Raw genomic sequence first — 495,352 nt, forward strand, 5'->3', positions numbered from 1 at the left:
GACAGCCCCCCCTCACCAGGCTTTCCCCTGCCTGGGAAAACACTGAAGGCATTTATTTAACATCTTAAATAAGAGAGCACGCTCTTCCCCCCCGTTTCAGGGTGGGTGCTCCTCGCGTGGAGAGGAGGGAGGAAGGGGGGGAGGCGGAGCACCTCGGGACGATGAAGCAGCCTTCTTCCCGCACTGGCAGCAAAGTCACACACTGTAAACCAGCATAATGACCCTGTCTTCCGAGGCACAAGCCACGCTTCCCCTCAAGCGCAGCCCCTGTGCCGGCCTCAGATATATGTACCCCCAGCCTGCCTGGGGAGGGGGGCTGGCTCAGGGAACCCTGGCTAATCTGGAACACCCGCCCCACGGGGCTTCCCCTCCTGGATCCGTCACCTCCTTCCCACCTTCTTGCTTCCAAAACTGCCCGAGTTACTGATGGTGCTGAGATGCAAGTTCCAGCCCCATCTGTCTCCTGACAGAGCCCTGAGCGGAGAGACAGTGACAGGTCTGCCTCCCTTCCCGAAACAAGAGGCTCCCGCCGAGTCTGCCTCTCTCCCCCTTGCCTCCCAGCCCTCGTGGGTGATATGAGCCTACTACAAGCCTAGCCATCGATTCTCCCAGCCTTTCCTGGGGAGCAGTAGGTAATTCCCACCTGGGCTCAGCCACACCTCATCTTAAACACCCCTTGCCGCCTGGATCCCATCTCCTGGCTGCAGGGGAGGGAGGAGCGGTGGGCACTGCTGTGGCTACTGCCGGGGGCTCACTACTTGACCATACCTCCTTCCCAGGGCAGAGGAGGGAAGGGGCTTCCCTCAGCCACCAGCGCTGATGCAGGTCCTGGGGGCGGTTCTGCTGCTGGTGAGGCTGGGCTGCTGTCGGCAGGAGAATAGTTCTTGGGGAAAGTGCAGCCTCACTGGAGAAACAAGAGCCAGATGCTCGTGGAAAGAGAGACCAGCCTAGGACAGGACACGCTAACGCTGAATCATGGGCTTGGGGCAGACCCGCTCTGGGAGTTGAGAGAGGGCTCATAGAGGCTGTGGCTGATGGACGGTGCTCCTGAACTCAAGGCCGAGACTTGCCCAAGGTCATGAGCAGAGCCAGATCCCGATGTGGGCTTCCCAGACCCCAGCCCAGTGCTGGCTGCCCACTCCTAAGGCTGCTGGTCACCTTGGGGTCTTGCATCCTGCCCTTGGTGCTTGGAAACCAAAGAAATATTACCAAGAAGAACCCGACCCCCTAAAGCAACACGCTAGCCCCTGCTCTGGCCCTGGCCCCAGACCCCCACCCCAGCACCTCCAAGGTGTGTTGGCCTCTGCAAAGTGGGGCTGGAATCACTGCCTCACAAGGCGGATGTAAGGAATTTGCACAGATTAGGAAAAAACAACAACGGCAACCTCAAAAGTGTTTTGCACAAAGTAGATTTGCAAACAAAACATGAACTGTGTCTGATTTTATTGCTCTAACAGCTGGGCTTTGGGGCTATTTCTGAATTACTCTGATTTCTCGGCTCATCCAATGGCCCACTTATTTAAAATGATTTATTTGCAACAGAAGAGTATGGTGTGTGTGGGGGGGGTAGGGGTGTGTGTGTGCATATCTGAGCCCACTCAGTTGAACCTGGGTCTTGGACTGGGTGAGGTTGAAAATTAGGGGAAACTGTAGAAGAGAAGAGTGCAGAGAGGAGACGGCTGAGAGCCCAGGATCAGGTAGGTCTGGAGCAGAGCTTCCAGGGGGCCGGGGCTGTCTCTCTCACACCTGGAGATGGCTCAGCTCTGGCCCAGCTCCAGCCTCAGCCCCGCCCGTCGTCCTCCCCCAGCATCCTGCACAGTGTCTGAGTGCCCACCATGTCACTGTCACTCCTCTGCTTGGCCCTGAACCCTTTCCAGCTTCCCCTGCCGGGTAATAAATTCCTCCGTGACCCTCCCCCAAGTCGCTCCTCCCCCGACAGGCTCTCTTGACGAGGACCTGCTCAATGCAGCCCCTGTTCTGCTTCTGCATGTGCCCCTCACTGCCTGGGACGCCCTGCCCTGCCCTGTCCACCATCTGATGTCCCTCTGATCCTTCAGGTCCAGCTCATGTGGGAGAAGCCTTTCCTGGCACCTCCAGGAAGATCTGGAAGCTTCCATAGCTCTGTGCTGCTCAGACCCTCACCTAGGGCTGGTTTGCTTCCTCTGCAAAGAACTCCTTAAGGCCAGGACGGGTGTGTGTGTGTGTGTGTGTGTGTGTGTGTGTGTGTGTGTGTGTGTGTGTGTGTGTGTGTGTCTCATTGCCTGGTAGGTCTTAGGAACCCGATCAATGTTTGTGGAAGGAGGAAAAGGGGGAGGGGCAGAGAGGGGAGAGAGGGAGGGGCCCTTTGTGAGACGGTGTGGCACGTGAGGGCTTCCTAGAGGGCTGGTGGCACGCTGGCCCCCGCCCCGGGCATGGTGTGCTGGTCTCAAGGGCACGGCACCTCTGCCCCACCTCCCTTTGAGCCTGTTCTGAAGCCCCTCGGCGGCAAAGGAGGGAACGCTGGCATTTCCCACAAAATGAGGGGGAGGCGAGGCAGTCCCCAAGCCTCCCAGCCCTGAAATCTCTTCTATTTATAACGTGAGCCCTGCATCAGCAATTGCTATTCAACTCAGAGGAGGCTGTGAAATGAAATTGTGTAATAGAATTTATTCTCCCCAGTCTGCTTATTAAATCTCACCTCAGAACATGCTCTCTCTGAGTCTGGGGACTTCTCGGTAGCTCCCCGGGGCAGGCTCACCAGGTGCCGGCCCCGGGGAGCTGCCGAGAGCAGCTCAGCAGCCCCCAGCTGCCCAGCGTGGACCCTCGCCCGCACCCGGGAATCCTCGCGGGCAGCTGGGGGTTGCTGGGCCCACGCCCTGGGCCAGGGGCTCACAGGTCCCTGTGGCTTCGTGGGGAGGGGGTGGTCAGGGCAGGAGCTGAGCCGGCTGGAGGTGCTGGCGGCTCCCCCCGTCAGCCCCTTTCCTCACGCTCCACCCCGAGCGTGGGAGCTGCGCCCTCTCTCAGGAGCTCCCTTCCCCCGGGTCCGCAAGTGGTCAACTCCTGGCCTCTCGGAGGCTCAGGCCAAGCCTGGCTTGATCTAAGATGCCCTCCCGGGGCCCCCGCCCCCGCCCCCCCCATACCCTCAGCCTTGCCCCACACCAGCTCACGTGACGCTTCAGGACTGCGTGGGCCTGGCCTCCTGGGGCACCTAGTAGGTTCCGAGCAAATGTCTGTTAGGAGATTGGGTGGATGGAGCAGGCGCCAGAGGCTGCCCCTGAAGCCCAGGGCCTGGTGGAGGAGCCTCATCCAGGCCAGCGCGGGTGCTGGGCCTCTTGCCCTGGGAGAGCACGCCCTCCTCCTTCCCCATCAGGGCGTGCTCCAGGTCTGTGGAGGAGACGGGTGTGTGAGCTGTCGAGGTCTCCGCAAGAGCGCCACGGACCCCCTGGTTAGACGGATGAGCTCTTCTAGCTCTAGCGAGCCCACAAGGCAGCCCCATCTCGCGACCCCTCTCCCCACCCCAAAGCCCCGTCTTCTAGAGAATCTCTCTCTGGAGGGTGCTGGAAGCCCTGCCCAGGCATGAGCTGGAGATTTCCCCATCAGCCCCCGCGTCAAGTCAGTACAGGGCAGCGCTGTGCTTCGCCAGGATGTGGGCTCTGGTTTGTGGCCTCGAGGTTTCCGGTGCCCCCAGCCCCTCCTGCCTGCCCCCAGCCACGCTCCAGCAGGGCCTGCGCTCAGGGCTGGGGTGGGGGCCATCGTGACGATCAGACTTCTGAACTCCCCCTCCCAGACAGCCCTCCCGGGTCCTTGAGCCGTGCCAGCCTTAGATGCAGATGAAGGAGGCAGCCAGCCACCCACACAGCTTGCTAACTTGGTAAGTATTTTTAGAACGACTTCTCCAATATTTCCCTCGATAGGAGAGGGAGCAAGGGGGGCTTGAGAGAGGAATTGGGGTTTGCGGGGGGCCAGACTCTGGGTGAGCCTTCTCAAAGGCAGAGCCCGCCTACCCATTTGTATGGGGATACAGTACACCCAGGGCATGGCTGTATCATCACCCCATTCTCTATACGGGCACACTGAGGTTCAGAGAGGTTCCCTTCCTTCTAAGTGGTTGAGTCAGGATTTGAACCCAGGAGTTTCTGACTCCGAAGCCTCTGTCCTTGGGCTTGTGTGTCTCCAGGGGGTTGGAAAGCCACACTCTCTGGCACTTCGGTTGGGGTTAGAACAAGCCATGCCATATCCACTGTCCCTGTGAACACGGTGTCCCTTCCGTTGCCCTGGAAGGGGAGGCCAGCCTTCAGGGAGGGAGACAGCCAGACAGATGTCCGGAAAGAGCCCCAGCCTTTCAGGACCCTGGACAGGGGCGCGCACGGCCGCATCTTGTAGGGCCTCCCTGGCCCAGTGAGTCTCACCCCCGATTTACAATCACAAGGGAAAGGTTTAGGACAGACCCATCCTCAGGGTCCACCACGGACAGAAACCCCAGAGAGACAGCTAATGCAGTGGTCTTTTTAACTCTATTTTTTAAAAAATTTATTTATTTATTTATTTATTTATGGCTGTGTTGGGTCTTCATTTCTGTGCGAGGGCTTTCTCTAGCTGCGGCAAGCGGGGACCACTCTTCATCGCGGTGCGCGGGCCTCTCACTATCGCGGCCTCTCCTGTTGCAGAGCACAGGCTCCAGACGCGCAGGCTCAGTAGTTGTGGCTCACGGGCCCAGTTGCTCCACAGCATGTGGGATCTTCCCAGACCAGGGCTCGAACCCGTGTTCCCTGCATTGGCAGGCGGATTCTCAACCACTGCGCCACCAGGGAAGCCCTTAACTCTACTTTTATTTACACAAATGATTCACATGTTCAGTCATTCTTAAGGTACAGAACTTGATAAGAATAACAGTAATAACACCGTACAGCACAAGGGCTGAGAACCACCACTGTGGTCTCTCTTGACCCTACCCCCGTCCCTGCCCCTGCGTGTCCTAAAGCCCCTGCGAGCTCCGCTCCCCATTAGAAATGGGCTGGTATCACCTCCCCTTTCCTGAGAGAGAGAAGTGAGGGGCTGCAAGCTGCCCAGGCATGAGTACGGGACAGGTGTCTGAGATGGCTTGGCCCTCACCCCATCCGGCTGTGATGTGGGCAGGTGGTTGCTCCTGGCAGACCACGAGTTCCCTGTCCGTATCCAGGCTGGCTGACCCCCTGATTACTGAGGTGCTGTCCAGCTCTAACAGGGGGTGACTTGTAAGTGGGCTTTGTAACCTGCAGAGTGCCCACAGGGATTGGCCTTCCTCCCCTCCCTCTGGTGGTAGGCCCTTCGCCAACCCTGCAGGTGTTTGCCCAACACTCCAGTCTGCCCAGCAGGGTGGGTCAGGGATCGCATGGAGGGCAAGACACCCGTGTTTCATGGGGAAATGGAGTTGAAGGCCAAGGGGACAGCAGGGGGCGGTGAGGGAGACAAGGGACGGGAAGAGCATGTCCCATGGTGCACTGGGGATCCTTCTGCCGTCAGGATTTCCAAAGTGACACATTTGTCAAAATTATGACCCAATTAGGCACGATAACCGGTGTGTACGGCTGCAACGCGTGTAATCGCTGGTAATATCACTCAGCGATGAGCGGCTGAGTGACGGGGCTCAGCTGTGCGGGGTGGTGGGGGGAGGAGTAAACACTTCTCCATCCTAGGGCTCCTCGGCTGGGGCAGGGGCGGGGAGCCCCGCGTTGGCTTCAAATGACACCTGAGGACCATTTCTTCCCCATTCATGGGTTTGTTTTTAGATTGGTTGGCTGGGCTGATGTCTGATTCCTCCGTCACCCCAGACCCTGCAGGCTCCCCCTGGGGGCTCCCGGCTCTACTCTCCACACCCACGGGTCGGTTCAGTTCCTCCTGGGACCCCCAGACTCTATCTCCGTTCAGGCCCCGCCCCACAGCCCTCATGCCCTTGCGCAGCTCAGCACCCTCCTCTCCTCCCTGAAGCCTTCCCCGACTGCTCTCCCACAGGTAGCTCTCACAGTCCCTGCCATCACAGGATAACTTCCTACTCACTTCACTCACGGGGCTGTGATTTGAGGCTGAGTCCTGGCTATGACCCTGGGGAGGCAGGTGAGGGAGGATCGGCACCTGGATAAGGCCAGGCCCGCTCACTGCTGGACAGGCTTGGACAAGGCATCTGGGCTGGCTGGCTGCACACCTGGCGCAGGCAGGGTTGCCTACCTGGAGGGGGCCAGAGGGAGAGTGTAGAAGCCTGGGCCAGTTCTCTGCGGGCTCCTAGGGAAGAGAGAGAGGAGCTAGCTGTCTGGGGCCCCAGAGACTCCCAGCAAGTTCTGCTGCCTCAATCTGTCCCCTAGAGCAGGGGTCAGCCTGCAGACATTCTCGGTAACCAGCCAGCTAGTAGATGCTTTTGGCTTTGTGGGCCAGTGGTGTCTGCACAGCTACCCCCCTCTCCTATTGTCGCCTGAAAGCAACCGCAGACCATGTGTAAAAATGACTGTGTTCCAGCAGGAGCTCATTTACAGAAGGAGACGTCTGGCTAAATCTGGGCTCCGGGGTGTTTGCCAACACCTGCTCTAAAGAAGAAACCCCTCTCAGCGTCAAGAATGCTCAGCAGATGCTCTCTGCTGCTGTTTCATCCGTGAACTTTTTTCCCAGGTAGTGGCTGGTGCATCTGTTGGCCTCTCTCCTCCCAGATGAAGTGATTCTATTAGACACACCAACCACATTTCTGAGGCCTTCTTGTTATTCTGAACGATTTAAAACTCTATCATCTCCTTGGACAACAAAGCAACCTTGGGGAGGTGTCTGATGAGGTCCTGTTTTCCAGGCTTGCTGAGGGTGGAGTCCGAGCCAGCAGAGGGTCCGGTAGGGATGGGGTCTCCGGCCCTCAGCCCAGAGCCTGGGCCCTGCGGCCTACCCTGTAGGCTGGGTCCTTCCTGAGCCAGATTTTTCTGGCGCCCAAAGACAGACTCAGTGAGGGATGCATCCATTTGCCGTTGTCCAGGTGGTGGAGGGAGGGGGCCAGACGGATGAGCTCTCGGTAGCGTGGGGATCAATTTGCAGGTGTTTGAGAAGAGGAGGTTGTTGACGACCTGGGGGAGATTTGAGCCACACATGCTGGTCTGGAGAGATGCGGTGAGGGATGGAGGGGCAAAGGGGGGACTGATCAGCCTCATGGAACTCAAGGAGATGCCGACCCCGGGCAGGCATTGGCGGGTATCAGCCCTTTCATCCTCAGCTTTCTGGGTGAGACTGTCACGGCCCCATTGTACAGATGAGCACAGTGAGGCTCGCAGGGTCACGGAACTTGACCAAGTGCAGGGGGACCTGACGACCCCCGATGCGCCCTGCCTGGGCCACCCCTCAGTGCAGGGTCCCACCCACGAAGAGGCCGGCAAAGACCACTGGTCTCAGCAGGAAGTCCACCTCCAGGGCTGGGGTCTGTCACTGATGGCCCTGTGACCCTGACGAGCCCCTCTCGTGTGACCTGCATTCAACAAATCCAAGGGCCCTGCTCTGCCTCAGTTTACCCTCTGCACGTGGGAAGAGTAGCAACTGCACCCTCCTCGTGCAGCTCAGACGGGCCACAGGGTACCGAACAGCCTTGCCCAGCCCTCCCAAAGGCGGGGGGGTGGGGGAAACCTGACTGGGTCCTGAGCTGGGTTTGAAGGGTGGACAGGAGTTTCCCAGGTGGAAAGGCAGTGGGGCGGAGGGAACAGCACGCGCGAGGTCCAGAGGGGAGCAGTGGTGAGGAGCTGACGGAGGTGTGGGGTGCTTGGTGGTGATGGGGGTGGGGGCATTCACGGACCCTGGGCTGGGCCTCAGGGGCCTCCCCTCCCACGGCACCCAGACGGCAGGTGGGAGCCAGGGCCTCCCAGTGGCCTGCTGATTCCCTGGGGCCCGCGGGGCTGGCCCGACCCGGAAGAGCTGTCCAGCCTGGCGTGAAAATAAAGATTGATCATCGCAGGAAGGCAGCCGGCTCCCCGAGCCAGCCGGGAGTTGCTAGAATACAGAGCTTCATTATTATTTTAAGTGTTACTCAGCTGCTTTATTGAATTCTCCAAGTCAGGAAAAATTCTGGTGAGATAAGAAGTTGACATTTTCAGAAGTAGCAGCGAGAATGGTGCGGGTGGCGAGGACAGAGCAGCGCCAGCTCCGCATGAGGGCGTCTCAGCCCACGGCCCCGACACCCACAGGTGCGCACGTTCACGCTGATTCAGGGGCCAGGGAGCTTCAGCCAACCCGAGACGGAGGACAGGGTGGCCGGTCGTGTGCAGAGAGAGCCAGGCCGCCGCCTCTCCCACCTCCCCGATTCCTGCCTTCCTTCCTCCTCCCCCTTCTTCCCTCCCTACTCCCTTCCTTCCTTGAGCACCTACTATGTGCCAGGCTGGGGTACACACTGGCTGAGGACACATCCTTTCTCGGGCTTTGCCCCAGTGCAATGGTAGGGACCAGGACACGCATGGCTCACAGGGTCGTGTGTGTGTCTGTGTGGGTGAGCGGAGGCCCAGGTGGGCACGCAGGGAGCCCCGAGGAGGGGCAGCTGTCGGCCCCTGGCTGCCTCGCTCACCTTCGAGGCCTCGGGCCTGGAGCAGAGCCTGGTGTGAAGCAGATGCTCAACAAATCCTGGTTAAATGCAGGCTGAGAAGGCGTGTGGGTGGAGGAATAAGTGGATCTCTCTGGGGACCTGCAACAGGAAGCCTCGGCTCTGGGTCCCCAGGGCAGTGTGGGTTTTCTTGGACCAGAACGTCCAGGAAGGCAATGGCTAGACAAAGTCTCTGGGGGATGGCCCAGCTGGTGACTGCCACTAACTGAAGAGTGGGGTGTGGCTGGAGGGCAGAGGAGGAGGGTGGAGGCTGGAAATAGAGGCTGGAAGGTGGAGGCTGGGAGGTAGAGGCTGGGAGGTGGAGGCTGGGAAGTGGAGACCGGGAAGTGGAGGTTGGGAGGTGAAGGATGGAGGTAGAGGCTGGGAGGTGGAGGCTGGGAGGTGGATGCTGGGAGGTAGAGGCTGGGAGGTGGATGCTGGGAAGTAGAACCTGGGAGGCGGAGGCTGGGAAGTAGAGACCGGGAAGTGGAGGCTGGGAGGTGAAGGATGGAGGTAGAGGCTGGGAGGTGGAGGCTGGGAGGTGGATGCTGGGAGGTAGAGGCTGGGAGGTGGATGCTGGGAAGTAGAGCCTGGGAGGCGGAGGCTGGGAAGTAGAGACCGGGAAGTGGAGGTTGGGAGGTGAAGGATGGAGGTAGAGGCTGGGAGGTGGAGGCTAGAGGTGGAGGATAGGGTTCAGCCACCTCATCAGACCACAGCTGGTGCCCGGCCAGGGTCTTGGACAGAGTGGGTCCTAACTACTTTTTTGAATGAAAGAATGGACGAATGAGCTCGTGAATGGCATGACCCCGAGACTACTAGGACAGCAGCAGAGACAGGGACCCCGCCCCGGGTCATGAGAAACGGACAGATCTCAGGTCTGTCTCATGAGAAACAGCATTTTCAGGAGGCCCAGAATTGTCCTGAGCAAATTCAGACTCTGGATAGCTGTCCTTCGCCTCGGGCCTTCCCCTTCGCCACAGGCGCACTGCAGAGGTGAGGAGACCTGCAGGCGCAGAGACACACTCTCCCTCTGAGTCTCCCAGTGCTTTGCTCACAGCGCTCCCAGAGCCAGCCTGCACTCGGTTGCCCTCTCCCTGAATCCCAGGCCCAGCCCCTCCCTCAAGGGGCTCACAGTCTAACCGTGAGAACAAACACCGTGGCCTGGCCACACCAGCTGGCACCCTTTGTACAGACAGGGGGTCCTGGGGGAGCCTGGGGGCCTGGGGGAGCCTGGGCTCCTAGAGGTGAGTAACTGTTTCTAGCTCTGCTGGCGCCGGGGGCACACCTGGGGGGCAGCAGACTCCCAGCTCTGCCGTCCTGTCCGGGGGTTGGGGGGGAGTGACAATGTGAGTTTCTCCTCATACAAGGTAGAATGATATGCACATCTGTTTAGTGGCAATGACTGTTGTTGTTATTACACCTCTTTCTAAGGGGAACAAATTCATTCCCTTGATAAATATGTATGGAGCACCCCCTGCTCTGCGTCTGAGCGACACAGACTGAGGTCTTTGCAGAGATGGTCCTGGCAAGCTGCCCGCAAGGCTTCAGGCTGGGGCCATCACAGGGGCTCCTCCGCCTGTCCCGAAGGCCGCGCCCTCCACCCTTCCCTCTGGTTATTGGTTTGATGTCTACCTCCCCCCATCAGACCAACTCCACGAGGGCAGGTCCCTTGGCTACCTTGGCCACTGGCCCCAGGTAAGCATTCAGCATGCCAAGTAACTGAATGGATTATTTTTAATGGTCACCACGGTCCCATCGGGGGGCTGTCATTCTCCCCATTTGACAGATGGAAACACTGAGGCCCTACAACCTAGGCCTGCGTGAGTCCAGAGTTGGGGTCTTGATCACTGTGTCCACTACAAGAGGCTGGTGGGAGTAACACGGTCCTTCCCCTTGCTGATCCTGAGGTGACAGGGACAAGCACAGGGGTGGGGGATGGTCGGGTGAGGTGGAGAGGGCTGGGGTCCGGGAGAGACGTGACACTGGAAGCGCGCTTTAGGATCTGGGAGGCATCCAGACAAGTGTGGGAGGCTGGAAGGAGGAGGCACAGCTGATCCAGGAGCCCTGCGTGAAGAAAGGGCAGCCTTCTTCAGGGAATGGGGGTTAGGCAGATCGTAGGGGAGACGCCGTTACTGGGGCCACCGTCATATCATTTTCTGAATCCTTCCTGTGGCCAGGTATGAGGCTGAGAAGGTATCTGCACCTTATTTAGTTAAACCTCACAAAGCCTGAGGGAAGACCTGAGGCTCAGCAGAGGCGAGGAGCTCAGGGGGACCCGGCAGGTGCGGGCTGGACCCTGGGTGGTCCGACCCCTCCTCCTGGGGGTTCAGGGTGGGCAGCTTTCCTGGGGAGGCTGTATGCAGGGAAGGCACGAGACCAGATTTGTCTACATCAGTGGTCCTCAGAGTGTGAGCTGGGAGCTCTGGGGATCCCCAAGATCTCTGCAGGGGACCCCACGGTCTTGGGTTTTTCTTCATTAACTTCAACCAAAGTGACGCATAGCAACAGGCTGGAGGCAGCGCGGAAATGAGCCTCTGGTGGCTTCCATCCATCCGGACACAAAAGAGATTTGCAACCATGTAAGCCCATGCTTCTCTCACTCTTTTTTTCTGGTTTGGGGAAATAAGGTACTTCTTCATCCAAACGTGTTACTTGTGTTAATGTATAATATGGGTTTATAGTTTCAAAAAATGAATTAATATTTTAAAATATGTCATATTTTATTTTTAATGTGGTCATCATCGATAGACACGTACATAAACACGTACGGAAACAAGTGATTTCTGGGGTTTCACTAAGTTTTAAGAGTGTAAAGTGGTCCTTCAACCACAAAAAGTGGGAGAAACGCTGAGTGGCTTGGGGGGGGCGGTGGCCCCGTGAGGCCTGCACCCCCTTCTTTGACGAGGATGAGTCCCTGAGCCCAGTCTCTTCCCCAGAGATGCCTCTGCCAGGCTGGGGGAGAGGGACCAGGCGGGGCGGCAGTAGGCAGGCCCCTCCCTCCCCATAGACTGCCCTGCACAGCCTGGGAGGCCAGGGGGATTGGCCATCATCACTGTGAGCAGGCCAGTCTCCCCACTGGGTCTCCGGACGTGCTTGTCTCCTGGTGGAGCGTGAAGCCTGGGCCTGGGCGCTACAAAGTGAAACTCAAGCCCTGGACCTGCCCCACGTCCCCTTCCCTGTGACCTTGACCGAACCATCCAGCCTTCCCCTGGCGCGAGCCCCATGACAGACAGCCCACTGTGTTACAAGGGCTCAGCACACGGGATCAGGGGTGAGCCAGGCAGACACCCTGGAGTCTGGGAGGGGAGGGTGGAGAGGACAGTTGTACTGAAGTGTGATGAGGTAGGAAGGGCAGGGGTGGGGAGCTCTGGGTGCCCACACCGAGGGGTCATGGGTGGGGGGCCGGGAGGCAAGGGCAGGACTCCTGGTGCCCCTGGGGTCTGAGGGGCGGAAAGATGCTGTCCAGACCAGGGAATTAGAATCGGCAGGACACTGCACCTCGGAAGGCTTAGGAAGGGAGGTGTCGGCCCAGCAGGGCTGAGTGCCCAGGGGAGGGGGAGGCTCATTCCTGCTGCTGATGGCTGCAGAGATAGTCTCCCCCGGATATTGACAACACAGCCTTCAGGGATTTTAATACCATGGCTCTGTGGGGCCACTGTGATGCCTGCTGTCACTAAGCAGCTTGGCATCTGCAGAGGTTGGTGTGGGAGGATCTCCTCAGCCCTCCATCTGCTCGTCCTTAGAGCAGCTCACTCACCCATTCACTGACTCGCCCATTCCAGCCCTTGTATCCACACACCCATTCACTCATTTATTCATTCAACCACCTACCTGTCCCTTCATTTATCCATTCACTCATTTGCCCACCTGTCGGTCCACCTTATCATCCCACAAGATTTAGTAAGCGTCTCCTATGTGTCAGGGCAGGTGTCCAGGGAGACAACGATTTGTACTTGTTATCTGCCTGCAAGGAGATTGAAAGTCCAGTAGAGAAAACAATGATGGTGGTGGTGGTGGTGGTGGTGGTAATGATAATGGTGGTAATGGTGGTGGTGGTGATGGTGATGGTGATAGTGGTGATGGTGATGGTGATGGTGGTGGTGGTGATGGTGGTGGTGGTGGTGATGGTAATGGTGATAGTGGTGGTGATGGTCGTGGTGGTGGTGGTGGTAATGGTGATAGTGGTGGTGACGGTGATGTTGGTGATGGTGGTGATGGTGGTGGTGATGATGGTGGTGGTGGTGATGTTGATAGTGATGATGATGGTGGTGATGATGATGGTGGTAATGGTGATGGCGGTAATGGTGATGGTGGTGGTGGTGATGGTGATGGTGGAGATGGTGGTGGTGGTGATGGTGATGGTGGTGATGATGGTAATGGTGATGGTGGTGGTGGTGATGGTGATGATGGTAATGGTGGTGGTGGTGGTGATGGTGATGGTGGTGATGTGATGGTGGTGATAGTGGTGTTGGTGGTGATGGTGGTGGTGGTGGTGGTGGTGTTGGTGGTGATGATGGTGGTGATGGTGTGGTGGTGGTGGTGATGGTGATGGTGGTGATGGTGGTGGTGATGGTGGTGGTGGTGGTGATGGTGATGGTGGTGGTGGTGATGGTGATGGTGGTGGTGATGGTGGTGGTGGTGGTGGTGACGGTGATGGTGGTGATGGTGGTGGTGGTGATGGTGGTGGTGATGGTGGTGTTGGTGATGGTGGTGTTGGTGGTGATGGTGGTGCTGGTGGTGATGATAGTGATGGTGGTGGTGGTGATGGTGATGGTGGTGGTGGTGATGATGGTGATGGTGGTGGTGGTGATGGTGGTGATGATGATGGTGATGGTGGTGGTGGTGATGGTGATGGTGGTGGTGGTGATGATGGTGGTGATGGTGGTGGTGGTGATGATGGTGATGATGCTGGTAGCAATAGTAATTAACATTTTTTAAGCACGTAGTATCTTCCAGGTAGTATTCTAAGCCCTCTACATATATTAGTTCACTTAATTCTCAAAATAAGTCTATGAGGGAGATACTATTAAGGTCTCATTTTATAGTTAAGGAAACAGAAGCATGGAGAGGTTGAATAATATGCCAAGGTCACAGACACCGAGTGGCTAAGACAATTCCCCCCCCCCTTCCCCGCCCCGGGCTGCTGGAAGAACACCTGGCTGACAGTTACCAACCAGGGCAGCAGGGGTCTTGGTGGTGTGGGCAACCGGCTGGCTCTTACAGAGGTGGAGAGGTCAGCTCTGCCTGGGGCGATCAGGGAAGGCCTCACAGAGGAGGTGGCATTTGGCTGGGTCTTGAAGATCGAATAAGAAATTGGTAGGAAGAGAAGAACAGAAGGAAGGCAGCAGAAGGAAGATAATGCAAAGGGTGTGAAACAGGGGTATTGAGCTAGTGGTTTGGTGGGTGGTGAGTCCAGAGAAAGTTGGGGGAGACTTGAACGTTCAGGAACTGCAAACTTGGTGGACCCTGAGTGTCCTGCTGGGGGCCTTATGAGCAGGGAGTGAGCTGGCACTGGTTGGGGGAGCATCAAGAGAAACCCAGCATCTCAAGCCCCAGAGCAGGGGCCGGGCAAAGCCTCACTTGACCAGCACAATTGGTGGGGAAAGGCTCACACAGAGGTCACTGGCAGAGTGTCCAGCAAGTGCTGGCATCCAAGTAAGCATCAGGGAGGCTGGGGGAGCTCCCTGGAGAGTGGCCAGAGGTGGCCCCAGCTTCCCGGTTGAGACAATGAGGATGCCCGCGAGAGGCCTGGCTGTGGCTGGTGGCCAGCTGGGCTCAGAGCAGGCAGAGCCATGCCCCAAGGTGAAGTGAGGGCCAGTCAGAAGCTGCAGAGGTTATGTATGGGCTGCGGTCAAAGTGCAGGTCCTGTGGGGATGGTGTGGAGAGAGGCGGGGTGGGGGAAGGGACGGTCACCTTCAGACCCTGGATGCAGGTGCACCAGGTCAGCGCTGCCACCTCCGTGGACTAACTGCACTGCCCATTCAGGAGAGATCCGGCGTGAGTAGGGAACGCTGGGTCCTGGCACCTTGGGCCCGTCTGAAGCACACGCTGGCCTTGGCTTTCTCCTCCCAACACAGGGGTTGCCTGGACCCACATTCGGGCCATCTCGGGGCTAAGGGAGGGTCAGGGCCATCGGTCACGTTGTGTGAGTAGCCTCTTCCTTTAGGAGGGGACGAGGCCACCTCGATTTCTTGGGGTGCAGACACACCTGCTTCCTCCTGACCTCACGTGGTCCTCGAGTCTCCCCAGGTCTCAGTTTGCCAGATTGTTAAGTGAGAGGTGTACCCCGGGTCTGGATTCTCTGGGAGACAGACAGAGGAGGAGGTGTGGTCCCCACTGTACAGACAGGCAGAACCCTTGACCCCAGATCCACAAGTAGCCAGGAGAGCTCGGTCTGGAAGGCAGGAGGCCTGAATGTACCCCAGGCTCCCACCACCAGCCACAGAGAGGAGCGCCGAGAAGGTGCATTAAAAAAAGATCTGTGGCTCCCCAGACGGAAGGGAATATTGACACGGTTATTTTTAGCATTATTAAAATAAGTCTGTTTTGCTCTTTTTCTGCGCTCCTCTCCTGGGCTCAATCTTCGTTTCCAGATTGAATGTGTGTATGTGTGTCCAGGCCAAGGTGCCAGGGGAGCGACCACTGCAATCAAAATGTTAATGAGACCCTGACAGTATCTCGGGATGGCTCCATTCCTCTGCCTTCCCCAAATGTGCTGGGTCTTTGTGGAACCCTGGGGAGTGGCACCCGTGCTCCTTGGAAATGAGACCTCAGCTTAATGCTCCATGGAAACAGGCCTCGGGAAGCCTGGAAAACATGGGGATGTGGAGAGATGGGCTTCGCCCAGGAGCCTGGCTTCCTCCTCTCCTGCTGGCCCTCCTCCAGGTCAGATTCAAGCCAGCCTATTGGTTGGGGCAGAACCACGAAACCACTGTCCATGGTGCTGACCTCACCTGACCTGGGACCGGGCTTCCCCAGATACTGAGTGGTCAGAGCTGACCGGGACGGTCACAGCCTCTGGCTCAGGCGGAGGGCGTGGGCCGCAGCGGGAGGGGCGCGTGGTTATGGCGAGGTGACCATGCCCTCAGGAAGACACTGGGTCTAACAGGCTCTGTCACTTTGAGCTGCGTGTTCCGGGGCAAGTTACATGGCCTCTCTGAGTTTCCTTAACTTCCTCTGTGAAATTAGAATGCTGGCATCCTCCCCGCCGCCACCCCCCATCCCCTTGCCACCTCCCGTCAGCAGTTTCATGCTCCCAAGCCCCTTGCTCTTGCGGATGGTCACCCATGATTGCTAGTGTTTTGTTAAAGCCGAATTGTTGCAGACCCCGGACTCTACCCCTGTTGCCTGGAGGGCTGGGCCACTCACCCGACCTCCCTCCTCTCAGCCACCTTCCCCCAGGGGGCCTGGATCTCCCCACAACCCTCCCCCAGCTGAGCCAGCACTGTTATGATGGGCTGGTTCCTGTGCAGTGCCGACTGTCAACACTGTGAAGGTCTCACCCAGACCATGCCCTGGAATTGGCCCGGAGGCAGCCTAGGCTGGTGACGAGCCCTCAGAGCTTCTCCTCTGGGCCCAGGGAGAAACATGAGCCCTGCCCTGGCTCCCAGAGCCGCCCAGGACTGACCTGGAGTCAGCGCCACTGGCTGGCACGAGCAGGGTCTGGCGTCCCTGCTGGGTTCCCCAGGCTTGGGCTCACCCTCTGCTTCACACCAAGAGAATGTAAGTCAGTCTCTCCACCAGCCTGCCCTCCCGTCTCTGTCCCATCAAGTCCAAAACCAGATCTTCCCAAGTCCTGCCCCCTCTGACACCCTCCTGGGCACCCGCTGGCTCCAGGCCGACAGGCCCACGCCGTCCATCCCGGTTCACTTCAGAAGCACTAAGGCTCTCCTCTCCAGGCCATCCTGGACCCTCACACCGCCCTGCCTCCCTCCGGGCCCTTCCTCCTCTCCCTCCGTGGTAACAGGCCCCTTTCTGTCTTCGAACTGCCATCTGGGCACCTCCGAGCTCTCTGAGCCCTGCACTCGGTCCTGCATGCATCCTTTCACCTGCCACCCCTCCCCCGCCCCCGTTGGCCTGAGAGCTGCTGGAGCAGGCGGGTTGGTGGATGAACGCCTTGATCTCCCCACAGCCTCTTCACGGCTCCGAATTTTCTACATGACTGGCCGTCAGGTTTCCATCCTTGGCGTTCAGGACCCGTCGCAGTTTCTCCCCTGCCTTACCTTTCCAGAGCTCCCCACCATCCTCCTGTCTGTGTCCGGCCTCGCAGAGACTCACCCCTTACCCCTGCCGTCCCAGCGCCCACCCACCACTCCTGTTCTGCCTCCTGCTCTGTGCTCCCCCCACCCCCAGACACAGCAAAGCTTCACTTTTCATCCTTTTAACCAGTTAACAAATTTCTCCAGCTGCTGTTGCTGGGGGGTTTGCCATGGTGGGTAAAAGTGGACACAGCCCCAGCCTTCGCGGGGCTCTGGGGAAAAGACACAGGCATCAAAACCCACAGACTCACGCGAAGTTGCCCTGGGACATGTGTGGCAAGGGAGAGACGTGCACTGGGAGAACGCAGATAGGGGGTCGACAGGCTCAGGGATGCAGCCTGAGCTGAGATCTGAAGGGTGAGCGGAGAGAACCCAAAGTGTTCCAGGCAGAGGGAGAGCCCGTGCAAAGGCCCTGGGGTTGGCAGGGAGGGTGGCAGGTAGGAAGCACTAACAGAAGCAAGTGTGCTGGAACTCAGATGGTTAGGGGAGTGCGGGACAGGGGCTGAGGCTGGCCTCGAAGGGCTGGGCAGGTGTGCAGAGTGAGTTGGGGAGACAGGAGGGGATGTGGGGAGACCAGGCAGGACACGTGTAGTCAGCATGGAAGAGGCAGTGGTGGGGGCTCAATGCTGGGGTTGATCGTTGAGAGGGAAGGTGTGGCTGGGGGAGGGGCATACCCTGAACAAACACAGAGTTCACTTCCGTGCCAGGAGGGGACTGCTTCACACAGGGAGCTGCATTCCTGTCCCGCCTAGAAGTCCCTCTGCCTCTACGCTGGGGGGCCCCCACTTAGAAGGTCCCCGAAGGCCAGACCTAGATGCTCAAGAGCCTCGCTCGTAATGGATGCCGTCCACGTCTAATGGGTCTGGAAGCGGCCCCCGGACTTCCGCTGGCCCCCGCCCTGCTCACACATTTGTTCCAGGGTCCTTGGCTCTAGTGACATGTGACTCAGGAGATGGGGGAGGTCAGAGGCCTTACCTGTCTTCCCCCACCCCGTGTCCCTACACTCAGCAGGCCTTAAGAGTCCCCTTTGTCCAGGTGCTCAGGCCAGAGACGCCATCAGCAAAGCCCATGGGCCCCGCTCCCCGCCCCTCGCCTCCAGACCGGACGCCTCCCGGCCTCTGAGCATGGCAGGCTGTGCCCCCTCCGTCCTGGGTCACTTCGCAGCCCCTTCCCCCCACAGTGCCTCCCAGGCACCAGTCCAGCTGGTCCCCCAAACCCTCCAGTGGTTTGCAGTGTCCCTGCGGGTAAAAACTAGATGCAGCGGTCTGGAGCCCAAGGGTCCTCGCGGCGCTGCTCCCCTCCCCTCACCCCGTTCACCTGCTCCGGCCGTTCACTTCCTTGGCACCGCACCTGGCACATAGTAGGTGCTCACTAAATACCTGCTGAGGGCATGGATGCTGGAACGAGGGGCAGAAGGTAGAGGCCGCTCTCGCCTCCTCACCTGGGTGGAGTGCTGAGCTGAGTCACGTGTCACCAGCTCTGGAGACTGGAATAGAGGAAGAAGGGGGGACCCTCAGGCCATCTCTCGAGGTGACTGCGAGTAGTAAAGGGAAGCCGGACCCCCTCCAGGACAGAAACCAACGTTTATGGAGTATGTGATGCAGGCCTGGCAGGGCACTGGAGACTCAGAGAGGGTGAGGGGCCGGCCTGAGGCTGCACAGCCCAGACGAGTCAGAGAACAGGTGAAGCCCGTGCCAGCGCCCACAGCCAGGCTCTGAGTCCCATGGTGTTTCAGATGCTGGCCCTACCCGCTTCTCCCTCCACCTCTGGGCTTGGTCCGCCTCCTGTACAGTGGGAGTCTGGGTACCACCTCTGGGAGCTCCTCTCCAGGGCTGACACATCCCTATTCTAAAAAGGAGCCTTTTCAGCGCCTCCCAGGTGTATTCACCTGGGCCAGGTGTTATCATCAGGTCTGACCCTCGCCATGGGGGACCTTAGGGGTGAGAGGCGCTCTGTGGATGGGCATTAATGTGCTCACATGCCCTCTACTTCAATTCAGCAAGCATCTACTGAGCGCCTATGCAGGCAGGGCTCTGTGGCCAAGCCTGCTGTGCACGAGGCCGTGTGATGCTTTGCAGGCTGAGAGCCTTCCAGGGTGGAGGACAGAGTATTTCCCACCTCCCCAGCCCCAGCCCTGCCCTGAGCACTCTTAGCACCTCGGTGCATAGTAGGGACCCTGTAAATTGCCCTTTAATTGGCTAGAACGGAAAAGAAGCAATCCAGGTTCTCCAAGGCGTTGCCATGGTGACTTCTCCCTCACTGCCCTTTCTCCCAGCCTCCAGGGAACAGGGTCCCCCTGAATGAGCTCTCCAGGTGGCGTGAGGGTCTCTGTTGTCAGTGAGAGGATGTCCCTCACCCTTTGGGGACCTCAACCCACCAAATGAGTGCCTGACTCCAGGTAAACTTGGAAGATTCCCCACAGCCTTGTCCCCAGTGGGACAGGGCCAGGGACCCTGGGGAGCTGCGTCTCTCTGCTCCCTCGGGCTCACGCCTCTTCACAAGGGGGCTTGGAAGCTTGCAGGCGCCTGGGAGGTTGGGAGCAGCTGACAGGGTTCCCAGAGCCACAGACAAGAAAGACAGGAAAGCCAGCCTGGCCTGCAGCCTGGGGGCGACGGTGCATGTGGGCAGGTGCTCACCGCTGAAACAGCACCCTGCTGCGCAAGGCTGGCTGGGGCACGGACCCAGGGCTCTGAGCACGCCTCCTGTAGATCCTTTGACATCTCGCCACAACCAGGAGGCAGGTCCAGGGTCCTCGGTATTACTCCACGACACCACAAGTGAGCGGGCAGGTGTGTGTGTGCGCGCGCGCGTGTGCCTACATGTGCTTTGGGAGTGCAGCTATGACCCTGTTGCTTGGAAACGCTGCTCTTTGGTGAGGTTTGCTGGGCGGGGGCCGTGTCTCGTGGTCTTTAAGGGCTGGTGAACACACAGGTGGAGGAGGGGGCGGGGGGCGGGCCTTCAGTGTCTCGGAGATTCGTGGAGGCCAGGTGTGTGCTGGACACGGGGGCTCCGCCGGCGAGCAGGCAGACGGGGCCGCGCGCAGCAGAGCCCAGGTCTGGGAGGAACAGATGTCGAACCACGAACGTCACACAAGTTACAATCTAATTCCACGGTCATTGGGGGCCCCTGGGTGTGGGTGTCAGAATGGGGGGGAGTGGGGCGGGTGGATCCCTGGGCCTTGAGCCCTGATACCCCGGACACTGGGGGCCGGCTCTGACCTGATCGCTCTCCTGCAACCCGGAACCCCTCCCTGCGCCGCCTGCAGAGCTGTCAGCGAGAGTCCTTGGCCTCAGCGACCGTCACCGTCCTAGCTCCATGAGGAGGTCGTGAAGGCTCTCGGCTTGTGTACCCGCCTGGGCCTGGGGCCTGACCGTGTCCTTTGCTGACGGAGAAGCCGCCTTCCGCCCGCTGCGGCTGTGATGTGTAATGTGTGAGTTTTACACATTAACTTGTAAAAGCCCATCTGTTCTCCGACCGTCGCTTCCTAACTCATCCTGGGATGCAGACGGGTGATTTCTGATAAAGCAGCCCTTTTAGGCCTGAGTCACTGTAACTGCAGATGTGAGGGCAGCCCTCACTGCCCGCCCCGCCAGCAGCCTTCCTGTTTAGAGGACAATTTGTTGCTTTGGTTGTTTGGGTTTTTTTTTTAAAAGAAGTAGCTGAGCTTGGGTTTCCGTCCACCCAGGGGAGCAGCGGCAGGGGGTGGGGAGCTGGTGGCCCCCATGCCCTGTCTTGTGGCAGGAGGGAAGGGCCCCTGACCGGGCGGCAGGGTCCCGGCTCTTTCTCTGTCCCCTGCTGGCCACACAGAGGGCTGCACCCGTGGGCTGCTGGCCAGTCACTGACTCATGCTGGCCACACTGGCCCACTCTGTGCTCAGACCACAGGGGTCTCTGTTCCCGGGGCAGAACGGGCTCAGGTTCTGAGCACACACAGTCGAGGCCTGGGCGTCACGTGCCCACCAGAGCTTCTGAGGTGACCAGGCCTTGGCTTCAGCTTCCCAGCTGGTCCTTCAACTCTCCCTCTGGTTGAAGCCTTTTGTCTGGGGCCCGGACTGTGAATCCACAGACATGTTAAGGCCTTGGGCAAGTCACCTCTTGTATCTGGGCCTCAGTTTCCTGATCTATAAAGTGGGTCCACCTTTGTTTTCCCAGCCCAAACTGCAGGAATGACATGGGGACCCAAGGGGATCTTGTTCTGTGTTTCTAGTTCACAGGTGAGGAGACCAAGGCCCAGGACAACACGTGCACTGACCGCAGAGGTGGACTGGAACCCAGGTGTGGAACCCTTCACCACACCCCTGTTTTGTGGACCTACTAGTCATCAGTGGTACCACTGGGATCTCGGGGCGCCCGGGGTGCTAGGAGCTCCCCACCTCCCAGAGGCGCCCTGGGGAATCCTGACGTGAACATCCTCCTCTCAAGATCAAGTGTAAAGCTGCCCACCTCGGCCTCCCCCACGGCCCTCACCAATCAGGGCACTGCCTCTGAGGCCCTCAGGACATAGCTGTCCTTCCAGACATGCCAGGGCCAGCAGTCTGTCCATCTGCTCCGTTTCTGGGGCCCAGGCCTGGAGAGGAGAGGTAGGGTCAGCTCCGCAGAAGCAGTCCGGCCCAGCTGCTCCCCCGGGCCCACCTGCCGGGACCCTCACCGCTGCTGCCTCCCGATTCCACCGTCTGTCCCAGCCCTGCGCCCCTCCCCCTCTCCACCCCGCCAAGCTTGGCCACTGTGTCCCAGCTCTGCTCACCTGGTGTGCAAACATCGCTGCCCGCTGGCTGTTTCTTCTACGGAGAGGCCGTTTTAGGGGGACAGAAAGGACTCATGCTGTTTGAACCCCTGAAGCTCCTCGCAAGAGGAGTAGGAAGGTAACAGCGCCAGCCGTGGGAACAGCCAGCGCTTCCGAGCTCTTGCTGAGCTGGGGACGTGGACGTGCAGGGCTTTGGTCCACCTGTGTCCGTCACCCTGTGGCCGGACTGCCCTGTGTCTCGTTCCTCATGGGAACAGTGGGGAGGGTGCGGGAAGCAAGCTCGTGGACACCGTGGGGAGGACGGAGCGAGACAGGGCCACGCCTGGCACTTGTCAGAGCCCGGTAGACGCTGGCTCCCACCACTGTTATCAGAGCAAGCACGTCCCTGGCCCCATTTTTGAGTTTCCAAGGCCGAGACCTCAAAGGGAGCGGGTGGCTTGCCCAAGCCCACCAGGAGATTTGGGGCCGGGGCAGCCAGGGGTGCTCTTTCTGCTGCACCCACTGCTGCCTCCTGGTTACTGACGGGGCCACGCAGATGGGACCGGCGGAAGAACTGGGAAGCTGGTGGGACTGGCGGAAGGACCGGGAAGCTGGGGGGACCGGCGGAAGGACCGGGAAGCTGGGGGGAAGGTGGTGGCATGGAACATCAGAGATGGGAGGGTGGCCCCAAGGTGGGCCCCTAAGGGAGGATCACGCTCCCCTGCCCCCTCCCTCCCCTGCACACCCCTCTGTTAGCCACCATCTTGGAACGACCCTACACGCTCCCCCGTATTTTCTGACCCCTCTGTCTCCCAGGCCGGGCCCATCTGGGGACCCCTGTGCTCGTGAGGCCGTGGCAGTGGGGGAAGAGCTGGGTCTTGGGCTGAGCTCCTGCGTTCTAGCCCCTCCTCTCCCAGCTGTGAGGACCCCTCCACCCAACCCAGAGGCGGGCTCGCAGCGGGGAGGGGGGTTTTGTGGTGGGCAGTGAGCAAGGTGTCTGTGCACTGAGGCTTGTCCAGGGGAAGGTCAGGGACTCACACCCGAGACCAGGGTTCCCGCGGCTCAGGCCGGACGCCCCCAGGCAGTGGGCAGGGCCTTCTCCTGCCAGGACAGCCCTCGTGCCAGTGCCCTGCCGGATGCCCAGGCTCTAAACCACACACCTGGTCCTTGTTTTTGCGTCTTCTGCCAGCTCGTCCAACCCGAGGGCCCCAGGCTGGCTGTGTCCGTCATCAAACACGAGGAAGGACTGCACGGCAGTCATGATCTGGGTGCTTCCTCCGAGCGACTGTGAGTCTCTCCACCCACCGAGATGCGCAGAGGTGGCTTCCTGAAGGTCAAACAGGTAATTTGAAAGCGCCTTGGGGTGCACCCTGGCTTAAGCCAATTTTACAGGTGGGGAAGCCGGAGACCAGGGAGGCGAAGTGATTTGCCACCGGGGCTGGTGGGGGGAGGGCTGGGGGCCCCTACGTGTCACCTCAGCGCCTCCTCCTGCGGGCCTCCCCGGCCCCGCCGGCGCAGTACTGCCTCTGGCTCCCAGGGGGCGCTGAGGTCCCGCGGCTGGCTTCCTGCCGCCTGGAGCTGTGTGTGTGTGTTTCCCAATCAATAGAAGATGCTCAGCCCCCGAGATGTCGCTATCAGAGCCTTCACACATCTGCATCGGAAGGAGTCCAAATGAAAAGTCTTTTCCTGTTGGGGGAAAAATTGTAAAAGGAGAAAGGGAGACTTTGCCTGACAGATTAGAAAATTTTCCACTTCCCAGCGTTTGTTTGAACCAAGTATTTGTACTTCTCGTGCCCAATTACCCAGGCTGAAAAAGGAGTGCAGTGTGCGTTTCCCGAGCCCAGCAGAGGCGTCCAGCGTATTGATCCGGCCGGGGAATCTGCAGGGATTCATAGGGGTCGGGGGCAGCAGGTGCCAACCCACAGGCCTGCCACACAGGGGTCCGTTCCACCCAGCCTTGCACTCAGGCTTGACCTTGGAAAAGCCACTGGGCCCTCACGTCTGCATCGCAAGGGTGCCGAGAAGGCCACAGCATTTCATCCGAAACAGGGAGCACCTACAAATAAAACCGATGAGTATTTTTACACTGATTTGCAGTCGTCACAGTGCTTTTGAAGTCTGATTTCCTAATTAGCCCTGGGAAGCGGGGGATGAGCCGTACCCTGGGGCAGAGGCAACAGAAATCAGAGGGTGAGGGAGTGTGAAGGGCCACCTGGGCGCCAGCAGCAGGAAGGGGCCCGGGCAGGGCGGGTCCTTTTCCATCTGAGCTGGGAGGCTGGGAGCCAGCCAGAGGGTGCGTAGGGGCAGAGGAGGCCGGACCTGCCTCGGGCCCGGGGTCCAGGTGAGGACGTTCGTGTGGACAAGACTCATGCGGGGCCAAAGTCTGGTAGGAAAATCCTAGGGACGCTGGTCTGTGGAGTCGTTGAAGTGAATCTGAGGAAACGAGAGGTGATCACCACGGGAGACACGGCTTCCAGGGCCTGGGGGATGGGGTCCCCAGATTTCCTCCAGCCCGGGGATTCGAGAGGGCTGGAGAGAGGGCTGGATTCTGGAAGAGGCCTTTCTCAACTTCATGTGTTCACAGTGGAGCCCTGCTTCCACCTCAAGCCTGTTCCTCCCACGGGTCTCCCCGTCAAGGACTCAGCCCCCAGCCCCTCACTCAGCCAGCAGCTGGGCCATTCTCATCTCCATGGCTCTCCGCATCCATCCAGCTGCCGCCAGGTCCTGCCAGTGCTACTGTAGATCTCTCACTGTGCCCACTTCTCTGTGTCCCAGCTGCTGCCACCCACCCACTGGTCCCCCTGCCTCCACTCTTTGCCTCTACTCATTGCTGTGCAATGGCTGGGGTCATCTTTTAAAAACACAAATCAGAGCGAGTCACTCCCTTATGAAACTGCAAAGCCCATGTCCTGCCTCTAAGCTGGATGAGATGCAGCCCTGCCCACCTCCCAACCCGTCACTGCTGCAGGTGGCCCCAGTCACACCGAGAGCAGCGGCGGGCGGCGCTCCCTGCTTCTCTGTGTACTTGTTCCTGTGCCCTGAGGTGTGCCAGGCCCTGGCGTGGACTAGGTGCTCGTTAATACTTGCTGACTGATGAACGAGCTGGTGCTTGGGGCTGGGGGTGGGGTCTTCAGCCAGGAATTGCTGAATGCAGGACAGGTCGCTGAGATGGAGGAGGAAAGGCTCCATGTGCGTGGAGGACCAAAGGGCAGGGGAGTGGGAGGGTGACACCCGGCCCCTGAGGGTCTTGCACACAGGTTGGGAGCATGGCCCAGTAGCAGGGCCTGGGGATGATGGTCTGAGGGGTTTAATTCCAGAGGGCCCTCTTCCTAGATCAGACTGGACACAGAATGAGTCTCCTGGGGCCGAACCCCTGCTCCGGCTCCCTAGGCGGTGCGGCCACGGGCAAGTCGCCCAGCCTTTGCAATCCTGAACCTCACCCATAAATGGTCGTAATACCCCGCCTGCAGCGGATGTGAGGGAATGGTGGTTGGCCATGCCGGAGCACGGCCTGGCACACGGTGAGCTCCCCTGGTCTGTGTCTCAGAAACCGCCTCGGGAGCCCCAGGGAGGAGAGCGGCTGGAGGCAGGGAGGCCAGGGTGAGGCTGAGTCCATCATCCGAGCAAAGGCTCCGCCAGTCAGCGACTGAGGGGACAGAAGGAAGGGGGTGAATCCCAGAGGTGCTCGGCTCTCCTGGGACGAGGGGTTGTGGGCGGTTCCTTGGATGCCCGTCCCACTCTCCAAGATGGTGACCACGTGGCCTCAGCCTCCGCTCGCCCACCTACATCGGGTGGCACCTGGTCCCAGCAGGCCACGTGGGGAGGGGACCACGTGGGGAGGGTGAGGCCGACAGCAGGCCAGAGCCCTCCACCTGTCCCATCTCAGGCCCCCAGCTCTGCCCCAAGGGTCAGGATTCTCCCAGCTGCAATCTCCCCTACCCAACTCCCACCCCTGGCCCATCACCCCAGCCTGCACTCTGGCAGTCCAGCAGGGCTCAGTCAGTTTCAGGTGGCCAACTTTGCCTCCCAGCACAGAGCCACCTATTAAACCTACCAGGAAGAGGGAGGGGTTTTAAAAGCAACTCATTGTATGGAAGAACCAAGTGAATTTCTAGAGGCTTTCAAGGGAGACGAGAGAGATGAAGCTCATCTGGGAGCATCTTCCCAACCCACAAGCAACCAGGACTCAGGAAACCTCAGCTCTCCATCAGACGAAAAGCAAGGCTCCGGGTGTGTCTTCCAACCTCATGTCTGACACTGGCCGCAGTGCAGGGATTAAGGGCCTTGCTTCCTGCAGCGTCCTTCCCGGCTCTCGCCTGGCCCACTCCCCATTTTCCATCCCTCTGTGCAGGTCCCCCCCTGCTGGTTCCCACGTGTGAGCAAAGGCAAGTCTAGCTCTCCTCTCCCTGCCCAAATCAGCCAGCCCGGGAGTTTGGGGCCCCAGAGTGACCTTGAAGCAGTCGGCTGTCCTCTCCCGCCTCTAGGCTGGGAGGCTGCGACTCTGAGTTGAAATTCCCTCCCCACTCCACCTCCTCTTCCTTCCTCTCCTCTCCCTCTGCTTCCTCCTCCAGCTGGCAGCCTCAGCTCTCCGCCTTTCCTCGGGGAATGACTCACATTAGCCTCCCACCTGCACTGCCAGCTTCCCAAGTCTTCATTCAAAAGGGTCGCAGTGAAGCAGCTTTTCGCATTCAGAGGCACCCGGGATGACGGGCAGCCACGCATGCTCCCTGTGGGCAGCAGTGCTCTCCTGCAGCCTTCGGGGGAGGGAGCCTGGCTTGGCTTGGAGATTTCTGCCTCTCCAGGGCCAACGGACAGAATCCAATCCTGCCTTCTGACCTGGGGCTGGTTCCTTCGCCTTTCTGGGCTCCCTCTCCGCACACACAAGATGCACAAGGCTGAGCAGGGACAACCCTGGTCATTTTCTGTTGTACCCAGAGTATCCTGCTTTCCTACCAGTCTCTTCTGAACTGGATGCCTCCTCTTAGCCTTATTCCTTAGCCTCCCAGGGAACGGGCTGGGCTGGGGAAGACAGCCTGGGGAGGGTGTCGCAGTGAAGCTGGGTTAGACGACTGGGGGGATGCTGGAAAGTCAAGTGAACAGAGGTGCAGTGCTCCTCAGGGGCTCTGGTCAGCGCAGGACTTCACGTTTGGGCCGCCCACCGGCTCTTCTTTTCCCTCCCCCACTCTCGACCTGCGTCATTCAGGGGAAATAAACAGCCCCTCCTGGCACATGTGACCCAGGCCTCAGCCAATCACGGTAGTGCGTTCCCATGGCTGCAGGGATTGGTTGAGGGATGGGCACGTGACCCAGTGAGAGCCAATGAGAGGCAATGAGCTTTGGTTGAGGCTGCAGGGCAGGGATGCTGGGTCCTTCCCCTCTAGAATTTGGGCTGGGAGCTCTGTCCACAGCACTTCCTTGGAGCAGGGACAGTCTCGTCTGACCAACCAAGAAAGCCGGGAAACAGGGCTTTGTTTTTAGCTGCTGTTAGATCAGCATCTAGTGTTGGACAGCTGCAAAGCCTTTGCGTATATTATCTCATTTAAATCTCATAACGACATTGCAGGAAAGGTATTATTACCTTCTTCTACAGGATGAGAAAACGTTCAGGAGGTGATGCCTTCAATAGGCGGTTCAGCCTGGCCCAAGCCTTGTGGTCTCAGCCCGACCCCAGTTGTATTGCCCGCCCACACAGAGCCAGAACTCGCATGTCACGTGAGGGACACGAGGCTGGCCGTGGGACCCCGACCCCCCTCCCCTCTATCCACTTGGACGCACAGCCTCACAGGCCTGGGGACAAATGCAGGCACTTAGAAACGCCACTTGTCACTGCATGGCTGGGGAAGTGCCTTGGGCCAGATTCAGGACATACTTCTGGACTGGGATTAATTCCATGGCAGCTCCTGGATGCCAGCCGGTTTGAAGGAAAACACTCTCTGGTCTGAGATGAGATCTCTCCAGGTGGCTCTTGGTGGCCCCAGAGGCTGCCAGCAGGGCCAGGAGGCTAGTCTTTGGGTTCTAGAGACCTTCCCTGCCTGGGCCTGGCACAGAGGGGAGCAAAAATTGTCCTCCAGGTGTGAGTAAGGCTCCTGCAGCAGAGGACATCTTCCCATCCTCAGCCCAGCGCTTCCCATTTCCTGGAGGAGAAAAGTGAGGCTCAGAGAGGTGGAGTTTCTTTCCTCAGGTCAAATCCCTCCTAAGAACACTGTTGAATGCGCTCCGGTGCCCAGGGGGCTACACTGGTTGCTCTTGCCCTTGGCGACACGCCCGTCTCCCATCTCTTTCAGGGCCCCGAAATCACCCCGCTTTCCCCACCTTTGGCTTTTCTCTCCTTTGCTCCTTCTGGGATGCTCTTCCTTACTACTTCCCAGGCTGACTCCTCCTCCCAGATGTCCCTGCAATGCCCCTTCCTCCAGGAAGCCTACCTGGGTTGCCCCTGCCCCTCCTGCTGTGCAGCCCAGGTGGGTTTGTGCCTTTCTTCACCTGATCAGTGCCTCTGCCACTGACTGGAAGGAAGCTTCTCAGGGACAGAGATTGCATCTGTCTTGCTCACCTCCAGCTTCCCAGCAGCCCACTTAGAGTAGGTGCTCAGTAAGCACGGTTGAACAAATAAGAGTGTGAATGAAAGGGTGGGGCTTAGACCGTGTGACCTCAAGCCTCGTGCAGTCCCGGTGTGTCGCCTCCCCCTGCTTATTGCAGCGGTAACAGGGGATAGAAGGAGCAGATGATGGGGGTGGGAGCAGACCCAAGGGACTGGGTGGAAGTTTGGGGAGGGCTTCAAGTGGAATGTGGGGCAGCAAAGATGATTCAGGGCCAGAGGGGGGGCCCGGCTCCCACCCAGAGCACACTGCCTCTGTTGTCTAGGCAATCCAGGATTCTGAGGGCCCCTCAGAGTGCAGCTGTGCGTACTAAGGCAGCACTGGCTCAAGCACGATGCCCCCGTGGGCACACAGAGGTGACACTTTCTGTTTCGCTGTCCAGCACAGATGGTGCAAGGTGGCCAAGGTCGCGGGTGTGGAGGTGTGGTTCAAGGGCCACAGGGTTTGCCATAGGCCTTTGGAGACAGCGCCTTTCTGCTGAGTTAAGGCACTTTGTTTCAACGCATGACAAGGAGGACAGGGGCCCAAAGACATGGTTCCAGGTCTCTCTCTACCACCAAGTGGCTGTCTGTCCGTGGAAAAGTTGCCCTGGCCTTGGTTTTCTCATCTGTCAGCTCAGGAGGGTGGGCTGGTGCTTTCGAAGCCCTCTGCCACCCTTCTGCACCCTGCTGGGGGCACAGAGCTGAGCATGTCCCCCTGGGGACTGTGGCAGACGCTGGGTGGCCCAGAGCTCTCGTACCACTGCCCAACCCTCCGGGGAAGGCTGGTGGCGGAGGGAGGGCAGCCGCCCCATTCCGGTTGGATTATGTTCCTTTTGCTCAACTCAAACTTCATTACAAAGCCCATGGCTGATCCTCTTACAGCCTCTGCGGAGGGAGTGGGGTTGTGAGGTGAGGGAGGAGAGGACGGTGCTGAGCTGCCCTCCTTGGGGAAGCGGGACACGGAGATTTACATATTTATGAAATCTTTTCCATTTCGCCCAGGCCCCACGTGCACTAGGAAATGTCACATCTCATTTTAAGCTGGGAATCTGTGCTCCGGGAGTGACAGCTCAAGCCGCCACCGAGGCCTCGCAGATATCTGGAGGTAACAAGCAGCCCTGGACGGGGTTCCTATCCCCGATCTGCGGTGACCAGCTGTGCAACTGTGGCAGGGCACTTGACCTCTCTGGGCCTCAGTTTCCCCATGTGTAAAATGAGGGTAGACAATGTCTTTGGGAGGCTGCTTCTGACATGGCCCTGGTGATCGCCCCCACCCCGGTTTCCGTGTATTCGTGTCCTCTCTTCTTGAGTGTGAACTGGGCCCGAGGACTTGCTTCGAACCAATAGGAAACAGCAGAAGTGATGGGTGGGCACGTCCAGGATTAGGTACAGAGATTGTGATGCCATCTGTTCATACCGTCTCTTGCCCTCTCTTGCCATCACCCACTGGGATGAAGCCAGCTGCCACGTGGGGGGGTCTCAGGTCCAAGTCCATGAGGAGCGGCATTGAGCCAACAACCAGGTGGGAGACGGGAGGCAGGCTGAGCACAGCCTCAGCAGCCGTATTGACTGCAGCCTGGGGGAGACCGGGAAAGGATGACCCAGCAAAGGCACAGCCAGACCCTGATCGCTGGATCTGTGGGATAATCAGATGCCGTGATGCTGAATCGCTGTGTTTTGGGCTAAGTTGTTATGCGGTAGTGAGCGACTGGTACAGTGTCCTTTTCAGAGGGTGTGTGACCCTGCAGCTGTGAACAAAGAATGTCACCTGCTGTATCAGCAAACAAAGGATGTTGCAGCCCTCAAGCCAGCAGCCCCTGCAGCTGCCCTCCACTGGGTCCCCCGAGGGGATCCAGGATGGAAAAAAACATAGGCTATCAACCCTAGAAGCTAAGGTGCATATCAAAGAAATGATTTCAATGAGTCCGAACTCCTGCATCTTCCCATGGATAGAAAAGCGCTAAATTCATTAACTTGAGATGGCTGTTTTTTGTAATTAACAGTAATCTTTTGATATTCCAGCTACCTGGTTTTTCTTCCAAAACTCCTATATAGCCTGGCTCTTCCGTTACCTCTTTGGAACAGTCCCTCAGAGCAATCTGATAGGCTGCCTCCCGGGATTGTGTCCTCAGAAAGTCCAAATAAAACATAATTCTCAACTTTTTGGTTGTGCATTTCTTTTCAGTCAAGGCAGAGCACAGCGCTCATGGTCAGAAGAGGTTCTGGGTGGGTCTGTGATCTACGTGAGCACGCAACCGGGTCATCCTTTACCTCCAGACCTCTCCGGGGGGCGGGGGGCAGCACACAGCAGGCACCTGCTCAGTCCCAGGCGTAATGGGTGGCAGACTGTCCACAGACTGTGTCAGCAAAGGCCTGGAAGCACGCCGGACGCTCGGTACCCAGGGGTCTCGCGAGACGGCGGCTTCCTGATGGAGTCCTGGGCCCCAGCCTAAACCCTAGCCCTGTGGCTGCTTCAGTGTCAGGGGCTCTGCTTCCCTTTGTCCTCCCCTCTTCTCAAGGGCCTTCCCTTTTCACTTGTAAAACAAACAGGGGAGGAGAGCCAACCGCCCCCCTCCCCCCACCAAGCCAGCTCCTGACTGCACTTTTAAAAAGCTTCTGGAGGCCATGCCCGGTGTCCCTTTGTTGTATCCTGGCATCTGGTATGGAGCCTGGAACACAGTCTGTGCAGAAGATATTTGGGGTAAGACGACATGAGCAGTTGGTCTAGAATCAGAGTCAAAACCCAGGCACTTTGATCTGAAGGTGGGGAAAGGGTTTCCCCCCAATATTCCCTTTATCCTTTTGGTTCCTGAAATGACTTCCCCTACAGTCTCTTCTGGGTTTAAGATACCGGAATCCCTGCTAAAAGGGCAAATATGTTACCTGTGTTTGGCTGACATATCCCACCCCTCCTGCCCTGAATACCATGGTGAAAGCTGGCTTCTTGGAGGGTGACCTGCTGGAAAGGAAGGCCATTGGCCGCTGAGACATGGGCTTGGGGAGGTTTGCAGAGACCGGGAAATGCCCACGGGGGGCAGGCCAGACTCTGCTCTCCTCCTGCCTGCCCTAGAAGTCCCCAGACTGTGGACAAGCGGCTGGGGCTCGCCCTCAGCCTGGAGGAGGTCTCGGGTCCCGCTTCCACGACAGCTGTCCGACGGAACTTTCTGAGATGGGGAACGCCCTCTCTCTGCGCTGCCTGACACGGCAGGCACCGGCCATCTGAGGCTGTTACACACTTGGAACGTGGAAGGTGTTATGGGAGAATGGAATTTCAGTTTCATTCATTGTTACTTACTTTAAACTTGCCATAAGGAGCCGTGCATGGCTGGTGCTCCCGTGTCGGCCATCTAGACACAGAGCAGGTCTAGACACGGAGCAGCCAGCAAAGTGGGGGCCACTCAGTGTTCAGGTCTGCAGTCGGATCTTTCCAAGAACACTAAAAATAACCCTTAAAAAAAAGAAATAATGCCGAGAGAAGATAGATCTCGCTGGGCTGTGAGGACTCGGGGAGGAGCTGCCAGAGCGTCTAATCCATCAGAGATTTTGCCATCTGTCCAGGGGACTTCGCCTGAGGGGGAAGAAAATTCTTGACTCATCCCTATTTTTAACGATGTTTATCTTCAGATCTGGGAGACGGCAAGGGATAAATCAGCGCTGAGCGTGCCCCTCTGCCCCATGGTTCTGTTTCTGGCGATCTGATGCGGCCCCAGATCTGCCGCAGAGGACCCTTCTGGATGCAGAGAAGATCGGGGGGGTGGGGGGCGTTGGACCATCACCTCCGTGCATTCAGCAGACATCGCAGGGCCTGGCCCCCGAAACACTTGTCCCTGTCACCACGTCACCAGTTTCACCATGGCCAGCAGCTGCCCTGTCACCATGGCCCACGGCTGTAGGCCACCACATCCCAAACAAAAATACCCTCCACGCCCTTCACACCACTGGTGCCACAGCCACCCGTGTCCTCGCCCTTATTAGTGTGGTGTGCTACCACCAGCTCTCAGGTCACTGTAGTCGGCTCGACCACCTTGGTCAGGCACGGGGGGCACACAGAGAGGCCTAGGGGAGCTCCTGGGAGGAATCTGAACACCCGCCTTGGGAGCCCTCTGGAATCGGAGCACATCCCTCGGCTTCCAGTTCTCGTGGGTCAGCCAGGCACCCAGGAGGAAGGTGCCGCTTGGTGGGTTAGTAGGTGGGAAGCAGGGGAGGATGGAAGGTGGTGAGACAACCACTGGTCACTGTCCCCCTTTCCCTGCTCCCCTGCCACGAGCCCACTCCCATGTCTGGCCTCAGTAGGGGCCCAGAAACCCTGCGGGATTCCAGATCGCCTTAGCCGTTGGAGGCCAGGGAATAAGCCAAGCCCCTAGCCCCGCTCTTTCTTGCTCTGTGAAGGGAGAGCCATCCGCCATGACCCTCCACTGCCCCTGCCCCCCGCGGCCGCCCCCGCCGCCAGCAGCTCTGCCAGCCCCACCCCAGTCTCTCCCAGGGCAGGCAATGTTCCAGAAGAATCCCATTGTTAATGGAATTTTAATCCAGGTGTTGCCCCTGCTAGGGCCGGGGTGGGGCGTGTTGGGTGGGGTCTTGATGACCTGTGGGCTGTGGGCGGCCTCTGTGCTCAGATGTGCGGTCGTCAATAGTGTCCCAAGATGGAAGTCAGGGCGTGGAGACCCCCCCCCCCCCCCCCCCCGGCAACTTCAGGACCCCTGGGGCAATCTTTTTGGGTGAAGAGTAATGAGCATTGGTGCCCTGTGCTTCCGGTCCCTGAGCTCTCCCGGTCCAGCCTGGGGCCAGTCCAGAGGTCCAGCTGTGGGTGGAGCACTGCTGGGTGCTGGGTGGCACACAGCAGGCAACGGGCAAGGCTGACGGTCACGTGCACTCAGCGGTACCTGCTGGTGAATGCAAGAACCAGCAGACAAATGACTGAATGAGTGAAAATGAAACCTCAGGTTCTGGACTCACACAGAACTGGTCTGGACCCCCAACTCTGGCCCTTCTCGCTGTGTGATCCCGGGCAAGTTGCTTCACCTCCCTGAGGCTCTGTCTCCGCCTGTGTGGATGGAAGACAATTACAGGTGCACCTGCCAGTATTCTCAGGGGCTGGATGAGACACCTGTGTGCATTTAACCCAGGGCCTGGGACTCAGTAAATGCTTGGCGACCTGTAGCAAAGCAGCAATGGAGGTAGTGGCAGTGGTTAGTATTATTATTAGGGGCTTTACACACATAGCACTTCCTTTAATTTTCAAAATAACCCCATGGAGAGCTCTAATAATCTCCACTTTACACGGACAAAGCAGGCTCCCAGTGGCTGGAGCGCATCGCTCAGGGCCACCTGGCTCGTGAAGGAGGCATTGGGCACGTATCAGGGCGAACGCATGAAAGGCCGGCATGGACTCCAAGCCCAGTGCTCGGCCATTCAGCCTTGGCTTCTAGGGAGGCCTGATCCCGGGGGACCTACCCGCAGGTCTGGAGAGCACAGGGCTGATGGCTAGAGCCTGGCCTTGGAGTTCCAGGCTGAGTGGACCCTGAATCCACCACTGCCCTGTACGAGACCTTCTTGCGCTCTCCTGAGCCTTCCAGCAGGAGACGGCAGGAGGGCCCTGTCATGTGCTCGGCAAGGGCAGCGATGATCTCGAGATAATCCATGTAATGTGACCACACGTGTGGAAACGGTGGGATGACTCCACCAAAGCTGGAGGGCACCTGGGAGTCTGACTCAGAGAAGCCAGGTTCCCCCCCCCCGCCCCAGGCCACACAGCTAGAAGGCAGCAGATGTCCCGGCGGTCTGGGAATTGATGGACAGCTCCCTTCCAGGGCAGGTGGCAGAGACGAGCCCCATGTGCAGAACAGGGATGGGAAGATGGCCAGCCTCCAATCCGACGGCCCGGATTCCACGCCCGGGAGCATGCAGGCTTGGCATCAGCCTTCACCAGGACAATGCGTCACGCCCACGGTGCCCTGAGGGCCAGCGTTCATGAGTGAGTGGCCTCACGCCCTCCCCTGGGTGGTGTGGGACAGGTGCTCCAGAGCTGAAAGGGTCATCCTGTGGGCCTAAGGGGTCTGGGGTCTGCTGGGTCAGGAGGGCCGCTTTTCCACCTGCTGGGGCTTTTCTGAGGAGCTCCCCCCAAGCCCCATTCCCTGCTGTCTGTGATTTAGGGCATGTTTATCCCATGCAGGCGCTACGCTGGGCCCCAACCCTGTGAGCTGCTTCCTTCCTCCCCAACCCGCCACGAGACAGGTGCTTTCACAGCTGTCTCCGACAGATGGGTAAACCGAGGCACAGAGAGGCCAAATGGCTCCATCAGGTCCTGTAACTGGTGTGTGGCGAGTCCTGCTGCCTCTTCTCCCGCTCCTGGTTACTGGTGGCCCGTGTGAGCCCCGTGCTTCCATGGACTGGCTCATTTCACCTGCACGTTGTCTCCCCAACATCTCCCAGAGAGGAAGGTGAGCCCAGAGGACCCAGAGGCCATGGGGGCAAGGATCTCCATGCATGGAGGGCTTGCAAGGCCTGGGGCAGAGGTACCCAGGACCTGACCCTACCCTGGAGTTAGTGTTAGGGTCTGGGTTAGGGTCTGATGGGGAGGCAGAGGTTTCTGCAAATAGCTTCTGTGAGAGCTCCTGCCCTGAAGGGTGGAGAGAGCTGTGGGCCCGAGGAGCGTGCTGCCCGCTGCTGCCGGGGTCCTCGGCCCCGGCTCAGCCCCGACCCAGTGGCCCTGGTGGTGCGCAGAGGCAGCCGCAAGCTGGTCCTGTGAGGGAGGGAGGAGCGAGGGCGCAGGCTCCTCCGCCGGAGCTCCCGCTTCCCCGGTTGCTGTGCTGGGGGTGCTGCTCAGAAATGCACTTCAGCCTCCTCCTCCGGGTTCCAGGAGCCCTGGGCTCTGCCACCTGGGTTTGGGAGAAGCTCACCCGGTGGTTCTCCCTCATTGCCCCTGGGCACTGTCTTTACTCCTCCCAGGGTCCTCACGAGCTCCCTCCTGTCTCCAAAGGGCTGCCCATCACAGCTGCACCCCAGGAATCGTTTGCACATCCACTGCATCCTTTGTCTCAGGTGCAGGTGGACTCCCTGGGGGTGCGTTGGCAGCTGCAGCCACAGCCAGCTTCCTGGGCAAGCGCGCAGCTGCCTCAGATGCGGGGGAGGGGGCAGAACCTGCCGACCCCCGGCCCAGGAGCAGTGATGTGGAGACCGCGCTCCTGAGTGAGTCCTCCGCCACAGTCCCAGTCCCAGAAAGCTGACGCTTTGATGCATAATTGCCGGTTTCCTGCCTGCCGAACAGTCAAAGGAGAAGAGGAAAAGCTTCATTTTATCTTGGGAAGGCAGCAGCCACGCTGGGCTCCCCCATGGGCAGCAGGCTTTTCTGAGATCATACCAACGGGCAGCAATTAGACCCCAGCCTGGGGATCAATCGCAGGTACTAAAGAGCTTGGGGCCATCGGGCTGCTCAGTAGCTAGAGGAAAGCCTCAGGCCTGGTCCTCGCCACAGGCGGCGTCTGCATCTCAGGAGGGCAGGCGAGAGGGCAAGGCTCTCCGCGGAGCAGACCTGGCCTCGGGGTGGGGGGGTGGAGGGAGGGGGGAGGGGGGTGGAGGGAGGGGGGAAGGGGGAGGGGGTAGGGGGTGGAGGGAGGGGTAAAGAGGGGAGGGGGGTGGAGGGAGGGGGGAAGGGGGGGAGGGGGCCTCCAGGCCGGGGCTATGCTCCACCCTCTCTCCCTCCCCAGGCCTCCAGGGGCTTTGAACGCCCCCACGTGTGGCCCCAAATTCACACCCGCAGCCCTCCGCACCTGCTCCTGCCTCCACAGTCCGCTCCGTTTGGACACTGTCCGTGCAGAGTTCCTGACTCGTCGCCCCTCCCAGCCCAGGCTCCTTCCCGGCTGGCCCATCTGCCCATCTGGATGCGCAGCCAGGCACTCAGGCTCAGGATCAGAGCTGGATGTCGTCCTTGGCACCGTGCCTCCTCTCACTCCGTTCCGATCGGCCGCAGTCCCGGCCACCCCTGGGAGACCCACACACCACCTGGGACTTAATGGCCTCATTGCAGGTCTCTGAACCCTCCAGGGGGCCAAATGCACCACGACCCCTCGCTCTGCAGTGCCCATTATGCCCAGCATGGACCCCAGACTCTTGCAGGCTCTGCTCACACCACACCCCGTCCTGTGCCCTTGACCTTCCTCTGTGCTCCAGTTGCCTCAGCCTCTTCCCTGAGCCCACAGGGCTCTCGCCCGTCCGGGGCTTTGGGATACTCTTCCCCTGGATCTCACACAGTGCTTTTCATCCTACAGGGTCTTAGCACAAAGAACACCTTCTCGGGGGCCTTACTGATGCCCTCGTGCCCCACCACTGGCCTATGCCATCTCCCATCTTTCCCTGAATGTCTCCTTTTTACTTACCTCATACCACGAGGGTTTGGAAGATGGGGACCCTTACCTTGTTCCTCGCTGGAGAGAGGTCCCAGCGCATGGAGTGCTCATCCAGGTGTGTGTCTGACCGCGTCAAGCGAGCAGGGGCCACGGGTGTGCTGCGCTCACCTGGCCACCCTGGCATCTGGAGGATCGTCCCCGTGAGGGAAACTGCCCCTTATTTGGGACCCACATTTTCCTTCTGCTCTCAGGGCGAGCCCTCGCGCTCTGGGGTGAGCTGAGGCCTGACTGCCCAGGATTCTGCCCAGGATGCCCACTGGGTGTCCAGGCAAGTGGGTGAAGGGTACTGTTAGAATGACCCCTCCCGGGGGATGGCCAAACACAGGGGGGAGGCGTGCGAGGCTGGCACATTGAGGGGCGTGTGTGACCTGCCATGCTGAGGACGGGCTTGTGCGGGCCGCCGAGTCAGGAAGGGTCTTGTCCCGACAGCCCCTGCTGAGGACTGCCGTGCAGTGTTTCATTAACATCACTTACGAAGCGTCTGCTCTGTGCCGAGGCCATGCTGGGGCCGGAGACCTGGCCATGAATAAGGCAACCCCCTTCCCCACCCCAAGGGAGACTGAAGGAGAGCAGCAGTGGCCCCGGTGTGCACAGTGAACTGAGGACCGGCGGATGACAGACATTGGTCTGGGCTTCCTGGAAGAGGGGATACCCACTCGAGCCTTAAAAGATGGGGTGGGGGTGGGGTTCTGACAGGAGCAAAAGCACAGGCAAGGTGCGGGGATACGTTCAGCTGGTGAAAGGTCATGGGAAGCAGGGAAGGTGGGGTTGAAGGTGGGCAGGGACCAGTCCCCGTGGGCCTCACATGCTGGTTTCCAGGTGGCGGCTAAAGAAATAAGTTAAATCTCTTTTAGGAAAAGAGAGGCAAAACAGTGAACAGAGGTGAAACCATAGGCGTACTGGGCTCGGTTTAAAATCAGGCAGCAGTGGCTGGACGCTCAGTTCCCACAGGTAAATGGCACTAAAAGTCTTCAAGGGACAGCAGGCCCGGACTTGCTTCTGGAATTGGAGCCAGGGCTGCCCCTCCCCACTCCTCCCCACCTGGAAAAGGCAGCAGCAAACAAACAAAACAAGTCCAGCGTGGCCACATGGGCCACGAATGGCCCAGGGAGGCAAGTAAGTGGAAGTATGCACAGAGGGGATTGCAACGGAGCCCAGTCCCGGGGTCTGTGAGGGGCCCTGAGGGGCAGAGGCCCCTCTGCTGTCATGGTTCTGGATGGGAGTATGGAGGGCTGGGAAGAGGTGCCCAGGGATCCAGGTAGAGAGAGAAGAAGAAAGAGAAAAAGAGGAAAGGAAAACAAGACCCCTGCTCCTCTCCATGAGGCTGCAAAGCAAATTCTGAATCATACAAAGAATGTGATGCTCAGAAAGGCTGCTCAGGAACCACAGTGGCTCTGGACAGGTACAGACGGGAGCACTGCCTGCCAGGAAGGAGACAAGGGTGAATGGGACCGGGGAGCAAAGTGGGGGGTTGGAGAGGATTTGGGAGGCTTGGAACTGAGGAGAAATAGGAAGGAGACTGTGGGTGCCTCTGGGTGTCTGGCTGTGACAAGGCAGTGACTGAGGGCCAAGATTGAGTGGGATGATGTAGGTTTGGTTTACACTCTTGAGGGCTGCCTTTCTGCCTCACTCCTGATATTTCCTTTAGGTATAGCTACCTGAATAATATTGAGAAATTTGGAAAATAACTGAGCATGCCCTTTACCTCTCTCTTGGGACTGTTCTCCTTTGCCCTTCCCCACAGTAAGTCTTAGCTGGGTGACCTTGCAGTTGGGAGATCAGCCCCAGCACAGCACTACCTGCAGTGGGGACTTGAGTCTGCTAACTGCTGAGGCAGTGGCCCCATGTGCTCTCAGCAAGCTTCACTCTCCAACTCCACCTCTGTTGGCAATAAAGGCAATAGTTTGGCCTCTGTAAAAAAAAGGAACTAAAAATATCAGCAATGGGAACATGAATTCACACCAGATGAAGTTGATTTTATAGAGCAGTCCAAGGAAGACCTTAAAATAAGCATGTTTAGGTTACTTAAAGAGATTAATGAAGGTACAGTTCTTATTAAGAAAGAATAAGAAATTGGGGGGATAAAAAAAAGAGTCATCAAAAATGACATGCAATAGATGACATAAACTTCAGAAGGGACATGATAAAAGGCAGAAGTAATTAACTGGGTGACTACACTGAATAGTTCACCCATAACATATCAAAGAGAGACAAAAAGATAAACATGAAAGATCAGTCAGGAGAGTTGAGGGAGAGATGGAAATGCTCCACTGGATGAAATAGTAAAGGAGCAATATTTAAAGAGATGACAGCTGAGAATTTTCCAAAAATGAAGAACCACATTAGCCTTCAGATTAGAATTGCCCTCGGAGAACCTGAGGCAAATAAATAAGATGCCCTATTTTTGGCACATCATCATGATAATTAAAAATATAAGGGATTGGCAGGCAATCTTCAAAGATTCCAGAAGATTCTGCTTCCAACAAAGTTGGAATAATGGGGACCAGATTTACTCTCCCACAGGAAACAAACCCCAAGTCACAATGAATATGAAACAATGGTTTTCATTACATTGGGCATCAGGCAGTGAAGATTAGTGACCCCTGAGGTATGGGAAACAAATGAGGAGAGCTCTACAACTCCTCCACTGACAGCCTTGAGAGAGTCTCCAAGCCACACAAGAGGAAGGGAGTTCTCCTAGACCTTGGTGGTCTCCCTGAGTTAAGTAAAGGGACAGAGAACCTGAGGAGAGGTCCCAGAGCAGTGTGCCAGGGAGGAGAAGCTACACAGACAGGGAAGTCTGGAGAGCTGTGGAGGGTTCACATATGTGAGGAAACTAACTGAGGCTGGGGGGAAAGCTAACTGAAAGGGTTAGAAGAAACAGTGCCTGACATTCACATAGGCTAGGTTGGGCAAACCTCACTATTTGTGGGATGTTGGGTGGAATACACAGAGGGTCTTACCTCAAGTGTGGAGGATAATTAGTCATAGACTGAGGGCTTATTTGATCCTGTCCAATAAAATTTAAAAAGCAAGACCTGAAAATATCAAATTGTTTCCAAGTAACTTAACTGCAGCCCAGAGGAAAGATCAAAACAATTTATAGAACAAAACCTATAGCACCCAACAAAATAAAATTCACAATGTCTGACATCCCATAAAAAATTACCAAGCATGAAACAAAGCAAGAAAATACAACCCATAATGAGGAGAAAAAAAAAAATCTGTTGAAATCATTCTAGAACCCAGATGTTAGAATTAGCAGACAGGACATGAATATATATGTTCAAAAAGTTAAGTAGAAATGGAATGAATAAATATAAATATTAATAAAAGGAACAAAAATTTAAGTAGAGACATTGAAAAGAGAAAAATAGGACTCAAATCAAACTTCTAAATATAAAAACTTCAATATGTGAGACAAAATGTACTGGATGGGATTAATGGCAAATTTGAATTGCAGAAGAAAAGATTTGTGAACTTGAAGAGCCAGCAATAAAAACCATCCAAAATGAAAGTAAGAGAGAAAGGAGAATTTTTTAGAATATGGGGAAAAAATCAGTGAGCTGTGGAACAACAAGTGGCCTCATATATATGTAATTGAAGTCCCCAAAAGAAGGGAGCAGTAAAAATGTCTGAAGAAATAATGGTTAAAAAAAAAAAACTAAAGTGATGATATCTACAAACCCAGAACTCCAAGAAGCTCAACCAACGTCAAACACAAAAACATGTAGAAAACTACTCTAAGGTACATCATAATCAAATTGCTTAAAACCCCTGAAAAAGAGAAATTTCAAAAGCAACCAAACAGGGGGAAAGGCAGGCTACAAATGAAGAACAACAATCAGGGTGACGGCTGACTTCTCACTGCAAATAATGGAGATGGGAAGACAATGGAACAATCTCTTTACAGCTTTCGAGAAAACACTGTCATCCTAGAATTCCATACCCAGCCAAAATAGCTTTCAAAAATAAGGGTGAAATAAAGACTTTCTTGGACATTAAAAAATCTGGCAGTATTTATCACCAGCAGATCTGCACTATAAGAAACATTAAACTTTCTCCTTCAGGCAGAAAGTAGGTGACGCATGGTGGACCTGTGAATCCACACGAGTGAATAACTTGGAATAGGCAACTACATGAATAAATATGCAAAAGTCTTTTTCTAATCATTTAAACATCTTTGAAAAAACTGACCATTTAGACAATAATAATAACATCTATGTACACAGATGCATGGCATCTATAACAAATAAACGTGAAATGTATGACAAGACTAGCACAAAGGCTTTAGGGATTGGAAAGGCATCAGGCTGTTATAAGGGTTTTACATTTTATGTGAAGTGGTATAGTATCACTTGAAGGTAGGGCACGGTAAGTTAAAGGTGTAAATGAGAAATCCTAGAGCTACCACCGAAATAACAAAACAAATATTTAGAGCTAGTAAACCAATAAAGGATGTGGAGTAGAATCAGAAAAATTCAATTAATACAAAACAAGGCAGAGAAAAAAGGAATGATGAACAAAAAGGACAACAAGAAAACAAATAGAAAGATGTTAGGTTTAAACTTAACAGTATAAATAATTACATTAAAAGGCAGAAGGTGGGGGCTTCCCTGGTGACGCAGTGGTTGACAGTCCACCTGCTGATGCAGGGGACATGGGTTCGTGCCCCAGTCCAGGAGGATCCCACATGCCACGGAGCGGCTGGGAGTGTGAGCCATGGCCTCTGAGCCTGTGTATCCGGAGCCTGTGCTCCGCAATGGGAGAGGCCACCACAGTGAGAGGCCCGCGTACCACAAAAAAAAAAAAAAAAAAAAAAAGGCAGAAGGAGGGATAAATAGGCAGAACACAGAGGATTTTTAGGGCAGTGAAACTATTCTGGATCATACTGTAGTGATGGTTACAGGGCATATACATTTGTCAAAACCCATAGAGTGTACAATACCAAGAGTGAGTCCTAATGTAAATGATGGGCTTTGGTTAATAATAATATATCAATACTTGATTTTTTTAACATCTTTATTGGAGTATAATTGCTTTACAATGTGTTAGTTTCTGCTGTATAACAAAGTGAATCAGCTACAATATTTGATATTTAACATATTAATTTTATGTAGAATTGTAACAGATGCACCACACTGATGCAAGTTGTTAATAATAGGGGAAAGTGTGTGCAGAGACAGAGGTACCTGGGTGCTCTCTGTCCTCTCTGATCAATTTTTCTGTAAAATTGCTCTATTAATTTAAAAAAATTGAAGTGGCTTTATTAATATAAGGTAAACTAGATTTCAGAGAAAACAATATTACCAGGAACAAATAAAGTCATTTCATAATGATGAAAGGACTGGGTCATCAAGAGGACGTGATCCTAAATATTTATGCACCCAATAATTGAGCTTTAAAATACATGAAGAAAAACCTGATAAGACCTGAAAGAAGGAGTAGAAAAAGTCACAATTATAGCTGGAAATTTTAATATGCCTCTCTCAGTGAGTGACAGAACAAATAGCAAAATACTAAGTATATAGATTTCAGTAGCACTATCAGCCAACTTGACTTGATTGACATTTCTAGAGCCGTCCACACCCAACAGCAAAATCCACATTATTTTCAAGGGCATATGAAACATTTATCAAGACAGACCATGCTCTGGGCCATAAAACAATTCACAATACATTTAAAATGACTCAAGTCATATAAAATGTATACCTGACCACAATGGAATTAAGCTGAAAATCAATAGTGGAAAGATATCTGAAATATTTCCAAATATTAAAAAATTAAATAAGACATTTATAAAGTATGCATGGGCCCAAGGAAAAACTAAAAGGGAAATCAGAAAGTATTTTGAAGCAGATTAACATGAAAATACACCATATGTGAATTTTGGGGATGCCACTACAGCAGTACTTAGGAGGAAATTTATAGCAATAATTGACTACATTAGACAATGAAAGGCCTGAGCTTAATGTCTTTAGCTTTCACCTTAAGAGGCTAGAAAGAGGAAAGTAGATTAAACCCAAAGTAAGTAGAAGAAATGAAATGATAAGCATCAGATTGAAAATCAATGAAATATAAAAACAAAAGAGAAAATCAGCAAAATCAAAAGCTAGTTCTTAGAGATGAATAATGTTTATAAACTTCTAATCAGACTAATTAGAAAAAAATGAGAGAAGACACAAATTACAATATCAGGATCTTAAAAGGTGATTTCACTACAGATCCCACAGGTACTAAGACAATAATAAGGGAATATCATGATCGGATTTTTACCAATAAGTTTGATAACTCGGATGAAATGGACAAATTCCTTAAAAAACACAAATTCATTTAAGAAGAAACATTACCAGAAGAGCCCTATATTTATTAAAGAAATTGAATTTATAGCTAAGAACTTCTCTACAAAGAAACTAGAGTCCTAGGTGCCTTCACTGGTGAATTCTACCAAGCACTTAGGAAAGAAGTAATATCAATTCTATACAAACTCTTCAGGAGATTGAAGAGGAGAGAATACTTTCTACTATGGACTGAATATTTGTTCAAATTCATATATTAAAACCTAATGCCCAAGGTGACAGCATTTGGAGGTGAGGTCTTTAGGAAATGATTATGACATGAGGGTGAAGCCCTCATGAATGGGGTTAGTGCTCTTATAACAGACAGCCCACAGAGAGTCCTTACAGAGACCCCCTTCTGACCTGTGAGGACACAGTGAGAAGGCACCATCTATGAACCAAAAAGCAGGCCATCATTATACACTGAATCAATTGGTACCTTGATTTTGGACTTCCAAGAGAAAGAAATTTTATAGGCCACTCAGTCTCTAGTCTCGACAATTCCCAACTCATTCTATGAGGCCAGCATCACCCTGATACCGAAACTGGACAAAGATATTGCAAAAAAAAAAAAAAAAAAAAACCCCACCAAACTACAGACTAACATCTCTTATGTACATGGATATGTAAGTTTTAAATGTAATTGTATCAAATCAATCCAACAGTGTATAAAAGAGTAATAAATCGTGGACATGTGGAGATTCTCCACCAGGAATGCAAGACGGATTTAACATTTGAAAGTCAGTTAATTTCATTTGCCATATTAACAAGCTAAAAAGGAAAAATTATATGATTGTCCCAATAGTACTTGACAAAAAAAGTATTGGTCAAAATCCAACACCCATTTATGATAAAACTTTCAGCAAGTAAGGAACAGATAAAAAGTATCTATGAACAGCTCACAACGAACATCTTTCTTAGTGATAAAAGACTGAATGTTTTCTCCCAAGATTAGGAACAATACAATGACATTTACTCTCATGACTTCTATTTAACATTGTGGTGGAAGTTGCAATCAGTTCAGTAAAGCATGATAAAGAGATGAGTCATGGAGACTGGAAAGAAAGAAAGAAAATTGTCTTTACTCACAGGCAACATAAATTTTTGGTAGCAGATCTAATGGTATCTACAGAAAAACAAACAAACCCTACTAGCACTAATAACTGAGTTTAGCAATGTTGCTGAGTATAAGATCAATATACAAAATTTTATTTCTATTAAAGAGCAAGAAACAATTGGAAATTGAATTTAAAGATACAGTTTATAACGGCATCAAAATTATGAAATACTTAGGAACAAATCTGGTAAAAGACATGAAAGAGCTGCGCAGTTTGACCCTTGGACAACGTGGGAGTTAAGGGTGATGATCCCCCTCCAGTTGAAAATTGTGTAATAACTTTACAGTCAGCCCTCTGTATCCACGGTTTCCTATCCAGAGATTCAACTAACAGCCGACTGTATTTATTGAAAAAAATCTGCATACCAGTGGACCCTCATAGCTCAAACCTGTGTTGTTCAAGGGTCAACTCTATATTGAAAAACTATAAAACAATGCTGAATGAAATAAAAGATCTAAATAGAGAGATGTGCTCTGTTTATGTGGCAGAAAACTTAATATTGTTAAGGTATTAATTCTCCCAGAATCGATCTGTAGATTCAATGAAATCTCAATCAAAATCTAAGCAGGTTTTTTAAAAAAGAAACTGATCAACCTATTCTAAAATTCTTATGGGAATGTAAAAATCCAAGGGTAACCAAAACTACTTACAAAAAAGAACATTGGATTAATAACATATATGATTTCAAGACTTATTAAAACACTACAGTAACTAAGACAGTGTGGTATTGACACAAAATTAGACAAATATATCACTGTAATGGAATAGACTGTCCAGAAAACAGACCCGTACACATATGGGCTAATGATTTTCAAACAAAGGTACAAAAGCAACTTAGTGGAGAAAGGATGGTCTTTTTAACAAATGGTGCTGGAACACCATATGCCAAAAAGAAAAATAAACTCAGTCTATGCCTTGTATCGTTTATAAAAATTAACTAAAAATTAACCCTAGCCCTAAATGTGAAGCAAAACCATACGACTTCTAAAAGAAAACTTGGGGATAAAAACCTTTGTAATCTTACATTAGGCAAAGATATCTGTCATAACAGCAAAAAGATAATAAAAATACCAAATTGAACTGCATCAAGATTTTAAACCTTTGCTCTTTGAAAGACATTGTAAAAGGAATGAAAACGAAATCCATAGGATGGAAGACATCATTCCTACGTCATATACCTGACAAAGGGCTTTTACCAGAAAATAGGAAGAACTCTCAAAACTCAATAATAAGAACACAAACAACACAGTAAAAAATGGGCAAAATGTTTGAATAGATAGTTCAGCAAAGATAAATGGATGGAAAATAAGCACATGGAAAAATGCTCAATACCATTAGTCATTAAGAAGATGCAAAATACAACTCCAGTGAGATCTACGTACACACCCTCTGGGATGGTTACAATGAAAAAGACCGACCATATCAAGGGTTGGTGAGGACAAAAGGAGCAACTGGAACTCTCGTGCTGCTGGTGGGGATGCAAACTGCTACGACCACTTCATAACAATAGTTTAATATTTCCTAAAAGTTAAACACACACCTACCATGTGATCCAGCCAGTGTCCCCAAGAGAAAAAAAAGACAGTATGTGTCCAAGAATGACATCATGTGAGAGTTCACAGCAGCTTTATTTCTAAAAGCCAAAAACTGAAAACAGCCCAGTTGTCCATCAACATAAGAATGGATACACACATTGTGGTACATCCCATCCATCCGATGGAATACAACTCAGCAATAAGAAGGAATGAACTATTGACACAAGCAACAATATGGATAAATCTCAAAATAATTATACCTTGGGGGAAAAGCCAGATGTAAAGGGAATGCTGAAACTTCCCTACACTGCTTGCTGGTGGTAAGAGATGGTTTCAATGCGTATAATTGACAGAATATTAGTACCTAGAACATAAAGGACATGTTTGCAAGTCGATAAGAAAGACAGAAAAACTTTGTAGAAAAGTGGGTAGGGTTTTAAATAGTTCATGAAAAAGGAAACAAAATGGCGAATAGATATATAAAAAGAGCTCAATCTCACTATTATTCAGCTGAAATGACAATTAATTCAAAGACATCATTTCATAACCAACAGATCGACAAAAGCCAGTCGGCAGCAGCAAGTGATTTGAGAATGTGGGACAAGGGGTCTCCCACCCGCTGCCCATGAAAGGACCTTGGCACCACCGCCCTGGAGAACAAGAAGATCAGTGAAGGTGAAGGTGCTCACGGTCTGCACCCAGCCACACTGCTTCTAGAGACTTCCTCATGGCATGCACAGAGAGAGGTGTACAGGAACGCTCACTGCAGCACCCTGCAGTGAGGCTGCAAACAACCTACCTGCCTGTCCACGGGAAGATGGTACATAGATTGTATGTAGTCAGTAAAGGGCCTGCTGTAGGGCCGTCAACAGTTTGAACTAGAACTCCCTCCTCAATGCTGAGAACTCTCAGAAAGCGCGCTGAGTGAGAACACCCCACTGCAGTGTGGTGCACGGTGCAACACACTGTTTATGTAAAGTTTAAAACCTACAAAAGAACATTATATACCGTTTATGGGAACATAAAAATGCAGTAAAAATAGACAATGCTAGCGAATGATACGCATCCACTTCCTGCCGGTAGTTATCTCTGGAAGGGGATGGAGGGAGATGGGAAGGGGGAGGGTGACAGAGGCCCCTCGAAGGCCACCTCTGCTGTGACAGGTCAGCGCCAGGCATCCCTAGGAGGCCAGATCTCTAGAAAGGGGCCTGGGTACCTCCCGGAGGAGGTGACGGTGGCCTGGGGTCTGGGGTGGAAGATGGATGGGAGCAGGGGGTGGAGAGAATTTCCTGGAGAGAGAGGGCTCCAGGTGCCGTGGGGACGCGGGCAGCGGAGGCTGGATGCCTGGGGAGATTCAAGCCCTTCTGCCTGGGGCAGGCTCCGGGGGCACACGCGGGGGGCACTGAGGCATCGCCTGGGCCTTGGATTTTGTCTGAAGGCTGAAGGAGCCACGTAAGGGCTCTGGAGGAGGAGGGTGTGGGCGCCCAGGCTGGGACATGGCTGAGAGTGCCCGGCCCGGCTGCTGGAGTGTCCCCCTGGCAACTGCAGTTGTCAGCGCACAGGCCTGGCCTCCTCAGCTCCCTCATAAACACGAACCCTGTTCTCAGTTCCCTGGGGGCCCGATGAGCGGCTTCTCCTAATTTACCCAGCTTCCGGGCCCGCCCTGGGTATGACATGAAGGCAGTGCCTGTGCGATGCTTTGCTCTCCGGAGCACCCCCTCCTCTCCCTTCCGTCTTCCCCGCGTGAGACAGGGTCCTGGGTTTGCATCCCGCCTTGGCCAGGCAATCCGCTCACCCATGGGGTGGGCCAGGGCTCCCGTCCTGGGGGCCACCGGAGAGAGACGGGGATTGGAGCGCTCTGAGTCCTCAGACACTGCCCAGGGTGAAGGCCGCCGACCCGGACGCCCCAAGCTCCCCTCCCCCAGGAGCAGGTGCCCTCCCCCTCTTCGCACACCCGGGACCACCTGCCCTACGCAGGCGGCGCCGGGAGACCCGGGATGGCCCCCAGCCCCGCTGCACCCCGACCTCTCAAGGTTCTGGTCTTGGAGACCCTCACGGTGGGCGTGCAGCGGAAGACCAGGCCGCCGTGCTTGTGACAGGAATTATCCCAGCCTGCGTCCTAGACTGTCCTGCGTCCTGGAGGCCACAGACGACACGCCTTCCCTTTGTGTGGCGTCGGAGGAGCCCACTGCTCACCTCTCAGCCGTGTCACCGAGGGCCCCGCCAGGACCCTGCGCGGCCTCCCCTTCCCAGCAGCGCCCCGCTAAGCGCTCCTTGGATCCTGAGTTAACACGGAGCTTCATCGAATGTGGCCTATGGTTAGGGTGACTTCCATCTTAAACCTACCTTATTTTCTGGCTTTTTCCAGAAAAAGGGAGCAGCCCATGCTGTGGCTGGACCCCCTGCTGCAGCTTAGCACTACCATGGTTTTCCCTGGTGCCCAGCCTGCATGGCTGGCAAGGGGCGTTGGGGGCCCCTCTTGGGGGTAGGTTGGAAAGCGCCTGGCTGCTTTGCCGCGTGACCTCAGAGTCCCTCCCTCACTGACTCTGGCTGCGGCTGGCCATGACCTTGTGTGCTGGGGCTCCCTCACCCTGTCCACCTGGATGAAGAGGACAGGCCCAGGCAGTGACTGATGCCAGCAGGAGAATGAGGGGCACTTGGGCCACTGGTCCCAGTGACCCAGCCCAGGCCAAGACGCAGCGGAGCCCAGACACGAGAGCGAGTCGGGCTGGGTCCCCCCGTCCCTCCCACGGCCCTGCATTCTGCTTGCTGTTAGGAGCTTTGAGGGCCAGTGAGTACTGGCCCTGCAGCATTGGCCTGGGGAAGCCGAGCAGTACAAACTCCAGGTCACTGAAGGGCCTCCTCCAGGCCCTCCAGGCCTCTCAGACTCCTGTGAGATTCGTGTCCCAGGAGCTGCACTGGGAGCCCAGCTCCCACGGAGGTGCTGTACCAGCGCAGGCGTCCTGTCGCTCACACCGTGGCCGCCCTTCCTCCCAATGCTGCCGTTCTGCCGGGTGCACGTGGCCCATCTAACCTGTGCTCCTCAGGTACCGACGACCGTGGTCCTGTCTTCACTGCTGTACATGCTGGCTTCAGCCTTTGTTCACTTCAGTCGCCTTAACCCCTGTGTTTTACAGAAGGGGCAGCTCGGGCTCCCTGAGTGACAGGTACGCCCGGGATCCCGGCCGTCAAATGCAGAGCTGGACCAGAGCCCTGAGATCGGGATGCCTGCCCCCCCCCACCCCGCCCACCCCAAGTTCCATGTGTCCTCCTGGAACCGGTGCAACCGCCCAGGCCAGTAGTGCTGAGATGGACCCTCCTGGGCAGCCAAGGAGCCCACAGGGCACGCTGACTCCCCTGGGGCGTCTTTTCTGCTGAGCTGTCACTCAGGGTGTTATCTGCTGCTACAATATATTATTGCCACCGACACCGCATGTTACATCTCAGTGTCAGCAAAACGATCAAGGAAATTCATTTATTATTAACTTAGGATACATGTAAGGCTGATTGCCTTTTAGGCGCTGGGCTCAGGGAGGAGTGTGGCGGCAGCAGCCACTCTTCAAGGCCCCCTCTCCCTCCCTGGCTGCTCAAGGCCGACTGGAAATGATGACCTGAGAGATAGCATCCTGTGTCTCCTCTGGTCGGCCCTGCACATGAATGCCCGTGTCAGAATCTCACGTCCACGGCGAAGCCGTGAGACGGTAACGATAAGCCCACCACCCTGCCAGCGCTCTGCTGCCATCAGGCACCCGCCACGTGCTGGGCGTGCAGCTCACCACTTAGCACATGTGGTTATTTAAGCTTTCAGCAGCCTTGGAAGCGAGTGCTGTCATTATCCCATTTTACAGGTGACGGAGATGGAGGCTGTCCCATGACCCAAGCCTAGGGCCGCGGGCTCCAACTGTACAACCTCGGTGCCCGTGGAAGGGTGACCTTTTCCTCGTCACCCTTCTACTCGTTTCCCAGGTCAGGAGGCTGAGGGCCAGGGACGGGCACGTGAGGAGGCACTGAGAACACATCTCTCTGCTCCTTCTCTCTCCCGCCCTCACCCCAAGCCCCACACCCCTTCAGGCGCATGTAGGCCTTCTGCCTGGCTCCCGAGCCAGCCTCGCATCCCATCCCGCCCCGCTGGACCGGCAACAGTCCGCTCGAGGGCCTGAAAAGTCAGACAGGCCAGAGGATGTCTCCATCCTGGCCATCGGGCTGCAAAGGACAGGACCCGCTGCACCTGCGTGCGTGGCGGGTTGGCTGGTAAGATGCCAGCGGGAGTGTTGAGAGAACCTCTGTCTGCCCAAGGCCACCGCGGCCCCTCCAAGACAGTCTGAGTCCCCTCCGGGGTCTGCGGTCTCCTGGCAGTGCTGTGGAGAGGGAGAGACTGGGGCGGAGCGGGTACAGGGCTGGGGCTACGGTGAGTACAAGGACACACCACTGACAGACACGATCTTTTCATGCTAAGTTTAAAAACATCAAAATCAAGGCAAAGATACCCACACGGGGCAAATTAAAAGTTTTAAATCCAGACAACATCCGACAAGGTGGGAGTGAGGCAGCCGGAGGGTGATGTTAATGCAGGGTGGGGCCCATTCCACGCAGCCAGCTGGGGGGTGGGTGGGGGGGGTGGGGGGGTGACGCTAATGAGGGGTGGGGGGGTGGGGGGTGATGCTAATGCAGGGGGGGTGGGGGGGTGACGCTAATGCAGGGGGGGTGGGGGGGGTGACGCTAATGCAGGGGGGGTGGGGGGGGTGACGCTAATGCAGGGTGGGGCCCATTCCATGCAGCCAGCTGGGGGGTGGGTGGGGTGGGTGGGGGGGTGACGCTAATGCAGGGTGGGGCCCATTCCATGTAAAATGTTCATATTTAGTTCCTTGTGCATATTTTTATTTTTTAAATGTTGTATTAAAAGGTCATTTATGTGGAATTCTGAGTGTTTCACACTTGCCTCACCCTAATCCCGGCTCCGTGGGACCTGATCTTTATTTAAACTTTTGGTATTTTCTTCCCCTTGGATTTTTTGCATTAATAGTTTTAATTGCATTAACATAGTATTTTTATCTTGGTGACTGAGTTTCCTGCCTCACTGCCCACCCCCACCAACCCCGGCCCAGCCCTGAGAGGACAGGTCACCTCAGCTCTCAGCCGCTGAGCTGGCTGGACCGAGCAGACCCAGGACCCGGCGTCACCCTCCAGCCTGCTGGCTGTGTGCCCTGCGCTCCGACCTGCTGCCCCTCAGGCCCACCCCACCCTGGTGGAGGGGGCTGTTCTCTGGCCTCCGTTTTCTCATCTGTACAAGGGGAGTACTCAGCTTCCTTGCTCAGCCCGCTAGTTCCCGGGGATGGTCAAAGGAAGTAAAAGCTACGTTAGAACCCATCAAGGGCTTTCTGCTCGAGGCAAGTTCCATGAGATTTGGGGCAAAAACACTCTTCAATGAGCCATTGTACAAAAACGTGCATTCAAAGGGATGTGCATTTTTGGGAACAAAAAGGTGAGAAAGACATCGTTAGTCCCACCTTTGGCCATTCCCCGGGCCATCGTAACAGGTAGCCCTGAGGTTTGTAAAACTGCAGCTGCATTCTCTGTACCCAGCATGGTTTGCCCACAGCATCCCTGGTTACGGCCTCCAGCGCTGTGGGCACCTGAAGGACCTGCGTGTCAGAGAGGAGCCTGGCGCAGAGAGGAAGCACTGAACACGTGCTGGGTGTCGTCATCATCATCAGTTGTTGCTGTACTCCTTCCCCGCGGGTCCCCTGAGTGCCCGCCCTTCTGCAACCCACTCACGTGGGGCCCCTGCCACTGGCCCCAGGATGCCCTGGCCAGGCCTGCACCCTGGGAGCCCCCCTCCCTCCCCTGTGCTGAGAAGCCAGACCTGCTGCTTTGAATTAAGACCATGTGGATCGTGACCTGTTGAATGAGGGGTCGCCCTCTGCATCCCAGCTCCCACTTTGGGGAAGTGAAACCCCAGGGCCGTTTTGATGGAAGGCATGGTCTCAATACACCCACACGAAGGAAGTAGAGACACAGGATCCCAGAAGCGGGTGGGGAGCAGTGAGGCGGGGAGGGGAGGGCAGACCTCCACCCCAGGTTAGGAGCCCGCAGGAGAGAGCAGGGTAGCAAGCCCCTGTCACTTTTAATAAGGGCGGAGCTGGGGCGGAGTTCACTAACTCCTCACAGGCTTAACTCTAAGTGGTTATTTTGCAAGGGAAAAGCAGAGGAGGATCTTGGGGTGCCTCATAAACTCAGGTCCTCATCTCAGAGGTGACTCTGGTGTGATGTAAAACGCCTAGGCAGCAACTCAGGGAAACAGAAGTTGTTTTTCTATCCCCCCTCCCCCCACCCCCTCCCACCCTTTGCACTTCCTTCCCGATACATTCGTCTCCATAACAGGCCTCACTACAAGCTGACTAGCGTGGCCGATGCGCTTGAGTGTGTCTAACCCTTGTCAAGAGTTTGGAGTTGAATTAAACAGAGCAGGTGAATTAACCAGTAGGCGGGGCAGGGGCTCTATGTGCATCTGAGAAACGGGGAAACTGAGGCTCGCAGCTAGAGGCGGGGGCGGGGCCTTGAGCCCTCGGTCCTGACCCCAGTGTGGGTTCTGCAGAGCCGGCCAGGGTGGGCCCCACCGGCCTCCTGACTTTGAGATGAGACTCAGAAGGGAAGGCGTTAAGCAGCCCAGCTGCCTTCCCCAAAGCAATTAATTACAGAAGTGGAGAGATGGGCCCAGACAATTATGTCCTGGACAAAGGAGACGGAGGTGGGGGCGTAATGACTTCAGAGGCCCTCGGCTGCAAGATTAATAAGCGTGTGGCATTTGGATGGCACTCCGTGGCTCTGCTGTCACCCTGCTCCGTGCTGCCCCCTGGGGAATCCCGGGGCACAGGTTGGTGTTACCATGTCTCCCAGCCATGACCAGCGCACTGGCTGCAGCAGGATGGCCGGGCCCAGGGCACTGACCCTCCTCCCAGCTGACTGACCTCTCCGAGAGGGGTGGGTGGCAGGCTGGGCTGGGGGGCCGGGCTTGCAGAGATCCAGGCCAGACCCCGGCCCCCATCCATCCCGTCTTGTGGAGAAGAGGAAAGCCACTGGGCAGGGGCTGGAGTCTCAGCATTGCCACTTACTGGGGTGACCTGGGACAGACAAGCCTCTCGTCTCCTTCACCAGGTAAGAATAATGACGCAGGGCAGGCGGCCAGGCGGGGTCAAATGAGGGGCGCGGGACAGGCCCACGGCAGGGCGTCTGGTGGGGGCAAAGCCCCCGCACCGGGTCCCTCCTCTTCCTTGCGTCTGCTGCCACCCAAGCAGCCGTGCACCCACCCCTTCACCGCCCACCCCGCGGTCAGTGGAGCCCCTTTCGGCCCGGCCAGCAGATCCCCGGCCCCTCCCACGTTGGCTGACCCTGTGCGGCCGCGTCACAGGGCACCACCCCCTCCTCTCCTGCTTCTCTTCTGGGAGGTTCTTGCCATCCTCGTCATGTCAAACGTCCTTCAAGGTTAAGGGAATTCCTAAGGAGAAGGCAGCCCGGGCTCGGGAGGAAAGAGTCAGGTCAGTTAAGTTCGCTTATTCACGCACTCACGCATTCATCCACCCATCCCTCAGATAGCCGCATGTCCTGGAGCCAGGCGTGTGTGTGCCCTGAGCTGCCCTGATGTCCCGCCTTCGAGCACATACCCCGCCTTCGTGGAACTTACGCTGGAGGTGGGCAGACAACTTGGAGGTTGACAAAACCCAGCAGGGGTGGGGGCCGTGACAGCCGGGAGAGGGCAGGGGAGGTCCCTGCGCAGAGCCAAGTCCGCTGGAGGGAGGGTACGAGGCAAGGACGTGGGCAAGCAGCCTGGTGGGTGTGAGGCTGTGTCGGGGGAGGGATGGGAAGGAGGTGAGGCCAGAGCTGGGCGGTGCCTGGGCAGTCCCGACCTCGCAGGCCACGTGAGTTCCCATTTACCTCTCGGTGCCACGGACGCCTCTGAGTGGCGTGGTCTCTGCTGTGTGAGAAGCGGGGTTGGAGGCAGAGGGACACCCCGTGGGGAGTCAAACTGCCAGGCAAACGGTCCACAGAGTGTTCCAGCCTCAGGCCCCGTCAGGAGCGGTCCCCGTGCAGCAGTGGTCAGGCCCGGTGGTCAGAGGCGGCCTGCGGTCCTGTCCTCCCAGGACGCCCGTGGACCCTTAGCTGCTCCAGAGCACATGGGACACGGACGAAGGGGGTTTCGGCGGATTCCCACAACCGGCTCGGAAGGCGCACCTGTCTGTGGAATCACACATTAGTGCTCGGCCCAGGCCCGAGTCCAGAGCTGCAATAAAACCCCGATCAATACAGATGAGAGGAAAGCCCAGGACGGGTGGGGCCGCCCTCTCGGGAGAGCCCAGACGGCGTGGGAAATGCTAAGACCTCACAGGTGGAAGACTAGCCTCACTGGACCTGCTCAACCCCCAAGGTCGTTCCCACGACCCCCACAAAGGCAGCTTGGCTTTATGGAGAGAGAAAGCCTGGTCTGAGTTCCACCTGCTGGCTTCCTTTCCCTGGGCTCCCATAGGACGGGGATTCAAAGGCACAGGGTGCTCTGGGCTCTTCCCCGCGCAGCCCCTTCCCGCGGGCACGTCTCAGCTTCCTAGGCAGGAGCTGTAGGGTCCCAGCGGTGCCTGCCGTTTCTAGGTCTGGCCTTGGGGTCTGAAGACCCTGCTCAGCCCCAGGCCTGCAAGGGGAACAAGGGCAAGTCCTGTGGTTGGATCTCAGTTTCTCCAGCTGTGAAACGGTAACAACCTCACAGAGCTGCAGGACACCCCAAACAGAGAGCAGGTTGCTGTGTTCTGAAGAACCCTCTCCAAGGGGCTCTCCAAACACACCCTGGTCCTGCAGTGGCATCCAGGCCTGGGCTGCTGAGCCAGAAGGGCCCAAGCTCTCCCCTAGGCCCGGGGGCCCTTCCCCAGACCTCCAGCCTCACCGCTGTCCCCCAGTTTGCACCTGTGGGAGGGGAAAGGCCAGGCACAGAGGAAGTGAAGAGCAGTCACGTCTGCCAAGAGCTTTTCTCTCGCGGTCTCCTGCCTCTGGGCCTCCCAGGCCTTTGAGGAGCCTCCTCGCTTATTTCCTGGAGCTGCCTCCCCCCCTCCCTCCCTCTCACGCACGCTGGGCCGGCAGGCTGGCCGGCGGGGGCAAAATTGCCATTAACTTCGCCGCCCCTATCTCTGGGCAGCAGACGTGCAGGGAAGCTTTTAGACACTAAATGAAAAGCCTGGCGCGGCTAGACCTCCGCAGGCAATGCCTTTAACTCTTCATTTTCTCCCTGCCCCGAGCCCTCGCTGGCCATGCTTCCTGTTTAATTAGGGGAAAGAGAAAATTGTGACATCAACTCAAGGGCATCACCTTCGACACGTGAAAGCAGGGAGTTAATCCCAGGCCCAGTCAGCACGTCGCCCAAGGCACAACTACTTGCAGATTTGCACAGCCGCAGATCAAGGAAGGGGGCGCCGCCTTCCAGAGCTAGACTGGAGGACCAGGGAGCAGGGGATGGTTACACCTGCACGGGAGGCTGGGGGAGGACAAGCAGGAGGTCCCGTGGCACCGCCCCCGCCCTCTCCCCTCCCCCTCCCTCCCCCAAGGCTACACTGCTCTGGGTCTGGGCAGGGCTGGGAGGAAGGAACAGGTTTGCATTCGTGGCTGTATGAGCTGGACACAGGCAGAGGGGCAGGGGCAAATGGGCATCGAGGAGGTGGGCTGGGAAATCTGTTCACTCTCTTGTCCATCCATCCATCCGTCCATCCATCCATCTGACACGTGCTTACCCAAGGCAAGGCAGGCCTCAGTCCCTGTTCTGGGCACAGGGCTCGTCCCTGCCGTCGGCCAGGCCAGGCTCCCAGGGACAGCCCTGCGTGCGGGGCGGGCTGCTCTCCCCGAGCCCCGTTGGCCCTGCTCAGACCGCTCTGCGCTTTGGGCCGGTGACCTGACATCCCGGCAGTTGCCTATTCTCCTGGCTGCTGTGGGGACCCTGGTAGCACCTCTAGCAGGGGTGGGGGTGGGGAGTAGACCGTTAGGGAAAGCTCTGAGGCATGGACGGTGCAGCCGCTGTCATTATCACAGGGGCTGTGAGGGAGCCGTCCTCTCCCCGCCCTCTTCCAGGGTCCCTGGAATTCTCTCCGGAAGCCACTGGAACCACTGTGACCCCCCTCCTTCTCCCCGTCCACTCATCCCACCCGGTGGGCGTTGAGGGGTGGGCCCTGGAATGAACCTCCCCCGCAGGTGGGTGGACGGTACCCACAGAGGGGACACGCAGAGGGCCTGGCCCTTTACACGTATGTCCTCAGCACAGGGAAAGTCCCCTTTTCTCCCGGTACCCCGGAGGCGGGCCTGGCTTCGGTGCTCTGGGGCGCTGTCCTGCCCGCATTGGAGCCTCACCTTGGGAAGTCTCCCTCCTTCCCCTCTTCCCTGCCTTCCTGCGCCTGGATTTATTCGCTCCTGAAACCATCTCTCCAATTGTCAGGCTGTCGGCTTCCTAACCTGCGTCCCCTGACTGCTCATAGGTCCTCACCTCGGGGGCTTAGAGACCAGCCTTTAGGAGGTCACCCTCAGACGCAGGGCTGCGCGAGGGGCAGGGAACACGGGGAGGTGCGGCTGGGGAGAAGACGTCCAGAAGAGACTGGTCTTTCAGCTGGTCTCGGAGCACAAGCGCGGGGACAGGAGCGTGGGGAGTGGGGAAGGCACGTGAGCACCTGCGCGGGTGCGAGAAGGGATGGAGCCTGTACGTCCAGGAGCCACCGTGGGCCGTCCCTACGTGGAAGGCAGGAGCAGGGCCTGGCTCCCGGTGGCAAGGGCGGCGAGGGTCCGCCAGGATTTGCCCTTTCCAGCTCGCGCAGTAGACTTGCAGTGAGGGGCCGGCAAGCTCACGGTCCTTCCCGCCCCAAGGCTGAGGCAGGGCTGAGGATGGAACAGGTGCGGGCTTCAGCCCTTCAATCTGACCCTACTCTGCTCTGCCGGTGCTGTGGCCGGGCAAGGTGGGCCCCTGGCCCCCAGGTTGCTTGCCTGCAAAGGAGTGTCAGGCAGGAGGGTCCGTTCCTGCTGGAACCTTCTGCGCTGGGATGCCCCTGGCCTCACGGGCTGACCGTCCTGCCCCGGGGCCTCCACCCTGCCTCCACCTATCTCTGCCTCGGGGTCCCTGTTCTGGTGTACAGAGGCGTGTCCTGTGTTAATCCTGACTCCGAGGTGTTCAGGTGATCAGTCAACCGTGCAAGTGCTGGTCCTGCTGTCCCTCCAGGTCCTCTCAGGTCCTCCTACACACCCACCCGTACTGCCCCAAGGGTAGCAGCTTAAGAAGACAGACATTCATCCTCTGAGGTGGCTCTGGCTCTGCCTTTGGTGAGGTCAAGATGCAGGGATCGGCTGGGGCCACTGCCGTCCGAAGCCTTGACGAGGGCCAGGCTCGGCTTCCAAGATGCGGCCCGCAGCTGCGTGGGCACAGAGCTCCTTGAGTGTCCACACAAGATGGCGGCTGGCTTTCCCTGGAGCGAGAGACCCGGACAGAGACAGAGAGAAGGAAGCCGCGGTGCCTCTGTTAGGAGCGTCTCCAAATCCAACCTACACTCAAGGGTGTGGGGGGGATGCAGCTCTGTCTCTTGAAGGGAGGGCCGTCAAAAATGTCTGGACGTGTTTTCAAGCAGTCACATCGCCCAGCCTATCTGGGTGGCCCTGCACTACCCTCCCCTCCCCCTCCTCCTGGTTGCTCCCCCTCCCGTCTCCTTTGTGTCCTCCCTTGTCTGTCATCATGTCTCCTCCTCTGTCTCAGGGCTCAGCCTCTGTTGGGTCTGTCTGTCTGTCTGTCTGTCTTCCACTCCGAGTGTATTCCTCACTGGTCACCTTTCCCCTAGTCCCTGCAGAGACAGGCCTATACAGCTCTATTTCCCTATTTCCTGGGGAAACTTCTGTTTGATCTTTGCCCCCTCTTCTCGGCCCCCCCTCCTTCCCCTGGCCTGGGACCCCAGCCTCACTCGGGGTGGGGATGGAGGGACACCCCGCTATTTCCCAGGCCCCACTGTGTGCCCACCACCAGCAGGAGTGCCCTGCGGGGGGAGGGTCGGGCTCTGGCTCCGGAGGTGGCACTGGCCTCTTTGTCAGCTTTTGAGTCCTGACGTCTCATTTTCCTGATTGAAAACCAGCCTCTTCAACCGCTAATTGTTGAAAGGAAAAAAATAAGAAGGGAAAAGGAAAATCAGCTTGCACGGGGAGATGAGGCGTGCCCATCGGGGCCGCTGCCCTTTGCAGTGAAGACCTGAGAGCTTCAGAGCTGCTCATCGCTCAGAAGGGAGCCTGCATCCTCCCCGCCCCAGGCAGGGGCCCCTTCTCCCTCGGCCGCTTCCTGGAGGGGGCGCTCTCCCGGGCTGTGCTTCCTGTTCAGTGCCCCCCTCCCGGGAACCCACACTCCCCCAGGCAGGGGATGGTGGGGACTCGCCTGTGGGGTGGCTGGTCCTCGGTGCCCAAGATGGAGCAGCTGACCGTGGTCCCACCCGCCCTCACCTTGTCCTGGGCCTGGACTCCTTCCCCTGCCCAGCTGAGTGACCTCAGAGGTCGTCCCGGGTGCAGCCAGGTCCCCATCTCCGAGAAGACCTGGGGACCCTCAGGTCTGAAACAGGAGCAGAGATGCCCCTGCCCACCCTGCCCTCCCAAGGGGCCCCAAGCGCTGTGGTCAGGCTTCCCCGAGACGCCCTCCCCTCCGGGTCTCCATCTAAATGCCTCCTCTGCTGAGACCCAGGGCAGCAGGGCCATTGTAATCCCCCACAAGCCCTGGCACCCCAAGGCTTTGGGTCTCTTGGGACCCGGACAACAGAGTCCTGGCCTGCAGGGAGAGGACAAGGTCTCCAGGTAAGATGCAAGGTGCCCTGTTAATTTGAGTTTTAGATACACAACGGCTGCTTTTAAAAGTATGTCCCAAATATTCCATGGGACATATTTATACTAATTCTGAGTCTGAAACTCAGACTTCACTGGGCGTCTTGGGCTTTCATTTGCTGAATCCACATCCCCTAGAGAGAGGTGAAAACACAAGATCCCAGCGGATGTGGTCCTTCGGCACTGTGACCACACTCTCGGACGCCAGCCCCCTGTGCTTTCAACTGTGTCCCTGCCCTCAGGCTCCTGGACCTGCACTGGCTGGCGGTAGGGGAGCCCGACGCCCTTTGGAGGGGTGCAAACACGGGGCTGCTCCGGCCCTGGTGGGGCCCCTGATTCCAGGGCTCCTCCCGTGGGATTGAGCAGAGGCCCCTCCAGGAGAACGGGCTTGTTTCACACCCTACCTTGTCCCTCTCCCTAGACTCCCCCAGTTAGCGCTCCCTGACAGTTTTTCTGGAAACACTTCCTCACACATCACCAGGATCTCAGGGTCTGCTTCTGGAGAACCCAACCCAAGACAAGACAGAGATCAGGCAGGCCCGCGGCACAGCCATGGGACGGTGGGCAGCTGCAGCCTTGCTGTGAGCTGAGGCCCCTGTGCACGACTGGGCAGAGATGGTCTGGATGTCTCTGTGCGTCCTGGGAGGACAGCCCATCACCACAGGGACGTCTGGGGCATTAGAGGAGTGACCGTGCTCCTCACATCCAGGAACTTGGACTTTGCGTGTAACCATGTTCAAGGGTATTCTGAAACATATCTGATGGGCAGTGGAAGGGCTGAGCTGGAAGATGGAGTTGCCGAGCTGAAAGCATCTGTCGGGAGGGAGGGTGCTGGCAACACACCAGATGGGGTGTGGCCTGGGGGTCAAGGGAAGCAAGGTTCCGGGTTGCGGAAGCTCCTCATGAGTGCGGCCCCGGGTGGGGGGAGGACAGACCCAAAGGACAGTCTTGCTGGAAGCACAATACCCTCTGCCGTGAGGCTGAGTGACCATATGTGGGAACTGTGTCAGCAGGGCGGGGCCGCCCCGGGACCAGAAGGGAACCAGACCCAGAGAGAGCGGACGCCCCAGATGTCAGAGACAGCACCCGGCAGCCAGAGCAGGGGCTCAGCCATGTCATCTGTGCCCCCGAGGGTGGCAGCGGCTCAGAGAAGAGCGCGACAGAGGCAGCCCCCACAGGGGGAAGCCCTCCTCCCCTCCCTGTGGAGACTCTCATAGACCCTGGGGGGAGGGGAGGGGAGGGGCGGGGAGGGGAGGTCAGGCCCATGTGGGGAAGGGGTTATTCATTCAGCAGACATAGGGATGAATGCCTGGGGCTCCTCATTTACGGCACCCAGCTAGGCGGGGGGGGGGGGGGGTCTAGAGTGAGGGTCTCAGCGGGAATCCAGATTTGCTGCTGGGCTGCAGCGGCGGAATCACCAGGGAATGTTCTCAGACACAGACCCAGGACCTCCGCAGAGGCTGCTGCCTGGGGCTGGAGGTGAGCCCCACGGGACGGGCAAGTTCAGTTCACACAGATGGGGGTCAGTGGGGAAGCAGAGGGCAGTGGTCCTGTGAGTGTGTGTGATGCGTATATGTGTATGTGAGTGTGTATGTGATCTATGTGTGTGTGTGCATGTGAGTGCGTTTATGTGAATGTACGTGTGTGTATGTGAGTGTGTATGTGATCTATGTATGTGTGTGCATGCGTTTATGTGAGTGTACGTGTGAGTGTGTGTATGTATGTGAATGTGTGCATGTGACTGTGTATGTGAGTGATGTGTGTATATATGTGTATATGAGAGTATGTGTGTGAGGTGTGTATGTGTATATGTGAGTGTGTGTGTACATGAGTTGTGTATGTGAGTGTGTGTGAGTGTATGTGTGTGTGTGAGTTGTGTATGTGTGTCAGTGTGTATGTAAGTGTATGTGGGTATGTGTGTGTACATATATGTGAGTGTATGTGTGTCTGTGAGTTGTGTATGTGTGAGTGTGAATTGTGTATGTGAGTGTATGTATGTGTGTAAGAGTTGTGTATGTGTGTGTATGTGAGTGTGTGTGAGTGTGTGTGTGTGAGTGTGTGTGTGTGTGTGTGTGTGTGTGTGTGTGTGCGAGGCTGTCTCCTTTGCTAGTATTTGCTGAGTGGCTGCTCTGTGCCAGGCCTGCTCTGGGCACTGGGGGACACCGCTGGGGACAAGCGAACATCCCTGCCCACCCACAGCTGACCCTCTAATGGGGAGAAGCAACAAACAAGAATAGATGAAACATACGTTCAAAACTAGATTTCATTTATTTCCTTCTGAGGATTCTCATCTCCGTTTTCTCCAGGTTCTCCCTTTCTTTTTTGGCAGCAGTGCAGGTGGGGTAGGGTGGGGTGTGCATCTCTCTGGGCGCTATGAGGACTGAGGACATATCCCAGGCCCTGATGAGACAAAAAAGCCAACCACGTGGCGGTCTCGGCACCGTAAAGCTTGCTCTGCTCGGTCCTGCTCGATTTTTTATGACCCCAAGTTGTGCCATCAAAGTGAGTGAGCAGAGACAGTTCGACCCGGGTTCTGCTTCCCTTATAAATGCAGGCAATTATCTTTAGTACGCAGGGCGTATATAGTCATGAAGATGTGTTTGACAATCAGAAACGTAGGGAGAAGGTCTCCCAGCTGGCTGCAGATTCTGCCGTAATTGTAGCGAGGTCCTTCCAGTCTTCCCGTTCTGCACGGAGGCTCTGTTCGTGGCACGTCCGCACCCTGTACTTCCCTCTGTGTCATTAAAGAGTCTTCCTAGGTAGAATTTTCGTTGAGTCCTTTTTTATTGTGAGAATTCATCCTCCTTATATAACTTTCCCTCTATGGTCAAACATTCATATTATTTCCAATATTTTCATATAATATAAAATGCCACAATTAACATCCTTGTGTCAAAATTTTTCCTCTCCATTTGAGAGACCATTGTCTCAGATGGATAAATAAAAGGGAAATATTGGTCTTCACCTAAATTTATCTAAAGTTTTGGTCATATATTTCTTCATTGCTTGGAATGGAATATTGGTTTTCATTTCAGTTGGAGTTTATTTATTTATTATTTTTTTATTTTTTTTAAGATGTTGAGGGTAGGAGTTTATTAATAAATTTATTTATTTATTTTTGCTGTGTTGGGTCTTTGTTTCTGTGCGAGGGCTTTCTCTAGTTGCGGCGAGCGGGGGCCACTCTTCCTCGCGGTGCGCGGGCCTCTCACTATCGCGGCCTCTCTTGTTGCGGAGCACAGGCTCCAGACGCGCAGGCTCAGTAGTTGTGGCTCATGGGCCTAGTTGCTCCGCGGCATGTGGGATCTTCCCAGACCAGGGGTTGAACCCATGTCCCCTGCATTGGCAGGCGGGGATTCTCAACCATTGTGCCACCAGGGAAGCCCAGTTGGAGTTTATTTATTTATTTTATTTATTTATTTATTTTTGCAGTACGTGGGCCTCTCACTGTTGTGGCCTCTCCCGCTGCGGAGCACAGGCTCCGGACGCGCAGGCTCAGCGGCCGTGGCTCACAGGCCCAGCCGCTCCGCGGCATGTGGGATCTTCCCGGACCGGGGCATGAACCCGCGTCCCCTGCATCGGCAGGCGGACTCTCAACCACTGCGCCACCAGGGAAGCCCTGGAGTTTATTTTTGACATAATATAATTGTTCACTTTTATGAATCCAGAATACTCAATTTGTCCTTTGCTATGTCTTCGATTACTTCTAACTTTAAAAGCTCCCTTCCTCTCTAGAAGTGGGTACATAGTCAATTTCCATCGTTGATTTTTTCTAATTTTTCTGGGTGTGTAATTTTTCTGGGTGAGGATGGTTGACACCCTTGGGTGTGTGGGTGTTGGGATCAGGGGTGTGTGGGTGTGTCTGGATGAGCTGAGAGCTGGTTCCACCACTGAGGCAAACCCCACCCAAACCCTGCCCAAAGCCCTGCCCCGCCTGCACATCTCCTGCGTTTCTCCATCCTTTGTTCTTCCCATCTTCAAAGGACTGGTGTCCCCCCTTTCCCTGTCCCCCAAACCCCAAGCCCCTCTCCCTGGCCTTGCCTGGTGCTCCTGGAGGGTGACCTCTCTGCCAGGGACACAAGCCCGCCTTCCTCACCCTCCGTCTGCATCTCTCGCCTCCTCTTGGTGCTGGCGCTGGGGGAGGGGCTGCCCCATCTCCCTCCCGAGGTGGTCCTCCACCTGCATGTCCGACCCTCCCCTCCTTCAGAGCCTCACGGTGTCAGTTACGACTTGCTCTTCGTATGTGCAAACTTCACCCGTCCATAGGTACATCCCGTGGCTTTTTAAACACTTGTTCATTCTCTGGTTCATTCATTCATCCAACAACTCCATGTTGGATACTTGCTGGGTGTCGGAGATGCAGCTTTGAGCAGGAACCACCAAGTCCACAGCCTTATGACATGCATGTTCCACAGGAGGAAACAGCCAATGGACAGGCTAAAACCATATTTCAGCTAGAAATTCCGCATGTGTTATGAGCGTGTGAGAATAGAGCCAGCCCGGGAATGAGGGGCAGTGCCCAGGGGCGGTGTCTCTGAGAGGTGGTGCTCGAGCTGAAAGCTGAATGAATAGAGGGGAACAGCCTAGCCGGGTGCCCCTGAAGGGGGAGTTCCTCCCAGAGGGGGTGGGGACAGGCCCCATGGTGGGGTGGAGGGGAAACAGCGAGTGTGGTGGACGCGGGGGCAGGTGGGGTGGGATGCTCCTGGGTGAGGTTGCGGAGCCCTGCCAGACCTGCACCATCCCCTAGCGTAGTCTTGAGCCGCCCGTGGTTCCTTCAACGCAGGTTTAAATGAATTAAAGTGAAATACTGTTTAAAAATCTGGTTCTTCTGTCGCATTGATTGCATTTCAAGTGGTAAATAGCCATGTGGCTTGTGGCCACTGCCTTGGGCAGGTCAGACACAGAATGTTCCAACACCACCGGCGATTCTGTTGGACATGGCGCTCTGGACGATGGTGGGGTGCTGGGAGGCCATGGGGGGCTAAGGCAGGGAAGGGTGGGGTCCGAGTTAGGCTTGATGATGAGGTCTAGGTGCCTGTGGGGTGGAAAGAGAAAGAGAGTATAGCATTTGATCATGGTTTGGATGTGGGAGAGAGAGGGCTGAACGCTGGCCCCCCGGCGTCTAAGCAACAGGGGGAGGAGCAGAGCCGGTAGTGGGAATGGGAAGGCTATAGGGCAGGGTGGAGGGCAGGGACTCAGGCGCTCAGGGTCAGACGTGTCAAGTGGGAGATGTGGGAGAGGCTGCAGTGGAGATGGAGTGGGCAGCTGGATTCAGGGGCCAGCCCCGGAACTGATAGGCTGAGGTCTCCCAGGGCAGGTTTAGCTCACCACGAAGACAGGCTTCCAATCAAGTCGTTTAATAATGCAACACAGTGGGTCTTCTGTCTCTGGAGGTATTCAAGCAGGAGGAAGGGCCACCTGGTAGGGATGCTGTGCAGGGGATATGAGTAACAGATCTTTATTTTTATCAAGGTTATTACAGTGGGTTGAATGGTGTCCCTCCAGATATGTCCATACCCTAACGCCCAGAACCAGTGAACGTGACCTTATTTGGAGAAAGGGCCATTGCAGATGTAGTTGAGTTACGGATCTCGTGATGAGAACACTCTGGAGAGGCCCTCAATCCAACGACAAGTGCTCTTAGAAGAAACACACAGAGGAGAGACAGAGAAGGGAGAGGCTGTGCAGAGACCGAGCAGAGACTGGAGCGATGGGGCCAAGACCCAAGGGACGCCTGGGGCCACCAGAAGCTGGAAGAGGCGGGAAGGATCCTCCCCTGGAGCCTTCAAAGGGGGCGCGGCCCAGCCAGCTCCTTAATTTTGGGTTTCTGGCCTCCAGAACTGGGAGAGAATGGATTTGTGTTGTTCTGAGCCCCCAGTCTGTGGTCAGTTGTGACGGCCGCCCTGGGGCCGTTACGCACATACATGAATGAGCATTAGAGGCGTGTAGCTTGTAGGTTTTGCCAGGCTGGCCATGACTCCCCCCTCAGCCCATCTGCCCCTCCCTGCACTACCAGCTCCGCAGAGGCAAACATCTTCATCTCCTTCCCCTGATAAGCATGATATTTTCCTTCCGTATCTCTGGGTACACACTGCTTCTTGTATTTCCAGTTTGGGACTTTATCAATGGGCTTCCATCTCAGAGGGCGGAGGATCCAGCATTTTCCTGCCTGGCCCCTCCACACGCCTGCCCCCTGCCTGCCCCCCCCCCCCCCAGTACAATAATAACACCCTTTCTGCCAGATCGATATTGTAAACACCTCAAGGCTGAACCCAGAATACATTATTTCTTTCCTTCCCCTGCATCAACATTTTGTTTCCCTGAAGCTAATAATGGTCTTATTTTTCCATTTGCTTAGTTTTCGACACACTTAACACTAATTCCATCTCAAATTCTCCCCCGGTTGTGTAAACACAGCAGGCATCCTAGTTATTCTGTCTGCAGGAACGGCTCTCCCCTGGCCCGGCGGGACCCCAGGGCTCTCTGGCTCTTAGCGTCTCCCGTCAGCCGGGCCCTGGGGTTCTGTGTGGCTCCGCTTCTTCTGTTGACTTAGGGGGTCATTTTGGTGGAGCAAATTCTTCTGCAAAGGGTGTGTGGGAGGCGCCTCTGACCTTCATGCGATGAGCACGTTTATTCCCACCCCACACTAAGTCAGTCGCTCCGCTGGAGGGGGGCTTGGACGGGAACGCGTTTGCTGAGCGTTTAGGCATCCTGCCCTGGTCTTCCGGCCCCAGCCTTGCTGTTGGGGCCACTGACGTTTTGCCTTTTGTTCCTTTGTATGAAGTGTGTTTGTTCCCTGTTTTATTTTCACCCTCCAGAAGCTGTGGTCCAGTGTTGGCTTGGTGGGGGGGTCTCACCTGAGGCTTGTCTGCGGAGGGAACTGCTTCCGGGCTCACCTGGTTGCCGGCAGGATTCAGTTCCTCGTGGGAACCGGGGACCTCAGTTTCGTGCTGGCTGTTGGCCAGAGGGCACCCCCCGTCCCCGGCCATGGGGGCCCCAGCGTGGCCACTTGCTTTATCAGAGGCAGCGGGGGAGGGGCTGCTGGCAAGACCAACGTGACAGTCAAGTGTGACGCAGCCCCATGATGGCATCCTGCCGTCTCTGTCCTCTCCTCTGGGTAAAGCACGTCCCACCCAACTCACGGGCAGGGATTACGTGGAAAGTGGGATTGTCGGGCCCCGTGGGGTCTGTCTGCCACTGCGCTCCAGGTGTCGATAGTGGGATTCAATCAGCAAGGGAGGCTGAGGCAGGCCGGGCTCAGGCTGCAACTGGCCTTGAGAGTGTGAGAACGAGGAGGTCTGGCTGGAGGCCTGGGGAGGGACACTCTAGACTCTGGGGTGAGCGATCTGTTCTCCCCTCCAGCCAGCCCTGAGGGAGGGTGAGTGGGCACAGACTTGGTCAGGGAGAGGCCCTCTGGACGGCAGTCCCAGGATGTGTTGGGCGTGGATCCTTCTGGGAGCTGGAGGGACACCATCGCGGCTGTTGGAAGGTGAGACCCCCAGTGCCAAGGGGCACGACCGTGCAGGGCCTCGCAGGCCACGGAGGATCTGGCCCAGGAAGGGAAGGGACAGACTTGGAATGACATAAGTTAAAGCTGATTCGGGCTGTTTGTGAACAGACGGGAGACGAAGCCAGAACACATGCTGGGGGGCAGCGTCCAGGTGAGGGTCACGGCCACGCTGGGGGGCTGGCTGGAGGCAACTGCAGCGTCCAGGTGGGAGTCACGGCCACGCTGGGGGGCTGGCTGGAGGCGACTGCAGCGTCCAGGTGAGGGTCACGGCCACGCTGGGGGGCTGGCTGGAGGCGACTGCAGCGTCCAGGTGAGGGTCACGGCCACGCTGGGGGGCTGGCTGGAGGCGACTGCAGCGTCCAGGTGAGAGTCACGGCCGTGTGACCAGTGGAGGAGGAGGAAGGATGGCGGGGCTGAGCTGGTGGCATGCCAGGGAGCTGGGGCCACGGAGCCCTGAGATTAGGCTGGGCTGCAGAGGGGACCGCGGTGTCCTGGGGCATCACGTGCATCTCGACCACCTGCTTTAGCTTCGTCCAGATGGAAAGATCACTCGGACTTCTGCACGGTGCAGCCACCAGGTTACAATGTCTGCGTAGGGCTTCAAAGTCAGAAGCTTCTAGACACAAAACTGTCTTTTCACTCACGAGATTCCTTCTGTGTCATCCTTAGGGACGGTGAGGATGGCCGTCTACGGAGGGGGCCGGAGGAGGACTGTGGGGGAGGACCCAGGCCAAGGTCTCTACATGACCAAGAGCGGGATCCCTGCAGGGGCAATGGAGGGATGAGGGGCGGGGAGGGGCCGAGGTGGCGGCTGCTAGCCCTGAGTGCAGGTGGGTGCACCGTCCTGGCCGCACGTCCCCGGGGAAGGACAGGAGCCCTGGGGCCCGCGGTGGAGGGAATCCTCACAGAGGGAGGGGGTCGGCCTGTCAGGGAGATTTGCTGCAAAGGATCCACAGGGTGTGAGCAGGGCCCGTGGCGTGCAGGTGCGCGTGGAGGTCTGTAGCTCCTGTCGGGCCTCCCGCTCCTGGCGAGTGTGATCAACCGCTGTTCTCGATGCTTCCCTTAGCGGCTGTCCTGCCGGCTCCCAGGATTTCTCCCATTTCACTCTGTGAATGGCTGCCTTTTAGCTCCAGTAAATGACTGTGATGTGGGCATGATAACTTGGCCTTCAATGGCATTTAGTTTTCCTCCTGGCCAAATGCTGACATATAAAATTCAATTGCATTTAGAAGAAAGTCAAGCGACTGTGTTTGTTCAGACCCCTTCCAAGGCACTGGAAAGCACCTCCCACTCTGGCCGTCCTCCAGCTCCGCTGACGGAATTCATCGGGGCCACAGGCTGCCTGGAAGTGGGCCTGGGGGGCCCCACCGCGAGGAGCCTGAATTCACAGGAACGGAGGCGTCTGAATTCTGCGGATGCGGTGCTGTCTGCCCCTTAGAGACCTGGGTTAAGACCCTGACAACCTGCTGCGGGAGACCCAGTGCCTCCCCCACTGAGCTTCAGGCTTCCCTCCCTATAGGGCCGTCTCGCCCCGGAGGCGCATCCCCCAGCGTAAGAGCACCGGGCGCCCTTGGCCCCCTTGCAGCTCAGGCCCAGCGCCACTTTGCTCCTCTAGGTACCAGGTCTGTGACCGGCTAATGTCACCTCCTGGGGCCTCCGTTTCCCAACCTGCCCGAGAAAGGAGATGAGATGCCAGCTGTTGGGCTGGTGCCCTAGCGCAGCCCCAGCACAGCAGGGCGCTCCATCACGGGTGCGCTCCGCTCCCTTCCCCTCGGTCAGATTGACTGAGCTACAGCGCCCAGAAGATGCTGGTGCTGCAGGACACACGGGTCTGGGGGCCCAGCAGGTGCCAGGGAGGTGGTGGTGGGCGAGGATGCATGCCCTCATTTTTCAGGTTGCCACCCCCCCACGCACCCCCCAGACTCGCCTCCCTGTCTCAGCGTCTCTACAATCTGCGAGTTTCAGGCTTTTGTAGGGCTTCCCCTGGAGCCGAGGGGATCACTGTCGCTCCGCCCTGCCTGTGCTGAGCTCTTGTGTCTGTGCCCTCTAATGAGGACTTGGGGTGCCCCGCAGAGGAGGGAGTGCACGGCCCCCACCGGCGCCGGGCTTGCCTGCGGGTCGTGGCTGGAAGTGATGCTGGGCCTCCGCCAAGCGGGGTCTCTGGAGGCGCCAGGTGTCTCCTCCGCCCATTTGGTGCCCATGCTCCACCGGAAGGGCACCAGCCCCCTCAGGTGGGGCTCGCTGACCGCGTGCTTGGAGCACACGCCCGCCACTGAGAGCCAGGGAGGCCTTTGTTTGCAGGAAAAGCTGACTAACCGACCCTGCGGGCAGACACGCTCCGCCAAGTGGGAGTTGTGTCGGCCTGGCTCCCGTGCAGCCCCGGTCCTGGAAACACACAGCCACACAAAGTGTGCGTTTGATGGATGAGGGACGAAAGGAACAAAGAGGCCCAGGAAGAAGAAATTACTCTCTGAAGTTGCGCAGATAGTGAGAGATGGATTTTGATGGGATCCAGGTTCCCTCTTCCCAGGGTGCTCTTTCAGCATCGTGCAGAGGTTTTTAGGGAGAGGAGAGCATAATAATTGACCCAGTTCACAGAAGAGCAGTAAAATCAGAAACATTTGCCCCTTCCCTGCCTGCCAGCTACGCTGCTTGCTCTCAGCAGGTGGCCAGGCTTTTGGGGTTCAGGATCCCCCCCAATTCCCTAGATGATGTCTGAAGAGGCCAAGTCCACCCATGGACCCTGCATTCGTTCGGGAGGTGCCGGGGCAGCTTTACTGCAGAAATGGGCTGTCAGGGGCAGTGGGCAATGTTGAGTCCCGCTGCGGGCCTGAGCTGGTGCCGCAAGCTAGGGCGGCAGACCTGTGAGGAAGGCGAGCCCTGCCCCTCACGGCCACCCATGCTGCCATCCTTACGTCCTCCCCTTGGCCGTGGCTTTCACCCACTCACCCCTCTCTTCACTCACTCATATCCGCTCGTTAATCAACCCCCAGTGTCCCCTCTGAGCTCTGACTGTGGCCGGTACTGTTCTAGGTGATGGGCACTCTGTGAGCCGGTCCCCTGGGGTGGGTTCGACAGAGAAGATACAAGAAAGTGCATGAACACGATGGCTTGAATGGCACTGAAGTCTCCACTAAACTGCAAAACACAGAACACGAAGTGACGGGAGTGACGTGGGGGCTGGTTTAGGCATTTGTGATGGGCTGAGTTGTGTCTCTTTCCCTTAAAATTGTACGTTGAATTCCGAACCCCAGGACCTCAGTATGTGATGGGAGGTGCGGTCTTTAAAGAGGTGGTGAAGGTTAAAAGAGGCTGTTGAGGTAGCCCTAACCCAGTATAAATGGGGTCCTTATAAGAAGAGATCAGGACACAGACGCGCACAGAGGGATGACGGCGCGAGGACACGGGAGGAGAGGGCCGTCCACACGCCAAAGACAGAGGCCTTGGGAGGAGCCGGCCCTGCTGACTCCTTGACCTCAGACTTCCAGCCTCCAGGACAGGGAGACCAATAAAAGTGGCTTGTGGTCCTCTGTTTTGGCAGACCGAGCTGACAAATACCACAGGCACCTTTGAGGAGCTGATCTTGGAGCTGAGGTCTGAATAGTGACAAGAGTTTGGGGCTGAGCCTTCCAGGGAGAGGACAGTGAGTGGAGGGGACCCCAGAGGGGCAGAGCAGGGTGGAGATGGGCTAGCGCAGCTGGTGCTGGGCTGTGGCCAGTGCAGGTGGGCCTCTCGGGCCGTGGGTGCTTCTGAACAGGAGGGGACACCTCCCAGGGGCTTCGTTTTGAATATTGACAATAATAAACCCAGATAACCAGAAAGGATTTTCTCACAAACCCTCACGTCCCTGCCACCCCAAGTGAAAAAAAAAAAAACCCTTCCTGGAGGCAACCAAGTGACATAAACTGGAGAGCAACTAGTCCATGTTTTATACCTTTTCTGCACGTGTGTAACATAGACAATATGTCCTATTGTTTTTTGTGTTTAAACATTTACATAAATGGGATTATGGTGTAGGTAATGTTCTGGAATTTCTCTTTTTACTCAACATTTTATTTTTAAGGTCCACCGGTGTCGACAACATAGGTCTATTTCGTATATTTTGAAGCACTACGGTATCCTCCATCACGTGAAAGTATTTCAGTGTATATCCATGCCTGAACTGATGGGCATTTGGCTTGTTTCCAGTGTTTTCGATCACAAATGGTGTCCCGATGAAAATGGTGTCATTTGTCAGGCTTTTACGTGTCATGTGCTGGCCTAGTAATTTTAGTTACATCTATCATGGAATCTGCACAGTGATGTCTGGAGGGGATGGGCCCATTTTGCAGGTAAGAAAACTGAGGCGCAGAGAGGGTGCCCAGCTTGTCTGGGGCTAAACGGCCAGGAGATGTCCCAGCAAGCCCAACCCGGGTTGGACCCTCCACCATGATGCCACACGGCTTCCCATCCTCCATTTCTGCAGGGCTCGTGCATGGACGGGAATGACCTTGGACTCACCCGTTCTCAATTCCACTAGATGCCACCAGTGGTTGTATTTCGAATAGATAGATGTGAAATGCTGTTTCGATGAATACGGGATTAACCATCATGTATTAGTGAGTATGTTTTAAAATATGTTCATGGTTTAGATTTTCCCTTTCGTGAAGTACCTGTTGTAGGCTTTGCTTAGTTCTCGCTTGGGTGTTTTTGCCTTTTTATTGATTTGTAGATTTCTTTATGTATTCTGGGTAGTGATCTGTTACTTGCTGTGTGTTGTGAAGTCTTCTTCTCGGAAAGTCACTTCTCTTTATGTTATGGTCCTTTTTCATACAGAAGTTTTAAATTTTGATAGACCCAGATTAACCATGTTCCCCTTTATGTCTCCATTTTGTCTTCTTTTAGAAATTCTTTACCCTGAGGTCATAGAATATTTTTCTATCCTTTAATCTAATTGTTTTAAAGGTTCGCTGATCACGTTTAGATCTTTAAACCTGGATTTTTATTGTCTTCAATATGTCTAGTCAACTGTCAAGTACTATTTATAGTTCAATGTGAAATTGAACTTTAAGATAGGCAATCCTAGGCATTCTCTTCTCATTCTTCACTCTAATGGAAATGCTTCTAAAGTCTAGTCAAGAAGGATGATACTTCTTATAGGTTAAAGCAGAAATTCTCGGCACCGTCTTCGCTACCACCAATATCATCAAAAAGCTTTCGTGAAGCCGTGAGGGGTCCTCGTGGCCTGGACTCCTAGAGTCCCGGGGAGGGGTCTAGGACCTTGGCAGGTCTTCCTGCGTGAAGCTCACCCAGAGCTGGGAGAGACAGCAGCCAGTCTGAGGGCGTTTGTCCAGAAGGGATGGGTGAGGGGGTCTAGAAGTCAAGGCTAAGCCGTGGGGACCACGGGAGTGGGTGCAGCAGAGAGTGAAGGCCGTCGTCCAGGTTGGGAGGACCAGGGGGAGAGACCCACAGCATCAGCTCACAGTGAGAATGACTTGAGGGTAAATGCAAGTGCTGGGGAGCGTGGGTTTTGGAGATGTTTGGGTCGAGCCTGCCTCCTGCCTCTGCCGCTTACAGATGCCACAGCCACGCACAAGCTATTCAACTGGCTTAGGCCTCAGTTTTCTCACCTGTGATGCGGGCTCGCAGAAGCTCCTTCACAGCACCCTCGGGGCTGAGTTGAGTCATGTGGGCAGAGCGCCTAGTGCACAGCGAGCACAGAGAGGAGAGGATGTTGTCCTGGTGCTGACAGCCTTGCTGGGAATGCAGGTGTCCTGGTGGCCAGACCATCGTCCACACTGCCACTCCCAGGCCAACTCAGCCCGAGGCACTCAGGCCCGGCCACAGGTCCTAGAGGGACAGAGTGCTGGGGAAAGGAGCTGGGAGACCACCACGCAGTGTCCACAGGGGCCTGAGGATGTGGCGCTGTCTCCACATCCCGGGGGACTGTGGATGGGATGAGAGGCATCAGGGCCCCAGGCTGCTGGGTTTAGATTCTGAGTCACCGATCCACCTTTTGCAGAACAATTCCCGCTGGTGGTGAGGACAAAAAGGGCTGGTCACTGACATTGGAGGTAGAGTTGCTGCATAAAATCAGGATGCCCAGCTAAAATTGAATTGCAACTAAATAATAATTTTCTAGTAAAAGTATGTTTCATATAGTGCATGGGATATAGCTAACCAAAAAAAATTATTGTTTATCTAGAATTCAAATTTAACTGGGTGTCCTGTATTTTTTAGTTACCAGATATGCGGACCCTATTGGGGAAAGGTTGTGGACGGGGTCTGAGCAGGGCCTCAGATCTGACCACGAGTGCTGAGGTTGGAAACAGGGCTCCAGGTGGGGAAACCAAGGCAGAACCCAACTAGGAATGGGGAAGGGGGTGGCTGAAGAATTAGTAGTAACTACCAGGCAGGGGGATGTTAAGTGGGGGACTTGGGGACAGTAGCCTGAGTCTGCATCCCACCCCCCAGTTACCTCGGCCCTCGGAAGGTCACTTCTCTATCAGCTTCCGTCTCCTCAGCTGTGAAAAAGGGGTGACAGTGCTAGCTCCCCCCCCAGGCTTACATGCTTCTGCCATCTTGGAAGTTACAGTTTAAAGTGGACCCCTCGAAGGGGACAATGGTCTGTAGCAGGAGGCAGAATTGTAGCTGTGACTGTCCAGACATAGCAGGAGGGGGTGCAGAAGGAGAAGTCAGTCCTGGCAGGCAGGTGGGGAGGGCTTCCTGGAGGAGGTGATGCTGGAGCTGGGCCCTGCAGGCTGAGCCAGAGCCCGCCAGGCAGAAGAACCCTCACGAGCAGAGCTGGAAGGTGTGAGGTCACCCAGTACCACCAGGAACAAGGCTCTCACCCCCACTCCCACAGCAGCTGCTGCAGATGGCTTGTGGGAGGATGGCTTTGGCCTGAGGGTGGTGGCTCGGCCTGACACAGAGTCCCAGTCTCACTGTGGCCGACTCAGCCCCCGGCCCTGAAAATGGCTTCAACAGCATCGAGTGCCCATTCTAGGGCAGGCCCTGGGAGCCTGGCTCACGGCTAGGCTCACCCAAAATGGGTTTATAACCGTCCGCAGCCCTGGCAGGAAAGCAGGCATGCTGGGCCCTCCTGAGCGCCAAGTGCAAACCCTCCTGCCGGAGACACAGCTGTTTGTCCTTAGCGCCAGCGCTCCCCTGCCTTGCACACCTGGCTGCAGCTGTGGTCCAGTGGCCGTGCTTGCGTGCAGGCAGCCAGGTGCCGGGCAGCTGCCTCAAGGATCAGAGGCCCAGCCCCACATGGCAGGAGACGCAGGGCAGCCAGGGCTGTGTGCTCAGAGACCCACCTCTGCAACGGCGTCTTCCTGCTTCTCAATCTGTCCCCTGCTCAGGAGCCAGCCTCCCCTGGGGCGCCTGACCTCCTTCAGGACCAGTCGACAAGGGAAGTGTGCTTTTCAGGACTCTGCTGGCTTCAGGGGATGGAAACCCATTTCCCTGGACTCAGGCCCAGAGGGAAGTCCGGGCGCCCCAGGGCATCTCCGCTCTTCAGCTCGTTCCACCGTCCCTCTGAGACAGCCCCATTCTCTGGCAGGCTGGGCAACTCCAGGCTGAGCTCAGGCACTTTGGCCAGCCTAGGGAGAAGAGACTGGATCTCTCCCAATCCTGCCAGGAGATGCCCCAGGAGGGAGTCTCGCGGTCACCCCAATCCAGAAGGATAGATGATGCCGATTGGCTGGGCTGGGGCCTGCGCTCTCTCCTGGAGCTGGGGGTGGGTGTGTGGTCATGTCCCACACCTCCACGTGCACCGAGAGGTGGGAAGAGGTAGTTCTCTGCTAGGAGGGGAATGGACGCTGGGCAGCAAGTGCCCGAGACCTCTGCACTGGGCTCCCGCTCTGAGCTGCCCTCCTGAAGTCACGGCCGCTTTGAGTGTCCTGCTCTCCTTTGAAAATGGTACTCCTGACAGGTTCCCTCATGCTGCTGTTGCGAAGAACCCAAATGCAGGTGTTTGCACCACAGGCTTGGCAAGCTCTAGCAGGCACACGTGCAATAGAATCATGACAAGCAATGATAGGTGTCCCTGCAGTGAGCCTGAAATTCGAAATTATGTTAACTTGGCAAAGGTAACTGACACCTGGTATAAGACCAGTAGACAGAACACTACTCTCCCATATACGTGGCACACGGTGATCGGGAGGGTAGAGGGGGCGGGAGTAGCCTCCCTTGCCCTGATGTAGAGGAAGAGACAAAGGTTCAGAGAAGCCCTAAGAGGTGGGTCCGAGTCTTCCGACGCACTGCTCCTGCACCAGTGCCTCACGAGCGCCCCGGGCTGAGCACCTGTGGCGCGCAAGGCTCTGTCTTGAGCGTTTTGTATAACGTATGTCATTTAACCCTCATGTCAACCATATCAAGTAGACAGGAATATCAGCCCATTTCACAGAGGGGGAGACTGAGGCCCACCTTGTGTGCTTTTCTGCACCAGCCTCATCCAGAGAGTGACTTCTTCAGGCCCTCTAGCTACACGGCATTCTTTAGGCACCGACTTAAGAGGCTCATAGAATAGGCAGACCTGGGTCTTTACCCGTAAGCTGTGTGACCTTGCCTAAGTTACCTGGCATCTCTGAGCGTTAAGTGTATTTCTCATCAGTACAGGGTGAGCTGCCTTCTCAGGACCCTCGTGATTACTGCTTGGAATAGTGCCAGCGAGGGTCCGCGGTGCACAGACTCATCATGGACTGGGAGGGAAAGACGGGACCCTGATATTCTGTCGGGGGCGGGGTCGAGGGTGGAGAGAGCACCGAGGTAGGTGCGGGCCGTAGTGGCCCCGCTTCATGTGGCTCGAGACGGAGGACCTCTCTCCCCAGGTGGAGAAGGGCATTCCTGCGAGTAGTATCCACACGTGCAAAGGTCCAGAGGCCAGGACACCTGCTGGCGGTGTGGCGGGAGCTGCCTTGGTGTGACTGGGCGTGAGGCCCCGGGAGGGTGTAGGAGATGGGTGGGTCTGGTCACACGGTGGGGAGCCCTGAATGCCAAGACCAGTAGCGGAGCTCTAGCACGTGAGCACCCGAGGGCCTGGAAGGTGTGAGGTCACCCAGTACCGCCAGGAACAAGGCTCTCACCCCCACTCCCACAGCAGGGGGTCCAGCGAGTGTGTGCGGGAGGGTGTAGGTGCCGAGGCAGGGACAACAAACGGGGTGTCTCGGGCAGGGCGACAGAGAGGCTGCTGCAGCAGTCCAGGTGGGACAGGATGGCCAGCGCCGGGGCACAGGCCACGGGGGTGGGGAAGGGACACACAGGGTGTCCTGATGGGAAAGGGCTCTCCACTCTCCCCGCTCTGGCCACGGCCCACTCTGGTTTTGTCAGTGCTGTGAAGGGAGCCAAGGGAGTGCTTGAGTCAGGAGTGTCTGACTGTGGGAGGAGTTGGATCATGGGGTGGGCGTGGGGCATCCCGAGGGGTCAGCTGGAGGGAAAGGGGGTGCTGGAGGAACCTGCACTGGGAACACTGCAGAATCCCCCCTCCCCCAGGGCAGCCCTCAGGGTCACACGGCCCCTGCTCTTCAGGGTCAGTGGCCCCCGAGTGTGTGTGTGGGGGCATCGCCTGGGCAGGGACCCGCCCCACTCAGCTATGCCCTCAGGAGCTCCTTTTCTGAAGAGCCCCCAGGGGCAGGCCAGCTGGCTTCACGGGCAGCTGTGGGACAGGCTGGTGTCTCCTCACTCTGCCCCGCTCACCTTAGGCCCTATTACCCGGGTCCCAATCCCACGGGAGTGAAGAAGGCGGGTGCCGTGGAGACCTGCGTGTCTGTAGCTGCAGCTGCTGATGGCGGAGGGCTTCCCGGCCCGGGGACCACCGGTGCTCTCCTCTCTAGCTGGGGCCCAGGGCCGGGCGGGCCCCAGATCTGTGTATTCCTCCTGCCGGCCCCACTGCCCCCCGTCACCTCCTCCTGGGCGGCGTGGGTGCTCTGCTAGGTTCACAAGGATCCCGAGAAGGGGTCTGATGGCCCATTTCGTGGAGGAAGCTGAGACTCACTCAGCTTGTGAGGGGCCCCCCGCTTGGACTCCAGGGCGCTGTCCCTCCCTGAGCCTGTGATCCACTCTACGGTTGTATGTCGGCGGGGGGGCTGAGACCACACGGCACATGAGCTGTGTTATTACCCCGAGCTCCGCGGAGCCCCCAGGATGGCGGGCGTGCGTGCTGCTGTGTTGGGGCTGCCAGACTCCTGTCCCACCACGCCTACTTCTGCCCTGTTTGTGGTCCTGGGTCCTTGGAACCAATGGTTTCGGGCCAAAGCTCGTTCCGGTGCTGCAGGTGGGGGTCTCCTGGTGCCTCGTGTGGAGGCCCCGGAGGCCGGCTGGGATGGGCACGCATGGGACACTGGTGGGGATGGAGAGCATCCTCCCCACGCGGGGCCCATCTGGACCTGGGGCTGGATGAGGGGCAGATCTGGGACCCCACGACCAATGCCACCAAGCATGAGAGGCAGGGAGGGCGGGCCACGCCCAGGCCTGTGCCCAGACGCACAGGGACCCGCCCGGCTCGCCAAGGGCCGCTCTGCTTGAGTGAGAGCCGCGGGGTCTGCTCTCCCTCTGACCCCCAGATTACGTGATTTCTGCAGCTCACAGATGTTGCAAGTCTGGGTTTTTAACAAGCTCAGATGCTAGGCTCCTGAGACAGTGTCAGAGATTAGATTTACTTATTTTACCCCAAACTTAATCAGAATAAAATTTGAGGTGACTTCTAAGAGTTTAAGCTTCTGAAAGGATGCGTCCATAAAATTCTAACACCCTAAGCTGATTTGGGGGGGGGAGATGTGACGATTCCATGCTTCTGAAAGCCTGTGCTTCTGAGAGTCCCACATTCCCTAATTCTGTGTCTCCGCGGGCTCTGCATGGCCAGGCACGGCTCCCGTGAATGGCGACAATGCCATGGCTGATGGGATGCGCCTGCTAATCTTCCCTTTGAGGGGCTTTGATGAGCTCGAGGCCGGCGCAGCTCCCAGTGCAGCTGCTTCAATCAGGGGGGAATTTTGCTGAGCGCCGGGGATTTGGAGCCTCGGGGGAGAAGCTAAGAGCAGCTGCTTTCTGGAAGGCGATTAGAATCTGCAGGAGGAGAGAGGGGCTTTAATAAAGCGAGGTGTAAGAGCCGGTGAGCAGTCCCAACCCCAGAGAAAGGGGCGAGGGAAAGAGCTCAGCTCTGCCCTCCCCTCGGGATGTGCCTGGGCCACCCCCGTACGAGGCCCTGGAACAGCCCCCAGGACATCTCCCCTGAAACCCCAACGAGCCATCCTTCGGACTGGCAAAGTGGCCCCTTGGGCATGCGCTTGGTCGAGGGGCAGCTGGGGGGGCAGCCTCACCCCACAGCCGCCCTCCCCTCCAGCCCGCCCCTCAGACAGGGCTTTCTGGGGACAGTCCTCTGCGTTATCCTAGTACCGGGAGGCTGCTGCAGGAGTGGCGGCGGGGAGGGGAGGACACGTCAGGCAGCTGCCCCAGGCGTGGCCGAAATGCTTCTCCAGGCTGGGACTTGAATGGGAAGTGTCGGAGCTGGGCCCCTGAACCTCCGTGCTCTTCGTTCATTCATTCACACCTTCATTCAATCGTGTACTCATTTAGCACCAAATCTGGGCCAGGGACTGTGCCAGGATAATGGGATAAAAACGCCAGTGCTAGCATTATTCACAATAACCAAGACTCGGAAACAACCTAAGTTGTCTGGATGAATGGATAAGGAAGCTGTGGTGCATATATACAACGGAGTATATTCAGCCATGAAAAAGGAGGAAACCCTGCCATTTGTGACGACACGGGTGGACCTAGGTGGCATTATGCTAAGGGAAATAAGTCAGACAAAGAAAGACAGATACTCTACGATCTCACCTATATGTGGAATCTAAATAAAATACAAACCAAACTCATAGAAAAAGAGATGAGATCTGTGGTTACCAGAGGTGGCAGGGTGGGTGGAGGGGGAACTGGATGAAGGTGTCAAAAGCTACAACCTTCCAGTTGTAAGATAAATAAGTGCTGGGGATGGACCACGTCATGACTATGGTGAACACTGCTGCAGGAGGCAAAGGAAAGTTAAGAGAGGAGACCGTAAGGGTTCTCATGACACACAAAAAGTACATTTTTCTTTTTCTTTTTTCTTCGTACCCATATTAGATGATGGATGTTAACTAGACCTGTTCACAATACATGTAAGTCAAACCATCATCTGTACATCTTAAACTCATAAGGTGCTCTATGTCAATTATATCTCAATAAAACTGGGAAAAAAGGACTCCAGTGCTAGACTCACTGTACTCAGAACACGTCAGCGTGCGCCAGGTGGGGCTGCAGGTGGAGAGGAGGGGTGTTTCGGTTCTGCCGGCAGGACCCGTGCACCATGCAGCCCTGTGTTGAAGAGAGCTGGGAGGGGAAGGGAGGGGCTGAGGGGAGGAGCCTTTTCACCCAGGATCTCACAGAGAGGAAAGCAGTCAATGGATGCCCTGAGCTCGTCCTCCTGGCCAGGCCCCCCGCCTCTTTGGTCCCTCCTCTTCCCAGGTGGAGTCTCTTGACCTGGGCCTGAGCCTGGACCTGGCCTGAGGCAGGAGGGCTTTAAGGACTTCAGGAGTGTCCTGTGAACTCCCCCAAGGGCAAGGATTGCGTACCATTGGTCTTGGGCTGTAAGCGTCCAGCATTGTCCCAGGCTACAGCACATGTTGGCTGGTGCATGGTGGCCCCTTCCTGCCGAGTGGCCTGAGCCTCACTGCTGGTGGCTGGGCACTGGCCTTGCTCCTCTGACGTGCAGCCTCCTTTCTTTCAACGTGGCCCTGGCCTTGTGAGCCTGAGGGTTTCCCATTGCCTGGTGGCACCCAGGATGTGAGAGTGTCCACCTACTGCAGGCTCTGAGTCCTTGGTCCTACTGACTAGTCTTCCGGAGCCGGGCACCTTGCCCAACCCTGCTGGCCTGGACCCAGCCCACTGTGGGCACCACGTCCCTCGGATACACTGTTCCTTCATCCTCCAGTATCCCAGGCTCAGTGGGACCATTTTCCAGGGTTGGACGGATGGGCAGACTGGATGGCCCAGGACCCTCGTGTCTGAAAAGGTGGAAGGCCACTGGCCCATCACCCCCACCTTATTTGCAGCCCCCATTTCCAGCCAGAGAAAGCAAGGTGCTTCCTTCTCTCTCCTTCTCTGTAGTCCCGTCTGTCTTGAAGTTAAGGGAGAAAGACCAAGGTGCATGGCGGGAAGCTTGCTGGGCCAAGGCGGCTTCCATATGCCCCCGGGCGTGTAGCCACCTGGTTCTTAACCCTGGTGTGGGGAGGCCACCTGCCCTGTCAGAAGGCCGCCAGCCACCTCATTCTGACCTCAGCTGGGCACCAGGAGCTCAGACTGCAGGACTGTCCTTCCCACGGTGGACAGCTTTGACCAGAGGCAGTTCTGGTCACGGCCAGTCCTCCGAGCACCATGCTGTGAAAGGGAAAGTGGAGCACGTTCTGAGGGCCGTGGCGCAGAGGGGAGGGGTCCGCGTACCTGATGCTTGCAAGGGGGGCTGGGGCAGGGGAGACGGCTGGGGTTTGCTGAGGCTGAGGAGGGCCGAGCCTTCATCCCCAGGCCCATCTCACTTCTAGCGCAGGCCGGGAAAACTCGGTGCCACTGCCCCTTCTGGAACAAAGGAGCCCTTCCAAGGAGGCTGAGGGGCCAGTGGACCCCCTCACAGCCAGCTCTACCCTCCGGAGCTGGGCACGCTGACGGCCGTGACTGAGAAGCGGCTGCCTGAGATGCCCCCGCGGCATCCAGGCTCTCACTCCCCCTGCACCTGCTGAGATGGAAGAGCGGGTGTTTCCAATTAAATGGGGGCCTTTCAGTCGCTCCCTGGGCTGTGACTTGGTGTGGCTCCACGCGCATGCGGAGGTTCCCTGGCCGCCTGTGCTGAGGCTGCAGAGTCCTGTTTCAAAGGCCGCTCCCGGCCCCCTTGCAGCCCAGAGTTCACAGTGGACCCACGGTGAGCCAGGAGAGCGCCCACACCTGGTCACTGGGTCTCCCTGAAAGGGCCGAGATGCCAAGGGCTGCTGTGGTGATGGGGAGTCATCTGGCCACTTGGTCCGCGGGCTGCTGCTTTGTGGCTGCACCTGTGCATCTGGCCCGGGAAGGTGGGCTCTGACAGAGGGGAGGTACAGGGAGCGCAAGCCTCGTACAACAACCTGGCTGATTTACATCCCCTGCAGCCTGGGCTGCCTTGCTTAGCTGTCAGGGCCTGTCTGGAAGAGTGAGCACCTTCCAGAGTGGAGGCGGGAGGAGGGGGGCAGAGCAGAGGGCTTCCAGCAGGTGCACCTCCCCTACATCGCCACAGACCATGGCTGCAGACACGGGAGCCCAGGACAAAGTTTATCAGGAGATTTCTTTCGTTTTTTGGAATTTATTTAGCAGCACTGTCCCAGGTACTGAAATAAGGCGATGCCTGCTTCAGGAAGAGAGGGGCAGAGGACTCACCGGGAGCACAAACTCCGGGACCATGGGTGGTTACTGTTGGCCTGTGTCTTGGTGTCAGTATTCGTGTCGTGATGCTCACAGCTGGTCGACAGGGCTCCCATTTTACAGGAGAGAATACCGACCTTTGGGAAATGCCGGCCTCCTCGAGGTCCCGTATCTGAGATGCTGTAAAGTCAGGCCCCAGATGAGGTCAGTACCGAGCCAGGAACGGCTTGGCGACCCCTGCGGGATGGGGGCTCCCACCACACAGCCCCTCTGCAGACAGCAGCACGGCCGCAGCCTCACTCACGCCAATGCGTTCATTCAGCCAGCCGACCACTAATTTACTTACCAAAGGTTTTCTGATCCGGACTACGCATCGGGCACTGTGGCTGGCAGCCGGTGGGAGTGGGGGCGGGGGGGTGGACTTTCCTGTCTCCGCGCCCTCAAGCGGAGGAGGTAGGGAGCGCTGGCTCTGACCTCTGGTGGGGAACGTCCTCCAGTGGGCCTGGTATGCGCCTGGATGACAGAGTGAGGGCAGGCTTCTCAGAGGAGGCAGTGTTTTAATGGGCTCTTGGGGAATGTGTAGGAATCCAAGAGCATCACAAGGAAGGGAAGGGCATTGCTGACAGAGGAACAGCATGTGCAAAGGCCCGGGCCTGAGGAGTATAGGGCGCATGGCACTCAAAGGTCTGAAGACTGGAGGGCGAGGTGGGCAGGGGCCCTGGGGGAGATGAGGTCGGCAGTGGGTGGAGATGGTTCTCTGACCATCGAATGGACCCTGGACCCAGTGGCGTGGAAAGGGTCCGGGTAGGTCTGGGATGTGAGGGCCAGAGCCAGGGAGAGAAAGGGCAGCTCGAACACCCTGTGCTGATGGTTTTCTGGGCGGTTCTTTGACAGTCTTGCCCTGGTCTGCCCACAGCAAGCATTGGCCCTGATGCTAAGGACAGACGTCATTATTTGACATATATCACAGCCATAGGCATGGCCACGCCCGATTCCCTGTCCCGTCCCATCGTCAACAGCATGGCGAGTGGCCACTGTCACCCCATCACCTGGGCGCACGGCACCTGTGCTCCCAGGGATCACGTCTGCCCTGAGCCGTCAGGATGTGGACGTGCCTGGAAGGCCTCACCTGCCCAGGTGACCTGCAGGAGCCCCTCCCCCTCCCCTCACGGCAGCTGCCCCTCAGGAGCCTGTTAGGACAGAGGAGAGCCCCCGAATCTCTGCCTTGTCTCGTCCGCACTCCTGCAGGCCTCCAAGGGGGCCTGTAAAGGGGACAGCCGCAGCGCCGGTTAGCACTGAAGATGGGCAGAGCGGATGTCGTGCTGTTTCTCTTTTTCAATAAAATCAACACTAAAATTTTCAACAAGGCACCAGGAACCCCTGAGAGCAATTAGTAGCGCATCGTGGACCACGTGGGGGCTTTGCAGAGGCAGCGGCCTCGTGCCGCACACCTGCCGCGTCCTCCGTGGTGCAGATACGGTGGGGCTGCCGCTGCCGAGCGCCCAGAGGGGGGCCCCCCACCGCGGGGCCAGCCACAGTCAGCGTGCCGATCTCCCCCCCAGAGCAGCATTCCGTGGCCAAGAACAAGGAGGGCTCAGAATGTGAGCCAGACTCAGGGCGCAGCCCCTGACCAGTGTCAGGAATAAATCTGAGACCGGAGATGGGGGCTCGCTGTGACCAGGAATCAGAGTTCGGTGGGTTCTGAGGACCCAGGCTCGGTCTGTGGCCCGGGGCAGGGCTCCGCGTGACACCAGCGCCAGGGCTCAGCGGGTACCCTCTCAGCTTTACCTCTAACTTCCACACTCACGATGCCCCGGCCTCACTGGCTCCCTTATGGTCCTGAGCTCACCAAGCTTTCCTGACGGGGGGGCCTTCGCATCTTTTGTTCTCTCTGCCTGAAAAAGATTTATTTTCCCAAATTACTGGATCTTTCTCTCTTTTAGTTCTCAGCTCAAACATCAGGTCCTCAGAGAGACGCACCCTCTTTATTTCCCTCAGGACACTCATTACAATCTGATCACAGAAAGTCCTTCAAAACACATGGGCAAATAGCAGAGGAGTGGCGTCCAGACCCTGGGGCTTGGGGTTGGCAGGCATGGGCTGGACAAAGCGGCCCTGGTCTGCTTTACTAGCTCCCCTCTCTCCCCTCCCTCCTCTGGTAGGTACATAACGATGGGCCAGGAGAAGCAGCACGGGCAGGGCCATCTCGCTCATAGGAAACCAGCTTCCTGGGCCGGCCCTGTTCTTGTGTGGGGGCAGGCCATGGGCACAGAAATGGGCACTAGGATTCCTACAGAGCCCGGAGCAGCAGTGAGAAGCCTGCCTGCTCTCATTGGGCCTCCCAGCGGGACCATCTCCTCCCCCTGTGACCACACCCCTTCCCTGGGCTGACATCCCCTACCCAGGGCTCACCCCACCTGTGCTGGGGGACGCAGAGCCCATTGCAGCCAGGCTACTTCAGCAATCCTTGACTGCTTTTAAAAACCGTGGGAAAAAAACACAACAACGTGTGAAGCATTGTTTTTAAAAATAAAGCAAGTGTGAAATATTTCCAATATGTAGGAAAGTACAAACTATAACATAATCGACACTTACGTGACCTCCGCCCAAAGGAGACAGGTGTTTGCAGCTCATCATGTTTGCTGTTATCTTCTCCCAAATGAGACAAGGGAAAGGCCACCTTACAGAGAGAGGAGACGCCCTCAACGGCACCCCCCGACTGCCGCAGAAGATTGCTGTCCCCAAGTCAGAGTGCGCTCATCAACAAAATACGATGTTACTTTATGCATTTAAAATGTACACACAGGTGTCATCCTGCGTGTATCCTTTTGTTACTTGTTTTATTTTTTTTTCTTCTTTTTCACTCAATATTATGTCTTGGAGGTTTATCCATGCTGATGTCTAGAGATCTAATTCACTCATTTTAACTCTTGTTTAGTTGTCATCATATGAATACCCAATGTGCCCCATTTCCCCAACTGGAGACCAGTTTTTGGTTGACAGTTTGCTGTTATAGATGATCCTCCGAGGACAAGCCTTGTGAACAAGTGCAGGGACCCTCCAGGGAGCCGCCTGGGAGTGGCATCACTGGGTCATTTAGGAGCAGAGCACTTTCAGCCTCTGTAGGAATTGCCGAATTGCTTTCCAGAGAGGTTCTAACAATTTGCCCGCCCGCTGGCAATTTACGAGAGTTCCTGTCTCTCCACATTCTTGGCAACGTCTGGTGTTATCAGACTCAGCGGTGTTTGTAGATTGGTGGATGTGAGCTGGTGTGTCATCGTGTCTTTATTTGCTTTTCCCTGATGACCTTTATTGACCAACTGTCGGGTTCCCTCGCCTGTGAACTGCCTATTCCCATGCTTTGTCCATCTTTCTATCGGGTCATTTAGCGTCTTCTGATGTGTGCGTTGATGGTGGTGTCCCCATTAAAATGCAATTAAAACATTCGTTTGTGCTTTTAAAACATGTTGCACAGTTTTGATGTTCACATTGGCATCTCTGATCCATCTGGAATTCATTTTTGTGTGTGCGACGAGGTAGGCGCCTAATTCTATCCTCTTGTTCTTTACTGTAAGTGGCACAGACTGGGACAATGGTTTTCAACCTGGTCCCATGGGCTCTGGTCTTGGTGGGGGGAACTTAAACCCTAAAACTCATGAGACTCATAAGCAGAAGTCTGTGTGTGTCTGCACACGTTTCTGCAGAGTGTCCATCAACCTCATCTGACTCTCCAAGCCGTTGGTGACCCCCACTAATCTGAACAGCCACCGTTCAGTGCCCAGAGCCACTGGACCGTCAGGGGACATGGGGCAAGCCTGTGGATTTTCCTTCCCTGAGGCTCCTTCTTTTGGTATCATCCTCCTTGGGTTCAGTCACCTTTGTAGTTCACGTGAGACCACGTGATAGACCTGACACCTCCTCTAGCCACCTCGTCCTCTGAGAGGCCAGGAAGAAAGTGGGGTGCAAAGGGATGGTCCAGGAGAAGCCAGCACAGGCGAGGCTGGGCTCTCTCATACGATATGGGCTCCCCGGGCTCTGCTCTGGTGGGGGAGGGGACACCATAGGTGCCGGGATGGAAACCAGGAAGCTTGGACCAGCCGTGAGAAGCCTGAATGCTCTGTGCTCAGGTGACCGCTGGAGAGCAGGACAGGGTGGAGAGCTTCCGTCCACTGCCCCCATCTCCATCTTGTACGCTTTGTAAGGAAGTCACCTTGCAGAACCCACGCTTGCCGAACTGGAGGCTCTGCTCCCCCTCCCTGAGGGCAAAGTATTTACATAAATTATTTGCGATTCTTTGGAATAGGAGCTTTGTCTATTCTCCTTCGTTTATTTGTTTACATCATAATTTATTTATATCTATTTGGCCTCATGGATATCAATTTTGTACTTTGGGTTATAATCCAATAGTACATTATTCATTTTGTCGCTGAAGTTGTTCCAGACCCGGCCACCGGGAGCTCTTCCAGTCGGCCTTGACACGCCCCATCGTGACCCTCTTGGTTGGACATTTCCTTACTTCCTGACACAGCAGGTGCTCCAGGCTCACCGTGTGTATGTCCTGCTCCCGTCCTAGAATCAGCCTTTCCTCCACAGAGTCCCGTTCTCCTAACTGGAGAAGCGGGGTTAGAAGCCAAGATCTGGGGGCCGGGGGTGCCCTGCTGCTCTGGGGTGTCACTGTTCCAGGCTCTCAGCTGACAGAACAAGGACACGTATGTGTGTTCACCAAGCCGTGTGCACACAGATCTATAAATATTCTATTTGTACCCGTCTGTGTCTCTATTAAACTAGACGGGAGCTCATCCTGACGTCTCCAGTTCGCACCCATCGCCTCAGGGACCGTCCCAGCTTCCTCCCGTGGCTCATCCGTAACCTCCCCTCCAGCAGAGAGAAACCCGCTCCCACCGCCTGCCGCCCTCTCACATCATTGTTCAACCGGGTCTGCGGGTGCAGCGGGATCAGAGCTGCAGGCCTGCACCCCGTGGGGGACAGCTTTACCCGCTAGAGCACAGGGCTCAGGCCCCCTCGCCTTTAGTCTCGCAGACGCCCCTCATCCCGTTGCTTAGGGCAGCTCCTTCCTCCCACCGCCCTCAGGGACGTGCTGCACTCACCTGTAATACAGTTACATTGTTCGGGCTCAGTTTTCATTCCACCTGGAGATCCTTGAACTTCATTCCAACTGGAGATCCTTGAACTTCTAAATATTTTTTAAAATTGGTGTCTATTATGATTCACTCTTAGCACTATAAAGTTCTGTGGATTTTAACCAAGGTGCAGTATTCGGTAACCACTATATCAGGATCATACAGAATCCTTTCCCCACCCTAAGAAATGCCCTGTGCTTCCCGGATTCAAGCCCCTCCCCAAGCTGCTGCCACCCATAGCCCATCTACTGTCTCCACAGTGTTGCCTTTTCCAGGATGCCGCATAAATGGAATCGTGGATACGTAGCCTTTCAGACTGACTTCTCTCACTTAGTGAGATGCATTTAAGGTTCCTTGATATCTTTGCGTGGCTGGATGGCTCATTCCCTTTTATCACTGGACGGTGTTTCATGTCTGGATGTGCTACAGTTTTCTTATCCCTCCACCTACGAAAGGACAACCTATTTGCTTCCAGTTGGGGGCCATTATAAATAAAGACGCTCTAAACATCTGCACACAGGTCTCTGCGTGGACCTGTTTTTTTATCTCAGTTGGGTAAATACCTCTGGGCACGGTTAACGGGTTCGATGTAAGTCTGCCTTTAACTTTATAAGAAACACAGAGCAGCACGGTCTGCTCGCTTGTCCCCATGGCATCACTGCGTCGCCTGAAGGGGAGGCTCAGGCCACAGCTCTCTTGTCCCTGGTGGGAGCTGCAGGGCAGGGGCCTAGGAGGACACATCGAGAGAACACCATCCCCCTCAGTCCTCCTCTTCCTGCCTTCGGGGGATATGCTGGCCAACGGCTGTCACACTGTTTCCAATCTGCAGACATCGAGCTCACGTCCTAAAGGAAGAGAACGGTCTGGGTCATTTATCCTCAACAGGCCACCCTGTGCCTGGGCCACCATGAGGACCTCGAGGGTGCAAACAACAGAAAGCCCAGGGCAGACCCTCTCTGGCTGTGTCCCACTCAGGAGAGCCTGGTGGGAGGGGAGGAGAGTGTGGCTGGCAGAATTTCAAGACCCCCTCCCCCTCCCGTGTACTCACCCCCTTGAGCATGGGTGGGTATTTAAAGGAAGGGATTAGGTTGTGTCGTGTGGCAAGTGGTGGGGGTCACTTCCGTGATTAAAATGTTATGTGACCCCAGTGCAGCACAGGAGGGAGCCTCTCCTGCCCACCGGAGGAAAGCAGATGGCCTTGTGTGACCTACCACTGGGGTGGGGGGCGCAGGGAACCCCAGGCCTAAAATCACAAGGAACTGCATTCTTCCAACAACATGAAAGAGCTTGAAAGAGGACCTGATCTCAGGATGAGACACTGCCTGGCCGGCACCCCGCCTGCAGCCTGGTGAGACCCTGCGCAGGGCACCTGCCTGCCTCCCTTGACTCCTGACCCACAGGCACTGTGAGACGTCAATCGGTGCTGTGATAAACTGCTGTTTGCGATCATTTGTTCAGCTGCCGTCGATACAGGGGGTCCCAAACCCCCTGTGTGCCCTGTCCTCAGGGACGGCCACCTGGCCATTGTGAATCCACGAGGAGCGCTTCGTTTTCAATGGAGGAAAGAGAGCACTTGAGTTTAACGTAATGCAAAGTTTAGGGGAAAAACGCTAGTAACCTTCCGTAGGCATCAGATTACACCGCATTGTCTAAATGTGCCCAAGGCCAGAGCGGCCGCCTCCAGCATCGGTTCCTCTTTTGCCTCGACAAGCTGTCATTAAATCAGTGATGTATCGATATCTTATAACCTGGCAAGTATGAGTCAAAGCAGTATCCTTTCTGCAATGTGAGAATATACCGTATTCTACAGAATATAAAGCAGCAAACCTTCTCCCTGCAAACCAACGTTGCCCCACACTGACCCGGAGCCCTCTCTCCCCACCTTCCCATTTCCTGGTCGGCACCCCAGGGGGTCTAACCAGCATCAGATAGAAGCTTGGACATTAGCATCTGTGGTCTGGAGAGCAATCGGGAGATGTGGTGAGGCTCCAGGACCATGCGACTCGGGTCCCCATGCGGCCCCATGTTTCCTGAGTCCCCTGCAGCCATCAGGACACAAAAGAACATGTCACGCCGGCCCCACAGCCGCCACATACAGAGACACGGCGTGTCCCCGAGGTAGTTGTGATCCCATAACAGCTGCAATCTAAGCCCCCTTCCCCCATCCCTCATCAAACCAGTAAACCCCCAAGGAGGGGCTACCTGCCCATCTCTGCCTGGGCCCCGTGGAGAGCAGAGCCTGGGACAATGGTGAACAGGCAGGAGGCTCTGTGAGGCGCCGTCTGGGGAACAGGAGTGGGCGACGCTCAGTCAAGGGTGCATAACTGAGCAGGTCACCCGTGTGGGCCCTGGGCTTCATCCAGCTGGGACCACACGAGAGGCCCCCCAGAGCATGCCTCTGAACTGTCCAGTGAAGGGGGGAAGGGGGAAGGTTTACAGGTTCTCACGCCCCCTTGGGCACCCATTGTCCTGTGGGGTGGCAGTGCCCTCATCCTTCCAGTTCACACACCTGTGTGCCTGGCAGGATTCTGCGTGCACCCCCGGCCCAGTGTGTCAGAGTCCCAGGCACCAAAGGGCCGGCAGCTGAAACAACAGAATTTAGTGTCTCACAGTCCTGGAAGCTGGCAGAACCACCAAGTGTGGTTCCTTCCAAGGGCTCTGAATGAGGGCTCTGTTCCTCGGCTTGTCGATGGCCGTCTTCGTGTTCACACGGTGTCCTCCCTGTGTTTGTGTCTGCCCTGAAGCTTCCCCTTTCATAAGGACAGCAGTCACTGGATTAGGGCCGTGAGAAGCACCGGCAGGAGGGACCGGCTGTAAGGGTGAATCTTTTTCACAGCTTGAAACTGCAAAGGCAGCACTACCCCAGCACCCATGGGTGGCCTCCTGCGGGGAAAGTCGTGGTCCCAGGTCTCTCCAGCATTGCCTCTGAGAGTGCTCATTCACCCAAGAAGGAGCTCCCGGCCCCACAGTCCCCTCTCCAGCCTCAGAAAGCAGAGAGATGCAGCCGGAGTCCAGATGCGGGAAGTGGCCCCCAGAGATTCCTTCCCTGCTCAGCCCCCAGCTGGGCCCTTGTCTCGTTCCCTTAATTCCTGGAGCATTTCCTTAAATGCTTGGTGATTTCCAACAAGTAATTATCCTTTGCCATCAGAGGGGATGAAGGGTGGGATATGTGTGTGCGTGCATGTGCTGGGGAGAGAGTGGGAGAGGAGGGGAGCGGGCGGGAAATCTGTTTAAAATTAGTCAACTCTCCAACTCAGTTTCTTAATGAGACAATTAGATACCGTTTGAGGCGGAGAGTTTAGCTTATTTGTGGCTATTAATCCCCTGATGTGCTCTCCCTCCTTCAGGAAGGCTCCAGAATGCTAACATACGGGCTTTCCAGAGGGCGAGTGGGGCCTGTAGCTACACACAGAGCAGCCACTGTCTGTCTCATCACTGGCACCGCCATCACCACCATCATCCCCACCATCATCCCCACCATCCCCGCCATCATCCTCACTGTCATCACCACCATCATCACCGTCATCACCACCATCATCACCTTCATCACCACCGTCATCACCACCATCACCGTCATCACCACCATCATCACCTTCATCACCACCATCGTCACCGTCATCACCACCATCATCACCATCATCACCATCACCACCACCATCACCACCACCATCATCCCCATCATCCTCACCATCATCCCCACCATCCCCACCGTCATCACCACCATCATCACCCCATCACCACCATCATCACCCCATCCCCACCATCCCCACCGTCATCCCCACCATCCCCACCGTCATCCCCACCATCCCCACCGTCATCACCACCATCATCACCCCATCACCACCATCATCACCCCATCACCACCATCCCCACCGTCATCCCCACCATCCCCACCGTCATCACCACCATCATCACCCCATCACCACCATCACCACCGTCATCCCCACCATCCCCACCGTCATCACCACCATCATCACCCCATCACCACCATCATCACCCCATCACCACCATCCCCACCGTCATCCCCACCATCCCCACCGTCATCACCACCATCATCACCCCATCACCACCATCACCACCGTCATCCCCACCATCCCCACCGTCATCACCACCATCATCTCCACCATCACCACCGTCATCACCACCATCATCTCCACCATCACCACCGTCATCACCACCACCATCCCCACCAACAAGCCCACCATCTCCACCACCACCATCCCCACCATCTCCACCAGCACCGTCCCCATCGACAATCTCTCAGACACTCTGTCACAAGATAGGGGTGCAGAGGATGTGCCCCACCTTGGGAATTCTGGAAAGTCACAGGGAGCTGCTAGAGGTGCCATCTGTGTAAACACCCCTCAGCCTTCCAGAGAGGCTGTTGAAAGAGCAGCAATGGTTTGGTGGCTGGAACGAGGGAGGCAGGGTTCCCCCTGGTGGGGCAGCACAAGCAGGGGCCACAGCAGGAAGACAGGGCTCACGAGAGGGCAGTGAGGGTCACGTCCAGGTAGCCAGGGTGCTGCAGGGGCAGACAGGAGGGTGCAGAAAGACAGGGGGATGGGGCACGTTGGCCGGCCTCCAGTTGGGAGGTGAAGTAGCCAGGCTGGTGAAGCCGAGGGCAGAGCTGGGACGGCGGCTCTGGACGTCTTTCCCAGACTTGTTTCCACACGTTATCTGGGACACACAGGCTCCGGGAGATAGCAGGACAGGCAGGAGACTCCACAGAGATTCGGGTGTAAACTGGGCCAGGGAGCCAGAACCTGACACAGAAAAGGCAGGACAGGGTTCCGACTCTGGGCTCACATCTCCCTCTTTCAAATGAAACCAGGCTCCTCGAGGGCAGGACTTCCCAACGTTTTTCATGACATGACATGTTGGGAAACTGTGGTGGTTTTTCTAGCACGTGGAGGTGAAGAGATGAGGCTGCACTCGCTGGAGTCGATTAACCCCAGTGGGGGACTGAGATCTTCCCACACTGGGTCCCCCACATGCCTGCTTCAGGACAAGGACCATGTCTCCACTCTCTGCCCAGGGCCCGGCACAGTGGCCGACACGGAGCCAGTTCCCAGGCAGTGCTGGCTGAGGGAAGGAGGGGGTCTTACACATGCAGTGGCGTTTGCAGGGATGGGAGAGGAAGGTAGAGGTGTTTCAAGCTCTGGAGACCGGCTGCTGAAACTGCTTGGCACCGTTCTCAGAGATCTGAAGCAGAGTCGCTATGGAGGAAAATACAATGGACGCTGTTTTAGTTATTCTGAGCGACACCTGCACGGCATTACGTGGTTGAGAGGAAGATGGGAGGCACAAAGGAAGCTCAGGACTGGACTCGCAGGCCTGACTCTCCTGGGACAGACGGGGTGGGTGATGGCGCCCGGGGTGGGTGAGATCCCCAGGGAGGCAGCGCCCTGGAGCTGGAGCCTGGGGATCTGACCCGAGTAAGAGGCAGGCAGCGGAAATGAAGCTCTCCGCGGGAGGTGGGGCAGGGGAGAAGGTCCCTGGAGGTGAAGGGTGATGGACGGTGCTAAAGCAGCGCGGGTGGGGGGGGTCTGAGGGGGGCGGAGAGCCAAGCTGGCCCTGTGGCAGCTTCAGGAAAGTGCCGAGGACAAGGAACCAGGAGGCCAGAGACGAGGCAGCCTCGTCCCTCCCGAAATCAGTACAAAATGAATTCCTGTAATTGATTCAACCCATAAATGTTCTAAGGAGAAGTGAGTCTTTAAGGGAAGCATAGGGAAATGTCTTCTGTGAATAATGCTGCCCAACCTCCCCAGAACTTTGCAGATGGACTTCCTGCCCCTTCATCAGGGTGTGTGTCCAGAAGAGCTCTGCCAGGAGGCAAGGCAGGCGTTATTATTTCCATTTGGAAAACGAGAAATGTGGCTTCTGGTGAGTTTAAGAGCTGGTCATCCAGGGAAGTTGCCGCTCTTCTGGCTCCTGTACTGTGTCCTGCTTACTCCCAAGTTGTCCACATGTCAGGTGAAGGTGGTCATCTCGCTGGTCTCCTCTTCCCCTTCTGTAAGTTCTATTTTGGAGACCTCATCCCTTCTGGTCTCAAGGGTTCTACGTAAACATGCTTCTTCTCACTAATCTTTGACCCAGACTTCTCTCGAGGGTGCATCCACCAGCCAGAGAGTATCCTCAATAGATGACCCATAGATTTCCCAACTCAGTCAATAGTTGATGTATTTCATGCAAAACAGGCCCCCTATTTGCATAAGTGGTGGAGCTTTTCTCCCAGACCAGCATGCTGGGTATCCGCTCTCTCCAGCCACAGCCACTAGGCACCGTCCTCTCTGGAGTTGAGCCCTCAGCACCTCCATGTCGTGCCCTTGACTGAGAGCAGAGCAGCCCCCGAGCTCTTTCCTGGGCTTCCTGCAACGGGAGTGCTGACTGAATAAAGAGCAGGAACGCCATGAGGTATGAGCCGCGTTTAAGGAGGGCTGTAGCTAGTAGGGGATGAGAAGAGAGATGGAGAACAAGCAGTGAGGACAAAGAAGCGGACGCAGAAATGGGCCAAACACATGAGAGAACAGTGAGCAAATCAGATGACCTTTCCCAGACATGGAGAGTCGCTAATAGGGAAGAAGAAATCAAATTGAGGGCTGGACTCAGGAGAGAGAAGGCTTTGAAGGGTGGAGGCTGTGCTTGGATTTAATAGCAAATAACAATGTCCGTTCTTCATCTTCATTAGACAAGCCGGTGATGAACACAGTCTTTGTTCTCCTGCCGGTTAAACTCGGTTTTGGCCAAAGAAGTTATGAGTAAGTGTGGATGGGGGAGCCAGGCGTGGAGAGGTTGACCCCATCAGAGGGGTACAAGTGGGGATGGCGGTGCTCTTGGCACCTCCAAGGCTGCAGGAGGGGGAAGAAGACTGGCTTGTACATATCACTTTTGTGATATTAGCTGGTAAGTAATGCAGGTGTCGGGATGGCATTTGGCAGCGAGAGATGTATCAGTGCAAAATGTGACAGCCAACAAAGTTAGGAAGACAGGGAAGCACATCTTAGAGGAACAGAGACCCAGGCTCTGCAGTAATTCCCACCCTGCCCAGCCCGATTGCTCCAGAAAGCTGGCATCTCCAGGGAAAATAAAAACAGAACAAAGACCTGGCCACGGCTCTGAGAAAACTGAGCAGTGTTGGTCAGGCCACTTCAGTCTCCCTGGACCTCAACATCCGCCTCGGTGGGATGGAGACATAGGGTACCTTCTTCCCACGGTGATAGTGAGGTCAGATGAAGGTTAAATGTTGTCTCAGTCCATTCACAGAATACCAGCCTGGGAGGCTTATAAGTGATAGAAACATTTCCCACGGTTTTGGAGGCTGGAAGTTCAGGATCAAGTGCAGGCAGATTCGGCGTCCGGTGAGGGGCCCGTTCTGAGCTCACGAATGGCCATCTCGTCCCTGTGTCCTCACCTGGTGGAAGGATGAGAGGGCTCTGGGGTCTCTTTAATAGGCTACTAATCCCATTCACAAGGGCCTCACTCTCATGACCTAATCACCTCCTAAAGGCCCCATCTTCTAACACCGTCCATTGGGGGTTAGAATTTCAATGTATGAATTTTGAGGGGGACACAAACATTCAGTCTATGACAGATGTTTCCTGTAAGCAGCAGGCTGCTTCTAGATGCATGGTGTTCCTCTAACAATTCTGGCAAGAAAATGGTGCAACCCTTGGATTTGAACTTTGGATCTGAGACAAACCCAAACATCTCCTTTCCGTGCTCACCTGGATGGTGGGACATGGGCAGGTAGCCTCAGATGTCCCCCGGGAGAGGGGAGAGGCTTTCCCCAGCGTGGCCACAGCACGTGGGTTCTAAGGAGAACTGAGCGGGTGTCTGGTATGAATGGCCATGGCAGCAACGTCCTCCTGGTTAAGGTGCGTGGAAAGCTTTGGACCATGGTTCTGGCCGCACAGCTCCCTTTACTCCTGCCTATGTCTTGACCTTCCTGGTGATTCTTGAGCCGCCCCCAAATCTGTATAATAAACTCCTTTGGTGCCTGAGTCAGCTGTACCATGCAGACCAGACTCTCAACCAACAGAGTTTCTGTTGAGGCCGCCAGACATCCCCAAGGATGGCACGTGCTCTGAGGTATTCCTCTAGCAGGCAGTGTCACCAGCAGGGTGTCTAGCCACTGGGATTACTACTAAGGAGCGTGGGGTTAGTGATTCAGGGAACACCACCCAAATGGTCTGCAAGTCATGGCCATGAGGTGCTGTGCAGTTAAGGAGGAGGTTGGCACTGACTTCGGGCGTCCCAGTGCCCTGGTCTCCGCAAGCCCCCTCCAGCTGTTGCAGGTGGGTATTATCCTGTCTGGGTTCCCTTGCGCTTCCTGCATTGGCAGTTCTGTCTCTGCCATTAATTTGGGGAAATTCCCACTTGTTATTGCTTCCAATATGTCTTCGGCTCTGTTCTTCTCTTTCTGGTACTCCAGTTACACGTATGTTGCACCTATTTGCTATTGTCCCACAGTTCTTGGCTGTTGTGCTTTTGTTATTTTTGCATTACTTTTTTCTTGGATTTCGGTTTGGAGACTTTCTCTCGACCTATCTTCGGCCTCACTGATTCTTTCCTCTGCTGTGTCCAGTCTACTGATGAGCCCAGTGAGGACATTCTTCGTTTCTGTTCCAGTGTTTGGATTTCTAGACTTGTCTTTTGATTCTCTCTTAGAGTTTCCACCTCGCTGCTTACTTCACCCACCTGTGTTACATGTGGTCTACTTTTTCATAGAGCCCTTAACATATTAATTGTAGTTATTTTAAATTCCCCACCTGATAATTCTAACATCTGTGTCACATCTGAGTCTGGTCCTGATGTCTGCTTTTTCTCTTCAGACTGTGTGTTTCTTGCTTTCTGGCAGACCTTGTAATTTTTTGTTGAAAGCTTGGCATGTTGTATTGGGTACGGGAACTGAAGTAAAGGGGTCTTTAGTGTCAGGATTTATGTTATTCTGGCCAGGTGCTAGGCCTATAACTGAAGGTGCTGGAGCCTTGATGGGTATTGATTTCTTTTCTTAGTCCCTTCTCCTGTCAGACCTCAATAAAAAAAAAATATTCATTCAACAAACATTTACTGAGACCAGGAAGAACTCCAGGCTTGGGATTCAGTGACGATGAGCAAACCACGTCTTGCTCCATCCAAAGGGCTCACAGGCAAATGGAAAAGATGACTTATTGTGCTCCACTGAATACCTGTGAGCTGTGTGGTGGGCTAGATGAGGAAGTGGTCCTCTTCTTGGATGGGAAGAAGGGGCAGGCACAAGTTCTTCAGTGGGCAACCCTTAAATGAGGCATTGCAGGCTGCGTAGGAGTTGTTCCGGGAGAAAAGGGGAGGGAGGGGACTTTTAAGGATTCTATTTAAAGCACTTAAACGTGAAAGGGAAGTGTGATGTGAATCATGAAAACCAGCCCAAATGAGGCTTAATTGGGTTAACGAGAGGCCTTCTTTTTCACCCACAGCACATCTGTTGAGTCAGTAGAACATTGTCCAGTCCCGACCCCACCTCACACCCCCGGCATCCTCGGGGCGTGGCACAGAGCAGAAGCTAAACAAATATCCATGAAGTCACAGAATGGATTTGAATTCGATTGAAATGAAACTGATCACAGTTAAAGAAGCAGAAGAGAGCCTGGGCCGACCCACCTCACACCAGCGGGGCATCCAGAGCGTCAGAGGGTCCCAGCAGGACCACCTGCCGGATGACACAGGTCCGCAGCTTTATTTATTCCTGCCTCCACACTCCTTCCCTTACAGTCCTTTCACCAAGATATTCCTCTCGGGAGAAAAATGCACGCTGCTCACCATCTTTCTACTGGAGTGGACCTGATTCCAAGGCTCTCACTTTACCGATATGCAAGCCTGGCCCAGAGAGGAGAAATTTCTCGCCGTTCAGCCGTGGAGCTGGGCCTCAAGCAGGGCAGCCTGGACGCCAGGTGGATGCTCTCGGCATTACCCCAGGGTCTCGGCCTCCCAGGAGTGTCTGTGGGGGTCACTGATTCAGTGTCCTCAGCCCCTTGCTGTCTGTAGAGCCAGGAGGCCTCTCTTCTGCTTCTGCCCCAAGATCTGGACGAAACACTTTAACTCTTTAGGCCTCTAATTCCTCCCTCATCAGATGGAGATAAAGACCCTCACCCCGAGGCTTCACAAATCAACCACCCAACGATGCCGCCGCCCTGGCCCCTCACTCCAGGGCCATCCTCCTGGGTGGAACCTTGGTGCATCCACACTGACACTGGACTGTTCCAGACAATCAATGCCCTCCGCCGTTGTATCAGTACTGATTGCGTCTGCCAAGACTCCGGACTCGCGTGAGGGATTAAATCAGTTTAACCAGGGTCTGGGCGCGGGTTGCATTTTGAGCAGCTCCAATATGTCTGCCTGCGTTGAGGCTCTCGCTCCCATTACCGATTCATGAAGTGTCTGCTGGAATTAGTAAATCCCTTTCATTTACTTACGTAGGAGAAGATGTTTAATAGCTGCCACATGAAATTTGCAAATTGTGCTCCATCTGAGGCTGATTAATAAAACACCATGGAAAATACATCAGTCATTTCGGGACTTAAATTAGTACCGCGTTTGACTTGAATCATCCTCTTTTCACCAGTGATATGGCTTCGCGTCTCCCTCCCTCCTCTTTCTCCTTCATCCCTATTTTTTCGCTCCCAATCTCTGCAGTTCAGGTGCTCGTTAGGGAAGCCAAGTGGGAGAGCAATGAGGTTGTTTGTAGATGTGGCTTATCTCCCGTAGTCTGTGTGCGCCCAGCGGGAGACTCATTCATCTCCTTGCGCCCAGAGCGCCAGCGCATAGTAGGTGAACGAGAGTTGAAAGGAGAGATGGTGAAATCACCGCCATCTCTATAACAGGGAGTGGCTGTGGCAGGCGAAAATTTGTCAAACAAGCATGTCAAGCACCGTGTGAATCAATTTGCATGCGTTGTTTCATATGATGGTCATGATTGCCCAATGGGAGCCCTTTCATTCTCTCTGTGCTGCAGATGGGGGAAGCGGAAACGTAGGCATGTTAAGTAACCCGCCCAAGGTGACCCAGCAAGAGCTGGGGAAGCAGGAATCTGAACTTTCTAACATGGCAACACTTCCTGAGGGCACATCCTAGTTTACAGATGAGGCACAGAGGAGGCTGCACTCATGGCCACGTGCTGGCCCGGGGTTCTGGGACTGGAATCTGGGCCTCCCACTCCTTGGAGCTCATCACCTGCAGATACTCGTGGAGGCCCTGGGTGCTCCAGGCTCTGTGCTGGGTGTGGAGACGTAAACACCGGCAGAGTCCCCGCCCTCAACAAAGAGGCTAACGTCCAAGGGTCATTAAACAAGCAAGTCCATGGAGGTACACAGTGTGCGGTTAGGAGAAGGGCAGGTCCCCATTCGTGTAACATCTGGATACAGAGAACAGTCACCTGGACCGTCTTGTCCCCCTTTCCGTCTGAGCCTCTGTGGCATCATCCACAACATGGTATAATAATGCCTGGCCTGTGTATATACATAAGAGGGCTTTGTGAGGGTCAGATCTAGAAGAATTCCCCATGGAAGACATTTGGAAGAGTTCAACCCCACACATGCACAACGGGACAATCTACCCAACCCTACAAACCCTGGTGCTTATTAGTCTTTTGGGAAGAATTGCTGGTGGCATAGCACCCAGTCACAGCCCCCCCTTCAGCTGGTAGCTCACCCGGGGTCCTAATTGTTAACAGATTTTACATTATCCCCCAGATTACAAACCCATTAGCAGCAGAGTCTAGTCATGATGGGGGCATTAAGGCATGACATCCCTAAAATAATGGAAATTTGAATCGGGCCCCAGAGGCGGTGGGGGCTGGTTTAATGAGCTGGTGGAAACTCAACCCCTTCCCCCTTTTTGTGTCCCCAACCCCAGCCAAGTTTCCTGTTAGAATCTCCTCAAAATAAGAGAAGGCAACTTTGGCAACCTTCTGGGTAGAGCCACAGTTGATGGGGGAGACTCCTAGGAGAGCCTGGTGGTCCTTGGAGAGTGGGAAGCACCAGAGCAGACAAGAAGTGTGTGAGTGTGGCCTCACTCCCCACGCTGCAGCATGACCTTCCTTCCCCTCGGGGGATTTCTTTAACCCCTTAACTGGATCCTAGCCTCCCTGGGGCAAGTGTCTACTGCGTCCTTCCTCTTTCATATGGGTCACGAGGCTCCCTGGTCCCTGCCTTGCGGTGTTCTCTGTGAAGAGACAGGCTGCACCTGGCACAGCGTTCAGCTCTTAGCAAGTGTTCGGTAAAGGGTTGTTAAATTATTGGATGAACCTTAGTTATAACCTAGGACTTGAACTTACTGCAAACATTGACTGTGCTCATGGTAAGACAAGACAGTAAGATGAGTCACTCAGGGAGCCCCAGCCTTACTGATAGGAGCACAGGAGAGGACCGGGTAACTGGATCCACCACTAGAGGCAGCGACCCCAAGCCCAGGGGACAGAACACTGGACTGGTCAGATGGTTCTCGTAGCTGATGGTTCCTACTGGCATTGGGAGCCTCTCAAATCAGCCCCACACATTCCAGATCCCCCCAAGCATTCCAGAGGCACTCCATTAAAGATCAGGGTCCTCTATCATAATTTTGTCTTTGCAGACTAGTTTTCCTGGTCCCGGGCTCTCATTTCACAAACATTCCCTGTGAACGTCCGCCTTGCAGAATTGGCAGGGTAAACAGGGCTGAATCAGCTGGAGTCCCTGCCCTGGAGGTGCTCACAATTCATTTTGGAAGAAAGTAATGTGCCCAAATAATTAGAGTATAGTGTGATGAATGTGATAATTGGGTAAGAACAAAGCTGTGCCGAAGCACAGAGCAGAAAGTTAAACTACGCCTGTCGAGCTGCCATGAACTTCAAAGATGATTAACTTTGGTGGTGAGTTTTGGTTGTAAGTCAGAGTTCACTCATCATCAACCCAAGGCAACGGAGGGATAAGAGAGCATTCTAGGCAGAAAGGACAATATAGGCAGAACCCCAGAGCCCCAGAAGAGATTTTTGTGGAACAATAATGAATTTCCTGGGACTGGAATCTAAGCTGCTTGAGATAGGGTGTCAGGCACTGTAGCTGGAGAGCCAGGCAGGTCAGACTTTGAAGGGCTTTGAACATCTTACTAAGATTATTTGACTTTATCCTGTGGGCCACGGGGAGCCCTTAGAGGGCTTTACATAAGAGGAGTGACATGATGAAATTTGTGTTTTAGAAAGATACCTCTGGCGGCAGCTTTCCATTATTAATACAAAACTCCCCATCGTGAAAGCTTAGAAGGCAGTCCTGTCTTAAACCAGCTTCCCTACCAGCCCCACCTCTGTCCTCTCATCTTTTGATGAGAGGAAGTATCATGTATAAGACTGGAATTCTGGGACTTCCCTGGTGGCACAGTGATTAAGAATCTGCCTGCCAAGGCAGGGGACCCAGATTCGAGCCCTGGTCAGGGAAGATCGCACATGCTATGCAGTAACCAAGCCCGTGCGCCACAACGACTGAGCCTGTGAGCCACAACTACTGAAGCCCGCATGCCTAGAGCCCGTGCTCCACAAGAGAAGCCACCGCAGTGAGAAGCCCGCACACCACAATGAAGAGTAGCCCCCACTCGCTGCAACTAGAGAAAGCCCGCATGCATCAACGAAGACCCAACACAGCCAAAAATAAAGTAAAAGAAAAATGATTAAAAAAAAGACTGAAATTCTGATCCTAGTCCTGCCTCTGATTCCCTGAGCGGCTCTGGATAAGAATGTGGACCTCTGTTGCCCATCTCTAAAATCAACACTGATTCTGCACATCTCACAGGGCCAGTGTTAGGGTCCGATGGCAAAAAGGATGTGAAGAGTATTTTCAACTGTAATTGGCTTTGTAGACATAAGGGGTCATCATTTTTATTTATGAAAATGGAGCTCTCTATGAAGGCAAAGGTAAAAGGATATTTGAGCAGGGCATAATATATTGGACAGAAATTGAGTTTGACAATCAACCACTCCAACCTCCCTCAACCTACACAGCAGACAAACAAACTTCCCCCTCCCGTATACGTACCCCCAATCGCTTACCATCACACAGGTCAAGACCCCCAAATTAACAATCTACTCTTATGAGCTCTGTCCGAGGTGTTGACCAAGGACCCTTACCCTGGGCTGACTCCCTGGTCGACTGGGGACTCTGTCCATGGTTCTGATCTCCTCGTATTCTTCCCACACATTCAAGAATTTACTCTGAGCACCTTAACCAGAGAAAGCATTACAACCGTCTGTTGCTCTGAACTCACTCTTCCCCAGTAGATTTACAGCTCATAAACGCAGTCATCAGAGCCAGGTGTGTAAAGCCAAGGGCCCGGCACTCCAACATTAACCATGAACCAGTAGGAGGGACTCAGGGACCTTGTATCCTAATTCCAACCCACTTATGAACTTGTTTTTCCCAGTGAGTCATTTACCAGGCCCACTCCCTCTCTCCCTCATTCTCTACTTCTGTTGCAGCTCTCACAAAGGGAGGAAATGAACACTGGTTCAGTGGCTGCAGCTGCTGCCCGGAATCTACAAGAAGAGCCAGTGCACAAGGAAGAGGGAGGAGACACTGGCTTTGATTATGTTGCCATGAGGGTTTAGATTTCCCTTGAGCAAGGACTAGGTGGCCACCATAATTCCTTTCAATTACTAAGATCCTCTGATTCTGTAATCCCCACCACTTGCAGCACTGCAGTCACCCGCCAAGGTGCTCCTGAAGGCTGACTACAATACGCTGCTTTTTTGTGATTCTGGCAATCTTTCCTGTTCCATCCTTCTCTCACCAGGACTTTGCTTCCCTGTGTTTTGCACCTTGAGGACATTCCTGAGGTTTTCCTTTCTTTTCCCAAGATTTCTATCCCCAAAGCATGGCTGGGATGCATTCCAAATTTGAAGATCAGTAGTTCTGAAATTGAGCAAACTTTCTGTATCTCAATTTCCTCTTCGGTAAGATGAGGACATTGATATCCTCCTCCTTGGATATAAATGAGATATTATGTACAAACCATAGTCTCTCATGCCTGAAGTACAGTGGGTGCTCAAGAAATACTGCCTTTTATCTTCTTCTTCCAAATCAATGATTACATGACCCAATCCCTGATCATGTATTAATTTACTAACTCGTCTTTGCATGTTACCCTCGTTCAGTCTTTGTGTTTCTTCCTAAAGGAATCGATTTCTTTAAAGCGAATGCTGGGTCACTGGTGCCTTTTTCAAATCCCAGAAATAACACAATGTAAGGAGCTCATTCTTTTTCCTATGCACAAAATCATGGCAGGACACATAGAACCTTGAAAATAATTCCTTTTCTTCTGGCTGGTGATTTTTTCCAAGCTACGAGAGTATTTCTTCTTCCTTTTTCAACTTCAGAGAGGATGTGAGACTGAGAAAAGCTACCTTCTTCAGATGGAATGGAACTAAGTTGACTCATTTATAAGCCTGGGCTGTTGTCTGGGCTGGAGTTTCTGTCCTTTGAAGATGTCAAACAGTAATGAAGTAAGGTTCCAACAGCCAGCCAACACTAATTATCCCAGTGCTGCTGGGACACAGCAAAACAGTCTGGTTCTTTGCCTGGCAATAGGGAAGAGAAAAGCTCTCTTCATTCAGGCATCAACAGGCAGAGACTCCTAAATGATGTCTTGCAATAGTTCTAGGTTTGACCTTGAGCAAGTCATTTCTTTTACCTGCACCACCCTCTGTCTCCCCACTCTCAATACCCCAATAATCCCCCACTCATGCTGCACATTTTATCTTAATTAGGTCCTATTTATGTCTAGTACTCGTCTCTCCATCAGTCCTGCCACACTTCGTCCCTCACAGCATGGCTACTGCCCAGATTTAGGCCTGGATCATCGCTCACCTGGACTGATCAGCATCTCCCTGGTGGCTTCCATCTGTCCCAGATCTCTCACCTCTAATTCATACAGCACACTACTTCCAGACCAATAATTTATAAAATGCAAATCTGGCCATATCCCTCCACTGCTTCAAATCACTCAGTGACTCCTTTATTCTGCCATTCAAGAACTTTCACAATTTGTCCCACCTCTTTCTATCCAACTTATTTCCGTGCTATTCCTGGTGTTCTGCATTCCAAGGGCCTCGCTACTTGTCTTTTTTCACACCAGCTTTTCACCCCTGCCTTAACACACTCCATTCCCTCTTTGCTCAGCGTTGCTCCAAACTCATCCTCCAAAATTGAGTGGTAGTGTTACCTTCTCTTCAAAGCCTTTCTGCATATTCCAAGACCAGTCTTCACACTCTTTCCAGAGAACTCTTCCCAGCAATAAATGTTCCCATGTGGTCCCCAGAAGTCTGATCCAAGGAACAAAGCCTCTAGTAAGAACAGTCAGTTGGTTGCCTGCCACACCCACAGTGACCTGCCATGCCCAGTGCACCTGGGTCTTCTTACATCTGGAACCACCATGCCTGTATCGACCGGGTATAAAGCCATTTCCTGTCACTGTCAGCACCATGAGGAGAGAGCCGCTCCTTGGCACCAAGTTGCTTTCAGCATATGCTGCTCAGGGTGGTCAACTACATTCTGAAGTTAGCGGATGCTGTGAACAGCTGCGATCATTGACAAGCTGCTCTGAACAAATCACCCTCTCTCCCCTGGGGGATTCCACACCCTGCTCACCTGTCTTCCTGTCTTCTACCTGTGTAACTGTGATGCTCAGTAATGCTGGAAGAATACACCTTATAGAAACCAGAGCTGACCATGCCTTATACCCACCCACTCCCCCCCACCAACACCGACACACACATGCATTATGGAGAGCGTAGAATCCAAGCTCCGCAGCTTGTCCTGCAAACACGGTCCTTCCTGACCTGGTGCCAGCTCCTCAAGCTCCATCTTGAGTCTCTCCCCTGCCTCCCAGGAACCACACAATGCAATCATACCATCCTTCTGGGGAGCCATAGCTAGTAGAAATGCACGATCACACTCTGTACCCTGACACAGCCTCCTGAAAGACAAGCGAATACCTTTTCCCTGCATCTTGGTCCAAAGAATTCCTCCTTATCCTTTGAACCAACTGAAATTTTACTCCATTTTTCAATGCTGTTTTCCAAACCAATATTCAGCATTTAATTTTCTTGTTTTCAGAATAATACATGTGTACAGTTTTACAAGGCTTATAATATAAACCACTGGCTCTAGCCCTGACTGCTCTCAGCTCTTTGTAGTGGGCACACGGGCTCCCCACCTCTCTGGTTTGCAGGAGAAATATTCTTCCCTCAAAGACTCCTGGACCTTATTCCACCCCAAGAAGGTGGAATGAAGTACCTGACTGGTAGCAACACTTCTCCTCTTGGACCAGTGGGAGAGGGTGACCTGGGAAGGGTCTTGCTTTGTGGACTCAAACTCACCCTCTGACAGATTTTTCTAGAGTCTAATCTAGTGAGACAGGTCAGTGAGAAGGAAGTAAACAGACCATTTTTGCTTTCACATCAAATGGCCTGCTCCAACTTAAACTCTGTTAGTAATAAAGGTTTATCCTCCGTCTGCTGGCTCCATTGTCATCTTCTTCAGTTGATTCAGAACTTGACAGAGGAGGAAGATCACGGCTTATCAGCCCCTCAAGATCTTAACCATTTCCATTTTCTCAAAGAAGTCACCCTCCTCACTTACATACCTGTTTCTTCTGCCATTTAACTCCATATTTCTAAATCCCATGATTATGTGCTACTTCTTGGTTTCTCAGTTCTACATAAACTCTATTGACTCCCAACCGTAGGAGGTAAGGACACCTGCACACTTACTTCCCATTCTCCGTCCTTCCGGTAGAGTCTATCAACATTCAAGGTTTAGATTGTTATGATTGTGCAGCTGAGTCATATGTCTATTCTATGTGTTTTTGTTTTTTTCCTGGAGTCAATAATTACCAAATTATTTCATTTATCTATGTGCATACACTAATTTAGCTAGGTGTGCTGGCAGAAGTGAGTTCCTCTCGACGTGTTTGAGCCATGCTGGGTAGTCCATCAGCCTCTTTGCTTTCTTGGAGCCTTTCCTCCTTAGCTCTCCACCCGCTGCTTCCACGTGGAAGGACCACTCTCTAGACAGCGGTCCTGGCCCTCCCCTCCTCCATCTCCCTGGGGATCCTCCACCTGCTTTCTACATGGGGTCCCCTGTTTCCCGAATTCCATGACCTCCTCTTTCATCATTTAAGTTCTCATTCATGGGGAATGTGTTTTTCAGGAGCTTCCTGAGAATCAGTACCAAAAAAAAAAAAAAAAAAAAGAACTTGAGACCTTGAAGAAAGTCTTCATTCCATCATCAGAATGATTTGTAGTTTGGTTGGGTCTATAATTCTCATTTAAAATTCACTTTTCTTTAGATTATTCAGAGATTCTTTGTCTTCTAGCTTCTAGCACTGCTTTTGAGAAGACTGATGCCATTATTATGCCTGATCATTTGTTTTACACCTTTTTTCTTCCCCCAAATTCTTTAGAGTCTTGTATTTATTCCAGACAGTCTGAAATATCACACTGCTGGGGACCCTTTCAACTGGAAGCCAATTTGCTTGACTTATTTCTCAGCAACTTTCTCTTTTCTACAGTTTCTGTTCTCTCTTTCTGGAAGCATCTCTATTTGGGCATTGGACCTCCTGAGCCGATCATTAACTTTCTTTCTCTTTATTATTTTGTTTTGCTTTCTGGAAAATTCCTTTATCTAATTCAATTTTATTGAATTAAACAATTGTTTGTTCTCTAACTTTTAATTAATAGGAGATTTCTTGTTTGTTCTGAATGTTTTTTTTTCACAGGATCTTAGTACTGAAATGAAGGTAATCCATCTTCCATTATTTTGCTGAAGATATGGGTTTAGTGTTGTTTCTGTTGTCATTCCCCCTCCCCCCCATTTATTACTATCTCTGGTTCATTTAGTTCGTTTTGGTTCATTCCTTTTCGTTGGTTTTTATTTCTCTCTTTCACATTAGAAGTTCTCTGCAGGGTTAAGTAGCCGTGGAAATCTGCTCATTTTTGCAAGTAGATGATGAAAAGTTAATTGGATGCTCTGTGTTGGGGCCGGAGGGGGTCCAATGTAGGATGACAAGGAGGCACATGGCATTTTTTATTTGGGGCCCTCAATTGTCAGTGTCTGTGGGTTTTTCCTCTTTGGCCAATTAGTTTACCTGAGGAAGATGCCTCTCACCTGCTTGGGGAGCATAAGACTGGCTTCCAGAGATCTTAGAGTTGAGTGTGGAAGGGGGGATGAGGTCACACTGATTAATTTAAGCCACTTCATTAAAACACTTTGCCCTCATTTTTTTCTATTGTCCAGTCAAGAAGCCATCTAGTGCAACAGCTCCAGAAAGTAAATTTCAAGTCTTCTGCTGGATACGGGAGGTGCTGTTGTCTGATGCTCAGGAGTGAGGAGAAGAAATAGAGAAGTCTATCTCCTTGCCATAAAGACTTTAAAACAATCCTCCTTTTTCTCAACCCCACCTACACTCTCACTGCTCCCTTAGGGATATTTAGGGTCTCTGATTCTTGAGGCCGTCCTTCTGAGGTTCTAAAGAATGGATCACTTTCCCTACAGGCAGACTCTTGAGCTCACCTGACTCCAGTGGGTTAATTCCATCACCTCCTCTCTGTCTCTTTTCCACCTTTGGCAGCTGTGCTGACATTTTGATGTTTTGTACCTGACATTCTCTTTGTGCTTGTGGTTTTATGCCTGTTCACTCCCTTTCCTGTTTTTTTTTTTTTTTTTTCCTTTCCTGTTATTTTAACAGGGCTCTCTGAGCCGGTCGAAGTAGACCTCTGGACTCAAACCACCATGTTTAATCAAAGTCCCTGTCACACGTTTTATGGCCCCATCCATACCTGACAGGTTGCCATTGTTTGCTGAGAAATATCTATTCCACACTTCCCCAATTAAGTCAAGAACTCCTTGGAGGCCAAGTTCGCATCTCTCACTCCATCTCCTTGTTTCCCGTAGCACTTAACAATGTGTCATTAACATGTGTTAAATTAAATTGAACTCTAATTACACCTCACATCTCTTCTGCATGGAGCCAGAAGCCATGGAGACAGACAAATACTCCGACCCATGTCAAGCACCAATATCACAATGATCATGACCTTGGAGTCTCATCCTGGCCTTTTGCAATCCCAGTGGCACAAATTCCCTGACTCTTGGTTTTCATGCCTGCAAAATGGCTATAATGCCTACCTTGTGAATTGTTTTTGATAATTAAATAAGATAATGTCTGTAAGAGGTCTCAGCATATACAGGGGATACAATAAGTGTCGCATTTCTTCCTGTTACCCTCATTCTACGAGACGCGAGCCACCTAGAAATGTCAGGTGTTTTACCAGAAGTGACAATTGGGAAAATGGGAGGAGGGGTGCTGGAGCCCAGCTTTTCCGATGCTTCCTACGGGCCCTCACATGACGACAGATGCCTAGGAGTCAGCTCACTCTAAATGAAAGCCAAGCGGAACACCTTTCCTTCAGAGTAATTTCCTTGGAGATATTTAATACCCACTGGAGAGAGGGGAAAAGTTCAATCTTGAAGACAATCCTGGTTTATAGCTTTACGGCACTGGTGATGGCTGCCCGCTCAGAACAGCATGATTTCCTCTCCATCTTCCCTATTTAAGACCCATCTTCACCGCACTCCATGCAGTGTGCTGGGTCTCACCCTAGAAACGGCCCCACTGCCCAAATCTGTAAGCTCATTAACTTACATTTTCCTCATTAAGAGGAAGGGATGGAAATACCTGTTCAAGCTGAGCGAGCCGGAGGGAAGTTCCGGAGCTGTGCTGGGGTCAGAGGAGGGCACGGCCTTCCTGCAGGAGGAAGCCTGGAGTCACGATAACAACGACAACAATAATAATAACAAGAGTGGTGACCTTGAGGTGTTAGAATGTCCTCCCACTGTTACCTCCTCCAGTTCTCATCAAGGTCCCATAAAGATGGCAGGATGGGTAGCCCCTCAAATCAGAGAAAAGGAGAGTCGGGGGAGGGGATGGAGGGAGAGCTGGGCTGGGATCCCCAAATCTGGGTTTGAGTCCTGGCTGTTCCACAGGAATATGAACTTGAGCCTCAGAAAGGTGAAATGATTTGACATAGGGCTTAGGGTGAAAGACAAGCAGAAGCAGGGCTGGAAGCCACCCTTTCCAATCCCATAGCCTCTGCCATTCCCACCCTGCCATGCTGGCGGCTACCTGGTGGGCAATATGGTGTGATCACTGCAGATCACAAAGCCGGGCTGTCTGAAACACAAACATCATCAAATTATCTCCTTTAAAATTAACCCTCGTGACCAACCTTGTGGGAAGGCAGGGAGGGCGGCTGTAACAGGGTATGTGGTATGGGGCTTACTGTTGAGATGAACTTAGGGAGAGTCAGCAAGGGAACCACCACAGGTGAGATGAAGAAGGGTAAGGATTTAGCCAGTGACCCACGACCGTGGATGGGCAGAGTCAGTGCTATGTGTTCATGGCCCCATTTCCTCTGCTTGGGCCATGGGTGGACTACCTTTCCCATCCTCCCTTGCGGTAGGTACAGCACCATGGACAGAGGCCAGGCCGGTGGGCCTGGCTACAACTATATGTCATGATGATTCAGCCCCCAGTGATGGGGAAGCCCAGAGCCCCAGATGGCAGTTACGTGATGGAAGGAAGGTGCATTTGTTTCTGCGGCATAGTCTAACCTTTCCTGACTAACACACAAGGACATGGATGAAGATATGAAGGAATTGCCCAGGCAGAGAGTCCCCTGTAACTACTCTGCCTGATTCTCTTACCACCTCTTCAGCATCTGACCCCCTCCATCCTCAGGTCACTACGTAAATGTCACGTCCTCAGATATGTCCTCCCTGAGTCTGCCTGTCCCCGCTGTGCACACAGGCACTCAACATCATACATGACGCAAGCTATTTATGTAAATATTGTTCATATACCCGGCTCCAGGATGCGCATGTAAACGTAGTGACGTCAGGACACTGACTGGTTTGCCTGTTGATTCCTGGTGCCCAGCACAGAGCCAGGCACTGACTGAACATTACGATTTCCCTAGCCTAGTGGAATTGGGTTTTAAACCAAACCCACAGAGAATATTATTTGTCATAAATAATTTAAATATGCATGTACACGCTACTTAGGCTAATTGTTAATAAACTGTATATATTTATTCACGTTTGAGGAAGTTTTATTTTTTTCAAAAGTCAATTGTATTGAGGGAAAGATTACATACAACAAAATGTACCCATTTTAAAAGTATCTTTGGATGAATTTGGACAGATTTATACACCTGTGTGACCATCACCACAGTAATGATAGAGAACATTTCCATCAGCCCAGAAAGTTCCCTGGTGCTCTGGTCCAGTCAGTCCTCCCAGCCCCAGCCCTGGGCAACCACTGCTCTGCTCTCTGTCACTATAGATTAGATTTGTTGTTTTAGAGACTCATATAAATGGAATAGTAAAGTGCACACTCTTTTGTGTCAGGATTCTTAAGCTCAGCACTTTTTTTTATGATTCATCCATGTATTTATATATTTCAGTCATTTATCCATTTTTATTGTTGTTATATTTTCATAGTATGAATATACTATAATTTGCTTATTTGTTCATCTTTTTTCCATTTTAATAACAGCTGTATTGGGATATAATTCACATGCCATGAAATTCACTCTTTTAAAATGTACAACTCAGTGGCCTTTAGTATGTTTACAGGACTGTACAACGAGCACCACTACTAATTTCAGAAAATTTTCATTACTCCCGAAGAAAGCCTGTACCATTTGCAGTCACCCACCCCGTTCCTCCATCGCCCCGAACCCCTGTCAGTCACTAATCTACTTCCTGTCTCTATGGAGTGGCCTATGCTGGAGATTTTATATAAATGAAATCACACAGTATGCAGTCTTTCATGCCTGGATGATTTCACTTAGCATCGTGTATTCGAGGTCCATTCATGTTGTAGCCTGTGTCAGTATTTCATTTCTCTTTATGGCAAAAAATAACATTCCCTTGTATGGAGGGACCATGTTTTGTTTATCCATTCACCAGTTGCTGGACATTTGGATTTTTCCATCTTTTGGATTTTATGAATAATGCTGTTATGAACATCTGTGTACAAGTTCTTGCATGAACACATTTTTCCAATTCTCTTGAGGGTATACCCAGAATTAGAACTGTTGAGTCAAATGATAACTCTATGTTTAACTTTCTGAGGAACTGCCAAACTCTTTTCCAAAGTGGCTGCATCATTTTACATTCCCCCCAGCAATGTCTGGGGTTCTAATTTCTCCACACTCAACATTTGCTATTGTCCATTTTGTTGATCATAACCTTCCTAGTGGGTGTGAAGTGATATTTCATCGTGGGTTTAATTTGTGTTTCCCTGATGATTAATGACACAGCATCTTTTCATGTGCTTATTGGATGTGTGTATATCATCTTTTGGAGAAATGTTTGTTCAAATCCTTTGTCCAATTTTTAAATTGGGTTGTTTGTCTTTTTACTGCTGAATTATAGGAGTTCTTTCTATATTCTGATGCTAGACCCTATCATATACATGATTTGAAAAAATTTTCTCATGTTCTGTGGGTTTTTTCATTTTCTTGACAGTGTCCCTTGAAGCACGAACGTTTTAAATTTTGATGAGTCCCAGCTGGTTATTAATGTCATTGCTTTTCTGTGCTTATCCATTCACATCTTGATAGATAATTGGGCTGTTTCCAGTTTTTTGCTATTATGAATAAAGCTTCTATGGACGTTAAGATGTGACCTTTTATGTGGATACCTGTATTCATGTATTTTTGGTAAATACCTGGGAGTGAAATTTCTGGATTGTTTGATAAGTGTATGTTTAACTTTTAAGACGTTGCCGAACTGTTTTCCAAGTGGTTGTAGCAAAGTCCATTCCCATCAGTGATGTGTGAGAGTCCGACCCGCTCTGCGTGCCCGTCAGCACTTCACATTGTCAGTCTCTTTAAATTTAACCACCCTGATGGGCATGTAGGGGTCTCCGCTGTGGTTTAATATGCACGTTCCTGATGCCCAGTAATGCTGAGCATCTTTTCATGTGCTTATTGGCCCTTTGTAGCTCTTGCTTTGCAATGCGTCTCTTCGAATCTTTTGCCCATTTGTACTGGGTCTCTTACCTTCTTCCTCTTAAGCTAAAAAACTTTGTATAATATATCTTGACTACAAGACCTTTGTCAGATATGCGTACTGTGAATATTTTCTCCTACTCTATACCTTGCTCTTTATTTTCTTAACAATGTCTTTCAAATAGCAGAAGATTTTAGTTTTGATGAAGTCCAATTTAACAGTGTTCTCTTTTATAGTTTGTGTTTATCTAGAGCCTACTTAAGAAATCTTTGCTTATCCCAAGACGGTAAATATTTTATACAATGATTTTTGTCTAGAAGTTTTGTAGCTTTAGGTTTTACATTTAGGTTTATGATCCATTTCGAGTAAAATTTTAATGGCCTGAAGTTGGGAGGGTGAAGTTTCATCTTTTTTCCCAAATGTGTATCCAATCGTTCCCACACCATTTGTTAAGAAGGCTATTCTTTCCTCCACTGAATTACCTTGGCAACTGGTGAAAAATCAATTTCCATGACAATCAACAGTAGTTTATTCATTGCCAGGAGGTAGAAGGAAACTTGATATTCGTGTCGTGGCCTCTTGTGTTCCGTGATTTTGCTGAAGACACTGACCAGGATTCTTCTGGATTTTCTCTGCTTACAATCAAGTCATTTACAAATAAAGACAGTTTTGTTTCTTCCTTCCCAACCTCTGTGTTTTTATTGCTGTTTCTTGCCTTCTTACACTGGCTAGAATTTCCACCCTAATACTGGATAGAAATGGTGGGGGTGGGCATCCTTTCCCAACCTTAGGAGATGATGTTATCTGTAGACGTATTCTTTCTTTCTTTTTTTTTCTGCGGTGCGCGGGCCTCTCACTGCTGTGGCCTCTCCCGTTACAGAGCACAGGCTCCGGACGCACAGGCTCAGCGGCCATGGATCACGGGCCCAGCATGCTCCGCGGCATGTGGGATCTTCCCGGACCGGGGCACGAACCTGTGTCCCCTGCATCGGCAGGCGGACTCTCAACCACTGCGCCCCCAGGGAAGCCCCTGTAGACGTATTCTTTATCAGATTGAGGGATTTTATTTCTATATAGTTTATTGAGATTTTTTTATCATAAATTGCTGTTAAATTTCATCAAATGCTTTTTCTGCATCTACTAAGAAAATTGTATTTTTCTGTTTTATTCTTATAATATGGTAAATTAATTGATTATCATGGGTTAACCTTTTTTGAGTATTAACTCGACCTTAGATTCCTGGAATAAACCCTAATCAGTCAGGGTTTATTATCCTTTTTACGCATTGTGATTTGATTTACTAATATTTTCTTCAGGACTAGCACTGTACATACATATTTAGGATTATTATGTCTTCTTGATGAATCTAGCCCCATATTTTTGTGATATGCCTTTTTTCTCTATAATATATATATATTTTTTTCCTGAAGTCTAGTTTTCTGATATTAATATAGCCATTTCAGCTTTCTTTAGAGTTTGGATGGCATAGATATTTACACTTTTAAGTGACATGTATCTTTATATTTTAAGTTGTTTTTTTTCTTTTTTTTGCGGTATGTAGGCCTCTCACCGCTGTGGCCTCTCCCGTCACGGAGCACAGGCTCCGGACGCGCAGGCTCAGCGGCCATGGCTCACGGGCCCAGCCGCTCCACGGCATGCGGGATCTTCCTGGACCAGGGCACAAACCCGTGTCCCCTGCATCGGCAGGCGGACTCTCAACCACTGCGCCACCTGGGAAGCCCTATAATATGTGTTTAATTTATCACGATCTACCTTTAAATACTATTCTACCAGTTCACACTTAATGTAAAAATCCTACAAATGTTATTTCTCCATCCCATCCTTTGAGTTACTATTGTCATACATTTTACTTCTACATATTTGATGACCCCACATTGCATTGTTATTACATTGTGTTGCATTGAATAATGTTTTTTACAAAATTAAAATGTAGAAAAAAGAGATTATTTTTACTCACCTGCTTACAGTTTCCAGCACTCTTCACGTCTGTGCAGAATGATGTTTCCATCTGGTGTCATTTCCTTCTACCTGAAGAATTTCCTTTGGCAATTTTTACAGCGCTGTTCTGTGGGCAATGTGTTTTCTCAGCTTTTGTTTGTCTAAAGAGTTTTATGTTGACTTTGTGAAGGATATTTTCACTGCATATAGAATTCTAGATTGACAGGAATTTTATTTCAGCATTCGAAAGATATCATTCTTGTCTTATGTCTTGCATAAATTATAACAGGAAGCCGGTGATGTTCCTATCTCTGCTCCTTGTTACATTATGTCTTTTCCTCCAGCTAATTTTTGGATTTTTTTCCTTCTATCTTGTATCTTGGTGATGGTGGTGGTGGTGGTTTGTGTGTTTATTCCGCTTGGGGTTTAAAGAGATTCTTGGGTGTGTAAGAATTTAAAAAAAATAAAATTTGGGAAAATAATTTCACCATTATTTCTTCAAACATGTTTTTGGTCTTCCCCCACACCCCACTCCATGTTCTAGGATTGCAATTACCAGATATTAGACCACTTGATATTATCCCACAAGTTGCTGAAGCTTTGTTTATGTACTTAGTCCTTTTATTCCCTGTTTCACTCCAAGTCAAATATATTACTATGTCTTCAAGTTCACTGGTATTTTTTTTGTTTAGCATCTAATCTGTTATTAATTCTGTCAGATGATAATATTTTTTCGGATATTGATTGTATGGTTTATATCCTTGAACATATAAATCAAGTTTTATAACATCTGTTAACGTACTGCCTGATAATTCCATTATTTTTATTATTTCTAGGTCTATTTCACTGAACTGTTTTTCCTTCTAGATATGGATCAAAACTTCCTACTTCTTTGAATGTTTATTCATTTACTTTTTTAAAATTGAATCACACACTGTGAACTTTATGTTCATGAGTGCTGGATTTTGTTGTATTCCTTTAAAGAGACTTGGGCTTTCTTAGCAGCCAGTTCTGTTACCTGGGGATTATTTTGACCCTTTCAGTCCTTGTTTTTTGGGGGTGCTCTTTTGGAATGGGTCTAGAATAGTCTTTAATTTAGAGTTAATTTAACCCCACAGACTGTTTTGGGCTCTGTGCTAAATGTCTTGTGCATTCAGTGAAGTCTCTCCATCACGCTGGAGGGAACTCCAGGCTCTGTGAGCTCTGGGCATTGTTTCATTCACACTCCCTTGCCCTACACATGTGCGTGTTGGTATTTAGTCAAACTCTAAGGGAACCTATGCAATTTCTAGAATTATTTCTCTACACAGCTCGTTTCTATCCATAACTCTGCCCTACTAATTCCAGCTACCTTGGCCTTTCGGGACTCTGCTCTCTGTCCATTCACCTCTGCTTGGTGCACCCCCCACCCCCCATTGCAGTGCTGTGGTCCAGATGTCATCTCCAAGGGAAATCCTGCCGCTTGGCAGTCTCACCTTGTCTGTCTCCCTTCCCTCTGGAATCACATTCCTGCATTGCCCAAGGCTCTATATCCATAAAGAGTTGTTTCATTTTTTTGTGTTATTTTCTGGTTTATTTATTTTTTTAATGACAAGAGGGTAGTTCCAGACCTTATCAACGCTTCATGACTGGAGGTGGACGAGTTTGGTTCTTTGTCACTGATCTTTTATTTTTATCTTCTGAGGACTGGAATGACCATCACACTCTGATCTCGTCAGTGAGAGGCGCCTCCACCAGGTGGACCAATTCGTGCTGGTCAGACTTGGGTTTGAGGGTTTCCAGATTCCATGCCCAAGGCAGCTACTGTTCTGATGGAGTCAACCAGATTGAACACAGATTCCTGAGAAGGACCTATTTCTTTTTTTTTTTTTTTTTTTTTTGACTGCATTGTGCAGCATGAGGGACCTTAGTTTCCCCAAACAGGGATCAAACTTGCATCCCCTGCAGTGGAAGCATGGAGTCTTGACCGCTGGATGGCCAGGGAAGTCCCAGGACCTACTCTTATCCAGAGGTGTTGGCTGTTAACACAAAAGCATGTCGCTCAAGATGAGGTTTACTATGTCATTTGGGATCACTCAGGAAATTGCCTGAGTTATAAGTAACTGGACACTGGAAATAAGACAATTCCAGAGTATGTGTGTGAACCCGACCGGAAGGTGATCTCTTCACCATCTTGGGCTCAAAGCCCCCTGTTTGGTTTCCATGCCCTGTGAACTGTACCTTAGCATGGTACTCAAGGTATCCTCTCTCAGCTGCATCCGCCATCTTCTCCATCCTCTCCAGTTCAGAGAATCTCTTATTCTAGAAAACACTGTTTTTTCATGCCTGCAGAGCCTGCCCCAATCATACTGCCCCCATAAGGCCTATTTCAGAAATTTCTATCAACTCCTGATCCCTGCTCCTCCGTTAAAATCATCATATTCCTCTTTAACAGTTTCGAAAAACTTTTCATCTTCCTCCTTGAGACCATGATACACAAACATTGACTAAGTTCCTACTGTGTGCCCTCAAGCACGGTAGGCACACTCACGTCTGATGGATCATCCAATGTTCACAAAGGCTCTGAGAAGTAGATTCTACTCTAGGCATTTAGCCAATAAAGATGAAAGACTCAGAGGCCAAGTGACTTGTCTTATTCAAATAGCTTTGATACCTATCATTTTCTCTCTGATTTATGGTTACCAGAACGCAGTCTATGGGGAGACAATCCTTAGTCTGTGTGACCTTGGGAAGATTCCTTAAATTCACTGAACTTCAGTTTCTTCTGTTACAAAACACAGCTAATTTTACACGTATCGGTGTGTCACCATGAGGATGAAAAAGGTATGGTGAGTCTGAATGCTGGCGACCTTCCCGACACACAGTAGGTGCACGTGGAGAGTCGGTTCCCTTCCTTCCCGGCCCTTCCCCCTTCCCCCCTAAGCTCCTCCAGGACAGGGACTAGGGATGCCTCGATTATCTGTTCTCATTGCAAACTCTAGTGCTGGCCTGAAACGTAACAAGAGCACAGAAAAACCTGGTGGCAAATTGCCCAGATGCCTTCATCTTAGACAATGAGAAGGCAGTGGTCAGGTCACTCAGGGCCACTGGAGGTCATGCTCCCTCCCTGGGTGTGGGGGGCTAAGAGAGCTGCAGCTGCTGCTGAGAATAGCCTTGCCCGGGCCAGGCCTTGCTGAGTGCCCCAGAGACACTGTCTCCATGGGAGATCCCAGTAACCACATGTAGGAGATTATAGGGTTTCCATTTTAGGGACAAGTCAATGGAAAGTCAGAGTTTCCAGCTGTGTGACCTTGAGGAAGTTATTAAACTTTTCCATGCTTTTGTTTCCCCATCAGTAAAGTGTGGCTTCTCAGAGTTCCTACTGTGTAAGGTTACTGTGAAATTTAGATGGGTTCCTAATACAGGCAGTTCCAGAGAGGAGCACAGAGCGAGCAGCTCCGTGAATGTCAGCTTTGCAGCTACTGCAGCAGGGTTTAGGCTGAGCGATCAGTGGGAAAAAGAGCCTGTGGGGCGGGGCGGGGAGAGAGATTCCTCTGAGCTAGCAGAGCAGTGCGGTTTGTCCGCCAGCTCGCCTCTGTCAGCTCCGGTGGCCCTGGAACCCTTCCTACCTGGTGGAGAACTGGATGCCCCTGGGAGCACAGCCCCTGGTAATTGTCTTTCTATATGTCTGCTTGAGTGGGCCAGAACAGAGCTGCTCTGAATGGCTGAGCCAGTGGGCAGTGGGTGCCGTCCTCTCTCCCTCAGTCTCTGCCTGGGCCATTGCGATCCGGGCCCAGTGATTTCCTGTGGGAGGACAGGGCCAGCGAGTCAACCTGGAGTGACTTCCGAGCCCTGGTGCTGGAGCGGCCCACCCACCCCGATGCTGCTCCCCTCTGGGTTGGGACCCCTCCGTGGGGCTCTGTGGGATTCTGGGTGGGGTACCTCCCCCATGTGAGGGAGTGTCTGGTACAGGGTAAGATGCATAGTGTATTAATTAGCTGTGGCTGTGTAACAAATAAGCACTTATGTAGCAGCTTAAAAGAACACACATGTATTATCACATGGTTTCTGGGGTAGGGAAGGAGTCTGGGCACAGCCTAGCTGGTCCCTCTACTCAGGGTCTCACAGGCTGCAGTGGAGGGGTCGACCAGCTGTATTCTTATCTGGCAGCTCGACCGGGGGAAACCCCACTTCCGAGCTCACTCAGGATGCTGAAGGAGCCCGTATCCTTGTGGTTGTGTGACCCCAGCTTCTTGCGGACTGGAGGCCATCCCACTTCCTTAAGGTAGTTTCTGGAAGATATTGACAGTCCCTGGCCACATGGGCTTTCCCCACATGGCCGCTTACTTCGTCAAGACCGTCTTTGTTATGTAACATAATCATGGGAGTGGCATGCCGTCACTTCCATTATTATAAGGGTTAGAGGCAAGTCACATTTCCACCCACACCCAGGAGAGGGCAGTGCCCCGAAGCACAGGCATCTAGATGCAGAGGTCACTCCCTGCCCTCGGAACGCTGGCAGGCCCGCCATCTCTGGGACAGCCAGACGATGCCCTCAGTTGAGAAGCGCTCCAGATGGTGCCTTGTTCCATACACCTTGCCTGCCAGAGCCCATCCTTCCACACTTTCACCACCTCCAGGAGCCTGTCTGCGAGCCTCCTATCGAAACCATCTCTTCTCCCAGGAATGTACGTGCTCAGGCATAGTGCTCTTCCTTTGACACAGCTCTCGAGGCGAGGTCATCTCTCAATCCCAGCAGTGGGATGGAAGGTGAGATCTGTGATCCCTGCTCTCCTAGGGGGCTGTAAGGAAGGACCAAGTCGACTTGCGAAGATGCCAGTGCTAGGGGAGCTGGGCAGACTTATTATTGGTGATACTTTGTCTCTGTCTGTCTAAACTGTGGCCCGCTTGAAGGGAGAGGTCTTACAATCGTGGGGAAATCACTTAACCAACAGTGATAATAATTGCTAACATTTATGCAGCCCTCCTTATGTGCCAGGTACTGTATGATGTGCTTTGCATTCGTAATTGCATTTTAATCCTCACAACAATGACTAAGAAGAGATTTTAATAAATTCCAGGAGACAGGAAGCACAGGGGTGTGAGCTGACCTATAAAACAGGAGGGAGCTGGAGTCCGGATCCTGGCAGCAGGCTGCAGCTGAGATTCCTCCCACTGGAAGAGCAGGGAGGCCTGGGTCCCAGAGGCGGCAGGTGTGGGCGGGCTGGGGCAAAGAGCCAGGCTGAAAATGGAGGTCGTGGTGAGTTGCACGTGGCGCAAGCCCTCTCAGCAGAACCCCACCCACGGGAGCAGAGCACAGGCAGAGGGACCAGGCTGCAGACACAACCTGACTGCTTGTCACTGCGGCCATGTGATCAGCCCCACAGGGAAAGCCAGAGCTGGTCGGACCCTGGAATGAAGTCCTTTCCATTCTGACACGGAAGTCCAAGCTCCCTCACCTACAGAGAATCTTACAGCTGCCGCATTTCTCCCTGCCCCGCTCCCCCAAAACCCAGAGTCAGAGTTATTATCCGGGAGTGGGGGGAGAGCAGAAAAACAAGTCCTATTAACCAACAGCGGGAGGATGCACCCCAGCCCCCTCACCTGTACCTTCATTGTATGAATAGACAGCCAGCATCACCAGGCCAGGGAGGAAAGCCAGCAGCACGAGAGAGAAGGATGAAGATAAACGCACAGAAAGAACAAAGGCCAGAGGAAACAGAGCAAATTAAGTGAAAAGTATGCTAAAAATACTCCAGTTAGCATACTCAGAGATATTTGAGAGGATATTATAACCATAAAATAAAAAACCAGCATGCTTTGAAAAGGGAACGGTCAGACAACCAAAATAAGAAGTTAGAGTCTAAAATACAACCGCACCCCCTAGAAAACCCATGGAGGATGAGAAGGCAGAGTTAGTGAGTTGCCAAGAACACAGAGCAAACAGACAGAAAGATTGAAATTATGAGCAAATAGATAAAGGATGGAGAAGAGAATCTCCAGGAGGCCAACTGCCTGAAACAAAACCAGAGAAAGTGGAGGGGAGGAAAGAACAAATCAATAGTGCAAGGGAATTGCTGAGCCCTGAGGAAAACAGAACCTCAGCACTCAAAGGGCCTCCTGCAGCACCAGGCAGCAGGAATCACAGGAAAGCAGGTTATCATCAAATCGCAAAACACCTTAGCTAGAAAAATCCTCCGCACTTTCAGAGAGGGAAACAAGTCATCTACAAAGAAACGAAAAATCAATCTATCTGCCCTCTTATCAGCTGTTCCTTACAAAACTGGAGCCAAGCCCCTAACATTGTGACGAAATCCTATTCACAGCCAAACTAGTAATCAAGTGGGAAGGTGGGGTAAAGACATTTCCATACATGCAAAGGTATCTTTCATTTGACTTCTTGAAAGAAGTAACTTGAGGATGTACTCCAGGAAAATGAAAAAGTAAATTAAAAAAAAAAAAGAAAGAAAGGGAAAAAGAGGACCTAGAATCTAACGCAGAGGGAGCAGAGCCAAGGACAAAGGCCAAACAATTTTAGGATGGCAACTTGGAAAGATGAGAAAACTTGGGTCCTTGGTCAAGTGTCTGAATCGCAGAATTAACTCTGGGACGGCTCTGTCTCTTAATATGTGAGATGAAACCCTTACATTTTTCCTGTCATTGACACTTATTCTGAGCCATTATTTTTTATAAATGGTGCAAACTGTCTTGCCAAGGCAGAAAGATATGAACATGTGTTAAAGAAAGGAAAGTTGCAGAACAGAATGTTCTGTGACACACCATCAGGTGTATTGGCCAGGGAAGGTTAACTGCTGTAACAAAAACACCGCAATCTCAGGGGCTTGGCACACTAAGGCTTATTTCTCACTGACGTGAATGTTCATTGTATTTGCTGAGTGTGTTGGGTTCCATGCGGTGGATCCAGGTTCCTTCCATATTGTGGCTCCTCTCTCCTCTGGGCCCCCTCATCCTTGCCATTCAACCAGAGGACAGAGTATGCCTGGCCAGAGGTAACGAGCTTCTGGTGAGGGATTGACGGGCTGGGTCTGCGGGAGGCACGTGTCATCCACTCATACTCCACTGGCCACGTGAGGGAGGCTGCGACGTGTCCTCTAGCTGTGTTCCCAGGAGGAAGAGGAGTGTCTGCCAGTGCCTGCAGCACAGAGAGGCCAGCGCGTGCATCCGTAGGAAGCTGATTCTAGTCCTTGCCTCTGGGGGTCTGCGTGAGCATCTGGGGACCCTTTCTTTACACTTTATTCCCGTCTGCACCGGTTTGCTTTTAATGAGTACATGTCTTAAAGTCAAAACGTAGAGGAAAATGAAAAGGTTCTAACTCGGGGAAGAAAATAGCATTTACTGGGCTCCTCTGTGGCGCTAAACCATAGCTCTCCTATAATCCACATGAAGGGCCCCGCTCCCGTGTCATCATCACTCCCCTTTACAGACACGGACACCATGACCCTGCAGGCAAAGCACCTCTCCCCAAGTGACACGGTGGATCCTGCCCTGGCTACAAGCCCACCCCCTCAGCTGCTGTGTCCTGGAGCCCCTGGTGTAGACCAAATAGTCACAGTTCAACCAATAGCTCGTGGTTTGTCTATAAAGAGGACAACAAATGTGTGCCTTTTCAGGTTTAGATTGACATATAGTAAAAGAATTCTAGGAAAGCGTGTAATAAACCGTAGGGATAATTCTTCCACCTGAAAATGTCAATTGTCCACGTGAGGACGCGGAGCTGGGACAGCTGTCTAGATGCCAAGGAGAGAGGCCTTGGAGGAAACCAGCCCTGCTACATGTGGATCTCAGGCTTCTGGCCTCCAGAACTTGCGAGAAAATGAATTTCCATTGTTTAGGCTGCCCAGTCTGTGCGAATTTGTTGTAGTAAACCAATACACATGGCTTGGAGAATTAAGTGATCCCAGAAATCGCCAGGATTGGGGGAATTAAAAATCCCAGGAAGGTGGGAAAAGAAGTGGGAAGGAAAGTGCATTTTAATGAATGTGTGTTCTGATTTGGATTGTATCTTGAAAATGAAATTTCAAACACGTGTAGGAGGCTTCATGCATTGGAATGCCTGCTTCTTGGCTTTTCCAAAGAGGAGGGATGGGAACTAACCAAATCAAAGTTAGACGGGGAAGTGTTTCGCATAATTTAGGAGACGTTGTAAAGATATATATAAAACTCAGAATTCCCAGAGGTTGGCCAAACCATCGTAGATGTATCCGGCCTGTTGTTTGTTCAGCTGGCCCACCTGGTCTGGTCCATCTCACCCCGAGCTGGTGTCTAGCTAGGACACTAGGGCAAAACTCATCAAGAGACCCACAAAGTATTAGGGGATGTGTGGTCATTACTCAAATGAGAACTGAAACACGATTAAAAACTAACAACAGCTGGGCGACTATTTCACGACCTATGTTTATTCAAAGGGTGAGTGAGTTAACGACCTAAAGTGTCATCATAAATAAACAACAAAAGAGACTTCAAGCAGAGATGGACATAGGGTATGAACCAGAATGTCACAGATGGAAGTGTATGAACGGCCAGTAGGCAAACGTAAGAAGGTTTTCATCATTAATCATGGAATGCCTGTCCATTTGAGCAAGAACACATGAATTTCTACCTAGCAACCTGCAAATATGAAAACATGATTCTGCCCAGTGAGAAGCACAGGATTGGCTCCTGGCCTGCCCAGGAGTAGCAGACGTGCAAACGATGTCAGCATTTCTGGAGGGAAACGGGGTGGTCTCTGCAACAGTCCCTGAGAGTACTCTGACTTGTTCCAGGGATTTCATTCACACATTCATTCATTCACTCCTTCATTCATTCATTCATTCATCCTTCACTCAGAAAATGCAGAGAGAGCTCCCATCAGGAGACAAAAACTGTGCTGAGCCTGAGGTAAGGTGGTAATCAGAGCATCCGGGCCGGGGCTCTGAGGCCAGCGGACACAATGGACCCGTTGCCCCACGGAGACTGCAGAGCTGCCCCGTGGGAGTGCCTGGGGGTACGGTGGCAGCTGGGGAGTGGGGCAAGCCCATTGGAGGGAGGGTGGCTGGTGGGAGTCCTGCAGGAGAGGGAGCCCGTGTGCTGGGAGGGGCGGACCGGAGGCCTCGAGGGCAGGTCGTGCTCAGGCCTGGGCTTCACTGTGGGAGCAACGGGAGGCTGCCGAAGGATGCTGGCGATCTCGTTTCTTCCGGGAGGAGGGTGGGCTGCAGAGGGGCAGTTAGGAGACTTCAGGGTGGAGGGACGAGAGGGGAGGACAGCCTAGACCTGGTGAGAGATGGAGACCAGGGGGGACGGACAGACAGAACGGCTGTGAACGGCAGCAGGAAAGGAGGGGAGCGCGGCTGGTGGAGCAACTGTGCACGCGCACGCACAAGCGCGCATGCGCACGCACAGAAGATGCTGTTTTTGACACATGTGAGAGGAGAGGGAGGTGAGGGAGGCAGCAGGGGAGAAGAAGCCGGTTCCAAAGTGAACAGTGTTTATCTCTGCGCTGTGCAATTATGGGTAATTTTTGCCTTTCCATTGTTTGTTTCCCAAGGGTTCTGCATTGAACAAATATTGACTTAGTCATTAAAAAAAATGTGTTATGAAAAAGATAAAAGCAACTCACAAAGACTCCCCGTCCCCCACTTTGCCAGGTCCAAAAGCCTGGCTGTTTGGACCTCCCCGCGGGTGGTCAGGTGTCACGCCACCTGTCCTCCAGGTGTGCTGACCCCAGCGGGACTCACCTCGGGAGCCTGCTGACAGCTGTGAGCTCTCATGGGCCGTGAGTGCCCAGTAAGGATGAGCCAGGACCACCCAGGGGGAGGCCAGGCCAAGTGGGGCTGTGCCCTGTGGGATCCCAGGGTGGTGGGAGAGGAAGGGGGCCAGGCATCCCGGCTGGGAGAGAGCCTGGGCGGGGCCGGGCGGGGGACCTGGAAAAGGAGGCACGTTTGAGGCCCTGTGAGTGGGACTCTGAGTGGAGAGGGGAGCAGGGGATTGAGACTGGATAGCAGGGGCCTCTGGGTCCCTAGCACAGGGCACTGATGCTTTGAAGCCAAGAACTCCAGCCTCGCAGGGATGGAGAAGGGGATGCCCGGAATAGGGGTGCTGCTTCCTTCCATAACCCTGAAGCCCGCGTGAGGCGCCAAGGGGACCAACCCATCCACGGTGCCGTCCTTGGGAATGGGGGCGTGTCACATGGTGACACAGCGGAGAGAACCCAAAGGAAGCCTCAGCTCCATGCCCCCGACCCCAGGTCTGCAGGGCTCATCATTCGAGAAAAACAAGTGCAGAAGTGGCGAGAGTAGTTTGCTCTCACCTTTGTGAAAGGAAACCCGCGATGTGGCCAATGTGGGCACGACGGCGGGGCTGAGACGTGGAATTTCTCCTTTCTACGTCCGTGCGTGGGCACATGTCACAGAAGCAGTAGTTCCTTCCTAAAGTAAACATTAATAGATTTTTAAAAAACCACGCTGGGGGGCTTCCCTGGTGGCGCAGTGGTTGAGAGTCCGCCTGCCGATGCAGGGGACACGGGTTCGTGCCCCGGTCCGGGAAGATCCCACGTGCCGCGGAGCGGTTGGATCCGTGAGCCATGGCCGCTGAGCCTGCGCGTCTGGAGCCTGTGCTCCGCAACGGGAGAGGCCACAACAGTGAGAGGCCTGCGTAACGCAAAAAAAAAAAAAAACACGCTGGGGACTGAGACCAGAGCCGGAGGACACACTGACCTTCCGTGCAAAGTTGTGTCCAGACAGGACATCCGAGGACGCGTTGCCACTCACCTCCTGTTTTCTCTGGGCAGAAGGGCAATGTTATTGGCTGCAAGTCTCACATGGAAGTTTCTGCGATGTGAACATCGTGTAGGGACTTAAAATCACCACTCTGGGCAGGAGAGAGGGGACGGGAGGAGTGTTGGGAGGGCGCAGGGCTCCATGGACAGCGGCCCAGAAGTGGGCACTCCCCAGGGGACAGGCAGTGGGCGGGGGCAGGCCTGGAGCAGCAGACCATATGGTCGAGTCTAGTTTGGGTTCCCTGGCAGGTGCAATGGGAGGCCAGACAGAAGGAAGGCCGTGGCTGAGGTCAGCTTCAGGTAGGAGTGTGGGCAGAGTCCCAGTGTAGGAGGGCAAGGAAGCAAAGCCAGGGCTGGCAGAGCAGGAGACAGTCGAAGGGTCATGAGACAGGAGGTGCCGTGAGGCCCAACGGCTGGTGCGTGGGAGGGACAAGGCCCGCGGGCTGGCAGCCAGGAGACCAGGGCAGAGGTGGGATTCTGCAGCTGAGGTTTCAGAGAAAGTGACAGTGGCTGCATGGGGGAGGGAGGGGGCAAAAACCATTCCAGGTAAATCCTAAAGTTACACTGAATGATGGCAGGAGGCTCCAGGGAGACAAACCTGTGTGCCAGGTGCGAAGCCCTCCGGGCAGTGAGGCGACAGCGGCAGGGAGGCAGTGTGCGGTCGTCAGGGCAGGAGGGGATTACTCTGCTCTGGGTGACCCCCTGCCTTGCAGGCTGGGAAAAGGACCAGGGCCCATGCAGGGAGGCCTGCCATCCGGAGCAAGAGGTCAAGGTTCAAGGATGCAGGTGATCTCTTTACCACATGGGGATTCCAGGGAGAGGCACAGAGAGGTCTGGGGACGATGTAACCGGGAGGGCCCTGGTGAGGAGGCGCTGACGTTTCAGGTGGTGACCCACCGGCAGTGGCAGGAGGTGTGAGGCTCTGGGGGAAGGGACTGCTGTCTCGGCCCGGCCCCGGGCCCTGGAGGCCTCAAGCATAGGGATTCTAGCACGTGAGCCGCTGGCCTTGAAAGAAGGAGCTGTCCCGATGGAAACCCGGCTGGCCCAGCCTGTGGGAAAAGGCCTCGGAACGCCACGCAGGGAGCGTGGCCCACGCTGTGGAGACCCTGCAGCAACAGTGAAGATGCTGTGCACAGGGGAGTGACGCAAGCAGCCTTCTGTTCCAAGATGCCTGGGTGGTGGGTGGGGACCGTGGGCTGGCGTCGTGAGACTGGCATGGGGGCCGGTGCTGCCGAGGGCCTAGATGGGAGGACAGAGAAAAAGGTGGGCTCCGAGGCTGGGGCCTGGGCTGGCCAGCTGACTGTGAACCCCAAAGGGCTTCTGCGAGCCGGAGTTCAGGAGAGGGTAAATCCATGCAGGAGGTGCATTTGCTTAATGGTAGGTGCAGAGATATTTAACGGCAGACGAGACAATAAAACATGCAATTAGCATATGTACAGGCTGCTGGGGATTACAGTGAAAGGCACTGAAACACTACCACAGTGAGTAGTCAGCTCCTAAGGGGGCTAGTTAGAGGTCCGACATGCTCTGGAGGTGGGAAAGAAAGATCTGGGGGGACGCTGAGCTCTGGAATTAGACACAGGGGGCATGAATCCTGCCCCAGCTTGCGACCAAGGGCCACATGACAGTGCGTTTATTTCATTACCTATAAAATGGGGCTATTGACAATGCACACCGTAGAGGGTGAGGATTGAATGAGATGGAGAAGGTTCAGCATTCAGCACACTGCCTGGCCACGTGCTCAGTCACTGCGGTCATTATTAAAGCCACCAACATTGTCATCGCCATCAGCACCACCATCACCACCATCAGCACCATCACCACCATCACCACCACCATCACCACCATCATCACCACCACCATCAGCACCATCACCACCACCACCACCACCACCATCACCACCATCACCACCATCACCACCATCACCATTACCGCCACCATCACCACCACCATCAGCACCACCATCAGCACCACCATCACCACCATCACCACCACCATCAGCACCACCATCAGCACCATCAGCACCACCATCACCGCCACCATCAGCACCATCACCACCACCATCACCACCACCATCACCACCATCACCACCACCATCACCATCACCATCACCACCACCATCACCACCATCACCATCATCACCACCACCACCATCAGCACCACCATCAGCACCACCATCACCACCACCACCATCATCACCATCACCACCATCACCACCACCATCACCACCACCATCACCACCATCACCACCACCATCACCATCACCACCACCACCACCACCATCACCACCACCATCACCACCATCACCACCGTCACCACCACCATCACCATCACCACCACCACCACCACCATCACCACCACCATCAGCACCATCACCACCACCATCAGCACCACCATCAGCACCATCAGCACCATCAGCACCATCACCATCACCACCACCATCACCACCATCACCACCACCATCAGCACCATCATCAGCACCATCACCACCATCAGCACCATCACCATCACTGCCACCATCACTGCCACCATCAGCACCACCATCAGCACCACCATCAGCACCATCACCACCATCACCATCACTGCCACCATCACCACCACCATCACCACCATCATCACCATTACCACCACCATCACCACCATCACCACCACCATCACCACCACCACCACCATCACCACCATTACTGTCACTATCATCGCCATCATCATCATCCTATTATTGTTATTATTATTGTTGTTTTCAAGACTGGGAATTAGGTGATTCCCCACGTCTTCTAGAAACAACTGTGCACAGAGGCATGCTGCACCGAGCCCTCAATGCACATTCACTTCGTGGTGAGGATAAAGCGAGCTAGAGGAGCGTGTGACTTACCCAGGGTCATGGGGCGTTGGCGTGGCATCAGCTGGAAGTCAAAGGTGGCTCCCTGCCATGGCTCCCCCCAACTCCCCGCCTATTACGTGACCCTATTATGTGCCTCTGTTTCACATAGCAAAGCCAGGAGAGAAACAGATAAGGCCTACAGATCTCCATCTATTCACGACTTGAGCATATCCAGGACAGCACATGCCCTGGATAAAGCAGCGAGGCCACATGTCCCCCAAGGAGACGCTCATGTCGTGACTTCCTGCTTGACCCCAGCCCTGCTGACCTCCCCACCCCCTCCCGGGAGAGTCACCAGGGCTTCAGGGGGTGGGGGAGCCCCACAGCAGGACACCATGCCCTCCTTACCCCCCTCCACGCCTTGGGACGACCCTGGGCTGGCCGCCTTCTCCTGCTCTGTCCCCATTAATCCACAATTAGATATACATCTTTGCTTCCTATCGAGGAGCTGGTGAATTGGGCCATTAGATGGAGAAAAAAGTGTTTTTCAATGATCACCAGGGAGAGGAAACGCTGCCAGCGCCGAGTGCAGAATCAATCTGAGCCGGGAAGGCCCTGCCATCCATCTCCGCTTGCTGGTAATTTAAACCTCAGAGCTGCCCGAGCAGATAGCAGCACTGCAGTGGCTCCCCTGCCGAGGCCGGGCTGAGAGGGGCAGCCTTGCACCCTGGTCGTTATCTCAGGGAGACTGAGAGAGGGGAGGGGGCAGGAAGAAAGGTGGAGCCTGTGGGGAAGAGCAGTATGTCCCCTCCAGACACATTTGGACAAGGTGGGCTGGGTGCCTTGCGATGACCCCCACACAGCCCTTGGTTTATGGATTCGGTTTGTGTCACAGTCCCTGGGCAGCCTTGGGGACAGGATGCTGCTGCCCCCAACCCAAACCACCCTTCCTAAGTCTTGCCCTTGCCCGGGCTGGCCCCTCTGCCAGGAATGATCCTCTCCCTAGCGACTCAGGTCCCCAAATAGAACTGAGCTGGAACGCGAGGGAACAAGTTGGGAGGAGGGGATAGAGACTGTCTGCTGGCACAATCACCCGGCTAGGACTCACAACCTTGGCTTGCGTTGTTAGTGCTTTGCATCCTGACTGGCAGCACCCAGAGAAGGCAGCACAGCCTTCTTTCACAGTAGAGAAGGAGTCTGAGGGTCAGAGTGGCTCAGTGACTTTCTAGGGCTGCTCAGCGCTCAGGCAGGGCTAGGTCAGCCCAAGGAGAGGCACTTCCCTCAGCAGAGCTCTCCCTCCCTCGGTAGCCAGATCTGCAGGGTCACAGACAACTTCCATGGCTACACTGCTCGGGGGGCTATATTATGACCCCACTTTGCAGATGTGGAAACAGAGGCTTGAGGAGAACTAAGCCATTACCCAAGGTCACCCAGCTCCTGAGGCGAGTCTGGAACAGCAGCATTGGGCCAGCTGCCATACTCACACTGTTTCTAGGCTGTGTCCCTGGGAACAACATCTCTGGGATGCAGCACATCCAGCAGATCCTCAAGGCTGTGCTGTGTGAGGTCGGGGAGGGTTCTTGGCCCAGGGTGCCGCAGGCTGCCCCGCCCCTTTGGAGGGCGGGACAGGGGCTTTCTCAGGTGCCATGTCCACATCTCTTCTGCTGCGTCTCGCCCCTCATGCTGGCGCCGGGCAGCCTTCTCTAGCCTGGCTGGATGGGGTCCTGGACCTTGGCCTGCTTTGCTCTCCCCGAGGGACCTAGGACAGGACCCTGCCCCTCTCCAGCCCCGATCCCCACCTGTAGAGGGCTGTGGACCACCCTGTTTCTGTGGGGCACATGCAGCATGAGAGGGGAGCCTGGGGGCAGGTGGGGGGTCACACTTCTGTTGGTCACCATTCCCAGGGGGAGCCCTATGGGGCCAGAGCCCAGGTTCCTGCCCACCACGTGGCCACAGGCCAAGGAAGGCTCTACGGGGGAGGACAGGAGGCCCCCTCTTCTCTGCTTGCCCTGAACCAGAGCAGAAAGGACCTGGGAAGCCACTGCTGGCTGCTCAGCCTGAAGCGGGAGGTTCTCAGTGGAAGTGGCCATGCGCTTCCCTGCCAGGAAGAGGGAAGGAGGACCCATCTCAGGCTGGGTCCAGGGCTCCCCATTCTGGGCCTCTGTCCCTGCAGCTCCCTCCCTGCGGACCCTCTGCCTGGCTTGGGTCAGATGTCACGCCCCTTCCAGATATTTCCTAGGGAGGCTGGCCCCTCGATTCTCTGGGAAGAGGCCCGGGCAAGCCTGAAAGTGTGTCCAATTAGCAGGTGTCAAAATGCAACCACAGGGAAGCCACCACCAGGGCCTGGCAGGCATCGGGTGCTAACAGCTCTTTCTGGAGCTGTGAGGAGATGGTCCCCGGCTGGAGTGAAGAGGGGTCAGCGGTGTTGGATGGGATGGTGGGGTGGGACTGAGTGCCCAGCAGGGGTGAGGTCTGCAGGCAGAGCCAGGGGAAGGGGGAGAAGGGCTCTGACCAAGAGGAGTGAAAGGGGGTGTCCTTCCCAAAGGAAGTAGAAATGAGCTACAATTCCACCCACGGGGAGACCTGTTACGTATCAGATACCCAGGCTCCAATCTCACTGGAACCCTGGCACACGCCTGGAGTCAGCAGTACCTCACCACCTGGTGGGTGAGCCCGCAAGGCAGGCTCCCCTGTGAATCCTGATCCAGTTGGAGCACCAGGGCTCCTCGAGGCCTTTCTGGTCCCGGAGGATGAGCTGGGCCTGAAGCACACCCCGGGGGACAGAGGTGGACAGGTTTGGAGAGAGCCGCCCTCACCAGAGGGCAGCAGCTGGCTGCCAACACGCACAGCCCAGCCGGGGCCCTCCAGGGAGAGGGCGCGCGCTCCCTGCTAGGGACGTGCCTTGTTAATTACCGCACAGCCATCATCGCCACGGAGCTGCAGTAATTGAAAAACCCACCTCCTCCGCAGCGGCGCGGCTGCCTTCAGAACTGCGGGCCCCGTTGGAAGCACTGGGGTCGTTGGAGACCACACTGGATTCAGAAGATGATAGATAGTTGGGCCAGGAAGGCCAATGGGCAGGGCCGGCAGCAGCCGAGCAAGGTCAGGACTGTCCCCAGCAGGAGCAGGGCCCGAATTCCAGCTGGTGTCCGCCTGGAGTTTCTCCCAGCCTGCGGGACCCTGGCCCCACACGGGCTCAAGCTCCCAGCTAGTCAGCTGGGCCCTTTCCTGCCCGGGGCTCAGGCCTTCCTGAGAGTGTAGGGAAGGGCTCTCTACGGGGTCCGAGATCTGGGCTCCCGTCAGCGCTGGCCACTTGGTGACTTTCACGCAGCCCCTCCAAGAAGACAGCCTCAACCCCCCACCCATGGCCAAGGCCAGCCTACAGCTCCTCCCTCACACCCCCAGGCTGGACCCCTCCAGCAGAGGGATGAGCGCCCAGACTATGAGTTCATCTTACCGCCTGGCTGCCTCACCTACGTGGTAAGGACAGGTACCCCAGTGCCTCCTGAAAGAAATGCATACGGTAGGTGCTCAGAGGGGAGCTGACCTAAACAAACGTGTAAAGAATGCAGGCACCAGTGTCTGAGGCTTTGCAGACAGCCCCAGGGACCGGAGGTAGGGAGAACTTTTGTCTGGGTTCACGGAGGAGCCCTGGAAGGGGAGACGTGCCCGACCCTGGGTCTCGAGAGAGGTGGTGGAGTTGGGAAGTCGGTGGGAGCCGCACAGCCAGCAGGCAGATGGTGAGAAGGGACTGGTGAGGAAGGTAAGCGTTTACACGTTTAGCCATGGGGTCTGTGTTTCTGCTTTCACTTATTTACATAATGCGAGACTCCCAGGTACCTGCCAGTAATCAGAACATCAAAGCAAAAGAAACCAGCCCAGGAGACCAGAGGCGTCCGTCAGGCGAGCCAGGCGGGCTGCAATGACCAACGACCCCGTCTCACTGTCACCCTGAGCGTGCCCTGCTTACGCTGCCACCTGGGCCAGGCTGGTGCCTCTCCTACTACCTCAGATGCTGCTGGTGGCCACGCCAGAGGGGAATAGACAGCGGGGAAGACCACAGGCGATACTGTCACCATTGCCCACTGCATTGGCCACAGCAGGTCACGTTAACGACCACCAGAAACATAAGGGGAAAGAATGTTGGGTAAAAAGACGCCAAACACGACTGGCCCAGAAGTGTAGAGGCTAAGTTTCTGACCCGAGCATCCCAGCAATCTAAGCTAGGAACGGGACATGAGTCCAAGTCCTGGAAGGTTCTGATACCAGCTGTTCAATAAAGAACGTCCCCCTGCTGAGCAGGCCCAGGCGGTTCTTGTAAAAGCGACACCATGGGAAGGGCTTGTCGTCGCTGATTCTCACTGCTTCCCCAGGAGACAGGGCCACTGGGTCAAAGATGCCATCAGAGGGTGCGCCCCAAGGGGGAAGCCAGCGTTGCAGAAACGGGCTCCACCTGGGATTTCAGCTTCAGGCAGCTCTAGAGAAAGAAAGGAAGGAGAGGTGGATGGTGTATAAATGAGTGAATAACAGCCCAGGATGGCTGTAGAGACCCCCACAAAGCCCAGGGCTTCAGATGTCTGTCTCCATCACAACTTGTCTGGGAGAAGCTGACCTCCGCTGGCCCCGCTGGCCCGGTGGCTCAGGCTCGTGGCTGGACCTGCTCTCGTGTCTCTGGGCAGCCCCGGCCGCTGTCCTCCTCCTGGGACCTGTGGGCTGAGCACGCATGTCCCTCCCCACCCCACCCCACAAGCCCACACTGAGCTTGAGAATCTAAGGAATAACCATGGCAATGGTCATTTTTCACTGAGGAAGCCTGGAAGGAAGGGGGTCAGGAGGGCCCCGAGCCCAAACAACAGCATCACCTGCCAGGGGCTCTCCAGGCATCTGCTTTCTGACCCTGGAGCCCAGAGAGATGGGCACAAGGTCGCGGTCGCGAGGTGCCTGAGCTGCCGCAGAGCCCTGGACCGCCCCCCATCTGTTCCCTCCCTCCTCCACCTCCTCCCAGCCGACACCCAGTGCTGTCAGCAAGAGGAGGGATGCTCCCCGGAAGGGGCGCCTGCTCTTCAGACACCAGTATCTGCAGACGGGTGACCCTGGAAAGGCCTGCGTTGGTCACTGAGGGTCTCATGAGGGCAGAGCTGGCTGTGCGGTGGAGGGGTTAGAGCATGTGAGCCGGAGAGTCCCGGCGTGTGGAGAGAGGGAGGGAGGGAGGGAGGAAGAGGCATTAAGTGTGTGGCTCAGTGGGGCTGGAGGCCACCTGCCCAGAGCCCGCCCTGCCCCCATCCCCAGGGCGAGGCAGGGGCTGGCTGGGAGGGAGCAGTCTCTCCAGGAACTTGTTTGACCAGAGGGAGCATGTCCGCGATGGGGTGGAGAGGCAGAGGGGACCGGGGGTGAGTCCAGGTGCTGCTTGGGGCACCCCCAGAATCACCCTCCCTGAGGTCAGCCCTGCCAGATGTGCCTCCCGTCACCCCCCAGCCACATGCACGGCCACCAAAGCCTGTGGTTCATCGATAACAAACTCGGACACACGTTCGTGCACGTGGGGGCTTCCTGCCGGCTCGCGGGCGGCCGCCTGTCCTGCCTGTGCTCACACTTGTTAGTGGGGAGAGAACTTTATTTATTTATTTATTTTTAGCATCTTTATTGGAGTATAATTGCTTTACTATGGTGTGTTAGTTTCACGAAGTGAATCAGCTATACACATATACATATATCCCCATATCCCCTCCCTCTTGCGTCTCCCTCCCACCCTCCCCATCCCACCCCTCTAGGTGGTCACAAAGCACCGAGCTGGTCTCCCTGTGCTATGCGGCTGCTTCCCACTAACTATCTGTTTTACATTTGGTAGTGTATATATGTCCATGCCACTCTCTCACTTTGTCCCAGCTTACCCTTGCCCCTCTCCGTGACCTCAAATCCATTCTCTACGTCTGCATCTTTATTACTGTCTTACCCCTAGGTTCTTCAGAAGCTTTTTTTTTTTTTAGATTCCATATACATGTGTTAGCATACGGTATTTGTTTTTCTCTTTCTGACTTACTTCATGCTGCATGACAGATTCTAGGTCCATCCACTTCACTACAAATAACTCAGTTTTGTTTCTTTTTATTGCTGAGTAATATTCCATTGTATATATGTGCCACTGGACAGCTACATATAAAAGAGTGAAATTAGAACATTCCCTAACACCATACACAAAAATAAACTCAAAATGGATGAAAGACCTAAATGGAAGGCCAGACACTATAAAACTCTCAGAGGAAAACATAGGCAGAACACTCTGTGACATAAATCACAGCAAGGTCCTTTTTGACCCACCTCCTAGAGAAATGGAAATAAAAACAAAAATAAACAAATGGGACCTAATGAAACTTCAAAGCTTTTGCACAGCAAAGGAAACCATGAACAAGACGAAAAGACAACCCTCAGAATGGGAGAAAATATTAACGAATGAAGCAACTGACAAAGGATTAATATATATATAATATATATATTAAAATATACAAGCAGCTCATGCAGCTCAATATCAAAAAAACAAACAACCCAATCCCAAAATGGGCAGAAGACCTAAACAGACATTTCTCCAAAGAAGATACACAGACTGCCAACAAACACATGAAAGGATGCTCAACATCACTAACCATTAGAGAAATGGGAATCAAAACTCTAACGAGGTATCACCTCACACCAGTCAGAATGGCCATCATCAAAAATCTAGAAACAGTAAATGCTGGAGAGGGTGTGGAGAAAAGGGAGGAATGTAAATTGATGCAGCCACTATGGAGAACAGTATGGAGGTTCCTAAAAAACTACAAATAGAACAACCATATGACCCAGCAATCCCACTACTGGGCATATACCCTGAGGAAACCAGAATTCAAAAGGACACATGCACCCCAGTGTTCATGGCAGCTCTATTTACAATAACCAGGACATGGAAGCAACCTAAGTGTCCATCGACAGATGAATGGAGAACTTTATTTTTAACAGCCATACACGTCTATTAATAAACATATTAGCCAGTTAAAGAGTCTTTCCCAAAAGGAAAAATATTTCCATGGAGAAACTTCCAGGTCTTGCCAGGAATACAAATGACTCTTGTCCAGTGTTAATTAAGACTCCGGCTCACAGGCTTCCCAGAGACAGGAGGAGCCCTGGGCTCTGGGCTGGGGTGTCAGGCCTAATGGGCTGGCTGGGAGCCCCGAGGACACCCTCGTCTCACCCAACCCTGTTAGGGACGCCGCTCAGGAGGGCCGGGTGGCTCTGGGTGTCTCCTCCGTCCATCAGCAAGGCTCGCTGCTCCCACCTCCAGCTGGCGCACCACTCTGCCCAGATGGCCTGGGGGTTACAGAAAGGACACGGGCAGGGGCCCTGACCCTTAGGGCTCCAACGTCAGGGGCCCGCAGAGGAGGACCCTGACTCAGAATGAGGCAGCATGATGGGCTCAGGACGTGGAAGCTTCTCTTGTGAGCACAGAGGTGGTAGTGACGAGTCCTGACACGCGGCCATTGCCAGCACTGGACATACTGGGTCCTCCCTCGTCCGCCTGCCCCGGGGAGCCCACGGAGCAAGTGCCAGCCCTGCCCCTCACGTGTCTGCTTGCAGGTGTGCTCTCAGCAGCCACCCCTCCGCCTCTCTGGGGACCTGGGGCATGTCAGGCTGAGAGTAACGCCAGCGGTGGTGAGAAGCACCTCCAGCTGTGGGCACCGACCCCTCGCCAGGCCCCGGCTAAGCGCTGTGGGCCTGGGGCCCTCGTGAACCTGCACAGCCGCCTGAGGGCCTGCAGGGACCCAGCAAGCGGGGCTTTGCTCCTGCAAGACTTCGGGGACCTCGTGGACCTCTCGGGTACCTGGAGCTTTCCCTCCCATGCAAGAGCAAGTGATGTGAGCTGGCTTTTTTTTCTAATTTTCTAATAAACTTTTAATTGTAGACCAGTTTTAGGTTTAGAGCATCATTTCCAGAGACTTCCCGTGAACCCACCCTCATTAGAATCTTACGTTAGTGCCACACTTTGACCCCTATTAAGGAGTCAAGGCTGACACGTGACTAATAACTGAAGTCTGTGCTGTGTCCAGGTTCTTACCCATGGCCCCCTGCCCTGTCTTTCCCGGCCGTGACTCTCTGCTCCAGGGTCCCACTCAGGGTACCAAGTTACATTTAGTCCATGTTTTCTACTATTTTCTAGATGAAACAAAGCAAAATCTTAAATGTGCTGCTCTAGGGATGTTTACATCAAGGTGTACCCACAGATCAAGACAGAGATCGTGTCCTGTCCCCCGGGGCTCCCTGGACCCTCCACGCAGAGCTCTCCCTCCCCCAGAGGGTACTGCACTGCCTGTGGGCTGTGCGTCGGGGGACCACACACTTCCCATCTTCTGTGTCTGGTGTCCTTCACTCCCAGTATGTTCATGAGCGGCACCTTCAGTGCTGCTTCAGAGATGGGAAAAGGATTTCACTGAGAAACACAGAGAACGAAACAATGGACGCTTCTGTACACAGCAGCCACACTCTAGCACTTTAATATCTCACCATTTGATCGCATCATGACCTCGCCTGACTCCCTCTCCTCCCATCACCCCCAGAAGCCGCCGACACCCCTCCATGTCCAAGGTTTTATGCTTTCCCTGTTTATCCATAAACAGCTTATATTATTGACTGGAGGATTTTAACCTATACATAAATGGCATCATACGACGTTCACCTGTCTGCTCTCTGCTTTTCCCACCCGACGTTTCATTTTGGAGAATTGTGCGTGTGTTACACGCAGCTCTGCTTCACTCCTTTCAGCTCCCGTGTGGCATGCAGTCGAATGGACGCACCCCAGTTGATCTGCCCATTCTCTTGTTGATAAGTTTTTGGTCTTTTCCATTTTTTTCCTATCACACATTCTGAGACAATGCACAGCCTTGGGTCTTCTCCTTGTGCACGTGTGTGTGAGTTTCTCTGATACTTATCTAGATATGGAATGGCTGGGCTTGGGACTAAATGCACTTTCAACATTACATTTTTTCACACTTGCATGTCTCAGCTTTGGCTGCTATCACAGAATACCACAGACCATAGGCTTAGACAGCAGACATTATTTCTCACAGGAGGCTGGAAGTCCGTGATCAAGGTGCCGGAAGATGTGGTTCTTGGTGAGAGTCTCTGCCTGGTTTGCAGCCACCTTCTCAACGTGTCCCCACATGGCAGAGAGAGAGAGGTCTCTGCATCTTTTCATAGAAGGGCACTAATCTCATTTGTGAGGGCTCCACCCTCATGACCTGATGACCTCCAAAGGCCCTGCCTCTTAATCCATCATATTGGAGGCTAGGACTTCAAAGTGTTAATTTGGTGGGGACACAAGCATTCAGTCCATAGCGTGGCTCTTCACCAAGTTTACATCAGTTTACACTCAGACGACAGCTCAGGAAATTCACCATTTCCCTGCATCCTCACTAGCATTCACTCCCGTGGGATGCTGTGAATCCTGCCTGTCTGTTGGGAATGAAATGGCATCTACTTTTTGTAATTTACATTTCTCAGATTACTTGATGTAGTTTATTGGCCATTTGTGTATCTTTTTTCTGTGAAATCCATACTGATATATTTTTACCTATTTTTTTCTTTGGGATAGTTTGCCTTCTCCTCAAAGCTATATGGGATTTTTTGTATATTATGAGGACTAATATTTTACTGTTTATATGCATTAAAAGGGCTTCCTCCCAGAAGATGGCTTATCATTTTATATTTGTACAGAGGTCTTCTATTTTGTTTTTGTACAATGACCCACTTCATCTGAGCTTTCAAATTTATTGGCAAAAGGTAACTCAAAGTATTTCCTGTTTTGTATTTCTAATACATTTATTTGTATACTCTCTTTCTTTTCTTCATCCAGCTCACCAGAGATTGTTCTATCTTATTATTCTTTACAAAAGAAACAACAACAACAACAAAAACCTTTGATCTGGCTACTTTGTTTTCTGTTTTTAAATATCTACTTTTATCTTTATTATTCTCCTTTTTTTTTTTTTTTGCCATTGTTCTTCTTTTAGCTACTGGAGCTGAAAATTTAACTCACTTTTATTATTTTCTATTGTTTGCTTAAATGCATTTAAAGTTAAGTTTTACTGATATTTGAATGCTTTTATTACCATTTACTTCTAAATATTTTTAAACTCTCCAATGTAAGTTTTTTTAAAACTCACAATAGTTTCATCAAATTTTGGAAGTTTTTAGTCATTATTTCATCAAGTATTTATTTCTGACCCTCTATGTCAGACTGTTTGATATTATGCCACTTATCCTTGAGGCTCTGTTCATTTTTCTTCAGTTGAGACCCCCCTTTGGTCTCAAGGTTGGATTATTTCTGTTGATCTCTTCCCAAATTCACTGACTCTCCTGACATCCCAATCTTCTCTAAAGCCCTTTCAGTTAATTTTTCACTTCAGCAATTGTAACTTTCAGTTCAAAAATTTCCCTTTGTTCTCTTTTATAGTCTCCATTTTCCTGCTGAGATTACCTATCTGTTCACTCACAAGATTATATTTCCTTTAATTCTTTGAAGATTTCTTCCTGCATTAATTTATAATAATTGCTTTAAAGCCTTTATCTGTTGCATCCAGCACCTGGGCTCAAGTTCAGTTTCCACTGACTGATTCATTTTTATTAACCAGGAATCACATTTTTTTACTCTTTTGTTCTGTCTAGTGATTTTGGATTGGATGTTAGCCACTGTGGGTACTTTGTGGTAGAGACTCTAGATTCCATCTTCCTTCTCTGATGAGACTTGGCTCTCATTTGGCAAGCATTCAACTGCAGGCTGTTGACCTGGACTCTGTGGAAGCATGGTTATGTGCATGGTTAGTGCGAATCTGAGGAAGCACATAGTGTATCTCAAACCCCTCCACCTTGGAAGGATACAACCCACAACTGTGAGACTTGTGGCTTTGTCCAGGAGCTTGTTTTATGCTGTGTCTGGTGAGTCTAGAGTAGGGCTTTGTCCTTACCCCAGAGTTGCAGCATCCCTGGGGTCCCCTCTTTACATAGTTCCCCATTCTCTATATCCCTGCCCCACAGATTCCTGCAGCTTCATGTGCCTCACAGGCTGATTTCTGCCCTGTGAACTCAGAGGGACACCTGCGTTCTGCTCAGAACCAGCTCTCCAGGCCATGGTTGGAAATTGTCCCCAGGCAGATTGCTGGGCAATTATGGGCCTCGCCTTGGAAGTCTGCCTCTTGTACATTCCTGCACTACCTGTTGCCCACTGCTGAAAAGAATCATTTCCTTTATTTTGACAGGTTTTATGATTGTTGATGTGAGAGGGATAACCCTGTACCACCTGCTCCATCATGGTTAAATGTATGACTGCAAACCATGAGTTTTCTAGGACAGCATTGATTGGTTTTATTGTAATCACTGAGCTATAAGACATATAAAATAAAATGTAAAAACCTTAAGAGTCCAGTTTGATGAGATTTGACAATTGTATACAATAATTTCTAACAGCTCCAAGTTTCTGTCATACTACTTGGCATTTATTTCTCCTCCACCCTTAGAAGCAACCACTGGTATGATTTCTACTGCCATATATTAGTTGCAGCTGTTCTGGGCTTCATATAAGTGGGGTCATACATTACATGCTCTTGTGTATCTGACTTTTTGTTCAACGTGTTTTGAGGACTCATTATTGTTGTTGAATATATCAATAGTTTGTTTCTCTTTATTGTTGAGTAGCAACAATAGTAGACATCGCATTGTATGAATGTCTCACAACTTTGTTATCTATACTTTAGTTAATGGACATGACAAAATAATATGTTAGATCATAACAAAATAGTAAGAGACAGAGAGGGCAGGAGAGGTGAGAGTTAAGCTGCCGATGACAGGGTAGAGTTGGCTGTGGTTGTGATTTCCCCGAGGTTGCATATGTGCCATGGTGGTGGGTGCAGTGGGCAGGTGAGGGTGGTGGTGGACACAGGGGCCAGGTGAGGGCGGTGGTGGTGGTCTTGGGGGCAGTAATGCCGGTTTGTTGAGCACAGTGATATTAGTGATGAACTGAGCAGTCCCTGCCATCAGGAGAGGCTCTGGTCTCGTGGCCAGTGGACATGGCTGTCCCCTCTGGCCAGGCCCTGGGTGACATCTGAACTGGAGCCCCTGTGAGCGAGGCAGAGAGCAGACAGGAAGAGTTGTCTGGCTCCCACTTATCCAATAAGTGAGATGCTGAGAGCACGATTCAATAAAAGTCCTGTCACTTCAGTTTGGGGCTGTGCAGGAGCTGAAAAATTGATTTCAGGAGCAGACACCTTCTTCAGGGCAGGAGTGACGTCTCTTCCTTGGCAGAGAGAGAATGGGGTTTGCATTGGATTTTGCCTGAAGACATCACACATTGCTGTCCTTGCTGGTTGTCAGTGAGCCTGGGTGCTGAGGTGGAGGAGACAAGAGACACATCTCCCAGGCTGGCCCTGCTCCCCGCTAACCACATGGCAGCACAGAACTGTGCATTCACACTCCACACTTCTCACGGGGTCGTGGAGATACACACACTCTCCCAGGGCAGTGGGGATACTTCTGTCCTGGTCACCACTCACAGACCTGCCCACACCCTCCCAGCGCCTGCAGGGACAGGGAGTACTGCCATGCTTGAGGACATCCGCCAGACCAGCCAGGACTGGGTCCTCCATGTTCAAAGCCAGTGCTTGGATCCTGGTCCAAGACAAGATTGATTCTACAGACAAAGGGGAAGGCACCAGGCTGGGGCAGATTCTCTCCCCTTTGCAAGAGCCCCTGCTCTGGGTCTCATTTCCACCCAAGTGGGCAGCTGGGTTTGTTGACCACTGAGACCCTGAGCCTTTCTCTTATGTCTATTTATATAGAAAGGTGCTTTGCTCTGTTCAAGTGACCAGGTCAGGATCAGGGGCTGCCCTGACCTCCCTAGGCCTTGACTTTCTGCTAGGAAGCAGTGTTGTTTAGTGGTTAAGAGCCAGCCTCAAACGTCTGACAGATGCAGGTTTGTATCTGAGTGTGTCGTTTTCTAGCTGGGACCCTTGGAAAGCCACGTACCTGCTCTGAGCCTCAGTTTCCTCATCTGTAAAATGGGGATTATCAAAGAGAACTATCTACAAATAGCCCTGCAGTCCTGGAGCAGCTGGAAGTGTCCTGCAGGAGGGCTGTGCTGGGCTGTGGCCTCTGTCGATTCCCTTGTTTGGGGATATTCAAGTCTCGGTCCCAGCACCATGATGCCTGTGATCAAGGACAAGCAGTCCATGTGATCTGAGCCCTTGTTATAAAATCAGGAGTAAAGTCAGACCAGAGCCATTCTTTCCAGTACGAATTCATCCCAGGTGTGGAGTGCCCATCATTTATGAATCCCTGCCCAGGTTCTGTAGATGGTACCAAGGTGGGGTGAACCTGGGCCCTCCAGGGGGACATGCAGGTGGTGCTGACATGGGGCAGAGCTGGGAAGGACCAAGAGATCTGAGAGGAGTTGGGATGAAAGGAAGAGTGTGGGGGAATTTCACCGCAAGGAAGCTGCAGGAAACCCAGCCGGGTGGTGAGGGTGCAAACAGTAACAACGGATGGAGCAGAAAGGGTAAAAATTCTAGAGACAGGCCCTGTGTACATGGGGATTCACTGTAACAGGAGGTGTTATCTTAAATAGCAAGGACGGGAGGAGGTATTCAAAAATTTGTCTTTGGATGATTGGCAATGAAGAAAAACATTAAGTTAAATATATACCCCATGTTATACTCAAAAATGAATTCTAGACGAATTAAAAAAAACCCTTATTTTTGAAAAAAGCATAAAGTTCTTAAAATATAAGAGAATAATATGCTTTAAAAATTTGGAGCTCAGGAGAAACCTCCAGGGAACACCTGAACCTGTAAGATATAAAGGAAAATATTGAAATACTTGAGGTCATTAAAAAAAAGAGTTTTCTGTATGGGATAAAAAAAAAGTCACCATAAACAGGGTTAAAAAGACAGTAACAACCTGGAAAAAATATTTGCTAGATCTTTAAATAGAAATGATTAATATCCATAATATATAAAGAGCACCCATGTATCAACAATAAGAGGTAAATTACACAGAGTGTGTATAGTTCAGGGCAGAAGAATCCAAACTCTCAACAGGAGATTAGAGATACTCAACTTCATCAGAAACCAGGGAAATGCAAATTAAAGCAATGGTGAGATTTACTTTTTTTTAATCCAATAGCGTGGGAAATGTAAAAGATTGATCATATCAGGTGCCAGAGAGTGAGCGCACAGGAGGGGCACCTACATAACGCCAGTGAGAACATAAATTAGCACAGCCTCTTGAAAGACAAGCGACAAAATCTATCAAAATGGGATTGACCAGCGATCCCACGTCTAGTGACCTGTCACAAAGAAAAGCATGTGAATATGCATAACATATAAAAGCACCTTTCGTGAAAATCAGAGACCATCAAAATGCTCATCAGTAAGGTGAGGTGATCCTTCCCCATGTCCTGGGGAAATAACCAGGAAAAAGAGGCAGGCAGACCCGTATCAGCTGATACAGCACCACATCAAAATATTTTCAATGATTTGCAAAGAATCCCCTTGAGTGTGTGTGGATTTGTGTGGACAGGCCAGCTCGGCACAGGGGCTGCAGGGAGGGCGGAACGGCTCTCTCTAAGGTGGGCAGGAGGCGGGAGGAGGGTGTTCAAGAGGAACTTTTCTGTTTTGCTCTCTCTCCTCCCATTTAATTTAAATACTTTGCAGCAAGAACCTAGGCGTGGACCCCTTGTCTAGCAGAGACCACAGAAGGAGCACAGACTCCGTGGGAGAGTGAGGGCTGTGCACCTGTGTGGGCCAGGGGACTTGTCCCTTCCCTGTAGGCCTGGTGTCCCCAAAAGGTCTAGCTGCTCCTGGCCACCCCCAACCTACCTGTGCCAGGACCCCGGTCCGCCTCTTTGTGGGGTCGCCAGGCCGGTGCTCAGAAGGTGGTTGGTCTCAGACCGAGGAGGTTGCCCTGAGGCCCAACAGTCTCTGTGCTGGACCCATGCTCAGAACAGTGGGGCTTTCTACAGACATGCAGACATTTGGTTATTGATCTCTGGCTATTTTCCTAGGGCTGCCATAACAAACTGCCACAAACCTGATGGCTTAAAAAATCAAAGAAATCGGGCTTCCCTGGTGGCGCAGTGGCTGAGAGTCCGCCTGCCAGTGCTGGGGGCGCGGGTTCGTGCCCCTGTCCGGGAGGATCCCATGTGCCGCAGAGCGGCTGGGCCCGTGAGCCATGGCCGCTGAGCCTGCGCGTCCGGAGCCTGTGCTCCGCAGTGGGAAAGGCCACAGCAGTGAGAGGCCCGCGTACCGCAAAAAAAAAACAAACAAACAAACAAAAAAAACCAAACAAATGTATTGTCTCCCAGTTCAGATGTCCAAAGTCAAGATGCCAGCAGGCCACACTCCCTCTGGATGTTCCAGAGGAGGAGGCTTCCTGGCTCTTCCAGCTTCTGGGGGCTGCAGGCGCTCCTTGGCTTGTGGTTGCATATTTTGGGGCTGATTTCCCACAGTCTCCTTTCCTCCAAGCTTCCAGCTCTGACAGCCAGGAGCACATCCCACTCGTCCTTCTGTTTCCTGCTCAACCAGCACAGAGCCTGGCACAGGGGGCCTCTTGAAAAGACAAGTGACAGAATCTATCAAGATGGGATTGACCAGCAATGCCACGTCTAGTGACCTGTCACGAAGAAATGTGGCTCACACTGACCAGGAACAAATCAGCATCCTCTCCTCTTGAGCAGACTCTGGATTAAAACGGCGAAGTGCAAACCCCGAAGAGACTGGGGACTCACCCAGGAGGCGTAACATGAGGAAGAAGCAGAAGCCAGGTCCAGTTTGTCCCTCCTCCCTCACCCTGGAAGGTCCTTACCGTGGAGGACGCGCCTGCCTGACCTTCAGAGGCTGGACCGTGTGTCCCGACCGTGGAGGACGCGCCTGCCTGACCTTCAGAGGCTGGACCGTGTGTCCCGACCGTGGAGGACGCGCCTGCCTGACCTTCAGAGGCTGGACCGTGTGTCCCGACCGGGGAGGACGCGCCTGCCTGACCTTCAGAGGCTGGACCGTGTGTCCCGAGATCCTCGGCATCCCTGGGAGCGGGAGGTGCTTCCTCAGCCTTCCCTGTGCCGGTGGCAGCTGCATCCCCTTAATAAGCAGCCCCAGGGCTGAGCGGGGAAATCAGATCGGACAAGACCCTTTCTCACTGGCAGTTCGGTGACGAAAGGGATGTCATGTAGTGGTTCCAGTAAGAGACACCCGGAGGCCCTGGGAGGCTGTTCCCTCATCCAGGGCTCTGGCACAAGACACGCCTCCTTCCAGACAGAGGCCCAGTCTTCAAATGCAGCACTCGAGAGCCTCGGGGGCTGCCCGGAGAAAACGCCTTGGCTCTGACTCCACGCGCCAGGAAGGAACCCGCTAAAGGCTATAGTTAAGCAGACTCCCTGAAGTCTGCTGTACGAGTTCACAGCACTCCCGCAAGCCAGGCCTGGGATACGAGAACTGCCGCAGGGCCGCATAGAGCAGGCCGAGGTCGGGCAGACAGGCTCGGCGGTAAGGAGGCCCGGCCACCCTCGGGCTGGGCTATGGCTCGCGTGGCTGAGCGTGGCAGCCGTCTACAGGATGCCAGTGGGGCCCGTTTATGGGACAGCCACCCCGTGCAGGCATGCGACATGGCCTGGGGCTCAGCCCGCTGTGGGGTGGTGGCTGTCACACACCTACGTGCACATGAGCAGAGTGTCCTTAGGGAGGTTACTGACACACCCACTGCCAGACCGCCAGCAGGGAACAGACCGGGCGTGGGGGCCCAGGCCACACCTTCTGCCCCAGCCAGATGTCCAGGGAGGAGCAGAGAAGCTCCGGGCAGAGGAAGCCCTGCACAGAGGAGGGAGCCTGGAGGCAGAGGCAAGGCTGGGCCTCGCTCTGTGCCATGCGCCTGCGTCCAGGCTGGGCTGGTCAGCGTCCCTCACAGGATCGTGGGTAGAACCCATGGGCCCCAGGGATAGCCCCTGTTCCCAGGAATGCTGGTGCCACTCCCATGGTCCCCCAACACAGCCCTCTACACCACCCTCACACTGGCTCTCCCTGTCCCTGTCCCCGGGGAGGCTGTCCCTCTCCATCCCTTCTCCAAACAGCGGAGGTGGGGAGGGAAGAGGCGAAGTAGGTGGCGAGTCCTAAACCCTTTCTTCAAACAAGACACTTCCTGAACACCCCATGGTGTCATTTCTCCAATCTTTTGATCGTCCCTATTTAGTCACTGCAGCAACTGAGGCCCGGGGAGCAGAAGCGACTTGCCCAGCACAGGCCACCAGCCTCTGCCTCAGGGGGCACTTTGTTCAGCAGTCAGCCCTCTACCTCCAGTTCCTCTCGTCCCCAGCCTGTAAGATGGGCTTAATTGCAGAGTCCCTGCAGTCAAGGCTGGAAGGTGGGGTCCCAAAGATTCCCGCCCTTCCCTGCCCGTGGCCCCGGGAGTCTCCCCCCTTCCCTGGGTTCCCTCGTGTCCCCGCCTGGATGCCCCACGCCTGGCCCAGCTCCGGAGCCGCCCGCGCCTCACAGGAAGCCCGGTGGTGAATGGATTTGTCTGAAGGAACAGCAGAGCGAGACACCAGGCCCACTCTGCTCCCAGGTCCCAGCTCCCAGGGCTGGTGCCAGGTCCTGGCGGACAGGAACCCGCCGGCTGGGCCAGGAGGGAGGCTGGTGATCACTATTATTACAGCCAAATGGGGCGAACAAGGTAAAAAGCCCAGAAGAGAGTGTAAGAACCATGACTGGCAGAATGTCTGCTCGCCCCAGAGGAGGCGCCTGGGGCCTTCCGTGCTCTCTCTCAGTTGTTTTCTCTCGTGCTTCTTGTTTTTACCAGCCTGAGATACACTAATTGGCCAGAAGTGAAAATAGAAAAAAAAAAAGTCTCAGTTCTGCAAAGGAACGCAGCACCTGCACAGGCCCCTCCAATCCCCTCCGAGAAGAGCTGTGTCCCCACCACACAGCCACCCACCCTGCGGGTGGCACCGTACCCTGGGAGGCCAGAGCCTCGGCCTGTACCCAGAGGCGGCCTCCAGCTCTCACCCCTCCCGCAGCCTCCCCTTCAGCCTCCGTGAGCTCAGCTCCAGAGCCTCTGAGGAAGCTCCGGCTGTTCCCGCTGCACTCCCTGTACGGGTGCCTGGCCCGCCCTGTCCTCCCTACCGAGTGTCCACGATGTTCCCCAGCGTGCCCCCCTCCCCCCAGGACACCCGTTCCTTCGTGCCTGGCTCGGTGCCACGGAGAGGACACACCCGCATCCGTGTAATCTCCACCCCAGCAGTCACTTTCATTGGCTCCCTTTCAAGACTGAGGACCCCTGGCCTAGCCAGGTAAGTGTCACCCCCAAGGCCACACGGTTAGGAGGGGGCTCGGCCGGCACTCAGCCCGGCGCCAGCGCTGTTGGCCGCCGCGCAGCACTGCCCTCTGAGATGCCACGTGTCACAGCGTCAGGCGGCAGAGTGGCCCCTCTTTTGTGCCCGGGAGGTCATTCTGCCAGCTGACCTGACCACAAAACACAGAACAGAGCCACCCCCGGACTCCCTGCGTCCATCCAGGGTCTAACATTTCTCCTACACACCCTGAATTTCCTCCCAGGAAATTCAAATGGGGGTCAACAGAGGCCCTTAAGAAATGAGTCTCAGCTGCCTGGAGGGGTCAGGAAGCGGGAAGGAGAGAACCTGGCTCCCGAGGAAAGGGCGTGTGGGCACAGAGAAGGTGCCTGAGGACAGGGGCAGGTTGTCTGGCAGCCTGGGGGCCACTCCTGGGAGGGTGATGGGCGGCTCCCCAGGAATCGGGAGGACCCAGGGGTGGGGGAGCAGCAGACGCTGGTATCTCCTCGGGTGCGTCGGCCCCAGCCCCAGTTTCCTCCTGTGGTTTGGAGCCTTGGGGCCGGCAGGGAGGCCGAGGAGGAGCTGCCAGTCCAGAGCTGCTGTCCCGGATCCGGGCGTGACGCATGCCGCTCGGGCTGTCAAGTTGACATCCTCCATTAACGCTGCAATGCATTTTTAATACATTCCATTTTTCTTTAATTTCAGATCGTATTGGGTCTGGTAGACTCTCTTCATTACTGAGTTGTGCATCGTTAAGCAGTGAGAATGGTTCCCCGGAGCGAGGTGGCCTCCTTCCCTCTTCCAGGGGCCCCTCCCTGGGAATCTACACTTTGTGGTTCAGTTTAAAGGCACAGAGATGTGAAATTGCCTCCTCTAGACCCCAGAGCAGCTGCTGCTCCCATGCTCATTCTCTTCTCTCCCAGGCTGCTCCCACCTCACTCTGTAACCAACTCCCTCCCTGGGGGGACTGGGCTGGGGGATGGAGGGGAACCCTCATCTCCTGGGTGTCACTAGCCTGCTATGGCCCAGGCTCTCGCCACACATCTGACAGGGACTTCAGCGTCTGGGACAGGTCTGACTACTTCTCCTGACCTGCCTCCCAAATCAGAAGGTCATGTTCAAGTTTCCACTGGGGACCCAGCCCTGAGTTGCCCCCTGTGGGAGAAACAAAGGAAGAAAATGCTTTCTGTTGACAGAGGCTGTAGGACTTAGTGGGAAACATGTGTGACCCCTGCACATGAAGCATAGTCACTCCTGAGAGAAGGGTGTGCTGACGGGGCTGAGCAGTCAGGGCAGGCTTCTTGGAGGAGGAGGACCTGTGGGTCTTGCTCCGCTCTGCCGGCCAGATGGTCACCCACGTTGGACATGCAGCTCCCCAACAGTGTACTTCCTTCTCCATGTTTCCTTTGAACAAAGGTAAGAACAAACAAATGTGCAAACACAAGGAAGCAGCAGGGGGAGGGAGGAAATAGAGCACCTAGTTCCCTGCTCTGGAAGCTCCAGGGGTGAACAGGATGAGGGGGACTGGCCTCCATCCCAACAGGGCTTGAGGCCAGCTCCTTGCTGGCCCTGCTGCCTTCAGGCCGTCCTCTCCCTTCAAAATGGCTGCATCCCCGCTGCCACTCACAGAGCTCTCCTCAGCAACACCTGGGTAGGGAGCTTGGTAGAAACGCAGACTCAGGCCTCGCCCACACCTGCAGAACAGGAATCTGCAGGTTACATTTGGGGGAGTTCTGCTCTCAGACACCGACATCTGCCTGTGAGTCTCGAGATTAACGCCCTGTTGTCTCCGTCTCCTCCTGAATGAAGGCCAGTCCCCTTTGCTGAGGACCATAGCCCAGCTGGCCCCTCGGCCTCACCTTTTGACTCGCCAGCTCACGCTGTGGAGTGAGTCACTCGCTGCCTTTCTCGCTGAGTTGCTGCTTCTGCCCAGAGCCCTCCCCAGAGTCCCAGCCTTACCAGCCCTCAAGACCCTCCCCAGTGTTTCCACTGAACCCATCCCTCTCTGGCCACTGCTGTCGGTGCCCATGACCCATTATAGCCCCTCCGCACAAAGACGAGCCCACGTCGGCATCAGGGCTCTGAATCCCCAGCCCTGTCCGTGCCCGGCAAAGAGCAGGTATCCGCTGAAGACGTGCGAAGTAAGTGGGTGAGTATTGTCTGTCCCAAGCAGCCCCTAATCTGATGGCAAGATACAGCCCCCACTCTGGAAACTGTGGAAAGAAAGGGCACAGCCCAGCCTCCTGCAGCCTTAATCTAGTTAAGAATAAACAGCTTTATGCGCGAAAGTGACTTGAGAACAGGGACCGAGAACCATGCGGCCAGTGCCAATGAATGCGGAGCACCCGAGGCTGAAATTAGGGGAAAAAATGTATTAACCTGGTGGCTTAAATTAAATCACAGCCACATCTTTTTTCAAATTAGGTCCCTCATTCATTTTGCTCCTCATCACATTGGAAGAGCTGCTACTACCAGCGGTCCATTTTCCCTGCCTGTGAATTGGGATGTGGCTGGGAAACGAAAGAGGCCGCCGGAGTCCCCAGGAGGCGCTGCAGACAGTGCAGGGCTTCTGCCTCAGAACTGGTGCCTCTTCCTTCAGTTCAGGAGTTTCCATACACCAGTTACTGAAATGAGAAAATTCAAATACGCGCAAGGTTTGCATGGAATAGAAACGGTCCTTTCTCACCTGAAATCCTTGTTTTCAGGACATGCAATGATCCAGACCTCTGCAAAAATGACTCCTCTGATGGTTGGCTAGGTGTGAGGGTCTCTCTGCACACCTGACACCCTCCCTTTGTCTCCCCCTACACTGTCTGTTTGTCCAAGGATTCTGTCCTTGATGTGGCAAGAAAAGGCCCTTCCTGCCCACATGCCCAGCCTTGTCCGCAGCTGCGGTGCCTCATTCTGTCCTCCTGCAGCACCAGCTCTTTGCAGTGACTCATCCCCAGTAGATGCTGCTTCCCGGTCAGCCTCCGCAGTGCTGAGCCTTCTGCCTAGATCCCACACTTTTCTCCCTCTGCCTGGATAATTCCCCTCATCTTTATGACTCAGCTCAAGGACCACGGGCTTCGGAAGCTCTCACTGCTGTTTTGATGTGCTCTAATTACGCTCCCATAACAGTTTCTTCTTAGAATGAGAACCTCTCAAAGGCAGGATCCTATCAATGACCAGCACATGAAAAAGAGACATTCAGTTAATATATTCAGAGTCTCGATGCCTGGTTTTCTTGCTTTCTGGTTCTTTCCGGAGACACTTCAGAGCTATCATGGTCAAGTACTTCATTCATGGGGTCTGAGGTTGTGACTTCAAATCCCAACTCGGCCACTTGCTGTCTCTGTGACCTTGGCCACTCTCCTAGCCTCTCTGTGTTCAGTTTCTCATTCTCAAAAGACGATAAATAGCCGTGCCATCCCATAGGTCACTGGCAGAATGAAATGAGACGCTGTATAGGAAGTGCTCTGTACAGTGACGGACAGGTGCCCACTTATGGAACCAGTGTCAACTGAGGACCTGCAGTGACTGCCACAACCACTCCTGTTACTATCACTACCACTGCTAGTAGTAGCAGCACCAGTACTCCTAGAACATGAGATAGAGGAGTAGGAATAAACAGCTCGCCAGAGAATAGGAGATGGGATGTCAATGGTTTTACCTCTTGGGACCACCACATCAGTAGCCTAAAAATAATGGAGAAAACCTGGTCGTGGGATTCAAAGCACAAAGAGAGAATCAAGATTCAATATGTCAGTCTGAACTGAAATGGGAACTTCCACTCCCATTTCCAACATGTAAGACATTGATTAAAATGCAAGCCCTCCCCCAGTTATAAATATATAGTAAAGCTTAAAACAAAGAGATCATTTTAAAGAGATGCATACTATATAAGAAAGAGGTTGAGGCTTGGAAGATGGAGCGAGGAGGTCCAACACGGTCTAATATGAGTTTCAGAAGGAGACACAGTGAATTGGAGAAGAAATATTCTCAGAGATCATGGCTATGAATATTCTAGAACAGAGAAAGATAAAAGTTTTCAGCTAAGAGAAGTACAATTTATTCCAAGCAGGATAAATGCAAACAAACCCACAACAAGACATATTTTAATGAAATCACACAAAATGTCAAAGAAAAAACCTTAAAGGCTATGAGAGAGAAGAGGTGAAGGCATATTTATGATCAACCAGAAGGGATTCCTGGAACAATATAGTAATTCATTCAAACTGCTGAGGAAAAATAACGTTCAAGCTAGAATTCTATACCCAGCCACCCTACCATCCAAGAGGGACAAAAATCAAGATTTTCCAGATATACAAGGATTGAGAGAGATTCCTGATCCCAGCCCTCACTGAAAGAACTAACAAATGATGTAATTCAGCAAGGAGAAAAACCCAGGGGAAAAGAGCTAAAATTCAGGAAACAAAAAGTGTGCATTGATTGATAACATATGTTTGTAAATATAATTCAGTACTAACCATATTAAAAAAAATCCCACTAACTTTCTATGCTTACAAAAACGAGCCACAATAAATCCTTACAGAATAATTAAAGAGAAGATGAGTTCAATGCTTCAAGCATGGGAAGGTCTTGGTCATGCACAAAAGGAAGATGGATATTCTGAATGTCACTGGAATTTCTGGAATTTTTAAATTTAATTCTGTGTTTATAACTTTAAGTACTCACTAAAATGTTTGAAATATAATTAATCATTACCAAGCCTGCTGAGACATAAAAGAGAAAGATGTCAATCCAACAGACAGCAAAAAAAAGGATGAAAAAAAAAGGAAAACAAAGAATAGTAAAATCAAAATAGGGTGATAGAAGTAAGTACAATATTATAGTAATCAATTATAATAAATGCAAATGTATTCAAAAACAGATTATAAGATTGGAATATAAATGGAATTTATATGAATGTATACATATAGGAAAGCTAAAATAAAAGCATAGAATGCTAATTATAACAAAACTGTTATAGCAATATTAATATCATGTGAAATTCAATTTAAGATGGTTGAACTGGAGAAGCATTTCCATTTAAGCCAAGGATAAGACATGACTGTTGGCAATCAGTGTTGCTATTCAGCATTTCCCTGGATGCTGTAATCTGTGCTGTTAAAAAAAAAAAAAAAAAGATAGACAATGGAAGGAGATAAAATTGTGGTTATTTGCAAATTACACAATTGTCCAGGAATCTGGACAACTGATTAAAGCTTAGAAGAGACATCCTCAGAGTTCCTGGATACAGTGATCAACATGTAAAAACAGAGTAGTTGAATGTAGAACCAACTTTTTTTAAAAAAATTGGTGGCCGCATTGGGTCTTTGTTGCTGTGCACAGGCTTTCTCTAGTTTCGGTGAGCAGGGACTACTCTTCGTTGCAGTGTCTTCTCTTGTTGCAGAGCACAGGCTCTAGGGCACATGCGCTTCAGTAGTTGTGGCACGCGGGCTCAGTAGTTGTGGCTCGCGGGCTCTAGAGTGCAGGCTCAGTAGTTGTAGCGCACGGGATTAGTTGCTCCTCAGCACGTGGGATCTTCCCAGACCAGGGCTTGAACCCATGTCCCCTGCATTGGCAGGCGGATTCTTAAACACTGCACCACCAGGGAAGTCCTAGAACCAACATTTGAAAAACCCATAGCATTCCCATGTGCCATAAAATAGCAAAGAAATGTGATAGAGCAAAAAATCCCGTTCACAATAATGACAAAAACTATGTTACTTAGGAATAAATGTAACAAAAGATGCACAAGAATTTTTATGAAGAAATTACAAAGTTTATTGAAGGACATAATAAAAGAGCTGAATAAATAAAGAGATTTTCATGGATGGGTAGACTTAATATCATAAAAATTACAATTCTCTCCAAATTAATTAATAAATCCAATGGTATCTCAATCAAAATCCCAATAGTATTGTTAGTGAAAATTGACAAACCAATTCCAAAATTCATGTGAGGGAATAAAAGTCCAAGAATAATTTTGAAGCAAGTAAGTTTATGGATGGGGGGCTTGAACACCAGAAGTCAAGAAGTATTATGAAAACATAGAAAATAAAACTGGACTATACTGGTGCAGCAAATTACAAATATCACAAATGGATCAGTAGAACAGCAACAAAAAAGCCCTACAGAATAACCCTGAAACAGGATGATGTATATATGGGAATTTAATGAATTATAGAGGTTGTGTTACAAATCAGTGAAGAATGGGCAGGTGGCTTAATATAGGAACTTTTCATCAGAAAAGAAAATAATTAGATTCCCTCCCTTACTCTATTCAATGTAATGAATTCCACATGATTAAAGACAGAAATGAGAATTTTTTAAAATCCCTAAAACTTCTTAAAAGAATTATAGGATATTTTCATTATGACCTAAGAATAAGAAATAATTTCTTAGACAAGACCCAAAGAAAGTAACACCTAAAGCAAAGATTGATGAAAGTAACTACAACAAATGAAAAACTTTGGTTCCAAATAAATAAATAAGCAAATAAACAACATAATGAAAAGAAATGTGACAGCAGGCATGGAACAATTCACAGCGCATAGAAAAAGCACTAGCGTCCAGATTTGTAAATAACCTGTAGCAATCAATTAGGAATAAAGTTAAATATACAACAGAAAAATGGACGATGGATGTGAACTTCAAGTCACCAAGGAGGATTCCCAGCTAGTCAACAGGAGGGAAAGATGTATAAACTCAGTAGCACTAGGGAAATGTAAATTAAATGACAGATACCACTGCACACATTACAAAAGCAAATCAGCAGTGCGAGGGCTGATGAGGATGCGGACCCTGGGGAGGAGGCCGCTTGCTGTGAGGCAGGAAGTCATTGTTTCAGCACCGTGGACAGCGGCTCGGCAAAACTAGCGAGGGTGAAAACATGGGCGTCCCCTCTCTCCCGGAAATTCCACTTCTATTCCTCCAGACCCAGCAAGCCCTTCTTATTACAAACACTGTATAACAACCCCTTACTATCCTGACATGAAAATCATAGGCACTATAACCTAACCAGCACATATTATTTTTAAAAAATCAATATAATGCCCTATCTATAATATGAAGTAGAAATAAAAGGAGAGGAATTTATAGTGGAACAGTATGTAATTCCATATATTCATGCTCAGGCACAGCGAAGTGAAAGACTCAATGAAGGTGTCAATGCTTTTATTTTCTTAGAATGAGTAAGTTTGTATTTGAAATATTTAGCTGAATATTGTCTACACTTTGCATACAACATTCTGAAATAAGACTAAGTAAAAACACTGGCATGTATGTGTGTGTATGATCGCTGTCAACAGTGATGTAAGTACTCTAGTAGAGCTGCATTGTGTGGGTGCCTAGAAGAGAGGATGATATGCTGCACGATCCATAGGGGGTGATATTTAAAAACCCTCCAATATGGTAGCACTGTTCAAAGACCATCGGTGACATGATCACCTGAAATGGTGAAGGACTCCTGGTAAAGTTCTGAATAAAACACACTTCAATCTAAGCTCTATTTACAAGATAGTTACATTCCTGGAAAATTCAGCATGCATGTTCAGTTTATATTCCATCCATGCAAAAATATTTTTATTCAAATATTAAATTGGGTAAACAGATTCCCCTACATGAATGCTCAGATGGGACATTTGAAAGTTGTGTGAGATGCAAAGCAATTCTTCATGTCCATGCTGACCCACAGATTGTAGGGTGTCTAGCACCCCTAGCCACTAACCCCTCAATGCCATTACTGTGATTCCAAGCACTGTGAAATCACAAAGTGGGTGATGGCAGGGGTGGCAATGCTCACTGAGCACCAGAGGTTGAGATGTCCCTCAGGTGTGTGCACAGGAGGCTGTGAACTTGGCTGTTTAGTGTTTGTGACAGTGAAAATGACTACATGTGATGGACCACTATGGTTAAAATAAGTAAACTCAGAGACATTTGCTTCCAGTAATGATGGGCTCAGTAATTATTACCAGCTTTTCTGCTAAAACTGTATAAAATACTGAAAACAACCTCTTAAAAGGATTGAACAATGGAGCAGAATAGAGAGTCCAGAAATTGACCCATACAAATATAGTCAAGTTGGGTTTTACTAAGTGCAAAAGCATTTGCCTTTGCAATGGAGAATTTCTACAAATGGTGTTGAAACAATGGACATCGATGTGCACAAATTGAATCTTGATGCTTACTTCACGTTACACAAAAATTAACTCAAAATGGATCACAGGCATGAAAGTGAAATGTAAACATACAAAACTTCTAGAAGAAAATATAGGAGAAAATCTTTGTGACCTTGGGTTAGTCTAGGAATCAACCATGGTCCATAAGCCTAACCCAGTCCAAGGACAGTTTTATATAGCCCTTGAGCTAGGAATGGCTTTGCATTTTTAATTGCTTGTAAAAAAAAAACAAAAACAAAAAACAAACTCGCACACCAACCCCCCCCAAACCAAGTATATGTGATTGAGATAAAGATCATGTGTCCACAAAGACTGTAACATTCATTATCTATCCCTTTTCAGAAATAGTTTGCCAACCCCTTAACTTGGCCAAGTTTTCTTTGGCATGACACCAAAAAGCATAAAACAGAAAAGAAAAACATTAAGTTGGATTTTATCAAAACTAAAATTTTTGCTCTGTGAAAGACTATTAAGAGAATGAAAATATATTTCCATGAGAGATATATTTGCATCTGAAAGAAAGTATTTGCAAATCTTCACTTCTGACAAAGAACTTGTATCCAGGATATGTAAAGAACTGTCACAATTTAATAGTAAGAAAACTAATAAACCAATAAAAATGGGCAAGAGATCTAAACAGACATTTTAACTAAGAAAATATACTGGTGACAAATAAGCAGATGAAAATACACTGAATATCATTCACCGACAGAGATATGCAAATTAAAATTACCATAAGTTAACAATACATACCTATTAAAATATGTGTGTGCATACATATTTATCTGACAATACCAAGTCCTGACAAGGATACATAGCACCTGGAACCCTCATTCATCACTGGTGGGAATGCAAATGGTACAGCAGCAACTTTGGAAACACAGTTTGGTATTTTCCTAAGAAGTCAAGTGTGCACTTATAGTATGACCCAGCTATCCGGCTCCTAGGTCTTTTCCCAAGAGAAACAAAAACGTATATTTCCACTAAACCTGTACATGAATGTTTATTGCAATCATCAAAATCTGGAAGCCCCCAAACATCCTCCATCAGGTGGAGGAATAAACATGCTGGGTCCCTCCAAGCTGCAGAGTCCTCCTCAGCAACACGCAGGAACGAGCTGGATGCACATAAGAGCATGGGTGAGTCCCAAAGGCATGATGCTAGTGAAGAAAGCCAAACCCCAAATGCCACCTACTCTGTGATTCCATTTATATTGCATTCTAGAAAAAAGCAAATGTAAATGGATGGAGAAGATGGTGGCTGCTGAGAGGTGGGTGTGGGGCAAGTGTTTGAGCACAGAGAGGCAGGAGCAGGGAATTTCGAGGGTGGTGAGGATACTAAAAGTGGTGAGGATTTTTCAAAACCTGTTCAATTGGACACAAAGTGTGAATGTTACTGTTTGTTAAAAATAAACGTAAGCAAATGAAAATGTAGATGTTCAAATATCTGACTCATCAAATCTACTTAGAGGAATATAGAATCTTAGGGAAATCTGAAAGAGAAGTGTGCTGAGATAAACGTATGGAATTTTCACTGTGGTGTTGCTCAGAGCAGGGAAGGTCAAGCATAAATCCCAATATCAAGGGTCCATTTGAATACATTCTGATACAGCTGCAAGGTGTTATTGAACTATATATGTAATGAATGATGTGGCTAGATTTCAAAGGGATATTTTGAACGAAAAATAAGTTTCAGAATATATACAGCAGGATAGAATGTTAATGATTACAGCTTCATAGTAAACCTTGATTTATAATTCATTCTTATGTGATTTTTTAATAACCCCAAGGCAATAGTGTGCATTCTTCATTGATACATACATCACAGCATTAATATAAAGACAAATGCTGGCAGTTCATCCTCACAGCTGAGAGAGGAATTTTTCTCTGGGCTTGAGGACAGCGAAGGAGACTTCCGCCTGATCAGAATTGTTCATTTCCTTCATATTTTAAATATCTGGAGCAAAAGTGAGGAAATGTTCATTGGGGTGGGTGGATGTGGGTGTTTGTTTTTAACTCACCGCTAAATGAAAAAAAAAAAAAAAGGAAGAGCTATCAACTATCCCCAGTTCCCTTCCTGTCGATGCAGAACTGATTTCCCTGTGTCTCTTGGGCCCAAGCCCATCCTTCCCTACTCTGCTCTGTGCGCCTGGGGCTGGGATCGGCGAGCATAGTCCCCAGCCCCCTGGGCATCTGACTGCTCTTCATTTCTGCCAGTGGTAGACTGGAAGGCACAGTGGGAAGAAGGGATTCCAGAGCTCTTTGCTGGGCCTGTGGGCATCACACCAGCACAGTCAACCACCCACAGAGGCACTGGCAGAGCCAGGGTCTGAGCCCTGGCTGCTTGGAGGCCCTGCACCAGCTCTGCCCCAGGAGATTCCAACACCAGCCCACAGGCACTCCTCTGAGCTCTTCTGAGCTCCACCAGCCTAGAGAACACACTGCCTCTGTAGCTATCGCATCTGAGTCAGCTCACCTCCCTCCCTCTGTCGGCCGCCTCAGCCTCCCAACACCCAGGTAACCACCTCCACACCAGCTTCCCTCTGATTACTGCACCTGGATCCCGCTTATGCCTGGCCGCCACCATCTTCATGCAGGTTCTGACTTTGTTGGTTCCCACACTTTCCACCCTTTCCTTAATATGCCTCTCTGGGCTTCAGGGAGCCCACCCACCTTCTCCACCAACCCAGGTTCAGCTCACCATCTTTCCTCCGCTTCTCCTGAGCCTGACACTCCACAGACCCACACACTGCAATTCCATAAGATCCAGTTTAGCAAAAACGCATTCACCCGGCGTAGCAGGTTAGTGGGGTCTATGGGGGGACCAGAAAGGAATGTGACAGTTCTTACCTCCTGGGAACGTCAGACCCACTGTGAAGACTGGCATGAAAGCAACAGCAAACAGGAATCTATCCTACAATGAGCATGAAATGACAGATGCCTTGTGTAACTGAAGCGTTGTGCTTCTCTGATAGGAAGAAACAAGACTAATCCAGAGTGGGTTTGCTGGGCATCCAAAGCTGAGCCCAGCCCCAAGGTTAGACACATGGAGAGCAGAGGGAGGCCAGGTCAGGGTGTGGGACAGTGTGGGAAAAGGCACAGGGGGCTAACCCAGTGGGACTGGTCCAGGGAACCCTGAGTAGCACCGGCAAACAAGATCGGGGGCTGGGGTGAGCAGTGGCAGGGGCTGGCTGTGGGCGCCCTGAAGAGCACGAACAGGATGACCAGAGGTGATGAAGCTTCAAAGCCCTCTAGGCTGTAAAGTGCTGTGAATGAGAAAGTTATTGTGTCCATAGAGGCTCTTTGTTGCAATCTCTTGGGCTAACAAGTTGCCATCCTGGGAAACAGGGCACTGATCAAAAAGATCAGCTCGTGACACCTCCCCAACTGTCACCCTGACATCCAACCATCACAGACTGTGGAGTTTACACCCTAAATGGTTTTACACTCACACTTCTCCCCATTGTTCCCCTCCACAGCCTGAGTCACCTTTGCCTTTGACCTTGGAAACTGCAGTGGCCTGTGAACTGATCCTACTGTGCCACTCTGTTCCCTCTCCCCCACTGTCCCTGGGATAAAGCTGGACCCCTTACTGTGATCTCTGATGGAGGTACTTTGGCTTCACCTGCCTGTCGAGCTCCCCTCCCTCCACACTCTCCCTTGCTGGCCACCCTCCTGTCCCCTGCATGCCCTGCACTCTCTCCCATCCCAGGGCCCTTCAAGACCCTGAGGACACTCATTAATTGCTGCCCCACCTGCTCCCTTCTGGCCACACCCTCCCCCTCCCTCAGATCCAAGCCCAGGTGTCTTCAAGGCCTCCTTCTATGACCCTAAGGCAGGTCCTTCATTTGCCTTCCCAACAGATGCTGTGCCCTCCTTGGAAGGAACCTGAGTTTTCATTTTAACAAAATTCAACACTCAGTTATGATAAAAATTCTTAGAAAGCTAGGAGTAGAGGGAACCTCCTCAATTTGATAAAGGACCTCTACAAAAAAAAAAAAAATCTACATATAATATCTACATCAGCCAGCATCATAATTAATGGTGAAAGAATGTGTACTATCCCCCTGATATCGGGAACAAGATGAGGATGTCCACTCTCACCACTGCTGGTCAACATGGTAGTAGAGGTCTAGCCAGAGAGATAAGACAAGAAAAGGAAACAGAAGGCCATATGCATCAGAAAGAAAGAAACAAAACTGGATCTATTTGTAGACAACATGAGGGTGTAAATACAGAATCCCAAGGAATCTACTAATTTAAGAAAAAAAATAAGGAGAAGATGATGAAGAAGGAAAAAACTCCTAGAACTAATAGGTGTGTTCAGCAAGGTCATAAGCTACAAGATCAACATATAAAAATAAATGTATTTCTAAATATTAGCAATGAATGTGGAAAGTGATATTAAAAATACAAAACCATTTATAATTGCTCAAAAAAGTGAAATAGGTGTAAATCTAATAAAACATGTAGAAGAACTGTATGCTGAAAGCCACACAATGCTGATGAAGGACATTTTAAAAGATCTAAGTAAATGGAGAGATATACCATGTTCATGGATTGGAAGATTCAACATACTAAAGACATGAATTTTCCCCAAATTGATATTCAAGTTTAACACAATTCCTATCAAAATCACAGGAAGATTTTTTTTGTAGATATAAATAAGATCATTCTCAAATTTATATGTAAATTCAAATAAACTAGAATAACTAAAACAATTTTGAAAAAGAAGGGTGAACCAGAGGAATCAGTCTACCTGATTTCAAGACTTACTGCGCAGCTATGGTAATCAAGGCTGTGTGGTATTGGCAGAAGGAAGGGACACACAGATTAATGGGACAGAGTAGAGAATCCAGAAATAGACCCTCACAAGTATACTCAACTGATTTTTGACAGAAACACAAAAGCAATTCCATGGGGGAAAGACAGTCTCTTCAACAACAGTGCTGGAGCACTTGAATATCCTCAGGCAAAAAGCAAACAAACAAAAAACCCTCAACCTACTCCTCACACCTTCCATAAATATTAAATCAAAAGGGATCACAGATTTAAATGTAAAGTGCCAAACTATGAAACGTTTTGAAGAGCACATAGGAGGAAATCTTCCAGACCTATGGTTTGGTCAACAGTTCTTAGACATGACACAAAAAGCATGATACCTAAAAGAAAAAATTAATAAATTGGACCTCATCAAAATTAAAAACCTGTGCTCTGCAAACCGCTCTGTTAAGGGGATGAAAAGATAAGCTATGGACTGGAGCAAAACCACATATCTAATAAAGGACTCATTTCTAAAGTATATAAGAAGCTCTCAAAATTTAACAGTAAGAAAACCAAAAATTCAATTAGAAAATGGCAAAAAAAAGTGAAGAAACTGTTCCCTAAAGAGGGTATACAGATGGTGAATAAGCACTTAAGGAGATGTTCAACATCACTAGCTGTTGGGGAAATGCAAATTAAGGCTACAACGAGAAATCACTACACACCTATAAGGATAGCTAAAATTATATACACAATGTATGTACACACACAGTACCAAATGCTGGTGAGGATGCAGAGAATCTGCATCTCAGACACTTCTGGCGGGAATGTAAGACAGTACAGACATCCTGGAGTATCGTTCGGCAGTTCCTAAAAAAACCTAATCAGGGCTTCCCTGGGGCGCAGTGGTTGAGAGTCCACCTGCCGATGCAGGGGACGCGGGTTCGTGCCCCGGTCCGGGAAGATCCCACATGCCGCGGAGCGGCTGGGACCGTGAGCCATGGCCGCTGAGCCTGCGCGTCCGGAGCCTGTGCTCCGCAACGGGAGAGGCTGCAGCGGTGAGAGGCTCGCGTACCGCAAAAAAACAAAACAAACAAAAAAAACCTAATCAAACATTGACCATACAACCCAGCAGTTGCACTCTTGGGTATTTATCCCAGAGAACTGAGAACTTGTGTCCATATAGAAACCTGTATATGATTGTTTATAGCAGCTTTGTAATTGCCCCAAACTGGAAACAACCAAAATGACCCTCTGTAAGTGAAGGTTTAAACAGACTCGGGCCCATCCACTCCACGGAACACTGTTCAGGTATAAAAAGACACAAACTGCTGGTGCACGCGACAGCTTGGATGGATCCCAGTGGCGTTATGCTGGGTAAAAGTACGCCAACCTCTAAAGGTCAAATACTACATGAAGAATATAACATTCTCGAAATGACAAAGTCATAGAGATGGAAAGCAGACTAGTGGTTGCCAGGGGTCGGGCAGTGGTCGGGATAGGCACGCGTGTGCTCTAGGGGCGGCAGGGGGGAAGGCTTTGTGACGCTGGAGCCGTCCTGTATCCTGATCGCAGTGGGGGTCACACAGGGGTACACGTGTGATTAATGTTGATTAGATGTTGAAGAGCTCCGTGCATCTGATTTCCAATATCAAGCTTTTGCTTTTGATGGAGTCCTCGTGTCTTCATTATTCCATGTATATAATCGCGTAAGACACGACCATTGGAGTAAACTGAGGCAAGGGGACATGGGACCTCTCTGTACTATCTTTGCAACTTCCTATGAATCTGTAATGATTTCAAAATAAAGCAGTTTTAAAAGAATGTTAATTGTAGAAATATATAGAAAGACATTGAAAAACATTTATTCAGCCCACTGATGTGATGACTGTCCCGTTTTCTTTCCACCCAAACAAAGGAGGTTCTGGAGCCTGAATCTGGGGGGCTTGCGGGGTGTCTGCTTTGCTGGGGGAAGAATCCTGTGTCCGGATCCTGAAGCTTAGGTTTGCTCATTTTCTGGCACCTTCTGGATCTGGCGCTCCGTGTCCTGTCCGCGCAGTGCGGATGGAGATGATGCGAAGATGAAGAGGAATCAAGGCTGTAACACATTTTGCAAATTGCAAGCTCCTGAGTCAATACAGGAGGACGGTTCCTGCATTCCTGGCGTTTCTCCAACAGACCACAGAGCTCCCCGGAGGCAGGACTGTGTTGTCGTGTCCTGCTGGGACCCTCAGGGAAACTGGAGGGAAGTGCCTGGAACTAAGAGCAGGGGTCAGGAGGAGGGACGTGAGGGGTGTCATCTTCCTTCTTCTGGCTGGAGGGCTCCCTGCAGCCAGAAGGCCCAGGGCCCCCACCTCTGTTCCCTGGGCTCCGGAATGGCGGTCATAGGTGGCGTGTGACAGCCACAGCCTTTCAGAGCCGGGAAGGGAGAACAGGAGAGCTGGAGGCCTCCCGCTGAGCAGTTTCATAATTAGAAGCAAAAATCAAAGAAAACCCACTGCAGCGATGGCTTCAAACAGGGCGGTTTTTAAATCAGCCCACGTTAGGGCTTGTCAGCCAGGATGCTGATTAGAAAGAAAGGTGAGTGTGTGTGCGCGAGAGAGTATATGTGTGTGTGTGAGTGTGCGCGCGCGTGCATAAACATCGGCGTCGGTAGTCTTTGAATTTTGCCCTGAATTACTGGCGCTGTCCCAGAGTGTCTCTGAGGAAACCGTCTGCTGAGTGTCATTGACTCGCAGCTTGATACCCGTTAGGCTCTTCCAAGCCGGCCCAGAGCCCGAATCTCAGTGGACGCTCCTGTCACCTCGCAGGACAGCAGGAGCAGCTGGTAGTGAAGGATTCCCTCCTTCCCGGCACGCGGCAGGGGGTGGCTGTTAACTCCATCCATCAAAGTCTGAAGGGCAGAGGACGCGCCTCCAGGGAAGTCCAAGTGCCAGGGTCGCTCAGGGGAAAAAGGTGCTCCTTCTGGAAGGCTCACTCCCAGAAGAGTGGCTTTGAGCTGTGTTGCTGGGGAGTGGGGACAAGCCCCCAACCCCGCCCGCCCTGGTGCAGAGCGGGAAGCAGGAAGACCTTCATTTCCTCCCCTGATGGGGACAAAGCAAAGCGAGCTCTGCAGGGTCCCCAGTGCGATTCAACCTCATCAATCCACCTGCCCCCTCTCCCCTCCTGGGAGCCACGCCAGGCCACCCCACTCCGCCACTGGCTGGCTCAGGAAGCAGCCCAGGCTTCCGGGTGGGCGTCCCTGGGCAGGTCCGGGCAGCGCCTTCCCCAGAGCTGTGCTCTCTCTGAGCCCCGTGAGCGGGCTCAAAGCACAGGCCTGGGTGAGGGCCTCGGTCCCACTGCCAGGAGCCCCTGCTGACAGCCCTCGCCAGCAGCCAAGAGACTGCGGTGGGGCAGGTGTCACCATTCCAAGAAGCGGCCAAGGGGCAAAGCGAATTATCAGGGCCCTCTCGCAGCCCTGGAACTTGCTGGAAACAAGATAAGCAGAGGTGGTCCTGCCAGGCTGAGGGACCCCAGATCCCCGTGGTGCGGGGACCCATGGGTTTCCGCAGGGTTGGGGAGGTAAACTTGATGTCTCTGGGCCTTCAATGCCTCGTGGCTGAGCCCAGAGCCCCAGCCTGCCGTCTGCCAGCAGTGTCAGCGCCACCCTTTAGGAATGAAGCCGCCAGCCAGCAAGGAGAGGGACAGGAGGCCTGAGAGACGTCTGACGGGCTCCCTGCCGAGATCCATCAATTGTCCCAGTATGATTTCTTAATCATTTTGCAAGTAATTAGCTGGTGTCCTCATTAGCACGCGGGCACTCCGTTAAAAGTTTCAGGGAGCAGGCAGCTGCACTGGGGGAAACTCAAATTGGGTGATTTTTAATTACAGACGAACCTGCCAGGGACAGATGCCTTGTCAGTTTTGCCACCTGTTTATTCATTTTTCACCACTTCTTGGAACTGAAAAGAAAAATGCTTGTCACTCACCTTTGCACTTGTCCCGAGAGACAGAAAAGGACAAAGGGAATGGGGACTGTGGGCGGGGCTCGCTGAGTGAGCCAGCACAGCGTGGCTGGTGGTGGGACCCTGGGGAGGAAGCAGGCGTGTTTCCTGGGAAGAGAGGCTACCTGGAGGGATGGTCAGCAGAGCCCCGAAGGCATGGGCTGTGTGTGCACACGTTTGTGCATGTGTGTTCACGTGTGTGGATGTGTGTGCGTGCTGACACCAGGCCACTAGTAACGAGTGTGGTTAGGGAATATCACAAAACCACACAAAGAAACAGGGCTTTATCCTTTCATAATCAGGGAAGCTGGGAAAGACATATTCCTTTAACTGAATGCTCATTACACACACTTAGGTGTCACAGATTAGCAGGCGCCCTGTTAAGTTTCACTTTACGAACCATTTCTGCAGCGTCATTATTAAAACTTGAATTTTACAACAACCTAAACCCCTCAGCAGGCTGGACCACTGGGGAAAGCAGCCTAGGAACCCCCGGGTTATTCTAAACCTACTACGTGTCAGACGCTGCAGACCCAACATCTTATCCAACCCTCCCTGGAGCCCTGAGAAGGGCACGTCCATCTGGTGAGATGGTCATTGGAGGTCAAAGAAGTGGCCTGTGCAGGTCACTGTGCAATGGACAGAATTTCTTCCCAGAACTTCAGATAGACAGCTCTGCACCCCACTACCCCACCCCTAAAGCAGTAGAGGCCAGGAGAGGGAGCCGCCCCACTTTCCTGCCTTTTATCTCCACCCAGCATGAGAGGAGGACAGAACTGTCCCTCAGCTGAGCAGCGAGCAGGGTCTCCAGGGTGGTGGTGAGGGTTCACACCCGCCTTTGCGGGCTCCTGCTTCCTGGTGGAGCGACCTCGCAGCCTGCAGCCACTCTGGCCATATCTCGGCCCGATGTTCCCCAGGGCCTGAGCTGTCCAGCGTGGCAGCCACTAGCCAGACGTGGGACTTAAATTAAAATAATTAAGTTTAGAAGTAATCAAAATTCGGTTCCTTGGGGACACTAAACACATTGCATGTGCCCAGTGGCTCCATGCCGGACAGTGCAGAGAGCTCGCCACCATCCAGGACGTTCTCTGCACAGCACTGCGCTGTGGCAGGGCCACGCAGCCAATATCTAGGCCACACAGGCTGTACAGATGGTCACAACCCCCAGCTCCAGGGGGCAGAAAAAAGCCGTCCTACACAGGACGCCCACAAGTGGGTGTGAAGGAGCGCTGGGGAAGCCTGACTCACAAAACAGGCAATGGACGGTGGTCACTCACAGTATCAGAAAGTGGAAAGTAGAAATGGTTGAAACACACAGATTCTAAATTAACTTTCACTTCCTAGAATATTCAAGTGGTGAAAACCTCTGAAAACGTATCTGCACACACTCTTTCTTGTACTTTTGAGGATGTTCTCCAGTGAAACAAAAGGAATCAAGCGAGACAGAGGGGTCACGGGAAACTGGGGGAGGGGGTCACGCCAGAGAGCGGGTCCCTGGACATCGAACCCCCATGAGCATCCAGGGCAGCTGTCCAGACAGAGCGGGAGGTGGGAAGCCCTGTGAAGCAGGTGTCTGGGAATAAAAAGCGGGCGGGGACTCAACAGAATCCTTTCATGGATGAAGATTTTGAAAATAAAAAGTGATGAAGGTGTGTTAAAGGTAACAGAGAAAAGACAAATAGAAATTCTAGGGAGAACAAAACGCTCTCCATGTGCCCACCCCACGCGATTTCTGAAGACAGTATTTATTTATTTTTATAAATTTATTTATTTCTTAATTTATATTTTTGGCTGTGTTGGGTCTTTGTTGCTGCACGCGGGCATTCTCTAGCTGTGACGAGCGGGGGCTACCCTTCATTGCAGAACACGGGCTCTAGGCGTGCGGGCTTTGGTAGTTGTGGCACGTGGGCTCAGTAGCTGTGGTGCACGGAATTAGTTGCTCCGCGGCATGTGGGATCTTCCAAGACCAGGGTTCAAACCTGTGTCCCCTGCATTGGCAGGCGGATTTTCAACCAGTACGCCACCAGGAAGTCCTGAAGACGATATTTAAATGGCCATAACTGTAGGAGAACTGTTTACTGATTTTCAAGTTTGAGAACCAGGCTGGAGGCAAAGCAGAGGGACTTAATTATAGTCCTACAACCACTTGTGAACTGTGCTACCTTTAACCCTGGCAGAAGTTAGCAGTAGAAAGGGGAGGTGCTCTGAGGGGGGTCGGCGTCATCATTTTCTGGAGCGAGGAGTCGGGCAACGTCCTCTATATTTGGTGGAAAAGACACAAAGCGTCTGTCCATGACGTGAAGTTACAGGAATTAAATATAGATGTCTTGATTGGAGAGTAGGTGAGGTGATGAGCTAAATCCTTACCTACTATCATCAGAGGTCAATTGACAATGCATAAAACTGAAAACAAAAATTATAAATAGTGATAGAAGGATTTTATTTGAAATATGAATACAATTATTAGAAGACTCAGCTGAAAGGATGCAGAGGTTAGCTCAAGGTGGGGAGGGGTTCAAGAGGGGCAGGTCGACGGCAACTATTTTTATTAGAAACTCATCTCTTCCGTTGTTATCTATTTTACAAATGAAGGTATCGTATCGATTAAATTCTAGCTGCTTAATAAGATGAAATGAGCTTCTCTAGCTCGTAGGAGGTGGTGGGGAGATTTAAAGACAGTCTATGCAGCATGCTGGAGGCTGCTGCGGGGCTGGGTGAGGGTGACTGCGGGACCTTCTTTGTCCAGGGGTCTCCACTCGACGCTGTTTTCCTGGCATGTTTGTCAATTGTCCCTGTTTTCTCTCAGAAATGCTCCAGTTTGGACAATAAAATAGATGGTCATCCTATCAAATATATGGCGGTCCGACTGGGTGGGTGGCAAAAACTGAAAGTGGCCGGGGACTGGGAGAAAGTAACTTCAGCAGGGTTTGGACAGGCTGCTTTTGAGATGCCCAGCTTTGACAGCTGGAGAAATCAACTCATTACAGTGAATATGTATTAAATGGCCACCATGTGCCGGCTACTCTTCTGAGTGATCTACATACATTACCTTATTTAACGGTCACAGCCACCCTATAGGGACCGACTCTTAACTTACAGACGAGTAAACTGAGGCACAGAGAGGTTAAGTGACCTAACCAAGGTCACATAGCTAATGAGAGGTGAAATTCCAAGTCGAGTCAGGCAAGTAGGTCCCACAGTCCATCCTGGGTGGTGCCTCTATGCTCTGTGTTCTCTGTTCTGTGCCCCTCCCCCCAGATCTATCTCCACCCCTCTCCACCCACTGTGCCCTGGGAGGATGCCTCTGGGGATGGCATCAGCCAGACACCCTGCCCCACCTCCAGCTTTGGGGTGTGCTTGACGGATGGGATGCTGGGAAGTGGAAACGATGGGGGCTGGGGTGTCGGTTCCTCTCTCTGGCCCTGTTTGTCATGGGGGGTCACGTCCCCCTCCCCAAAAGACTGGCTGTCTCTTGCGTGTCCTGGTCACTCTTCCCTTTCTGGCACCTCCAGGCCCACGGCGGTAATGGCTCCCTCAGGTGTTAATTCTCTTGGTTTCCCATGTAAAGCCCATGCACTTGCGGACAGTCCTGAGTGAGTGCCCCATGAGTAAACCATCTGTCTCCTGGGCGGCACCTGGTCTGCAGCCAACCTCAGGAGAGAGAAGTTTGAGGGTCACCAGAGTAGATGTACCCATAAAGCCACAGGTTTGGAGGAGATTTCCCAAGGAGAGACTGTGGAGAAGGGAGAGTGAGGTGTCCCACCAGGACTTCCTGAACAGGCAGGCCATGGAGCAAAGCCTGGCACAGAAGACAGACAAGGTTCTGGAAAGGATTTACGAGATCCACGGACAGGAGCGTTCTAGGGAGGGAGGGAAGTGGCCTGGAACTGAGCCAGCCACCAGGGAGGGGTGGCTAAGTCTTGCCATAAATCCAGAAACAGAAAATGAAAACTAGATCAGTTAGGATTTAGGACGAGTCTGCTGTGCACAGAGCAGTTTGTGGGCCGGGGGTCTCCAGGTCCACAGCGGAGCTGGAGCCCCAGGCCAGGGTTACGGCGTAGCTTCTAGAGTGAAAATGGGCAGATTGCTTACCCATGATTGGTTATCACAATGGGGCTTCCAGACGGCGGGAAGCTGCTTAACAGTGACAACTCTTCTTCTACCATTTTAGGGAGAGGACTTGAGTTCCTTTTATGATTATCAGAGGCATTTACAAGAAATAACCTAAATTTTGCTTATGCTCATGAAATAGGCTAGATTTAGTTTTGCTCACACAGTGTAAATGGTTTTGTCTGTTTGGGGGATCGTCCAGCCTGGTGTTCATTCTATTTGATTTTGACAGTCTCCAGGGAGCTCGTCCACTCTGAGGCCTGGGGGAGTCAGCCTGAGATGTTGGGGTGGCCTGAGCGGGAAGGGCAGAGAGGGGGCAGAGCTGCAGCAGACAGTGGGCTCACAGGAGCAATGCTGCCTATTCTCCTTGCCCCCTAGGACCCCCTCCGCTCTCCTGCTACCACTTTACGCCCCGGCAGCGGACATTTCGCGGACTGCACCAAAGGATGCCCTTGCCTCTAGCTTCTGGTTGGATGCGGTCCAGAGAGCCACGAGCAGGACACTGGCTGGCGGTTCCCTCAGCTCCTCCCTGCCTGGCCAGCGCTGCTTGGCTTCCTCCCAGACCCAAGGCCACAGGGACTCTCACCCCGCAGCTCCTTCCTGAGGATTAATCCAGCGTGGTGTGGGGCGTTGCGGGGGAGGCTGGGGACAGGAAGGGAGGAGAGGCGGCTGGAGGAAAGAGGTCCTTTAAGGAAGAAGAAGAGTTAGAGAAGATGGGACGTATTGGGCAGAGTGGGAGATTCTGAACCCATGATTCTGGAATTATGGATCTGGGGGTGCAGTGGTTCTGAGGGATGAGGAGGTCCAGGGCATGGGATGGACGGCCATCTAAGAGAGAGGAAATGTGTGAACAAGCACGCTGTGCTCTGTCCGTGGCGGGCCGCGCTCCACGGCTCTGTTGCTCAAGGCTGATGCGCCTGCAAGGAGCAATCATTTTCCAACGAAAACTGGAAATCATTTATTTATTTGTTTGTTTATTCATTTGGCCACACCGTGCAGCTTGTGGGATTTTAGTTCCCCGACCAGGGATTGAGCCTGGGCCTTCAGCAGTGAGAGCACAGAGTCCTAATCACTGGACCGCCAGGGAATTCCCATGAAAATTGGAAAATGTTTAGAACTTGATGAAAATAAAAATACTACGAGGGAAAAATTGTGGGATGCAACTAAAGCGATCCTTAGAAGAAAAAATATGGCCTTAAAAGGTCATATGAAGGTAAAAGAAAGGCTGAAAATTAATGACTTGAGGGTCCATTGTTAGAAGTTAGGGGGAAAAACTAGCCAAATACACCCAACATAGAATAATAGGATGAAGAAATCAATAATAAAGATAAGAAGATAAATACATGAAACAGGAAAGGAACAAGTAAGAGACGGTCAACAAAGTCAACAGCTGGCCTTTTGAAAAATATTAATGAAAATAACAAATCTTTGGTGAGACGGGTCTTGGAAGAGAGACGGCGTGAAGAGGCAGTAAAGGAAGGAACGGTGTAGAGCTGCAGAGGCTGAGCGTGGCGAAGAGAGGATGAGAGACTTCCTCTTCCACCAGGATGGAGTCACAGGAGCGGTCTCACCTGAAAAACAACATAAAAGAGGACCACGTGCACGGAATGAAGGTTTCCAAGATACTGGACATCAGATGGGGACAGGAATGTCTGAGACAGGGAGAAACAAAGTGAGCCTTCCGATTTCTCCAGCTTACTGCCTGGAGGCATGAAAGGGACCCAGGAGAACCCCGAAGACTAGCAGTGGAGGATTGGAGCTGAGAGGGAGACCGAGGTGTCTGGAGCGCACAGCACAGATGACCAGAGAAGAGAGAGCTGCGCGGAGAGAGCCCTGGTCACGTGCAGAGCGGCCCCTCTGCACACTCAGTAGTCAGTGCACGTGCCACGGGAAACTGCCTGAGGCTGGAAAGAAGCCCCAGAAGGGATCAGAGGCTACAGCACCAAGTGCACAGAGAACTGGGAGTAGCTGTTTGCACCAGGCAGACCGGAAAACCTCATGACTCACACACACTGGGGAGAGTACTCAGTACTTGTCTCAGGAGTGGGGAATAATTAGCACTCAATTAAATGGTGCTCTGCTTCTGCCTTAAAAATGTCTTAAAAGGAAGACCTGAAACTGTTTCCACATAACCTGAGTCCCAGCATAAACCTAAGAATATCTATAGAAATACAAGCATCTCTGAGTAGTGAATTTGACCACATACTGTAAGGCATGCAAAGAAGCAGAAAAGTCTGGTCCGTGAGATGCAGAAAACCAAGCAGCTGGTTGACCCGGAACTCACACAGATGTTAGAACCAGCAGATAAAGACATTAAAACAACTATCGTAAGTGTCCAATACGTTCCCAAAGCTAGAGGGAGTATTGAACACATTAAGGTAAGACCAAATATGGAGAGATGTCTACATTTTGGAGAAAATTAGATAATTTTATTGAAGGCCATTAATGAAAATCTAAATAAATAAATAACATTCTATTTTCATGGATTGGGAGATTAAATGTGGAAAAATATCAATTATCCAAAACTTATTTACTGATTTAACGCAATCATACAAATCCTGATGATTTTTTGGTGTGAAATATGATAAACAAATTCTGAAATACATATGAAAATGCAAAGGGCCAGAGATCACTGACATTCCTGAAAGTTAATAGCATAGGTGGACTTGTTCTTTCAGTTAACAAGACTTTTATATGCTAGATTAGGAGGAGTGATTATTGGTCACAAACAGATAACTATGCCAGGAAAACAGAATGGATCCCAGAAACAGAACTACAAATTTATAGACATGTCTGAATATCAAAGTTGTTATTCAAGATGAGAGGGGAAAAACTGAGCTTTTCAAGAAATCATGCTGGGGAAATTGGGTGTCCAGGCAGAAAAGAAATGAAATTGAATCCCTGTCTCATACCATATGCAAAAAATAATTCCACGTGGATTTAAGACTTAGGAAATGCAAAGCTATAATACTATTGGAAAGCATTAAGAGGAAGATTTTAAAAATAAGACGTAAAAGGTACAAACCCAAAGGAAAAGATTTATTAATTTGTTTTCATAGAATTGAAGGACTCTTATTTATTGAATCAAATTAAATTCAAGTTGAATTAAAAAATAAAAGAATAAGCCACAAACTAAGAGAAGAGATTTGCATCATATTTAACAAACCACGTAGCAGTCCCTAACACAAAGAACTCCCCTCAAACAGAATGATTGGGCAGAAGATTTTAAGAGACATCTCACCAAAAAAACCCAAAACCTTATAAATATGAAAATATGTCCGATTTGATTAGTAATCAGGAAAAAGCAAATTAAAAGCGCAAGAAGGGGCTTCCCTGGTGGCGCAGTGGTTGAGAGTCCACCTGCCGATGCAGGGGACGCGGGTTCGTGCCCCGGTCCGGGAGGATCCCACATGCCACGGAGCGGCTGGGCCCGTGAGCCATGGCCGCTGAGCCTGCGCGTCCGGAGCCTGTGCTCCACAACGGGAGAGGCCACAACAGTGAGAGGTCCGCATACCGCAAAAAAAAAAAAAGAATGAGTATGTCATCTTTCGGCATTCTGTCAGAAAAAAATTATACTACCAATGGACAAAGGTAAGGCTGGCCTTGCATTTCTCGTCCTCAGTGATGAATGCGAGTGGGCACTGGAGCTCACTGTGCAGACGCTGGAAGCAAATCTATTTTTTGGTCCAAGGGACATGAATGAAGGGCGAACCCCCAGACAGGTCAGGGGAGATGCTCTGGCCAGAACACACTGGGAATCTGCCTGGAGATTGCGTGTGTGGGTTGGACGCTCCAGGAGCCGAGAAGTGGGAGAGAAGAGAGCCGGGGTCAGCGACCAGCGGGCAGCAGCGTTTCAGGGGATGGGGCGTGAACGAGCCTGCGCTGCAGCCCGAGGGGCGGTGACGGGGGCGGGCAGGGCTCGGGATGGACCCGAGAGGTCAGACTGGGCACTTAGGATGAATGCCAGCAGCCCGGTGGTCTCAGTGGTGTGAAGTGATGTGGCAGTGGGACTGTGTCTGTAGAAGAAACAGAGGAAGCCAGTGGGAGGTCTGGTCTGAGACCAGGGGGCAAGATATCTGGCCAGGACCCCAGCCACTTCCACTCTTGTGTGGTCACAGGTGTGCAAGGGGACCCCATCGGGGAGGCACCTAAGATGTCGGTCCTGTGCCCCTGGGGAGAGCCCTAGCCCTGGCCACTGGACCTGATGCCCCCAGAGCCCCTCAGTGCCACTGGCCTAGGGCTGGGTGAACGGCTGTGGTGCACGTGGCTGCCTTCTCCCTGCTGCGTCCACGTCCAGCTCTGCTAGTGGACAGTGACAGATACTTCCCACGGATCCCCAGCGTGGGTCCTTCCCTGCATAGTGGTCAGGCCGCCGTGCCCAGCTTAACAGGGGGACAGATGACAGCAAGGCCACCGGCCTTCCTGGTCCTCGGCCATAGTCTACTTTGGACCTACACCCTCCACAGTGACTTACGCTGACCAGCTCCAGAATCAGGTCCAGGCCTCCCAGTCTGGGGGCAGGGGGTGGGGGAAGACCCTTCAGAAGTCTTGTCCACCCTCCCTGTGAATTACTGGAGACCAGGTGGCTGGGTGGATCCGAGTGCCCTGAAGAATAAGAAAGTGGCCGTGAGGACAGGAGCCCGGCTGCTCTGGCCAGTGGCCAGCAGGTGCTGGGATGTGCAGGGCGAGGGGGCAGCGTGTGCTGAGATCCTGGGCCGGGTGGAGGGTTCCAGGGAAGGGCACTGGTGGGGGGAGCACGGTGCACAGTGCTTGAGGGGTGAGGTCAGGGGAAGCCAGAGACAGCAGGGCCTGGGGGTCAGAGCAAGGGTGCCCTGGAGAGACAGGAGGACCTGAGTAAGATGACATGAGTGAATGGCCCCCGGGGATGGGAGAGGCAGCGGGGCGGGAAGACAAACAGAACTGAGGATGCTGAGAGTGGGAGGAGGGGTGGGCAGGCTCCAGGGCGCTGGCATGAGCTCCCGGATGGGTGGGGCACCCTCACCGGAGGCGGGGACGCAGGGCCAGCCCGCATGTGGGCGAGGGCCTTGTGGTCGTTCTTGGACTTGGGTTGAGGGTACACTGTACGTCCAGGTGGAGGTGCCGAGTAGAGAGTCGGGTACAGGAGCGGATGCCAGCAGGGGCCCTGGCCTCCATTACTCAGAGGAGACCCAAGCGGTCATCCCACAGCCTGGATGGGACCATCTACGGGGGCAAGAAGCCATTCTGTCCTTGACCCCAGGTCAGAGGAGGCCCCTGACCCCAAACTCCCAGAGCAAGAGGGAGAACTCATCTCATCCCCCAAACCAAGTGCCCCACGAGCGCTGTTTAAGTCACCAGATCGGCACAGTGGTCGCCCGGAAGTGATCGAGGGCATGTTTTATCCCAGCTACACAGGCGCTGGGGCTCGTGCCTGAGGCCCCCTGAGGAACGGGCCGTGCGGATCCGAGGCCCTGGCACACGTGCAAAGCCCAGATGGAGCCTGCACTCTGCTGGTGGTGTGTCTCTCCAGCCTCCCCTGGCTCCCACATTCCCCCGTGGCTCCCCAGGCCCCCGTGGCTCGTGCCTCTGTGGCTGGTTTCCCAGGTGCCCCTTCAGCCTGGCAGCAGCAGACAGACATCGCAGAAGGCTCTGCTCATGGACCACGCAGCTGGCACCGAGTTTACCGCAGCTTGTGTGCACTCGCTTCCGCTCTGTGTAACCAAACACTCCCAACCTTTCCCGGGGACCAGAGGCCACAGCTGAACCAATTAATTTGAACCAGGCCAGTCCACACTCGCTCCTCCCGACCTCCGCACGCCGGGCTCCCCTCGGGGTCAGCAGTCTGTCTTCACTGGGAGCCTGAGGGATTGGCAGCGTTTCATTTTATTTTATCTTATTTTTTGCCTGTGCTCTGCAGGGCGTGAAGTGGGGAGAGGAGTGCCAGTTTCCCCTGGGGGAATAATTAAAGCTCTTTGCTTCTGAGACAGATTTGATGAGGCGAATGGTCTGAGCAGGCCAAGTCTGCCAGCAGGACGAGTGGACAGTGGCGGAGCCCCAGCCACGTCCACCCCCGAGGGCTCCAGGCTCAGCGCCACTCGAAGCTGCTCACGGCCACTGCGAAGGCTGTGGACGCAGGTCCCTCCCCTCCGAGAGCCGTGGTCTGCGACTGTGGCCAGGGGCAATGAGGGACATTTACTGTGTCTGGGGTGGAGGGTGAGACTGGACAGCAGCCCCTCTGCTGATCCTGGCGGCCCAGGGGACAGGCAGAGGTGACCCTCGGTCACTCAGAGAGTTCATCCAAGGATCATTTTTAAGAATTATTATTTATTAACCGAGGGCCGGGCCCACGCCAGCTTGCCCTCTCCTCTGCCCTACCCGTGGAAGGGAGTCAGGACTCGCACGGGGACACGTCCTGTCCTGAGTCTGCCTCTGCTCCCCGGGCCACCCGGGCCCTCTGACAAGGTGACCATCTCAAGATGCTCCCACAAGCAGAGCAAGGGAAGGGTGGTTCAGAAAACTGAGCATCCAGGGATGTAAGTGTTACTCTTGATGTAATACATGCAATAAAATAAAATGACATGCGCAGTACTGTAACATCCTAGTACATAAAAACTGCTATATTTTTAAACCAGACCTAGGGCCATTTGGTGCAGAAAGAAATCATTGTTAGAGATAAAACTTTATATATATATTTTTGCTTATTTCAGCAAACAGAGCCCAGGATTTGCCCTAATTTCTTCCTTCTATAAAACCTTTAAGATGATTAATTAATTTATTCTAAAACTTTATTTAATCTCCTTATACAAATACACACCTCTGCATAATTTTGCACGAGTGCGAGCGCTTGCATTCTCTGGCAGACTTTACTCCTCCTTATGCGACGCTCCCAGGCCCTGCCTCACCCTTACGCTGCGGCCACACGTTCATTGCAGCACTACCCACCGGCATTTATGTGGTGCCCAGGGGTGGGGTGCTTCCCGGTTACACCGGCCTCCACTCTCCAAACTCGTGAGGTACCTATGGGCGCCTGCTGGAGGGCGTGATGGGGCCTCATCTGTGCTCCTTGGAAGGGGAGGGCCGGAGTGTCCCAGCAGGTTCCGGGGGCCCCGGTCTGCAGGCGTCCAGGCTTGAGGCTTCTTGCAGGCATCACTTGAAGCAGAGGGACACGTGAGAATGGCACTAACCTCACAGGGTCCTTTGACCAGCCTCCACGTGCCCTGGAGCAAAAATTTTCATCTCAGCTCCCAGGTTGCCCATCTGTAATGGGGCCGGCGCCAGAGCCAGCTCCCGGTGTGGCTGTGTAGACGGGGTGAGACGGTGGGTGTGGCCCGTGCCCAGTGCTCAGGCAGGGAGCCCCACAGATCCCAGCTCCGAGCTCCCGCTGCTCCTCGGCACCAGGAAAGAAGGACGTGGCCCATTGGTCCTGACTCGCTCACCACACCGGGGTCCGCGCCGTCGAGGCTCCAAGGCACCATTTAACTAAAAACTCAGGTAAAAAGAACGACCAGGTTAGTCAGAGAACTATTTAAGTTTTGCATCTACTGTGGCCTTTTCCTTCTTTTACTGTCATAGCTATTCAATTGCGTGAATTCAGAGACAGGCTGCGCTTTTATCAGCAGAAAGAGGTGCTAAGACGGCACAGAGGCCCCTCCCGGGCCTGTTCCCAGACAGCCCCTCCACCCGGCCCTCCAGCTGCTGCCCCTGCAGCACATCTCCAGCCAGAGTCTATCTTCAGAGAGCCCAGCCAGCGTTATTTCAGTCCATCGTGTTCCGGCCCAAACTCATGGCCTCCCCGTTCTTCACGTGGCAAATGGCACCCCCATCTGAGCTCGGGTTGGAAACCCCAGCATCACCCCCCATCCCACCCCCCCACCCCCGTTTCCTCTCCTCCCACAGCTGCCTTGGGTGCTCGCTACCCAGGACGGCGCCTCTGGTGTCCGTCCAGCCTCCCTGCCCTTGCCTGGCTGTCCCCTCCCCGGCCACGTCCCTCCCCATGCGCTCCGCTGGCTGGCCCCTGGCGTGTCCGGCAGCGCCATCTGCCCACCAGGTAGCGTGCACTGCTATCTGGTGCTGTCCGTCAGTGCACATCTCATCCTGCGCTTCTGCATAAACAACACCCATGCCTGGAAAGCAGGTCACCTCACAGCAGGGCCCCCGTCCACCCCTGCCCCCCACACCAGTTCCTTCCCTCGCCCCGTCCCACCCTGTCCTGCCACACCAACCATCTCCCAGAGCAGAAATGCACCAGCCCTCCTGCCTGAATGCCTTCGCTCTCACACCCTCTGCTCACCCTTCTGTGGCTTCCTCCTGAGGCCCCCGGCCCCCCGGACCTGGGAACAGTGCCCAGCTCTCGGCTCCTGGGGCGCCTCTGGGAAGTGCCCTGTGCTGTCAGAGGGCTCACAGGTTGACGCTGTCCCTGCCTCGTCTGTTGTGTCCACCCATGAGGCCCCATGTCCATCCCAGGCCAGCCAGAGTTAATAATAATAACAAACTTTCAACCAAGTGCTGACTGTTCTACACTTGACATTCATCACTCACTTCTATCCAGTGCGGAAGGGGTTCTCCCCACTTTACAAGGGGAAACTGAGGCACAGAGCATTAAATGACCGCCCCGGCCGCACGTCAGCTAAGGGGCTGAGGCAGGATTTGACTGTAGCTCTCTGTCCGGAGAAATGCCAGCCCCAACTGTAATTAAATATTTTCTAGTAGCTGCATTTAAAAAGGTGAAAAGAAACAGGTGGAATTAATTTTAATACTTTTATTTAACCCAGTATATTCAAAATATTATCATTTCGACATGTAATTAATATAAAAATTGAGACATTTTACACCCTTTATTTTGTGTGTGTTTCACACCCACAGCACATCTCATTTGGGACCAGCCACGTGTCAGGGGTCGATACCCACACTGGGTTTGGGGCCACCACGCTGGACAGTGCAGGTCCAGCCTGTGTGAGCACGAATGCAGGTGTAGAAAGTATGAGAGTGAATGACCGGATGGGCAGTGGAGAATGAAGGTCACTTCTCATCTCCCATGCGGCTTCCTTCCTGGCCTGGGCTCCCTTGGATGCCCGGGCTCTCCCTGGTTTGTCTTCCAGCCCGCAGACTCCATCCAGGCTGCACAGTAGGAGCTCAGAAAGTGGATCGCTGGTGCCGGGCTGCCTCCGCCTCAGGAGGGCCTCGGCCTTGGCTCTAGCGGGCCCCGGGTCCCAGGGCTCGGCGCGTAAGACGGGCAGTCTGCATCGCCCGCGTTTCCTAGGTGCCCTCGGTTTGGCCCCAGAGCCATCCGTTACAGCGCGACCCAGGCCACCTGAGGCAGACACGTCTGTAACATTTAGATTCTTTCCTGGGAAGCTGCGGCTTCCACAATTCAATAAACATCAGAGCAAAGGTTATTTTCAACCCCACACTTAACTCGACGTGGTGATATATTGGTCTGATCACTCCTTTTATGAACTTACCTCTGAAATGTTATGTTTCCAGTCTGCGAGACTCATTCCAGCTCTGTTCGTCCTTGAACTTTATCACCTACTCTGCAGACTGCGTGCACCTGTCCACGCTTCTGGAAGCTTCTCCAGGGCCTCCGACCTGCAGCGCCCCTTTCTGAGCTGAGCTGAGGGGCGGGGCGGTGGAGGCGGCATGGGTTCCCTGAGGACTGGCGTCCCCGCCCTGCAGCGGAGCCCCGGGCCCCTCCACCCCCGCCCCGCTCCTCCGGGTGTTTGTGGAGCAACCAGGCCCGATGCTGCGGGTGTCAGGCCTCCCACGCAGCAGGTTTTCTCCCCAGAGGCAGCTGGCAGCACGTTGGCACCCGAGGATGGTGATGAAAATCGCCCCAGGCTTTCCGGCACTCACCGATGGCGTCGCTGCGGAGAAGTTATAGCTGCTCTGTGTGCGTGTCCCCTGCGGGGGCCTCTAATTAGGGCTCTGCTGACAGCCCCAGAGGTTGGGGAGCTGAGTAGGCCGGGACGGGAGAGGGGAAAGAGCCCAGCCCGGTTCCTCTTCGTGTTGGGGCCCAGCAGGAAGGAGCCAAGATGCCGCCACCCCCCACTTGTCCACAGGGGGTCGCACTCACTTCCAGCCCCTCAGCCCGCCTCCATCCCCACCTCCTGGGGGAACCGGTCCCTGGCCCCTGCATCACAGGAAGGATGAGGGTGGACTCCGTGGGCCTGGCCGTGGGTCTGCACCCCAGGTCCTGCGACAGGTGGTAGGAGCTGGGGCCTGGCTCACCCCCACTGGTTCACAGACGGCTCAGGGTGGGTCGAGCACGCTCCCAGACTGTGTGAGCAGCCAGTCCTCACGAATAAGATTAGGTGACATCACTCCTAGACGTCCATCAACCTCACGTCCAGCACCAGCGTGGTCAGCGCTCTGCAGAGTGTGCTGCTGAAGCTGGATCTTCACAGAGGAAGGCAGACAGCGGAGCAGAGAAGGCTCGGGGGTTCCCGCGGGCCGGCCCTCTCGGGGCCCCTGCCAGCCCGCGTGGCTCTCCACACCCGACCCCCTGTGGGAGCTTCTGCTCATCTTCCTGACCCCATGCCAAGCCCCAGTGTGCCCAGTAGGGCTCAGTTTGTGTCTGGCAAGGATGGCTGAGTGGGTGAAAGGAGACAGTGGACAGAGTCGCCGCAGCTCAGCCACTTGACCTCGGGGTGACCGCCAAGCCTTCCACCTCCCAGAGCCCCGAGCACCCAGCTCTCCAGTGGAGTCCAGCCTCACAGGGCTTCCATGGGAGTTAGGGAGCCATGGGGCAGAGCGCCTGGCACACAGAGAGGGCACAGGAAAGGGGGAGATCCAGGCCTCAAAAAGCACCTGCTGGCCCAGGGAGCTTCCCCCTGCTTCCTCTCCTGTTATCTGTTCTCCCCTCCCCTGGGGGTTCTCACCCTCGACACTATTGACATTTGCGGCCTTCCTGTGCACTGTAGGATGCGGGCAGCATCCCTGGACTCCCGTGAGATGCCTGTAGCACCCACCCCAGGTGTGACAACTGAAAACGTCTCCGGCACCCCCGGGGGCACAGTCGTGCCACTGGGACCCCCCTGGCTTGCCCTCGTCGTTAGAGTGTTGGCAGGTATTCTCTGCCCAGAGTCAGGTGCGTGTGCCCACCTGCACCAGACCCTGTCTTGGGCACTTACATATGTAACCCTCAGGGCCCTCCTGAAAAAGGTGGGGGCTATCCTCATCCCGCTTAAAAAAGCTGACGCACCAGAATTTTAACTGGGTTCTGCAGGCCTCACCCTCAGACATTCTGATTCGTTGAGTCTGGAAGGGCTCCAGGACACCCCACTGCAGTGACCAGAAGCCCCCTCTGAGCCACCTTCGGGGGGTCGGGGAAGGCACAGGGCTCGTTATACTGCGAGGATGAGGTGCCCCATCCCCCCCCCCCCGGGGTTCTGGTCCACCCTTTCCGTCCACAGTTGCTCCAGATTTACCCCCTTTAATAGATATTCCTGAGAGCACGCCACTTCGCGTGCTTTCCCTGCTCCTCGTCGTGTCATCAAAGGGAGGGACAATCTGCCCGCTAATTGTAGGTTCCGCAGACACGGAATGCTAGTGCGGTGCTCCTGAAACCAGCTTATTATCGATCAGAAACGTGACAGGCCCCAGTCCACGGCCAGGCTGTGCCGGAGCCACTGTCACACTGCGCTGCCGTCTCGGTGTTGTTTTTCAGCTGGTAATTCCTTAAAGACCAAGACAATAGTCATTTAATACGGCTTGCTCAAATGAACAGTTCCTCGAGCAAATAATAATAGTAAAATAAAAAGTCCCCGAGAAGCTAATTAGATGCTGCAGCTTGTACCAAGCAACGGCCTTGTTAATACATGCCCTTTTACAAGTGCAGCTGTGCCACCCAGATGAAGAATCAGGCCCGCCTCTCACCGCTGATATGTAAATAAACGCAGGCGACTGCACGCATAACAGCCCTCTTCCATCAGCAGGGATTAGACACCGGATACGAGCACTTCAGATAAAGCGGCAACTTGCGGAAGAGATTTTTCTAAAGAGAATGAGAGGTGGTGGGGGGAGGCAAAAGCAAGAGACCTTCTGGGGTCAAGAAACATGACCAAGCCCCAAGGGAAAGCTCAGCTTCCTACAAGGAAGCAAGTGCTGCCCATCGACTTCTCTTTGTAGAGACGCCAGAGGTCACACCCGGGCTGCGTTTCTGCGGTCACACCATCTCTTCTCTCCAGAGAGTGCATGTAATACACAGGGTTTGCACATAGATCCGGGGTCCAGGGAGCCCCAAGGCAAGACCAGGAGCATTCGGGGATAGAGTTCTCAACCAGGGGTGATTTGTCCCCAGCAGACATGTGACAGCGTCTGGAGGCCTTTGTGGTGTCACACCAGGGAGAAGGGATGTTCCTGGCGTCTCCTGGGTGGAGGCTGGGGCACTGCTCAGCACCCTGCCGTGCCCAGGGGAGCTCTCCCTAAGGAGTGATCCCCTCCAGACGTCCATAGCTGGAGGCTGCGGTGAAAAAGCTCTGCCTCGGGCTGAACCACCCAGAGTGGACCCCGTGGATCCTCCTTCTAACCGCCCTGCATTTGTAGAGGGGAAACTGAGGTCCAGGGTGAGGAAGGGACTTGCCCAGACAGTTGTGGTGGCAAAGACAACCCAGAGTCTACAAGCGACGCATGGGCAGCACCCCGTCCACGCCCCAGCAGGCCCCCCCTGCCCCTTCCTCTGCAGATGTTCCTGGAGCCCTGCCCCTTCCTCTGCAGATGTGCCTGGAGCCCTGCCCCTTCCTCTGCAGATGTGCCTGGAGCCCCAGGTGACTGGTGCTGGGGCTGTGGTTTCAGAACCTCCAGCAAAGGGCTCCCCCCGCAGGCTAGCCTTCACTGGGGCTCGGCCAGTGTTTCCAGAAGCAAAGCAGGGCAGGAACCAGCTGAGGATACAGACATCCCGTGTCAAAAATTAGGGACCTGAGGGCTTCCCTGGTGGCGCAGTGGTTGAGAATCTGCCTGCCGATGCAGGGGACGCGGGTTCGTGCCCCAGTCCGGGAGGATCCCACGTGCCGCAGAGCGGCTGGGCCCGTGAGCCATGGCCGCTGAGCCTGCGCGTCTGGAGCCTGTGCTCCGCAATGGGAGAGGCCACAACAGTGAGAGGCCCGCGTACCGCAAAAAAAAAAAAAAAAAAAAAAAAAAAAATCAGAGACCTGAGACTCCAAGCAGTTGGATGACAAGCCCGGAACACACAGCTCGAAAATCTCCCAACAAAGCTTTGAAGGCAAATCTATCTGATCCCAAAGCTTACAACCAATGGCCCCTGGTTCAGGGACCCCTCTTCCTGATAGGATTCGACACCAGGACAAGTGCACTGAAGGAACACGTGGACGGTTGGGAGTGAATGACGGTTCTCCCTCCCCAGGGAGGGGCCGAGGTTGTGAGTGGAAGGCAGGGTGGAGTCCCAGTCACAGTGGCCCTGGTCCACATGCTCTGTTGCCCACAGGGGCTAAGGCATGGCCCGTGGCGTTTGAGCTCCTGGGTCCATCAGTTCATGGCCCGGCCGAGAGTTTGCTACACGAGTTCTGTGCTCGACCACGGGAGCCCACGCTAGGGCTCCAACTGCATGTCCCACCTCCCCCCGCCTCCAGGCCCTCTGGGTCCCACAGCAGGGAGGTGACAGCTGCGATCATCAAAAGCGGAAGGGGCAGAGGAGAGTGGCCCCCGCGCCTGTGCCCTCCTGGGGCTGTCAGCATCCTCGCGGGTGGGTCATGTCCCCAGGATAAGCCCCGTGCTGCAGCCAGCACCAGCAGAGCCTGCAGGCCAGGACCACACTGGCCCTGTCCCCTGGAGCCGGGAGGAAGGCTCGCCAGACCCCAGGCAGCTGGACTCGTCCGCGTCAGGCCTGGTCCTCAGGCCTAGATGCTGGGAGCAGGTTCCGCGTGGCTCTCCCACCGTCCCTCTGCTCAGCCACCTGCACGGCTGGCTCAGAGAGGCAAGGCGGGAGGAGCTCACGGTGCAGCTGTAGGGGCACGACAGTGGGCCGAGTGCAGAGCAATTAGACAAAATGCTGAGGGGGGTCAGGGATCTCAGGGCCACAGCAGGAGCACCGCTCTCCTGCCCCTCCCCTGTGTGCTGGTGAAGGAGGTGAGCTGAATGGGGTGGGCTGGGCCAGGCTCCGGGGTCTGGTGGGACAGGCTCAGGGGAGGGGGCAGCCTTGCTGACACTTGGCCGTGGGGAGGGCATTCAAAGGGGGAGCAGAGGTCCTTGGCTAATGACCTGTCTCCTGCCTGCCCAGCTCCAGGACTCTCTGTGGTCGGGTCCATCTAGATCCCTCTCTCTGTGGATAGATGGGGAAACCGAGGCCCAGGGGACACAGTGCCTGAGATCACAGAGCCAGACAGGGGCAGGGCCAGTCTAGAGGTCCAACCCTTCCCCATCACCCTGGACTCAATGGGGCATGGCCAGCCTTGGGTTTCAGGAGGCTGGAGCACGTGAGACCATGAGCCCCAGGGAGTGCATCTTGTGGAGGCGCTGACCCTCCCCAAAGGGCTCTGACAGCCCCAGCTAGAAGCAGCCCCAATGCCACGACCTTGAGTCCTGTCCCTTGGCCGACACAGGGGTGAGTCACGTCGCGACGTCTCCTGCTTGGATGCTGGCAGCTCTGACTCCATCACAAGAGGAATGGAGGTCAGAAATCACCTGCGTGTTGGACCACGAGGACACTGAAGGCACACACGTGCACACAAGTGTGCATACATGCACTAAGCACGCGGGCACGCGTGCCTACACAGGGGAGTGACGCACACACATGTATACACGCGCACACACCCCTGCATACGTGCGCACACACACTTCCTCAGATGCGCTTGCTTCCCCCAGGGCCTGGTGTCTTCACCCCACCCAGGGTTCTCCTGACACTGAAACCCAGGCTCATGCTCTGGGCCTCTCCCCTCCCTCCTCTCAAAACCCATTGCCAGCTGCTGAAGCCGGGACCCTCCCATGACCTCGTGCTCCCTGGGGACCTGCTCCCTGAGCTGCCCCTGCAGATCCACCTTCTAGAACAGCAGCAGCAGCTGTGACAGCAGAGCTCAGGTGCTGTGGGCCTCCGTCCATGGTGAGTGGCAGGATCTCGGGGTTTAGAAAGTTCTGGATCGGAGTCCTGGCTCCTCTGCTTCTTCATGTCATCTCTCCTCTTGGAAACAGAGCTGCCATATGGTGTCACAGGGAGAGCAGACGCACGCACACCGCGAGGGGCTGTGCACGGATCAGGGCGCGCAATGGACGCCGCCACCCATCACGTGTCCCTGCCCACCGGGGCCACAGACCCACCCTGCAGGAGCCCCGGAGGAGCCGCGTGGCAGATGGCAGGAGGGGCCGAGCAGCCAGTGAGAGCCCGGGCCTGCCCTGGCTCCCTCTGTCCTCCTGCAGGCATCTTGCCTGACGGCCCCGCATTCAGACATTCGGCCACATCAGCGTTTTGTAAAATGTCAGCTCGAGCCAGGGACCCTCGTGGGCTGCGGTTGCTGCCGACCGTCTGATCTTGACGTATTCCGGACAGTGTGAGTGCGCTGGAGCTTCCTTTGCATGTGGAAGAAGCCAGAGAACACAGGAAGGACGTGCAAAACATCCATTTGGCCCTGATGCTTCTTAGAATTGCACAGGCTGGGGGTGGGGCTTGCGCTCAGGGGCCACCTCGTCCCCTCCTCCCAGCACAGCCAGCTCTCTGTGTCCGCTTCCTGATGAGGGCCAACCCCACTCTGCTGGAATCCCCGCCCCCTGGGAGGCAGGACCCCACTGCCTCTCAGATCAGCGTCAGCGCTAAGAAGTCTTCTGTTCCATCCACATAGGCAGACCTGCCCTTCTGCCACGCCCAGCCAGACAAAATAGGAGGGACAAGGTGTAGGTGGCTCGAGAGGCAGCCCTGGACACCCAAGCGTGGTCAGAAAATGCTTGACCAAGGAAGGGTGGCCTGGCTGGACCGTCATATAGGAGCCCACATAGGTCATGGAGACAAATTTGTATTTCCCTGCTGTATAGGTCACTTGGATGGCTGTAAGTGGCATCTTTCTTGGCGTATTTACGTGATTTTTCTGATGAGTAGTGATATTAAGCATCTGTTGGCGCCCTCATGGCCACTGGGGTCCCTCTGTTCTGTAAATTGCCTCTTCATACCTGGTGCTCAGTTTTGACTGTGTTTCTCATCTGTTGCTTCTTGCTCTCAGGGCATCCTAAAGCATCCTTGTATTGACAACATTGCAGATTTCCTCACCGAGGCTGGGTCTGTGTCTCTGGAGTCCTTCACTTTGGAGAAAAGTTCTTTCTGATGTGACCAAGTCTACCAGTGACTCCCCATCTCATGCTTCTGCTAGTGGGGTCTTGATTAGAAAGCCCTTCCCCCCACCCCAAGGTCACAAAAATATTCTCCTGCATTTTAAAAATCAGCTTTATCATTTACCATTCTCACTGATGTACTGAGTTAATCTGGAGTTAATTTAGTTAATATGGTGGGAAGTGGGAAATCGATTTTATGTTTCTCCATACACTGCCAACACTTCTCATTCTATTTAGTGAGTAATCTACCCTTTCTGCAATTATTTATTACATGTATCAGCTGCACACACACTCAGGGGTTTCTTTCCCAGCCCCCCTGCCCTCCACTCCCCGTCCATGTGCCCCTGACAGTCCCACACCCCTCACTCCTGTGCTGTATCCTGAAGACCAGGAAGTGAGCTTCCCCCAACGCCCAAAACTTTGCTCATCTTTTTCAAAATGTTCTAAGCTATTCATAGAGTTTATTTTTTTAGACATAATTTAGAATTCATTTTTCAAGTTCTAAAAATTGCTATTGAGAGTTTGATCAGATAATGTATTGAATTCATACATTAATTTAGGAGAAGTTGACATCTTTACAATGTTTTATTACCTCGTTCGAGAGCACAGTTGTATCTGTCAGCAACTGCTATCATACTTGTGCATAACAAACAGGCTGAAAACCCAGTAACTCACAACAACAAGCTCGCTAATGAGGGGAGCCTGTGGCTCTGAGCGCTCGTCCCGCCTGGGTGGCCTGGGGTTGGTGGCAGCATGGGTTCAGAGCTGCTGCGTGAGTCAGCTCTTCTCTTTGGACGAGTGGCCAACTCCAGGGCAGGTTCTATTCATGGAGAAGGCGAGAGGAACAATGCCTTGCCTCCGAAACCCTCAGCTCAGCCCCCACACAATTACTCTGCCCACCTTCTGTTGTCAAGGCAGCCAAGCCCAGTATCAGCGGGTGGGGGAGTAATTGGACGACTCTCCCCTCGGCCGAGGGCAGGACCTCTAACACCGTTACAGGGGAGGCAAGACTTGAAAACAGCCATCCTGATTCCCCACAAAGGTAAATCTCCTTATTTATTCAGATCTGTTTTTACATTAATTATGAGAGATGCAAACACTTCTCGGGAAGGTCGGGCCCCTTGGTCAGGTTGACTCCTGCCTTGGGACCCTCCTTGCTGCTGCTTGGATGGTCCCGCTGCAGCAGCTCCCGCCCAGCCAGCCCTCCTCCCTGGCGGCAGGCACCCAGACGGGAACACGAGCTCCTCCACACGAGGGGAAATGAAACCAGGTCCTCTGCATCGCTCCATCAGCTCAGGGGCCTACTTTCAGGAACATGGTATGAACAGATTGGAGTGGAGCTTGGACCCCGGGAAGGAGCTCATTCCTGGAGCCAGGCCACGTCAATTCCAAGGCCGATTCTGCCGCGGATGTGCTGCAGGGCCTGGCGTGTCCCGTGGGAGCCCTGGGCCTCCAGCTCTCCCATGTGTAAAGTGAGGGGACCAGACCTAATGACTCCCAAAGGCCTGTCCCCAGTCTATGGCACTTTAGGAATCTAAAGTGGATCCCATGTTCCAGCCAACTGACAGTCAAACACCCCAACACAGCTTGCCCTGAGGCATCTCCTGGCCTGTGTGCTGCAGGGGGGAGCTTGGGGCACCAGGACAGGAGGAGGAAGGACAGGTGATGGAGGTGAAACCTTTTAATCATTCAATTCAGTACTTGTATCTGGGCTTTTCCTTCTGGCATTGGACTTAAAGGCAGACAAGGATCTCCGTGCCTGGCCACACCTAGAGGAAACCAGGTGTGCTTTCCAGGCGATCAGAGGATTCAACCCCAAGAGATGGAGGTGAGGGAGAGAGGGAGGAGAGAGGCCCTTCCTGCAAGGCCCACGGGCAGAGTGTGCTAAGCCCCCCACCCCAGGATGGTTCCTGTGTCCTGGATGACATCTTGGCCCAAGTCACCCAACTGGAGTGTCTGCCACGTGGGGGTGGGTGGGGACAGGGGTACCTGGCAGGCGCTGATGGAGGACTGAGAGATGTTGGTCCTTCCCAGCATCCTGTGGCTCACGACGCTTTTCTTTGCTCCTTTGCTCCCTGTGCCCACCCATGGGTGAGTGGGTGGGTGAACTAAGCTGGAGGGAGAGTGGCCTTCTTGTAAAGGGCAATCAATAGGGTGGGGTCAGGGGATGGAAGGCCCCACTTGGTTTCAGCATTCAGTGTGTATGGGATCTTCCTTCCACAGCCCAGCGATCAGTGCCCTCAGAGCTCCTTTCACGTTTCCATGGTAACCACATCCCCCAGGAGGACTCATGGGCCTTCTTCTGCCGCTTCCTTCTTTGCATCCCTACATCCCAGCACAGAGGAGGTGCCTATCGAATGCCGTTGCCACGAACAGGTACAGGAATGCAGCTCAGTCCCCTCTGCTGCTGTGTGACCACCTGCCCCACCCTAGCCCCTCTGCCCAGGATGGCTGGGCACAGTCCCTGCCTTCCAGAAATAGACGGTCACGTGAAAGCAATGTGCCAGGGAATTCCTTCGGTGGGATCTGGGAAGGGCATGGCTTAAGAGAGAGAAGGGAAGCATGTGCTGGGCACCGTGTCTGTGCTTTACTATCTCTGTTACGTCTTCTCTATCTCATGACAAGTGTTTGAGGTGGGGGCTACTATTCTCCTGTACGTGATCATAAGCTGGACTCGGAGAAGTGTGGTGATTTTTTTCTGAGCCCCACAGATAAGAACTGGAATTCAAACCCAGACAATTCAGTCTGAATTCCGAACAAGCACCTGATGGCTGTGGAGGATTCTAGAAGGACAGCTCCATCGTGTGATGCCAAGGGCACCTGGGAATCTGTAAGCACATTCAGTCAACTCTGAAGGTGGTGCTATGAGGTGAAAACTTGCTTCTCCTCAAACCCACCTCGTGGAAGTTCCAGCACAGGTAACACCAAAGTTTGGAGAGACCAGGGTGCTTACACACAAAGGACTTTCTTATCTTCCTAGGAAAAATAAATTCACATGAAATAGAACTCAAATAACATTTATTCAAGAAACTCAAGTATTTTTGTGTTGTCTCCACTCCAAAACACTGTCTCGTTTTCTCTGGACTTCGTACGGGCAGCCCAGATAAATACAACCCCAGATGATTTTTACTGAAATTACCCGAGCGATTGCTTCCGTTTTTGGTTTCTACATAAAATTGTGTTTGCTGGCCCCCGAGAGCGTGCTCAGGATGAAGTTAGGTTGCGTGAAATTGAAAATATGGGGAAACAGACCATAGAAGCTTATAGTCTGGTTACGGGGAAAAATCAATTGTATGAAACAGGTGCCCTCTGCCTGTAGAACGTGCTGCGCCAGACCAACACTCCCACAAATCACGGTTATTAAACTTGGATAAAATGCAAGATAAACTGCTGTTTGAAGGCATCAGAGTGTAACTGAGACAGCCAAGATCATGTTCCCAGGAGGAGGGAACAGAGGAGGTAAGGGGACGCTTCCCCCTCTGGGGATGTTTGTCATTTGCTGCTTGGGTCACAGAGCCCAAGCAGAGAGCTGCATCTCATGGGTCTGAAAAGATCAAAGGGAATTCAGGATCATCAAGGCAGTCAGGACTTGAGGGGCCAAGGTCCGTGAGAAAAGAGAATTTCATAGATGGTGATCCCACCATTTTGAACAAATGTTTCCCTTGGGGAATTTGCCAGACCCCAAACCCCACATGGTCGTAGAGCCTAGAAACCATGCACAGAGCAGCTGAGCAACCATGCACAGGGCTCTGAAGCCAAGGAGGGCTTTGGAGTCTTACAGAACTTGGGAGAAACAACTGCAGAAGGCGCCCTCACTCTCTGAGCAGAGGCCCCAACAGTGCAACAGACTGGGAGTAGAGACTGATGGAAATAGAACCACCTTTGGCAAAGCCTGAAACCAGCCTCAGAATGTTCCCATCCCCACCTGGACCAGCATGGTGTCCTGCTCTAACAGCTGGGCCAGGGAAAATTAAGTCCACTCGGGTGGGAGATGACCGCTTCTGGATTCCCCAGTGTTTCTCATACACATTGTCAAACAGTCATTAAAAGTGTGTCAGGCATCCCGTAGAGAAGATGAAAATCTGAGAAGAAGATAAGGCAATAGGAACAGATCCACATGTGATCCAGACACTGGAGTTCTCAGACACAGCCTTTAAAATAACTCTAGCTAGCACAGTCAAGAAAATACATAACCACCTTGAGAATTTTACCAAAGAACAGGTAAGAATAACAATGACCTAGAAATATAGTAACTGAAACCAAGAACTATGTAAGTCAGGGACAAGGCAGGAGACATAAACCACAGATTTGAACAGAGAATTTTTAACATAAAGAATTATTAATTGTTAACAGGGGACTAACTATCAAGATTTAAAGAGCAAGGTGTAAAAGCTGTGGGAGCAGCCGTCCTCTGGGCAGTGAGGGCACTGAGGAGGGGTCCCTGAGCCCAGGATCTGGACCCCACTGCAGAGGGCGTGGCTACTGAGGGGCCACAGGCTAGGACCCATGAGCAGCCCACCACCCACTGAACTGCCAATGAAACTCTCCAGGAAGCTTCCCACCAGGAGTTCTGAATTCAGAAGGGAATGATTTGAAATGGAAGGCTGGTCACATAGGAAGGGAAATAAAAAGCAATGAAAAGGGTAAATATGTGGGTAGTAATAATGAAACTGGAAGGTTTTGTATACACTTAAAGTAAAAATACATGAGGACTTCACAACTTTCCCACATGGCAGAGGAGCTTCTATCAGACTAACTCTCCTACAAATAACAATGATAAATCTTGGAGAAAATAGAAAAGCATCCCTGTTTTATAAAAATAAATATAAATAAAGTCAATACCCCAAAACCAGTTGCATTTCTATACACAAACAGTGCATGATCTGAAAAAGAGATTACAAAAATAATTGCATTTATCAATACAATATAGCACCACAAAGAATGAAATACTTAGGAATTAACATAACCAAGGAAATGAAAGACTGGTACAATGAAAACTGCAAGATATTGCTGAAAGAAAGTAAAGAAGACATAAATAAATGGAAATACATCCATGTTCATGGATTGGAACATTTAATATTAGTAAAATGTCAATATTACCAAAGTGATCTACAGATTCAGTGCAATCTCTATCAAAATCCCAATGATTTTTTTTGCAGAAGTAAAAAAACCCATCCTAAAATTCATGTGGAATTTCAAGGAACCCTGAATAGCCTGAAAAAACAATCCTGAAAAAGAACAAAACTGGAGGAGTCACACTTCCTGACTGCAAAACTAAGTACAAAACTACAGTAATCAAAACGGTGTGGTACTGGCATACAGACAGATGTGTGGACCAATGGAGTAGGTCAATAACAATTATAAATTCTGGAGAAAATATAAAAACAACCGTTGGAAGGCACTGGGGAGGGAGCAAAAGAAGGCAGAAGCTGGAGGAAATGTTACCCCTGAAATAAGGGGGTTAATTTGGGCAAGTTCTCCATCCACCTGGCTTTTCTCCTGAGGGAATGCCCAATCCACAGGGCACAGTCAGATCAGAGCTCAAGAAGAAATCAGCAGTCTTACTGGGCTGGGGAGTCAGACATCAAAGTTTAGAACTGCCAGGGAGGCTGGAAATTGAAGGAGAAAGTCCTGGATTGCAGGAAGTCACCTAGGAAGATACCCCAAACCTGCAACCAAGCTCCCATCTGACTCCTAAACTGTATAGACACAGGGCAAGGCTCTAGGGGCCTCACCGAAAAGAGAGCTGGAAGGCTGAAAGGATGAAGCAGAGAATTCAGCAGCGGCCGGGTGCTAGAGAAAGAGTGTAGAATTCAAATTTCACCAAGTTAGAGGGCCTTGATAAAGACCTTGGGCATTGACTGAAACTCCAGAAGGAGCTTAGGATTAAGGACCACATCTTAAGACTAAGATCTATACCCTAAGACTAAGGGAAATTGAATAGATTTCTCCCACACAACCTATAGGACTATAGGACCAAGAGGATACACCAGTAATTTAATTGCCTTCCAGGACTAACTTGAATACTCTTAGAAAGGATAACAGAATCTAAAGACTTTACAAGTCATCATCCACAATGTCCATTACAAAAACAATAATAACTGTGGAGGGTGGGGAATTGTGGAGATGTTGTTCAAGGGCACACTTGAAACTAGATAATGAGTGAGTCCTGGAGATCTAGTGCACAGCAGAGTGATTATAGTCAACAAGACTGTATTCAATTTGCTAAGAGGCTAGATCTTAATTGTTCCTGCCACAAAAAAGCAATGATAATTATGTGACATGACAGGGGTGTTAGCTAACACTACCATGGTAATCATATTGCAATATATAAATGTATCAAGCCAACATGTTGTATACCTTAAATTATACAATGTTATATGTCAATTATATTTCAAAAAAACAGAAGCAAAAATTATCATACGTGGGATGAGGCAGAAATCTATCATACAACGTCAAAAAGAAAAAAAATAGTTATAAAAACAGATCCAGACATGAAATTAGAAGAAAAAGACTTTAAGGTATCCATGATACCTATGTTAAATGTGTTTATAGGTAAAAATGTATATAATGAGTGAAGAAGTAAGGACTGTTTAGGAGAGCTATCAAAATTCCAAAGCAAGGAGGAAAAATCACGAGGCTCTACAATAGAAGAGATCATTGTACTGGAGGACAGGTTCTTTGAGTCTGAATAAATTAAAGCATGAAGGGAAAAAACTGAGCTCCATTCACCCGTGGAACAATATAAGTGATCTAACATGTATGTAACAGAATAGGAAGGAAAAAGTATTTAAATACATTCTATCTGAAATGTTCTAAATGTGAATAAGACATCAGTCTATCAATCCAAGAAACTCAGTAAAACCAAGCAAAAAAAAAAAAAAAACCACAAAGAAAAATGCAATTAGGCACATCCTAGTCAGACTACTGAATATCACAGCTAAAGGGAGAATCTCCAAGGCGTCGAGAGGGGAAAAAGCAACATTATACACAGAGGCAAGGATAAAAATAAGAGCCGATTTCTCACCAGAAACACTGAGGCAGGAAGACTGTGGAATGCCATCTTTCAATGTCAACCTAGAATTCTATAAGCAGCAAAATGCTTTTGAAGTTGAGGGTCAAATACTTTCATAGAAACAAAAACTGAGAGAATTCATCACCAGTGCTCCCAGGTTGGAACAAAAAGTAAATATTCCTCCCATAAAAGGAAAAAAATGGAGCACTGGAAATGCTAGCACTGGAAATGGCATGTGTATGGGCAAATATGTTGACTTTTCCCTTAAATTCTTGAAAAGCTGGTTCACAAATAATAGTCAAGAGAGATGACAGAATTAGAATATCACCCTCTGCGCCTCCGAATGAGTTAGGAGGGCCAGGCATTAGAAATCTATGGCAGTTCACATGACAAGGAGATATCATCAGAAATTATGTGCCTCCTACTGTCTGGCCAAACACCAAATAGCATTTTCCGAAAGGGATTAAGCTTGAGTCTGACCCGGTCTCTGGACCCAGCAGCCAGTGTGCAGAAAGTATAAAGACAGAGGAACACATGGAGAATGCTATCAGCAAAATGCAGACCGCGGGCAAGTCTACAAGTCAAAGGGACCAGGCTTCCCCACAGATAGTGCGGAGGAGCCGGAAGAAGTAGGAGGGACCTGCAGGATAAAAGAAGCTTAAAAGACATGTCATGGTTTTAAATTGGGCAAGAGTAAGCCGTAGTGTCCAAGGATTCACCTTTGAATGATAAAACTGTTCCTTTAATAAAAAATTTAATTGCCATGAAAATCAGGACAGTGGTACTTGTAGGGGTTTGGAGGGGAACAGAGAGGCTTTGATTGAGATGCAGCTCATGAGCAGGGCTCCTAGGATGGGTGACAAAGTTCTATTTCTTGCACTGGGGGTGGTTATCAGGGTGTTTGCCTAAGAATACATTGTAAACTACACGTGTGATTTTCTGTTTCTGTGTTTTAAAATATAAAAATATTTTAAAGGTAAATTGACACTTTAAAGCAAAAATAATAATTTAATGTGGTAGTTGAAAACGTATGTGGAAGTAAAATGACGGTGCATGCATGCAGTGAGGGAATTGCTGAGCTGCTTGAGGCTGGAGAAAGAAGGACCCCTGAGAATTAAAACAAGTCCTTGGGTTCACGCAGAGCAGCGGGTATTGGGATCATCTCTTGTTCCAGCAGTCAGACAGCAAGACCTCGTGACTCATGGGGCTCGGGTATTCAGGAAGTCTTGCCTCAGGAGTGGGGAATAATTATCCTGAGACTAACCGTGACTCTGATCCAGCCTGATGAAACTTAGAAGAAGACCTGAAAGGGAAGAAATGTTTCCAAGGAACTCAACTATATCCCACAGCAATTCTCAAGAACGTTATTAGAAACACAAAAATACCCAGCACCCAACACAATAAAATGCACAATATTTGCTATCCAGCCAACTTACCAGGTGTGCAAAGAAGCAGGGAAATATGACCCAAGATGATGAGAAGAAGCTTTCAGTAGAAAGTGACAGAGGACTGACATAGATTGTAGCAGTAATAGGCAAGGACGTTAAATAGCTCTTGGAACTATGTTCCACATGTTCAAAAAGGGAAAGATGGAACATACTAAATAACGACACAGAGAATGTGAAAGGACCCAAATTGAACCTCTAGATATACACACGGCTATGTCAAGTGTAGACGGAAAAAAAATAAATACGGAAAAACAACAACGAAAAGATAGGCTGATTAGAAAACAGACATCGAAAACTAGCATTAACCCAAATATCATCAATAATTACTTTAAATTTAAATTTTCTCAACACCCCAATCAGAAGACCGAGATTTTCAGGTTGGATAAAGAAATAAAGACCCAACTTTCTGCTGCCTACAGAAGCCCACTCTAAATATCAAGATACAAATAGGATAAAAGTAAAGTGATGGAGAAGGGTCTATTGTGCTAGCCCTCATGAAAAAAAAGGGGTGTGGGTGGCTGGAGTAGCTACAATAATATCAGACAATGTGGATTTCAGAGCAAAGAATGTTACCAGGGATTTAAAAAATTCATTTTGAGTAATGAAGGGGTCAATTCATCAAGAGAACATCATAATCTTAAATGTTTATTCACCTAGTAACAGAATGCCTGAAGCCAAAACTGATAGAAGCACAGGAAAATAGACAAACCCACAAAAATGGTGAGACCTAAATGCCTGTCTTTCAATAATTGATGGAGTTAAGCACAGCGAATCAGTAAGGACATTAGAAGCCTTGAACAGCACTGTTAACCAATGTGACCTGACTGACGTTTATTAAAGCACATTCTTTTCAAGTGCACGTGGAACATTTACCAAGGCAGACTGTATTCCGGCCATTAAGACAAGATCTCAATACATTAAAAAGGATTCAGGTCGTTCAAAGTATGTTCTGGGACCACAATGGACTTAAATTAGAAATCGACAGGAAAAAGATTTCTGGAAAGTCCCCAAATATTTAGAAACTAAATAATACACTTGTAAGTGACCCATGCATCAACGAAGAAACCCAAAGGGAAATTGAAAGTATTTTGAACTGAAGGAAAATTAAAACAGAGCATGTCAGAATTTGGAAACTGTCCCTAAAACAGTAGGTTGGGGCAAATTTGGAGGGCTAAGGACCAATATTCGAAGAGAAGACAGGTCTCAAATCAAAGCCCTGTGCTTTTAGCTTCAAGAGCCAGAAAAAGCAGAGCAAACCGAACTGAGATTCAGCAGAAGTGAGGGGACACTCAGATGAGAGCAGAGATCAGTGCAGTAGAGGACAGGAGAGCAGCAGAGGAGACCAATGAAGCCAAAAGCTGATTGTTTGGGGAGAATATCATTAAAACTGGTAATTCTCTAACTGGACTGAACAGGAAGAAAGAGAGAAGACATCAGTTATAAGTATCAGAAATGGCAAAGATGACATCACTACAGATTGAACAGATATTAAAAGGATAATGAGGACATATTATGAACCTTATTCCAATAAATTTGATAACTTAGATAAAAGTCACAAATTCTTTAAATATTCAAATAACCAAAGTTCTCTGATCAGCAAGTAACTAACTGGCATGACCCTTCATTTATTTAAAGAAAATGGATTTGTAGCTGAAAACTTTTCCACAAAGAAAACTCTTATGATTTTTGCCACAGTGCCACCACAATATGGTGGGGAACACTAGTCTTTTCAATAAATGATGTGGGGTCAATTGGAATCTATATGGGGAAGAAAAAGAGTTGACTGTCACCTCACATCATTTAAAAGTTGTCTAAAACCACATCAAAACACTAGTTCTGGGTTGGATTTTAGACCTAACTGTGAAAAGTAGAACAAAAGTGGCTAGAAGATGACATAGGCCACCTTCTTGAACTTGAGGTGGTCGCCAACCATGATGGAAAAGATTAACACACTGTATTTGATTAGAATTAAGAATTTACGTCCATCAAAAGACTCAGAATATATTTAAAAGAGAACTTCTATAAATCAACAGGGAAAACACAAAGAACCTAATTTTTTAAAATGATAAATAGCTTGAACAGGAACTTCACGAGGATAACACCGAATTGGGCCATAAACAAGAGTGCCTAATCTCATTAGTCATCAAGAAAACGTACATTAAAATCACATAACAGCAGCACTACTCAAAAGGGCTAAATTTTTAAAGTGCAAATGTCAGCAAAGACGTGAAGTAACTAAAAACACTCATCCAGGGATTTCCCTGGTGGCGCAGTGGTAAAGAGTCTGCCTGCCAATGCAGGGGACACGGGTTCAATCCCTGGTCCGGGAAGATCCCACATGCCGGGGAGCAACTAAGCCCCTGCGCCACAACTACTGAGCGTGTGGTCTAGAGCCTGCGTGCCACAGCTACTGAAGCCCATGCCCCTAGAGCCCGTGCTCTGCAACAAGAAAAAGCCACCACAATGAGAAGCCCGCGCACCACAACGAAGAGTAGACCCCGATTGCTGCAACTAGAGAAAGCCCTCACGCAGCAGAGAAGATCCAATGCAGCCAAAAAATTAAAAAAAAATTAATTAAAAAAAAAAAAACACTCATCCAGCAGGAGTGTAAACTGGTATAACCGCTTTGAAGCAGTGTTCACCAGTATCCAGTGAAGCTGAGTCTACCCCCCTCATCGCATGACCCAACAGAAATGTAGGTATTCATCAAAATATCTGCACACGGAGATTTACACCAGTTCTAACAATAATAACAAAAAAAACTAGTAACGATCATATTGCCCATCGATAGTAAAATCGATAATAAATTTTCATATAGTCATGAATGAGTAATATCGCCATAAATAATGGAATATTGCTACTTGCAACAATATGGAAGACTCACAAACATAATGTTGGAAGAGGCCAGACACAGAAGAGTACATAGTACACGATTCATTCTATATAAAGTTCTAAAGTTCTAATCTAGTGTACAATGCTGGAAGTTAGAGTGGTGGTGGTGGTGGTCTTTGGGGGGTGGTAATGGGAGAGAAGGCTGCCAGTAAGGGTCTATTTCTCGACCTGGCTGGTGGTTACCTGGATGAGTTCACTCTGTAAAGTCTCATCAACCTGTCCACTCACATTTTTCTGAATGAGTATTCTATTTATATAAAATGCCAAATAGGGTTACGAAATAGACAACAATGGAATTCAAACTGTGCGGTGTTGGTGCCGCATGAGGGGCAGCTTACCTACCGCAACAGGGAGATCCAAGTTCAAATCCCAGTTCTACAAGGTCCTAGCCCCAAACCCCACGGAAGCCATTTAAGCTTCCTCACCTTCAATGGCCCCATCTTTCTGCCCCTTTACACTAAGTCCCATACATATGAACAAGTTCCTTCCCGAGAGCACGTTCGTAAGTCCAATTTGTTCATAAGTCCAACAAAGTTAGCCTAGGTACCCAACAAACACAATCAGCTATGCATCAATAGTACTGTACTATAATAGGTTTATAATACTTTTCACACAAATAATAAATAAATACAAACACAAAAAATACTACTGTACAGTACACAAAAGCACAACCACTTGCAGAGGATGCACGCACACGACAACGTTTGCCAGACGCGTGAACTAACTTGTGTGATTGGACATGCGAAAGCACATTCACATCTTTGAAAGTTCGCAACTTGAAGGTTCGTATGTAGCGGACTTACTGTACAGGGTTGTTTGGGGTTTAATAGATGATCTAATTGTGCTCCTAATTTAAGACCTGGTTTATAGCAAACATGCTAAGAATAACAATGGTGTTGGGTATTGGTTATCAATGTGGGCTCTGGAGTCAGACTGCTGGGGTTTGAATCTAACCTCCTCCACTTACTGCTGTCTGACCTTGGGAGAGTTATGTAACACTCCAGTCTTGTTTCCTTATCTGTAGAATGAGGCTAATAAGGAGAGGAATAAATTAGTTAAGACTTAGCACATACAGCGTCCCGTGTATCCATCTGCAATTACTATTACTATTACTATTACTCTTTGATACTGGAGCTTGGAGAAGGAAAATCCTTGCCAGCAGGAGGAAAGATTCCCAGGGAAGGCGGGCTTCAGGTGGCCTTGCCAGGATGAAGGTGCTTTGGAGTATCTTAAGTCAGGTGAATTAGGGCTTTGTGGTTCCCTCCCTTGCCCCACCCCATTACCTGCATAGGATCCCCCATCAAGAGGGTCAAGACAAGTATGAAGTCCAGCCCTAATCAATTCTGTCCCCATTTTCCACAGAAGAAACTGCTGTTCCGAGGGGTGAGGACACTGTTCAGGGTTCCAGGGGTCCTGAGATGGACATGGGTCAGATCTCTCCTTCTCTGCTCCCTAAACACCGGACTCGCTCCCAGGTGCCCAGAGCTGTAGCCTGAGCAGTCCTATTTTCTGGATTGGATGAGAAGGCCTTGTGGGACACACGTTCCTGAGGCTCCCAGATGTGCTGGGCGAGTGCACACGGATGAAAGGATAAATCCCAGCCAGGGAAGCAGGGGACTGTGTCTCCTTCAGATGAAAACACTGATCACCACCGGCCTCCCCCCGGATCCCTCTTTGCCGTCACACTTTTCTGCAACGAGCTAATGGGCTTTTACAGATTTTACATCCAACACACCAATTATAGTTCAAAGAACCACGTGAAGATTTGAGCATTTTTCTTTTACCACGTTTCCTGATCTTTATGAAGAACTAATTAAAAACTTTTTTTTTCTGTTGTTGCTTGTCTGACAGTTTTGCCAACTTGCAGTCTGACACGCGGAGCTAATTAGAAGTGAAGGCCGTCAGCAGACGCCCACGTCTGAGGTGCGGGGGGGCTGGGAGGACGTGCCTCTGAGAGACGTGGTGTATCAGAGAAATCAGCCCTTGGTTCTCCCAAGTCAACATTTGTGGGGCCGTTCTTTGGGGACAAGTAGCCTAGGCTTGTAGCAGAGAATGGGACTGATGTGGTTTGACCGAGGAGCTTAGGTCACGATCTCCGGGAGACATGGACGGGCACGTGCTGTTATGATGGATGTCACCCTGGCCCTCACCATGACTTTTCACAGGGGAAACTGAGGCCCTTGGAAGTAAGGAACCCAGACTGATGACACCCTAACTCCTCACAGCAACCCTGCAGTGTGGTTACTACCATCCTCATCTTACAGATGGAGAGCCAGAGCTCAGCTCAGGGACAGACAGAGCCACCCTGGATGGAGGGAGGATTTGACTCTGTGCCCAGAGAGGAATCCAGTCTCTCTCCGTGATACTGACCACAGAGCTGGGGACCCAGCTGTAGTCCTTTCTCCTCCAAGATACTGTCCTTTCTCTCTATCCAGGATACGCAGGCACACACATCTTATATCTCCTTTTATAAAAGGTTGATTGCAACCACAGCATGAGGAGAAGGAAATATGCGGTCCGGTCCTGTAGTGAGCCTTTCTGCCCTCATCGTAGGCCCCAAACTCACCCTCAGCCACTAGAATCACAGGGCTGCTGGTGAGGATTCAGAGCCCCTCAAAATCCTTCCTCCAACTTCCCCCTGACACCTGACATTCCACCATTCCTCTCATCTACTGGGAAAGGGCCACAGCGACAACATTAATATTCATTCACAGAGTAATTTCTGAGTGAGCTCATCGTCAGCCACCGGAAGAGCTTCTGGAAAGCAAAGGCAGGAAGGCATGGCCTTGACCTCAAAGAGTTTATTCAAGAGAGGAAGCACTTAGACAGACAATGGTGATGGGTTACATTGAATTGGGTTCTGAGACAGGGGAGCATGAGGGAAGGTTCCTGAAGGATGCCTAGGGGTCAGCCAGGTGGAAGCGAGGGGAGGGAAAGAGTTGTTTGGGAATCCTATAAAGGCAAAGAGGCAAGAAAAAGCTTATCATGTCTGGGAGAAGGTCCCTCTGGGGTGGGGTGTGTGTGTGAGAGATGAAGTTGGCAGGTGAGAAAGGCCTGGTTGTCAAGCTCCCTAACTTAGATTTTGTTCTGGAAGCAATGGAAAAAAACAAGGCATTTGAGAGAGTCTGTGGTGCCGTCAGATGTGCAGCTGAAAGGCCTTCCTGCCTTTCCGGAGGGTAATAAAAATGGGGACCAGGGGGAGGGGGTGGCAAAGAGGCTGCCACAGTCACCTGGATGGGGATCCACAGTGGTCTTGCCCAGGGTGGAGTCAGCGGGCTGGAGACAAGGGGACAAACTCCGTAAATTCAGTGGTAGAAGTGATAGAATTGAATGAGGGGTTGACAGGGACATGAGGGAGAAGGAACAGTCCCAGGTTTCTGATTTGGGCAATGACCTGGTTGAGAGTGGACAGGATTGGGAATTCAGGGTGAAGAATGAGGACAAGGAAAACATGAACTGGAATCTCAGAGAGCAGCCCTGGGCCCCCAGGGTGAGGGGCACGTTCATGCATTCATTCCTGCCCCCACTGGGCTGGATTCCTTCCTTCTTTTCCTCTGAATCGAGGCTTAATTTTGTCCTGGGTACTTCCTTCTGGCCTAGTTAAGACAGTCCTCAGGAGTCTCATAAATGCCCTTTTATTTTAGAAAACATCTGGTCCTTTTTGTGATTGGAATTTAGGAAATACAGTTAATGCTGAGTCTCCACCTCTGTGGGTGGTAGGATTTAAGCAAACCTGGTTTGGAAGAGATTGACCTGGATGATATTTGCTGATTTGGGGACCAGGGACCCAAGAGTGTCTGAATCTCACCCAGCCAACCTCCTCCTTGTCCCCTGAAACGAGATTGTCAAGGAAGTTATCATGATGAACTGAGTGAAATCACTGACATTCAACTGTTCTTGACCCACAACAGTGGCAATTTCATGGGGTTCAACCAACACAAACAAGGAGACCCTGCAGGATTCTCTGATAAAAGCGAGTAACATTTTTGTGGGAAAAAGGAAAGGAAGTTATGGACGAGGGCCAAGAGGTCCTTCCCCTTAGAATCACCCAATTATCGATGCCAGATGATGGGGAGGTCCATTTTGCTTACTAGTGGAATGCTTGCACCATAGATGCTGATAGAACCTTAATCTAGAATGAGGTTCCCTCATTGATTGATCAAACTGTGCTGCACGTGCATGCACACACACACACACACAATACCATTGAGTTAGACCTTGATGACAAACACCTCTGGTGTAGAGGCCCCTTTGTAAGTAACTCTACCTGTCTGAGTTGGTTGGCATCCATTGAGAAGCAGATGCCAAGATGGGATTCAATGTGCAGGACATTTATTGGGGGAAACATCTGTGAGGAATCAAGGAGGGAGACTTGAAAAGATGAAGGAAGGTAGACTCTTCAGCTGTTTGGTAGATTTGACATCTGTAAAGAAAAGGGGGAAGTAGGAGGCTTGGATGACTTGATACAAATGTGGTGGTGGATCCAGAAGGGAATCTGTGGGATCCGTCAGTCAGCTGTGGTCCCTGCAGCAGGAGAAGCACATTTTACAGCCACCATTTCATGTACCCTGAAAGGGTTCCACTGATTGTCACAGGATATAAATCACTGTGTTAAAGAAATTTGGTAAGGTGAAAGCTGTTGATGCCACTTAACCTGGAAAGGACTAAGCCTATGTGCAATTTGTGAAAACTTATTCTTTTGAAATGAATTTGACTTACTGCATAAACCTCCTTCCATGTTGCCCATGATCAACACAAGCTGTGCTTCTCCAGGATCTTCAGTCTGGAAGACTGACCATGCCTTTGCCTTGTTCCCTGCTGACTGCAGGGAAGCCATTAAGGAAGGAGATGGGAAAATGATCTGTCCTGTAGGTGGTGGTTAATCACGTAAGTGGACAAGGGCATGTAGGCAGAACTGGATTCAAATACTGACCCTTCCTCTCCCCTTCCCTGTTGTCCACACTTCGACATTCTCTAAACTTTCCTGAGCCACATTGGAAAAAATAACATCCCTAGTACTCCCCTTTCAAGGTGGCCATGAGAATTATGTGACATGACCTATAAACACTGCCTAGCAATGTGCTTGGCATGTCATGGGCTGTGTGTAAAGAACTAGCCTCTCCCATTCTCCCATTCTCCTTTCCTCTGTATTCCACCCTCTCCAGTACAGATAAAATACAATAAATTAAGTGATGTTTATTATTTAATGGATGATAAAATAGCAATTAAATATATTGGCTGATGTGGTTAAAAGCCACACCATAAATCGCGTTTGAACACCTCAGGACACACGAGTGTAGTCTTGGCTGGGAGCAAAGTCTCTTTCAGCACCATGGACAGCCACCCAGGAACTGAGGGAAGCTGCCCGGGCTGGGGCCAGGGCTGAACGAAACTATCTCAGCACGTTCTCTCTCTCTCTCCGGGTCTGTCGACAATATCTTGCCTCCATGTCCTGCGTCATCAAATTTCTCCACTCCACTGAATCATAAAATTCTTCTATAAATATCTTTCATATATATGAAACGTGCATGTATGTAAAATACATATAAATTATCTTTCCTATGCATGTACATGTATGTGAATGTGTGTGTACACATGTAAATTGGCCCTGAATTTCTATGAACTGTGTCCTTTTCTCTCCTCTCATTCATAATATGTCCCCTTCAGCAAATTGTCTCTAATTGTTTCCACTTTTTCTCCTTCCCTGACCCCCTGTAATCCATGAGTTTATTCTTACCATTTAACCAAACAGCACTTGTAATGTCTTCATGTTGCTAAACCCCAATGGTCACCTCTCGTCTCCCATTTCACTCAGCCTGTTGCTAGTATTTGAGGTGCCCCTTCTTCTGCAGCAACCTCTCCACTTCACTTCCAAGACACTGAACAGTCTTGGTCTCCTCCAACCTCACTGGTCACTCTTTCTCAGTGTCCTTCACTGGTTTTCCCAGCAAAGTTCCACACTATCTGAAATACCCACCCATACACACAACGTCTCCACACCATATCCCACCACCCTTTCCATTACCCACTCCTCTCCCACCACAATTCCACCTCAGGCTCTTTTCCCTTGTGGCCCTTCTCTCTAGAGTGTCCTTTCCCTGATACAGTCATGGCTTCCTCTTTGTCTTCAAAGACAATGTTCAAAAGTCACTTGATCAGATGCCTTGCCTGACCACCACACATAAAATAGCACCTTCCACAACCATTCTCTTTACGTTGTAACACCTGTCACCCCTCGACATGTCCCTTATTGTCTGCTTTCCTCACTGGAGTGCAAGCTCCACGAGGGCAGAGTGTCTGCCTTGTTCACTAAGGCATGCTCGGCACTTGAAACAGCACAGGCGTCCTTAACACTTGTTGAAGGAAAGAAAGAAAGGAAGGAAGTGAAGGAGGAAGGAAGGGAGGGAGAAAGAAAGAAAGAAAGAAAGAAAGAAAGAAAGAAAGAAAGAAAGAAAGAAAGAAAGAAAGAAAGAAAGAAAGAAAGAAGGAAGGAAGGAAGGAAGGAAAGAGGAAGAAAGGAAGGAAGGAAGAAAAAGAAAGAAAGAAGGGAGGGAAGAAAGAGGGGGAGAAAGAGAGAAGGGAGGGAGGGGAAGAGGGTGGGAGGGAGGGAGGGAGGAAGAATGAATGAATTTTGGTGCAGGGCATCTCCAATATTGGCTGGTGACCCCTGGATATCAGGGACCAGTTCTGACTCATTTTCACATCCTCTCAGGACTTGCCACATGATACTTGGGAAATGATTGCCCAGTGAGCAGATTATTGAATGAATGACTGAATCACTCAAGCAGCCCAGGATGGGGAGGGGGGTCTAGCTTTTGTTCCACCCAAGATCAAGTAGGTCAGGGAGCACAGCCCAGGGTGATGAACACGTCAAGGGTCCAGATTCCAGCAGAAAAGCATTTATGTCTCAGCGACCCTGAGTCTCACCACACCTCTTCCTGACTGGGACAAGCCTCTGGGGGTGCCTGAGTCAGTGGGCGGCAAGCGACAGGCGTGGCGCTTGGAGGAGGGAGGGAGGAAGATGGGGCTAGTTCCTCCTCCACAGGCAGGGCTTCATTCAGCCTGACGTGGGGGTCTTCTGCTCAGCACGGAAGGAATGTGTGGACCAAAGCGGCCTCCAGCTAATGCCATTTCTCTATGTGTTTTCCAGAGCAGAGTCATGGCGGGGGACACATTATACCCCATCATCGGATTCCTCAAAGTGCAAGCACACGGCGCCCTGGTTTCCGAGCTCTAAGTGCCCATTCATGGCCAATGGGGTGTCATTTATGGAAGTTATTACACAGAAGCCACCGTCCTCAGAAAGGAGATTGCTGCTGGGGTTTCCTGCTGGTCACTGAGTGCCTGGAGAGCTCTAATTTAATTATCAACTCAACAATAACGTGATGGGTGTATTCATTTTATCAGTGTGTATGTACGTGAACACACACACACACATACACGCTCCCTCTAAGTGGTCGTAAATAATGAATAAATCAATACCCTGACACACTGTAATTCAGACCTTGAAATGCAATCAGATATCGGGAATTGCAGCTGCGTCTGAATGAACGCGCAGACGCAGAGGCTGTGGCAGCGCTCAGCGTCCTGCTCAGCCCTCCCTGCGCTTTCCGAAGCCCCGCCGTGGACATGCGCTCCGTCACATTAACTGTGAGCCGTATATTTATGAGTCTGGTTGGTTGTTAACAACTTGGCCCTACAGCAATTAAGATTTATATTTGCCATACATATCACTGCTAATGGACAGCTCACGGGCTCCGGTAACTGGCTCACCACCCCTGCCCTCTTACTGGGTCTTTCCTGACCAGTGGATGCCTCTTTCCCAGGGAGTCTTATAATGGGTTTTTCATGTGTTGGTGATTTTAATTACCTTTTTATTGCTATGCAAATCACCCTCCGTTTAATCTGCCAACTGAAAGAGGGGCCTAGGGCAAAACTGGAGACAGAAGGCTGCAAAGGCTGAGGCTGCTACACAGGTTAGGGCCGAGTGCCGGGGTGTGTGGGAAAGGCAGGCTTGTCCAAGTCCAAATATGGAGGAGGGCCATTCCCCCGTATCAGTTACTCAGGGCATGGCCTTTGGGAGCTCCCGGGGGGGCCTGCAGGCCTGGCAGAGCGGAACACTGGCACCTTGGGAAGCCACTGAAAGAAGGTTCCACTCACTGTGGTTCACTGAGTTCTCGGTATCCAGGAGGGGAAACTGAGGCTCCGAGAAGGACAGCGAGAGGATGCAGCCCGTGTGGCCGGCTTTGCCCCAGACGTGTGTGTTGACAGGACGATGAGGACTTTTCCACGAACCTGCTGCCTTGTCTCCTGTGCTGGAGGGGCCGCTGCTGAGGACGGGGCCGGAGCTCCCCCGTCAGAGCAGGAATCCGGGAGAAGCACCTGGGTCCTGAGTCAGACGCCGAGCTCACCAGGGCTTCTGTTCAGTGTGGTCCGGATGTGGGACAGGAAGGGGGATGGGAGGGCCTCCAGGGGGACACCTTCAGCAGGGAGGGCCGTGGCTGGCTGCTCAGCACGTGCTCAGGCTGGCCTGCCTCAGCCTGGGCTTGCGGCTTCCAGTGTGATGGGACTCTCAGGTGTGGGGCTGGGGATAACGGGTCCTCATTCTGGCCAGCATTTGGACATCATGGGTCATTTCTCCTCCATCACTCCAGCGTGCTCCTTGGGTGCTCACGCGGCAGGTGTGTTTTTCTGACCACTCAGTGCAGCAGAGATAGCTGGCCCCGTCCTCAGGTGTGTCTTCATGCAGGAGAGAAAGAGATGCTCCCAGCAAACTCCCGCAGAGACGAGAGCTAGCAGGGCCCCCGTCTCCGTGGTTATGTTCTGTGCTCATGGGAAGCCTTAAGCCATGGGTAAATCTGGGAGATTTTAAAGTGAGGAAGTCGCAGATTAAACAGAAGCCAGGGGAGACCAGTAAGGGGCAGGCGGGCCTTGGGCCTGGGCACTGGATGGAGCTGGGCTGCACCTCTGAAGGCAGGGTCTCCCAGCCCTGCCCTCCAGCAACCCTGCCACCCCCCAGCTGTGCACCTCGGGCGAAACAACTTCACCCCTCTGCGCCCACTGCTGTCACGTCTAAAATGCCAGGAGGGTTAAAGGAGACAAACTTATGTATTATTGATAAATGGACAATGTTCTAATACAAGGTGACGTGATCATTTAAAAGGTATTACAGCAATTACATCAAACCCATGACTTCACAGATACTATGTGGTAACATGGTATCTTCATACACTTAATTTAAATAAAAATTATGAATAAATTTAAGTAAAAATAAGGTGATAAATGCAGCAAGCTCATTGAGATGACCCAAGTTTAAGAAATGCTGAGATGTCGAATGGGGAAAGAGTCCCCACCCGGGCATCTGGGCTGTCACATCTGCAAGTGAGTGCTCCCCCGCATGCACCCCACACAACCTACGATGAGTCTTCGCTCTTAACTCAGGTAGCTGAGAGCGCCAGCCCCAGGCCTGCGAGCTCAGCCATGAGCGTGATGCAGAGGAACCTCAGGCCGCCACAGCTGCTCCCCTCGCACCCTTTACACAGAGAGCAAAAACTAACAAGGCACATGCACACGCATGCACACGCTCACACACTCACATGCACACTCACACTTCCACTCGGAAGTTAATTAACTCCTCCGGGTGGGTAAACTGTGAGGAAGCATTCAATAACGCCCCTCAATGTTCCATCCGGGCCCCTCAACGGCTCATTAGATGATACAAGGTGTGCGTAATTACCCGGAAAAAATACACCACTTTCCTGCGACGCCTAATTTCCTCTCCTCGCTCTTTAGCTTCCCTTAAGGCAAAGGAGAAAGATTTGCAGCTCCTTGACCAAGCGTGGCATTGCGTGGGTGCGTGTGTGTGTCTGCATGCGCCTGCGGGTGAACTCACTCTGGGATTCGGGGTTCCTGTCTCATGCGCATGGAGGGGCTTCACCGCTTGGGAATAGAGCCAAAGGGGGCAGCTGCCCCTGCAGAAACACGACTGGTGCTGAGGACCCCGCCCAGTGCGCTTTAGTTCCTGTTATCCGGGGAAGAGGGGGCGGGACTTGTCGGGGAGAGGCAGCCACGCCCAGAGCTCCCATGGGGAGGATGGGCTGCCCAGCGGTTTCACCTCTTGGCAAGTCCCAGCGCAGGTGTCAGCTGGAGCCTCTATCCCGGGTGTGGGAGGGTGGGATTTGGGGCAGGCTGAGCAGGCTCCCGGGGCATGAGTTTTCTCGAAGGGTTTCACTCTAGTGTCTCCGTCATGGAGCCGTGGAGAGGTGCCTTGGCCGCCTGGAGAGCAGGCGAGGTTTCTGGGGAGGTGTGTACCGACACCTGCAGCTCCCTGTGGTCACGACTCCCGTTTGGGCTGTGGCTGGCTCCTGCCGTCCTTTTCACGCTGGAGAATCAAGAAGGGCCCCTGTGGTGCAGGCTGGTGCCCTCTGCCGCCACAGCTGTCACTGTCCACTTTCCCATGCCAGGGGCCACGTGAGCCATTCCCCACACTTCCGTCACCAGGGCCCTGGGTTAGAGGCCAGTGCCTGACACACAGTAGGTTTTCAAAAAATAACATTGAATCAATAAATAAAGACGGGGGTCAAGAAAGAGTAGCATCCCCATTTGACAGGTGGGTAAAGGGATGTTCGGGTCCACCGGGTAACTTGCCGGTTGTCCAGCACACCAGGGGTTCAGGGGGATTCAGTCCAGGTCTGACCAGCCCCACTTGGCTTGGAACCAGCCCCACACGGTCCCATCCTCCTGCTGTGGTCCAGTGCTGTGTCCTACTTCTCCGGGGAACCCAAGCCCCCGGTTGCACATGGAAGATGCAGAAGCAGGCAGGACTTCTCTGGGGACTGATGGAGGGAACTGGGGGTGTGGTCGGTGGGGTCCATTCCAGGGCTACCATGGGGCCAGTGGCCTGACAGCCCCCCTCAACTGGACCAGTTGCCAAGAGCGGGCTGGGCTGGATGGGCCTGGGTGCCTTGAAGAGTGTGCGTCCACATGAAGATCTGCAAGCGTCCAAGAGCAGAGCTGCTGGGCCCACCGGCGGGGCTCAGCTATTTGAGTTGAAAGCTCATCTATTTGACCATCCAGCTGGTGTGTGTGTGTGAGACACACATGCGGGCACACGCACACAAGTGTACAAGGCAAGCAAAGGCTCCTTGGGGGAAGCCTCAGGAAAGGGGTGTCCACGGGGGCTGCGTCTGGTGCCGGAGGAGGAGGGCACATGTGCAGAGGGCAGCCTCGCTCTGGTGAAGGCAAGGGACAGGCTTTCTCTCACCATGATGCTCTACTACAGCGCCCGTGGGGCTTCTGCCCTGGAGGCTCCCTGCTGCCCCTGGAGGAGGGGTTTGGGGTGAGGCAGCCCCTCTGAGATGCTCTTGGGCATCTCGCCTGGCCTGCGTGCCTCTGTTCCTCTTCAACAGACCAGAAAGTAACTATTGACTGGGGTCTCTTCTCCGAAACAAGGAAGTAGGAGAGGTGATGCGCAGGGATTGGAAGGTTCTAGACAGAAAGGTAAGAGACTCAGGCCGCCTGGCTCGCTGTGAGCCCAGAGGACAGCATTCATGTCTCCAAGTCCCCGTCGGTCACCTAACATCCCCGTGACGGTCTCCGTCCCAGGATCCCAGGAGCCAGGGGCTGAGGGGGAGACAGACACTCTTTGTCAGGGGCCAGGTGGGGAGACAGACACTGACGGGTGATCACAGGAGCGCCAGCGGGGGAGGGGCTCCGTGTCTCTTCTAAGAGCGAGAACGAAGATTCCTGTCCCCGCAGGGCTGTTGGGAGGCTCACAGGAGACAAGGAGGAGAAGATGCTTTTGGAGGAGAACAAAGCGCCCAGAATTCCAGGCTGCAATTATTAGCGCTGACGACAGTGAGCACAGTTAAGCCGTCAGGTGGGGGTGACGGTGGTGACGGGGCTACTGGGGGGCTATCTGGTTTGAAGAGTCACAGCATCTCAGAGGTCACTGAGTCTGCTTCCCGGTAAACGCACAGCCCCCCGACAGCACGTCCCGCAGCCTTGGCTTGAACCCGGGCGGGGGATGGGGGCTTACCCACTCCTGGCTGTCACCTTGTCACGTTGTCAAGGCAGCCAGATGGTAGGGAAACCTCCGCATGACTCAGACCCCCGTCGTCGCTAGTTCTCTGTTCTGGGAGCCCCTGGTCCGTGGGACTCAGATGCGGTCCTGGGGCTGAGTCCTGGTGACTCAGATAATCACCCCCAGGATGGAGCAAGGGGTTCCTAAAAGGGGCTGTGACAGTGGATTGACAGGCTTTGGGGAACTGGGTCCCTGAGAGCTGGGTGAGAGGACCCATGAGAAGGGATTTGAGAATCCCAGGAGGGCAGACACTTGGGGTGCACTGAACTGAATAGTGTCCTCCCAAAAGTTCATGTCCATCGAACCTCAGAATGTGACCTGATTCAGAAATAGGGTGCTTGAAAAAGTAATGAGCTAAGATGAGGTCATCCTGAAGTAGGGTGGGCCCTGCACCCAGCGACTGGTGTTGCCCACAAAGGCCACGTGGAGACACACTGGGGGAAGGCTATGTGACAACGCAGGCAGAGATCGGAGCCACACGTCCAATGGGCTGAGCAACGCCAAGGGCAGCCCTGCTGCAGCCGGAAGCTGGGAGAGAGGGAGGATGCGGTTCTCCCTCAGAGCCCGGGGAGGAGCCAGCCCTGCTGGCAGGCTGATTTTGGACTTCTGCCGTCCTGAACCATGAGAGAATAAATTTGGGTTACTTAAAGCCCCCCAGTTTGTGGACGTTTGGCTGCCACAGGAAACTAACACAGGAGGCTCAGGGAGGGGGTGGGGCTTTGGGGTTCTCTCTTTTGCCTCCTATTCCAGGCAAAGATTTCAGGCACCTTTGAGGTGAAAAAATATTTGGGGTCTGGAGGAACCTTTCTGGCCACTAAAGCCTGCCCCTCCGCCAAGGTTGGCCATAAGCTCTTACCTGTGGGGTTCAGGGCATCTGTGCAGTGGGCCCCGGTTGCATGAAGCTAGAGGGACAAGCAGGTGAGCCGGGATGCTGGACCCCCTGAGGGCGGGCAGCGCTGGGGGTGGACACCGCTGCAGGTGCGGGGTGGGGGGGGACGGTGGACCATGGCACCCGAAGGACCAGGGCCACCAGCCTGGTCCTGCAATTAGGCAGAGCCTGACGGGGGACAGAGCAGGGAGAGCAGGATATCCGGCAGGTAATGGCACCTGCCGGGGCCTGAGAGGGGCAGTGCAGCCCCTGGGGGTGGGGGAGGGCCTGGGCCCCGGGCACACGCACGCCAGCCAGCCAAGGAGGAGCTGCAGCTGGGCTCATCAGGCCAGGCCTCAAACAGGGGCCTGGGACGCCAGCTCCAAGCGCTCCGGACTTAGAGATGCAAGGTGAAATGCGAGAGGTGTCAGGACAGGCATGTCACAGGGGTGTGGTTCCTAGAGGGAGCAGGTGGCACGAGGGGAAGGCCGCAGGGCACAGCCCCGCCAGGAATCCAGGCAGCTGGGCCCGCCTGCAGCTCTGGGAGCTTTTCTGGGCGTGCCAGAACCCCTGCTGCTTAAAGCCTCCGGGCCCCGGCTCCGTACGTTACATAATGATAATTGTCAGATTTCCTTCCACGTAATGCCATAAAGCGTGAGATCGTGTGCTGAGTGTCTTGTTTGGAACCTGGCCCACAGCAGGGCTCGGGATGGTGGTGGCTTTCTGCCACATGTCCAAGGAGGTGGTGACAAGAGCCACAGAGAAGCAGGGTGCGGCCAGCGTAGACAGATCAGGGACAGGCGCTGTGCACCAGAGCTGGGGTGTTGCGGACGAAGCACGGGCTGGTCCAATGGAACAGCCGAGGCCGACTGAGGGGCGAGGGTGGAACCAGCTGATGGCCAGATGGGCCCAACATCTCCATCGCAGCCTCACCCAGGCCTGTCCAAAGACAGGGGCACCAGGGGGTGGTCTGGCTCCCCACCGCCCATCACTCAGGTCCCGCACAGAGCCGGGGCCCAGGTCTGGGGGCTCCGGGGCAGACTTCCTGCGGGAGACCTCTCTTCTCTGGGTCCCCTCATCTCTCCGTCTGGCTATCTTCACTGTGGTCCCCTGTGGGCTGCCAGCTGGAGCTGGTAATTAGCAATTGTCTTCCTGGGACAGACAGCAGTCTCTGTCACTTCCCAGGAAGTCCCCACATCTCTTCTTCATTAACCACCCATGCACTTGAGTCACAAAAGACAGCCGACAGCAAGACAAAGAATACCGAAGGGCAGCTCTTTACTCTGGGAAGTGGCAGCTGAAAGGCGCTTTGGAGGCATCTGGTCTACCCACCTCCCTAAGCCCAGGCACTTTCTACAAGCCTGAGTCTCTAGATGGAGAGGGTGTTGGAGGATGTTCAGGGCAGCCTTTGTCCAGTTCTTTGGAGTCCACTGAGTCTCGGTTGAACACTCCCAGGCTTTGGGGAGCTCACTCCCTTGCAAAGCTGCCTTTTCACTGTGAATTGCTTTGACTTTTTCTCCACCGAGCTGGGCTGACTTCCTGCACCTTCACCCCATCACTCCTGCTTGTGGAGTTGGAGACCCCACAAGGCATACTGGCTTCATCTGCTGTCAGACTCTCAGAAGTGTTAATACTTCTTTGGAAGCTAATACACTGGAGTATCTATTCCCCGGTCTAATCAATCGAAGGAGTACATGTGAAGAGCTCTGAAACCGGCTGCATTTCACAATCAACAGTGTCTTGGCAGTCTTTTTCCTTTTAGTAATGCCGAAAAAACCGGTGCATTTTAAAATCTGCAGTGTTTTAAATTAAATGAAATACAGCCTGTGTGGGCAGTTGACCTCTAAGTCACTCACAGCTACACACAACCAGTGGAAAAGCACGCCCCTCAGTCAAGAAAGTCCAGGACGTCCTCAAGGTCGCACAGCTAGGAAGTCAGAGACCAGCATTTGAGCTCCAGCCCGTTGGACTAAAGACTGTGCTTCTGACTCAGCCTAGAGCCTCTCCCTGCGTGTCTGACCAGGCCGTCTGGGTGGAATAAAGTTGCTGGCCCGGCCCCCGCCCCCGCCCCCACCCATGGCCCCATACGCCAGCCTGTCCGCTGTGTCCTCAGCCCCCCTGAGCCTTGAGAGGGTGGGCACTGGGCCAGGCTGGCAGCAAGCCCTGGCCTCAGCAGAGGCAGAGAGGCCAGGCCGAGGGCAAGGGGACATGTGCTTGGGCTCTCTCTGTGCTCCTGTCAGCCCTGATTTGTCCCTGTCATATACTCCCGAGTAAGGTTAAATTTGGGAGCAACCGTTCCCATGTTTATTCATCGCTGGGCCGCGGGCTTGCTTGGTCAGTGCCATCCCCTTCCCCAGAGCTGTGGAAGGACATGGCGAGGCACACTGGTGACTCAGGATCACGTGTCCCCTAGACTGCATCATACCCGCCTTGGAGTGGGACCTCGGGCAGGACCTCCATCCTATTTGACAAAGACAGCCCCCCTGCCCCCCTGCCCAGGAGGCTGAGGACCTGGCTGGAGGTCTAGGCTGAATTCCCCTCCAGAGGTCCCATAACGTCTCCCCTTAACAGCGGGTCCTGTAAGCAAGTGACTTCGCCTTCCGCAGCCTGGTCTGCACCTTTGCCAAGTGCGGCTGGGCGCCCACACCCGTCCCACCCACCTCCTGGGCTGTGGGGAGGCAGAAATCGCAGGCCTCTGTGGCAAATGCCGTGAGGACCAGAGGTCCTAAGAGCCCTGTGATCCACCCGAAGCCACGACTCAAGGTCAAGCCAAAATGCCCCCTTGGGGGCAGATGCTGAATGACTGAGAGTCCCTGGATTTCAGGGAGCTAGTCTCCCGCCACATGCCGATCCCTTCCTCTGGGCACATTCTTTGTGCAGCCTCAGGCCACTCCTGAAGGTGTGAGTTGGGGTGGAGGTCGCGGTAGATGCATATGGACACAGTGCACGCCCTTATGAGCTCATGCCCACGGCTGTGTGCGCCCAGCCCGACGTGCACCACGGGTGGATGAAACAGGGAGTGGCCTCCAGAATCCCACCAGCCTGGTCCTAACTCCCACTTTGGACAAGTCGCTGGAACATTCTGAACCAGTTTCCATGTCCAGCTCAAAGGGTGGTGGCGGGATAGGATGAGGAGCACAAGCCAGGATCCTGCCCCTGTGCTTGTTTCTGGGGAATGGGACTGAAGGGTCTAGAGCTACATCTGATGACCTTCATCTCAGACACCAGGTGTATAACACAGGGACAAAGGGACATTGCCCTTGGTTTTTTTTTCTCTAAATAAAGGAGCAGAGAACAGGCATAAGACCTTAGGAACAGTTGTTCATTGAAGGGGTTTTGAGATGAGGCACAGAGAGAACTTTTAAAGAGCTCATATGTTTGAGGGAGAGACAGGAACTGTATAGAACAGGGTGATAGGTACCATGGCAAAGAGGGAAGCCCAAGGAAGGTCAGATGGCACAGACTGGCGCTGGAGCATGTATGCTCAAGAATGTTTCCCAGGGAGAGGGTGACATCTCAGTTGAATCTCAAAGCCAGGGCAGTAATTTATCAGGGTTAGAGGAAGGAGGAAACGTTGGAGGGATGGCATCAAAAGCAGAGGGCACAGGGATTTCCCTGGTGGTCCAGTGGTAAAGAATCTGCCTTCCAATGCAGGGGACGTGGGTTCGATCCCACATGCTGCGGGGCAACTAAGCCCGTGCGCCACAGCTACGGAGCTCTCGTGCCTCAACGAGAGAGCCCACGTGTGGCAAACTACAGAGCCCACACACCCTGAGAGCCTGGGCGCCACAACCAGAGAGAAGTCTGCATGCCACAACGAAGAGCACGCGCTGCAACGAGAAGATCCTCGTGCCTCGTCAAAGACCCTGCGTGCCCCAACTAAGACCCGACGCAGCCAAAAAAGTAAATAAAATAAAAGTAAATAAAATATTTAAAAACTAAAATAAATAAATAAATAAAATAAATATGCTGCTTAAAAAAAAACCCAGAAGGCACAGAATATGCAGAGTCCAGAGGAATGAGACATGATAGCGCCCACGGGGAGCACCAACTCGTTCAGGATAGCAGAAGGTGTGTGGGTCTCATGGTGGAGAGAGGATGCTGGCTTGGTAGGAGGAGAACACCCAACATGCAATTGGCTCTGGGTTGGGGTGGGCATGGCTCAAAGGAGAGGCTAAAACTGCAGGTGAGAATTCTTAACAAATACATTAACTGAGTTCACGGATAAGGTGATGCAAAAACGATGAACATATAGAGAATCAAGGAGAAGGGAGTAAAGAGAAGAGAGGAGAGGAGAGGGGAGGGGGAGGAGAAAGGAGGGGAGGGGAGGGGAAGGGAGAGGGGAGGGGAGGGGAAGACTCAGGATGGCTCTTGTGCTAGACAGCTTTCCCATATCTTGTGCCCAAACCTGCCTTGTTTGGTTCCCGCCCTCTGTCGCTGGATTTATCCTGAAAGGCCTAAGATGCACCTCTTTCCTCTGGCAGGGACTGAGTTCCCCAGGTTGAGAGACAGTGACCGAGTCCCCTGTGAACTCCCTCTTCACGTTGACCACCCCCTGTCCACATTGACCATCCGTAGCCCAGAGCTGTTGACGGCTGGTTGTGGAAAGCCTAGCTGGCTTGGGTGGACCTCACCAGTGGTGACCTTCCCCTGCAGGTCAGAACGCAGAAGGCCAAGCCCCACACCTTTGCTGATGACCTTGGCCGTGAGGTGAGGCTCTTACTGGGACCTGCTGTGGGCTGGCAGGCAGCGCCCAACCCTCTATCCCTTCCAAACGAGGGGGGGTCCTGGGGAGCCAGCCAGGCCACGAGGTGGGTATAAAAGCTGAGGTTGGTTGGGGCCTCACCTAACTGTCCAAGATCCCACAATGAAGGAAACGTGGCTCCCAGCCAGGCTCGATACCAAAACCCCACTCGTTTCATACACTAAGTCCCCTTCTTAATCCAGGGGAGAATTAGGCCACGGCTCCCCTCCTGGTCCGACTGTGTGAATCGTGTGCTATAGAAGCAGAGAGGCAGAAAGGGGGCTCTGCGGGCTGGTGATGGGCCAGGGTCATGACCCATGCATCAACAGGCGGCCACCCTCTACATCCCTCACCCCTCCCGCTCACCCAGCCTGTCATCTGCCCCTCCGCTGGGCGCCGAGCCCAGTGCAGCCCCTCCACCACCAGGGGGCTGTGATGAGAACGTCCAGGAAACAACCAGCTCAGAGCAGGCCTTGGGGGGCAGCTGCCCTCACCCCACCAGTCTCACCCAGAACCTCAGCCAGGGGAGCACAATGCACAGGAGGGCTGGGCCCTCCCACGGATGAGCTGATCTGGCCCCTGGACTAATAGCTCCCTGTCAGGCAGGCCTAAGTGAAGCGGGAGGTCTGCTAACAGGGTCCTGGGACCCCGCACTCCGCTCCGGGCCAGGGGGACGGGGAGGCCCCGGGTGCTCACGATGTCACCATCACCGTGCAGTTGGTTTAGGGAGAGCCCTGAGTGGGGGCAGGTGAGGCCCCACGTGTGGGTCCCAGAGGTGAGCAGGGAGGTGGGTTCACGTTAGGTGCCAGGATAAGGGAACAGAAAGCCTCTCAGAGCCGTTTCAGACGCAAGTCCCAGCACGTCTGCCATCAGCGACGTGTGGGCTGGCTGGGCGGCCAGCTGTGGAAGGACGTGTGGCCTGCCGTCGGCTGGGAGTCTACGAGAGGCAGAAGCTCGGAGCAGCACGGGCTGTTCTCTCCACATGGCTTCTTTCCACTCCAGCTCGATGGCCCAGGAGGAGGGAGGCTGGCCTGAGCCTCCGGCTGGGGCACCGTGTCGGGGCTCCCCACCCATGACCTTGGGTACCTATGGCCAGCCTGCAAGGGGGCTCATCCCCTTTTCACCAGGAGGTTGAGGCCCAGCAAGATGGCGTGACCGGAGCCCAGAGCTCCGGTAGAGAACAAGACGGTCACCAGTAAGTGCCCGGTATGGGGTCGTGCCTGGCTTGGTCAGCCAGGGCCGGGGAGGAGGTTGGAACTGCGGGTCTGGGCCCCTGAGAAGCCAGAACTCCACTGTGGTGCCCCCCAAAATCCGAGCTCACAGAGTCCCTGTGCCTCCTTGCGCCAGCCCCGGAATCCACGAGCTGTCCTCTCTCTGATCCCAGCCCTCTCTCCGCCTGATTTGGGCAGGAACTCCAGGGCCCCCAGCACCACGCTTGAAATAAGGTTCTTCAATGTTTGAAAAGTGTACAAAAAAGAAGTGGCAACTGTGTGATGAGGTGGAGGCGGCGCTCATATTCCTGAAGGGAATCATTTTGCAATTTATAAATGTATCACATCAACACATCGCAAACCTTAAACTCACACAATGTTCTGTCATTTACATCACAATAACCCGAGGAAAATATGTTTGCAGAGTGCAGTTCGACGACATCATTAACTGCACTGACTTAGGACTGGGGGGATAAACGGCTGCTCCGCTCACCGGCCAAGAGTCCCATGGCCGAGGCCGTGGCCTAATCGTCCTCCATCCTGAGAATCACTCCAGGGCCAAGCACAAAGCGGTCCCAGGCTGGAAGGGGTTGGAGGGCAGACCCCGGCTTTATCGACGGTAGTTTGTCCCCACGGAGCCAGGGACGCTGTGTGCTCAGGGCGTGACACCAAAACCCATCAGCGGGTCAGGAGGGAGGGATGGAACCTCTTTGGACTCTGCCTGCTTCTTCCCTCCCCCACCCCATCTCCATCCTGCCTCTTCCCACCGTGCGGGCCAGGCTCACCGCTTTTCCTGTTCTGCCGCCTGGAACACCCTGTGTCCTGTCTCCGGCCGTCAGCACCGGCTCCCCGGCCCCAGGCTCAGGCGGGCCGCTGCCTGCTCCACGAAGCCCCCTGGTAACCCCCCCACCTCAAGCCCCAGCATTCTGCGTCTCTCCTGCAGGACCCTTTCCTGGACATGTCCTGTCATTTCAGCTAGAAACTGCTGCCCTGGTGACAGAGGCCACGTCGCCCAAGTGTCCCTTTCCCCACAGGGCTCGGGAAACGTTTGCTGAAGGATCAGACAGATGCAGGAGCCCGGTTCCAGACTGCTCGTCCCGTTCCCAGCCAAGCGGCCTCCCGCTTGGACTCTCCCAGCTCGCCGGGAGCCAAACACGATTGCTGGCTGGCTTTGCAGAGGAGACATTCAAAAGCCCAGGCAGCCATATGAAATCTCCTCCTGGCTCCTCCTCCGTGATTCTCGGACTAAAAATAAAGTCCCCGGGGACCCCGGTCGCTGCCATTGTTACTGCTATTGAACCATGATGAGCGCCCGATCAAGATTATTATGCGTTGTTGACAGGGAGGTAGCCCAGTGTGCTGATCTCCCAGTGACTTTAAAAATAGAGCCTCTTCATTTGTGCCAGGGCAAAGCAATAATTTAGATAATTGAAACTCTGAAATGAGCTGGAGCCCATTCACTGTGGCTTTGGACCCTTTTATGATACTTTCCTTTGTATACAAAAGAATAGGATCCGAAGACTGTTTCACTCACACAAAGACCCTGCGCAGGACAGATGGAGTCGGCGCGAAAGCCGAGCTGCTCGGAGACCTCGGCTGTGTGACTGGGGATTCTCATTCTCCCGTACGTGCACCGCAGCAGCAGCGCCCAGGAGGCTTCTAGGAGCTGCAGCCTCTTTCTGTCTCTACCGATGGTGGCAGCGGGGATGGGCAGAGTCCCGGGAGGGGTGGAACTCGGGCTGGGTGGAGGAGGATGGTCTCTGGATGAGCCCTTTGCTCCTTCCTTGGGGTGGTTTCTCACCTGGGACTGGAAAGGGACAGGGCTGTGCTGAGATTTAAATCCCACCAGCTGGATGACCCTGGAAACATTAGCGAGGCTTCTTGAATTAAGCTTCCTTGACTATCAATTAGGGACCATGATAATATAGGGGAGGCATAAGGATTAAATTAGTTAATTCATAAAAGCGTCTGGTTCAGAGTAAACAGTCAATAAATCTATCCACCCACTCCCCACCCACCCATCCACCCATCCACCCATCCATCATCCAACCTTCTTCCCTTCCTTCACCCCTTCACCAGGACTATCGGGTCAGACCTATAGACCACTTTGTACCAAGGATTGTGACAAATTTCATTTGGACCAGAATTCAAAACCAAGTCGCCTGATTCCAGCCCCATGCTTTTCCACAGTCCTGACTTGAGACCCAGAGAGGAAAACAGCATGGTGATCATGGCTGAGGGGTCCTGACCGGGCTGGGCTGTCTGCTCTCCGTGACTGTGGTAAATGCTGGTACTCATCATTGGTTCCTGGGTCTCCTCTCCTCCAGGCAGGGAGGCGGCCTGCCCTTCCGGCCCCCCTGTGGCTGGGCGGAGCCCCCACGTGCGTTGTACAGAGGGGCTCGCACCGTGTACTGACAGGAGCGTGTACTTGGCTGGTGTGGGACACCGTCCCCTCCTTGCCCTCGGCCGGAGGCAGGCAGGATATTAGGAGTGGTGGCTGTCAGCCTAGGTCCCCGAGTTGCTGGGGTGAGCAAAGCATCCTGAGACCTACGAGGGTCTGAGAAATAAACAATGGTGGTTTTGAGCTGCAGAGACGTGGCGATTGTTCCAAGGCTCAGCTCAGCCTGTCCGACTGACACGGCTTCCTGGTGGCGTGTCTTCTTACCGTCTGTAGGAGTCTCCTGGTGCCGCCGTGACAAAGCGCCACAAACCGGGTGGCGTAAAACAACGGAAACGTAGTCTCTCATGGGTCTGGAGGCCAAAAGTTTGAAATGAGCGTGTTGACAGGGCCAGTTCCTTCCGGAGGCTCTGGGAGAGAATCTGTTCCGGGCCTCTCCTCCAGCCACTGGTGGTGTCAGCCATCCTTGGAGTCCCTCAGTTTGTAGCTGCATCATCCTATGTCCTCCTCTGTCCTCACGGGGCTGTCTTCCCTCCGTGGGTGTCTCTGTGTCTCGTCTCTTCTTATAAGGATGTCAGTCACTGGATGGAGGGCTGCCCTACTCCATTCTGACCTCATCTGGACCAATGACATTGGAGACGCAAAGATCTCGTCTCCAAATAAGGTCACATTTTGAGATCCCAAGCAGGTGTGAATTTGGGGGACACCATTCAACCCAGCACGTTACCTCACCCTGAGTTTAATTCAGGTTGAGAGATATTTAAAGCAGACTCGCCACGTGCCAGGACTACGGCAGTGATACTGCGAGACAGGGTGGAAGGAGTCCACGGCGGATGGAGCATTGGAGATGACGGGCTTGGACGAGTTCCGAGTCTGACGGCAGAGGAGGGGAGCCCTCGGACGGTCCCTGCAGGGTGTGGAGGTGGGGTGCGGGCGAGTGGAGTGGCTTTGGGCACGCTCCTGGCTGGGGCTGGTCCTCCTGGGCTGCCTGAGCGCTGGTGCCGTGCCCGCCCCTCCACCTTCGGCACCTAGTTCAGGGCTGGTGCCTGGTGGGTGCTCGGTAGCTGTTGGGGATCCATCCCTCCCTCACACTGGTGCCCGCCGTCTCTGCAGTCCTCACTGCTTTCGGGGACCATCTGTGAGGGGTGGCGGGCCAGGCTGGCGTGGCAGCAGCCCAGCTGGAAAGGCCCGTGGTCTGCCCGGAAGGCCCTCCGCAGTGCAAATGGGGCCCATCCATCACGCCAGAGTCCCCGGGCGCGCGTCAGCCCTGATGAGCAGGATGTTGCCCAGACTTCCAGCCTCCTCTGGCTGCAGCCTGACTTGCTGGGTGCGGCCTCAGCTCACGCATAGCTCTGGATGGGTCGGGGGGACAGCGGGCTCTCCTGCTCTCCTCCTCTGGGTGATCATTAAGGACATTGGACGCACCCTCTCCGTAAAGGCTGCTGTTCTCTGGACGTTCACATCCAGGGACCCACCTGGCCTGGCCCCCAGCTCCCCAGGCCCCCGCGTGTGCCGCACGGGCCTGGCGTGTGCCCACCTCCATGCCTCTGCCTGAGGAGCTCGTTCATTCTTCAGGATACTCAGAGGACTCCGCCACGTGGCTTCCACGGCAGGAGCTGCCAGGGCCCATTTGTACCCTGGATTAGTGGCCCGTGGCTGCCCAAACAGGTGACCCCAAGTGGGTGGGCTTAAGACCACAGGGGTGTATTATCTCCCACTTCTGGAGGCCAGCCTCTGAAATCAGGCTGTGGGCAGGGCCTCCCTCTGAGGCCCCGGGGGGGGCCTTCCTGCCTCTCCCAGCTCTGGTGGCTCCTCGTGTCCTGGGCTTGTGGCCGAATTCCTCCCGTCTCTGCCTCTGTCATCATGTGGCCTCTGTGTGTCTCTGTTTCCCTTTATCGCCTCTTCTAAGGACATTCATGTTGAATTTAGGGCCCATCCAGACGCAGAAAGATCTCATCTCAAGATCCTGGACTTCATTACACCTGCAGAGACCCTTTTCCAGATCAGGCTGCATTCGCGGCCCCTGCGTTCCGTCTGATTGGCTGCGTGCCACTGCCCGCTGGTCCAGGTCTGACCCGAGTGGCCCAGAAACCAGACGGGGACAAGGCCTAGAGTGAGACCCTGGCCAGCAATGACCCGGAAACAGGGCTGTGGTCTGCCTGTGACTTAACTGTCCCAGACATTAGGGAACCGACCCACGCGGGGTCTGGTCCGGATAACGTTCCCCAGGGCTCCGTGCCCCTTTGGGCCTCAAAGTTATTAGATCCTCATCAACGGTCAGAGAATAAGTTGCCCCCAAGAGGGACCTCCCGAGGCAACGGTGCCTGGTATTCAAACAGCTGGGACAAGGCCTCGACCCCTTCCTTCGTCAGCTTTTGGGAGTTACTGGACTGAACTGTCCCCTCCATACCCGTCCCCCATCTGAGGCCCCTGGCGGCCAGCCGTCCCCTCCACCTCCACCTCCATCCCGGCGGGTCTGGGGACACACACAGGTCCAGACGGGCCTGGGGCCTCAGGTCGGCATTCCCCACCTTGGTAGCACCAAGCCTGCACCCGGGAGGACAGGATGATTAGGAAGAATGTATGCCGTTGCCTCCCACGAGGAACTCTGTCCAACAGTGTGGATGAGTTTTAGGTTAGAGTTTGCAAAAGATAGGGGGACGTCCTTCAAATAGATCTTTCTTATTATATCCTTCCATAAAAGCCAGGACATAAAGTTCAATCATAGGCCCGGGAAGGAGGCATTTCAGAGGGGAGAGTGGATGATATAAGGCTAGCACATCGTGTTCTGCTGGTTTAACCCAACCCGGGTCACATCATTAACACCTGCTTAATGTCCTGGATCTGGGGACGTAAAAACAACCCGCATTACATCCTAAAACATTTACTAGCAGGTAAGGGGCTTCGACATTCTGTTTGCTGAGTACTTTATTTACTTTACATTGAAATAACAGGGTTTGTTTTTTTTTTTTTCAGATCCAAGCCCTCACTCGGGTACATCCACCACAGTGTGGCCACGCGTGCAGTGACACAGTGCACATGTGTGTGCGGTCACATGCTTCATCCTCAGCGCTGAGCGTGGGGTGCTGGCTGCATTGCTGATGAAAGAAAAACAAAGCCATCCATTCATCCATTTGTCTATCCTTCACTCAATAAATATTTGCTGGATGCTGTGTGGGTGCTCGTGGTACACACTATCCAGGCACGCGGCCTCAACCGCATGGGGAACGTGAACAGTGACCTTGACCGGAACTTTGGAGGACGTGATGGCAGCCGCTACCCTGATAATGTGCCTCCCTGGACCTCGGCGAGTCTGCTCGGCGACAGCCCGAGAGGTGCCCGCACAAGCGGGGAGATGCTCTGTAGTAGACGGTCAGCAACAACTGAAATGCCCAATGCGGGGCCTGGCCTCTCCAGGGGGCCCACAGTGGTTCCCACAGAAAGGGACGAGTCTCAGCCTCTGCTGGGAATGAGCTCAGGACACGGAAGCTGCCCGGTGGTGTGTCCAGTGCCGCTCCCGGAAGTGAACACACAAGTGACACCAGCAGCCCCGGCGCACAGGAAATAGTGACGCTGGAAGGCGAGTGAAGAGCCGGGAGACGGACCACAGCAAACACACTCTCACCTGCCGCCCACGTATCCCCTGATGTCGTCTCTGCTTCTGGCCGCAGCCTGTAGGTGAGTCCCAGAGCAGCTTACGGGAAGGGGCCCCGAGCACAGACATGCCAAGGACACTCCAAGGTCACACGTCGTGCAGGTGACAGAGCTTCCCCCAGGGAGGTACTTGGCCTCTGGCCTACACCCTTTCCTCCGTGCCAAGCTGCCATTGTTTTTCTCTCCCTCTCTGTGTCTCTCTCCCTCTCTCCCTCTCTCTCTCTCTCTCTCTCTCTCTCTCTCTCTCTCTCTCACACACACACACACACACACACACACACAGTGGTGATTTGGACTAAGTACAGGATCCAGGAGGCTTTCACCATCTCATTTCAGGGCTGATACACGTTTGGAGAGCAGAGCAATCTGGACGAACAGTTCGTCTCCACGTGCCCTGGGCTGTCCATCCCTCAAATGCCAAATGTCTCGAGTGGGATTTTGGCAAATGCCGGTCACTGCACTTTGTGGCTGGGCTCCATGCTGGGCGCCTACAGTGTCACCATTCTCGGTGGTTGATTAAAGAGTGTGACGATCTGGGTTAATGATGTAGCAGTTGCCAGAGTGATCTGAATCAGTTAGCAGATATTACAGGAGCTGACCCAATTCTTTCAACTGCGCTAACCACAAACAGCCTTGAGACAAAAGGGGGAAGAGCGAGGACCAGGGCTCATCGAGCCCCTACTACGCGCTGGGCATCTTGTGTGCACTGGCCCTGTTCATTCCCTAAATGAAACTCCACCAACAAGCAACATTTATGGAGCCTGCAGTCTGTACCGGGCCACGTGCCGTTGCCTTGCAGGCCCCCGAGAGCCCAGTGAGACGAGAACCTGTGTTCCAGCTCGTAAGAATCTGAACTTCACAAGGACACAGCAACTTCTCGGCACCAGGGTTACGGTCAAGATGGGGGTAGGAGGAGGGCCGGGCCAACAGACCCCGTGTAGCAGGTGCTGTGGATGCCCAGTCCACCCCCATTCCTTTACTGCTCCGCATGCCCCAGGGCACTCTCTCCCCCACAGCGGCACCCAAGTCTCCATTCTCGAACCTTCTCTCTTCTCAAGCCCAGGGACCCCATGGTGGTCTGACCACGCTGGGCCATTGCAAATGTCTCATGACCTAGAAACATGCAAAAAGAAGCTCGGATTCTCCACCAGCGAAATGAAGGTGCTCTTCCGAGAGCTCCTGATTTCACTATGAAATCCCTGACGCTCAGCACAGGTGAAGATGCGTGAAGAGCGACAGTCCTGTGTGTGCACTGGTAGAAATGTCCTTCCGCGTGACTACCAAGGTGACCGTGCTCGTCAGCTGGGCTGGGCTATAGGGCCCAGGCATTTGGTCCGCACCATTCTCCAGGTGGCTGTGAAGGGATTTCGGAGGTGTAGCAGTGGCTACAATCAGTGGACTTGGAGGAAAGCAAGTGTGGTGGCCTTGTGACATCAGCTGAAGTTCTTAAGAGCAAACCGGACGTCTCCTGGAGGAAAGAGAATTCAGCCTCGACGGGAGTCCTGCCTGAGCTTCCAGCCTGCTGGCCTGCCCTGCAGAGCTCAGACTCACCAGCCCCATGACCAAAGGAGCCCGTGACCCGGCGACAGGTATTGTTAGCCCTAGCATCCCGCGCCTGGCATCCCGGTTCCGTGTCCTGCAGTCCCTCTGTGCAAGAGCAGGGACGGTGGAAGCCTTGTGGGCAGAGGTGTTTGTCACCGCAGAGTCCATGGAAGTGAACTCCTGGAAACAAGGCAAGGTCTAGCAGTTGGGGGAGGGGAAGCAGACTGAGGGCCCTCCCCAGAGGGACATGAGCATCTCACAGTGAGGCCAGCAAGCAGCCAGCAGCGGTGTGGACAGGAGTTTCCACATTTATAAAGATACAGAGATGTGCGCATATGGCGTCTATATGATGTTGGGGCTGGAGAGTCTGGAAGAAACGAGCACAGCCCACACGGCGTCTTCCTGGAAGCTGCAAACAGCCACCCCCGGGCCTCCCAGCCCCACCCAGGCGGGTGCAGCCCCTGTCAGGTCACATGGCTGGTGAGCAGACCACAGGCTGAAGCTGCCTCTTCTCCCAGCCCCTCTGTGCAGTGAACAGCACGCAGCCATACAGGGCAGCCCTGACGGTGACTCTGACGGAGGACTGGGATTGTGAGTCATTGCCGTGTTGTTACTTATGCTTTTCAACAGTTTCTGAGATGTATGCCCTGAGTTTTCCCTAATTTCTTATCAGAGGAAAGTAAGCACTGAAAGCAAACCAGGACTCCTAGGTCTACCCTGCGCCCGGTGGCAGGCAGAAGAGGCCCAGGACAGCACCCGCCTGGCCTGTGAATGACACGTGCCCCTCTGCGCCCCTCGCCTTCTTCCCCCCAGGCCTCAGCAGCCCCTCGAAGCCAGAGATTCTAGTGCCCTGAGCTCCCGACCCTTCACAGAGACGTAAGGCTCAGACGCAGCAGCCCCAGGAGAAGAACGACCTGTGGTGACGCCACCTCTAACCTCCAGCTCAGTGTGTAGGGAGCTGTCCCCTCCCCCTGGCCTCCCACTGAGGAAGCCCCCCTGGACACACCCCCAGGCCCTTCCCCGCTCTGTGGGCTTGGCTGTTAGCCCCCAGCAGCTGTCTCACACACACACACACACACACACACACACACGCACGCACGCACACACACACACATCATGGGTCTGACTCCACTGACCATGGCTTTGGGGCTCATTTCTTAGGAAGCTCTTCTCTGACTGTGACACAACTGCCCCACACATGCCTCCCACCCTCTGATCCTGTCTTTACCTCCTGGACACTCTAGGACAGGATCCATTTGCTCTGTCATCTGACAAAAAATTGTGGTTTGGATTTGATCAACTCACCCTCTCATTAACTCCACAGACTTATCCTGAACAGGCGCCCTGTGCCAGGCCCTGGGGATGTCACGTGAGCAAATGGGCACAGAGCCTGCCCTCTTGGTTCACCAACCAGCTGGGAGGACACACAACTGGGCAACCGTGGGATAAGGAGTGATGTCTGCTGTCGCTGGGGACTCCTAGACTCAGCCATGTCAGCGGTGGGGACGGGGGGAGAGCTCTGCTCATAAGTAGCCCTTGTCACAAAACCAGAGGATCACAGAATGCCCAGGCCAGCAGGTCACCGTACCATCTATGACTATGCTCTTGTTCTGGAGGGTCAGGGCTCAGAGTGGGCCAGGGTCAGGACTCAGTTCATGTCTGCGGTCAGGGGTCAGTGTGTAGCCATGGTGGTCAGAGCTCAGTATGTGCTTGAGATCTGGGCTTGGTCTGGACCCTGGGCCAGAGCTCTCGCCTCCCTGCTGTGGCCCCTGCTCTGACTCTGAGAGCATCCTCGGCATCTCGCTCTGGTCCCAGGGTGGCCTGGCCTCTGGTCCTGCGTACTTTTTCCTGTGGAAACCCCCTTTGGCTCTAGTCCTAATTATGTTTAAACCCCATCTAGGCTGAGGGATTTCATCAGGGAGCAGGGGCTCAGAGCCAGGATGCTGCGGAGAAAATGAGGGCTGATGGCCGGACAATTCCTCTGCAACCCAACCAGGGCGCCTTCACAGCCGAATTTGCATAAATCCCTAAGCCGATTAAAGGAACATTCAGAGTAAGCAGCGCAGGTACTGAGCCAGCAAAGCAGGCGCCCTCCGTCTCCATGTAGATTAATTGCTCCCTTCCCAGCTGGTCCCAAAGCCCAGTTCATTATCTCTCAGCGAACCGGCCCCTCCTCTCAACTCCTTCCCTGCTTCATCGGTGGCACCAAACTCAAAATCCAAGTCGCCCTGAATGCCTCCCCTCCCCCGTCCTCCACTCAACCACCACATCTATCCCGGGCCTCTGCAACCTCAGTCTCGCCCCTTCCCTCTGTCCCAACTGCCCCACCTGCCCCAGGCCACCCTCTCCGGCCTAATTCCTGCCACATCCGTGGTGTCTCCCAGCCACTCTTGCTCTGAGTACGCGACAAATGCCCCTGCTGCCTTGGGCTGCACAGAAGGGCTGGCATCTGGTCTTCTGGGTTCTTGCGTTGTCCTTCTGAAGCATGAGCTACTCTGCTCCCGGTTGGCCACCATCCTCCCCACTCATCGGGTGGAGCGCTGAGGCTTGGGGCTGAGTCTGGAGCACACGGTCCATGCACAGCCACGCCTGCTGTCTTCTTGTCCAGCCTCCTGCAGACAAGCCCCCCTTCCCTCTGGCCTCCACTTCCCACAGCCCTTTTGTGCATTCTCCCTGCAGGCAGGAGCAAACTCATGCCTTCATGGCCTGGCTTCTACCTGCCCCACCGGGCCCCTGTCCCTGCTCTGCCATCCTGGGGTGCCGGGGAGGACACCTGGCCTGCAGGGGATGGGGTGGAAGGGTGCTCACATACAGAGCTGGCTCCTTGGGGGCAGCAGGTGTCAGGCCCCAGCACCTGGTCTGAAGCTGCTCCCCTTCCCCCTGAGAGATGCACGGTGCAGGGGCTGGCGTCCTGGGGCAGCCCAGCTGCTGCAGCACTGGCAGAAACGGTGGGTGGGAGGGGCATACGCCAGGATCTCAACCCTGGCCCTTGTTGGGCCCATTTGACCACGTGACCATGGCCAAGCCCACCCCTCACCGAGAAAACAAGAAGTGGGTTGGCTGACCTCTGGGCTTCCTCCTGATCGAAAGACCTTGAATCTGTGAAATGGACTTTGAGAGCTTCCAACCAAACGATGCCTTCTCAGGCGGCCCTGGGAGACTCATCTGGGGGCGGGTCTCTGCTCCAGGCTCGCTCCAGATGTGGGAGGAGCAGGGCTCTCTCGCTTATGCCACGAAAATCCGCTGGATGTAAGGGCCTCCATAATCACCATCATCATGGTCAGGGTCAAGCCACTTGCAGAGTGACCCTGGACAGACCCCCTTGTCCCTCTGGGCCAGCCACAAAGTGGGAGAAGGAGTTTCGCCTTCCTCCACAGGGCCTTCTGTTTAAGAGGTAGCCGGTGTAGAGGTGCCCTGGAAGAGGGACGTGAGACACAGGCTCAGGGCTCAGCGTGGCCATCCACGAGAAGGTCCCACATGCTGGTGAAGAGGCTGGAGCTGGCTCCTGACGCCCACAGCCTGGCTTGGCCCTACCCGGGCTGCCCGGCACACGTCCTGGACACAGCGCCGAATGCCGCGCGGTCCCTGCACGCCCCAGCCTGCTTGGGAACCCGCCACCTCCAGTCCCTTCCCAGCCGCTGCCTGCTGCCCCCTGTCAGGACCCCTTCCCTTGAGAAGCCTCACTTGGGCCCACTTGGGCCCCAAGGAGCCCAGCTCAGGGCCGCCACATCCCCACACAAATGGGGGGAGACGGGCACAGAAAGAGCCCATTCCGGCTGATCCGGCTCTGGGCGTCTGGGGACCGAGTGTGTGCAGACGACGTAGTCAGCACCCCGCGCCGCCACCTCCTCCCGGGGCCCTTGGCAGGGAGCGCGTCTCTGATTTCCAGGCCGTAAACGGCAGCTGGCGGAGATTCCCGAGCCCCCGTGCCTGGCTGGGCCGGCGCTCTGGATGGCCGACAGCTGCTGCCGCTGCGACACACATAGGCTTGCCCAGCCCCCGAGCCCGCCAGCCCCTGCGGAGCTGGGGACAGGAGAGCAATGCCGAAGCCCGGGCCCCTCCCGCCCCCGCCCGGGCTCCCGCAGGCCTGGGCGGCCCCTCCGGGGGCAGCACAGCCGGGCCAGGTGTGACTGTCTGCTCGGTGACCTTCTTTCGGGGCCCCGCGTCCCCACCTGCTAATGGACCAGGGCCAGTGGTCCGCACACCTCTGCCGGCTCTGCCACCCCAGCTCGCCTGCCCCGAGTCAGCAGAGTCACCAGGCCCCCGCCCGGGACTGAGGGGCTACAGACAGGGTGAAGGCGGACCCCTGCCTCAGGCCCGGGGTGTGCTCAGGTGCCCTCATGGACCACGGGAGCCCACGCTCTTCAGAGCCCCCGCTGAGGCACGCGCTGGGCTTCACGCCAGCCCCTCAATCCCCCGTCTCACCCTTTCTGCCCCAGAGGGCTGAGGTGCCTCCCGGGATGCCCGAAGGGGCCCACCCGGCGCTCAGCACACACGACGAGCTGGACCTGCCGGGAGCGGGGTGGCCCTGAGCCGTGGGGAGCGGGTGCTGGCAGGGCTTCCATCCCTCAGTGGACAGCTCTGTGGCACCTGCTGCAGGGCTCCTTGGAAGTCAGAGGCTGAATCCCCAGCCGCCCACAGCGGGGCCCACCTGGACACATCCCCGTGTGAGCTTCCCCGCCTCCGCCCTTCACTCTCCTTCACCTCTGATGCCCGTGCTTCTGGAATCGCTTGCCAACAAGTGACTCTCCGTCTCCCACCATCCCCCAGCTCTCGCTGCCACCACTGGGTCAGGACACAGGGAAGCCGCCTCGAGCAAAGCTGGAGGGTGGGCTGGGAGGCAGGTGGGCTGGGTGGTTCCGGGGCCTGTGTGTGAGGTGAGGCAGGGGCAGCCCAGGGGAAAGTCAGCTTACCACAGTACCCTTCTAAACAGCTCCTGGACACCTGCAATCTCTCCTGCTAGCGTTTGAAATGTGCTTCTGCCCTTCCTCTGGGACAAATAATTCTTCTAGTGCAGAGGGACCCGCTGACTGCCAGCTTTCATTTATCTCTTTGAGATGCAAATTCCCTGACCCAGGCACCCCTGCACGTGGTTCCCTCCCCGGCAGAGTCTGCTGACCTCAGATCAGCCTGGGGGGCGGCCAGCGGCCTGGGTGGCCCTGGACTACCTGCCTTGTCATGCCCCCGATGGCCACTCTGCCAGCTGCCCACCCTGCCAGGGGCCAACGGAGGCACGAAACCTTGCTGGTTACGTAGGTGGGCGGCTGAACCCCACAGCTTTTCCCACCTTTCCTTTCTTTTTCATCCTTGTTTGGCAGGTGGCCCAGCGGACTCAGGCCCTTTCTGAACTTTCCCCGAAACGTGCCCTGAGCTCATCTCTGGTCCCACTGTTCAGAAGTCTCCCTTCTAGTTCAGACAGGCAGCCAACCGGAGAGTCAGCCTTGGCCTGGGGGTATGCCCCCTTTTCCCCCACTCCAGACCACGTGTCCCTCCTCGAGGATGTGCTGAAAGCCAACTGAAGATCAAGCCACCTGTCACTTAAGTGAGAGGTGACATGTCGCCTTTGATCAGAAGGAGAGGAGGTCCAGCAGTGAGAACCCAGGCAAGCTCGAAGGAGAGGTTCCTGGTGGGTGCACCAGGCATCGGGGCCTCGAGGGACGCATGGGGTCTCACACCTGTCCTCTGGAGCAGCCAGAGAACAATGACAGACACCACCCCACACGCTGGTGGCTGGGGGTACACAGGAGATGGGCCCACCCCCAGCATCTCCGACCCAGGTCCTCCTTGGGTCTGCCGAGCAGAGGAAGCCGCTCAAAGCTGCTTGGACGCTCCCTCACGGTCAGCCCACACAGCACCCCAGCAGTGCCTGTAATCCAGCGTGCCAGGCAGAGGTGCCACCAGCTCACGCCTGGACTTTAAGCAAAAGGCAAAGTTGAGGTTGGCAGCCGCCGCTGTGACCTAAGCGGGTGCTCTGTTGTGGGAGCTGGAAGAAACCAGGGAGCAAGGCTGAAGCGTCAGAAGAAACCACGCACTCCATGGGCTGTGCTGGCTGGACCCTCGCTGGATGGCGTGGGGGGCGGAGCCTACGCATCATCCCAGGAGACGAGAGTGGCACACGCCACTGTGTGTGTGCTTCTGCACATATGTGCACACACGTGAGCGCATACACGCGCATGTGTGCCTGTGTGCACATGCATGTATGTATCTGTGCATGCATGTTCGTATATGTATTTGCACATGTGCAAGGCCATCACAAATGCCTGTGTGTGCACATGTGCACGTGTCCCTGTGTGCATACCTGCACGTACATATGTGTACATGCGTGCATGAGTGTGTGTAACTAGGTAGCCATGTGCATTGCAAGTGTGAGCCCATGTGCATTTTGTGTGTGCGTGTGTGCAGGAGTGCAGATGTATGAATACATGTGTGTGAAGTGGGTCTCGCCCAGTAGCACCAGCTCCAACCTCGGCCTCTCCATGACTACATATTTTCACACTGATGGGTGCACTTTCTGGCTTCAGCTCCTTTCTCCATCTCCATGGTCCCAAACACCATGCCCAACTGACATTACTCTTTGAGCATCAAACATGAATAAGCACACAGAGCTCACACTTCCCCATGCACTTATTCAACAGAGCTACCAGACGCAGGAACATGAACTTGCAACCTAGCGGAGGGGAGCCCCAGGCCCCATCACTGGCAGGTGACTGCAGGGTTTGCTGCCCAGGGCTAAGGGTCCCGATGGAGGAAGCAGGATGCGGGCAGCACCCCGCAAGCTGGCTCCCCGGCTGGTTTCTGCGAGGAGTCCACCGTCCACCCTGCGGATCTGAGCCACCAGTGCCACTGTCCTCGCGCTCCCGACCACTGCAAGGAAATGAGGAACGTGTTCGGAAAGCCCTCTCCAGTGCGACTCCTGGAGGCTGTCAGAGGCCTGGGCCTCGACGTGAAAACTATTCCTCTCCACTCTGTCTCGAGGGGCTGCGGCCACGGCCCAGCCGGGGGACAGAGCCTGAGCGGACAAGAGTGACAGGCACAGGCCCACGGCCACGTTGCCGCCACCCAAAGGGACGACTGGAGACAGGCCGAGCCCTGGGCCACCCACCGGCTCTGTGACAGTCCTGCCGTCTGTCTCAGGCAGGCCCCGTCTGCTCTGCAGGCAGGTGGCACGGCGCCCTCGAATGACAGCAAACCAGGCGCCAGGGAGAGGTTGGCGTGTCCTGGGTGTCCACAGGGCCCTTACTCATGACCTGTGCAAAGGGCTCAGAACCCCTAGGCCTCAGTTCCTCACCTGAAAACAGGGTGTCTCCTCTTAGAGTTGGGGGATTAACTCAGGGCTTTCATTCACTCATTCACTCACTCATTCACTCATTCACTCACTCATTCACTCATTCACTCACTCATTCACTCACTCACTCACTCACTCATTCACTCACTCACTCACTCACTCACTCATTCACTCACTCGTTCACTTGTTCACTCATTCACTCATTCACTCACTCATTCACTCATTCACTCACTCATTCACTCATTCATTCACTCACTCATTCATTGGGCCCCAGCATCTGGTTATAGACCTGGGGACAGGATTTGCCCCTGACCAAGGGACTGGATGATGAAATGCGTCAGCGGGGCTCTCCACAAGCAGCTCCTTCTCACCACTCAGGCCTCAGTTCCAGTGTCCAGAGACCATTCTGGCTGAGACAGCTCCCGCTCTACCACCATCCAGCCTGGTATCACCCTTTGTCTTCCTTACGGCTTCTTTCCCTCCCTGAAATCACATTTGTGTGTGTCTGTCTATTGCCCAGCTAACTACTCTGAGACGGGAGGCCCCAGAGGGCGGCTTCCTATCTGTCTGGATCATTGCAGAATCCCTAGAACATAGTAGCTGCTCAGTAAGTGTTGGTGGTGATGGAGGTTTTCTGGGCTGGGACTCAGGATGGAAGCCAGACCTTCAGACAGAGAGGGGACTGGCCACAGTGGGCACTCGCCACCGACCTGGGCATGGAGCCAGGGATGGAGGTGCCTCCTGTTTCCCGCCAGAAACTGGGGCTGGTGGAGGGACCCCAGCGTTCCCCCCATGTGTGTGGGAGGACAGAAGGCCGGGCAGAAGCGAGCCAGATGCTGAGAGCCCACAGCCGTCTCCCACCTCTCAGACCCTGGTAGCACCCTGTCTGGTCATCTCCTTGAAGACGTGAGGAAGAACATTCAATCTGTCTTGGGACATCATTCTCCTCTTGGCCTTTGGGTCTGCACGTCCATCTCTGACTCTGTAATCAGCCGGTGAATCTAGGAGTCTTTATTAAGACCCCAGGGAGGCCAGCCCAGCGGAGTTGGGGGAAAGGTGAGGACACCCCTGCCCTTAGGAGGCCCTCGGTCTGAATGAGGAGGCGGCGTCCACCCACCATGTAATTTCAAGTCCCAAACCACCTGTGACTCACAAAACAAGCCGGAGGAGGCAGCCAAGTGCCCAGAATCCTGGCCACACCGACAGCCTCAGGATGAGTGAGTCCCACAGTGCTTTCTGGACAAATGACACAAAGTCAGAGCGTCCAGCCTCGACTGCTATCTCCTCCTAAGCCCGAGGCCGCCCGTCCCAGTCTCCCTGATACTCAGGCCCCGCCCACATCCTGCTAGATGCCTTTCTTTCCCCCTTATGCCCTTTCCCCTCCATCCGGGAGTCCTGCCGGCTCTACTTCAGACAGTCGAGCTTGTCTCACCATCTCCGCTGCTGTGTCTCTCACCTGGGGACCTGCGACAGCTCCCTGACCAGCTCCCCGGTCCTGTTGTTGCCCCTGACGTTGCTCTGAACACGCGGTCAGAGGGGGCTGCCCACACAGGGCTCACCCTCCCGGAAGCTGTGACTGTGACACTGACCCGGATACGGGGCAGCTCTTTGGGGCTGGGCCACAGGCAGTGTAAAGCTGCAACCCAAGTCAAACTCCTACAATGTCTGAGAGGAACAGTACGTTGAGCACATTAAAGATGGATCAGGCCCTGTGGGAGAAAAGGTTAGTGACCTTGATGGCGTGGCATAGAAAGTATCCAAAATGAAACACACAGAGTAAAAGAATTAGCAGAGCTTAGTGAGCAGGGGCCTCCCAGCAGCCTGTGGGTGTGTCCACAGCGCCTAAGAGGGAACGGAGACAGGGAGGAGAAGAGAGAACAGGAAGAAGATTTAAAGAAGTAATGGCTGCAATTTTCCCAAATTTGATGGAAACTATAAACCTACAGATTCAAGAAGTTAAAAAGAAAACCAAGCACAGAACAAGAAGAAACTTTCACCATGACTCATCATAACCAAATTGCTCAAAACCAGTGTTAAGGAGAAAATCTGAGAAAAGAAAAAGCCGTGTTTCATATAAAAGAGCCCAGATAAGGATGATTGTAGATTTCTTACTGGAAGCAAATGTACAAGAAACTCAAGGAACATCTTCAAGGTACTAAAAAAAAAGCCGAAAAAAACCCATCAACCGAAAATTCTCTACCCCACAAAAATAGCATTCATAAACAAAGGCAAAACAGACCCTTCCAGACATGAAAAGCTAAAATGTCACCACCTGCTGCCTCACCCTACAGGAAACACTACAGGGAGTCCTCCAGGCAGAAGGAAATAATGCCAGATGGAAACATTAACCTACATAAAGGAACGAAGAACACCGAAAATGGAAACTATGTCGGTAAAGGGACAGGATTTCTTTCTTTTAAGTCTCTCTAAAAGATTCAATGGCATGGCCACGTGTGGCGGGGAGGCGGGAGCTCAGCCACCACGAGCGTCAGGCCTCGGTGTAAGGCCAGCGTCGGGAGGTCCGTGTGGGGTTGAGTTAGGGGCTGGTCAGAGGCGTGGCTGAGGGCTGTTTGGTGCGTGAGTTTCTCAGGGCCGCCATAACCAAGTCCTGCAGACAGGGAGATTCAGCAACTGAGTTCTGGAGATCAAGGTGTCGGCAGGGCTGGGTCCTCCTGAGGCCTCTCTCCCTGGAGTGTAGACGGCCGTGTTATCCCTGTGTCCTCACGTGGTCACCCCTCTGTCGGTGTCTCAGTCCTGATCTCCTCTTCTTATAAGGACACCAGTCAGACCAGGTTAGTGTGGCCCAGTTTCCTCGTGACCCCAGTTCACCTTCATCGTCACTTTAAAGGTCCATCCCCCAGATACAGTCACGTCCTCAGGTCCTGGGGCTCAAGTCTTCAGCCCATGAATTCTGGGGACACAGTTCCGCACTGGCGGTTGCTGGGCAGGACCAGAGCAGCTAACGATGAACTTGGGGTGATCTCGGCCTTTAGGAGGGCTTGGGGAAGGAGGACACCTCCCAGCCATCCGTGGCGGGTACCACGGATGCTGAGCTGCTGTGGGGAGGGACAGTGCCCACCTGTACCTGGGTGGTCTCAAGGGTCCTCACTGGCTCTGGCTGGCTTCCCGGGAACAGAGCAACACCTGCTCCCAAAACAGAACGAGCCAGTGGGCTGGGAGACCTCAAGGCTGCGTGCGTCCCGGCCATCTCCGCTTTACAGAAGATTGTAAACCTTGACCGGCTTTGGCTCCTTGCCAGGGCTGGCCCTTTGTGAGCAGACCCCACATTAAAGGCCACCTGGGGTTTATTTACTCGACTCTGACAACCTCGGAAATCAAAGTTGCAGTTGAACTTCTGACAGTGTCTTTTATTAATGCCTTTAATGTCTGGCTTTCGACCACTGGGGGCTTTCCATGGAGAGCGTGCTCTGTCTGCGGTGCGAGTGCATACTTGTGCGTGCACGGACCGTACGTTTCTCCTTGCAGGAGGACACGTGTGGCCTGAAGGCCTGCATGAGCGGCGGTCTGAGCGCACTTGTCTGGTCACACGTTTGCATGTGCATCTATCCTGCGCATGTGCACGCTTGGCCACAGGGATGTGCAACGTGTAACCCGCTGCTCACATGAGCATGTTCAAGCATATGCGCTTGGGCGCATATCCGCGGTGCATGTGTGTGTCACGTTTATGTGTCCAGGTGTGTGCATATGCTCCGGGGGGTAGACACAGCCTGCATGCCGCATTTGCATCCATCAGTGTGAAAACAGACTCACGGCTATAAACTCTTTGCTCTGATCTGAACCAAAAAAGAGAGGGAGACAGAGAGAGTTATTTGCATCGCTTAGCCCTGGATGTGAACCTCATTTTGGTGGGAAACGAACACAGCAGCAGTCTGTAAGAATCCATCAGTCCCCATTCCCAGGCCTGTAGATTTGAATAAGCCCATGAAAAGCTTACTGTTAAGTGATTTCTCTCATCCTGGCTCCCCTGCCTGGCCTTTCTCCACAGCCACATTGATCAGCAACTCCTGGGAGAATGAAGAGCAGGCCCAGGGTGTCCTTGGCCTCAGTTTTTACCTGCTGAGCAACCCAGGACAAGCTGAGAGCCAGACCAGCCTGAGATTCTCACAGCGGGAGGGCAGCCCATGCAGCCCCCAGCAATGCACATAGGTCCCTCTGTCTGGTCCACCCAGCAGACCACACAGTATTGCACTGTGAGTTGTGTTCAGTGATGTCTTCTAGCCATCCCAGACAAAGCCTTGGAGCAAGGTTTAGGTCACATGCCTCTACCCCAGATGGTTCCCTGGAAGAAACAGAGCGCAAGGTCACCATTGGCAAATGGCTAATGATTGACAGGCCCTGGAGGCACAAGGACCCCTGTGCTCAGTTGTGCAAGTCCCGTGCTGCTCAGCACCAGGGGGCGTGAGTCACACAGTTTTCTATGCAAACAGCTCTCTGTGAGTTGGGCAGTGCACACCCTGTGCACCCTTGCATGGCAGACCTGGCTGTGCCCACACTGCCCTGCATGACCTTGGCCTTCCCACAGCTTCCCTGAGACAGGACCCAGGGAATGTTAGGAGCTTCCTCCAGGTCATGTTTTTTCCTGAGAATAAAAATATTTTATACTGACATATTTTTATATTTTCCAGGGACAAGTCCAGGCCAGGTCTGTTCAGCCTCCTGAGCTCAGGAAAGCCACTTACTCTACTTCACCTTGTTTTCTTCATACAAATGCCTGCCTGCCTCCCTGAAGGCTGGTGGAGTCACATAATAAAGTTATGTGGGCACTTTGTCCATGGGGCAGACTTGCTGAAACTATCAATAATAACACAATAGCAGTAGCGACGAGCTTCTCATCATCTGATCACGGGCTGCTCTGGATGGGCCACTCTCACACCAGCGTCCTGCCCCAAGAAGCACAGCGCCCAGCTTGTAGAAAATGTGAAATAAGTACTGATTGACAACATTAGGAAGGTCTGGCGTGGACTGAAAGGCATGGAGGGCAGGTCTGTAATCACAGAAATCCAAGCTTCCCTCCCAGTTTAGTCAGTGGGGCTGCAACAGCAAAACACCACAGACTGGGCGGCTTAAACGACAGAAACGCATTTCTCACCGTCTGGAGGCTGGACGTCCAGAATCAAGGGGCCGGCCAGTTGGTTCCTGGTAAGAGCCTTCTTCCTGCCTGTGGACGGACAACACCTTCTCACTGCGTCCTTGCACGGTGGGGATGGAGGTGGTGGGGGAGGGGGGAGATCACTCTTTATCTTCCTACAGGACCACCAATTGGATCAGGACTCTACTCACTTAACCTTAATTATCTGCTAAAAGCCTCATCTCCAAGTGTAGTCCGTTGGGGGTTAGGGCTTCAACATCTGGATTTGGGGGTGGGGGGGGACACACTCCAGTCCATAGCAATTTCCTAAATGACATCACCAGACACAGCATGTTTATGAAAACTGATGCCCGCAGCCCCGATGACCGAGTAACTCTGAATGGCAGGTAACGCCAGAGAGATGCTTCCCCTGGACACAGAGAGCAGGATTTATTTGGCCTTTAAAAAAAGTCATCAAGACTTCCACGGCTGCTACAACCACAAAGCCTGATTTTTTTTTCCACCTGGAAACAATTTATTATTAACTAATAAAGCTCTAAATCCATGAAGAAAAACCACTTAACACACTCAAGGTCAAAATGAAACAAAAATGACATAAGCACATGTATGCCTCGACAAATCCACAGCGCTTGGTAAAATTCCCGATACTCTAGAGAGACTTAAAACGAAATGCCCTGTGTGTGTATGGCTGATGCACTCTGTTGTGCAGTGGAGGCTGACACAACATTGTAAAGCAACCGTACTCCAATAAAATTAATAAAAAATAAAATAAAATAAAAAATAAATGCCCTGTTAACTTCAACATTGCCTGTAAGCAGATCTCAACTGATCCTTAGATGATAAGGTTAGGATGAACATAACTACCTATTGGCAGGGGTGGTGGGGAGACTGAAATAACCTGGGAATTGCAAGGTGTGTGAAGTAATCCAATTCACAGAAGCATTGAAAAGATGTGATGTTACAAGACGAGTACCAATTTGAAAAATTAATGTCTATGGGCATTTTCTTCCCCAAATAGGGAGCGGAGTGAATATGGGAAATTAATTTTTAACGATATTCCTAGGATCTAAGGCAACCACATGTCTGGGCAAGCCTGATTTCGCCCTGTCCATTACCTTGAACTCCCCTCTACTCCCTCAATGGGTGTGTTCTGGGTGGTGTGAATTTCCCTGGGTGACCAAGTCAGTCACGGCTTATTCCAGTTCCTTGCTTTGCAGCTGTCTTTCCCTGATCTCCAAGTGATTCTCAAGAATTAAAGCCATCTCTCATTTATATTTTTATTTTTCCAAAACCTAGTGGGGACTTACACACCCGTGTCCTCATAGCATCGCCGGTGAAGGAGAAACACATCGATGAAAGCGCTAGAAGGCGGGAAATTCACACACCTCCCCCTGACCTGCCAGCCGCCTCTTCTGTTCTTTGGGAACATTTATCAAGAGGTAATTGAGACTCATTTTCTAAATCCAAACTGAGTTGATACCCAGTGCAAATTATAGAATTTTAAAAGCCTTGTTATTCTGAGAAAACATGAAAGTTACACAACCCAGAACAAACTCATTAGGGGGAGGTCTTACAGGACCCGCTCTAACAAACACATAAGAATTACTTGTAATTAGCATATGATTGTATGCAACCTGTGCTCCTACACACTGTCTTATTCTGTCACAGTGCCCAGAGGCCCAGTGAAGGTGTGTCCTCCAACCTCCTGTTGGGCGGTCAATGAGCTCCGTGGTCCACGCTCAGGGAGAGGTCTGATCACAAGGTGCAGACCGCTTGGCCACGTGCATCAGGCCCTGTCCTGGGAACAGAAAGCACATGGTGCGCAAGATGTCAGAGGTCGCTGACCTCCCGGACGCACTCTCCAGGGAAGGGGACAGGACCCCTGCACCCTGCAGGGGAACAAGAAAACCACCCAGAGCGAGAGTTGCTACAAGGGAAGCATGTCGGCCCTAAGCTCATGCCCAGGAAGGGCTCAGGTGGGCTCCCTGCTCAGTCCCAGAGCCAATTGCTGGGAGACACAGCTGTGAGGAGGTATAGCCTCAAATCCAAGGGCAGTGGGAAGCGTGTCTGCAAGGAGAGGGGCGTGGCTGGAGCCAAGCAGAGGGCGGTCTCCCCTTCCATTCCTGCTCTGGCCATCCCTGTTCTCACGTGCTTTCAGACAAGCCCTGCCCACCCTTACGTGCAGATGACAGAACTAACAGTCAGGGTCCAGCTTGCACCCTCTCATGGCCCAGGGCTGGGGCTGGCACCGTTAAACCCTGCCCAGGAGGTGACGAGGCTCTCCAGACGAGAGGGCCTGCTGAGGCAGCGGCAGTGGGTGGTCTGGTGCCCGGCTGGGGCTCCCCGCCTGGAGCTGGCCCCTCCCACAAGTCAGGCTCAGGCCTGGCCCTTCCCAGCACCTGTGTCAGAGAGAATCAGAGCTGGATAGGAGGTAAAGGGGTAAAAATAGATTTTTTTCTGGAGTTATGGCAATAAAAGAACCTCAGTACAGAACCAGACTCAACTCCAAATACAGCAGAAGCAAGTGAGGATTTACAGGCAAGAAGGAGGTGGGGGTCAGTGGATGGAAAATGATTATAAGGAAACCTTAGGGGCGATGGGGGGAGTGGATTCTGGTGAAAAAGACCTAACAGGATTCTTGTTGACAGCAGGCCAGGGGATCAGAGCTGATGTGGGATGGGGTGTGGGACGAGGGATGTGATCAGCTGGTGAAGGCGGGGATTCTGGCTAATCTGACCTGCTTGTAGAATTGTTGTCGGATCCTTGCTACAGCTGGGCTCTTGAGGACATGCCAAGGACTAGCCTATCGGAAGAAGGCTCCAAGGAGACGGCCTAGAGTTTGGTCGAGGAGGGAGTCTCTGTGAGCCCCTCTTCTCGTTCAAGGAGAGAAGAGACACCTTCTTGTATCTGCACCACGTATGCCCATTTCTCATTCCATCACCTTTGTTCATGGAGGGACATTTGAACCAACGTCGACACTCAGTAGTGGAGAATGTCGGCTGGATGGTGAGAGCAGTCAGTCATGTAATTAGGGGAGTTGCTATGAAAAGAAAGAGAGAAACACAGATGAATGGTTGGAACAGACTATTTTCTGAGTCCAGAGAACAGCCCATGAGATTTCTCGATGCTGGGTTCAGAGTATCTTAGCAGTGGAGTGGGGCCAGCAGTTACCATTTCACAGGCATGGTGAGATGGCAGGTTGCCCGGCTTCAGCGTGCGGGACTTCCGGAAAAGGGCAGCTTTTGTTCTCAGTGACGTCAAGTCAGGAGGATGAGAGAAAAATGGAAACGTTAATTTCTGACAAAATACTCAAGATGGCGGGATCCAGTTTACAAAGAGGTGAAAATAGCTCAAAGGCAATGAATAGGACTAGAATTTAATAACCCACAGGGTGAATTTTCATTTTCTGCCAAAACGTAAAATTTATCTCTACTGTCACCTGTCTTTCCGATCAAAGATAATCAAAGTAACGTTATTCTTGTTTACAAAATTAGTCTGGTCTCATTAGATTTGGCCTAATTATTTACGTAAGTGCTACAAGAATGGTAACTGATCACAAAAGCCTTTTCCGGCTTGCTTTGCCGGGACTTGACATAAGAAATCTCAGATTGGACTTTTAAAAGACTCTGGAGCCTAGGAAGCCAACCCAAGAACCCACCACTAGATTTTGCCTGTGATGCCTATAGATTTGGGTGAATTCCTCTCTTCTCAAGGTCCCCAAAATATCCTCAGGTTCCTGGGCCTGCCAGGAAGTGACCTCCCTCGTGACCTCCCCACAGGACTGGGAGCCCTGTGCACCAGGTCCCAAGAGGGCTTTGTAAGCATTGGTCCATGAAGTCAACTTTAGTTCTTTAACACTGTTTGGTCATCATTTTCAAATATGAAAATGATTCCAGTCAAAGCCTTGGTTATAGAACCCGTGTTTCCAGTTACGTCCTATCACAAGGAGGACAGATTCTTACTGAAATTACGCAAATAATTCTATTGCCATGATGCTGAATAGTAGCTTTGAATTCTGGAGCGATCAGGAAGCGAGAAAAGATAAATGTTTCATTTCTGTTTATGAAAGTATAATCTACTTGTTGTTACAAGTATAGATAAGAAAAAAGGGACGGAAGTTTCTTATATCCAGAAATTAGAGCATCAAAGAACCAGCAATGTCCCCAACAAAACCATAACCATCCTTTATCAGTTCCCTTAGTCTTACGTAATTAATTCTTGTTCTGCTTGCTGTTGGCTTAACCACCAGAGATCCGGAGCTCCTGACTCAGTCCAGTGAGTTAAATCTCAAAGTTATTTAAGCAATGACATCGAAAGCTTGTACGCCAGAGAACTTGTCACACTCCTTTCCATGGGTCTCTGAGACAGTCCCTTTTTATGGAAGATGGAACACGCTGATCTGTATCTGATTCCAAATGCTTTCAGAGTATAAAGTAAAACAAAAACTATTTGTGGAAGACAAAAGACTTAAAATGGTTGTTAAAGGGACAAGAGTTCATTTGACAAGGAAATTTGGCTATCTCTGTGGCATGGAACGTTTAAAATGGTAACTGGAATGACGACTAATAACATTACATTGGAAATATCATGGAAAACAAGAGTGTTGACACATTTCTATGGACTTCCTATCATTTCTGAAAAATCTATGCTACTAACATTTTCCTGTCAAACATAACCTCGGGAAGGTTAAGTATCTCTTCTTATTTGACAACACTTTTCATGCAATTCAACATAACCAAAAAACCAAATTATTTTTAAGCATTTCTTTCTTTACAAGTTAAAAAACAAATCCTTTGAGATTTTCCAGGAGCCTGCTGGAAAATCTCAAGGTCAGTTTGAGGTCAAAATGTCACTTAGGATTTGATTTTGGGAAGTTGTCAAAAATGCCAAAAGGTTTGGACACGTGATTACGTAGGACCTCTGATCCCTAGGAAACAATACTTAGCTTCTCTTAAATAACTGTTTATAATGGAGATTACTCAAGATGTAAAGAAAAACATTTCACAATCTCTTATGAAGGGCAGACCAGTAATCCAGGAAAAGATTGTTACGGCAGAGAAAGAAAACCAAACTCTAGTTTTATAGTCAGTAGACTATTGAGCTCATTTTTAAAAACCTTATAAACAAATTCATTCAATCACAGCTTGAATGCACATAAAATTCCTTTTTGACAAATCCTCTACCATTTTTTATATCCATTCAGGTTTTGGTCTATGTTTTTTATATTTTCTTATTCGGAAACAACCAGTCATCTTACTTTAGGACAAAATTACTCTCTTTTGCCCTTAACAAAACACATCCTACTTTTTGTTTTATACTTTGCATACAAAGTTGTTTCCTGCATTATTTTTGGTAGTTTTGTTTACATATATTGATTATAATTTTTTAACCATGTAACCCTTGTTTTACGGAGAAAACTAGGAGGAAAACAATTGTGAATTGCCTGTCACATACCAGCATTCTGTAGGGGACAAACACATTGTATCAATTCACCATCTCACAATTTGTATAAGCATATGCCTCATTAAGTACCATTTTTTCAAAGTGGCAGAAAGAGCATGTTTCTTAACAGACTCAAATACATGTAGTCTCTCTACACCACATAAAAGAACCCATAATGACATAAACTTATACTTGGCAATGAATACCTTCTGTGGTTCATCTTACTGAAGAATGATCTAGACATTATTTCAGGCAGACACATCATATAATTAAACAAAGCTCACCATCATCTCAAGTGTTTTCCCCGTTAACTATTTTTACAGCATGTGCGTTTAGGCGAGTATCACACAGCAAAAACATACAAAGCTAAATAAATGGGGTTTTTTTTCTCTTTTACTACTGTGCTTAATAAACAGGAAGTAATGGACGTCAAGCAATTCATTTTTACGACATCTTTACTTACACATTTGTTCTTAGGTCGAATTTATAATTTCTATAATTTAAAATATCTGGTAGATATTATATTCCGTAATTCTAACTAGTAAACCCAAGTAGAATAAAACTGTATGCTCTTATTCTATTTTATGCTGATAGCTCAGAAGATACACTAATTTTTATTAAACCAGCAATATTAACCTAATCTTATTTACCAAAGAGTTACCCAGGTCACAAACTTGAAAAGCATCTGGGTTAGTTTCTATATTTCTGGGAGTTTTTGAAATATTTAATTTATATGTAAATGCTTACTTATGCTTAAGTCAACTGAAATAGAGCTCTTTTATGACATTTTATGAATTAATTTGGTAATACCATCCAGAGACAGAAAACGATCACATATACGTAATCTATGTGTATACAGACAGACAGGCAGGCACAAGTGGAGACCTTGTAGCTTTCATACCAAAATTTTAGCCGAGAGTCAGGTAAACACAGTGGTACAAAACTCACTAGCTTGTCTCCACTTGACATTTCTATCTAAATTGTGTCTCTGGCAAGTTAAGATTTCTTGCTTATCATGAGGGCTAACGCTTTCCACCAATATCTGTGGAGCTAGGATTGAGGGGAAAACGCACTAGGTGATTCCTTGCGTCTGGAATCGTTCACCTAGACCACAGGGAACGGAAACCTACATGGCCCAGCCCCTGCCCCTCATTTCCAGGTGAGGAAATTCCCATCCAGAGGGAACTCCCCTTCCCACGAACAAGGAATTCAGTGACAAGATATTTGAAGATTTTCTCCGCCACCCCCAACATGTAATCTCATGGAAGCTGTGGTCTAAGGTTTAGAAGAGAGACTGAGAAACGTCAGCTGCTGTCTGGAAGTCTCCACGTTCACATGAGTGGATGAAATATCCTGTCTCTTTCCAGTTGACATTTTTTCCCTTCTTTTCAGCCTCAGGCGGATGCTTTCAGGGGTCCCTAGTCCCCTGAGAGCCCCAGTGGAGGCAGGCAGCCTGAAGCTCCCGTCACTTTGTGAGTTGAGGGGCTGGAGGAAGCAAGGCCATCACACAAGGGGGTCTGTGAGGCGAGGGAGGTGAGGCCCGCCCCCCCCGAGAAGCAGCTTCCAAGCTGGTCGTGAAGAATGAGGGTTCACTTGGAAACTAAGGAGAAGAGAAGACCCAGGCCAGGAGGCCACAGGTGTGCTGCTAGGTTAGAGCTGCGGGCATGCCTGCAGGCAGGCCTGGAGGGCGTGGGTGAGGTCAAAGCCCCACGGCCTTCCATCCTGCCCCTGCCTGGAGAGTCCAGCGCACCCTCTGCCCCAGCTGCCCTGAGAACCCAGGAGGGTGGCCCACGTGGAACCCCGTGACAACTGTCTTGGGGCAGATCCCTGACCTGGGGGCGCCAACCCGTGAGTGGCCAATGGCCTTTCACCCACAGGAGCTGAAGAGACACAGAGAGGAAGCCGGGCAGGTGGTGACTGGACCAGGGACAGAAAGGCCAGTGGAGCCAAGGCTGGCACTGGCCCCAGGGTGGCAAGAGTGCTGACAGCAGAGAAGCCAGGGGCAGCTGGAGCATTGGGTCAGCCAGGAGCCGAGACAGAGCAGTTTCCAGGGAGCAGGAGCCAGGAGGCCCCCCAGCCACGACCAGGCCCTGCCCCGGGGTCGGGGGGCGTCCGAAAGGGCACTGGCTGGGCCCCTGAAAAGACCCCACTTAACAGAGCCAGGCACTCTGGGTCCCTGGGCTGCAGACAGAGAGCTCCCAGGGTCTGGGGGATGTCTGGGTGTAGGATGGAGTCTGGACCATATTTAATAACCTGGACGGAGGGGGTTGGTTGTGTGAGTTTGGCAACAGCCAAGGGTGGGGTACCACATTTAGAATCAACCTCAGAACGTTATCTGAGCACGGTCCCTGCAGGGGGCGGGGGGTGGTTGTGGTGAGATTGACAGAGGAAGACCCTGCCCATTGTCCAGACACTGGAGCCCCAGAAGGAGGGGCAGCGGTCCCGGGGGCTGTTAGGACACCATGAAAGGAAGCGGTTTTGAGTGTCTGCCCTCCTCCTTCCTCAGCTGGGCCCAGAGGGATGCAGGACACAGGACGGGGCTCGGCATCCCATCCAGGTGCGTGTCTACTGGGAACTCTCAGAATGGTGACTCCAAAGCACTAAATAGCGCTTTCTTACAAAGCCCGGTTACGTCAGGCTGTAAAGAGAGCTTGCAGCCCTCGCAAGGCATCAGTTTGGCCTCAGCTCCCTAGGAGCGCCTACTGTGTGGTAAACCCAGTGATGGGCACAGGGACCCTGCCTTGGCAAAGGGACAGGTCAGTAATTAAGAGGCGGCGCTCCCCGTGAAGTTCAAGGACAGCAGTGTGAGGGGTCCGGCGCTGGTCCTGGGATCGGGATGGCTCTGTGCGGTGGGAACAGTGTCTGGGAGGGCCGGGCAGTCCTCCAACAGATGGCCTGATGAGCAGGAAGTTTCCTGAGTGCTGGGACAGTGGGGACAGAGAGCTGCAGAGAGGGCCCCTGAGTGTCACACAGGGACCCTGGCTGTTCCAGGTCACCAGGAGCCAGGAAGGGTTTCAGGCTGGATGTTTACCCCCAGCCCAGGTTCACTCTGAATTTCCGAGGATGCCTCTGAATTAACCAGAAGGGAGCATGAGTGGAGATTTTTCTCGCCCCACTTGTAGGGCCTCCTACAAGCAAAGAAGGAAGCACAAGGCAAACGATCTGATACCAGAAATTACCTTTCTATACGTCAGACTCATAATCAAAAACCGCACGGCAAAGGAAGGGCAGGCAACGTTTGTAGCAATTACAACAATGCTGACTTCTAATTATATAAAGAGCTTCTAGAAACTGATAAGAAAAATACCAAGTCGCATGCTGGAAAATGAGCAAAATACATGAAAAGACACTCCACAAAACAGGAATCACAAATGCCAGACACACATGGAGATAAATCAGTTATCCTCCCAAGTAATGAAAGAAATGAAAATAGAAACAGCACCGAAATGCCCTTCCGCCTATCGAGTGTGCGCGGATTAATTATCCCGCTGGGCGCCGGGGGGCGCGTGTACCACCAGCTCCTCTTCTGAGAAGTAACTTGACATGTGGACGTGATCCCGGTCAAAAGGGCTGGCCCAGTAGTTCTACTCCACAGGTCCTGTCGGAAGGAGACAATCTAAGATACAAACAAAGCTTATGAACTCATTTGCCCGTCGAATCACTTGTCGTAAGGAAGGCACAGGGCAACGTGCCACCCAACTGCATGCCATGTGGGAGAACCAGCGCCACCGCTGGGCTCTAGTGACTTTGGACCAGGCTCCGGGGAAGCGGATCGGGCAGGATGCCAACCACATGGGTGTGTGCGGCTGTGCTCACAGCAGCACGACTCGCAGAAGCCAAAATGTGGAGCAACCCGTGTCCATCGACGGATGGATGGAGAGACAGAGTGTGGTCCATCCACACGGCGACCACAAGAGGAGGGAAATCTGTCACCTGTCACAACATGGATGAACTTTGAGGACATTGTGCTCAGTGAGATAAACCCGTCACCACAGGACTAACGCTGTATGATTCCACTGATCTGAGGCACCCAGTCATCAAGTTCATAGAGACAGGAAGTAGGATGGTGGGGAGGGGGCGGGGGGAGGCGGTGCTTAATGGGGATGGAGTTTCAGTTTGGGAAGATGGAAAGCTCTGGAGATGGAGGGTGGGGATGGTAGCACGACAATGTGAATGTACCTAATGCCGCTGAACTATGCACTTCAAAAGGGGCAAGATGGTAACTTTATGTTATGTGTATTTCACCACAACTAAAACTAAATAAACAAATTCATGAATAAAAGAAGTCTGAACGAACCATGTTGTGGCACGTGTGAGGACCGCCGCCCTGTGAAAACCCCGGACGCACGTGCAGGAGTGAGACCACGTGATTTCATGTTCCCCATCACCCTTCCCTGTAGTTTGCAGACTTTCTACCAGGAGCTTGCATTGAGGAAACAGCGGGAAGGTAACTTTGTTAGTTTATGATTTTCCTGGGCATTCTGCCGGCTGCCGAGCCGGGACACGCAGGTGTGCAGACTGCCTGAGAAGGGCCGGCCGTCACTTCTGCACCCGAGGCCACCCCCAGGCCCTCGGCCCTCTCCTGCTTCCACCTCCCCACCCTACCTCCACCTGCAAGGTGCGTGGTGATGAGCTGCCACCCCTGCTGTGGCCAGAGCTGCTCAGCTGGCTCTCACAGCCCATTCCCTCCCCCATCCTGGCCCAGGGCCTCCCGGTGTGGTTCTGAGACCTCGTGCATTCACCGCTCTTGGAGGAGCTTGTAAAGGTGGGTCCTCCTAGCCCCACCTCAGGTCCCCCCGTCCGCTGCTCATGGGGGAGGAGCAGAGTCTGCATTTCGAGTACTTTGGACGGTTTGGGACGAGGGCCTTGTCCGTGCAGGACTCACGCACCCAGGCCTCCTGCCCTTGTGCTCTGCAGGGACGCGCCTTACCCTCCCCTCCAGACCGTCCCAAGTCCCCTTCCCAGAACAGCTGGCCTACAAGCCTGACCCCCGCTGAAATCAGCCCTCGGCCATCCGCACAGGGAGAGCATGCAGATGCTGGGGTCAGGGCATCACGGGCTCCGCATCAGCGCCACCCCTGCTGGCTGTGGCCCCCAGTCTCAGTCCCCCGTCAATAAAATGGGGCCAACTCAACCGGCACAGGACACAGCGGAAATCAGTGGTGTCCCCTCTCCTGGCACACAGTGGACGCTCCATCCCCGCTGGTTGTCACCACCCTCCCCCTCGGCCGGGGCTGCGGACACAATGCTCCCCATGTCCTGGGTCCCCCAGGAGGGGCACCTCCTCTCCGTTCCCTCCTCGTGGAGCCTGGAGGGCCCTCAAAGGGTAACTCCTCAAGACAAGGTACGAGGCTCGAGCACTTGGTCTGTGTCAGTGACGCACTGATGCCAACGTTCATTTAATCTTCCCACCGAGCCCCTGAGGTGGGCAGGTCCCGTCGCATTTCACACGTGAGGTCCTGCGATAGCCTCGGTCAAATGGGGACAGTGAAAGCGTCCAGCCGCTGGGGCCTTGGCGGAGCCCAGCCGTGGGCCCCAGACCCTGACCTTCCCCGTGACCTCGGGCAAGCCCTTCCTAGACCCCTAGGGCCCCTTCCAGCTCTCGCCCTGCAGACTAGGGCTCTCTAGTATCTCCGCAGCCTCGCCCTTCAGGCTTTCCCGGCTGGTCCGCATCAGAGTGGCCATCACAGCCCAGCCCTGTGTGCCTGGCACTGGCCTCGTGTCGAGGCTGCTGGGAGAGGATGGGGCTGCGGCCAAGACATTAACGCCCGGCTCTTCCCGACACCACGCGGTGCCAGGCTGGCCGGCGAGGGCCCCGCCCGCCCTGGGCACATCGTGAGGCACTGCGCCCCCCGTCCTCTGCTCGTCTCTGACTTTGTGTGTTGGCCTCGCTCTGTGCAGGCCCCTCTACAAGCAGCAAGCCAGGCAGCCCCGCCAGCCCCTGGTCTGGAAAACTCCACACCAAGGGGGGCATCTTCCCCCCTCGTCCACATCTCCTTCTCAGGGAGGGCTCTGATGGGCTCCACCAGGAGCGCCTGACACTCTGAAGCCCATCCGTGTCCCTGGGGCTCCCCTGGGGTCCTGCAATAGTCCGGGCCTCCAAGTGCAGACCCTCGAGTCCAGAAGGACAAGGCCCGTGAGCAGAGGGCGGTGGGTGGGAGGTGAGAATCCGCAGCCCAAGGGCGGGATGGGAAGGGAAACCCTTTGGGCAGTGGGCAGTGTCCGGGGGACAGCTGACAAGCGAGGCCCCCTGTCCAGAGATGCCCGAGGTCCTGGGTGTGGGCTGGAGGGAAGTGCGTAGGTTTGGGCGCATTTGCTCATTCCCGGCATCCCTAGGGCCTCCACCCGCCTATGCTCACTGGGAGCCCAGCCCCGTGATCAGGCTGCACCCGCCCAGCCCTGGGCCTCGGGAATGTCTCCCAGGACACTAACTGATACTTTTGAGCAGGTGCTGGGCCACGGGTTGTGGGGCGGGGGCAGAGGTTGGCTTGACAAGGGGTGGCGCGGGATTTGCCAACAACCGCGCTGGGTCCAGGGCACCCGAGGGGCAGCTGAGGAGAGCGCAGGCAATTACAGGGGACATCTCAGAACACGGAGCGACTGCCAGCAAGCTCGGAGGCAACAACTCCGTTTGGTCTCGCCGCACTCGGCTGAAGCGTGTCCCGTCAACATGTCACTTTGCCAAACAAATGAAATGTCCCTTCGTGTCCTGGGAAACAAGCTTTTCTGTTCAGAATCCACCAGGGCCGGCCGGGAGCGGAGGGCTTTGCCAGCCCCACACAGAGCCCGCCTTGGGCTCCACGGGAGCTTCAAGAAGCTTCCTTCACTGCGAGGCCGGCAAAAGAAGTGATGGACAAACACGCCCCCGCAGACACGGTCTCAGGCCCGCAGCTACGCGGTGCCCACAGCCCGCCCTGGCCAGGTGCCAGAAGAGGCCGTGGGATGAACGGAAGCCCGGGTCGGCTGCAAGTCCCCAGGCCGGCAGTCCACTGCCAAGAGACCCCCAGAGCGGGACCCAGCCCCCCCACCCGAGGGTGGCTGTGGCGGCCTGGCAGCAGGGGTAGGTGGCGGACAGGTTCTCTGAATCAGGGCAGCCAGCCTCAGGCTCCCAGTCAAGACCTCGCAGGGAGGCCCATGCGGCCCGAGGCCAAAGGAGGAGCCAGCCTCTGGGAAGGGCTCTGCCTGCCCCCTGCTCCGCTTCTCTGCCTCCAGCTCCTCGCCTGTGCAGCAAAGAGCACAGGCACTGTGTCCGGAGGCATGTCCTACGGCCCTAACCCTGAATCCAACAGCACTGATAATTTGGGCCCCAGGAGCCTGGGACCAAGGCTGAGGGCTGAAGCAGGAGGAGGAGAAGGGTGGCTGCCCTGCTCCCCTGCCAGGGAGGGAGGGCACAGGCCGGGTGCAGGGCTGGCGTCGGCATTCAAGGCCTGCTTCCCACTCACTCTAAGACCCCGGGCACACTCGCTTTGCCCACCTGGGCAATGGGCACAGTATTCCTCGCTCAGAGCAGTGGTGGGGGTTAGGTGAGAGCCATGAGCGGGACTGGTGTCCGTGAGCTCCCCCGACCCCAGTGCACAGGACGGGCTCCCAGGGCTCTCCCTGTCCCGGCCCCTGACGTCTGAGGCCATTGGCCTGGGCGGCAAAGAACTCAAGCAGGAATCGGGGATGCGGATGGTGCCGACGTCACTGGTAAGGAAGAAGAGGGCGACGCCCACTCGTGCCTCTAGCAGGACGCCTGGCACACCAGAGGTGCCTGTGAACGCATTTCCACGCCGTTGCACATGCATGCACACTCAGGTGTGCGCTTCGTGGAAGCACCCACTCCCTCGGGCGGGTATGCTCCCCGCGGCAAGGATCTCCCTCCGTTTCCTCCAGCCGCGTCCGCAGGTGCCCTCCAAGGAGTGGATGCCACTGAATGAGCTGGTGAGTGACGTGTGGTTCCCGGACGCACATCTCTAACGCGCCAAACACACACCCTCCAAGTGCGCACACTCACCTCGCCCGGGGAGGGGGCGTCCCCAGCTCACACGCAGGAGAGCTTGCCCCGGGACCACGTCCCTCCCCTCCAGGCATTCACCAGCCCCAGAGCAGGCAGGGACAGCAGGAGAGAATAATTACGGAGTTTTATGAGGGCTTTTATTTTTATTAAAGAAAAGGTCACTTGTGTGGCGTCTAAGGGCACTTTTCTGCAGCCTTTACATTTCATGGGCCCTGGAAGTAGCTCAGCTCTGTGATGTACGAGTGCCCACGTGCTCAGATCGGAGCTGCCCCCCGGGGAGCCCCCTGCATGGTGATGAGCGAGTCTCCCAGACTCCTGCCAGCAGAAACCAGGGGCTCCCCAGGCAGAGCTCTGGAGACCCCAAAGGCTGGTGGGAGGGGGTGTAGTGGGTTGAATAGTGTCCCCCCCAAATTCACGTCCATTAGAACCTCAGATGGTGACCTGATTTGGAAAAAGGGTCTTTGCAGATGTGAATAAGGTTAAACCTCAAGATGAGATCATCCGGGATTAGGGTGGGCGCCAAACCCAATGCCTGGCGTCCTTATAAGAGGGACACACAGACACAGGGGTGGAGGTTACGTGAAGAAGGAGGCAGAGACCGGAGTGATGGGGCCACAGCCACGGAACACGTGGAGCCTCCAGAGCTGGAGACGCAGGAAGGACCCTCCCCCGGAGCCTCTGGAGGGAGCACGGCCCTGCTGGCACCCTGGCCTCCAGACCTGTGAGAGGGAAAACGCCTGTTGCTTTGAGCCCCCGGCGTGTGGCGCTTTGTAACAGAAGCCCCAGGAGGCTGACAGCAGAGGACATCAGGCTGGCCACACGTGGAGCCACGTGTAGCAGGAGAGCCCTGGAGACCCGCAAGCCAGCGAGGCCAGCGCCCACCAAGCCTCCCCTGTAACTGGGGCACCTGCCCCCCTCCCCTCCCCCCTCCTCCTCCCACCATAGCAGGGCACCGTCCCGCCTCCCTGGGGTGTCAGGAGGACCCCAGCGTTTGTGGAAAGCCCGGCAAGTGTAGTGACAGGAACAAGGGCCATCGCTGCGGCCAGGTTCTGGTGCCCTTTCCACCCTCATCTCAGTACTTGCAGATCCATCTGAGCTGCACCTCCACTGACCATGACCACCTGTGATCGTCCACCAGACGTCTCCCTGTTGCCAACCAGGACCCCAGCTCTCCCAAGGCTCAAGCTGATCCCCACCACTGGAACCCCACACTGGGTCTCCCAGCCACCCTGCACCCTTGTCTCCCTGTGTGGACCTCCCACCTGTGGTGGACAGACTCTAGGGGACCCCTGAGACCCCACCTGGTCCTCACGGCCTGTATCATGCCCCCTCGGGTGGGCTGGCCTGTGACTTGCTCTTTTCTTTTTAGCTTTTTCAATAAACTTTTTACTTGGGGCTAATCGTGGGTTCACATGTAAGAGATAAGAAACAGAGAGACCCCGCGTGCCCTTTACCCAGTTCCCCACAGTGACATCTTATAAAACTGTTGCACAATAGCGCACCCAGAATATTCGTACTAAAACAGGACTCGGGATCTTTCCAGAAGGATCCCTCGGGGAGCCCTTTAGAGCACCGTCCCTCCGCTCCCACCCCCTTAACCCCTGGAAACCACTGATCTGTTCTCTGGTAGCGTTGCTGAGTCGTAATCCACGGTGTGGACGAGCCAGAGTGGATTGGACCGTTCACCCATTGAAGGGCATCTGGATGGTTAGGAAACTTGTAGCTCCCAGGAGTAGAGCTGCTACGACGTTCACGTACAGGCTTTGTGTGAACGTAAGTCACCAGTTCTCTGAGGTGAGTGCGCAGAAGCACCACCGCTGGGTGGGGGGTGTTTGGAGGTTTAAAGAAAATGCCAAACCGGTTTCCAGAGAGGCCGCTGCATTCCACACTCACCAGGGTTGCAGGTACCTGGACGTCCTCTCCAGTATTCGATGTCCTCACTCTTTTTTATCTTAGCCGCTTTGATAGGTGCGTGGCGATATCTCGTTGTGGTTTTAATTTGTATTTCCCCAACGGCTAATCATGTTGAACATTTTTATGGGCTCATCTGCCATCTGTATATCTTTGTCAGTGACAGGTCTCTTCCTACTTTATCCAGGGATTGTTTGGGGCTTTGTTTTTTAGTTTTGAGTTCTGACAGTTCTTCCTGTATTCTCGCTACATTATTTGTTGGATAATGTTGTTTTCAAAATGCATTCTCCCAACTCAGTAGTTTCACTTTTCATCCTCTCAAGGAGATCTTTCGCAAAGTAAGGTTTTGAATTTGGATGAAGTTTAATTTACCAATATTTTCCTTTTATAGATTTTCTTTTTAGTGCCAAGTCTAAGAACTCTTTAACAAGTTCGATATCCCAAAGGTTCTCTCCTATGTCTTTTTGTAAAAGTTTTATAGTTTTGGGTTTTATATTGGAGTCCATGATCCGCGCTGATTTCAGATGGGAGACTTAGGGCACGGTTCACTTTTTCTGTGGTTGTCCACTTGCTCCAGCACTGTTTGTTAAAAAGTCTGTCCTTTCTCCATGGGATGGCTTTTGCGCTTTAGTCAAAAGTCGGTTGGGCATATTTTTGTGGCTTTATTCTGCATTCTCTGTTCTTTTTCACTGACCTTCCAAGGTCTGGGGGGGGACAGAGTTTTAACTGGGGAAGATGAGAAAGTTCTGGAGATGGATCGTAGTGACGGTTGCACAACAATGTGAATGTACTTAACGCCATAAATCGTACCCTTGAAGATGGCTAAAATGGGAAATGTCATGCTATGTATATTTTAACACAATTAAAAAGTTAAAAAAAAAAGCTATGGTGAAATAAAAGCATGCAAGGGAAAAATGAAACTTTAAAATGTGAAGGCTCTTATACCCATTAATTCCACTTCTGGAAATCTATCCTGAAAAAAATAATCCTTTGATTAGGTTGGTACACAAATATTCCCAAAGAAACAGTATTCATGCCAGAAAAAACTTGGAAATATTCTGCCCAGTGAAGGAGGCGATCAAATAAATTATAATGTGCTCACATTCTGGAATATTTGTAACGATTTAAAATGATGTTCACGAAAATAGGGTAACAATCAAACTTCTCTTAGGATATGAGAGTCAGTGAGAAAAGCAGGGACCAAATTTTGACTACAGTAGTAATTTAAAACTATCTTTTGTTCAGAAAATAATAGTTAAAACACATGAATTTCACAGTTAATATTTGCAAGTTTTTATTTTCTTTAATAGTTTGTCTTTTTTCACAGTTTATAATACCGTGATACTAAAATTTATGTTATTTTTAAGGGCAATTTAAAAATCTATTTAAAAATTATAAAAGAAGAAGGAGGCTGGCATTGTCTGAGCTGGAGGAGGGGAGGAGACATGGGCTGGTGCAATCCTGGGAGGCTTCCTGCTGGTGGCCTCCTTCTCCAGCCTCTCCCCATGGGCACCCCACAGTGTAGGCAGGTTGAACTGCTCATAGTGCCATAAGCTTGGCCTTTGCTTTTGCTGTAGCACCAGCCCTGACTGTCCATCCTTTCCGTCCATTTTCCAGCTGATGAAACACCGTTCCTTCCCAAACTCTATTGCTCGCCCTGACCCTCTCCGGGCTGAGTTAGTTGGCCCCTCCTCTGTGTTCTTCCCTCTCCATAACCCTGAAGAAACCAAGGGCAGGAAGGCTCCCCAACTTGCCAAGGCCACACAGTAAGCAAGGGTGAGCCTGGGGTTTGAGTCCGTTTGTTTGACCCCAGAATTACTCCATCTAAAGCAGAAAGGGGAGATGTCTGGCACAGGGGTCACCCCTGCCCTCTGTCCATTCCTGAGAGTCCACGACACCCCTGCCCGCTGAGTCTGCACAGGACCTCAGATGGGCCTGGCGGCCGGGGCTCTGGAGGGAAATCTCACGCACAGCCGGGTAGGGGGGCTGCAGCCCTGGCTGGATTCTCTGGGGTCCATGGGAACTGGAGCCGTGCCCCCATGCACCTTGGCCGTGGGAAGCTTTCCTCAAATCATTAATCCTCTTCCAGCCGCGGGAGCTGTTCATTCCTGGGTCTGCAGAGAGGAAATATCTTTGCGGCACCAGCCCTGGCACGTGGATGCCCGAGGCTTCACTCGCCTCTGGCAGCTTCAGTAATAGTTTATCCTTGGGAAATAAATGCATGTAAATGCATAGGACGTTCGGGTGAGGGGCCTGGAAAGCCAGCCCAGGGTTAGCAGAGAGAAGCAGGGCCTCAGCCACCGCCGGCTCGAAGGGCCCTGCCCTCCGCCTGCCCCTCTCCGCCCACGAGCCTGCTCTGGAGAAGGAAGATAGGGAGAGGACACCGCCAGCACCTGTGGAGCTGGGCCAAGGGGGGGGGGGCTCCTCCCACCAGCTGGGGGCTCCCAGGACTCAGTCAGCCGGTCACCTCCGGACTTGCACCAAAGCCAAGGTTCAGCTGATACACCCCCACTTCCCCTCACCAGCCACTGGTGACGCTCACACCCCAGCCCAGGGGAGGACTCAGACGCAGACCCCCCTCACTGAGCCCACAGACCTCCACGAAGGTGCCCTGTGGATTGCCCCCTGCAGCCCCCTTGCAGGGCACCCCTCACCCCGTCTTCTTGCCCCAGCCCTGTGCCCAGCTCACAAATGTCTGATTTTTTCATGAATAGTTAAAACCCCTGGGTCTCTGGTGAGCAGAGTGAGGGCTTAGCTTCCCAGGAGGATTTCAGTTGTGGAGGCCTTGATGGGGTTAGAGGATGGATGCAGCCCTGCTGACACGGGGGCCTAGACGTGGCCGGGCTGCGTGGCCCCAGGTGGCCCCAGGAGCCACGGGGTACCAGGGACCTTTTGTCCGTGCTCGCAGGCAAGGCCAGAGCCGGTCTTCCCAAGAGGAGGGAGGTGGCATCGCCGGGGGGGTGGGGGGGGCACGAGCTGTGTGTCAGGCCTGGAGGAAGCAGGTGGGCGTTATCTCCCATGCTGATTCTTCAAAACGACATCCAATTATCTCCTTTTTCCAGACCAGGAAACCATGAGGAAGATGTAATTGGGCCAAAACCCATTTGGTCGAGAAGAAAGCGGCCAAACATAATCTGGCCAAAAACAAGCTAATTGCCGTAATAACATGTTAGAAGCTATTCAGTTAAAAAGGAGTGTTTGCCGTCACTGACTGTAGACGTGTTAAGCTGCATGTGTTAGGGATCAGCTTTGCAACTGTAAATGAAGTGGCAGGCACGTTTCCAACCTTCACGCGTTACGTGGTCTCTTCTGTGGCTCTTTTATTCCCGTCTCTGTCACTCAGTCCTTCCTACTCTATGCTGTGTGCGTGTGGGAAGAAAGCGAAAGACCTTAATTGGTTTAGAGAAGCTAAATATGGAGCAATAATGTGATTTAATGGTTCCTTTTGTGGTTTTAGGTCATAGTTCTTATAGATGAGCTCGTGGTGCTTCGTACAGGACACTTAGAAGCTACGGGCAGAGAACAGAGCACCTCCATGTGTTCCCCGTGCAGAGAGCACCGCCGACCTGTGAGTCCCAGACGCTCCGTGTCGAGGGAAGGAGAGATGACTGTGCTACAAAAGGGGCCCGAGCCGAGCAGGTGGCCTTTCAGTCCCTCGTGGCTTTGCAGCCCCTCACAGGTGCTGGATGGTCCAGCTCGTCCAAATGTCCCGTGGAAGCCAAACCTTTGCTTTGAACAAATTGCTTGGGGCCCAGTGGGGCATCTTGTTCGAGACACAGACTCTCGTGGGGAGGGAGCCAGCAGGACCCCTACCCGAGCCTGATAGCTGAGAGGTGACCCTCCCTGCCCAAGGCGCCCTGCAACACGCGATGCCTGAGGTTGGAGGACCCTGCTCCCTCCCCCAGCAGAATTCTAGAACTCTCTAAAGCTTGGGCTGACTTCCATTTTGGAAACCTCTTGGCTTCTGGCGTGTGTTGACACTGAAGGAGCCGTGAGATCTGCCACCGGGACGAGGGCAGTGCTCCCTGGCTGCGGGGTTGGCGGGGAAGGAGGAAGGCCGAGGGGGTCTGCCCTCAGAGCAGGGTACCTTTTACCTGCCTGGCTGTGCTGATTCTTTTGAGACAGACTCTGCTGTTGCCCTCAGTTTGGAAGCCACGAGCTGCCCGTAAGGAGAATGAAGGAAACCGAGGCACAAATGCGTCAAGGATTTGCACGAGGTCCCGAGGCTACTACCGTGTGTCTTACTGAGCCTGGTGGGAATGGTGTGGACACTGGAGTTGGGGAGAAGATGGTCTTTAAATATATAAAATGTTTCAGAAGACATAGAAGGTCTGAATGGAAGGGGAGACGGGCCGTTTCCGGAGGTGTGTGAGCCCCACTTCAAAGACACAGACCTACTAGAGAATGGACTTGAGGATATGGGGAGGGGGAAGGGTGAGCTGGGACAAAGTGAGAGAGTGGCATGGACATATATACACTACCAAGCGTAAAACAGATAGCTAGTGGGAAGCAGCCGCATAGCACAGGGAGATCAGCTCGGTGCTTTGTGACCATCTAGAGGGGTGGGATAGGGAGGGTGGGAGGGAGACGCAAGAGGGAAGAGATATGGGAACATATGTATATGTATAACTGATTCACTTTGTTATAAAGCAGAAAGTAACACATCATTGTAAAGCAATTATACTCCAATAAAGATGTAAAAAACAAAAAACAATCCTGGCATCTCAGCGGCTTCAACCAGCAAGCGTGCGGTCAGGGGCACGACGGTCAGTGTCCCCAGAGCTGCAAAATTTAAACAGAGTAAAGAGTCTTGCCCTTCAGGAAAAAACTAGTATTGGTTTCTTGCATTCGTAGATTCCTGTGGTGTGAATATCCCTACCACGGTGGACTTCAAGAGAACACCGTGAATTAAACCAGCAACATTCTTCAACGTTCCAGAAAATCCAACACTGGCTTCCTTGAGCCGGTACCAGCCGGCGCTGGCCCACCACCCGTGCGCTGCTCACCCACCCTGCCGGTCCACTGAGGGCTGGTGGGGGGTCCCGACTGCAGAGCCGCCCCACCTCTAGCATTGGAGGTCCCTGTGCCTGCCAGGGAAGAAGGGAACTCTGCAGCGACGTGCTCAGCCCCAAAAGTGCCACGTGTCACGGCCCCTCACCCAGAGGGGCAGGAAGTACCACATGCCCGTTTCTGGACTCGAGAGACAGGATGCCCAGTGCCCAGCGCCGGTGACCACCACTCACACCGTGTCTGTGAACGGGAAGACTCAGTCCCATTACGAAGTGAATCTCCCCCAAAATAGTTTGTAAGTCATTACATTGAAATCAAATTTCAGTAGGTACTTCATTGAACTTACTGGCAAATCAGGAAATTGATAAGGAAGAATGAAAGGTCTAGAATAGCCAAGGAAGGCACATGTATCCCATCGAAAGTCAACACCTGGGGAGTGACAGAAGCTGCGTCCGTGTGTCCCTGGTGCTGAGATGGAAAACGGGCCAGAAACTAGTCTCTTTCCACATGAGGGGCTTGAGAAATGTCAGGGGAGGGGCTCGATTCAGTGTAGAACATCGTAGCTGTGCAGTGAATAGCACGGAAACAACAGTTTTCCATAATAGAATAAAATTAGATCCTCATGTCATACCAAATACAAAAATAAATCCCAGGTGGAGTAAATCCCTAAGATGAAGAACAAAACTTTACTTAGAAAATAGTAGATCATATCTCCATAAACCTGAGGTAGGAAAGGATTAATTAAACGGGATATAAAAGCCCGTGACCTTCAACGAAGAGTCGTTTTGACTCACTTAAAATTAACATGTCTTCTACAACAAAAACTCCACAAAGGAAGGAAAACTACAGGGAAAAAATGTACAGAGCTGATAGCTGACAGAGGATTGGTAAGGAGAAGCTAATCAATTAATCAACCAATCAATTAAATAAAGCGGACCAGTTCAGAAGCAAGAGGAGTGAGGGCTAGCAGAGCTGATGACAGGTCACAAAAGAGGAAATGTGAACGGCCAGTAAATGCATTTTTAAATGTTCAACCTCACTATTCATCAGGGAAGTGCAATTAAAACAAGAGTAACTCACCCTTTAACACCCACGAATCGAGGAAAATCTGTAAAGCTGGTGGTGTCAGCAGTTAGGGAAGAAAACAGAAATGCACGCAGCCAGTGAGGGGGTGATTCAGTGCAGCCCCCGTGAGAGCCATTTGGTGGTATTTAATGAGTCTGATGATGCCCACCCTCTTCCTCCTACGTTAATTCTACCTCAGGCTGCATCTCTCCAGAAAGTCACCCAGAAGTACACAGTGACACACTGGGGAGAATTATTAGCAAAAAAATAAAATGACAGAGCTGGGAAGCAAGGCCTCCCCAGGGATCCGGGAAGCAGGACCTGCCTCCCCAGGAAGAGACGGACCCTCCTAAGTGAGGCTGTGGTCCAAGCCGGGCAGGTTCAGAGGGGCTTCGGGGAGTGTGGTAGACGGGACACTGTCCCCGGTGTCCACTCTCACCCCCTGCCACATTGCTTTGTGGTGTCTGGTTCTGAGGCTGGGGGTGTACATCCCTACCACAGCCACGCTGGGTTGCACTGGCCAATGGAATGTTAGCGGACATGATGTGAGAAGTGGCTTTGGAAGTGTTTGCACCATTTGGTTTGGCCTCCTGGGCATCTGCCACGGGCCAGGGGAGAATATGCCCCAGGCAGCTGCCCTAGAACGAGGGACACGTGGGCCAGACCTGGAACCAAGCCTGGATGATCCCAGGCAAACTCGGCCCAGCACAGGCACCCCACAGACCTGGGAACCAGAAGAGGGTGCCTGATGCCGAAAGCCATGGAGACGTGGGTGTGCGGGTGTGTGTTTGTTACACAGCATTACAGTGCTAGCGGCTGACAAATTCAAGGAAGGAGCAATGCCTCGGCTCAGGTCCTGAAGGAAGAGTAATGGTTGTGGTGTCAGAGGGGAGAACACAGCCCTGGGAGGCGAAAGCTACGAGGACCTTCAGAATTGTCTCATGGGCTCCAGCATTTTACAGATCAAACAACACCAACCGTACATACCGAGACGAGGGAAATGGGGAAGAGGAGACCAGGAGTGAAATGAGGATCTGGGTCTGCTGAACTAGGTGCTCGGGCGCAAAGGTAAATGACACAGCCTAGCCACCAACAAAGCCTGGGGCTCATTCAGGACCTGTAGCCCGTGAAGAACCAAAGGTTTGTGGCAGCTTTGAGCCTAAGTTGCCGTGATGGGGCCGCCAGCAAGCGGCGGAAACTCACATGCTTTATTTAGCATCGCCATATTTTATACTTAATGGATTCCTCAGCCCTGTGGCTAAAATCTTAGAGTGTTTCAACAGTTCAAACATTCCCTTTCTGCTTGCCACTTTGGGGTCTAAAATAAATATGTGCCCTGAAGATAAATGAAGAAATCCAAAGCCGTGTCTAATTATACATCAACAGCACAAAAAAATGCTCACTCTGAGGGCAAAAAATGAAAAATAAATAAATAAGTGGCAAGGAAAATAATGCTAACCAGCCGTGGTCGTGAGGATGGAGTGAAGTCCTGGGGCAGAGCTGTGCTCCGGCCCCACTGGACTCCGGAGCCAGCCGTGCTCCGACCTGGTTTTCCCATCCCAAGGTGGGAGCGCGCACAGAACTAGAGGATGGCTGGGGTTCTTTCCAGCTCTGCCATCTTACGGTCACTGGTCTGAGATCCCGAGAGATACAGACTCAGCCCCATACCTGTCAAATACAAGGCATGGTGGAAACCAGAAAGGGTGTGGGTATCACCCAGTGATGAATTCCCAGGGGACGTCTCTTTTCCTCCTGACTCTACACTCCGGTTTGGCTGGCTTGACCTCCAAGGATGAGTCCCTGCTCTTTTTTCATCCCCAAGGTCAGCCAGTCCGGCCACAGGTCGAGTCCCACATCTTCCCTGAGCCTTTCCTGACCGTTCATGCCCCTCCCCCATCCCTTCTCCCCATCCTGGCAGGTTTACGGGAAAACTGCTGACCCCGACAGCAGGAAACAAGAGGTCCTGCCCCAGCTCTGAACTCCAAGGTAAGTCACCCTTGCCCCATGCAGTGACACGTTTGCAACAGTAACTTGGGGGAAATTGTGCTGACCATGGTAGTGGTTGTTGTTTGGATCGGCGGGAATGATGTATTTGGAAACACTCTGTAAACTGGGAAACGCTATATAAACATGCGTCCAAGGCTGGCCAAGATGGAGCAGTGGGGACCGGATTTATCCTGCCGTCTAAAACAATAAGAAAAAAAAAGACAAAACACGTGGTGTTCAAAATACTGGACACCAGAGAATGAGGGACCATGATCCCTGAGAGATGGGAAGCAAGTGAGGTGAGTGTCTACTGCCTTGGCCAAGTGTCCAGGCCGTGGCTCTGGACCCCTGAGATGAGCAGACAGAGCTGTTGGTCTGGGGCAACCACAGTGGTCCATGGATCAGGAAAGAGCTGCACAGAGAGAGAGCTCTAGGGATCTCCTGAGCATGTGTAGCTGAGAACACATGTAAAGAAACTAGCCGAGGCCAGAGAAAGAACCACCCAAGAGGACCCCAGGAAAAGACGCCTTGCACTCAGGTAGAGCCGGAGATGCACCTGTCCCGGCCAGCCAGGTGGGCAAGCCTCAACCATAAGGAAACAAAGTCCAACATGAGAAGCAGGCAAAAGATGTGAACAGACCCTTCACCCAAGAAGACACATGGATGGCAAATGAGCACACGAGATACTCAACACTATTAGTCCTTAGGGAAATGCAGGTCAAAACTACATGAGATAACGCAACACACCTATTAGAACGGCTGAAGTTAAAAAACAAAAAAAACCTGACAACATCCAACGCTGGTGAGGGTGTGAAGCCACAGAAAGTCTTATTCGCTGCTGGTGGGAATGCAGAATGGCTGCTGTGGAGGACAGTCTGGCAGTCTCTTATCCAGTTAAACGCGTACTTGCTATAAGACCAAGCCATCCCACTCTAAATCTTAGGTCTTTACCAAAGTGAATTGAAAATTTATGTCCCCATAAAAATGTGTAGGTGAGTGCTTATAGAAGCTTTATTCCTCATCACCCCAAACTGGAGTCAACCATCGTGGCCTTCAACCACTGAACAGATAAACAAATGGTGGGCAGTGTGTCCATACGATGGAACACTGGTCAGCGATGAAGAACACTCGCTGATTGATGCAGACATGTGAGGACTCTTAAATGTGTTTTGGGAAGTGAAAGACGTCAGACCCGAGAGGCTACACATCATACGATTCTATTTCTATGATCTTCTGGAAAAGACAAAACTGAAGGAAAGAAGTGGTTGCTAGGGACTGTGGTGGAGAAGAGGGGCTGATGACTGGGAGTCACATTTAGGTGGGAGATGGAATCCTTCTGAATGGAACTGTGATGGTGGGTACATGACTCAATGCATTTGGCAAACCCTGTAAAACGTATATCACAAAAAGTGAACTTTACTGTATCCAAATTAAACAAACAAAAACCAACGAGGCTATCGGTAGCCCCAGGATGGAATGCAGCGTATGACAGGTGAATCTAACAATATAACAAATGTATGACATAACCTCACTGACAAAAGTAGATGAAAAGAAGTTACAATTTGGAAAACACTGTTTTGACTAGATCCTGTACGACTAAAGAAAAAAAGAGCTGTATATAAACTCTGTACTCCAGTGGGTAGATTGTTTCTCCCAGGGACATAGTCTAGCAATTCTGAAACTACATGTGCACTACAGTCAAACAAATAAATCAGTAAATGTAGATCATGGGAGCCCAGTTTCTCACTGGTAGTGATGGAAGTTACCAGTAAGTAAGAGAAGAAGAGTAGAATCAGTTCTGTAGGGCTACTTCAGAGTCAGAGACAGAAGGATGAACTCATATATGTATTCTTATATGTACAGATCCACACAGGACTAGATACAGAAATGTACACACACAGGTTGAAATACAGACAAATATTCCCCAGCACTGCCCACTGAGAGTGCCCAGTAGCAGGGGCACCCCAGCAGTAACGAGCACACCCAGGGTCCAGATCTTGGTTTCTAGACACCTTTGCCAACATACTGCGTTGGTTCATTCTAGAGATGGGGCAGACAAGACATAAGATGCATCTGGGGCATGTTATAGTGCTCAACATGCCAGAAAGTAAGTGTTCAAAAAAGGAAGAAAAAAGAAAAAAAGATGGGCCATGGTAAACAATGGACACCAAATAAGACAACTTGAAATCACTCCCAGTGGCCAAAGCCGGGACTATTTGATCAAGAAAATAACTAGCGAAGTATTAGATTAAAACCCAAAGTGTAAAATAACTCCTCATGTGTCCATACTGATTTGAATAAATGGTTGAATAAATAAATAAGTGAGGAGAAAGAACAAATTTTCCTTACAGAAGAATTCCAAATAATAAATACAGAGGAAACAAAAGAATAAAAAATCTCTGCTAAAACTCCACGGTGACAATTGCTTTAGGCGAGATCCCATGATGAATGCTAAATTTGGAAGGAAAGCATTGAGAAGTGGGATATTTGCAAAACCTCAAAGCATGTCTTCCAGAGTATTTATTAATTACTGTCGTTATTCTAACATATGTCCACACTTTGATGCGACTCCCTCCAGGAGGTGTGCTTAATTCGACTCCCCAGAGAGTGGACCAGACTTCAAAGGTGTCAGAGTTGCGAACGACAAGGAAAAACTGAGAAACTATCATTTGGGAGGTGCTCAGAAAGCTGGCAACTAAATTCAGTAGTGCCCTGGACTGAACCCCCAAAATGGAAGAGGGCACTCATGGAAAAAACTGTTGAAATGAAATTTATCTTATTTAGCCAAATGAAGTCTATATCATTTAGATAATAGTATCATTCTATTGGAAGTCCTCTGCCCATATCTTCCCCCTCCTCCTATGAGGACAGGAGGAGCAGGGGGTGGTCTTTTCCCAGGATGTCAGCATGGGCTGGGAGCAGCGTGGGATTCGGAGTGAAGGGCCAACTCCCAATCTTGCCATTCTGGGCAGCTAGGTCTTCCATAAGTCATAAGGCGTTCCAGAAGCGTCCTCTCTATCAGAGGGAGAGATGACGGCTCCAGGGGAGTCCATGAGCCAGAGAATGCTCAAGGGCTCGTCACAATCTCCCTCTTGGCTGCCCCAGCCGCCCCTTCCTCTCTGTATACGAATGAGGCTCCCAAGGGTGGCCAGTAGGCAGCTGCAGGCCTCTGACCTCTGAATCCCGAGCACCTTCCTTGCACTGTCTGTGTCCCTCCTGCCACCGCGCATACTTGGCAGCCGAGGCCCAGGCTCCTGAGCGATGGTATTCACGCTGCAGGTACCAAGGGCACGCAGGAAAGCAAGTGGGACTGGCAGGTGTGGTACCCGGGACCCACTGCCCATTAAATATGGACAGCAGCCCAGCTGGACCAAGGGTGACAAAGAATGGGGCCGCCTGCTCCCGAGAGCAGGAGTAGAGCCAGAAGGTGTCCATAAAGACTCTCAGCTGAGCTTCCAGAGCCCGTTTCCTTAGCACTGACTTCTGCCCCTACCTCCAGATGTGAGCCTGTGAGGACCAGGAAATCGATGGTTCACACAGACCCGGTACCCAGGATGGTGATTTGCCTGAGGCTTCAGACTCAGCACATCCCTGCCAACATGCAGGAGGGACCTCCATTTCCAGATGCAGCAGTAGAGATGCTGGCCTCCAGGGGTTCTCATCAAGGACCTCATATGAGCAAGGAACAAGGCTGCCACCTCACATCCCTGCTGGCCAGGGGGGCGGCCCGGCCCAGGGAAGAGGCTGGGGATGTGCAGACCTGGCTTCATCCATCGGAATCCCCACATTTTACTGCCCTAATCCCTACAAGAATCACAAAAGTCATTTTAAACCTACTTAATAGGTGACAAGACTGAGGCTCAGAGTGATTACGTCAGGGAAACCGAGATCCGTGCACACACAGCCTTTTCATCGGCGTTCTCAAAATGAGTCTTTGATGAATTGGTAATTCCAGGAGACAGCCGAAAGGGAGAGGGATTCCAGACTGAACAGTTCTGATAAAGCAAGCATACTTACGGCCCCTTCAGGAATCACTATGGATGGGGCCCATTTAAGGCTCTGAGAAGTTCTGCGGCCAAGAATCCTATTAACTTTGTTTCAGCAAGCGTTTAACTTCACTGGCCACAGAATTGCTCTTATAGCAACACCAGTCGACACCCTTCAGGAGGCATGCTTCAGAACTCGCTTCGCTTCACCCAGTTCTACAGCTTAATGGCAATGTTAGCAACGGAGCTAGAGGGATACCCGTTAATGCTTCATGGGCTACATGAAGACCCGGAGTGATAGACTCCTTCCTGAATTTACATCATCTTTTGAAAATAAGAATCGAGAGAGCCATCAGTGACTTTCAAACTTCCAGGCCAGCAGAGTTCATCAGAATGAGTCTCCACCCCGACACTGACACCGTTCCTTCAGGAAAGTTCATCTTTCTTTAATGACTGCTGCATGCGTGGACCACCCTGATCCACCCACTACTCATCTGTCCACTCCCTTAAATGTGTGTGTGTGTGTGTGTGTGTGTGTGTGTGTGTAGAACCGTTTCATGGGCAAACCAACACAAGTTTGTGATTTACTCTTAAGAGAAAAGCACAGAGGAACACAAAATGAAAACAGACATCCTTCCCATCCAGACTCCCCCAGATTTGTCCCCTGAAACAAACATTGTCAACAATTTCAGGATCTGATGCTTCTACTGGGTATCACCATAACTCCAAATCACAAGCTTTGCTCTGGTTTCTTCATTTTTCTAGATCATTTCATTGTTTATTGATACTCCAGGACTTCTGGTGTCAGCTCAGTCATGTAGAGAGCAGGCAAGTGCATCATTCCCATTCTTAGAAAACAAAAGCCAGAAAACTGCAAATCAGTGACTTTTATTGAGCCCACCAGAGAACAGATGTCATAAGACAACCAAGTAACTCAAAATCTGAAATAGGGAGGAGTCTGCAGGGAGAAACAGGACCCAAGAAGTTGCCTACCTGGGGCAGACACCATATATGCTGGTGAAAGGATTTGGCTAAAATTTGTAATAAATTCATGGAGACCAAGTGTGGGCTACCATGAAAGTGTGAACCCCCAGGGGCTGCAGATGTATGAAGGGTTGTACCTTCTTGCAGAGTTTTCTTCCACAAACCCCACCCAGTGCTTACACGGAAGATCTGGGATCTTCCTGGAAAAGCTTCCCCTGTGGTCTGGCTGGAGGAAGACATCAGCCACTGCTGAAAATCCAACAGCATAATCTGTGGGAGAAAGAGCAAAAAGACATCGTCATCAAGGGCACTGATGACAACCCACGGTAGCTGAGAGAAGAAAAGAGAAAAATTAAATAAAATCTCCAGCCCTGGGGGTGGTGCAGGCACATGTGCTGTGACCAGAACTATGATGCAGGATGAACAAGAGCACTGTGAAGACCACACCCCCAGAATATGCAGCCCATAATATACTGAGGGTAGTCATAGCAACAGTAAACGTCCATGCCAGCCCATTTCCTGCCGAGATTAACACAGACCTGAACACTAAAGGCCCAGCAGAAGCTAAAGTGTGCTCATCTCCAAGCATAAAATATATTTACCTCTGTATCTTCTATTCTAAACAATATGTCCAGCTTCCAACCAAAAGTTAAGGCATACAAAAAGGCAAAACAAAACACACTCCCAAGAGACACAGCGATTGTCAGAACCGGACTCAGATAGGACACAGAGGTTGTAACAATCTGTCAGGGAAATTGAAGTAACTATGATTAATGTGTTAAACGTTGTAATGGAAAAAGTATACAACATGCAGAATCAGATGTGTAATCACAGCAGACAGAGGAAATTCTAATTGAAATGTTAGAAATAGAAAACACAGTAGCAGGGATGAAGAACACTTTTGATGGTGTCATCAGTAGACTTGAACCTGAGAAAAGAATCAGTGAACCAGAAAGTACATTTCTAGAGATTATCCAATCAGACACACAAAGAGAAAAATAGGGAGGGAGAAGACAGAACAGAGCATCTGAGAACCATGGGAGCAACAGCAAATGCTCTAACATATGCAAAATTGGAATCTTGTAGGGGGAAGAGAGGCTAGTCAGAAGAAATATATAAAGAATCAATGGCCAAGATATTTTTTAATTAATGAAAGACACCAAACCACAGATTCAAGAAGCTCAGAGAACAGCAAGAAGGATACACTACTCTTCTCCTCTCCCAAAATATTCAAACTTCAGAATACCAAAATTAAGAAAATATTGAAGGCAGCCAGAAGGTGGAAAACACATTACCTACAGAGGCACTGAGGTAAGAATTACAGCCAACTTCTCTTCAGAAGTCATGAATATAAGAAGACAATGGGGAAACATCTTTCCCAAGTTCTTCAAAAAATCCTTCAAAAATGGAGTAAACTTTTATGCAACAATTAGGGAAATTCGAACCCTGCCTGGATATTTGATAATATTAAGAAAATACTGTTAATTATTCATGGGCAACTCTCTCATTTTTAGGATTTTTAAAGCCTTATCTTTAATGGTTTAAGGTCACTATCTTTTACACACACTTACTGACATTTTATGGAAGATAGTATATAATTTTCAGGAAGGAGTGGGCAGGGTATAAGGAAATAAGATGGGCCCAGTGTTGATACTGTAAAGGCTGGGGGATGATTACATGGGGGTTCATTACATGGCACCCCTCCAAATTTAAACAGGTTTTAAAATTTTGATGACGAAAACAGAGTTCGTGGAAAAAATGAAGGAGAAATTGTGACTTTCTCAGACAAACGAAACCTGAGGTAATTCACTGCCAACAGACCAAGGCTCCAAGAAATGGTCAAGGAAATTCTTCAGGCAGAAGGAACATATCAGTAAGAAAATGTATTTACAGGCTTGGTAGAAATGAAATGAACGAGGTCGAATAAAATTTATTTTTTCTTTAGTTTTAAGTGATCTAAACTAGGAGTCAGCAAACATTTTCTTAAAGAGACAGTAAATACTTTAGGTTTTGTGAGCCAGATGCTCTTTGTGGCAACTACCTGACTCTGCACTCAACTCTGCCCTTGTAAGTATGTAAACAAGCATGAAAGCAGCCACTGGATGTAAACAGATGGGCTGTGTGCCAAGAAACCCTTACTTATACACACAGGCCACCAGTCATGGCTCACTGCCCTCAGTTCTGAAAGGTAACTGCCTTGGGTGTTTACAGAGTACATGAAAGTAAAATAAAGGAAAGAAAAGGTGAGGGGGGGGTGGGAATACTCTGTTATCAGATTGTAAAGATACCTACAAAGTTGACTAACAGTGTTTGACTCAATTCACTTAAAAACATACGTTGTACACCCTAGGGAAACCACTAGTACTTTTTTAAAGAGCTATACATAATAAGTCAACAGAGAGAATAAAATGTGCCCAATTAAATGCAGAAAAGGCAGAAAAAGAGAGAAAGAGAAGCAAAGTGGAAGGGGAACAAGTAGAAAATAGCTGTCAATGTGGCAGATTTTAATCCATCTTAGTAATCACTTTAAACATGAATAGTCTAAACACAGCAGTTAAAAGGCAGAGATTGTCAGAGTCGATCTTAACAAAAAACAAAATCCAATTCTATTCTGACCAAGTTTCAATATAAAGATGTGGATCCGGGCTTCCCTGGTGGCGCAGTGGTTGAGAGTCCGCCTGCCGATGCAGGGGACGCGGGTTCGTGCCCCGGTCCGGGAAGATCCCACATGCCGCGGAGCGGCTGGGCCCGTGAGCCATGGCCGCTGAGCCTGCGTGTCCGGAGCCTGTGCTCCGCAACGGGAGAGGCCACAACAGTGAGAGGCCCGCGTACAGAAAAAAAAAAAGAAAAAGATGTGGATCCGTTAAAAGAAAAAGGATGGAGAAAGGTAGCGAGCCATCGCCAAACAAAGGAGGCTGGAGTAGGTAAATTAACATCAGACAAAGCAGGTTCAGAACAAGGACATAACAAGAGCTAAAGAGGGACATTACATAATAACAAAGGGCTGCGTTCAAAGGCAGACGTGCCTAACTTCACAATCCAGGATGCAGGACTGATGGGACTGAAAGGAGAAATCCACAATTCGAGTCCAGACCTAAACCCTCTTCTCCGTGCAACTGATAGAACAAGCGGGCAGAAACTCAGTAAGGATGTGTGAAACCAGACAGCACCGTCCACAACCAGGCCTCACTGACATCGACTCAGACGCGCATTCCTCTCCAGCGCCCATGGAACGCTCACGGCGACAGGCCCTGTTCTGGGCCATCAAAGCAACTTTGACAAATTTAAAAGAATAGAAATCATACAGGATGGGTCTGCAGATCATAATGGAATTAAACTAGAAATCCAAAACTGCAGGTCTACGCTGCAGAGCCAAGAGTCTGTGGCAAGACCCAGGGGAGGATTGTGATTCAGACCCCGGACTTTGGGGGGGCCCAGAGCACGAAAGGGTTCTTGGTGGGTCCAGGCTGTGGTGCTAGCGGCCTGACTATGGCGGAAGCTGCACGACACGGCAGACCCTGTGTATTGGGAGGGCACAGCTGTGGAGTTTGTGACAAGGCACGGCAGGAGGTGCAGGCCACCGAGTCACAAGTGTAGGTGGGCCCAGCAAAATCCCTTATAAGCTGGAAGTGGTATCTACACCTGGGACCAACCACAGGGAGCTGGAGGGCACAGCGGGCAGCCCGGACCTCAGGTCACCACAGTCGCAGCATCGTTACCACCCATCAGCGCACACCCGCGGCCGTAGGGGAATCCCAAAGGACCCACCACAGCAGGAGGAAAGTCTGCATCTTGGCTGGCGGATGGGTTGACTTGGCATGTGGGATACAAGCTGTACTCCAGGCTCCTTGGTGTGACCTTGAAAGACGGTGGAGAGGAAAAGCCATCCCACAGACAGAACTCTGGGCAGTGCCCCTGTCCATCCGTGTTGTGTGAAAGAAAAGCAGCCTGAGGTTAGAAGGTACACAGACACGTGGGCAGGAGAGGTGGTCAGGAATGACCAGGACCACCAAGCCTCGGGCAGGGAGGCCTGGGTACGTATGGATGGACAAGTGCCAGTGGGAGTGGGCATGAGGCCAGAGGAGCATGTCTGGGGGACAGACTGACTGGCCAGGAGTGTTAGCCAGCCCCGGGCAGCGCCAGCCCAGTGCTGGCTTGATGACACGTGAAGGAAGTAGCCACAGAGGCAGAAATGGAGGCTGTCCACCGACCCAAAAGCACAGACTCCCGCTTACCACGGCTTCCGCCCAGCCGCCTGCCCCTCCCACCAGCAACGAAGGTCAATGCTGAGCCTCCGCTAAGGCTCCTTCCTCGGGAGGACCAACTGGCCACTGGTGGCAAGTCGACCACGCTGGGTCCCTTCCGTCCCAGAGAGGTCAGCAGTGCATCCTGCCAGGAAGAGAGGCCCTGCGGGTCACACTGAATGCGGGTGGGGGGAGCTCCAAGCTGGGGAGGGTCCCGAGACAAGGGCAAAACGGCGGTTATCCAAAGCTCTGACGCTGTAGGACCTAGAGCAAGTGTCTTCAGCATTCTGCCCTTGGTTCATGTTCTGTAAAATACTTTACTCAGGGATCATTTTGAGGATTTAATGAAATAACACATGTAAAATGTGCCTCTCATGGGCCTGGCCCCTGGTAGGGGCTCCTCTCCCCGCCCCCAGCCCCTGACGTGGGAATAAAATTCTGCCCTTCACAGCTCTCCCAGGAGTCCTGGGATCCGAACCCCTGGCTTTGAAGTCATGGCTCGTGTTTGCTCTCGAATTCACTTATTGTTTTGTTCTCACTGGCTTTTAGTTCTAACTGAAACATTGTCTTTGACAAAGCCAAGGTGTTCAGCTGTGCTGAGAGCAAAATGCACAAAAGGGTTTTGTCCCCACTTGGGCCACAGAGAAGCCAGTGACAGGGTCGGCTGCGATTGAGGGTGGCTGTCACCCTCACCGAAAATGAGACGCACTCATGGGGAGGGGCTGGGCCAGCTAGAGCGTCTGTGTAGCTGCCCTCCTCAGCCCAGGCCCAGGAGGGGCTCTGAGGAGGGGCTTCTGCCGCCACACACGCTCGGCGATTCTTGGACTTTTGCTCCCACAGAGGAAGGCCGAGGAGCGGAACCTGGAGGGGCAAAGGCAGGGAGGGAGTGCGAGCGGGACACAGACGTCTTGCTAATTGCCCATCTGCTGCATCCTGGGGTCTGTGCTCAGCCCTTCACGCCTGGTCCCGTGAACCCATACCTCCCCTTACAGATGGGCTTCTGAGGCTCAGAGAGGCTGAGTCCTCTGCTCAGAATCACACAGCAAAAGGGGCAGGGTCTGGATTCTCACCCAGGATGCCCGACTTACCCTCCATCCAGAATACCACACGTACGTCTGCAGAGTCACCTGGAGAGGGGATGGGAATAGAGAGGGAGACAGAGGTCACCAAAGGCCACCTCAGCCAACCAGCTGCCTCTCCTGAAAAAAGAGCGACCTGGATGGGCTTCCCTGAGGAGGAGAGTTGAGCGGGACCCCAACCCTGCCCTCTGAGGAACGGGGAGATGGCACTGGGACAGTCACTCCCTTCATGCAGCTCCACGGCTCCCTGATGCTCCTTCTCTCATCTGATTCCACCCCCATCCCAGTCCAGGTAGCCTTTCACTCACTTTCTCCCACTCACCAAGGGGCCTCCCGCCTCAGGGCCTTTGCACCTCCTATTCCCTCTGCTGCACAAGCTTCCTGTGGCCTTGACTCTTGGTCCAAGCATCCCCTGACTCTCCCCGAGGCTAATTTCTCTCTGAACGCCTAGCACCATCGTCCCCTATGCATTTGGTAGATGTGGAGAGGCAGTAAGATGGGCAGGTAAACACACAGCCCCGCAGCATGCAGCTTGAACTCGAATCCTGGCTCTTCCACCTGCAGCTGTGTGACCTTGGGCCTTCCGCTTAGCCTCTCTGTGCCTTGATCTCCTGGTGTGTAAAATGTGGGGAGAGGATGATAAGAGTATCTAATGAGTTCATATGCGCCAAGTGCTCTGACAGCCCTGGTACGGCCCACGGGGGCCGTGGCCCTGTCATCGGTGTCTTCCTCCACCAACAGACTACGCCCCAAGGGGAGGCTCCGGGCAGCCCCCTCCCCACTGTCCTCAGAGCCGGCACAGGTGGTGCCCCATGAAGGAAGGGAAGATGGATGTGAGTAAGGAGCACTGGCCCAGGGACAACGGGAAGAGGCCAGGAGGCCGGCAGAGGCCCTGCTGCTCGTGCCCATCCCCCTCCATGCCCCCCCACCCCTGCTCCAGCCTCTGGTCAGTGGCCAATGCCAACAGGCTTCCTGGCCGAGCGCACTTAAATTCTTCTCGCAGTGCTGTGGGGCGCCTGTGCAGGCCCTATTAAAATCTAATTAGCCAAATGGATAAATAAATAATCACACGCAAGCTTAACTCTTTCCTGCAATCGCAGAGCACGTTCCTTGGAACCAGGCGGGCAGCCGGGCCTCTGACCTGGTTTGAGCGGCCGTCCTGACTGGAGCTGGCGGGCCACCGAGCTGGCAGTGGCTCCGGAGACACACTGTCATTTGCTCCAAGACGGAGTCAGTGTGACGCGAGCACGCAAGTGTTACGCCTGACCTTGACCGCGCTGGACTTGTAACAGAGGACGGGCCGCGCCCGGGAGGCCCTCGTTGGTCCCTCTGCTCAGCCACTCAGGGAACCTGCCTGTGGATCGATCAGGGGTCTGAGGCCGACCTCGGCTAAGGAAACGCAGGTGCGGCTTTGCCTTCTAGAAACTGTTGAGCTGATGGAGGAGACAGGCAGGTAAACAAATAATTAGGATACAGGAAAAATAAAGCCATCTGAGCATAGGGGGGAGAGTTGAATCCTGTCTGAGGACGTCGGAGAATGTGTCACAGCAGGCAGATGTGTTAGCAGGGTTTTAGAGGATGGATAAGAGGTTGCCAGTTAGGGCATAAAGCCATTCAAGGAAACGGAACGACGGGTGCACAGGTTCAGGGAGTAATACCCTCCCCACTGTGTTGTGTAAAAGCCTGCAAGAACCAGAAGCAGCCTGGCGCTGCCGGAGGTTGAGGGGCAAAGGGGGCAGGGCCCAGGTATCTCTGGGGTCAGGAGCCACTGAGAACTCCTGTTGGGGCAGGACAGATGGGAAGGGGGTCAGAGGAGGACAAACGGGCCTGCAGGACACCCAGCGAGGAGACTGCTCAGATGGTCCAGTCGAGGCTGAGGCACACAGGCCAGTGGGGTCGGTCTATGCAGACGTGCCAGCCTCCTGGATGTGAGGTTGAGAGAAAGGGTCGGGGGAGGGGGGCAGGTCTCCGTGCGCCACGTTCCCAGTTCCATCCAAAGACGGGGTGGGAACCCCACACTGTTGGAGGGGAGGTGCTGTGCCTGTCTCCCGTGGGTGTGTCCATGAGGCCCCCTGGGCCGGGCCAGCCATAGACGCAGGGGCATTAGGGTTCCGCAGAGGAGTTAGGCTGCTGCAGAGGGTGCGTGGGGAGAGGAAAGGACTCCCCGAGGGCCCCCAGCCGGGAAGCAGAGCGGGAACTAAGGGCCACCAGGCACCGGGCAAAGCTCTCTCGTGCATCTCCTCCTTTGGTCCTCACAAAGGCAGCGCCATGAGGCAGGTTTCTTCACGAGCCCCCGAGAGGCAGGCAGCACCCAGAGAGGGTGGGGTCTCAGCCACCGTGCTGGACCCACGCAGCCTGGCGTCTCTGTGCAGCCCTTCCCCTCACTACTTGGCCTCTGCTCGGGGCTCCCTCCTCCAGGCAGTCTCCCAGGTGCACTCGCCAGCTAAGGAGCCTCCCCTGGACTCCCTCGGGAGGCAGGGGCGCTTCTGTCATCCTGGACCCCAGCACACAGCACCGCCTGACTCAGGGTGACACCGTCCAGCATTTATAGAGAAAGTGGAAAGAAGAGTGAATGGACAGCAGTGAGGACCAACCACACCACTCTCGGCCTCCAGAGAGGACCGTCCAGCACCAGGCAAAGGCTGCCCAAACCGTCCTGGCCGGCGGGAGACAGCTGAGTGACTCCTGGCAGGCGGGCCTCCGGGGGCCTGCGTGTCCGCTCCCCAGCCCCCGCCCCTCCGTCCCAGAGGCAGGCGCGCATCCCGGCGAGCCTGGTCCAGGCAAGGCCCTTCTCCCCTCTGCTGCAGCTGTCGGTCCCTGCTTGTCCCTTCCCACCGCACAGGTTATCATCTCACGGGCTTAAGGTGGATTCTTTTGTTCGATTTTGTTTTGGCAAGATGTGTGTTGCGACTTGTGTCCATACTTTAAATGTTCGGAGACAGCCTCGTTTGTTTGCTCATCTGCTTTGCTCTGTACTGTGCCGTTAGGGGTCAGCTGATGCTTTCCTTCCACCTGCCGCCAAGTATGTCACAGGGGCTGCTTCCAGATCTCCCCCTTCTCCTGTGATGGGCACCCACGGGACCCCCACCCCCACACCATAAATCGATGCTCAGTGCCCAGGAGTGCCCGTGGCTGAGCCAGGCCACGTGTGCACCCGATGGCCCGGGGGCCCCCCTGACCACAGCCCACCCACCCAGCCCCCCGCACCTGTCCCGTCCTTCCCTCCCCACAGCAGACACCCAAGTACAAGTCCTCACCATACAGAAGACTTTAATTAACGTCTCCCAACAGGGCCCAAGGGTGTCTCCAGCGGACAGGCCCGGGCTCAGTAACTGCAGTCCTGGGAGAAATTATTTTGCTCCAAACGTGACAGAAGTGAGGAGGTCCTGGCTGAGTAACTCCAGGCCTCAGGGGAATGGGGGGCTGTGCCTGCATGTGTGTGTGGCTCACGTGTGCATGTGTGTACACACACGTAGGGCCCACCCCGGAGGTTAGAAATGCATCGGTGCTTTTTCCCACCTGGAAATCCACCCACCTGCGTCTCTAAATGATGTGGCTGGAGTGTCCTCCACCCCTGAGACCTGGCAGGAGACGGAGCTGGCAGGGGGTCTGCTGTGGTGCAAAGCGGGACCTGGGCTGATTCAAGGAGCACAGAGCCCTGAGCCCCCGGGCTCTGAACCCTCCAGCCGCACGGCCATGGCCAGGCCCCCTGCTTGCTCGGGCCTCTGGTCCACATCTCAGCCTCCCACCTCAGCAGAGCAGGTCAAAGTGGAAATTACCCAAATGCTCATCGTCTCACACATCTGATGTTGGAACACCGGAGAGGCTGACCTCGGGCCGTGCAGCACTGCACACGGAGCCCACAGACACGAGGGTCATAGCACCAGCCATGCGGTGTCATTTACATAAAGGCCCAAACTGCACGCAGATGGGGACGGTCAGTCAGTGCTGCTGAGAGCTAGGCTGGGGAGACACTGACCCCACCAGAGGCGAGCTTTTGGAGGTGATGGAATGTTCTACATCTTGACTGTGCTGGTGGTCATGTTATCTATTTGTCTAAACTCACCAAACTGCCACGTGAAATGGTGCCTTTTATGTATGTAAATTGTACCTCCATAAAGTTGACTTTACGAAGAGCAGAGGGTGATTGTGAAGTTTCAGGACCAGTGGGACGGGTTTTAATTCTTCCATCGATGTGCCTGCCCTCTACCCTCTGCGTGTCCACACACCCAATATCTCAAGGTCAAACCAAACCTTAGTCCTCCACAACGAGGTCTGAGCAGCCCGCACTCCACACTCTCCCCGGACAGAAACCACCGAGCAGGAAGGGAAGGTGCCACTGCCACCCACCAGGTGCCGCTCAGGGGGGCTGTCCCGTATCCCACAGACCCAGGCTCTCTGGGGGCCCTCCCACCAGGGCCACAGGGTGAGCAGAAGGCAGGAGGGCCTCTGCCTCTTCCAAAGCCCACCCTGGTGTCTCCTGTTGGACTCAGGCCTGGGGCTCCTGGGGCTTCAGAGAGACCTGTCTCCTTGGCAACAAAGAAACACAGCTGAGGCGACACAAGTGTGACACGGGCAGTGCCATGGACACATGTATCACAGCTGCACAGATGCCTGAGAAACAGAGAGGGAGGGAGAAAGAAACAGACAGAGAAGGGGGGAGGGAGGGAGGGGAAGAGAGAGAGAGAAGGGATTGATGGAGGGAGAGAGGGGATAGAAAAAAGGAGACAGACAGACAGAGAGAGAAGGGGGGAGGGAGGGAGGGGAAGAGAGAGAGAGAGAGAGAGAGAAGGGATTGATGGAGGAAGAGAGGAGAGGGGATAGAAAAAAGGAGAGACAGACAGACAGAGAGAGAAGGGGGGAGGGAGGGAGGGGGAGAGAGAGAGAGAGAGAGAGAGAAGGGATTGATGGAGGAAGAGAGGAGAGGGGATAGAAAAAAGGAGAGACAGACAGACAGAGAGGGTGTTCACAGAAGCATCACTCACAAGAGCCAAGATATGGAATCAGCCCAGGTGTCCATGGACGTGTGAATGGACTAGAAAACCTGGTACGTGGATCACAACGGAATGTCAGCCTTAAAAGGGAGGAAATCCTGCCTTTGCAACAGCATGGATGGACTTTTAGGAGGTTACGCTGAGTGAGAGAAGTCAGACAGAGAAAGGCAAATACTACTTATGTGTGGAGCCTAAAAAAGACAGCTCACGGAAGCGCAGAGCAGACTCCCAGGGCCTGGGGCTGAGGGCCGTGGGGAGGGCGTCAGAGGCAGCGATTCCTGGTGCGAGGTGAGTTGGTTCTGCGTTCTCAGGTACAGCTTGACTGTAGCTGGCGACACTGTGCTGTGTGCTTGAAGGTTGCAAAGAGAGCGGATCTTCAGTGTTCCCACCACAAACAAAAGAGAAAAAGGAGAAAATGGTGACCCTGCGAGGCGATGGGTGTTTATTAGCTGCGCTGTGCGACCATTTCACGATATACAGATGTGTGAAACCATCAAGTTGTGCACGGTAAATATATACCCTTTCTATTTGTCAATGATACCGCAATAAAGCTGGGAAAAAAGAATGGGGGAGAGAAAGGGAGGGGGGGAGAGCGGACAGGACGCAGCACTCGGGGTGGGGACAAACCCCCTGACGACAAGTTGAGCAGAGGAGACGGGAAACCCAGAGGTCCTGCCCGCGCACCTGGGAGGCTCCCGCAGGAGATGTGATCTGAGGGCAGGGCCGCGCGGGGGGAGCAGGACCGGACAGGACGGGGTGGGGGGCGCCCAGGCCTGCGCCCACTCTGCTCTGAGGGTCTCCAGGGTGTGATCTGTCATCAGTAGTGTCCCTCAGTGAAGCAGTAGTTGGTCCTTTAAAAATATTTATAGACCTCAAGTACGTATGTAATCAGACGTGTCTTACACAGCTGTAAGGTCGTTCATTTTTAATAACTGACTGATGCTTAATGACACGGGATTAACCGGAAGCCTTTCTTTGAGACATGTGACTTGACGGCCCCTTAGCCTTCAGCGTCTCTTGCCCACCCCGGGCCCCTGGCAGGGGACAAGCAGGCTGTATCCGTGTTGTGGGGCGATCCTGTGAGGCCACGGGGTGTCTGATGAAATGAGCCCCCTGAGACCCATTCGCCCACCCCTCAGCGCGTCATCCAGGGGAGGGGCTTTCAGAGCAAGTTCACGAGATGGAATCAGATCCCAGCGGGACTGCCTGGGGCCGGCGCCCAGGCCTCCAACACGACTGCAAGGTCACGCCCACTTCTGAGATGAGGAGTTGAAGGCATAGGTGACGTCACCCACGGCAGGCAGGCCGGGAGGGCCAGGGCTGGAGCCCAGCTGCACCCGAGTCCAGAGCTGCCCTGGCCGCTGCGCGGACGCTGCTCCCTTACGAGTGTGCTGGCGGTCAGGAGACCGAGCGCCGGGGTCCGGAAAACACCAGCCACAGCCATGGCCGTGATGAACCAACTTGTTTTTTTGCGGTACGCGGGCCTCTCGCTGCTGTGGCCTCTCCGGTTGCGGAGCACAGGCTCCGGACGCGCAGGCTCAGCGGCCATGGCTCACGGGCCCAGCCGCTCCGCGGCATGTGGGATCTTCCCGGACCGGGGCACGAACCCGCGTCCCCTGCATCGGCAGGCGGACTCTCAACCACTGCGCTACCAGGGAAGCCCGAACCAACTATTTTTAGTATTTGAATTTTTGTTTAATAGTTAAAATGCACATGGAACAAAATTCAAAATGAACAAAAACCCACCGTGAAGGTCGAGTATCCCGTCCCCTGTCGCGGGCCTGAGCCTCTGGGACCCGTGCGCCTGACATCATCACCTTCGCCACCTGCCAGGGACTGAGCCTCCTCCTGCATCTCCAGGAGGCAAGCATCTCTAAAGATCAGCTCATCTGAGGGCAAAGTCCACCCTGAGCACGCGGCAGATGGGCTTGCCCAGAAAGTCACAGACCCGATAGCCACGTGTTTTACAAGAACGTTCGTGTTCTGGATCCCGCGGGGGTGTTAACACAGACCAGGCAGCCTAGTGCTCTTCTAAATGCTGGAAAATGCCGAACGCCGACAGCCAGGTCAGGGCTGTGATTGGACGCGGCTCAGCCTCCCGGCCCCACAGCCTGGAGAGGAGGGGCGGCCCCGGGCGGGCTGAGCTTCGAGTCCCGAGTCCCGGCTCTGCCACTTCCAGCTGTGTGACCTCAGGCTCCTCCCCCCAAAGTGGGGATCCCCCTGGGGCCCCTTTAAAAGGCTGTCTGGAGACTGAATTAAATGATGAATGGAGTGTCCAGCTGAGCACCTCGCCCAGGAGAGGGCTTGTTTGCACTAGGACGGCAGCTTGTTTGCACTAGGATTTCCAGAGCTGGGTGGAGGAAGGTGGTCGGTGTGAGCCCATTGCCCCGCACGTCACCGCTGACCAGTGCGTGCCCTTGAGCCAGTGGCTTTGCCCTCTCTCAGAAGGAGGAGCCGCCCGCGCTGCCCCTACCGGCTGGCGTTTTATACCACGTCTCACTCTGTCCTCAGGGCAGCATTCGGAAGCTGGAGGCCCCTGTCCACGTGGGCCATTCTCGCCTCAGCCGGAACAACGTGTCCACTCTGAACCTGTGTCTGACAAAGGAAATGGCCCAACGACACCACATCTGGAGGGGCCCGTAGGCAAGGTTTCCAGTGGGAGAAATGTTCTGGGAACACACCCGCTGTCCCCATGCCCACATCCCTATCCAAACCGATCCACACTTCCTGGACCTATAGGGAGGGGATATGCTCACCGGGCTCCCCTTGCCTTGGTGACAGACAGGTGGCACCGGGGAGAAGGATCTGAACAGAGATGAGCTGCAACTTTGTCGGAATCGACCTGCTTCCAGGGTGAGAATTCAGCCCACACTTTTTGGAATGGTTCCCACCAATTCTGAATTCATTTTCCATTGCCGCACCCGCGTTGTGTGGGCAATTCTCAATTAAACGCACAAATGGCGGATGGCACTCTTGCGGGAGCCACACGCACGTACTGAGTGCACGCTCCCTTCCAGGCGTGGCTCCGGGCCCTGCTGCCTGGCACAGCAGGATGTGAATCCCACTTCCCACCTGAGGCAGCCCAGGCCAGGCCACCAGGCTGCTGCGACAGAACTGGGCTTGAGCACACTTCAGCCGCTTTTCCAATAAACATCCCCGGCTCTGGAAGGAGCACCTCGTGTCGGCGATTCAGTGGCGACGTGTCTGTGGCCTGGCAGGGTTCCCGTCCAAACAACAACGCCTCGCAGAAAAAACAAGCAAATTGCTCACACGCGGAGCAAGCCGGAGCTATCAGGCCCTCGCCCTGGGACGACCTCACTCACGCTCCACTGCCCACCCTCAGCTGGCATGCGGCACGTGCACAGAACCCACTGCCCCAGAGCGAATGGGCAGATGGGAGAGGCCAGCAAGGCCAGGCCCTGCTGCATGAAGACCCCCTTCCTCCCTGCCTTGCTGCTGGGCGGTGAGCGGGACCCGGGTGCACCGGGGAGAGGCCCCTTCCTGGAGTGAGGACTGCCCCTGAGAGGCTGGGGCAGGACACACACAGCTTGTGGATGGCAAGTGTCCAGAATTTTGGGGTCAGCCCTCAGACGGCAGAGCTGGCTTCCCCGTAAGTCCCCAAGAGTCAGATGATGATCTGACAACCTGGGGCTGGGAGCCTGTGTGGGAACCGTTCAGGCCCAGCCTCTGATCTGCTGTGTGGTGGGCGGTACCCGGAGAGTGAATCGCGGGCAGGTTCCCTGAATCTGGGAAAGACCAAGAAAGGGTTTAGGGAATCCAGCTTTCTCTCTAATGAAGACACTGGGTGTCCAAGAAGGGGGTGACCTGACCACCTCCCAACTGGCGTTAGAGCTGGGACCAGATCCAGGCTAACGTGCTAAGGAGAAACTCTCAGAGCAGGGAGTAGAAATACTAAATACAGCCCGGGGGATGGAGATCCTCCTGTGCCTTTGAATCTAACCAGTCAGTTTCCAGCCACACTCCCTCCTGGGCCAGGCCTATGATTAGTCAGACATTGGTCCGTTCCCTCACTCACTTACAGGCATATCCTCCAGGCCGGGCTCTGTTTTGTGCCCAGATGTGACAGAGAATAAGGGTGGCTGCAATTAATACCACAACTTACCATGACCACCTCATTGTGGAAACACAAGCACCACAGTGACCCAAGGCATCGTACACCCGTGGAATCTTCTAGTTCTCAAATAACCGCTTGCTGTGGCCCTGCAGGTCCCCAGGTGACAGGTGGGGAAGTCCTGGCCCTGCTCATAACCCGATCTGCATGTGGCCAAGTGTGGTATCGTTCCTTATCCCTCATACGTGCAAAGCCTCAGTTATAAAGTCATTCTGTTGGACCAGATGATCTATAATGCCTCCTATTTCTATGAGATTCTATTCTTCTAAGGAAGACAGGACTGACTTTGTTTCCTGCTCCATACACCTAAGCTCACTAAACAAAGTCACTGTGCTTGGGTTCTGCTTGTTTTCTTTCAGGGAGGACGGGCTCTGGGAACAAACTTCCTGGCTGTGTGACCTTGGGCAGTTTCTTTAGCTTCTCTGTGCTCCACATATAAACTGAGAATAGTGTCTACTTGATTTCTTTATATTGTCTAGAGGACAAACAGAAGAGTTAATGCTAAAAAGGACTTAAAAGAGTGCCCTACGGACACTGTTATTATCAGTATTACTAGGAGCGGAAGTCATGGGAGTTGCTCATTCATTCAATAACTTCCTAAAAGGTCAAGACCCTATGCTAGGTGATGAAGGGTATGAAGATGAATCAGACATTGATCCTGCAGAAAGGAGAATACTCAGGACATTAGAGAACAAAATAAATATGAAAATACCATCATCCCTGGACACATGCGACAGAAAGCGAGATGCCGCGGGCACTCAGGAGGAAAGAGATCGATGTTGGCTCGGATGATAGGGGAAGCATCCTGGAGGTTTATTGAATATGAGTTTGGGCCAAAAAGGACAGAGAGAAGTTGGGTACTTGAGGCTCTTGAAACTCTAGCCCTCATTGACGGAGGCATTTGGGGTTTGTTGCTGCCTGTCATTGGCTGCACTCTCTAACCTTCAGAGGAAGGGTGGCAGCCACTCCTCGGAGGACCTCAGACCACACGCAGGAAGGTATGGGGACTCTGATGGTCAGAAGGACAAAGATTGGAGGGGCTATTTCAGAAGGTTGAATCGTACGTAGAACCAGATCCTGGAAACCACCTCTGAGTCCCTTTAGATTTATCACATGCTACCCCTCTTCCTTCACCTCCCACAGGACTAGGTAACGAACTGGGCCCGAGGCCCAGGCAGGCTCTGGAGAACCTCCCCCAGCAATGCTGACCAGGCATTGCAGGCTCAGGACACCGTGTGCGGGTCTGTGCAGGGTATAGGGAAAACAGACCTGGGTCTTTGACCCGATGACCTCGTATTCCAGTGCGCAGACAGCTCATGACGTGTGGGATGGCGAGGGAAGGTACTTCTTGGTAGGAGGCCCCACAGCTGGCTGCCTACGACCACAGGCAGATAGCTGCCCATCTGATCGAGGCCCACGGTGGCCCTAGACTACAGAAAAGTTGTGACCCAGAGACGCAGTGCCAGGGACAGTGGATGGTCTCCGCACCCCTGAGAGCTTAACGTACAGGCTTCTGTGGAGAAGCAGGTCTCAGCTCCAGCTTTCTGCCCCACTCCTGCCCTGGACTGTCCAGGAGCCACAGAGGTTCTGATGAGGCTGCAAACCCATCAGAGTCCTGGACTTCAAATTGTGGGAAGGTCATGGCTCATTCCAGAGACCTAGAGGGACATCAGTGCCCTGGGCCACAGCCTGAGCGCCCCAGGGATGGATCTTCTGGGGTCTTATTCTAAAGGGGCTGGTTAAGGGGTCCTGGGATACCCCAGGCAGAGCCCACGCAGGTTGGGCCTGAATTCTTGTGGAGGATATAACGTAGGTCTCCCTCCAACACCTACCTCCCATCCAACCCCATGTCTCACATCGCGGTCTTCACGGTGCCTCCTGGCCCCTGGGGCAATCATCCTGCCCAGCCACCCTCAGGAGCCCAGCCAGAGCCCAGGGTCGGAATTGAAAAGACACCAAGTCCGCCATCTGGGATTTGCCACGTGTGCCACTTAGCATGAGTGTGACTGAGAACATCTGGACTTCCCTGTCAACCAGTCGGTTAAGTGTCTCCTAGCTCCCTCCAGAGTCAATAACAGCAAATCGGGCAACCACCCCCTCAGCCCTGGCATATGCTGCTTGTCTCTGAAGCAGTGATTCCACCTGCCTCGGTGCTTTCCCTACCCTTTCCACGGACAGGTATCGACCCTCCCCTTCACACTGCAGGACGCCTGGAGGGCGGGGACCAGGGGTCTCCAGTCTCTGTGAGGGCTGTGCAGCCCCTAGAGGCAGTGGTTTCCCTGGGAGACTAGGCTCCCAGGAGAAAGGATCTTGCCTTTCCAAGGCAACCAGGGAACCATGACAAATAGAGATTGTGTCTCCCTCATCTGACCAACAGATGGGGAAGTAATGTGTCCCCACCTGACCTCAAGACTTGGGAGGCTGTGTGTCCCTCCTCTGCCCAGTAGATGAGGAGTCATATCCCTCCCATCTGACCCGCAGACCCAGGGCTATGCTCCCCCATCTGACCCGCAGACCAAGGACTATGCTCCCCCATCTGACCCGCAGACCCAGGGCTATGCTCCCCCATCTGACTAGAAGGTCAAGGGCTATGCTCCCCCATCTGACTAGAAGGTCAAGGGCTGTGTCTCCTCCATCTGTCCAGCGGGTCAGGAACTGCCTCTGCCATCGTACTGGATGATGCCCTGGGGTCAGGAGCTGTATCTCTGTGACCAAGCTGGGTACTGCCTTCTCAGTGGAGGGCACTGCACACAGTTCCCTGTGTCAGAGCCCAGGCTCTGCTCAGCGGGTGATGAAGAGTGCGTCACTGACCGGCAGATGCATGAGCTGGACTCTGATCGCTCTATTGGCCAGGAGAGCTCGAAACATCTGATCTCGGGGGACTTATCTGAACAAATGAGTAACCCCCACAGCTGAGCAAACAGAAGGAGACAGTGATGCCTCTTTTTTAAAGAAGAAAATATCACTCACAAGATGAGCCAGGAAATAGTGTCATTTATTTTAGTCTCAGTGCAATGGCAAATAAGTCAGTTTCTCACCAAAGGTGCTCTGGAAAAAAAACAGCAACAACAACAAGGAGACAGATGGATGTTTGCTCTGACAGGAGGGTGTTCCGGTTTTCCTCTTGAAGGCCGTGAGCAGAGCCCCACCTGCAGATCCCTGTCCCACACCCCCCTCCTCGGTCTCACGGTGACTCAGAGCAAAGCCTCTCTTTCCTAAACCCTCTTGGTGAGCAAAGTGAAGCTCAGAGCAAATGTTCTAGAAAATTATTCTGACCCCAACTTGACGCACGACCTTGAATATACAACTTAATCTCTTAGGAGTCAGCGATGCTGCCTGTCAGGTTGGGACCAGGTTAGATGCCCGAGGTCTCATCACTCTGTCTGAAGATCCAGACGCCGCAGAACACATCCCAGGGCTGGGGCACTGCGGGGTCCCCAGCGTTTGGCTCTCTGCCATCACAGCTTGATGCTCTGCGCCAGTCACTTGGCAGTTTATAGAGCTCTTCACATCCTCCACAACGAGAAGCAGGGACAAGAGGCCCTGCTCGGGTCGGCCCTGGGCGCCGGGGTCTCTGCCCTGACCGCCGCCTTCCCCCATTCCCTCTCTCACGGATGAGGGCTCACAAGGCCCCAGTAGTCCTTTGGCCCCCGGATGCCATGGCCTCCATAGGCTTTGAGGGAGAATTCAAAGGCTGTGCTCTAGTTCCTCACCTCATGTCCCACTAGTATAAAGATATTGTGGTATTGATTCCCAAAACCACACGGATTCAGGGCCCATTCCTCACTGTCTGGAGCTGGAAAGGATGGAATCATTGGAGTCATCGGCTGTCCTCAGGCCACGGCTTCAGGCAGGAGCATGGGCCACAGATGCCCGGGGCCCCTCCCAGGAACAGGGAGTCGGGAGGAAGGGAAGGGGGTCACGGGCTGGAGGGAGCCGCTGTGGGCCACGCCGTGCCGTGTGCTTCACAGACACGTCCCCCTGGGACCGCAACCACAGCCCTGCAGGGCAGACGGGTGCCCCGTGGACGGAGGGAAGCCGTGACAGGTGCAGGGAGATATAGAGCCTGTCCAGTCAGGCGAGAGGCGAAGCTGGCAGCCAAACCAGCTTAGCCTGTGGGCAGGGCTGGGCACACCAGAGGGTCTGCTTGGGATGAAGGCTGGATGTGAGGGCAGAGGCAGCATCAGGCCCGGCAGAGCACCTCCTGCATGTTTTCCACGCTCCCAACCCACTCTTCTGACTCCACCACCCAGCGCTTGTCTAAGGGGTCAGCTCAGCACTCGGGAATGGTGCCCAGTGGCCCGAGGGGAGGACCACCCGTGGCTGCCTCGACCCGTCTCCCCCGCTGTCTTTCCTGGAGGCCGCCATGCCACACTCCTCGCTGGCCCGCGAGCCCACCAAGCTTGTTCCTGCCTCTGGGCCATCCCATGTGCCATCCATGTGCCATTCCTTGTGCTGGCATACCCTTCCTCTCACCCTCTAGGGGCCTCCTCTCCATCCCTGGGCCTCAGCTGGAGTGTCCATCTTCGGGGGCCCCTCGCGACCACACTGCCTCTGTGGGTCTGCTGCCACGTCACTGCACCTGTGTTTCCTGCCCATGATTCACTTGTCAGGGGTGACATCTGCTCTGTCTCCCCCGTGCTAATCTCCATGAGGCCAGAGCCCCCAGCCTTTGCCACAGCTGTCACCCACCTGGTCCAGTGTCTGGCATGCAGGAGTGGCTCCACACACACCTGGAGAACAGACAGACAGACCCACGGTACCTGGAGAACAGACAGACCCACGGTACCTAGAGAACAGACAGACAGACCCACGGTACCAGGAGAACAGGCAGACAGACCCACGGTACCTGGAGAACAGACAGACCCACGGTACCAGGAGAACAGACAGACCCACAGTACCTGGAGAACAGACAGACCCACGGTACCTGGAGAACAGACAGATCCACAGTACCAGGAGAACAGACATACAGACCCACGGTACCTGGAGAATAGACAGACCCACGATACCTGGAGAACAGGCAGACCCATGGTACCAGGAGAACAGGCAGACAGACCCACGGTACCTGGAGAACAGACAGACCCACGATACCTGGAGAACAGACAGACCCACGGTACCTGGAGAACAGACAGACCCACAGTACCCAGGTACCATGGCTGGACCATGGTGGGAATGTGCTACACGTAGCACTTGGAGGCAAGCTGGGCGGGCAGGCCTCGGGAGACCCAGGGACAGTCCCCAGGCGCCTCCCTTCTTGCGGCTGTGCTACCCAGGACCTCACAATGTCTGCACCCAGCTGGAGGAAGGGGGGCCTAGGCCCCAAACCCCAAGTGAAGAACATGGATTTTGTTCACACCTGCTGCCTAGAGCACAGTCGCCTGGCCACACCTGCTACCACAGGAGGCTGGGAATGCGGTCTAATTATGTGCCCAGAAGGAGAGGAAGCATGTTTTTTGGTGAATGGGTGGCCGTCTCTGCCACAGGGTGTCTTACTGTTGGGTGTAAGTCTGGTGCTGGGTGAAAAGAGAAAAAAAAAGAGGTCTGTGGGTTTCCTTCTAAGTTGTACCGACTAAGGGCTCTGAACTCAGGGCATCCAGCGTAGGTACTCATCAGCTAAACATGTGCTTCTCAGGCAGTCCCCCGGGGGACATTTTTCAGAATCTTGCTGAGATCCAAGAGGATGGGGAACTATAGGCCATCTTTCAGACCACACTGTGTGAACTCCCCACCATACTGCTTCCTGCTTCCCCCGCAGGGGGCGCCATGTGCTCCCAGCGCCCTCTGCTGCCCACTGGTTCCCTGGCCGTCCTGCAGCCATAGGAACTGTGCGTGGGTGAGATGAGACTGTCCTCTTCAGCAAACCCCCAGGATACCCATTAAAGAAATGTATTACCTGAAGCACTGAGCTAGGGGTTGAGGAGGACTGGTGAGTAAGAAGTGTAATCAATTGTTTCTAATTAAAACGGAAATAATACAGAACATTACCACGGATGGTGGGTGAGTTCTGCAGTCTCCAGTTATGGCTGAAGGCTGCTTAATGTGACCCGGAACTGGAGGAATGTAAATGCTGATTCATGGCTCCCCAATGGTCACGGCACCAGCTCCCATCCTGCAGATCGACGTTTTCTCCTTCCTCAAGTGCTCCCTGACCCCGCCTGCCCATTGGATTGGCCATTCCTGCTGTGGGTTCACATCCTGGGGCACTTTGTCAACCCCCAGGGACCAGATTCCACCCACAGAGGCTGTTTCAAGAGCGCAGCCTATGCCTACAGAATGTGTGACCACCGAGTCACAGCCCAGCTCCACCACGTGCACCCCCACCACCTGGGCGAATGATTCCCTTCTCCTAACCTTTCCACGCCCCCACCCCCGACACACACACACCGGATGTGGTGAAGGGTTGCTCGGCTCACGCAAGCGTTCGGGCAGCATCCTCCTCCCGGGAGGAGAGGAAAGCCTTCTCACCTCTGCTTTTAAAACCTCCCCCATGATCTGTGATTTCTCTGCTCAGGCAGGTCTGGGACCTGGGCTCCCCGTTATCCTGGATACAGAGCCAACCACACAGCTAATTCTTTCCTGTGCTGATGCCCCAGGGGCTGTCACAGGGGAACACACAACAGGTGTGAATTTGGTGTCTTACGCTGCAGATAGGTGAGTTCTTGAGCCTGGATAAATTATCCATTAATAGTTGTGAGAGAAGAACAGGTAACTGAACACGCTCACCAGGCGCCTCCTCTGTTCCAGGGGTTGAGCTAAGGCCCCGGCGGCTTTCATTATTATTGCTGTCATCATCTCACCCCCCACCCGCCCCTTCAACAGCTCTCCCCGGGGAGCACATTTGTTATTCCACGTTAGAGATGAGGACATTGAGGATTAGAAAAGGGAAGTCAGGGCTTCCCTGGTGGCGCAGTGGTTAAGAATCCGCCGGCCAGTGCCGGGGACACGCGTTTGAGCCCTGGTCCGGGAAGATCCCACATGCCGCGGAGCAACTAAGCCCGTGCGCCACAACTACTGAGCCTGCGCTCTGGAGCCCACGAGCCACAACTACTGAGCCCACGTGCCACAACTACTGAAGCCCACGTGCCTAGAGCCCACGCTCCTCAGCAAGAGAAGCCACCGCAATGAGAAGCCCGCACACCGCAACGAAGAGTAGCCCCCACTCGCCACAACTAGAGAAAGCCTGAGCGCAGCAACAAAGACCCAACACAGCCAAAAATAAATAAATAAAATAAATAAATTCATTTTTAAAACAGAAAAGAAAAGGGAAGTCAGAAGGCCATGTAGTTGCAGGGCTGGAGCCCAGGGTCGCTGATCCCCAAGCCACGTTCCCAACGATTCCAGAGGCTGCAGAGGTCCAGGTCTCCAGCCACCAAGGCGGTGCCCCAGGGACAGCTCAGGAGAAATGATAAGGGGAGGGAAGGGGAGACCCAGGAAAGCAAAGAGAAGGGGAGGGTTTGCAGGGCACGGAGGGACCCCTCCTCTGGATACCCCGGCTGTGTTCCCCACCCCGCTCCACGGCCCAGGCCCGTGGTTGCCCCCATGATGCTCTGGGGGGTCCTGGGGACTGTGTCCCCCCACCATGGTGAGCTTGGCGCTTGGCACACGCCCAGAAGGCTTTGACGAGGAAGGAGGGATGTTGAGGCCCCCAGGAGACTCCAGAGCTGGCCACTGTGAGTCCCGGGTCTCTGGTCCAGCCTCTGAGCAGAGGCAGCAGGCTCTCCACTCGCCCTTCAAGGGCCGTGCAGTTTCCACCTCCTCCCCTCCCGGCGCCCAGGACGTGCAGTGAGTGACAGGACCCCCGCTTTCCGCAAAGGGCACCCAGGCTCCTCCGAGAAGTTCAGTGACTGGACGGACATTCCTGGAGGCGGGGCACCCTCAACCCTCCCCAGCACCCGGTCAGCCTGGGGCTCTTTGCAAGACTGTTCATTAATAAATACTGGGCCATCAGCAAAGTACCAGGAACAAGCCCCCGCAGACTGAGCCCATCTGAAAACTTGCTGCCTTGGGTCCGCGGCTCAGCCACCTGGAGAAGGGCCCAGCTCCCCCAGAAGCACAGGGTCGGACGTCTCATCGTGGTGGATGAAGGACAAGAGATTCGATTAAGCAGAGTCCTGCAAGCGACTGAGAATTGATTTGGATATAAATAGATGGCACGAAACCCATCCTGGTACCGCAGAGGCCCAGCCCCTCCCGCAGGGTCACGCTGAAAGACGCGTGAAATTGCAGTCACTTTTAAACCCGATTAGTGCCATGACTCCTGACGCGGACGACCACAGCTGAGCCGGGTCTCAGGACAGAGAGACTCAGCTGGACTCGGCCCCAGGTCCCCTCTCGGTCTCTGTCTCTGTCTCTCTTTTATCTATCTATCATCTGTCTGTCTGCCATTCTATCTATTTATCATCTATCTAGTTATCAACCCGTCTCCCTCTCTTCCCATCTGTCATCCATCTGTCTGTCTATCCGCTGTCTCTGTTATCTGTCATGTCTGCACATCGTGTAAACTTTCTTTCCCAGTTTCACTCCAAGGGGGAGGAGACTTCATTATTCATTAGTCCTCAAGGCCTCTGGACCCATCGATTTCGTTTCTGGCTCCCCCCGGATCCGGTACATGGATTCTGGTTTGAGCGCATTAAGTCTCTTGAATAATTAATACGGCGATGTAACCTGAGCCAAATGAACAAAAGTTACCTTCTGCTTAGGGAGTAGGAGAAAAGAATTTCCCTAAGGCCGTTTTCCAAAATCCGTTACTGTCACCCCAGCCCTTGAGAGGAGCGTCTGTCTCGAAGGAGGAAACTTCCAACTGTTCCTCCCGGCCCCTTCCCGATGGGAGGAAAACAGTGCCCGGTTCTGCTGCGCCAGGAATCGTGAAGGCTTCCGCAGGTACGGCACCGCTGACCATGAATTCATGTCTGGTGGCCCCTGCACCGCTGATGGCCAGGTCCTTCTCCAATGGCCTCGCCTCTGCCTGCCTCTCCTGCCTCTGTGCATGGGAGCGGGGAGTCTCAGGTCTGAGCGTCACCTGGGGCCCCGGGCTGATGCTGCGCTGCGGGCCCCACACCACGTGCTCTCAGAAGGCCCGTGCATTTGTCCCCAGGTCACACAGTTAGCGTGGGAGGTAGCAGGCACTGTGACAGAATGAAAAGCCAAAGTCTGACAACCAAGAAAAGAGTCCGGGGAAACGGGTTAGGACGTAACATTAAAAGCCCCATCGTGGGATCTGGGGAGACACTTGCTTGATCCTGGGGCACGTCCTGAGGCTGTGGCTTTTCCACGGTCCAAGCAGAACCACTCAGTCCCATCAGGACCGACCCACAAGCCAGCAGGGGCCGCGCCCTTTGTTTCCGGGGCGGCAGGAATCTGCATTTCCAGAGCCCCCCACCCTGCCCAAACTTTGATGCTGATGGCCGCCTAGGGCATAGAGCCCCAGCTCCCTCATGGCACGAGGTCCTCCGAGAAATGCCCCCGTAGCGCGGACCCCAAAGCTCCTGTGACACCGGCGTCTTGTCACCCGTGTCACAGGCTGGCCTCCAGTGCCACGCCTTCCTGGTCTCCATCACCTGCCACACTCTCCGCCCCTGCAGGGACTCTGCCCCGGCGTCCAGCTCACTTCCACGCCCTGCTCCCGCTCTCGGGATGCCTCGTGTATATTTCATGTCCTGCACTTGGCACATCATAGAAAGGTCCTGCTTCCGTTCTGTGACCCCACCAGACTGCATGCCCCAACATTTCTCTCTCCCTGCCCTTGGTATTATCTCTGACCCAGAGTAAATTTTTGAGTGACTAAGTAATCATGGATAAATGCCAGTAAGAAGCATTAAGCGGGGTGGGGTGCTGGGGTCTGGTTGGAATCCTCTGTCTTCTTCTGAAGACCACCTCACCGGGAAGGGATTTAAGAGAAGCCACCCCTCCCCCAAAGCATCTGTGGCCTTGCAGACCTGGAGGATGGGGACATAGTCACATCGATGGGTCATCACCCCACTCCACTCTGACCTCATCTTAACTTACATCTGCAAAGACCCACTTCCAAATAAGGTCACATTCACAGGTACCCAGGGTTAGGACTTGGACGTATTTGGGGGGGGGCACATTTCAACCCACTACACCCATTTTAGAGATAAGCAAACCAAGGCTCAGAGCATCCAGGAAATGTTCCAAAGGCTGTGCAGTTCATTGGTGGCCCAGCCTGGATTCAGCTGAGCCTCACCCACTGCCCACACCTTTGTCTGTGCCCCCTCCTTACCAGGGGACACCAGCGTCTCTCCACAGCCTGTCAACCGCATCCTTGCTAATACACGATGAGCAGAAGCCCATGTGGGGCAGCGACTCTCTTACATTTTAGGTTCTGTGCTCGGCATCCCACCTTCCTGCTTATCATCCTCAGGTCACCCCACCAGGTAGCTTTATTCTCCCGTTTCTCCAAGTGGGAGGGCTGGGGCAGGTCTGGAAACAGAGGTGACCAGCCTTGCGAGTCCCCTGGGGGAGGCAAGTATGGGAGGATAAATTGGAGGTGAGGCTAGGAAGGTGTCTGGGACCAGATTCCCTGGACTCTCCATTCAAGTGGAAAGAGGCATCATCCCCACGAGAAGAAAACAGAACCCTGATCCCCGCAAGTCTGATGGGCCTGAAATCAGGCCACTGAGCTTCACCCCTCACTTCACAGGCAAGGAAAGCTGGAGTCCATGGGTATCTCAGGGCTTGTCCACTTAATAATTGGCCCCAGCCCCCCAACTGCAGCTCTGTGCATTTGCCACAAATAGATTTCATGTACTAATATGATAAATGTGTGTGGGTTTTTTAATTGGCATTGATTATTCCTCATCCTGCATAAAAAAATAATTAGACGTATCTTTGGAGAAAACGCCCCACGTTACCCATTTGAACTTCTGTAGCATTTGTGCTTCACAGCTGCACTTAAACACTGAGTCCCTGAAGCAGTGTCATTAGGTGGACCAGACAGAGGTTATTGTCAAGACCCTGTTTTCACAGGTGAGGACCCTGAGGGACAGAGAAACTGATTAGATCGTCCTAGGAAACAGAGCCCGGATACACCAGGGTCTGGCCCAGAACCCAGTCCTAACCCCACAGCACCGTGGATCTCCCGTCCAAGGTCAATGCCAAGGGCAGCTGGAGTCACCAAAAACCCATATCCACCCGGGGCACAAAGAGCCATCTTCTCAATTACTTCATCAATAGACATTCACTGAGCATCTGTTTCAGCCAAGCTCGAATGTTCAAGAATCCATCTCTTCACCCCCAGTACGGTCAGCCAAGCACAGCTGCGTATGTGCCCAGCCATGTGTACGTGTGTGTATGTGCCCAGCCATGACGCGGCCAGCAGCCATGGCTCCAGCTCATGAGACAGAAGTCCGTACGGCCACAATGTGTGCTCCCCCAATAAAGCACAAAATAAGTCGTGTGGTCATTTCTGAAATGTGGTGCCCGCGCTCCGACTGCTCCTGGGTCCCTGATGTGTTATCTGCATCCCTCACCCAGAGCCTCTGACATGAGACTGAACACAGGCTGGGGGTGGCGGTCACGCCTGCACCAAGGAGGGGCCCTTCATCTCAGAAAAGGGCCTTGGGTGCCGTAATTTATTTCGGGATTCCTCCCACCCCTGAAATAGGACCAAACTGGGGACGCACTGAGAATGACCTTGAATCCTGGTGGAACTGAGACAGTGTCACACGCCCCACCTTCAACACACACACACACTCACGCACACTCACATGCGTGCTATTTTCACAGTGGAAGGAGCTGCCTGTTGATTTCCGTCTGGGACACCAAGAAGAGCATCAGTGTAAGGGCAAAAATGATCCTATCCAGATGTTGACACGCACACGCATGCACACACACACGCACATACGCACACACGCGCGCGCACACACACGCACACGCACACATCCTGGTCTTTCTGATAAAGAAAGAAACGTGCTCACCTTTTAGTCCAGCCTCTACTTAACAGTTTGACTTTCTTGGTTTCTCAACAGCTCAACCAATCGACTAACCAATCAGCAAACACCTTCCCTGACACCTTCTCTGCACTGGGAGCCCTGCCAGCCTCCAGTGCGCAAAACTGAGTCCGGTCCTGAAGGCTCTCAGCGCTGGGGAGGCCGAAGGCAGGACACGGTTAAAGCTATTCCCTAGGAGACGGCTCTTGTGGTGTGCGCGCAGCCCCCGGGTTGCACACAGTAGGTCCTCAATCAGCGTGCGTGCAGCCCCTGGGTTGCACACAGTAGGTCCTCAATCAGCGTGCGCGCAGCCCCCGGGTTGCACACAGTAGGTCCTCAATCAGCGTGCGCGCAGCCCCCGGGTTGCACACAGTAGGTCCTCAATCAGCGCTAGCTGTTTGCTGGCAGGGGATGCGGTACACGCCTGGAGCCTCTGATGGGCTTGGAGCCCCGGCTGCCGTCCAGCCGCAGTGTCGGCTGAGGCGGAGCATGTGGTGCAGGGGGCTCGGTCAGCCCGGAACCTCCCAGGCCCCAGCCCCCGGTCCCCGGTCCCAGCTGTGGGGTCAGCGCTCGCTGATGCCTCCCCTCTGCGGTGTGGGGACCTGGAAGACGCTCAGTATATGTTAGCAGTACGACAAAACCCGGCTTCTGAACCAGCTCATTTTTCTGAGCCCAGAAGTGCCTGGGGCCTGGATGGGGAGTTGTCAGAGGTGATAAATGGATCATTCCCGGAACGAGGGGGCCCTGGGAAAGACGTTTTAAAATTGGAAGCATGGGGTTTTTATTTATTTATCTCTTTATGCCCTGCCTTGTTCAAAAAGGATTTAAGACAGCTTATGAAGATTCATAAACTAGAACAAAGAAATATAAATGAACAGGCTGGGAGAGGGAAGTGGGGCTGCACCGCGAGCGCTGCCAGGTCAGGAGGCCGCCGAGCCCACGAGGGACCCGAGCCACGCTCCACCTCCCTGAGCCTTGGCGCCTCGAAATGCAGCCGGGACCCTGTGTCTCCAGTTCGGGCCTCCTCCACCACACCGAGGATGCAGATGCCATGTCTTTGAGCTTCACACTACATGCGTACGTGGGTGTGCACACACATGCACCCATCACACACATGTACACCTTGGACACATGCAAGCACGCATACATACACGCACACACATGCACACGCTTGTGCATGTGTACACACGCACAACTATACACATATGCACGTGCATACGCACACATCACAGACATGTGTGCGCACACAACACACGCACGCCTACACACTCACACATACAAACATGCACATGCCACACATGCACACGCAACACACGTGTATGCACATATATACACGTGCACATCCCACAGGACAAAGCCTCCTCAGAAGTGGCTGTGTGCTTTCTGCACAGAGAACCCTGGTTGAGTAGCAAACCCCTGATATTCAGAGACCTGCAGACCCAGCCAGGCAGGTGGTCTTGAGCTCAGAGATTTGGTCACGGTCCCTTAGGAGAAGGACCTCATCCTCTCACACACACCCGTGGACCTCACAGGGGAGACAGATAAAGAGTCTGGCTTTTGTGGTTGTTCTAATTTAAGAGACCCCAGATTAACTGTAATGCTCTGCACGTGACCTGTTTCCAAAGCTGTCTATACCCATCCCCCATCCATTTCCTCACCCACTTACTGCAGTGGATAGAATGGGTCCCCCAAGATATGCCCATGCCCTAAACCCCAGAAACTATGTATGGGACCTTATTCAGAAAAGAGGTCTTTTCTGATATAATTAAGGATCTCAAAATGAGATAATTCTAAATTTAGGGCAGACCCGTATTCCAATGGCTGCAGTCAGACATAGAAGAGAGCCAGATGCAGAGGGACACCTGGGATGCAGGGAAGGCCATGTAAAGACAGAAAGACAGACTAGAGTGATGCTGTCATGGCCAAGAAACCCTTGGGGCCACCGGAAGCTGGAAGAGGCTGAAGGACCCTCCCCTGGAGGCTTCAGAGGAGCACGTCCAGCCAACACCTGGAGGCTTCAGAGGAGCACGTCCAGCCAGCACCTTGATTCCTGACTCCTGGCCTCTGGAACTGGGAGAAAATGAATTTCTATTGTTTGAAGCCACCCAGTTTGTGCCAATTTGTTTGGTGGCCACGGGGAACTAATACACTTACTTACTCTGTTATTTCTAAAATGCAATAAGCACGCATAACCCCACCAGCAAAACAGAGCCACGCGGCAACCTGCACTTAACCCTTTGTCCCCCGTATTCCTTTCCCCTGGTCCCCCCATCCAGGTAATCTTCATTTCCAACTTGTAATTTTCACCGATTAAACAGACACCATCACATCCTCCAGGACTTTGACCTGCCTCCCGCGATGGCCAGTGACGGAGCCTCTCTTCCCGTCCTCACTGGCCGAGGGGCCTCCTCTGTATTCGGGATGTGGATTTTCCTTGGTTATGTTTGCAGAAAGGGATCGTGTCCCAGTTTGTAACCAGGCTTCTTGGTTTCTTCTGATGAACACAAGTTCATATAAGATGCAGGGTTCGAATGAATGAATGAGGGAGTGATTTTCAGTCCTGGCTTTTCCACCCAAGTACCACATGACATTGAGGTCCCTTCGATCCAATGGGACCCGGGTTCCTTATTGTCAACGTTAGGCCCTGGGTCTGACTCCTGGCTCAGCCTCCCCTGCCGGGCACTCTGATGCCACAGGACCTGCTGCACCGCAGGGCAAGAGCCTTGCAGGTTACTAGGAGCTTCTTAGACAAAGCAATTTCTAAGCCTCTTTAAATCCTTTCTGAAACATGGTGGCATATAAATAAATAACCAGTTCCGAAGCAATTTCCATCTGCCCTCCCAAGCTGGGAAGCTTCCAAGCCGCTGGCCAAGGGCCGCTGAAATCGCCACCAGCCCTGGGGCTGTCCCTCGGCCCCGCACGGCGGAACCCAGCCCCTCCCTGCCCAGCGGTGCCCACTCTGAGACACCAGCTTCTCCGCAGCTGGGATCAATTCGGCTCTGCAGACAAGTAATATCTTTACAGCCTGTATCATTGTGAATCGTCACCAGACAACTATTAATCCTCAATCATACTTTTATCAAATGTTCTTTTTTTTTTTTCCTCTCTCTCTCTCCTCAAGACTGGGAATATCAATACAGCAGCTGTCATGGGTCATTACCAACTGCATCTTCCCCGCTATTACAGCAAAATAAAGCCGGATAGCAAGTGGCTGGAGGAGCAGCCCGATCGACAGCTCACCTGGGGATCCGAGGGAGCTGCCCAGCCAGGTGCTACTGCACTGTCACATCTGGGCACGTATTTCCGCCGCAAATAAAGAACTCGGCAAACGGATGCTGTCGCCCCACAGCAGCCCATGCCCAGCGCCTGCACACGGGGCAAGTCCCCGCACCCAACCGTGGCCGTCCCAGCCCAGGGGGAGTGGGTCCCACCCAGGACAGATGGCAGGCGGGGAACTGGAGGGCCAGGCGGCAGGGTAGCCTCTGAGTTACCGTCTGGACAGAGCTCAGTGGGGCCTCTTAGCGGCAGAACGACGGCAGGAAACAGAGGCCATCATCCCTTTCTCAGAAACTGCCACGGGGATCACGAGACCCAGGGAGCCCCAGCCCAGGGCACAAAGCAGATGTGCAGTCACCGTGTGTGAGAGGCAAGGGACAGGGTGGCAGTGACAGAGCTGCAGCAAGGATGGCACTCCTGCTTGTCAGAGAAACCAAAAGGTGATGGAGGCCAGGCTGGCACCTGGCCCAAACGGCTGTCATAAAATTACCACAAACTGGGCAGCTTCAAACAATAGAGATCTACTCTCTCTGGGCCTGGAGGCTAGAAGTCCTGAGTCAAGGTGCCAGCAGGGCTGGCTCCCTCTGGAGGCCCTGAGGGAGGGTCTGTCCAGCTCCTGGTGGCTGCAAGCACTCCCAGCGCCCCTTTGGCAGACACAACACCCAACCTCTAACTTCAGCTTCACAGGATGCCTCCCTGCTGGCGTGTCCAAGTTTCATCTTCTTAGCAGGATAGGTCATTGCATTTGGGGGCCCCCTACCCCGGGAGGACCTTGTCTTCCTTTGATTACAGCTGCGAAGACACTGTTTCCAAGTAAGGTCACGCTCACGGGTTCTGGGGTTAGGACTTCAACAAATATTTCTAGGTGACACAAGTCAACCAGTGCCTGGGGCCATCAGCCAACCCCCAAGTGCTGGTCCTGGGTGGGAAGGGTGTTTCCCCATGGCCCTTCCACTGGGTGGTTACGGCCCAGCACAGGTAACCCCCTCCAGGGGCCTTCCCCCAGTGAGAAGGGGCCACACTGGGCAGCTTGTCCCCATGCCCCTCCCCATTCTCCACTGAGTCTCCCTCTGGGTTCTTTCTGGGTTATACCTGGGGCATGGGAACATAGACCCCCACTGTGAGCCCAGCCAGAAAATGAGGGCCAGGAGTGATGAGGACTGAGCCTTAACAGCCCACGGCCTGAGCATGGACAAACCTTCATCTGTAAAAGTCACACTGATGTCCGCAGGGACACTGTACCTGAGGCCAAACACGGCCCTTGGACGGCCAGGCTGCAGCTCTCTTAGAGGGAAGGGGTAGGGAGAAGAGCAGGGAGGGGGAGAGAGCCACACCAAGGGAGATGGGTCTTCGTTCCCCCCTGTAGATCTCCAGATGTGCCCAGGTGTGCTTGGGGCTTGCGTCAGAGACCCAGAGAGAAGAATCTGAGATAAAAGTCAAGTGAAGCGCTGTCCGCCTCACACAGGGGCCCGTCCGGAGTGAGAGCTCCCGGCCACCTGCCTGTCACCTCGCGCCCAGGTGGGGAGGCCCGAGCTGCCTCTCCTCTCTCTGGGGGCCAGTCCTTCTGCAAACAGAAGTGCCCGCCGGGCTCAGGGGCCCTGGGAAGGGACTGGAGAAGGTGGAGGTCAGGAAGGGACTGACCCTCCGCTTTCTGCCTTCCCCTGCAGCCCAGACGCAGCCTCAGCACCTTTCTCAACCCAGCGCTGCAGCCAACCATCGTCCATCAACTGGCCCACGGGCACAGTCCATTTGCCACCCCTGAGCTGTCCAGTGAGAGGGCTGAGGTGTGAGTCGCAGGCAGGTGAGGCCAGGATCCACGCCGACGGGACGCTGTGTGCTGACACCCTGGGCCGGCCCCACCCTGGGACCTGAGTGTAGGGCACACAGGGCCCAGAAGGAGTCACGTTGCTGAGGGAGGGGCCCCTGGGATTTTAGGCCAGGACAGGCCGGCAGGGATAACCCAGGGCAAAGACGGGAGGTGTGAATGGGCCGGATGAGCCCAGACAGGACGGACATCGGGAAGGCTCGTTGGAGAGGACAGCAGTGGGCGCGGTGCCCTCCGGCCGCCAGCTCAGGGAAATGCTGCATGTGCTCCAGCAACTAAACTTGGCCGCTCCCCATCCCTTGAGGGTCTCGGCCAGTGACACACGAAGGCATAACGCACCACTGCCCCAAACTGGACGTGCTCTTCCCACCTGCTCTCTGCTACCAATGCCATCAAACTTTAATTAACACAGTGACATGCAGCCCCGTGCAAATCAAACATTCACGCTGCCCAGCGGCTCCCAGCCAGCTGGCCGCCTGCTCTGGAGCCGCTGTCAGCAGAAAGGGCAGGCGCTGCCAGGAAGGCCTGCAGGGCTTGCGGAGACCGAGGACGGAGGGGTCGCCAACGGCCCTTAATGCCCGCCCTCCGGCTCTGGTCCTCGGCTACAAGCAGCACGGGGCCACGCAGCCTGTCCCCCTTGCTGCCCCTCTTCCGAAAAGTGGGCGGAAGGGGCCGACCCACTCACGGGGCTGTTGAGGGTGGGAAGTTGATTTTTATTATTACAAACACAGCTTAGGGGCGTCCCTGGTGGCGCAGTGGTTGAGAATCCGCCTGCCGATGCAGGGAACACGGGTTCGTGCCCTGGTCCGGGAGGATCCCCATGCCGCGGAGTGGCTGGGCCTGTGAGCCATGGCCGCTGGGCCTGTGCGTCCGGAGCCTGTGCTCCGCAACAGGAGAGGCCACAGCAGTGAGAGGCCCGCGTACCGCAAAAAAAACACACAGCTTATTTAAACTGTTATTTCTCATAAGTCATTGAATCTTATCACGGGTCACCATGGTCCCTCTGTTACCTTATTGGATATATCCATTACTGTTGCAGAAAACTTCATGTACCATTAAGTAAGAATTCAAAGTACAGCTGAGAATACAGTTGGGGCTACGGGTGGGTCGCAGTCACGCGCCATCCGCCTGCGGTCCCACGTCCCTCCACGCGGGCTCAGGGGCCTGTGGCCTCGCTCAGTCCCCCGACTGGCCGGCCACCGGCCTTACGAGCACGGTGGTGTGTCTGCTCGGAGACAGGCCCTGGGCCCAGCTTGGAAGTGGGGGCTGGGGAGCAGAGGCTGTCCTGGCAGAGACAGGAGGTGGTCCCAGTTCAAAGGGGTGCAGGTGGGACTCAAAGCCACGTGGGCTCCAAACCCGTCTGTCACCTGGGACGCCCGCTGTCTTCTGCAGGGACCTTGAACACCCACGCAGACGGCTCTTCCTCCTCCCGAGGTGCCTGGCCTGGCTCCTGGGGTGCCACCCCCTAGGTGCCACGGCCCCTGCACCCCTCCCCAGGCCCCCACCGCCCTCGGGGTCAGGGTGCGGCTAGCCGGCCAAAGAGAGCGCGAACACGGCGGGCAGTGGCCGCGGGGCAGCAGCTGGTGTGTCACGCAGTCCTCGGACAGGAAGCTGACTGCCCTGAGCCAGCCAGAGACCACGCAGGGACGGGGCCCCCGGGGGAAGGCACAGCCACAGCCCAGGCACAGGCCCAGGGCTCACAGGTGAGACAGGCAGCTTCCACCTGGGGAGCTGGCACCCATCAAACAGAGGCCTCACCAGGCTCAGGGCTCCGAGTCCCAGATCAGGAGCCAGACTGCCGGGCCAAGGATTCCCCACCAACAGCCTGGAGAAGAATTGTGGGGCTGGCCACCCCCCACCCCGCCTCCCTCTTCTCCCTCTCTCTCCCCCCTCCTGTCTCCTCTCTCTCCTCTCTCTCTCTCCCTCTCTCTCTCTCTCTCTCTCTAACACACACACACAAGCCTTAAGTGACTTTCCTCACAGCATTTCAGTGATTAAAAGAAAAAAAATACATCTAGGACACTAACCCCAAATATGCAGGGACACATTTATGAAGGAATTTAGGCTTCCAAGTGCACAGTGTAGAGGGAAAAGCCTGCATCTGAATGGAGGGTCTCCAGCGCCCCTTATGGGAAGTGATGTGATTATCTCTGGTAAGTGGCACCCCCAAAGGATTCACCCCTTTCCTCCATCTATGCTGGTTCTAGGAATTGAAGGACCCACGATGTACATTCATCCATCTACCCATCCAGCCAGCCAACACTAATGCATTCATCCATCACTCATCATTGGTCAACCTGTCCATCCAGGCATCATCGCCCATTCATCATCCACCCACCCACCCACCCATCCACCCACCCACCCACCCACCCACCCATTAATCCATCCATCAACCCATCCACCCACCCACCCACCCATCCACCCATCCATCCACCCATCAATCCATCCATCAACCCATCCACCCACCCACCCACCCACCCACCCAGCCACCCATCCATCCACCCATCAATCCATCCATCCACCCATCCACCCACCCATCCATCCACCCATCCATCCACCCATCAATCCATCCATCAACCCATCCACCCACCCACCCACCCACCCACCCATCCACCCATCCATCCACCCATCCATCCATCCATCAACCCATCCACCCACCCACCCACCCACCCACCCATCCACCCATCCATCCACCCATCAATCCATCCATCCACCCATCCACCCACCCATCCATCCACCCATCCACCCACCCATCCACCCACCCACCCACCCGCCCATCCACCCACCCATCCACCCATTAATCCATCCATCCACCCACCCAGAGCCTGACTTCCCACTCTTTCACCCCAGCGTGCACCCATGCCTATATCTGTCCATCATCCATCCCTCCAACCATTTGTCCATTCATCTTCCATCATTCACCACCCGTTTGTTCACTCCTACCTCCCAACTTTCGTCACCATCACCATCCATCCATCCACCATCCATCCCTTCACTCATCCATCCATCCGTCGACTATCCACTAAGTGAATATTAATTGAGCCCTGGATATGCTCCGATGTACCAGGTACTGAGGATAAAAAGATTAAAAAGTAGTGGTCCCCGCTCTCTGAGCACCTCGTTTTCCGATTATCTACCAAATTAAACTCAAACACCTGTGCCTGATAAAGTTCTCCACTGCCAGGCCCAAGTCTTCCTGTCCAATCTCATCACTTACAACAACTTTACACCACTTCCCACAGCCAAACTGGATCACTCTCTGTCCCCTGAACGCACTCTGCCCCTCCTGCTTTGGGACCACTGCCCACGCTGTGTCTTCTCTCTGTGATGCCTTTCCCCCATCATTTTTCTCCACCAAGATTCTACCCCTATGTCAATGCCCTGTTTAGCAGCACCTCCTCCAGAGGGCTTCCCTGATTCCCTCAATAAGATGAGCTGGCTTCCTTCTCTGACAGCAATGGTGGAGACCACTGCCTGCCACTGCCCTGCAGAATGGCCAGCTCTTGTGTGAGCTGGTCTGGAGACAACCTCCCCTAGCCCACCACACAGAGCTGGAGCATTGGTGGGTGAGGGGTTGGGGTCTCCCTGTCATGTGTCAGCTGCTGACACAGAAGCCAGGCGGGGTGTGGAGGGGCAGCCCCAGACCCGGAGCGGGAGTTTGAGCTCCACCTTGCCCCTCCCCACGTGTGACCAGGCAGGGCCAGCTCGCCATCTGAGGCTGCTTCTTTCCTTCCAAACCCACGCCAGCCCAGCCTCGGTTATCAGGGCGGGGGCAGGTGGGGCCACGGTGCCCAGACCGGGGCTTGGAGCCTGGCGCCCACCTGTTTGCTGCTCTTTGTGAGTTGAGCCTTGGTTTCTCCACCTATCGAACGGGAGTCCTGACGCATCTCCGGGCTCCTGTGGGAGGTCCAAGGCCGGCTCAAGCTGCCGGGTCATTCTGGGGTCCTCACCAGCTCGCGGCCGTCTGTCCTCAGCCCCGCCCCCTGTGGACAGTGCTGGCCATTCCTCCTGCTTGTTCCAGCCTTTAGCACAGTGGAAACACACAGGTGGCTGCTGCTCTAAGTAAATGTAAATGGTTACTTGAGGCCTTAGAGAAGATGGGAAGGAGGGGAGGCGGTCAGCCCCGGGCTCTTCCCCTCCCTGTACGCCGTCTCTCCGACGCCCAGCTGGTGCAAGGACCCTCAAAGCCAAGCCCCTCCTCTACCACCCCAGAGGGACGCCACGGGACGAGGCTGATGTGCCACCTGCCGTGTCCCCCTTGAGCTCCGTGGCCTTGGGCAGGCTGCTCTGACTCTGTTTACTCCCCCGTAAGGGAGCATAAAGCCACCCAAGCAAAAGATGGGAAAGGGCCGGGAGGCCAGCCCCCCACAGCAGTGGCCTGCCCTGCCCTCCTCCTCCCAGGAAAAGACGGGGGGCGGGGAGCCAGAGAGCAGACTCGGGCCTCTCTCGTCACCTTCAGGGTAGAGTCCTAAGTGACAAGATGCGGCCTCGGTGCCCAGGACTGCCATGCACACAGCCCTCTGCCGCCTGTGAACTGGCCGTTCTCTGCCAGCGAGGGACACGCGAGGCCCCCGACAGCCCTGAGCCGGCGCTGTCCTCGCCGCGATGCACAGACGGGATCCAGCTCAGAGGGGCCATGGCCAGGGCGGACCCTCTGTGCACCTGGGCACCTGCACACCTGCCTCTGGGACCAGGAGACCCAGCTGGGCCCAAGGGAAGAGCCAGCCCGAGCCCTGCAGGGGGGCCAGGAGGCCTCAGCATTGCAGCCAGACCCGAGGTGAATGACTCTCCTCAGGTCGCCCCAGCAGGACCCTGAGCAGAGCGGAGGTGCCCCTTGCTCACACCCCCGCCTCCCTGAAATGCAGCTTGGAGTGTGAGGACGGGATAAGTCAGAGGATGGCCGGGAGCATTTTCCCTTCTTCCGGAAGGTTCCTGCTTCATCTCTCCTTCTGGAATATTCGTTTCAAGACAGATTATTTCGTCGGCAAGAGCAGCTTCCTTGCCCCGACTGCAGCCATGGCCTCTCTCCTCCAGGTGTGCGGACGTCTCGGGGCTGCATGTGCTCCAGGACCTGCCAGGGCTGGTGGCACTCACTGACCCATGTCCTCTTGTGGGGACAACGTGTCCACCAACCTTCAGAGACTTTGGGGGTCCCCGAGAGCCTCAGACACAAGGCAAGCCCTGAGGTCCTTGTGACAGGGTGGAGCATAGCCTGCCCAGGGGCCCCTGGCCTGATCAGAACCGCCACCCCCGGGATCACACCCCCAGCTCCTCTGGGTGGACGAACCCCCTCCTTCACCCATCTGGAAGCTGTTCCTCCCCTCAACACCCATGTGCCCGGGACCAGGGCCCGGCTCACGTTTTCTGTGAAGGTCCACACAGTAAATGCTTCCGGTTTTGCAAGCCATCCTTTGTCATGACTATTCAATTCCACTGTTACAGCCCCAAAGCAGGCATGGATGACAGGCAAGCACACAGGCACGGCTGTGTCCTGGTAAAACTTCATCCACGGGACTCACAAGGCCAGCCCCGCTCTCTGCACACCCACCTGGCAGCTGGCAGGCGGGGCAGGTGCCCCTCGTCTGCTCCTGCCGGAAGCTTCCACTCCAGCGAGGGTCTCCATCCTGGACCCCACGCTCTGGTCACCAAGGACCGCAGCTGAGTGTTGGCGTCGCCACCCTGGTCCTCCCTAAGGAGACTCGGCATCTGTGGGCTCCGGCCTCCACCTCGCCTGACTTCTCGGCTGTGTGGGAACGGCGCCCACTGCCAAGTCGCAGACCCTCGGGGGAGGGGGGCTGCCGCGGGGCCTGGTGCCTGCCACCCACCTCGCCGCCACAGGTCAGACTCTGGGTACAAACGGGGCCCTGGAGGCGATCACACTCACGCTGCCCATTTCACAGGTGGGCTGGCAGAGATCAGAGATGGTCCCTGAGCCCAGAGCATGTGTGTGGGGACGGCCAGGAGGCAAACTCCACCCCCCAGGTAGGCGGAGTCAGCACCTCCCCTCTTCCACGTCAGCTTGAGCAGCACCTTGCCCAGGACACCCTCTCCCTCCTGGGGAGGGACCCGGCCCCCGCAGCCACTGTCCCCTCCCTGTAACCCGCAGCACGTACAGGAAGTGAGCGTACACAGCCACGTCCGCTCCCCCAGCCCGCGAGCTCCGCCGAGCCAGCCCGGAGGGTTCATCGTCTGTGAGCCCCATCCAGCTGGTGGTGACATACGTGGACACTCAGTGACCACGTGTGCCGAGCTGACCCATTGTCCACTTCTGCTGCCCTCAAGCCCCCCATGGTCCCAGCTTTGTGGTGTCACCACCACTTACGGCCACTTGCTGGGCTTTTTGTTGATTTTCTGTCCCCGCCCCCCCATCAAACCTCACGCTCCAGAAGGACGGGGACCCATCTGTCCCCAGCACCATGGCCGGTGCCTGGCAGGGGACGTCAAAGATCAGAAAGAGAATGACAGACCGTGGGACCCAACTGTCGCATGAAAGTGGTGACACGCACTTATCAACTGTGCCTGCTGTGTGAGGCGCTGTCCTCGCTGGACACTGTCCAAACGCCCAGTCCATTCAGCTCATCCATCAGCCTGACAGGACCCTGATTTAATCACCCTGTGGCTGGATGGAGTTAACCTGTGGGGGGCAGGAGTGTTGGTGGAGAAGGGAGGAGACCAGAAGGGACAGTGGAGGCAGGTGCCCAGGTCCCATCTCTGTAAGCCCCCCTCATTAACAGACACCGCAGGGGCAGCCCTTCCCGGCTGGGACACGACCCCTCCCCCATCCCGAGTGGAGGGTCAGCTGCGCAGCTCTGCCTGCCAGGCGGGAGCCCCCGGGACGAGCCTCGGTGCACCAAGCCCTCGGGGAATTGCACCCGGGGAGCGTCTCCCTGGTATTCTATGCATCTGTCCGGCCCCATACATCTTCATTTCCTGCAGCCAGAGAGACACCCAGGGTACCAGCACAGGAGGGGAACGGACGCCCGCTTCAGCCCATCGTGAGCTGCGGCCTGAGACCTGGCTGTGTGACACCACCCACTGGCCGTGGGCAACTCCCCTCAGCCCACTGGGCCCTGGTTTCCTCCGCCGCCTCGTGAGGACACGGCGGGATGCTGGCTGGAGGCCCTGCAAACTCTAAGCTGGTGGCTGGAGAAGCAGCAGCTGACCAAGAGCTCTGGGGGTTCTGAGCCGCGTCCAGTGTCAGAGGCTCAGACAGAATTGCACTGAATTTTCCCAGCAGCACTCTGTTCGTATTGTTATCTTTACGAAGGACGAAAATCAGGCTCAGGAAGGTGGAAGTATCTTCTCAGGGGCATAAAAGCCCGTGTATGAGTCAGGTTTCTGCTACGATAACGTTTTGTAACAAACCCTCCTCCTAATTCGGTGATTTATGAGGAACGTTCCTTTTCCTGGCTCTCGGGCCGGCAGGGAGCCTGGGGGAGGGCGGCGTCTGTTCCCAGCCCGTGTGCTGTCAGCCCGCTCCGTGCCTCTCATGTGGGACCCGTGGCTGCCAGGATCGTTCTTCCCACAGCAGATGACAGAAACACAGCAACCAAGCCTCCTATCTCGCCGGCTCACATCCACCGGCCAAAGCCATTCGATGGTCAAGCCAGCAGCAACCACTGGGGAAATAAGCCGAGCCCGCGCTAGCGAGGAGTAGGGCAGTCTGGGTGTGTTTCCAAACGCGGGGAGGAAAAGAACTGGGAACAGGAGCTGATTTACGCTGTATGACACAGCCAGTCCGCTTCCACGTCGGCTTGCCGCCAAGAACCTTTGTCCTCTGACCCAAGGGGCCTGGGAATGGGCTGGCATTTGACCTCTGCTCTCCAGATGCCCAGAGACCACTCTGCCACCCCCAGCAGGAACGCAGCTGCCGGGCGTGTGCCAAGATATATGTCGCCTCCACTCCCGCGGGCCCACACTCTCCTGCCTCTACCAGTGGGTGCAGTGCCCCCTCTCCTGACACCCCCTCCTGGCGCCAGGCCCGTCTCTGATCCAGCCCAGCCTGAGCCCACCTCATGACCACACCCAGCCGGGCCCACAGGGTACGAGCAGAGCAAGCAGGAACCAGCTGACCTACATACAAGAGAGAGGCTCTCCCCGGGCCACACCCACAATGCTCTTGGCACTGAGTAGGCTCCTAACAGATACTTGTAGAAAAATGGAAAAATAGAGAAACTGAGGTCCGGGAAAGGAACCTCTACCTCAATGCACAGGGCAGGGCCGGTCTTCTGGCTCCCAGGGCCCTTTGCACCCGGCATGACTCTTCCCCAGGGCTGTTTCCTTGCTGTGTTCTGAGACTTTGAAGGCTCTGCTGCACACGTGTGTGGTATGCGTGAGCATGTGCGTAGTGTGTGTATATGTGCGTGACGCATGTGTGCATGTGTGTGATGTGTGTGGTGTGTGATGCCTGCATGTGTGTGATGCATGTGTGCACAGCCATGCAGGCCATGCAGAGAGAAGGGGGCTGGGGATGCATTTGCATCTGAACAGTCAGAAGTCCCCTGCAGAGATGAGTTAAGGGGTGACAGTGCCAGGGCTCAGCTAAACAAAGGGCTGGCGGACAGCTCCGTGTTCCATCTGAATGCCTACTGAGCTATGAAATTAAGTCAAATGCTTCTACTCAGCTGGACTGATTACTGGCACTCGGGCTGCAGGGGATGAGGGCTGGCTCACTTGGCCGCCCCCGTGAAGGTGGACTTCATTGCTGGGGGCTGCCATCACCTGACAACCATGCTGGCTGAGGAATTCACGTTGCCGACTATTCCTGACATGACGGGGCCCAGCTCCAACCTGTAGTCTCAGGTTTAATTCTTATCTGACAGTGTTGGGCCCTGTGTTGGGTATTTGAGACACATCGAGGAGAAAACCCAGCCTGCGCCCTCAGGGACCCACCCTCAGTCAGTCTCCAAGGTGTGGCCGTGAAGCAAACGGAGAGGGCGACAGCGCTCCCGGCAGGACAGCAGAGCCGAGGTGACGGACAGACTCAGAGTGGCAATCATGTAACACTGGAGGATATGCTGGCGGTGGGGATGGAGCATTGCTGGTGAACTTGGGGACTCTGGTTTCCCCAGCTGCCGTCACAATAATGAGTTCCCTTCCCTCCCCCCGCAACTTAGTGCCTACAAAGCACTCTAAGTCATGCTGAGATGGCGGTGATGTGCTGAGGACATTGGGAGTTGAGATGTTGATAATGGTAGCGGTGGGGCAGAAGTGCTATGATGCAGGTGAGAATGATGGTGATGGTGATGGTGGAAATGGTCTTGGTGATGCTGGCAGTGCTGACCACAAAGGTGGAAGTGAGACTGGGCGATTCTGAGATGATGGCACTGTGAGGATGAGATTGACAGTCCTTATATCACAGATGGCAGTGGTGACGTAGGAGGATGGTGACAGCGGTGGAGCGAGTGGCAGTGCCGGTAGGAATGCTGGTGGTAGCGGGGATGAGATGCTGGTGCTAGCAGTGCTGGTGGGGGTGAAAACGATGGTAGTGATGGTTGTGGTGGAGGGCGTGATAGCGGTAGTGGTGGTGATATCAGTGATTCTGGCTCTGGTGGTAAAATAAGGAGGAATTCTGAGTTCTCATGACTATGACCCCACCCTCTACATTTCTCTCCAGGCTCCATTAACAAGCGGGCATTTATTGTCCCAACAACTTTAAAAGTAGAGGAAGTCCTCTCAGTCAGTGCCCCCCCCCATCTTCACCTCCCATACCTGGCATGCTCTCATGGAACCCAGGAGCCACCATGGTAGAAATAAAAAAAATTTCCCCACCCAAATGACACTGCTCTGTGCGCAGGTGTTCTGTTGTTATGTTTATGATTGGCGGTGTGTTTGAAGGACGTAAAGAAGCCACAGCAGTGTGATTGGGAACAAATTTGATTATGATTAGGAAGTCTTGGTAGATATTTAGAGAACTGTGTATTCTATCTGGACATTTTTGTGTCCCACTGGTGGCACGTCCGCCCCCGCACCGAGGATTTCTGTCCCACGCGGTATCAAAGCTACAACGTTTGCGTGACGCATCTTATTTTGTGCCAAGAGCAAACACTCTGCAAAGTTGACATTTGTGATAATATATTATGTCAGATGAAATAGGCAAGAAGTTAATTAAAGTCAGAGAGTTAATTAATGAGATCCAGTGCACATTAACGATCATTACCTCATCTGAGAAGAGTAATTAGTGACATTGCTGGAGTTTCTCTATCCTCCTAGGTGGCACGTTGACATATCACATAAGTCACTCAAAGTTGGAGAGGTAACTCTCCCTCTGCGGTGGCTGGGACAGACAAGTGAATCAACCCCCGGCTTCGAAAGCTGCGTGGCCCTTGCGAACTCAGTGTTTGGCGGGGCCGGGCATCCGAGGAGCCAGAGCTGGGCAGCCTCAACCACTGCTGCATCTCACTAAGCCTCGGTCCCCTCATCTGTGACGTGGGGGCTAATAGCAGCCCCCTTGCTGGACTGGGCTAAAGTTCAACGTGAAGGTGAAGTGATACCTCGCTGAATCGACCTCTCAGGGTTAGAAGCTCCCGGAAGCGGGAATGGAGTCTGGTTCATCCTCATGCCCGCAGGGCCCCAGCATCATGCAGGAGTGTCTGAGAGGGGCCGGCCCGTGCACTGGGGTCTCAGCCTCCCTGGTGGGCGTGGGTACTTGGGGTAGGAGGGGCACCTGGGTGCGGGGGGGCGGGACATGAGCTGGGACCTCAGGTGGGGTTGGGAAGACTCAGGCCTGGAGAGACCCTGGAGGCTTGCAGAATGTCCGGCTCCTCTGTGGGTCCAGAGGAACCACAGAAGGTTCTTGAGCAGGAGAGTAGCCTGGCAGCTTCCCACTTATAAGCAGCCCTGGTGGGGGCTTCAGAGCTTCTCCCCCAGACCTCCCTCTCTGGAAACTCAGGAAATCCCTCCCCAGGACAGTGTGAGGCGATGCTCTGCTGCCGTTGCTGGGGGCTTCCTGCGTTGTCCAGGCCTCCTCAGAGCCCTTGGACCAAAACAGGCAGAAATCGGGCACATTTGAGGAACCGCATGGGGCAGAGGGAGTGAGGGTCCCAGAGTCTGAGTCAAGGTCAGAGGTGGGTGGGAGCTCGTGAGGCACTGACGATGGGCGCAGAACCGTCGCAGGTGCCTGATCTGATGCTGGACCAGATCCCCCCGGCTGCCCCGCCCAGGCTCTGTGCTGCACTATTTCAGGCCACCAATGGCGCCGGGCACGCCCCCCAACCTCCCACGTGGGCTGTGACCTCGGGTGCTCCTCAGAGCCGCATGACCATGGGCTGAGATGCTCAGGTGACCGGGCTGCGGAGGACACATCTTCCCGCAGCCCCGGCCGCAGCGCAGCGTGACAATTACCATCACATTATGATAACGTTAGTATGAAAAATCACAACAACATTTCTTTTCATTGAATCAGAGACGGGAATCCCTCAAACCAAGGATCTTAGGGCATCGCCAGCTGGTGACGCGGCCCTTTCTCTCCTCGACAGACATTAATTGAGCACCTACTGTCCACAGACACTCAGTCAAGTGCTGGAGAGAGAGAGCAACATGGAGGCCAGGCGCCAGCAGGGCACTCCCAGGAAAAGAGGACGTTCCCTGAGCTCTGGGGGGTCAGGCAGTAGCGGGGGGGATGGGCACAGGGAGGCCGGGGTCCCACTCAGTCACGGAGCTGGGCCATCAGCAAGGGGGCCCATCCCCAGGGAGAGAAGAGCCCTGCAGGAAAGGAAGCCGAGGAAGACCCCCACGTCCAGGGAAGCGCTGCTGCGGGACAGAGACCGCCCCGTGGAGCCCCTGAGGCTGCCTGAGCCCCATCCCCCAGGAGGCAGAGGGAGGCTCCAGTGTCCTGGAAGGTTCTAGCACGAGGGATCAGGGCCCCACGCTGCAGTCTCGTGAGACGTGCGGTGTGCGGTTTCTCTGCCGCCTCTAAACACTTCTCCGACAGCACCCAGCACTAGGTCCCGCTGCCGGCCCAGGGAGAGGCCCCAGGAGGGGCTGGGATGCACCCCTCCCCAGCCTGCGGTCCCAGCGGCAGCGAGGCTTAGACGGCTGTGTGGCCACTCGTCTCCACACAAGACAGGCAAACCACAAGGTCTTCCATTTGTGTCGCCACGTCGGACTCATTTGACCTTCATATGACCCAACACATCTTTGCTGACTGTCTACAGCCTGCCCTGCACAGAGCGGACAGACGCCTTCCTCCTGACGCCTATGTTATCACCAAGGGGTTATGCAGTGGCTGCCGGGTGGGCGGGGACAAGGACGGCGGTGGTCGCGGAGTCCACCTCGCAGTGGCTGAGGGAACAGCGTTCAGGCAGAGGGTACAGAAGTGTGGGGGCCCCGAGGCCGAGCCGCTTTCAGAGCCGCAAGGAGGCCCTGCGTGGCTGGGTGCTGTCATGTTGGCCCAGACCACCCGGGGCTTGCTCCACTGCTGGACCTTCGGGGGGGGGGGGGGCAGGCTCCCCACCTCCTGCTCGCACAGGGGAGGGAGGCTGTGCCCGGGGTGCTGAGCAACACTCGCTGGATTTACCGGAACTGATGGGGCCAACGGAAGCCAGAATCGCAGGGCCCAGCGGCTCTAGCAGATACAGACCCAGCTCAGAGGACCCGAGGCGCGGGCTCGTCTGGCTCCATAGAAACAAATTGCTAACAGTTCTGCATAATTAACGATATCTGGTAATTAGAGCTTGAACCTTGCAAGATGCAGGGACTGCGGAATTTTCAAAAACAGCGGCAGGTAGGCACGCACACACCCGTGCACACTGGGGCCTTGGGAGACACGCACACGTGCATACACACCAGCGTGCACACACACGTGAGCGCACACACACACTGGGGCTGCTGGCTCTCCCAGCACCTCGGAGGCCCCTGAGGGGCGCCAGCACCTCTGTGCTCCTGGCCCTCCTGGGGGGAGAAGCAGCCCCTGCCCCACGCCCGCCTCTGCTCCCTGCCGCCTGGAGGAATGTGTCCTTCAGACCCAGCCACGCGGCAGGGGCCTTCCTTCTCCTGCTGCTGGCCTCATGCCCCCCCAGCTCCCTCCCATCTGCCGCCCCCTCTGCAGCAGCCGCAGGACTGGGCATATCCCCCAGCCCGCAGCCACTCACCTGGGGGCCTGCCCTGCTGACCCTCTGACCAGAACCCACCCTGCTTCTGCCACCCACTCCCACCCAGCCTAGGGGTCAGCCCTGGTGTCACCTCCCCCGTGAAGCCCTCCCAGCCTGGCCCGGTGTCCCTCGGCTCCCATGATGGGCCACAGGCCCCGTCTAGCACTTCCCAGGACTGGAAGGGACTGTGTTCTCCTCATCGCACCTCGAAGAGGGCAACCAGCCCTGGGCCTGTGTGTTAGTCACCAGATGTCCCAGGCCCAGGACTGGCTGGGCCCAGAGACGCCCACAGTGGACGTTCTTATCTGCACCCACTCCCTCCCTGAACAGACACAAGCGTGATGCTGCACCTGAGGGCCTGGCTCTGGTCAGTGAGGACCCCAGGGCCCCCCTGCAGGCCCGGCCTGCCCGCACCGGGGACACACAGGACGAGGGACAGCTGCCGGCCGTGAATGTGATTTTAAATTCTCTAGTGCAGCGTTAAGCGGGCAGCTCAGCCCCCAATCGTGTTTATTCTTTGCTTCTCTAGGACACACTCGTGCGTAGCCAAGAAGATTTAAAATGTTTATGCGTTATGCCGGCCAGAATAAAGCAAGCGGAAGCACTGTTATCACCGGGTGCTCAGACTTAGAATAAGCGGCTCCTCGGGAAATAGCGAAGAGAAAACCCACGGACCCTGTGGGCACTTTGGCGAGGAGTGCAAGGGGAGAGGCAGCCCTGGCCCTGCTCGCGGGGGCAGAGCAGCCGGTGCTCACATCCACAGGACTCCCGGTCCGGAAAGCTGGCCTCCGGGCCAGAGGGCTGCAGCCACCCCGTCTCTGGCTCCTGGACAACCGGCCTCTGGGACAGCAGAGAATTCCCACACGAGCCAGCCGCTCTCACGGACGTCATCTCGACTGAGACCCACCCGCCTGCGCCTCTACTTCACAGACGAAATAGCTGAGGCTCCAAGGGGAGAGGGGACCTACCCAAGGTCACGACCTGAGTGGCAGGGCCGGTTCACGCCAGCAACTCGAACCCTGCCCTGCTGCAAGGCCACTCGACGCCCGCTTGCTCCCCCTGCCACCTCCGGGTCTCCCCTGCGAGGTTGACACCTGGATGGCGCCCAGGACGTCTGGGAACCAGGCAGGAACCCTGTGAGGGAAGATCTAACCCTCATCACCCAGAAAAGAACCGTTTGGGTCTAGGAGGCCCCAGATGGCAGAGTCGAGTGGGGACAGGCTGGAGAGGTAGTGAGGTCGCTGTTGCCGTCAGGGTCCAAGGCAGTGGTAGAGCACAGACTCTGATGTCAGGGAGAACCCATAGAACCAGCTCTGCCACTCACTGGGTGACCTTCCTGGAGGCACCTCGCCTGTCCCTGCCTCAGCTTCCCCGGCTGTGAAATGGGTATAATTATATGACGGCTACCAGGTAGAAACCGTGTGGATTAAATGAGCTAATAGTTCTGTGGTTGTAAAGACCTCTCCCAGCCTGGCCCCTGGCAGCCCTCCCATCAGCCCTGCCCTCCACCGCCTCACTCCCTCCCTCCCACCCCACCCCCAGCCCACCGGGGAGTCCTCTCCGGATCAAAGGCAATGATGGAAGCGTTTTTTAAATTCGATGCCCTAAATCAACAAGGGAGATATTTTTGTCCCTGGTTTTGTGAACGTTGCTATTTGAGTCTGCCTGGAGGAAGCACACGGGGATCTCGGAGCCTCTCCTGGGGGCCTGACGTGTTTGGACGGGAGGTGGTCGCAGGAGAGAAGAGACTTGGCCAGGCTCTCGGGGGTCAGATCCCAGCCCTGCAGCCTCTGGAGCTGGTGGTCCGCGTCAACCGCACCCACCTGGCCGAGGTATAGGGGTTAAAGAGAGCAGGTGGCCACCGCTGGGGTCCCGGACAGGGTGTGGCCAGGTGAGGGTCTATCGTTCATTCAGCTACTGTCTGTAGATGCATTGCTGTGATCTGCGGGTGTGGCCAGCCGGGGCCAGAACACCCGCCCTGGATCCCTGGGCCTCCCCATGCTCTCCACGTGCTGAGAACTGTCTGCCCAAAGCCCAGGCCGGGAGCCCACGAGGACCCCCCAACCGTGCACCAGGCAGGGCCAGGGCTGGACAGAGGCTGCAGCCCTTGAATGAGGCTCAAAGCTGTCCCCCTACCTTCCAGAGCTGGGGGGAGACAGGAGGGTTGCCAGATTTAGCAAATATCACATCAGACACTCTGAGAAAGTATTCATTGTTTGCTTGGAACTCAAGTTTAGCCGGGTGCCATGAATTTCAGCATCCTATCTGCATGGGGTGGGTGTGGGCAGCAGAGTTCCAGGGTCCTAGAGGCCCCTGATCATCCGGCCTTCCCATGCACAGACTGTCCCAGGGACTGTGAGTGCAGGCAACCCCCTCATCCCTCGGTCTCCACGTCGGACAGCATCTGGTGGGCTCCGATACACCTGCGTTAGCCCCAAAGCAGTATGTTAGCATCCCGAATGTTTCAGCATTGGTGCTTCCTGCTTTCCTGAGCTGGGTACTTGGAGGAGCAAGGTGGGGTGGACGAGGCTGGACCGTGCTCTTCCTGGACTCAGCCTCCTGGATCAACCCTTTCAACCAATTTTGAGAGGCCCTAGAGACAGGGAAGAGGCCATAGTGAGACCGTGGAGACAGAGGTGCAGCCTCCAGCGCGGGCATCCCCCTTCTGACCTCCAGAACTGGCAGGAGGACCACCTACCGCATGGCTGGGCCCTTCCCTCCAGGAGGTAGGAGGGGTGGACAGAGGGGCCTGGGAGAGAGGGCCCTTCACCCACCGCCCACTGGCCTCCTGCCCCCCAAGTCCACCCCAGGGCTTCACTGGCAGGCACAATGAAGGCCCAAGGGAATGGCCACCATGTCACTCCTTTGTTGAGCTCCTGTAAGATGTTCCAGTGTGGAAACTGAGTGACGGGTTTCGGGGTCTCTGCTGTATTTCTCACAACTGTGTGTGAACCTACCAGCATCTCAAGCTTCCAGTTGAAATAGAAACCCTCCCCTCCTTTCCGTCCACTCACAGCTGGTTCCTTCCAATTCTGACTTCTCCTAGAGTGCTCCTCTCCTTCCCCCTCCCTCCACTTCCTATTTCTCCCTCCCCCCCGCCCACTGCCCCATTGGCAGAACCCACCAGAGGAGAGGGAAGCAGCTCTTTGATGCAGTCCATAAAGGTCAGCCTCCCAAGACACAGGATCAAAGGAGAGTGGATCTGAAGGGCCAGATGGAGAATATCCAGCCCAGGGGTGGGGTGGTGGTAACCATGGTGATGGACCTGGTGGTGACAGTAACCATGGTGTTGGTAGAGGAGGTGGTGGTGGTAACCATGGTGATGGTGGTGGTGACAGCAGCTATGGAAATCCCTCCAGGATTGACAGCACTCCTGACAGCAGTCAAGGTGATGTTGGTGGCCTTTATTGTGACGGAGATGCTATCCTGTCTCCTTCGATCCCCAAAACATGGTCAACGGTGAGTGGGCCCTCTCCCATCCACCCTGAGATCCCCGAGCACTGCTCCCCCGACAGCCTGCTCTGAGCCAAGCTGAACAGTTTACCGAGACGGGTTTTCAGCTTGGGCGAGTGCTCGCAGCAGGAGGACCTCGAGAGAGGAAGCAGGCAGGGTGTCTGGCGGAGGGAACGGCCGGGCTGCCACGCTAATTAGGCCCACCGCCGTCCCTCGGGAAGAACCGTCCTTTCCATCGGCTCCTCCAGGCTGTAATCTGGTGGCTGGTTAATTAGAGCCAATTTGCTTTGCATCGAAGCAGTGTTTACTGTCACATGCAGGCAGGCAGGGGACAGTGGGGGGACACCCCCCACAAACTCCCACGGGAAAAGAGAGGACCTTGTGCCACCGAGCAGAGGTGCCCTTGGCTCCTGTGCCCCTGGTGGGGGCTCCTCTCCCCGACTCTGTGCAGAGAACAGGAAAGGCACAAGCCCTGGACACACGCCCTGGGCCCCAGCCCTAGGGTGCAGGGTATTCCCAGGAAAGCTGCTTCGCCCCAGAGCCTCCATTTCCCCACACTACCAGGGATCCTGAGGGCCCCTCCCAGGTCTGTGAGCATTGAGTGAGGTGACCCTTTTGCTGGGGGGCTGCAGAGCCTGGGGGTGAGGGCTGCCTCATCCACCCTTTCTCTGGCCAGCATCGGCAGTATTCACACCCGAGATAAAAATCACTCTGCATCCATGGTCTACTCGTGCAGCGAGCCCAGCCCTGACCCTGAGCCTGCCCCAAACAAAGGCTGCAGATGCCCAAAAGGTTCAGGCAGGGCCCTGGGCTCAAAGCTCTGCCTGGCAGTGCTCTGGGCCTGCAGTCAACTGTCCAGCAAGAGTGTTTACAGGGCCCCTGACCTACCTGGGACTGGAGTAAACAGCACAGCAGATTCATCTACCTGCTTCCTCTCCTCAGAATTTGCAGCCCATGTGGGGAGACCTGCCTCTGTTGCATCTTGAAGGATGCAAGTCAAGACAAAGGTTGACTCAGAAAATCAATGATGGGGGGTTCCCTCGTGGCGCAGTGGTTAAGAATCCGCCTGGCAATGCAGGGGACATGGGTTCGAGCCCTGGTCTGGGAAGATCCCACATGCTGTGGAGCAACTAAGCCCGTGCGCCACAACTGAGCACACGAGCCACAACTACTGAGGCCCGCGTGCCTAGAGCCCATGCTCCGCAATAAGAGAAGCCACCGCAGTGAGAAGCCCGTGCACCGCAATGAAGAGTAGCCTCCGCTCACCGCAACTAGAGAAAGCCCGTGCACAGCAACGAAGACCCAATGCAGCCAAAAATTAATTAATTAATTAATTATTTTAAAAAAGAAGAGCAATGATGTAGTCAGAGTAGGCTTCCTGGAGGAGGTGGTAGTTCAGCCTGATCCCAACAGAGACCCAGTCTTCTTCTGTGAGAGGCGGTGCTGTCCAGGAGGAAGAGCATGTCTTCGGAGGCGGGCTAAAGCACAGGCTGGCTCCGCCCCTTCCCTGCCGCGGCATTCGTTCTTCCCAAGCCCCCGTCAACTCATCTGTGTAGTGGAAATGTCAGTATTTAAGCAGAGCATGGATGTAGCATGGGGTGCAGGACCGTGTCTACACACAGAGGGGACCAGTAGACAGAGGTGTCCCTATGGTGTTACCAGAGGTGCAGGGAGAGGAAGGGGCAGTGACCTTGGTCTGTACCTGAAGTCATCCTTTTGGCTTCTCTCTCATGACCCACATCCTGACCTCCGGCCACTCCCATGGGCGCGAGCCTCCCCCAGCTTCCCGTCACCCCAGCCGCCAGCCTCCGCGCTGCCATCTGTGTATCAACCTGGCTCAGCTCAAGTCACCACAATTGGTTCACTATTTGACTCAACACGACTTAGGTCACATCAACTGGATTCAGTTTGGTCTGAATTCATGCCACGCAGTGCTGGCGTTCTGAACTCCAGCACTGGACGTCCACGGCTGCGGAGCCCCCTTCCTGCCCTTGGTGCGGGGGGTGGGCTCCGGCTCGGGGGCGACCATGGTGGGCCCCTGTGAAACCACAGAGGCATCACAAGGCAGCAACGGATCGGTGAGGGGCCCTCTGAGCCTCTGTGGCCCCCGCCTGCAGTAGCACAACCTCCCATCTCCGGGGCAGCTGGGGGCCTCGGCGCCGGGCGGCAGGGATGCGCTGAATGGATGGGCTCCTGGCAGAAGCTGTGGTGTCTCTCCCCACTGGACCTCCCAGGCCTGGGCAGCTCTGGGCAGGGAGAGGAGCCAGCATGGGGGTGGGGATGGGGGGTGGGCAGACTGCCGGAGGGAGAAATCCTCCGCCGCTGGGTGGGCGGCCCCTCTCCTGGGCGACTGAGGGTTCATTTGGCCTCCGGGACAGAGGGCCAGGCCAGAGGTGTCTGAATATTGGGAAGGTTCAGACCCTCTTTCGAGTTGGGCACCTGGAAATAATTTCTTGGAGGTCAGGGCCAGGCGAGGGGAGAGCACTTAGGAAGCAGAAATGACAAAATTCTGAATAATCGCCTCTTAAAAGCTCTTTAACGCCCCGGAGGTGAGAGGCCTTTCAGTTTAGTTGATCCTTGGGTGCTGGTGACGGGAAAGGGGCCGTGGGTCAGAGAGACACAGAGCATTTTGGGGACAGAGACCAAGCGGGAGCACGGCCCCTCCCGCATGGCAGCAGCCTGGGCGCTGGGGACAGGCGGGCACGGCGGCCATTCCCCTGCCGTGTGGCGCAGCAAACCCTCCCTGTGGCCATGACCCTCAAGATCACGTGTGGCCCTCTGTCCCCCTCTTCCCTCCGAGACGAGGCCCGGAGCTCCTCTGCGAGCAGCCTTCCTGCTGTCCTCCCAGGAGCCACAGCAAGGAGCACGTTGGGGTGAGTCCCGATGTGGTTGGTGGTTGCAGCCACAGGCGCCCGGGCCCAGGACTCACGGGAAGGATGCGGGTGGCATAGAACTGAGCTCAGCCAGACCGGCTTGGACTTGGCTGGAAGGGGTTGAGCCAGCTCTGCTCCCCGGCCCCCTCTGCTGCCACCAGCCTGAAGGAGGGCGCGGCCTCAGGCAGAAGTGCCCACCCGGGCTTTGGGGGTCTTCAGACTGCGCTGATTGGTCATTACGATGGAGAACTGATTATGACTTCAAAGAAAATGATTACAAATGCTAGCCAGGGTCTGGGAAGTGCAGCCCTAAGTGAGCTACGGGCGGGAAGTCAGATTCCGCTTCTGCGGGAGGGGCTGGGGCCAGAGAGCGCGTGGGAGGGATGGAATGGACAAACAAGACAGAGCGAGGCACACCAGGCTTGCCGCCATGCCATCCCCTGGGAAATAAGGTGACAACAAAGAACCTGGCGGTTCACCGGCAGTGACAAACTGAGGGTGGTTTGCAGCAAGGAAGGAGGCGGCCTCCTTGGGCCCCGCCGGCAGGTGCAGACCAAAGCTCAAATAGAGGATTTTCACTATGGCGACACCATGGCTTCGCTCACCCTCCTTATTCCCCTACAAGCCTGGTGGCGGTGGGGGCCTGGCTCTCTGCAGACACACAAGAGAGTGAGAGGCTGGCAGGCTCTGGGGTCTGACCCCCGCAGCCCCGCTGGAGCCCCATCCCCTCCCCCGCGCTGCGCCGTGCTGGCCTCGGGAAGCTCCCGTTGGTGCCTTGTGAAATCACAGCAGTCGGAGCCCGTGGGGTATGACGCGTCAGAATCTGAGCATGTTGGCCACCTTTTGCCCATAAAGTCTGGAGCATATGGTTTAGGAGAGGATTACTCATCTTGGCAGAGAAGCCAGGGAGCAGCGAACAAGGATGCAGGGCCCCCCCCCCCACCTCTGTCCCTGCTGTGTCCCACATCCTGCCAGTCTCAGTTTCCACTTCCGGGAAATGGGAACAAGGGCTCGGGCCCTGTTCACATCAGGTAGTGGACGGATCTTATGCCTCGTGGAGCTTGAAGGGGAGAAGGTCCTCCATCCCATGGTGACACATGGGAGGCAGCCACTGTCCTCGAGACAAACGGCCCCAGGAGGCGGGTCCCTGCAGCTGCCCACGCGGCTCTCCCCCCACTGGCCCCCCACTGCCTGTCTATTCATAAGTTCATCTTGCATCGACCGGGCTTCAGGAGGCGGCTTCATGCTTTCGATGTTTTGGGGGCAGCAGTGTGACCATGCTGAGCTGTCAGGACTCTCCCGTTTGCCAGCAAACACTGCTATTTCCCATCCTTTGTTTGCACACGGATCAAGCCACACGAATGTGCTGATCTTCCCTTTGCTTTCTTTCTTTCTCTGTCGAGGTATAAAGTAATGCTCCCCGGGCCCCGGGGGCGGTGTCCTCCCGGCTGCGGCTGCAGGAGAAGGGCCAGGCCACACCCGGGCTTGTGCCGACCCAGGGTTCAGCCACAAGGAGCCCCACAGTGACAGGGACATCCCATGCGCGAAGCTACCTCACCTTTCACAACTGCTGAGGCTTCACAGCTGCGGGAACTGCAGAAAGCCACTCAGACCCTGTGACCTTCAAAGTATGAGGACATGGCCAGTGCAGGTCACGTGCCAGGTCCGGGACAGGGGTCACGCGGCAAGGGCAGATGTGAGAGCCTGGGAGCCCCACAAGGAGACTCTGGGCATGGGGGGTGGGCAGTGTCCGGGGTGGGGAGCAAGCCGGAGCAGCACGGGCCGCGGCCGACAGTGCGGAGGCTGAGACCCCCGAGGACAGGGGCCACGCCTCGTCCACCCGTCTGCCCAGCGCCCAGCCCGCAACGAGCCGCCAGCAAGACAATCACGCGTGAGGGTGAGCAGCGGGCTCAAGGTCGCCCCGCAAGGTCGCCCCCTCCCAGGAGCTCCATCCTGGACTCCTGCTTCTCTGAGAGGCCGTTCTCGATTTTGGTACATCCCGGGGGCCACCCCAGGTTCCCGCCACCCCCAGAAGAGCAGAGCGCACTGACGCAGGAGCCACGCCCCCTCCTCTGGCCTCCCGTCTCCACGCGGTCCCCTCCGGGAGGCCTCGGAGGCTCAGAGAGGCAAAGGGACCTGTGGAAGTGCTCCAGTGCTGACAGCAGTTGATCCCCGTGGGCCGGGCCAGCAAGCATTCGCGCCCCCTGCCCCCTCGGCCCGGGACCCGCCGTGCACGCACCCTCGCCCAGGACTGCCCCACCCGCGGGGGCTCACCCGCCTCCATCGGCTCCTCTGCCCTTGTCTGGACACACCAGGGGTATTCCGTCCTGCTTTGTGTTCCACAGTTCACAGGGATGAGCGAAGAGGTCATCAAACATCGAATGATTTAATAAACTGTGGACAAGTGAACCAACAGTGTGCTTTCTTGTCTCCAGCATTTTCCCGCAGAAAGTAACACATTCTTGTTCACAACAACAAAAATCAAATACCAAGAAGCAGAAAGGATAACTGTGCTAGCAGTTTGGGGCTTTTATTTTCTAGGCATAGAATTTTCTTTAAAAAAAAAAAGAAGATACGGGCTTCCCTGGTGGCACAGTGGTTGAGAGTCCGCCTGCCGATGCAGGGGACACGGGTTCGTGCCCCGGTCCGGGAAGATCCCACATGCCGCGGAGCGGCTGGGCCCGTGAGCCATGGCCGCTGAGCCTGCGCGTCCGGAGCCTGTGCTCCGCAACGGGAGAGGCCACAACGGTAAGAGGCCCGCGTACCGCAAAAAAAAAAAAAAGATACATTCTTGCAATTATATTTAATCAAATCCCCTGATGAATACTTCCTGAGAGAGAACCTCTTCTAGAAGGAAGCTGTGTCCAGTTTCAGGGTTACACTGAAACCGGGGCTGCCCAGGAGAGTCCCCACCCAGCGCTGCATCTGGGTGTCTGACCCGCCCACGTTCATACGCCCAGGAGAATCGGGGGCTTCGTCCAGGGACGAGCACTTGGATGCCGGGCTGGCGAGCGTCCCACCGCCTCTCCCGGGCCCTTCCCGGCCTGGACCTCCTGGCGGCTCTAAGACGCACGGCCAGCAGGATCCCGCCGCTCCTCCCGATTTCCTGCAGCAATTTAGTCCCAGAGAAGCCCGAGTTTGGGACCCATCCCCAGGGTCCTCCCCCTGAGCTTCGGTCATTCTGTTCCGCATTCCCGTCAGTGCCACAGAGGAGAAGGCCGGGGACAAGCTGACGTTTGCTCGTTAGGACGTAACCCGGGTTTTTCCTTCCTGCCCAGATACTGATTGAATTCTTTTTATTGATCTCTGAAGTTGGAAGATTCCGCCAGAACGTATCTGGAAGCGTGGGCTCCTGATGAGCTGCTGGCTGAGCGGCCGTCAGCGGTCAGCTCGGGCCCCATCACTTCCGTCACATGTGGTCATTCCTTCTGCCCGCATGGCTCCGACTTCTCCCCAGAGGCCACCTGTAAACCCCAGGCTGACTGGAGCACAGCTCACCTCCCCCAAGCCCACCCCGGACCCGAACCGCACGGTAACCTCGCCCCAGGTCCGTTGTGGCGCCCCCTCTGCCCGTGGGTTTTCTTGCACCCCCTCCACCCTCTCAGCGCCCTGTACCCCCAGCCCAGCCCCTCCTCGGCCTCCACTCCTGCTTCCCAGCTGACATTCCCTTCCGTCACGCTGAAGGAGCCGTGCAGCTTTGGAATTTCTCCTTTTTGTTCTGTCCTAAATCACATTCGGACGCTGCCCTTCCCCTGGGTCTTCAGGACGTCGGCCCCCTTCCCCTGCTCTGTCGCATCTTTCGTAGGACCCTTCTTGCCCAGGCCTCTCCACCTCGGCAAGGAGGCCTCCCCCAGGGGTGCTTGGCCCTCTCCCCCGCTGCTGCTGGTCGAACCCCTCTAGGTGGCAGGCTGAAGGCAGCCCCCCCGCCGTTCACTCCAGGACTCTGCAAGCTTCCATCCAGGGCAGGTGGGCCTGGGCAGGGTCCCTCACAGCCCTGGTTTCCCTGACAAGCTGCAAAACTCAAGGAAAATGTAACTCCCAGCACACACCACCTTGGGGACTCTCCCTCTGCCCAGTTAGGGGACCACCTAAGAGCGCCTCGGCCCTCACGTCCCCTCCAGCTTGGCTACTGCTGGAAGAGGTTTTGGGGTCTACACTCTGAATGTCTCCGTAAATCACAAGCTGTCCAGAGCATCACTTCGGGGTTGGTACAAACCCTGAGTTTCCGGTGGGGCAGAGAGAGACCTCACTACGATTCTCCCTTGGGTGTGCCACAGCGGGCCAGAGTGGTATTCTGAAGCCCAGCTTCCTCAGCGGTGAAGCGGGTGATGGTTCCGCCTGGATTCTGGGGTGGGTGGCGAGGGACCTATGTTCCCTGTAATGGTGGGTTTTGACCCTTTCGGTGTCCCCTTCGGGAGGGTAGCACCCTGCTCTGTTGGGCAGGGACGACTTTAGTCCACTTGAAGCGAGCCTGGCTGTGGGGATGCAGCCCGGGTGCCGAGGAGGGAGCCTGCCGCCCCGCCCAGGAGCGGGTGTGGTTCGGCACTGGAGCCCAGCGACACTGCAGAGAGGGCCTGGGGAAGGGGCAGGAAGGGGGCCAAGGGCCCGAGGCCGGTCCCCGTGGAGGGCAAGACAGGGGAGCGCTGTGCAGGGAGGGCTCAGGCAGCTTCCTCCGTCCCCAGTAAATCTGCCGGATCACACACAGGACGTGTGGTTAAATCTGAACTTCAGGTCAAGGACGCAAAGTCCAGAAACCCCAAAATACCTTACTTCTGACACCAACTACAAGTTCAGGGTCCTCAAGACCACCCCGCAGCTCTGCAGTTCACAGGAAGGACTCCCAGAGCCCAGGAAAACTACGATACGCGCAGTTAGATTTTATTCCAGTGCAAGGGCCGGATGAAAACCGACCACGGGAAGAGGTCAGGGGCCAGAGGCCGGGTGCCAGCCTTTCCCCGTGGAGTCGTGGGGACAGCGCTTGCTTCTGCCAGCGGTGACTGTGGCCCCAGGGACGCTCCCCAGGGTCAGTCACATGGAGACGCTGACCACCTGCATGGCTGACCTCAGACTCCAGCCCCTCCAGAGGCAGAGCTGAGGTCACGTGGCCCAGGGCCCCCTGTGAATCACCCCACTAGCGTAGACCACTCTGTGTGGCCCAAGGACCCCTGGCAACAGAGATACTCTTGTCAGGCAGGACATTCCAAGGGCTCAGAGGTCACCTCCAAGGAGCTGGCAAGGGCCAAACCTTTTGGGCGACAACTTTAATCCTTCACCACATGAATGACAATATTTTGATACAATGTGTCCCAAATATTGCATGGGACATTCTTATACTGAAAAATTATTTGTCGTTTATCTGCAATTCCAATTTGCCTGGGGGTCCTGTGCATTGACTGTCCCCAGGCACCCACAGCACAGCTCAGGGCACAGGAGTCGCCCCTGCAGACCCCGGCTAACGGCTGTGGACGGGCCAACCCCACGGTGCACAGAAGCGGGTACGTCGAGGCCATTCCTGTAACACAGGCACCTCTGCCCATGCTCAAGCCAAGATATGTGTGGATATGACTGTATAAACCAGGAACGGACGCGGGAGAGGACAGAGGAAAGACGTGACTACAGATGTCACATAAAATACTTTAAAGGAGGTTGGAGAGACCACACAGCAAACACACGAACCCACCGCTGCGGCTCGACAAAACACCACCGTGATCAAATTTTAATATTCCGCCTTCTTTACCTCTGCTTTCGTTTCCTTTAAGAAATAAAATATTACAGATAGAGCTGAGACCTCCTGGGTCCCTCCCTCTCTCTACCTGCTCAGTCCTTCCCCAGAAGGAGCCTCGCGCAAGGAGAACTTCAGTCAGAACCTTTCATGTTGACGCATGTGCCAGAGCATATTAACCATTAGGGTAATTTCCTTTGTGTCAAAGATTCAGGGTGTACGGATAACTTTCAGCGTTTTAACTTCATTGTGAGACATTCATAAACGGAATACTCATTCCCTGTTAAAATGATGATATGCAGCTATGTCCTCAGGTGTGTGAGACGGTTTTGCTAACTGACAAGCTCAGGTGATTAAACAGAGGCAAGTCAGGACCCATCTACCTGTGCTTGTTGACATGCACACTTGTTTGTCCTCCAGAACAGGGGAGGAAGTTACCCCAGGCGTGGGGTCATGGTGCCTTATTCCCGCTTCTTTTGCCTATCTCTGCACTCTAGGTTTGTAAATTCAGTCATACTACTTTGGAGATGAAAAGTGAAGATTCCAGATTCTCCACGGCCCCGCTGGGGGAGGTTTCTGAGTGTCCAGCCGTTACTCTAAGCGCCCCGGAGGGAAGCCCTCAGGCAGGGCTGCTCGGGCAGACGCTTCGCTGAGTCAGCTCAGTCTCAGCTCCCCCAGCCTGCCCTCCTGGCAGAGAGGGGACCGGCAATCCCAGCTCAGTTCCCAGAAGCACTCAGCGCGAGCCAGGTAGGGGAAATCGGGGCTGTGAGGCCGGGCCCTCATGGGCACGGGGGGGGCAGTCGGAGGGGGCTGGTCCCACCGTCCAGAGGGGCGGCTCTGCTGGGCTCCAGATCCTCTGAGCACGTGCAGAGGCCACACTGCCTGCACAGGCTCCCACCTCCCCTGGCGTGGCTGGGCCCAGGACAGAGCTGCTCGCCCAGGTAGGCCGGTGCTGCTGGCGGGGGTGGGAGGGGCCTCGCGGGGCCTGCGGTCCAGGCGGGCACCCTGGCGACTGTCCTCACGGCCACCCCCACTCTCAGGTCCAAGCCACCGTCACTTCCTGCCAGCGACCTAGTGTTGGAACTTCTGGCCCATCCCCCCCCCAGCCTCCCCCAGACCACCCAGAGGAGGCCAGGTCCCCCCCAGTGGCAGAGAGGTGATGGTGGCGGTGTACGTGAAAGTCACGGTCATGTCATCAGGTCGGGCGGCTGTGCCTGGGCTGGTGAGCCCCGTGGAGGTGACGGGCTGATGGGGAGGGGTTGGCGGTGATGAAGGCAGGCTCTGAGCACCAAGGTGACAGTGTCCTGGATAAGGTGGGGGGCTGGTCACCAAGGCGACTGAGCCAGACGGGATCTTGGATGCCGTCGGGGGGAGAGACCAGAGCACGCCAGACCCGTTCTGCACTGGCTGGCTCTGCCTCTGACCACCAGGCAGGACTCAATACACCCTCAGACCGATGTCCAGGAAGAAGCCCACACGGGGGTGGGGCCCCACGGCCTCCCCTGCCCAGCTTCCTGGGACACCAAGAGCGTGAACAGTGCACAAGGCATTGATGAGACATCTCCTCGCCCCTCGAACGGGCCTGAGCCAAGCTCCCACGAAGTTATTAACGGTGGGGAAGGAGGTGACATGTGGAGAACAAAGGCTTCTTTGTCTTCAGGTGTTGGATGCAGCATGATGAAAAGGCGTCTGTTTCCCGGGTTTAAAAACCACTGACACCTTAAATCAACCTGAACCAATCTCCTGTCATCCCAGGCACCACCTAAAGCAAATCCATCCACGTCCAGACACAGGCCCTCCACGTCCTGTGGCTGCGAAGCCGTGTCCCGGCTGCTGTGTCACCAGGACGATGACTGTCTTCTTCATTTGCTTACTTTTGGTGTTGTTTCTCACCCTGAGTGTGCCGAGTGGGTGGGGAGGCCTCAGTCCCGTGGTCGTCTGCCTCCTTCCCGGCCCTCCTGCCCCTGGCTGCCCCAAGCATGGATCTAGGGGCCAGCCTGGGGAGACGGGCCCGTCTGTGGCTGCCCACGTGCCAGGAAGCAGGTGTGCGGTCCATGGGCATGCCTGGGGCCACCACGGTCAGCGGGCTGTGATTTCTGAGCCCGTGGGGACAACGGCGGCTGTGGAGGTAGCTTGGTGGCCCCGAAGGCGCAGCGCAGGAAATGTCCTGGTGGCCTTCCCTCTGCTCCCAGGAATGCACTTACCCCGGGTCAGAGAGAGACAGGCCTGGGCACCTTCACCCACCGTAGTTTCCACCTAATAATCACTTGGCAAATGAGGAAACAGAGGCACAGAGGAGCCATGTGCCTGCTCTCCGGCCGTAAGGGCTCCTGGGAGAGAGCGGTGTGGTAGTTAGCGCACTTGCTGTGTGCCCAGCGCTTTCCGCGCATAACCTCTCTGGTCCTCACAACAGGTCCTTGGAGCTGGTCCCAGGACATGCCCACTTCACAGATGAGAAGAGCAGGCTCAGGGAGCTCTAGTGATCAAGACAACATTTGGAGAAGTGGACAGAAGTGGACAGAGCCAGGATCCGAGCCCACAGTCTGTCTTCAGCGTCCACGCTCGCTCTAGCCACCATACCACCCTGCCAGCGGCCCGGAGCACCTGGGTCCTGAACCCAGTCACTCACCCAGCAGAGCAGGGCAGGGGTGCACGGAGCCAGCAGGAGACGTGACTTGTCTTACTGGGGCATTGAGATTATTTGAAGATATGAAACTGGAAAATAGAGTAATTTGACTGCTACGTGATTCAGAACATCATGTTTAGATGGGAGCAAGCATGGCTGTATCAGGAACGCAGATAGATCTTAACATCTAACAAGAGATGTTGAGAAAACATCACTTATGTTGCACCTCTTCCACCAGCTGTGCTCCTTGACATGCTGGGGGCAGATGCAGCGTCATTATGTCTAATTAATAAGGGATGTGATGGAGAACCAGAGAGGGCGAGCTACAGGCCCAGGGCCACCCAGCAGCTAATAGGCAGACTGGGACCTTGAGTGCGTCTTGCCTGGCCCCGGGAGCAGGGTGCGGGGTGTCACACAGGGGCAAAGGCTGGGACGCAGGGACTGGGCCTCCCTCCTCTGACCCACAGCCTGTACAATGTGACCACTCACCTGGCTGGGCGGGGAGCACCTGGGCTTGACCCCCCCCTAGCTCCGGTCAATCGACTGGCTCATCCTGTCCCCTCTGCGTCTCAGGGGTCTGACCCCTGCCTAGCGGGCCTGCGGGAGGGCTGAGGGAGCAGAGGTATGGACAGCAGCTGGCCAGTGCCCAGGACAGCAGTAACCTGCTAGTCAATCCTGTGCATCTCTCACTTATTCCCCCACTGATGTCCCACAAGATCTTTGCTTTTGACCAGAGCAGCCCTGGCAATGCCTTTCCCAGGCATGGACTCAGAGCCAGGTCACGGCCACCCTCACAAACCAAGGTGCTCACAGCTGTGGCTGTCCCCATCGTGGATCCTTCGTGTCAGCTATGGGCACATCCAGACTCCGGTCCTGCACCCACTGCTCGGTCCTCCCAGCCCGAAGGGAAGGTGCAGGAAATTGGTAACTGTGGGGCCAGCTTTGATCAACATTCTTCTCCCTTCTCCTCCCTCCCTCCCACCCTGATGACTGTGCGGTGCCCTCACATGGCTGCTCTGCCCGTCTCACCTAGGAGCCCTTGGTCACACGTGAAGGGCAGTGTGTGAAGCCATGAGTGGTGAATGAAAGTTGGACAGATGAAGGGATGGATGGATAGAACAAGGATGAATGATGGATGGAGGGATGGATGGTTGGGGGATGGATGGATAGATGGGTGGTTGGATGGAAGGATGGATGATGGATGGGGGATGGATGGTCGGATGGACGGTTGGATGGAAGAAGGAGGGATGATGGATGGGGGGTGGATGGTTGGATGGACGGTTGAATGGAAGAAGGAGGGATGATGGATGGGAGGTGGATGGATGAGGGATGGTGGGTGGGTGGATGGATGGTTGATGGATGGATGGACCAACAATGGACGATGGATGGGTAGATGGATGTAACGTGTGGGGGATGATGAGGAGAACAGGGTGATGGGAGAAGGCACTTCCCCTGCAGGACCCCCACCGGCTGGCCCTGTGCTGACCCACGAGGTCCTCACCCTGAAGTCACCTTTGTGGTTCTCCAGTGCCTCTCAGATGGTGAAGAGGAGTGTGCCCCTAAGTCGCAGAGCTGTATACTCAGGGTCACTTCTGAATCTCCACCCTGGCTGTGTCATCACAGAGAATCTCTGCCACTTCCAGCTGGGGTGGAGGGACCTGAAGGAGTTTCCAGGCCCTCCTAGCACCCAGCCAGGGTGGACAGCAGCTGGCCGGGTGCTAGGAGGTGGGTGCTGGACACCCACCCAGTAGGCATCCCTGGGGCCGAATTGTCTTCTTAATGGATGCCTCCTTCCCTGTGTATCCAAGGGCAGATCGAGGCCCCAGAAGCAGCTGGCCCTATGCTTCATGACCTCAACTTTGTCCCCGAGACTCCTCTGCAGAGGAAACCCTGGGCAGAGTGCAGAGGGACACAGATCAAGCCTGAGAGCTAGGGGTGTGTGGACGCTGGGTGGTGCGGGTCGGCAAGTAAGGGAAAACAGGCTCTGCCCCCTCCCCAGCTGTGAAAGGGGGTCAGAGGCACTGCTCAGGGTCCCCTACCCTCCTGGGCCCCCAGAGGCGGCCTGACCTGATGGGTGAGCCCAGCCACGACCCCTTTCAGTCCACTCCTTCCCAGCCATGTGATCTGGGGGTGCCCAGTCCCCCACCAGCAAAATGGGGAAATACCAGCGCCCACGATGCAGTCTTTCCTCCCACACAGAACCTGGCTCCCTCAGTGCCCAAGGCATCCGCTGTTGCAGGTACCATCGAGAAAAGCGAGGCCTGGAGAGGCCCCGGCCCCCTGCAGCGTGGACCCCAGAACTCAGGGGCCGAGGCTCCCAGCCCCCTGCCAGACGGCCCTCAACCAGGCAACTCCCCGCAGGGCCCGGTGCGCTGAGTGAACAGCGTTGCTTCACCGGCGCGGCTGACGCTCGCGCCCTTCCTCGCCGGCTGATCCTGGCGCATCCCTCCAGCTGCCCAGGTCCCAGCAGACGGGTGGGAGGATCCAGGGAGGTGAAGTGTGCAGGACACCAGCTCAGTGCGGCCTTCCTGGATGGACAGTGGGTGGAGAGCGGGGAGGAAGTGTTTGGATTCCCGCGCGGTGCCCCCGGTGCCCAGCACAGGCCTGGCTGTCGTAGGCACTCAATAAATGTTTGCTGAGCTGAACTGAAGGGGAAAATTGACTTTCTTCTGCTGAGTGCAGCCCAGAGCCCTCTGATCGATAGTGGCCATCTCTCCTCCTGCGTTATTAAGCGATCACACTGTTTGTGTTCGTTGCTGCCAGAGAAAAGAGCACACGAGCCTTCAGTTCCGGGGAGATCAGGGTGATGTGTCCCTGCCCGTGGAGCCCGGCTGCGGGCAGCGGGGCTGCCCACAGCGATGCAGGGAGGGTGCTCCGGCCACTGCTCTCTTGGGTCCAACCACTCTGCGGTCAGGAGGAGCTGACCCCTCACCAGGGGGTCTCATGTCATACTGCGCGACAGGCAGGAACAGAACGGCCTCCCGGCCTGCCTGTTAGCAGCCCCAATCTGGGGGTGGCAGATGGGGGCCGACACACACCGTCGGAAAAAAGCCGGCGGGGGGTGTGCAGTGCTCCACAGAGGAGGCCCTGGGCTGACGGGCGAGGGACAGCGGGCCACAGCAGCAGGGGTCCAGGAGGCAGGGGCAGGCCGCTCCCCCCCCCATCACGCCAGAAGCCCCCGTGTGGGGACCGGGGAGCCTCGAGGACACCCGTGGGGCTTCAGCTCACAGGTCTGCCCCCTACAGACCGCGTGCTCCGGAGCACGGCCTGTGCCTCCCCAGCTTCTGCTGCTGTGCCAGGGGCCCCCGGAGAGCAGAGGCCCAGCTCCGGCTCCACCCCCCGGGGGACCCACTGTGCTGCTTCCAGGTGGCTCCGGGCTGCAGGGCGCCTCCACTGCCACCCCAGCCCTGCAGGAGGGGACATCCCTCTGGGAACAGAGCTCCCTTCCCCTGTTTGATTGGTTCCCCCACCCCCACCCCGCCTCTCCCGCCCCAGAGATTTATGCAAATCCCACTGCCGGATTGTTCTTGAATGTCAAACGCAGGCGGATGAATGTCAGATTCGGTCTCAGTCTCAGTCAATAACAGCATTTGATAGGATAGTTTGTAATTTCTTCCCAAGCCAGAGGGATCAGCTCTTTGAGTCCATCGCTCAACAAATACTTCCTCTCTCTCAACTGCCCTGCGTGCTCCATGTCCTCCTGCCTCGGTGACAGCTACGGGGCCCTCAATCACCCACCCCACACCCCACTCGAATCTTCTGTGATGGCATCAATTCTGCTCCGTGAATTGGGGCCCCACCCTGATCAACAGTGGCCCCACTGCTGTCACCTCATCACCTTCCCCTCCACCAACGTCATCAACAATGGCCCCCGATCCACCTCCCCTCCCATAGGGTCGCCATCCCACCATCACATCCATGCCCACCGTCAGCAGTGTGCGAGATACCCAGTGCCCATCCTTCCATCCTGGCTGACCTTCACAGAGAGGACCCAAGACCGCCAGCCACTGCAACTCAACCCAAAACAAACAACCGATTAGAAGCCGGGCACAGAACGTACACATTTCTCCAAGGAAGATACACAAATAGCCAATAAGAATACGGAAAGAGATGCTCAGCATCGCTAATCACTGGGGGAAAGTGACTCAAAGCACAGTGAGATACCGCCTCACGCCCATCACAGAGGCTACCATAAAAAAATGTTTTTAAAAAGAAAACAACATGCGCTGGTAAGGATGTGGAGACACTGGAATCCTCGTTCACTGTGTTACTGGGAAGGTAAAATGGCGTGGCCACTGTGGAAAACAGCGTGGAGGTTCCTCAAAAATTTAAGCCTAGAATCACCATATGATCCAGCAATTCCACTTCTGGGTAAATATCCAGAAGAAGGGAAAGCAGGGTTTCAAAGGGCTGTTGTACGTCGTATTCATAGCAGCACAATTCGTGATCGTATACGGTGGAAGCAGGCCAAATGCCCGTTGACAGATGGATGCATAAACAAAGTGGAATATTATTCAGCCTTAAAAGGGGAGGAAACTCTGACACCTGTTACAACATGGACAAGCCTCGAGGACGTCACGCTGCGTGAAGCAAGCCAGTCGCCAAAGGACAAACAGTGCGTGATGCCACTTACGTGAGGCCCCTGGAGCCGCCAAACTCAGAGGCACGGAGTAGAATGCTGGGGACGGGGCTGGGCCAGGGGGTGGGGAGTGAGTGTTAAGGGGGACAGAGTTTCAGTTGGCAGAGATGAAAAGAGCTGTGGGGAGGATGGTGGTGAGGGTTTTGCACAGCAATGTGACTATACTTCATATTATGTTAAGGATATTAATATTTAGGTGTATATCCAAGTGTATGCGTCAAAATGTTTAAGATGGGGGGCTTTCCTGGTGGCGCAGTGGTTGAGAGTCCGCCTGCCGACGCAGGGGACATGGGTTCGTGCCCCGGTCTGGGAAGATCCCACATGCCGCAGAGCAGCTAGGCCCATGAGCCACGGCCGCTGAGCCTGCGCGTCCGGAGCCTGTGCTCTACCACGGGAGAGGCCACAGCAGTGAGAGGCCCGCGTACCGCAAAAAAAAAAAAAAAAGGTTAAGATGGTTAATTTTATGTCGCGTGTATTTTAGCACAAATTTTTTTTAGAGAGAGAGAACGAATCAGGCCATCCTGCCACACAGATGCATTCGTGGAGGTGACAAGGAAAACCAAGTGAGCGTCAAAGTTCGGCAGGTAAGGACAGATGCTGGAGGACCCGGGAAAGGAGAGCCACGCCTCAGTCCTGAGTTCCTCCAAGGCTCCTCAGAGGCGGGCGGGAGGAGAGACCTGCTGAGCCCGTCTGCAAAGTTCCTGGCACAGCAACCGGGGGCCCCTGAGGGGAGCCCACCCAAGTCCTGCCTCCTGGTCAGCACACGTGCCACCCTGGATCTCAGCATCCAGAGCTCGCATCCCGCCAGCCAGGGACACGATGGTAAGGCAACGGGTGCCTTCAGTGAATCATCACACCCTGGACGCGTGTGACACCGCAGAGCAGGGGTAGGGCAGCAGGGGCCGGCCCGGCCTCCTTCCCAGGCCCCTCTCTCCACAGGACAAGCCTCTGTCCTTGCCACCCTCCGGGCCTGGCTCTGCCTCCCCTGCTGGGGCAGTGTCAGGCCTTGGCCCTCTGTGGGACCCAGTACCCTCCCTTCCCCACCCCGCATGTGCCCGGAGCAAAGTCCGCTGGATGCCTGTGGGATGCGAACCAATGAATGAACAGACGAAGGAAGATACACCCAAGCCAGGGATGGGAAGGCAGGGCGAGGGGCAGGCCTACGGACAGGAGGGGTCCGGACCCACAGGCTCCGTTCTGCCCTGGACTGCACCCCCTGGGCACGAGCCCTTTGACCCCTGATCATCCGTCACCAGCGCATGTGTTACGAAGCATGAACTGAGCACCCCCGTGTGTGGGGCCTGTGCTGGGCCAGCCCAGGGGCTTGACGGATGCACGGGAGGGTGTGGCCAGCAGCACAGACTCTGGCCTCAGATGCAGCCGCCAGCTGTGTGACCCCAGCCGGCACCCACGCCTCTCTGAGCCTCAGTTTCCTCCTCTGTAAAATGGGGACAACAGCACCCATGTCATAGGGTCGAGGAGAGAATTGAAGTTGAGGGAAGGCCAGCTCCTGCTCATCCGTGTCAGGGGCCCAGAGGGGCAGAGAGGAGCCCGGGGTGAAGGCAAGATGCCAGAATTCACGCAGAAGGGAAGCTGCTAAGCAAGAAATGAAAAGTCAAAGTAGAAGCCCCGCCCCCCATTGGTGGCGCGATAATGAGAAATTAAAAGAAAGAAGGGGGTGCAGGACAAAACTAGTTGGGAGATGTCGGGTGGGATATTTACGGAATTCTTCAATAAAAGGCTGGGGAGGGTGAATATTTTTATGATTCAAAATGTCTGGCTCCAAACAATCAAGGTTCATGGGAAACGATGTATGCAAATTTATTTAAATGACTTGGGAGGGAGGGGAGGAGACTTGGGAGGCTCTGCACAGGTGGGGGGGGGCGGGGGGGGCAGTGAGGCCTGCAGGCAACCAGAAGCTGCCGCTGGCCAGGGGTCACACCGGCCGAGAGAGCGAGTGGCCAGCCCACCCTCCGCCTCGACACGCACGTTCCCTGGATGAGGCCTCGTCTCAGTCCACAGAGTGACTGCCCGTGACCACCAGCAGGACGTGGGCAGAGGGAGCCTGGGTTCTGCGGTCAGCATAAAGGAGAGTCCTCTGGGAAGCCCCTGCCCTGTTTGTGCCCCCTTCCTTTCAAAACCCGCGTTGCCGGGCGCTGTCCCCAGCCTCCCAGTCATGACTTTTGCTCGACCCCGAAGCCCTGGAAGGCAGAACCCCTGACTGTCCTGCCCCCTCCCCCCGTGGTCCCTGCGCCCAGGACAGTGCCTGCACATCACAGGGGCTCCATCTACGGAACGAATGAGGGAAGGAAGGAACCAACAGGAGAGGCCAGTCACTCACCTGGCTCCTCCCTGAATGAATGAGTGAACCATTCATTTAATCTCCAAAACAAGCAGGTGAAAGAGCTAATGATATGCCCACGTTAAAGGTGAGAAAACTGAGGCTCAGAGCCACACAGTAACTTACCGGGGTTTTGGTTCAGGGGGGCAGTGAGCTTGCTGGAAACAGCACCGGCTTTGGAGACAGACATGCCTGGGTCAAGTCCTCCCTCTTCAACCTGCTGGTTCTTGTCACTTACCTCCTTGGGGCCACTGTCCATCTGTAAACGGTGCCATGTGACTGCTGTGGGTTGAACCGCATCCCCACAGTGTTCAACGAAATTCCTGTGTTGAAGCCCTAACCCCAGGATCTCAGAATGTGATGACTGTGTTTGGAGATGGGATCTTTAAAGAGATGATTAAGGTAAAGCAAGTTCACGTGGGTGGCCCTGACCCAATCTGACCGGTGGTCCTTATAGGAAGAGATCAGGACACAGACGCACACAGACGGATGACCACGTGAGGACATGGGGAGAAGATGGCCGTCTACACACCAAGCAGGGAGGCCTCAAGGGGAACGAGCCCTGCCAACACCTTGATCTGACTTTCAGCCTCCAGAGCCAGGAGACAATACGTTTCTGTGTTTAAGCTGCCCCACGTGGTATTTGTTATGGCAGCCTGAGCTGATCAATACACAGGGCTGTGGCTTATATTAAAGGAACAGACCAAGGAGCGAGGAGGGGTCAGGGTGGGCATGCAGTGGGAGGATGGAGCCAGGATACAAGCGTCTCTTGTCATCCATCCCCTTCTGTATTTAATTTAAAGTGAATTAATTTCAATTGAAGGAGGCACATGTGGCTGGCACCCAGGACAGTGCAGCTTTTGGACCCCTCTGGTGACTGTTTGGAGAGGATGGCGTGGGGACAAGGGGGTGCAGCTGGGACCCATTAGGGTCTGCCCGTGACCATGGTGGGTGAGAGGGTGAGATTTCCCCCAGCAGGGCCATGATGGAGAAAGCCCCCACCTGCAGGCCATGTCCTCATAGCCAGAGGACATCCGATTTCCACAAACCCGAATGTAAAGATCTTGCCACTGAGGACTTGCAGAGTCATCAAGCCCCCCGCCAGGCCCACCGCCCGGCCGAGAAAGGCCCAGCCCCGCCGGACACTCTTCCTTGCTGCCTGGTGCCCGCTGGCTGTCCATGGCTGGCCCACCCAGAAGTGAGCGACAGGGGCAGAGAGCAGGGGCAGGGTGGGAGGAGAAAGGATTTCCAAGGCCGCTGTCACCTTGAACCCAGACAGGAGAGTCCAGCGCTCTCTGCGGCTGACAGCCCCAGCAGCAGCTGCAATTAGCACAGAGCCGTTGACATCTAAATAATATAACAGTTATCATAAAGAATATGCAGCCGTGATGAAGCTCAGGTTATTTATAAAAGGATTAATAATTGAGACGTGAGCCTGCTGACGGATGAGCGTTCAGCGGGGACACTGCCCAGCTCCCTGATCAGAATTTCTATGGGGAATAATGAGTCCCCTTAAGAAGACAAAGACCTTGAAGTTTCCTCTGCTGTTTACACACTAATTCCTGGCAATGAGGAAATTAATGTGGAGAGTCCGGCTGAGCTCCGGTGACACGGAAAGGCAGGAGATGCATCTGGCCCTGGTGTCCTGGCCCGGAGAGGCCCACATAGGACTTGTCAGTGGTTCTGGAACGCCAAGGATTAAGTGAGTTATTAGACCAAAAGGTCAGGCGCCATCCTGAGAATACAAGTGCACGAGTAACTCAGAGAGGGGGACCCATGGGCCCTTTGCCACAGGGGTCACGGCATGCTCCCAAGATAGAGGGGAAGCTTGACCGACGGGCCTGGTTTCCAGGGTCATGGTGGGCCATGGGGAGAGGAACCGGACTGGCTGGGGGGCCGCCCCTCTCCCTTCACCCACTGCTACCAATAGTGCTGGTAAACTGAGGGTTTACCTCTGCTTCCAAGGGCTGGTCCCAGGCCAGGGTCAGGCTGGAGCTCGGGCTGGCCCAAATCAAGGACCTCCCTGCCAGGTGTGTCTAGTTTCTGGAGGCCACTCTGCCTCAAAGGCCTGCCCGCTCCTCACCTCCCCCCGCCACCAGGACTCCGGGACCAGCTCACACTGTCTCAGTCTCCCGGGGTAGCCTTAACCAAGTTCCACGGACACTGAGGCGGCTTAAACCATGGACATCTATTGTCTCACGTTCCTGGATGCCAAGACACCTGAGATCAAGGTGTGGGGAGGGTTGGCGCCTTCCAAGTCCTCAAGGGAGAATGCGTTCCAGGCTCCTCCCCCAGCTTCTGGTGGTACCGGCATCCTTGGCCTCCCTTGGCTTGAAGAAACATCACCCAATCTCTTCATGTTCACATGGCGAGCACGTCTATGTTCAAATTTCCCTTTTCCTAAGGACACCAGTCGTGTTGGGATAGGGCCGACCCCAGTGTGACCTCGTCCTAACTAATTACTCCTGCAAAGACCCTATTTCCAAATACAGTCACATTCTGAGGTACTGGGGGTTCAAACTGCAACACAGATTTGAGGGGACACAATCCAGTCCAGGACACCCCGTGGGCAGGGCCCCCTGGTGCATCCTGACCATCGCAAGGGCAGGATACAGCCCCAGCCAGACGCTGGCGGTCAGGGGGTTTGGGGAGGCCACCCGTGCTGGACACCCAGGAGCTGTACGCCTTCTGCCCCCTTAGTGGGCATGGCCACCAGACAAAGAGAACACTTGGACCACCAACCGCAAGCCATCAGCTGTGGGGCGGTAGGGGAGGGGGGTTATTACTCATTCGTTTCTTTCTTTTTGCATATTGACTAGACGGGTAGATCCTCAGAACAGAGAGGGATCCTTGACACAGCCTGGCCCAAAATGCCACCCGAGCCATGACCCTGTCCTCCCCAACATGTCACCCAGCACTCTGGGGACATGAGACAGGGCACTGCCCATGGGGAGAGGTATGAGCATGTCAGAGACTGCTCTGTGCCTGGTGCCACTTTGTTCTTCATCAACCAGGGAGGCCTCATCCCCATTTTACAAACAAACAGGCCCAGAGAGGCCAAAGACTGTGCCCAAGGTCACACAGCCGCCTGGGATAGGCTGTCACAGGACTCCAGGCTACGCCTGGCCAGCCCAGCCCACTGCTCACACTTAGCGATGCCCTTTCTCACCTAGGACCAAACTGGCCCTCCCTGAAGCGGCCTCGCCTCTGACCTTGGGTCATCTGTAAAATGGGGTCACGGGACCCACCTCCCTGGGCTGGTTCCATGATGCAGCACCTCACACAGCGCCCAGCAGTAGTGGCACTGGCCCCCCATCCCGGAACAGCCTTTCAGAGATCCTAAACCTGCCCTGAGAACCACAAACAAACCCGCGTCCCTACGGGGGACAGTCCCCACCCAGGAGCATTTATGGAGCTCCAACTGCATACCCAGCCCCTCTGCACTGTGCGTGCAGGCAACAGGCCCCTCCTTGTGCTGCACTTTCGTCCCCTCTGGTGGGGCTGCCAGCCTGGTTCCCAGGGCTCTACCTCCGCTCACAACATTTATAACCACATCCGAAAGCTGCAGCCTTCTGGAGCTAGCCTGCTTCGCGTCCCCACAGAGCGCCTGAATACTAATTGAAAAGTGATTAATTGTATTCACGGAGCTCCTCTCCTTGCGGGAGGCGGGGCCCCACTCTCCACACTCCCTAACTGGGCTTGGGGCAGGGCAGCGGGGGAGTCGTGGTTTTGTTTTTTTAAGGCTGAGCTGTTTCTAGTCTGATTTAATTTTCACAGGGAGAGCCTTAAACCACAAGCCTGGCTCAGCGATGGAGTCCAATCCCCCAACCTGGGAAAATCCCTGCCCCTCTCAGAACCCCCCTTTCCTCCCTCATAAGGTGGGGCTGTTGGAATCAGACTGTCTGGGTTCAAATCCCAGATCCCCATAATTGCTGTGATGAAGTTTGCTCCAGTCTTGCCCATGCCAGCTCTTTGCTATCCTCCTGGCCCCCTTGTTCCCTCCAATGTGCACACACATTCCCCCTATCTACCCACTGTCCCTTTCCCAGGATTCTGCTCAGAGGTCACCTCCTCCAGGCAGCCTCCCAGGGCCCCTCCTCTCTGCTCCAATAGCGCCATGGGCATCTCCCCACAACAGGTTGTTGTGGCTGCTGGTCACGCACTGGAGAGCGAGGCCAGCATCCTACTACCCCTGCCCCCCACAAACCCTGCACTGCACATGGCCAGAGACACCGGGTCTCTCAGTGAAGACTGGGTGCTCATGATGAAATGTCTTCCTGGATCCAGGTTGGAGGCCCGGGGCCAGGACTGTTGGGTAGTGAGGCACAGACGGCTCCTTCCCGCAGGATTGTTAGAGAAACCCACCCGGAGAGAGTCTGACAGGTCAGTGAGGGGGTGGGGACCCGAGGGGACTGTGCGGACCAGGCCAGGGCAGGGCCAGTGCCTGGGTCAGACCTCATTCCCATGTGGGAGCTCAGAGGGACGGCTGGCTGCAGGCCGCGGGCTGTGATCGCTGACGGCCTGGCCACAGGGCACCCAAGGAGCAGCCGTCCCCATGGCACTGGCCCAAAGGCACTGGCCCATCTCTGCTGTGCTCTTGTCTCCAAAGTGTAGGGTAGGACTTCACCGAGCCCTGGTCACAAGTGCCCTGAAATCCTGCCAGAAACACAACCTTTGAGGCGTTTTTCCTCATTTAAATTTTTCCTTGACATTTGCACACAGTGAACAAGGACAAAGAACCAGGGACGCAGCAAACTGAGCTGCAGGGTCTCCTTGTCCCAGGAGGCAAGAGAGGCCCCTGGACCACCCTGGCTACAAGAATGGAGATGGACACAACGGCAGGAGGTGACTGTCCCGGGCTGGCCATGCTTAAGGGCTCGACGCCGGGGTGATCCCACTATACAGAGAAGGAAACCGAGGCTCAGAAGGGAGACGTGTCCCCGCCAAGGGCACACAGCTGGGGACTTTCTCCATCTGGTTTGAATAACAGCACCCTGTCCTGCAGGGCCTGCCGTCCCGACGGGAGCCCTCACGTCTGATCCAAGTCCTGGAAATCCAGTCAATCAGTTCAACAGCCTTTCCCAGAGCACTGGACACCAGGAAGGCACAGGGCTCCACTCACCTGAGACTCTCCTGACACGGTCTCTTGCTGGGAAGGCGGTTAGCACGTTGCTCCGACGCAGGGGGAGGAGACTGGACTGCAGGGCCCCAGCACCAGGATCACCCACCCAGCCAAGCGGCCTCGGCCAGTTCCACAGCCCCGCGAGCCTCAGTTTCCCCACTGGTCGAAGGAGGACCACTGGCTCCAGGGCACTGAGCTGGTGAGACCAGGGAGCCAGGGCACAGAGCTCCCGGGAGAGGGAGGGCTGCCGCACAGGGCGGGGGCCTTTGGGAAACACCTTCCCAGAAACCGCTGTGTGTAACAGTGATGGTCTGGGTGCTGGAGGAGAGCGAGCCCCAGCGAGGGGTCCCTTAGTCAGCAGTGCACAGTGGAGCCTGTCAGCCGGGCCTCCCAGGGCCAGCCATCACTGTGACCCTCTTGTAAGAGGGTCCAGGCTGTCGTGTATCCGCAGAGGTGGGGGCTTCTCCCAGGCTCCGCGACCAGGCCCACAGGGCACTCCCGCGGGAGCTCGTGCAGGGAAGGCTCTCTGCACGGCCCTCGTGTTCTCAGCCTGGGCTTTGAGGAGGCAGCCAGGCCAGGCTGGGGGAAGCACCTCCAGGCATCCACTCTTCGCTCGGGTCAGGGCGGCCGGACCACAGACCCATGAGCCTCAGCGCGGGCGGTGCTGGAAAGGCCCCCAGGCTGCAGCGCATCCCGGGCCCCGTCCCCTCTCAGATGCAGGCACCGCTGGGTCAGGCTCTGAGGAAGTAGAATGCAGATGCCCAGGCCTGGGGCCTGGCTCCGGACGCTGACTGCGTCGGGTGTGGGCAGCATGGGGACTTCCCTGGGCTCATCCTGAGCTTCTGTGTCCAGCCCGGATTTGCCTGTGCTTTGAGCAGTAACAGAAGGTTCTGGTCCTCTCTGAAGCTGGTGGCCCCTGGGGCACATCCTCGGGGCTCAACTGTCAAAGGACAAAGTTTCCGGGAGAGTGACCCTCAGGTGAGGAGTGGGGAAAGGGGGCGTCTTCAGTGCCAAGTGTGGACAAGCTGGTGGTATTTTACCAAGAAAGGGCAGTGCCCCTTGTTCTGGGAGCCGCACTGTCCCTGCCTGTGACCCACACGAGAAGGTGGGAGTGGGGAGGGCAGTGGGGGAGGGGGCAGGAGGGGGGACTCTTAGGACCTCGCGGTTGCTCTCAAGACTTCTTGGCCCGCTGGGTTTTGGACACAGGGACGTGATGTGACCCAGGTGCTGGCGGGACCCTGGGGAGGCGCTGTTGAGAACCCGCCGTGTCAGGAGACCTGAGAGGCCGCGTGGACACGCGGGCGGGGCCGGACTCCCGTCTCCTCTGAAGACAGAGCGCACAGCAGCTTCCAACAGGCCGGCTACGGGGGCCGCCACCCGGCCCTCAGCTCTGAGCCTCTGCGGGGATCTCTGGAGCTCAGGCTTCTGTGACCGCCCAGGGCAGACGGTGGCAGCTGCACGTGGGGTTTCCGGACAGACCTGGCGGGACGCAGACCCTGGGGGGCCAGGCTGGGCCCCGGGCGAGGGGGGCAGGGGCCGAGCAGGGGGTGGCACACAGGCCGGTGGGGGCAGGGGCCCGGCGCTGCCACGGGAGCCCAGGCCTCTGGTCACGGCTGACCCTGAGCCGGCCTGGGCACCACCCCGGCTGGGTCTGATGCTGCTCACAGGCAGGACAGAAGCTCAGACCGGGCCCCGAATCCGGAGCTCCCCACGCTGGCCCTTGGTGGGCCAGGGCCGGTCTTAGGAAGAGTGGCTCCCATGCTGGCAGGTCCTTCCCAAAGCTCCTTTCTGCACCGCCAGTTCCCAGGCTGTGCCGAGGTCGCTGAATGCTTACTTGTTGTCTTTCCCCTTCCTTCGATACAGTTATAGATTAATTAATTCTCAACAAGCAATATCTGACCTACATCAGCTCCTCTGTAAGACGGCAGAGCCAGAAGAAGAGGCATTCGGCTATATAAAGACAAGGATCTATTTTAAAAGAGGCCTGTGTGCGGAGAGTCAGCTGTTCCGACGACATCCTTGTTACATAAGGCTTATTTAAAGGCACCACACACCCTCTCGCCCACGCTAGATTCATGGCTGGGGAGCTCTGAGCACGGGGTTAATCGCCCGATTCAGTCTGGACCCTCCAGAGGGGCTCTGACAGGAGAACGGTCTACCTGGGGCAGACGGGGGCGGGGGGCACCCACACCAAAGCCAGAGCGGCTGGCGTCGCCGGATTACACTCCCCCCGCCTCCCTGCCCATATCAAAGCCCTGGTCTCGCCACGTTTTGGTTGTGGGATCCTCGTCTCATTCATCTTGGTCTCCCTCAACACCAGAGAGAGCCCAGGTGGTCGGAGGCATCACTGCTGAAGAATTAGGCTGTGGTGTGGCGAGGAGAGCACCAGGCTCAGGAAAGGGCCACCTTGCTCAGCTGTGTGCCAGGCGCTGCCACCAGCTCGTAGGTGCATAATCCTCTTAATCACCGCGGTTGCCCTGTGAGGGAGGTTCCCCTGCAGAGGTGGCCGCCTCCTGGTACCCACGTCCCTGTGCCCCTCCCTCTGCGTGGCAGGACTCACCACAACCGCAAGGAGCGGAACGGGTAGAAGACGTGGGGCGTCATTTCCAAGATTAGTTTACAAAAGGCTGCGGTTTCCCTCTCTGGCTCTGTGGGGGAACCTGCTGCCCTGCTCCCTGGGGGAGGCCACCCTGCACAGAGGCTCCCGTGACAAGGGGCCGAGCCCGCCAACACCACGCGAGGGACCCTGGATGCTGACACCGCCGCCACGGTCCAGCCCTCAGATGAGACCACACACCCGGCCCCCAGCTCGCCCGCAACCTCACGAGAGGCCCTGGCACCTGGGTTCCCGACACGCAGACACTGGGAGAGGATAATTGCTGGCCGCTTAAGTCACCGTGCACAGGGGTGAGTTGTCACGCAGCAGTAGAGAACTGACACGCCGCCTCGCTGTAGGATTGGGAAGCTGACCCTCTGAGCCATCACTCACACGGCCAAACCCAGGTTCAAACTCTCATCCACCCGGCTCTGCACAGCACACAGATCTGGGACCCAAAATCAGGGGCAGTAGGCCAAGCTCTGGCCTGCTGAGCTCTGGGGGAAGCGGCAGAGGGCCAGTCCCCCAGGCCGAAGCAGAGGAGTCCGTCACGAGGGTCCGCCCGCTCCCACGGAGGCCCACCTGCCACCTCCTCCGCTACTCCCTGCGCCCCCCTCCCCTGTGCTTTTATCCCAAACTTTCCCTGTTTCAGGCTCTGTCCCTCCCACAGGGAGCCCCATCTGCTTCATCCTGAGGCAGGCCTGGCATACAAGCCGCCCTGTGAGCCCAGGAAGGGGCCTGTCCAGAGGCTTCCTGCAGAGAGCCATGTCTGACCCCAAGCTCTGAGGTCAGCGGTTGGAGGCCCTCTGGCTTTGCTGCCTCCCACTCCCCCTACCCTCCCTCACTCTCCAAACCCCCCCTTGCTCTCAGCCACACCCACAGTTCCAGCAGACACCCTCCCTGCCTGCCCGCGTCAGGCTGGGGCCACCGAGGCAGGGCCAGGGCCCCGCTCCACCCCACTGCAGGATGGAACACAGCTCTAGGCGGTCCTGCTCCTCCCCAAGCCTCAGTCTCCTCATCTGGAAAATGGGAGAAGCCAGAGCAGCAGCCAGACCTCGCTTCAGCAAAGCCCAGGAGGCCCCAGCCGAGGCCACGTGGGCTGTGCGGGTGAGGCCAGGCTTGGACCTGGATGACTGATACGGTGTGGACGGCCCTGCAGGGGGGTAGCAGGACGAGCGCACTGCACACGAGCTGTGGGGCACCGTGGTCCTTACCTGGAGACCCCGTCCGCGGGGCCCTGTCCCGGCTTCCTCAAAGGATGGGCCCGTGAGCTCGTGGCTGGTGCGCTCACCAGCCTCCTGGTGGCCGCGCTTAGCGGCCGTTTCCAGGCCAGGGCTGGGCCCTGGGTGCAACAGGGGATGGGCCTGCCCAGGGGCCTCCCATCCCCCTTCCCTGCCCCGCAGCTGGGCCATTCTCGCGCCTGCGCCTGAGTGTGGATGGCCCTCTGGGTCAGCGGGGGCACAGGGCCCGGCCATGGGGTGCTGCACTTGGAAGGGGGCCCTGGGGCCCGCCTGGTGGGAGGGATGTTGACGGGAGGCGGAAGCACCCCCCGCTCTGGCTGGCTCGGCACGCTGTCCGTCAGGAGTTCCGTGGAGCTGGCCAGGAGGGAGGGGGCGGGGGGCACGGGTCCGGGGGCCCAGACTTGGGTGGACGGGCACGCAGGAGGTGGCTTTGCAGTTTCAGTCATCCCGGAACAGCTGGCCCGGGCCCTCCTCACGTCCGCACCAAGAATCCGGGGTCCCGGGGGTCCGGGGCCCCCACCCCGTGCACAGGTCTGGGGGTGATGCAGGGCTGGCAGAAAGCTCCCAGCCCCTGGGCTCCTGTCCAGCCTGAACTCACTGACCCCTCGCTCACTTCATCGTGTGCTTGTCCTCTGGGCAAGCCCCCTGCAGCCATCAGAAGGGAGACCTGCCCCCTGAAGCTCACGGTCTTTGGGGGGTGGGGGGGGGCGACAGACCATGCAAACGAAATCAGCAAACGCACATGGGTCAGGGGAGGGGCAGCCTCTCTGAGCAGGAGGCTGTGGACCTCGGACCATTGGGGATGTAGCCCTTTGGGTCCCTCGGTCCCCCTGGGAAGTGACTTCTGAGCTAAGTTTTAAAGGAAATCCAGCCACTCAAAGGAGAAACAGCAATCCAGGCAGAGGAATAGCACAGGCCGCAGGGACGGGGCGGCAGAGGCCAGGCCTTCTCGGGAGATAAGGGGCCCGGGAACGTTTCTGAACCCGCCGGTGTGGACAGGGGTCTCCCAGTGGGAAGGGGTGTGAGCACCAGGTGACCCTAAACAACGCTGAGTCCCATCCACCCTCAGAAGGACGTTCCCTTTTCTTGACCCCCCATCTGCTGGATGTTTCCAGCTGGCACTCCAGCTGGGACGCTTCGGCTCTCAGAGCCCCAGACCAGAAGAAAATAACGCGGCTCCTCTCCCTATAGGTTTAGTTTCACAGTTTCCATTTATTTATGGAGACGGAAAAAAAAAAAAAGTCTTTCCATTTGTAGCCAGAATACAAGCACTCCAGGTAAAAGAAAAGTGTTTTAGGAACAAAGCGGGGTTATTTGCGTAGCTGTGAAGACTAGAAGGGCAGGTGTCCCCCCGCAACCTTGGGTTTCCCTCCAGAGCATCTGGGAAACCAGGAGTGAGTCCGGAGGTGCGGGCCCTCGAGCTGGGCCCTTTCCCAGGCCCAGCCCCAGGGACCCAGCATCCTTCCGGTGCAGGGAGCCGGCAGCGTGTGTGGGGAGAGGTGGGAGGACTCGCACACCCCGATCCTGCCAGACCCTCCCTCTGCGCCCTTCCTAATGCAGCCCTAGGAATGTCCTCTCATCTCCCTGCCTCACCGTTAAGTTCCCAGGAACTTTCTCCTGGTCGTCTTATTATCCTTACGGCGACTATGCTTAGTATCAGGTGGTGCTGTAGTTGGGTATTACACGCACTGTGCATATGAGAAAGGGACGGTCCAGGGGGGGTTATTCATTTACCCCAAGACACACAGTAAGGGAGCGGTAGGACCACAGTCTACAGCTCCAGACCGCTGCTCGGTCCAAGTCCCTCTCCAAAGCAAAGCCAGTCTCAGACGCCACACTGCGAATCCCAGCCTCTTAAAACCTGAGCTCCAGCAGCTTTAGAAACTGCCCACGCTCTCCCGTCTAAAAGGGCTGAGAGTTGGGAAAAAAACGTACCACTTGCCGGGTGCTGGGCAGCTACGAGCAGGTGATGTGGGCCCGGCATCCTCTGTAAGCCTCAGGCTCCACCCAGGCTTGTCCCGTGAAAATACTGCACGTTAACCAGATCCGCTGGTGACTCTGAGCCCCGAGGTCGAAAGAGCCCCCAGACAAGGCTGCAGAGGGCAGTGCCTGCCCCACAGGCCACCCCCCATAAGCTCACTGGTGGTGTGCTGTCGGGAAATGGCGGGAAAAATTGGGGAATTTGGTAGGGCCGCCAGAATCAGCTAATATTACACCCTGCTAATATTACAGGCTGCTTCCCCTACTGACCTGTAGTGCGGGCTCCGAGGGCGAGACTCAGGCCAAGTGTGGTCAGCTCAGACCTGGACTCTCCCTCAGGCTGCCAGCCCCACAGTCCAAGCCAGGCTCTTGATAGAGTCTGGGCTCCTGGCCAGAGGTCATTTCTGGCCTTGACGCCACTCAATGTTCCTTCAATGTATTATGCATCCCTGAGAATTGCAGAGCTAACTCTTCAAAGCTCTTAAACAGACACACACACACACCCTGACCTAGCAGTCAAGGTTTCCCTCCACTCTCTCCCCATCTCCACCACATCTGACCCCCTCACCCCGCCCACTACAATCCTTCCCAGCTTCTCTCCCTGAACTCAGTCCACAAAGACTCAGGACTAGACACTCCAACATCTGGACTCATTTGGACTCTGCTGTGTGGTCATGGGGAAGTCACTTTGCTTCTCTGGACCAGACCTAAGTTCTGAGAATCCTAGAAACTCAGGGTTGGAAGGAACCTTGGGACTCTCCTGGGTCACCAACCATAGAATACGTTGATCCTTGCATCAGCACCTAGTCCAGGAGGCCATGCATGGGGTGCGTGAATACCTCTGGGGCTGCGGAGCCCACCACCTGAATGAAGTCAGAGGCTTAGCAGAGGTAACGGAGGCCCCGCATCTGTAACAGCTGGGATTCTGTGATTCTCTCCCTTCTCCCCTTTCCCTCTGCCCAGAGCAATGTTCAAGGATTGGTGAGTTGCCAAAATACCGGATAAAATCAGGACGATGTGTAAGTGACGAGAGAATTGTTGATTGGCTCTTATCCTTTTTTTTTCTTTCTGACACTTCAATTATTTCAGTTATGACTTTTTCATAAAACAGTTCATAGATTGCAGGGGAACAAGTAACATTTAAATCTCCCGTTTAGCACATTACAATAATTTCCTTGGAAATGTATTAGGATATCACAGGTGCTCACACTATATGGCTTACTGCGGGTACTTAATCAGCAAATTAATGTCGAGGTTATTCCAAACTTTGGGGGAAAGTGCAAGCTTGGCAAAGACGAATCCAGCCATTCCCAATAATGACTAGGGCAGCACAGGCAGGCTGCGGGTGGAGGCATCTCTAGGAGCGCGAGCCCAGGGGGCAAGTGAGCCAGCTGTGTTTTCTAGAAATTTTGGTTAAAAGCAGGCGTTCCAAGGTCAGTCTTGCTGAGTTCAAACTCTGACCCCATCACTAGTAGCCATGGCACCGTGAGCAAGTGACGGCTCCTCTCTGGACCCCAATCTCTTCATCTGTGAAATGGACAGATACTAGCATCTGTCTCACTGTGGGGATTGCATGAGTTAATGACACATGGCAAAGTGTGGGAGCCACCGTTTATTTAAGGTCAATAAATGTTAATTTTCACCATCCTCCTCATCACCACCATCACCATCATCATCGCCATCATAATCACCACCATCATCATCACCATCATCATCACCATCACCATCATCAACATCATCATCTCCATTAACACCATCATCATCACCAACATCATCACCATCATCAACATCATCACCAGCATCAGTATCAGCATCACCATCATCACCAGCATCACCATCATCATCATCATCCCAGTGAGTCCTGACAGGGTCCCACCGACCCGTAGCGGCCTGACTTACCAGACCCTCACTGGCCTGGATTCAGGACTCAGCTCGAGTGCTCCCTTCTCAGGGAGGCTCCCAAGACCTCAGGTAGCACAGTCCTCCCACCAGCCATCTCTAACCTGCTTCAGTGTATTCACAGCACCTCTCCGATGGCTGGTTTGTCGTCTACTTTCTTGCCTCTCTCTCCCAGGAGAGGGAGAATACCCAGGACCTAGAACACTGTACCACAGACAGAAGATGTTCAATCAAGACTTTGAATGAATTAATTAATGAAAGAATGAGTGGATGATTGAATGAATGAACAAATAAAGAATGCTATTGCTAATCTGGGCTGAAGGTCTGCCTGCCTCCCTGCCCCCATCCTGCCTTGAGAAGAAGCAGGGAACCCCATGCCGCCGGAGCCCCAGCTCCCACACACTGTCACCTTCCTGCCTGCCTCAGGCACGCCACTGCCCAAGGAGCTCATTTTCCAGATGAGGACAGAGTGGGGGTGATCCAGGGGGCCAGGCTCCAGACCGTCGCTGGTGAGCAGCAGAGCCAGGATGCAAACATGTTCTCCTGACTCCACACCTGCTCTTTCCTACCTGAGGGCCCTGCCCCGCCCTCCCCTAAACCCCAGAGCCAGAGCCACGCTCAGGCTGTGGCCCCTGCCCTGCCACCCACGCATGAGCCTGGGCCCTTTGCAAGCTTCCTCAGGCCTTCGGGAGCCCACCCCCTTCCCCTCAGGGGCTTCTCTGTGATTGCTCCCCATCCCAGGGATTCCCCAGGAGAAGAGGGGGGGACAGGATCCTGCCCACCCGGGGGCAGCATTGGTCCACCTCCTCCGGCTGACCCCCCCCTTCCTGTGCCCAGCCCGCAGCCCTCTGTCTCCTTGTCTGCTCCCACCTGCGCGGGCTCTGCCGACAGGGCTACGTCCTTGTCCCCTGGTTGTCACCCAGCATGGAGCCTGCACACAGCAGGTCATAACTGAATCTCAAATGGCAGGGTTCAAGGGGACCCTCCCTCGGGCCATGCTGAGCCCGTCGCCAGCACACTCTGCAGAGGCAGGGTTGGCCTCCTTCTGGGGCCTGGGGTACAGGATAAAGGCTTCTGGGGATCTCTGCACCCTGAGGTTGTGACCGCCTGCTCACGGACAGTGGCCCACATGGGATTAAGGGCCGGCTCAGAGCTCTAAGCTGAGAGATAGAGCTGGGCCCCCTGCATGCCGCACAGGAAGGGCGGATGTCCAGGGCCCATCCCGTGGTTACCCTCCAGGGGCACAGGCCCTCAGGGGACTGGTGGCGGTGAGCTGGAGGGCCCCCATCCTCAGGGGGTTTAACTTGGTGACTCGGGAGAAGGATTCAACCCTCTGGTGGGGGGCGGTGGGCTGGGGCACTTTCACAGTCCCTCCCACTCGAGGGGTCTGACGGCTCAGGGCTGTGGAGGCCGAGTAGGGCTGCCCAAGTCCCACAGCATGGGGGCAGGGTGGGTCCTTCCACTGGCTCAGGCTGCCCCTGCCTGGCCCGGGCTTCCGTCTGTTCCTCTCCTCTGCCGGCTGTTCAGTTCCCCCAGGGCTGGCGCAGGCCCACTGCATCTCCCCAGGGAGGCTGGGGGTCAGTCGGGAGGTGGGAAGTTTGTTTATCAAAGCCTCCTGGAGAGCATGGGGAGGGGAACATTTTTAGCAAGTAAATAATACCACTTATGGAGAAAAAATATACCAAAGTTGGGATGGAGACCCAGGAAACAAGAGACAGCTGGGCTGGTGCCCAGAAAGGCCGCCAGACACACGGGGGCTGCTTCAGGCCCCTCCAAGGGGGCATCTCCAGAACGGAGGTGAACCTGGAGCTTAGCAAGCGGTCAGGAGCAGAGCTGCCTGAGCCGGAACGCAGTAGCCATCGGCAAGGGAGCCCCGGAGCAGCCCCTGCACAGGGAGCAGCCTGGAGGTTCCCCCCTCCCTGCCCCCTGCGTCCACCTTGTCGTTCATTCACGAGGTCATTCAGTGGGGGAATTCAGCAAAGCGCTCACCACTCAACAACTGCTCGCACAGATGCCCTGCTGGAGTGGATGCAGGGTGGTATTCTGCGCCAGCATCTGAGGAAAGGACCCAGGAATGCCCAACGGTGCCCAAGCCCAGGCCCTCCCCTGACGAGGGCTCCCCGAGGAGCTGGGATGGGTGCACCCTGGAGCCAGGACAGCAAAAGGCTCATCGGGCTTAGATGGGTTTGTGCGGGGCCCCCATCCAGCTCAGGACATGTAGCTGATCTCTGGGCCCCGTTGGAGGCCAAAGTCCCCTCCCTATGCCCCAGCGCCACAGGCCGGGGCCAGACGAGCCCCGAAGGTCTGGAGAGCAGCCACAGAACCCGCGGCCCCTCCGCGTGCAGACCCCGCCCACTGGAAGACAAGGCTCCTCCTCCTCCTCTTTGGATGGGGGCCAGGGGGGGGGAGTGAGATCGGAGGGGAAGGCGTCCCCCGGGGCCTCAGTGTCCCTGTTCTAAGCCCTCGGTGACTCAGATTGTGAGCCCAGCTGCGGGGAGAAGCACAAGGTCCACCCAAGGACGCCTCCTTCTGAAGGATGCTCAGAGCTGGCTGGCAGGTCAGCTGCTCCCGTGAGAGGAGAGCAAGGGGCAGGGCAGCAAGGGGCCTCTCTGAGCGAGGGATCGCGGACCTGCTCCCTGGAGAGGCAGCCTCGCTGGACCCGAGGGTGGCCAGCAGCGTGGGCTTTGCGCGAGCCCCACGGCGCTCCCCGAAGACGCTGGAGGCTGACGCTGGGGCGCGGGCATGAGCCCGCTGGCTGGGGGCCGAGAGGCCCAAAGCGGGTTCCCGGGCGGGGCCCCTCTCGCTCTCCATCAGGTCCGCCACACCCTGTGCTGATCTCCTCCCAGGGGGGCCTCCCCAAGGCAGGAGCCGGGGCCCCCGGGCCGCCCCAACCTTGTTCCTGGAGGGGTGACAAGGCCAAACCCCCGGGGAGACCGACTTGTGGGCTCAGGACCCACCCACCGGAGCAATCGCCGAAGACCCGAGAGGAAGCTGGATGCCCTCCTCTGGACGCCTGGCTGCGGTCAGCGCGGGGCAGTGGGAGCACTGGGCACAGAGAGCCACATGTCTGCGCTAAGCAGGTAATTGTGTGGACACTCGCGGGCGCGCACACCCACACTCACACACGGACACATCTGTGCACACGCGCACATGTGCACACACACTTGTTCACACACGTATGCGAGCACATTCACGCGTGCTCACACACACACACACACACACACACACACACACACACACAGGTAGGCCCCCATAGGCCAAGCTCAGGGCCCTGGTCCTGGCGAGAAAGTTGGCCCCCTGTCCTCCCCTCCTTGCTGAGCCACACTGGCCCCGGCCCGCACCGGCCTGGGCTGGGAGGGCGCGGGCCTCGGATGCCGCTGCCGTCAGCAGGCGCCCCGCGCTCACACAGGGCAGCAGATGCCGGCAGCCTGCTGACCCGCCATTCACCCCCCTCACCAGCCTGGATCCCAGATGGGTTGGCTGCCGACCTCGGGCCCACCTGGCCTCCCTCTCCAGACACCGCCTGCTGTCAAATGCCCCCATTAGCAGAATGATGCCCACTCAGAGGCCCAGGGCACAGCGTTTGCCCCAGGCTCCTGGGCGCAGGGTGAGGGCACCGCGACGCAGGCACTCACATCTTCACTTTCCCGGCCGCAGTCGGAGGAAACCAAAATGAATGTCCAGTGGCAGGCCTGGCGCCAGCCCAGAGCAGGGCCTCGGCACACAGGACGAACCCCCTCGCTTCTCCCCAGGGCAGCATCACCCCTGGGCCCCCGCAGCCTCGGGTCTGAGAGCCAGTCCTGCCGAGGGCCACACGCTCAGCAAGGGACAGCTGGCCTTTGAACTCTGAGCCACATACTCTGCCTCCAGGGCAGCCCAGAACAGACTGTCCCCCGCCCAGGCCTTTGACATCATCGTCGCCCAGAGAAGGCCACGAGGGCAGGGCTCAGGTCAGCGCCTGGGGCTGAGTGGGCCTCCAGGCCGCAGGCACTCAGGCCAACGCCAGGGCATGCTCAGTGGTGACAGGATGCTGGGGCATGGGACCCCCGTGACCTCATCTTTGCTGACCATGCCAGCCACCCCAAACCAGGGCGGCCCCTCACCCCCAGGCTGTTGTCTCTCCTTCCACATCTTCTCAGGATAAGCCTCTGCAGACCACCACCCCCAACTCCTCCCTTCCCAGTCTGCACTTGCTGGTCCGGCAGTCTAAGCTGTCCTTTGGCTTTGAGAAGAGTTGGCGGGCACTTGTCAGCATGCTGACTGACAGGAGATCTCACAGAGGAGGGGACATTTGAGCTGGGTTTTGAAGGATGGGGAGGAGTTCACCAGCTGATCAAAGGGCAGGTGAGGTGCATTTTAGGCGGACACAGAGGTGTGGAGTATTCTGGGAGGGGAGAGGGATCAGTACGTCTCATGTGGAGACTCAGGGACGGGAGATGCAGGAGGTGACTGAACTCTGCAGGCCTCGAGGGCTAGGCTGGGGACTCCACCCAGCATGTGCACGTCAGAGGGCCTCAGGGGGCCTTGAGAAGGCTGGGGGGAGGGGCAGGGTCACCTGGCCGCCAGTACGTGATGGGGCTGGGCCCAGACTTGCGGGGCAGGGCGAGGTGAAGCCAGGGCCCAGCCAGGGCCATGGTGGCGGGGGTGGGGGGTTGGGGGGGACAGCAAGGGATGAGAGGGCCATTCAGGAAGGCAAAAATAAATGCAATCCTTATTTTGGTGCCTTTTCTAGATTCCAAGTCACTTTGTTAACTTAAGAACATAAAAATGTATAATGCATGGCTCGACTTGTTCATAAAATTACCATGTTTTGGTCTATTTAGAGAAGACAGCCTGAGGGAGGGAGCCGGCTCGGGGGCGGGGAGAGGATTCCTTCAAAGACGCGTTCAACTTACTTTGTTCGGGTCTTCTGCCGCACAGGCGATCTGTCCATCTGGCGTTGCTCCAGCATGTCAGGGGTCAGAGGTGGGAGGTCAGCCCAGCAGGGAGCCAGAGCCCCTGGTCCTGTCAGCAGCCTGAGACACAGAGCGCCCCTTCCTGGAGACCCTGGGGCGAGACACAGGTCTCGAGCAGACAGATGCGAAGTTGTCCCGGGAGGGGGCTCGTCTCCCTTCCACAGGTGCTGGCACACACGTGGGACGGGACAGGTTCCTCCACCCCCACCCGCCGCCCCCCACCGAGCCCCAGGTCCCTGGTGGCCTTGGTGCCTATGGCAGGCTGCGGGTGGCAGGCTCTAAAGAAGCAGAAGGAGCCCACCCTGGGCCTCTGCTCGGTTTCTCCACCTGAAACCCACCCCCTCGGGGCTCCTTGCCCTGCGTCCTCCCCGGGCCTGCACCAGCCCCTTGGGTCCTTTCCTGGGGTTTTTGTCTGATCTCCATAGGGGCTCTGCCGGCACACAGGGCTCACCTCAGAGAGGGACCCGTGCGTGTTTGTCGAGTGACTTAACAATGGACCCAGGGAGCTTGGCCCAAAGCCCTAGGCGGGACGGCAGGCCCTAGGGGTCGGGCTCTTCAGTGCTCCCCGGGCTCTGAAGCAGAGAAGCGGGGATGGGGACCTGCAGGGGAGCGTGTGGGAGGAGAAGCAAATCTGAGTCTGGTTGCAGCCCCTGAAGAAGGAATCAGGCACGGAGGCAGACACACAGGGAGCCGCCTTCCCAGGGCCACTGCAGCAGGGTCCCGGTTCCCTGTCGGGAACACCCCAAGATGCTCTGCTGCCGTTTCCACAAAACCACAGCCCCACCCGTTCCCACGCTGAGGAGCTGCCTGTGTGTCGGGGAAATGAGAAAGTCACTTTCTACTGACCGTTATTTTGTTCTGATTTTTTTTTTTTTTTTTTGGCTGTAATTCAGTGGAATCTTGCCTGCATGGCCCATGGACAGGGGTGAGCTGACCTCTGTGACCCCAGCCCCCAATGTACCAGCGCGGCTCCATGGACACCAGTGAGGGTGCGCCTGCCTCGGCCTCTCAGGGCCCCGGGGCTCCCAGAGGAAGGGCCCACCCACCCCTGGACCCCTGGGACTCCTCCAGTCTTGCAAAGACCAAGCCAGACCCCAGGCCCGTCAGCTGCCCAGAAGAGTTGAGGGTTAGTAAGCAGAAAAGCCGCAAACACCTTGGTATTCTGCTGGGTGTCTCACCAGCCTGTAGATCAATTATTTCTGGTTTATGGACAAATTACCCAAGATGTTGCTGGAGACTTTGACATCCCATTGGTTTGTCTCTGCCTCTCCCGCCCGGGGACCAGCATCAGAAGCCTGGCGTGCCGTGATGAATGGTGCTGGCCAAGGCAGGAAGCAGCTGATGCTCCCGCCAGGTGAGGGTCCATTCTGCTGTCTCAGGGCCCCTGGGGGACGTGGGGCGGTGCTGCAGGTACCATAGGGGCACTGCTGGGTGAGAGGGCTTGGGCCCTGCCTCAGCCCAGTCTCCGACTCTCCTGAGCTGTGTGGTCCCCGGCAAGTGTCATAACCTCTCTGGGCCACTAACTGTGCCTACTCCACTGCCTCACTGGCTTGAGGTGAGAATCAGTGTGAAAATCGGGCACCATGGGTAAACATGACCAATGGCGCAGGCTCCCCATAGGCCGCGCTATTTGATCCAGGACCTTCCATGCTTGCACTCATCTGTCTCCTCCTCAGGCGGCCCCTCGAGGTGGGGGACTGGCTCTACTTCACCCCAGTGCCCGGGTACAGGCAGCTGGCGTCGTGGACTCAGGCCACATGTCTGAGCCTCACTTTCCCTAGGCGTCAGGTGGGATGGAGACGGGGGGGCATCCTTGGGCTCACGACCCCACGCCCCTGGTCCACCGTGGTCACCCCACAGCAGGGCCACACAAGCCAAGGCACCGATGCACCACGCAGCCGGCTCTGGCACCAGTGTCCACCTTCGGGGAGCCGCCCCACAGGATGCAGCCCATTTGCCTACCTGGGAGCTGGGGGCTGCCCTGTCTGCCAGGGGCTCCTTGTCACTAGCGCCCAGTGGCTGGTTCCTGGTGCAGAGTAAGCCTCTGGAAACATGGGTTCCTCCCCCTTCTCGGCTCTCCCCTTGGCCTCTGCCCTCCTCTCCTTCCCTGTGAAAGTCACATGGCTTCCCGGCACTTTTCAGTGACCCCGGCAGCAGGACAGGAGAACGGCAGCCACCTGGCCCAGGAGGGGAGCGAGGGTGGCTCTGGGCCTTCAGGGACTGGCCACTGCTTGTGGTCGCCCAGCTGCCAATTGGGAGGGAGACCTGGAGCTGAACCCACATTTTCCACAGATGAAGGAGACCCCAAGGGCAATTGTGGAAGAGACCAGACTCCTCCTTCCGCGTCTCCAGCCCTGGCCCCTGCCTCCTTATTTTACAACATGACCAAACTGCCCCATTATTTAATAAAACTGTCAGAACCACTGATTTGTGCAATGTACCTGGCTCTCTTTTTCTCTCTCTCTTTTCTTTCCAGATTCAATAAACCCTGAAGTTGTTCCAAGAAGACAGGAGAGTGATGGGAAGCATCAATTACATGTGAGATAATGGGGCCATGCAAGCAGGTAGCCCTGCACCAGCAGCTCCTCAGCCCAGCCGGGAAAAGCCCCCCTACAAAAGGTCGGGCAGCTGCTCGGGGCAGGGAAAGCAGCCTTGGGCAAGGGCACAGCTCACAGGGAGCCCCCAAGGGGTGGGAGGAGCTGTGTAGGGTGGGCACAATCAGGGAAGACTTCCTGGAGGAGGAGACACCAAAACCATGTCTTGAAGCATGAATAGGAGTTTGCCCATGGAAAAGGGATGCAAGGGGATTGCACCCCAAAGGAACACTGAGTGTGCAGGGCTGTGTGCAGGAGAGCAAGGGCTGTGGGAGGACGCTGGGGCAGCAGAGTGTGCGACATCTGGGCCAGAGCCTGTCCGGGCCCTGGATGCCGAGGCGAGGTCCTCGCTGTCCATATTGGGGTCACTCACAGGCCACAGGAATCTCAGGAGGGAGGCTGTCCTTAGCCACAAGCACTGGGCCTAGGGAAGGGTCAGTGCCCCAGCCCACGAAGGGGGAGGCAGGATGGGGGTCCCAGGTACCACTCCACAGCCCCGGCCTTCCTCCCCACCTGCAGGGCTGTCTGGGTTGCCACGCACCGCAGGCCCACTGCATGCCTTGTGGATCCTGTCCCACAGCAGCTGCTGGCCTACCTTATGGTGAGGGCTTGAAAGGGTGATTTCCCCAGATTACGCGGGGGGCCCCACTTGTAATCACAAAGGCCCTTTAAGGGGTGGGGTGGGGGACAGGAGTGCAGAGTGATGATGAATCAGGGACGGGACTGATGCCCCACAAGCCCAGGGATGCAGGGCCTCCTCGAGCTGGAACAGGCGAGGAAACATTGTCCCCCGGAACCTGTGAAGAAACCAGCTCTGCCAGCACCTGGATTTCAGCCCCTAAAATCCACTCATCTGGGGATTCCTGGCCTCCAGAGCTGTAAGAAATGAAGAGGTGTTGTTTTTAGTAGCAATTTGTTACAGCAGAAACAAGACAACTAACACCATGTGTTTGCTCTAACCTCAAACCTCGACTGTGTTCTTCTTGAAAGTCTCAGTTCCCATCATAAAATCCTCCAGCTGCAGGATTTGGGGAGAGACTCCTGCCCCACTGACCTGGGGACCCAGGGGCCAGGACCCCTCACTACCACCCTGAAGGACTCACGGCCCTGTCGAGGCCTCTGTGGCGGCGCTACTGGCAATGACTAGGCGCTTCACGCTGAACATTAAAGATACTTTACACGAGAGATTTGATACGGAACATTAAGAACCATTGAGATCACTCATATCAATTGAAGATATAATAACTGAGCGCCATAAAGATCACTGAGGAGCTGGTGAAGCTGAGGGAGAGACATGAAGAGAGATGAACGGGCCTCTCCTCCTTCTCCCACTACCCACCCACCCCCGCCAAAGGTGCTCCCTAGGGCTTCCCTCGGCGACAGAGACCTCAGCAGGGGGAGGGGCCGAGGGCTCCTGTCTCTGAGGGGCCTGGGCGGAGCCAGAAGATTCTGTGCATCTCCTGGTATTCTTGGTCAAATATTCAGCTAAGGGGTGGAGCAACGGGGCCAAGGAGATTAGAAATCTGACCTCGTGGGGCCCAGGACACTTCATTCTGTCTCAGTGCTGTGCTCTGAGCCCTGACCCTGGTCACACTGACCCCTGTTTCCCCCCAGGCAGGTCTTGAGCCCAGAGGTGGAGACTCGCCCAGACCCCCACCCCATTCATTCGCTCATCCCCTCCCTGCGATCCTGTGTGTGGCTCTGCACACCTCTGGGAGGCTCCCTGCCCTGGTGCCGAGGTCAAGGTCACACAGGCCAAGTACGGGGGCTCAGCTGGGACCCCCCGAGGGGCCCCATTCCTGCTTGTCCCCCTCACCTGGCTCAGAAGAGCTGACTGGGAAGGGAGGGGCACAAGTCATCTATCTGACTTTGAAACCCTTCTCTGCTCCTTTGCTGTGTGACACAGGGCAAGCCACTTAACATCTCTGAACCTGGCTGGCCCAGCTGCAATGGGATGATGATGCCAGACTCCTGGGTGTGAGGGTCATTGGAGAGGACACAGGTAACCCCCGGCAAGTCCCTGGAACATGCGGCCCTCGTGATGTGGGACTTCCCAGCTCCTGGGGGTCTGTGTGTGAGTCCAGCAGTGGCAATGGTGCTGGGTGAACGGCGGGTGCTGCGGCCACCCTGCCTGAAACAAGTCCTCATGAATCTGCCCTATTCCCCTCAAGCTGACACCCAGCCAGGCTGCCTACGCTGTCCCATATAGTTCATTTACAAGCTGGTCTGTTACCTGACTCATAACCGATCCCCGAGGGATCAATGCATTCACAGGGCGTCACATACATAACACCTGGTGTGTAATTGCATTCAGTCTCCCTGGCGTCTCACTGCACCGTGCGCTCCCCTCGGGAGCCGTGGCCACCGCCCCCTCAACCGCCGGCTCGGGGCAGAAGCACAGAGCAGGTGCCTCCCGGCCGCAACGCACGAGAGTGAAGTGCGATCTTAGGAGGACTTCTGCGGTCCTCAGCAGGGCTGGGTCACTCCAGTCTCCGGGGGGGGCCTCGCACTCTCTTTTGATCCCCACGTGGCAGGGCCTCTGGGGCCCCCTCTGCCAGTCTCCCAGGCCTTGGGGCACAGCGAGCTCTGACCAGCTCCAGTGACAGGCGCTCCCCCTCTGCGGCCCAGCCCATTGCAGGCAGTGCTGGCAGAAAAGGGCCACATTTATCAAGTACCTTCCGAGACTCTCTAATGTCATCTGCTCAACACTTTTAAAGAAAGGGATTATTTTCCCATTTTACAGATAAGGAAGCTAAAGTTGAGAAACTGACTCTCCGAGGTTGGAGTGTCAGAGAAACGGCAGAGCTGGATCTGAGCCTGTGCCAGGACCCCAAGCCGGGCTCCGACCGTCTGCACTGAGATGAATCTGACCCTCCTCCCGCAGGGGGTCAGCAGGCCAAGGGCCGAGGGTGGACCCCCAGCAAAGCAAGACTGCGAGGTTTTCACTGGGCTTGTGTGCGATGGGGGTGCCATTCCATCGCACACAATGGCGGGAAGAAACCCCAGTGACTGGGCAAGAGCCTGCCCCATGGCCGGCTGTGGCCACGTCCTGGGGGTGCTCTCCTGCCCCTGTGGCCCATGGGGTCAGCTGATCTCCCAGCCCAGTGGCCCCGACACCCCAGCTGACCTCATTTGGGGCGGCTCCAGTGAGGCCAGCGGCGGCAAGCAGGACGCCCTCCCCACCCCGATCTTTCCGGAAGCCTGCGGGGCTGACCTCCCAGTGCCAGGCTCAGCACGGCTCCCTCTCGCTCGTCCCCACCCCCTTTCTCGCACCTCTGCTATTGACTCTCCTGCTCACAGACGTGGCACTGTGATGGAAATGGCATCTCGGCTTCTGCACGGGTCCATATATCCCAAAATAGCGAAAGTCCCCATTGTGTGAGGATCTTTCAGCAGAGGCGTCTCCACAGGTACCTACTGTATGGATACGTCGACATGAATCCGCTCGGAGCCCTGGGAAGCTGTTCATCCCCCGAGTGCCCGGATGGCAGGGGTGGAGGGTGAGCGGGGGCAGAGGCTGGTTCTGGGCCACAGGCGGGTGACCAGCCCCCTGCCCCACCCGTGTGTGAGGGTCAGACAACGTTTGTCATCTGTGAAAGGCCACACAGACGTCCCTCACCCACACCCCGCGTCACGAATGAGAAACAGGCCCAGACAGGCAGTGAACTAACTATCCAGGGCCCCCCGGCGGGCCGGGCCTGAGTCAGGACACCACACAACCAGGCTCTGAGCGGCCGTCATCACACACACACGTGCGCACACAGCCGTGTACACACAGAGACACACCCGGAGGGAGCTGGCATGTTCAGGCGGGTGGCCATGGGGTCACGGCCTCTCAGGCCCTGCTGGCCTCACCAGCAGGGTCACCACCTGGCCATCTGGGCACTTGGGGAGGCTACGCTCCCCCATCCCTCCCCAGCGGGCAGGGCGTGGGTGTTCGAGCCTAGTGAATGGCACAGGGTGGGTGAGGGGCTCTGGGAAGTCTCCCCCTGCCCCACCAGGATGCCTGGCAGGCCCCCAGGGAGGCAGTGGCAGGTGTCCTCAGGCGGGCAGTGGCCCAATGGGAAAGGATCCAACCCTGGGTCCAGCGCTGCCCAGCGGCCAGCACTGGGCAAGTCTGCAGGCTTGCCTGGTCCCTCCGAGCCTCAGTGGCCCATCTGCAAAGCGGGGCAGGGGTGACGCCCACCTGCACCCCGAGTTGGCCCATGCCTGGCTCGCAGCGGCCCCCAGGACAGAGCCCAGAGCTGAGAGGCCCCCTGGAGGTGAGGGTGGGAGGGCGAGAAGAGGAGGGAGCATCTCCCGGGGCAGCTGCGACTGTGCGTCAGAATGGGAAGGGCTCTCCAGGCAGGACGACATGGGGCAGCGTGGGCACAGAGATGGGGAGGGAAGGCCCATCTCACAGGTGGGGAAACTGAGGCCCAGAGAGGAGGAGAGGTTCGCTCAGGAGCATGGCCCTCGGAGCCGGAAGGGGCTCCTGCCACCTCCCTCCGGGTGGCAATTCCAGAGCAGGGCCGGGCAGGCAGGGCCTCAGCCTTCCTGGCCGGCCCCATCCTGAGATCCCATCAGAGCCATGACAGCAGAACCTTCTCTAGGGAGACACGTTTTGTGGAAACTTCCAGTCCCAGGGCATGGGCAGTCTGAAAGGGACACAGGGACACAGAGCCAGAGCCCCAAGGGCCGGCGGCTCGGAGCGCAGCCTCTGCACTGTAGCCGTTCATTATCCTTCTGCAGTTGATGAGAATGATGGCGAGAACAATTAGTCTCAGAATTACCAGGAGAAGAGAACGTTAAGAGGAAAATAAATTAAAGAGAAATCCATTCAAGCTGTAATTGTCATACAGTGTATCATAGTCAATCGAATCGCAAATACAAGATTATCCCTTGTCAATTGATTTCAGCAAGTAAACAATTTGGTATTTAAATTGGAAATTCATGGGGGAAGGGAGAGGGGATTTGGTTAAAGGAAGAACAAAAACTTCAGGCCAAAGTCGGCTCTGGGTCTTTGATGCCTGGTGGCCTGGTGACTCTGGGCTGGAGGGAGGTGACAGGTTCCTGCCCTGCCTGCAGTTCAGGCGTCACCTCCTCTGGAAGCCATCCTAGCCCCCAGCCAGCCCGCATAGCCACCTGCTCTGGGTCACCTTTGTTTCTGGGTACTTCCACCCCCCCATGCCGCCTGCAGCATGCTGGGGCTTCTCTGTTACATGTATGAATCTCCCTCCACACTAGGGGCTTCTGGTGGGCAGGGGTCCTGGCTTACTTCCCGGGCCAAGGCCAGGTGAGAAGCAGGTGCTTAGAACATGCGGCTGTCGAGAGAATAAATGGGTGGGTGGATGGTTGAAGGGACGGATGGGGAATGGATGGGCGGATGAATGGGGGTGGGGGGATGGATGGGGGGATGGTTGAAGGGACGGATGGGGAATGGATGGGTGGATGAATGGGGGTGGGGGGATGGGTGGATAGGTAGGTGGATGGGTAGATGGGGGATGGAATGATGGATAGATGGATGGATGGGTGCAGGGTGGCTAGAGAGATGCTTGAACGGATTAGAAAGACTGCTGGATGTTTCTGAGCTACTGAGGACAAGTGGCCGCTTCTCTGCAAGAACTTCTGTACATGAGACTCCAGAGCCTTCCTTACCTTCTGGCCAAGAAACCATTTTCAAAGCAAAGCAATGCCTGGTGCCTAGAGGATTTCCTGGTCTCCCCATCACCCTGAAGCAGCCAGCCTTGAGCACAGTGGAGAGGCCCCGGCAAGACCCCTCCAGGAATAGCACCCGTGAGGTGGGGTGACGTCCTGCAGGACGGGGTGTGCCGGAGCGCCCTCTCCCATGGCAGAGCCTATGGAGGTTGTGCCTCTGAAAGTTACTTCCCCCAGCAAGTCACACCATTTCCATCCCAGGGACCCAAACTAGCGCCTCCCTGTTAGCAGCCGGGAGGACTGTTTCCACGGGCGGGCGCAGCACTGGCTCTGCGGCAGTGGGGCTGAGACGGCCACCTGTCTCAGGTGGGAGCAGCTTGTGTTGCCGTGGTGTCCAGTGGAGGACAGCACAGCCATTCAGGCAGGCGTCTCCACACCCTGACCCTGCAGAAGGAAGGGTGGATCCCGCACAGTGAAAGAAGATGGGAGTGAAGGGGGAATTGGAGGAAGTCGGACTTTGCAGAAATGGCCACCTTGCCACTCTTCCCAAGAGGGGAAGCCTCTCTCCCGCCCCTTGAACCTGGGCAGGCTCACCATTGCTCCCTGCAGACGCAAGAGAACAGTGGAGGTGATGCTATGTGACTTCTGAGGCAGGGTCTCAGAAAGGGATGCCATTTCTGCCCAGCTTTTGCTCTGGGACTGAGCATGAAGAAGCCCGGGCCACAGGGAGGGGCCGTGTGCGGGTGTCAGGCCCGCAGCCCCAGCTCGGGGGCAGCCAACAGCCAGCATGACCAGCAGGCCTGTGGCTGAGCGAGCCTGCGGGTGACTCCAGCCCAGGACCAGAGACCAGCTGTCCCCGCAGGGCCCCGTCATGACTGCAGGTTTGGTGCCATTGCTGGGGGGCGTTTTGTTACACGGCCATAAGAACCGCCACAGGGACTTGCTGGGTCTCCTCCCTCTGCTGTCTATTTAATGAATTCCCTCCATGTTTTCTACTCCCCAAGCCCCATCCCAATATCACACGGGCTGCATTACAGGGGGTCATGTTTGTTATTTAGTCCGTAAACTGCAGGATATTGTGATGGCTTGGCGACGGCTCTAGAAAATATCTTAAGAGCGACAGTGCACGGATGGAACCTGGAGTACCTTCCCTTAGGGAGAGGGAAGGCGTTTTTGTTTTGTTTTGTTTTGTCTTCTGTTTTGTTTGGTTGTTTGCCTGAGTTGTATCCTGTTACGTGGAGGCGTTATTGAAATTGTATATATTTTACAATGTACACCCTGAGCGGAAAGGCTCCTTGTACGTGGCCCCCACCCGAGGCTGGCTCAGCTGGGGGCTCTTGCAGATCAGTGGCTCATGGTCCAAGGTGCCCTGAAGTGCCGAGTCCAGCTCCTGGGCAGAGGGTCCCCGTGGCAGGGCCCTCGGGGGCTCCTGCAGCAAAGAGGGTGCAGGTATAGCCAGCGCGGGACGGAATCTGAGCCCCAGCCCTCTGCAGGCCTGGCTCCTGTCAGCCTCCTGGTGGAGGATTCATCAGCCCATTTTACAGATGGGAAACCGAGGCTCACAGGGAGGGAGCTGTAAGCGACCCTGGGCTGTGCGACTCCAGCACCCAGGCTGCATGCCGAGATGGCTGGGGGTGGTGGGGGGTGAGGTCGAGACCTGGATGGATGAGAAATGGGAGAGAAGGGATGTGGGTCCTTGAGATGCGACCCCCCCGTTGCACAAACACCTCTTGTCCACCCACTCGGTGCCAAAGCCGTGTTCTTTCCATCACCCCACTCTCCCCAAAAGGTAAGTTCAGTGTGACCAACCTCTGGGTTCCCATAACTCACGTCTGGCCTGGAGACATGGAGACCGGTTCCGAGTTCGGCTCTGCTGCAACATGCTGTGTGACTTAGGGAAGCCCGGTCCCTCTCTGTGCCTTCCCAGGAGAATGAGGGACAGAGTGGGGGTCCTTCCACCCAGACCTGCTGGTTCCAGGAGGTGCACCATGGATACTGCTGGTCACGTCAACCCCGGCCCGTCCTGTGCTGCCACCAGATGGGCGCCTGCTGGGCGGGCCTCTTGCTGCCGCTGCAGCTCTCGACCTCGCGGCTGCTCCGGACAGCAGAAGCTCAAGGTCACTGTGACACGTCACTCTCGGGTGGGGATTCTCAGAATCCGGCCGGGCATCAGCACTGCCCCGGGCGCCCTCCTCCTGGTCCCGTGCTGCCCTCGGCCTGCCCACCTGAACTCCTCACCTTGAAACACCTGCTCTCACCAGCGCCAGCGAGCAGTGCTGACCGGGCAGCACGGGGTGCTGGGACCCATGCAGGCACAGGGAGGGGCCAACCCCCAGACGCCCCAAGGTCAGGCAGCTGGGAGGGAGCCGTGGCACAGCCCGGCCTTGTTCTCCCAGCAGCCAAGCTCCCGCCCCACCCTGCAGGCAAGCACGTCCTCTGGGCTCAATTTCCTCACCTGTAAAATGGGGCCACAACTCCAGCCCAGGGACCTCAACTTGCGGGACCCCGAGCCAATGTCCTCTGCTACTCAGGCTTCCTGGCCAGGTGGGAGACAACTGAACCGGTGATCTCCTGCCCCCGCAAACCCATATCCAGTCTTGCCCCGCCCCCAGGGCTGCCCTGCCCCTGGCCGAGCCCCTCCCCTCAGAAGCCCGCCCCCAGCCTGGCCAGACGTGCTGCAGCTGGCGCCGTGTCCCCCAGCTGCCCCTCAAGCCTCCCGAGGGCCCGAGGGCCTCACACCTGCAGCCGGGAGGCGTAAAATCCAATTTGCAGCCGACACCTCCTCCAGACACCCCGGGCCTGGGCAGCCAGCGGCCACCGCAGCAAAGCTGAGGAAGTGGCCGCAGCCTGGGGTCCGCCCGGCTCCACTTGCCGCTGCCGCTGCCCACACCTCAGTGGTGTCGCATTTCTCAGGCCCTGGGCAAGAGAGTGTCGAGAAACTCAGAGCTTCACAGAATCATGGAAACTGAAGCAGTCTTTGGGACAAAGCAGCCTGGATCCGGAATGCGTCAGAGGTTCCTCAGCAGAAGACTGGGGCTGGGGAGGGACCGGCAGCGCTGGAGGGCGGAGGGACCGCTGAGCGGGAAGCAGACCTGCAGACCTTTCTGGAATTTTGAGGCCGTGGACTCCGCCTGCCCTGGGGGTCTGGTGTGCGGCCCTCACCCTCACGAGGCCCTGAGCACTACGGGGCCTGGGAAGGGCAATGCTGACCCCAGTCCTGTAATGAGGGGGGTCGGTCTGCCTCTCTGGCACCCGCTCTGCACAGCGCACAGCGGGCGGGGCTGTTTCCTGCCCTCCCCCCCGCAGGGGCCAGGCCGCTCCCAGTGGCCTCTCTGGCTCCGGCCCCTCCTGTTTAGGGATGCCTCCCCTACGCCCTCACTCCCGCAGGAGAGGGAGATCCTGAGAGCAGCCCGGGCCAGGCTCTCCCCACCCAGGCGCCCCTTCTCCATACCCACCCCTCGGCCGGGCACCCGGAAGCAGAGAAGCTATGATATCACGTCGGGAGCAGCGGGGCCCCAGAGCTGAGTCCAACCCCCGCCTGCGGCTCAGGGTGGGGAGCTGTGTGCTACTCCTTGGGGAGCAAGTGGCAGGACCACAGCTGCGCTGGCCTCCCACGGGGTGGCGGGATCCTCCCCAGGGGAGCCCTCAGGCGGGGCGGGGGGTGGGGTGCTGGGCGGGGCATCACCAGCTGGGCCTGGGCCACAGGCCGGTCCCCAGCCTCCCCCATCTCACGCCCATATCGCCACCTCACGCGTACGCGCACTCACACTCACAAACCCATGCCACCCTTACCCCCCAGCGCGGCCCAGGCTCCATCTCTGGGGTCCCAGAGCCGGAAAGCTGCCGCCCACCGACAGGTGACAGATGGTGACAAGTGCCACCGCGGCTGGCTACGACAGCAGTTTACTAGGGCTCTCAGCCAGGGCCGGCACACAGGCAGGGCGGTGGCACATGGCAAGAGGCAGGGAGGTGCAAAGCTCTGCGGTCCATCCACGCAGGCCAGGTGACAGCATCAACCTGCAAAGCGAGAGGCTCCACGAGCTCCGGCGAGGAAGCCGAGGCTCAGGTGCAGCGACGACGGGCAGGGAGGAGGCCAGGGAGCCCGCAGTGGGCGAGGGGCCATGCGGGCTCCAACAGGCCACCCGCCTTGGGGGGCCGAGCGCTCTCCCACGGCAGGGCTGTCAGAGCAGGGGCCTCGCCTCCCTGCTCTGCTGGGCGGGAGGCTAGGTCATAAGGCAGCAGAGACTTGCCCTGGGGAGGGTGGGCCCTGATGACCAGTCTCCATTTCACAGATGAGAAAGTAGAGGTCCTAGGGGGCGAGCCGCCGCCCCTAAGCCTCAGGCTCACCCTGGACCCCCTTTCCCTCACCCCAATCCACGGGTGAGTCCGGCAGGCTCCCCTCTCCCGGCCATGCCCCCACCTCGGCGCACGCCCTTCCCTCCCCCGTTTCTCTCCCGCCCCGGCTCCCCGCAGCCTCCTCCAACAGCAGAGCTGCTCAGGGCACCGCTGTCCGGGTCAGAGCCCAGCCCCCAGGGACCCGGGGACCCTGGCTCGCCCGCCAGCCCTCTGGGCTCCGCTGTGGCTCTGGCCAGTCTCATCCCACCTCAAGGCGTTTGCACGCTGCTCCCTCGGCCTGGAAAGCTTTTCCCGGGGATACCCGCTGGCTCCTCAAATGGCACGCTCTTAACGAGGCCCCAGAGCACCCTGCTGAAAGTTACAACCAGCCTCACCCCAGGCCCGAGGTCAGGAGCCTGGACGCCAGTTCTGTGCTCCCCACATCCGGGGCCCAGTGGGCTCTGTGATGGCTGAGGTGAAGATGCCAGTGGGCCCCCGGCTCATCGGCAGAGGCCCTGAGGAAGCAGGATCCCCACCTGGGCGTCCCCGGCTGGTGGAGGTGTGCTCCCTCCCCTTCCTCCCCGCAAGCACCCCTGCCCCCAGCCAGGGTCGAGGGCCCAGCAGCAAAGCTGAGGACCCCAAGGAGAATCGGCCCCCAGCTGCTCGTCTGTGGGTTCCCTCACCTGCTGGGGAAGCTTGCCCGCGCCCTCCCCCCAAGGGGATGCTGAGTCCCAGAGAGGGGCGGGCAGTCCCGCGGGGAGCAGCGATCGCTCCCCACGCTCCACCGGACGCGGGCCCGCGAGAGTGACCACCTGGCACCTTGCAGAAGCTGCACCTGCCTCAGCCCCACCCCAGAGAGGCCCTGCCTGTACCTGGCCTGTCTCCTCTAAAGGCCTCACCTGCCATTCTTGTAACCCCATCCTTACCTCCACGCCTGTCACCTCCTCCTGAGCGGGGCGGGGTGGGAGGGACCCTGTCCTGAGAGCCGCTGCAGGCCACGCCCTCTAAGCTCAGTCTCCTCCTTGGTGAGATGGGGCAACAGTCAGCTGGCACCTCCTCTCCGGCCCAGCTGGCTTTGTGGCTCCAGGGAACTCTGAGCAACTCACAGCCCTTCCCGGAGGTCTGGGCGCGGAAGCCTGTGCCGACCCCACCCCAGCCCTCTGCGGGGGCACCTGCAGCTGCATGAATGACCTCATGCAAGATGGGGGTCTCAGAGGAGGGCAAGTGGGGGGCTCCTCCAGAAGCAGCCCCCCCCCCAAGTGCCCCGCCCCCCGCTCGCTCCTCTGCGGGCTGAGCCTCGGCCATGCGGCACTTAAACAACCACTTAAACAACGATGCTACGGAGGAGACCTTTGGACCCCGACAGACGGGCGGCAGCCGCTGGCAGGATTTGGAAGGCGCTGGGGGCGGGGAAGGCGAGGCCTGAAGGGTGAGCCGCAGGCACCAGCACCTGCCTGGGCTGGGGGTCCGAGGGGCCTCTAGGAAGGGCAGCAGCGGGGCCACTGTGTCTGGAGACAGGCTCTCAGGGCCTTGGGGCTGGAAAATGGCCGTCTTTCCAGGCTTTGCACAATCTTGCCCACCCCACTAGTCAGGGTCCCCTGCACCCTCTTCCCTTTGCTACGGACCCCCCCCATGGTGGCCCCTCCCCCGTGGCCTGCCTCCCAGCCCTGTTTCTGTTTCTGCCCCACGTTGTCCACCAACCCTCAGAGGACCCTCACCCGGGGCCACCTCTTCCCATCACTCCCCTCCTCTGCAGACCCTCCCCGCCCTGGGCCCTGTGTCCACCCACGGCCCCTGTGTTCCCAGGACACAGCCTCGGCCAGATGGCCCTGGGATCGAACCCTCGCCTTTCTCAGCTGCGTGTCCTGTGAGCCGCTAACTCCTCTGGCGGTTCCCATGCCTTTAAAACAGGCAGGTGTTTGCATGGGCCCTTTCGAGTTGATGTTTATTCTCCTCTCTGGCAGCAAGGATGCCCCGAGCAGCCCTGTGCCACACGCTGGCTGGACACACAGACTCCCAGGCGGATGCAGTGGGCAGGGGGACGGTCAGTGAACCCTCACAAAGAAAGTTCCCAGAGAACGGGCCTGGGCAGTCTGGCTGGGGTGGAGGACCTGGGAGGGCGTGGCCGCCCGTGACCTGCGGGGCCGCTGCCCGGGGCACTGAGAGTCGGACGGAGGGCAGCACGGGAGCTGGCCCCAGACAGTCAATATCGACACAGTGATGGTGGGGACTTCGCTGGGCTCTGGGCCCGGGAAGAACGGAGGTGTCCTCCCCAGTGGCTGACCAGGGACAGGGACAGCCTCTCCGCCTGGCCGAGGGTATGGAGCCTGGGCCCAGCACAGGCTGTGCTAGCCACAGGTGGGCCGTCTGGGGAAACCCCTCTCTGTGCCCACCCCCCGGGCCCTCCGTGTGGTGGGCACACGGCACCTCCTGCTCCTGCCCCGGCCCCACCTCCTCAGTCCCCCTGTCCTCGTGGTGGCCGCCACCACAGGGGCCATAGGGCCTCACACCCCACCACCCCCGCCATGACTGTGCTCAGCTCCAAACACACTCAGTGAGAGTGAGAGGCCTTCTTGGGGTGCAGACACCACACAGAGACTGGGCTTGGCTCACCAGGGTCCTGAGGGGAGTGGTACCTATCCCTCAGGTCACTGTCAATGTCCCTCAGACACGTCATTTTCTCATTCACTCACCACACCGCCAATGGCACGCCCACTCCCTTGGTGATGGGCAAACTCAGTTGCTAGGGGACCCAAGCCCAGACCCTGGGGAGTCATCCTCCACTGATGGGCCGGACAGGCCCCGGGGCTGGCACACTGACCATCGCCTCCTGGGCCGAGGCTGCGTGTGGGTCAGTCCTGCCCTGGGAGGGGGGCCCTGGGGGCAGCAAGGGCTCGAGGGCCAGGCAGGGGAGCGCCCAGCACAGACACTGTCTGCGGCTTCTCCCTGGTGACACTCTCTGAATAGCTTATTAGAAATTAATATTTAATTATCTTCTGTGGGTTTAGCTTAATTATGCAATTTATATTGCAATTACTGAGAAGCACCCGGAAGCAAAACCGCTTGCTTTGAGTAGGAAACAGTCGGGGGGTGGGGGGCCAAGCACAGCTGACGCTCAGAACTCCCGCTTGGTAGGCTTCGCCCCAGGGGCTCCCCCTGGCCTCCCCGAAGTCCTGGTTCTGCGTGAAGCCCTCTTTCCTCCTTCCGGGTGTCTGCCCTGCAAGTGGGGCCTGGAGCCCCGTCTGAGGGGGGGTCCTTGAAGGCAGGACCCTGCCTGCTGGCTTCTGCGTGCTTCTGGAAAAGCAGGAGGAGGAAAGTGGCCAGGTGCTCACCTGCCTTGCTGGGCTCTGACCGGGGCCCCTGGAGGAGCCCCCCATGTCCTCACAGCACTGCGTCGGGGAGGGACTGTCCCACCTCACGGGTCTGATAGCAAAGCTCCATTGAGTCGGTGACATGTCCCCGTCGCCCAGGAGGTGGCGGCAGGCGGGGACTCAGACCCAGGACCATCCCACCGCACAGACGAGGTCTGTCCCCCGCACTCGGCTTCGGGCGGGGTGTCCTCCTGCCCTCCATGGTGGGGAGGCACCCCCCGCTAAGCCCCTCCCTCCCTCCCTCATCTCCTGCTGCCTGTGTCCTGGGGAAGAGCAAAGGTCCGGGGCTGCGGGAGCCCGTGCCTCCTGCTGTCTGGTGAGTGGGGGTCACAGTGGACACGGGACTGGATGCCCGGGAGGGCAGACCCGGAGCCCCGAGGCCGAGGTGGGCATGGGGGCTGGGACCGGCTTCACGTTTCCCCCTGCCTCGGATGAGCCCCCGTGAGCCTCAGGTGACATCCGTCAGGTGCGCATGCCGGCCCCCACTCCTGTCCTGCTGTCACTGAGGGCCCCGTGCCCCGGGACAGCCCTGGGCTGCTGTGTGTCTTCACTGGTCACTGCAGGGGCAAAGTGACCCACCAGACAGGTGCTGACCCAGAGCCAGAAGCCACAGCGCCAAACCTGAGGTCAATGCCAGCTGGGGAGTGGAGGGGGTGAAGGAGAGGTGGATGGCAAGGCCGGGGGCTGCCCCAGGGACAGAGGGCCATGGCCACTCCTCCGGGAGCTGTGCCCGCAGGAGGCTGGGAGGCTGATGCCTGGAGGCTGGGGTCTGAGCGATGTTACCGGGCCTGGGTTTGAGGAGTAAGAAGGGGAACTCGAACCCCTGTTTCTGGGGTGTCTGTGGTAGGGGCAGGTCAGTGGCCAGTCTGAGGACAGTTCCTAGGAGAGGGGGCAGGGGAGGGAGGAATGCACGTTGATTGTGCGCCAGCTGTGTGCACAGGGCACCCGTGGCCTCACCCAAGCCTTCCAAACACCCCGACAGGCCTTAGTGCCCCACGCCCACTGGGGAGGAATCGGGGCTCCACGCACGACCTCCCCAGTGCCGCGAAGAGGGCTCCAGCCGGGTCATCGGACTCCAGAGCCACCCCGCCAGCTCCAGGCTCCACAGGTCTGCAGCAGGGAGCTGGCCCACCCAACCGCTGTGGCCCCTTGGGGACCTGGGGCAGCTGTGCCCTCTGCCATCCCAGGCTGGGACTTGTAAGGCTCCATGCCCGCCCCGTCTCCCAGCCACTGGCAAACAGCACCGCGTCCACCAGCCTCTTCCGAGCTCCTCACACGGGCAAGCTGCCTTCTGTGCTGGCCGCCAGCACTTTCATGCTTTTTTTTTTTTTTTTTTTTTTTTTGCGGTACGCGGGCCTCTCACTGTTGTGGCCTCTCCCGTTGCGGAGCACAGGCTCCGGACGCGCAGGCTCAGCGGCCATGGCTCACGGGCCCAGCCGCTCCACGGCATGTGGGATCCTCCCGGACCGGGGCACGAACCCGTGTCCCCTGCATCGGCAGGCGGACTCCCAACCACTGCGCCACCAGGGAAGCCCCATGCTTTTATTTTTTTCCACCTTTTTCCTGGTGCAGCCCGATCCCTATGGGCCGGCTGGGGTGCCCCTCATGTTGCCATCTGCCCAGCCATGAGGGCAGTGCCCAGGGCTGGGGCAAGCAAATGCAAAGGGAAGGGGAGCCCGTTGGGAGCGCTCGCCGCTCCTGACAAGTGGCCCCAGGAAGCCTCCTGAACGTGGCCACGCAGTCCAGCTGGGCCTGGCTCTTGCCTCAGCGCTCCACCCACGGCAACACTGTGCCTTCACCTGGGCCCTGCCCTCGGCCCGGAGGGCCTCCGTGCCTGACGGGGGAGCCCCTACCCGCCTCGCTCCAGAGCCACCTCCTCAAGGAAGCCCTCCCGGCACAGCTGCCCCTCTCCGGCCTCCACTCTTCTCCTGGCAGTTCAGCACCTCAAGGGCCTGCCTCTGCCCCGGCTGCGAGCTGCTCAGAGCGGGGCTGGGTCTGACTTCCACCTGGGGCCGACCGGGAGGGGCTAGGGTGCTCCTAGCCCTACAGACAGAGGCCTACTGACGTCTGGGCTGCTGGGAGTGGTGCGTGTGTGTCCTGCCCGAGGTGACAGGGAGGACAAGGCACGGGCCTGCTGGCGAGGGGCCACTGGGTACCTCAGGGAGAAAAAGCCAGCTGCGCCTCGTCTCCATAAACGCGGGCAGGCTCACGGTAACAGTGATACCACTGTGATAGCAATGGCGGTGGTGAGAGGAGACAGCCCCGTCGCGGAGGGCAGGGTCACTCTGGGCCAGGCGCCCGACAGGCCTTCGTCACCGATGCCGCAGGGACTCCCAGGGCAGTGCTGATGACCCCATTTCCGAGATGAGGCGGCCAAGGCTCAGGTCGGGGCCGTGACGAAGGCCGCTGTCCCCTTCCACTCCTCCCTCTGCCTCCGGCCTGGCTCTCCTGGCTCTGCCCATCTGCCCGCTGACCCGGGGCTCTGGGAGGCGGGTGGTGGACCCCAGGGGGAGATTTCCATGCGTGAGACCCTAGGGAGCCACACGACCTTCAGGGAGCCTCCCGGCACCCCCGGCAGGCGTGCTTACAGGCTGGGGCAGGACAGGCAGCGCTGCCCAAAGTCACCAGACCCCAGGTGACCAGGCCCCCTTTGGCAGGCTCAGCACAGAGCAGCCATCTAAGCCGCCTTCACGAGCACAGCCCAACGACGGCACCGCTGACCGCCCAGGCCGCGTCGACCGTGTGCAGACCCCGCCCCACAGACCTCAGGGTCACACAGACCCAAGCTGGGACCCGGCACCACAGTCCCTCCCTGTGACCTTGGGCGGCCGCCTAGCCTTCTTGGCCGCGTTCCCCTGGCAGTTCCAAGCCCAGAAGGCTCGCCCCTCTACACTGCCCCCTTCTGGGTAAGTCCCTTCATCTCTCTCCATGTCCGTTTTCTCATCTGGAAAATGGGGACACACCAACACCTCCTTCATGGGGCCGTGGTGAGGATTAAGCGAGGTCCTCTGGGGTAAACTCCTACTGAGCGCTCGATGAATGCAAAATACACGTATGGAGCACAGCCCTCTCCTGCCCCGCCCGGATGACACACTCGGGTCCTAACACTGCAGCCCCTGGGGAGGGGGAGCGGGCAGCTCAAGAGGGGGTTCTGTCCCTCCCTCCTGACCTCACACACGTGCACACACACGCAGACACATACATGCCGATGCACACAGACACACGCACACACACAGCTGCAGACGCACACATGCACGGAGAAGCCTGGAGGTGAAGATCCCACCACTTGCTTCCCAAGTGGAAATCGATGGCTCTGGGTCGATATTTCACGGCTTTCAGAAAACATTAAAAACCTGATTTGCTCTGAGCCTCTACTGAGCCTCTTACATTTTTGTGCCCGTGAAAAAGGTTTCATTGACTGCTGCCCAGATACTGTAACGTTCTATTTGCTGAGGCCCAGCCTTGTGACTCGAGCAGGGAGCCACCGAGGACAGGCCCCCCTTGCCCTGGGGCCCCTGCTCCCTCCCCCAACCCCTCCCCATGTCCTGAACCAGGGCCGGGGACCCAGAGAGCTCACGTCCCACACAGACACACAGACAGGTCCACGGTGAATGGAAAGAGGTCCTGAGGGTGCAGATGCTGCGATCGTGGGCGTCCAGGAGGACAGAGGAGTGGGGAGGCTCCGCAGATTCCAAGGACTCACCTCCTTCTACAGGTTCCACCAGCTCCTTCCCTGTAGGAGCCGCGGCCGAGACCCGGGCAATCCTGCTGCTGGCCAGCTGCACCAGTGTACAGGTGACCCGGCTCCCCTGCGGCCTGGCCCCACTGCCTCACATCCCTGAGGAATGGCAGCCGGGGACACGGCAGTACCCTGGGCAGTGCTGGGCACTCAGAGTCACCATAACTTCTTCTTTCTGACGTCAGGAACCGAGTCCCCGAAAGCCGAGCCTGACCCCAAACCTTCATCTACAGGATCTGCACAAAGCGGCCAGGCCTGGTGGTGCTTCTGGGGACAGCTGCCCTTTCCTAAATGGAAACGGGGTCCCATAGAGAGGTCAGGAGTGGAGGCCAGGAGCTGGGCTTAATCAGGATGGGCACGCCGGCTTCCGCTCTGTTCTCCCAGATGCTCACCAGGGCTGAGGAAGCCCAACCCTGACCACAGACTCGGTCTGCACCTTGGTCACAGGCTGAGCCCTGGCCCTGGTCACACTCTGAGCCCCGACCCTGGTCACACTCTGAGCCCTGGCCCTGGTCACAGGCTGAGCCCCGACCCTGGTCACACTCTGAGCCCCGACCCTGGTCCCACTCTCAGCCCTGGCCCTGGTCACACTCTGAGCCCCGACCCTGGTCACACTCTGAGCCCCGACCCTGGTCACACTCTGAGCCCTGACCCTGGTCCCACTCTGAGCCCTGACCCTGGTCACACTCTCAGCCCTGATCCTGGTCACACTCTGAGCCCTGGCCCTGGTCACACTCTCAGCCCTGATCCTGGTCACACTCTGAGCCCTGGCCCTGGTCACACTCTGAGCCCTGACCCTGGTCCCACTCTCAGCCCTGATCCTGGTCACACTCTGAGCCCTGGCCCTGGTCCCACTCTCAGCCCTGGCCCTGGTCCCAGGTGAGCCTTCATGCTGGCTGTCCACTGAGTGCAGGGACTCCGGGTAAGCGAGGCTGCTGGGCGCCATCCTTCCTCGCTCTGCTGAGCTCCCTGTACTGACCCGCCCCTCAGGCCCCTGTGAGCACCAGGCAGAAGTGGGCTTGCAAACCTCGGCAGCTGGGAAGAGCTGAGCCCGGGGGGGTCACGGCCCTGAGAGCCGGGCAGGGGTGCTGGGGCGTGGCCCGGATAGTGCGGGTGGGGATGTGAGGTGGGGCTGCATCTCCCCTCGGAGCTGCAGAAACAGGCACGTGCGAGGCTGTAGGCGCAGGGAGCCTAAGCCCCCCCCTCAGGGGCCGCTTTTCTCTGCAGAAATAACCCCCCCTGCATGTGAATAGAGCCTTTTCCTTCCTCAAAGCGCTGCTTATATTTAGCCATTTTCCGCCTTTGTCCTCAGAGCAACTCGGCAGCAGGGAGAGAGGCAGACGCCGCAGCCCCATTGCGCTGTGGAAACCGGGCCCAGAGCCGGTGGGCCTCCAGGTCCCACAGGAGCCCCTGCCTCCTGGCCCAGTGGGTAGTCAGTGGTCACAGAGAGCCCTGGGGGTGTCCAGACGGGATCTCTTCCAGCTTGGCGGACACTCCAGAGATGAGATGTCCCTGTGTGGGCTCAGGGCTCCCCTGGTCCCACGGCACCCAGAGACACCCACAGACCCCCACCCAGACAGCCTGGGGCCTGGCTGTAGGAGCAGGAACTCCTGGCTTGTCCTGCCGGGCTCTGAGCTGCTAGGAGCCGGGGACCCCTCCTGCCCTCTGTACCCGCTTAGCTCACTCATTGGGCTAAAGCGCACCTGCCTTGGAGACCTGGCCGGAGGAGCCGGGGGACATGTCACTGCTCCTGGGCCCTGGCTGGGGGCCGCCTGGGCTCGGGGTAAGACAACAGTCAATCCCGCACAGGACAGCCACGGAACCTCACCCAGACACCAGGCATCACAGCAGGAACACCCACGTCCTACCCGCCGTCCTGCCCACTCCCACCACCCAAGCAGCTCCAAGCACCAGGAGTTCTCCTTGCAGGGCCGAGACTTTAGCAGCAGAACCTCCGTGTGTCCTGCTTAATGTTCGTGTCCAGAAGTCCTGCAGCAGAGGGTGGACGGGCTGACCAGGGTCACGTAGGGGCCACGTAACGTCTGGGTCACGCGTCGCACGTCTTTGGGGAGATCCAAGACCTTCTGAATCCAGGGCCGCAGGGATCCTGCCCATCTTAGGAGGTGGGGAGGACCCATCAAGGTCACGGATGGGCAATGCCCACTCACAGTAGGCTGACGGTAAATGGGAGTCTCCCTTCCCCAGGCCCCACCTCCTGAAGCTCAGCGCAGACCGGAAGTTGGCTCCTTGGCCTCTTGGCGGCGCCCCAGCCCCACCTTGGGGACAGTGTCATCTAATCAGAAGCAGCCCAGCGAGGACGAGACTCTGGACAGCATGGCAGCCAGGGCTCGCTACCCCGGCTTTGCATCTCAGCCTCACCAGGGCGGCTCCTTTCATGACAGGGGCCCTTCTAGGAGAAGTCTGACACGTGTGGCATGTCCTCTGCGAGGGCTGCCGACTGCAGTGACTTCCGTGGGGCTGCTGCAGCGCCTCGCCTTCTGCCCCCCACCCCAGAGGCTGTCACAGGCTACGGCGGGGATCACGGGGGACGGGGACAGGGTACACCCGAGGGTAGCCACGGAGCTCAGTGGCTTGCCTGCTCCTCCCCAAGACCCTGGCCTGGCCCCTGCAATGCCCCAGAGCTGGGCCCAGGCGCTGCACACCCGGACGCCCCAGAGCTGGGCCCAGGCACTGCACACCCGGACGCCCCAGAGCTGGGCCCAGGCGGTGCACACCTGGATCCCCAGAGGAGGCACACTGGGCAAGATGAAGGCCAGCGCCCCAAGGCACCTGACCCTCCTCTGCCCCCTCCCTGAAGCCGGAAGTGTCCTTCTAAAGGGCCAGTGCACGAGCAGGTGGCCTGGGCATGGAAGCCAGCCTCCCAGATGCCCACGGTCAGCCCCCTGGACTCACTTAGGGGCCCATCGCAGCAAGTGGCACTGACCCTGTTTGAGCAGCAGAACGAGGGTGGCGTCTGCCGGGCTCTCCAGAAGCCCTCACTCTGGCGGAAGCTTAGAACAAGAGCCTCCAGCCCCTGTTGGGCCCTCAGATGATGCAGCCCGGCCGACATCCGTCTGCACTTCCAGAGAGACCCTGAGCGGAACCGCCCAGCTGAGCCACCGCCCAATTCCTGACCCACATAAACTGTGACAGTACACGTCTGCTGCTGCTTTAGGCCCTGAATTTTAAGCTAATTGGTTACACGCAGCAGGTAACACAGACACCCACTCAACACGCTGCGGGGCTCTGGCGGTCCATCAAGGCACCACACGTGTTCTGTCCCAGACCAGCTGCTCCAGGTCCTGCCCGGAGCCCAAGCCCTGGAGGACCCCCACCCCATCCCGTCCAGGTCTCAGCACCCCCTCTTCCCCAGGAGCCCGTGAAGCTCCCTGACAACTCTCCCCACGAGGGGCTGCTCCCTGCCACCTCCCCGGGCTCCCGGCACAGGCCCGCTGCACGACCCGACACGCTCTGCTCACGACTGCCCCAGGGGCCTTGCCAGCCGCGACCTTCTGGAGGTCAGTGCCTGCACAGAGGGGAGCTGCAGGAGCGCCTCTGCCGCAAGGCTGTGAGTCCCAGGAGCACAGGGCTCCCCTCTGCCTTGCTCACCAGTGGTCACCAGGGCCCAGCCTGTACCTGACATAGAGGAGGATGAATGGATGGATAAGTGCACGGGTGGATGGATGGACGGATGGACGGACAGATGGATCAAAAATGGGTGGATGGGTGGATGGATGGATAAATGGACTTATCAAGGATGGGAGGATGGGTAAGAGGAGGACAGATGGACGGTGTGGGGGCAGGAGGGGCACTTACCACAGTGGCATCACTTTCGGGTGGAGGTGGCGATGATGAGGACAATGACCAGGACAGTGACTCCAGCCAGCAGGATGTAGCACCTGATCTTGGGTCTCTGCAGCTGGGGGAGAGAGAGAGGTTGCTGTCGTGTCTTGTCCCCACCCAGCGCCTCCCATCCTAGGGGACAGTGGGCCTCTGACTTGCAAGGGGCTCTGCCCTGATCTCGCACATATTCATTCAAGATCTGCTCCGGACCGGCCCTGGAGCCAGGACCACAGGGAAGGAGGCAGGAGAGCCAGTGGGATTCCCGCAGCTCCAGAGGCAGCCGGGCCGGGGGTCGGCTCCTGGTTTGCTGTCCTCGAGCCAGGATCTTGGCCACATCCCTGCTTGGGACCTTGGATTCTTCTGGAAGCATAGGGTGATGCATGGACTCCACAGGGACACTTGAAACTTAACGAAGATGATGCGTGCGAAGTGCAGAGCCTGGGGTCTGGCAAGTACCAGACGTGACGTCCTCACCAGACACTCTCCTTATCCTGTATACCGTTATGGTTACTATAAAGGTAACAACTTCTGGGCCACCAGAAGGCCTCAGGGATGGGAAGACACACAGATCTGGGCTGGGAAACTCATCAGGGAGGGTTGAGAGGCTTCAGAAGAAAGTGCTGCCTCATCTAGGTCCTGGGTGGAGGGGGCGTGACTCCCCAGACCGGCCAGGAGGTAGGAGGTAAGGGACCGAGGGAGAGCCTGGAGAAAAGCGAGAGCTTAAAATGATCTGGTAGGTCACCAAGTGTCCGTGGGATGGGGAAGGGGAAGGGAGATGGGCAGGCCCTCAGATCACAGAGAGGTTTGGGCAGCACCCCTGAGAGAGCACAGTGAGGAACTGTAAGCAGGGGAGTGACATGTTCTAGAGAGTTAGTGAAGAGGCCACTTAGGAAGAAAATAGGAGGCTGGGTAGGAAAGCGGAGGAGAAACAGGAAGGCTGACCCCTGGAAGGACAGGGACCTAGTGCAGAAACGGGAGACCAGAGGGGACAGAGGCAAGACCGGGAGGGGAATCCTCAGAAGCTGGCTGTGACGGGATATTGGAGAGAAGGGAAATAGGTCAAGAATGAGTCCCCAGGGGCTTCCCTGGTGGCGCAGGGGTTGAGAGTCCGCCTGCCGATGCAGGGGACACGGGTTCATGCCCCGGGTCCGGGAAGATCCCACATGCCGCGGAGCGGCTGGGCCCGTGAGCCATGGCCACTGAGCCTGTGCGTCCGGAGCCTGTGCTCCGCAACGGGAGAGGCCACAGCAGTGAGAGGCCCGCTTACCGCAAAAAAAAAAAAAAAAAAAAAAAAAAGAATGAGTCCCCAGGCAGCTCATCTGAGTCATTAGGTGGAAGTTGAGGCTGGTCATTCTTTCATCCGTTCATTATTCCACTCACTCATTCACCCACCTACTCGCCAGTCCACACACCCATCCATCCCTCCATCCATCCATTCGCCCTTCTTCCACCCGCTTTCTCAAGGGGCTCTAGGCTCTAGAGTGAGGGGTGACAGTGGGGCATCTACTCAGCTGTGGGGAAGGGAAGAGACCAGCAGGGACAGGGCAGTGGGCGGTAGTTCCTGGAGTAGGCGGAACTGAACTCTGGTTGGGGGGCCAGTGTCCTCCCGAAACAATGAGTTTTGGGGTGAGGATTGAGTCTAGGGCGGTGTCTCAGATCTGCCGGGCATTGGATGGATGGCTGGCCCCCATCTCAGCTGCCTTGGTGTCTCTCCATTTTGGGAGGGACCCACACACCAGCCTGAAGACCAGCCATCATCAGAACGGCCCTGCCTCCTAGGCCTGGGAACAAGTATTGTCACTGTGTTCTGGGCCAGGATGCTGGTCTCAGAGAGGTTACGCGACCTGCTCCAGTCTTCACAGGTGGTGTGGGGCAGATCTGAGCTTCAGGCCTCTCTGCCCCTCTTCCCAGCTACTGTCACAAGTCACACTGCTGCCCAGACATGCCAGCTGGGAGGGGCTGGGAGGGACCAGAGTGAATCAGACACAGCCCTCAGGGAGCGCACAGCTTGGGGTGGGCAGGAGGCCGGAAACCCACAGCCCTCCTGGCAGGGAGAGGGCCCAGAGGGAAAGGTGCCCCGAGCCAGGGGCCCTGCAGGACCCTGGACAGCTCCCATGCCCACAGTCCCCGTGCAGCAGGACAGCCACCCCTTCCCGAAACCTTGTGACGAGCCCCACGTCCCACTCGGGTTGCGTGCACTCATACCCTCGCCCAGCACTGGCGGGTGGGTCCTGTCGACGCGCGTCTGCAGATGAGGGGGTGGCTCAGACAGCCTCCAGCTCGGGAACTGCAATCAGGATTCGAACCCGGCGCCCGGCTGCAGAGCCTGTGCGTAACACTCCACACCCCTCACAGAAGGGCCGATGCAGTCCAGCAAGGTGTGCCCTGAGGGTACTCAGCCCCCCCAGCACACCCAGGCCCCCAACGAAGACCGACGAGGACACGTGCGGGAATCTGGGTGCCCGTGAGGAACACAGCCGCGGGGGTCAGGCAGGGCAGGCTTCAAACCCCGTCCTCGTGTCACAGCCTGACCACGTGACCTGGGGTACATCCCTGGCCTCTCAGCCTCCGGGTGGTCTCACCAGGGTCACTGTCCCGGCTCTCCCATCGGTGCGGCGCAGGCAGAGCCCTGTGGCATGGCCGGCACTGGCCGAGCGCTCCCCAGCTGCCGGGGGGGGAGGGAGGAGGGGGCGGGCCTGTGCCCACCCAGCCCGGCCCAGATCAACCTTCCGGGGGCCCTCAAGTTGGCCTCACGCTGGACAGCGGCCGAGCGCCTGCTCGGGCGTGATCTGCACCAGGCCTGTCCCTCCCTGGTCCCCCCTCGTCCATCCTCCACACCCCACCCCACCCCCGCCGGGATGAGCAGAGGAGGCGAAGGGAGGCAGGGAAGCACAGCAGCAGCCAGGGGACCCAGCTGGGCGGAGCGTGACCCCAAGAGAAGCAGGAGAGGTCACCTGCGGGGAAGCGGGAGGCGCGTGACGTCCCAGGGCCCTCTGAGCCCACACCCAGCCTCCACCAAGCCCAGCCCCTTCCCGTCCCTTCTCTTCCCCCCAGCAAACCACATGGGGCCTCTCCACCAACTTCAAGCGGAAGAGGCGGGTGGGTGGTGACAGGCGGGCCCAGGGGCCACCAGATGCTTGGGCGAGGACATACGGCAGAGGCAGAAGCAGGCTTTGATGCTGTGCTCTGCTCCACAGCCCCCGGGTCCCCTCCCGACACAGGGCAGAGGCCCCCAGCCTCCGCTCAGCCCCCACGCCTGCAGCCTCGCCCACCGGTAGGGAGCTCCCGTGCCGAGGATCCAGCTCCTGCGGGGCTGGGCTGCCCAGAGCTGCGGGCCTCATCCCAACTGAGTGCCAGCAGCAGGGTGGGGGGTAGGCAGCAGCCCAGGTCCCTCAGCCGGAGGCCGCACCTCGCCCCCCCAGGCGCAACCACTGAGACGGGAGCCCCTCCCCGAGCTCTGGGGAGCAGGCAGCTGCCCTGGACACCACCTCGACTGACGGGTTGACCTTTCCAGCTCCCGATTAAAGGGTATTGACCACATCCATGGCCCTCCAGGAAAGCGTAGAAGAGACTTCCGACGGGGGCAGGATGAGTTGTCCTGTTCATATGCTGCGCTTGATAAGGGAGAGGGTCTGGAAAGGCCCTCAAGGCGCTAGAGTGGGCACGGCTCATTTGCATGGCGCTTGGGCCATTTATAAAGGCAGGAGGGTCTCCAAGCTGGTGGGGGGTGCCCTCGTCCACATCAAGCTCTCATGACCCCAACTGGGCTCCACCCTGGCCCCCTGCTGTGGAGGACACCAGGCCACAGACCTGGGATGTCATTGTTACAGGCTGAACTGTGTTCCCCAAAAAGACGTGCTGACGTCTTAAACCCAGGACCTCAGAATGGGACCTTATTTGGAGATGGGGCCTTTACAGAGGCCATCAAGTTAAAGAGAGGTCATCTGACCGGCATCCCTGTAAGAAGGGGAAATTTGCACACAGCTTCACAGGGAGAACACTGTGTGAACACGCGCATGGCTGTCTACAAGCCCAGGAGGGGCAGAGTCTTCCTCACAGCCGCAGAAGCAGCCAGCGTGTCTTGGCTACTCTAAACAGTGCTGCAATGAACATAGGGGTGCACGTATCATCTCGAACCACGTTTTACTCCAGAAATATGCCCAGGAGTGGGACTGCAAGATCATATGGTAGCCCTATTTTTAGTTTTTTTAAGGAACCTCCATGCTGTTCTCCATAGTGGCTGTATCTATTCACATTCCCACCTACAGTGCACAAGGGTTCCCTTTTCTCCACACCCTCTCCAGCATCTATTGTTTGTAGATTTTTTGATGATGGTCACTCTGACCGGTGGGAGGTGCTACCTCATCGTAGTTTTGATTGGCATTTCTCTAATGATTAGTGATGTTGAGCATTTTTCATGTGCGTCTTGGCCAACTGTATGTCTTCTTTGGAGAAATGTCTATTTAGGTCTTCTGCCCATTTTTTGATTGGGTTGTTTGTTTTTTGATATTGAGTCGCATGAGCTGTTTGTAAATTTTGGCGTTTAATCCCTTGTCGGTTACATCATTCGCAAATATTTTCTCCCATTCTGAGGGTTGCCTTTTCGTCTTGTTTATGGTTTCCTTTGCTGTGCAAAAGCTTTTGAGTTTAATTAGGTCCCATTTGTTTATATTTGTTTTTATTTCTATTACTCTAGGAGACGGATGGAAAAAGATATTGCTTTGATTTATGTCAAAGAGTGTTCTGCCTATGTTTTCCTCTGTTTACAAAAGCCAAGACATGGAAGCAACCTAAATGCCCATTGACAGATGAATGGATAAAGAAGATGTCTTATATATATACAATGGGATATTACTCAGCCACTAAGAAGAATGAAATAATGCCATTTGCAGCAACATGGAAATTATCTGGAAATTATCATACTAAGTGAAGTAAGTCAGAAGAGAAAGACAACATCATATGATATCACTTATATATGGAATCTTAAAAAAATGGGGCTTCCCTGGTGGCTCACTGGTTAAGAATCTGCCTGCCAATGCAGGAGACATGGGTTCGAGCCCTGGTCCGGGAAGATCCCACATGCCACGGAGCAACTAAGCCCGTGCGCCACAACTACTAAGCCTGCGCTCTGGAGCCCGGGAGCCACAACTACTGAGCCCACGTGCCACAACTACAAAAGCCCCCATGCCTAGAGTCCATGCTCCGCAACAAGAGAAGCCACCGCAATGAGAAGCCCGCACACCACAACGAAGAGTAGCCCCCGCTCACTGCAACTAGAGAAAGCCCGCATGCAGCAACGAAGACCCAATGCAGACAAAAATAAATAAATAATTTTTAAAAAAATAGTAAAAAATTTTAAAAAGATACAAACTTATTTACAAAACAGAAACAGACTCACAGATGTAGAGAAGGAACTTCTAGTTACAAGGGGGAAGGGTGGAGGGGAGGGATAGATTGGGAGTTTAGGATTGACATGTATGCACTGCTATATTTAAAATAGATAAGCAACAAGGACGTACTGTATAGCACAGGGAACTCTGCTCAATATTCTGTAATAACCTAAATGGGAAAAGAATTTGAAAAAGAATAGATACATGTACATGTATAACTGCATCACTGCTGTACACTTGAAATTAACACAACATTGTTCTTCAACTATACTCCAATATAAAATAAAAATTAAAAAAAGAAGTCAAAAAAAAAGGCAGCCAGCCGTGCCGACACCTTGATCCTGGACTTCTGGCCTCCAGAACCGTGAGACAACAAATGTCCACCATTTCAGCCACCCAGTCTGTGGTGTCGGTTACAGCAGCCTGAGCTGACTAACAGACCAGGCTCTGGTCCATCTCCTCCGCTGACCCTGGGGAGCAGCGATGCCCCTGGGTGCCAGGGGCCTTCTGACAAAGAGCTCGTGGGTCCAGCGGAGTCTCGGGCCTCGTCCAGGCCAGCCCTGGGCGCCCCCACAACAGCACAGCTGCTACTCACCTCAGCCCTGCTCATCCACTGCCCTCGCTGCCCTGGGTGCCCTCGGACCCTGCTTCTGACCTCCCAGGAACTGGGTGCAGGACGCGAGGGCCCAGAGACCAGTAAGGCTGAGGGTCCATCAAGGCCGTCACGTCCTACAGTGGAGGAGGTGGCCTCACCAAGGACGCTGTCAGGGCTGCGGACGCCTCCGGAGGTGGTGAGCACCTGCGCTGGGCGTGTCCGGGCAGCAAGGACCACAGGTCACGTCTGGGAGCAATGCTGGTGGGTGGCCCAGAGTCTCCCAGCCCTCTGTCCAGGTCCTGTCCCCACAGGACCATCACGAGGGCCCCAGGGAACAGGCTCCACGCAGAGGCTCCCAAGACACAAAGCAGCCCCGCCCTGGTGGCTGCCCGCCTCAATCCCCGTGGAGAGGTGCTGGGTCCTACACACTGACCACCACCCTCAGGACAGCCCTGCGAGGGGCCCGAGCACACCCATTTCAGAGGTGCGAACACTGAGGCTTGGGAAGTGCAGCTCGCCCACAGCCCCTCAGTAGGGGTGTGGGGACAACGCTGCTCAGAGACCCCACAGAGGGAAAGGGCGGAAGAGGACCCCAGGGGGACAGGGCGGGTGAAGCCAGTAGGGGGACCTCAGCCCTGCCTCCCCACCCAGGAGGGGCTCTCCCGCCTGCCTCCCGCCTCACTCCCCACACTCCGGGTGCCCGGCTGTCAGCCATCAGCTGATTAATCACTCTTACACGGCAGCCCCACGCTGAAGGAGGCTGATGGGGGCGGGCGGTGGGGAGCCAATTAACCTGAATTACGCTCTTGACTGGGGCCCAATTAGTGTCAGCTGCATGGGGTCAGAAGCAGTCCTGGTGCAGTAATTGTTGAATTAATTCCCTGGCTGGGAAGAGCTGCACCTTCCCAGCCCCAGCACAGGATGCCGGCTGGCTTCCCGCCACTTCAGTGAGGCTGCGGCCTCCCCCTGGCCTGGCCTGGCTTGGCCTGGCCCACTCCCGCTGTGAGAAGAGGTGGCTATGTGATGGTTTGGGAAGGGGGCTTGCTCGGCACGTCCCAGCCCTGCAGGGCCTTCCCACATGTCCCTCCCTCTGCCTCTGCAGCTCTTGACTCAGAGAACTCCTCCTCACTCTTTAAAACCCAACTCCAGCATCACTGCCTCCAGGATGGCCTCCCAGGTGCTCCCTGGCTGCAACGGGAGCTGTCTCTGGGGTCCCTGGCCCTGCTTCCCTCTGCACCAAACTTGCCTCCTTCCCTCTACACCTGTTGAAGGTGACCATGACCCTCAGGAGGATTGCTGCCCCGAGCTCAGCAGGACTCAGTGGAAGCAAGTTGCCCAAGAGGAGCAAAGCAGCCGCCCCGGCCATGGGGTCCAGGGAGGGGCTCTACACACACGGTCCTCAGGCCTCCACAGGCTCGTGCCCGCAGTGAGGAAGGGTGGACGCCGGCAGGTCAGTCCAATGCGCTCACCCACGTGCTGTCCTCTGCCTGTTCCCCCGTCCCCTAGAATGAGGGCCCAGCGTGTGCACCCCAGCAAAGACAGCAAGTGCGAGGCACAGGAGCTGGAGGTTGTTGGAGGTGATCCTGGCTGAGCAGGGCAAGGAGGTGACCCCCGGGGCCTGCAGGGGCCCGGCCACAGTGAGAAGCAAGACGCTGGCTCCCAGAACACTGGACAAGCAGGGCGTCTGAGGCAGCGGAGGGCAGGAGGACGCCGGCTTAAAGTGCTGACACCCGCCCCCAGGCTTCTCCCCGGCCCCGGGGACAAGGGCTGTTCTCTGGAGGAATTCTCTGAGACCCTGGGCTCTGGGACTCCAGGCCCAGTGAGGGGAGCAGAAGCTGGGGGTCAGAGCAGGGCTCGGGGTAGAGTCAGCAGCGCCGGCCCTGAGCCCCGCAGGGAGAGCTTTCTCCAAAGACCCAGCCGGCCCAGGGAAGCCGCGACCCCAGTAAAGTTCACGATGGCTCGCACTTCTCGAAGCCCCTTCCAGCCAGCATGTTAGCGCCCCAGCCCTAAGTACACGCAGACATCAGGGACCCCAGATAGTTGCAGGGTACCCATTGCAAAGGACAGAAAACAAAACAAACACAGAAACTCAAAGACAGAGTCGGTGCAGGTCACAGAAGGGAACTTCCGACAAGTAACACAGTCCTGGGAGAGCAAAGGAAGCAGTGGTAGCAGAGTCCCCCGGGACAGGCCCCAGGGGAGGGGCCCGGGGGGTGGGTGTGAGAGGCCCCTCCAGGCCCGCCCCCTACACCCGCCTGCTGCACCTGCACCCCAAGATGGCGCCAGTGGAGTGGCCGAAGGAGAGGCCCCAGCCCCACAGCCCTGCACTGGGGATGGGCCTGGTGGGAGCGGGGTGCGGAGGCCCCGGAGCAGCTCTGGGGTGGGACGTGCAGGCCCAGCGCTCCGCCCCTCCCTGCCCCCTCTGGCCCCACTGGTCGCCCGGCCTGGACTGCCCCCGCCAACTGCTCTTGGACTCCTCAGCCACAGCAAAGTCGTGGCCACGGCAGGCAGGGCAGGAAGTGACCTAGTGACGACCATGGCTGCACAGTGCACGCTGCACGGGCCCACGCGTCCCCCAGACACACCAGAGGGGAAGCAACTCACCCATACCCGTGGCAGGACCTCAGCCTGTCCTGGCAGCCCCCCTCCCCGCCCCCTCTTCTACGCATCCCCCCCCTCCCCCGCCCAGAGACTGGCCTGCGCCTGGCTCCTCTGTCACACCAGCCACTCTGAGCTGCTTCGGGCAGTCACCTCCCCTCTCTGAGCCCCAGTTTCCTCATGTGACAACGGGGGACAATGACACCCCTCCCCATGGGTTCTCTGAAGGTGGATGCCCCTCCTGGACCCGGCACGGCTCATTTCTCTGTCCCTTCAGCCTCCAGTTCGAGGGCAGCCCTGTCACAGGCGTCCCAGGCCAGCAGGGCCCGCATACAGTAGGTGCTCACGGAAGCGCGAGCCTCTTCCGGGGCCCAGGGCTGCAGGCCGGAGGCCCAACGTGTGCTGAGCCATCAGGCCAGCCCTCTGGCAACTTCTGGACTCGCTGTGCCGTGACGAGTGGGCCAGATGGGCTCGGGCCCTGGAGTCCCCTGCCTCCAGCAGATAGGGGCTCTGTTGGGGAGGACGGAGGGAGGGGCGGGGTGGGAGGGGTGAGGGCATTTGAGCATCAGGTGCCAGCTTGGGACTCAGTGGGACCAACACCCACTCTACTCCCTCCCCCGCCCCGGCTGCCACCACCTGCAGGGACCCTGGGGCTGGTCCCCGAGGCCCTGGGGAGCAGGAAGCCAGAGAGGGGCGATGACTCACCCAGGGGCTCCCAGCGAGGGGCACTCCTGGGGCCACGTGGTCTCTGTTGTCCTGTCTCGACCCCTCTCCCCACCAGCCCCTTCCCTCTGACCCTTGGGCGCCCTCGTCCCCTCCTCAGAAGCCATTGGGCTTTCACCCCCTTCCCCAGAAGCCGCTTCTCAAACAAATGTATTCAGAATACATGACATTTCAGAAACATCTATTTGTATATATTTAGACTCCATTTCAAAAGAATTATTCAAAATCGGAGCCATTTGGATGGATGGGTGTGGAACGGATTGTTTCTTAAGTGTTAGCATCAAAAATACCATGTTTTCTAAGTGGATTACAAATGCTGTAATTATTGAAATGGGCACATTCAGCTGGGGGAAAATTTCAGAATTATGACTTGATTTAGGGATTCTGTGCCCTAAGACAGGGCCTCGGGGCACGCACCCCGAGGCTGGAGCCCGAGGGCGGCTGAGAGCTCTGGGCTCGTCTGCTGCTCCATTGGGAAGCTGAGGCCCCCTAGGCCAAGCAGGTCCTGCACGGGCCGCAGGCCTGTCCCTCCAGGGCCTGAACTGTCCTTGTCCACTCTCCAGCTGGCTCAAGTCCTGACCAGAAGGCTGGGTCCAGTACCCCCGGGGCCGGAGCCCCACCCCATGCCCGCCCCGCTCCTTGATCGGGACAGGCGAGCTGGTCTGCCCTCCCCTCCCCGACCATGACTTCCAGTTGCAGGGCGTGGCTGGGCCAGGCCTGGCAGCCCACCCTGGGCAGTGTTGCCGGTGGGGACAGAGGAGGGCCGGGAGCCGGACCCCAGGCACCGGCTGTAAAATGGGCCAGGTGACCGACCTCGGGGGTGCCCAGGGGCACAGCACCTGCCACATGCCAGACCCAGAGCAGGCTCCCTACTGGTCAGCAGCTCAAACAGAAGGTCGCTGGTGAGTCAAGCCCAGCCTGTGTCCTCCTGCCGGTGGAGGCCACGCTGCCGGTCAGCTCTGCTGAGACGCAAAGGCGGCTGAACCAAGCCAGCGGTCGGGGCCGGGCTCTTCCTGCCACATTGGTGGGGCGGATCCACTGGTGGGACCTCCTCCAGGTTCAAGGGCACTCAGTAACAGCTAGAAGGCCCCACGTAGGCTCCCCGGCCCAGCAGTGCCACCGGGGGCTACACAGGAAGTGATGGGCACTCACAGCCACACGGTCCCCGCAGCGAGTGTGAACCGGAGATGCTCCTGAGGCCGCCCCCAGTCAGGCGCTGGGCCGGCAGTCGGGGCACAGCCAACAGCAGAGCCTCCTGGGCCCGGGGAGGCCCGAGGAGTGAAAGGCGAGGGTGGCCTCCCCACCAGCAGCTCCCATCTGTGTAATACGTGTGCACACGCGTGTGTGTGATGATCCGATGGCTGGAAGCATCATAACTGCGATGTTGTCAGCAGTGTTCCCCTTGGAGGTGGGGTTATGGGGAACTTCCTGTTTGAGTTTTGGTTTTGTGTTTTGGCTGCAATGAGCTTCTGTAACAAAGTTCCTGCTCCTCCAGCCGTCCCCCCACCCCACCCACCGGGAGGCCCACAGGAGAGGCAGGAGGAGGAACCTGTGGGGCGGCAGCATCCAGGCTGAAACTCATGCCCCAAAGAGGTCACAGCCCCCGGCCCTCAGCCCTGACCCCCATTCCCTCGTTTCTGCACTGAGCCTCCCCTGGGCACCTTCCCTGTGCCAGATGGCCTGGACACATCAGGCACGAGCAATCCCACCAGATTACCTCTCCCCAGTCTCCGAGCACAGTCCAGGCAGGAGGGCAGTACGTGCCAAGGCCCTGAGGCAGGGGACACTTGGTGTCCCTGGACCGAGGGGGCAGCACTGGCGTGGGCTGAGCGGGGTAGTGGCCTCCACACGCACTATCACTCCACCTGGGTGCTCGTCTCCAGATATCACACGACCCAGCCCACCTCCCGCAGGTCTCTGCCCATTTGTCACCCTGTCAGCTGTCCCTTGCTGACCATCCTATCTAAGAGGGCACCTCCTGCTCTACGCACTGCCAGCCCTCCCCGACTCATCTCTCTGCTGGTTCTCCCAGGGGCCGAGCTGGATGTCTCCTTCACTCCTGGTCGTGTCTGCTTCCCGTCACGGCAGCGTCAGCTCCATCAGGGCAGGGTCTTTGTCACTATCGTTCCCTGAGCCCTGGGAACAGCGGTTGGCACATGGTAGGGGCTTGTATTTTTGCGGGCTGCGTTGGTGACCAGTACCACACAGGCCTCACACAAGTTGCTTCATCTAAAAGGGCCCGGCACGAGGGCGGCTCCCTGAGAACGGGCAGGTCTCCGGTCTCTGCCACCCCGCGCTAGGTGGGCAACCTGGCCCCTCTGAGCCTCAGTTTTCTCATCTACAAAACGCGATAATGAACAGGTCTCGTGGAATCAAAGGAGGTGACGCAATGGTCCCTGGTGACTTCATGCTGTGGACATGCACGCTTTCATGCTTGTTAATGAACAGCCCCCAGACTCTAGGGGATCACCCTGGGTATGGCTGCTCCCGGGGTGAAAGCCCAGGGACCCCCGCGGTGTACGCCGGGCAGGGGCAAGACGCTCTGCACCCTGGGGGGTCAGACGCTTCTCTCGGGCGGCGCGCGTGATGAGGCTGCACTCGTGCTCGTCCGTGCTGGGCTGCAGCCTCCACACCTGCCCCTGGCAGCTTTTCAACACATCCTACTTAGAGCGAGTGTCAGAGCGGGGTTGGAGGGCGGCCTGTTAGAGACAAACCTCTGTTTGCTTCTCCCCGTCCCTCCCATCCTGCCCCACGTGCCTGGGCCTCCAAGGTTCTCACTGAGGGCAGCGGCGTGCCTGCCCCGTCCAAGGAAGCCCATCTATTTTACCTAATGACGTGATTACGCCCCACCTCCGCCAGCGATTTCTCCAGGAGAAGGAGCCTCTTTGTCTCTTTCAGGCACCAGGACTCTGGCCTCTGGTACCCCCACCCCTTCCCAGCTGCATGGGACAGGCACAGGCTCCCCAGACCCTGGGGCCCTCTATGCACGGCTTCCCCGGGCCCCCAGGTCACCCCCCGTCACCACCACGCCAGGCAATTCCATCCCCTCTGCCCCCGCTCCTTCCGCCACCACCAGCCGAGCGCCCGCACTGGGTGAGGACCCGTGGACCCCAGCCAGCGGCTCGCCACCGTCCAGCGCCCAAGCAGGTACTGAGAGGCAGAGGACGGAGAGAGGGTCTCCCGCTCCCGCTCTGCCCGTGTGCTGCCCCCGCACGTCTGCCAGTTCCTCCCAGGACCCCCTTTCCCCGCTCCACCCCAGCCTGCAACAGAACCCTCCCCTGTCAGCAGTGCCCAGAGGCTGCCACGCCCCCCGCCCCTGTCCCCAGAAGCATGCCCTGCATGGCTGGTCCCTGTCCAGTCCCTGTGACAAGTGTGAATTCTCAGAAACCCCACAGCCAGACCCTGCCCTTGGGACTCCCTGTCCCTGCGAACCCAAAGATGTGAGCCGAGGGAGAGATGCGCAGGGCAGGCTGTGAACATGCAGCCCCTAGCACCTCCTCCAGGGAGGTCCCCAGGGTTCTACTCTCCTGTGTGGGCACAGGTCTGCTGGTGGAGAGACCCTGAATGTGAACCCAACCGTACCACTGCCTAGCTCAGTGACCTTGGCCGGTCCTCGAACACTGAGCCTGTCTCCTCTTCCCAAATGGGATTGAGCACGGCCACTGCCCAGGCTGCTGGGAGGATTAAGAGATCTCGGGAGTGCTGAGCCCAGAGCCTGGGGCTGAACAACCAGGAAATGAGAAGCATTTGTCTCAGTGAGACGCCTCCTCCCTGGCCTTCTCCTCCTCAACATCATCATCAACATCACAGACAAGGGACCACAATCTACCCCCGCCCCAGACAAGGAGAGGAGCAGGGAAACAGAGGGGTCACCCCCCTCCCCCGGGCCCACCATGTCAGGCAGTGCTGACCGTGAGACCCCACCCCCAGCCTGCTCTTGACAGTTAGAGGCACACTCTTTGGGAGTCTTTCCTTTGGGTTCAGGCAAAAAGGACCCACCTTGGGAACACCGAAGTCTGTGGGGAGGTGTCCCCATGGGAGGGACAGGGATGCATCTGATTCCCCTAGGCAGAGCGTCACCCCTTCTCCCCACCTCCCAGGAGGAGGCCCTGCAGCTTCCACAGCTGTTTTCAGCCCCCGATTCCTGGCCTGGGCACTTGCCAGCTTGCCCTGGGTGGGTCCTGGAGGAATCAGTGTCCAGTGCAGGTCACATCCTCCAGACCCAAGCTCAGCGAGGAAGCTCGCGGTGCTGGGCTGACCTGGCGCTCCTGGGACCCCTCCCACTGCAGGACCCTGGAAGGGGTACTCTTTGAGTCCCATCTGAGGGGGTGGTCTCCCAGGAACTCCCTCCTTCAGAAAGCAACCCCAGAGCGTTGGGCAGGAGAATCAGGAAGCAGGGCTGAGATGTCAGCAGCCGGCAGGGTGGACCACCCAGGGGCCACGCTGCCAACCTCCTGCAGAAAGGGAGGCCAGGATCCACAGACGTGGTTACAACACCGTAGCGGCCCTGGCGGCTGGAAGAGCAGAAATAAACGCTCTCTGGATGAGAAGTCCCCCAGTTCCAACTCAGTGAAGCCACAGACTCGTAATCTAACATCATCAAACCAGGAGGAAGTCAGGCGGGTCAAGAAATAGATTAGACACAACCAGAGACTGTAAGCACTGAGGGAGACACAAGGATAAAACGTCTAAAGAATGGAAGATACGGTCATCAAGAGGCACAAGGGACTATTAAGAATGAACAGAAGATCTGAAAAAGATATAAACTTCTAGAAATGAAAAACACAATTTTTTTTTTTGCGGTACGTGGGCCTCTCACTGCTGTGGCCTCTCCTGTTGCAGAGCCCAGGCTCCGGACGTGCAGGCTCAGCGGCCGTGGCTCACGGGCCCAGCCGCTCCGCGGCATGTGGGATCTTCCCAGACCGGGGCATGAATGCGTGTCCCCTGCATTGGCAGGCGGACTCTCAACCACTGCGCCACCAGGGAAGCCCCTGAAAAACACGATTTTTGAAGTGAAAGACTTAGTTGACTAGTTAAGCAGAAGATGTGACCCAGCTGTAAACTTAGAGGCATACCCGAGTGAATCAGCCATTATCCCACAAGACAGACAGGGACTGAAAACACAAAAGAGACGGTAAAAGCGATGGGACAGAAGGCGGGGTTTCTCATATACGTCCAGGCAGTGTTCCAGAACGGCAGGGAATGTGGGAGGCAAGAGGACAGGCACTATGTAAGGGGTGACAGCTGCACTTTTCTAGGACTTATACACACAGGCATCCACTGATCCAAAAGCACACAGAGCAGAAGAAAAACAAACCCACATCTGGACAGACCTTGGGAAACCGCAGAACTGTAAATACAGAAACAAGATTTTCCACTGGCTGGGGAGAAAAGACAGATCCCGATAAAACTAAGGCAGGCGGACGAACAGCAGACTCCTCGGCAGCAACGATGGAAGCCGGGTGGCACTGGAGGGAAATCTCACTCACACCAGAAATCTGGACCGAGCAACACCTCATGTGAAAGACAACATGGGCAAAACGGCATTAAAGACAAACAGAACCCGTCCATGTGATCACCAAGAGACCTGTCCCCAAGGGTGACATCCAGAAAGGAGGAAGAGCCCAGAAGATCTGAGATAAAGGAATGACTGGTGACCAAGGACATGACACCGCTGAGTCGTAATCAGCACGGGCTGCAAAAATCACACCATCCCAGGCGTGAGGTCCTTAAAAAACGGAGAACTAAGGATGGGGGTGAGAACAGCACGTGAGCTGAAGGCAGTGACCTGAGCTCAAGTGCTAAGAGGCCCACGTGTCCGTCAGGAAGGGAGAGAGGGTGACGATGTCTGCCTTTAGACTCTGTGGCAAAATTTCAAGGGAAACAAATGAAAGGTTGAAATAAAGTGTATGAAAAATTGAACTTTTAAAAACAATGGATTAAAGAGACACGACTAAACCCGTTTAGATTAGAATCCTGGACGTCAAAGAACGTTGCTGGAATAATCAGTGACACCTGAATGGGATCTGTGATTCAAGAGAGTATTTGATGAGCGTTAATTTGCTGGTTTGCTGGTTCCACAGGAGAGCGTCCTGGCCCTCGGTAATTACATGCTGAGGTATTAAGGAGTGACGGGCATCGTGGCCGTTAAGGGATTCTCAGGACAAAGAACTGCCAATGACTGGGGAGTACGGCTAAAGGATACAGGAACTCTGGGTCCTGGCTCTGCAACTTTTATGTAAATTTGAACTCTTTTTCAAAACAAAAAGTTTAAAACTCTAGTACTAAAAAGTAAAGCAGCTTTCAAAAATAAAGATAAGTATAAATCAGAAAGTAAGATGAGATAAACAAGAGCTAATATATCAACAATGGCTAAAGCTCAGCCAGGGAAAGAACGAGAGCATCACAATGGATTTTCAAATCCAGCTCAATGCTGGAGACATTTCAAAAGCATAAAGGCACAGAAATATCGAAAATGAAAGAATAGGAAAATATATAGTGAAAGCATTAATCAAAAGAAAGCTGGAATAGACCCATTGAGAGCAGACAAAATGGGTTTTAAGATACAAAGCACCAGGACTTCCCTGGTGGCACAGTGGTTAAGAATCCACCTGCCAATGCAGGGGACGCGGGTTCGATCCCTGGCCCAGGAAGATCCCACATGCCGCAGAGCAACTCAGCCCATGAGCCACAACTACTGAGCCTGCGCTCTAGAGCCCGTGAGCCACAACTACTGAAGCCTGTGCGCCTAGAGCCCGTGCTCCCCAACAAGAGAAGCCACCGCAAGGAGAAGCCCACGCAGCGCAACAAAGAGTAGCTAGCCCCTGCTCGCCGCAACTAGAGAAAGCCCGTGCACAGCAACGAAGACCCAACGCAGCCAAAAATAAATAAATAAGATAAAAAGCACCATGGGGGATAGAAAAGGTCACTTCATAATACTAAGAGTTTCAATTTACCGAGATTATACACCCATTCTACACTCTTATGCAACCTAGAAAAAAGAGGCACAGAACATATAAAGCAAACATTTCTAGAGCTACAGGGAGAAATTCCCACATCGAGCAAATGTGGTACAAGATTTCAACAGATTTCTCAATTTATGATAGGTCAGGCAGACCACAAAAGCTAAAGACAGAGAAAATCTGCATCACCAAGTTAACAAGCTTCGCTTAGTGGACACTGGTAGAACTTTCCATGCCTGCGTATTGAAGGAATGCACATTCTTCTCAAGCACATTCTCAAGTACGGAATATTTACAGAACTGGAAAGTTCTAAGCCATAAAGCAAGTCTTAGCAAGTCTCACATAAAAGAAATCCTCTAAACAAAATGCGACTGTTAGAAGGTAACAAAAAAGAGTAAATTTTAAATCCCCATGCATTTAGAAATTTTACATTCATTTCTAAATAACTCATGGGTCAAAGAAAAAATCATAATAGACGTAATATTTTAAATTAAATGATCATGGACATATGATATATCACACGTTGCAGGGGCGTAGTAAGCGTGGCCCTTTAAGGGAGATTTATAGACTCGAAATGCTGATGTTGGAAAAAGAGAAAGGCTGAAATTTCATGGGCTGAGCATCCAGCTTTAGACATTCGGAGGAGGAAGAACTACCGTACGACTCAGAGACAGAAGGCGAGGAGATGACGAAAAGTAGAAAGCAGTCGAAAATCGAAACCAGCACAAAATAGAACAACAAAGCCAAAGACACTAATTAAAATGACAAACCTCTGGAAAGACTGATCAAGGCAAAAAGGAACTGGACAGATAAAGTAGGAATGGAAAAGGTACAGACCTCAGATGAATGGGACACTGTGCAGTAATAAACAAGATTATTAGCACCCAGAGCCGCCACATCTGAAAACCTAGACAAGTGGATAGATTCCTAAAAACAGGTGACTTACCAGAACAGAATCTAGGATAAAAAAGAACCTGGGGCTTCCCTGGCGGCGCAGTGGTTGAGAGTCCACCTGCCGATGCAGGGGACGCGGGTTCGTGCCCCGGTCTGGGAAGATCCCACATGCCGCGGAGCGGCTGGGCCCGTGAGCCATGGCCGCTGAGCCTGCGCGTCCGGAGCCTGTGCTCCGCAACGGGAGAGGCCACAACAGTGAGAGGCCCGCGTGCTGCATAAAAAAAAAAAAAAAAGGACCTGAATGATTTGTGTGTGCTATGAGAACTTATAATATAGAACAGAGGATGTGAGAGAATACATCCCTAACTCATTCTATGAGGCTGATATAAACTTGTTATCGAAATCAGACAAGATCAGGAAAGTAAGGAAATGTAGAGGCCAATAGAAGCAAAAATCCTAAATAAAATAGTACCTTCAGTGAAGGTTCTTCAAATTAGAACCTTCAGTGAAAGTGAATCATCATCATTATTTACTATTACTATTTACTCTGGCACGAGTGTGAGAAAAGCTACACATGCCATGCACCACATTAACAGATTAAAAGAAAAAAAACAAATAATCGTCTTAACAGATGTATATATATACAATGTAACTGAACACCTATCCAATACTTTTTTAAAAAAAGTCTTATCAAGCTCCTAGCAAATTTCCTTCACCTGACAAAGAGTACAATAAATCTAAAATAAACATTCTTAATGGGGTAAGGTTGGAAGCATTTCTTTTAAAATTAGGAGCCAAACAAGGATGCCCACGGTCCCTCCTTCTAAGTCAGGACTCACCAGGGCTCCCTGCCCACACAGTGATCAGGAAAGCAAAATTACAGGCATAGGTATAGGGATAGAAGAAATAAAGCTGTTACGATCAGTAATAACAGGATTATCTTTAAAGGAAACCTAACAGAATTCTTAGGCAAAGTATGAGAAATAATGAGACCTTAACATCTGGCTGAACATAGACTCAGTTCACAGAAATCACACGTATTTCTATATACCGGCACCATGCTCGTACACGTACTGTTTATAGAAACAAATAAACAAATACATGTTTAGGACTACATCTTTAAAAATGTATGAGATATATATGGAGACAATCGTTTAAAATGTATTTTAAAACACTTTAAAAGACATAAATATAATAGAGAGATACATTGTGTTCACAGATAGGAAGTCCCAATATCACAAGGATATCAATTCTTACCCACTTGAGCCATAGATTCAATGCAATTCCAATAAAAAATGCTAACAGGGCTGTTTATGGAACCTGACGAGGTGATTCTAAAATACATACGGGAGAGCAAAGGGCCAGGGAGACCCAAGCTGCTGCTAGAAGTAATAAGGGTGGGGCCCACCTGCCAGACAGCGTCATTAGCACAAAGGCGGAGTGATGAACACAGGGAAGAAATGTGTGGGGAGACGGCTTGGCAGGAAGAGGAGGGACCATGCGTGGAAGCTGCCGTGGGACAGGGAGCAGGGCGGTGGACGAGGGGGGTCTTCAGACACGGTGAGGGGGACTGAACACCCGAGCAGGAATGTAAGAGGCAAAGCCAGGAGTCTGTAGAAGAAGACAAATGAGAACATCTCCCGGACTTGGGATGGGGGCGCCTACAGTGTGCAGGGACCCCCGGAGCTGTCGGGAGACCCCACGTTGGGGGCGGGCAGTGACGCTGGCAGCAGGACCAGACGCCCAGAGCAGCGGCGTCCAGGCTAGAACACCCGCGCATGTGTGTGTACCTTCCACAAATCACCAAGGAGGTAAAACAAACAATCCAAGTGTTTAAATGGGCAAAAGGCGTGAAGACCTTTCACAGCAAAGAAAACATAAATGTAAACGTGTGAAAAATTCCAACCGCATTAGTGATCAGGGAAATGCAAATAAGGACCACAATTACATCCTTATTTTACTCCCACCAGACCGGCCAAGATCAGGGAATCTGACGATATCACATACCGGACGGGCAGAGCCCACAAATCACTGTGGGGAGTGTGACGATCGACACCCCCTTTGGAAGACAACTTAGTCTCATCAGGTCAGGTTGAACCGTCCATGTGCCCCACTCCCAGGTCTCAACCCAGAGAAACCCTTCCCTGCCAGGAGCGGACTCGGGGCACACGCTCTCCCTGCCCCTCCCCTCCCCCTCCCCAGCCGCGTCCCAAAGTCCCGGCTTCAGTCGAGGGAGGCAGCCCGACCAGACCCCCAACCTAGGGTCAGGCAGGCGGGGTTTCAGTCAAGCGTAACTGGGAAGGCCCCGTAGCCATGCTGAGCCCTGGGTCTATCTTCCACATGGGGACAGGGCGACCCCGGCTCACCGAAGATCGCAAGTGAGCTGACAGCTGCACACGACGAGGCCGGTGACCTTGAACCCAAAGCGCGTGGTTCACGCTCTTCTTGCCAGGCGTTTCTGCTGATGTGTGGCAGGTCCCGCTGCACGCCAGCATGCCCTGGGTGCCTGGGCACAGAACGAGCCAGGAGGTCACAAAGGCTGCTGCCCAACGTGGCCGCAAAGCCCACGTGTGCCTGAGAGCACCCCACCCATGCAGCTCTCCTCCTTGACAAGCAGGGGCGCTAGTCCTGGCCTAAGGCACCCACAAAGCCCGAGCCTGGGTGGCCAGGGGCAGAGGCGGGAGACAGGCACCCCCAGAGGCCCGGGACCCCACCCAGACCAGAGGCGGAGGCTGAGACCTAACAGGGGTCAGGAGAGGGCTTCAGAGGGTGAGGATGCAGGGGTGCAACAGGGACGGAAGCTCCCCAGGCACAGAAGTACGAGGACAGCCTGGAGGAGGCCCCCTGGATGAGCTCCAAACCCCATGGACCCGGGGCCTTAGGCCAGGCCACCTCCTCCCTCAGGGGTGGAGAGCAGGCCCAGGGGGTGAGAGGAGAGAAGGTCCAAACCCAGCGGGTCACTGAGGTCAGTGTGTGTGATGGGGGGACTGGGGTCCCTCCCTGAGTCCAGGGAATGGAGGAGTGGGTGGCAATTCCCCAGACCCCCAAGGAGGGCAGGGCCTGGGCAGAGGCCACGAGAAGAGGGGACAAAGGCAGATGGGGTGGAGAGGGCTTGCTGGAGGTAGGGGTGTGATTCTGAGCAGGGGGCAGTCTCTACCCTCATTCCAAAGTGCACGGCCCGTCTCTCAGCACCTCTCCCCCCTCCCTCTTCCCCGCAGGACTGTGCACAGCAGTCCCATTGGCCCCGGGTCTGGCCTGTGAAGTGCCTGGTGAGTGCAGCAGGTCACTCGCTGCTCCCAAGCACACACCCAAAGCTACTGTGAGATTCTTCCACTGCTCTGGCCTCTGCTGTGAGCCTGGCAATGTCTGAGGGGGGCTGTCCATCAGTCTGGGTCCCAGAGTCAAAGCACAGGAGCAAAGGCACCTCCAACCCACTGTGGGCACGTAACACGAGCTAGAACCAAACCCAGCCTTGGGCTCATTTGTTACTGCAGCCAAACAGCCTGAGCTGACTGATACAAGGAGGAACAGGATGAGCTCCGTTTAACAGAGGGATGCGAAATCCTGCCGCTAACCTTTGTGTGATCCTCGGTGGCCCTTGAGGCCTCTCTGGCCTCTCGCTCCCTCCTCCAAAGTCGACAGCAAGGCTCTGGTGACCATTAACACAGGGGACCCAGTGCCAAGGCCGGCAGCTCGGTGGGATGTATGTGTTAGTACTTAACGCCGGCAGGCCCTGAATTAACAAACACCACTTGGAACCCCTCACGCTCACAGCCACATGCTACTCTCTTATTCTCACATCTATTCTCCTGCCAGTAGCAAGAGCATTTTGAGGGAAAGTGCAAATCTGGGGGACATGGAGAGCTCCTCACCAGGCTAAAAATGGTGCTGTAACGAGGCCTCCCTCCCCCAGAGCAGAGCAAGTTGAAACTCCTCAAGGTGCTAATGTTCCGAGTGTGGGGGCACCAAGGTGTAGCCCCCGATCCCTTTCCCGGCAGACAGCAGTGGACGCTGGACCAGCGGAAAGGGACAGCCATCAACGCCGAGAGCGTCAGCGTGGCAGAAGCCTTGCTTGTGGGGACAGCATCAGGGACAGCTCAACAATCCCGGGATCGAAGCTGTCCCCTTGCTTCTGTTTTCCCTTCTGAGCCTTTTCATCTGCCCTGTTGGCAACATCATTAATGAGCCATCAACAGATGTTCCTGAAGCAGCAGTGAGGTACCGGGGGGTGGGGGGGCGGGTAGTGGGGACCACGGAGTCACCGATGTGTGAGGGAGGCAAGGACATGGCTGGACGGGCCACCGGTGCAGGGAGGTTAGCCTAACCCCCGCCCCGCTTCTGCGATGTGCACTCAACTCCTACCCTGGGGCTGCAGGGAGGCTCACCTGGGAAACAGGTAAAGCCTCGCAAAGGGGAGGGACGATGCTTAGTGATATCCTTCCCCTCCTGGGACCCCCGCAGAGTGACAAGGGTGAATCGCTGCCCCCCTAGGCCTGGGGTCTGAGCCAGGCGAAGGAGGGCACATCCTGAAAGATGACCCAGTGTCCAGCCGCCCCTGCCCCTGTCCGTGGTGCTGACGCTCCTTCCGTGGTCCATTTACAGGCTGGGAACACCAAGGCCCATGAACACACAGAAGGCAAGTGATGGGGTCAAGCCCACGTTGTTTGGAATCGGGTCCAGACTTCCCACGCCCACCTCGGTCGGACCCCTGTTCTCCAGATTGTGACCCGGTCATGGGGACGCATCCAATGGCGCCCGCTTGGGGCTGCTCAGAGCTTGAGGTTCCCACCAGTTGGGGCTGAAAAGGAGAAGCCAACCCCCAAAAAACCACAATAAAGAAGGAGAGCTGGGCCCCCTGTGTCTGAGGGACAAGGAGGCTGGGGCAGCAGAAAGTGGGGAGCACCGGTTCTGCCCTCCTCGCCACAGCCCACGCCTCCGGGACCGCGCTCCAGGCAGCCGCAGCCCTTGCAGTTAGGGTGCGGCACACACCTGCCCACCCCGGGCGGGCTGCCTCTCAGCCCTGCCTTCTGAAAGCATCAGTCGGCCCGGAGCGCTCCCGCCCTGGAGACAGGCCCTCGATTCGCTGGAGGGGTTGCATCCTTCAGTCTCCCAGCAGCCGCGTTCCGCCCCTCCACATTCTTCTATCTGCAGAGCACGCACTTTGAGAGAGAGCTTGTTTGGTGTCTGGGCGGTTTGTTTGGTTCACTTTTGTTGTTTCCGCCTCTCTGCTGTCAAGAGGTAAACACTCTACTTGTCCTCCGGGGGGGCCAGTTAATAATGCTTCGGCAGCAGGTGCAGGAGGACGGCCAGGACCCGGAAACCGGGGTTTTCTTCCGGGTTGTGCCCCCGACCAGCTGTGTGACCCAGGCCAAGTCTCTGAGCCTCTCTGGGCCTCTTCTCCTTGCATACAGATTGGGGCTGGAACTCTGCCCAACCCTGAACTTTGAGGTGGTGCTGGCGGTGACAATGCTCAGTGCAAGAAGGGTCATCTGCACAGGCTGGGCTCCTAACAGACAGTTAGTTACCTGCACGGCTTCACTTAATCCCCCAATCCCGGGCAAAGGATATTTCCAGACACGAAAAGGATGGCTCAGAGATAACACGCAGTTTCGTCAAAGTCGCACAGCAAGTTAACTGATGCAGCCAGTACTCAGGCTGGGGCATTTCTAAGCTCTGCTCCTTCCCAGGCCGGGAGCTCATCAGGACCAGACAGCCCTGCAGGCACCCTTGGTAGTTACTGTGGTCACTGCCACCATCACTCCCACATGCAGGCCCCCCAGGGGCAGCCTCAGCACCAAGTCCCCATCCTGGCTCCTCCTTGACCTGGGGGCCCCCCAACCTCCCCACACCTCAGTTGTCTCATCTGTACGATGGGCATGCTGCCCCCTGCCCTGCCCCCTGCGTAGGACAGGTGTGCGGCTCGGCTGGGTGAGGTTGGACTCACAGAGGTGGGGCACGAGCCCCCTCCGTCCTGCCCTGCGCCTCCCGCCCTGGAGGACACATCTGATCCCTCACACAGACGAGGAGCCCAGGCCAGACGCAGCCCCTCCCAGGGCAGGTGGCATTTTAGGGAGACTGGTTGGGGCAGGCGGTGCTGACTCAGGGGGAATGGACTCAGTGGCAGGACAGGTTTGGAAGCCGGACAACCAGGGCGCCTGCCCAGCCACTGCTGGGTGTGACCTCGCTCATGCAACATTGCAGGAATGGCAGCAGTGACACGAACAACAAGGCTGGCGACAGGACAGTGGGTGGGGGACATGGGGGCCTCAGGCCACCCCACTGCAGCTGCCCACCCACCCCTCAGACCCGAGGCTGGACCAGGGTGGCGGGGCTGGGCTAAGAGCTGAGCCTTTTCCAGAAACAGAAATCGATCTCACGCAAACACTCCTGGCTTCTCATTGCAAAAGGGCTACACAGTTCTGTCTCCCTTTCCCCTTCTTTCTTGGCGGCAAGCGCATGAGAGCCGTGGGCCCGGGCCTGTGGGCCTGGCAGCACTGAGGTTCTCAATAAAACCAAATCTATATCTGTTTGCAGAAGGCAGGGCCCAGCCAACTGGATTCCGCTGGGTTCCAAGCCTCAGGGCTGCAGCTGGCTTCCCCGGCGCCCCATGTATTCCGAGTCCTGGCACAGGGGCCACCCCCTCACCCCAGCCTCCCCCCCCACCAGCGCCCACACACCGCCCCTCTCCAGACCCCACCTCCACCAGCTCGAGGCGACAGACACAGCAAATACTCCCCGAGCTTGCAGAGAGCACAGCAGCTCCGTCTGTGCACAGTGGTGGGGTGGGAGCTGTCCCGTGGACCGCTGCACCCTGTCTCCCTCTGGCCGTCCTCCCCCTTCCGGCTCCTCCCACTTCCAGTGCAACACCTGCCGCTCCCAACTTCCTGGCTCTGTCCAAAATCCCGAGGTGCGCGGGAAAGCCTGGGCATCAGAGACTGGATTTGAACACTGGCTCCGCCCCTCACCAGCTGCATGATTTGGGGCAAGTGCTGGTCTTTCTTAAGTTTCAGTCCCACGTCCACAAAATGGGCAACAGTGGGCTGTTTGTCATGAGAGCAGGACAGGGACCGGACACGCTCTGGGGCTCCTCGGGTGCTGTAGCCCTGCCCCCCATGCCCCCCACCAACCGCATGCCTGGTGGGATGCTCCCAGCAGGCACAGCAGGCCCTCCGGCAGGTCCTGGACACTCACCCTACGCTCGGCCCTGTGCCAACAGCCAGAATGACGAGAGTGGCAGATGTGTCCACCTGGGGAGCTGGAGGCTGGAGGGGGGTCGGGGGAGGCTGGAGGGCCCCAAGGCATAATGAAGACAGTGGGCTGGGGGCTCTGCTGCACAGAGGAAGGTGTGGGGTCCTGCAGGGGTGCAGTCTGAATGGAGCACAGAGTGTCTGCTGCGGTGTGGGGGGGTGAGAGGGTGCCGCGAGGTCACAGGACAACAGTGGTCCCCCAAGAGTGAGGACCACGTGTCGTCCTCCCTGTGCTCCCTGCCCCCACCTGCCTGCATCGCCCTCCTGACAGCAGGGGCTCTAAGGAAGGCCCATAGGTCAAGTCACAGCTGCCCTAAGGCAGGCACGCTGTCAGCACCGACAGGAGAGGTGACAGTGGAGGGAGTGTGGAGAGCGGAGCTCTTAGGTACAGAGGCCTCCGGGGACTGGAGGGCAAGGACACGAGTTAGAACATGAGCCCCACCTTGGGGAGGGCTCTGAAGAAGATATGAGCATCGCAAAGACAGAGATCACTTTTCTTCTCCATTCTCCCAGGGCCTCGTACCATGCCTACTGTGGAGGACGCTCTCTTATCACCATAATCACCACCACAGCAGGATTCACCACCACCACCACTGCCACCACCACCACCATCATCACCACAGCCACGACCATTACCACCATCACCACCATCACCACCACCACCACCACCACCACCATCACCACCACCACACCATCACCACCACCACCACCACCACCACCACCATCACCACCACAACACCATCATCAGAACAAGTCACTGTGCTAAGTGCTTCCCATGTACCCGCTGAGGCGGCCCTGTTTGCATGTTACAGAAAAGGGAAATGAGGAGCAGAGCGGTTCGGCAACACACTCAGTCACCCACAGGCAGTCACTGCAGAGCTGGGATTAGAACCCAGTCTGTGTGACTCCAGGGACCGTCCTCATCTGTTAAATAAACAGCAGTGGCTGCCCCTACTCAGCACAGCTTCTGAAGAAGGGGATTCTTGATGTGAATCGGACAAGATGCTGGGCTCACTCTGGTCCTCCAGATCACTGTTTCTCTGGGCCACTCACTGGTACTGGAAGGAAAAGAGGTTCATTTGCATGCAATTTGCATACAGCTGCTGAAAATGAGCCCAGATTCCTACCACTTCAAAACTGCATTGTTTCTGCCTTGAAAGGGACCTTCCCACGCACACAGCCATCCCCCAGTCACCCCACGGTGGGGTGGTGTCCCCTCGTCACCTCTCTGGAGCGGTCAATCCCCCACTCCCAGTCCAGCCCCCACTCAGGGGTGACCTGAGCCTGAGAACCTCCGTCCTCTGGAGTAGCCAGGAGCTCCCACGGCCCTCCCAGCTGAAGCCTGCGGAGCAGGGCAGGGGTGGGGGCAGGTGGGGGCATAGGTCCTGCAAGGGAGATTCTAAAGTGGGCCACCCGGCATGCGCAGCAGTTCCCTGTGAAAATTGGACCCGGTACCCTGGACAGCCGGCCCGGTCAGTCTTACCACCAGGACTGGGCCGGATGCCAGGCGCTGCCTCAGGAGGCTCTCCCCTCCTCCAGACCACCATCTTCCCGCGGGACCCCCGGCCCGCCCCCCAATCTGCCTGCCCTGTGTCCAGGTTCGGGAAGGCCAGGCAGCTCCTCTGCTGCCTCGGTGCTCCGAAGCTCAGTCTGGGACTAGCAGACCAGGAGGAAGCCGTGCTAGGAGGGCCGCTCGGAAGCTCGCCCCCCAGGTGGGTGTTCAGGGGTACTGTGGACAAGGCCTGGGCTCTCTGCGGACCCGCCCAGGAGAGGGGCCCATCTGATCAGTGGCCAGGTGACGTGAGGTGCGGCCAGGCGCCCCTCCCGCCGAGGGGTGAGCAGCTCAGGGCCTGGCAGCCTGGCCTGGGGCGTGCAGCTCTTCCTCTGCCCCGTGCCCGGCTCCCTCACGGGCCTCCCACAGACGAGCGGCCTCCCGGAGAAGCCCTTCTGCCCACCTGATGCCCCATCTTGGAAGCGGACCACTCCCACCTTCATGCTCCAGACGCTGCCTGGATGGCGAGCAAGGAGAACACATGCCTGCGCACAGGCACATATGACACGTGTGCACATACATAAACTTCGTGCACAGCACCGCAACACACCTGAGCACGTGCGCGTGCGCACACATCATGTACACACATGTGCAGACGCACACATGCATGCACACGCGCACACACGTGCACTTCCCGCCACCAGGCCTGCCCATGCCTGTGTCCCCGCATGCTGTGAGCGGGGGTGGCCGCGTGTCCCTGAGTCTAGGGCAAGTCTTCACCATCCGGCCTCACAGGTCTCATCTGTGCAGGGGGTGAGACTCTTCTCACCTCAGGGGCTCAGAGGCACCCCTCGGGGGGCAGGGACTTCCAGCTTTAAGACTGCCCCTCAGAGCCAGCCCCCCCTCCTTTGGAGGCCTTTCCACATTCACCTGGGCCGTGTTGATTTATCCTCTGTCCTCCTCTGGCCCACGGGCCTGGCATTTCATTAGCCATCTCTCTGGCAGTTCCTCCTGGGCCTCAGGACACCCCTGACCCTTGTCTCCAGAACAGGAATGTGTGTCAGGCTGGACCCCCGCACCCACAGGGAGTGCCACTCGTGTGATCAGCATAGCAGGAAGAACACGGGGCGACCCTGCACTCACTCCCAAGGGCAGGCCCATCTCCCCTGAGCAGAGACTTCTTTACGGATCAAGAAAGGGTGAGAGGGCCTCTGCTGGGAGGGGCTTTCCTGCCCAGCCTTGCTGCGAGTGGTCCGCAGGCTGTAGTCGCTCACCCTGGGCCCAGGGCAGCCGGAGCACGGCCCCAGGACCCGCACCACCTCCCTGCTGCCTGCAGGCTCTGCAGGCCCCACCAGGTGCAGTCCCCAGGCCAGCCAGAGAGCAGGCAGGTCGGCCCACGTCCGCCGCTTAGAGGAGTGGGGACACCCGCAGAGGCACACTGAAACTGGGCCAAGGCAGCGCCCACCTGACCTGAAGCTGCTGCGAGTCGCCAAGGACACTGGGGCAGGTGGAGCACACAGCGGGGTGCAGGGCCCCCCCAGTCCCTCTGTCCTATGCCCGTGACCTCTGCCCGTCTACCCAGGTATGGTGAGCCCAGTCACCAGCAGATTGACTTAAATCTTCGCCTGGGGTTACTTTTCTGCAGGCGATCACTCAGAGCAGGGCTGCGGAGCGCACAGAGCCACGGGGTACGGGAAGGGGCACGGCTTGAGGCCCAGCCCGAGGCCTGGGTGCACACGGGGTCCCCCTCCCCGCCCCCCCGCGGCCCCACCAGCTGTCCCTCCCGGCGCCTGGAACCCAATTCACATTTACATTTCCCAGCAGATGGTGGGGAGAATTTATAACAATCTTATCATGAAAATAAGATTCTCCGGTGTTCTCTGCACCCAGGGACTCAGGCCTCGGCAAATCCAATTGCTGCTTATCTACCCTGCTCGGCTCCAAATTAAAAGGCACCTCCCCTCCCCCACAAGCTGCCCAGCGTGGCCCTCAGCCTGGCCAGGGCAGCAGGTTCCAAGCCCAAAACAGCCTGGATGAGGCCTCCCAGGCTCTCAGATGACAACATCCTGTCACTGGGAACAGGATGAAGGGCTCTGGCCAGAGAATCCCTCCTCGCCCTCCCTGGAGGCTCGGGGCCTGGGCCAGGCCACCAGCTGGGCTCTTCGCGAGTCCTGCCCTTGACTGGACTTGGATTAGCTCAGAAGCCCAAGCTCCCCAAGACAGCATCTGACCCCGGCCTGGCCCACTGGAGACCTTGCCTCCTCCTGCACCTCCTAATCTCCCCGGCCCTGCCTTCCGGGTGCCTCTGCACAGGTGCGGGCGGTACACAGACCGTGCAGTGCATTGACAGAGCACAGACTGCACGCTGAGCACCGTCCTGGGGGCCGGGGGCAGCCAGAGCCCTGCCTTGTGGAGGTTCCCTGCCCAGGAAGACAAGGACTTACAGGGGGCGTTGGCACGTGTGGGGATGGGAGGGCGAGAGGCAGCAGGGGAAGCCTCTCTGTTAAGCACATGTGTGAGGAAAGACCTACACTGGGGAGCAGTTAGGATGTGGAAAGGATGCAGGCGAGTGGGAAGGAAGGAGGCCGACCTTGTCCCTGGCACCTGCGGGGCATTCACTGCTTTCTTCTGCTGCCGCAGCCTGAGGACAGTTGCACAGCTCCCCACACAGGGCCTCAGGGTGGGCGTTCAAAGTTCAGCCTCATCCCTCATCCTCGTCCTCGAGGCAGCTCCAATGGAGGGTGGGGGGGCATTACTTCCCCCAAAGCCGGTGGTTTGTCCGGGCTTCCTGCTAAACTACCAGCTCCAAAAGGTAGGCCACGGGACGCAGCGCGGTCCGCTTGTGTCGTGATAGGATGACCAGGTCTGTGTCCATGAGACAGACAGGACCACGATGATCCTTTCCCGTACGTATGTCACCTTTGATTTGACCTCGAGTTATGTATTTAGGAATTTCCCCTTTTCCCGTTCTCCGGGGAGGTTTGTGTAAGACTGGATCTCTGCCCTGACAGTTGGGTAGAACGCACGTAAAAGACCAATCGGGCTTAGTGTTTCCATGGGGAGAAAGTCTTTCCGACCCATTCTATTTCTTTAATGGCTACAGAACCATTGATCTATTTATTCTTGAGTCAATGTTGGCAAACCGTACTTTTCTAGGAATCTGTCCATTTTTTCCCTAAGTTTCCAAACTTGTTGGCATAAGACCGTTCATAGAATTCTCTTATTACTTTGGAATTTCTGCTCTTTCAACGCTGGATCAATCTTACTAGTGGTTTGTCTATTTTCACCATCTTTCCAAAGAACCATCTCTTGGCTTCCTGCAGACGCTGTTATAACTTAATAAATTCTGCTTAGTCTCTATAATCTTCTTCCTTCTAATTTCTCAGGGTTCATTCTGTAGTCCTTTTACCCTTATTTATTGTCTTTTTAATATCTTAATTCATTAATTTTCAGCCTTTCTTCTTTTGTTGTATAAGTATTTAAGGCTATTCATTTCCTTTGAAGTACCTCACAGATTTTGATATGTAGTATTTTCATCATTATTCAATTATGTCATTTTTACATATCTATTAATGATTTCTTCATCGACCTCCCAGTCAGTTAGGACTGTTTTAAATATTTCCCAACATACAAGGAATTTCTCTTTATTTTTGTGCATTTTCTAATAATTGTAGTGTCTTACCCACTACTGATTCTTTGAAGTTTGTTGACACTTGCTCTATGACCTAAGTCATGGTCAAAATCTGTAGCCGTCCCAGGCGTCCTGGAGAAGACCGTTATCTGCTGTTTGAGGGTCCAGTAAGTCAAGTGCTGATTATTACTGAAACCTGCTCTATATTCACTAATTCCTAGTCTCTGTGCCCATGTTGACACCTTCTTCTCTCGTGATGGAGTCCCTTTGCAGGTGGGAAGTTCTGGCTTTGTTTATCTATTTAGAGCTCTTTTATTAGGTGTATAGAAATGTAAGGTTTTTCATCTTCCTGAGGAGCTGAGCCGATCATGCAGTGATTTGTGCTGTCCTGTTTAATATATTTACTTATATGATTAATCCTGGTGGTATTCATGTACATATTTGTCTTCACGTCCATTTTATCCAAAGCTGACCTTACCACTCACACCCTCCCTGACTCTCTGACCGATGTGTCTTTCTTTACAGCTTCATTCTCACCTTCTGGTCCTTATGTGTTACTGGATCACTTGTATTTTTTTCCTACAATCTGATGATCCTTGACATTTAATAAGCTCTTCTAATCCATCCACATTAATTTGTTTACTGGACACGATTTCAAAAGCTTGCCTCAGGTTTTCTATTTGTCCAAGTTTTTTCTTCTGTATTATTTTAGTTTCTCTCTTTTTTTTCCTATTTTATTCAGTAAAGACTTTTTGTCCGCTTACTTGCATTCTTACTCCTTTCTTCCTGGTGTGGAAGTTATAGACTCCTACAATACTCTTCCAGAGGTTACGACTGCCTTCAATTTTATTGTATTTTCCACTGGTGTCTTGTGCGTGTAGGTCTGTGAGACGCTATCACACATGCAGATCCCTGTACCGCTGTGGTGACCAGATACAGAGCTGCTCAGAGCTGCTCCAATACCTCGGGGGGCCCTCGTGCTGTCCTAGAGTTGCACCCACCCAGCCCACCTCCCGGTCCCGTTTCTATCTCCACAATCTCGTCCCTTAGAGGATGTCAGACCCACGGAATCACCCAGCATGGGCTCTACAAAACAGGCTCCTCCACTCAGCAAAATGCCCTCGGAACCCTCCCCCTTGTTCACCCTCTTTATTGCTGAGGAGTATTTCTTGGCGTGGACGCACCACAGTTTAACCATTTACCCACAGAAGGCATCTGGGTTATTTCCAATTTGGGGCTGTTACAGATAAAGATGCTGTGAATACCTGTGTACAGGTTTTTGTGTAAACATGACTTTTTATTTCTCTAGGATAAATGCGCAGGAGTGCAATTGTTGGGAAGTATCGTAAGTGAATGTTTAACTTTTTAAGAAACTACCACAGTGTTTTCCAGAGTAGTTGTATCATTTTGCATTCCCGCCAGCAGTGTACGAATGGTCCACTTTCTCTGTATCTCTTATTTTAGCCATTCTAGCAGGCGTGCGGTGGTTTCTCATTATGGTTTTAATTTGCATTTCTCTAATGGTTAGTGATGTTGAACATCTTTTCAGATGCTTATTTTCTATCCATATATCTTCTTTGGTGAAGGGTCTGCTCAAATCTTTTGCCCATTTTCTAATTCAAGTATATTTTTTCTTATTGTTGGAATTAGAGATCTCTTTATATATTCAGGATACAAGTCCTCTGCCAGATATGTGATCTACAAACATTATCTCCCAGTAAGTAGTTTGTCTTTTTATCCTCTTAACAGGGTCGTTTGAAGAGCGTAAGTCTTTAATTTCAATGAAGGAATCCTTGAGTTTTTACCATGTATTGTTATTAACAGACACCAAAATTAATGAATATTTAATTTCTCTGAAAATGGGCTCAGACTAATTTAATCACTATCATTGTCCCATTGTTGTTCTGCCCTTTCTCAAAACTTAACTGCACAAATAAGACATTACAGTCAAAAAACACTGTTTAATATGAAATGATGTCATTATCTCACACAGTCCTTTGTTGGATCTGCCCCACATTTACCAGCTCCTTGGTTCACTTTCCTTGTCACAGACCTTCCTTTGAAGATTACTCTCCATCCTCGAGTCCATCCTTCAGAAGCTCCTTTAGTGAAAGTCTGTTGGCGGTAAACTCTCAAGTTTTCACTCGTCTTTGCTCTCCAGAGATGGTTTTGCGGGCGGCGTGATTCCAGGCTGACAGTCCCTTCTCTCGGCCTTGGTGGGTATCACTCCACCGTCCCCAGCCTCCACGGTTGCTGCTGTGACTGAGCTGGGAGAGGAGCCGTCACTCTGCCCCTCCTCGCGAGCCTCCTTCCCGCTCTGGGGCCGCGGTTTCCAGGAGGCATGGAGCTGCCAGGTGTCAGGTGCCTCCTGTGTCTGCGGGATGGTGGGTGGTTGGGGTGGGGCCTCCTCACACACTGCCTTTCCTCATTCAATTCTCTTCTCCTGGGACCCCGCCCCGACCTGTGCTGAATTGCTGGTATACCCTCCGCACCCCTTCACCCATCGCCCTTTCCATTTCCTTAGCTCTCCCTGGCACACTGTCACTTCCCCAGCTAAACCTCCCAGGTTGCTCCTCTCACATCATCCGGGACCAAATGTGTTGCCCGGTCCCCCGCCAAGTCCTTTGTTCTAAAAGTTATCACTGATCTTTTCCTGACTCACTGGGTCCCTTTTGATCATCTCTTATTATTACTAATTTTTGTGCTTTCATCTTATTTTTAAAATATTTCTTAGAAACTATCTTATGTCAGGTATCTGATTAATTCCTTGGGGGTCTGCAGGAGTCAGCAGCGGCTGCCCTGACAAGTAACACAGACTCGGTGGTTCAAACAACAGAAACTCACCCCGACCCCGTCCTGGAGGCCAAAAGTCAGATACCCCGGGGTCTGCAGGTCTCCTCCTCCTGCTGAGGCCGACCTCCCTGGAGTGTGGACAGCCCTCCCCTCCCGTGTCCTCACGCGCCGTCCCTCTGTGCCCATGTGTCCTGATCTCCTCTTCTTATAAGGACACGAGTCACGTTGAATCCGAGGTCACCCCAGAGACCTCGCCTTACCTCAATCACCTCTGAAGGCCCCAACTCCAAACACAGTCACCCGCTCAGGTCCTGGGGTGAGGACTTCAACATCTGAACTTTAGGGGGACAGAATTTAGCCTGCATCGGGCCCAAAGCTGTGGTCTTGTTATTTCTGCAACTGCCGGCCCTCCCTCCTCCTCTGCACCCCGAGGCTGCCCACTGCGGACTAAGTGACCTCTGCCTGTGGGTTCACGTGGCTCTTCTGAGGGTCCCCCAAAGGCCTACGAGACTCTCCCTGAAAGGACCGTCTGCCAGCATCTCGGCTGCCTCCCGTCCAGCGCTTTTGCCTGGGGTGGCGAGGGGCTGGCGGTGCGGGGACAAGTTGGGTTATTTTGCTTCCCCCTGCAAGCCCTCAAAGTGTTTACAGTCCTGGTTTTTTCCACGTGAAGCTGTCTCCTAGCAGGGGAGCCGCATGGGCTGCTGAACCCGCAGTGTACCACGAGGGATCTGCCCAACTCCTTGCCTGCGGCTCCCCCAGGCCGGGGACCTGGCCTTACTCACTTGGGGTCACATGGACGGGCTCACGCACTTGGTAAAGCAGCACGCCGAAGGGACCGGGCATGAACTGGAAATCCTGAAACCGGGCTCCAAGAGGCCCCCAGCTCTCTCCATGACTCCGGCCATCACCCCTGTGCCCCCAAGGCCACCTGGCCTCAGATTTGCCATGGTGACCTGGGGTCTCTTCAGGATCTGAGGAAAGCTGTCCTGGCCGCCCTCCAGCCTGTCTCACTGGAACACAGAAGTCTTGCAGTCAACCAGAGCAAGACACAGAAACATGGCCTGCCATGGTGGCTGACGCCTTCTAGACGCCCCGCGTCAGAACCCTTCGGTCTTCATACCTATGGGCTGCTCTGTGCACAGGACGCTGCTGCCCTTCCCCCTCTCCTTAAACCCCCCGGGCACCTGTCACCCAGTCTCCACGGGGTCTCCTCCTCTCCCTGCCGCCCTGTCCCCGGGCTCCCACACGGGGTCCTCAGAGTCCCCCTGGCCCCCGGGCCCCGCACAGGACAGCAACGCTGCCCGCCCTCACCACCCTCCCGGTGGCCCTCCTCTCCCCCATCTCCCTGTCCAGGCCCGCCATCTGCCTGGTCACCCGGCCCAGAGTCTGGGCAGAAGGCACAGAAGGTGCTGGAACCCCCCCCGGGAGGGTCAGATGTCTCCCCGCTGCCTCACCTCACATGCGCCTCCCTCAAAGCTCTGCTTCTGACCAGCTCCTAAGCCAAGACCCAGCCTCCTCCTTAACGGATCTTCAGGCCACCCCGACCCCGGATCCTTGGTTCCCCTTCCTGCAGGAACACCCCTGCACTCGAGGCCAGGCAGGGCCCCCGTCCCCCTGCCTGCCACCCAGGCTCCCTCGTGCACCCGCAGACCGATGGCCCGACAGGCAGGCACCCCATCCCAGTCGTGCCCTGCCTGGCCCTTGGACGCAGTCAGACCTCTACTCAGCCTGGGCTGCTGTGTCCTCAGCACTCAGTGCAGGGCCCAGAGCAGGTGTCCAATAGGGATTATGGGACTGGCCAGGGTCAGAGTTCAGCATGGGACCAGGGTCAGAGTTCAGCACGGAACCAGGGTCAGAGTCCAGCACGGGACCAGGGTCAGGGCTCAGCATGTGACCAGGATCAGGGCTCCGAGTGTGACCAGGGTCAGGGCTAGGTTGGGATCCGAGTAGGTGTTGACCAGGGTTAGTGGGTAACCTTGGAGAGCAGTGTTCATTGCCTGTAGAGAGGTGTGTGTCCACCGCAGTGGGCATCTTAGTGGACAAGCAGGGTCCGTGCCTTTCACCTGGAATGAAGCCCTAGGAAGACGCCACACATGGCACTGAAATGCACTCTGGCTTTGTAGGGCTGAAGGAAAGGCCGCCGTGGAGAACACATGGTGTCCTCTAGACCGCAGGGGAAGAGGAGGCTGGAAGGGCGCTGGCCACACTGCAGAGGGCTGGATGGGCAGCTAAGGAGTTGGGGCTCTCTTTTGTGGACAAGAGTTGCTGACATGCTGCTGGCCCCATGGTAAACAGAGAAACCAGGAAAAGTCCCTCCCACTGTGTGTGTTCCACCCTGGTCTCTGCTCCCCTCAGTGCCAGGCTGCCTGGGAGCCCTGGGACCAGCACGCTGTCCAGTTCATGCCAGGACCTCAGCCTCTTGCTTCCGGAAAAGGCTTTCATCACGAGTCTGGAGAAGGAGGCCAAGGGGAAGCTGGAGGTGGCACAGCCCCAGGGCCACGAGGACCCCAACAGCCACCCGAACTGTGCGCTGAGCCCCTGTGCCCTGCCTGGCGGGGCCAGGAGCTGGGGCCAGCCCCGAGGGACCCCACAGGGCCAGGAGTCACAGGTGAGGCGGATCTGACACCGGCGGGGGGCATCAGGGCTGCCTGCCGGCCAAGGGCAGAGGCAGAGCCCAGGCGCAGACAGACGGGCTCCATCTCATTTCCTGTCAGCATCACCCTCGTTATCATCACCGCCTTTTTTTGTTGTTATTTTATGCTTATATGAGAAAAATATCTTTTTCCAAGAAAAGTCGACAGGTATAAAATGGCATCCCACCCCATCCAGTACCAACGAACATATGTGCACATACGTATATACACCCCACACCGCAGGCATAAAATTGAGAGAAATAACCGCAGGCCCACAGGGCGTGGTTCCCTCGGGGCAGAATCAAGAGGTTGCAGGGGTCCAGCCCCCCTCAGTCCGTACGCCCACGGAGCAGGCGGGCTTCCAGGAGTCACTCCAGGGCACACGCCGGGGGCTTTCTGGGTGCCCAGCAGAGCCACACTCCAGGGCCCACACCCGAGGCAGTGGTTTGGGGGAGCTGCGCTCTGCGTGCTTCTTCCCGCAGCTCCGCTCACCCACTGCCCGCCGAGAGGCGCCCCGTTCTGCACTCCACAGCACTCGCCCCGACGGTCGGAGCACGGGATGGGAGCGGAGGGAGCTCGGTCCACCCACCGGCGTCACCCGAGTAGACCTCAACCCAGCCCTCCGTTCGCGTCACAGGCCCACGGACAATGGCAAGACGGAAGGGGCAACCACAGGCCAAGTCCCGCATCCTCTCTGGCTCTATCGAGGCCCCATCTCTGCCCCTCAGAGGGGCAGGACCGGAGTCCCTGCTCTGCACGCGGCCCACGGGGTCCAGACCCTAGATCTCCTCCACCTTCAGGATCATCCCTGAGAAGACCTCCTGGCCTGTGTGGCTGCCCTGGGGGCTGCCCTGGGAGCCTCCAGCTGGCCTGCAGGCTGCTCCGCCCCCAGGGCAGCCATCTGGGACTGCGGGCGAGGCGCCCCGGGGCGGGAGGGCCTCCACCAGCCTCTCCAGGGTCCGGTTGAGGGCCTCGACGCCGTCGGCCAGCCGCTGGCTCTGCTCGGCCAGCCGCTGCAGCAGCAGGTTCTGCTGGGCCATCAGCGCACTCTGCTGCTGGGACCAGGAGCTGAGCAGGGCGCCCTGCTGCCGCTGCGAGTCCAGCAGCCGCCGTTCCACGTCCGAGGCCTCAGGCCCTGTGGGCTTCCCGGGGGGCTGGGGTGCTGCCGAGGAGGGCGGCGAGGGCCGGGAGGCCCCGGGGAATGTGGCCGCGGGGGGTGCCGAGGCCGGGGAGGCAGGCGGGGAGGGTGAGGAGGGGGACGCAGGGAAGGCTCCTCGGGGGTCCAGGGGGTCGGCTTCAGGCAGGCTCGGCCCATCCAGCGTCCGCAGGGGTAGCCACAGGCAGCCGGGGGCCTCGTCCTCGTCGGCTGGCAGAGGGAGACAGGAAACGTGAGCCTTCGCCAGCCAGGACCGGGGCAACGCCAGGGAGCACCACCTGCACGAGGCCCTCTGCCCACGCAGCTATTTAGGTCTCGCGGGGCCCCTCTGCAGTGGGCAGCAGCGCCCTCGCTAGGACACCAAGACTCAGAGGGCGAAAGACGTCCTCCAGTAACGTCAAGGTAAAACTTCAACCGGGCAGCTCCAAAGCCAAGGTGCCACCACCATGCTGCCATCTGTCTGTCCATCCACCCACCCACCCAAGCTGGCCATTATCTACCCCCCCCTCCTGTCTGCCCATCTGTCTACCTACACATATGCACCCACTCATCCATCCCCTCATCTATCCGCCCATCTGTCTGCTCATCAAGCACCCATCCGTCCCTCCATCTGTCCACCTCCTTCCTTCCTTTCATCCTTCTTCCTTACAGCCATCCATCCATCCACTTGTTCATCTCTCAGCCATCCATCCTCAAAGCACCCGTCCATCATCCATCCACCATCCATCATCTGTCCATCAACTACCCATCCTTGATCCGTCTATCCATCCATCAACTACCCATCCTCGATCCGTCTATCCATCCACCCACACCTCCATCCATCCACCCACTTGTGTATACACCCTTCCAATCCTTCAGTCCCTCCATCCCTCCATCCATCTACCCATCCATCCGTCCACCAAGCGGACATCCCATAAACATGAGCAGCTGCATATAAAGGCAGAGCTACCCCAGGGTCGCAGGAAAAGCCAAGACCTGGACTCCTACAAACTGGGCTCCAGAATCAGCTCTTCCTCTTGACAGCCGTGTGACCTTGGGAAACCCTTCTGTCCTCTGGGTCTCAAATCCCTAGTCTGCAAATGAGAGGCCCAGCTGAAGGCTAACCTTCCAGGTGGCTGGGTGTGGAGGGTGAGTCAACCGCGGTCCCAGGGAAAAGCCCTGGGCCTGAGCCCCAGGTTGTGGTGTCCTGCCTTGCTGACACCTGCCGACACGCTGCGTGGCAGTGGGCAAGAGCATGAGGAATTACTGCGGGGGGGTGACTCCGGGCTGTCCCTCCTGGATCTGAGCCCCTCTCACCTCACCTATGGCACAGGGGGTCCTGCTTTGCGATGGAAAAGGGGCGACGACAGCACCACCGCAGAGGCCTGGGCGCACACGCTCCCCGGCGCCAGGGGGGTTCTGAGCCTGGTGTGTCCGCGGGCACAGTGGCCGCTCGTCCGCCTCCTGCTCTTCCTTTTCCTCCTCCTCCTCACTGTCACGTCCTCCTTCTGGGCTCCAGGCATCTGCGGTCCGGGCACTTGCTGACCCTTCCGAGCCCAGAGGTTCACGGGCGGAGCCACCCTGCCGGCGTGCTGCTTCCCTCCCGCGAGGAGGCTTCCTGGGGCTGAGGGCCCGTGGCAGGCACTGGCCCGCTCGGAGAGTTCCCGTTGGAGAGGCCGGGCCCTGGGCTTCCGACAAGTCCGCCTTGCTTGTCAATTGCAGTCTGCACCTTCTATTCTGGGAGGCCCTGGAAGGACCCAGCCAGGTGGAGAGGTCCGGGTGCAGGTCTGGCTGCCCTCGGCATGCTGAAAGGTTGGGGCCCGTGGCTGGGGCAGAGAGCCCCAAGTTGGCACCAGCAGACACGACCTCCAGCCCTGCCTCCGCCCCGTCCTGCAGATACATGCCGTCGCCCCCCCTTGGCGTGGTGTTCTCCAGCTGTCACGTGTGGCCTACACTTGTGGCCCTGACTTAGGCGTCTAGTGGCCACTGACAGAGAAAAGGGGAGGCCAGCAATGGGGCCAGCCTCCACCCCACGATGCACTCTCGTGGAGTCCAGCGGCCTCCCATCCCGCGTGTGCTCTGCCCACTGGGCTCCCTGAGGGACGGGAAGCCTGGGAAGGGAGCGCAGCTGCTAGGAGGGGCCGCTCTTTCCCACGCTTCGCCCCACCCACAGCCCTGCCTGGTCCAGACCGTCACCCTGTGCCCTCTCCTCCCCGCTAAAGCAACTGGAGTCCCTTGCCCAGCACAGCCCTGACTTCCCAAAGCCCCCAGGGAACAGGACGTCATCCATCATCTCTCCCCGGCCCCCTCCCTGCTCCCGCCGGCACGGCCCCCACGCAGCTGTCCGCACCCCGGCCTGGGGCGTCCCGAGCTCGCCCGGGCAGCCCCTTCCTTGGCCTCTGTCCCCTCTGCCAGGACAACTCCTGCTCAGCGCTACCCCAGGAAGCCCTCCCTGCCTCGGCTGGCCCAGGGCCCTCGCGTCACTGGACTGGACTGTCCACCCCGCCCTCCCCTAGGACGCACGCTCCAGGAGAGATGCGCTCTGTGGGCTCCACCCCTGCGAGTCGGGGCGCAGCACGGAGCGGAGGGCCAGCGAGTGACAGCGAGCAAGCGGAGGGCGGCTGCGGGCCCCCCCTCCCTGCTGGACCCAGGTCCAAGCCTGCCTGGCCCAGTCAGGGGCTCACGCGGTGGCTGCAGGTCAGCACGGCAGCCCGGCATTGGTCCCCAAGGCTACCCTAAGCCCATCTCAAGCAAATCAGGGTCAGATATTTGTCCTCACTCCCTCTGAGCCGGCCAACTCGTCCCAAGCAGAGAGGGCCCCACCAGCTCCAGCCGGGGGCCAGGCCAGGGGCAGACACGGCCACACCCGGCCCAGCGGCCGGAAGGCCAGGCGGCCCTGTCCGTGGCCCGCGCCCTCCAGGAAGGCAGCAGACACTGACAGACCCATCCTGCCCTTCTGAGAATAAGGGAGAAGCCGCAGAGCTTCCTGCAGGGGTAGCTGGGGTGCCGCACACCCTAGGAACAGGGAGACACAGCCACGTCGGCACCCACTGCAGCGAGACCCAACTGGTGGGCGCTGCTCCTGGCCGCCCCTCACCCCTGCCCTCTCACTTCACTGCTGAGCGGTGGGCAGAAGCCCCGGCCGCGCTCTCGGCGGCGTGGTTGGGGAGGGGGTGGTGCAGACTAGGGGGAGGCGGGACCTCCCACCCTGGGCACGCGGCCCACAACCCCTTCCTCTCCCCTCCCCCATAGCAGCCCGCCTGGGCACAGAGAAGACCCTGCGGGCCTGCCCCTCCCTGGCGCGGGCAGGGGCCGGAGGGGCGGCGGGCTGTCCCCTCACACTGACTTACTTGGTGCCGGCTGGCTCCAGCCAGGAGCTCACTGGCCGCCTCTGCGTGCGAGGACGCAGCCTCAAGGCCGGCTTCAATACTATCTGCAAATCAAGACAACAGAAGCAATTATAGAGTGGAGACCCTGAGCTCACCCAGGGCCGTGCGGACGGGGCGTGGACGGCATCTGCCCCCCGGTGACCACTCCAGGCACAAGCGGGGAGTCCAGCCTCCACAGAACAGAGGCTGCAGCGAGGGGGCACCGGCCGGCCCCCTGGCGTGGGCGCTGGCCGGCCTGAGCTGTCCGGACAGAGAGCCTAGGAGTGCCTGTCCCCTGGAGCCGCGGCAGCCCACTCGGGAAAGGGTGAGGCCCGGCTCTGCAGTGACTGCACGCTCACAGAGTCACCGTGAAGACGGCGAGACTGGGCCTGGGAACACCCTCCTCCGCACTCGGCCCTGGACGTCAGCAAGTGCACTGAGTGGCCGGGCCTGGGAACACCCTCCTCCGCACTCGGCCCTGGACGTCAGCAAGTGCACTGAGTGGCCGGTCCTGACAACACTGAGGGGCTGAGTGGGGACCAGGACTTCAGGCAGGGGCCGGCTGGGCGCGTCCACGCAGCCCCCAGAGGTGCCAGCCCCACAGCACACCTGAGCCGCCCTGACGAGGCCCGGGGCCGCCCTTGCACACCAGGAGACTCCCCTCAGCGACGCCCTTGGTCAAAAGGCAGCATCACAGGAAACAGGGGCCAGATCCATCCTTGCCCCGCTGTGGCTGCACAGCCCAGCTGGAGGGCACGCAGGGCAGGGGTGAGTTAGGACCGCGGTGCTTGACCCCAGCAGGAACCGGGTTTGCACCCAGCTGAGGACCAGGGCGATTCTCTATGCTGTTTTCCCTCCTCCCAAAGGGAAGGACCGCCCAGACGATCAGGGGGTGGCCACGGCCACGGGCACGGTCCTCAGCAGGGACCAGGCGCAAAGGTGCATCAAGTAGGGTCTTGCAGGAGAACAGGACAAGCCTCCAAATTCGTGCATTTTGGTGAGTACTCCAGAGGCAGAACGGCTAAACGCCCACATCTCCCTGGAGAGCTGCGCTCCCGGGCGCCACCCAGGCCCAGGCAGGGACCGTTCCCATAAACGCAGGTGCCGCCCAGGCACCAAGTGCCCTGGGCCCCGGGCTGAGCAGGGGGCGTCTTCCCTGCCTGTGGTGCCCTCCCTGAAGTCTGAGTCCAGCCCCTCCATGGGGAGCCCCCTCAGGAGCGCATGGGGCGCAGGCAGGGCCACAGGCCCCCGGGCTCACCCCAGTCCCCGCGGCAGGTGCTCGGCGGGGGCTGCCCTGGAGGCCTCTGCTCTGGGGGCCTCCGGGGCACCCAGACTCTGGGTCAGGCCCCCCGGGACCAAAGAGAAGCCCCTCAGCACCACTCCCCCAACACGGACAGAGCTACAGGCACGCCGGGGGCGGGTGGCCTGCACTCTGCCAGCCAGCCGTCCGCAGCCCTGCAGCCGGACCCTGCCCAAGCCCCAGGCCAGAACTGACCCAGAGGCAGGAGCCAGTGCAGCTGGGCCTCGAGCCACCCCAAACCAGGCGTGGCAGCCACTCCCCTGCTTGGTCTCAGCCCACCGGAGCGGAGGGTGGGTGTCCTGCCCCTACCCCTCTCTCTCACTCATTCAGCAAACCTCTCTGAGTCAGCACTGTGCCAGCCGAGCCCAAGAGGAGCTCGCTGTCAGCAAACCGTCCCGACGGAGGAGAGCCGGGAGCCACGGGGCCCGGGAGAGGGGCCGCCGGCCACCAGAGCAGGCAGGGGCGTCTGCGCCAGGCTGGGCCTCGTGACCGAGGAGCGTGCCGAGCGCCGCACCCGGGGGCCACCAGGAGAAACACAGCCACCAAGCTCCTGCCTCGATCCGGGGCTGGGAACTCGCGGGACGGGTCTCAACACCCAGGGCCACACCCGTGCCACCTGCTGCCAGCCCCCCTCGGCCCTTAGAGTGTGCCCACCCTGCAGCACCCCAAAACCAGGTCTGGCTCTGCCTGTGGGGGAGCAGCTGGCCTCCCGAACTAGGCCCCTCCCCACGGTCCAGCACGGCCGTGTCCTGGGTCTGCGTGCATCTCTGATCCGCCCAGCCCTGCTTGGTGCAGACCCCCACTAGAAGGTCTGCTGGGGCCTCTGCTGGGGGCGTCTGTGGCCCCTGCTCGTCCCCACGAGGCTGAATCCTGCCGCCCACTCTGCAGCCCTCAGGAGGGAGCTGGTCCTGCTTCTGCCATCGTCTCCAAAGTCCTTCCAGCAGCTCCCCAGGAAGGGGTGAGGCAAGGGTCCGGTGGAGCTCAGCTTGGAGCTGTGGGTGGAGCCATTACGTGCAGACAGAAGGCAGCCCGGCGAAGGGCGCCCCTGACGGACACTGAGAGGCGCCTCGAGGAGGAGGAGGAAAACGGGTGCGGGGAGGAGATGGTGAGGCGCCCCGGAGGGCCCGGCCCGCCCTCCGCACCAGGCTCAGAAACTTCTGCAAAGCTGGCCCCGGCGGTGGGCCCTGGGCTCCGAGGGGGTCGCCAGGCCCCGGGAGGCTGCGCGCCCCAGACACTGCCCTGGCCTGTTCTGGGGGCTGAGTGACCCAGGGAGAAGGGACCCCACTCTGAGAGCCCAAGAGGGCGTCAGGAGGTGAGCTCACCTGCCCTGCCTGCACCACGCCCAAGACAGGGCACAGCAGGGGCAGGGAGGTGAGCTGAGCCGGGCCAGTGATGGAGGAAACGGTGCCGGCCTCCCACGAGCACCCGAGGGATTCACTTTCCGAGGTCTCGGAGGCCCCGCGGAGGCCCTGTCATGTGGGGCGACCCCAGATGGACCTGGCTCTGAGCCTCAGCTCCTTCACGCCCAGGACTGGCCTGGAGCCTCGGTTTCCCCAGCAGACGCACAGGGGCCTCAGCTCTCCCCGCGGTTCTTGCTCGAAGCTCCGTGCAGGCTGTTGAGGGTCCACTTACTCGGCAGGGCCTCGGCGGGCTGGCCCTCGCCGGCGGGGCCGGGGGCCGCGAAGGTCTCAGCCACCATGCGCTCGACGGGCGTGAGGACGGGGCCGGGGGCCCGGGGGCGCTCGGCCAGCTTCCTGCGCACCACCCCTCGCAGGTCCCGCCACTTGTGCTTGACGTCGCCCAGGTCGCGGCGGCAGTAGCCCAGCGCGTTCACCGCCTGCAGGATGCGGCTCCACACGCGGTGCTTCCGGGCGGGTGGGCCCCGCAGAGCCCCGAACAGCAGCGGGTAGTGGCGCGTCACCCTCTGCACCAGCACCTCGGTCTCCTGCGGGCTGAAGTTGGGCTTCCGCGTCTTGGTGCGTGAGTGGGAGCCCGGCCGCAGGGGCGCACAGCCCGGCCCGGGCAGCAGGGCCACCACGGCCGGCTCGGGGCTGGAGCTGCGCCGGCACACGGCCTTGCCGCTGCTGGACCCTGGAAAGGCACCAGAGGCTCAGGGCGGGCGGAGGCCAACAGGCGCCTGGCGGCAGATGGGACGGGCCGTGGAGAGCAGAGCCCCCGACCCCGGCTCGTGGCCCCGGGTCTCCACTGCACCCCGTAGAGGGGACGGTGGCCCCAGACCGACAACCGTCATCGCAGGGACACCCATAACAGCACGCAGCACGCAGCGGGGGCCCGTCTGGGCCCAGGTGCCCATCCCCTCTGCCGGGCCCCAACCAGGGTCACAGCAGGTGAGTCCTCGCCACCTCCCCGCCCGGGACACGGCCCCTCCCGATCAGCGATGGGGCTCAGTGACCATCCGGGTGACACCTGGGTGTCCATCTGGAGCGTAAAAGCCTCCTGCACACCCAGACGAGACGGCAGCCAGAGCGAGGGGAGGGAGGACGTGGAGACAGACGGGGCCCTGGGGAGACGGGCGGCCCCGCCCAGAGCAGGGTCCCGCAGGAACCCAGGCTCTGCAGCTGAGCGAGGGGCCTGAGGCAGCGCGGCCCGACTCTCTCCAGTCGCCCTGTTCCTGGGGGTGCAGCACACCCCGAGGAGGGCAGCCGGGCCGCCCGCTGGGGAGCAGGGCATGCATGGGCCTCAGCACCTCGCCGGCGCCCAGGCCTGAGGCGGGAGGTTACTCAGAGCCAGGGGACCCCAGTGAGGCAACGACTCAGCAGGGGAACGGGGTGAGGGTGGGGGGCAGCCCTGGGCCGTGGCTGGGTGCTGACTGCTGGCCGAGTGGCTCGGGGTGCCCCGAGCCGCCTTGCTCTTCCAGGCCAGGGGCTGTGAGTACCCCCTCCCTGACCTCCCCGCTGCCCAGGGCAGCCGGGCACTCAGGGCAGCAGCAGGAAAGCCTTAAGGCCACAGCAGGTGGCAGGCCGGGCTGGGTGGGGCCGAGGCCCTCACGTTGGGGAGACTGGGAAACAGCAGGGACGTCAGCTCCCCCCTCACAGCCCTGTAACCCACCACGTACGTTTCCTGGGAAGCGGCTCCCGGCTGCACACCCCCAGCAGTCTCCGCGGGGGGATCCACTGCAGCCCATCCCCCGCCCAGGACAGCTTGTCCTCCCCCTGGGAAGTCCCTGGCTGGGGAGGAAGGCCCGGGGCAGGGGGGCGGGGGCAGGCAGGCCAGGGCTCTTCCAAGAGCAGAACGGGTGTGCCAGCCTCTTGCGTGAAACTCCTCAGGCCCGGCCTTCCCGAGGGGCTGGGGGCGACCTGAGGAGGTGGGGAGGGAATGCGGCAGACGCCCAGACCTCCAAACCTGCCCGGGCCTTGCCGTCTGCCCACGCCTGGGGGAACGGGCAGGTGGCTGGGTGGATGGCCTGGGTACCCACCGATGGCCTCTCCTTGCTCCGACATCATGGAGGCCAAGTCCTTGATGATCTGGTTCACATCCAACAGGTCACTCTGTGGAAACAACATGGCAGCCGTTAGGTCAAGGACACGGCCACCAAGAGTGCTAAGTGAGAGGCAAGGACCAGAACAAGCCCAGGGTCACCCCGAAGTCAGGGACATTGCTGGGATCTGAAACACTGTCTCCTGACCCCGAGGCCAAACCCCATGCTGAGGATCCCAGGGCTGCGCGCTCCCTTGCCGTGTACAGAGGACCCTGGAAGGCTGCAGTCTAGTCTAGTGCAGGGCTGTGGCCCCAGCACTGTCCTGCAGGCCTGACTAAAGGGGGAAAGAGGCTGAGAGCAGAGAGCACAGTCTGCACCTCCCACAGGCCTGTCAGTCCTGCAGGCACCTCACTCCTCATTCCCTCCCGGGGGGCTCCTTGACAGAGGGTCCACTTTTCCTTCTCTGTACACTCGGCACCTAGCGTGGGCCAGCACACGTGGGTGGGTGGTGGGTGGATGGATGGATGGACGATGGATGGACGGTGGTGGGTGGGTGGATGGACGGTAGCCCCACTGCTGTCTAAAGAATGAGTAACTTTGTGAAGCTAGTGAATGGGGTAAGAAGCAGAACTGAGCCCAGGAAACTCTGGGGTACCTCCCGCCCTGCATGCCATGCTGGCCTCTTGCATCTTCCGTGCCGCCCACCTCTATCCTAACTCCACTTTGCCCAGCAACAGCACCAGTGATGCCGGTGAGGGGTGTGGCCACACCACTCACAGACCACCTGCCTGGGGTTGTGCCAGGGGCACCTCACACATGGCACCTTCACACCTGGCAGCACCTGTGAAGGGAGGTCACAGCACCCACCTGACAATGGAGGTTGTGGGGCTCGGAAAGGTGTGTGACCTCCCGGGCCTCACAGAAAGGGGGAGGGCTGGGATGGGCACCGATGCCCGCTGACTTGAAGCCCTCTCCCTGCAGGAGACGGCTCCTCCACCGGCCAGCCAGGTGACCCTGCGCAAAGCCATTCACCTTGGAGCCAGGTTCCCCCACCTACCACTGGGCAAATCCAAACCTCCTCCTCCCTCAGTGCCCAGCGCGTGGCCAGGGTAGAGCCAGAGGGAAGGTTCCTTCACGCCCGTGAGACGGCGGGGAGGGTTCACAGCCCGCCCCTGCCCCTGCCACCCTGCAGCTCATGCGGAGCCTGGACTGACTTCCACGAGGGTCATTTCACCCCACGGCAAAATATTACAAGGAGACTCATCCCCTTTTTAGGAGTGCTCTGGGAGATGAAGCAATTAGCCTGATCTTAAACCAACACGTACTATCAACTGCAATTCCACCACGGGGCTCACACACGGCGGAGGCGGCGGCTCTGCTGGGACGGGGCCCACGGCCGGGAAGGTGGTGGTGAGCGTGGGGCCTCGAGTGGCCTTGGCCTGGGCCCATTTCCGGGATCCGCATCCCCACGGCCCTCCCTGGCTGAGGCCACTTGGGGGGAGGCCAAGCTTAGGCGCCACCCTAAGGTCCAGACCTCAAGGTCACACGTGACAGCCGCGGGCTCAGCCAGGCCTCAGGCAGACAGACACACCTCTTCACACTTCCAGGTTCCCGTCCCAAGGCCACCAGACCACCAGCCTTGACCTCGGCCCCTGAGCTTGCCCGGTGGGCCGTGGACAGAAGTCTCTCTCGCACAAGGCTGGCCTGGGGGCCCTGAGCCTGACCGTGGGTGCACTTGGACTCGGGGGCTCAGAGGAGCTTTTCTAGGGCACACAGCCTCCCATGCTGTGTGAGGGCACCGCTGGTACCCCCACTTCACAGACGGGGAAATCGTCACCAGAGGTTAAGGGACTTGCCCCGGGACACGCAGCTGGGGAATACCGGCACCCGCGTTCACGCCTGCCCGGGCCCCCTTCCCTGGGTCACCGCTGGAAGCGGGGCAGCCCCGGCAGTCGGGACACCTGATCAGCACCCAGGGGTGGCAGGTGCTCCCAGGGACGTCTGGTGCCACAGCCACTGGCACCGGCAGACTTAACGTGCACGCGCTGGACCCCTTCCCGTGGGCACAGGGATGGAGCCTCGCAAGGGAGAGGACAGGGAGGGGGTGGCTGAGCAGGGGCCTGGGAGCGAGCCCACCGCCCCTGGAGCACGAGCAGCCGTGCGTCGCCGCGGCCTGGCCTCGGCAGGACACACGGCTGCTGCAGCAGCACTGACCCCGAGAACCCAGGACAGCCCGGGTGGAACACGGGGTCCCCGGTCCGGCTCACGTTCTGGGCTTCAGGAGAGGCCCCCACAGAGATGCAGCAGCCAACGCAAGCCCCCAAACGCTGCAAACACGCAGGCGCAGGGGCTGCCGACCAGCTCTGCACACGGCCGTCTCCACCAGGGCCTTGTCTCCTCCCCACGCGACCTTTCTGTAGCGAGCAGCCCTCCAAACACGGTCGGGGCTGTGGCCAAGGACGCCGGCCCGGAGCGGCAATGACCCGGTCCGCTGGCGTGAGCTGAGACGCACCCAGAGCGCCAGGCACACAGGCCAGCAGCACCGAGGAGGCTGAGCCTCACACAGGCGACCCGCCCGGACTGCGCTCCAAGGGCACCCGCATCTCATCCTCCAGAAACTCATCATCACGGCTGCCTCCTGGGAGGTCTCCACTCGCTGGGGTCTGGGGAGTCGATGTAACCTTTGACACGGACACCCTCCTTCATTCCCAGCTTCCCTCTTTTTAAGACGCCTGAGACTCCGGCCGCTGACCGTCGCCACCGCTCGGCTGGCGTTGAGGAGCGCCTCCAGCCCCACGTCTTCTGCAGACTGTCCTGGGGCCCTGCTTCGCCCTCAGACCCATGACCCTCCGAGCTGTTCGGCGATGAATAAACCCCTCGCTTGGAAGAGACGCTCAGGCTGGGCTCCTGGCGACGCTCCGTGCTCCAGGGACGGCTTTCTGCAGAGACCCTTCCCCACGTGACGTAGACCTGACTCGCCCAGGACGAGGCTGGGCCCGGACCCCTAATTCCCTCTCTGCCTCACACAAGATGAACCGAACCACTCATCCCGCGACCCGCTGGGGCAGGAGGCGTGCTGGCCAAGTGTCAGCCCAGCTCCTTTCCATGGCCTGCGCCCCCCGCGGATGCCCCAGCCCAGCCCCTCCGGCTCGGCGCACTCCCTTGCAGACGAGAAGCCAGTCCCGACTCCCAGGTGTTTGCACGTCATACAGCACAGCGTCCTCCTCGCTCAAGAGCCCCCCACTCCCTGGAACAATCCTTCTGAATAAAGATCTTACCCACTCAAAAAAGAAGGAAGCCGCGTGGGGGGGATAAGAGGAGCGAAGGTGTCCAGGGCCACCCGCTCCAGCGGGTCTCCACCAGCTTGGTGGCCAAGGGAGCGAGGATGGGAGCAGGGGACACTGCCCCAGCACCAGGCTGACCCCCGACCTCGGGCCACCGTGAGGGGCTCAGCAGGGTGCGCCCCCCCCCCACCACGCAGAACCAGACGGACCACGGGAAAAGGGTGGCAGGCGAGCCTGGGGCCACAGACCCCTCCTGGACTCCCAGGCAGAAGCCTCCTATGTGACCTCAGAGAACGGACCAGACTGGCTCCGAGGGGCTGCTCAGAGCATGGGGACCCCAGGATCCCAGCTCCCAGCCAGATGAGCCTGTGGGCACACAGCCTCCAGCCCCCCTGCAAGGTCTGGGGCAGGGAGCCCCACGCGCACGTCCCTAGTAATGTGGAGCAGGTGTGACCCTGGCTGCCCGGGGTCTGCGGTCCCCACCCCAGCCCCAGGCCTCTGGCCGGTGGAGGAGTTTGTGGGCTAGCACCTCCTCCTCGTCCAGGATCACTCACGGGTGCTGGGACGTGCTAGCTGGGGGTAGACCTGATGACGGGCCAGGAGAGGGAGGGGCCCAGGGGAGGGGGCAGCACACAGAGCGGCAGTATCTGGGCACAGGCGACCGGCACGGATGGCTGTCCCTCCGGTCACCGTGCTGGGCACCTGAGCAGGCCTGGGCTCCCGATGGAGGATGCCAAGGGCAAATGAGGGGGCTGTGCCAGAGATCTGGGCCCCACCAGGAGCTGGGGTAGGAGCCGAGCTCCAGGCAGAAGTCCAGGACTCAGTCCCCGGGGTGTGACCTCAAGGCCTGGCTGGTCACAGGGGCCATGCTGGGAGCCCAGAAGCCCCCCAGGGCTGCCCTAGGATGGAGCCCCCGGGGCAGCCCCAGCCACGACGCACGAGGGCGGCACTGGGAGCCATGTGCCCAGGCGTGGGCACCAGAGAGCGGGAGAGACTATAAAGCACCTTAACTTAGTAAATGTTTAAAGCAGGCAATTATTTTCCTGATGGCTTCTAAAACTAGAACTCATTAAAAGCTCTCACGGAATCTTCTCTCTTTTTACTGGCGCTGAGGAATAACAACCTTGCATAGGACATAATAAAACCTCGTGTGTGTGTGTGTGTGTGTGTGTGTGTGTGTGTGTGTGTCCTCCACCTTTAAGAGCAAAAGGAAAGAAAATGCCGCTGCACTTTTCTCTATCACGCAATCTCTTCTCGTAATTAGGATCTTGGCAACCATCCACCTACAGAGACGCGGTCCCAGTTCACGGAATAGCCAAACTTTATTTATCGATTTATTCCCATGTTTATAGCTAGATATTGGCCAGATCAACAACCCCCCACCCTCTGGCCGCACAATGCCAGCTACGGGCAGGGTGGCTGAGGCCCCACACGCTCTGCTCAGCCTGGAGGCCCTTCCTGGCCCCTCTCTACCCTAGCCTGCTCCCTCCTCGGCCTGCCAGGTAGCCATGGCAACAGAGCAGCTGGTGAGCACAGAGCTCTGCACCTGGGTCAGGTGACACAGCAGCTCAGGAGGGGAACAGGTAGCGCCAGGCCTCACAGGTGAGATCAGGTGAGCTGGGCTTGGCACAAGGAGCCGGTGAAGACATGGCAGCACAGGCCGCGGGCAGAGCTGGCTGGGAGGCAACAGGTGAGTCGGCCAGACCCATGCCTGGCAAGCCCGTTCCATGCTGGCAGTGGCTGGGGGCACGTGCCCGTCTCATTCGAACTCCTCCCGACCCCCTGGGGAGACCAGGCACCGCCCTGCCCTCCAGACAGGAGGAGCCCACCTCAACCAGAGTTCAGAGACCGGCCATGGGCAGGCGGAGCTGGGCCTCGTGGGCTGGCTCCTGGGCTCCGCCAACCCCTCGTGGGGCGATCTCAGTGCCCTGCTGCAACCTCCTCATCTGGGGAAGGTGTCAGAGCATCACGGTCGGGATAGCCCCGCTCTCGAGTCAGGCGGCTGGGCACCAGTCCCGGCTCTGCCACACACAAGCCGTGCGGCCTGTGGCCCGGCCAGGTGATGACTCCGCCAAGGCTCCACCTCATCTCTGGTCAAGCTGGAGCGCCGCGCTGCTCACGTTCACAGGGCTTTTGTGTGGGCTGACGAGAAGCTGCGTGTAAATAAAGGCAGCAGAGCCCTTTATTAAAACACAAATCTTCTGCGGAGTCCCAACACGTACAACTTTTCACCCATTCACCTGCCATCCACTCAACCCTGTCCATCTACCCACCCATCCCCCACCCATGCCCCTACCATCCATCTACCCACCCACCCCTCCATCCCCCATCCCCTTGATTGTTCCAGAGAGAGTCACTGAGTGCCCAGACAGTGTCGTGCACCCTCTGGGGCGCCAGGACTAAAACAGACGAAAATCCCTGCCTCCATGGGGCTTACGTTCTCCTGGAAGAAGAGAAATAATAACGAGGTAAGTAATTAAGTGGTATGTTAGACAATGCAGAGGACAACTGAAATTTTAGACAGGCAACATCTAAGTCAAAACCTGAAAATAAAAGGAAACAAGTTGCTGGAGTGTCTGGAGGAACAAGGGTCCAGGCTCGGGACAGGGGTGGGGCTGGAGGGACGCACTGGCCCGGTCCTGGCGCTGCGACCTCGGCCGCACTCAGGGAGGAGGGACAGGGCAGCCCACTTCGGGGGCAACGAGGAGCCCAGGTCTGGGAGGTGGGACCAAACTGCCCCCAGGCTGGAGAGGGCCGCCCCACCGAGAACCTGGGAGGACGTGGGCCCAGAGCTGGCCAGGGGGCAGCAGGAGCACGGGGGTGTGGAGGCACCCCTGGCAGAGGCGAGGGGCAGCCGTGCAGGGACAAAGCAGGGGTCACCCGTTAGCACTTGGGCAGCAGGGAGGGCCCTGAGGGTCCATGAAGACCACCGGCCGCAGCTATAGGGACAGCAGGCAAGCCACTGGCCAGAGGGAGACTGGGGCTCTGAGGGCGGCCTTGTCTCCAGAAGAGGAAGCTCTGGAGGCCTTGCCTCCGCCCTCTGGGAGGATGGGCTCCCGGGAAAGGGGCCCCGGCGGAGGGCTGGGCACTTGAGGGAGTGTGGTGGGGACCTGCAGGCACCCCTCCTGCCCCTCGGGAGAGGCCTCGCCCTGTCTCCCAGCCCCCAGCTCAGGCTGCAGCCCCAGGGGTCACCACAGTGGCACCCAGGGATGCCCCACATTCCAGTCCGCCAAGCACCCCGCAGCCCATTATCTGAGAGTCCCCCATTTCTGATCACCCCACAGGACTAAGAAACAGGCTCAGAGAGGGGACCTGAGGCTGGAAGGGATGCGAGGCGGGGCCCGCTGGGAGAGCCGGCTCTCCCCAGGCTGGCCACAGCCTTGCTGTGTGTCTGAAGGGACCCCAGCCCTTCTTTCGGGACCCCACATGCTCAGTTACAGAAGGCACAGGGTGGAGGGTTCACGGCCACTGAGAATGGGCAGTGGGCACCCAGCCCTGCAGGCCAGACTCCAGAGGAGGGAGGGCCGAGGCCCTGGAGGACGCAGGGCTCTGGCACAGCTGCAGGTGGAGATACAGGCCGTCGAGGGGCAGAGGACAGGCCTGGGGACAGAGCTGCCGCTGGCCGACAGTGGGGAGGGGCAGCAGCTCCTGGACACTACTTCACCGGGAGCCCAGACACCTCCTGACACCCACCGATCCCGCCGCTGCCTGCCCACTCCCAGCCTCACGCCGCTGCCTGAACCCACGTACAGCTCACACTCCATAACGAGATGGACGTTCCCTCTCCTCTCTGCTCCAAACAGGGCCACTGGCCAGGAGGCTGCGAGCCGCCACCTCTGCCCCAGCAGCACCCCTCCCCGACCCTCGGGGTCCTGGGAGGTTTGGGGCCCCTGAGGCCTGACCCACCTGGAACCAGTGTCAGGGAGGTGCCCTCAGCTGGGAAGCCAGAGACCAGCCGCCTCCAAAGCAGGGCGGGGGGAAGGAGCCCGAGAGGGGAGCCAAGGGCTGGCAGGGGGTGCATGGTGCCGCAGGTGCCCTCTCGTCGGAGGGACCCGCCCCGCAGACCAGGCTCCTGTATGCTCGGAGCTCCCCTCGGCCTGGCACGGCCCTCCTGATGCGCCCCGCCTGGGTGCGGCCAGGGCTCAGACCACCTGGGTCCCAGCCGTGTGGCGTGCCTGTGGGGAAGCGGGTACCGACCGACATCCTGGCCCCACGGGATCACGTGCCAGGGACACGTGTGCCCTGGGCTGGCGCGGCTCCCCTTCGTGACCAGCCACTCTGCCCTCTGGAGCCACGAGGTGCCCCCCTATCCAGAGGGGTCTCCTGCACTCTGGGAGCCCGCAGGCCAAGCACAGCCGTCCTTCGGGCAGGGAGCCAGCTACTGGAACCCCAGGCACACAGCTCTCCATCGCCAGGGCCGCCTCTAGAGCTCCAGGCAGAGGGCAGAGCAGGGGAGGGGCGGCAGCCAGCAGTACCCGGATCTGGGAAGGGGCTTCCGGGCGGCAGGAGCCACAGGAGCAGCAGGTGAGGCGCATTCTGGGCATCACAGGAGCCCAGGGGTGGGGGGAGGGTGTCTGCGGGGTAACAGGGAAGAGAGCAGTGGGGGCCATCTCATCGTGCCCACAAATGGGGAGCCCCCAAAGGGTCTTAAAGGACATTCTGTGCTGCCAGAGGACGGGCTGCCCGAGGAGGTTGGGTGGAGGTCTTTACGGCGCCCCCAGGGCAGGATGCCCTCACTCAATACCTAACTGAGCAGGTCCAGGGGCCACTGAGCCAGGGAAGGGCCCAGAACCACTGCGGGAGGCCCTGGCAGCCCTCAGTCTCCTGCCCACTCACCACCTGATCCCTGGCCAGCAAGCCAAGGTGCCGGTCGCCCCTGACAGCCCTCCATGGGCCATCTGAAATGGCAGGGCCCCGAGAAGGAGGCTCCTCCCTGACCCACCCATTTCACAGATGAAATGACCGAGGCGAGAGGCAGGCCCAAGGTCACCCAGCCAGTTAGTGGAGACTGGGGTCTAAAGCCAGGAAAAGGCACCCCAGGCTGGCATTTTATTTTGTCCCATGAGGTGACTCGGGGAGGGGGAGGAGAGCAGGGACAGAGACACTGAGTGGACCCATCAGCTCTACACCCTCAGCGCCAGGCTGCTCGGCGCCCAGCAGCCACCCCGGCAATGCCCATCGTGGACCAGAAAGCACAAAGAGAAGATTACGAAGGAATCGGATGTGATTAACCTGTTGTCGTGACTTTAATTCCACCTTTTGGGCCTCAGTTTCCCCATCTGTCCACACCCCCTACCCCCCACCTAACAGGTAAGTCCTTCAAGGCAGAACAGGGCCTCAAAGGGGCTCCCTGGGACCACAAGTCTCACTCCAGTAACACTGTGAACGCATAAACCCATGCAAGTCCAAAAGCCCCCCTGGAATGTGGGGGGCAGTAGGGGGGGTACGGTAAGGAGTTTCCACACGGAACCAGTCTGCAGCCTGCCAAGGTGAGAAATGCCACGTGTGTCTTCCTGAGGCTGTTCCCACAGTCCCCTTCCCAGAGCACCGGCCCACTCACCACAGCCCAGCCCCCGACAGGCCACGCAGATCTGGACAAACAAGCCCCAAGAAACCTAAGCAGCGGGGTTCTGGCCGTCTCTGCTGCTGAGACTGAGTCTCGGCACCTTCCCAACAAGTCCTGTTAGAGATGTGCTGTCACCAGGACAGATGCAAACCTGGGGGAGGGCTTTTTAAACGCTAATGACAATTTTCGTTTGTCTTTCCCACCTCCAAAGACCCTGAAGTGGGGGAGGGAGGGAGGGTTGCAGGGAGGTGTGGTGCCCAAGACCAGTGATGCTGACTCCCCGTCCCACGCCATCACCCTCTGGCCAGCACCTGCTTCGTACCCACACCACCCACGCTGCAGATGAGGAAACAAGCTAGTCAGTGAGGCTGGCCTCAGGCCCCGCCCACGGCCCCCCAGGAAGCTCCAGCCTGGCTCTGAGGGCCACAGACAAGACATTGAATTCAGGCTGGCCCTGCATCAACCGAGGTCCTGGTCGGCCCAGAGCCCCACTCCTCTCCCACCAGCCTGTGCCCCTCCATCTTGGCTAAATGACAGCAGTGGCCTCCACATGGGGCCCCCTCACCCCCGGTAAAGCCCACCCCCTGCCTGTACTCACCACTCGCACGAGGAGGGGCTGGCGGTACCTGGGCCCTCTGCTCCCCTGAACCCCGGCGGGGGGCCTCTGCGTGAGCACAGAGCTGTGCATCTGGCCCCTACCTCAACCTGGCGGCCACGAGAGGCTGTCCAAAGCACTGGCTGAGCCCCTGAGCAAACCCCACGACCTCCTGGGGCTTTGCCCTCAGAGCGGAGGGCCCACCTGCTCAGGAGCTCCCAGCACTTCCTGGGGGGCAGCCCTCACCCCACTCACATCCTCAGGCCCTGGGCCCTGCTGGGGAGCCTGCACCTCTGCTCCCTATGTGCCGGACCAAGGCCAAGTCTGTCCGTCCTAAGCAGCCGCTTCATTCCACCTCACACAGGCAGTGCAGACCCCCGGGTGTGCCCGAGGGGCTGTCGGGGGCTCCCCCTAAGAGGGCTTCAGCTCTCGAGCTGCAGGAAGAAGCGGGTCCCTCTCTGCTCAGGCCTGCCGGCACCCGGAGCTGTCAGGGCGATGGCTCCTAATTTGTTCTCAGCTTCCCTGGGAAAGCAGGTCTCACTGTGCCAACGGCAGGATAAAAACATCTCTGTGTGTCCGGTCCTTTCTGGACCGTCTCGGCAAGAGGAAGAGGGCTGCCTTCCGAGACACGGCCCCCGTGTGGCCGCCTTCCTCTCTGGGCAGCGAGGTCCGGTGGGGGGAGGCGGGCCTCCGACGGGGGCTGAAGAATTAAGCACCCCCCACCAGGCCAAAGTGTGGGCGGGGGGCCGAACCCCGCCTCTCGGGGCGCCCACCTCCTTCAAGAGTGTAGGACCTGCTCATTGCAGGCACGGTAACAGAGCCTGGGCCAGTGGCTCAGTTTACCAACTTGCCCAAGTCTCTTTTTCTAAAAGAATCTGCTTTTAGGGAAATTTTGTTCCAGAAACCCAGCTCCTGAGAGCTTCGGGGCAGGCAGGCCCCCCAACTCCGCCGCCGGCAGGCAAAACCGAGGCCCAGAGGGAGGAGGGGACACACACTCAGAGGCTCAGGGCCCACCACCAAGAGAACCAGGCGGCCCAACAGCTACATTCTACATGCACTTCCCACGTCAGGAGGCCCCCTCGCACACTCACTGGCACACCTGCCCCTGCACCTGCACATCCACCCACATACTGGCACACCCACTCAGGCACCTGCTCCCACAGGTCCATCTCAGGGAACTGCACACCTCTGGCAGTTGTCACAGGTCATCCATGGCCAGCAAAACATCTGGCAGCACGTATTACACACGTGCAAACTTGAGAAGAACAAAGAACTAGCAGCCCCCCACACCCCATGGTCGGACACTGACACCACCACCGCCACCTGCTGGCAGCCGCCCCAAATTACAGGTTCAGTTCTCTCGGCAGTTCACTCAACCACTCAAAAACTATCAACTGGAACTAAGTGCTCTGGGCGCTGAATGGCCTCATCAGAGCGAAATGGCTTCCTGGAAACCTAAGCGTGCAGTGAAGGAAGCAGCCACGGAGACTGGCACGTGCCACCACGTGGCCAGAGGGCTGAGTCCACTAGGAAAACGCGGCGGGCAGGGCGATGAGACACAGGGTGAGACTCTGTTGGGTTCCCTGGACTCCCTCTCTCCACCGGGCGGCCCAGGTGGCCAAGCTCAGGCAATGCCCTGGGAGCCCAGGTCCAGCTCCTCTGGGCTTGGGCAGGGGGCGGGCCTCAGTCTGCTGGTCACAGAGCAGTGGCACCACCAAAGGGCCGGCCCAGTCTCCACTGCTGGAGTGCCGAGAGCCGCCACGGCAGCCGGGGACACCCATGGGCACACACACACGCATGCACGCGTGCGCACGCCAGCCCGCACCTCGATCTGCAGGATGGCCTCCTCACGCAGCCGGATGGCCTCCAGGTCCTCCTCGGTGATCTCCGGAAGCAGCGCCTGCCCCTGGGCCTGCCACACGCCGTCGCCCCCGTTAAAGATCTTCTCGTCCTCGGACAGCTCGGCAAATGGGGCCTGGGGACTCTGCCGAGACACAGACCAAGGTTACCCGCACGCACAGCCCGCTGCCACCAGGCCGAGCTCTCGGCAGGCACCCAGGAGCCCCCAGCCTGCAGCCCTGAAGGGGCGGGGGGGGCGGGCTCCACCCTGTCACTCGAGGGACGTCCCCACAGGGTCCCGGGTGCTGGGGCTGCCGTAGATGGTGGGCAGACACTGGGCCCTGTGGCCGTCCCAGGCCTGGCTGCGGGGAGCACTCGGCAGGACCCCACAGCCCCCCAGAGCCAGGGCCACACAGAAGACCCTGCAGAGCACAGCCGCCACGTTCCCAGCTCTTGAGGGGTCACAAGCCTCTTCATGAGCCCCCAGGAAATGTCCCTACAAGCACACAAACCCCAGCTATTCGTCGGGGGGCTGTGGCCCCCCTGGGAAGCCCATCCCAGAGCTGGTTACAGACCAAGTGCAGCTGCCGGGCAGGGGCCGTGGAAACCGAAGCATGGACGTCACCCAGTAGGGCACAGACCCGCCCCAGCTGGGACCAGATCACGGGGAAGGAAAGCCTGAGGGGGGTTTTCAAGTTGTCTTATCCTTTACTGATTCCTTGAATTCACCAAATTTTCGAATGCAATAAACTAGCAGCTTCTCCCTTTAATGAATTCTATCTGTCCCCTGAGGGAACAACCTGGGTACAAGTGAGCTGACATCCACCCCTGAGGTGCCAGTCCCGAGTGGGGAGTGGGGTGCCAGTGGGGGGCCGCGCCTACCCAATCCCCGCAGAGATGAGACAGCAGGAGCCAGGGATACCCCTCCTCCCAGAGCCATGGCTTCACACGAAGAATGCTTCCAATTTACCTGCAGATGTTCAGCAGCAAAGCCTACTGACCAGCACCCCATGGCACCCCCCCAGGAAGACAGATAACGGCACACGCACTCCCCCCAGCCCCGCTCCCCCAGGCCTGCCGTGATGACCAGAGCAAGAGGAGAAGGCACAGAGGACGGGCAGAGCCCCGGGAGGGCAGCCTGCCCACCAGTGCCCCTCACCTCCCACATGTGTCGAAGCTCCTTGGAGCAGCTGTCTCTGACGCTCCCAACATCCTTGCACGGAGCAGCCAGGAGCCCACTTTACAGATGAGGCCGCAGAGGCCGAGAGGCCAAGGAACCCAGAAGAGCCGGGAAGTGGAGCAGGGCTCCGGGCTCCCACCTGGCACAGGGAGCTCCAGGGCGAGAACCACAGACCAGGAGAGAGGACAGTGCCGGCACAATGCTGACCACACGCCCTCCTCCCGGCCCGGGGACACACTGCCCTGGAGGCAGAGGTCAGTGCTGGGCGCACAGACAGACGGGGGGACAGCTGCCGCTCTTCTTGAGTCCCTCCTACAGGTGTCTGGGCAGCGGGGACGGGGCTGAAACACAGGACTGCCGTCGCCCACGGAACGGCCCTCTGTCACATCCCCAGGACACTTGGCGTCGGTCACCTTGGAAGGAGGCTGCAGACGCTGCCACTTGCCTATTTTCTGTTTCCCCTTTGTTACAGGCCCCTGATGTCTGCCTGCAATGAAGACCACCTTCCCATGCCCTGTGCAGCTCAGGGTCACATGGCAGAGTCCTGGCCACACTGACGCCAGAGAAGTGACTCTGGGTGTGTGTGGGGGCGGGGGGCGGGTAGTCCAGGGGTCCACTCGGCTCCACAGGATGGTCTCTGTGCCTGTCCTCCCAGCAGACCCTGCTCCCTGCGGGCCCTGCCACACCGCCTACAGGAGGCCCCGCGGGTCAGCAGGAAGAGAACACAGTCTAGTGTCCACATTCTTTCCTGCACTTTGGGGCCCACGATGGCCACCGCAGGCCTGGCCTGCGGTGCAGTGGAGCGGATGGACACTGCCCACACATACTCATCTGGGCACCAAAAGCAGCAAATGGCACAAACAAGAACCTTGGGGCACTTGGACAAACGCCAGTACAGGCGGGCGCAAGGCACTGGAAAGCCACGTGTGACTGCGCCTAGGAAAGGGGACACACCGGATGCCACCCTTTCCATTGCTCAAGGCCCCACAGGGTGGGCACGCTCCCCTCGGTCACAGGGGGATGCGTCCGCACACACCCCGTCCTCCTCCCAAGGCTGGCACTCTCCCTACAGACCACACCGATACACGCAGCACCTCGTCCCCACCGTCAGCAGAGGCCTTTGAATAAATAAATACGCGGATACGTGAACACAGAATAAAAGATCCACAAATTCTGCTGACGGGCGCTCCTTGTCCAAGGCGGCAGTCACCACCTCCCTCCCCGGTGTGGGCGGGAGGAAGTGAGCAGTGCCAGGCGGGCAGCAGCGGGGTGCGGGCTGGCCCCGCGCCAGGCCGCGCGCCTCCACCGCCCCCCTTCTGCGCTTCCCAGGCCCCGCCTAGGCTGCAAAGCCAAGTCAGGTTCCGGCCCAGCACTGGCACCGTCGGGCCAGCGGCACACTCTCAGGGCCCCAGCGTTCTCTTCCACAGAACGGGAAGAGTGACCCGCGCCCAAGGCCTGTGGCCTGTGTTCACCACACAGCAGCTGTGCTGTCTGCACCCCCCCGTCCCGTCCCTTCCCCGTGCTGCCCAGCACACCCCTCACTCCCAGCAGGAGCCGCGGCATCTGGTCCCCCTCGCTGATCCCATGCCCTCAGTCCAAGGCGGGGAGGGACCGAGAAAGCTCAGCTCTGCCGCTTACTAGCTGTGTGATACTGCCGAGTTCCTTACCTTCTCCAACCTCAGCCTTCGCTTCCCTAAGACGGGGCTGATACCGCCTACGTCCCAGAGTCACATAAAGAAGTGACTGGGATGCAGGAGAGGCACTGACCAGCGAGCACACGTGAAAACGAGATGCCAATGGAAAGCCCAGGTCAGGTGCCACGCAGGGCCGGCCGTCCCCGGGCAAGTGAGTTACAGGGCACAGGACACGCGTGCCTGCGGGGGACCCCAACGGTGCACCCCTCCCAGCAGCGGCTGCTCCAGAACAGGACACCCAGCCCTGAGCTGCACTGACGCCTGCCCCCCACCCACCTGACTCCATTGGCCTGGGGCACCGCCTGGACAGGGGCTCCTAAAGGCCTCCCTGGCAAACCTAACAGCCCCCGTGGGAAGAGCCCTGGCCCGCGCACCCAGGGGCACGCCCACTGCAGCTCTGCTGTAAAGCACAACGTGACCAGCAGGGGGTGGGCAGGAGCACGGGGGCGCAGCCTGCAGTGAGCACCGCGGACCAGCTGAAAGTGAGTCAGACACTACGGTGCAAAGTGACACTACGGGTGTCGCGTGAAGCATCCTGGAGTCTGGGTTTCCGTGGAAGCTCCAGAAAGCCGAAGCAAAGGGTGCCGGCCTCCCTGCAGGCGTGGGTACGGCGCCTGGCCTCCACAGGTATCGGCCGCCTTCCCCAAGCCGCTCAGGACAAGGGAGCAGGGAGGGAGAGAGGGCTGATCCCGCCGCGGCCCCCCTCCTGAAAGGATCAGAAAGCACCCTTTATTCTCCTCACAAAGCCTCAATGTGGGTCTCGAGCTCTGAAGCCAGGATTAGGATGTGCTGGCAGGGTGGGCGCTGGGGCCGCAGCGCAAGGGATAGCCGTGTGATGGCTTTCCAGCTTGCGGGGCAGCCAACAAAGGCGGCTTTCTCTTTGCTCCAAGGCCCAGGGCTTGGGTTCCGTTCCGACACGTCCATTAGAAGCCCATAGTCCAACGAGACTGCTGGGGGGCGGGCCCAGCGGTTTCCCGTGAGAAGAGAGGGAGCCCAATGGGGGTTCAGGGAGGCCAGGAGGGCGCGTGGCAGGGGCTCAGCGTGGCCCCCCACCCAGGGCCAGTGAGCAGCACCCAGGGCTCTCAGGGGCTCTGGGAAACTGTCTCGCCAATTCCAGCCCAGGGCTCTGCATGGGAAGCCCGTGACCTCGGCGGGAGGGCAAGCGTCAGAATGACAGAACGAGAGCTGGTCGCACACTTGGGAAACACAGCTTCTGCGTAGTAGCCCGAGGCTGGTCATCCACTTCTCCAAACAGCAGAAGGCTGTGTGTGTGTGAGCTGACGGAAGGCTGGAGGCTCAGTAAAGCCCAGGACACAGAACAGGCGTGACTGTCGCGATCCTTCCCTGGCACCATATTAAATAAAGGCGCTGGGGCCCAGGGGCAGGGCCAACCCGCCCTGCGCCTGGCGGGGACCACAACTAGGGTACTTCCCAGCAGACGTGGAGGTGAGGTGGTCTTTATTGCTGCTGCTGGGAGCACGGGGCTCTGGTGAACCCACACCGAGCTGGCGACGGCAATGCAGACTTCGGAGTGTTCCCAGCGCTGGACAGGCACAGCCCTGCCTTGGGACAGAGGCCAGCCCAGAAGCACCTGGCGGCTGCCCACCGCCTAGGCCTGGGTAGGAGACTGACCCAGGGCCCAGCTGAGGCTGCGGCCAACAACAGCCAAGAAGGCCGACTCCAGAGAAGCCAACCTGCCCCTGCTCACAGCCACACCCAGCACTCAGCTCAGAGGAGAGCCAGCAGGCAGCGGCCTCCCCTGCTCCTGCCAGGACCAGGACCACCGGTCCGCAGATGACGGCCCCAAAGTCCGGATCATCAATGCGGCCACATCCCCGGGCTGAATCCTGCAGTATATCCTCTCATCAACTACAGCTTGCAAAATTCCTGGAAATAATCTAATCTTTCATAACTTCTCAGAAGCACTGTTGACCACTGTCTTCCTCTTTAAGAAAAACTCTACTGAAATAGGACATCAGTAGTTGAATGCACAAATCACAAGTGTAGATCGGTGTGTGAACTGTAACAAAAGGAAGACTTCCGGGTCAAGATACGGACATTCCAGCCTCCTACTCATCATGCTGTCCCCTACCAAGGGTAGGGGCTTCTAACTCTGCCCGTTGGTTTGGTCCGGTTTTGACCTCTATCCTCTTTGGGCTCAGCGTGTGTCCGAGGTGTCACCGGGGCCTTGCTGGCCACAGCACAACCCTTCTGCTGCCACAGTCTCCCATTTACGGACTCAGCACAAATGCTGTCCATCCCACCGCAGGCTGGCTCTCTCCCAGGTGTCTGCTGCTGTATGTCACGTGTGCTCAGCGTTCTTCTATGTGACTTTTCACTGGGTATACATTTGAGGTGGAGCTGCAAGGCCACAGACAGGACGTTTCACTCCCCAGGTGTGTTCAGCTACCAGAGCGGGGGCACCACTCACACTCCCGTCTATTGCACAGGGTCTCCGGCTGCCCCACACCCTGCCGGCACTCGGCGCGCTCCTGCATTTTCATTCGTTCTTTTTAGTCGTGTTGGTGGGTGTGAGGTGTGCAGAGATGCAGCATCGTGGGTTAACTCTGCCTGCTTCTAATGACACGTGCTGAGCACACACCCATGTGCTGACCAGCCATGCTGACGTCCCTTTTGAACGTGCATGCCCAAGGTGTTTGCCCTTTTACGTTTTTGAATTGAGTTGTTTGTCTTTTTCCTACTGATTTGTAAGAGATCTTTACATATTATGAAGTCCTTTCAGATACGTGATGTGCAAATGCCTTCTCTCACTGTGTGGGTCACCTCTTCGCTCTCTGAGGGTTGTACAGACCGTAACAAAGTCAAGTTTATCACTTTTTCTTTATAGTAAGTACATCTTCATCTGTGTGCGAGGAAGACAGCCTCCTATGGTAGCCTCTAGAAGCTTCACTGCCTTACACTCACGTTCAGATGTGTGATCCAGGGAAGTGTTCTGAGCCTGGGTGAACCGGGGTGAAGGAGCTGTTGTGCCAGCAGTGCTCCAGCCCCCTCCCAGCCACACAGCGATGGCCCTGGGCCCGCAGCACTTCCTGGCTGAGAGGGTACTCACAGCCTGAGCTGGCTTGTCGCCTCGTGTGGACATCCTGCCCTGCACACCGCTCCTCAGTCACTCTGACACCAAGATGAAGTGGGCGGGGTGTTCGGACCTGTACTTGCCGTGTGCTCAACAGGACCTTTCCCAGCTCAACCGTCAGCCAATCAGCATCAAGTCCTGTGCAAATCCTGTGCCTCCCACAAACCAGGTAATCACGTATGTGTGAGTCTGCATCTATATGCGACTCTGATCCCACTGGTCTGTTTGCTTAGCCTTCAACAAATACCACACTGTTCCAATTTCTATTGCTTTATATTGTGTTCTGATACCTGGGAATGTAAACCCTCAGTTCTGTTCTTCAAAATTGTCTTCATTATTCGGGGGTCTTTGTATTTCCATATAGATTTTATGATCAGTTTGACAATTTACACACGTGTCATATACAAACACATATTCAAAACCTGCTAGGATTTTTATTTGGATTGTATTGAACCTACAGAACCACTTGGTGAGAACTGACATCTTTATACATCAAAGTTTCCAATCTACAAATATGGTGTGCCCCCCATTATTTCATCTTCTGTAATTTCTCTCGGTAATGTTTTATAGTTTTCTATATAGAAGCTTCAACACCTGGTCGTGGATGTCTTTCTGGTTTTGATGCTATTATAAATGTTATCACTTTTTAAGTGATTGTCTTTTGCTGGCACACACAATGTTTTCTAACATGGTAACAGAAATCCTGTTACATTCATTTACGAACTCTCAAGTTTCATCAGATTCATTCACATTTTCTAGTTACACAATCATGTTGTCTGTGATGGCGTTTTAAACCTTCCCAATTTTAAACCTTTTATTTCTTTTTCATCTCTTATCGCACTGGATATGCCCTCAGTGCAATGGAGAATAGAAGCAATAATACTGGACACCATGTCTCCTCCTCACTCTCAGGAGAAAAGATTTTAATATCTCACCAGTGAGTGTGCTGCTGTTAGACTTTTGAAGGTACCCTTTATCAGATTAAAGGCATTCCTATCTACTCCTAGTTTGCGGAAAGTTTTGAGTCCCCCTAAGTGGGTACTGAATTTTACCAAATGCTCTTCCGTGTCTATGGAGATGATCAAATAGATTTTCTTTCTTACTGAATTAACATGGTAAATTACTCTGATTATTTCTTAATGTAAACCAACCTTGCATCCCTAGAATAAATCCTACTTTATAATGATGTATTACCTTTATATATATCGCTAGACTTAGCTTACTAACATTTTGGTTAGGATTTTTGCTTCTATGCTCATGAGACAGCACGTTATTTTCCATTTACTAGCCTCATAAAGCAAGGTGGGATGTATACCCTCTTTTTATATTCTATATAAGAGTTTGTGTAAACTGGTATTATTTATTCCTCAAATATTTGGGAGAATTCATCAGTAAAGCCATCTAGTCTGAAGTTTTATTGCTAGGATGCTTGTTAATTATGGATTTCATTTCTTTAATAAATACTGGACTTTCCAGATTTTTTACACATCCTGGGAGGTTACACCTTTCTTTAAAAACTTGTACTTCATGTAAGTTGTCAAATTTATGGGTATGAAGTTGCTAACAGTATCTTATTACTTTTTTTTTTAGTTTTTAGAAGCTATAATGATATAGCCATTTTCATTACTGATGCTAGTAATTTGTATTTTCTCTCTGTATCTTGATTAACCTTGTAGGATTTAACAATTTTATTAATCGTTCTAAAGAACCAATCTTTGGCTTTGTTGAATTTGTCTATTGTACATCTATTTTATTTTTCACTGGTTTCTGCTTTTTCCTACATATTTTCTTTGGATTTAATTTTTTGTTGTTTTTCTAGCCATTTGAGATTGAGAATTAGATCACTAATTTTCACACGTGCTTCTTTTCTAATATATGTGTTTAAAGTTATAAACTTCCCTCTAAGCACTGCTTTAGTTGCAACCCATAAGCTTTGATTTGTTGCATTTTCATTTTTGTTCAGTTCAAGATTATTTCTAATTTCTACTAGGGTTTCTTCTTTGATCCATGGGTTATTTCAAATTATATTATTTAAATTCTCAACCCCTGGTGCTGAGAATTTTGTTACCAGATTCTAGTTTAATTGCACTCTGGTTAGAGACCATATTCAGTATTATGTCATTTAGAATCTGCTGAGACTTGCTTTACCATCCAGCATATGCATTATGTGTATATTCTCTTAGTGTCATAAATATCAATTAGGTCAGTGTATTAATCAGTAGTATTGCTTGAATATTTTATATCCTTCCTGAATTTTTTCAATTTATTTTATTAGTCATTTAGAGTGGTGTGTCATAATTTCCGACTGTGATCGTGGATTTACAAGCTTTCCTTTTACTACTATCAGTTTTGCTTTATATTTCTATTTTTGAGGGTATATTGTTAGGTACATATAAATTTAAAATTATGTCTTCCATTTGAATTAACTTTTTATCCTTACAAAATATACCTCTGTATGCCCACTAAGAATTCTTCATGTGAAGTCTACTTATTCTGATATTAATATGGCTATACCAGCTTTCTTTAGCTTTTGGTTGCACAGTATATTTTTTTCCATATTTTTACTTTCAACATTTTTCTGGATTTATATTTAAGGTTTGACTCTTCTGAGCACTACACAGCTTTTTTCTTTTAACCAAGTCTGACCATCTGTGCCTTTTAATTGGAAGGGTTAGTCCATTTTAGCTTAGCATAAGTGGTATAAATCAACCATCTTACAATTTATTTCCTATTTTTTCCTGTTTTGTGTTGATTCTTTTTTTTTTTTTGCTTTTAAATTAAGCATTTCTTTTATTATTTCATAGGTACCTCTCTATTTATGTTACGCTGTCTATTCTTGTATTGTCCTTTTAGTATTACCCACAATGCAATATGCATCCTTGGATTATTACAGCCTACCTTACGTTGGTATTTTTGTCTCTTCTCTGATGACGCAAGGACATTACAATACCTTAACACCATTCACCTCCTTTATGTCCTCTGTGCTGTTGTTGTACAAGTATTTTCATTTGCCCCATATCTTAAGCCTCACAAGTCATTATTATTATTACTCAACAGTCAACATGGATTTAGGTGTATCCACATTTTATTGTTTTCAGTGCCCATAATTCCTTCCTCCATTACTACGCTTCCATCTGGGATTATCTTCCTTCTTCTACTTTTAGAGAGTTCTGTTGATGAATTCTCTCAGTTTTTGTTTCTCAAAATATGTTTTCATTTCACCTTTCCTTCTGAAAAATATTTTCACCAGATGTAGAATTCCAGGTTGGTAGTTATTTTCTTTCAACTGTCCTCTGGTTTCCACTGTTTCTTTTAAAAAGTCCAGTGTAAGTCTCATTGCTTTTTTAAAAATAATGTGACTTTTTCTTGGGCATCTAAGACTTTTTTTCTGGCTTTAATCTGCTTTTAAGATTTTATTTTTGTCTTTGGTTTTCAAGTTTTTATTATGATGTGACTAAGCGTAGCTTTAAGAAACAGGATAACTTTATCCTATTCATCATAGAGCTTCTTCAATCTGTAGCTTGAAGTATTTGGACAGTTTTGGAAAATTCTCAACCATTACCTCTTCAAATATTGTTTCTGTCCATTCTCTCTCTCCCCTGTTCATCTAGGACTCCAATTACACTCTTTACTGGATTTTCTATCATTCCTACTCACAGGATGGTTGGTCTAATACAAGTTGGTCCTGTACAGTAGGTAGAACTGTCAGCAAGCACTTCCCTGTATCAAGCCCATGCCAGAGACCTGAGGGTAAAATGTCAATTTCTTTTTCTATTTTAAGGATATTTAATTCATTATTTTATTTTATTTTATTTATTTTACCTACATTTTTATTGAAGTCTAGTTGATTTACAATATTGTGTTAACTTCTGCTGTACAGCAAAGTGATTCAGTTATACATGTATACATTATTTTTTATATTCTTTTCCATTATGGTTTATCATACGATATTGACCACAGTTCTCTGTGCCATACGGTAGGACCTTGGTCCTCCCCGCCCTTCCCTGGAGCCCCAGTGGCACTGGATTCTATGCTGTCCTCTAACACCCACTGGCCAGGTAAATACTCAGCACCCACCTGCTGCTTGCCAACCCTCTGTGCTGTGGGAAGCAGTGCTCTGGACTTTTCTGCAATTCTCTGTTGGATAAAGTACAAGAAAAGGGAGACGGGAAGAACAGAAAAGGTGGGGAAAAGAGAAGAAACAGTCAGATACACACAAAGTACTGGACGATGACACAGCAAAGCACACCTTCAGCTGCCCCAGGACGCTGGAAACTGGGAGCTTGGCTGGGCTTGGGGGCTGATCAGCTAGATGGCTTCCTCCCACATCCTCGGCGGGTGTGGAAGGATGGGTGATACCTGTTCTCCCACCTCCCACGGGGCTGTCATGAGGACCCTCTTGGGCAGCGCTCCAGAGGTAAACATCCCTCACTTGCACGCATGCTGTGGTCCCACCAGCCAGATCCTGGCGATTATCCAACGTCTGCAAGGTGGCCCTTCCTCTGCTTTGGGGGATGGGACTGTACCAGGCCGACCCAGAGCGGGTGCTCAGGGGACCTGCAGGGGCCTCACCTTTTGCACCACTCCATAGCTCTGGATGGCGTCTGAAAGCTGAGTTTTCAGACAGTCCAGCTGAAGACGCTCCTGCTGCAAAGAGTGGGGGGCGGCTTCAACAGGCTGCCGAGGCCTCATCTTGCCCCCGCGGCCCCTCCATCCCTGGGCACTTCAGTTCACTATGCTCCTGTGCCCCTCCCGTCCCTCCTGGCAGCACCTGCACCACAGCGTCCCCGTCCATCCATCTCCAGCCTCACGGCCGTCACCACCCCCTCTGCCATTAGAACTGGGTTCATTCCCATCTTCATCAGCCGGTGCCGTCATCTCCATCACCTCAAACACCAGCAAGGGCTCCACGGGCTCAGCCAGCATCATCGTGAACACCATCTCCACCCAAACCACAGGCATCATCAATACTGACCTCGGGGCCAGCTGCTCTAACGTGATATGCCTGTCCTGTCCCCAAAACAAACTACTCGGGTGAGAGGTGTTACAATCCCCACCTAACAGCTCAGGAGATCTTGGGCACAAGTTCTAAGTGGCCTGTTCAAGGTCACACAGGTGGTAAGGCTGCATGTCAGCCCCAGCATCAGAACTGCAGCCGGCAAACCATCCATCCTGCCCCCAGCAACTCGGCGCTCACACACGGCCTCTGTCCTGCTGGAATGGGACCTCATCTCTCGTTCGTCTCTGCACCCCAGCGTCAAGGATGAAACCCGGCACAGAGCCAGCACTCAAGGCATACTGACAAACGAGGGAATGGGCAAGCAAGCCCTGGACCCTGACACCGCCAGGCCATCAGGAGCCACAGCCCCTCCTCTCTCACCACACAGCACTAGCACCAATGGAGCCACGCCAGTCCCAGTGTCCTTGGACCAGGACGCGGACACAGGCTCCTGGTCCCCTCCTGCCCCCAGCACCTCCTGTCAGCTCCCAGGAGGGCCCTGGACACTCCCCAGACCCTGCGTCTCAAGTCCCAGAACCCAGCCCTCACTGCCACCATGCACCCCATGCAAGCCCATGGGTGAGAAGGAGCCACGGGGCACCAGCAGGCCAGGCGCGTTTCGGGAGACCAGCTTTCCAACACCTGCCCTTCCAGGGCACTTGGCAGTGTCTGGGCCTCACAGTTCCGTGTGGCTGCAGCTCTGTGGAGTCTGTTTCAGTGTCCAGGTAAGGCTCTTATAACTGGCACCATATGTATGCCCCAGGACAGACCTGAGGGCCCAAGGGGCTATTTAGTGCTTTTGAGCAAACCATCTCCAGCTCTGCAGCCCATGTGCTCCAGCACCAGCTCCAGGTGACGGGCTCAGCCTTTCTCCCTGCGAGAGCAGTGACCCACGCTGCCCAGCACCAGCTCCAGGTGACGGGCTCAGCCTTCTTCCCTGCGAGAGCAGTGACCCACGCTGCCCCCCTGGACGAGACGTCCTCCCGCAGGCCCGCACTTGTGTTCTCCCAGCATCTGACAGAGTAGGTGTGCAATAAATGTTTGTTGGTTCTCAGATGGAGGGATGGGTGGGTAGATGGCTGGGTAAGTCAGTGGACAGGCAGGTAAATGGATGGAGGGACAGATGGACAGACGGGGGGCTGGTGGGTGGGTGGATGGAAAGAAGGAAGGATATATTAGGCTAAAAGTGAGCCCTCTGAACTCCCAAGGGGGTCAACTCTGCTTTCCAGCCCTCGTGACATACACAGAGCCGGGGACATGCGTCACAAGGCCACACGTGAACAGGCCCATGAACACCAAGGCCTCAGAACCGCTGTAGACGCTGCCCTGTGCTGCGTGAACCCTGGGCGAAGGCCAGGACCAGGCGCCTGCCTCTGGTCCCGACGACCAGGCTGTGACTGTTATATCGCATGCAGAGCAGTGCCCGCCACTCCCAGCAAAGCTCTGAGTGCTTCCTCCACCTGAGACCTCGGGTGCACCCTGCCCACGCCATGCAGGGACACCTGACCCCTGATCCTAGGACGTTTTTTTCACTGTATATATATATTTTTTTAATCAAAGTGTAACTCAAGTTTTCGAGCTGGGTCTACTTTATGAGGTAAAAATCCAACTATCTTAAGTGCACAGTTCACCTTAAGTGTAAGCTTCGGTTGCACAACCAGCACCAGCACCTGGTTTTAGAACATTTCCATCACCCCCAAAGCCCTCCTGAGACCAGTCCCCAGCCCAGGCTACCACGTCTGCTTTCTGTCTCCAAAGGGACCTCCGGGCACCTCGGACGAACAGAACACACACGTGCTCCTCTCACCCCGCGGGAGCTCTGTGCTCGCCCAGGCTGAGCAGCATCAGTGGTCCACGCCCGCCCACTGCTGGATGGCGCCCGCGGGGCTCACCACGGGGCCTGAGTCTTCCTCACCAGAGGCAGGGCCTCTCTCTCAGCTTTTAGGATTTGGAGGTGGGTCTCTGCTGTTGTAGCTGCCGGCAGCCCTGGGCCACATGTAAACGAATGGGCAGCAAACAAGCTTCACTGAAGAAAACAGGCCCCTGCTCTGTAACCCGCGAGGGTTTAGCAACACTGCATGCTCTGGGCTCCCCCAACCTCTGGGGGAGCAGGTAGGGTGTGGATAACAGACAGCCGGCCAGGGCTGGAGGGCACGTGAGAGGCCAGTGGGGAGGGGCAGCGGGGACGTGGGGGCTGTGAAGGGGCCGTGGTCTGGGATGCAGTGGCCGTGACCACGCTGAGGAGGCCGACGGTGAGTGCAGTGGCAGGAAGGGCACACGTAGAGGTGGCAGGTGGGTGAGGGGCACGTAGAGCAGGGCAAGGGGACAGGGCACTCTTGCCCAGGAGGCCGGGAGCCCACGGCACCTGCACCGCTGCCCGGCCCGCGGCCCAGTGAACAGAGGAACGCGCGACCTCTGCCCCGAGCAGCCGCGTGGCCAGCATCTGTCTCCCCACCCCCGCCCCGGGCCCTGGCCCCCTCCGGCCCCCAGCGAACGTACCCGGGAGCAGCCCCGCAGGAGCTCAGCCATCTGCTTCAGGGCACTGGTGCTGGCTGCGATCGCGTGGTTGGTCTGCTGCTGCACCGTGTGCCTGGAGTGGGTGTGGAGGGGAGAGAAGACCAGGGGGCGGGCAGCAGAAAGGGGGGATGACACAGAAGGGCAGGACGGCAGGTGGCGGGCTCGCGGAGGGACGGGAAAGTGCACAGGAAAGGAGGAGTCGTGCAGGGGAAAAAGGGAACAGACGGGAAGGACGTAAAGATAGGCCCAGGGAGGGACGGACACGGGAGGGGGCAGGCGAGGCGGGGGAGGGGGGAAATAACATGACACGGTGAACTCAGGTCAGCGTCACCAGGCCCCTCACCGCCCAGCCCCCATGGACCCCATACCCAAGCCACGGGCTCGGCAGCTGCACCCCCGGGGCCCCAGCCATGAGCCCTCCCTGTGGAAAGGCCGCTGTGGGTCAGCACCGGTCGGGGCCCAGGAAGCACGGTGGCCGCACAGGTGGCCCTGGGACCACTGCTGAGGAAAGCCCAGCCTTCTCCCAGGCCTCTGGGGGCCCCGGTGAGACTCCCACCTCCAGACCCAGGAACAGGGGGAGGCCGGGCCTGGGGCCTCTCCCAGCCCCTCAGTTTATGATTCTGAGTGTGACCTTGAAGGTGCTGAAAAGACCAGCCCCTCACCGCCTGGGGCTGACCACTGCCCCTGTGGATGGAGTGACACAGGGCAGACCGTGTCCTCAGGCCTCCTGCGGGCTCACAGGCCCAAGTGAGGGAAGGGCCCTGGCCTGGCTGTGGGGCGCAGACACCAGAGACCCTCCCGACCTTCAAGCTGCAGCGCAGATGCCCCTTTGCCCCCTGTGGGACCCCCACGTGGCAGCAGCGGGCGTGGGCACCAGGCCACCCCGGGCTGAACATGGGAAGCTCCGGACAGGCCACCCACGGAGCCGGGTGCCGTCTGCCGAGGTGGACGCCCCGGGAGGCACGGGCAGGCCCCAGGCCCCGACGCTGGCCCCTGGGTCACACGGAGCTGCGGCATGCGGAAAGGGGGATGGGGGTGGCATAGGAAGGAGACTCTGCACCAGCCTAAGGGGGCGTGGGCCGAGGACGCGGTGCAGGGACCCTTTCCTCCCAGGTCGCCCGGAGGCCACAGGAAACAGCAGGGACACACGCCGCGTTTCCCCTCGGGATTTGGTCACGTGGTCGCTGGCGCCACAGAGCCCTCCCTCCTTGTCACACCTCCCACCCAGATAAGGAAATATTATGAATCCCAAATGCCAATAAATTTGACAGCTAATATGAAAAAGAAAAATTCCTTGAAAGACAAGAATTATCAAAGCTGACTCAGGAAGAAACAGAAAACCTAAACAGCTCTACACCTACTGAAGGAATTAAATTTGTTCTCGAAAACATTCCTACAGATACAGACGACTTCACCATCAAATATTTAAAGAAGTAATATCAATACTATAGAGTCCTTCAGAAAACAGACAAGAAGGGACACTTACATTTTACGCGGCCAGCATTACCCTGATACCAAAACCTAAACAAAGAATCTAAAAGCAAAGAGCAGCAAAAGTCACATGACAGAGCAGCAAAAATCCTGCACAAAATATTAGAAACTTGAATCCAACCACATACAAAAAGTCTAACATCGTCCAAGGAACGCAAGGTTGGTCTGACATCCAAAATCAATTAATGTAATCCTCATACTAACAGAACAAATTTAAAAGGGAGAAAATCATCTCAATAAACTATGCAGAAAAAGCATCCGACAAAATTCAACAAGAATTCATGACAAAAGCTCTAAGAAAACTAGAAAAGAGAAGGGAAGGTGATCAACTTGATGAAGAGAGACTGTAAAGACAAAGCAGCCTCCTGTCACTGCCAGGACAGGCGGGCGGCTCCCCCTGAACAGGCACCGGCACAGGCGTACACTTCCAGGACTGCCTACCTCCACGTGGAACTTTATAGGTTTATGACATTCTAACTATAAAAGGACACGGTTACAACACTGTAACGGGACGAAAGAGGTAAGCAGCACAGAGATTTAAAACAAAGAAGTGGAAGAGTCTCTGTCACAGACGACAGGTTCATTTATGTAGAAAAATCCTAGGGAATATGGAATCTAACGAGGGCACAGGGCACAGGTGATAAACCGAATCAGCTGTATTTCCATGTAGCGGAACCAAAAATGGGAAATGAAATTTAAGCAACGATACCTCTTACAACAGTATAAAAATATAGGGACTTCCCTGGTGGTGCAGTGGTTAAGAATTCACCTGTCAATGCAGGAGACACGGGTTCGATCCCTGGTCCAGGAAGATCCCACATGCCACAGAGCAACTAAGCCCATTAGCTACAACTACTGAGCCTGTGCTCTGGAGCCCGCGAGACATAACTACTGAGCCCGCGTGCCACAACTACTGAAGCCTACGCACCTAGAGCCTGGGCTCCACAACAAAAGAAGCCACTGCAGTGAGAAGCCTGCACACCACAATGAAGAGTAGCCCCCGCTCGGGGCAACTAGAGAAAGCCTGCGCGCAGCAACGAAGACCCAACACGGCCAAAAATAAATTAATTAATTAATTAATTTTAAAATATATACATATGAAATCATTACCATAAATTTAACAAAATACATGCAAGACCAGTGCACTAAAACCTACAAGGAACTTCTGGGAAAAAAACACCTGTAAATGAGACGAAAGCCGACCATGTTCATGGCCAGGAAGACTCAGGATCCCTGTGAGGCCAGTTCTCTTTAAACGGGTCTGCAGAGTCACTGTGACCCCATATAAAATTAGAGCAAGCTTCAAACATCAGAAAAGGACAAGCTGACTCTAAAATTTATGCTGAAATACAACCAATCGGAAGTAGCCAAGACAATTTCAGAAAAGATGAGCAGAGCTGGAGGACGTCCAGCAGGGAGGTGCGGCCGCAGGGCAGGCTTCCTGCCCGGGGCTCCTGGAAGGACCGTCCATTCACTCAGCTACTCTTGCCGGGGGGGCCCAGCAGTGCCCTGGGCTGACACCGATGAGCCTCACCTTCACTCCCCGGCCACCTCGGCCAGTCTGGGAGCCGTGCTGGGGGGCGGGACAGAGCCACTCACGGTGGCTCACAGAAATGACAAAGCCCACGCCTGTCTCACGCAAGATGAGAAAAACAGGTTCAACCTTGTGAGGTTCTCGTGAAGCTATATTTATTCAATTTGAAAGATTGTTCTTTCTCCTGAGATCAGGTCCTGCCTACTTCAGGAGTACTGAAATATCTTTATTTTTTAATATGATGGCAATAGTGGATGGTAGCGTACTTTTTTTTTTTTAATGTCCTTACTTGGCAAAATATAAAAGCTGGTGACTGTCAATGTGGAGAAAATATAGACTTGACAACTCCATGCTGTCTCAAGTCATTTAAAAATGCTAACGGCGGGCTTCCCTGGTGGCGCAGTGGTTGAGAGTCCGCCTGCCGATGCAGGGGACGCAGGTTCGTGCCCTGGTCCAGGAAGATCCCACATGCCGTGGAGCGGCTGGGCCCGTGAGCCATGGGCGCTGAGCCTGCGCGTCCAGAGCCTGTGCTCCGCAACAGGAGAGGCCACAGCAGTGAGAGGCCCGTGTACCGCAAAGAAAAAAAGAAAAATGCTAACGGTCCAGGAGGTGCACAAATTCCCCCCACATATGTGGCCATGGAAGGCTCTGGAAGGCCAGGACACACAGGCTAGGGAGCCTGGTCAGCCCCACCTGGAGGAGGGGCAGAGGGCTGGGGTTCCTGAGGGGTGGAGCGGGGCAGGAAGGCACTCAGCGAGCTGTGGACCTGGAAGCTGAGGCTGCAGGGGCGGGTGGGGAGCAGCTGGGGCCCGGGGAAGGGCCCGCTCCCCTCTCCAGACCCACATCGGTGATGGCATCCTCCAGCCCCCAGACCAGGCAGCCCAGGAAACGCGCTCAAGGGTCAGGGCTCTGAGAAGGCCACCTGTCTGACCCTGGGGACCGCACTCCGGGAGCCCAACCCAGAAACAGGCAGCAGCACAGAGACAGACTGCACGTTCCTGATGCTGAAGACGGACCAGCCCGAGAGCGGTCCCGCATCTCAGCTGAACAACCACACAGAGCTGACAGCGCCATCTGTGCCTCTGAAAGGCACATCTTCAGTGTGCGACGGGGGCACGCATAGCCCCAGCCCTAAGTGTGTCCCTAAGGACATCAGTGACTGAAACGCGACTCCACGAAACGCCTGTGGGCCTGAGAAGAGGCTGGCAGGAGGCCACCCGAGTGCCCACGAGCACGCACTGCTTTCACCATCAGGAAACAATACATGCTACTTTCAAAAAGAAACGTAAAGAATAACTTAAAGCAGAATTGCACACAAAATCTGCCGAGGGCCCTCTGTTGCCTTGCTCTGCACCCCGAGACTTGGCAGGGGTGGTCCCAGACTGCTTGGGTGGACGGAGAGAAGGAAGGAGGGGTGGGGGGACGGACGGACGAGTGGGTGGCTGGGTTCTGGCCTGTCCACTGAGAGAGGTGCAGCCTGAGCCACACGTCCAGCCCCTCCCGGGGCCTCAGAGTCTTCCTCCATGAAGGGGAACAGCCTTACCTGCCCCCTTCCTTCCCAGGGTACTTGCGGGATGCAAGGAGCCGAGGGCAGGGCTGAGCCCCGCCAGCAGGAAGCCCTACCTGCTGCCACAAGCTAATTCCAAAGCATCAGGAATCATCAGGGCAGAGAACGCTAAACCCACTGGTGACTGGCCCAGACCTCGGAGGTGCAGCCGGAGCTCTGGTGTGTGGCAGACACGTGAGGGGACAGTCAGTGAAGCAAAAAGTGTGCAAGAGACGCATGTCCCGCCACCTGAGTGCACACCTGTACACAGGTGTGTCTACATGGGTGTCACACATCTGTGTTGGGGGTGGCCCCACGTGAGCCCAGCCAGCTGTCGGGCTGGTGTGTAGATGGGCCGGCATGCGAGTGGGTGCAGGGCACATCCGTGTACACCCACACGCACCACACGCACACTCACAGGCTGTCCCGCAGCTCCTGCGTGCCACTTGGCGTCCCCAGGGACCGGAGGCTCTGCTCCAAGAAGGCCACTGCCGAGAGAAGGGGGCAGGAGTCAGGGGCAGCGGGGCTCCACCACGCAGTCCCCACCCTCCAGGATGCACCCCCAGCCTGCCTCTGTGCAGGGACGTGGGTGCCGAGACCCCACAGCAGGGCCCCAGGGCAGCCCTCTCCCCAGCTGTCCAGAGACAGAGGCCCTGAGTGGGGCTCAGGGACCCTGGGGAGCTGCCCCAGTGGGCCTCGCCCTGGCTCTGGGGAGGGAGGGGCTTCTCTCCCCCGCTGGTCAGCGCTCTCTGACCTGGGAGAGCTCAGAGTTCAGGGCAAACGCGAGCTCCCACCCACGAGGGTACAGGGAGCCCGGGCCACCCTGTGCCCATGCCCCCGTGTCCTGAGGGAGTGGAGGACAAGCCCTGTCCTCGTGGGCTGTGGCTCTCGCCCTGACCCCTAGCCTCGGTGACCTGTGAGGGGGCGGCCCTGCCAGTCTGAGGGAGGCTCTGACACGCTCCTCCCCAGGGGGCCCATCCAGGTCCCAGGTGTGCGACGGGGGAGGGAGGAACGGGCCCAAGAGGGCACCTGCCGAGGACACAGCCCAGCCTGAGCCCAAAGCACTGGGCTCATGCCCTGCCCCCACCTCGCTGTCCTGCGTCAGCAGGGCCTGGGCCACAGGGCACCCTAGTGCGGGAGGCCACCACCCCGAACCTCCCGCAGTGCACTCCGCGGCCCGGGCCAGGGCAGGGTGAGGCCAGGGCACTGACTCACCATTGGAGTTGATTCGGAAGACGCTGGCCGACGTCTCCTGGAACAGTTCCTGGAGGTCACTCAGGTCCATCTCGGTGGCTGTGAGGAGACAGGAGGGGGAGGTCACATCTTCACTGCGCAGCCTGAAGGCGGATCCCTGGGTGGATCCCAGGGCCACCATGCTTGGGCAGAGCCACCCCCTCCCAGCTGTGTCCCCTCGGGGTCCAGCAGAGCCTCAGAGACAGAACAGGAGCCGCAATGCTCAGTGGGGGCCGAAGAGAAGGGCAAAGGGGGCAGCTCCTCGGGCCAAGCCCCCACTGCTGGGCACAGCCCAGGGCAACGGCAGCCTCAGAAACTGCGGAAGTCAGGAAACCCCGCAATGACATCTTTAAGCACTGAAAAGAAAGGAAAAAAAAATCAGTCAACCAGAACTCTGTACCCAGTGGAGATATATTTCAAAACTAGAGGCAAAATAAAGACTGATTCTCAGACAGAAAAAAGCTGAGAGAAGCTCTTTCAGCCAGAGATGCAGGACAGGAAATGTTGAAAGCAGCTCAGGAGGGCAAAAGACGCTTGGATCGGCCGGAGGGGCTGAAGACCGCAGTGGGCGAGCGTGCGGGCAAGCGAAGACATCCTGTCTCGCTCTTGACCTAGTTCAGAGTCAGATCATCGGAGCCAAACGAGCACCAACGGCGTTAGACATGACGTATGTGCGGGGTGCAGGGGCGCAGACGGGAGTCCTGTAAGGAGCTCACACACCAGGAGGAGGCGAGGCTGTTCCTCGAGGGAAGGCCACGGACGCTAAAGACGCTGGTTACACACTCCAAGCAAAGCCACTCAAAACTAGAACACCCCTAAGCCAACAGCGGAGGGAACACAGAGCACTCACCCCACTCGGTCACTCCAAAGAAAGAAGGCACAGCGGAGGTAACACAGAGCACTGCACCACGCTCAGTCACGCCAGAGAAAGAAGGCACAGCGGAGGTAACACAGAGCACTGCACCACACTCAGTCACGCCAAAGGAAGAAGGCAGAGAGAAGAAGGACGAGGGGTCACAGGGAAACAAAGGAAGCAACTATCGACGTGGCAGATTTACCCCAAACACACACGTTTTGACACGAGAGAGAACCCATCTAAGGCAGGGTCATGCATCACAGCCCACGCATGACCAGTAAAGACCACGCTGGAGTGTGGATTCAGAACATCTCTGTCATCACCGGAAGCTCAGGGTGAACTGCTGCCACCACTCAATCCACAGCAGAGATGTCAGATGGGACAAAAGCAAACTCGACGGCACGCCGAACACGAGAAACCCAGCTCACGTGTAAAATCAGATACAGCTTATAAAGTAAAGGATTGGAAAGTGCATCAATGTAACAGTAATCATGAGACAGCTGGAGGGGCCACAACTGACATCAGACAGAGTAGCACTCAGGACGATGGGTCCAACCAGAGACCAAAAGGACGTGGTTACAATGGTATCGGGGACGAGCGACAAAGACAAATGACCTAAATATGCACCTCGTATCACTGTGTGAAAATACACGAAGTAGAAACTGGCAAAACTGAGACTCGCCGACACCCCACTCTCAGGAGTTCCCAGTACGAGCAGACAGAAGATCAGCTGTCTGTCAGTGCTCTCCAGCAACTTGACCGGAATGAGCATCGCAGGACGCGCCACCCAGCAGCAGCGGAACGCACATCCTTGTCAGACACACAAGCAACTCGCAGAGGATGCCGATACCTCAGGCCATAAAGCAAGTCTCGATTGTTGATAATAGTTGAAATTACGCACAGTATATTCTCTGACCACAACAGGACTAGGAACCAATAACAGAAAGAGATCTGGAAATAGACACTTATTTGAAAAACAACACATTTCCAAATAACCATTAGTAAAGAAAAAAAATCACAAAGGAAATTAGAAAATATTTTAAACTGAATGAAAACATAATACAAATGTGTGTAAGTAAAGCAATGTGCTGAGGATAATTTGTAGCAATAAATACTTACATTAGAAAAGGATAAAAGTCCCAAGTCAATGATCTAACAGAAACAAATCAACCCCAAAGTAGAAAGGAAATAATAAAGGTCAGCAGAAATCAGTTAAATCGAAGTGGGTAAATAGAGAAAACTGATGAAGTAAAAATCTGGCTCTTTGAAACTATCAACAAAATTGATAGACTTGCAGCCAGACTAGTTGAGAACAAAACAGAAAAGAAACAAATTAGCAACATCAGGAAGGAAGGAGGAGCTCTCACTACAGGTCCTACAGGCATTCAGATGACACGAGGGGAACTTTAGGAACAACTCCTGCCAGCAACTCTGACAACTTGGACAAAACAGGCAAGTCCCTTGAAAGACACAAAACAGTGAAGCTCACTCGAGAAGGACCGCAGCAAGGGTGGCACAGACTGTTAGAGAGACTGTGGGTGACAATCCTCCCACAGAGAAAGAAAGGCCGTCTCAGATGGTGGCCACACATTTAAGGGAAGAATAATACCAATTCTACAGAAAGCCTTTCGGAAAACAGGAGGAAAGGATCCCCACTCATTTCAATACTGGCCTCATAGTTTCCGTAATCAGACAGCGTGGGCTGTATAAGCAGAGACACAGATTGAAAGAAACATGAAAACAGAGGTGCCCAGGTCATTCCATGTTCAACCAACAGTGCGATAACTGGGTATCTACAGAACCTCGACCCCAAATCCACCACACTCAAAAATGAACTCAACGTGGACCACAGGTTCAATACAGGTGTCTGGCAGGTCCCTTGCCTTGTCTCCAGAATCAAGGTTGAGCAGATGCACGCGACAGGCCAGCAGCCCAGGAAGAGATGGACGTGGGTGTGAGCAGACGCTGCACCAAAGAAGAAGGATGAACGGACAGACAGCACAGGACAAGCCCCTGGTGCAGAGACCGGGCTGCATCGCAGCAAGGCCCCTCTCCCGCCAGCTCTGTGTGGCTGAAGCCAGCATGACTGCCAGCAGGGACGCCAAGCAGAGGGCTTCTCACAGCTGCCCTGGGGCCTGAAAACGTACAACCGCTGTGGACGATGGCTCGGCAGTTTCTTACAAAGTTAAACTTACACTCACGCTGGACCAGCAATTCGACTCTCAGGTGTTTATCCAAACCCGCCAAGAAAGCGAGGACGTGTTTCCACACAGATGTTCACACGCCCTTTTACTGCGCCAAAAGCCAGCAACGAGGAGCCCGCCCACCACGTGGACGGACACAAACCGTAGAGCGGCCCCTCCCGAGCAACAGAAGGACAAGCTATGACACACCCCACACCCACGGCCAGTCCTCGAACATATTAGGACAGGGGAGGAAGCCGGAGCCGAAGGAGAGCAGCCCGCAGACCTCACACAGGCTGGGAGGGAGAGCAGAGCTGGGCCGGCATCTGGAGGGGAGCAGGGGCCACCCACTGCAGCCCCGGCTCTAGGCCAGCCCAGCCCCAGGGCAGCACGGAGATGTGACACTCGTGCAGCGGGGACCCAGCGCAGGTACTGGGCGCCCTCACTCTCCTCCGGCTCCACAGCTGCTGCCACGATGGCCTCACACAGCAGTTCTGCGGCCCGTGTGCCGCCCAGACGGCACCTATTATTACCGCCCCAGCGCTCTCTGGGCTGCCAGACAGCAGGCCTGCGCTGACCTCGCCCTCCCTGACCCGCTGTGCCTGACTGCAGCCTCTGTGGAGAAGTCAGGCCCCGCAGAGCGATGCTCCCCTGGAAAGCCCGGGAAGGGCTCTGCCTGGGAGGCCCGAGGTAACCGGGGTAACAGGGTCTCAGGTCCCCACCTGCCCATCCTGAAGCTGCAGGGCCAGCCCAGCCCGAGCCAAGGCCTCGTCTGGACACTGAACCAGAAACAGAGAGAGAAAAGCAAGTGCGTGTGGGACGAGCAGGGTAAGCGCTGCCCTGGAGACCCTGTGTTTCAGCTTCACGTGTGACACTGCCAGGAGAAGAGGTCTTCCTCATTGTAGGTCACAGCCCAAAGGCTGGAACTAGGTGCCCTTGAGAAGACAGCTGCATCTTGTCTGTGCCTGGCTCTCCTCTGCGACAGGTGAGGGAGGGGACGAGCACCACCGAGGAGGAAGCCAAGCCCCTGAATGCCTGGGGTTTAGACGCTGTCACGTGCACGACGGCCGGCTGGGCGAGCACGTGAGTGAAGGAGCAGAGGATGAAGGACAGGAAGGATCCAGAGATCGTGGAGGGAGGACTGAGGGGAGGGACAGTGGCCTTCAGTGGCCACGAGCTTCCTGCCGGCTGAGCTGGGCGATGAACTCACCTCTGGGCAACTCGGGGCTGAGGCCCTCAGAGGGCAGAGACTGGCAGGAGAAGGTCTTGGCCACGACCTGCTCCACAGGCGTGAGAGCCAGGGCCTGGGGCTTGGCAGGGCCGGGGCCAGGGGCCACTCCACGCAGGTCGCCCAGCTTGCGCCGCACGACGGCACGCAGGTCCCGCCACTTGTGCTTGAGGTCCACGATGTCGCGGCGGCAGTAGCCCAGCGCGTTCACGGCCTGCAGGATGCGGCTCCACACGCGGTACCTCCGGGTGGGCTCGGCCCTCAGCAGCCCGGTGCCAAACAGCAGCTGGTGGTGCTTGCTGACCTTGGCCACCAGCACCTCCGTCTCCTGCGGACAGAAGTTGGGCTTCCTCTTCTTGGCCCGGGAGGCCCTGGGCCCCGCCACCCGGCCATGGGCCCTTGCAGCCAAGTCCTTCCTCGGGCCGGCAGGCGGCGAGGTGCGCTCCGGTGTCCCGCTGCCGTCCGTGGCGACCCCTGGCCCTGGAAAGGCACCAAAAGGCGGGTGTTTAAGGCCCCGGCCAGTGGAGTGGCAGATACGGTGGAGGCTCCCGGGGAGCCTCTTCAGATCCAGAACATTGCTGCCAGCTCCCACCCACCGGTCCCCTCCCTGCTGGGTTGTCCAGAGGCCTGGGTCCAAGTCCTGGCCCTGCAGCTGCCTGGCTGGGCGCCATGCGGCAAGGACCTCACTTCCGGGCCATGGTGCCCATCTACCTCCAAAAAGGGCCACCCAGCCCTACCTGCCTCCAGAAGCTGATGTCAGGGGCAAAGGAGTGAGAAGGTTGGGACAGCTGTCTCCTGTCCGCAGGGAGAAGGCCCTCTGGGGCCAGGGCCAGCCTGGGGACAGCACTCACCACTGACACGCCAGACACCCTGGCCAAGAACCCACCCCTTGGGGCGCCACTGACCCCTGCCTTCCTGCCCAGCTGCATGAGTCCTGCCCTCGGCTTCCCCTCCCACGCAGCGTCCTCCTGAAGCACACGCCGAGGACCCGACACTCGCCTGCCAGCCCCCTCTGCAAGGAGGATGCAGGCTCTGGGGCCAAGAGACCAAGGGGTCACGGGAGCCGGTCCAGCCCCTCACTCTGTCCTGTAGGGTCAGCCTCGTCCCTGAAGCCCACAGGGCCCTGACAGCCTGGCAACATCCCTCCTGCCACTGGTCCAGCCCCACCACGCCATCAGCTGGCCCTGGGAAGGGACATGCTGGTGGGGGTGAGGGCGGAGACGGGCCAGGCCCCCGCTTTTAGTGTTTGTCTGTTTTTAATATTTATTTATTTATTTGGTTGCACCAGGTCCTAGTTGCAGCACGTGGGCTCCTTAGTTGCAGCTTGCCAGCTCCTCAGTTGCAGCATGCGAACCCTTAGTTGCCTCATGTATGTGGGATCTAGTTCCCTGACCAGGGATCGAACCCAGGTCCCCTGCATTGTGAGCAAGGAGTCTTATCCACTGTGCCACCAGGGAAGCACCCACAGCCTGAGCCCCTGGAAGTCCATGCCCCGCCTGACCCTGCCTCCTCAGTGCTCATCATCTCTGGGTGGCCTTCACTGGGACCCCCAGACCCAGCATCCCAGCGGAAGTACCTCGCTTCCTGGCCCTTGGGCCTCTGGGTGTACCGGCCGGCCCCAGATCACTTTCCCCATCCTTGCCCACACAGGGGTCCTGCAGGCTGCGCTCTGGCGACGGGCAGGGGAAATGACGGATTCCGTACTCAGTCCAACATTTAGCGCACTCTACAGACAGCAAGGGACGGTCTCGGTTATGCCCCGCCTGCCTGCAGAGTGGCTCAGGGTGCCGCTGGTAGAACAAGGCTCTCACGCAGCACAGCAGGTGTGCCAGGCCCTCCAAACATCCATGTTGACAGCTCCACTCACTCAGACCCACCTCCTCCAGGAAGCCCTCCCTGACTGCCACACCCTCCAGAACTCCCCGTTTGCTGAAAGAGAGCAATCAGTTCAGAACTTTAAATTTTCCAATCTTTCTCCACACCCAGGTTCTTCTGAAAGGTAATTCCAAACCAGTACGAAACTCCTTAGAGCAGAGCCTCAGATGTGGCCCACAGACCAGGCCAGGCCTTTGACAGGTGTTATCTGTGTGCAACAAACAGCGCGGCAAAAACGGAAAATAAGGCCTTGGGAACGTCTGTGGCAATTTGAAATCGCCGCAACACCAGCACAGGACCATACTGCTGTATTTCATGAAAACACTGTTCCTGGTGTACTGGAAGTGAAAATAAAAACGAGTTCCCCTGACACTCGGCTGCCGAGCTGAGGAGCAACTGTGGGGTTTCCTCTCCGATAATTTTCGTTCATTGAGAAACACTTCCTGCACAGGTCTGCCAAAATTCCTGAGCCCTAAGATGCACGTCGTGAAGACACTCAGACACCTCTCTGAGCAAGCTGCCTTCTGTCCGCGGCACCTTGGGGCCCACGGAGGCGGTGGTGCCGGGCAGAGGCTACACGCCAGAGCCCATGAGGCTGCGTGGGCCCTGCTCCGCCTGGCTCTACGAGGAGGGCACTTGCCAGAAGCCTGCTCCAGGGGAGACATCTGAGCACGTCGACAGTCTGGCAAAGTCCTGGGGACTGGCAGTCCCGGCCCGTCTCAGCGCTGAGCTCCTACAGCGGCAGCTCCTTCGCAGAAAAGGCCTCCACGTTGGGTGTATCTGCGGGTCTGAGGGTCCAGGACAGGGCCCATCTCACACGAGGTCAGGGCCTAACCTCCCCTCTTCCCCAGGGGCTTCCTGGGGAGCCTCCAGGCAGGGTCTCCTCCTCAGGCACCCACCCAGCCTCCCCTGCAGGCAGACACTCCCCAGGCCCGGGAACTCCGGCCCCAGTGACGGCTGCCCAGACAGCACTGTGTAGGGTGGAGATGCAGCCGCCCAGGTCCCGGGCGATGGGGTCACCCTTCTGCTTCGTGGGGAGCAGGGAGACCGCAGGCCCGGCTGGCAGGCCAGGTGCCACTCGATGCCCAAGCCTCGCTGGCATCCGGTCACCAGGAGTCCAGACCCTGTCCACCTCCCCCTGGTTGCTCCACAAGGTTCCCAGACACCCATGGAGGGGCCAGTCTGATCTGCCCTCCGGAATCACGTGAACTTTGAACTTTGGGGGGTGGGGGGGGAACTGGGACAATTTACATGTAAATGCAGACAATTAAAAAGGAAACAATAAAGATCATTTGCAACCACACATCCCTAGGTAAACACTGTCCACACTCGGGCTGAGGTCTCACGCAACTAGAAGACTGTGGACGGGCTTTGCCTGTTTCATTCCCCACGTCCGTCCGTCATCCCACCGGGCCGTGGATGGGTCGTCGGCACTCTCCAGCAACTGATCCCCACGGCGGCCGGCTCTCTTCACTGTCTCCCCAGGCTGAGGGGTGATGGCATTTCTGAACTCTGTCTCCTACCCCCATGTGGCAAACACCTCTGCCTGTATCTCTGATTATTCCCTAACAGAGAAGAGGCGTGGCTGGGCTGAGAGGGAAGGCAGCGGGGTCTGGAGGCAGGGAGCCGTCTGCCCTCCCCTCCGGGGGAGCCCCCCCGCCACAGCCTGGCCACAGGAGAATGGCCAAGTTCGCTTCCAGCTCTCCAGGTACCGGTGAGGCCGAGTGCCTTCTCCCGTGCTGCGAGCCATCCCGATCCCGTCACAGATCTGGCCCACCCGCATGAAGATTTGGCGGCGGGGCAGTTCCTTCTATTTATGTGAACTCTTTGTGTGTTAGTCACGTCCCACTTGGCTTTTTGCTGCATTTGCGATGGGATTTTACGATAAGGGCCCACTCTGAGCTCTTCATAGTTAACTTCAGGGTCCCCGAGTAAGCCGTAACACACGGCGCTTGGCACACAGCAGGTACTGGTGACGGCAGCTGCTCCCACACCTGGGGTCTCCGCAGGGCCCCACCATTCTGGCTGGGAGGCCCAGCCCTGCCTCCCTGGGAGCCTTCCTGGTCACCCCCAGAATCACACCAGCATCCCAGAAGCAGCTGTGGTCTCAACAGCTGTCAACAAATCAGGAAGATGCAGACCCTTCTCTGACAGAAATGCAATTAACTTAGAAATCATTTTAAAAAGACAATTAGAAAGAAATACGTATGTTTGGAAATGACGAACTATAATTCTAAATAAATCCTGGATCAAAGAAGAAATCATAATGGACATAAAATATTTACAACTAAACACTAACAAAAAAATACTATATATTTTTAAATGTGTGAGATTCGACTAAAACAGTGATTATTTGGACATTTATAATCTTAAATACTTTTATTAGAAAAGAATAAAAACTAAATTTGAATGAGGTTAAACATCCAGCTTAGGAGTCAGAAAAATAAAACAGCGTCAACTCAAAGAAAGGAGGAGGAAAATAGTAAAAACATGGGCAGAAATCCATCAAATTTTAAAACTAGCATATGATAGAGATCAAGAAAGTCAAGTCAGCTCTTTGGAGAGGCTCATAACACTGCCAAGGGTCTGGCAATATTGTTTACGAAAGAAGAAAACAGGAAGGTACAAATAAACAACATTAGGAATAAAAAAGAGAATATGATCCAGGTACCACAGACGTTACCAAAACAACAGGAACAGAGCTTCACCGGGTTAACTTGCTCAGTCTCCACCACGACAGGAGGGAAGCCTAACCTGGTCCATTTTCAGGTGGTCAGGACACAGCTGGAACACGGCAGGGCAGGGGGTCGGAACCAGAGCAGCTACCCTCAGAGCTATGCCCTTGACCAAACAATAATGCTGCCCAGGTCCGACTGGACAGTGACACGCTACCACACACGATGTCATTTCAATCAATTTGAACATTTAGACGAAGCAGACACATGTCCAGAAGAACACAACAAACTGACCCAAGAAGAAACAGAGAGCCTGGACAGCCTTCACAGATGGAGAGAGTAACGGGCAGTCCAAAGCAGTCCACAAAGAAAACTCCAGGCCCGCGTGGCAGTTTTACAGCAAAATCCCAGATGCCTGTGAGGAACACAGAGTCCTCTTCGTCCCAAAACTCACACAGAACATAAGCACCATTTCTACTCAACCCTGAACTAGAGCATCGGGCCGGCTCCAGACGGCAGGAAAAATAAGTAAAAGATAAAAGCATTGAAATAGAAGAGGAAAATACTGTTGTTATTCATAAATGACACTGTCTATACAGAAAACCCAAGATTCTACAAATTATTACAATTAATAAAAAGACTTTAGCAAAATGGCAGGACAAAGTCAGTGGGCAAAAGTCAATTACACTCCACAGGGAGAAACTGGCTTCCTCAAGAAATAAAGTTCAGGAGGAAAAAAGAAAAACTAAGATAGAGGAGAATCTAGAGATTTGGAAAGACTTAAAAGGCGCATCATCGACTACAACGCGTGGATCTCGTAAGGACCCCGTGGAAACGCATGTCTCTGTGGTGCTCCGGAACCCAGCGGTGGGCAGGAAGCCACGGCTGCAACTGTACGACACTTGGTCATGGAAAAGAGACACACCCTGAAATACTCACACAGGAGATGTGCTGACGTCTGGGGCTTCCTTCTCAATGCCCTGGGCAGAGGGGTCATGAGGGCAGAGGTGAAGCTGGACCAGCCACGGGGGAGGCCCCTCACCCCAAAACCCAGTGGACGGGTGCTGGGTTCATGATATCACTGCGTCTACTGCTCTGTTTGAAGTATCTCACATTTAGAAAGTTAAAAAATAGGATGTAAAAATTAAATAAAACCTCTGGACTTTCCTTCTTAAAACAACCAGTCGTGTGTGCGTGCACCAGCAACCATGACTTGGAACGTGTAATCTATACCATTTATAATGGTACCAATTATAAAAGCAGCAAAAAACATGTTGTCATTTTGTTAAGTTTAATGGAAGATATGTAAGATCTTTATGGAGAAAATTATAAACCTTTATTGAAAGAGGTTAAAGACCCAATAAACAGAAAGACCTACACGTTCATGGGCTGGAAGACTGGTGGTGACAGAGATTCCGATTCTCACACGTTAACACAGCGGAAGCAAAGCAATCGCAGTCCAAGTCTGACGCAGGGATTCTATAATCTATTCAGCAGCAAAAGGCCAAAATACCCAAGACACTTCTAAGGAAAAACAAGTAGAGCAACTTGCCCTAAAAAATATCAAAGTTACAACAACTGCATGAAAATTAGGGTAGAACTTTGCACAGGAATAGAAAACCTGACCAGGAGAACCTGTAAGGGAAACTGTACTCATCACAGAGCTGGCACTGCAGGTCTGTGGAAAGGGATGGAATTTTCAGTCAAGGGCCCAGGGACCATCTGTTATACGGAGAAAAGTGCTATTGCACTCCACCCTCCCCTCCCCACCTCTCACCATAAACAAAAATCAATTCCAGGTGATTGCAAGACCTAAATATGAAAAACAAATTATATAAGCTTTAGAGGAAGTAAAGGCAAAATCATTATCACCGTATCATAGAATTTATTAAACAGAAAACGCACACCATGACAGGGATGATTGATAAACTCAGCTACGTCGTGATTAAGAACCTGCTTTCCTCAGCAGCACCATAATGAAAAGCCAGCCCAGTGGACAAAGGTTTCACCTCCAGAAACCTTGTACATCGACAAGAACAAGACAAACTCAAAGGAAAAATACACGAAAGAGTTACCCAGAGAGCCCCAAATGCCCAGTGATCCCACGAAAACCTGATCAATCCCATGAGTTACCAGAGAAATGTGAATTACAACCAGAAGACACCATTCCACGCCCACAGACGGGCAAACAGTTAAGGCCGCCACCGCCCGGTGCTGAAGGGATGGGAAGCAGGGGCAGGTCAGCACAACCACCGGTCACCGAGCTGGCCACCCCCGGCCACCCCCTCGCTTGGGCCGTCCCGACAGCGCCAGCGTCCAAGGGTCCTCAGCACCACCACGCAACAGGGCCCAAAACAGGTGCCCTAACAGCCCCTCGCCCATGGACCAGGAACGCCTGCCATGGCCACGCACATGACCCAGCGCCACAGAGAAGGGAGATGGAAGGGCAGCCAGGTGAACGGCAGTGACTCAGGGGCAAAACAGCAAAACCAGCAAACTGCAGAATAATTCAACCGTACAGAGTCCCAAAACACGCAGACTCGCAAGGTCTGTGTGAGACTATGACATGTAGCAGCAAAACCACAAGCAAGAGCCAGGAAGCCGTAACCCACAGCCCAGGGGTGACGGGAAGGAACTGGGATCCAGGGGAGGCACCTGGGAGTCCACGTCGCCAAGCCTTAAACGTCACATTTAAAGTCACCATGCACACTCACTCACACTCACTGAGTCGCACATCTGCCTGGCACCCCCAAGGACACGAAATCAGTTACGTAAGCCACAGTCCTGCCGAAAACCCCCTTGGCCCAGGGAAGAGAGCCAGCGAGTGAGCAGACTGTGCGGTCAGCCTGTGGGGTGAGGGCTCGGCACCCGGAAACCTAGAAGCGGATCCCGCCCGGTGTAGCTCAGGACAGTGTCCAGCACCCCGCAGGCCTCGCTTCCCGCACTGCGCACTGCACGCTAACACCTGCTCCACAGTCACCCACTCAGCCATCTGCCAAGCACCCGCAGGCCACCGCAGAATGACCGCAGACACCCAAGTCCACCCCACAGCAGAGCAGCCTCTCCTACTCTGCTCTCTCCTGGTGCCGACTCAGCCCAACGCCAACAGCGCCATCCCAGCCCAGGGCCAGGGTCACCCCTGGTCCCGGGTCACAGGCAGCGCTGGCCAGGACAGAACCCATCTACAGCCACCAACACAGCACAGTGGAGACCCGCCCACACTGCCCACTGCTGTCCTTACCTAGGGGCTGATAGCCTTGTGTGGAGGGCTCCCCAAAAGGGCCGTGGCTCCCCAGGCCGCCGCTGCCAGCGATGGATCCGTAGGACATCTTCTCACAGAAGGCAGGGCCGCCGCCTTCCTGCAGAGCTGGAAGAAACCAAACCCGGGCAGGGAGGGAGGAAAGAGGGTTTAGCGCTGGGATTCAGGATGCACTCTGGCCCCGCCCACCCTGCCTAGGAGTCTGACTCTGCTGCACCCTCACCTTGCAAGTCAACAAATAATGTGTAAATGTTGAAAAAAATCAAGCAGTAGCGACACGAGTGTGTTATTCAGAGGAAAGCATCAAAGATCTACTAGAAGAATCCAAAGCAGCTGACTCGGGACAGGAGGAGGGCGGCTAGGGGTGACTTTTCTCTGAATTAACCATGTGGCGCTCCTTTACTCCATAAACTTCATGGATGGATAACATAAAAATATTAAAGCTTAATTTGCAAAATTCCAGTAAGATCATCCTCCAGAAAGATCAGTGTGGAAACAAGAGCTGCGGCTGCAGGGGTGTCTGCCTTGAGCAGACAAGATCCAGGTGGGGGCCCAGCATCTCCTCAGATCTCTGGAAGGCCGCCCCAACATTGTCCTGTGCAGCCATGCAGACCCCAGGCAGGCACAGGGACCCAAGAGGACTCGGCCCAGTTCCACAGGTGCACCCGTGCACCTACTGTGCACCAGGCAATGTGTCCAACGTGGTCAAGGGGGCCTGGCCCTGGGGACCTGAGCATCGAGTGGGCGACAAGGGATCCAACAGCAGCTTTCAGAGACCCTGGGGGCACAGCAGAGCCACAGACCGGCGGGTCCCCAGGGCAGCAGCTCAAGCAGGATCTGAGCCGGGAGCAGAGAGCAGGTGGCCAAGCCGCAGAGCCACGGTTTGAAGGGAGGGGCAGGGCAGCCCTGGGAAGACAGGAGGGACAGCAAGTGTAAGGCGGTCCCACGGCCACCTGGGGGACTGGCGGAGGCTGCGGGGCGGCACTAGGGACCCTCCAACCCAAAGGCCCACCGTGCGCCCAGCCACAGACGGGCAACTGGAAGGGACTGCGGGGCCCAGCCAACAGCACCTGTTGCTTGAGAGGCAAAAACAATCCAAGGGACTGCCACAGATGTCCAGGCAGGTGAGGGGTCGTGGCAGTCCTGGTCTGAGAAGGGCAAGTCCCCAGCCTGCCATCTCATCTAACCTGCAGTCTCACACGGCCTCTGCCTTTGCTCAGGAACTGGGAGATGGAGGCCATCCCACCGCTGGGCCACAAAGACTCAGCCCAGCCCGAGGACACTGGTCTGGGAACACGAAACGCCACCGGGCAGGACTCTGGGCCTCAAGGCCCTGGGGACCCGGAGCCCAGCGGGCCCGTCCCCGGTGGCTCGCAGCCACCCACCCCCACCCCCAGGCTCCCCACGTGCCAGGCTGCACCCTCAGCTTCCTCCCCGCCGCTCCCGCCCATCCACCCGCAGCCAGTTCACGCCCCGACTTCTGCACCAAGGTGTCCCCCAGCAAGGGCAGGCAGCAGGCAGCAAGGACCCAAACAAAGAAGAGGGAGGGAGCCGCTGGCAACCCAGAGGGCGGGCGGAAGCTGCAGCAGGGCCAGGCCAGAGGGCCGGGCGGATGCTGCTGGGCTGTGGTGTCCCAGGGCAGCCCCAGGCTGCCTCCAAACTGCTGGGCAGAGGCCAAGGGAGCAATGCCCTCTCCCCGGGAGGCCTCCTACCAAGCGGCTTCCACCGCCCACCAGGGCTGCCAGCCTCCTCCAGCCTCGTGCCCCTGGCTCATGTTGGCGCCAGGCTGTGCCCTGGACGTCAGCCCCCTGCCCCGCAGCAGCCTGAAGGGAGCCGTCTGTCCTCAGACTGCCCAGATCCTGTCCCCCAGGCACCAGAGGAAGTGCGGGTGCCAGGGGACACCCCCAGCAATGCAGCCCTGCCTACAGGACAAAGCCCCCAGGCCCGGGGGAGGAGCGGCCCGCCAGCAGGATGCCAGGGGACACGGGGCTAGAGGGGCACCCGGACACGGCTCAGGCTGGGGGCCAACAAGCCGAGCTCCAGGGCCAGCGCTGAGGCTGTGGTAGGGCCGTCTCTGCCCCGGATGGGCTCCCACGCAGGGCGTGACCTCCGCCTGCAGCTCTCTCCTGCCGGCCTGGGTCTCTCAGAGGCCGGGGCCCCCGAAGACCAGGGTCGACCTTCCCAGTAGCAGACAAGGAACGGTACTGTCTAGACGGGGGTGCCACAGAATGGGCCCTGCCCCCCTCACTAAGCTGAAGGGACCCCCCTCCCCAAGGATGGAGAGCTGGTCCTCCCAAGCTGGGGCCTGCACAAGTCACTTCACCCCCCTGGTCCTGCTTTCTCATCTGTAATAGGGGGCAGCACGCCCGCCCTTAGCAGATTAGGGTGAGGCGTCAATCGGTGACCTTCAGGAGCTCACCTGTGAGCCTGTGCCCCGTGGTGACATGGGGCCACATGTGGCACTGGACAGCAGCGGCGCTGAGTGAGGGCCAGGCCTGGGGGCCGGAGAAGCGAGAGCAGCACGGCTGTCCCTCCTTCCTCCTGCCCTCAGCCTCCCGAAGGCCTGAGCCCACCAGGAACCGCAAGATGCGCCCAAAACCCAGAGCAGGAGGAGGGCACGGGGACCCCGCAGCCCCCCTGGAGGTACGAGCTGACCTCTGCCCGATGGCTGCGCCTCGCCCTGCACCTCGCTCCTGCTGGAGCCTCTGTGAGGCCCTCCCGGCCGAGGTGATGGGCCTGACAGCAGCAGCAGGTGTCCTCCCCGCTGGAGGGTCCACTCCCGGGCCCGCCCCACACCCACCTGCAGGGGAGCTGCTGGGGCAGACCTGCCCCGATTCTGCTCTGCGCTCTGCTCCACCCTGGGCCCAGCGGCATGGCTCCGGGTCCTGACCTGCGTTGCTTAGAGACCGCAGAGCTGCCCCGGCGAGGGCGAGGGCGAGGTAGGAGGCAACACTGATGCCCAGTCCCGCCCACGCCACTCCAGGCGGAGGCGGAGCAGCCCAGGCTGCTGCCCACTGAGGGCCAGGAGGACATGGTGAGTCGGCCCGCACACGGCAGCCCTCAAGCTAGACCCACACTTCCCCCCACTGACCCCCCCATGGGCCCACCGAAGGGGCTTCCGATGGGGGGCACTGGGGAAGCCAAAGCAGCTCGCAGACCCCGGGAGGAAGGCAAGGACATCACCCAAGACCAGGCTGCCCGGCACCAGGCCCCGCATCTGGAGTGTCCTGCAGAGAAGACATCTGGGACCTGTCTGGGGTCATGGGGGCCTTGGAGGATGACAGGCGTCTACCGTGGGCCCAGGGGAGGGGGTGGAGGTCCCTGTGCCAGGCATCCCCTGATCTAGCTCAAACCCCCAATTTTTTTTTTAACATCTTTATTGGAGTATAATTGCTTTACAATGGTGTGTTAGTTTCTGCTGTATAACAAAGTGAGTCAGCTACACGTATACATGCATCCCCATATCCCCTCCCTCTTGCATTTCCCCCCCACCCTCCCTATCCCACCCCTCTAGGCGTTCACAAAGCACCGAGCTGATCTCCCTGTGCTATGCGGCTGCTTCCCACTAACTATCTATTTTACATTTGGTAGTGTGTATATGTCCATGCCACTCTCTCACTTCGTCCCGGCTTACCCTTCCACCTCCCCGTGTCCTCAAGTTCATTCTCTATGTCTCCGTCTTTATTCCTGTCCTGCCCCTAGGTTCTTCAGAACCTTTTTTTTTTTTTAGATTCCATATATATGTGTTAGCATACAGTATTTGTTTTTCTCTTTCTGACTTACTTCACTCTGTATGACAGTCTTTAGGTCCATCCACCTCACTACAAATAACTCATTTTCATTTCTTTTTATGGCTGAGTAATATTCCATTGTATACATGTGCCACATCTTCTTTATCCATTCATCTGTTGATGGACACCTAGGTTGCTTCCATGTCCTGGCTGTTGTAAACAGTGCTGCAATGAACATTGGGGTACATGACTCTTTTTGAATTATGGTTTTCTCAGGGTATATGCCCAGTAGTGGGATTGCTGGGTCATATGGTAATTCTATTTGTAGTTTTTTAGGAACCTCCATACCGTTCTCCATAGTGGCTGCATCAATTTACATTCCTCCCTTTTCTCCACACCCTCTTCAGCATTTACTGTTTGTAGATTTTTTGATGATGGCCATTCTGACTGGTGTGAGGTGACACCTCACCGTAGTTTTGATTTGCATTTCTCTAATGGTTAGTGATGTTGAGCATCCTTTCATGTGTTTGTTGGCAGTCTGTGTATCTTCTTTGGAGAAATGTCTATTTAGGTCTTCTGCCCATTTTTGGATTGGGCTGTTTGTTTTTTTGATATTGAGCTGCTCGTATATTTTGGAGATTAATCCTTTGTCAGTTGCTTCGTTTGCAAATATTTTCTCCCATTCTGAAGGTTGTCTTTTTGTCTTGTTAATGGTTTCCTTTGTTGTGCAAAAGCTTTTAAGTTTCATTAGGTCCCATTTGTTTATTTTTGTTTTTATTTCCGTATCTCTAGGAGGTGGGTCAAAAAGGATCTTGCTGTGATTTATGTCACAGAGTGTTCTGCCTATGTTTTCCTCTAAGAGTTTGATAGTTTCTGGCCTTACATTTAGGTCTTTAATCCATTTTGAGCTTATTTTTGTGTACGGTGTTAGGGAGTGTTCTAATTTCATTCTTTTACATGTAGCTGTCTAGTTTTCCCAGCACCACTTATTGAAGAGGCTGTCTTTTCTCCATTGTATATTCTTGCCTCCTTTATCAAAGAGAAGGTGACCATATGTGTGTGGGTTTATCTCTGGGCTTTCTATCCTGTTCCATTGATCTCTATTTCTGTTTTTATGCCAGTACCATACTATCTTGATTACTTTTGTAGCTTTGTAGTATAGTCTGAAGTCAGGGAGCCTGATTCCTCCAGCTCCATTTTTCTTTCTCAAGATTGCTTTGGCTATTCGGGGTCTTTTGTGTTTCCATACAAATTGTGAACTTTTTTGTTCTAGTTCTTTGGAAAATGCCACTGGTAGTTTCATAGGGATTGCACTGAATCTGTAGATTGCTTTGGGTAGTATAGTCATTGTCACAATGTTGATTCTTCCAATCTAAGAACATGGTATATCTCTCCATCTGTTTGTATCATCTTTTATTTCTTTCATCAGTGTCTTATAGTTTTCTGCATACAGGTCTTTTGTCTCCTTAGCAAAGTTTATTCCTAGGTATTTTATTCTTTTTGTTGCAATGGTAAATTGGAGTGTTTCCTTAATTTCTCTTTCAGATTTTTCATCATTAGTGTATAGAAATGCAAGAGATTTCTGTGCATTAATTTCATATCCTGCTACTTTACCAGATTCATTGATTAGCTCTAGTAGTTTTCTGGTAGCATCTTTAGGATTCTTTACGTACAGTATCGTGTCATCTCAAACAATGACAGTTTTACTTCTTTTCTGATTTGGATTCCTTTTCTTTCTTTTTCTTCTCTGACTGCTGTGGCTATAACTTCCAAAACTATGTTGAATGATAGCATTGAGAGTGGGCAACCTTGTCTTGTTCCTGATCTTAGCGGAAATGGTTTCAGTTTTTCACCATTGAGAATGATGCTGGCTGTGGGTCAAACCCCAATTTTTAAGAAGAGAAACTGAACTCAGGGAGGGAAACCGACTCACCCAAGTCACAGAGACAGACGGGGTCTAGGAAGCCCCCCAACACCCCGCCCCATGGCTGCAGTCCTCCCACCCGCCCTCCCCAGTACTCTCTGCCCTGGGTACTACGGTCCCACTGTGGTCCCACAGCTGGGGAGGAAGAAAAGAGCAACTCCCGCACCTGCCTGGTACCCTGCCAGCGCCCTCCCTGCCCACTGGAGCTGGCAGGCGGCGTGTGAATGCAGTCTGCACTGCACACAGACGGTGCAGAGAGAGATGTGAGTGGGTACACGGAACCGCACAAGGACCAGTCGTTCACACAGCTGTGAGTGTGATGTTCATCTTCCCAGCCTTGTCCCCTAAGACGGGGTAACGCCCCAGAGCAACGGACACGCCCAGCACGCAGATTTTGGTTACAAAGTACCATTCTTCACAAAAAGGAATTAAGACTGCTTGGAGAAATGGTTGATTCCAGGACTGGGCAGAGAAAGTAAAAGATAAGCCTAGAATATTCTGTTACACAAAAGAGTACGGAAGTGCTCGAAGCAAGGTGGGGCTGTCCCCAAAGGACACAGGAACCAGCCTGAAAGGCTTCCACTGGCTAAATCTGGAACAACCTGAGCATGAAAATAGACAATAGCGGAACTTCCCTGGTGGCGCAGTCGTTAAGAATCCGCCTGCCAATGCAGGGGACACGGGTTCGAGCCCTGGTCTGGGAAGATCTCACATGCCGTGGAGCAACTAAGCCCGTGCGCCACAATTACTGAACCTGCGCTCTAGAGCCCACAAGCCACAGCTACTGAAGCCCGCGTGCCTAGAGCCAGTGCTCACAACAAGAGAAGCTACCACAATGAGGAGCCTGCGCACCGCAACGAAGAGTAGCCCCTGCTCGCCACAGCTAAAAGAATGCCCACACACAGCAATGAAACCCCAATGCAGCCAATAAATTAATTAATTAATTAATTTAAAAAAAAAAAAGAATCCACCTGCCAATGCAGCAGATATGGGTTCGAGCCCTGGTCTGGGAAGATCCCACATGCCATGGAGCAACTAAGCCCGTGTGCCACAACTACTGAGCCTGTGCTCTAGAGCCTGCAAGCCACAACTACTGAGCCCATGTGCCACAGCTACTGAAGCCCATGTGCCAAGAGCCCATGCTCCGCAACAAGAGAAGCCACCGCAATGAGAAGCCCACGCACTGCAACAAAGAGTAGCCCCTCCTCGCTGCAACTAGAGAAAAGCCCGCACGCAGCAACGAAGACCCGATGCAGCCAAAAAATAATTAATTTTTAAAAAATAGACAATGGTAGTAAAAGATAATTTTTATTTATTATAGCCTTATAATAAAGAAGTAAAACAGAAATCCATGAGTCCACATGGTTATAAACAAATAAACAAGTGAAAAACAGGAAAAAGCTCTTTCTTAGAGCATATACTGACAACTGGGGAAGGAATGATGGAATTAGCAACATTGTGACCATAATTGATTCAGGCAAGAATGTCCAGTGGACCTTAGAGCTGGTGGGTGAAAGTCCCATGAGTAACAGGATATTCACATAGTCTCAAAGTATCTTCCCCAAGAAACTTACTAATTAAAAATGGAAAAAGAATAACCTTGTAGAGGAGAAACCTGGCAGACTAGTCACCTTAACCCAAGGACCTACATCACACCATCGGGGACACATCAGATGTCATGTGCCTCCTGCTGCCACACGCGCTGAGGAGGACACGGCAGCGCCTTCCAGGTCCGCCTGCCAAGAACAAACAATTGTGGAGACATCAGACACACCCAGCTGAGCGAAAGCCTGCAAAACAACTGACCTGCAGTCTTCACCAATGTCAGTTTTGGGAAACAAAGACAGAGGAACTAACCGGCCAGGTTCAAGGAGGCTAAAGGGACGTCACTCCCCAAAACCAACACACAATCCTGGATTTCATTTTGCTAAGACGAGTTACTGGGATCCCTCACAAGGTCTGTCCCGTGAACACCAGTAAGACCCTTAGGCTAGAGTACTGGCTGGTTAATGTCCTGATTTTGATAACCGCCCTGCAGTTACGTAAGAGATCATGTATTTGGGGATCGAGGAGCATCACATCTGCAGCTCACCGAGCAGTTCAGAAGAACACACGACGTTCACACGAACATGAAGAGGGAAGGAGATGAAGCAAATACGGGGAAACGGTAACACATGGGGAATCTGGTGGAAAGGTAGGCTTTCTGTTAATCTGGTAACTTTTCTTTAAAACTAGAATTACTACGTCCAAGAGTTTTAAGTTCAAAATAAAATGAAAATTCTACTAGAGTTTTTTTTTAATAAATTTAAGAAAGATGCAAGATCTGTGTACTGAAAACTAAAATAAAAAAAAATTATTAAAAGTAAAGGAAACATAAAACAAATGAGGGGCCACGCCGTGTTCGTGGGCTGGGCACCAAGACTGCACAGCTACACAATCAGCTGTAACACACTTCACTGGCAGTAACTTGCACACATGTCCGACATAGCTTCTAAAACCAAGAAGTTCCTCCCACTTCAAAAATAATTAGACAAGTCTTGGAGAAAAAGGAAAAAATACCCACTAAAATGAAGAAATTTCTTTAAAAAAAAGTGAAAACACTACATGTGAAAACCAACAAAACACACTTAAAGCAGTGATCAGACGAAAAGTCATAACCCTTAACATTTCATGAAAAAAAAAAAGGAAACAAATGGACTTCATTCTTAGCTCAAAAGGTTGGAAAAGAGCAAAAAAAAAAGTCAAAAGTAACCACAAGGAAGGAAACAATATATATAAAAGTTAATAATATTAATGAGGTATAAAACAAAAACAATAGACCTAATTATAAATCAAAATCCTGTTTTCTAAAAAGTACTAACAAAAAAGACAACTAATAGCTGACTTAGGAAAAGAGGGAAGAAGCCACAAATACACAATATAAGAAATGAAAAAGGAGGCAAATCACTGAAACAAAAATGTTAAGGAATCATTAAGGCTCTACTTTCAAATCTCTATACGAATAAATCGTAAAACATGGACAAGATGGATAATATCTTAGGAAAACGAAGTTCACCAAAAAAAAAAAAAAAGCTACCCACTGGAGACAGAGAGCTCTAACAGACAAATTTGGATAAACGAAATAGAAAGTTATCATAAAAACCACCCAACAGAAAATACCAGGACCAGATGGTTTTGTGGGGGGTTGGGGGGAGGGGGGATGATTCCCCCACATTTCCAAAGCCACATATTTCCCGAGCTCCATAAATTATTCCAGTGTGTTGACGATGCAGGAGAACCTCCTGATTCTTTTATGAAACATGTACAACATTGATACGGAAACCTGATGAATGCAGTCCAAAAAATGGGAAAGTTACGAACCAGTACTGGCTATGAATATTGATGCCAAAACACTAAATAAGATACTAAGAAACAAAATTCAAACCTGATTTGTTTATTTTTCTAGGAATGTGGGGCACGTTCCACATTAGGAACCCATTAACATGACACCACGTTAACAGACCGAAGGGAAAGGCTTATGAGTTTCTCCACAGGTGCCAAAAACAGACGCATCAACAAAACTCCTGATGAAAACAATCAAAAATCTTTCTTGGGGCTTCCCTGGTGGCGCAGTGGTTGCGAATCCGCCTGCGGATGCAGGGGACACGGGTTCGTGCCCCGGTCCGGGAGGATCCCGCATGCCGCGGAGCGGCTGGGCCCGTGAGCCATGGCCGCTGGGCCTGCGCGTCCGGAGCCTGTGCTCCGCAACGAGAGAAGCCACAACAGTGAGAGGCCCCGCATACTGCAAAAAAAAAAAAAAAAAAAAAAAAAAAAATCTTTCTTAAAATGGTAAACACCCTTTAATCCTAAAACAAGCATCTGTTTAAAGGGAAAGCACTGGAAGCAATTCCCAGGGATGCAGGAGAGGGCAGAGGTTCCCTGCGTGCGCAGCACCACCCAGCACTGCTCCGGAGGCGTCGGCAACACAGGTCAACAGGCGAGACCAACGGGACGTGGGAAACAGAAGTGGGACCAGTGCCAACGGCATGACGGTGACTGGGAAACCCTGAGACAAGGTTCAAATTCCAAGAAGTAAAGACTTGGGCAAAGCAGCAGAACATAAAACTCACATACAGAAAGCAACCGTCTTCACATACACACACCCAGTTAGAGGACAGAATCGTAAGGAAAACCCGTCACCAGAGTAACACATCAAGGAATGAAGCTAACGTGAAATGGGAAATACCTCTGAGCGGAAGCTTTAAAACACTCCAGAAGACGGAAGGCCAAGAGGATCGCATGGAAAGCCATCCTTGTCCTTGAACAGGATGACCCTATTCACAAAAACATCCCTTTTTCCACTCCAATAAAAATACCAACCAGCATCTTTATAGAGCCAGACAGGCCGAGGGAGTTCATGTAAGAAAACGCTACACAAACAAGCAGGTAAAAAGCACTGCTTCCCCCAGACTTAAAAATCCCAGAGAAAGAAGTGCTGATGCTGCTGCGACACAGATGAATCCTGGAAACGCTGCACTGAGGAGCCGGACACGGAGGTCACACGCGCACGATCCCACGTCTGTGAAATGCCCAGGACAGGCAGGTCCACGGAAACAGGACACAGGCAGGTGGTTGCTAGAGGCTTGGGTGGGGGGGGGGCAGGGGAGTGACTGCTAACGGGTGTGGGGCTTCATCTAGGGTGATGAGACGTCCTGGGCTTTGATGGCAGTGACGGATGTACAACTCTGCGTAGATACTGAAAACCACTGGACCGTACGTGTCAGAAGGGTGAACTGTAGGGTACGTGAGTTATATCTCAACAAAGCTATCATAACAAATGCTAGAAAGTCTCTATAATTAAAACCAGGCAGGAAAACACAAACAAACCAATGGAATAAGAAAGGAAGTCTAAAATTAGAGCCGCACAAGTATGGATGTTTAGGATAAAATAAATGCAGCACCTCAAATCAAAGGAGAACTTTTTAATAAATGGTGCTGGGACATCTGGCTATCTACGTGGGAAAAAAAGTGGTTCATGCCTAACACAATAAAAAGAACATATGCTAAAGGGATCACGGCTATCCAAGTAAAGGATAAAACAAAGTATCTGAGAAAATAAGAGCTCCTCTTCAACCTGTACGCAGGGCAAGTTTCCTAAGTAGGACTCAGAATCAGATGCTGTGAACGAAGAGACTGGCACACGTGACCACTGCCTCGTGGACGCTCCCTTCACCCGGTCTCCTCCTCCACGACTGCCCGACCACAGCACCCGCCCCCCAAGGGGTACAGGGGTAAGGGAGCTGTGTGTGCAAAAGGCCGCAGAACCAATGCTCCCGTCCGTCCCTGCTCTTTCCTGCCCCAGCACCCGGGGGTCAAAGGGACACATGCTCACCAAGGCCACGTGGCCTCTTCCGGGTCCTAGCCAAGCCCTGCACCTGCTTCTGGATCCTTCCTCTGCTCCTCCAGGCCACCTCCCCATCCCGACTGCAGCAATGCCCCAGCACTCCCCTGCCTCGCCAGTCTGCTGAGACCCCAAGCTCTCTGCGACGCCTCTCCGTGTGTCTCCCCCCAGAAAAAAGATGGGGGTAGGGCAGGCCCCCAGGACTGGGCAGGGGGCACGCGGACCAGGCTGGGAGCTGAGCACAACTCCCTGGGGAAGAAAACCATCTGGTCTTTGAAGGAGCCGCAGGGCGCAGACCCAGGGCCACGGGAGCTGGCTCAGGCCAGGCACAGGCACCTTCAAAGGACAGCTGGGCGGTCTTAAAGGCCCTGCGAGCCAATGCCTGTCCCGGCTGAGTTCACACACACGGGAGAGGGGACAAACACCCCACCCACGAGGGAGGCTGTGACAGCCTGATTCTGCCCCAATGCCTCACCCCCAGCTTGCCTGAGAAACCAGGACACAGGCACTGAAGACAAGTCAGCCCGGCCATCCCCAGGAAGGAGGCCCAGGGCGGCCTCAGGCCTCCTGCCTGCACCATCCGTCGGCCACAACCCCCAGGACCTGCCCCAGGCCACTGCGGGAGCCGGGGTTGTGAGAGGTGGGGAGCCCCGAGAGCTGGGGACCCCAAGACCACCACACCGCAGAGGAGCACTGACCCCGGCTCAGAGGAGATGACCCCCCGACCATGCCAGGATGTGCCCGGACCCAGGCTCCTGACCACAGGCTGGGCAAGGGGAGGCTAGGCAGAGCCAAGGACAGGCCTGGCAGAGAACCACGCCAGGGACCCACCAGCTACCTGCTGGGCCGGGGCTCCAGAGCCCAAGAACCTGGCCTGAGCCCATGGCTGTCGGAGCCCAGCAGGGACCGAGACCCCTCCTGGCAAGGACAGAGACGCAAGAATGTGAGACAGAGGGAGGCCTCGACATAGATGGGAAAGGAGGGAGGAACACAGCCCCACGTGATGCAAAAGCAAAAAGGAAGAGCCCCCTTGGCCTCTGAATGTGCGAAGGAGCGTGTCTTCTCGAGATGTTAGTTACAAAATTCAGGGAAATTAAACCTAAAGTTCATTAGCTGGGGACTCTGGCTTCCAAGCACATCACTTTAGAAGTGGGAAATCCGTGAATTTCAGGCCCCTGGAGGGTTCTCGCAAATGAAAACCATTTGAAATGGGGGAGAGACACTGAGATTCAGACAGAACCAGTGGGGCAGGGAGAGGCCAGGCAGCGGAGGGAGGGACCCAGCCCCACCTCGGTGCCCTGCCCTCAGTGGGGGGGGGGGGACCCTACGAAGAAAGTCCCCACGGCTCGCTCCCCCCTACATCAGACTCTTCAGCTAGACAAACCCACGCAGGACAGAACGTGCAGGGGCCCAGCGCCTGGCAGAGCCACACACCCAGTCCCCTGACCCCAGGGAGGCGCCGGGCTCAGTGAGAAGACGAAACCCAACATCACATCACAGCACAGCAGGAGTGGTCCCCCACCCGAGAGCGCACCCCCAAGCAGCCGGGGTCCACTGCGGAGGGATCGGGGCTGGTGGCCCTGGGGGTGCAGAGGCAAACCGATCTGCAGAAGGCACCACGCCCTGCACCCCAAGAGCTCTGCTCCAGGAGCCAGACAGGAAGCACTCGGAAGCCAGAAACATTACAAAATAAAAGCCAGAAAGCTAGAACAACCAAAATAGCAGCAATGAACAATTAAATGCATCCCGTTAGGTGTCTAAACAGGGTGTGGTGAAGCGACTTTAAATAGGGTTAAATACATCCGTTAGGTGTCTAAACAGGGTGTGATGAAGCGACCTTAAATAGGGTTAAATACATCCCGTTAGGCGTCTAAACAGGGTGTGATGAAGCGACTTTAAATAGTGCTAAAAGTATATATTCAGTCGTGGGCGGAAAATGCTCACACGTGACGCCAAGGTGAAAAATGATGCTACAAACACAAGACACACAGTTACCCTGAGGAGTGCATGTCCTGGCCACAGGGACGGAGGAACCGCCACTCAGGAGAACCGCTCAGCAGATTCTTATAAAGACACATCTACCTCCGCCAGGGTCACCCCACTCCTGGGCACCTGGTCATCATCACCCACCCTGAAAGTAGCCCAGACGCACACCAACAGGAGAGGGACACGCCGAGACCCTCCATCTGCTCAGGCTGCTGACATGAGCTACACACGCAGGGCTCACAGAATCCTCGTGTCGAGCACGAGAAGCCAGAACAGAGGCCCCCCATTGCCCCCGCCCCCGGTGATCACGTTCATGCGACAGTGGGAAGAGGCACGAGGAACCTCCAGGGATCACATCCCAGACCCACGGCACACGTGCACGGACCAAAGACTGGAAGGAAACGCATCACCAGGGCCTTGAAAACACGGTGAGGTGGGGAGGCAGCCACCACAGAGGAACACGCGGTGCCAGACCACATCCACGTGAGACGTCAGAACACACAAATCCACAGAGACAGGACGTGGCCCGGGCTGCCAGGGGGAATCAGAAGTGGGAATGGGGAGTGACCGCCATGGGTACAGGGTTCCTGTGCAGGTGTGGAAAAGTTCTGGAATTAGACCTTGGTAATGGTTGCACAACATTGCAAATGGGTTAAAAATCACTAAACTGTACTCTGGTAACGGGTGAGCTGTACGGTGTGTGAATCACATCCCATGGCGATTACCAAGCTGCTCAGAGCGCGGTGGCTGGTGGCGGGTCACCGGAGGCTGCGGGCAGATACGCTGCACTCGGGACCCAGGGCGTGCTCGGGGTGTGAGCCAGGGGCCCCCGAAGCTCTTAGCCAGGCATACACGTCACTTTTACAATCAGGAAAAATACACGTGGTCACTTAACCCAGCAAGCAAACATGCTAGCGCTGATGGGCTGGACGCACAGGCCAGCGGTGGCACTCCACCAGGCCAGGGCTGCATTTTGGCCATGGTCCCCGGGGTGGACCAGTGCACAGCAGGTCCTCAGGTAGTTTGCTGGCTGATGGACCCACGGCACGCCAACAACCCACACGGGCCACCTGGTGCCCTGGGAGCTGCCCGGGGAAACCACCTGAGACAGCCCACACCCGCAGAGCACACGGCCGGGAGTGACCGACGCATCCACGTCCTGCCCGGCCAGCCTCGGCAAGTGGACACACCCCATTTGGTTTAGGATCATTCTGTTAACTTATGCAGCTTGGTGAAGGCTGAAGACCCAACCAGTCCACTGAGGAGACTTCATCCCCGGCCAGAGCCTAGCCCAGGAGGGATCCAGCCTGACCCCTGATTCGGTCGCAGTTGGGTCGGGCCAGGGCACATGGTGACCCCTGACCCTGGCCACACACCAGCCCGCACCCTGGGATACCCTGGCCCCTCACCTCCCAGCTAAGAGACCATGGATGAGAATGCAGCCTCCTGCCTCCCTGCACCGGCAACAAGGAGACAGCTGCCACAGACCCACTTCTCCAGTGGCTGAGGAGTCAATGAGTTAAGACACGTAAGCGCTTCAAAAGCACCAGGCGTGTTCGGCGCCCCATCCGTGTGCTAGCCATGCGCCACCACCCCAACAGGGGACCCTGAGGCACAGAGCCTGGCTCGGGCCGCCTCTCCCCACACACGCACCTGGGCCAGACCCCAAGGGCCCCTCGCACGGGTGCCTGTGTGCGCAAAGGCAGAGGAGGGGCCAGGGGCTGCAGTGGCATGCGGTGGAGTGTTGCTATAGCAACTTGGACTCCTCGTCAAACAGAGCGCCAGCCAGGCGCCCCAGGCACCCCGAGAATGATGCCCAGAATGGCCACGGAGAAGCAGGATTGCTGACAGCACCAAAGGGCGGTTGGGATGCCAGCCACTCATGCCCTTCTCCCATCCCACCTGCCACACCACCCCTCCCCCACCCCCACGCCCCTCCCCGAAAAGGCCACGGGAGGCCCGGCTTCAGGGCCTAGCTCTGCCCACCGCCCTGCTGCCTGCCCGTCAGCCAGGCCCTCTCCCAGGATGGTGGCAGCCAAGGAGCAAGAAGACTGTGCCTGAGTCACGAGGGCGGGGCCCACAGCACAGCTGCGCACGGCCAGGACCCACGCTCCCCTTCAGACCCCAAGACTCCCCGGGCCGTGGGGTGGAGAAGGATCACGGCCTGAAGCCGGAGCTGGAGGGCCCGTCCTCCCGGGCGCGGCCCACGCACGCGGGAAGCCAGCCCACTTCAGCAGGCAGCCCGGCTCTCCAGGGACAGGCTACCCAGCGGGCCCTGGACTCACAGCCCGTGGTCACCACTTAACTGTGGGGAAGGAACCTTCGTTGTCACACTCCATGGACAGGAAACTGAGGCTCAGAGAGGTGAGGAACTTGCCCAGGAAGCCCAGCTGATCCGAGGCCAAGGTGGGAACCAGACCCAGGTCTGTCTCTGGGCAAAGCCAGTGCTGTCCCCACCCCACATGGCCACGGCCCCGCCAGAGCGGTGGCAGGCCGCAGCTCAGGCCACACCGGGCTCACAGTCCAGCTCTCCCAACAGGGGCCAGCGAGGCAAGCACGGCCACGGTCATCCGACGAGACAGCAGAAGCCCCAGGACTCTCCCCCGGCCCTTCGTGGGGAGCCACAGGGTGGAGGGGCTGCCACACACCTGCCACGTCCTAAGAACAGGCTGGCTGAGGGCGCTGCTGAGCCCAGCGGTCGCGGGGAAAGGGGGTGGGCACAAACCTGAAACCTCAATCCTAAGGGCACAGGCTTCATGACCCCCACACCCAGAGCTCCTTCTCCCTGCCTCGCCCACCCTCACCCTCACCCAGGCAGAGACAGGCGCATACTGACTACCGCTAAGAAGGGCAGCCCGTGCCGAACACTGGGGGCCCCGTGGGGAAGCCCCGTGCAGAGGGAGCGGGGAGACAGGGGGCCCAGTGCGCTGAGATCTGGGCCTTCTTCTGAGCCACCGTCACCACCTGAGTGTCCAGGGTGCAGCTGCATCCCAGTCTCACCACCACATCACACCACCCCGCCAGGAGCAGCGTGACCGGACAGTGTCACCACACCACCCTGGCCACCGGAAAACCTCCACTGCCATCCCCACCCCTCGGTACCACCCCCGCCAGTGGCAGCATCGCCAGGCCAACCCTCAGCAGCAGCCCTGCCCTCCTATGAGCCACTGGCCCCACTGTCACCCCCCAGGTCATCGCCACCTCCTCCCTCGCAGAGGACAGCATGACGTGAGGCCAAGGAGGCAGGGGCTGCTGGACAGCTTGTTGTCTGCCGCTTTAATGAGGAGGGCAAGACCCCTCCTGCAGGAGACGGGGTGGCGGCAGGAAGACGCGGGGTCCCCCTTTCTACAGATGGCAGAGGTAAGCCACAAGTGTCACTGCTCAGAGTGACAGGCAGGAGGCGTGGGCTGGACCCCCAAAGCCCACGCTCTTTGCCCCGGACCTGAAAGTGCAGACCCAGCTGGAGGGGCCCCTGGGGAAAGGAGAGCTTGCCCTCAGCCCCAAACCCACAGTAACACCCGGCAGCCCCTCCCCCGACTGCCCACCAACCCGCTGGTATTGATGCCAGGGCAGGCCAGTGGCTCAGACCCGAGGGCAGCCCTGGGCCTCCAGCCCTGACCCAAGCCTGCAGGGAGGAGGTGTCGGTTGGCAGGATGGGCTGCAGGGATGGAGGCCCCGCCCTAGGAGCTGTCCGCGGTGCTGAGAACAATGGGCCCAGACACAGCCGGCTGGCCGTCAGTTAACGGCACTGAGTTTAACGTCTCTAGTCAAAGAAAAAAAGATTCTCAGATTGGATCACAAAGCAAATCCAACCTCATGCTTATGGAACAGACAGACACCCACGAAGGAACGCAGGAGGTGACGGGCAGAAGGATGGAGAAGGCGCACCAGGCAAACCAAGAGGGAGGGCAGCGCACCATGATCCCGAAGTCAGGCCGCGTGGAGACGAAACAAAGGACGCAATTCCGAATAAAAACGATAGTTGTACCACAGCCGCCAGCAGTCACAGGAGACACAGGAGGAAGGGGCAGAAACAGACCTACGGCAGGACTGCAATTCCCTTCTCTCAGTCCACGACAGAGCAGGCAGACAAAAACTATTACCTATGTGACCCACGACACGATCAGGTGGTGAAACTGACTGACACACACGTCAACTGCTGTTCACCCAAAAGAGAGAACAGATCTCCTTTTCAAGTGCCTGTGGAACAATGGTGAAAACTGACTCCGTGTTAGAACCACAAGAAAAACCACATAAAACCCAAAAAGTTCGAAAGAGAATAGTCAACATTCTCTGATCAACATGCAATTAAGGGCTTCCCTGGTGGCGCAGTGGTTGAGAGTCTGCCTGCCGATGCAGGGGACGCGGGTTCGTGCCCCGGTCCGGGAGGATCCCACGTGCCGCAGAGCGGCTGGGCCTGTGAGCCGTGGCCGCTGAGCCTGCGCGTCCAGAGCCTGTGCTCTGCAACGGGAGAGGCCACAAGAGTGAGAGGCCCGCGTACCGCAAAAGAAAAAAAAAAAATGCAATTAAAACCAGAATAACAACAAAACCAAGAAATCAAAAGATGCTTTTAAGACTTGCTCCTCAACAGCTCTTGGACCAAAAAAGAGACTACAAACCAAAATTATAGCACTTCCAGACAGCACTGATAAGGAAAACACATACTCTCAGAACTGAAGGAACGGCCTTTAAACATTAAACACTTTTTTGAAAAGAACAGAAACAAGTTAATCAAGCATCTAAACATCTAGGGAAAAGGATGATAAGATAAACTGAGACAAAGCAAATGGAATTCTTAACTATAAGCAAAAAGGGATGCATTAAGAAGCAGGAAAAAAAAGGACAATGAATTTTTTAAAATACCCAAAAGATGGCTCTTTGAAGAAAAAGAAAAACCATAAAATGGAAACAACTAGCCAATCCAACCAAGAAAAAACAGGAACAAATAAGATGGAAATAATCACAGAAACCAAGAAAATTAAGAGAAGAGTGAGAGATAATTACACTCAAGTCTACGTGAATAAATCTGACAACCTGGACAAAACTGACAATTTTCTAGGAAAATATAATTTCTAAAACTGACCCCCAGAAAAGAAAGAAAAAGTTTACAGGATTTTCTTGCTCAAAACGAAAACAAAACTAACAGAAGAGCACCGGGTCTCAACAGTTTCACAAAGTCTACCAACACTTTAAAGACCAGGTATTTCAACGCTATTAAACTACTCTAGAAATGCATCCGAAAGAAAACGTTATTTTTATGAAGCAGATGCGACCCTGATATCAAAACCTAGAAGAAAGTGCACACACACCAAAAACGAGATGACAGACCAAGCCTACTTATGAAGAGCAATGCAGATGCTAAATTAAACAGCACAAAGTATCCGGCAGCACCTTACAGGAATCCCACATCAGACCAAGTGAAGGGCATTCTAGGAACTCAAGAATGTCTCGCTGTTAGCAACTCCCATTAGTGTGATTCATCAGATTACTATATCTAAGGAGAAAAGTCACGTGATCATCCCATAGATGATTTTTTTTTAAAGAAACTGACAAAATTCGACAATAGTTCTTGATTTTTATAAATGAGACTCTCAGTAAAATGGGCAGGACAGGCTCTTCCTTGACACGTGGAAGGCATGTATCTCATTCCGAATCCACATCTGCCCCACGGGGAAACACCAGGGGCGCTCAAGAGAGGTGGCCTCCACCAGCTCCTCGGAGACACTGAAGGATGAGTCCACGCAGTTACGTAACAGAAGGAACCTGGCATACAAAAACTGGAAAGGGGAAGGTTAAATATCACTATTTGCCGCTGCTACGATCGGATACCTGGAGAACTCAAGGTAATTAACTACTGGGTTGGCCAAAACGTTTGTTCGGGTTTTCGTAACATCTTACAGAAAATCCCGAATGAACATTTTGGCCAACCCAATTAAAAACACAGAATTCAGCAAGGTAGTATGGAGCAAACTCATATGAAGAAATCAAGAGTATTCATACATGTGTATACAAACACAGGATAATACAGAAGAAAAGACTCCTAACCATCACATTTAAAAGGATAAAATTCCTGCAAATAAACTTGAAAACATTACAGAAAAAGAGACCTAAGCAATTGGGAAAGTACAGCACATTCTTTTTTTTTTTTTTTAATAATTTTTTTTACTTATTTATGTATTTATTTTTGGCTGCATTGGGTCTTCGTTGCTGTGAGCAGGCTTTCTCTAGTTGCGGTGAGCGGGGGCTACTCTTCACTGCGGTGTGCAGGCTTCTCACTGCGGTGGCTTCTCTTGTTGCAGAGCACGGGCTCTAGGCACACGGGCTTCAGTAGTTGTGGCACATGGGCTCAGCAGTTGTGGCTCACGGGCTCTAGAGTGCAGGCTCAGTAATTGTGGCACACGGGCTTAGTTGCTCCACGGCATGTGGGATCTTCCCCGACCAGGGCTCGAACCCATGTCCCCTTCATTGGCAGGCAGATTCTTAACCACTGAGCCACCAGGGAAGCCCTACAGCACATTCTTAAGAAGGAAGATTCAATGTCATAAAGATGTCGCTCTCCCTAAGTTAGTTTGTACATGTAACATAATTCCAACCCAAAACCAACCAGGTTTTAGGGATGCGAGTGTGTGTATGTATGTGTTTGGTGGTGGGGACTGAGTAAAGAATAGACAAGCTAATTCAAAGTTCATATATAAAGATAATCTAGAATAGGCAAAAAAATTATGACCAAAGAGCAATGAGTTCTTTGATATACCGAAACACAGTATAAGGCCTTAAAAATTAAAATAGATGGGCTTCCCTGGTGGCGCAGTGGTTGAGAGTCCGCCTGCCGATGTAGAGGACACAGGTTCGTGCCCCGGTCTGGGAAGATCCCACATGCCACGGAGCTGCTGGGCCCGTGAGCCATGGCCGCTGAGCCTGCGCGTCCGGAGCCTGCGCTCCGCAACGGGAGAGGCCACAACAGTGAGAGGCCCGCGTACGGCAAAAAAAAAAAAAAAATTAAAATAGAGGTTACAACTGTACACATGGACAGTGGAACAGCTTACAGGCAAACAAACGTAATCAATCTTGAGAAAGAACAATAAAGTTGGACGCATCACCCATCGTGATTTCAACATATACTACAAAGTGACAGTCACTGAAACAGTATGCTACTGGCATAAGACGAGCACACAGACCAATGGCACAGAATAGAGAGCCCAGAAGGAAATCGACACACAGTCACTGGATCTGCCAAGGGTGCCAAGAACACAGAGCGGGGAGAGGACAGTCTCCGCAACAAATGATGCCAGGAAACTGCAGCTGAACCTGCAAGAGAATGAACTTGGACCCTATGTTATACCACGCACACAAGTCAACTCAAAATCAATTAAGGACTTAAAACACGAGACCCAAACCGTAAAACTCCTAGAGGAAAGCACAAGGGAGAGGCTCACAGCACTGGGCTTGGCAGTGACTTCATGGATATGATGCCAAAAGCACAAAGTAACAGAAACAAGAAACAGCTAAGTGGGACTACATCAAACTACAAAGCTGCCGCAAAGCAAAGGAAGTAGTCATCGAGCGAAAAGGCACCTACGGAGCGGGAGACCTTCCTCGCCTCACAATGGGGCTGCACCCTGATAAACCCACGGTAAACTGAAGGTAAGTCGAAAATGCATTGAAAACACTGAACCTACCGAAGGTCACAGCTTAGCCTGGCCTTCCTGAAACGTGCTCAGAACACGCACATTAGCCTACAAGTGGGCAAAACCATCTAGCACAAAGCCTATTTTACACTAAAGTGTGGACTATCTCATGTGATTGATTGAACACTGTACTGAAATTGAATACAGAATAGCTGTCTGGGCACCGGCTGGTCACCCTCGTGACCTCGGGGCTGATGGGGAGCTGTGGTTGCCACTGCCCAGCATCACAAGAGTATCCACCCCACATCTCTGGTCCAGGAAAAGATCAAAATTCAAAATTCGAATCATGGTTTCTACTGAATGTGTATCACTTTCGCACCATGAAACGTCAAAAAAACTGTAAAATCGTTAAGAGGAACCATGCTAAGTATACGACTGTGTGCATCTTATAAGGCGTTAATCTGCAAATCATATAAGGAACTCCTACAATTCAATAGTTTAAGAAAACTAATAAATTACCCAATTATAAAACGGGCTAAGGACTTGAATAGACATGTTTCCAAGAAAGACATACCAATGGCCAAGAGGCACATGAAAAGATGTTCAACGTAAGTAATCATCAGAGAGATGCAAATCGAAACCACAATGAGATGTCACCTCACACCTGTCAGAATGGCTATTATCAAAAAAAGAAGAAAAGAGAGAGAGAGAATAAGTGCTGGCAAGGATGTGGAGAAACTGGAACCCTGTACACTGACCGTGGGAACACGAAACGGCACAGTCGCTATGGAAAACAGTATGAAGCTTCCTCAAAAATTAAAAATAGAACTACCACGTGATCCAGCAGTACCGCTTCTGAGCATTTATTCTAAAGAATTGAAATCAGGATCTCCAAGGTACTCTGCGCCCCATGTTCACTGCAGTGTTATTCACAACAGCCAAGATATGGAAACAACCGAAGCATCTGTCTACAGATGAATGGGTAAAGGAGATGTAGCATATCCATATGATGGTATCATTCAGCCTTTAAAAAGGAAATTCTGCAGTGCGTGACAACACGGATGGACCTTGAGGACATTACGCAGAGTGAAGTAAGCCAGTCACAGAAGGACAGACACGGCATGACTCCGCCTATACGAGGGACCTATAACATAGTCCAGTTCAAAGAACTACCGAGTGGAACGGTGGCTGCCAGGTGCTGGGGCAGGGGACGTGCAGAGCTGCTAATCAGCACGCACAAGCAACATGATGTGGCTCCAGAGCGCGTGTGGGCAACGCTGCGCCTGGTCGGCAGCATGCGGTACTTGCACTGCGCACGCAGTCCTGTACTGTGCACTTAAATCTGCGAAGGGGGCAGGTCTCACGTGAAGGGCTGTTACCAGGATAAATACATTATTTTAAAATTTAAATACAAATGGCCGTTTAGGGCATGACTAAGCTAGAACCTAAAGCCGGTGGGGGAAGAAACGGATTCTTTAATAACTCGGACAGGACTACTAGTAGACCATCTGGGAGAAAATTAAGGTCAGACTCGTACCTCACACCACACACCAGGATAAAAGACAAATGAATAAAAACTTTAAAAGGAAATCAACGAAAATGAGAAGAAAACACAGGACTTCTTTTTAAACTTGAAGAAAAGAAGCATTCGTTAACTACGACTCAAAATCCAAACACCACATGTGAAAGCTGACGGATCTGACTACGCGAAAGGACAACAAAAGGCAGCAGCAAATGCCCTGCATTCATCTGACGTTCAAAGAACTCATCTCCATAATCTACAGGGAAAAATCAACAACGCAGTTTTTAAAACATGGACGATGTCAAGGAGCAGAAAGCTCGCAGCTAAAACACAAACGGCTCTTTGATACATAAAAAGACACCATCATCCATCAGAAAGGAAATGCAGATGTGTCCCCGCTCTGAAGCCTGATCATACCCAGCATGCAAGCAGCTGGGGGACAGGCGCCGACAGCTTTCCATGGGTATGTGGACCAGTGCCTCCCCTTTGGAGGGGGGCTGGCAGGGTGTGTCCTCATGAGGAAAGTCTGAGTCTTCTGACCCAGCACCTGCACTCAGAGCATACATCCTACATACATGCATCAAATGACATACGAAGAGGTCATTCATTCTGTAATAGGCAAACACTGAAAATAACCTAAATTTCTATCAACAAAAGACTACATTAAATCGATTCTGACATACCCATACTCGAAATATTCTGCAGTTGTCAACGAGAAAAAGAGAAGCTCTCTGTACTAACATAGGAAGACCTCCAGGACGTTTTGGTTAGTGGGGGAAAATTAAAACCAAGGTGGAGAAGAAATTTATAACATGACTTGTGACAGAAAAAGGAAAAACATCAAAGTGTAGACTTGTATTTGGTAGATAATCGCATTCTTACGTATCTGGAAGGATAGATAAGAGACCAAGAGCAGGGTCACATGTGGAGACAAGGACCGGGCCGGCTGGGATGGGGAGACTTTCAACTTTCTACTGTACGCTTCCTCATATGTTTCTACTTTTGAACCATATACACTATTCAAAAAGTGCAAGAGCACTGAACAGTTAAACCGTGCTCCGTTCACACCATGGAACAGGACTTGGTGATCAAAACAAACAAACTACAGGTACATGTGCCAACCCTGAGAAACCTCCGGGGAATCACACCAGATGAAAAGAGCCAGTCCCCAAGGGCTACACACTGTATGATTCTATTTGTATAACATTCTTGAAATGACATAAGAAAAAAGGAGGACAGACTGGGGCTTCCCAGGAGTTCAGGAGGGTGAAGGTAGCAGGGAGGGGGGTGTGGCTACAAAAGGACAACCACGTGACAGCGACAGCCTGCATTCTGACTGCACCCATTGTTGGTATCCTGGGTGTGACACGGTGCTACAGCTCTGTGAGACGCTACCTTTAGGGAAACTGGGTAAAGGTACACAGGAAGGCTCAGAATCAGTTCTTACAGTTGTACATGTGAACACACAATGTCTCAAAATATAAAGTTTAATAATTAAAAAAACAAAAACAAAAGATACTGGGCTGTCGATCTCCATGCCCGAGGTCACCAAGTGGCCAGAGCAGAGGACATATCCAGCCTGATTTGCTTCCCAAGTGCCTGCCTCCTGGGACATGGGGGCCACAAGGGAGGTGACCCCACAGGGCTCAACCTCTCTCTGAGCACAGGGCAATCCTTCAAGGAAAAGGGGAAGCCCAGCGAGGAAGGGTGTCCTTCCCGGCACAAAGCTGACTCTGTGGTTTTAAGCTGCTGGCACCTGGGGGATACTTGTTACCGCAGCAAGACCTACCCTACACCATTAAGACTTCTGTCCATCCAATCACATCCGTGCCTGCACCTGCTGCCTGACTTCACTCCTGCCCACCTGGCCCTCCTGGCCCATAAGACAGAACCCCGCCTGCTGCCTGTGGGGCCCCCCTCCACGGGCCTCCAGCCCCTCCTGCAGGTGGGCAGCGGCACACGCTGCCAGACGGAAGAGGCAGGGCAAGGCTGCACCCCACAGCAGCAGGTGGCTCTGGCCCCTGCCTCCCCAGGTGTAGAATGAGGGCTGAACCAGCTTTAGAGCTTTTCCCAGCTACAGAATCCTTCCTTAAAACACAATCATCCTCAGAAGGTCCAGGTGAAATGGATGAGATCAGAGCTGCTCTGGCTAAAGGAAGAGGATGCTGCCAGCTGGGGTGACTAGAGCCCCTCCAGTTCCGGGGACCCCCTCAAGCCACTGGTCCAGCAGCTCTCTACAACCCTGGGTCGGTAACGCTGTGCGGCAGAGTGGGAAAGCCCAGGTTCTAGGGCTGGACACGCCAGGTCCTACGCCCAGCCTGCTCTGCACTTCGTGGCCTTGGAAAAGCAGGCATCACCTCGTGAGGTCTAAGAGGAAATGACTGCCCCGCTTCCCTGCTCTGACCAGTGGCACCAAAACCACCACATCCTCCACTCGGAGCTGCGGCCCCGCTCCTCAGGGTCCCTACAGCATGTTCCACGTGCCACCTACCTGCAGGGCCCTGGAAGACTCATCCCCACACAGCTCCGCCCCCTGCAAGCTATAACCCACCCTCTGCAAGCTGCCGTCTCCCTTCTGCTCCGAGGAGCCAGGACACACATGTGAAGCACCTGCTCACGGCTGGCCCACCTTAGATGCAGGTGGCCCCTGGCACGGCAGATGCCCAGAAACCAGCTGAAAGAGCTGAGAAATACCCCTTTCCAATAGCTAGCTTGTGCTTACATGAGCATTTATCGAGCACCTACTGTGTGCTCTTCCTGTGCTGGGGCCACAGAGACAGACAGGGTCCTGGCCCTGGAGAGTGCATGGGGAGCCCGACACCAAATGACCACAAGGAAACGAGGAAGCAGCCACGCAAGGCTTTCCATCAGTCTGCAGCCCCTCCCCTGCCCCGGGCCAGGCCCCCGAGGACGGGCCAGGCTTCCACACGGCAGCGCAGACCTGAGCCTTGACCGGTCGGAGGACGTCCCCAGGGGCGCTGGCGCCCGGCCATTCCAGCCAGAGGGGCAGCCAAGCTGACCCCAGAGGGCAGCCTTGGGCAGCCGAGAAATCGGCCCAGCAGGTTGACCAGAGGCTGGGGAGACATTCAGGTCACACCGTGAGAGCTGCAAAGGCCAAGTGCGGAGGCGGCCCGATGCTACAGATGGGCGCCCTGAGACAGGTCAGCCGGGAAAACACGCCAGAGCGGCCCCCGGGCCAGAGGAGCCAGGACACTGAGAGGGGATTACGGGGTCCAGGCTGGAGGCTGCGGACCAGCCAGAACGTCCACCCTGCGACTGAAGGCTTTCCGGACCCTGGACCCAGAAGACACAGAACCGACTCACCTCCCAAGCCCAGGCCCGCCTCCCACCTGCCCAGGCTCATTAGCACCCTGGCTGTGGGCGAGGCCGTAGCGGGGAAGGAGGGCAGACCCGAGGCAGGGATCCAGCTCCTCGGTGGTACCGCCACCGAAAGCCTGTGCTGAGAGGGCAGCCAGGCCCGGGAAGGGGGCTGCTGTGCCGAGTTCACGTGGGAGAGGTTGATTCCGGGCTGCCGGTGTAAAACTGTGTCCCTTTCCGAATACTTGGCAGGAACAGATCATGGCTCCCGGTGGAGGGCAGCCAGCCAGCGGTGTCTGGGGCGGAAGGCGGGGGGGCTGCCCCTGGCCGGCTCTGTCTGGCACCGACTCCCTGAACAGAGCTCTGATGCCCCTGCCATCCCCCGGGGTGCCTGCCCCCTGTCTTCCCCAGACGACATCCCACCGCCCTCCTTCCCCACCACCCCGCACCCCTAACATCCAGCTTCCTAGTTGGTGCAGGCACAGCCTGTGACCCCGCGACCACATCCAGGGTCTGGCTCGGGCAACAGTAGGACAGACGTGGACAGACAGGTGCCCGAGCATGGCACCTGGTCCCAAAGCCCTAAGGACCTGACTCCTTTCCACAGGTCCCAGAGAGGAGCCATGGCCAATGGTGGGCTCACTGTAACCCCCTTTCATCCGGCCACACTGGGAACAAGAATTCCAAGTTCCAGCCCAGCCGCGACCCCCGCCCCCCACGAGAGATACCACACTTCCAGAGCTGGACTCCCTGACGCCCTCGACCCGTGCCAGGCACTCCTTTAGAACATCAGTTCAATACGGAGGGAAAGTCAGGATAAAGTCTTTATTGGTATAATCATCACCACTACCAAAGTCGTTCTCCAACTCAAAAAGCATCCTCTGGGGCGGTGGCATCTTCCAATCTGGTCCTCGCAGGAAGCAGCAGAGCAGGAAGGCTGGGCGGGCGGGGCAGCAGAGCGGTAAGCGGGCTCTGGAGCCAGAGTGCTGGAGGCAAATCCTGGCCGCTCACTTACGCGCCTGTGACTCCGGGTAAGTTACTCAGCCCGGAAAGTGTCCTGATCTTAGGAATATGAGGAACCGAGCAGGTGCTAGGTCCATAAACGGTGCTCACTATCACGATGATGATACAAAAGGCTGACGATGGCCAGTTCTCCTGGGTCCCCGCTAACCCACCTCAAACGCAGGCCAGAGAGCAGTCTCTGGAGCCGGAGGGCTGCTCAGAAGAGGAGCAGCTGCACCAGCCTCCCGGGCACCCCCTGACTCCACAGCCCCTCCCAGAGCTTCAGCGCCTGTGTCTCTGCGATGGCGCGGATGCCACCACCTCCCGGTGGCTGCGGGATCAGAAAGGACAGAGGGCGGGGACGTGCTAATGAGGAACGTGACTCAGGACCCCACAGCTGAGACTCAGCCACGCTGTGTCCGCAGGATTTCACTGTTCGTACCAGGATGCTGACGTAGTCAGGGCTGGGTCCCCATCCTTCCCATGGGGGACATCAAGAGGCAGAAAATGAGACAGTCTTCCATCAACCCACGTAAAGAAAACAATAAAACTTTATCGACTGGGAGCTCCGAGATGGGGGCTCACAGGGTCAGCACGACTGCCTGGCCTGCTCTCCTGCGTCCACCTCGGGGCGGGCTGCCCTCTCCTGGAGGCGGGAGCGCAGGGCTGCTGGGACTGTGTGCAGCCTGCCGCGCCGATTCCCAGGAAGACCCCGCTCTCCCCAGCCAGCAATCACGCCAGGGAAAGGTCCACGGCACTGCTACCACCATCGTGGACCCAGCCACACGATACTGAGCCCAGGGGCCGACAGCCTGGACTCTGCGGGCTGGGAGGGGGCACACACCTCTAGCCACAGGCCCCTCGTGTGGTCCGGCCCAGACCCCAGACGTCAGACCCCTGGTCCCTGCTCCCCACAGCCCTGTCTCGGCTGCTCTTCAAGTGAGTCTCAGCGCGGCACAGGCTGGCCCTCCTGGGACCAGCACCAAATCCACGCCTCACCTGCCTCCCTCGGGTCTGCCGCTGTTCATTCCCGCTTCACTTTAGTCTCATGTCACCCACTCCTCCATTCAGGGGTCCAGCAAACACTTAGCAGCCAGGCGGTGCTGAACGTTCTGGCAGAAAACAGAGGAATCCGAGAGGCGGCCTACCTTCACAGCCCAGCAAGTCCGTCATTACAGACATGGCACAGATCACAATTCAAAGAACAGAAAGAATGATGGCTGGACTGAGCCACCCAGGTTAAATTCCATTTGTAGCAAATAACACAATCAAAACAAACCCAACAGCCACAGATATGCCTGTGCACATTAAAAAAAAATCTAAGCCTTGGCCAACAGTTTGTTTCTCCCAAACACTAGTCAGAGCAACGAAACTCTCAGTAACACAGAAGGGTGCTGTGTGCTGTGAGCCGTGGTCATAAACATGGGTGAACCGACCCAGGAGAGGAAGGGGACAGGAAAGCATCCAAAGAGAACCGGAGTACAAGGCATTCCAAGTGGAAGGCACAGACATGAGAAAAGACATGGGCTGTGCAGGAAACAAGGGCTTGTGCACTGGCAGGGCACACGAAGCAAGTGGTGGAAGGTGTGCCTGGAGCAGTAGGCAGGAACAGGGTCCCGAACAGGGTCCCGACCTTCACCTTGCAGGAGGGGACTTAAGGACTCCTATCTGCCCATGAGCCCCCAAACCCCTAGATGGCAGAGCCCGTGTATAGGTGCCCACCTCAGGGCCCTGCAGAGGAGCGCCCGGAGAAGGTAGCCTGGATACAGTCAGAGCAATCAAAGGAGGAGAGAAATGTGCAGTTGGCCCAGGAAGCTCCGCCTCCTCCAGGAAGCCTTCTCGGACTGCCATTCTCCCACAGCTACTGCAGTCACAACTGGGCTCCTGCACTGTCCTGGGCAGGCTGCGCCGGTTTCTACCGAGGACCTACAACATATGAGGCTGACCACTCAGAAGTACCATTTTAATAGGCTGAAGCCCTCCAATACTGACAAACTTCACCTGGACCTCACCCTGACACTGTCCACCCTGGGGCTATAGTGAGGAACAGTCCCAATCCCTGCCTCCTGGGGACCCAAGATAAAGCAGAAAACAAGCAAACAAGCGACAGTGACAAAACATGAAGTACTGAGAAGGAAAAGAGAAAGGACCTGAACCAGGGTACTGGTAGGAGAGGGCGGTCAGCAAAGTGGGCTGTGACCTGCCTTAAAGATGGTGAGCTGCCATCCCACCAGGAACTAAGACAAGGGCAGGAAGAGGGTGCGTGAGGAAGAGGCCAGGTGTGGCTGCAATGGCAGCAGGCCCATCTAGTCCAGCAGCTCGACCCAAAGAATTTTCTGCCATGACCGCAGTGTTCCATGCCTGCGCCGCGCTGGCTAGTGGCCGCCACACTGGACGGCGCACAAAGAGCCCAGAGGGCAAAGGAGGAGTGAAACGTGAGTCTCCCAACAGGAAGCCCCTGGAGGGCTTCCGTGAGGGCAGCACAGATCAGAGGCACCTGGAAGCTGGACGGGCGGGAGGGCCCCTACCCTCCGTGCCCCAGAGGCACGTTTTAAGCCAAACGTAGAGAAAAAGCAGAAAGGAGCGGAGACGAGGCACATCGTGTCCGGCTCTCCCTCAAGGGCTGCCTCCCGCTCGCTGGTGACGAGCAGCGTCCCTGGCGCCCAACAGGTGTGCACCCGGGCCTCGGTGCGAGCGCTCCGCCCCCGAGACCCTGCCCCTCCCACGACCCTGCCCCTAGGCCCCGCCCCTCCCATGGCGGTCCCGCCCCTCCCGGAGGCCCTCCCGCCGCGCGGGCCCCGCCCCACCCCGCCCCCGACCACCCCGGGCCCCGCGCGCCCCTCCCGGCCCCGGCCTCCGCCGCCCCCGCCTACGGCCTCGCCCCCTCCCAGCCAAGCCAGCCTCCCCCCGCCGGCCCGCTCCCGCCGGCCCGGCACCACCGCACGCCGCTGCCTCACCTGGGCCTCGGTGGCTCGCGGGCGCGTTCCGTGCTTTCTCGGAGGGAGGGGCGGTACGGGGGGCGGAGCCGGCACCCAAACATCACGTGACGGCCTCTCTCGCGCCGGCGAGGGCCTCGAGGCCGCCCCCCTTCCGCCCCGTCGGCCCCGACGCCTCGCGCCAGCCAATGGCCGCCGAGCCGCGGACGAGCTGAGGACGGCGTGAGCCCTGAGACTACAAGTCCCAGAGTGCCCCGCGCGGGCGGCGGAAACGGCCTGGGACGGCGGCCGGAGGAGCCAGAAAGTCTGCGCCCGGCGGGAGCCCCCCGCGGCTACCCAGGGCCGCGGCCCTCGAGGGCCACCGAGGGCGCGCCGTCCCGGCCTGCCGGGCTGGGCCGAGCCGTTCCCGCCGCCTTACCGGGACTGTAGGTGGCCGGCTCACTCGCACCCCCGATCCTCAGTACCCCCATCTGTGGAACGGGGGTGACAGACGCGGAGTGCGCGGTCCCCGCCTCAGAGGCCCCACCGGATCTCACGGGTCTGAGAGGCCGAGCCGCGGCGGCGCAGTGGCCGTGCGGGCCCCGGACTCGGGTCCGGAGGGCACAAGGGCCAGCGCCCGGGTCTAGGGCGGCCGCTGAGCACTGCCGGGAGGGGCCGTGCCCTGCGGACCCCACGCCTTGGTCCGTGCCTGCGGGGGAGTAGACGGGATCGTCACCACACCCCGGAGCCTTTCCGCGGAGGGCCCTCGGGGGACGGGTCTGCAGAGAGCGGGGTCTGAGGGTGCTCCGGCCACGCCCCACCCTCAGCGGGCGCGGGTGTGGAGGAAAGGAGGGGAAAGCCAAGTACACCTCCTCCCCGACGACCACCTGCAGAGTGTGCTTCCCGCCTACCCAGCGGGCCGAGCGGGTGCCCCGGGGCTGCGGACCGGGTGGTCTAGCGCTAGCAGGGCCGCCCGGGGCGGGTGCTCAGTACCTGCTGCCTCCTCTCTAGTCTGGGGCGAGGGCCCCTACCGCCCCTCGGAGAAGCAGGAGAGACGTCCCCCTCCATCAGGACCCGGACGGGTGAGGGTCAAGGGGATGGCCAAGAGACCCCCAGAGGAAGAGCGGAGGGAAGAAGCTGCCGCAGCCCCCACGGGGCATCTGCCCGCTGCACTGCATCCTCGCTGTGCCCGCGGGGTCTTCAGAAGAAGCCTCCATGTAGCGCCCACCAAAGCCGACCCCAGAAACGCTCGCTGTAACAGGGGTAGCCACCTGGGCTTCTGCGTGGTAGTACCAGATCCCTGGGTCAAACACTGTCAACCTGGGGTCTGCAGCGAGTTCCCCTCCCCCGCCCTTCCTGTCTATCCCCTGAAGACCGGCTCCCAGGTCAGCTTCTCTGGGAAATCAGCCCACCCAGCACCGTCCGGGGGAAGAAGGTGTTTACACTTCCACTCTGCCCCCCCACACCCCGACCCAGCACGTGGCAGCCCCCACTCACTCACCACAGACCCTCCTCCATCAAATCCCGTGAGCAGGTCATCCCTGCGGCCCAGTCCCCCTTTGTCCCTTACCAACGGAACCCATTTTGTTCAAGGCAGCAAGGTAGTGCTGGCCCGGAGGAAGACGGCAGAGGACTCAGTGAGTCTTCAGACCCAGAAGGGACCGATGTAGCCAGCTAGCCCTCTGCCTTCTCTTGTTCCAGCCTGGAATGCGGGCACGGTCTCCCAAGGAGAGCAGCCATTTGGGGAGCAAAGGGGTGGGTCCCAAGCTGCGGACAGGGAGCAGCTGCGTGGTGGAGCCTCCGCCCCAGCTGTACCCGCTCCTCAGAGAGGAAACAAGCCCCTGCTTCCTCCACACTGCTGCTGGCACCCCTCCTAGCCCGTACAACCGCATCCAGGCGTGACGACCACCCTTTTAGGCTTGTGACCTGCCCACCGTGCAACAGGCCTCTTGAGGGCAGGCCCATGTGGTTGAATTTGCATCCCGGCGCTCAGCAGGGCACCCTGCATGTGGTGTGGCCTCGGGGAGTGATGACAAGTCAGCGAGCACACCAGCTGCACTCACGGGGGCCTAGTGTTCACTCTGTGTCCCCACAGAGCCTACTCTCTTTTAACACCAAACCTATCCCTGTGTTGCTGTGTGATGTTGAGCAGTGACACCTTCTCCAGGCGTGTTCAAAGCGGTGATGTGGCAGCCGGCTGGAGAGCAGGCATGGGAGGGGCAGGGTGGCGCACCGCTACCCTGTCACCTGTCACCTGTACGGGGCAGTGTCACTGGGGGACATGTGCTGGGAAAGGGCTGGCGCAGGCCCAGCATCTAGCAGGGGCTTGACCAACACAAGCACCTCACCCCCAAGTGTTCGAGACCAGTCTCAGGTGCTTAGAAAACTGACTCCACATGAGACTCCTAGCAGCCTCCCAAGGTATTTATCACCAAGCAGGAGTGGCAAAAAAAAAAAAAAAGAAAAGAAACTCCACGACAGGAGCACTTGAGTGTCGTCTTCGCTAACCTCTGTGAAGGAGGAGTTTGCCGCCCCTCCTGGGAAGTAGCAGAACCTGCTTATTCCCCACCCCCATGGGAGGAGGCATCTCCACACCCCAAGGAGCCAGTCTGTCTGTCCGTCACCCAGCACCCAGGCTTGCTACCTGGCACAGCGTCCCCCTCTCCTCTTGCCAAATCTTATCCTGTTTGCCATCATTTATTCATTCAACAACCTTCCGATGTCAGGCAACATGCTAGGCCTTGGGGATGCCACACAATTAGATTTGGTTGCTAATGCCAGAAAATCCCAATAACAGTGGCTTAAATATGATCAACGTTTACTTTCAGTGGTACACATTCAAGTCCAAATAGGCCATAGGGCTGGGAGGGTGGGCCTCACAATCATCAGTACCCTGGACTCCTTTAATCTTGTTCCTTCGACCCTCGAATGGGGCCTCTGCCTCATGGCACAAAATGGCTGTGTAAGTGCCAGCCATCACGTCTGCTTTCCAACAGCAGGAAGGAGAACTGGATAGTGGGAATGCACACACCCCCAATCCCATCCTTTTAAGGACACTTCCTGGATACTGTACACCCCATATCTTCTTACACCCCCCCACCCCCACCACCACCACCCCTCTTGGCCAAAACTGGGTCCCTTGGGTACTTTTAGTTGCAAAGGAGGCTAGGAAATGTCGTCTTCCTGAGGACTATGTTCCCAGCGGCCATCTGGGCTCTTGTACCAAGTAAGAAGGGGAGGATGGGGCCCATCTAATAGTCTCCACCAAGACACAGCCCTTGTCACAGTGCTTGCTGTTTAGCACGCAGGCCACAAAACGCACAAATGTGCACTGGGAACCTGGGTGACGGCTGTGCAGGAGCAGAACGGGGGCGTGGGGGATCCAAAGGGGGCTGGGGGTCAGGGAAGTCCCCCTTGACAAGGAGGCCTGGCACAGGGGAGTCTTGAGGGGTAGCGTTTCTGGGAGGTGAGTTGGGAGTGTCCAGCAGGAAGGCAGGGAGCCTGTGGACATCCGTGTGCTACTGTCACCCCTCCTGTGTGGAGGCGTCCTGACCTCTCCAGCCGCTGATGGCCTCAGAGCCCCTGCCGCTCAGACCACCCCTTGTGCTCCCTCAGCCACAGGTGGGGAACCTGGCCCTGGCAGCGAGGGGCACACACAGGTCCACAAGGGGCCTCAGCAGCCCTGGGGCCCCAGGCCTGTCTCTGACGCCCAGGCCAGGGCTCACCTCTACATCACAGCCCGCACCCCTCGGGGCTTAAGATCATGGGCATGTAGCGGCCTTCAGATCATGGGCCGTGGGCTCGAAGACCAGCCCAGTGGACTTTAGGGAGGGTCTCGTCTACCTCTCCCTTTAAGGTCCGCCACACACAATCTGGCCTGATTACCTGTGCACGGTGTGTGCACTGATGGGCAGTACACCTGCGCCCAGGTGACACTTGGAGCCCATGAGGGCCGTAAGCGTGCTGGCCACACCCCCAGCCCCTGGGCAGCCTGCGGTACTCACGTGGGGGGAGAGAGTAGAATGGACGGGAAGACAGACACTGAAGGGGACACCTTGGGGACCAACCGAGGCAGCCAGTGCTCACCGGTGCTTATTTCTCTGCCCAGGACACACCCACATTTTGTGGCCTCCTGGGCAGTTTGGCGGCCCCGTGGCTGGCCCCAGACATAAGACCAGGAGCAGCAGCGAGGGGCGCCTCTTTCCAGCTGCACCAAGCCTGCCCCACTGTCCTGCGTGCATCCCCCTTGTCACCAGGACGTAGAGGAGCTCCACCGGCTTGCGGGCCTCCAGCTGATGCCGGACAAGCCCCAGGAGGGAAGGGCCCCGGGCCGAGGCGCTCTCTCACCCATGGGCGACTGAGTGTGAGAGGAGAGGACAAAGGTTGGGCTACAGGAAGCAGACAGAGGAAAAGGCACTGCCTCTGCAGGCCTGGACCGCTAGCCGAGCCCCAGACAGCACTTGGGGTTTGGGGAAGAGGGTGCGTCAGCCCAGCGCTGTTTCCCAGGGGCTCGGGGAGTTGGGGTGAGGAGCTGGCAGGTGGGGGAGGAAGAGAAGTAAAGAGCACGGGGCGTAGGGGAGGGGGAGGGGAGCAGGGGGCCCCTCCGGCACCCTGCGTGGGTCTGGCTCACCCCCAGGTAGGGTGTTGGGAGCTGGGCCTGCGTTTGGGCTCCTCTGGGAGGAGTGTGGTGAGTTCTCTCGGCCCGAGGCGTCCCCATGCCGGGACCCACGTGGCTGCTGCCCACACCCCGCCTTGATTTCCTCTGAGGTGCTCTGCACACGTGGCACCTTGTTCTTTTGGTACCAAGTCTCTGTTTAGGGACAGACAGACTCCTTCTCCTCTCCCTGTCCCTCTTCTCCCTCCAGCTGGGCCTCCAGATCACTGGCCACACTGGCCACCAACCCTGCAGCGCCTCCCCCTGGCTCTACCACTGGCCAGCAGGGGTGGCCCGTCGACACCTGCCCTGAGCCTTGACTTCCTGAGATCTGCAGCATGGATCACAGTGTTCCCTGCTGCGTGGAGCTGACGTGAGGCTTGTGGGGGCCAACGCCTGCGAAGCCCTCACTGCCCTTAGCCCAGACCTGGCCCGCTGGAGACCCTGGGCACGTGTGAGCACACGGCCTGTCTGACTTGTCATTGATCTCTTGGGTGCGTGCTGAGCACCAGTGCCAAATACCAGGGCCAAGAGCATGTGGATGCCACCCTCAGGGTGTCTCAGAGGAGCAGAAGGAGACAGACAGGCCCAAAGAATCACCTACTGGGCTGTAAGTCTGTTGTTAGAAGGTTGTATGAGGAAACAGGGTGTTGGAAAGGTTTCCCAGAGAAGGGGCATTTGGATTGGGTGCTGAAGGATGAGTAGGAGTTTGCCAGCAGGAACGGTATGAATCTAACGTGGCTGCTGAAGAAGGTCACCATGTCCACCTCCTGTGTCGGATTCTGCCCAAACTCCTATCCCAAACCTAACACATGGGGGTTTGCCCGGTCTCCTGCCTGCTTCCCCCTCCTCTCCTCCCTGCACACGTTGACATTGACACAAACACAGTCCCACACACTCATACAGAGTCACACACATTCTCACACTCCCAGAGTCAAGAACTGATTTCAGTGTGTTCCTCCCCATCCCCACCCGCCACGCGCAGGGAACCGCGGTAACGAGATGCTAACGAGCAAAGGTAAAGCTCAGAGAGAACGGCATTTTACAAAATCAAAACACTTTGTGCTTCCAGGGACACCTCCCGGCAAGTGAACTGCCAAACCTCACGACAGCGCTGTGTGTGGGCAGAAAGCACCCGCCAGCCCCACCTCCCGGGTAGTTGATGAAGTAAGAGGGGTCTGCGAGGTAGCAGAGTGGGAGAGCAGACTCCAGGCCCTGCCGGACGCTGCCGCAAGCCCACGGCCACTAACTCTCCAGGTGCATCCTCTCACCTGTGCCCAGCCGGGTCTCTCTGCCTGGGAGGTGACGTCCGCATCCTTCAAGCTGTCCCTCCCACACACCTGCACCTCAGCCTGGGGCTGGGGTCTCCTCCGAGTTCCCCGGCCCCGGGCTTGCCTCCTTCACAGCACTGATCACACTGTCCACGCCTCTACCCCCGCCCCCAACCCCAGCATACAGAGAGCGACCTGTCGGCAGCACCTGTCACGTGGCTGCTTTTCACTGTGTGTTAATGGAAGGAAGGAATGAGTGAGTGAATGAGTGATAGACGGAGTGGCTGAGCTGAAGAGGTCTTGGAGATCATGTGGCCTGTTCTGGGGGAAACTGAGCCCCAGAGCAGGGAGGTGGCCCCCCAAGGCTGCCTAGCCATGAGGCAGAACTGGGCCTGGAGCCTGCCCGTCCGATGCCCTTCCCTCCTCCTCTGACTGCTGACGTCCCCAGGGCTGGGGGCTCTGCCCTTGCTACGATGGTCTGTCCCCTTTCCTGGGGTCCCCACGACCCTCGAGCTCCATCAGCTCCCTCTCAGCACAGACCCGTGACCATCCCTCCTCCCTCTCGGGTACCTGCCCCCTGGCCGAGCTGTGGGCTCTGAAAACAGATGGACTGGGGGGCTTAAGAACATGGCTGGGGGCTTCTCCCTGGAGCTAGCGGGCCCTGCGCGCCTTCACCTTCGGAGGTGTCCGACACCAGAACGAACAGCATCTCTGGCCCCTCAGAAGTCAAGGAGGCCTAGAGGGAGGGAATCCAGGCTGGACCACAGTGGGCTGCTTCCTCGGCCCATCTGCAGGGAGCTCCCAGGGCCTATGAGGCCATGGGATGAGGGTCTTGGAGCTCCCTGGGCAGTGCACAGGTACTGGGTGGAGTTATCCTGGTGTTGACCATGGAGCAGACAACCCAGGCGTCTCCCCTGTTTCCATCAAGGTGGGTGTTTAACAAGGCATGATTACAGAGACCAGTCGCGTGGGGGTCCAGCACAGTCCCCGTGTAATGGGGGAACCTGGGGGAGGGGCGGCACACGGTGCCAGAGTGGCTCCCCTGTGCCCGGCTCAGGCCGAGCCCTTAGCGGTGCCCCGGGGACAAGTGCCCAGGCTCCTGCCGGGCCAGCCAGGCCCAGGAATGGTGGTCAGTGGGGTGAGATCAGGGAAGACCAAGCCCCAGCCTGACTTGACCCCCGTGTCCTGAGCCACATCAGCATTTCCGGACGTTCCTTTCCCATCTGGAAAAAGAAGACGTCGGCCTTGATTCCAGGTCTCCCCTGGGGGCACCGTCACCTCGGGGGACAGAGCAGAGCCTCCTGGCGGGGGAGCAGCACCCACGTTGGTTTTCTGGATTTCTGGGCCCCTCGTCCTGCCCCTGCCTGGGAACCTCCCACCAGTCCTGCAGGTGAGCTGCAGCGCCCCTCCTCCCTCCATGCCTTGACAGATCCCCATCCGTGAGGAGGGGCTGCACTGACCCCATCATGTACTCAGTGGGGCCATTATTTCCTGTCCTCCATCCATCTACCCACCCACCCACCCATCCCTCCTTCCTTCCATTCATCCATCCATCCATCCACTCACTCAACGAACATTCACAGAGGGTCTTGACCAAGCACTGGGGACAGAAGAGACTGAAACCAGCGAAGCCCCTGTCCCCTCCAGGAGTGGGCGTTGGGCGTGGGGAAATGACCACATACGATGTCCACTCAGGTTGTCACCCCCATTTCTCTAATGGAAAAACTGAGATCCAGAGATCCCAGGGAAAGAAAATGTCCTTGGCGTCACACATGAGAAGAAAGACGAGAGGCGCCAGCATGTCCACTGTGGGGGAGACGGGGTCTGTCCCAGGGCTCCCAGCTGAGGACCTGCCGCACCTCCCCTAGAGCCTCGTATGTCTGTCCCTCTGCCCCGGGCCCCCGGCTGTGTGGGTGGCAACACCGCGGGCAGGAGGCGTTGGGCACATTGACTGTATTTGGTGATCACTGCTGTATTTATAGGGCTTGATGGGGATAAAAATAAAGTGAGGGAGCATTGCAGGAGTCATCGTGCAGCACCGCGAGCATGCGTGGTCCCTGCCTCTCCCGCCAGGAGTCGGGGTCTCGGGGGCAGTGGGGAGGGAGTAGGGGCACATGGGCCCAGGACAAGGTGTGGACCTGCTGGTGGATGTCAGTAGAGCCACGTGCCCAGCTCAGGGTGGGGTCCCCATAACCACTGCCCTTCTGCTTCTCCTCCCCAGGCTTCCCTGTGGCCAAGGACTGTGCCACTGGGCTGTCCAGTGAGGTAAGGGCTCAGACTGGGACCAGGGTCAGCCTGTGACCAGGTTCAGGGCTCAGCGCGCGCCGAGGCTGGGTCTCAGTCTGGCCCCGAAGTGGGAGGTCTCCCACGGTCCTGGAACCCCAGGAGGAGCAGCGCTCAGGTCCTGTCTGGGAACCTGGGAGCCTGTGAGAGTGTCCCCAGCAAGCATCGCTGGGTCTGGATCCCCTCCGAGTCACTCTCCTGGCGAGTCCCTCACGATCAACCAGAGCAGTTCTGTGTGGAAGGTGGGCACCCTGCTGGCCCTCCCCGTCGAAGGCCCCCAGCCCTGTCCTCCAGGGGTAAAGCTTCCTCTCCAGCTCCATCCCACCAACTATTTTTGCTTTGAATTCAGCCCCACGAAGTCACCATGTTGGGGAGGAGCTGGGAGGAGCGAGGTCAGCAATGACCCCACCCCGGGCCACGGGGCTTGCAGTGGCTTCCGGGGACACACCCCCTGATTCTCCTTCAGGCCAGGCACCGGCTCTCCAGCGTTAGGGTGCTGCCAGCCCCATCCGGTTCCCATTGCGGGACCAGCCTGGCTGGAAGGAGCCTCCTTGCCGTCCAACGCAGGGCAGCCCACAGCCCAGGACTGGTGCATAGACTCTGCAGAGGCCCAGTTTGGGACAGCTCTACAGGGTCGTCCCCCCTCCTGTGAGGCCAGCTGAGGTCTCTGGGTCGAGGGCACCTAGTGCGGTCTCTCCCTCGGGTCAGCCACCCCCCGCCAGCCCAGGAGCTGTTCCCGTCTGCTTTCCACAGTAAACTTCCAGCAGGCAAATCTCTCAGGACCCAGAGACGGGACTTTAGCTGTGGACCAGCACCTCCCGTCCCCCACCCCAGACTGTGACGGGATCCTACCGGGTGATGGCCCATCCCCACTCCTGATTCCGTCAGGGGCGGGAGGAATCGGAGGACAGATGCAGCGGGCAGAAGACCATACCCTCCACCCGACACCCCCAGCAGCTTTAGGCCAAACTCCTGTCCGGGTCCCACAAGGCAGGCGTGGCCACCGTCCAGCCTCCGCCGTCTGATGTCAGGTCGGGCTCATGCACCAGGCGTGCGGTGACTGTGACAGTGGGGATCCCGCTGCTGGGCGCGGGTCCAAATGTCCGCACCACCGTCAGCCATTGCCTTCACTTCACCGCGGGCTCCATCCCTGCCGTCACCATGGGACCCCCGACAACTCCGCTGTCCCCACGGTCACTGCTGTGTGTGGTGCCACCTCACGTCCCCCCTGCTGCCATCACTGTGCAGTCACCAACACTCGGCCCCATCGCCCACCCCCACCCCCGGAGGCCCACCAGCTCTCACGTCCCCCCTGCTGCCATCACTGTGCAGTCACCAACACTCGGCCCCATCGCCCACCCCCCCCCCCGAGGCCCACCAGCTCTCAGGCCTGGGAATTCTGTCCTTCACCTAATGGACGTTTGGTTTTTCCATCCCTTTGATGACAGAAAAGGATGCAAACTTTGGAACAAACGTCTAAAGGCACAGAGGGCCAGCATCTCATGAGAAGATAAAGGCTTTTCTTAAGGGTCGAGGAGGGAAGTTTAGTTTTAGGCAGTGCAGGGAGAGTCCAAGAACCTTCAGGAGGTCAGACGATGACTCTCCTCCCACCTGTCCTTCCTGAATTCCGGATGACTCTGGGAGCCGTGCTCAGGCCGAGTGGCCAGCGAGGGCTTCGCATCTTGCCTACCCCGTCGTGTGGCCTGGCTCGCTTCACCCCAGCCTTCTGCGCGTGGGGTGATGCTTGGCTTGGCGGGTCAAGCCTAGGCCCTCCCTAGTGTCCCAGATGGAGGGTCTATGACTCCTCTGTGTTGGAAAGACAGATAATTAAATGGGGGAACCCCATCCCCTTTTGCCTTCTCCTCCCGTTTGGAGACAGGTGGGGGGCCCCAGAGGCTGAGGCCGTGGGGAAGGGAGGTTGGTGTTAAAGTCTCTGGGGGCTCAGCTGCAGGTAGGACGGTGCAGGCACACACACACCCTCATTGATCGTGGCTGCAAACCCAGACGGAGCGCCCGGAGCAGTGTGAGGGGCTCCAGTAAAGGTTAGCAGGTGCCTGGGAAGAAAACTGGACTTTGAAGCACCCTCAACTCACTGGCCAGTTCCCCACTTTTTCCCTCATGTCCTCCAGCTTAGATCAAGGCCGCCTGAAGTCTGGAATGGGCATCAGTGCCACCAGAGAGAGTTCAAAGAAAATCCCCCTACTTATGGCTCAAAGAAGAGGACTCCTAACACTGAAAGAGAGCGGGAGAGGTGCCCAATTTATTTTTCTTTTCTCTGCAGTCCCACACCCAGCCCCCAGGCAGTCCTTGCAGTGGCCAGCTTGGCAACGGCAACAGCAGTAGGCCCGAGGGCATTAAGTGTGCTAAAGGAGGGGAGATTCCCTCCCTAATCAGGAGCTGTGCTCTCAAGAAGGCCAGGTGGACCCACTTTTTTTGTCTCTCACTGCCTCCTCACTCCACTTGGTCCTGGATGTGGACGCAGACATGGGAAGTAGATAGCAGAGTGTCCTAGTGAAAACCCCATCCCTCGGCCAGAAGACCAAAGGGAGGCATCCCAGGAAACAAGCGATCGGGAGAACACAGAGAGGGGGCTTGGAAAAGTGCCCCCTTACTTGTTTACGATCGCTGAGGATCAGCCCCAAGCTAAGCGGTCGTGGACCCCAAACGGTGTGCCAAAAATTCTGAGAAATTAGCTACAGGGTAGCTACCGCCCAGTCCCAGAACGTCCACTGGATGCTCACACAGGACGGATCTGAATAGCACTGAAATGCTCGAAACTCTGACCTGAGGTAGGAATCACAACCCCTGAAGACTGGTCGGAACTTGCAGCCTGGACCCAACTGTGTTGATTGCCTGCTAAAGTCTAAGTGTCTATTTCATACATCTCCACAGGACTTAGAACATACCCAGAGCCTTATAAAATAATATTCAAAATTTCTAGGATACAATCCAAAATGATTTGGCATATGAAGAAACAGGAAAATCACAACTTGCATTTTTCATGGAACAAAATGATAAACAGGAGCCAACTTGAGATATCACAGATGTCAGGATTATCAAACAGAGAAAAGCAGCCATTATAAAAATGTTCCAACAAGTAAGGGCAAACGGTCTTGAAATAAACAGGAATATAGGAAGCCTTAGCAAAAAAAAAAGACATAAAGAAGAACCAAATGGAGACATGACAACTGAAAAATACATAACCAAAGTAAAGGTACATAACCGAAGTAAAAATACTCAGGGTATGAATTCAATAGCAGAACGGAGATGCCAGAAGAAATTACTAGTGAGCATGAACACAGATCAATAGAAAGTATCTGACGTGAGCAGGAGGGGAAGATAGATTAAAAGAAGAAAAATAGAGCTCTAGGACCTGTAGGGTAATATCAGAAGGTCTAATCTTCACAGGCTTGGGGTCCCAGAGGGAAACAAAAAATTGTGATGCAGAAAAAAATATTTGAAGAAAGAATGGCTGAAAATTCCCCAAATTTAGTAAAATACGTAAACCTACAGATTCAGGAAGATCCACGAACCAAAGAAATTCATTCTCAGACACATCAAGCTCAAACTGCTAAAAACTAAAGACAAATGAAGCAGAAAGAAAAGCAACGAATTATTTATAAGGGGAAAACTACCCAGATGGCTTTGCTGTCTCATCAGAAACCATGGAGGCCAGACAGAAGGAGAACAGTATTTCCCAAGTGCTGAAAGAAGGAGCTGAAGTTCAGACTTCTATGTCCAGGGAAAATACCTTTCAGGCAGGAAGGTGAAGTGAAGACATTCCCAAATGAAGGATTTCTCTCTCTGTGGAAATTTCATAACCTCCTGTGGGTCTATCATGGTTTTGAAATAAAAAGTTAAGGGAATAAAAAGGGCAAAAGATTTGAAAAGACACACCACCGAAGAAGATATTCAGATTATAAACAGGCATATGGGAAAATATTCAACGTCACTAGTGACTAGGGAAATGCAAATTCAAACCGTGCTGAAATACCACTTCATACCTATTAGAACAGCTGAAATAAAGAATACCAACCATACCTGACAACGTCGAGCAACAGG

The 495,352-nt window shown here is 55.3% G+C and overlaps 1 protein-coding gene across 9 annotated transcripts; it reads right to left on the reverse strand.

The window, feature by feature from the left end:
* Positions 1-88,940: 88,940 nt before the first annotated feature.
* TSNARE1 (t-SNARE domain containing 1) lies at positions 88,941-483,982 on the reverse strand. Of its 9 annotated transcripts, XM_049700694.1 has the most exons (13): positions 453,659-454,932; positions 445,850-446,347; positions 441,583-441,660; positions 440,786-440,855; positions 435,779-435,869; positions 432,853-432,927; positions 432,358-432,417; positions 422,299-422,457; positions 411,026-411,098; positions 409,222-409,680; positions 406,272-406,354; positions 403,930-404,015; positions 402,939-403,152 (listed from the first exon to the last, which is right to left on the reverse strand). In XM_049700694.1, exons 1-13 carry the CDS (start codon positions 453,744-453,746, stop codon positions 403,083-403,085), a joined length of 1,890 nt encoding a protein of 629 aa, XP_049556651.1. In that variant the 5' UTR covers positions 453,747-454,932; the 3' UTR covers positions 402,939-403,082. The 9 variants fall into 9 exon arrangements, 7 of the variants coding, with proteins under 7 accessions (XP_049556648.1, XP_049556652.1, XP_049556649.1 ...); XR_007472769.1 differs by lacking the exons at positions 403,930-404,015; positions 406,272-406,354 and adding an exon at positions 88,941-88,954 and having other exon boundaries at positions 391,942-403,152; positions 453,659-454,931; XR_007472770.1 differs by lacking the exons at positions 403,930-404,015; positions 406,272-406,354 and adding an exon at positions 88,992-89,005 and having other exon boundaries at positions 391,942-403,152; positions 453,659-454,931.
* Positions 483,983-495,352: the final 11,370 nt, after the last annotated feature.

This window comes from Orcinus orca, chromosome 17 (genome assembly GCF_937001465.1).
Source record: "Orcinus orca chromosome 17, mOrcOrc1.1, whole genome shotgun sequence".
Lineage (NCBI taxonomy): Eukaryota > Metazoa > Chordata > Mammalia > Artiodactyla > Delphinidae > Orcinus > Orcinus orca.

Excerpts from the sequence above, each read along its gene's own strand:
- TSNARE1 (XM_049700691.1), bottom strand. The coding sequence starts at position 453,746 with ATGTCCTACGGATCCATCGCTGGCAGCGGCGGCCTGGGGAGCCACGGC. Across the intron at positions 432,418-432,852 it reads GCTATGGAGTGGTGCAAAAG|AGAATTGCAGAAAAGTCCAG; the intron begins GTGAGGCCCCTG and ends TTTATCCAACAG. Across the intron at positions 403,153-409,221 it reads GCCCGCCGAGGCCCTGCCGA|CCGACGAGGACGAGGCCCCC; the intron begins GTAAGTGGACCC and ends TCCCTCTGCCAG.